This window comes from Meles meles, chromosome 18, assembly GCF_922984935.1.
Source record: "Meles meles chromosome 18, mMelMel3.1 paternal haplotype, whole genome shotgun sequence".
NCBI classification, from domain to species: domain Eukaryota; kingdom Metazoa; phylum Chordata; class Mammalia; order Carnivora; family Mustelidae; genus Meles; species Meles meles.
Genome location: NC_060083.1, coordinates 5,963,480 through 6,540,195, shown reverse-complemented (window position 1 = coordinate 6,540,195; position 576,716 = coordinate 5,963,480). Strand labels below are relative to the sequence as shown.

General features: G+C 46.2%; 3 protein-coding genes and 1 non-coding gene across 12 annotated transcripts in view; 3 read left to right on the top strand and 1 right to left on the bottom strand.

Annotated features, from left to right (window-relative positions):
• SHISA6 (shisa family member 6) overlaps nucleotides 1-174,023 on the top strand; it is a 280,372-nt gene extending 106,349 nt beyond the window's left edge. Inside the window, exons 3-6 of the mRNA XM_045985890.1 lie at nucleotides 28,493-28,588; nucleotides 168,274-168,330; nucleotides 172,040-172,192; nucleotides 173,473-174,023. Coding sequence (XP_045841846.1) covers nucleotides 28,493-28,588; nucleotides 168,274-168,330; nucleotides 172,040-172,192; nucleotides 173,473-174,023 — 857 coding nt within the window. The remainder of the gene's footprint in view (nucleotides 1-28,492; nucleotides 28,589-168,273; nucleotides 168,331-172,039; nucleotides 172,193-173,472) is intronic.
• Nucleotides 174,024-199,844: 25,821 nt separating this feature from the next.
• Nucleotides 199,845-526,557, top strand: DNAH9 (dynein axonemal heavy chain 9). The gene is given in 70 exon segments (XM_045984493.1): nucleotides 199,845-200,264; nucleotides 208,407-208,603; nucleotides 210,670-210,828; nucleotides 211,922-212,052; nucleotides 216,327-216,538; nucleotides 218,020-218,253; nucleotides 224,575-224,742; nucleotides 226,336-226,452; nucleotides 232,852-233,002; nucleotides 235,836-235,950; nucleotides 239,964-240,032; nucleotides 241,619-241,745; nucleotides 246,222-246,477; nucleotides 247,907-248,148; nucleotides 253,379-253,514; nucleotides 256,949-257,145; nucleotides 257,263-257,687; nucleotides 277,659-277,881; nucleotides 278,505-278,671; nucleotides 285,554-286,424; nucleotides 295,512-295,642; nucleotides 296,010-296,136; nucleotides 299,782-299,934; nucleotides 301,112-301,237; nucleotides 303,772-304,011; nucleotides 304,287-304,447; nucleotides 318,943-319,099; nucleotides 325,165-325,269; nucleotides 334,837-334,994; nucleotides 337,708-337,846; nucleotides 339,433-339,720; nucleotides 349,469-349,679; nucleotides 354,032-354,159; nucleotides 355,584-355,692; nucleotides 356,827-356,974; nucleotides 360,392-360,566; nucleotides 364,867-365,040; nucleotides 365,526-365,733; nucleotides 377,996-378,161; nucleotides 379,834-379,936; nucleotides 380,464-380,703; nucleotides 390,296-390,457; nucleotides 394,172-394,368; nucleotides 403,968-404,130; nucleotides 405,862-405,985; nucleotides 415,621-415,763; nucleotides 416,135-416,296; nucleotides 416,503-416,736; nucleotides 425,432-425,692; nucleotides 430,935-430,964; nucleotides 430,966-431,361; nucleotides 437,259-437,378; nucleotides 439,921-440,109; nucleotides 442,502-442,737; nucleotides 447,012-447,134; nucleotides 448,070-448,274; nucleotides 449,208-449,372; nucleotides 453,667-453,807; nucleotides 456,878-457,048; nucleotides 459,151-459,273; nucleotides 466,197-466,390; nucleotides 469,280-469,428; nucleotides 480,633-480,760; nucleotides 483,146-483,373; nucleotides 487,840-488,031; nucleotides 489,048-489,239; nucleotides 491,086-491,256; nucleotides 496,763-496,945; nucleotides 519,017-519,406; nucleotides 525,729-526,557. Coding segments are annotated over 70 exon segments (13,464 nt in total). The 3' UTR covers nucleotides 525,957-526,557.
• Nucleotides 460,865-460,983, top strand: LOC123930302. The gene has a single exon (XR_006816035.1). It is a non-coding gene; the product is annotated as a 5S ribosomal RNA (ribosomal RNA).
• On the bottom strand, nucleotides 497,266-557,955 carry ZNF18 (zinc finger protein 18). 9 transcript variants are annotated; one of them, XM_045984496.1, is made up of 11 exons: nucleotides 557,857-557,955; nucleotides 557,420-557,736; nucleotides 543,818-544,320; nucleotides 542,440-542,629; nucleotides 541,906-541,997; nucleotides 535,755-535,839; nucleotides 534,546-534,653; nucleotides 527,583-529,331; nucleotides 505,536-505,645; nucleotides 498,060-498,318; nucleotides 497,266-497,399 (listed from the first exon to the last, which is right to left on the bottom strand). In XM_045984496.1, exons 3-8 carry the CDS (start codon nucleotides 544,202-544,204, stop codon nucleotides 528,553-528,555), a joined length of 1,641 nt encoding a protein of 546 aa, XP_045840452.1. In that variant the 5' UTR covers nucleotides 544,205-544,320; nucleotides 557,420-557,736; nucleotides 557,857-557,955; the 3' UTR covers nucleotides 497,266-497,399; nucleotides 498,060-498,318; nucleotides 505,536-505,645; nucleotides 527,583-528,552. The 9 variants fall into 9 exon arrangements, with proteins under 9 accessions (XP_045840452.1, XP_045840458.1, XP_045840456.1 ...); XM_045984502.1 differs by lacking the exons at nucleotides 557,420-557,736; nucleotides 557,857-557,955 and adding exons at nucleotides 556,753-556,802; nucleotides 557,264-557,388; XM_045984500.1 differs by lacking the exon at nucleotides 557,857-557,955 and having other exon boundaries at nucleotides 557,420-557,773.
• Nucleotides 557,956-576,716: the final 18,761 nt, after the last annotated feature.

Here is a 576,716-nt window from a genome sequence, read left to right as displayed (position 1 = left end):
ATATAAATAATATAATATAAATATGTATCATATATGATATATATCCTATACATACATATATATGTATGTGTGTAGAAATCATGTCATCTGGAAAGCGAGATAGTTTCATTTCTTCCATTCCAATCTGGGTGCCTTTTACTTCTTTTTCTTATCTAATTGTCATGGTTAGAACCTGTAGCACATAGAAGTTGTGAGAGAGATTGTTCTCTTCCAAACCTAGCAGGGAAGCATTCAGTTCTTTATCATTGCACTAAAATGTAATGATGTGAGTTTTTTTGTAGATATTCTTTATCAAATGAGAATATTTCCTCTTATCTATAGTTTTGTAGGGAGTTTCTCTCATGAAAGAGTGTTGGGTTTTGTCAAATGCCTTCCTCTGCATCTGAGATTATTATGTTTTGTTTTTTTGTATTTGGTCCTTTTCTAGTGCTATGATGTAGTCCATTAATTGATTTTCAGATGTTAAACCAACCTTGCATTTCTGGGATAAATTCCACTTGGCTGTTATGTACAATCCTTTTTACATGTTGCCAGATTTGGTTTGCTGGTATTTTATTAAGGATTTTTTTCATCTGTATTCATAAATACTCAAGAAATTTTGCCTCTCCAAAGCTGTTTTAAGATCTAAAGAACCGTTTTAAATGAGCTCTCAGAGATTGCAAAGTGATTGCCTGAAGAATTAGTTTTATGTTGAAAATTTGGGTCTGTTTCAGAGTGTTCAAAATACTAAACTAGTAAAATACATCTGAGATAAAAATCATCTGGGACAAACTGGTAAATCAGTATTTCTAGAGATAGCTGAAGGAGACTGAAAAGAATTTCTTCAAATAATATACCATTCTGTGCTTCTCTTTTGTAGTCTAGAATATTCATTTGTTATGATGAACTGATTGTTACTTGCGCTCATATGAGTTTGTCATTTGATGCAGTGAACAGAAATGTTTGAGTCTCAGTGATACACTCGATATACTTATCATCATATATTTGTGAAAGACAGGATATATATCATTTGCTATAATGAGTTGATATATTCATTTGGTTCTCAACAGTGTATTCATGGCATAATCAATATACTAATGATATTCTCATGAATACTTAATGTGATATATATCGTTTGTTACAACGAGTTATTCTTGGAGGACAAACGGCCTCTTTCTGTTTCATAAATTCATAGGTCCCTGTATTGCATGTTTGGGGAGATGAATCTTAAATCACTTAAATCATTCATATTCCACATGTATTATTTGAATAATGCTCACAATAACTTTGTGAGATGGACATTATTACTTCCATTTCATTGACAAAGGAACAGTAGCTCAGGCATCTTAAGGGACCTCCCCAAAGGTCAACATGAGAGTACATTGCAAGCTGAAACTCAAGTCCAATCTGATAAAGGTGAAAGAAGGGAGCGGGTGGTGAAGAAAATCAAAGCAACCTTGGTGGGCAAGGAGAAATCCAGAACCTATGGAGGTTGGACTCAAGGAAGAGACATCTGGTCTCAGGGGTAAAAGTGGATACCCTCTCTTCGAGAACACAGATCAAGTGGCCACAGGTGACACTCACTGCTGCATCTGGCCCAGTGCTCTCATGCCCATCAACCCTGCACCCCCACTCTAGCACCCCTACTCCAAAACCCCCACTACCCCTCATCCCGGCAGCAGAGGACACTCAGTACTGCGTTTGTCCCAGTGCTCCCAGGGTTTCATCCCCTACCACCCATTATACTCCTCTGCCATGAACTGACCTAACCTAGAAAGATCCATGGGGACCCATGAGACCAAAACACAGAGCTCACTTCTGAGAATAAACGGGATTTTTTTTTAAATATTTTTTATTTATTTGACAGAGAGAAATCACAACTAGGCAGAGAGGCAGGCAGAGAGAGAGGAGGAAGCAGTCTCCCTGCAGAGCAGAGAGCCCGATGTGGGGCTCGATCCCAGGACTCTGGGATCATGACCTGAGCTGAAGGCAGAGGCTTTAACCCACTGAGCCACCCAGGCGCCCTTAAACGGGATTTTTTTTTCAGACTAGTTGGTGATCCATAATAGGATGAAAATTCTGTCTTGTTTGCTGAATGTATTGTCTCTGTAAAGCACAATAGCACCGTGAGAAATACGTCCTCCTTTCCTCCACGTGTTGGGAGTACATATAGTGAAACAGTATTTCGTTGGGCCCCATCACTTTGACATTTGTGACGGTCTGGACAGGAGGTAGGCTGAAGCTTAGCTTTGCTCTATTTATGGGACCAAAATGGAACTTGTAAGTTACTTGTTTATATAAACGAGCACAGGGGTTTGATATCTCCTTAAGAGCTAATAAACAGTTCTCAAGAACTTAATATAACCACGTACCTACCAGGTCATGGATATGATAACTATAAATAATTTTTCGCCTATTATTAAAGCAGGCCTCAAAGACCGTCTTGACAATTCTTGGTTAGTTAATGACACTTGTCACTCTCTGTGCTAAAAATGATTGAATACTTATTTAATGACAACATTTAACTAAGTAAGCATATAATTAAAAAAATTCTCTTAAAATACTCTGTGATCCAGATGGGCCTCAGATGGTCTGAATGGGGAAGGGGAGGTTTATTCCTTTGATTCTGTTGGTACTCAGCAATGTCTATCGAGGTTTTGTTTTTTTTTTGCTTTGCTTTTTTTGTTTGTTTGTTTGTTTGCTTGTTTTCCTCCCCTTTTATCCTTTTACAGAAACATTTCTTTCAGTGGGGGGTCTATTGGCAGTCTACCCAATCTCTGTATTCTGACACGCAAGATCCTAAGTACTAGAAGAGAATATCTATTTCATATTTGCATCAAGATTGCTCATTTCTGGGCCTCATAATTACCTTGTGAGGAACTTATTCTTCACACCGATGGAAAGAGTTAAGCAAACATAGGAACAAACATCAGAACTGAAATCCTGAGCCTTGACCATCCTTTGGCTCCTCCCACTCATGTGGCTTGCCTCTCCCAAGGAGCAGGTGAGCGTAGGTGCACTTCTCCCAAAGTAGCAGCGACAGACTTGGAGACATCCTAAAGAAAGGGGTGCTGCACCAGCGGTACCAGACAAGGTGAAGGCCATGTGTGGTCTGGGGTGCTTTGGTTTAATTTTATGCTGCTGGGGAAATGCTATCAGCTAGATGCGTTTGTTGATGCCTTGCAAGGAAGGAGAAAATCTTGGCTGGCCGTCATAATTTTGGCTAGAAGTACCACCTCATTAGTTCACCACCTCACGTCTCTCCTTCCAGGGTCATCCACAGAACCATGCCTCACCTTGTCACCCACCACATTATTTTGTGCATATTGTGGCTCTCGTTGGGTCAGAAGACAACCACTTATCAGCTTGAGGCTTAGACCCGTAGCCTGTCAGGGTGATGCCTCTCAGAGCCCTTGACTTCAGAGTAAAAACCTTGGTTCAGAGTCAGATCCTTTCCTTCTTGGTTTTGGAGTCAGTACACCAGTATAAATCATTCAGCATTGTTTTCTCTGCTTGGTTGGTACACAGTCCTGCGAAGAAACCTTTTGTCCCCCACCTACATGGTAACAGTAGAAGTTATTTCTGGTGTGGATTTTATGGGTCAACATTCTGGAAACTGTAAATGCCAGAGGCTGTGTGTCTCCCTGGGCTTGAGTACTGGAGCTGAGCAGCCTGAGGGGATGTTTAGGTCTAGGGGCAACTGCTTTATTTCCAAAGATCCAATGCTTTCCAGATGCTTCCATGAGGCCTCGGCAGTGTCCTGCCTGCCAGTCATCTTCAACTCTCTGCTAAATTTGATTACTGATGGGAAGGAAGAAATGGGATGAGGTAAAAAGAGAGTGAGAGAGAGTGGTTATTCACATGAAAGGTTTCAAGTCAAAAGATTTGAAGTAGGCAAATATGAAGTGTGTAGAATTGAAACCAAGGAGAACACAACATGATGTATGAACCCAGGGTTCTAGTCCCCTGCACTGTGCCTTCTTTTCAAAGATAATAAACAGAGTTCTGCAAGACTCGGGAGGAGTCAGCAGAAGAATGCCCAAACTTATTTTGCTCTTCTAACTAAATGTTTCTTTGGCGTTTCCTTTGATCCCCAACATGGGAATGAGTGACTTAGTGAAAACCATGGAAAGCCATGTCCTTCCTTTATGGTTGATTCGTTGGCAGCTCAAAAGCTCTGTGTGACTCTGGTTCCCCCAAATCAAGAAGGAAGAACAGGGAAGTCACAGGTGGCACGGAGGTGGGGGCCACCACGATGAGGCAGAAACACCAAGTTGGTGCCCTCCAGTTCATCAAGGTCAAGGTCAGGGTTCGGCATGATTGGAATCAGAGAGCCAGGAAAGGTATGGATTAAGTCAATAGGAACCATTCACTTCTCCAAATGCTGTTTATCAAAAGAGGAAACCTTTAATGTCACTAACAGGTAATGGTAGACATGGGATTTGTTGTCTGTAAAAATGGTTGGAACTAGTCATGGTGGGGCGGCGGGGGTGGGGGGGGAGCCCATAACACAGTCACTAATGTAATATTTCCATTTCTGACATCACTCCACTTTTGACCACAAGTGACGACCTAAGTCCCACATGAAATGGGTTTTCTTTAGTCCTTAATCTATTTATTCTTCTGTATTTGGAGCCAATAACCGTCTTTGTACAGTGAGTTTTGTCCTCTCGATTTCCCGATGTGATCGAGAGGACAAAACTCACTGTTTTGTCTCCATTTTACGCCTACCCTTCTAACAGCTCTCTCTCCTTGCAGTTCTTCTTCTCTGTCCCATCATTTAAAAGGACGTTTCCACAAAAGTTCTTTTCTTGAACATTTGCCGGCTCTTCCTTCTCTCCCTTCTTAATCTTATTCTGTTCTCCTGGGACTTACTCTCACCTCCAGGCACATTCTTCTCAAATCCATTGCCGGCTCCTGGTCTGTCCCTATATTTCCAACTTCCCGCTGAATGTCTCCCTACAAAGGTTCCACCAAAAACTTGAAGTCATTTTTCACTTCTGAGTTTGAAACCACAAATTATTTTTAAACTTGGGTCTCTTTCTGTCTTATTCTCCTCCTGTACAGCCCCCAGTGGTGATGGCACCATTCCAGGTTCAAAGAACTATGGATCATTGTTGATTCCTTGTCCTATATAGATCTTCAAGGTGCCTTTGTTCTGAAGCCACGTGACACTGACTTGCACTTCTTCCTAAAATGCTTTCATCATTCAGCAAGTATCCCATGAGCTCCTAATATTATTAGGTCCTGTGTCAAGGGATGGGGAGACAAAGAAGAAATATGGTTGCTGGGCTTCGTGGAGCTCAAGGTCTAATAGAAATAGAGATGTACAGACAAAACAACTAATCAAACTTGATCACTGCTCTGTGGGAGACCTGATTTTAAAATGATAGAAGAGATAGAATTATAATCTGGTGGAAAGATCAGGGTAGTTTTCTCAGGCGAGGTGATGCTTGAGTTGAAATTTGAAGAAGGAGTAGGATTTTATTCATTAGGTACTTTGACAAGCTAGTGTCCTAGGAAAAAGGAACAGCATGTAACATTATATAGAGGGATCCAAGATCATTGTTTTCAGAAAACTACACGTGACCTTGGTCTTTGGATATTCAAAGATAAGCATGACAGGTTGAAGGCAGGGTGTTTTGTGTTCTGCTAAGGAGTGGGGCGTTGAGTCTTTACTTGGTAGCAAACCATTAAGGGATTTTAAGCAAGGGAATGACATGACCAGATTCATAGGCCGTTAAGTCCTTGCGTGATGATTGAATAGGAGAGGGTAGGCTCAAAACAGAAAAAAAAAAAAAAACGGGCATAGTATTTTAATGATCTAGTAAGAGGTGACGGACAGAGGACATAGGGAGGATGGGATAGATTTGAGATATAAGAAAGAAGAATGAGGAGGGGGGCACGTGGCTGGTTTGATCGGCAGAGCGTGCACGCGACTCTTGATCTCAGGGGTTGTAAGTTCAAGCCCCATGTTCAGTGCGGAGATTACTTTAAAAATAAAATCTTTAAAAAAAAAAAAAGAGGAAGGAAGACTCAGTAAGTCTTAATGACTTGATTTAGTATCTGGTAAGGACCTTGGGTGGGTTTCTCCAGAATAGGACAGAATACTGGCTTTGTAGACTTAAGACATTGTTGGGTCATTCTGACCGACAAGCAAGGCTTAGTGTGTGGACTTAGGTGATCTGTACTCCAAGCCCAGTGCAATCTACCTCCAGCTGAAGGAGAAAAAAAAAAAAAAAAAAAAACATGCAGTGAGTCTTCCCCCAGCCACGGGGACCCACGCATCTTCATGGTGTACTCAAGAGGGTACCACGATGAACACAAGGGAAAAACAGATGCTTTGAGGAATGGAGGAAAGATCATTTATCTGTTCATAATTTAGATTTTAATGTCACTTTGAAATGCAGGATGTCATTCCTGCCTTCTGGGACTAAATGCTGGAAGGAGACATCTGTTTATAGAGTTGTCCTGGGCCTGTTATATAAATTTATGTTTAAGTGATAATTTCAGGTGGACTCTGAGGAAGACAGGGAAAGGGCTGCAGACTCCCATGAATTTTCCTTTCATGAGAGAACTCCCTACCCCAGGGTTCCTCAACATTATTGACATTTTGGATTGGCTGATTTTTTTGTTGTTGTTATCAGGAGGCTGCTGTTGTGGATTATCAAAATATTCGTCAACCTCTCTGACCTCTCCCCAGGGCATCCCCCCATTCCCAAGTTGTAATGACCAAAAATGTCCCCAGACATCGACAGATGTCACCTGAGGGGGCAAGTCTCCCAGGAGAGAACCATGGAAATATATGAAAGTCTCTCAGATTTTAAAGGGCATAGGAATTGCCTGGGGGCCTTGCCCATAGGGCTGAGGTGAAGATTCTGCCTTTCTAGCAAACTCCCAAGGGATGCTCATGTTCCTGCCCCAAGGGTCTTCACACCTGCCCACCTCTGCTGCTTCTCCACCTCCTGCCACCATCCAGGTAGAGTCTGAGCGGCTGCAGACACCATACCCGGGCCACCTTCTGGTCTCAGCCAAGACCCTCCTGTCCTCCATGGTATACTACATGGAGGGGCAGAGGCTAGGTGCAGTTAGACTGAAGGGTCCATCTCACCCATTGTGCTCAGGCCTCTGCTGTCACAGCGGAAGCACGGGCAAGGGGAGACGGCCGAGGCCCACAAGGCAGCTGTGCCTCGGTCCACAAGGCACAGTTCAAAGGGCACACAAGCTAATGGGACCAGATGGTCTGTGCCTTGTTTGTGGGCGCGTGCCTCCCACAGGCTCATGCGGTGATTTCCTCGTTTGTTCCTGCCCTCCGGAAACAGAACAGCCATTTCTAAATGAACGGGGGCTGAAGGCCCCCTTTCTTGCCGGCCTGCAAGCCATTGAGCCTTCAGATATGAATCTGTTGAATCATGGAGCTTTCTTTAAAAGGTCCGACGGCCGGCTTGATCTGGAAGCCAAGCAGGGTTGAGACTGGGAGTAAAATGAAAGGAGAAACAACCCCCCACTTGCACCCCCTGTAAAGAGACCCTGGTCAGGGCGTTACCTCCCATCAAATGCAGGGAATTAACTGTTAACACATGAGGGCGAAGCCCTTGGCAAACCTCCCTAGAGAGGCTGATCAGCAGCACTTTAGTCTGGAATTCCCACTGCAAAGCTTAGTGGGGGAGGGGAGAGCCCAGGGGCTGTTGGCTGGCCCTTCTGTTTTCAAGCCCCGAAGGAAAGAGATGGAATTCAGCTTCTTTCCCTGCGAAATGGGTCTTACCAAATTGAAATCCTTCAAAGCTTTAAGACCAAGACCCACAGTATTCCCAACTGTTATGTTTCTCTTGGCTGATGTCTATTCTTTTATTCCAAAACAGACCCATCGTTTCCAACACGGAAGATAAGGCTGGTCATGGGCCCCCACCTCACCCCACCCCCGCTCCCTTTGGGGCTTCCTAAGTCATCGGAGCCCCCCCCACCACTATGGTTTCCACCCCACGGCTTTGCCTCAGGTCTCAGTGGCCACCCTCGACACAGCCTCAAAGGGACATGTCTGTCTGAGGCTCGTGAAGATAGCTTCAAACCTTGCACGTTGGTCCTGCATAGCCTTTGGATTCCTGCTGAAACGCATGACCTGGACCGACACCTGGATTACTTCGGGGAATAGACTTGAAACATTCCATAGCTGAGTGACCTTGGGTGGTGGGCATAACCTCTCTGAATCTGGTTTCTCCCTGGTCGGTGTTGTTGAGGGCAATTAGGGAAGGGGTGGGGGTCAGAGGGCCGAGTTCCTGTTTGCTGAGCGCCTTTTTGCCAGGCCTGAGATTTCAGTCTGGGGGATGCGGGGAGCTCAGTGGGCCTCGGGTACTTCTCCTCCCCGACTCTTACTCTTCCCACCCCTGTTCTTTTCCTGACTTTTTTTCAGGCAGATTTCCTCCCCATCAAAGCGCATTAGCACCTCTGAGCCAGAGGCCAGGCACTGGGTTCATTCCTGTTGACCAAAGCAATTTCACAGAACTCCAGCCCTTCTTGGCTGGAGTGGCGGAGAGGGGCCGGGGCAGGGGTTGGTTCACATGCTACCTCCCTTTCCGGGAGTGGGGGGTAGGGGGAGCTGTGACTGCAGTTGGGGCTCAGGAAGGAGGAAGCTCAGCCCAGCGGGGTCCACACACCATAGGACCGGCTTCAGGAGCAGACCCACAGGGATTTCCCCCTCTCGCCTCCCACCGTGAACTTGGCCCTCTGGGCGCTCAGAGATGCCTGCATTCAGTCCCAGCAGGACCCATCACACAGGCTGGAAGCAGGCTGCCCAAACCCCAGCTCCCTCGGGCCATGGGAAGGCAGCTGCTTCCAGCCAGCCTCCTCCGGGCTCGCTTCCTTGGTCCGTCGCACTCGCGCAAAGCTGGCTCCCGGAGCTGCGGTTGATCAGAGGCCAACATCCCCCACAATGATTCTCTTCCCCATCACTGCAAAGTAGCTTCCTCTCCCCACTTCAGCTGGAACATCTTATTTAAAGTTCACACCCGAAGAGACGAGGGTGTTGATGGCTAATTCCCCCTAAATGAGAACCAGGAGGCCTCTTCCCTTGGCTGACAGCTGTGGGGTCCGTGTCCATCTGTCTGATCCCCTCTGGCCCCAACACTGCCTCTGGGGGGAGGGAGGACTGCTATGGGCAAGCTGCCAACAACGGGCGAGCTCCTGTTCCTTCCAGGAGCACAGCGCACCAGCTGCTGACTCCTGGACCCCAACCCCTGCGGTGTCCCCTTGACTTGGCCCAGGAGGGTGAGTGGGGGATGATGGATAGTTTTTCTTTCCTCCAAATGCCTTGCAGGGGAAGCAGTCTGCATGGTAGGTAGGGAAAGAGAGGCCTCCTTGGCTTTCCCAGACTTCAGGAGTGAGGGCTGCTGGAGAAAGAGGCTGGGCTGGTGCACGGCTGTGTGCCGTCAGAAGGGCTATAGCAAGAGACCGAGGCTGATGGGTGCCGCCCTGCAGCAGTGAAGGGAGGCTGTGTGTGCATTCTGCATTAAGCCTTCTGGTTGCTCAATTTCACCATTAACTCCTGCCATCCAAACGCACCCCGTTTCAAATACAGAGTATTCCAGATTACCAAAGAAATCGCTGCCCATTAAGGAAAGCTTGGAAAACACAGAAGGGCATAGAAAATGATTCATCATCCTAACAGGTTCCTCGGGAGCACCTGAGGCATCTCTCCTCTCCCCCTGTGTGAACCGCCTGCCCCCCTTTAAAAAAAAAAAAAGATGTCTTAAGTTATCTATTAATTATAAATCTTTTGCTCGCTTACTGTCATTTCGTGAGCATTTTTCACGGCCCTGAAATATTTTTCAAAAGGCAGCGAGGATGACTCCATGGCATCCAGCCTTGAAAGTAACATAATTTATTCAGCCATTTCCCTGTTGATCACATTTAGCTTGATTCTAGTTTTACACTATTATAAATAATACTGTGATGATAATCATTGCACATAATTCTCTGCTGTGTGTGTAATTATTTCCCTTGGATGGATTGCTATTAAGTGGAATTACTAAGTCACAAGGTGTGCGTATCTGAAGACTCTTATTATATATCATTATATTGCCCGAAAGAGATACCGTTCCATTTTATTTCCTCTTCCGAATTGCCCATTTATGTCCACAGTTTTGGGGGGCTTTTTTCCCCCTAAGGAGGTTCGTCTCTTCTTTGTCAGAGCCTTTTTTTTAAATATCTGCTGAAAATATTAACTGGGTTTTTGTTTTTTTTTTTTTTTTTTAGATTTTCTGTTCATCCATTTGAGAGAGAGGGAGGCAGGGCAGAGAGGGAGAGCACCAGCAGAGCAGAAGAGCAGAGGGAGGGGGAGAAGCAGATGCCCCACTGAGCAGGGAGCCCAATGTGGGACTTGATCCCAGGACCCTAGGCTCATGACCTGAGCCAAAGGCAGATGCTTAACTGAATGAACCACCCAGGTGCCCCTATTAACTGTTTAAAAAAAAAAGTTTAATTATGGTAAAATAAACACAGCCTAAGATTTACCATCTTAGCCATTTTGGAGTGTAGGCTTCAGTAGAGTGAGGTATACTGGTATTGTTGTGCACCTGTCGCTGACATCCTGCTCCAGAACTTGGGTATGTTACAGACCGAAACACTGTATCCATTAAGCAGCAAACATGCATCTTCTGGTTCTCGGCACCCACCAGCCTGCTTTCTGTCTCCATGAACCTGGTTGATCTAGATAGCTCAAATGAGTGAAATCATACAGTATTTGCCCCCCTAGTGCCTGGCTTATTTCACTTAGCATAAATGTGCTCATGGTTTATCCATGCTGTATCACGTTTCTGAATTTCTAGCCTTGTTAAAGCTGAATGATATCCCATTGTGCGACTATGTTACATTTTGCTTCTCTATTCAACCCTCAGTGGGTACCTGGGTGGTGTCTAGTTTTCCGCTATTCTGAATGAAACTGCTATGAACACGGGTGTACGTTCCTGGTAATTTTTGACATACAGAACTCTCAAAATCTTATAAAATCTGACCCGTTATTCCTTCCTTTTGTTCCTGGTTTTTCCTTTTTTTGCTCTCATGTTTAGACGGGTCTTGCTTGGCCAGGATTAGGAAGATAGTCACAGATCTCTTCTTCTACTGTCTTATTTCTTCATGTTAAATTCTAGACTATCCCTAGAATGTGTTTGGACAAATGGTGTATGTTCTACTAAGAACATGTTTGTTAATGAGAGACACAGATCAAAATACCTCAAATTAACAAGAGTGTATTCAACTGAACAGGGGCAGCTCGTGGCTGAAAACTGGCAGAGACCTTCTCTCTTTCGGGGGCTTTTCTCTCTGCAACAGCCTTCCTCCCTCTGGAGGAATTTCTGCTCTTAAATGGTTTGGGAATGCCCAGATTTACGGATGGCATGTGGCTTTGGGATGTCTTGGACAGGACTCCTGCTCCAACTCTGTATGACTTTACACGTCTAAATACTCTGGAGCATTTCCAACTCTTAGTTTAAATATTCTTGAGAGCAAACCCTGCTTTTTATTTCTGGCGCAGTCAGCCCTGGCCAGGAAATGGGAGAGGGTGATGTGATAGAAGAAAAATAAGGCTTCCCAGGTGCATCTTTTATCAGGAAATTCATGTACGGTTTCTCATGGGGTGTATGGGCTGGGCAGACATTGTAATTTGTCTGTATGAAGAAAAGCTGTAGACATCAGTCTTATTTTTCCCAAATACATAATCAGTGCTCTTTCTTTCATCAACTGATTTGGATGCCCTCTTTCTCATAACCTCGATTCTTAACATTTACAAAAATCTTCCTCTTGGGTTTTCCATTCTGTTCCATTTAACTATTCTTCATACTGTACTGTTTTAATGATTGTAGCTTTGTCTGTTATGTGATATGTGGTACAAGTTCTCTTTCATTTCAAAATGTCTTGCCTCTTCTCTTGCATTCATGTTTCCTGGGTAGACTTCAGACTCAGCGCATCAGCTTCTTACTTTTTCTACCATTTTTTTCAGTGTGTCAGCTTTTTAGTTCCAATATGCACTGTTCACATTTGAATTGTTTGAAAACCACACGAGCATTAGTGTGAAGATAATTTCCACTTTCAAAACACCTCATGAAAGCACTATTTCTACTTATTTTTATTTTTTAATTTTTTAAAGATTTTTTTAAAAGACTTTATTTTATTTTTTAAATTTATTTATTTGACAGAGAGAGACACAGCACAAGCAGGGGAGAGCTGGAGAGGGAGAAGCGGGCTTTGTGCTGAGCAGGTAGCCCTATGCAGGACCCTGCTGGTCATGACCTGAGCCAAAGCCAGATACCTAACTGACTGAGCCACCCAGGCGCCCCTTATTTCTTTATTTTATAAAGAAAGAGTGAGCAGGGAGAGGAGCAGAGGGAGAGGGACAGAGCAGACTCCTCACTGAGCACAGAGCCCGACGTGGGGCTCAATCCCAGGACCCCGAGATCATGACCTGGGCCGAAATCAAGAGTCGGATGCTTAACTGACTAAGGCAGCCACCCAGGTGCCCCTTTACTTTTAAATAAAAATGAATTTAATGTAATGTAGAGGCTTTTTCTTTTCTTTGTTTTGTTTTAAGCTATCATGGCATCTAAAAACCAGACCCACCCCAGCAGAGATAGGAATTTCGAAGTTAATCTCCTCCAGCAACCTGTTGAGTGAGTGACTCAATGAATATGTGTTCAAGTCCATGAACACGGATTGGCTTTTGATACCAAGGGAGTGGAAAGCTGGAATGATTGCATGGATAACTTAGCAGGAGGCATCCAGGTGGAAGCCAAAGTAGTGGGAGAGGTTTTGCTCTTCCTCTGGCCGGGGTCCTGACCTTCAGAGGTCTCATGATGACTCAGCACTCCCAGGTACACATAAAGCAGGAAGTCCCATGACTCAGACCTTGAGAGTATTAGAAGGTGAACACAGACACATTGGTTTTGTTCGCTAATTAATTTGTTCATTGATGAATTCAACAAAGAATTCACGAGCACCCGCCCCGTGCCAGGTGCCAGGTGGAGAGGGCTCCACTTTATGGGGGAGAACAGACCACAAGCCACAATGTGATCGATCGCCTGGGGAGCTTGCCAGAGGGTTGCTCAAGCCCGGACTTTTGAACACGATGTTATTTCGGCTTCTCGCTACTGAGCTTAAATCCTTGACATCCCCCGCCCCATGTCCACATTCCTTGGGTCCAGTTCTCTTGAACACGATCTCTGCTCCCCTTCCTGTGGATGCTTCCATTCATCCGCTTTCTTGCAACATAATGTATCTTTATTTCTCATGGAAGCTGGGTGCTGCTGGACGACCGCAGCTTTGGGGTAAAATAATGTTTCCTTCAAGTCCTACCTATTTTTGTGACTAGCTGTGCAGTTTGGGACAAATTATTTAAAATGAGGTGGATTTTATTTTTCTTACGTGCCATATGGGGTAATGAAAACACCCTTTGTGAGGTTGTTTCAAAGGTTCCATTAAATGGGATTTTATGTTAAAGCTTGCCGTCAAGTGCCACATCAGAGGTGGTGACTGTCTTTATTAATAGCTGGCCTTCCCTTTGGGTCAAAGGGCTTTGAAACCTAGAGATTTATCATATTCTTCCGGGTTTGGCCTGACTTCGCGAAAATCATTCTTTCTACTTAACTTGCCCCTTTCGAAAGGATTGTGGGCCTTCAGCTTCTTGTCAACTGTTGCACTGAGTTTATTAGCATAATAAGTGTCTTCGGGCCAGCCCCTGAGATGGATCTGCTCCACCACCTTCCTGGCAAGTCCGGTGCTGCTTTCTCTCCCTCATTGCTCACGAGGCAACCAAAGCAACCTCAGATGCTACAACTTCATTAGCGGCAAATCTTAAGTGTCTCTCTTGATGTCTCTCCCGTCCACAGTCTTTACACTGAATCCCTTCTCCATCTCTCCTGTGTCGCTCCAGGGTGGGTTGGGAGGGTGCATTCCCTCTGTTTGAAAGCCTGCTGGGCTGTTCATTATCCCGGGGTCAACTCTCCCAGAGTTACATCCTAAATCTCTGTAAGCAGTCTCGCTTGCAGAACGGCGAGGATGGGCAGTGGCGTGGAAAGGAAAGAACATTAACTAGATTCAGAGTTTGGAGTTGGGGGTCATCAGACCCTATACAAGTGAGTTTTATCACCTATACAAGTGAGTTTTAAAGCTCACTTTCTCTTCTCAGATCTGTTGGCTCCTTCTTTGAATGAGGGGTCTCTGAGGATCTTTGGGTTGTAAACTTAATTAAATAGAGGCAGTTGGGGGATGGGAATACTAAGAATCGTTGCCTCCTCTTGGTGTTGGTATAATTAGGGTATAAAGGAGAATCCATTTAGTGCAAGAGTTAAGCAAATGGCTTTTGAAAATGGAAGTCTGATGGAAATCCAAAATACGGCATGTGTACCAATCTTCAGTGTAGAAGTCAATGATTTTTTTAAAAGATGTATTTATTTGAAAGACAGCAAAAGCGAGAGAGATCAGAGAGACAGAGGGAGAAGCAGACCCACTGCTGAGAAGGGAGCCTGTTGGGGGACTCAGTCCCACGACCCAGAGATCATGACTTGAGCCAAAGGCAGACGCTTTACCAACTGAGCCCCCCAGGTGCTCCAAGTCAGTGATTTCTTACATGATTATCTACCGTCTCTCTACCCGCCCATCTCTCCCAGCCCCCTTGTCCACATAAAAACAGAACATTTCCAGGGGCACTTGGGTGGCTCAGTGGGTTAAGCCTCTGCTTTCGGCTCAGGTCATGATCTCAGGGTCCTGGGATCGAGTCCCACATCGGGCTCTCTGCTCAGTGGGGAGCCTGCTTCCTCCTTTCTCTCTGCCTGCCTCTCTGCCTGCTTGTGATCTCTGTCAAATAAATACATTAAAACAAACAAACAAACAAACAAAAAAAAAAAAACAGAACATTTCCATCATCCCATAAAATTCCCAGTGCCCCTTCCCAGTCTGTAGTTAACCTCCAGAGGTAACCACCGTTCTGGTGGCTGTCATCATCAGATGACTTTGTCCGCTCTTTGGGAGTCTTCGTCAAGAAGATTTCATCTTGGTCTTCATATACGTGCCGTCGTCCTGCATGAACGTCTTACGACCGCCTTTTCATTTCTCATCCTGTCTGGGAGAGTCATCTGTGTCATTACATGTACCAGTGGCTCTCGCCTCGTGTCGTGTTCCTTTCATGAATATTCCACGGTATATTATGTAAGCTCCATTTGTCGGGCATTCTGAACACTTGATTTTTTTTTTTTCAATCACTCTTTTAAGTAAAGCTGCGGTAGGCATTCTTGGACATCTGTGACGGTGGACATAGATTCTCCTGTTGGGTAAATGCCTACATATAGAACTGTTGGGGTACAGGGCAGGAAGACTTTACCTTCAGAAGAAGCTACACAAAAGCTCTTCAAGGTGCTTTATCATTTTCCATCCCCACTGATGGTAGGTGTGAGTTTTAGTTTCCCCACATTTGGGGAACGCCCCAGCAACGTTTGGTATGGCCAATCTTTTGAACTTCAGCCACTCTGGTGGGCATGTAGTAGTATCTTACTGTGGTCAGAAGCACCCTTTTTTTTTTTTTAAGAACATTGAAAATTTGTATTTGGAGCCCTAGGTCATCCCCCAATGAGATAGGCAAATGGGAGCAAGATCCCTCAGTGCTCTGAGATTCCATTTCTTCCCCTACAAAATGGTGGGGAATGGGCCATGATTGGCGTGGGAGGCATGGGGTCAAGGGAGAGTGTTGTGTGTAGCGTTTGGACAGTCTGGAGGAGTCGAAGTGTGAGTGAGCCTGTTGAGGGAGAGAAAGTGGTGGTTGAAAAAGAGAGGGATGATTTCAGGAGCTAAGTCCTGGAGAAAATGGAGGGACACGGATGTTCACAACATTATTTCATTCGCTACTAACAAGGAAGACAGAGAGGATAGGTGTGATCTCCTGTCAACGAGAGAGATCCTCTCTTACTGTTCCAGTTTCTCCTTGGAGTATGAGGCAAGGGCAAGTTGGAGCGTATGGAGAGCAGGTATGGGAGGTTCCAGGAGCCAGGAGGAACCTATGAAGGATGTCCTGGAAGCAGAAGGGTGAACGTTGCAGAGAAGGAGAGCAGAAATTGTCCTGACATTGAGGTGCCCACATCTGAGGATTGGGGTCATTCATTCTACAAAATACTGGTAATGATAATAGCAAACAGAGCACTTAACATATTCTAGGTCCTGTTCTGAACTCTTTGTGTGTAATAATTCGATTATCACAAAACTCTCTTTTAGTACTGTGATTTAGTCTCATTTTACAGATGGGGAAAAGAGGGTTCAGAGAGGTCAAATCATTTGCCTGAAGTCCCCCAGGGACAAAATGGCAGCTGGTCGGCTCTCTTCACTGGTGGTTTTGCTGGGTGAGCATGGTGTTCGAGGTTGGAGGCTGGGGCTGTTTTAAGGATGGACCATGGTCCCTGAACGGGCTAGGGAGGGAAGAAGGCCCAGGATGGTGATGGATGGCCTATCTCTCGGAGTCTGGCAGGAAACAGATGGCCCTCTTAAAAGGGGTAATTTGAGAACAGTTTAGCGAAAACATCATTAAAAGGAAGGAGGTGGGTTTAAGGAACCTGTGAGGAGGGGAGGAACTTCTGCACTGGTCCACGCAGGGACCCGAGTATCCTCTTACCCTCCTCCCACTCTCCTCACCCGTGGCTGCCTCTGCCTGTGCGACCCTACCTGGAGGTCCCTGAATGCAATTTGTAGAGGTCAGAGGGAGGGAGGCCCTGTCACTTCCAGCCTTGGGAACCCACCCAGGAGTGGGGGGCCTATGGGAAAGGTCCTTAGTCAGGCGCTCCTTGAAGAGGTCCCACTCTGCCTCAATGCCCTCCCTCACGCTGAGTGGAAAAGACCAAGTATCTGAGGGCAGGGTAGGGGCCCTGGACCTGCCTCTGACAGGGGTCCTCCAGCACCTCTTACCCCTCCCCCACCAAAATCCAGCAAGAGAGGAGACTGGAGACTGATCCAAATATATCAAGCTCCCAGTGAGTCTCCCCTCTCTCCCCATCGTGCCCGTAACAATCATGGTTCCCCTGGGTCTTTCCCTGGGACCCAGAGCGGGCAGTCTTGCTTTGCCCACAGAAGGAAACATCTGAGCAGAGTCGCCTGTGACATTATTTCCATAAACTCGGAGGCTTTGCTAATCCCCTGTGCCTAGCGTTCACTATTTTGGTTCTCATCTCCTACTTTGCATTATTCAACGTGGCAACAGATCCCTAACCCAGGTCGGTGTGAAAAAGCCCCGGGTTTGAATATGAACCTTCTGTCATTGATAACTTCTCAGGGATATGTCATAGTCCACAAATTAAACTGCCTTCCCATAAGGAGTGAAAGCCTGGTAAAAGATGACAGCCCTTAAAATTCTTTCCTCTCTGCCCCCCCACGTTTTTCTTTTGTTCTGTTTTGTTTTTTAATTCAGCTGTCTTAGTCAGAAGGGTCTCTCTCCGGTGTTTTGGGAGAGAGTAGGACCCTTGGAGCAGCTTCCAGAAGCATGGCTTTCCTAGAAGCGTGATAAAAGGAAAGGAACCCCCAGTCTGTATAGTGACAGGGAATTTAGGTTCTGCCCTAACTCACAGGCTACTCTGTGATTCTGTATATTCAACCTTTCGGGAGCTGTTTATTCATCTGCAAAATGGAGATCGTATTCTCCTTAAATATTTCCCTCTAGATAATAAAAGGAGTTCATTGCCAATGTCTCCGCATAAAGGCATCCGGTAAAATTACGTAAGACGGTAGACGTTTTCAGCATTATTTGTTCATCCATCCCCCCCAGTTTGGACGTACTCGCAGAAGACTCGGTGTTTTTTGTTTGTTCTTTCAGATGAGGAAAGGACAAGAAGCAGAGAGGAAAAGAGGTCTCAGGCACCCCCCGCCTTGGGCTACCCCACTGTATGTCTGCGAGGCAATAACAAGGGGGATATTTCCTTAACAGACCCCTGCCCTAATGTCCTCAGACTTGGGAGCCAAGGAAAGTCTTCCCTCGCTGTGGAGAGCACCTCCAGCCTCCCTTCCACTCAGATTTTCCTCAGGACTCTTGGCCAGGGTCCTGCTCTCAGGAATGAACCAGAACCGAAACGGGGATCGCAGTCCGTGATGGGGATTTGGTTAGACTCTGGGCATCTTTCCAAGGGGATTACAGCCAGCGCATCTGAGGAGAAAATAAATGGCGCGCTGGGGTCCCCTGAAATAGAAACCAACCTCTGCACCATTTCCCGGGGCATGGGGGAGGCTGTGGGCTGCTTGGTGAATTCAGCAAGGCTCTGATGTGGGAAGACGCAGAGTGAGGTCACAGCCAGCAGCCAGTGACCTTGGGCTGTCTGTTTTCCCTCCCCGGCTCCAGTTTCCTCGTCTGCAAATTTCGCGGCTAGAGAAGGTGCCCTTGAGAAGTCCTTCAGTTGGAACATTCCTGATTATGTCTCAATGGCTGGGGACGAGGGAAAGGAGGAGGGTTTAGCCCTCTCCAAATCTCTGAAGATTAATGTCACCATCAAGTAATCCTCTCTCTCGTCCTCTTGGTAAATAATTAGGATGCACCAGAGGTGTGGTTTTCAGACTTTTATTTCTGAGCCTTGTAATGCTTTCTGAAACAAGAAATCTTATCCCAAAGCTTGTGTGAGATAAAGGAGACCACAACAGATCTCCTCTCTTGCAGGGGATAAAGTTGACCTAGAGTTTGCCCTTGGCCACAGCGGGAGACCTTTACAGAGGACATCTTCATATTTTTGTTTGTTTGTTGTGGTTTCAAACACAAAGTACCAGTTTTCTTCAATCCACATCAACATAACTGATGGTTCAGGGATATTAACTTGAAAGGGATTGGTTTAGGAATGACTTTCTGGAGGACTGGTCCCCTAGTGGGATGGTTATCGAGATGTCCTCTAGGTTGTGCTCCCCATCCCACCCTGCCTGTGATCCTGATCTCCCAGACGGGAGCCCTTCTACTTTCCTCAAGCGAAACGATAGGGTAAAGAGCGCCATGTTGAAAGTCAAGAGTTGAGGGTTCAGTATCCAAAACCATCAACCTGTGTGACCTTGAAAATGCATCTGCTCACCCACTCTGGGTCTGTATTTCCTTCTTCATCACGGGAGAGTGTTGGTTCAGTGTGGGACTGCTGACCCTGAGCCCTCACAGCCGGGGACCCGTGGCCTTCACCAGGTGGGCTCCACACCTGGCAACCATACCCAGGTCTCCCAGCTGCCAAGTATGCAGAGGGGAGATGCCAGAGAGCAGATGTGCGACATTACCACGACAGCCCTGCTAACTCCCCAGACTCTGGAGGAGACAGTCCCCGTGCGCTTGTGTGAGGACTGGAATTGACATGTTAAAATAAAGCATTCCCAGTAGCTGCTCTCTCGAGAGTTTTTGACTAGTAAACATAGTCAGTGCAGTCTGCAGTGAGACCAGGCCTGCCCCCGTTTACCTCTGTGGACTGAGCCCAGAGTGGCCTCGTTCACTTAGCAAAATGTCACTACATGGAGGAACCCAGGCCGTCCTGGCTCCTGGCCCCCTCTGCTTTGTGTAGACACGGGTGTGAACTCTTGGGAACTGGAAGGAGCTTTGGGGTGTCTCTGGGAAAGAGCCCTCAGGCGAGATAGCAAAGTCCAAGCTCTATCCAGCTCCTTCTGGCCCGAGGTCAGCTCAGGGCAGATGTGCTGGAAGAAGACCCCACAGAGTTCCCCGCATGGGAAAGAGGAAAGACTGTGTCTTTTTTTTTTTTAAGATTTTGTTTATTTATTTGACAGAGAGAGATCACAAGTAGGCAGAGAGGCAGGGGCAGAGAGAGAGGAGGAAGCAGGCTCCCCGCTGAGCAGAAAGCGCGACTCGGGGCTCGATCTCAGGACCCCGAGATCATGACCTGAGCCGAAGGCAGAGGCTTAACCCACTGAGCCACCCAGGCGCCCCAAAAGACTGTAGTCTTGATGTGAATAGCAGCTCCCATTTTTTGAGGCTTCCTGGAGTAGAGTATTAGGCGAAACGATCGGTACCCGGGATCTCATCTAATCCTCACCACCCTCGCTCCAGGTGGGTATTAGAATCCGTGTTTGATAAATGCTTTGTCATTTACACAAGGAGAAGTGGCCCCTCTCATTTCCTGGCCTTTGTACTGCTTTCGATAAAATGACATTTATTAGAGTTCCCCCCCCCCATAAAGAAGTACAAAGGCAAAAACGAAGAATGGCCCATGATCCCACTCCCTAATCCCGGATGAACTCTGTAAATAGTACAAAAATAAAAAATAACACATAGACATGTATAGAAAGTTCAGGCAGTAGAGAAAGTAATCAAACTCCAAGGCCAACACTTCCCTTCCAATTCTCCCTGGACCTTTCCCCAAAGGAAAGGACCTTTTAGTAGTTTGTGGGCATAATAACTTGCAGAAAAAAAAATATATCATTTGTAGCAACCATCCTACTCCCAGTGGGTCTCTACATGTCCTCTCTGTATTGTTTTCATTCTTGTTTGTATCAAAAGATCCTACTGTGAAACGGTGCCCTGCATCTTGCTGCTGCTGCTGCTGCGTCTTTTAATTTGGTCTTGGAGATCGTCCTACGTCTGCACATACATCCCTCGTCTTTGTGATGCTTACATGATGGTCCACGAATTCATGGATCCTGGTTTTCTTAGCTTCCCGTTGCCAGAAACTGCTGCAGTCAAGGCCACAGGGTCTGGCCTGGCTCTTATATTATGGGAGGACTCGAAGGCATATATGTGGGGCAGATTTCTAGCAGGGAGAATGCCAGGTCAAAGGCTTGTCCTTCAAATAGGCACCACCAATTTCTACTCTTTCTACCAGCCACAACGAAAAAGCCCATCCTCTTGGCACTGGGTGTCATGGAAGGCTTTAAGTTTTTGCCAAATTGATTAGGTTTTATTTTTCAAAAGATTTATTTATTTATAGAAAGAGAGAGTGTGGGGAGCGGGAGGAGCTATGGGAGAGGGAGAGAGAGCGAATCTCAAGCAGACTCCCCAATAAGCGTGAGAGCCCAATTCGGGGTTCGATCTCACATCCCTGAGATCATGACCTGAGCCAAAACCACAAGTCCAAGATGCTTACCTGACTAAGCCACCCACGCACCCCAAAATCGATTCTTTTTTTTTTTTTTTTGGAAAGCTCCTTTAAATTTTGACCTGCATTTCCTTAATTGTGACTAATCGTATTTTTCACGTATCTCCTGGCCTTCCAAAAAAGCCCTGTCTTTTTTTTTTTCTCTCCAGGGGATGTAATGACCTATTCTCACGTTCCCTATGCACTTTTTCTAGGGCTTTATTATTATTGATAATAGTGAGTGTCGTGGAGGGGAACTAAGGGAAATGTCCTTTCTCACGTGTATTGAAAATATTTCCCAGGGTTTACCATGCGTTTGTATTTCTGTCTCTGCCACGTTTTTCCACCGAAAGTTCAGCAGGCAAGTGTCTGCAGAGCAGCCCTAGCACTATTTTGGCTTTTCAGAGACCAGCTCCCTGTCTGTTCGGAGTGCATGCTGTGAATTTCAAGCAGGCTCTAAAGAGGGAGAGCTGCTCTCTGACCACGGAAGCTACTTTTGGTTTTATTTCATCGCCGTAACATACTTTCATCACCCCGTTGGCCTACCAGGTTTTCCAGGGCAAGTCCGGTACCTACCACCTAACTGTCTTTCTGCCAAGAAAGCCAATTGGCTAAATGTTACAAATGTGTAACCTGATTTACCCATCTTTACTTGATGAATTTTGGGATTTGGTTACTGCTTGAAGATTGTAAATAAGTCCGTCTGTGATTTTTGAAGTTCTGTGGTTTTATTTCTTGTTTGATGGATTTTGTCGTGGGGCCCCTTGCCCCTCCCTCAAGAAGAACTCAAGGGTATTTTAGTCTCTCTGAGTTCTTAAAACTGGAGACTCTTTGCTTCCTTTGTTCTTGAGGGGCAATTTGGTGGTGAATAAAATATTTGGATTACAGTTTCTTAACTAAAAACTAGCTATCCATCCATTTATCCATCTATCCGTCTCTCTGTCCATCCATCCATCCACCTATCCATCCATCCATCCATCCATCCATCCATCCATCCATCCACCTATCCATCTATCTATTGCTCCATCGCTCCACCTGTCCATATCCATATATCTTTTTATCCACCCATCCCCCAATTCATCCATCTCTCCATCTACCCATCTCTCCATGCATGCATGCATCCATCCATCTATCCCTCCATCCCTCCATCCCTCCATCCATCCATCTCTCCATCCATCATCTATCTTCCCATCCCTCCATCCATCCATCTCTCCATCCATCATCTATCTTCCCATCCATCCATCCATCCATCTATCCATCCATCATCTATGCATTCATCTATCATCTAATAAAGTAATTATTTAACTGTGAATGATGTCCCCAGCTACTCAGTGTAGGAAATAAAACACAAAAGCACCTCATCTACTCTTCCTCCTCAGTTACATTTCACTCCCTACCTCTAGAAGTATCTGTTTGAAGTATCTATCATTTCCCTGAATCTTTGTACTTGTATTAACACTACTTTTGCATGTATCCTGAAATAATATACAGGGTTGTATTGCCTGTTTTATAACTGTCTAGATGATGGCATCCTGTTTTTCCTCACTTTGCTTAGTATACTCAGCATTATAATGGACGGTCCTCCATGTTGCTACTTAGAGCCCTGGTTCGTTCCATTTGGACTGTAGTATAGGATTACATCGTACGAGTATAACATTGTTGATCGCTTGTTCTTTTGGTAGGAAGATGGAGCCCTCTCCATTTGTCTTTATTACAAACAATACTCACTATGAACATGCTCGTGTGTATCTCCTTACGCCCATGTGTGACAATTTATCTACCAAAGGGGACTTGCTCTTTCTACCATGTATCTGTCTTCGAATTTCCAAAGTGGTTGTACAAATTTACACTCCCAGCAGAAGTGTGCAAGGATTCTCATTCATGCTTGCCCATGTCCGTGGTGTCAGGCATTTTCACTCTTTCCAGTCTGCTGGGTATGAAATGATATCTCATTATGGCTTTAATTTGAATTTCCCTGATTACTTGCAAGATGGAACATGACTTTATGTGAATCGGCCCTTCGGGTCTTCTCTGCTACGATTTGCTTGTTCGTCTCTTTGGCCCATGCATACTGCCGTGTTCTTTTACCTTCTCATTAATTGGAAGTTCTTTATGGGTCTTGGATGTGAATTTAAATACATGTTTTTGAGACTTTGACTTGCAGTTTCGTGACGGCTTTTGGTGCCTTATAGTTAAAATATGTTTGCCGGCTTCCTCTCTCGTCTGTGCCTTGCTCCTCGTTTTAAAATCCCTTCCTACTTTGAGGTCATGAACGGATGGCTTGCTTTTCTTTTCTGGAAGATTTAAGGCTTGGCTTTTCACACTTAGGTCTTTAGTCACCTTTGAACTGATATCCATGTGTATTTTTTTTAAATTTCTGTATGTGTATTTTCCTTTTGTTCTACTTCTATTAAATGAAAAGTCTGATATTTTTCTCTGCCTGTGGAACTCTTTCTCTCTTCTTTCTTTGCATTATTTTCAATGAGTTTTGAAGGAATGGAATCAAAACATCTCTACTCAAAAATATTAGCAAACTTTGCATTATTCTCAAAGCCTTAAATTCTTCAAAAGGTTGCTTTGCTTCCCCTCCCTCACTTTTTTAAGTGTTTTATGATGATGGCATTTTCTTTTATTTTTAAATTTAATTAACTGATGAATTTATTTCCTGTATATTTTTAGAAGGCATTTCACCAGAATATATCTAGATTTTGGTCCCTTCTAAGACATACTGTGATGCTTGATCTTGCCTTTTGTCTTTGGATCTGAAGACTGAAGTCTTCCCATCTGCTCAGGGAAAAAAAAAAAATCTATTAACTTTTAATCATTGCTTCTGAATTATCCCTTCTGTGCCTCTTCTGGGAATACTGTTGGAAATTGATGGAAATGCCTAGAATCGTCCTCCCTGTCCCTTCTCTCCTATCGTTGCTGTCTTTTGGTCTTCCTCCCCCACCCAGCGCCCACCGCATCTCTCTTGTTGGGATTTACTGCACTGATTTCCTTCAGGACACACTCTGTTGGCCATGTCTGCAACCCAGGCCAACCGTCCTGGTCAGTTTCTTTCCCTCTCTTGGCTCTTGATCTAATTTCACAGTTGCAAACCACCCTGTTCAGGCAGTACCTCCTTTTCCTCCTCCTGTTTCTTGCGGCAAATCTCTTTTCCAGAGAAACTTGTCCTGTAGCCACTCAGACTTGCTGCCTTACCAGAGCCACCAGCTTTCTGCTGACTCCAGGAACTCAGTCTCAGACCTTTCTTTAGCTTTCAGTGCCTCCTGCCCCGGGGAAGGGGTCGGGGGGAGAGGGAAGCATTGAACTTGAACCTCAGTGCTGTCCCCTTGACTTTGGACTTCTGGATGCTGGTGACAGTGAGAGAGCACTGACAAAATGAAAGGTCCAGAATGCACCCAGATGCTGCTTTGCACAGTTGGGGTTCAGCAATTGGTGGCAGGTGCCCCTTTGCAGCCTGAACCCCACCTCATTCCTGGACGTGGCTGTGCATGGGCCTGTACTGTGACCTGGGCAGGCAGAAGGGCATAGATTTAGGGTGGTGGCTGCCAGATGGAGAAGAGCTGGTTCTTTGTCTTATGTCTAAAGGGTTCTGTGATACCCCTTGTTATCACACATCTGTACAACTGTGGACTGCACGCAACACCATGCAGAGAAGAGACATTGACTCCCTCTGTTTGCCCCATCCACCTACTCAGGGCTTTGCTTTGACCAATCGTTCTTCTCATCATGCTGCCCTTGCTCATGCGAGACCTTGCCTCTGGGGGGGGATGGAGAATGTGCATCCTCCTGGACCTTGACCTCCTAGTATTGGCCCTGGATCCAGCTCAAGAGGGACCTGTCAGTCGTTCTGACACAGCGGTTCTTAAAGGGTGGTCCCTGGACCTGTGGCCCTCAGCCGTGTCACCTGGAAACTTGTCAGACATGGAACTTACCTCTGATCGAGGACATCAGGAACCACGAGGCCGGGGCCCAGCCATCCAGTGAGCGCTCAAGAGCGAGGACCTCTGCTCCCACAGGAGCTGATGCTGTCACCCTGCCTTCTCCCACTCAACGTCTCGGGCGGCTTTCCCAACAAATGTCCTCAAAGATGCCTTTGAAAAATGTTACGTGCTTCCTAGAGAGGCGGTTGCTCATTAACAGGTCGCTAGACTTGGTGTTCATGCTTCCTTTTCATGTCATGGAACTCCATATTTTCCAAGCCGATCTGGGCATAGAATTCTTTATTCCCGCCACCTGCTCTTCATCATCTTGACCCCTCGGCATATCTCACCTTTACTCAACTCAGAGCCTTGGTGTTGAAGCTTGACCCACCAGAGCTCCAGCTTCTATGAACTTACTCACCACCAGGCAGACCATTCCCAAGGTGACATTTCTACTGGGTTCAAGTGCCAGAGAAGAGTCACAACTGCCTTCTTGTGGCCATTCAGACCATGGGGTGAGGTATGAAGATGGCAGGGCTTGGGGATTTACTGCTGACTAGCTCGGTGAACTTGGGGAACATGACCTTTTCACAAGGCTCTTGTGGGAAGTTCATGGAACCAGTGATGGAAGGGAGACACGGTTTGAAGTGAGAGGAACTGGAAACTACCATTGGCTCAGTCATCTTCCCCTGGCTTCCATTTTTCCATCCATAAATGGCGGCATTGTAATATAATAGACAACAAGCCTATACAGTTGCGATTAAAATTTTAAGATAATAGTACATGTGAAAAATTTCTGTTAAACTGCATTATGTTACAAAATGTCCGCTACTATGATGTCCAAAAAAAAAAAAAAAAAAAAACTAGACAACCCTTAAGCTGTACATTCAGAGTCTATGTCTCTCCACCTGGTGCATAGTAGGTGATCAGAAAACTGGTGTTGCTCGTGAAACAAAGCAGAGCCCGAGGCACCAGGGCAATGCTCAGTCCCGAGGGACCTTGTTCCAGCTGACAGATAAGAATGATTTGTAAGTAGCACAGGCACTGTTTATTCTCCATCTTCTTCAGTATTGATTTGTTTATCAAAAATTTTATTTATAAAAGAGCACAAAAATAAACCAGCCCCAGTTCCGCAGGAAGTCTTGCGGGTTCTGAATTAATGAGGTCCGAATTTATGACAGTTCTGAACTGTGAATTCCTTCTCCTGCCCGGCCACAGTTGGGGGTGGGGTGGGGAGAAAGTGACCACGTTACAGGGCAGGGGTCCCTCTCTCCCTGCGGTGCACCCCTCCACACACCCCTTCCCCCAACCCCTTCATCCCTGATAAAGATGCTTTTCTCCAGGTGCTAGAGGCCGTTTCTGGAGCTCTGACATGGCTCGGGATCCGGGCAGACGCTGCTTAGGTCCAATAATTCTGTCCTGTCAAATTCTGTGTTGTGACCGCAGTATTTTATAGCCGAGAGCTGCTCGTGGAAGGCTATGAGCCCTGAGGAATGAGTATCTCTTCCAGAGTGGAGGGCACAACAGAAATGGTGGCAGAATTCTCTTGAGTTCCTCATGTGCTAGGACAAGAGTTTGGTCCCTGCACCAGCAGCAGCATCACCAGGTGACTTGATAGAAATGTGGAGTCTTGAACCCTGGTCCCAGCTCTAGGAGGGGACCCATCAGTCTGTTTTAACATGCCCTTCTGGTTTTTCTGATGCACACTCAAGTTTGAGGACTCTTGATGTGGGAGAAGGAGGAAGGAACTGGGAGGGAAGGAAGGGAGGACTCTGGAGCCCGGGTGGTCCAAGCGCCCCCGAGGGTCCAACAGATGTTCCTTGAACCCACCTGAATAAACTGAACCTAGGTTTTCTCTCCATTTACCCTAAGGCAGTGGTTTTCTTTCCTGGTTGGCACATTAGAATCAGCTAGAGGGCTCCTTAGAATATCATCCCCTAAGCTCAGACCTCAGTCAATGGAATCAGTATCCCCGGAGTTTTGTCTGGTCATGTGCATTTTTAAAAGCTTCTAGATGGTTCCAGCATGCACCTGTGTTTGAGATCTACCAATGTAGAGGATGCCTTGTTAAGAAAAGATGTAATCTGGGTTGTCTTTATATATACTATACATTTTTTCCTTAACTGTTTATTTTACTTATTAATATTATAAAAAAGACATACTTAACTAAAGGGGAAAAAAACTTGTAAAATACAGAAGCACTGAAAGGAGAGAAGAAGTAAGACATGAGTTCTAGTTATCTGAAAGCCGTCAGCAGTGTTTTCACTTGTAGTTGGATGGTGTTTTCTTTTAATCTTCTTTATTTATTTCTAATGCTCTGGTTTGACTTTATAGCATTGTGATCGTACATAATATAGCATTTTTTGTCCACCTTTTTTTTTAAAGAGGGAGAGGGGGTGGAGGGGCAGGGGGGTGAGAGAGAGAATCTCAGGCAGTCTCCACGTCCAGCACAGAGCCTGAAGCGGGGCTCAGTCTCACGACCTTGAGATCGTGACCTGAGCTGAAACCAAGTGTCGGACACTCAGTCGACTCTGCCACAAGGGCAACCCGTTTTCTGTCCACTTTTTAACTTCACCTTCTTTCTGCATAATTTCACACGTTTACTTCTAAGTAGTTTTCAGTGCGCTCTTGTAGCAACACAACAAAAATACGCTTTTCTCCGTTTTCCTGTGTCTGTGCCTCAGGATGGCATTTACGTACTCCTTTTTCTTTACCACAGCTGTATTTCAAGAGCTTTATGAAGTCCCATTTTGAACGTCAGAAGCAGAATATTACTCTCCTTCTCTTGAATTTCTTCTCCCAAGGTCTCACCCATCCTCACCTTCCCCCAGACCAGCCCCACCGGTAGACATCTACATTAGGCTGACAAAGAATAACATCTTATTGTGGAAAGTCAACAGGGGAAAACAGTGAATATTTTGCCAGTGTTTTACAGCCGCCATTCTGCCAGCCCCCGTCGGCTGACTGGATCTCTCCTAAGACACCAGGCTTTAGTTCCCTGGGATATGGTGGGACTCCTAAACAGGCACACAGAGGGGGCATCTTCGGCCAGACGGAGCCTGGCCTCCCTGCTCTGGAAAGAAAGAAAACAAATGAGTAAGGCAACATGGAAGAAGCTGGGACAACAGACAGGATGGGCGGGGGGCGGGCAAATACACTGATATTCTGTTGTGCTTGGTCAGAAATGCCAAAATCAAGCCCCGTGTACCCCTTTTCCTTCTGCTTTCTATGTATCCTTTCCAGAACTTTTGTCTTTGTTGTGCAAATATATATATACATACATATATATATAAATATGTATATCTACTTGATATATATACTTTTTATATATACAGTGTATATATTTGTAACATATATTATATGTGTTTATAAAATAGTATATTTTTTTTCTTGACGGCTCTACCTCCTGCCTCAGCTGCTGATTTGCCACTGATGGCCTCACTCTGGCGGGATGAGTGGGAGCTCCAGCTCCTGCCTTATTTTTGCTGCTACGAGTCTTCCAGATAACTCTGCCCCATCTTCTTGCAGGACATTATGGGAAGGATGCTTACCGAAGTGGAGGACCCGATCTCCATAACTTCATCTCCTCTGGATTTGTCACGTTAGGAAGAGGACACACGAAGGGTACAGTGGAAACCATTTTTTACTAAAACACACAGGTTGCCTAGGGAGCCCTGCTCTGAAACGCAAAGACAATGCAGAGCCCAGAGGCTGGTCCAAGGCAGGGAAAAGTGAGGGGTGGTGCCACGGCAGCCAGTCCTGGTGATGTACGTGGCTTCTGAGAGGTCGCAGGTGGGATGTTAGAGGGTCTGTAGATGTGACAGAGACATCCCTCTTGCCCCCCAGCCCCGGCAAGGAGTGGGACCCAGAGGCCAGGGCCTCTGCGGGGGGGACCACAGGCAACGTGGTGGGAAACTCTGCCAGCGGACGGGGCACCATTTGCAAAGTGTGTGTTCTCCTCTCGGCTTTTACCCCTTTCCCATTTGAAAGCCACATTTTATAAACTGATGTCAACGCTCTATTCTCTGGGTTTCGGAGCCAGCGCGCATGTTGGAGAGTTTCAGTGTCCTAAGTGTGTCTGTATAAACTCTCTACAGTGTGGACCCAAAGGTAGAGGTTACACAGACCTTGAAGCCTCAAGATGGCTTTTCTGCAGAGCTGCTTTGTGCCCTAGCTGAAGCTTGCCCAGCATCTGTGCGGGATGGGGAGGGGGGTGTGGAATCCTCGATTCTGTGTTTTGTTTAAACAGAGTCTTCCTAGTGTTGTGAGCATTCTGTCCTATCAAGAGGAACCGGATCCCCGACTCCTCTGTTTACCCTTCCTAACACCTGTGTATTGTTATAGACCAACTGTGAATTCTGTTGTAGGGATGCTCTAATCCCTGTCTGCCTCTGAATTACGTGTCTGTTTTCAGTGTGAGCGACCAAGGAACTTTGCGATTTTTTCTTACATTCCATGCCAACTACTTTTTAAATTCCCTATGTGATGTTTGTTCATCCTATAGAGAAAAATATATATATATATATACATATAATATCTGTATCTGTGTATGTATTTTCTGTTGTGTCTCTTTGTGTCTAAATAAAGTTTATTGAGGATACAGGTGGCATTTGTGGCTATGCGAAGTTGCAGAATCAAATTGGGACCAGAAGGGGAGTTGGGTGACACGGTGAACCAGCGAAAGACACAATCTTAGTCATCCCCATATCGGCTCGAAACTTAGGACGGCCTGCCCCCACGTCACGTGCTCTGCGATGATTACCTAGTGCTACGCAACAAATTACACAGACCTAAAATGTCGCATTTTAAAACAATACCAAACAAATGTATGATCTTGCATAGTATCAGCAGGTTGGGAATTCGGGAGCAGCTGAGCTGAATGCTTCTGGGTTGGGGTTCTCTCATGAGGTTCCAGTCAACATTGCAGCAAGGGCTGTGTCATCTGAAGGTTTGACTGTGGCAGAGGACCGGCTTCTAAGATCGTTGGCACCCAGCTTGCGGGCTGTTGGCAGGAAGCCTGCGTTCCCCTCCCCCGCCCCCACAATGTTCTCTCCATGGGCGACTTGCGTGTATCCTCACAGCATGGTGGTTGGGCTTCCCCAGAGTGGGCGATCCAAGGAAAAGAAAGAGAGAAACCCGAGTGTCTTTTATGACCAAGCCTGTTGGCGACACACTGTCATTTGCTCTCCGTATCTTACTGGTGACACAAGTCAGCTTTATTCCAGATGAGAGGGAATTAATGCAAGGGCAGAAATATCTGGTGCCAGGGATCCCTGGGGGCCATCTTGGAGATTGGCTACCCCCTTCCTCCAGCCCATGGGGCAGAGCAACAGATCTGAATTTTTCCAGCAAAACATGACAGCTCTTACCAAGCCTTCTCAACCCCAGTAATTTCCCACCCTTGCTCCTACCCCATGCAGGTGGTCCAACATGAAACACCAAAGAGTTCAATCTAAAGAACTCCCTATGTAGATTATAACAGTGACAGCTTTGGGTTCATACAGTCATTCAAAAAATACTTCACAAGGCCTGCCTGGCACTCAGCAATATTCAGAAGTAAACAAATTGGAATCTTTTTCTGTGAAACTCCTATTCCACTTGGGGGAAGCAGACAAAATGAATTCTCGACGATGGGAGCAAGAGAGAAACCTCCGGCAGGTGCAAGGACGGGAATGCTCGGCTGGGAGCCCCCCTGGTCAGGAAAGGCAGATTGGATGAGGTGGTAATTGGGCAGAGACCCGCACCCCAGGCAGAGGCAACAGGAGGGCAGCCCCGAGGTGGAAGCTTTCTTGTGGTGCCAAGAAGTAGGAAGGGGGCTAGTGTGAATAAAGCAGGGTAGAAAAGGATGAGAAGAGGAGGACATGGGACCAGAACCAGAGGGGAGCCAGATCGTGGATTTATCAGGAGGTGGACACTAGTCTGCTTCCAAAAAAACTAGATAGACCCCATCAGAGCAACACGAAGATGATTCTCTATCCCTACCTGTCCTTTGGGTCACTGTTGTCCGGGCGGCTCTACCCCACCGTGGGTGTGGGGCTTTGCTGCGGCTGCTGCTGAGTTCCTTTATATTAGCTTGTCTGTGCCTCCTGCAGCCGTCCTGAGTGTGCCTGGCCCGACCCCCGGCCCCCTCCACCAGGCACCACCCTCACCAGGTCCTCTTTATCCTTCCTTTCCTCTCAAGGCCTCTGAAACCTCCTCTCTCCTCCAGGAATGTACCTGGTGTGGCTTTTCCTCTTGAGATAATAACTCAAGTTCCATGAGCCAGGAGACTGGGGCTGGGGGAGGAGATTTGGAAACGGGCTTCTCCTTCTGATATCAGAATTCTTTCTCCCTGCACAGCCTGGATCTCTGGGAAAGGGCTCAGCTCCTCCTTCCCTTCCTTCAGTGCAACCCAAGTTCAGCTCTGAGTGGTACCTAGAAGCAAGAGTGCCCCATGGAAATATGCCATGGGCAGGGCACCCCTCAGGGGCGTCGAACATGGGGCCATTGTTCATTCTGTGTGTTTTGTGCCTTTCCTTTTCCTTCTCTATTTCTTTCTTTCTGCTTCACCTCCCCTGCCTGTCGGGTACCTCTTCCTTTATTCCCATTTTTTCTCTTCTTCCTACATTGGCATTAGGCCTTCTGGTGACTACCGCTTGGCCCCACCGTGATGCTCAGAACTGATGGGGGACCGGCTCCTGCTTTAGAAGGTCATACCATTGCCCTGCTAGCCTGCATCCCTGATTTTCATATTCCTAGAAGACTCTGACGATCTGAAAAATCACACTAACCGTCCCTGTTCTAGATGGTGGTGGTAACTTCTTCGGATACTGGGATGTAGCCAGCCCTGGCTGCCCTTTCAAAGGCCCCAGAGGCATCATGGGGAGATGTGCATCCCGGCTTTGGTGTTGACTTGTGCGAATGCAGAGCTGGGGGTGAGGATGCTTTAGAATGAGATCCACGGTGCACAAGTAATTAAACCTTCCAAGACAAACCCTAATAAACAAGGGGGTGTTTTTGGCTCTTGGGATTGCAAAGGTGAGACATTGAAAGAACTGGAATTCTGAACTTGGCGGGGGGGTCTTCGTAACCACCAAAGCCCCCAGTTCCATCTTTGTCCTGTTAGGGGACCCCATGTTTTAGCCTAGGAGGCCATGTAGCCATGAGTCTGCAATCAAGGGTAAATGGAAGTCAAGTCTGAGGAAGATGTTGACCAGACTGGCCATGAGTTTAGACCAAGGTCCCCCTACACCATTTTCTCTATTCATTAGACAGGATTACCCACCCAGGCCCCCCACGTAGGGCCCCAGAGTAGCCTTGAGGGAACCAGAGAATCCCCCAGGCTGCCACAATGGAAACCCAGTGATAAAGTCTCCTATTTGCTGAGAATTTATAAGTACCAGCATTTTGACACGTGCCATCTTATTTTCACCCTTACAATGACTCCGTGGGAGAGTCCTTGTCAGCCCCATTTTGCTACAAAAGATCTTTAAAATATGGGAATGGGAGAGGAAGACTGGACTGCAGGTACAGAAACCCTTTAGAGGGTTAACGTGATGCAGAGTAGGAACAAGGGCAGGACCCAGAAGGGAGTGTGATGTAAAGAGAGTTGTGTTTTGTTCCATTTTAAGACGGGAGAAGTCCCAGTGTATTTGCTGGCTGGTAGGAACGGTCCAGCAGAGAAGGGGAAGTTGATGACATGGGGTAGGGTGGGCGAGGGGTGGGGCGTTCAGAAGTGGTGTCCTCGGTAGGCGAGAGCTGATGGGATCCACCACAGAGATGGTGGGTCTCCACCAGGAGCAAAACCCACCCAAGAAGTCCCCCACTGATGGAAGGCAGAGTACAGGGCCCCAGGTACATGCAGGTCATATGCCATCGGTGCTTAGTGATTTGGAGAAGTGAGGTCATCAGCTGTGATTGAGGGAGAGAGTGGTCTTCCAACCCTGTTTGTCCCCAACATTCCAGTTTCAGCACAGGAAAGCCTGCGTCCTGAGCAGCCCCTCAGTCCGAGGCAAACAGGGACACCTGGTCACCCTAATGAGGACATAGGAGCGGGCCCAGCCCTGGTGGCTTCAGAGAATCTTCCACACCCATCTGGGGCCCCGAGACTCACACCCAGGACGCTGCTGCCTGGGGCTGGCCTCTGCACAGCCACGGGTGCTCCTAGGCCTCAGGACTTCCCTGAGATCAGCTGGGAGATAGAGACGAGGCCAGAACAGAGGAAGCTGCCGCCCTGGAGGACCAGTCCAGACCCTGCACACAGATCTCGAGTGGCTAGATTGCCTCATTCTGTCTGAATGACGCTACCCAGGGACCAGGCTGGCCCTGGCCATTCCCACTGCCCAGCCAGACTCTCCATGGGGTCTGAGGGAGAAGCTAAGGCAGGAGAGTCTGGGCTCCCTGCAGATGAATGAGGGGCATCTGAGGAGGTTGCTGAGATCAGAACTGAATGTAACCATCCTGATGCTAGTTCAGGATGCTCAGCAATGAGGGGCAGGGACAGCACCCCACCAGCTCAAGTTCCCAGATCTAAGGACGAGGAGCAGCGATCCAGAGGGACAGGGCTGGGCTGCTGGCACCTGTCCCTTGAGCAGGGGACAAAGCTAGGGATGGGTCCTAACATGCAGAAAGCCTACAGGTGTTGGCCAGTGCTGAGTCCAGGTACATGTTCTACAAGGAATCAGGGTAGGGGAAAGTGAGGACCAGAGCCTTGGGGTCAGTGTGGTGGCTGAAATAGAGTGTAAGAGGCAGCAGACCTTTGGGTCATGATGGGGTCCACAGGATAACATGGGAGTGGGTCTGAATAAAGGGGAGGAGCCGGTGAACATGGAGGTGAGGGTCTTCCTTCCACTTCCTCAGGCCCCACACAACCATAAACAGCCCACCCTGGGGGCTGCCATGGCTGTGGCACCCTGTGGAACCCTGTGGTACCCAGGGTTTGAGATGAGGTCTTCAACTCTAGAAAAGAAAGAAGGGGGCAGGCCACAACCCCCACACCTGGGTCTGAGCAGTAGCCTTCAGACCATCCTATAGAATGTGGTGAGGGGACCCACAAACCATCATGGCAAAAGAAATCCAGCTTCGTTATTTTCCCACTCTGGGAGCCAGGGGAGTGAGTGGGCTTTCCCTAAGCCAAGGTGTTCCAAGGCTGGACTCCAGATAAAGCACAGAGCTCAGAAGGCATCTGGTCTCCATGACAACGGAGAGCTGGGAAGTACAGCAAGAGACAGGGAAAGCTGGGTCTGGCTTGCCTGAGATTGGCCTCTGAGAGGCCCGGGCCACCTGGGAACATTCTTTCCCATACTTCTTTGTAGGCCAATGTGGGTGGGAAGAAGTGGGAGAGGAGCAGGGAGGAGTTCTTGGGTTCGGGGCTGAGGGCACCATAGATCTGAGCTTTCTGCAGACCATTCTGCTCTGTGTCGCGGGGCCGCTGCCTTTGTTTACTCTCTGCCTGTTCCTGTTCACTCCTAATTCAGGGCCAATACTGAGAACCGGGCTTTGACTCCGTGCGCTCAGCCTTATTCGGCGGCATTTGTTAGAATGGCATCAACCTCGCCCAGTGGTTGACTGGCTCAAGCTGACTGCATCAAAGTAAAGACAGGTCTGCATGACCAGTGAATTCCATGCCCACCTGGTGAATCCCTGGCTCAGAATTACTGCCATTCAAACAAGAAGAGACCAAGGCAGAACAAAACCCAGTACCATACCTCAGGGGGTTCCCAATTGGATACTTCCATGTGTGAGGTCAGCCATTTTGGTTAAAAGCAGCTCTTCCACAGAGCCCCCTTTCCTACATGGGTCCTGCTGACAGGAACTCAGGAAGGGGAAGAAAGGGCACTATGTCCTTCCTCAGTCTTACTGAGGACCATCTTCAGCTGGGTTCATTTGGGTAGCAGTTGAACCTTGCAGATGGACCTTGGGGAGCATGGTGCCCACCAGCGCCAACTTCTTGAGGCGTCCAATGGCCCACTTCTAAGGTAGAACCACCCTCCTTGGCATTGGGAGACTCACTCGGAGGCATTAAAGATGTCCATCTACAAACTGACCATCCTCTTAAGTTCTCCTTGTTCTAAGGGCAGTGGTTGGGTTGAAAGCAGACACTGATGGGTGTTGGGGTATCTAAGCCATCATTGAGCTCACGTTACCTCGGGAAATCATGGTATTGAGAAAAAAATCCCCATTAATGCTTGCCTGTGGGCCTTCTACCACTGGCCCACGTGGGCTGCTGGGATAGTTTGGTGGGACAGGCCACTGGGCTGGTGTAAAGAGGGGAGAGATGACACAAAGCCAGGGGTTCAGGATGCACTGGGAAATTTCCATGGGAAATTCCAACTCACTTGTTGGGTCCTTGGGTGTTCTGCTCGGAAGAGGAGGATGGATGTCCCGTAGTCTCCAGCAGCAAGGCAAGAGAGAGGTCTTGTTGGTACATTGAAACCAGGAAAACATCACTCCTTAGCTAATGCCAGCCTGACTCCTTTTCCACTCAGGCAGGAAGGGAGGTGTCCAAAAGGAAACTTGGAGCACCCCGAATCTCCTTGAAGTCCCAACTGGGAGAGGATAGAGGATCAAGTTCTTGGGTTTTTCCAGAGGCTGGCATGCTCAGCCAGAGGTCTAGCAGCTCTGGGCCACGTTCTGCTTGCTTTCTACTTGCTTGCTGGTGCCAGATTGGAGTTTCCTCTTGCCATGACCCATGACCCACGTTGGCCCCAGGGGCAAGTTTGTGGCCGGTGCATCGTCTTCCTGGCACTGGTCTTGGCAATGACTGGTCATCTAACTTGGGAATCTCCCCTTCTCAGGAGCCAGCCCTTGGTGTTGGCTTTCCCTCATTCTCTGCTGCTCAATGCCAAGAGTCTCAGGAAATCTGAGAGCAAAGCTACGGGGCTGTCAGGCCCGGGAAGGTGCTGGGAGTGCCATCATCCCTACACCAGTGGGCATCTGTGGCCAGGATTTCTTAGTGGCCCCAAAGTGGGACAGAAAACTGATGATCTCAGTTCTCAGGGGCACTACTGCTCTCTGAAACATAACCATAGAATTCTGTGACTCAGCTTCTGTGCAGGTGATGGATATGGCAGGATAATGACACGTCAACCCTTCCTGCCTGGTGTTACGGGCCCAGCCTAAGCCATACTAAGCCAGACTAAGGCTATGGGCATTGGCATCTGCTAGGAGCTAGTTAGAAACACAGACTCTTGAACCTACTACACCCGCATGTCAGCAAGACCTCCAGGTGATTCCCACTCACATAAAAGCCTGAGCAGCACCACCCTCAAGGGACTTCAAGTTCAAGCGCCATCCTCTTGAGGGTCTTCAAGGTCACTTCCATTTCTGAGACCCTTCTTGCCGTGAAGCCTCTGCATAGGGGAAGCCGGGGTGTCCTGCAGCTAGGGAGGGAGAGACTTCATCCCTAAGGGGAATTCCTGAGCTCTGGACGGTGATGCAAAGAGACGTCCTAAGATTGGAGCAACCCGTCCCACATATCAGAATCATGGGGCTTTGTCTATCTCCATGAAACTTAATTATGCATTGAGCAAAGATGAGTAAAATAGTGCCTGGCTTCCGGAAGTACCGTCCCTTCAAACACAAGGGAAGTGCTGTAAAACATATACCAAGGAGAGTGTGGGAGAGAGGGGGATGCGGGGACTTAAAGGAGGAAAACCTTTTCTCTAAGTGGAGGAGTCCTAAACGGGCTTCTACAGGAGATGGGAGTTGGAGTGGTCCTTGCCGGGCAGGAAGGATGTGACAAGCCAAGAGTGGGGCAGGGTCGGCATTGCAGGTAGGGAACAAGGGCGCAGAGATAGAAACACCAGTGTGACAGGGCATAGGACCCCTTTTGCGGGCTATGAGTGATGGGGGCCCTGGGATGCCAGTGGGGGGGGGCAGCTGGAAATGACCCTGGAAAGGTGGGTTGGAGGCAGTGTCCTAAATCCTGCCAGGACCGAGGGGAGCAAAACATGGGCTGAGGTCAGAATTCCAGCCAGGTATCACCGCCCGTCTTCTCCTGCTGCGTTCTACTCTTCTGCCTTTAAGAATAAAACTTAAGCAAGGGACACCTGGGAAGCTCAGTCAGTTAAGCATCCGACTCTTGATTTTGGCTCAGGTCATGATCTTAGGGTTGTGGGATCAAGCCCCGCATCAGGGTCTGTGCTCAGCACGGAGCCTGCTTGAGATTCTCTTCCTCTGCCCCTCCCCTCATTCATATGCTCTCTCTCTCAAATAAATAAATAAAATCTTGCTTAATAAAATAAGCAAAACCAGAATGCACCAAGCAGGCCCCTGTGTGGGGCAGACTCCCTGGGCAGAAATGGGCATGGCAAACTTAGAGTCAACTCCCTGCCTCTATTTCCCCCACAGTCAGCGTCTGCTCTTCATGTCCATCATGGCGCAACGAATTGCAGAGCTGAGACAATCAGGTGAGCTCATGGAGCCAGTGCCCCCATGGAGACGCGATTACCCCACCCATGGGTTTTCTGACTTATCGTCTGGAAAGTCTCCCTGTGTTGGGCCTGTTTCCTTGAGGAAGCCGGGGCCTGGAAGGTTTGTAAGGCCCCTTGTTCTCCGATACCCTGGGGTCATCTCAGGAGGAGACACCACCTGATGTGAACTATGGCCTAAAGTCAGGCAGCCAGCCTCCTCCCACAGGAGACCTTTGACTTGGAACATTCCTGAGTATTTCCAGAGTGGCCCAGGCCCCTGCCCACGCTCCGTGGTACCTGAAGGAAGATGTGCCTCAGGCTAGAAGGAGATTTCCCACCCCCCCCCCAAAGTTCACATTAGATGGTTCGTGGTTCACACCTGAAGGTCTTTCCAGCAGCAATGCGTACATGTGCAGTTGGGTTCATGGGGCCAAGAGCTTTTAAAGGATTCATTCCTTGAATAGGATGGATGTCAGACACTTGCTCTCATCATCCGCTTTCCAGTGAATCTTTTCACTTTTGCACTGGGAGAGTCATTTGGGGGGAGCGTAATGATTCTGGTTTTTCTGCTGAGAGCACTTGAACCCAGATGCCCAAGCCTGGTGTCCATTCAACAGGAATGTGGACACTAGTTGTGCCCTGATTGAATTGGGGCAGATTCGACAGAAACTTAACGTTTGTGCAGATGAAGGCGAGGGACCCCTAGTCAGTGGCCCCCCTGGCTCCTCGTGGGCTCAAGTAGAACCCTGCAAGCTGTCCTTGGGACCTCTCCTGCCTCACCACTCCCATCCACGTGCAGTCCCATTCCATTCCACTCTGGCATCCTGACCTGGCTCACTCTGGTCTCCTGACCTTGCTTGCTGCTTGAGCCCTTCTTTTTTCTTTTTAAGATTTTACTTATTTTGAGAGAGTGAGAGAGTGCTCAAGCTGGGGGAGGGGCAGAGGGAGAGGAAGAATCGGAAGCAGACTCTGCAGGCAGCGAGGAGCCCCATGTGGGGCTCGATCCCACACACGGTGAGATCATGACCTGAGCCGAAATCGGAAGTTGGGTGCTTCACCAACTGAGCCTCCCAGGGGTCCCCGTGTGCTCCCTTCTTATCCCAGCATCCCAGTCCATGACTCCCTCCCTCCCCATTTAGACGGCTCTCAAAGGCCTCCCCGATGGCGTTCCATTCTTGCCCCCCGCATCTCCTCCTCTGCTGAGCAGCCAGACTGATCTTATTCTAACCTAATTTAACCTGATTTAATCCTAAATATACCTAACCTCACCTGAAGCTTAGACCTCTTGTCGCGCTTTGCTTTATAAAGGCTCAAAGGCTCTCTCCTGAAACCAGAGTCTTAAATATTCACCCTAATGCATCAGAACGGCACTTGTGCGTCATAAAAATATTGAGTTCAGGGCCGCCTGGGTGGCTCAGTCTGTTGAGCGTCTGACTCTTGGTTTTCGGCTCGGGTCGGGATCTCAGGGTCGTGGGATGGAGCCCAGCATTGGGCTCCGCGATGGGTGTGGAGCCTGCTTGAGATTCTTTTTCCCTCTTCCTCTGCCCACTCCTACTTGCTCCTTCTCTTAATAAATCAATAAATAAATACTGAGTTCAAAACTATGAAATGGCAATGTGCGTATCCTCTTCCTTCCTTCCTCTGTCCCTCTGCTGACAGCGTGACTCAGGAGCCAAGCAAACACGTAGGCATATGAGGGCAAGAATGTTTCATTTCTGGGTACTGCCGTTCATGCCCTCTCATCAGTATTGGGCTCCTGCCTGTTCTTCCCACACTAGGGCCTTTGCACAGACTGTCCTTTCTGTCTGGGACGTTCTTCCCCTATGGTCCTTATCACACCAATCTACTCATGGTTCAGGTCTTCGCTTGACTCTCCCTTCTACAAGTTAGTCTTCTTGGCCTTCGCATGGAACTAGACCTTCCATTATATTTTCCAAGTTCACCCTTTATGTTTCCTTTCCCATACTCTTGTTAACTTTTTTTTTCTTAGAATGCTTTATTTATTTCTTATTTTTTTATAAACATATAATGTATTTTTATCCCCAGGGGTACAGGTCTGGAATCACCAGGTTTACACACTTCACAGCACTCACCATAGCACATACCCTCCCCAATGTCCATAACCCCCTTTCCCCTCTCCCAACCCCACCTCCCCCCAGCAACCCCCAGTTTGTTTTGTGAGATTAAGAGTCACTCATGGTTTGTCTCCCTTCAGTTAACTTTTAATTTGCATGATTCCTTGCCCGATACCTGTCTTTGCCATGAACCACGTGAGGAGGCACCTTGTCTGGAGATGTCTACTGTGTGTTCCCCATGTCTCACACATGTAGTTAATGTTCAGTGGATATTGTGAAAGAATGAATAAGTGGATGGATGGACAGACAGACGGATGGATGGATGGATGGATGAATTGAAATTATACTAAACTGAAGTCAAGAGACCTGAGTTGTTAAGGGTGAATGTGCTCCTGTGAAAATTCCTTCACTTCTCTGGCTCTGCATCTCTCCACTTGTAAACGTTTCTACAGTATACCTTCTAGTCCTGGTGTTCCAGGACCCATGTGTGTGTGTGTGGGCTGAAACACAAGGTGGGCAGTTTCTTGTGACCCGAGTCCTCTCCAGAACTGTTCTCTAACCCCTGTACCTCTGTGAACATTGGTATCTCTTCATTTTTTTGTATCACGGTACTCTTTACAACTGCAATCATATACATTTTGTTTTTATTGTTTTAAAAGGATCTTATTTATTTGAGAGAGAGTGAGAGTGAGAGAGAGCACAGAGGGAAAGGGAAGGGGAGACACAGACTCCCCAGAGAGCCCAACGTGGGGCTCGATCCCAGGACCCTGAGATTGTGACCTGAGCCGAAGGCAGACACTTAACAGAGTAAGCCACCCAGGTGCCCCTATATAGGTTTTTAAAAGTATTTGGGAGTAAATTGAAGATATGATGTCCCTTACTCTTCATACTTAAGTATGTAATTCCTAAAATCAAAAACATTCTCTGACATATCCATGGTGTGATTATCAAAACGAAGGCTAACGTTGATGGAAGACCATTACCTAGTCTATACCTTATATTTTGAAGCACCACTAACGTCCTTTACAACAAAAGAAAAACATTTTTCCTGGTCCAGCATCAGATGTTACTAGGTTTATTTCTAAGTCATTGAACCCCTTGGTCTCTGTGACTGGGGTTTCTCTACCTTCACAATCTCTGCCTGGCTACATTCGTGTACATTGATTTTGTGTGTTAATTATGTATTCTGCTGCCTTAGTGATTTATTGCATTGTTTATTTTTGTTGTTAGCATTCCAGATACATGATCCTATCATATGCAGACAGAGGTAATATTGCTTCTCCTTTACCCTTATGCCTCTGATTCATCTTGTCTGACCGTATTGGCTTAATATCACTGGTACAGTGTTGAGTACTAGGGGGAATCCTTGCTTTGTTTCAATGTTAGAGAAAATGCTGTAGAGCTTTCCCATTAAGATACTGTCTCTGGGACCAAGATAGTTAAGGAGAAGATAGATGGTTGCACGGATAGATACTTGATTCAGATTAAAAGTACCCCTCAATTCCTGGGGTGTCTGGGTGGCTCAGTTGGTTGACAGTCTGACTCTGAGTTTCAGCTCAGGTCGTGACCTCAGGGTCCTGGGATTGAGCCCCGAGTCAGCCTCTGCACTCAGCACAGAGTCTGCTTGAGGATTCTCTCCCTCTGCACCCCAATCATATGCTCTCTAAAATAAATAAATAAATATTTTTAAAGAAGTATCCCTCAGGGCACCTGGGTCACTCAGTCAATTAAGTGTCTGCCTTTGGCTCAGGTCATGATCTCAGGGTCTTGGGGTCGAGCCCCACATCAGGCTCCCTGATCAATGGGGAGTCTGCTTCCCCCTCTGTCCCTCCCCGCCACCAGCTAATGCTTGCTCTCTCTCTCTCTCCTTCTGAAATAAAATCTTTTAAAAAATTAAAGTGTCCCTTGATATCCTTTCCTTGTTTTGTTTTGTTTTATTTTTAATCAAGAATGGGTATCGAATTTTGCCCAAGGCTTTTTCATCATTTATGGAAATATAATCTAAAGTTACTTCCCTAGATCTATTAATATGGTATATAATATTAATGAATTTCCCCAAATTGACTCAATCTTGCATTCCTACAATAAATTCCACTTTGGTCATGTATTATTTTCTTAATATGGTATTGGTTCTGTTTGTTAATGTTTCATTTTGTATTTTTATATCATTGGTCATGAATGATACTGGATTGAACTTTTCTTTCCTGTACAGTCTTTATGTGTCTTTTCAGTATCAGTGTTACTAAAGTAAATATCACTGGATTTATTCAAGGAATTGGGAATTTTCTTTCCCTTTCAGTGCTGTGGAACTATGTGTACAGCATTAGGACTAGGTGGTCTTTGAAGATTTGAAATAATTATTCTATAAAACCATCAGGGCCTAGTGCTTTTGAAGGTAGCTTATTAGTAAATTTTCCTACACGGTATGTATTTTTTCCTATTTAATTTATTTTGAAAATTTTGGTATTTGAGTTGGTTATTATGTGGGGTTCTTTTAGTTTTCAAGTTTTGGTTGTTGTTAGTAGTTACCCTTGTACCTACTGTTCAATGCTCCTTAGTCCCGTGTGTTTAAATGTAAACCTTTTCATTTGGTTTATTAGTTTTATTAGTTTTTTAATGATATCCTTTAACTTATGCGTTTTGCCTACACAACAGTCAGTATGTTTATTCTACTTTCTTCCAATTTCTACTTTCCACCATACAGCGTTTGTACCTTAGTTATGTACCCTTCTTAGCCAGCTGGGATTTAACCTTTTAGACTGACAGTGGTCAGTCTCTCTTTCTCCCTCCTTCCTCATGACCATTATTTTTCCTCTGATGTTTGTCCAGTCATCTCTTGGTTGGATGAAGTTTATCTTTCAGTAGACTTCCTAATCAGGGCTCATGAAAACAGAATTCCCTAAGTTCTTATCCTTGAAACTTGATGCTTGAAGAGAAGTTTGACTAGTTGCAGAATTCCAGGTTCCTGCTTTCTTTCCTTGAGTTTTTGAAGACACTCTTCTGTTGTTGCCTTTGTAAGCTATTGCAGACTATTTTTTGAGGACTCTAATGATGGTTTGATTCTTCTGACTTTGTAAGTTATTTGATCTTTTTGCTTGAGAGACTTGAGCATTTTTTTTTCTTTATCTTTGAAGCCTGTTAGTTTTACCTTGGCACTGGAAATGATCGTTCTGAGAACATTTCCCGAGTACCTTTTGGCTCTTAAAGTATGTACCATCAGATTTTCTTTTAATTTAAAGAAAGTCCTGCTGAATTATGTTTTTATATATTAGTTTTCTTGCCCAGTTTTGTCTTTCTTAAGGGGACCTAATTATAGGTGTTTCCTTCCCTTCTTTCTAATTCCTATTGCTTCCATTAGTTCATTTCTTAGTCATGGCTGCATTTTTGCCTTTCCTCAGTGCCTTTGCTGAGGTTTATTTACACTCTGTTCCATCTTATGCATCTTGTACTTTAGTCAATTTGGTTTTTTTCTTCCATCCCTTTCCAGATTTCAGTATATTCTCTTTCTTTTTTTCTGTTTATTTTCAATGTTTGAATTGCACTGTCAATGTATTTTTTTAATAACTACAAATGGGAACTTAAGCTGCTTAATTCTTTTCAGAATGTTGTGCTCAGTGTCTTCTTCATGGTCACTTTTATGTGGAGCTGGGAGAAAATTATCGTCAGTAGGTGTGTTTGTATTCTTTGTTCAGGTTTTTCAAGATTTGTATGTATTTATTCATATTCTTCTCTCCATTTTTTTTTTTGGTATGGGGCAGTGTAGAGGATTCCTATTTCAATGGTAGCCTTTTCTAGTAATGTAGAAAGTACAATTTCTCTAATTGGCTTTACTATTATTGAGAATTTAATTCTCCTTTGTCTTACTGGATCCCATTCCCCATCCCTGGGGTCCTAGCAAATCTCCAAAGAGCCTCTCTCCCTTCCTTTTGACTTTCTTCTTGTCCAGAATCAATGCTACAGAGGACTGCCATGTTGATTTGCATGTAGTTAGTAATCTGACCTATCAGGACGCTTTTCAGTGGTTTTCATACCTAGAGTGAACTTTTATTCCAACAGGAGTCTTAGATCTACATCTAGAATTACAAAATCGCTGCAATCTCCCCTCTTCTCTCTTCCACTTTTTATTCCAGACTGTTTTTGTTCACCATAGGGCTTATAGCAGGAGTGCAAAGGCAACTTTCTGAGATTTGTTATTTTTTTTTAATTAGAAGTCATTTAAAATCTGGGCCTCTTCTGTTTTCTGGGTAGGCTGAGCATGCAACTAGAAAGAAAGGGGCTGGAATTAAAGCCAGGACTGTGTGATTGTAAAACTTTTACTTGTGTTATACAACAGAGAGATAGACCAGGGTCCTGGAATGTACAGGTGCATGGAGAAAGCTACACATGTGAGCAGTGTCTTTCTTGATCAGCCACAGTCCACAGCCTCTGTAATGTGGTAATCATTCCCTCCTTTTGCTGCTGACTGTGGGAAACCCTACATGCTGATTATTAATTCTACCAACTGCATACAGGACTAAATATTATGTCATTGACAACTCTGGAATTATGTCATCACCCCCTTCCTCATTTTACTAGAGTGGCAGATGCAGGAGAAGAGAAATCAGAACTTTTTTTGTTTGTTTGTTTAAGATTTCTTTGAGAGAGAGAGTGTGTGCATGCAACGTGAATGAAGGGGAAGGGCAGAGAGAGAGAGGAAGAGAGAGAATCTCAAGCAGACTCTGCACTGTACACAGACCCACACATGGGGCTCGATCTCAGGACCCTGAGATCATGACCTGAGTTGAAACCAAGAGTTGAATGCCCAAACGAATGAGCCACCCAGGCAACCTAGAATCAGAACAACTTCCACGGCAACATTGGGCCACATGGATGGTGAGAGATTTTAGCCGATGATGATGCAACTCTCAGGCAAAGAACTAGCTTAAACGCTGCTGGCAGAGTTCCCCAGTACAAAATAATTCTAAGGTCTAAGGACTTCTCTTAGATTCCATTCCTCCTTTTTTGCCTTTTCTCCAGAATTTGATACTACAGACTTCCCACTCACTTGAATATCATCTCTCATGACACTAGACTACAGCATCTTTTGAATGTGCCTTCTTTGCTTCCTCTTCTGTGTATAGTTCCCTTCCCTTACCCCATGAACCTGAACACTTTCCAAGCTCTGGGCTAACCCTTTATTCTTCTCTTTCTTAAAAATTTCCCTTAAAGGATGTACTTACTTGCATGACTCTTGGCATTTTTACTAGTTAAATATCCCAAGACCCATCTCTCTTGCCTCTCTTGGCTTTTGGAGGCACTTTACTGATGAAAGCCTTTTTGTAGACAGGTGGCCCTAGAAGTGGGGAAGGGAGAGACCTGTCTGCATTTTCTGCCATCTCTTCAAAGTCAGCACGTCCTAAGGAGAACTGTGTCTTTCCTCCAAAACCAACTATTTTTGATGAAATTTCATGGATGTCACTTTCTTTAAGTTGCCCAAACTGGCAGCCTGAGCGTTACTTTTCCTTGATTTTTTTTTTTGACAATTCATTCATTTATTTTAGAGATACAGAGAGGGAGCGCATGTGAGACAGAGAGAGAGAGAGAGAGCACACACACAAGTTGGGGGAGGGGCAGCAGGAGAGAATCTTCAAGCAGACTCCCCACTGAGCGTGGAGTCTGATGTGGGGTTTGATCTCACAACCCATGAGACCATGACCTAATTGTCTTCCTCAGTTCAAACCTTGTATGAGTAGGCTGCCTGGTATATTTAATCTTTCCCCAAATGTACAGTATTTATTTTGTCTCCACAAAACCTTAATGTTTATTTTCCCACCTTTTCAGTCATTTTAATGCCTACTCATCCTTGATGACTTTTCACCAAGCTTGATTTCCTCCATGCACTTTGACTCCCAAGAGATTTCCCCGTGTCCAAGTTCAGACAGGTCTTCTTAATCTTCCTAGAGATCTGTAACCTGAAAAGTCATGTTTCTCCCCATATGGACTGATGCGGTAGAATATGGCCAGAGAATCCACAACAAGCACTACCATTCAGAAAGGGGATGAAAGGGAGGCACTTGGAAGGCACTGGTCCTTAACAATTTTGAAACTTTCTGAGCAGACATTGTGAACACAGGGCCCCTTATTTGGGCCGGGGCTGTGCAAGTCACATGGGTGTGCCAAGCACCAGGATGGAAGGAGAACCACATCCCTGAGTAGATAGTATGGAGTATGTCATTTCCTGGTGGAACTCTCAGGCGCCGAGGTAGGCCTCAGTAAGGGAACTCGTGGTGTCAATGGGAAGGTGCAGGTTCTTCCCTTGGGTCAGGGTCACACAAGCATTTAGAGTCCTGGTAGCTGCAACATGTGGAGGGAATCATGGCCTCACAGCCTCCTACCATTGACCTCGGAGCCCTGAACTGTCTCCCTCATGGAGAGGAAGGGCTGCAAGAGAACTCATGCCATGTGGCTTGGGGTCCCTGAGAGGGAGCATCCCGAGAGCCCACGCTTCTGGGTGGGCATACTAATGCAATTAAGGCTTCATAAAGCACTCTACCTAAAATTCACTCTCCCTGGAATCACTCAGGTAGAGAACACTCACTCCCAAGAATCAGGTTTCCTTGGAGAAAGTTCAGGAGCAGTCAGGGAACAGAATAGGGTCCATGCAGGTGTCTGTACCCTTTATCTCTTCCTGTGGGCACAGGTACTTCTCAGGAGCCCCTGGGAAGCATAACGTGCCAAGAATCTGATTGGATCACTTTTCAAACAACTGGCAGGTCTGGAGGCTTGTTTTAGAAGTTCCGTAAGGGAGACCGCCAAGACTGCTGTCCCAGGTACTGACGAGACAGATTCTCAGGAGAGAGGTCGGAGACTCCCAGGGACCTCCTGTCCACGCCAGGCAGATCTGGAGATACCCAGGCAGAGCGGGCTTGCCTGAGCGGAGACTGCAGTTGGGGTGGGTGTGGGCGTGGAGTGTCTGGGACAGGGGCTGGGGCCCAGCCAGCCTCTTCTCCGCTGGGACTAATTGGTTTCTCTTTTGTTTGATGGAACTTGACAGCACTGGTTGTGGCTTTTCGTGGCTGACTGCCCACGGTAGTACCTGATTACAGAGGAGATTTGTTAAAGCAACAATGAACACGTTTTCTAAATATGTTCCCAGTCCGTTCCCTCGCTGGGTAATTGGACCCTGAGAGAAAGCAGGGCGGGGTTGGTGTTCCCAGAGGCCTCCTGTCAGCCGGTCCCAGGCAGGTCCCACCGGGGTCACTCAGGAGCACAGTTCCCCAGGAACCCCAAGGCAGGGATGGTAGGGAAAGTGCCCAAGACCCCAAAGCCAGACCCCAGGCCCACGAGCCTCTCACCCGTGCTTTCTTCGTGACGACTGAGGTGCCCCTCAAGAGCTAGGTAGGAAATTATACACTTCAGCCGAAGAAGCAAGGTGTTCTGTCAAAAGAAAAATAAAAATATCAAGCGGCTTCTGGGGAGATCAAAGCCAGACTCAGTCGAAAGCTCCTGGCATAGGTGATTCTGAGACTCTTTTCTTTGTTCTTTTGGAGAAAAGGGTAGTTGCACTTGGAACAGCATACTTACTCATCTGCCCGGTTGTTCTGTATTCGTTCCATGCTAGACAGGAGAAGGGTCTATTGCCTGAGCCTGCCTGGTCAAGGAGAGGCACCAGGGGATCTGGAGCAGGGTCCCAATCTGGCCCCCCGAAACCCAGAAGGAGGATAGAGACCATCCAGAGACTTCATGCCTCTGTATCCCCAACACCCGGCTGGGTCAGACACCACAGTCCTTCCAGCTGCTTCTCAGCAGAGGAAGAGGAAAGAAGATGCCTGTGGTTAGCTCGCCGGGCTATTTCCTTATGTCTGGCTAGCCATCTCCATCTGCCCTCTCCCTGCTTAGAAAGGCCTGGAAATCTCTACCAATTACAAGCTGCAGGCCAGAAGCAGAAGGAGGTCAGCGTGAGGCATGAGGACAGGGACTTCTCAACTGGAGAGATGTTCTCATAACCACGGAAGGGTGCTCAAGGACACACGATAACACCCTGTTGCACGGGGCGTGTGCGCGTGCACACACACACATGCACAGACACACACAAGGAGATTTAAACTCTTTGCCCCTTATCTATCCTTTCTGGAGACTCACATGGAAATTGTGTGTCACTTCACGGCACCAGAGTGACCTCACCTTCGGGCTCATGTTTAATCTCCATCTGTTCCTAAGGCCATGAGAAGGGGCTGTGCGGGCCTCCCACAAAATCCCTGGGTCACATAATGCTCCCTTTCTCAGTGTGGAACCCCGCTTCTTGGACAAGGGGGGAGCATCTTCCTCCCTCCCCAACTTCCCACACAGAGCAGAGAAATACTGCCCAGATCTCTCCATCATGGCCCCTCTGTCCAACTTGGCCTGCATGTTAGGACAGTGGTTTTAACTCCGGCTGCTTGTCAGGCTCATCAAAACTTAAAAAAAAAAAAATGTATGCATAGCTCCGATGGGCACGTATCAGACTCTCAAGGGCATTGAATCACCCCCCCCACACCCGGAGGATGTGGTTAAGATGCGGATTATGATCCCATACACCTGCCTACGGGTGGGCCCGTGACTCAGCATTTCTGACAAGTCCCCGGGGTTGCTACTGGCCCAGGGACAAACTGGAAGGGACCAAATTAGGGAATTAGGGTTCTCAACACGGAGTATAACCTCTGGGAGCTTTTAAATATCCTCTCGCCCAGGCTGATCCCTGACCGGCCAATTCATGTTTCTGGGGCTGATGCCCATACATCAGTATTTTGTACATCTTTCCATTACATAGCCCTGGTTGAGAACCCCTGGTCCAGGAGCCGTTTCCTGTGGGGCGGGGTTGGGGAGGGGTGTCTGTGTTCAGCTGCTTAGCTCCCATCCCAGCCACGGACCGGCTACCTATTCTCCAAAATCCATTTTCCAACCAGCTGGGCACTGCATATTTTTTTTCCAGACAGCTAGACAATACATATTATCATCACAGAAGAGCTCATCGAAACATCTCCCTCTCTACAGATAACCAACAGCAATATTAGCCAAGACCGTAGATCGGGTACATTGTCTTTACACAGAAAATTAATTCTCAATTGTCAGCAAATGCTCTCTTGGCTTTGCTCCCTCTCCTGGAGAAGTCGCCCTTGTACAGTTACACAACCCCATAGTCATGTGGTGTGTAGACACACCACACGCCAGGGATGACCCTCTTAAGTGATCCCTCCATTTTTGACTTGGCACCATTTTCGACCTCTTGGTCCTTCCTTAAGAACCCTGAGGATTGAGGATCTTGCTTCCCTATATCTTCTGCCTTCTTCGGTATCATCTGTGTTTCTGAACTTCTGTTCCCAGCGTTGTTCATGAGGCCCTTGCCCACCTTGTTGGCCTGGCGGGCTCCTACCTGTCTTTCAGCTCTTGCTTTTCTGAAGAACCGCATCTCCCCAGACCAAGAGAGGCACTGCCATTCTAAGCACCTGTGTGCTCTCCCAGTGGTCCCTGGTGCTGTCTGTTACAACCCTTGGTATATGATGCTGTATTTGCTGAGTTTCTAATCTGCTTCTCCCACTAGACGTGAGCTTCTCAAGAGTGGGAGTGGCATACCCACCTCTCAGTCCACGCCGTCTTGCTCAATGCACAGAACGGAGAGGCTCAAACAGCATTTGTCAAATATACCAATAGTTCCTCTCCTCTTTCATGCTTTTTTCTTCTTCTTCTTCTGGCCTTCCTACTGCATTGTATAAAAATGTACAGAAACCGATCTGCTTGAGCATGATTCTGACTGGCAGAGTTGCTCAAATCAGTCCATACCCAACGAGAGTATAATTGGAATACCCAGTTCTTCCAAAACCCTGCCAATCATTCTGCTGTGCAAATAGGCACAGGTGATTGGTTCTAATCAAAGTCATTAGGGTGGTTCTGGAATGATCCTGCTGCCATATGTAGATAATTATGGCAGAAGTCTAAATTTTGGATGCTAGCCAATCCAAATAGCATTAGCAGGAAGAATTTGCATAGAACAAAAGGAGAAGGATGGCACAGTGTTTGGACATAAATAATAATGACTGGTATTTATATAGCATTTTCTATGAGGCAGGCATCCTCTACGTGGTTTCCGTACATTAGCTCCTTTACTCAACAGAAAAGCCCTACGAGAGAAGTACTCAGTGGCATCGGTGGGCAAACTAAGGCCTCAGGAGAGTAGGTAACCTGGCCAAGATTCTACATCTAGTAGCAAATGGTAGGTCTGTTGGGACCCAGTAGATTAGTTTCACGTCAGTGCACTTCCCTGATACACTGCACTAGAGAGCGGGCTCCTTCTAGAACAGAACATCAGTCACATGTCTCAGTGCGACTGTTAGCATTCCCCATAGTTCATGTGTTAGTAAGAGACCTAACTTGATCCCTGGAAGCAGAACAGACCATCTTATTAGAGTAGCAAGCCTCAAATCTTAGGTGTACCAGTTGGCTTTCTTTCTACTCTCTCTCTCTCTCTCTCACACACACACACACACAAACATACAGGCATACTCATCTTGTCTGGAAGGAGAGACTCGGGAACCTTCAATGGACAGCTTATCTATAAAGGCAAATTAAATTTTTTTCAGAGTAAGAATAGTGCTACTGTTTTCCTAGAATTTTATTTCCTTCGGATATTAGATTGGCACACCAGAAAAAAGGCAGTTTGGCTGGTGGTTCCTAATCTTAAAGACTTCTGTTAATGATACCTCTGTCTGTCCTTACTTGATGGTTCTTCTGGAGTCAACCAGGCAACTAAGTCCCCCTCGTGTGCTCTCTGGGCTGGGGTCAACCAGGAAGCTCAGTCCCCTTTCCCCGTGAAGAAAAATTAGAGTGAGGGGTCCGTGTCCCATAGTCCCTGTGAAATGAATTGACCCTCATTCTTGGAGTTTTTCACCTTTTGTGAGAACCATTTTGTTGGTGACATCACATTTAAAAAAGGAGTCAGTATTTTTGCATGACCATTTCTTCCAAGATGTGGTCTCCCTGATTATAAGCAAATATGACGTGATATGCTCAGACCAGGTAGATGCACCGCCTCTCTCCATCTCTGAGGTCAGTGGGAGAATCTGGGAGCTGATATATTTTTTTAATATTTTATTTATTCATTTGACAGAGAGAGACCACAAGTAGGCAGAGCAACAGACAGAGAGAGAGAGGGAAGCAGGCTCTCTGCTAAGCAGAGAGCCTGACGTGGGGCTCGATCCCAGGACCCTGGGATCATGACCTGAGCCGAAGGCAGAGGCTTTAACCCACTGAGCCACCCAGGCGCCCCTGGGAGCTGATATTTTTAACAGAGTTCCCCGCAACAGACTGTTCCATGAAAGAAATGCACCCAGCAAGGTAAGGACTTTACAATAGCTTCCATCTTCTCTGTCCCTTTTATGCCACATGGGAAACCATTAGAATTAATTATTTAAAAAAGAAAAGTAGTGTCTGTATCTTTAAAGCAGTGGCTCTCAAAGTGTGGCCCCCCCAGACAAGCAGCATCTGCATTACCTGGAAACTTGGAGAATGTCCATTTTCCAAGAACATCCATTCTTGGGTTCTAGTCTAGACTAGTCTAGACTTCCTGACTCTAGGGTGGGGATTCACAATGTGTGTTCTAATAAGCCCTCCAGGGAGAACCATTGTCATAAAGAACTAAGATATATTATTAGATCATGCGTCTTAAGATATGATCTCACCCAAGTAGATAGACGCAAAGGGTACATTATTTAAGTATCATGCCCTCAAAGGATATCCCAGCCAGTATGTTAGCTAGGAATGGTGCTCTGTCCCAGGCATAAAGTCAAATTGTAAGGAGCTTCACATAAGCCACTGGGAAATTGAAGCCATTCATTTATTAGACCCCAGAAAAACACTTCCTCAGTGTACAAATCATTATTTGCCCATTGATCAAGGCAAGGTGGGATGGGTTGGAGGTGATGATTAATTCAGATGATTCTTACTTAGAGGAGCTCAGCTGTCTTCCTTGCTAGGATATTAAAATGGAAGATTCTGAAAGTTAATTCAACCAGGGACTTTAATCACCCAAGGTGATAGGATGCACTGAGAGACTGTAAAGATTGGGGGCCTATGTCAAATTCGAATGTTATTGCTTTTAACTGGGGCTATCGCAAGACTCACAGAGCAAATGGAACAGGCACAGTGTGATCTTTAAAATTAGTTACAAAGATCAAAACATTTAAAAAAAAAGCTGGAGTGATTTTCCTGAGCATAAAAATGTATCCTTTCAGAAAGAATTAATTTGATAAAATTACTCATTAGGCCCGTGTCTCGCTGTGTCATTATAGCTGTAGTGTCTAAAATAACTTCAGCTTTTGGGAAAAGCCGGTACAACATCTAAGTTACTTAATTAGGTCAGACAGTAACTAACTTGTCTTTCCACTACTGGTCTTTGGAGGATATTAGTTATGATCATCCTCTGTTGGTTTGAGAAAGTTAGTGTTTCCTGGGGGTATCATTCCAACCATGTATGGGTAACGTCATAAAGGATCAGAGTTTCTCAGTCCCCCTGCCCTGCCCCACCGCCAGATGACATCACCACAGTTGACCTGGATAGACCAATGGTCATGACCTAATACACATATCTTTGGTCATTTTCCTTTCTCTGAGTTCAGGGCCACGAAGATGAAAGGTTTATATAACGTTGGAAGGAAAGTGGTAAGGAGTCATAGGCTCACAGAATTCTTTGTGTTGGTAGAAGAGTTCAGCTCTCCTCATCCCCTTCTGTTGGTGTAGCCACAAGCTGTGGGTTAAGACCCAGGAGACTTTTAATCTTTCAGAAGTTCAAGCACTCTCCTTGATTTTTAGACCTTCCTTTAAACCAGCCTTGACTCCCTGAAGTTGCAGTCCATAGAGGCAGGCTCTAGGAAGGACGGCTAACGTAAGTCGGTTCTGACCTTGCCTTTGCAGCACGAATCCCCCTGACCAGTACTGTCACCGAGGAGGCTGGATGGGTTTACCCACTTCCCTGAAGCAATATCAATTCTTGAACACCGCTTTGTGCCCATAGGTTCTCCACCTTGGTCTTTTTCAGACTCGTAACAACTCTACAAGTTAAGTACACATGAGGAAAAGGTAGTTCAGAGACACCAAGCACTTTGCCCAACGTCACGCAGTTCCTAAGGGGCAGAGCTAGCTTCTGAGCTCAGGTCCAGTTATCCCTGGGTTTAGCGTAAGGTCTAATTCTGAAGTCCAGCATCTTCCCTGGCCCTCTTTAGGAAAGTGGGTCACCCCAATACACTGCCCTTCAATAACCCACTGATCATGGGGAAGATTTCGTAGGTAGATGTGAATCAGTCTTCTCTTGGTGCATCTGTTAGGTCTGGGATGCCCCAGGCATGCACTATGCCAGTCTGGTTGGTTCTAGGGATAGTTTAGGAGGTAGTGATTATCAAAGTACATCCCTTAGACCTACGGCATCAATGCTCCCTATGAACAGGTTGGAAAAGCACCTTATCAGACCCCACCTGAGACTTACTGATCAGAAACTCGGAGGGTAGGGCCCATGGGATCTGGGTTTTGGCTAGTCATCCAGATGGCTCTCCTGGATAAGCAAGGTTGGAGAACCACTGGTCTAACCTCTCCATTCTGGGGAGAGCAATGCCTGTTTCCTCTTCCACCCTGTGATTAGGATTTTCCTCTGGGTACCTGAGGTTTTATTCACCACACATATGCCCCTAGGAGCCCAATGGGTATGTTCAAGTGTTTCCAGGTTTTTTTCAGGGACTTAAAAAAAAATAGGAAGAAGCAGAAAAATTCTGCCTCTCCCTTCCATGTTCTCTAACAAATACCCACCCCTTTATGATTCCTCTTTCTAAAAGGAACATGGTTTTCTTGTTTCCTGGAATCCTCCCCAATATCTTAAAGAAGATAAGGAAAAGGTTGTCTCTGACTATGTGAGGCTGTTGCTTATTAACAGCAAGTTCTAGTGGAAGGATGAGCTGTGGAGACCTATGGAACTGTGGTTAAATATCATTTCTACTGGCTTTGAGACTTTGGGAAAGAATCCATTCAAATCTCTGAACTTTTTCTTTTCCCCCCATTTTTGATGCAAAGAAAATAATACCACATAGGGCTGTTGTGGGAATCATATGATATGGAAGGTGCCTAGCACAGTGCCTGACATCTTATAAATAACAATCATTATTATTATCGAGAGCGAAATGGTCTTATTTTCTCGGGCATAGACATAAGGAAGCCTCTGAGTTAATGTGGTGTGTGTTCCTCGGGGATCAAATTTATTTCTTGGTAAACAATAGAAATATGGTATATTAAAATCAGGATTCCGTTGAAGCTCTCCCACATGTTTTTGAATTTTGAATGGAAAGCAGGTCTTGAAGAAAATCTAGACTGCAGAAAACTGGTTTTATCGCTTTGTATCCTATCCTTTGTGGCAGCCCCACCCCTGAGTATTGAGTCCCTCCCGCTTGCCCTTAGTCATACCTCACAGGAGCAATGCGGAAAGCACTAGAAAGGAGGACTCTAACCAGTGGGTGAAAGCTGTAAGTAGGCAGATTATGGTAGAGCTCTACCACAGGGAGAGAGGCTCTATGGTAATGGGGAGCCTGCCGGAGATGTCCTAAGTAGGGTTTGTGGGAGGTCGGTAGGAGTTGGTTACTCCCACAGCCTTCCTAACTATGAGAGCCTTCCAGGTAGGATTCTTACCCACTCAGCTAACCCCCAGCACCTTCCAGGTAGGATTCTTACCCACTTGGCTTCTCCCCAGCAGCTCAGCAGATAACACTGGTGCCTATTTAAATGAGTGAAAGAACGAGTAAGTGAATGAATGGATGAGCGGCTGCCCTTTGATTCTCCACCCCCAGGCCACTGTACCCTTCTATACCCGCCATCACTGAGCGCCCTAACTCCACTCAGATTTTCAGTAGCACCCTCACCTTCTGGTTGGGATTATGCAAGTAACAGAGCTGCAAGTAACAGAAAACCTGTCTTGAACTACGAACAAAATAAGGAGTCTTGTTCTTTTCCCTCATGGTTGCTTAATGGCTGCGGAGTTCCGGCGATCATATCATCCTGGCATTCGAGGGCAGAAGGGCAAGGACAGGGGGAGAGTCCTGCCAACAGATACCTGCTTCTGCCTCCCTGTCACTTCTCCACGGCTCTTGACACACCATCCCAAACTGGGACATCAGCAACCACCATTTATTTGACTCACGTCTATGTGGGGAGGCAGTTGGGGCAGGCTTGGCTGGGCACAGGTTTCTCTGTGGGGTTTCCTTATGGGTCAGCAGGGTGGGTCAGCCTCTGAAGAGGGCACTGGGCCACATGCCTGTCGGGCTTCCCTGAGCTTGTCCTGCCCGGCCAACTAGCAGCATTTCCAGGAGAAGGCAGAAGCCGCTTCAGGACCCATCCATCACTTTGCCTCCTCTGTGGGACAAAGCAAGTGACAAGGCCAGTTCAGCCGCAAGAGCTAGAATAACAGAGGCCGCCTCCTCATGGGAATGACTGCGAAGTCACAAAGCACAGAGATGTGCTTCCACGGAGGGCCAGAGAAGGGAGCCCATTCATCAAGGGCAGACTCATTAGCCAGAACTGAAACTGGCAAAGCACCTTCCTTCCTGCCTCTGTCCTCCCCCTCCCCCTTCTCTTCCTTCCCTCTAAGCTTTACCAGACCCTGTCATAATGACAAGCCAGGGGAAAAGGGGGCTGGGAAAGAGCACTGGGATAAAGCACTTCGTAGTACCCATTGTAACATTGAAACCCCTCCCTGACTTTGCTAATAAAGTTCTTTTTGGACCCATATCCCTATTAGACTGTCAGAAACATCAGCCCCAGTGAATTCCTGTGGATATACCCCTAGAAGCATTCATTTCGGCCCAGGCAGCCCTCAAAACGGTTCCTGTTGAGGTGTTAAGGGAGGGGGAGAGACACAGACAATAGGCCTCCTTTCTTCCAGCTGCCCCTCTGAGCCATTGAAATGTCAGTCAGCCCTAATTCTTGCAAAGTATCTGTGAGTACAGAAGGGCCACCTTCCCCGCTGTGGTCCTAGCTCTCCCTAGGAACATACTCTGTGATAAGGTATGAAAGGAGACCTTCAAAAATATATAATAATACGTCTCCCTAAGGATTTTTACTTGAAAGCCAAATGATTTGTAAATGGCATGTAGGTAAATAATCAGTCTGGATGCAGAAACTTGCAGGCTACGTTAGTGTTTCAGGGACTGTAGGGGTGTGTGTGTGTGTGTGTGTGTGTGTGTGTGTATACTCTGAAGATAAGGCTATTGTTCACAAAGGAAAAAAAACTAATAACCTCATGATCTAAAGCTTATAAAATCATAGTGAGCATTTCTTATGTATTTATTATGTACCCGGTCAAGTGCTAAGCTTTGGCAGAATCTTTTTTTTTAAAGATTTTATTTATTTACTTGACACAGAGAGAGAGAGAGCACAAGCAGGGGGAGCAGCAGGCAGAGGAAGAGGGAGAAGCAGGCTCCCTGCCAATCAGGGAACCTGATACAGGGCTCGATCCCAGGATCCTGGGATCATGACCTGAACCGAAGGCAGACGCTTCACCGACTGAGCTACCCAGGCGCCCCGCAATGATAGTCGGATTTAATTTTCAAACTTTCTAACAAAGTAGGAAATATCCCTGTGTTTACATAGGAGGTGTCCAAGGTACAGATCTGGAAGATACATTTTCCAAGATCACCCTGGAAGAATCAGGATTCAATTTCATCTCTGTCTGACCGCGAGCCCTTATTTCTAACCAGGAGAACGCACCGTGTTCTATTTATTTATAATCCATGGTGCAAAAGTAATTAGAGTAGCCTAGAAAAGAATTCATGCTTCCTAAGTATCCACTGACAGTCTTGACTGATGGAGCCCTGTGCCTGTTTGAGAGCCAAGACACTCAAAATTCAAACAAATGCCTAAGTTACTCAGGGCTCCGATGACCACGGTGCTGTTCAGCAGACGAGAATATGTTACTTAAGATGGATGATTATCGATAATTGTAAAAGGTGTAAACAAGATCTTTATTAATGAAGCAGTTCATTAGCTATGTCAATTTTGCATATCAATCTACAGTTATAGGTCAGGAGCTTGTGGTGGGTTTTGTTATTGTTTACTGCTTGGTTTTTGTCTCTGTGCCACGAGGTTTTGGCGTCTTCCAACAGATTAGTGTTTCCTAAACCGTGTTCCACAGAATATTACCTTTATGATGTGTTTGTAGGAGTCCCATGAACAACAACAAAATAAAAGGTCCCACAGCCATATAAATTTATAAAAGTTAGGACTTATTAAGATTTAAAGTTTATTGCTTTACTGCATGACTTATCAGAGCCATTTGGTACAGTCTGCATCATGGCCCTCGGAGATGGCAGTAGAGTTGGCTTGGTTGGCCATACCTATTGGATGATGGGAAATACTGTTTGATTGCAGGTCAGTCTGATCTTGTTGGTTGGAGTTCATAAATGATAGCAGACCTATAGAGATCTCCAATCCCACTCATGCATACCATGTCTCATGTGTTTTTAAATTATTTTCTTCCCAAAAAAAAAAAAAATTATTTTCTTCCCAACCTTCTAAAAAGTCTTTTCAGTTTGAATGAAAATTACTTTGCTTTTAGAGATTCAGGACTTCCAGGGGCAGCTGGCTGGCTCAGTTGGAAAAGCATGTGATTCTTTCTCTTGGGAGTGTCAGTTTGAGCCCAACAGGGGTTATAGAGATTGCTTAAATAAACAGAGATTTAGGACATCCCATGTTTGTTTACCTAAAGAAATGTAATTTATGTGTTAGCTTTTATTTTTTTTTATTTTATTTTATTCATTTGACAGAGAGAAATCACAACTAGGCAGAGAGGCAGGCAGAGAGAGAAGAGGAAGCAGGCTCCCTGCGGAGCAGAGAGCCCGATGTGGGGCTTGATCCCAGGACCCTAGGATCATGACCTGAGCCGAAAGCAGAGGCTTTAACCCACTGAGCCACCCAGGTGCCCCATGTGTTAGCTTTTAAAGACCAAAGCAAATTTATTTGGCTCTTTGTGTATACTGATTACGTACAAAAGTGTGATGTCTCCTTGCTGAGACATCACTTCACGTTTCTGGTGCCAAATTTGAGAAAGAAAACTGAACTGGGGGGGAGGAAACTACCGTTTCTGGAGGGATTGTCTTGTTTAAGTCCTTCTTATGTCTGGCATAACCTTTTCAGAAGCCCTGGAGGTGGGTCTTTGTGTTTTCACTTTTCAACTACAAAATTTGCTTCTCAGAGATACCAAACTATTTAAGCTTACACAGATAGTAAACATAAGACTCGGGATGTGAACCCAAATCTATCTGACCCTAAAATGTGTAACCCACTTCTTAAGCAAAAAAAAAAAAAAAAAAAAAAAAAAAAACAACAACAACAACAAAACAAAAACAAAAAAAGAAAAACACCACCAACCCAGGAGAATGAAAATAAAATGATAAGAAAACTACCACTTAGAAACAGGTTTGATTGACAAAGGATAGTAATAATAGCAATAATTGCTATCATTCCCCCCCCCCGCGTGGGACTGAAGAGGCTAAAAGAGAAAATAACCAGTATCTATTCAACCAGAAAGAGTAAGAAACTCATCTAGTCTGTTGGCTAGGTTTGAAAATTAAGGACTGGTCCTTAAAGCTTGACTAGGATTATTTTCAGAAAGATCATACTATTAACTAAGAAAATAGGTAATAAGGAGCACCTGGGTGGCTCAGTTGGTGAAGCATCTGGCTTTGGCTCGGGTGATGATCCCAGGGTCCTGGGATGGAGCCCCAATTCGGGGTCCCTGCTCAGTGGGGAGCCTGCTTCCCACCACCCCCACCCCTGCCTGCCTCTCTGCTTACTTGCGATCTCTGACAAATAAATAAATAAAATCTTAAAAAAAAAGAAAGAGGTGGTAAAATTCCTACCTGAATTGGCAGGAAGAGAGGTTTTATTCAAAAAATATGAAGTAGATGGAGGCAGTTGGCTACAATATTGAGTAATTCGTGTCTGGAACTTCGGATTGCAGGATTATGTAAGACGACGGTCCTGATCACAACATGACCTTTGGTACCATCTGATGACCAAGTCATTCAGTGAAATGGTACTGCAGGTTCGCCTTAGGACATGGACATAACAGTGAGACACCCTTGGCCTTTCGTAGATGGGGGCCACTTCTGAGATGTTACCTTTGCTCATATCAGCACTTAGCTAAGATACTTCATATCACCTTTTGTCAAAGTCACTGCTGGCATTTTGGCCACGGTAAGAATAGAACTTTTAGAAGTCAAGCTAGAGTGTGGGTCTTTTTGGAAGCAACACAACAGATCAGTAGCTGGGATGGATGTTCCCATCTGAATAAACCCAGCATCTATCATTCGATCAGGGATGAGATCTAGGACTTAGTTTGGTCATTTTTAAGGGAAGGGTGACAAGGGGAAGGACTTGAGAAACAATCATTAACGTGCCCTCCCTATCTGGTGAGCCAGGGGTACAGGTTGAATATAAGCCACATATGGCCTCCAACTTGAAAACAAGCAAATGCCTTCCAAATATAGGAAATAAGACTGAATATGTCACCATATCTCAAAAAAAAGTGAAATATATTTTGGTTCTTTATGCTCTGTGACTACCCTCTCTACACTTGGCTGGGATCTGCTTTCTCAATGTCATCTCATGGTGGATATTTTATTAGTAACGTTCTTGGGGCACCTGGGTGGCTCAGTTGAGCATCAGGCTCTTGGTTTCAGCTCAGGTCATCATTTCAGGGCCATGAGATCAAGCCCCCACTTGGGTTCCATGCTCAGTTTTTCTCCCTCTGCTTGAGATTTTCTCCCTCTGCCCCTCCCCGTGTGCTCTCTGCCTCTCACTCTCTCCCAAATAATAAATCAATAAATCTTTATGAGTATCATCCTTCTTGGTTCTATCTTATTGTATAAGAGACTTCTCTGTTACACATTTCTCCCCACATCCCCTTCTCAGCCATCCCCATCCTGCCCCGCAGCACACACACACACACACACACACACACACACACACACACACACACACCCTCTTTGCCTTGATTCCTGGCTTCATCACTGAACAGCTATGTGATGTCTCTTAACATCTTGGAGGCTATTTCTTCATATACCAAAGAGAAGTAATAACTTCTCTGCCCACGTCGTGTTGCGAACTGAAATGTGCTATCTAAATATAAGTTTGTTGTTGTGACTATTACTGCCCTGTGCCCACCTTTCCCAGCAGAGCATAAGCATGCCCCTGGTTGAAGCCGTCAGTCATTGTGTGTGCTGAAAAGTCTGATGGAGAAAGAAGCACCTCTCCCTCCCACCCCACCCACCCACTGTTACCGTCACATTCTGGAGTCTATGATGGATTTGTTCTTTTCCCTTTTAACTACTTGAGTGTTTCTGGTCAGTGGAGAGCATTTCATTTCTATTGCATTTTCATCTGCTCCATGATTGCTGCTAATTGGGGACCTGCCTATCTTTCCATTTCTCTGCTCACCTGGCTTTTCTTCTGTCTTCCTGGGAGATGGGAGGCTGCCGGGAACATCAAGGGATGTGAGTAAGCTGCAAGGTTTAACAAGGAGCGAGGGCAGGAAAGGCAGGAACTAAGCAAGATGGACTGTAGGACAATTTGGACGGTGTTGGGATAATTTCAGAACAGCTTCTCCGGTACTATCATAAATTCACTTAATAGGGGCGCCTGGGTGGCTCAGTGGTTTAAGCCGCTGCCTCCGGCTCAGGTCATGATCTCAGGATCCTGGGATCGAGTCCCACGTCCGGCTCTCTGCTCTGAAGGGAGCCTGCTTCCCTCTCACTCTCTCTGCCTGCCTCTCTGCCTACTTGTGATCTCTCTCTGTCAAATAAATAAATAAAATCTTTAAAAAAAAATTCACTTAATAGATGTGATCGGATCGGTATTAGAGTCAGAGGACCTCGAGTGAACCATTAGGGATTTGGGGCAAAGTGCAGACACCTCCATGCAGCTGTTGAAAACACCAGGTCCACATTTCTTCAATTCTTCAAACACTACCAAGAGATTTCTTACTCCTATGCCAAAACCACCCACAAAACCAAGTACCGAAATAGTAACCTATAAATGCTTTGGAAGGAGGGGACATAGAGGGATGGACATGACCTGGGGCTGGAATTCAGGTGTGCCTTTATCTGACATTTCTGCCGCCTTCACCCTGGGTGACCTTAAACAGCAATAACAATCATCCAGCCAGCTTCAGAGTGGAACACACCTTCATGGTCATCATCTCGTGGTTCCGCTGGTAACCTAAAACAAGCACATGGAATACAGCTGGGCCCAAGTCCTGCCCCATCAGGATAGCTCTGAGCAAACCATCGACGCTTGCAATCTCCATTGGTTCCCATACATGTAAAGGGGTTAGTGAGGCATGCGCATACGGTTATTCTGAGGGTGAACTGTGACCACGTGGCTAGAAGTGCTTTGCAAAATCCAAAGGATTATGTAGCAGTTTGTGGGATTTTAGAAGGAATGGAGGAGGTTTTGGACCTTCTACTTGTAGGGTTTGGGCTGAAGACAATGGGAATGAAGTCTGTAAGTTAAACAGAGAAGGAGGGTATTTGGAGAGATAGTGCATAGTTCACGGGCTAAAGAACAAAGCTGAAGATCTGAGCTCAAAAACTATCCAGGAATCATTGACAAGTAGAGAAGGAGGGGGGCCAGAGCTACAGCTGTAACACCCCATTGGAAGAGAATGATTGGGCATGTTTCTTGTCACAGCTGAACCCATCGCCACCTTCGCTGGCCCCAGGAGGAGTTGATGCTGCCACCCCCCAAATTAATCCTACATGGTCACTTGCCTTATTGCATCATAGTAGGAGGAAGCAAGATTCTGTCTCTTACTTCTTTTGGGAACTCTCCCCACTTGGGAGTGGTGTTCAGAAGTCCATTTCGGCCATGTTCTTTTGAAGAACCCACTCAGCGCCTACAGATGATTGCTGGCTGGGCTAAATCCCATGTCTCTGCCTTCCTCATCTCCTAGACCTTTTCACCATTTTATGTTCCCTCATATTAATGCCTTCAGTCTTTTTGATGAATATTGAATCTCTCCCCTATACTGGGCATCGCGAGGGATTCCTCCAGCTCTCCAATTTTAAGATTTTATGCTTAAGTGTTTCCATGTAGCATTTTCCTGGGGATAAAGCCCTATGTTAAGAACACTGTTTCCACAATGAAATTTTAGAATCCTCCAATTTAAAATGAAGATGACTATCAGAAGTATCTTGCAGATTCAGCAGAGAGGCATGGCTGGAAAAGATAATTTTCTCAACAAAAAGAAGGAGGAAATAACAGCACCAGGGGGATTTCTCAGGTCCCATCCATGTCTACTGTTAAACTTTATTATATAAACCAAGAAGGAGGGTTTGTACAAGTCAAGGACATATAGCCCATAGCATCAATCTGGAAGTTGGACTTGCCTGGATCTTCTACTGCAAGTTATTTCCACACACCCTCTCCACTTCGCATGTGTCCAGGACCAAGATACAATATGGTCATGGGGTAGAAAGAACGGAAGCTTGGAGAGACTGTTCAAGGCTGATGTCCATACAAAAACAATGGAAGGAACACACCTTTTTTCTCACAGAGGCTCTCTGTCTTTTCCCAATTGTTGCTGATTGGATACAGTGGGGCCACAGATTCCATAAGACGGCAAATAAGTACCTCAGTCTGACTTCCCTAGACAAGAGAGCTTAGGGCATATTCTTAGGTGTTAACTGTATATGGAGGAGTCCAGTTCCAGTGACAGGGGGCAGAAGGGATAAATGGGAGTGTGGAAAAAAGCAGGAGCGACTCTGGAAAAGCAGGAAAGCAAATGTAAGGTTATATCACAGCTTTGTGAACAAGCACAGTAGATTGCTTGGTCTCTCCAGATGTCTTTAGAGAGGCTGCCTGATACCACTGCATGTTTTAATAATCCATGTGAAGGAAGAAGGGAGAAGAATTATGTAGCTCTGGTCTCTCCTTGGTCCAAGTTGTCCCATGCAGTATCAACTCTCCTGCATTTGGGAGTTGGCCTCCTAGGCCTTTCAGTAGACACCTAGGAAACCAGCTTTCTGGCACCCAGGGAAGCAATATCCATGGCACAAGTCACAATACTCAGGCTGAGCCTGTGGTGGAAGCAAGCGATTGGCACTCCCTATCTCTTCACCTGCAGCCTCATTGGAAGCCTGCTGGACAGGATATTGCATGTGTCAAAGACCCCCCAGCGTCTCATGCCTCAGTGGCAACAGGAAAACCCAGGAATTAGAGGCAAGAGGTATGCACATCAAGGCATAAGACATGCCTCTAAGTGATACGAGGAATCCAGAGCAATCAGTAGAGACACCACAATCTGCTAAGCCAGTGGCATGCCGCAAATGAGGGCACAGAGATGGATGTTCCTTTTGCACCTACAAGAATGCATTTGGGCCAGGAGATCTTCATGGAGGTTCACAAATACCATCAATGGCCAAGGGTATCCAGAGAGGTCAATAACACCGGGTTATATATGCTAAAATAACCTTACACCATGCCTTCTAAAAATTTCTGGATGAAATACAAATAAATTACAATGCATGGCTGGATTCAAAAGAAAGGGAAATCCCTGCTTCCAGGAAAAAAAGAGGAAATTAAAACCATGTTGGTAAATGTGTGGGCTGGTTTTGCATCCTACTCTTGGAAGGTGGAAGAGTGCTTTTCTTATGCCAGTAACCTATGGGATTTAATATCCTTTCCTCCTACACAGAAAAAGGACACAAAACCTTAGACCTGAGCAAAATGGGAAACATAGAATCAGGGACCTCAAAGGACTGCATCCATACTACACCTAATATATACACCTAATACACACACACACACACACACACACACACACACACACACACACACGATGGATCCATATGATGATGGATATACATATCATCATATATACCATCATCACAGGGCAGTGACAAGGAAGCTTTTCTCTTACTGTCTGCATCTGGTTGGGCAAAAGAGTTTCTTCTGAAAAATCAGAACCAGGACTGAATTCCTTAGAGGTCTGAAGTCTGATTTTATATTGCTTGGCAGCTATAGGGAACCACCAAGGTGAAAGGACACCATAAAACAGAAAAACTGGGGCGCCTGGCTGGCTCAGCCAGTTAAGTGTCCAGCTCTTGATTTTGGCTCAGGTCATGATCTCAGGGTCATGAGATTGAGCCCTGTGTCAGGCTCCATGCTCAGCATGGAATCTGCTTGAAGTTCTCTCTCTGCCTCCCTCTGCCTCATTCCCCTGCACTCTCTCCAAAGTAAATAATTTTTTCTAAAAATAAAAATTAAATAAAACAGAAAAATTGATCCTGAGACAATGATACAACTAGAGTGCTCAGTATAAGCATAAACAGAAATATAAGGGAAAGGCAAACCATGAGATTTCTGAAGGAAAAAGGAAAAAGTTCACCATACAGCCAAAGTATCTGATAATTAGACTTCCAGAACCTAAATAGGGCAATCTGAAAAAGTATATAAAAAGTGTCCTTAAAATTATTGCAAATATAAAGAGGATTTATCCTACTAACAAGAGATTAAATCTTATTGAAAAAGGAACAAGTAGCTTTGAAAAAGAACCGACTACAAAACTTCTAGATGTAGAAAAAGTCACAACTGAAATGAAAACCAAGTGGCGAGGTTAAATAATAGATCAAACACCACCAAAGAGAGAATTAGTAGATGGGAAATCATTTCAAGAAAGTATACAGAATGCTGAGCAGAGAGAAAAGTATACAAAGGGAGAATTCGGCTGAATAGTTTAAAATCTGCAAATCCCACATATACCTGATATTTTCTATGTTCCAGAAGGAAAAGATACATAGAAAATAGGGGAGAAACAATATTTGAACAGATAATGATAAAATGTTTTCCAACATTGATGAATGACTTGAATCCATGGATTTGAAAAACACAGTGACTTTCAAGCAAGTGAAATAACCCCAAATCTCAGGTCACACTTTAAAACAGATAGAAATTAACAACAGGTCCCTTACACAGAACAAACTTGAACTGGACGAAGACTTCTCAATATTTATAATTATGCCAGGCAACACTGTGATGACACCATCACAATCTGTTTGAGAGTCTATAACCAGCTAAACTGTCATTCAGGAGGTAAGACAAAATAAATACATTTTTGCACAAATAAAAACTAAGGAATCTACCTCCACCAACATTAATAAATCTTAAAACATAATACTAAATGAGAAAAGCAAGCTCCAAAAGGATATGTAGAACATTATCGACATAAAATTATGAAGTCCCACCCTGGAGTATCTACTATTCTTTTGTATTTATTCTTGTATTTAGAATACAAAGCAATGTAGAGGAATAACAACCATATTTGAGATAGTAGTTATGGAAAAGTGGGATAGAAGGAAAACAGAAGGGATGGAAAAGGGTGTAGGTCTTCAGCTACAACATCAGTATCTTACCTCTTTCTCAGTAAGAGAAAAATCTGGAGTTAAAAAGGCAAAGTAATAACATTTTAAAAACCTAGGTGGTGACACATCGTGTCTGCCATTTTATTTCTGTACTTTCTGTGTGCCTGAACTACTTCAAAACAAAACTTTTTTTTTTTAAAGATTTTATTTATTTATTTGACAGAGATCACAAGTAGGCAGAGAGACAGGCAGAGAGAGAGGCAGAGAGAGAGAAGGGAGGAAGCAGGCTCCCTGCTGAGCAGAGAGCCCGATGCGGGGCTCGATCCCAGGACCCTGGGATCATGACCTGAGCTGAAGGCAGAGGCTTTAACCCACTGAGCCACCCAGGCACCCCAAAACAAAACTTTTTAAGGAAAAGAATCTATACCAAAAGAAAAGAATCCACATCCACTAGGACAGAGAAGGAAGGAAAGGAGAAACAGGGAGGAGGAAGAAAGAGGTGGCTCACTTTGGTCGGCTCTTGACAGTGACTGGAAACATACTCACCCTTGTAGACAGTGGGAGTCCACTCCAGTCTAAGTGGGAAGAAGTGATGGTGCACCTTTGGAATTCTCTCTCTTCCTCTTCCTCTCCTGCCCCTCCCTGCCACTCATGAGCTCACGTGCTTGTGCTCTCTCTCTCTAAAAAAGATAGTAAATAAGTGGGAAGAGGTGAAAAAGAGAACCGGATGTTAAATCTGTGTCCTTCCCTTGTTTCTGCTACCAAGCCACTATGTGAACACATGCACACACATCCCTGCTCTGACTCTGTTTCCTCATCTTTTAATCAATGGTGTTGGAGCTGTCAATCAACAAGATCCTTTCCATTTACAGCATTCTTTTGTTCTACTTCCTTTGACTTTGACTTCCTTTGACTAAAATGGCCACATTTTAGGGCATAAAAATGGCTTTCGCTAATGCAGCTGTATTAGTGAGGATTCCTTTGTCTTCAAGTGACAGAGAATTCAGTCCAAACTGGCTTAGGGACAGTGAAAAATTGTTGGTTTGTGTAAGATGAAAAACTCATGGCTAGGTCTAGCTTGAGGACAGCTATACTGGGAGCTCAAAAATACTATCATATGCCTCAGGTTTGTGTTTTATTTTTTTCTTTTAATCTTCATTGGCTTTCGTTATATTGGCTTCCTTCTCAGGCATCACGTGGTAGACCAGATGGTGGTTGTAGCCAGATGGCGACAGCAGCTCCAGCCTCTAAATCCTCTACATTTTCTGTTCTGCAAGAGAAGCAAAATCTCCTTCCCCGAAGCCCCAGTGAAACACTCATTGTGTCTCATTAGCTCTGATAGAGTTCTGAGCCCAACATGGAGCCAGTTATCATAGACACGATAGGGATCTACGTGCTGAACTACTTGAGGTGAACAAGCTCCCACTGTGGAATGGGCACAGCTTTGCCTCAGCCACACAGATGGGGAGTGGGTGAGGATATAATTCCCCAGACAGAAACTAGGATGCAGTTACCACAAGAAGAAGACTGGCTATCAGATGGCCAAACCGCATGTCCACCACAACCCACAAAATGACAGAAGTGATTTCCCAGTAAGAAGGGTCTTGAGAATGTTAAGTCTCATTGTATCCAGAATGACAAAGAGCCAGAGAAAAATTGTCAAAGTGTGGGCCATTCAAAGCCCAAAAGGGCTGTGTGAGCACAAACACATATTGCCTTTCAGACTCCTGTACTCATGATGTAGGCAGAGAGGCTTCTTCCTCTCAAAAGATGGAGTCACATGAGTTCTAAGTAGAATGAAAGAATGGTATCATGGGAAACAATGGGCAGGAGACATCCTCTGGATGGTAAAAAAGGAAAGTTTAAGAGGAGGTTATGTGGATTTGTGGGAGATAGAGCATGACATCTTAACCAAGAGAGGATTGGGGAGCTGTGCGCAGCTCTGGAGAATGACACTGTGTAAGACAGGGTAACAACTCTGCCCATGGTGCCTCTCTCAGAAAAAGAACATGCGGATCACCTGAGTGGCTCCATCAGTTAAGCATCTGCCTTTGACTCAGGTCTTGATCCCGGGGTCCTGGGCTTGAGTCCCGTGTTGGGCTCCCTGCTCAGTAGGGAGCCTGCTTCTGCTACTCCCACTGTCCCTACCCCCTGCTCATGCTCTCTCTGTTTCTTGCTCTCTCAAAAAAAATAATTAAAAAAGAAGAAGAAGATGGGATTCTGTAAATCATTTATCTTCATAGCACTGCAAGAAAAATGTTGTATTTATTCTTGAACCCCTCTCCAAACTTAATAGACCTCAAGCAGATCCATCTTAATAACTCGGAATAAAAATAGGTATGTTTACACCAAATGGGTGCACAGGAAACATTTGCCAGCTGTGATTCCCACAGAGTCCAATAACTCTGGAAATGGGGTAAAGTAACACATGGGGAGGTGGGGAGGACTGGGCAAGCATTTCCCTATCCTTCCATCTTTATCTGTTGACCTAGATATCCCAGATCCTACCTTCATCTTTTTACCAGCTCCAGCTTCCTCTCCTGTGTTCCTTGGGTCCAGAAAACAACCACAAAAACTGCACTGCAGTCCCTCCCATGTCAACCCTGTGGCAACTACAAAGATTTGACCAGAAGCAGCTTGGCATTCTGTGTCATAAATCAGGAATGCGCTCAAGAACCCTATGCAAAAAAGCCTTCCCTAAGTCTTCTTCTGGTTGCCTTTTGGTCAAAATACCCGGACGAACCCCTCACTCATTCACTTTCTTCTGTCCATTCCCAGAACACCCTCAAGGCTTCATGGTCATGTTCCATCCCAACCCAGGCCTCACTGTTCAGAGTGAAGCACCTTCAAGTTGGTTGGCTAATTAGCAAAATCATCCATCATTCAAATATTCCTCCAAAATTTTCTGAACAACCTGCCTTTCATGAGTTGCATTCCTGCCCTCACTGATGGGAATTCTTCCATGAAAGGACTCCCTTCACAGCGGAGGCGGTCCAAGGGCCAACAGGAGGGGAGGAGAACAGAGAACCCCAGCCTACTCCATAAGTGAAGTGAGATAAGACCCCCATATGCCATGTCCTGCCATCTGTTCACAACTCTCTGTCTTGGGTGGTGGGAGAGGGAGCAGCCCATTCAGTTGAGCTGAACTGGGGCCATTCTTGGCCTGGCTGTTCCTCAGTTTACTGCCTTAGATTGAGTGTAATGGCAGAGACTGGAGAGAGTATCAGATAGCTGCTCACCAGATACAAACACTCCACCTGTCAAGTGAGGCATGAAGTCGGTAGTTAATGGTAGCTAACCATCTCCCAGCAGCTATGCTATGCTCTGTATGTGTAATACTTCATTTTACCTTCAGAAACCCCTGACTGCTATTTTATCCTCCTTTTACTGTAGGAAAACGCAAGCATAGGGAGGTGGAATAATGTTCCCAAAGGCACAGAGTTAATAAGTGGTGGGACTGAGCTTGAGACCAGGTAATGGGATTTTAACCACTCCAGCAGCACACTGTCTCCTGATGAAAGAACTGTAATAGGGGTGGGAAACGCAGATGTGTTAAGCCCTTTGAAACAACCGAGGCAGAGTTAATCAGCCCTAAGAAAGTCTGGGGTCAAAGAAGGCACAGGTGTATTGTCAAAGAGCCCACTCTGAGAGTGGCCAGGCAAGATTTAATGAGAGAACTGTCCCTGCTTAAAAGAGGGGAGGCCGAGTATGGGGACTGGGGAGTGGCAGTGAGATTGTCTCTATAAAGAAGGTATATACTCTAGCCATTCATGGTGGCTCCACCCAGCAGAATACTGGGATTTGTATCTGCTGTCCATGGCTGTGTAACAAATGATCCCTGGACTCGCTGGCTTAAAACAACACACATCAATTACCCCACAGTTGCTGGGGTTCAGAATGCATGTATGGCTGTCCCTGTGTGCCTCTAGGTAATAGTTTCCCCCAATGAAATCCCAGGGTTGGCCAAAGCCACAGTCAACTTGAGGCTTGATGGATGTACAACCCAATTCTAAGTTCACTCAGCATTTATTGGCAGGATTTGGTTCCTTGGGGACTGTTGTCCTGATGCCACCCTCCGGTTCTTGCCACATGGGCCCCTTCCAACAGCAAGACAACTTGCTTCATCAGAGAAGTCAAGAGAGAGGGTGACAAAAGTGACACCCATCACTGTTGCAAGTCCCTGGGTTGGCCCACATTCAAGGGGAGGTTGTTCCCACAGGGGGATTGATATTGGGGCAGAGAATCATGGGAGCCATGTCAAAGGGCTGCACCCCTTGGGGGTACAAGCCTAGCTGTCCAGTTGAATTTTGCCCATCAAAGCAAATACCCAGGGCACCTGGGTGGCTCAGTGGGTTAAAGCCTCTGCCTTCAGCTCAGGTCATGACCTCAGGATCCTGGTATTGAGCCCCACATTGGGCTCCCTGCTCAGTGGGGAGCCTGCTTCCCCCCTTGCTCTCTCTGCCTACTTGTGATCTCTCTGTCAGATAAATAAATAAAATCTTTTTAAGAAATGCAAATACCCCTCATAGGAACTGGGCGGGGGGGGGGGGGGGAATCAATAAATTAAGTTGTTATCTACATTTGCCCTTTAGGGTAGAAGTGATTATTCAGTCACGTCCTTCAAGATAAGTTACCTGTGTTTAGGGATTTGAATAGGAAAAAGAGGGAAGGGGGCTAATAATTATTGGTGCCCTACTGAATGAATCAGAGGCTCACAGACTTCCAGAATTTGCTTAAGGTCATGCAGCACGGAAGGGATGAGTTTACAACTGTAGTCGGTTCTTCCTGTCTCTAAAAGTTCATTTTCCCATTCCTCATGGTTGCTAGTGCTGTTTGTCAAGTGCCTCCATTCTGTCTACTCTGTGCCCAGTAGATGACCGTACTTTCTACTCTTCTTGTGATTGAGCAGGGCTGGGAAACGAATTCTGGTCTGTATGTTGTGAGTAGACATGTCTTACTTCCAGACCTAAGTGTTTGATTGCAAGACCCTTGTGGTCTCTGTGTCACCAGCAAAGTTTGAGTTCCTGAGGGACTGAGGTGCAGACTTGCTCATGCTAACCCTTCATGAACCCACAATGGCCACCAACCCACAATGGCCACCAATCCACAATGGCCAATAGCATGAAAAAGAAAGAAACTCGTGTTGTCAGGAGTCCCTGAGCTTTGGAGGGGGGTATTCAAACTCTCCTGACTGATGTGTCTCTGAAGGGAAGATGAAGGAGCAGAGAGGAAGGAAGGTGTGGAGGCTGCCCCTACAGGAGCTCTGGTTCTGGCTTATAGCTGGCTGGTGTGAGGGCATGGCAGACACTGATCTTCATCTTGGTTACCTGCGCCCCATGGTTACCTTCTATTTCTGAACATAACTGGCTGGGGTCAGGACCAGAGGGACCGACGGCATGACTCACGGGCAAGATGAGAACCCCGCCGCCACTTCATTTGCTCTGAACACTCCTTGCTTTGGAAGAGCCAAGAGCACGAACTGAGCCAGAGCCCTGTTATCCCTTCCTGAGCCCCATCTAACACACACAGCTCAGCAAGGGGCTTTTGAAAGAGGCTTAAATGGAACAGCGTCCTTGTCACCGAGGAGCCTTGGTGGCAGGAGCAGGCATTTGCTAAGCTGGTGTCCCCTCAGCCAGACTGGGGACCAGTACCCATAAGGTTTGGTGTCAAGGTTGGGGACAGCTTGGGGAGAGTCCCAGGCATAGATGAGAATGCATTACAAGCATCAGGAACCCGTGCATTCTTCCACTGGGAGGTGGGATTTGTTTAGGCTGCTTGGGTCTCTAACTCAGCAGTTCATTTGTCTACAGGTGCCTCTCCTCTGCCCCCCCCCCCCCCCATACCACTGGTGAGGAGTTGCAGCCCTGGCTTGCCGCTGCTCACACATACCAATCCTGGATGGACGCAGGTCCCTTGGTAGGCTGCCTTGTCCACACAGGTGATAGGGGAGACACGCCCCCTTTGTGGCTCTGTCCCGTTAGCACACACCTCCCTGACCCCCTTTATATAGGGGTTGTGTCGCTGCATCAGACTTTGCTCAAAGGTCAGAGGATATCAAGTGAGTCAGAGAAGTAGTACGTTGATGATACACTGAATCTCGTTTTCTCTTGGTCTGAGGGAAAAGCAACCTTCCCAAGCGAGAGACATTATGGACAGCATGGGTTTCTAATTCTGCCTCTTGGTTTTCAAGTCAAAGATCATTTTCAGGGTGATTTCTTCTTCAAGCTTCCACCCTGTGAATTTGTGTCCATCCAGGAAACCCCACTGTTGGGGTTGATTTCACCCAAACACTATCTATTTCCTCTTCCTCTCCATGCAACATCTGGTTTCCTTAAGCCTAAATTATTTGGTCTACAAACACACCAGGACTCGGGGCTGGAACTCTAACACCTTCCAAAGGGGATTTGGGTACTTTAAGTAAAACAAATAAACAACCAGAGTAACTCACCCTTGGCTTCCCCTGTGTCATCAATTTCCATCTATGATCCATTTGAAGAATTGCTTCTGTGGCCAAATACGGTGGAAACATCACTGATGGGTCACACCACTCTTGATCCTCATTTGGTAGATGGAACAAAACTGGTTTGACATACCTTGCCACCCAGGGTGCCCTTCAGGAATTCTGGGATCCTAAAAGCAGATCTGCTTGTAAGAAAGAACAAACTGACACAGGTCTAAGTTTCTCTATGTGGATGGACATTGAAAGGTCAGAGAAGAGAGGATAAATAAGTGTTCTGTGGGGATGAGGAGATGGTTCATTGAGAAGACACTAAAAGAATGGAAAGCCATCCTAGGTTTCTGTGACTTCACACCTGTACAGAGAGCAGGCTCTCCTGTCAGCTATGAGCAATGCCCCTGGGACTGGAGGCAGGGTGGACACCAGCTCAGAGTCAGTGCAAAGGGAACCCTTAGGAGGACACCCCAAGCATCCAGTTATGTAAGTTCTGGTTTACTGTCCTAAGGTTCATGCTCAGCCTACCTCTCTGAGAGTCCTGTATGAAAGGCTGAAGTTGAATGAATCACAGGGTTGGTGGACCCTAGGGCCACCACATCTGAAATAGATATTATCTGTGGACATCTATAGAGAACATTGTGTCTGTTACAGTGGTTTAGCTTCAAGCAAGGGAAAGATTGACCTGCCTAACCTAAGTTGAGAAGGAATTTATTGGAAGGACATCAGATAGGTCATTAAAAACAGAAGGGAGAAACCCACCCAAATGTCCATCAACTGGTGGATTAAATATACAATATCCATACAATGGAAAAGTATTCAGCCATGAAAGGACTGAAGGGCTGACAATAGTGACAAAGCTTAAAAACACAACACAAAGTGAAAGAAGACCATATATTGTGTGATTCCATCCATAAGAAATGTCCAGAAGAGGCCAACCTGTAGAGACAGAAAGTAGGGTAGTGCATGCATATGGCTGGAGGGCTGGGGAGAAAAGGGAAGTGATTGTTAATGGGTACAGAGTTTCCTTTTGCAATGATGAAAATGTTCTAAAATTGTGGTGATGGTTGCAGAATTCTGTGAATATACTAAAAATCAGGGAGTTGTATATTGCAAATGGCTGAATTGCCTAGTATGTGAATTATATCTCAATAAGGCTGTAATATATTTTTTAAAAGATGATATTCAGAAAACTTTAAAAAAGTAGAAAAGAGGAGGATGGAGATCCTGGCTGAGAAGTTCTCAAGACCCAAGACCCTTGGGCAGGTGCCTCCCATGGACTGAATGACCTTCAGCCACTCTTTGTCCTTATGTTTGCCGACTCCATTCAAGATACAAAGGCCCGGGAGATCATCTTACTCCCTTGCTAAACAAGACTACATCCAATGGATGACACTGAATGGCTGGAAAGGAAATCAGGAGGCTGTAACCACAGAGGAAAAAGTAGATGTGAGGCCAGAAGCAGGTATACACTCCCCTCAAGTGTGTCCAGAAACCAGTTTTATATATCATGAGAGAAACCTTGTTTTGGAAGTCTTTTGTCCAGTTACCTGGGTCCAGACTTAGCACAGCACACATCTTCTTCCTCCTTCGTTTCCTCACAAGTATTGGCAGCCATGTCTAATCCTAACACAGGCTGAACTTGGCCTGAGCCCCAGAGCCATCTGACCACCCTTCTGCCATTCCTTGCCAGGTTAACAAGCATGGCAGTCCCATATTGTTTTACCATAAGGCAGGAGTGTCGTAAGGCTCAGACAAATTCATTTTCACTTTCTTCAGTTGTGCCTTGTGTCACATCTAGAGTTTTCCACAATGTAATTTTTCTGTAATGTTTAACTGGTACCTAGCTCCCACTATCTTCCACATTTCAGTTTCTTTCCAGTCTAACACATCACTCTTGTCTCTCCTTATCTAGTATATTCCAATAATCTTTAACCTGAAATGAGAAGAAAGGTTTGAGACAGAGGAGAGGGAAGGGAGAACTTATCACCACATTTCTAAATCTCTTTCACAGATTTTAAAGATTGAAACAGTTAAAGGTTGTTGAAAGAGGAATTGCTATGGACTGAATATTCATGTCTCCCCCAAATTCATATGTTGAAGCCTTGACCTCCAATGTGATGGTACTTTTTGGTAAGTCCTTGGGGAGATGTTTAAGGTTAGATGAGGTCATGAGGGTTGGACCTTGGTCTTTTAGGGTTAGTTCTCTCATCAGACACAAGAGAGCTCATTCTCTCTCTTTCCTGTGTGTACAGAGAAGAGATCACATGAGCACACAGCAAGATGGCGGCTGCCTACCAGCCAAGCAAAGAGACCTTAGGATATGAACCTACCTTGCCAGAACCTTGATCATAAGCTTCCCATTGTGAGAAATAAATCCTTGTTATTCAAGCCACAGACTAATACAGGCACTGAATGACACCTATGTTGTTGACTGTGAATGAATGGATCCTGAGGCAGCTGAACAATACTGATTAGTATGACGTTCTTGGCTTAGTTGTTCTCATAAAGGATTCCATTTTAGACTTTGGAAGAGTCTGATGGAGATGTAAGATTTTATTTTCAACTTGGTGATACCATCATTGAAAATCTGGCCTTTCCAACCATAAGGTCAGAGTCACAGATGGCTATTCACAGAACAGCTGCCACCCAACTAAAGCTAACGGTCATGGGGGAAAACCCATTAGCCTCCGGTGTGTAACACATACGTGGCTACATAGTGGCTACCTTAATTTATTCCCCTGAAAGCAGAGCCTGGGAGAGGATCTTGGCTTCAAAGAGGTTATTCCAAAGAAGCCATAGTGAGGGGCAGAGAGATGAGAGAAGGAAAGAGAAACCTAATATAGGGTTGTGGCATCAGAGTTGCTGCTGCAGGTGGAAGGGGCTTGATTAAGGTGCAGTCTCTGGAAAGTATCCAGAATTGTCAACCTAAAGGACTGGGATGCTGGGATACCCATCCTCTGGCTCCTGTTTCTTGTTGGCCAAAGATCGCCCCAGAACCATATAATTCCTATCCTTGCAGGCTGGCATTAGGTGAAAAACTAAGGATTCCCAAGGGTTTGGAGAAGGCTTCAAGGCAGAAAGGGTACAGAGATGAAGTGCAGTGCCATCTTGACGTGGGATATGGGTCAACATGTGTCTACACTTGCAGGAAAACGTCCTCCATAACTGTGCTTGCAACGAGAGGTAGAATATCATGAGTGCCTTCTCCCCTGGACAGCATCAACTTAGCATTCTTTTGTAGTAATGCATTTATTTGCTCTACATCTCAAGTTCAAGTTGAGGTTGGTTTGTTCCCTAATCCATGAGCACACTTGTGCTCTTTGGTAGCCAAATAGGTGGATTCCCCAAATGAGTCATTTTCTCCTGGCCCAAGGTGCATTCCACTCCATGTGCTGGCCTGTTGTTTTTAATGCTGGTGTGCCATGTATCTCTCTTACTCATTTTATGACTCTGCAAGTGAGTCCTTAAACCCCCAGGTCCTTGGGAGCAGGTATAATAGTGGATGTGGTTTGCAGAACAACCAACATGGCCTTGATGGTGTTGGCCTTGGCTCTGGGATATTGGGACTGATACTGCTGAAGGTGGGGCTGGTGGTGATAAGACTGGAAATAGCAGTGAATGACACTTGTCATTTGTTATGTCTTATGTGATGTCTCCTGTTATGATGACATTTGAACCTTGACAGGTTGGGCCAGGGTGGAGGAGGATCCTGGCCGCACTTACTTGCCATATTTCTATAAGGTTTTCTCACTCTGCACTACTCCCTAAGGCACCCTTGCATTACCAGTCTCCATGCTTGGTACATGGTCTTTGTTTAATTATTAGCTAATTCATTAATTAGTTGTGTTATTAATGAGATGTGTTTCAACCAAAAGTTTATTTTCACCAGCTGTTTTGTTCCTCACCATTCTCTATACATCAAGATATGTTTAAAACCCTAGGGTGTGGTGGGGCTCCCAGGGGGCTCAGTTGGTTGAGTGCCTGACTCTTGATTTTGGCTCAGGTCATGATCTCTGGGTGGTGAGCTTGAGCCCCATGTCAGGCTCCATGCTCATCCGGGAGTCTGCTTGAGATTCACTCTCTCCCTCTCTCTCTCTGCCCCTCCCCCTGCTCACACATGCTCTATTTCTCTAAAATAAATAGATCTTTTTTAAAATTAAAAAAAAAAAAACCATAGGGCGTGCCATTAGTAACTAGTCTTCTCAGGCTGCCATTACAAAAGAGTACACTCTGGTGATTTAACCAGAAATTAATTTTCTTACAATTCTGGAGTCTGAAAAGCCAAGAGAAAGGTGCCAGCAGGATAGGATGGGTGTCTGGTTAGAGTTTTCTTCCTGGCTGGTGCTCCACAGTCTTCTTACTCTGTGCCCACATGGCCGGTCCTCTGTGGGTGTGCCCAGAGACAGAAAGCGCTCTAGGCTCTCTTCCTCTTCCTATAAGGACCCTGACCAATGGGGTGTGTTCCCTGCCCTATGACCTCATTTAACCTTTATTAGCTGCTTAAAAGTAAGACCCTTTCTCCAGATAAGTCACACTGCATGTGAGGGCTTCCATAGATGAATTTTGCAATGATGTAGTTCAGTCTTTAATCATAAGTGTATGTAAAAAACTCGTTCTATTTTAAAGATGCTATTAATCTTGTTGGGAAACAATGGGCTAGATTTGACTCACCTTCAGGGACCAAGCTGGAATTGTCAAGTTAAAGGACGGAGATGCAGTGTTCTCCAGAACTAACCCTGAAATGAGGATTCATGTGCAGGTGACTTATTAAGGAACTCTGGGGGGAGTCTGGTGAAGGAATAAGGGAAGCAGGAAAGCAAATATGCAAATTTGAGCCGAGTCCCAAGGACTGGTCATTACACCTAGGATATAACTGGTCCAGGGGCTGAGCTTTGCTGCTCCTGGACCTGTCAGTTGTTGGCTAAGGGCTTGGCTGGGAGACATAAATTCGCAGACATTTTCAGTTCTCTGCGCCCAAGAAAATCCTTCCAAGAAGAGAGATGAATGTGTCCATTAGAGGCAGAAGCACATTTCACCTAGGGGACAGGTGCACAAAAGGAGTGGACGGAGGGGACCCAAGGGGTCCAGGCTGACTGCTGGCAGTGCCCAGCACAGAGCTCGGAGAAGAACAAAGAACGTCTCAGGGTGGACGGACTGTCAATGGAGGAACCAGAGTTCTGGGCAGCACTTGGCTATGCCCATCAGCTGTGCCTCAGACTGAAGGCACAAGCTCGTTTGCTTGCCTTTCTCCTTCCCAGAGAGAACATAGGCCACACTAGGATTTAGCAGTGGGGAGCCACAGACTTTGTAAGTATAAACTTCCAAAAGTAGAAACCTTTTAGACCCCTGAAAATCAAAGAAAATTGTGTGTACTGGAGTCCTGCATATCCCAATTATCCAATTCTGGATAATTCTGTCGATCTTGGACCTACAACTTGCTAACTCTGTGGCCTCAGGCAAGAGATGCTGTCCCTCCAGTGAAGTCACCGGGTCCAGCTAAACCCGAATGTCATCTGTATGTTGGTGGCAGGACCTACATAAAGCTGCTAAGAATTTATCCTGCACCTAGGAACACTCAACAAACCTTCATTCCTTCTTCTACCCACACCTTTCCTCCCTTCAGAGCAATCACTTGCCCAGTTCTGGAAACATCTGAAGGCAGAATTGGGCAGATGTTTGGGTCTCCAGTTTTTAGCACTCTGGGAGAGAGAGGGTTTTATGGTCTGATGACAGCTTTCCTTCCACATTTTCAGGTTCTTTACTAAGAACAGAGATTCACCCAAACATCCTTGTACTTTGCTGGAAGGATGGGAAAGACAGTGAGGTCGGGGATGGTGGGCGGGCATGCAGCCCAAGTGAACAGGAGGCAGCTGGAGGCCCCTTGGGGTGCTGCAGGGTGAATTTACTTATTCATCCATCCATTCATTCATTCATTCATTCATTCTGTATTTATCAAGTACCTATTTAGTGCTGAGCAGAAAACAAGAAAGACCAAGACTGGGGACCTGCCCTGCAGATGGTTCTCTCATTGAGGAGCCATGGAAAAGGCGGAGGAGGTACAGAGCTACAAGACAACTGGTGGGAGCTGGAAGTTACAATTTGCTACATCGTCATCTGCTCTAAACTCTGGCCAACAGCTATTGCTGTCCAGTGACTTCCATGGGGTTCTCTGGGAGGAGAAGAGAGACAGGGGAAGAATACAATTTGGAGCAAGGGAACCCACCAACCCTTGATCTCTGCAGTGGGAGGGAGGGGGCTGGATAGGATGCTCGGGTCTGGAGAGACAGGGCCACTCAGCAGGGAGGGAGAGAAAGGGGAAGACTCAGTGAAGTCCAGAGGTCAACAGCAGAAAATAGGAAGAGGAAGAGAGCCCACCACCATCTTCCCACCAAGCTTCCACCTCTTCTGATGAATAAAGGCATTCCTCCCTCCCTAAGACCTTCCCCAGGTCCTCCACTGGCAGGAGCCCAGACCCAAGGCTCTCAGGGCACCTCCCCCAGGCTGCCTTCCCTGAAATAGCCCATGTCATCCCTGAGAAGCAGGGCTCCAAAGAGATCACAGTGATGGGAGGTGTGAGGGTCTCTCCTGTGGAAGAGGGATGGGAAAGCCTAAAAAATGGGTCTACCTGGAACCATTGGAGACAGGAACGTATTTTGGACTCTAGCCTACGGAAGGTGCAAGATCATCTAAGCTGAGCTCAGGTGAAATGGGCCAGCTCCACCAGGGATCAAGTGCTCACCCATGGATGGGCCAGAGCATGAGCTTAGGGAGAAACGAGTAGGGGTGTTAAGAGTCACTTCTGATATGGGCCTCCAGGAACAAGACAAAACTAACGTTACTCTCCAAAATCCTCCAGAGTGAGTGTGTCTACGGTGGAGCGGTGAGAGGTGAGCAAGGTCACCATGGATTTGAATTTCAAAACCCAAAATAGACTCACACCTACTGTGCGTCTCTGTGTTCGACGTTTTCACCTACATTAAGCAGACGAATATCCAGCATCCTATTTCTTTTGGGTGGACCGTGAGCCGTGTCTGGTCCCCTGATGAATGCCACCGGCCCGGGCCGGGGAGCCAACTGACTAGAAACTTCCAAGGGAGCTTTCTGGGAGCCTCGAGCAGGCCTGAGGATGGCTCAGCTCTGCTGAACCAGAGAACGCTGGAGGCCTTCTGCTCCTAACAAGGATGGTGCCCAGAGCACCAGCGCCCTCGGAGGCGGACCAGGGGCAAAGCCGGGAAGCAGAAACTTCAGCACTGCCTCGCTCCCTGAGTATGGGGGAGGGGGGAGGCTTCCTTCCCCTTCCATCCCCTTTCTGGGCACAGAGTGCCTTCTTCAACACCATCATCACTCTCACAATCTCCGTACCAGACTTTGGGGCCGCTCACCAACATTTTGGCATTGGAAGCTCTGAACACTGATGTCTTCGTCTGACTGTCCCTATTTTATAGCTAAAGAAACAGAGCATCAGACTCCAGGTCCCATGACTGGTGCATGACGGTGGGTCAGCCAGCAAGCAATCATCCTGCCTGGGGGCAGCTGGGACCTGATCCGTGTGGGTCTGTCCTCCAGCACAGCCTCTCATGTTTCTGGCCTTTTTCTCGCCCATGTGTCCCCTTCTTCCCCCCGGAAACGCAGCCACCCCTTTCTGGGACTACCGAAAAGCCCTAATCCTGAGAGACTAGCAGAGGGAACACTGCCCTGAAGAGCAGAGTCTCTGGGTCCTGCGTCCCCGTACCAGCTCAGCCTTCACTAGCTGTGTGACCTCAGCAAAAGGCATTAACCTCTCTGAACCTTGTTTTCCTCCCCCTGCAAATGGGGCCGCTTACAGTACCACTCTCAGAAGGCTGTCTCGAGGATTAAATACAATGAGACATAAAATGCTTAGCCAAGTGCCTGACATGTACCTGGGTCTCTGGTGCTGCCCATTCTCCTAGATTCCAGCAATAGGAGCTTGCCTTTGGATGGGACCCTCCAACAAGCAGAGCTCCCACCCCCACCCCGGGGGTGTGGGGAGGGAGCCCCGGGGACAGCAGTGCGCAGGGTGCTGGGCTCAGATGAACCGAGCGTGCGGTCTAATGATGCGTCACCTGTCCCCTGCAGCCTTCCTTTTAGTGCAGCCGCTGCCCATTAGCCGCCCACTGGCACTCGGGCAAGGAAGGGGAGGTGGAGACAGGGCTAAATTCTGTCCGTCCTGGCACTTCTTGGCAGGATTGGCAGGAAAGGATAGCAGAGAACTAGCTCAAAGTTGGGTTGAAGTTGAAGGACCTGCGAGGAGGCTGAGCTCTGCGCGCTCCCTCCCCGCCGTCACGGGTATTTGAGTGGGGGCTGAATTTGACAGCTTTGAAACATGTGCTTGGCCCGGCCCAAGAAGCCGTGTCTTCAGGAGTCTTGGAGGACACCCCAGGATTCGGAGAGTTTCCTTTCTCTTGTAGCCGCCTGAGCCCTCAGACAAGGGGTGCGCACCTGGGCATAAAGCCTGGAGCCAGGAGTTTGCACACCTGCCTTGTGGCTCTCACTTCACCCTTTAATACATCTGCCTTGACTTCCCCATCCCCAAAATGGGCAGCAGCATGATGCCCCTCACCAGGAGAGGGGGACAGCATATTCCTAGACACTGGTCACTCAGCGTCACTCTGCAAATACTTACTGAGCCTTGAGCTGTGTACGTACCAGCCACTGCTAAACAATGGAATTATTAGAACAAATAGTTCTGCCCCTCCCCCACTGGTCAGGATCCTTAATATGAGTTAGCTATTCACTGAGTGGTTACTCTGTAGGTCAGGACTCCCATCCTACCTTTATAAGGTGGATGCTATTATTATGTCTCTAACACATAGAGAACAAAGGACAAAACCTGTGTGTAACTTGCATGCACTTCTGCTAAGGACAGGCCCGTGGAATCCCAAGAAAATGGGGCACATCACTTTGTCCTCAAGACACTCACAGACTGTGACGATGCTCAGCCATAAGGACTTCAATGTAATACTATTTGTGCTGGAACAGAAGCAACACTAGGGTAAAACTGTTCTGAGAACAGAGAGAATGTCTAGCAAGGTTGGTGGGGGCGGGGAGGGTCAGGAAAGCTCACGGGGTCAGACCCTTGGCCTGGAATGGGCGCAGGGGGGAGGCCCCTGTGCCCTCTGTAAAGGATCTGGGACATCTTACCATCAATGCCAAGTGAAAAATAAAGCCAGGAAAATAGAAGAGGAGTCGAAAAGTCAAGGTCAAGAAAGGAAAGAGAAAATTGAGTTTTGTATCTCTCTTTTTCTGTTCCTTATTTCATGCAAATGGCCAACAGGTGATAGAGGGCACATGGAATGCTTTGGCAAGAGGTTATGGAAGGAGGAAATCCTAGTGAGAGATGGGTGCTGTCCTTGCAGATACTCTGGACCAAAATGAAACAAAAATAATAACAATGACCCCTCCTCCCCCACCCCCCCCCAAAAAAATCAGAGCTCCAAATCTAAAGTCACCAAAAGGGAAGCTTCTAGCTTTGGGTGTAGATCCAGGCAGAGCTTCTCCTCAAACAAGCAGCCTCAGGAGGCTTCCACCAAGGGGAAAAGCAACAGACATTTATCTAACAATGGTTTATACTTCTCGGGAAAAATAACAGGAAGTCAGAAAACAGTTAGCATAATGATCAGTAAATGAGAAGCAGATGTGACGCTGAGCTTCCTGGCAACCATGGCGAAAAGGAAAAGAGGATCACTTCTCTAGATACATCTGGTTATTAGAAAGATAGAGTCTTCCCTGTTCCACAGCAGAGACCACGATTTTCTCGCTGTCCATTTCTAAAGTAAGTCCATTGCAGGGTTCAGCTAAGTTATTAGAAGGCAGGGAGGGATAGTTTTATAGAAAATGCAGGTGGAGAGAGGTGGTTTTAAAACAACTTTTTAAAAAATGGCCTCTGATAAAGCTGAAGACATAATGCTTTAAAAGAAAAAAAAAAACTCAATGGAAGTATTTAAGAGAGGATCGGCTGAGTACTTAACAGTCCTGAAGAAAGAGCTGTGACTGCATTGCTATCCACACTCACACCTACACCTTGCAAAATGACGGATTAATTTGATAGTAATGTGTTTTCACGATGCAAGTATACCAACATTCGTCCAATATATTACGCCCTAATTAGTGATGGTGTTGCCTGCGTATGGTTTTGCCCTCGGCCATGGGACATGTATTCTTGGTAAAATTCAGTTACACTCAGCAATCAGTGATTGAGCCCCTACTGTGTGCTAGGCATGAGGCTAAGTGCCGGTGGCTCAGAGCCAAGAGAAACGCTGTCCTTGACCTCAAAGAGCTCAAGGGCTTGGCGAGCCGGTAATGATAGATCCATAAGGAGGGCTGTAAGCAGTGGAAATCAGCAAGATCTCCCATCCACAACTAGACAGGAGATGGGACCAAGCTTCTTAGAGAAGATGACCTGTGGGCTGAGACTCGAAAGATGGGCAGACTTTGGTCAAACTGAGGAATAGTGAGGAAAGGAGGGTGTTGCATGCAGAGGGAAGAGCATGGACCAAAGTGGAGTGCTTGGATGGAACCGTACTTCAGCTGAGTTTGGTGGTGGTCACATGACTGGGTGTGATAAAAATGCATAGAAAAATGCACATATGCACACCCTTCTCTACAGTGGGACCATTTTCAAAGACAAAGACTTGCAACCTCGGGAAGTCTGGAGACCCAACAACTCCCCTCCCCCCATCTTTGCTGTTCACGGCTGCCCCAATTTGAACATGTTCGTGTTAATTACTGTGGCTCTGACCTTTAGAATATAACATTCTTAATCCAGTTCCCCGACACTGTTCCCCAGAAAGGCTGCTATCAGCAAAACACTCTTAGACAAATATTGAATGAAAAGGAATGGCAGTAGACAAGTAAAGATAAAATCCAAGGTGGGCAGAAGTATGGGAGGAGATGGTGTTCCCTGTTGGGTCCAGCCCAGGAGACAGGCCACTATTCTCCTTCTGTCTGGATATCTGACCAACAACCTGATCCAGTTTGTCCTGACCCAGCTTCCATGGTGTGGAGCTCAGGAAATGTTTCCTCTTGTGTTTGGCTTTGTGATCTTGTGCAAATCCCATAAGTTCTGAGCTGCAGGTTCCTTATCTGAAAACAAGATGAATGTGTACCTCTTCATCTCCCATGGCTGTGGCAGAAGACAGTGAGATCTGGCTTCTGGAATCTTCTTCCTTCTTCCCGTCTGACCATCTGCAGAAGCAGGTGCACATCTTGACAATGTGATCTTGTTCCTGTGTAGGTGTCAGAAGTCTTGTCTGAGACCATCTTCTCTCAGACCACGCGCCATCTTGCTTCTTCCAAAGGAAGCAGAGCCATGGCTCTTGCCTCGATGACAATGAACCATTTTCAGAAATGTAAATAAAGCCACAGGCACATAAAACACATAATACACACTTAAGCACAGACACAAAAAAATGGTGTCAAGGTGACATTCAGAACCAGAGTAACCTACAGCATTTACAGCTTTTTGAGGAGGAAGGCTAAGAAAGAAGGAGAAGGGCCTCTCAGTTAAGTGCAAAATCCTCCATAACTTAGGGTTGGTCTCGTTCACCCTACGTGGGGGCAATTGTCTGGTTCCCAAAATACTCTGGGAAAAGTGGTGTGATCTGTGGGAATAATGAGTAGTTAGATATTTTAACTTAACTGCTGCTGACCTCTGAGAAGAAACCCCCGCCCCCACAGCTTCCACGAACAGACTGAACCCAACCTGGGAATGAAGCCACCTTCCTTGAGTTAACACAAATCTCTTAATGCCAAACTCATTAACAGCCCGCCCCACTGCCGCCTCTGCATGGTTGGTTTTGTGGGGTTTTTTCTCTTCCCCTCCAACTAAACCTTTCCAGAGAGAGGCAGGCATTTCATATTTCTCTATACAGAATGCCTGGGCTGGGTGGACAGATTCCTCCTGGGTCCTCTACAATGGATTCCCCAGAGCTGCTTTGGCATTATCTCCTCCATGAATTTTCCTTCTTCCCATTTTCTCGCACTCCAAACCCACAGCTTTTCATGACTGGCATGTTCTGTAGTTGATGGAAGTACCCGGTGGTTTCTGAGGGGGCGTGTGGGAAAGTTGAAGAGCTGATAAACCCAGCAGAAAGCTTACCGAACCTCAGGCCAGCAGTGGGCACTGAGCTTGGGCAGCTCTGAGATTATGACGAATGTCGCTTTCTAAGGACACTTTATACACTCTGATGGGACTGTCTACTGTGTGTCCGCTGGGAACTGGTGTGCTAGGGGGTACAGTGAAGATCTAATAACCACCTTATTCATGAGCTCCGTGGGAACAGAAGGGGGGAAAAAAGAGTAGCAAAGGGGAGAACTCATATTTATGGCATCACTCCAAACAATGGGACTTTCCCTACGTTACTCTATTTAGGTCATGGAAGTACTCTTTGGTTGTCCTATTAAGAAGCTAAGGAAAGGGAGGCTCCCAACTCTGAGCCAAGGTGCATATGTCTCTATCAAAACACATCATGCCTTAGCTTTTGTCTGACCATCTTGATCTCTGTGACTGGAGTGTGTCTTTGGTGTCCCACCAGGCTTACTGTTTTGGGAGACACCATGCAACTATAAAAACAAGATTCCTTCTACCAAGGAATTGACAGTCAGTCTCTTTGGGAAAAGAAAGGATATCTTGGAAGGGAAGGGAAAGGCTAATATTTACTGCCTGCTTCTTGAATGTCGGGCGCTGTTCTCATATTATTTTGTTCAGATTACGCAACGATCCTTTCTGGTAGGCATTAGCATCCCTATTTGTTTTTTTCTTTTTTTCACGGGAAAACAGAGGTGTGGTGGGTTAAGTCACTTCCCGAATGTTGTATAGCCAACGAGTAGTTGAAATGGGGCTTCTTGTTAGCTCAACTGTGATGCAAAGGTGGCAGAATTAATTTCATCATGTGCTAAAATCCCAGGCCATGTTCTGTGAAGATCAGTAAGACAAGAAGACGGTGGCTGAGACTTCTTGGAGGGGTGGGGTTTGAGACCGCCTTAGAGATTAGGTGTGGAGTAGACCAGAGGGAGAAACAGACTGGACATCTCGTGCATCAGAAAGGCATGAGGGGGGTTGCCTGACTGGCTCAGCCAGTAGAGCACATGACTCTTGATCTTGGGGCCGTGAGTTCGAGCCCCACGTCGGGTGGAGAGATTACATAAAAATAAAATCTTTTTAAAAAAAGAAAGAAAGAAGGAAAGGCATGAGTCAAGCCTACATGTGTTACACACTTGTCTCCTTATGTACTTCTAAAAGGACTCACAGAACAGTTTTATTACAGGGTAAAGATACAGCTGAGCAATAGCAGGAGGATATGCATTCAAGGTGGCTTGGGGGTCTCAGGTGCAGGCTGACACAAAGGACCCCAAGGCCCCCAGGTCTTGAAGCACCACCAGCACACATGCAAAATATCTAGGTGCCAGAAAGCCCCACCTCTGTTCATAGTGGGGGCCTCTCTATAATGACCTGGCCATAAAGGCACACTGTACTACGGGACCAGCCTTAACCATTGAAACCACTCATCTACCCCAGCCTCCACTGAAACCAGTTACCAATTATAAATTCAATTATTATTCCTAAACCATGCTGACAGACGAATGCCTCCTGACCCACGGTAGCTCATGGGCCCATTGGATAGAGAATATCTCTTACTTTTAGTGAACACATCCCATGGTGTTGGCTGAGGGTCAGTAGCTCTGGAGATAAGCATGCATTTGACTCAGGGCAGTGAGATTAACCCACGCAGAACAAGGTGGGAATGCCCATGGGCAGCAGAGGGGCCATTCAGGAAATGGGCCAAGTGTGGCACTGAGGCTGGGCAGCATGAGGGTAGTCCGGAATGCACTGACTATTGCCAGCAAGACCAGAAGTCCCTGAGGAACAATGAGCTGGGTGAAGGCTCCTGGCCTCCAAGGGCTCCTGGCTTCCAAGGGCTCCTGGCTTCCAAGGGGAGGCAAGAGTGGACCCAAGCATGTGTTCATGGACTATGATAGCAACAATCCAGTCATACGGTCTTGAGTTAAGGTGGTAAGAAGTGGAATATCGAGAAAAAATGACAAGTGGAGAAGTTTCCCTTACGGGATAGAAGGGTGCCATCAAAAAATTTAGGTGTGGGTGAGGAAAAGAGTGACAGTGGCAGGTGGTCAAAAGTGGAGTGTTTGGAAACAGTTGGGTGGAGATAAGGGTTATTTTAGCTTGATAGAATGCAAGTTGAGTCTGGAAAATATATGGGGTGCTGAGGTGAATGATCTGCAGGAAATTGAGGGGGAAGTTAGGAAGAAAAATAGAGGCTTAGAAGACTCATGACAGCGAGCAAAGTGAAGATGGTGGATCTGGTAGGAGGAGGGGGTGGGAAGACCATAGAAGGGCAGACAGAATGCGAAGAAAGAGCGTTTTAGTCACCTTGGGCTGCTGTAACAAAGTACTACATGTTGTGCTTGAAGAACAGATTTATTGTGTCATGGTTCCAGAGTCTCCAGACCCGGTTCCTTCTGAGGCTCTGAGGGAGAATCTGACCTATGCCTATCTCTTAGTTTCTGGTGACGGCCAGCAGTCCCAACTTTCCTTGGCTTGGGAACATGCCACTTCCCTTTCTGCCTCCATCCTTCTGTAGCCCTCTACCTGGCTGTGGTGTCATGAGTGCCCCATCTTCAGGTGTGTTCAAGCTTTAGGAAGGATTCCCATCAGTGAGAAAGTCTGTGGAAGAAATTTCTAGATTCTGTGGTAAGTTGGAAGGGCCCTTTAGCTCCAGTCCATGATCTGCGATCAGCATCTTGCATGCCCAGCTGGCCCAACTATGCCTGACATGCACTGTGGGACCCTGCCATGCTTGCATCTGAGCAAGAAGCAGGATCACACTACATGCGGGACAAATCCCACCTTGAGGGTTGGTCCCCTCAAGCAGAGCCAGGTGTGGTTGGTTGAGGTCAGGCCAGCTTGCAAGAGAGAGGTCAGTTAATGAGGTCCCCTGACCAGGAACTCAGTCCTGGGGAAATGGAATGGTACGTACATTCCATCACTGCATCTTTCTAGGAAAACTCTGCCCCCGCATGTGAACATTACCTCCATGAAGTCCAGTCCCGTTTCCTCTCTAACTGGCAATGGTGGCTTGTACACAGAGTCCAAGTGGTGCTCAAGGCCAGCCTCCTTATCATCAGATAAGAAGGAAGACGAGGGACCCAGTGGATCAACACCCTTGTGTTACACACCACAGACACAGATGCGGTCAAACACCTATAGCAAATCAGATCCCTCCTCCAAGAAGTCCTCCTCTAGGACCTGAGAGTCCAACACTGAATCTCACAGCATCATATTACCTCTTCCAAGCCCCTCCAAGGATCCACTTTCCCCCTGGTCCCTATTCAGGCAATAATTCAGAAAATGTCAACAGTTAACTCTTTGTGGACTAGCCACATTTCAAGGACTCATTTCAAGGACACATTTCAAGAAATGGGCTATTGGCTTCTTGTGGCTTGAAATGTGTCCTTGAAATGAGTCCTTGAAATGTGGCTAGTCCAACTTTGGTTGTTCCCATGGTTGTTCCCATGGGATTTTAAAGAGTGAGTACCAAAAACAGAAAATATTACATTAATAATTTTATATTGATTCCAAGTTGAAATGATCATATTTTGGATATATGGGGGTTTCTAGTTTTCCAGCAAATGTTTATTGAGCAGCTACTATGTCTCAGAGTGTAGCAGACTCTCCTCACTCACAGAATTTTATAGAAGGTCTTTTCTATACTCCACAAGTATACTATTCCTCCCTGGCTTGGGGCTCTGGATATTCTCCCTTTTTATGATCATTCCCCCCCCCCAAAAGCTGCCCATAATTGCACCCCCTAAAGGAAATCACCATTCAGAATTTTAGTATCTTCCTTTCACCTTTTTATTGCAGAAACATTTCAAAAGCAGATATATATGCTTTTTCTCTTTGTGAAAATGGGAAGCAGGTGGAATTTGTGCCTAGAGGATTGCTTCCAGCAGTAGCTTCCCATTTGGTAGGCCACACACAGTGGAGGCCTGTGGTTCTAACCAGAAAGTTGGAATGAAACCAGACTATGGGGATAGCATCTTTCCCCCTCCTCTCCCTCCTCCCTTCCTCCTCCAACTCCTTCTCCCCTTCCTCGTCTCTCTCCTCATCTCTCTCCTCCTCCCCTCCCTTCCCCCTCTCCTTCCCCTCCCCTCCCCTCCTCCTCCCTCTCCTCTTCCTCCTTCCCCTCTCTTTCTTCTCCACTTCCTCCTCACCCTCAGTCTGGCCCCAGGTCTCTGGGAAACACTCTGAATTTTCTCGGGACCAGAGCACAGGCTGGCATCTGCATTCATTTCCTCCCCAGCCCTTCCCTTCCTCTTGTGATGACTCACTAATCTACGCTAATCATTTGGGCAAGGGCTCAGAGACAAATGGACACATGTCATGGGGGGCAGGGAAGGATCAGCTGTGGATGCTCAGAGGTCATTCACCAGACTGACTCCCAGGAAGTGGCAGCCACAGAGCAGACACTCAATGAGGGGAGCTGGGACTCCAAGCAGAGGCACCAGCTTCAGGGAGGCAGGACTCTTGGCCGTCCCCACCCCTCACCCCCCTCCTCCCCTCCCACAGGCTCTCAGAGGGACACTGCTCCCTTGCTGCCCACCTACCAAGCCAGAAGGTTCAGTCTTGAGCTATAGCTTTCCCACTGCCACTACCACCCTCCCCACCTCCAAAAGCAGTACAACCACGCACAGAATTTTTCCCTTCTGCCCCCTTATTTTTTTCCTTTTCCTATTCCAAAACATGTGTCAAGTTTATTTTTAAATGTACATGCATTAAAATTGGCTTTTGGTGGAAGTGTCACTGGAAAAGTACTCCACGGTGAAGAGGGAGGGACGAGGCAGGCACAGCACAGCCAGGACGACTCTCAAAGGCATTTGGCAGGGAGAGAGAAGCGGAGCTCCAAAGATCCCGGCTTAACGATTCCAGTCATAGAACATTCTGGAAAAAGTCAGACTGCAGGGACAGAGAGCAGATCGGTGGCTGCCAGGGCTTGAGAATTTGGAGGGTGCCTCGGTGTGTTTAGGCTGATTTGTCCGCTGAAGCACATTTAGGCTACGAGCTCTTGTTTGGACAGAAGTTTTCATTGATTTCTCTTGCATAAATACCTAGGAGTAAGATTTCTCTGGTCATCTGATATACTTCTGTTTAATTTTGTAAGTCAAAGCAGTGACGTATATTGGCTGGTATAAACTAATAAGCCAACCTGTTTTCCCCGGGGGCGGCCATCCATTCAATGTTTAAAGCCAAAACCTAGAAATCACTCTTCATCCCTCTCTTCCATAACTCCCCATACTCGCTTTCTCTGTAGTCTTCCACTCCAAACTGTAGCTTCTGAGGGTTCCTGTCTGCCCATCTTGGCTGCCACCACTTTGACAGAAGTCATTGTTACGTCTTGCAAAGCTTCCCACTCCTCTCCCACATCCTTGCTGCCATCTCCCCCTGCCCCCTCTTCCCTACAGAGCAACCAAAGCAACCCATTAAGACATCGATCTGATCAGGTGACTCCCTAGCTGAAGACCCCCATCAATAGCCCATGGCACTTGGCTTCAGAGACGCTGGTCGTCTCATTCCCACCTACATCTCTGCCATCTTCCCAGTCCCCCACACACTCCCTCTGATGCAGTCAGCTGGCCTTCTCAGAGCTCCAGACGAGCTGAGTGCTGGTGGACACGCTGCCCGCTGTGTGCAAAGCTCTTCTCTGGAGCCCTGTGTGTATCCTGAGCTCACTAGCACCCTTGCTGAAATGACAATACCTTCTCAGAGACCCTTTGTGGCCATCATAGCACTTATCCAGCAAACGGGTTATTGTTATGTTAATTATAAAACTATTTCTATTTTTAAAAATTGATTCCATAATTAATTATTTTTATTATATTAACTCTTTCTACCGAAAAAACAGTTCACCCACTTCTGATGTGTGTCTTTCCGACTAATCCAGGCGCCCCTTTAAAGCGGGGATCTCATCTGGGCTCTCGCTAGCACCTGGGACAGTTCCTGGCACCTAGTAGGCGTTTTAAGACCGTTCAGGGAGCAGATGCAGGAATAAATGCACGGATGACAGCCTGTCCTGGTGACTTCATTAAAAAGTGAAGACGGGGGAGCTCATGGACGTTCCATATGGGATGACAGTGTTCATAGGATTAGAACCAAATGAGCCCACGCATATAAAAAGCCCCTGAGCGGTGCCCCGCACACCGTGAACGTGCAGAAAGTATCCGCTGAAAAAGTGGTAATGAGATGAGCCAGCTTTTGTGAGAAAGGAGTCCCCACCTTCCTAAGGAGACTGAATGTCTTCATTCCTCAGGCAAACATGCACGGAGTCTGCACGTAGGAAAGTGCGTGCTCCAGCATAAGCATCATGCCGAACGGCGTTCCTCCCGGGGAAGAGCACAGACTTCACTGCTTGCTCCGAGAACAGTCCAGAAGTTCTCACCCCCACCCTCCATGGAAACCATAAGAGAGGGCTCCCGTTCTGTTTTTAAGGGGGTACCCCCAAAGCAGGGCATGGGGTTCTGTGTGTGTCTCTGACACGGACCGCTTGAGGACCCTTCTTGTCATCAGAAAGCTCTACGGAGTTTCTCTGACCACAACACACTAAACATTCCTCAAAGATATTCTGCAGGTTCCCTGTGTCTTGGCGCTCACCCCGTTGTCTCCTCCTGAGCGAGGAGGACTGCCGTGTGACGGAGAGATCCAAACACAGATGAGCAGGTTGTCTCAGAAGTGCCTTCCCCACTCTCCGCCCCTGCCCTCCACTCACCTTCTTCCGGATGCCAACAGACTCCCCCAGTCTCTTCCCTACGTGCTAGCCATTTCTAACTGGCTCCGTCTGAAAGCCTTCGTCAACATAAACCCATCACTTCACCTTTCCGGTGGTATTCTATTTTCAATTACTCTTAATTTTTTTAAAAAGATTTTATTTATTTATTTGAGAGAGAGAGAGAGCGTGTGACCAGCGTGTATGAAGTGAGGGAGGGGCAGAGGGAGATGGAGAAAGCAGGCTCCCCGCTGAGCAGGGCTCCATCCCAGGTACCCTGAGATCATGAACAGAGCTGAAGGCAGATGGTTAACTGACTGAACCGCCCCCCTGCCCCGGCGCCCCGCCAGCGTAGTCTTTTCTACACCAGTCAGGAAGGTGCCATTGTGCATGCAGGAGGCATTTACTCAATGCACATTTTTGAAAAAGCAGATGAGTGGGAGACAGAACCCCTGGAAGAAGGAAAGAGAGTATGTACGTGGCATCATGGGCACGTCAGACGAAGGTGTCATCACTCAGGGCCACCCACAGAGGCATCTGTCAGTGGACAGCTGCTCACTGGGGCTGGGACCACCCAGAGGAGCCCCCCTGTTTCTGATTCACCCAAGGGCACCGGCCGTGGCCCCGTGAACACCCTCCTCACAGACAGCCGTGAGCAGAACTCAGTCTCAGCCTGGATTCCGCCACGAACTCAAACAAGACCATCGCCCTTCTCTGGCTCCACATCCACGAAATGATGAGTGGACGAGAGAGCTGGTCTCATCCATTTTATTTCATAGCACAGAGCCGTGTGTCCTCTGACAAAATTGTTTTGGGAAGCCGGTCCTCGGAGCGAATCACCTGGAGGACTTGCTGTGGGAAGTGGGCTAAGGGCTGGAACTTTCGGGCCCCCCTGCCACGGTCACATCCCTCACTGGCCGTTCATGACGGCGGGGGCCGGGGGTGTCTTTAACGTCGTCTCTGGTGCTCTATCTCTGTGATTTTATAACCATCTGCCAAGCAGGAGAGCAGACCGTAGAGAGTCGCAGACAAATGGAAATAAGACCCGAATCCCACTGTGTGTCCTGGCCGTTGAGCTGTCGAATCTTTCTAGCGGACCCTCAGCTCCTGCCAGCTGTCAGTCACCCACGTCCCTGCCTCGAAGCTTCTAGCGCTTGGCCTCCACCTACGATCCCGTCCAGGGCTCCTCTGTGGCATATGTCCCCTCCGTGTTGGGCGATTCTTAGAAGAAATCAGTCCCCCGTCAGTCCCAGCTCCCTCAGGGGCCTCTCTGCAGATCTCTGCCTAATTGAATATTCATGGTGACCAACTGAATATTTATTAAGCCAAAAAAGCTCCATAAGGCCCTGCCTTCTACCCCCCCAACCCCCTACTCCCGTCTGTATGCAGTCTTTGTAATGCATGCAGCCTTCCCAGGCTGTGGCAGCTGTCCCTTCCCCACCCCCCCACCCCCGACACTGTCCCTGTCACTCATCTCTTGGCCACACGCTTCCCCACTCCCACCCCCCTGCCCGGTGCTACTAATCCCACTGGGCACTCCTGCCTTGGCCCCGCCCCCCCACCCCGGGGGTCTTCCAGAGGAGCCTTTTCTGAGTTATACCCCGACCGGTGCAGACCAGAACAACATGCTCAGCACACAGCAAAGCATTCACTGAGCAAGTAGCGTGTGTGAAGAAGTGTCATAAATTCTTTGCAAGTCTTGAATCAAACCAGTGAGCATCTCCTGGGTCATACCAGAACTTTCTCGGACCTTCAGCTGTCTGGTCTGTAAGATGGAGAACATGCCTTCCCCGTGGCGTTGGTCCATAGGTGCAATGGCGAGAGGGAGTTGGTTTTGCTAAGCGCATCGGGGGGCCTGGGGTGGATACCCCCCACCCCAACCCTCCCCTCATCACAAGTTCTTTGCTCTCCCTCCTCTGCCTGGGAATAAAGACATAAGAACGGCCCGGGAGTGAGCTCTGAACCCCACAGAAACAGACGCCGGAGGAGGAGTTGTTATTTCTGTAGCCTCCCCGTTGAGTGAAGCCGGCCGTGTGCTAACGAGGATGGATGAGGCCGTGTGCTGGAAAGATCTGTGCTCCTGGAGCACGCCGCACCAGGGACGCAGACGGTCACGGCGGCCAGGATGAGGAGCCCCTCTGTCAACCCTCTCTCTGGGCCAGGTCCCCTTGCTCAGTGCTGAAACCATCTTTGTGTTTTTTCCTCTCTCTCTCTTTTTTTGTAAGATTTATTTCTTAGAAAGAGAGAGGGAGGGGCACCTGGGTGGCTCAGCTATTAGGCATATGCCTTCGACTCGGGTCATGATCCCAGGGTCCTGGGATAGAGCCCCAAATGGGACTCCCTGCTCAGCGGGAAGCCTGCTTCTCCCTCTGTCACTTCCCCTGCTTGTGTTCCCTCTCTCGCTGTGTCTCTCTCTGTCAGATAAATAAATAAAATATTTTAAGGGAGGGAGGGAGGGAGGAAGAAAAGAAGGAAGGAAGAGAAAGAAAGAAAGAATGAGGGAGAGAGAAAATCCTTAAGCAGATTCCTAGCAAAGCGTGGAGCTTGACGTGCGTCTCTATCCTACGACCCTGAGATCATGACCTGAGCTGAAATCAGAAGTCCACCACCCAGCCGGCACTCCTACCATCGTGTGCTTCTACCAACTGGTCACCCACTAGGGAACCCACCCAGCTCCCTCGGGAAACCAGATGGCACAACGTTGCTCCTTGATTTATCTAGGCTCGCTCTGTGCAGACCCACCACCTACCCTCTGGGTAGCCTTCAATGGGCTCCCCAACTTCCTCTGAGCCCCGACATTCCACTTGACAGATGGGCATCATCCTGCCTGCCTCGATGGGTTGTTGTGGGAATTCAGCAGGAGTCACACACGAAAGACACTGTGAATACAGGACAAATCCCAAGGCCTCATCCGTCACGAAGCCTTCCCCTGCCCTCCTACACAGAATAAATCTTGTAGTCCTCTGGACTGCCTCCTGAATATTAGCAGTGTGTCCCTCTTAACTGCCTTTCTCCCAACCTGCCCAGGATCATCAGGGGTTATTGGCATGTACAGACTCGCCTTCTAGACATCATCTCCAAGAGGGTGGGCTGGCGGGTGGGATATGGATCTTACTCACCTTCACATTCACCCCCGTGGGCAGCACAGTGCTTGGGGCATGGTTGATGTTAGGTAAATGCTTAGTGAATGACAGCGTGAAGTTCTTCTCCTTCCTGGACTCAACCTGTGTGTCCTTTTCTGTGCAACTCAGGAGGCAGGGGTCAGAGAAGGGGACTTGTCGTAGGGTCCACACACCCCAGTCTGTGGGATGGGCCCCGGTTGCATGAGCTGGGGATGTGAGTGGACAGAGTGGGAACAGCAGAGTCTGGATATGAGACCCAGAGCCCAGCTCCTTCCTTCCGTTGTCTGCCCGCCTTCAGCCACAGAACGCGTTGAAGGAACTGGATGGAGTCTTCAGAGCCATTGTTTCTTGTCTCTGAAATTGCTTCCTTGTCTTCTGGGCCAGTCCCCAGGACGGCTGCAGAGAGCCCCAGCTGTTTAATATCCAGTCTGCTGATGGGAGCGATTGCTCATCAGACCTCAGAACCCGGACGAGTTCAAGAGGGACCGCAGCCCGCCCCGGCCATGCGGGTCTCAGACAAATGGCTGCCGGGTGCACTGGCCAACATTAAGCAACAAACATGATTAAAGGCCAGAAAATAGGACCCGGGAGGAGAGGATGAGCCATCTGTTTGATATATTGTGGAGAGGAACAAATAACAATGTGAAAGTCTGTGGACATTTTCTGCAAGAAGGATGGTGATGCCCGGCTCAGTCAGGTCTGAACAGGAAGCCAAGAGCTCCAACGGCTGCATGACGGATTTTGTCCAGATGTATTAAGGAAGAACTTTTCCACTGCCTGGCAGTCAGGGCCCTTAAACTCCGGGACCATCTCCCAAAAGCAGCTCCTGTAATCTGATTTTCTTGGTCAAAATGATGGACCCAAGTCTAGCGGAGAAAGCCAACAACTCTTGTATCTGGGACTGAGACAGAGGGATGAGCTTTTGCATGTCTCCCTTGGGAGTAGATCTGGGACTCCAAGGTATGTGAGGAAGCGGGTCCAGAGAGATGCTCCTCTCCCCCGGACATCTAGTCCTGCACAAGGCCAAGCCCCCATCCTTGACATGGGTCCTGCCATGGCCCATGGAGAGCTGACGAGCCCCTGACTGTCTCTAAATCAGCCAATGATTGACGAAAAGCCATAATGAATGGATTTTCACTGGGGTAACAAGAGTGCTTGCAAGGTAGAGGGAATTCTGTATGCAGCCTAGAGTTTTATCAGTAAATTCATGAATGCCTAATGGTTTCTGTCTTCATCAGCCACTGTTAGTATATCCAAAAAGTGTCTGTTGAATCTGTTAACGATAGAAATATTTATGAGACAGGAAAAATCATCTTGTGATATATAGTTCAGTAGAAAACACTCTTGTTTTAGAATTTACTTAGAATTTGTCTTGTAGGAAATTATGGAAATGTCTGTGGTGAAGGAAGAAGTCTTTATACTCACAGGGGTCTATGCCATGCAAGGACATGGGGAAGCACCAGGGTCCATCAGGAGGCAGTGTGAGTTGGGGGCAGGGAGGCATGGTTGAGATTCTTTATCATAGTTTCAGCAGGAAAGGTAAGGCAGGGTATGCAGATTTAGGATTGGCTGGTTTGAATAATCCCAGTGGGCTCTGACTCTCAGTTGCCTGGTTTCTGGTCCTTGAACAATGAAGGCAGGTAGATTGTGGTCTGGAGTCAGGAGACCCCCAGAGAAGACGGGAGGAGAGGGGCACTGGATTGGTTCGCTTGCGTATGAAAGGCTTGCAAGTCGTTGGCTCTCTCTAGGAATTAGCTACCCCTGAGAGGGGCAGTAGCTCCTTCCTGGTCAGCAGAGCCACAGATGCCCAAGCATCAAGAATACAAAAGATAAGAAAGCTGAGTTAACACAACTCTACAACCAAAAGGGAAAATAAGGACACGGTTTACAGTTGGGTGGATGTTGGTGGACACTTGGAAATTAATGAGCCTTAGGAAAATGCAAAAATATTCCAGGCAAAATGATATTAAAGAGATAAAAAAGACCAGCAAGTTTAGAGAAAAGGGGCAAGGGGACAGAGAACAGAGACCCAAGCTTGGGCATTCCTCCCTTCCACTCCTTTCTTGTTCTGCCCTGGGGTGGGGGGGATGGGCAGGGCAGAGTCCTTGTGAATCTCTGCTCTGCGAAACATACCCTGGAGGGTGAATGGATTATCCAGTTAGGAGGCATTCTAGGGTATGGGGCTTCTTCCCCCCATGGCCCAAGAAGTCTGTCTGTGTTCCAAGATCGCAAAGTCCAGTTTTAACCCAGCTGCCTACCAAGTGTGTGTGGCCACTGGGAATGGATCAGGCAAGCACTGAGCCACCCCCTTACCCCCAGCTCTACCATCCCTGAACCCAGGATGGAGTGGCTGCCAATGGGTGATGTTAGCAGTATCTATGACCACCACCAGTATCAAGGCCAATGGTCAGACAGCTCTCCACTGGGAGCTTCCATTGACTTCCCACCTTCCAGAGATAACAAATAGGCCTCATAGTGGTTTGTCAACTACAACGCCTGACTCATTCATTGGACAAGTATTTGTTGAACACCTGCCGGGAGTAGGGGTTGTTCTAGATGCTGAGGATACAGCAGTGCACATGGGATACCTGGGTCACGCCCTTGTTCAGTACTGATACAGGCTAAGTCAACAAAATGATTCGTGAATTACACATTGGGTAAATGTTGCGACAGAATGAACAGGGATGTGTGCAGGAGAATACGGTGGACCTCTTTGGAGAGATCAGGGTTGGCTTTTCCAAGAGGAAAAGAGTTGGGAGCCTGAGGGAGGCCCAGGAGGGGCCATCTACACAGGTAGAAAGAGAAGGACAATGGCTCCAAGGAGGGGAGAACATAATTCATTCTAGGAACAAAACTCCAAGGAAGAGCCATCAAGGAATTTGGATTTTATCCCAAGGGGCGGCAGGAGAGTTTGAATCGGGGACATGAGGTGAATTAAAGGGATTTTTTTCGAAAGATCACTTTGGCAGCTCTATGGGGACTGCATTTCAGGGTGGCGAGACGGGGAGCAGAACAATCCATCAACTGGGAGGCAGCTGGATGGAGAGATTGAGATTGAGTAGGTGCCTTGGGCAGCAGGTGGAATCACAGGGTACTTCGGAGTGCCAGGACCAGCAGTGGAGTAGGGCCACGGAGGAGGGGAGCAGAGGAAACATCACTGTGAACCTTTAGGCTTCCAGGTTCAGACCTGACTGGTCATGCCGTTTTTGAGATGGGGAAAGAAGACGCCAGTTGTTCCTGATATCATCATCAGATTCATCATTATGATCACTATGAAAAATGCTTGTCTCCAAGGGGCGCCTGGGTGGTCCGGTCGGTTGGGTGTCTGCCTTCGCCTCTGGTCATGATCCCAGGGTCTTGGAATTGAGTCCTGCCTGCCTCAGGCTCTCCGCTCAGCAGGGGGTATGCTTCTCCCTCCCCCTCTGCTCTACCCCCCTGCTCGCTCTCTCTCCTCTTCTCAAATAAATAAATTTTTTTTTTTAAATGCTTGTCCCCAACCATAAGTGACTCTTAATCTCACAAAACAAACTGGGGGTTACTGGGGGAAGAGGGGGGTGGGAGACGGGGAGGGGGGTTATGGACATTGGGGAGGGTATGTGCTATGGAGAGTGCTGTGAAGTGTGTAAACCTGGCGATTCACAGACCTGTACCCCTGGGGATAAAAATACATTATATGGTTATAAAAAAATAAGAAATAAATAAAAAATTAAAAAATGCTTGTCCCCAGTTCAGGTCTCAGGAAGGGTGTTATTAACATCAACAACTCAATTTGGCCTCAGTGTATCACATTCTTTCTGCCTGGACATCAGCATCCTCACTCTTAACTCAAGAATAGGGTTTCTCGGGCACCTGGGTGGCTCAGTGGGTTAAAGCCTCTGCCTTTGGCTCAGGTCATGATCTCGGGGTCCTGGGATCGAGCCCCGCATCGAGATCTCTGCTCAGCAGGGAACCTGCTTCCTCCTCTCTTTCTCTGCCTGCCTCTCTGCCTACTTGTGCTCTCTCTCTCTGTCAAATAAATAAATAAAATCTTAAAAAGAAAAAGAATAGGGTTTCTCAACCTTGGCACTATGGACATTTTGGGGAGGGATAACTCTTGGTCGGGGGAAGGGCGGCTGTCCTGTGCATTGTAGGAGAGTTAGCAGCATGCCTGGCCTTCACCCACTAGAGGCCAGTAGCATCCTCTCCCCAACTTATGACCATCATAAATGTCTCCAGACACGACAGATGTCCCCTCAGGGACAAAGTGGGTCCTGCTTCAGGGCTGCTGCTCCAGAAGCCTAGTTGCTGAGAAGAGGAGGTAAAAGCTCATCTAGGAAGGACAGGCTACCTGCTAGGAGCTTGGGGAGTTCTCAGACCGGCCTGACCCCCAAACTGTGGTGTGTCCCACCACTCCAGAGCTAATGGTGATCTGGAGCTGGAAAAAAGCCTCACCCAGTAGCCTAAACACACACCAAAATAAATACAAAGCACCTATACCAGGTGCTGCCCCAGGGTTTTCTAATTTAATCCTCATGATCACTTGTCCTACCTACAGGAAAACAGAGGCTTACACAGGTTGAGTTGCATGCCTATGACAGTGAGGTCGCTAAGTGGTGGAGGCAGGGTTTGAACTCACGTCTTTGGTGCCAGATCCCATACACTTACCTCGGTACCACAGTTGCATTTCCTGGAGACTGAGGCACAACCCACAGCATCTGTGCCTGAGGGTGTCCTGGCTTCAGAGAGAGGGAGGCAGGAGCCATGACCCTCGGGCCGCCAGTGACTCCCAGTCTTCCCCTTGGATCCTCAAGCCCAGGCCTATGGAGGACTCATCTCTGAGAGTCCTAAGTCACCCATTGGAGAGAGCCTCTGGGCGCTGCCCATCACCACCTCCCCAGCTCCAGCAGAATCCCCCTGCCCCAGCGCCTCGCCAGTGCTCTTGGCTTGGGTCTCCCAAAAAAAGCATAGCCACACTATTATTGCAAGACATCAATCTCCCAGCTGAACAAGGAAGGCTTTCTTCAGACTCCTCAGTAAGATCAAAGTAGAATCTCCCACCCAGATACACAAGCTCCCACCTCCCTGGGCCTCCCAGGCCCCAGTCTCAGAGGTTCTGTGTGGAGTCTCCTGGGTTCCACCCCCCAAGAGATGTGGTGGGATGAGTGGTCTTCCTCTACTCCATAACAGTGATCCTCAACCCATCCAGCCTAAGAGCTGCATCACAGTGTCAGGGGGCTAGTCTTGAGTTCCTTGAGAATTGTCTGATACTCTTTAGTATTCTTCCTTGTTCCCAACAGACTGCCCTGCATACGTTCCATAAATGTTTGCTAAATTGGTGGATGGCTGGAAAGATTGGAAGGATGGATGAATGTATGGGCAGGTGGATGGATGAATAGATGGATGGATGGATGAACAGATACAGAGATGAATGGATGGATGATTGGGTGGATGGATGGATGCATGGATGCATGGATGGTTGGATTGATGGATGCATGGATGGATCGATGGAAAGAAGGGAGGAAGGAAGCTAGGAAAAAAAGGAGGGAAGAAAGATTAAGAGATCTTCAACTTTAGGTCATGTACTCCACTAAAATTCACTTTCCCATTTAGAAAATCTCATGATAATTCATGCAACCAAGTTTTTGACTTGTGAGGAAACACCAGTAGGGCAGTATATAGGGTACTTTTTTTTAAGAAATGTATTTAGTAGTCAGAATAGTATACACTCGAGGTAGGGTGAAGAATAAAAGTACGTTCAGATGTTGTTCTTAGAGAGTGGGCCATCACTACAAATCATCACACCACATACCCATGATTTGAAATCTGTCCTACGAAAAACCTAAATGCAATCATTCCCTTTTCCCTTGGGATCATTCAGGAGCAGTGTCACGACCAGGGCAGCCCACAGTCACCTTGGCAAACAGCAAGCATATAGAAAACACTCAAGAAATAATAGCTGTTTTTCTTCACTCCACTAAATGACTCCTTTAAATAGCACCAACTCTTCATGAACCTTTTAAAAGGGTTTTATTTGGGGGGGAAAAAAAACCAGCAGAACATAAAGAAAACAAAGTTGCCTCAAATCCCACTACTTAGGATGATTACAAAAAGGAGTAAGAATGGCATTCTCTTCTCCAAGCCCACCGTCCATGACTTGGGTGTCATTCACAGAATCTTTCCCAGCCTTTTGCTGTTGCTTCGTGCGTAACTACATGTATACACACACACACATATCTTTTTTTTTTTTTTTAAGTTGGCTCCACACCCAGCGTGGAGCCCAGTGCAGGGCTTGAACTCACGACCCTGAGATCAAGACCTAAGCTGAGACCAACAGTTGAATGCTAAACCGACTGAGCCCCCAGGAACCCCTACACACCTATGTTTTGGTACAAAAGCAAGACCATGCTTTTTCACTGGTCTGGAACTTACTTCACGTGATCTCTGTCATGGGGAATGTTCTAGGTCAGCTCACTCAGATCTGTCGTGTTCTTGTTTTAATAGTTTTATACTTCACGATACAAATTTGACCACTCTCCTTTTGATGGACATTTAGATTGTAGCCTCGTGCATTTCGGGCCTGATACAACGGGGAAAGTCTTCTGCTTGTCCATTCTGTAAATATGTGTCAGACACCTATAGGGCATTTGGGGAAAAGTGATTGAATTTAAGATCATGCTGTGCATTTTGTTTAAATTTATAACCCACTAGAAACCATGTGATCTATAGATTTTATGGGGTTTTCCTCCTATTTGGAGAAACTGTCGTCATTAATATCATGATTAACCCAACCCCCACCCCGACCTGGACCCTAGCCCATCACTGGAGAGAATGTGTTTCCCACAGATCTGGGGGCAGGGAGACGGGAGAATCTATTTCCCGTCCTGCCAGAGTGGTCTTCCAGTCTTGTCACTCAGGAGAGGTGTGGCAGCTCCCCCTGGTTACAGCGTGTTCCCTGGAGAAGGGAGCCAGAAGCTTGGGGAAGGCCCCATTCTGTCCTCAGGCAAAGCCAACAAACCCACAAAGACCCACCTTGCTTGTTGCCCAGGTTGTCTGTTAGAAGGAATCAAAAAGTCACTGCTTGATGTTTTCTGCGTTTCTCACATACTTTCGGTTGTCCCTGTCATTCCCCCAAAAGACTAATCCCTTCACACCTTCTCTCATAGCCTTGACCCTTGGCCTTCAACTGTTCTAGCTTGGTCTCCCTACAGGATCTGGCCCAGTGGCCACTCCCCATCCTCCCAATACCGCTTCCTTCCCTGCTTCAGCTTCTGTCCCTCTCGCGCTGGAGCCCGACTCCTACAGGCATTCAGGGCTTACTTAGCACAGAAAGCCAGCACCGTGGTGTCTGTCTTTTTTTTTTTTTTTTAAAGATTTTTTTATTTATTTCTTTGACAGAGAGAGAGATCACAAGCAGGCAGAGAGGCAGGCAGAGAGAGAGGAGGAAGCAGGCTCCCTGCTGAGCAGCGAGCCCGATGCGGGGCTCGATCCCAGGACCCTGAGATCATGAACTGAGCCGAAGGCAGCGGCTTAATCCACTAAGCCACCCAGGCGCCCCTGTGGTGTCTGTCTTTTAAATTATTTTAATATTCATTATGTCTCGCCTTCAGCCTTGTATTGCTGCTGTTTGCATTCATATATACTTATAGAGAGCGTATGTCCTATATTAGATTATCGGGTCCTGGAGGACAGGGATGAGGCCCCATAAAGCATTTTTTACTATCTGCTGTCTCCTGCACATAATAAGCACCTAATGCATATTTTAAAACATTGTAGTAAGTTAAGGACCTGATTTACAAGCCACATTGCTCACTTTTCCAGGAATGTCTTCTGTTTTCCCCAGATCAGATCTAGTTGGCAGGCTTTCTGCATTGTGTAGAGGAACTAAGGGCCAGGAGTCTTCTCAGCCTCCAGGATGGGCAGTGCTGGTTCAGGGTTAGGGGGATAGTGGGCCTGGTCCTCGGCTAAAGGGAAGGAAGGGGCATTTTGGGGGGGAGCCAGGAAGTTGACATATGGGAGGAAGCAGAAACCCATCCCTAGGACCTGGCCAGCAATTCCTTCAGCTTCCCCGTTGAGATGTCCTAGCTTCCTGCCCCCAGGGTAGAACTGGAAACTTCTCTATAATGCTGGAGTCACACCCACCCTGGCTTCTCCTCCTTCAGCCCCACTGCCCAGGCGCCCTCTGAGCCAGCATGCTCTCTCCTGTCTGCCCGAGTCCTGGGCCACGGCTCTGATGCTGAGCTTCATGCTGGGTCCCAGAGCCATGACCTTCCGAAGGCGTCCAATGACTCTGTGCTTCCCACAATCACTCGTTGGCCAGGATCCCATGCAGACGTGGCCTCCACACCTTCCCCTCTGAGAAGAGAGAGCTTCCAAATGGTCCTGCTGTTTTGTCGCTCTCGACTCAATTCTGCTAGTGGCAGAAACATTCCCTCCGCCACCACCCCAAACCCAGGGCTTAAAAACTCACCCCCAGAATGGAGATCTGGGGAACATGAGTGCCATTGAGTCAAGGATGCCGATGTAGACCCCAAAAGTCTGAATCCCCGGGCCAGATAGGTCCCAGTCTGAGGCGGTGGACAGGGGAGAAATCAGAGGGTGACAAAAAGGCCATGAAGAGTCAGGGAGCTTGATGAAGTAGAGAAGAGCCTCCTTGCAGGATGCCCTCTGGGTTAGGCAGCTCTGCCTGTAAAGATCATTTAGGAGAGGTGGGCAGCCTACACAGACAGCCCCAGACCCACCTGCCCCAAAGCGACCCATTCAGACACAAGCACACCCAACGTGAGGTCCCCAAGGGTCTGTTGCCAGTGGGGAGAGGAAACTGGATGGCTCTGTGGTCACAGAGAAACACATAGGCACTCCAGATCTGCTCACTTGCCTGAGCGTTTCAGCAGGAGGACATTGCCTTCAGGTGGGAGGTCAGGCAGCCCAGTGCTAGGGCTCAGTTCTTGGCGAGGGCCTATCTCAGGCAAAGGATGCACACTTGGAAATGAGCAGCCCGTGGTTCCCATGCAACCTCTGCTTTGTCCTTGAGCTTTGTGCTTGGGCAAGTCATTTTCCTGGACATCAGCACCTGGTCCATCAAACGGCAGGACCACATGTAGGTCCCACCTGAGGATCTACCATTTCAGGAGCTGCCTTTCTGCTGGACATCCGGGTCATCAGACCTGCCAATCAGGCAATACCGGCTGGGGGGGTTGGCTGATAGAGGGGACAGGATCTGTGTGCTGGAGGAGAGTTCTCATGCCCCTCAGTCCTAGCTTTTTCAGGGGTCCTCAGGTAGAACTCTCCATATTCATCAGAACCCTGCCATTGCCTGCCCCACTGCCTGCCTTCTTGGAAGGGTTTGCTTTTCCTGGCTCTCTATGGGAAAGTGTGATAGGAGTTCCTATGGCTGCTGTAATGAATGACCACAAACTTAGTGGCTTCAAACAACACAAATCATTTAATCTTACGGTTCTGGGGGTTCCAAGTCCGTGACAGGTCTCCCTGGGCTAAAATCAAGGATCTGGCAAGGCAGCAGTCCCCTTGGAGGTTCTAGGGGAAAATCCATTCCCTTGGCTTTTCCGGCTTCCAGAAGCTGACTGCACGACCTGGTTTGGGATCTCACACCTGTAAGCTGTTTCCTTCTCTAACTCTGACCTTCCTGCTTCTCGGGAACAGGGACCCTGTGATTTCATCGGTCCACCCCAGCTGCCCAGAATAATCTCCCCATGCCAAGTTCCTTGCCATGCAGGGTAGTACCATATTCACAGGTGCCCAAGGCGGGGGGTGGGGCTGTGCGCATCCTTAGAAGGTCCCTGTGCAGCTTGCCAGGAATGTGTTTGTCCCTGCATCTGTTCCTGCATCCCATCTTCCCGTATCCCCCCAACCTCCCCGCCATCCTTTCCCCTTCCCCCTCAAACCCCTGCTGCTGCAGTGAAGCTTTTGTAAGCACTTTTCCTGAAAATTTAGGGTTAGGAGGGTAAAATAAAAGTAGAGAGCAGCACATGGTTTCCTCCTTTTTTTTTTTAAAGAGTTTATTTATTTATTTGAGGGAGAAAGCATGTGCAGGAGTAGGGAGAGGGGAAGAGGGAGAAGCAGACTCCCCGCTGAGCAGGGAGCCTGACGCAGGACCAGATCCTGGGAATCCAGGATCGTGACCTGAGCCGAAGGCAGATACTTAGCCAACAGAGCCACCCAGGGGTCCCAGGAAATAGTTTCTAAGTGGATGTCAGACATCATTGATCCTAGGACCTTCCTGCCCACCGATAGCTCTCCACAGGAGTGCATCTCCCCTGGGCCACTGCCTAAGGCTAAATCAAGGCTTGTCCCTCCTCCTTCCTGCTTACCCTTGACTCCTTTATACCATTCACGCATTTGCCCCATCTCTCCCTCCTAGGCCTAGGTCTTCTTTTTTTTTTTTTCTTTTTTTCCATGTCCCAAAGGTCACTAAGTTTCTGATAAATGAAGGACCATGTTTCTGGGTCTTCCTTCTAGCCAGTGTTGGCAATCTGATGGGGCAGGGGACCACTGCCTAGATGTATTTGCAAGCCGTTCCGTTAGCTCCTGTGGGTATAAATGGATTCCCCTCCTAATTCATTCATTCATCCAGTTTTCTTGAGCATGTAATACGTCCAAGTGCTGCTCTTGGCCTCAGGTTGTAATGAGCAAGATAGGGATGGTCTCTGCCCTCAGAGGGTCACACACACACACACACACACACACACAGGTGTCTGTCTGACTTCAAATACAAACCGCCCCTCCCCCAGTCTGTGGATTTTAAAGATAGCTTCTAATTTTCACTGCGACAACGGTCCTCAAAGGCTTCTCAGTTCCCCCTGTTATCCATTAGACGGCAAGAGGATGGAAGGTGACTTTGTCCCCGCAACAGTGAAAAGCAGCTGCTGGAGAAGGTGGGGCAGGACAGGGCCCGTCCTGCCTGTGGCTGTGGGATCCAGCCTGTTTCTGAGTGGGGAGAGAGGAGGGAGCCTGTGCCCTGTGTCCTAACTGGTCCTCACTTCTTGGGGGAGTGGGGATATGTGAGGGATTAGGCGGCCTCTTGTTATAGCTCCTGTTGTTAGAAGAGGAAAACGGCTTCTGTGTTGGAGAGCTTAGTTGGGCAGAATAGATACAGTGTAAGTGCCTAAAAGCAGGGCTTGCCTTGGATAAGCTCCATTCAGATAATGGAGAGCAGAGTATTCCCTTTTCCCACTAGACCTTCCCGTGGGTGCAGCAAACCTCCCCGTTCCTGTTAGATGCAGCTTCTAAAACCTTTAAAGCTTCCAAAAGCTCCTTGATATTAGTGGTTGGTTTATTCTTTTCCCAGAAAGCTTATGGAAGCATAAAATTGTAAAGCTGGAAGAGACCTTGGAGAACAGATGCATTATTTAATTTATGTTTTTAATTCTCCCAGTTCAGCAGCTTGGGGCAGAGGAGTTTACAACTCCCTTCCCCTCCGCTCCCTGGTCTGCTCCCATTCACAGCCCTCTTGCTGCCTTTTCTGCGTGCTCCCCAGGCCAGCTCTCTCCTCGAAAGCTGTTCTTGGTGTTCTTGCTTTCCTGAACCGTGTTTACAGGGGGCACCAGGGGGTCTCTCTCCTGCCCGTGGTTGGAATGCAGGGCGGCCTCTGTCTGTTCGGTTCCCTTAGCTGGCTTACAGAGGGACAAGCTCTACACTGACAGGGCCCACATAAGGCAGGGATCAAACCGACAGGGGTGCAAGGTGCGTGCAAACACATACAAGAAAGTGGGTTACCATGCCTGGTTCTGGTAGGATGGTGAGAGCTGAGGAGGGCTACAGGCTTGTGCTCATCACAGGAGAGGGGGAGCCCTATTGCCCCAGGGTCCTTCCCAGATCCTTGCCTGGATAATGCCTGGATTTGTCAGGCCAGTCCAAGCCTGAGCCTCAAAAGGCAAGCCTCGACGCCCATGAGTCCTCTTACAAGGAGAAGGGGCAGTGTGATGCCAGGAGCTGCAACCACAGACTGCCCCTCCCCCCCTTTCTCGAGGCTCCTGTCTGGAATGCTGGTCAGTGTCATGGCAGGGGCAGGGGGCATGGCTGTGCCTGGGTCCACTGAGGTCCAAACTTCCATGGCTCCACAGCCCTGGGATCCCATCCTGAGCCTGCTTGGGTTTTAGGGCTAATGCATTTGACACTGGGAGCCAACATTCTGGAGTCAGGGGCCAGGACTGGGGGTGGAGGTCTGCCACTGCCCCCCCAACCACCACCACCACCGCCACCACCACCGAGCCCTGACTCGTGCTCATCATGGCCAAACTCATCATGGCCTTCCTTTCCAAACCTCCCTGAGCAGGAAAGGCTGCTCCTGAGACCCCGGGAGCACTGTCTACTGATGTCGATGTTATGGCTTCTGCCGTACCCTCTGAAGATCCCTCTCTGGGCCCCGGTGCCCTCCCGAGGACAGAGGAAAGCTTCTGGCACAGGCCAAATGAGCCCCCTGTGGTAGGCAGAATAATGGTCCCGGGGATGTCCACGTCCTACTCCTTGAAACCTGTGCATGCCAAAAACAGAGACAGTTTCTTAGGGCCAGCGGACAGACTCTCCCCTAGAACCTCCGGAAGGAACACAGCCCCGTAATTCCTTGATTTTAGTCCAGAGAGACCTATTTCAGACTTCTGACCTCCAGAACTATAAGGTAATAAGTTGATGTTGTTGGAAGCACCTGAGCTGTTGCTCATTTGTTACAGCAGCTGTAGGAAACTAATACGCTCACCACCCCCTCCCCAAGAAGGAGGAAACCAGATCAGGCATTGAGGGGTCCCCCCACCCTTGGGTAAGATCCACCTGCTCAAACGGGCCTCCCTGGAGGTGTCCTCAGAATCTCCAGAGCTCTACCCTCCTCCTCTGTCCTCAAGGGCCAGGCAGAGCTTGGGCTCCAGATGGAGACCTTCTTTCTGGCTCTGGCCGCCCTCCCCCTGGGGCTGTCATGCCGCTGACTGTGGGCGACGCCCCTGTGCACCCAGCGGGGCCACCTCAGAGCACCTCTCCATTCTATGCTAAAAGTCCTGTCTTCCAAGTGGCCAAAGATGAGCTCCCAGTGTGAGTCGGAGGCAGGGGCACCCCTTGGGAGGGTTCCTTGCAGACCTCAGTACCCAGAGGATGAGCAGAAAACCACAGGATCTTCACCGTCCTCACACTTAGGAAGCATGTCGCCCATAAGGGGACTCAGAGGCCACCTCCCACCCCCTAGGCTTGGCTTCTCTTCCACAAGGATTATGACCCACGCTCCTTGGAACTAGTCATGGTCCAGCCTTCCAGAGTTGTGGGCATCCCCGCCTCAGTCCCCAGCAACAGCAGGAGAAACGAGATGAAAATGAGTAACAAGGCAGATGTGGAGGGAGACAGTGATGCCATTCATTAAGCACTGACGTCTCAACTTGGCATTTGAGGAATGGGGCATGGGGCATGACAGACCATGGGTGTCCGTCTGTCTTGCCCTGACAAAATCTGCTGTGCTACCTCATGCTCCTATCTCCCAGCAGGAAGCAAGTGGCACTGGGCTCCGGAAAAAAGGGAGAGTGTAGTTAGGGGAACTAAGAAGAGACAGCACAGTCAGGGGCACCTGGGGGACTCTGTCGGTTGGGCATCTTCCTTCGGCTGGGGTCATGATCTCAGGGTCCTGGGATCAAGTCCTGCATGAGGTCCCCTGCTCAGCGGGGAGCCTGCTTCTCCCTCTGTCTCTGCTCCTCCCCACACTTGTTCTCTCTCTCTTTCTGTGTCTCAAATAAAGAAAATCTTTAAAAGGGTAGCAGTCCTGGGGGGGCTGGCTATGGCGGGGAGTCGTTGCAACCCCTGACCTAGGCAGGGGGAAGGTGGGTTCCAGAATGAAGTGGAAGTCTAGGAGCTGGGGCCCCTCACAGTGACCCATCTGGGCATGAGCTGGGAGGACAGATGCCCCCAACTGACCACCCTGTTCCCCACCCTGTCTCCTGCTGGTAATGCCTGCTGACTAAGCCCCACAGAAAGCAGAGGAAGAGGGTGCACAGAGCAGAGCTGGTGAGAGTGGACACAGAGAGCTAGCCAAAGACACTTGCGTTCTGGTCCACTTTCTGCTCTCTCATATGATGGCCTTCCTGGCACCTTGCAGGGCTCCACTCTGGGTTATCTCCTCGAGAGGGGATGCCTTCCCTGACCTCTGGGTCTAAAGGAACAGCACCCGCCCCTCTGGAAGTTTCTGCATCATCTACCACAGTCCACAGTCATCCTGTCAGTTGGCCATCATGTGTCCCTAGACGGGGGACTGGTGACTGTGTTTGACCCACTGAGATGGAAGTCTGGCCAGGGGACTTTTTCTTTTCTCTCTCTGAGTCATACCCATAGCAACTCGCGCTAAGCCTGCTAGGTAGTCTCAAACACTGGCTGGGTGGATGGGCAGACCAACATTTATCGTATGAATGAGTGGGAACTGGAAACAATAAATAGGAGTTGTCCCAGGAGATACACAACCATGGTAGGCACGTCAGGAGAAGCTGGAGAAGCTGAACGTGGCCAGGTTCACCCCAGACTCACAGGGTCATGGTCTACCAGGCGCTCCTCTGAGTCTGGGAAGCATTGTTCTCTGGGCTATGTTTCCTCTCAGTGTCCTCCCCACATGGGTTCCAAGAAGGAGCTAGATGCCTGCACTATTACCTACAAGACAGGAAAGGGGGAAGCTTTGCTGGGAAGAACACGCCACAGCAATCGGGGTCCCGTCCTGGAGGTGCCCACAGTGTGTGCAAACTTACACCAGCTGAGGAGCTAAATGGGGGTACAGCACCTCGGGTAGAACAGGAAGGGTCTCCAAGGAGAGCCCAACGTCACTGCATATGGGGCTCTTCTGAATGAAGTGACCATCTCACTTAAATATGTCAGTGAGGGGACAGTGGTGAAGTCTGTTGAAAATATGGAGTACCTAGAAAGAGAAACGTAGTATTCAAAAATCAGAGATAAGAAATTATTTTTAAAATATTCAAAAACACATCAATATGGCCTTTATTTTCACAGGCATAGAAGAGGCCATACGTTTCATAGAATATGAGATGAAACAGGAGGTAATAAGAGGACAGGCTGGAACATTTTTTAAGGCTTTGATAGGTTAAGAAAAGGAGACAAGGAGCAAATATGGCTGTTGGAAGTGTCAAGGAGCAAATGGATTCCATGAGAAACAGCCAAGCGCATGTGAAGGGCAAGGCAGAGATGCCGTCCAGATGCTGAAGCAAAAAGGAGCCACGGATGGAAGTGGCTGGGAACAGGTGTTTGGAGCCTGAGTTCAGAGAGTAAAAATCCACCTGTATGTAAAGGGAATTCTTGAAGGAGAGAAAAGGGGATTTGTTTTCTTTCTTTCTTTCTTTCTTCCTTTCTTCTTTTTAACAAAGGAAATGAATCACTTAAAAGGATAAAATAGAACAAAGTAAAAAACAAAAGTTTTCTATAGAAAGACAGGAAAGAGTGGATGGGATGGGGACCCCCTGGCAAAATTAACTGGAAGTAACAAACACATAGACAAATCCTGATGATTTTTTTTTTCCTCTTAGTTTCAAGAATAAAGAAAGAATTCGACAAGTGCCCAGGCAGGGCAAAAATAAAAACAAAAAACAAAACAAGGAAAAAAGCTATCTACAAAGAACAAGTTAAATTTGTCACGGGGACCTCCATGACGCAGATGATGTGAATTCCAGAAGAGAGTTGCTAAAAAGCCAGACAAAGACAGAGACAGAGAAAGAGACAGAGAAAGACAGAGACAGAGAGAAGAGAGAAGGAAAAGACAGAGAGACAGGGTAAGAGACAAAGACAGGGAGAGAGACACGATAAAGACAGAGAGAGACAGACAAAGGAAAAGGTGGTGATCCAAGAACACAGCCGCGACGAAGGCGTTGTTTACTTGTCAAGATAATAGAAAGGCTCCCTCAGATATGTAAGATTCCAAACGTCTACCTGACAACCAAAAAAATGAGTCAAATAGTTCCCAAGAGAAGACACAACGGTAGAGAACCCTTGAGACTCATCACACACACACACATCTAAAACGTGGTTGCCACTGCCATCACAAAAGAATGCAAATGAAATTTTTTTTTTTTGACAGAGAGAGAGATCACAAGTAGGCAGAGAGAGAGGAAGGGAAGCAGGCTCCCCGCTAAGCAGAGAGCCCAATGTGGGGCTTGACCCCAGGACCCTGAGACCACAACCCGAGCTGGAGGCAGAGGCTTAACCCACTGAGCCACCCAGGTGCCCCTACAAATGCGATTCTTGAAAGAAAAAAAAAAGGACACTGTAAGGATAGTCATTGGTCAATATTCATCAGGGGACCAGATATTTGAAAGCCTAACAAGTAAATCTGGGAGGGAGGGGAGGAAATGTCAATATTGGGTAACATTTTCCTCCCATATGTATATAAGTCGCTAGGTATAGATTTTTGGTTTTTTTTTTAAAGATTTTATTTATTTATTTGACAGATTACAAATAGGCAAAGAGGCAGGCAGAGAAAGAGAGGAGGAAGCAGGCTCCCTGCTGAGCAGTGAGCCTGATGCAGGGCTCAATCCCAGGACCTGGGATCATGACCTGAGCCAAAGGCAGAGGCCCTAACCCACTGAGCCACCCAGGCGCCCTTTTTTTGAAAAAATTTTTTAAAGTATAGTTTTATTATGGATTTTGATAATATAAAAAACACAAGCTTGACAATATTTGTAAAGTTGAAAGTGATGACTGTAGGGCAAAAATTAATATTCTGGGGGGAAAACCAAAACATGGTCCCATAAAACTAATGATAGGAAATAAACAATCAAGGAAGCATAAAAACAAACAAAAACAACAAAACCCACAAACAATAAAAATACAAACACGCAGAAATAAGAACCAACAAATCCAACCTGAGATAAAGATAAATGGAGTTAACTCCTTTGTTAAAATACAGGCTTTCAAGAAATAATGGTTTGAAAAATAAAGCTTTGCTTTGCGTCACCTACAAGAAATACACCTACCACATAATTACGAGTAAGAAAATTTTCAAGAGCTAGACAGAAAAATACCAGGTGACACAAATAACGACAAAAATAAAATTCTTTTAAAAAGGCAGTAGGGTGTAGAATTCTAAATCACTTCTAGTGTTTTTTATTGCCGAAGTAAATAATACACATGGAGGGCTCACGGATCTTTTTCTTTGGGCATGTAAAAACATCTCATCAGGGGTGCCAGGGTAGTTCGGTCTGTTAAGCGTCTGACTCTTGGTTTCGGCTCAGGTCATGATCTCAGAGTTGTGAGATCGAGCCCCGCCTTGGGCTCCGCACTCCGCTGGAAGTCTACATGATACTCTCTCTCTCCCTCTCCCACTGTCCCTTCCTGACTCCTGCATGCAGGCACTTACGCACTCTCTCCCCAAAATAAATGAACAACAACAACAAAAATAAATAATAACATCATATCAAGATATATAAAGCCAAAGGAGTTAGAATTGGAGGGAAATGTGGGCAGAGATAAGAAGGGGGGACAGGGACGCCTGGGTGGCTCAGTGGGTTAAGCGTCTGCCTTCGGCTCAGGTCATGATCTCAAGGTCCTGGGATCAAGCCCCGCATTGGGCTCTCTGCTCTGCAGGACCTGCTTCCCCATCTCTCTCTGCCTGCCTCTCTGCCTACTTGTGACCTCTCTCTCTCTGTCAAATAAATAAATAAAGTCTTAGGGAAAAAAAAAGAAGGGGGGACATTTCTCAAATAAGGCCATAGTGATCTGCATAAATATTTAATAGTTCAATATTGACATCACTAACCTACACAGAACTCAAAATATTTTCCTTTCTTATGACCATGGGATATTTACAAAATTGGACCTTATCTTGGCCCCTGAAGAAAATGTCAGTGAGTTGACTGAACAAAAATGAATGAGAACAAGGGAATTATTTCTTTGTCTCGGGATGTAGAAAGATATGACTAGGGAAATCTTTAGAAATTAGCAGGGCATAACTGATAAAGATAACAACAACAAAAAAAGAAATTCATAAATTAAAAAGTGGAATCAATTAGCAGAATTGACTCTAGAATTGTGGCTTAGCCAAAATACACACAAAATATATGACATGAATGTCCATGTTAATGAGAACTGGCTAGACAGAAATATACAAGTCTACAAAAGTCGGGCACCTGGGCGGCTCAGTGGGTTGGGCGTCTGCCTTCATATTGGGTCATGATCCCAGGGTCCCAGGATCAAGTCCTGCATCAGGCTCCTGGCTTGTCGGGGAGCCTGCTTCTTCCTCTCTCTCTGCCCCTCCTGCTTGGTTTCTCTCAAATAAATAAATAAAATCTTTAAAAAAAAATCCCAAAGGCACCTGGATGGCTCAGTTGGTTAAGCAACTGCCTTTGGCTCAGGTCATGATCCTGGGGTCCTGGGATCTAGCCCCACCTCAGGCTCCCTGCCCAGCAGGGAGTCTGCTTCTCCCTCTGAGCCTCCCCCCTTTCATGCGCGCGCTCTCTCTCTCTCTCTCTCATTCTCTCTCTCTTTCAAATAAATAAAATCTTTAAAAAATATATTTTTAAAAAATCACAAATACACAAAAGAAGGGTGTGAAATAGAGTAAGAACCCACAGATACAGAAAATAAAATGTCTTATTTCCACAGAGAGAGTAGCTTTCTAGGCAGCCAAACGTTGCCGAAATTGACTTTCTGAGAATATTTAAAAGCCCGAATTGGTGAAAAAACGTGGAAAAAATCGAAAAATTTGTCAGTGAATGCCCCCCCCAACAAAGAAACTGAGCAGAGAGAAATCTGCAGGCAACATCAGAGCCTTACGCTACACACCACCCAGCACCAAAGTGAATGCATTATTCTGCTGCTTTTCCAGCTTCAAAAAAAGAGTTTGCTATTTTACCATCATATCATCAGCCTCTTTTCCATCAGGTAGCTTAAAATTAGCATCACTTTGGTCTCCCTCTATCGAACAAAAAGGACAGACCCTTTCTCCCCACCCCATGTCCTTCTGTAAGTACAAGTACATAATTATCTCCCCTTCCCCACCTTTTTTTAAAGATTTTTTATTAAAATTTATTTGAGAGAGAGAGAGTGAGAGGGAGAAGCAGACTCCCCTGCGCAGACACCGACACAGGACTCGATCCCAGGACCCTGAGACCATGACCTGAGCCAAAGGCGGAGGCTTAACCCATGGAGCCACCCAGGTGCCCCTCCTCGTCCCTCTACTTTCAAACCCGAGATAGTGCTTTTATTATCAAGATAGGTCGGGCAGGAAGTGAAAGGAGGAGACTCATTTTCACAGAGAGGCAGAGGTAGGAGTAGGGAGGGGGCCCAGCCACTCCACAGGGCAGGGCGCACCTGCTGGGGAACATGGAGGGGAGGGGAAGGGTTCTCTCTTTCAAGAAGCCGAGAGCCACGTGATGGGCCCTGACACTGGGGAATGCTCTGCGTGCTCACAGGTACTGGGCACTCAGGAGCCAGGCCCTTGGAGGGCAAGACCTCTCTCTCGCTAGTGACCCACCAGTGCTGTTTGCCAGGACCACGACACAGGGTCCCAGGAAATACTCAGACTCTACAGAAACACTGGGGGCTCCAAGTTGGGGTCCAAGCATGCAGCGTTGTGCACTGGGCAAGGCTTCCTCTGCCAGATGAGAAGCAAGGGGAGTTTTCAGGCCGTTATTATAGTAATCGTAATCACCACCTACGAGAACAAGGGGAATTAGGTTGGCCCCAGTCCTAGGGGAAGGCCCGGGAGACAGGAAGAGGGAGATGGGCGGGAGAGCGAGACTTCTCCAGGGAGAAGAGATGCTTTGCTAGCACTTTTTCTGAAACGCTCCTTCTAAATGACTCTGGATTTGTGTTTTTCATTCAGACTGGATGTGCTAAGGCATTTTCATTTTGTTCCAGCTCCTTCCCACCCTACCTTCCCAGCAAATTCCGTCCCGGCGCTGTTGATTTCTGTCTTGCGACCATTATGGAAATCTGGCTTCATTTCTCCTCCTAATTTATGATCTTGTTAACATGCCCGCATGCCAGATGGTCCTGTTCTTCAGGTTGCGAGTTAATGAGATAAACAAAAACTGCTGTAAGAAGCAAACAGGGGGAGGGTGGTTTTTTTTTCCCCCTTCAATGGGCCTCTCTCCGTTCCTCCAAATGTGCTTTGGAGGCCTCTGCTGTAGCTCCCTGTGATTCTAAGCGGGTGACCAGTGCTCGATGGCACTCAAGTGGTCATGGAGAGGTGAGCCCGTCCTTCACTGTGGTGCTCCATGCTCTGGGATTCTGTCCCAGGAAGAAATAGGGCCTTGGGTTCCCCCACCTCCCGAGTCTGCCCTAGTGCTTGATTGAGCCTACCTGTCCTTGCTTCTGCTTTCTTTGCTCACCCCCGGCACAGCACTTAACACATTGTACTGTGTTTGTTGATTCTTCCATCTGCCTACTCCACTGTAAGCTCCCAGGGACCAGAGACCACGCCTTTTCCCCTGAACCCAGAATAACGCCTAGCCCAAGTCCAGACACCTAGTTGGCCGATATCCAACAAATTAAGTATGAAACATCTCCATTTCCACTGTAAATAAGCAAGGTATGGCTATAGTGGAGAATGATGAAGTGAACAGGTAAATGCATACTAGGAAGTTGGCACAACCAGCTGAATTAGTTAGATGGGCTGTCAGACACCCCAGCCTGGGCGGGGGCTGGGCTACGTGATCTTTAAGGACCCTTTCCGTGCCAGGAGAGACAGCACCCAAGGTAAGACCATAATCAGACACACCAAGGTAGAATTTTCCATCATTCTTCATCCAGCCTTCAATCTGGCATCTGGGTCCTGGGGGGAATCTGGAGGAGCCATCTCTTGCTGCTTGTCTTTATCGGCTGTCCTCATACCATTCTGGGAAGATAGCTATCCCACCCCAGATACGACAGGGATGCAGGAGAGAGAGAGAGAAGGAGGCTGCTTCGCTAAGTTAGCACTAGTAAACTGAGGCCCTCAGCGCAATTGGTGTATAGCTCAGGGGTCAGCAAACTCGGCCTGTCTGCCGCATCGGGTAGCCTCTGCTTTTATAAATAAAGTTTTATTAGAACACAGCCCCACCGTTTGTTAACATTCTGTCTATGGTTGCTTTCGGATCACAATGGCGAAGTTGGATCTTCGCTACAGAGAACACACAGCCTACACAGCCTTAAATATTTACTCCCTAGCCTTCTGCAGAAAAGGTTTACTGAGCCCGAATCTAGGGAAAACACAGGAAGGCCCGTGTGCACACACAGTTGGGTTTGCGGTGGGCCATCCTCTTGTGTTCCATCAGGAGGCATTAAGAGCTATGGCAGTAGATGAATGAATGAGTGATGAATGGAGCTTCTGGCCATAACAGGTTCTTTCTTCCTCTCTCGGGCATCCAGAGGATATGACCATCCCTGGCATGACGAAAGCCTGTCAATTAGGGTGGGAAGATAGATGTCCACTGTTGTTTTTCACTGGCTTATCACGATCAACCATAATCGATTGCATATGGTGGGATTTGGTTGGGAAGACAGGGGGGCAAGGGGAGAGCCGGTCACTGCCTTGTCTGAATCCCACCCACACAGCCAGGTCCCCGGGAAATATGATCACAGCCTAGACAGCAGGAATGAAAAGCAGCCCCTGCACCAATTCATTCCTGAGATCTGCTCGAGCCAGAAGAATGGGCTGATAGAATTCCAAATAATAGGATTAGCCTCAGGCAGGGTGCACTAATGCCCCCGACTCTCTGAGATTGGAAACATTTAATTTAGCACTCTGCTAATGCCAGGACCCTTTTTGTAAATACCCTGTCTGGCCTGCCAGTCTCTTTTGAACTCCGGCTTGCAATGAAATTAGCCTGCGTCGCCCCCTCCCGAGAACCTGGAATCTGGTCTTAAGGATGTGACCCTTCTTGATAGCAAGACACTGGGGACACCTTACCTTCAGGCCAACTGCCTTAAGGTCCATGAAATGCCTCCTGGGGAACAGAAGAAGCCCAGCCAAATGTTTGCCCAAGTTGCTTTAGATTCAAAACTTGTTCAGATCTCATTGAGACTACACGGCAAAGGTCTGTCATCAAATCGGTTTTTGTTGTGATCGGCGGGATTGACACCGAAGACCCTTGTCTATTGCAGCATTGGAAGAACAGGACTGTCCCCAATGGAGAAAAACTTTCCTGACTTTTGTTTCGCCCAAGGCCAGCCCTGTGAATCCTCAGCTGTCGGACAGATAACCAGGAGACACACACACACACACACACAGAGTTGTTGAACAGGGTGCAGTGACTGGTTTTGAAGACGTCTTAGTTCTATTTGCAGTCAAGAGTTATCAGTAATAGAGAGGTCTGAATCATTGCATTTACTAGTGGGGAGGGTCCTTCAACACCATCTTGTTCAACGTCTTCAGAGATGAGTAAAGCTCAGAGAGCTGAAATGGGCACCTGGAGCCAAAATTAAAATTCTTGATTCCTAAGCCAGTCTTTTTGTCAATTTACAACACTCCTTCATTACGTTACTGAGGGCACTTGCATCTTCAGAAGCCCAACTCAAACTGAGCAAAAAAAAAAAAAAAAAAAAAAAAAAGGTGAAGTGTATGAATGTATGGCCTCGTTTTACTGAAAATGCTTAGGGTACTGGACTTCAGGCATGGCTGGATCTAGGCGTATGGATGGTGTCCCCATACTCTATTCCTGTCCATCTCTCCATTCTAGTTTATTCTGTGCAGGCTTTTTTCTCCAGTGGGTTCCTTTATATCCTTCCAGGCTAGCACTTCTTGCAGAGAGAGAGAGAGAGAGAGAGCACCTTTTCCAGCAATGTATTCAGATGTCTCAGGGCTGATGCTCATTGTCACTAATCAGCCTTGCTTGATTATGTGCCCATCCCTGAGTCTCTTGCTGCAGTTGTGGGGCTGTGATATTCACGGCCACTCTTGAAGCCACATGGACAGAAAATGAGAAATGGATCATTCCTGAAGAAAAATCAGGGACTCATGATTTCCCTTCCAGAGGAACGGATGGGAGGTGCTGGCTGGGAAGCAGAGTAAGCAAGGATTCATGCTGCTCCCTGCCAAATCTGCGTCTGAAGCTAGTTTATATTCCTAATTTGGGTCCATCCATCCTCCTGGTCTGGATCCTTCCTGTTCAGGGGTTTTTTGTTTGTTTGTTTTTTAGTTCCTTTTTTTTTTTTTAAGATTATTTATTTCTTTGACAGAGACAGAGACAGAGGGAACACAGCAGGGGGAATGGGAGAGGGAGAAGAAGGCTTCCCTCTGAGCAGGGAGCCCGATGCAGGGCTCAATCCCAGGACCCTGGACTCATGACCTGAGCCGAAGGCAGATGCTTAATGACTGAGCCACCCAGGCGCCCTGCCCTCAGGGTTTTTTTTCCATGCTCACCCCTGGCTAGCTGAGCTGTCTGTAAGTTCTTTCCGGGTCTCCCATTCACCCCAGGGTAGCTGAACTTCCCCATCAGCCATGAGCTCTAGGTCCCTTCACTGATTCCCTAAATTGTGACCTCCATTTGGGGAGAAGTCTGCCCTCGACCGCTTGTTAGCCTCTTGGCTACCCAGACTTTTAGCGAATTTTTTTCTATTCACATCTGTTGTCATGTTTGTTTGTTCTTTCTTTCTTTCTTTCTTTCTTTCTTTCTTTCTTTCTTTCTTTTTCTTTCTTTCTTTCTCCCACCCTGACTGCTGAATCTCTTCCTCCATTTAAACGATTTTTCACAAATCTCCCAATTTAACGCACTGAGTTTCTGGAGTACCCCTATCCATCATCGCTTAAAATGAACTCTCTCTCCAATAAGAGGTTTAGTCCCATCTGCATATAATAATAACATAGTGTGGTCGTTAAATACGTTTTCCGTAATGTGATGTGGTCCTTTATAGTGTGTAACTCATTTCTTCTTCACGATCATCCCGGAAAGGAGGCAATGGCTCCATTTGTCAAGTGAAAAAGAAACACACACACACACACACACACACACACACACACACGTTAGAAAGCTTCAGCGTGCGGGAGGGTAGGCGCTGGGCACCGAGGTCAGGGGGCTTCTGTCTCATTCACACAGATCCCTAAACAAGCAAAGCTTTGAGCGTGGTTCTCCAGTTGGGAACATTTGACTGCCCAGGGGGCATTTGGCAATGCCTGGAGACTTTTCTGATTGACGCAATTCGAGGGAAGGATGCCGGTTGACTGGCCTCTGTCCAGGAAAAACCAGAGATGCCGGTAAACATTCTACAGCACACAGCACAGCGCCCCCCACCCAGCCCCCTCCCCCACCCCAGGCAACAAGGAGGGATCAGGTCTCCAAATGTTGACGGTGCTGATATCCAGAGAGAAGTGTTTCCCTCCACAGCCCCTAGGTTTCCCTTTCTGTCCTCAGCCAGGTGCACGCTACATCAGTCACTGTGTTATTTCGTCGTCATCAGACGGGGCAGGAAATACACAGCTGGCATGGTAGGAACCAGGGTCGGAGGACACCTCCTCCTGCCGTCTGCTTTGGTTTCCCCATGCCCCATCTTTGGGCTGTGCTCAGGGTTGTGGAGCAGAGACACGGGGTGTACCCCTCGCTGTAGCTAGCACCGCGGGGTCCCCGGAGGGAGTGGAGGCAGAGGGTAGGTAGGGGGTAACAGTGACCGCTGTCCTCTTACACCACTCTGACACACACCACTGACATCTATTTAACTTTTCCATCCACACCGAATATGTTCAGAAAGATTGGACTACTGACAGGAGAGACTTCGGGGGACCCCCCCCATCTATACAGTACGGTCAGCTCCTGCTCACTGTGACCCCTTGGCTGGCCGCCAAACACGATTCCTGGAAGCAGAGAAAGTCCCTGTGACTTGCTTGACACCCCTCCCCCTCCCAGCACACACGTTTTCCACCTGCCCAAATTCCTGTGGTTTCAAATGAAGCCACAGCCCCTTGGCTTCCAGGGAGCAGACTCAGAAAGGAGGAAGAGCTGACGAGGAGGCAGGGAAGCAGGAGAGTGGGGAGGATGTCTGGACTTGGCCAGGCAGGGGAAGAGCATCGTAGGTCATGGAGGAGGGAGGACGGGGGCCTCCCCGCTCCCCCTGCCGGCTTCAGGGAGTGCGATTTTAATGGGAGTCTAATTAAGTCAGAAGCTGTTCCCATTATTCACACTCTGCTCCTGTGGCTTCTGAGCCCACACACTCTGCTACAGTCTGGAGAGGCCCCACCGGGGTGACTCTGGATTTGTCTTGGCTGCAGAAAGGAGCGGGGGATGTGCATCCTGGCTCCTGGCCGGTGGCAGGCAGACCTGGGCTCAGGGGGCCTTCCTTCCTGACCTGCCCCGTCTTGTTCCTCCCCCCGACTGTGCAGGGTTGGTAGCGGGCTGGCGGTGCAAGGGGGTGTCTGTTGATGAATTCGTGTGGGACTGAGAAGCAGCAGGAGTATTTCAGGTCTGATGACCTCATGCATCCAGCTGAGGCCCAGTAAAAAGAAATGGACTTGCCTGTGGCTTTGGGGCAGGTGCGGCAAACCGTGCCCGGGGCTTCCGGGAGAGGCAGGAGAAGGGTAGATCTAGGACTCCAACTCAGGCCTCGGGCCAGATCCCGGCCTGTGAGCACAGAAGGAGGAAGGGAGAGCCTCCAGGACCCTGGTTCCTTTGGGGTCCCTTAGCTCAGTGCTACTGTCTCACTGTTAGCAGAAAGTCTCCCCAGCCTCAAGATTCTCCAGTAAAGAACTAAGCAGGGCCTAGGGCAGTGGGGACCCTGGGCAGGGGGGCAGGCCCAGCCCCATAACTTACTGCGTGGCCTGGAGGAAGAGGTCTGTTGCCTGCAGAATGAACCAGAAGCACTTGCACAGAATAATGGCCATGCGTGGGGATTTTGCCAGCAGCTCAGTGTGGAATGAGAGAGAAAGAGAGAGAGAGCACGAAGTTTGAGTAAATGGAACCCAAGCAGGGTCACTTCTGACTGGGGTGTGAAGGAGTGATGGGAGGAAGGGCTGGGAGGTCTCCCCGAGCCCGTGGGCTGGGACTTAAATGCCAACTCAAAGATTAGGGCCCTGTTTTGTGGGGTTCAAGAGAAACTAAAGAAGGTTTAGAGAAGTGAGGTGTGATGTGATTGGAGTCTTGGATGGGAGCGCGGTGTTTGGGGGGGGGTCCCACCTGAATCTTCATGTTCTTAGGGCTTTCCAAGAATGCCCCATCAGAGACGGGGGAGAAGGAGCGGGAGCTAAAAGGCCACGGGATGTTGAGAGTACATGCTCCAAAATGCTGAACTTCTTCTTCGGTTGTGGTCCAAGTGTACCAAGAGCTGCCACAGCATTGGGTGAAGCACCATGACCCTGACTCATAAAAACCATGATAGCGCTGACAGGCCAGTCCCTGCAGCCCTCTCTGAGACCCTAGAAGGTGGTCTGGCTTAGGAATCAGAAAGGCTTTGAGTTCAAGCCTCTCGCAGGTGTATTTCAAAGCCTCAGCTGTCATCCTTAAAACGAGGTACTTATAGGGAATGAATGCAGGTGAGCATCTAGCCCGGAGCGTGGTGTGTGGCGAAGGCTCAGTAAATGCTCCTGTCTTCTCTCCACCACTGTCCTCTTACAACACTCTGACACACACCACTGACATCTATTTAACTTTTCCATCCACACCGAATATGTTCAGAAAGATTGGACTACTGACAGGAGAGACTTCGGGGGACGCCCCCCCATCTATACAGTACGGTCAGCTCCTGCTCACTGTGACTCCTTGGCTAGCCAGCCAAACATGATTCCTGGAAGCAGAGAAAGTCCCTGTGACTTGCTTGACACCCCTTCCTCTCCCAGCACACACGTTTTCCACCTGCCCAAATTCCTGTGGTTTCAAATGAAGCCACAGCCCCTTGGCTTCCAACCCATCAACGGGACAGGGGTCAGGCTCAGGGGTATCATATGGAGAGGTACCAAAGCTGGAGGGGCAGGTTAGGGCTGGAGATGCCCAGGCTCGCTGACCTCCAGGCCCCTGGGCTCGTCCCCCTTTCCGAGACAAGCTCACGAGTACAGGAGTCCCTCCAGAACCCTGGCCTTGGGGCGCTCCTGTCAGACTGAAAAGCAAATAATGCTTCACCACACACCGAATAAGTAATTTTAACCTATTTCCTGGACTGAGTTCTGTTCCTTGTATTTTTTTTTCCTACTTGTTTTTTTTTTCCTCGTTGGAGTCTAATTTCTCATTTGAGTCAAAAATTATTTCATCAGAGAGGTGGTGATTAAATCTGATAATTAGGAAAAATACCAATTAAGTCGGGCTGCACAAGCATGAGGCAGTCCTCATTCACAGAGTGGTTGGAGACCGGGGCTCAGCCAGGGGCTGTCTCAGCCCCGCGGGGTCACAGCCCACGTGCTGAACAGGACTGGGGGCTCTATCTCCCTCGGAGACAAACGGCGGGGAGGCAGGAGCCAAGGGTTTCTCTCCCTTCGCCCACCCCTTTAGCTCCCGCATTCCACCCTCTTCCTTTTTGTTAGAACCCACTGCTCGGACCCCCAATCCTACTTCTTGCCTTTCTCCGTATGTTGCTCAGTACACTTGCCCGGATCCTGCCCAGAGCCTCCATCAGAGTGGAGCACTGTCCAGACCTAACCCCAAATCACCAGTCACTTGAACCAGCTCTAGGTAGAAATGCACCACCCCTGCCCACACACAGGACTTGCCCAGAGCCGGGAGCTTCAGAAGGTGATGGGGAAAACGGAGTTTTCTCCAAGTGTGGTCTATGGAACTCTTGCATTGGGCTTCCCCAGGGGCTACAGCTGAGGATAATGGGGAGTTTAGCCAGAATACAGTGAACATATCAGAGAATTGAAAAAAGGGCTAGAAGGTCAGGTTGGAGCCACTAGGGCGGGGGGAGTTCCTGGATGCCAGGCTGAGGGGCTTATACTTATTTTGGTAGGAAAGACGGACTCAGAGGAGGGTAAGATTCTGACACCCAGTTCCAATGTGTGGGCTTTTTCTGCATGCCAGCTGGGTATCCGGCAGTTCAAGTCCATTCTGACACCGTTTCCCTAGAGGGAGCATCAGATCAGAACAGGTGAAGGGCTCAGTCCCACAAGACTTCACCCCACACACTGCGGAAGCCAGTCGCAAACCCAGGTTACCACCTGTGCGGCTGACCAGCTGACTATCGACTGGAAGTTCCACCTACCCCTTCCTTGCATTCAGAGCATTTACCAGAGAAGCTCAGAACTTGGAGAAGCACTTTATGTCCTAGATGACCAGCTTATTATGAGAGGATGTAACTCAGGAACAGCCAGATGGAAGAGAGGCACAGGGCCAAGTATGGGGGAAGAGGGCAGAGCTTCCATGCCTTCCCTGAGTGCCCCACTCTCCTGGCACTGCTAAGTGCTCACCAACCCAGAAGTCTCTGAACCTTTTCCTTTTGGGGTTTTATGGAGGCTTCATTACACATGGACACCATTGATTGAATCATTGGCCAAAATTGTGACTGAACTCAATCTCTAGCCCCTCTGCCCCTTCCAGGAGATCAGGAGATGGGACTGAAAGTTCTGACCCTCTAGTCCCATGGTCAGTTCTCCAGGCAACCAACCCCTATCCTTAGGTGAGGTCTCAAAGTCACTCTATTAACATAATGACAAATGCCTTGACCATTGTCAGGATTTAGGAAATTCCAAAGGTTTTAGGAGCTCTGTGCTGGGAACAGGAATGGAAACCAAATATATATTTTTTGTCACCGTATCACAAAAGGACATAGATGAAGCTGAGCATAACCAGCAACAGTGTCAGGCAGAGTCCTCAGGCTAAGCCAGTGGCTTTCAAACATGGTTGTGCATTAGAATCACCTGGGAAGCTTTTAGAACTCTCAGTTCCTGAGTTGAAGTCCAGATCAATTACATCAACAAGTCTGGAGTTGGGAGCCAGTCGTTAATATTGTTCAAAGCATCCAATAGACAGCCAAATTGATGCCCATGGGGCTGACGGTGACCTACCTTCTGATTGGGTGAACAACCATCCCAAGTTTGCCCAGGAATGAGGGGTTCCCTGGACCATGGGGAATTCAGGACTAAAACCAGGAAAATATGGGCAACGTAGAATGAACTGATTGCCCTGCCTCCAGTAGACTTTACGGGGTTCTGTCTGGGAAAAATCCAACCTCAAGGCGAGAGTCTCTCGTCCATTGTCAAGTCTATCAAGCGTATTAATCAAACAGCGTGAGTCTTGGAATCAGAGAAAGCCAGGTTCCATCACTCAGTAGCTATGTAACCTTGGGCAGGCTGACCTCTCTACCACACGCTTCAGTACCTTTTATCTCTCCTTCCTTTAATCTTCCTTGGGGGTCATAGATTGAGCTGCATTCTGTAGGCAGTGTTCTCCAGCACATGGCGCCATATGGAGCCAAGTTCCACAGGGGCCAAGAGAACTGGGGACGCTCTGACAGATAGCCAGAAAAGGGTGGGGGTTGGAGGAGAGAGATAAGATAAGCTTGCCCATGCCGGGGTGTCCGCACAAAGCATGCATGTACGCCTTCTTCCACCGATTGGCAGAATTCAGCACAGAGGGGCCTTGTGTCCAGGATCATTCCTCGAGGCTCCTTTCAAGGCAGCTATTTACCTCTTCATCCCCTAGATATGCCCCTACCCTGGCCATGTTGTCTGAAGACTGCAGACTGCCAGGACTCAGCCATTGTCCACTGCTCCGGACACAGACAGAGCCACCGCACCATCCCTCCAAGAATTAAGTGAGCATGTTGGCTCATATGTTTTTGGTTTGCCTCCTCTCCATCCTATTTCATTTTAAACCATCAGGGGGTTGATTTATCTATAAAATGTGTAACAGTTGTGTTCTTCTGGCTGCAGGCCAGACTTTTAAATCACACAGTTAAAGCTGAGGGAAAGAAGTCTCAATTATTAAGGGAGGCTGCTTCTGGAGGATTCCCAGAAACCTTTCCCAGGGCCCTCTTTCTTGTGTGGCCCTGCCCCAATTAAGCCAGAAGAAGGCCTGGAAGTGGCAAATGAAAGTCCACCCACTCATCTGTCCATCCATCTGTCCATCCATTCGTCCATCCATCCATCCATCCATCCATTCATCCTTCCATTCATCCACCCACTCATCTCACATTTTTTCCATCCATCCTTTCATCCTCCCAACCATCCATCCATCCATCCATCCTCCATCTTCCCATTTATTCATCGACCCATACTGTCATCCATTCATCTATCCTCTCATTCACCCATCTGTATCCATCCATCCTGCCAGCCATCCTTCCATCCATCCATCAATTCATCTTCCCATTCATTCATCCATCCTTTCATCCTCACATCCATCCATCCATCCATCCTCCATATTCCCATCCATCCATCCATCCATCCATCCCATAATTATTTGTTGATGGCCTACTTTGGACCAGAAGTGATCTGGTGCCTTCTGTTCTGATACTTACACTCTACTTGCAACAAAACTTGAGATTCTGCAGGCATACTCTCTTGGGAACTGACAGCAATGTTGTCTAACCTGGTGAGATCTCCATATCCACAGGAGGATGCCCTTCTCTTACCACTGTTTTTATCCCAACCAGTCTTCTGCTACCTGAAACTCCTTTAAGACCCTTCATCACAGACGAGACTTAAAAGCAAGCTCTCCAAGTTACTGTCTTGGTTTGGATTCGCTGCGGAGTAAAATTAACAGAAATTGCCCTAGCCCAAGTAGCCGTAAACTCAAATGACTGTAGGCCAGGGATAGAATGAGATGAAGTGGGACAAGTGGAAAACAACATAAACTGGTGAGGATCGTGGCAAACTGGAAACCATAGTCCCATTTATTATTTTTCTTAAGATTTTATTTTTTATTTGACAGACAGAGATCACAAGCAGGCAGAGAGGCAAGCAGAGAGAGGGGGGGAAGCAGGATCCTCACTGAGCAGAGAGCCTGATGCGGGCCTCAACCCCAGGACCCTAAGAGCAAGACCTGAGCCGAAGGCAAAGGCTTTACCCACTGAGCCACCCAGGTGCCCAATTTCCTAATTTTTAAAACAATGAAGACCAAAGAAATACTTGTAAGGGCAGATGCAATTTGCATGCCACCTCCCATAAATATGGACACTAACCACAGATTCTAGCAGGGAGGAGTCCCAGAACCCCTATCCTAGGCCACACCCCTTTAGATTCTCTCCTCAGGACCAGCTCTGATAGGGGATGCCCTGAGGAGTTGACCTGGAGAGAGGAAAAGAGAGGGGAGCATCATGGGCAGTGGAAATAGATGAAGGAAAAGGAGACTGCCCTCATGGGAGACCATCCTGCCTTATGTTCTGGCATTGCTTCTAGACATTCTTAATTCTCGTGTCTCAGCTGTCATTTTCAAGTGCCCTGATCTTCATGAAGCCTGGGAAGTGGTCTGATTTATGGGCTATAATAATCACTCTGGCTTTTGTGAGGAGAAAGGGAGGCTGTGGACACATCCAAGTGAACAGGACAATTGATGAATAGGCTACTGCAACAGTCCAAGCAAGAGCCAAACACTGTGGCTAAGGTGTATCAGCCGAGGATGCTGGACCAAATGTGGACAAAGAAGGCTTTCTAGACACTTTTGTCTGCTGGCCTTGAATATGGCAGTAAGTTAATCAAATCACCAAGGAAATGCCACTTCAGGAACCAATCATATGTTATCAAACATTTATCCAAAATCTTTCCCTTCACCCTGAAGCTGGGCACACTAGCCATGTTCCCCACAACCTTGAGCTCTCCAGCTCATCAAACTTCTCGCTCCTCATAATATCTTCCCTACAGTTACCTTATTTTCTATTTTCTTCTTTCCATGGGACTTTCCTCCTCCACCTTCTTCCCACATCTGTTCCTCACTACCAGGCTCAGACAGCTCCTCCCCTCCAGGCCCACACAGCACTACCTTTGAGTGTTATCTTAAAGCCCATTTCTCCACTGGGCACACCTGCTCCTGGCCTGGATTTCGAGAAGAAAGTACTGGACATTATTTATTTATATATTAATTCTCAGCCCCCAGGAAATGCTTAATAAACATAGCATTTGCAGAGGAAGCAAAGAAGGGAATGGGGATGATGGGTAGGAGACCCTTACTGATTCTAGCCTAGCAGCCCACCTGTCTCCTCTTCCCATTCCTCTCCTACAGAAATGGAATCCACAGACGGGACATGGGAGATGCTGGAGCTCTCATGCTAAATAGAAAGTTGTCTTTTGTGATTAAGCCTGAGCCCAAAGGGTGCTTCTTACCGTAGAGACTTCCCTGAGCTGGCCCCCCACAGTCCTGTCCCTCAGACATCTCAACACACCCATGCCCCATCCTTTCTCACCCTCAACTAGAATAAATTAGGGAAGAAGCAAGCTAATCAGGGAAATAAGAAGAAAAAAAGAAGAAGGGGAGGGGAGGAGGGAATAAGAGGAAACTAGACTGTGGGGCCATACAGACCAGGATTGGAATTCCAGCTGAACCCCGTAATGACATGTGTGACCTTGTAGGAGCTGCTTTTCCTATCTGTGCCTGTAACCTCACATTTATAAAAGATTTTATAAGGGCACCTGGGTGGCTCAGTCGGTTGAGCGTCCGACTCTTGGTTTCGGCTTAGGTCATGATCTCAGGGTCATGGGAACGAGCCCTGAGTTGGGCTCCTTGCTCAGCATAGGGTCTGCTTGAGATTCTCTCTCCCTCTGCCCCTCCTGTTCACTCTCTCTCTCTCCAAAAAAATAAGTTTTTAAAAAAAAACTCTATCTTTATAAAAAGATGGTCAACAAGGCGATGGATCTGAAGTGCTTAGCACAGAGCCTGGTGTAGTCACTCAATACATGTTCATGATTTTCACGTGAATGTCGTGATTGTCATGGGGGGGGAGGAGAAAGGGAGGGGTGGCTGGCGTCAGCACGCGGGCTGGCTTCCTCAAGATGCATAATTAACATGCAGCCAATGGAAGCTTCTCTTCTGGGAAGGGCAAGGTTGCAAAGCCCCGGAGTCCAGCCTGGGGCAAGACTTCACAGACCCTAGAATTCATGGCATTGCTAAAGTGGGAGAGACAGTGCAGGACGTTGAAAGGAGGTGGTGCTGTTCCATTCTTGTGTGGGGCTGGCGATGACAGCAAGAGGCCACCCAGGCAGGGGGCTATGGAGCACCAATGTCCCCATTTTGGGACCATGTTCCCATCCCCCCTCCACACACACACATGCACACCTCAGCTTCTGCCCTCCACCAGATCATACATGGCTCTGCCTCCCAGGCAGTGACAGGCTCTGCTTGGCAAAACAGCTCTTAACTAGTTAACACTTTAAAATGGGCTAATTTAGGCTAAAGTGTTAATGTCTACGAAGCTGACATATATACTGATTCAGTGCTTTAATAAGGAGGGATGCCTTAAATTAGTCCGTATTAAAAGGTGGCTCTGAGGGGTGCCTGGGTGGCTTAGTGTGTTAAGCCTCTGCCTTCAGCTCAAGTCATGATCTCAAGGTCCTGAGATCAAGCCCCACATCGGGCTCTCTGCTCAGCAGGGAGCCTGCTTCCTCCTCTCTCTCTCTCTGCCTGCCTCTCTGCCTATTTGTGATCTCTGTCTGCAAAATAAATAAATAAATAAAATCTTTAAAAAAAAAAAAAAAAGGTGGCTATGAACATTTGCAACACGTCTGTGGGGTCTGAGACCAAGGCAGAGAGGTGGGCAGGTTAGCCCCGGGCGGTACTGGCAGAGGGAAGCTGACAGCATGCCTTAGGCATGGCCTCCCTACCTGTGGCTCCCCCTCCTCATTCCCTGCGGAGATTGTCTTCTCATGTGCAGATGCCCCTCTGGACTTACCAAAGGTATCAGAAGAAGCACTTTGCAAGATCAGCCTTGTCAAGCCCCAGAATAGGTAGGGATGGAGGCAAGATGATAAGGTTGGACAACTCCTGGGGACACCTGTCCTACCGTAGTCTCTGTGAATGGTGCTGCCTGTCTATGTCAAATGCTGGGAACTGCCCATGTGCTCTTACACAGCAGTCCTTGAGGGACACTGTTCAAGTACCTGACTTTATAGGTGAGGGAACTGAGTCACAGAGGTGAAGTGACCTGCCCAAGGTTCCATGGCAATGTCATATGGACATCCCCCAGCCCTGGACACGTTCTATACCACACTTTCCCTGGTTTGTTCAAAAGGCCAACTCCTCCCTCATGCACAACAAAGATGCACCCCTAGGTAACATCTGGCCCCAAAACATCCATATGTATTTACGTCCAAATACCCACTGGGTATAGTCAATATGGTAGGGACAAAACATGTGTGGCAATTTAAATTTAAACCAAGTCACATGAGATAAAGTGAACATGTCATTGCCTGAGCTGTGCCTGCCACATTCTGAGTATGTGCTAGAACTCTCAGAAAGTTCTAATGGGTGGACACTACGGGACTCGAGATTAGACTCAACACAGTAACACAAGTGACCAAGATCCTGTAGCTTGTCAGTGGTGAGCCAGGACTTGGCTTGAGTCTGTTCGACTTCTGAGACCAGGTATTTAATTACTATTCTCTACTGCTCCGGTGAATGGCTAGAAAGGGTATAGGGACTGAAGGATTGCTCTAGGGCCAAGCAAACAGATGCTATTTTCAAGATGGCGAAGACCATGAAAGGGCTCAGAACAGATGACAGGAATTAAGGGGGCTTGAAGAGAAGACCAAGGGGTGATTTGATCCGTCTCTGGGAACAGGAGACAGCCAGCTGGCGAGGGCCAGGGCAGAGAGAGAAAGGGCATGGGGCAGAGGGAACGCCGGTGGGCCAAGATGGTGCTTCCTGGGCACTGAGGAATGGAGAAGATGCACAGTGGGGAGAAAACGGCCTCCTGGAGATATTCTGAGAAAAAGAGCCTCATGTCACACACCCTCCATAGTCCCAGAGGTACCCTGCAGACAGGTGACAAGAGCAGAAGGGATCCTGTTCCCACTGCTCATGGTGGAAAGGGCGGGAAAGACAGATGTGGTGGAGGGATCCCACATCCCCAGGTCACTGCTTTGCTGGGAGCTGGACAATTCCTTGCAGCAAATCGCTTTTGGCTTTCCCTACTTCCCACTTTGGTGTTTCTGAAGTCCCTCTCCTTGAGCGTCAGGAAGCAAGGGAGAGGGGCCGAAGTGCTTGGAGCTCGACCCCTCCAGAACTCAGTCCCACGGCTCTGGCATGGAAGGTTGCAGGAGATTGAGGCCGCAAACATCTCCTCTTTGCCAAGTGCCTGGTTGAGCAGTTGGGGTTCACTAAGGAACTCTAGAGGCATCTCTCTCTTCTAGTTGGCTCCCAATCCTGAGAAGTCTGCCCTGAACAGAAGGTAGCCTTCTAGGGATGGGGTTGGGCACAGAGCCGGGTCTTATGGTGTTCAATTGCGTGTTTTCAGGGTCTGGCCTTTGGGGGTGACGTTGGGGTGTAGGGGTAGCTGGGAGTCAGGGAAGCTTGATTACCTTTGTTCGACCATGTTAAAACTCACCTGAATTTACCTCTATAACAGCCACAAGGGGTCTAGATGTCAACTAGACAGCACCCCATATTACAGATGAAGAAACTGAGACCCAGAGAGGTTAAGTGACTTGTCCGAGAGCGCTCAGCTAGTTGATGGCTACAACCCAAGGCTGACCACACGGAGACTGTCACGACAGTTCTCACCACGCAGGGGGGACATCATTTCCCTATATTCGGCACTGGGAACGTGGTCAACAAGACGGCACTTAAACAAAGCAAAAACAGGCTCCCGTTGGTTTATTTTCAATGCCTGGATTTTTCCGGCAGGGCTGAAGAGTGGAGGTGGGGCTGGGCCTGAGGGTCTGGACAGAGAAGGGCCTTTGATCTTGATGTCACTGAGATTCTTGACGAATGTGGCCCCATTGTTCCCTCCCCCCATCCCCTGCCCTCTCCCCCACCCCCAGGTTGTTCCCCTTCTCAGCCTGACAGTCAGGTCTCCTGGCCTCATTAACTTTGTGGTTCCTGCCTGCTTCTTTCCTCCCTTCAGAGCCTGGCCTCTGAGACCATTCTAAAACACTCTTGGAGGTTCCTTTTGCCCTTGGAGATGTCCTAAGGCTGTGTGTATTGTCATTGTCAAAAATGTAACACAAGTGGTTGGATTTTAATTGATAGATGTTTATCAACCAACTCTTGTTGGGTTCTGTGTAGGGCTGTGCACCCAATGTAGCCAGCTTCCTGGGGCCTTTGCCTGTGTTCTGTGTGTATCCATGTGCTCTGTCCGTCTCTCTATACCCGTTCTGTATGTACAAGTATGTTCATGTGTATGCTCCTGATATCTGTCTCTGTGTGTATTTTACCTTGTACCAATGTTCACGATGTAATAAAAGCAGAAGTAAACAAACACAACGCCTTCTGGCGATTTTTAAACCTCGGGTGGGGGGGAACACTTGCTTATCTGGGATGGTTGAGTGAGTTATTATGACCCAAAGGTGGTGGGTTGCAGAAAACTTCCCAATGACCTTGGAAGGTCCGTGAGCCTCTTGGAACCTCTGCCAAAGGTCGGCAGGTAAGAAGGGGCTCATGAAGAGGAGTCTGTCTTTCCCTCCTACCTCCTCCCTTCCCTGATCATAGAAGCCTGGGGAACTCTATTCATTGAAGAGAGACTTGTCTCAGGGTTTTGATGTGGTCCTGCTATTGAGGAGTGAAGCCGGCCTCCCTGGCCTTGGTCCCCCAGTTGGTTGAGGCAGCCCTTATGGGCGTCCCTTTGTCTATACTGCCACTGCTGCCCAGTCATGTCCCCCATGGGTGGTGCTCAAAGGTGGGTACTACATGCAAGATGGCGGCTACATGCATGAGAGGCTAGGCACTCTTATGGCTTCCTTTTTATGCATCTGGCAAATACCTATTGAATTACCTGGTATGTACTAGGCACTCTTTTTAGGTAGTTGTGTGCAAACACATGAACAAGATAAATATGGTCCCTTCCCACAAAGGGCTTATCTTCTGGTGGGAGGGACAGCCAATGACTGAGCCCATAAGTAACAAAAATGCAAGTTGTGTCAAAGGTCCTAAGACAGGAGACACACGGGTGACGCATCACACACTCTAGATAGCGGGGTCAGAGAAACCCTCCCGAGGAAGGAAAATGTGTGCTTGGAGCTAGATGTCAGGGAAGAATCAGCCTTGAGGATGCTGGGCAGAGGAACACCATGGACACATGCTTCTTAGGTGGGGATAAGCTGGCCCTGCTCGAGGAGCAAAAATGGCGTGTGTTTGGCTGGAGGCATGTGTGTGAAAGAGAAAAGAAGGAGCAGGGCTCAGAGAGGAAGATGAGACCCCAGGAGATCGGATGTTGTAAGGCATGCTAACGGTGTGAGTGTTATTCTGTGCCCAAGCAGGACCCATAAGAGGATGGGGATCTTCTAGAAATGGGCCCTTTATGCCGACAGCCTACACTTCGTTTGAGAAATCAGATGGGAGGTGCAATGGGAGGAGAAGAATGGAGGATGACTCTGTGCTTTTGGCTGAACCAACTGGATGAGAAATGGAAGCCCTTGAGCCGATCCATCCTCTTTTCTTCCCAATCCACAGCCTTCCCAACACACGGCCCTTCTCCACTCCCTCCTTCCCATTAGTCCCTACCATGGTCTCCCTGCCCCTGTCCCTCTACCCCAAAGCACGTGCTGTGAGCCTATGGCCCTTCCCTCCAAGGCCCCTGAAGTCGGCTTGCCTCCTTGCCGGGGCCCTTCCCTTCAGGCTCCTGAAGTCGGCTTGCCTCCTTGCCTCTCCAAGGGAAGCTCCTTTACAGGTGATCCGATTACACTGAGTCTCAATGAAGCACTCATTTGTCTGAGCAGCACATTAAAAGAGTCTAAATCAATCATTCTCATTTATAGGAATAATGAGCACTAGGGACTAGATTTTTTACCTGAATGGGATAATAGCACCGTCTTCAATTCCTCCCAGGGAGGTCTGACTGCATAAAGCATTGACGGATTCTCCAAGGCAGGGTGGGTAGGGGCAGTGGGCGGGGGGGAGCAGAATTTCAACTGTGCGTCTCCACGAGCTCTGTCTCTCAGGTAACCCAGGTCAAAGAGGCATGTGAAAGCCCAAAGCCTGGGCATGGACAGAAGGTGCTCAGCCACTGTTAGGAGAATTGGGAAAATTCCGCAGCCTTTACCCCCCAAGCCCATTAGCAACACTGTGCAGAAAAGGCAATCTGATTCACTCAAAAGGCACACACCCATAGTCGAATAGGGCATCGCACAGGGCCATACCCGCACAGGGCTTCACCATCTCTAAAGCATTTTGGCCTCTGCCACCTGGTTGGAGGCTCCCCACAGCTACGTGAGGCAGATGGGACAGAGAGCTTTGGATATGCCAAAGGCTGCCTCACTTTTGGGGGGGCTGAGTGGGACAAGCATTGTTCTATGGTCTGCGGGGAGCTGCTTCCTGGCTCTGCTGAGATGTCCTCTCTCTCCCCTTGGGTGCCCACCACCTGGTCTGAAAACTCTGCCACTTTAGGTCATCCAAGGCTGCCCTGTGAGAGACCAGAGCAAGTGCATTCCCAACTGCCCACATCAGTGAGAAGCACCAGGCTAGAATTTCCCCAGAGGGAACGGGGGGAGTTGAGAAGGGTGCATCCCCCTCGGGGGTAAAGGAGAGAAAGTCAGTGTGGCAGGGACTGAAGGAAGAATGAGGAGGGCTGCTGTGTGTGCACTGCTCCAGTGGGGGCGGGGGGGATGACAGGTTGGCCACTTACGTCTTGGGGGACAGAAGCTCTGAAAGCAGGGGTCCGTGAAGAAAGTGGCAGACTTGGGGTAGGACAAGGGAGAGGAGAGAAGGGAAATCTGTGGAGAGCAAAAGGCCCATAAGGGCGAAGCTGGGAAGGGAAGCCACACTTCCTGTCTGTGGCTTGCACAGAGCAGAGCCCTCGAGGGACACAGGTGACCTGGGGAGCCCTGACCCTCAGCCACATCATGCACTGCCCCCTTCTCCCAAGCTCTCTCTCCTCTTATTCTTTCTTGATACCAGAGATGAGACATCACCTTCTCCAGGAAGCCTTCCCTGATGCCTACGTCCCCTCCAGGGTCCCAGTAGCATAACCTGTCCATCCACTAAGCTGAATGCCTGAGTGGTCAGCGTGTCCTGGGTCAGGGGAGAAGAAGCATCAGCTTCTCTTCTAGCTTTAGTTAAAGGCCTTCCTAGGTAGGACAAGAATTTTCCCAAGCAGAATCAGCCACCCGATCTACCTTGTTGAGCGATGGGGTTGGTCCCCGGGGCTGTGAGTGTGTACGTGGTATTTAAGCCACAAACCCTGGGAACCATTGGCAAGGTGAGTACCATCCTCGCTCAGCCTGCTTGGTTCCTGTGCAGATTCCGAATGTGTCCCATGGAAGCTTCTGCTTTCCTATGCAGAACAGAGTAGAAACAGCACAGACTTTCCAGAGACATGGGTTTCAATCCAAGTGCCATGGTTTACCAGCTCTCTTGGATTGGGGCGGATAACTTCCATCTGTCTCGCAATTGGGTGCAGATAACAGGATCTAACCAGTATGCTAGAATTCACGAAGCGCAGGGCCTGGCCCCTGAAAACATCTCCCCAAACAGCAGGCACTAGCAGTCTTGTTATTTATTGCTGGGAGTGCCTGCGGTTGGTAGTTAAGGATCGGGTTCTAGAACATTCTGCCTGAGTTTCTGCCCCAGTTCTGCCATCTTCTAAACAAGTCCTCTCACACAGCTTAATTTCCTGCCTCATGCCTTAGTGTTCTCATCTGTTAAATGGAGGGAGGATGAGCACCACCCCCCCCACCACCACCTTCTTCTAGGGCCATGACTGTGAAACGAGACGGTGTGCAGAGTGCTTGGAAACGAGCCTGGTGCTTAGCAAGGGGCTCGGAAAATGTTCATTTAGTGCTGTCATGCTTGTTATTATTGAGCCCAGTGCTACCTAAACTTTCAAAGCTATGTAAAATTAGGTTATAAAACAGCAAAACAATCTTTTAGCTGAAATCAAGAGCCAGACGCTTAACCAAATGAGCCACCCAGACCCCCCTGTATAGTTTTTTCCCTTAACTTTTTTTTTTTATCTAAAAACGGGGAAATGAGATCTCTTTGGTGTTTGATCAGACATTTCTTTGGTCCCTGAGGCTGGATATTTTTTTCATATGTTCGTTGACCAATTATATTTTGTTTCTTCAACAAATATTTATCAGTCGTCTTCAGTGTGCCAAGGGCGTTTCTGGTATTTCTGCTATGAGGTCCCTGTTCATGGAAAAACATCTAACTTTTAAGCAAGTGGTTGGTTCTTAAATTCATTCTCAACCTAGACTGCATGCCTGGGTAAGAGGTCCCGTAAGCCGACTTAGGTGAATTTTCTCCCATCCTCCGTGGAGACCATATGGCTCCTCCCTTAGCATTTTCTCCTCCTGCTCCCTCATTTCTTACATATAGAAATTTGGAGGTCCCTGTGAGGATGCCCCTCGCTGACCACATGGGCTCTCCAAGCTGGCGGTGAATTCACTCCCTTCTGGAATCGAGCATCTGTCTTCCTCATCCAGAAGCTCCACCCTGTTAATACCCCAGAGCTGGTCCCCAGCAGGCTAAACTCACAGTGACTAAACTCACAAGAGACCTGAGCATATAAACCCAAGAGCCAACTTCTTTATGTGCCTAACTGTTAGGCAAACCCGACGACTGCTGAGCTCTCCAGCACAATTTCTACCTTGGGTGAACTCGAGAATTAGCCAGAGCTCTCAGAAGGAGCTGAAAAGGGGCGTAGGCAGCAGGATTCGAAAGTTGGCTGGCTTCCGGCTCCGATGCACCTGTTTCCACTCTTCCCTCTGGACAGCGTCCGGGTGGGCACAGCCGCTTTGGGCTCTGTGTTGGTGGCTGATGTGACCCTGACTTCTCGATGATCAGCTCTGTCCCACCCCAACGGTGACATAGTGTGTGTCCTACCACCCATCATGTTAGAGTGATCTGACCCATGCTTCATGTCTGGATTAAAAGTTTCGTATCTTGTTTTCTTGCTCCCGTGTTCAGTACATGCATATTGACAATTCTCTACGTTTCAGGCTTCAGACATCAAGACATGGGCTTCTGGTGGTGTCTGAGATCACGCAGTAGTGAGGCATGCAGGTCCTAGTCTTAATGTTTGCAAGGGAAAGCGAGTAACCAGTTCTAATGATGCCCTCCTTTTCGGAATTGTTTTTTTTTTTTTTTAAGAAAGCTTTGAAATGATGGCACGGGTACCTAGTGCAGATCACTCTGCCACCTTGGTCTGCCTCTGCCTTCAGCCCCAGGTGCTCGCTTCAGCTCAGAGGATGCAGTGCCGTGTGATCTCAGACTCCCTTACAAGAACAGCATGGCAGAAGCCCACAGGCATGAGGGAGTTAAGCCCCTGGGGTTCACTGTCAGCCAGCATGAGAGGAGGGCCAGCCAGCACATGGGTGCCCTGGCAGTCCATCCCTCTGTAGGTGAAGCTAGGAGGCACCCCAAATTGTCTCAGGAGATCCCTGCATCTAGCACAAGTCCTTAAATACAAGGCTGGTTTCCCTTCCTTGCCTCGATCCCAGGGGCTGTCCCCCAAATGAACAGCATGCACCCACATCCTTGGATCTGCTTGTGCTTTTGAATGGGTGTTGTAGAGGCCAAGGAGGGCTGGTCCTTTGGGTAGCACTAGAGCTCTGTGGACTTCTTTTAGAGACCACAGCAGGGGATAGTGTCTCTGCAGGGACAGCAAAGTCCCAGCAGAAAGACCCATAATTCCCCAAAATCCTTTTTACTGGTACATCAAGGGGGACGTTGCCAGGAAAGGTTCCTGACGTTGCCAGGAAAGGCGCTCCAAAGAACCACTAAGATTTTGTGTATTTCTTGGATGCTAGAATAGAAGAATTTTCCGCCTTAGGTTGGATTTTCAAGATGCTGAGTGTGAGCTGAGATTCTTGGGCATGAATTTTATTGAGAAGCCTTTCTCAAGAGAAGGGAGATGAAGAAAGGAGGCTGGGATGGGGGAAGAAAGCCAGGCAAGGATGTGAGGTGTCCAACCAAGGGAATCACCCCAGGACCTGGGGGGTAGATGCATCAGCTCAGCAAATGGGTCCCAGTTGATGGGACACTGGAAACATCCATTGCATTGCCCATGATCTAGGAGGAAGACCCTTTTTCCTTCAAATTCTTCATGATGCAGAGACTTCTGCTCTGCCTGGATGCTTTGACACTCCCCTTGTCCAGAGCTCTTGGTTTAATCTTTAATCTCTCCATTTGAGAGAACTCAGGGGACTGCGCAGAATTCTCTCCAAACACAGATCTTTTTAAAATGTTACGCCTTCACCTCAGTCATTAGCATGAAAAGGCACAGAAGTCTCTACCATTCCCTCCAGTATTGCCGCCTTATAATTCCAAATCTTTTTATAAACTGAGCATTTTCTCAAGCATCACATTGCCTCAGAAGTGAGGACCCAAATTTCACCGTAAGGATCTCTGATGGAAAACTCTGGAAGCTTGCACCCCGCTAGCCCAGGGGCGGGCAGCAGATGCCAAAACTCCTTAAAAAGGACCTCAAGGTCTGATTCCTTCAGTTTAAGACTCTAGGCTCCAATTCTAATTCTGCTACTCGCCAGCCAAATGACCCTTGACAACACAGTCAACCCCCTGTGGGCTCGTTCACAGGGACAGAATAAGGATTAGGTCCCCAATGAACATAACAGTGGCTTATCACAACTGGGCATTCAGTAATGTGCCGGCCAACTGGCCTGGGGTGAGGGGGACAACTTGGAGAGGGAGCCCAGATTTACACTGGCTGATTTCCATGGTGCAAATAGTCCCACTCTGACTGATTTCCAGCTACCTGCTGGTGTAACAACCAGCTTGCAAAATTCCCGAATGTTTGAAAATCTGCTCAAGGGAGCTGGTGGGAAGCCAGCATCCCACAGCTAAGCCCATCAAAAGGGTGGCTCCTGGTACCTGCCCACGCCTGTGGGATCGGTGGTTTAGGAAAGGTGCCACTAGGATTATTCCCAGCCAAGGGATAATCCCTGTGGAGATGTCTAAAAGGGTCTTGGTCTGATAGTCATTCTACACCTTCATACACGTTGATAAAGATCTTCAGAGCTTGACTCCTGCTACATCCAGGATCAACGCCATTTCAACACCTTCTGGTGAAGGTACTATACTCAAAAGTAGTGTTGATGGGACACCTGGGTGACTTAGTCTGTTGAGCTCGGTTGTGGTCTTGGGGTCCTGGGATTAGGCCCTTCATCCGGCTCAATACCCCTAGTGTTATAAACCAGACCCAGCTGTCTTCCCCTTTAATCCGCTTTCCACCCCTTCATCCTTGCCATAGACTGCAGCTCCTGGTCACCTGCCCCCAAAATGATCCACTAACACTAGTGATCTTAGGGGCTGGAAATGCCATATTCCACGCAAAGTAGGGTGTCAAAGTGTCAAAGTCCAACGTTCCCCTGACCCACACCAGCTCCCTTGGCCCCTTTCTGCACACTTCTCCTCAAGTATGCTGAGAATTTCAGCTCTGCATGCAGGCGGGCATCCTGACTCCCCCCACCGGTCACCCATCTCACCTCCAGCAGCACCCAGGTCCTCCCTCCATTGATTGGCCTGCCCATGTGCCTCATGGGGTCTCCTCCTCACCAGAGGGTTTATCAAAGTATTTCCTCCAACCCTGCGAGGGTTTCCCCCCTTTCACAGACACACAACTGTGTTCTTGTGGATTCTGTTCTCTCTGTTTCATGCTCCGGGAAGGGCAGGGCTGGAGGCACACAGTTCAGAGGGTGCACGGAGAGTTGGTATGATGGTCAAGTGTATGGTCTCTAAGCCTAGAGGTCTCCTGCTCTGATTTCCCCCTCCCCCGCCCCACCGCATTGTCACACATTAACCCTGTGAAGGGTGGCTGCCTGATTTTATCTTCGTGCCTCATTTACCCCTTGGTGAAATGGAGCTGTTGATATTGTGAAGACCGAAGGAATTAGTAGACAGAAGATGCTTACTTAGCTCAGCATTTGGGACCTGATGGCATTAGCTCTCACTCTGATTGATAGCAGCCCACGATGAGAAATAGATGGGCTCTTAAGTGAGTACTTTTCAAAGGGGAAAAAGGCTGAAGACAGAGGTTTGCTTGACTGCAAAATGTTGAGTCAGGAAACACGTGCGTGCGCATGCACACACACACTCACGCCCTAATCTGTACGGGCTCATTTCCCTTGAAATTTATGATCAGAAATTCAAACTGGGGTCCAACCGCCCCAGTGATCCTATTATTTTTCTCTAAGGAGAGTGCTTTGTCAGTCTGAGACAGTCATTCTCCACCCGGGGGCGGGGGGAGGGGGGAACATTAGAATCATCTAGGGAGTTCAAACGGTAACTAACTACAAGGTTAGTTGCACTAACCCTAACTGAACTGGAGTTTCAAACAATGTTACTTTTTGTTGTTGTTTTTTTTAAAAGATTTTGTTTATTTATTTGACAGACAGAGATCACAAGTAGGCAGAGAAGCAGGCAGAGAGAGAGAGGAGGAAGTAGGCCCCCTGCCGAGCAGAGAGCCCCATGTGGGGCTAGATCCCAGGACCCTGGGATCATGACCCGAACTGAAGGCAGAGGCTTTAATCCACTGAGCCACCCAGGCACCCCAACGATGTCACTTTTAAACTAAAGTGTAGATGCCCAAGACCCATCCGAGACCAAGGAAGTCGCAACCACCATGAGGGGGGAGGGAGCAGGGCTGGGAATATTTTGCAAGTTCTGCAGGCGAGGCTCACGGGCAGCCAGGATACAGAAATGTTCCTTTAAGGAGATCAGTTGCTACCTTCTCTCTCCTCTAAGTTTCGCACACCCTTCCGTCTTTCAACTCTCAGCTGATAAACCTGCTGGATGTTTCAGGGAGAAAATTAAAGCCATTTGAAGGAGACTTCCTTATCTTTCTACTGTCAAAACTGCTAAAGTGACTGCAACCAGAGCCAAGACTTCTCTGCCTTCTCTTCAACAGAGGAAGGTCCAGCCATGTCCAACAGCCCAAGCCTGGCTTCCCCGACCATGGGTCATCACGGAGCCTGGCCACTGTTCCTCGATCTTTCTGCTCAGCATCATCTCTTCTTCTCCCCCCCCAGAATCACTGCCAATGGCATGCAGACATGCTCTGGGTTCTCTTAGCTCTGGGAACAGCCACCACCACAAAACTAACCCTCTCTTGACTGCACACCCGCCTCCAGCTCCCACCCCTGTGACTCCACTCAGCAGGTGTCTATGCTCCATGCATGCCCAGTGCGATTCCTGACGGCCCAGGGTGGGTGCAACCCAAGCGTCTGTTGAGGGCAGACCACAAAGTGTGGTCTAGACATATCGTGTACAGGAAGGCTTGGTTGAGCCTTGAGGACATGAAGCTGAGGGAAATCAGCCAGTCCCGAGAGGACCAATACCACGTGACCCCACTCTAAAATTCACAGAGACAGAAAGTTGAAAGGTGGTTGTCTGGGGCCAGGGGCAGAGGAATGGGGAGTTATTCACGTGTAGAATTCCAGCTGGGGAACACGAAAAGAACAAGGGGGATGGATGGTGGTGAATGGACTTCACGCCGCTGAGCTGTGCACTTGGCCGTGGTTGAGATGGCATGTTGTATGTCATGGGTGTTCGCCACAGTTAAAAATAATATTGGTAATAGTTGTAGACACCTGCTGTCCCCACTCTAACCTCCCATGTGTTCCTCCGCTCACAGCCACGCTGGCTCTGCTTCCCTGACTCCACCAAACCTGCTCTGGCCAAGGTCACCTTGACATGTGAGATTACAGACGCAGCTCTCAGGGAGTGAGCTGATTGATTCAGGGAGGGGTAGCTTGCTCCCTCAGATGCCCTGCTTTCTGCGGTTTCCATGATACCACGCTCTCCTGTTTTCTCCTCCTGACCGCCCTCCTCACGGTCAGGCCCTGGGGCTCAGGGTGAAGGTTGGGGGTTCCTCAGTTCTTCCCCTGGAACTTCTCTCTCCTCCTTGTGCATACACTCCTTTCTCCAGGGGACATCGTCTAGGCCTTTCCTCTCAACTCCAGACCGGCCAACCCTACCACCTGCTTGACATCACCCTTGAGGCGTTCTGCGGGCACCTGGCCCTTAATGTGTTCAAAATGGAATTCTTGACGAGGCACCCTCCATCCTTCCCCATCTCAGCAAGGGTTGAGCTGTTCAGATCCGAGTGGCGTGCCTAATTTCTGTCACTTCCTCATCTTCGGGATCTCAGGCATCAGCAAATCCACAACTTCCCTTTGAACTCGCATCTTGGATCAGTCCACATCTGTCCATGCTTACTGCCTCCTTGGTAGCAGTCAACATCTTTCCTCAGCCAAGAGACTGTAGTCGTCTTCTTACTGCCCCTACAGCCTTGATTCTTCTCCAACCTCATCTCAAGTCTCCATACTTCTTGCCCTTAGCCTCTGTGCTCTAGCAACACGAGTCATTTCAGCTTCTCAGCTGTGCTTGTGTTCAGCTTGGCTTAACTCTTTCCTACCCCAGACCTTTGCACACGTGCGCGCGTGCGCGCACACACATACACACACACAAGTCCTTCTGCTTTCCTCCTCCTCGCCCCATGTCCATTTCCATAGCTGGCCCTTCTCATCCATAAGACCTCTGCATAAATATTACTTCTCCAGAGAAGCACACCTTCTTTGATCATCCTAAATAACAAACACCACCTTCTGTTGTCATCCATTCCTTATATATTATTATCTTCTTAGACTTTGTCACCATTAGTCATTGTTTATGTCTATTAACTCCTTCTTGTCTGTCGCTGTCAATAAATCCCAACCCCCATGAGTACAGTGTCAACTTGATTCACCACCATATTCTAGAGACCGTCTGGTAGTGCCCACCTGGGACACGCATGGTATACTCAATGAATCCTTGGATGACAGACTGAGGTACTGTGTTCCCGTGGGACATGATACCTTGTCTGTAATGCTTGGGTTTCGATTAAGACTTTTCTGGTCACCTTCTGCAAGTTTGCAATCCTGATTTTCCCCCAATTTTATTTACTAACAAAAACTGAATTCTTCATTAATAATCATCTGCGGATCTCATGCAGGATTGGATTATGTTACTCTTCAAAGCCAAGTATTTAAGAATCATAATGAAAAACATATTTTGTGCTTAAAGCAAGATTTTTATAAAAACGAGTGCTGATTTGGTATCTTTGTTTCACACATCCCTAGCATCACCTTATCCCATTCTAGGTTTAGGCAAAAATCCTCTTGGGATTTGAGGCTCAGATCAGCCTGACTTCAAAAATATTCGCAGCTGATATTTGAGTTACTGGCTACAAATTCTTAGCGAGTCTTTCCTGCCTTCAAAAAAGGAGTTATGAAGAAAGTGGCCAGACTGTAGATCTTCTCTCCTTGTTTGTCTTTTGTCTCACTGAAGAAACAGAAGAGGAGGAACAAAGAGGGAGAGGGAGATAGATATAACTTTTAGGTCGAGTATTTAAAAAGCAAAAAAAACACCCGGATCAGAACCGGCATCTGTCTCGTTAGTATATGGCATATTTCACATCACTCAGCCTGTGTTTTTGTTCTTCCATTCCAGGGAACTATTCACAACAAGAACTTCTGTATGCTGAGCTGCAGGTCATAATGCTTTACATATAGGCTTCCAGAAGCTTCTTTGCCTTATCACGTTCTCAGACATGTCTTGAGATCACAGATTGCCTCAAATTCCCTGTTTTCAGAGCCACTTTCCAAAACAAGTTGTACCCTTTGCTTCAACAGGATTTCTTTCACTCCCTTCCTTTCTTTCTCTTTTTTTTTCTTTCTTCCTTTCTTTATTCTTTTTTAAAAGACCATTCTTCCCAGCATTTAAACACAGCCTCTTAACAGCTGCTTACATGGGTTTCATCACAGAGCGCTCTCTGAGCTTCTGAAAAAGTCAGATGGTGAGTTTTCTGGGCACCACCAACGGGGCATGTCAGTAAGCAAGCACAGACGGCGTGCATAGACACGTTCAAGAGCTGAGTAGGGAAGTTTGCAAGACGAAAAAGAAAAAAAAAAAAAGAAGGAGGAGGAGGAGGAATGAGAAGGGAGGAAAGCATCCTATTCGCTCCCCTTGGATTTGCTGCCGTGGCACCCAAGACATGGCTTCACTGGGTTCATTTCTGGCAATTTATTCCTCCCGGCGTCTGTGGGAGGATGAGCGTCTGCAAAGTGAGTCTGGCAAAACAGAGCAAGTCTAGCGGCATAAAAATGAGGAAGGATCACAGCGGAAGTGGGCAGAGGTCTCTTGTGTGAGCCCAGGGAGACAGCAGAGCGGGGGTAAGGGGAGGTCAGCACCTGCTCAGAGCTAGGGCAATAAGTCCAAGTTTCGGCTGGGGGTCTGGCCACCAGCTAAGGGTCAGGCTCTCACGAACATTGCTAATCATGGCTGTGTGCTGTCCTGTGCGCACCTGCTTTGAAAGCGGAATGCTTGGATGTTTAAAACGGCCTTAAGTGCATCTGTTTTGTTCTCCAATGAGTTATTTACTGGGTGATGGTGTGGGGGTGGGAGTGCAAGTAAACAGCTACAATCTTGAACCCTTTGAAAAGAATATGCAGACCTTTTAGCTTCAGTCATGTGATGGAGTCACACCTGGGCCACCTGGTTCAGAGGACCCCAAAACTCCCGAGAAAGAGAGGAGACCCCTATTCCTTCCATTATCAAATGCCCACAGTTAAATGACCCGACAGTAACTTGTGGCAAAGTGGGGCAGAAAAATAAAAATTCTAGAAAGATAAAGGGTTTTTTTTTTCCTTCTATAGACTAATACGGTCCAAAATTAGTAAAAAAAGAGTGTCCTGGGAAAGGCAGGGGGATCTTATGGACGAGAGATGAGTGACAGGTTTTAACAAACAGGGTAATTCTCCAGATAGTGGAGTTATCAGTGGGTCTTTAAATTTTATTTTACTTTTTTGCAACGCCCTGCAACATTACTTCTGTGATTTTTTATTTTTTTTAATCTCCCCTTTTGAAAGAAAAGAGGCTAGAGATGGTTTAGCTCTCTTGCTTTTAAATCGCCATCTTGCAAAGTTCCAAAACTCTGAAATGAGGGGTGGAAGTTTCCTTCACGTCTCACACATGGAAGACGAGCAGGCTTGTGTTGTCCCTGTTTTCATTCGATTTTTTTGTGGTTCACATATTGCTCACCTTGTCTCAGAAGGAACTGAAGGAGTTTTGTAAAAGGAGAGGAGGGCTTGAAAGTCGGAGAAAGTAAGGCAAAAGTAGAGGACAGAGCTGAGGCAGGAATGAAGCTAAAACATAGTTCCGTCGTGACCTCGCCTGTGTGTTTGATCTGGACATTTTTTTAAAAAAGATTTTATTTATTTATTTGACACAGAGAGAGAAATCACAAGCAGGCAGAGAGGCAGGCAGAGGGAGAGGGGGAAGCCTGCTGAGCCTGCTGAGCCCTGATCTGGCTATTTTAACAGCCAGCCAGAGAAAGGGAATCTTCTGGGGTAGACAGTTCATAATGTCTGGAAAAAGGAATTATGTCTGGGGCTCTGGGGGGCTCAGTTGGTGAAGAGTCTGCCTTTGGCTCAGGTCATGATCCCAGGGTCCTGAGATGGAGCTCCATGGGGAGCCTGCTTCTCCCTTTCCTCCCCACTTGTGCTCTCTGTTGCTATCTCTGTCTTAAATAAATAAATAAAATCTTTTTTTATAGAATTTTTTTAAAGATTTTATTTATTTATTTGACAGAGAAAGATCACAAGTAGGCAGAGAGGCAGGCAGAGAGAGTAAGAGGGAAGCAGACTCCCTGCCGAGCAGAGAGCCCGATGCGGGACTCGATCCCAGGACTCTGAGATCATGACCCGAGCCGAAGGCAGCGGCTTAAACCACTGAGCCACCCAGGTGCCCAATAAATAAAATCTTTAAAAAATAAGTAGAAATTATGTCCTTCTATGTCAGGATCTTTCCTGACAAAGAACCACTTTCTCCCAGTGGTTTCCTCCAAGGGGATAATGTGATGTCATGAGCAAGGTTATGCTAAATGGCAGGTTTCACGGGACCGACTGACATAACCACCTTCTGTAGACCGAGGCCATCAGAGCCGGCATCAGTAAAGCCCGTGATGGCAGCATTACCCTGCGCCTAGAGCTCCCTGCCCTCTGCTGATTTGGTTGGTCCAGAGATGGTTTCCAATACAGGGATGAGTCAATGGCTTATATATTTTTCCTACAATTTTCTCTGCATATGATTTCTTTCAAGCAAACTGTTGATGAATATTGCATGGTAGTGATGGACGACTTCTGGCCGTGCAGGTAGTCTGCGTCATATACTACACAACGTGTCAGAAAGCAGTCTGCAACACTTGTTTCTTGCCTGGTTCATTTTGGCCATTTTAACTGGAGTGACATGGTATCTAAGTGTGGTTTTGATTTGAAGTTCTCTAACAGGCTGTGGAGAAAGGGGAACCCCCTTACACTGTTGGTGGGAATGCAAGTTGGTGCAGCCATTTTGGAAAACAATGTGGCAGTTCCTTAAGAAATTAAAAATAGAGCTTCCCTATGACCCTGCAATTGCACGACTTGGTATTTACCCCAAAGATACAGATGTAGTGAAAAGAAGGGCCATCTGTACCCCAATGTTTATTGCAGCAATGGCCACAATCGCCAAACTGTGGAAAGAACAAAGGTGCCCTTCAACAGACAAATAGAAAAATGGATAAAGAAGGTATGGTCCATATGTACAATGGAATATTACCAGCCATCAGAAAGGATGAATACCCAACTTTTGTATCAACATGGATAGGACTGGAGGAGATTATGCTGAGTGAAATAAGTCAAGCAGAGAGAGTTTGCTTTCTGGTGGGAAAGGGTCATCCTGACCCCCCAACTTGCTGTCTTGGGTCCTCTCCTCCCCTTCGCTTATTTGTGGAGCATAAGGAATAACACGGAGGACATTAGGAGTAGGAAAGGAAAAGTGAATTGGGGGAAATCGGAGAGGGAGATGAACCATGAGAGACTGTGGACTCTGAGAAACAAGCTGAGGATTTTGGAGGGGACAGGGGTGGGAGGTTGGGTGAGCCTGGTGGTGGGTACTAAGGAGGGCACGTATTACATGGAGTACTGGGCGTGATGCATTAAAAATGAATCTTGGAACACTGAAAAAATAAAATTAAATTTAAAAAAAAAATGAAAGAAAGCAGTCTGCATCTGCTTGTGAAAAAGAGGGGGCCTGGCAAGAATGCTAGCCTCCTTTGCACAGCAGACCAGAGTCAAAGATGTGCCCACAGCCTGTCCCCAGGGACACCATTGTTTTCCACCTGCTCCACGCATATACACTTATATCCCATGTAGCAAGGGGTAAAACAAAACAAAAACTAAAACCCTTTTAGCCTGCAAAGTTTTTGGAACACGTTCAGCCACATCCCCACCCCAGGCAAAGTAAAACTCTCAACACAGACTTTCTGGTTTGAACCCTGCCATATGATGGTGCTTTTCAGGGATAGACCATTGGGAGAATGATTAAGATCACTCGGATAAGGGGTGCCTGGGGACAGTCGGTTGAGCCTCTGACTCTTGATTTCAGCTCAGGTCATCATCTCAGGGTCATGAGATAGAGCCCCAAGTGGGGTTCTGAGCTCAGCAGGGAGTCTTCTTGAGTCTCTTTCTCTTTCTCTACTCCTCCCCACCCCTGCTCTTTCAAATAAATAAATAAAATCCTCCAAAAAAAAAAAAGATAACTTGTATGCAATTTTAGGTAAACTGGGTAAGCATTAGGAACAACCTACTAAAATAATAACTAATAGTAATACCTACCAATAATAATAACAGGGGTTGGCAAACATTTTTTGTAAAGGGCCAAAGAGTTAATTAATATTTGGGTGTTGCAGGCAATATGGCGTCTGTCACAACTACTCAAGTTTACCATTCCAGCATGAAAGAGTCTTAGATAATATGCAAATGAGTAACTTAACTGTATTCCAATAAAACTTTATTTCTGTAAGAGATGGAGGGTGAGATTTGGTCCATAGACGACCGTTTGCCAACCCTAGATTCATGTCGTTCTTTCCAGAAAAGTACTAGAAAGGACCAATTTTCTCATCAGGCAATTCCTAACTTAGTAATCAAATAAAATAAATAATGCAAAAAATTCATTCAGTATAAGGAGACTGATCACCCTTCTCATCCCTCTGTGGGTGAAAATGTGTGTTACAAATCACCCAACTGTGGATCCAGTAAGGGAGAAGACAAAATTTAAATCAACTTAGTCAGCTGGAGATTTTTGCAACTCTTAGAGTAATACTGCAGTATCATTTTCATATTTCCATCCAAGTCAAGAATATGCGTGAAACGCCAAAGCTTCACCCTTAACTGAGTCTTGCCTGTAAGCCCATCAAATCCCTATGAGTCTATTAGTTCCCTTTTATGGCTTTTCTCACGGAACAGAAAGACCTATTCCAGAGGTCTGGATGGAGCGGCCAAGAGTAGCTTCCGTGGCCTGGGGAAACCCACCTCTATGGTTGATCAAGTGAGAAGCTGACTTATACTTTGGGTAAAATGCCCAGGAAAGGAATAGTTCTGTAACATGGGGCGGTAAAGAGGTGCCCTTTTGGAAGGTAGGATTTGCTTTCTACCTGGTGCAGGCAGGTGGGATCTCACCTCTGAAGGTTAAGTGGCTAGTGGGGAGCAGACCCCATCCTGCAGAAGGGCTCTCACACAGACCTGGAAGCAAACACCTTGTCTGAATGAACCAATTCTAGCTTGTTTGTAAAACTCAGCCGTACAATGAGAACTCCTCACCAGACTCGAACTAAAAAGGAGCCAGAGGTGAAACATCAGGGCAGTTAACCTGCGTCTAGAAAGACAGGTGGGTGCCTGCTGTCATTCAAGATATAAGCATCCCTGGGTTACTTATCCCTAGAATTGGACCACCTTCTCTGATCCAGGCGCCCAATCAGCAAGTCTCTAGGTCTCTTTGTTAACTATGTGTTTGCTGGTTTATCCGGTTTTTTCTTTTCTTTTGTTTTGTTTTGTTAAAATAAAGAACTTTAAAATAAAACTGAAAAAGGATAAACTCCTGGGGAGCTACTTCCACATTTTTTTGATAAGTTATAACATTCCCTGAGTTGTTTTCAGCTACTTGATACTATTTACCAAACCAGGCACTTCCAGCCACTGTAACAAGACAAAAAAAAAAAAAAAAAAGAAATTATTGTAAATAGATGTTATTATATAAAATGTACAAGACCTCTATAAGGAAGACAACAAATATTTACTAAGGCACATAATAAAGGATTTAAATAAAGGGGGAGGAGGAATATAGACCAAGTCCCTGAATGGGAAGATTTTCAATTATTCCCCCAAATTATTCTATAAATAAAATAAGGGAATTCTAAGCCAAAACCTAAATTTGCTCATTTCACAAACTAGTAGGAAAAGACCCCTGGAAACATTCATGCATGAGACTTAATGTGTACAGACATACAGAGACGTGTGAAACTACAGATGGACGTTAGCACTGCTAGATCTTTAGCTATTTAAAGGTGAAAGAAAAATGTAAAGATTCAGACAGCATGAGCCGTACCAGACAGACAGAATGAGCAGCATGGATTCATGTGTGTGTGATGAATTGAGGTTGACAGGGAAAGCACCGAGATGCATACATTTGTTGGGGTGGGGTGTGGGGGAGCACTCCCTCCATAGCAAAGAACATGCTGTAGCTAGGTGAACAGGGCCGAGACCTGGTGTTTTCAGAAGCACCCCGCTGGGGTCCAAGTCCCAAGGAAATGCCCTGGGACCACAGGTCCCAATGCCAGCAGCCCACGGGAGGCCAGCTTCACCCTAACCCAGTTTAACCACCCTTTTCCCTTCCTATTCAAATGTTGCTTAATATTTTATAGGATAGATTCCCAGTCAGAACCTTGATTTCCCCTAGTTGCTCCTCTACTATCAAAGTAACCATGGATTCATTTCTGGCTATGAGTTCACCCTGCAGACCTCTCACAGGGCAACCCTCCCTTACTATCATTTATCTAAACAGTCTGTGCACTGAGCCAAACAAGGCAGCTTCCTCCATGGGTAATTATTCAGGATAGGATTAAGACGGATTTGCATAAAAGTGGGGAAAGCCTGCGCTGGGCTCAATAGTGAACCACTTTAAAATAAATTAAATTCTTATCTCATGACATAACACAATACATTCCATGTATATTTAAGATTAAAATGCCAGAATCAAAACCCTAAAAGAACAGGAGACACAATATTTGTGCCCTCTGGAAACGGGGATGCTCTTCCTGAGTGTACCCCAACACTAGCCCAGTGTCTCGGCTCAACAATGGCTTTCTGAGTCTCGGCACAACAATGGCTTTCTGAATGGTAAGTTAATAAGTTGCCAGAGAGACAAAACATAGAGAAAAATACAGATAAGTTTAACTACATTAGGATTTAAGATAGGTGTGAATCGAAAAAATTAAATGAAAGAACAAAAGATTTAGGGGCACCTGGGTGGCTCAGTGGGTTAAGCCTCTGACTTTGGCTCAGGTCATGATCTCGGGGTCCTGGGATCCAGTCCACTGCTCCCCCACCCCACCCCGCCTCTCTGCCTACTTGTGATCTCTCTGTCAAATAAATAAATAAAATCTTATGGGACGCCTGGATGGCTCAGTTGGTTAAGCAGCTGCCTTCGGCTCAGGTCATGATCCCAGCGTCCTGGGATCAAGTCCCACATCGGGCTCCTTGCTCTGCAGGGAGCCTGCTTCTCCCTCTGCCACTCTGTCTGCCTGTGCTCACTCACTCTCTCTCTCTCTGACAAATAAATAAGTAACATTTAAAAATAAATAAATAAATACATACATACATACATACAATCTTAAAAAGAAGGAAGGAAAGAAAGAAAGAAAGAAAGAAAGAAAGAAAGAAAGAAAGAAAAAATGATTTTTTAAAAATTGCCAGGGGGAGGGTGCAGGTAGGCCTGGCTGGCTCAGTCCAGTAAAGCATGTGACTCTTGATCTCGGGGTTGTGAGTTCAAGTCCCCACGTTGGGTGTGGAGATGACTTAAAAAAAAAAAAAAAGAGGGGAAATGTTGTGATGTGTGGTAGATTCAGGATTGATACCCTTTATAGGTGGAATTCTTAAAATTTCAATAAAAGGATAAAAATAAGTTAATCACCCCAATGGGGAAGAAATGAGCCAAGGAAAGTATCAAACATATTTCTACTGTCAGACATAGGGGACATTTAAAAAAAAAGATTAATCTCTTGAGTCATCAACGAAATATAACCTTTCAACTCAGCAAAAACCACCTTCTCCCAAAAGAAAAAGTCCAGTGCTACTCAGCAGGAGGGAATACAGACACTACACTCTTCATTCAGAACTGAAAGAAGTATCAATCAGCACAGTTTCTGAGAAGAAATTAAACCACAATTTTAAACGTTACATTCCTTCTCACCTAGGAATTCTGAGTCTAGAAATTTTCCCAAGGGAAAGCAATCAAGGACTCCCAGGGAGTTCTGCCTGCAGAGATACAAAGCATCATTCATAAACCATTGAGGCAGAATTCACTTAACTAGCTGACCACAGGGAAGTGGTTAATGAAACAAAGTTACCAACAATGATACAACGCTTCCATATGGCTGAATGCTCAACTACCAATCATCACAGAAGCCTTCGTGACTGACTTTGACAGTCATGGTATATATCCCATCATTGCAAAAATCATGACCGTATATGCAGCATTACCCCATTTTTCTGGGGGAAAAATACACATCTTTCTTCTGTTCATTTTTTATTTTCTAGCCTTTCCACAATTGCATGCATTAATTATATCGTTTTTAAAATATCAGAGGCAGGGGCACCTGCGTGGCTCAGTGGGTTAGAGCCTCTGCCTTCAGCCTAGGTCATGATCCCAGGGTCCTGGGATTGAGCCCCGCATTGGGCTCTCTGATCAGCGGGGAGCCTGCTTCCTCCTCCCTCTCTCTCTCTCTCTCTCTCTCTCTCTCTCTGCCTGCCTCTCTGCCTACTTGTGATCTCTGTCAAATAAATAAAATCTTTTAAAAAAATAAAATAAAATGTCAGAGGCAGTAACAACCAGAGCTGTTTCCAGAGGGGAGATGGAGATCCTTCCAGAGACATCAGGAGCCTATATGTGAGAACGCGAGTGTGGCAGTACCTTGAGCCCCCCCCCCAACTTTATCACACTTGATGGGATTTCTCAGCACGCCATAGTATAAGTTCCAGCTCCATCCCTGGCATGTCTGTTGTCAAGGCTAGTCATTTCTTTAAGATGTTCTTTGCTGAAGGCTTCCCATACCCATGAGGAAAAGCAACAGCGTGTGAATTTCCTACAAATGAAGCCAGGATACATTTCATAGCAAGGGAGCAGAACTCTGATGACGGCAGACCTTTCTCAACCTAATAAGGGAAACAGCTTCGCAATGGAATTGCGTGGCAAATGGTGAATTTATTAATTGTCCTTTCTTTCCTCGCTGGGGATATTGGCTGGTGGCTGTTATTTTCCTGCACTATTCATATGGTCAGGATTCCCTGACCCGTGAAGCCTTTTCAGTTGTCTTAGTAACTGATGTGAGTAGCAAGTGCCAGGGACAAGATCAGCCATGAAGCATCAAGGAACAAGGCAGCAGCTCAGATCTGGTTAGTGAGGGTAATAGTAGTGGTGGTTCAGCCAAAGGTGTGGATTCCCCAGCCTGTGTCTTGGCCAATAGCCAAGCTATTGCCCTGTGCCTCGGTGTTCTCATCTCTAAAATGGGGATAATATGAGTACTTACCTCTTAAGGCTAGAGGCTTCCCAGTTCTCAGCACACAGTGTTTTCCAGGGTCTCCCCTGAGTATGGAGTACCTGCAAATGGGTGTGTTGGTACAGGAGAAGGTGCCTTTCTGGAAGAAGCAAAGGAAAGGATGCAGCATCTGTCTCCCTCTGCCCTTCCTTGCATGTCGTTTAGAGCCCCAGACACCATCTCAGGGATCTGAGAGGCTGCATCAGTGTGGTCAGCACTGGGGGTTGTGGTATTTCATCCCAAGAAAATTCTGTCTTGTCTGTTTGAGGCAAGTGTGGAACCAACCACCAGCAGGAAGGAGCCCCCCATCGAAGACAGGGGATCAAGTATCAATGACCGCCTGTCCTTACATCTTCTCCCTGGCCCTTTGCTTATGAAGCATGAGCACCATAAATTATGGCCACCTCAATCTGGAAAGAATCGGGAGCATTGATTCAGCTTCCCTGACTTCGCTCCTGCATTTCCACAGTCCTCTCCTGGCTTAGTCCCTCTGTTGTAACCAAGTGCCATCAACTGAGCCACTTACAAACAACAGGGATTTGCTTCTCATGGTTCTGGAGGCTGGGAGTTCAAGACCAGAGATGGCGTGGTCGGGTCCTGGGGCAAGTCCCCTCCTGGGGGCGCAGATGGCCAACTTCTTGTACCTGACCTGGAAGAAAGGGGACTAGGGGTCCTCTCTGGGGTCTCTTTCAGTAAGTCACTAATGCCATCCATGAGGCCTCCACCCTCATGACCTAATCACCCTCCAAAGTTCCCTCCTCTTCATACCACCCTGCTGGGGTGTAGGTGTCCAACAAGTGGATTTTGAGGGAATGCAAACATTTAGTACTGCCCACTGGCCTCTTCTGCCCCCGTAGAGATCCAGACGTGTATAATTCTGATCTCAGGCTGATTTCATGGGTGGTCGGAGTTCTTTGGTAGGTAATCAGCTCACTTTAGGGTACAGGTTGAAACGGTGCCTCCTCCTACTTCCCTGCCATCTTGTTTCCTGTTCCAAACATTTAGTACTGAACATGTCCAAACCGGTTTTCCTTCCTCCTTCCAGTTTTTCCCACTGATCCGTCCTTAGGAAGCAAGGCTTTTATCCTAGCACCATCCCGTCTGGGAATCAACAGCCTTTCAGGATACAGTGGGAGTCTTCCATCTGCCATTCAAAACGGCCATGACCTAATCCCCCTCCACCCACCTGTTTCACTGCTGTCCCGAGCACTCACCCTCCACCTGATTCAAACCATCTGTTCTGCCAGCTCCTCCCCGACTCCTCGGCCTTGGCCTTCCCTTAGGGGTGAGGAGTGTCTTTGTCTGACTTCCCATCCTACCAGTCCAAAATCATATCTCTTTGATGGCTTTCTTCGAGATGTACCTCCTTCATGAAGTCTTCCCTAATTGTACTCGATGAAAATCTTCGATGGTCTATGTACCCTCTGCAATTGTGTCATCTATGTATATGAACGTCTATTGAACACCTACTGTGCTCAACTAAGATGGCATCAGAGCTGCCTCCATATCTCCATGGTGCCCAGCATTGTGGACTCATTTATTCTCTCATAAATGGTTATTGAGTGTGAAAGCACTAGGTTAGTCCACTTGAGAAATATCGAGATGAATGGTCTATCACTCGCTATCACGCAGACCCAGTGTGTTAGGAGAGACAAGGCGTGCACTTTATGTCATGGATAACCCAATGTAGAAAGCAGCAAATGCCCCCAAGAAACTACAGAGCATAGGAGAGTTCCCAGTGTGGACAGACAGTTGGCAGCTAAGGGGGTGGCGAAGGCTGCAAAGGGAGGGGTCATCTTCTAGCTGTTCCTTCAGGATGGATAAGACCCAAGCAAGTAGCCAACAGGGAGGTGGAATCAGAGCTCAGGGAAGGAAACGCATGTAGATGGAACTCAGTGGAAAGGCCAGCAAGAGGCTGTGTGCTAGGACTGTTCTAAGAAGGCCCTGGACAGGAAAGCAGGCCTGAGAGAGCAGAGGACCCCCAGCATGTTCACTGTCTTCTAGAGGGCCATGACCCACTGCCTGGAATTCAGTGTCTTGCATGAAGGTCCCCAGAAAGAGAGCACTCTCTGCCCGAATGCCGGGTATCCTGTGTCCCCCCAGCAGTGTGGCTGGCTTCTGCTGATCTGCGTGCACTGATCAGATGGTGGCTTTTTGGTGAACACCAGAAGGGCTGCCATAGGAAGCCAGAAGATCACCATCAATGGGGAAAGGCAAGGGCGAGGAAGGTCTGCATTGCTCTGGGCTGAGTCAGGAAGAGCCTTCCTAGAGGCACATGGGGTGGGAGGAAGATCAGGTCCTGTAGATCAGAAATTGCATAAGATTTCTCTTCCAAGTATCAGCCATTGGCTACCAGTGTGTAAATCCAAAGAACCGACAACTCCGTAGAAATTCAGTCTCGCTCTGCTGCCAGGAAGAATCCATATTTGCCCATTCTAGCAAAATGCACTGCGTTTGGAGCCTCTACAGCTGAATTTGAATCCAGATTCAGCCATTTACGCTCTGTGCGATCTTGGGCAACTGGGTGTTATCTGTATATGTGAAGGACCTCATAGAATTTTTGTGAGGTTTCAGTCCCATGATACTTGTAAATCACTTAGCATATTAAGTGTCTGATGCAAGAAATTGTAGTTGATAGGAAAAACATTATTGTCTTTACCCTAACACAGAAAAACTCCATTTGAGGGGCCCCTGGGTGGCTCAGTCAATTAAGCGCCTGCCTTTGGCTCAGATCATGACCCCAGAGTCCTGGGATTGAGCCCCACATCAGGCTCCCTGCTCAGTGGGGAGTCTGCTTCTCTCTCTCCCTCTGCCATTCCCCCCACTTGTGTTCTCTCTCAGTCAAATGAATAAGTAAAAATCTAAAAAAAAAAAAGAAAAAGAAAAACTCCATTTGCACTAGGATTATAATGCATGTGGTTCCTAGGGCCAGGCACCAGGGTTAGAGTGTCCTCCAATTGGTATTATAATTGTAAAGAACAAATGTGAAGGTTAAAAATGGACCCAGCTCTCTCTCTCTCTCTCTCACACACACACACACACACACATGCACACACACACAAATTCACTTCTTAAAGAAAAATACGATACAATGTCAGATACACTCATAGCTCATAGTCGTTACAGGATGGATAGAAGATCCTCTGATAACCTACTTTTCATTTGGGATATTCTGGGGTTTCCCAAAAGACTGTACAACCTCTAAATATCAATCATCCTTCCATTCTAGTTATTTCAACCGGAGTCATCTCTGGCGACATTGAGCTACTTTGTGTCACCCAGTAGATGTGTTGGGTGCCAAGATCCAGCGCTGTTGGAGGGCAATCGTAGGATGGGCTGACTGTGGGTGGGGGTGAGGGGAATCTGGAATTTGCTGGAGGGAAATTTTCTGAGGGAACATCAGAGGTCTGAAACCCTTTAAGGAGCCTGCCCAATGTGCCAGTTTGGCCCAGAGTCTAAGGCCAAAGCGATCCCAGTGTCTCCAGAGCCACCTCATCACACACCTGGCACTCATGCCCCATCCCACCCCCAGGTATTTCCAGGGCATTCCAAGGTTGACTTTCCATGGGTATGATTTCAATAACCTTCAGGGATTTGCTTGAGTCCTTATTTTCAGGAGCACGATCAGTCTCCTGGAACAGAGGGACAGAAAATACTCCTTTTACGGTGATTACCATAACCGCTGGCAGACCGAACACAGCTCTGGTACCTGGGGACTTTTGGGAGCCCCATCTTCTTCAAGAAGCGGATCACAGCAGATGGCAGGCAGCTCTCCCAGGGAAACCTAGAGGTTGTCTTTTTAAGTGAATCTGGCAGAAGACACGTTGTTTTCCTGTGTGGGCACGACAATGCAGGCAGACTGGGAAATTAAAATCCTTGCCAGAAGTGGGGAGGCCTGCTGGGGAGGGGCTCATACAAAGTCAGACTCCCAGGGGTAGAACCCCGGGAGACCCTGAGCCAAAGCCTCTGAAACAAGAGAAGATCGAGACCTAGAGAAAGAGGAGGGGTAACACACTCGAGCATGGGAACTGATGACCTCACAATTGCCATTGTACCAATGTCACTTTAAACCAACCAGACATCTTGGGAGGAGCCCCGCCTTCTGACACCATGAAAACAGGCCTGCCTCCCTACAGTGACCTCTTCATACCACCAAGATTTCAAAGATGGGTGTTGTATGAGAAGGGCAATGGATCTTCAAGAAGAAGTGAAAGCCTGAGCTGGGAAAGGAGGGGTGCCTGACTCCTCCACACACACTTAGACACCTCTAAAATATTACAACCCACAAACCTGGCCACCAGCCCAGAAAATCTGCCACTCTGAGCATGAAGAAGAGGGTATGGAGAACAAGAACATAGAAAGTAGGACAGGCAATCAAGGATCATCACCATGGCGTCTTGCCCATTTTCTTCTGCCTCAAGACTAGATTCATTTACTCAACCATTCATCATTCAAAAAAAAAAAAAAAAAAACAACTGGCAGAAGTGCCTCCAAGGAACCCAGCCCAGGGAGTATTTTGTTAAGGTAAACATGAAAGAAATGTGATTGATCTCCACCTCCAGAAACATTCAACGTATTAATAGTTGGGGAGAAGCGCCTCCCACGCAGAAGTGTTTAATCGTCTTTCGAAAAAGCAAATGAAACAGAGAAAAGGAAAAAGGCAAAATTACATGTGATTAGGCACTGAAAGCAAATGGCGGCAGTAATAAATTTATCAGTGGTCAGAAGGTCAAGGATATCACTGTGCATGGATGTGTGTGAGGATGGCTTAATGAAGGTGACACGAGTTTTATCTTCAAGGATTGAAAGGATTTGGGGGGGAGGTAATGAGAAGAGCAGTCCATGTGGGAAAAGGCTCCTGAGCAGAGCACTGGGGCGGTGAGGGGTGTCGGGGATCGCAGAGAAGCTTCTGGTGTACTGAGTGAGAGGTCCTAGACCATGCACAGCTTAGGAAACACAGTGACATGGGACACCATTCTTCAGAGTGTGGTCCAAATTCCAGCTGTAGGAGTAACATCTTGGATTTTTTTTTAAAGAGTTTATTTATTTGACAATGGAGATCACAAGCAGGCAGAGAGGCAGGCGGGGGAGAGGGGTGTAGGCTTCCTCCTGAGCAGAGAGCCTGATGTGGGGTTCAATCCCAGGACTCTGGGATCATGACCTGAGCTGAAGGCAGAGGCTTTAACCCACTGAGCCACCCAGGCCCCCTCCTTGGATGCTTTTGAAATGCTAATTCCTGGAGTGGGTATTGTATCACCTAAATCATAATTCATGGGATGGGGGAAGGGCCCAGAGGTTCTTAATGAGCTCCTCGGGTGATTCTTCAGGACAGTCCTTCCAAAAGCATGCTCCGGAAGGCATCAAAGTGTTAACCTGTTGTCTGCAGTATTCGCAAGTTAATGGCAAGGGTGAAATTAGCATTTAAGAAAGACTCACCCAGGGGCACCTGGGTGGCTCAGTGGGTTAAGCCGCTGCCTTCGGCTCAGGTCATGATCTCGGCATCCTAGGATCGAGTCCCGCGTCGGGCTCTCTGCTCAGCAGGGAGCCTGCTTCCCTCTCTCTCTCTCTCTCTCTGCCTGCCTCTCTATCTACTTGTGATCTCTCTCTGTCAAATAAATAAATAAAATCTTTAAAAAAAAAAAAAGAAAAAAAGAAAGACTCACCCAAAGGAGCAGACGCTGGAGACTGGGAGGAAATCAGGAGGTTATCATAGCAACTCCAGAGTGTGATGATGGGGCCCAAGACCGGAGAATCTGGAACCAATATGCATATTATCTCTTCGTTTTGTCTCAAGATTCCCACTGATCGAGTCATCGTTTATGTTTTGGGGTATTATCTGTACCCTACAACCTTCCTGTGACTCACTGCGACAGAAATGGCTTTTGCTACATCTGCCGCTGAGTTGTCCCCAGGGATGTCCAACACCTCGTCGTCACTCTTCCCTTTCTCTGGCTCCCCTTCCAAACACACAGAGGAGCAAACCCAGAGGCACATGAGCGCATGCGCGCACACACTCCCCCAGCAGTTTACCAGCTTCGCCGAGAAGACCGGCCAATTCCCTTAACTGTCAAACCAGACCCCAGTGTGAGGACACTCGCTGTTCAGCTCTAGCACCTTCACAGCTGCAGAGGGGAGGGGGGACGATCCGATTCTAAGAGACCTGTTAACTGTCTGGGATCTACAGGCTCTCGATGGGCGGAAGGCCCCGCCCTACTTTTATGCTTCCTTCCAGCAGCCTTGGTACCCCAATGAATCTAGATTATTTTGTCACTTTATAGTCTTGTCAGCGCATCGATCGACGAGTCCTGAGCGCTAATTAATTGTTATGTTATCCAACTCAATCCATCAGGAGGCTGATGGCTCTGGCTGGGCACTGTGCCAAGGCCCAGAACTTCCTGAAGGGAGAGGGGGAGGGGGAGACAGGTGATGGACGGAGTGGAGATGCAATTGGTTGAGAAGTCCAGGGAGAGACAAGGATGCCAAATCTAGCAGACCACATGCACTGTGCCCTGGGGATGAGCTCCAGGAAAGATCTTGGGACCCTTAGCCTTCTTAGTCTTCCTACATCACAAATACTGCCTTGTTCCCTTCTGCATCAACACCCAGTGCCCACACACCCCAAAACTCCACCCATTGCCTAGAACACCCATCTGCCCAAACCCCCAAAGACCATCTTCAGAATGAACCACCATAGCATTTGTCAGAGTGAGTTAATAAGTCCATGCTGGACAGTTTTTCCATTTGACCCTCCATATCAACTCTCCAGCCTCCTCAGCCTCTTGAGGAGCGAACTTTTCTGGATTGCTTCATGTGGCTATCTTCCATTGTGGGTGTTAGTTGGCTTTGATAAATGAGAAAGGAATGGAGGAGAGTGGCAATGGAGTACTTGTTTCCTATGCTACCTCCTGGTCCATTCATGAAGCCCTCAGCTCTATTGCCCTATAGCTCTCAACCAAAGCTCAGGGAGTCCTGTCCACACAGCTCCCTCCTGCTTTGCATTCCAGAAGCCACTTCCTTCTTTCACTACTCAGACCCAGTTTGAATGAAGCCCTCCACTCTTACTTGTCCCGAGGCACTATACTATTCCTTATGGGTCTCCTACATTCCACTCACATCTTTACAAATAGCCCCTTATAAAAGTCCCCCTAAAATACCCAACTGGCTGTGTATCTATTTCCTGTTGGCACCCCACACTGTTAGGTGAAAAAAAAAATTATCTATGTTAAGTAACTAATAAGGTGGATGATTTCTCAGTAGATTTCTCATCTCCCTTTAACACGCCTGGTGAATATCCAAGAAGAAAGATGTGGTATGTAGAATCCAAAGGTTCTTTGATCCAGAGCCACTCTCCACCTCTCTCCCTGCCCCCAGAATGCAGAGTATGTATTTCAGGGAAGCCAGATATACAGTGACAGCCAAGTACAGCTAGCAAAGATGGGGAGAGCTTCCAGAAAATGCACAGCTCCTGGGAACCTATGCTAGAGAACTCAAGGGACTTTCCTGCAAGCTTTCAGATAGTGATGTGTTGTGAGAAAATACAACTTAAGACATAGTCCTTTCTCTGCCACCAACTTCGTAATGTTGGGCAGGTTATCTCACTTCTCTGGGCCTCTTTTTCTCGCCTGTTAAAGGAAGCACCCAAGCTTGACCAGTAGATTTTATACTTATAAGCACTGCAACTGTTTCTTCAAATGAAATCTTAGGTAGAAGACCAATATGGGAGACAGATGGAAACCAAGCTGCTCTGGGTGAGGCAAGGGTTGAGGGCAGAGGAGTGGAGATGGATGGGCAGGGCTAAAACACCTCCCACTAGATGCTATTCTTTTTTTGTTTTTTTAAGATTTTATATATGTGAAAGAGTATGAGAGAGAGCATGAGCTGGGGGAGAGGCAGAGGGAGAGGGTGAAGCAGACTCCCCACTGAGTGGGGAGCCTGATGTGGGGCTTGATCCCGGGATCCTGAGATCACAACCTGAGCCAAAGGCAGATGCTTCACCTACTGAGCCACCCAGGTGCCCCTACATTCTATTCTTAAACAGGAGCCCTTGAGTTACCTCCAAGGAATCAACAAGATTTCCTGAAGCCAGTTTCAGAAACACAGTTCTAGAAGTACTTTTGAGTGCCTGCTCTGATGTGAGCACAAGATGGTCTTCACATGAGATCATCATTGCCCCCTCCCCACCCAGAGGAGGTGGAGAGCTATTGAACTTGCACTTAAGGCAAGTCTGGCAAAACAAAAAACAAAAAAGACCCATGTGGAATCTTCCTCTTTATTTCTGAAAATATCTCCATTTACAGCAACTAGTAATTGCCTTTACCTCAGGATAAAGGAACTTTGGAAACCATTAGTTGCTCCTAGAAAATGTCTTCTGTACCAAATGACTTCTCCCAGCCAATATTCTCCCTATTAAAGTGTGTGAATGTGTATGAATCTAGACACAGGTCTCATTATCCCTGGATATACAATGTTTGGCCCAAAATATATTGAGGATTTTACTGATACCAAAAGGCTTGAAAGCACCATTAAGCTCCCCAGAGACTAAGGACCCAGTCCAACTTTCCTTTCTTCCTGATCTCTGCCCAGCATCTCTTCAACTGAGTACCGAGGTCTCCAGGCTACTTGGGAGATCCCACCAGCCTGGTTGAGCAACAGGGAGCTGGGGAGGGTGTGCCAAGCACCTGGTTGAAGCTGGCTGTGGCCCAGTGAGATGATTAGCAAATCCTATTCCCATGAAGTAGCTACAAAGCTGGACAGGATTGATAAAAACAGCCACTTCAGTCCCCTGGACAATTAACCAAAATGCTTAGGGCATCTGAGAAGCATTTATGCTTGAAAAAACTGCTGACCTTAAAGTAGGAATGGAGTTTGTGACAGTCTTGGGATTTCTCACAGCACCGCCCCCCCCCCCCCCAGATTAGTCAGCACAGAGGTTCTGCCAGGATGGGGCCAGCTGTGAATACTGGCAGATGTGCAGGTCAGAAGAGACTCACTGGATTCCGGATGTTGGGTGACACCCTTGACCTCTCGCCGCATATGAAAGAGAACCAATGCAGTTAACAGCTGACTTCTCATCTAAAGCATTGGAGGCCAGAGGTAGATGGGAAGCCCCATTCCAAGTGCTGAAAACATCTACCAGCCAAGAGTTCTGTCACAGCAAAATCAACCTTCAAAAGTGAAGGTGCAATGAAGACATTCTCAGGTAAACAAAGACTAACAAAATTCTTTGTGAGCATACCTGGCTGACAGGAAATCCTAAAGAAACTTCACAGGCTGAAAACAAGTGGACACCAGACAGTCATTCACATTCACCAGAAGAAATTAAAAACACCGGAAATGATCAATGCATGATTAATCTGAGAAACTCTCTATATATTTTTCTCATTTCCTCTCTTAACTTTTTGAAAAGACAAAAATTTTGTATATCAGTAATTCTAATACTGATCAGTGGGTATGATATCTGTATACGTATATAAGGAGGAATGTCAGAAAGTCTCTTCCTACCTGAAGTTTGGCAGTCCTTCAAGTACAAGTGCTTCTTGGATTGTTGTATGCTTTTTAGTCAATTTCCAGAGTATTGGATAGATAGACGATAGACAGATAGATAGATACAATGACAGAATAAGGGAGGGAGTTTCACTGGACCAATATTGGAGCAAAATTTCCATGTGCTACTCGGAGTAAGTAAATTACTCCTGAAAATTGTAATAAGTGAAGGTGCATATTGTAATCCCTAGAGCAATCACTAAGAAAATAACTTTTAAGATCGAGTAAAATTGTCAAAGGAATTTAAATGACATAATATAAATGAGAGGCATACCATGCTCATGGATTAATAGACTCGACAGAGTAAGTATATCAATTTTCCCAAAATAATATACAGATTTAACAAAATTCCTATCAATGTCCACACAAGAGTCTTTGTAGGTATAGCCAATGTTTTTCTAAAATTTATAGGGAAAGATATAGGAACTGGAATCCATAAAATAATTCTCAAAAGGAAAAATAAGCTGTGAGGGATAAAACTACTCAATTTCTTTTTTTTTTAAAGATTTTATTTAATTATTTGAGTGAGAAAGAGTGACCATGAGCAGGGGGGAAGGGCAGAGGGAGAAGCAAACTCCCCACTGAGTCAGGAGCCTGATGTAGGACTGAAGACCAGGACCCTGGGATCATGACCTGAGGCAAAGGTAGACACTTAAATGACTGAGCCAGCCAGGCATCCCAGACCACTCAGTTATAAGAAGTATATAACTACATCAATCAAGACTTTGTATTCATAGGGAATATAGCCAACGGTATTGTGATAGTATTGTATGATGACAGATGGGAATTATACTTGTGGTGAGCACACCATAACATATAGAGTAGTCAAATCACTGTGTTGTACACCTGAAATTAATGTACCATTGTGTGTCAACTGTACTTCAATAAAAACAAAAGACTGTTCCTGAAAAACAAAAACAAAAAGATTGTGGAGTATTGACAGAGAAAGGACATGTAGGTCAATGGAACAGAATAGAAAAGCCAGAAATAGATTCAAACCAATATATCCAACTTTTTTTAAACAAATATCCAAAAAGCAACTAAATGGAGGAAAGAGAGCCTTTTCAAGAAATGATGCTAAAGTAATTGGCCATCAGGAAGGAAGGAAGGGAGGGAGGGAGAAAAAGGGAGGGAGGAAAGGAAGGAAGGGAGGGAGGGAGGGAGGAAGAAAGGGGGAGGAAGCCTCAACTTAAACCTAAGTCTCATATTTTGTATAAAAATTAACTCAAAATGGGGTGCCTGAGTGGCTCCTTGGTTAAGCATCAGACTTCTGATTCCAGCTCAGGTCATGATCTCAGGGTCATGACATCAAGCCCTACATCGGGCACTGCTCTAGCCATGGAGAATGCTTAGGATTCTCTCACTGCCTCTCCTTCTGCTCCTCCCCGCCAGTTCCCTCTTTCTTAAACAACAACAACAACAACAAATCACACCTCAAAACGTATCATGGACTTAAATATAAAACATAAAACTTCTAGGAGAAAAAAAAAAACAGGAGAAAATTAAACATCTTCAGGACCTAGGGCTTCAAAAAATGTTTTGGATTTGACACTGGAAGCATAGTCTATAAAATAAAAAACTGATAAACTGGACTTCATCAAAATTAAAACTTTTGTTCCATAAGAGACTCTGTTAAAAGGATGACAAGACAAGCTACAGCCTGGGAGGAAATATTTACAAACCATATATCCTACAAGTAACTATTATCCAGGATATAAAAAGAACTCTCAACATTTAATAGGAAAAAATGCAAACAATCTGATTAGAAATGGGCAAAAGTAATCAAGAGACATTTCACTGAAGAAGATACACAGATGAAAAATAAGCAAATGGAAAGATGTTTAACATCATTAGCCATTAGGGAAATGCAAATTATAGCCACAATGAGCTATCACTACACAGCTTTCATAGCTAACTAAAAATGGCTAAAATAAAAAATAGTGACAACAACAAATGCTCACAAAGATGTGGAGAAACTAGATCACTCCTTCGTTGCTCATGGAAGTGTAAAATGGTGCAGCCACTCTGGAAGACAGTTTGGCAAATTCCTTAGAAGATTAAACATGTAGCCACCACACAATCCAGCAGTTGTATTCCTGGGTATTGATCCTAGAAAATTAAGACATGTTGACACAATAACCTGAACATGAATGTTTACAGTAGCTACTCATAATATAACAAAACTGAGAACCATCCAGATGTCCTTCAAAAGGTGAATACTTAAGCTCTGTTATACCCAGATCATAGAATATTCACTGCTCAGCAATAAAAAGTAATGAGTGATTGCTACATGCAACAATCTGGTGGGTCTCCAGTGATTTATGCTTGATGAAAGAATCCAATCCCAAAAGTTGCATGCTGTATGTGATTCCCTTTATATAAGCTTCTTGAAATCATATAAGTATAGAAATGATGGACAGGTCAATGGTGGCCAGGGGTTAATGAAGGGGTGGGTACAGGAAAGAGGTGGGTGTGGCTGTACAAGGGCCACAAGAAGAATCCTCCTAGTGATGGTAATGTTCTGCTCCTTGACTGCATCAATGTCAATATTCTGGTTTTGAGATAGTCTATGGTTTTGTAAAATGTTACCATGGGGGAGTTTGGCTAAAGGGTATACAAGATGTCTGTATTTTTTCTTTTAACTGCATGTGAATCTATAATTATCTCAAATTAATAATCTTTGTGGTAGAAAATGATACAGTGAAGGCAACATTTATTTTGCTTCTAAATCTGTGATTGGGGCAGGGCTCAGTGGGCATAGCTTATCTCTGGTCTCCTTGGGCAGCTGGGAGACTGGGGGCTGGAATCATGTGAATTCTTCCTCACTCATGTACATGTCTGCCAGTTGATGTTGGTTATGGACATATCTTAGTTGGAGTTTCCAGCCCTTACCTGTAGACTTTGCATGTGGCATGGACGTCCTTACAGTTATGGTGGTTAGGATCCAAGGTTGAGTGTGCCTCGAGAGAGACAGGTGAAAACCATATGACCTTTTGCAACCTCATTGTGGAAGTCCTACAGTATTACTTCCGTTGCCCTGTGTTCACTAAGGCAATCAAAAAGGCCCTTCGGTTTCAAGGAGATAGAGAAGATGCTCCCTCTAATGCAGGAGTGGGAATGTTCTAGGAGAGCATGGGGGACTAGAACTATACCTATAGTTGTTTTGATAAAAATGTAATGTGCCATAGTTTCTAAAGGCTGACCTCTCTTCCAAATCTACAAGATTGCCCATAGTTACAAAGTTTACACACCATGGGACCAACCATGCAGAGAGAACAAACCTCTCTTATAATTCCTCGTTTCTGGAAAAGGAGCTCTAATTGGCCCAGGCTGAGTGTGGTAGTCACACCTGGTCAAATCAACCATGACCTAGAGTTTGGCCTGTATTAAGGGGAGCTGAGTCATCTTGCAGGAGGTGGGGGGGCCACAATAGGAGGGAGGACAGTTTGGGGTGCCTGGATGGCTCAGTCCATTAAACATTTGACTCTTGGTTTCAGCTCAGGTCATGATCTCAGGGTCCTGGGATTGAACCCCGAATCTGGCTCCATACTCAGTGGGGAGTTTACTTGGGAATTCTCTCTCTACCTCTACCTCTTCTTCTGACCCTCTCCACCACTCTCTCTCATTCCTCTCTCTCTCTAAAATAAATACATAGATCTTTAAAAAAAAAAAGGGAGGGAGGGAGGACAGTTTCCTGAGCAGGAGAACTTTCTTCTAGCTATCAAGGCAACCCAGAAAGTACCAAAGCACAGAAGGTAGATTTTCTTTAAAAACTGTATGCTCTGTCAAGAGACAAACATAAAACAACATGACACAGAAAGGTTAGATGTAAAAAGATAGGCAAGGTTTATCAGGCAAATGCAAACAAAAGGAAAGCTGGCTTGGCAATATAAACATCAGATCAAGAGGACTTAAAGATGAGAAAAGGCATTAAGTAGGACAGAAAGGGTTATTTAATGTTGATAAAGAGGGCAGCTACAAAGAAGACATAAGCACCATGAGCCTTTTTGTGCTGAATGATGTGGCTAGGGAATACACAAAAGCAATTCCATGATAAATACCAAGAGAAAATGACAGGAACACAAAGTGGTGGGAGATCCTAATACACATCCCTTTGTCTTTGACAGAATAAGTAAGCAACGAATGACATAGGATAGGGAAGAACTGAATGATGTATTTCATGTGTCTGATTGAACAGATATATGCCCATTTTGTACCCTCCATAAAGAAAATATACTTCTTCTCTAAGTACTCATGAAATATTTATAAATATCGATTGTATAGTAGCCCACAAAGGAAATCTCAATAAATTTCCAAAGCAGAAAGTGTACAGGCCCTGTTCTCTGACGACAATATGATGAGACAGAAAATTAAGAGTCAAAGCTCAAACCAACACATCCAAACTCTTTGAAATGTAACAACACTCTACTGAAGAACACTTGGGTCAGAGGAAAAATCCAAGCCTGTGATTACAGATCATTTAGGACATTGCAACAATAAGAACATTGACAAGATAAAATCAGAGAAAGAACATAGACAAAAACAGAGCTAAAGACCACATATTATTAACAGAAAAGAGGAAAAGTAATGGACCAAAGATTTGAGCCCAGAAATGAGAAAATGAAAACAAACCAAACCAAAGAAAATTAGGTGGGCAGAAATGAACAAGTCCAAAAGCGTAAAATAAGATTCAAAGACAAAGAATTGATATGTGTAAGGGGGTAGCTCTTGAAAAAAGAAAAATGATATGAATAAATTGCTGATCCAGAAAACATTAACACAGAAAATTAAGAATAAGAAAAGACTTAGAATTTAATATAGAGAGGGTTTGGGTTTTTTGTTTGTTTGAGGAATATTTTAGCTTTAAGCTGAAAAAAGTTTCAAAGGTCTAGTGGCTATATTTAGGAAAAATAGGAACTATGAGTTGAATTTAGAGTGGGAAAACTGGTGGTGCCTGGGTGGCTCAGTGGGTTAAAGCCTCTGCCTTCAGCTCAGGTCATGATCCCAGTGTCCTGGGATTGAGCCCTGCCACGGGCTCTCTGCTCAGCGGGGAGCCTGCTTCCTCCTCTCTCTCTGCCTGCCTCTCTGCCTGCTTGTGATCTCTGTCTGTCAAATGGATAAATAAAACCTTAAAAAAAGAAACTACTAAAAAAAACTACTAGAGTTGGAAAACTGAAAGGATTAATATGTAAAGAAAATGTTGCTGAGTGTGAGAAGCACTGTGGGTAATGGTTAAGGATGTGGGCTTTCATGCCGGATTGCCTGGTTTGCACTCCAGCTTCACCTGTTAAGCCAATTATCTGACCTCCCCGAACCTCAGTTTCCCTAGCTCCAAATTGGTGATGATAACAACATCCATCTCCCAAACGTTTTGTTGTGCAGTCAATGAAATACTAGGTCAGCCACCTACTACGGTACTAACAAAAACTGTCCACAAGACCCCAGATATTATTTATTATTGCATTCCTCCAAAGTTCCAAAGAACAGTTATCTCTTGTGCTACATTCATAGTTTCAGGGCACACAGAAAATCTGAATACTATTCACCTGCCTCAAAGAAACCATTATCTTGATGCACAAACTTGATATCATAGTACACACACACACACAAAAAAAACCCCCAAACTTTCTCTATGAATATGTATGAATTGAATAAATACAGGAAAGGGGCACCTGGGTGGCCCAGTCAGTTAAGCATCGAACTCTTGGTTTTGGCTCAGGGGGTGATCTCAGGGTCATGAGATCGAGCCCTGTGTCAGGGTCCGTGCTCAGCAAGGGGAGAGTCTGCTTGAGATTCTCTCTCTCTCTCTCTCTGTCCCTACCCCCACTCACTCACTCACTCTCTAAAATAAATAAATAAGTCTTTTTTAAAAGGTTATAAGTAAAATACATGCAAACAGAATCCAGTGTTGTAATGAAAGAACACAACACTGAAATCAAATAAGGGAATCCCAGGAAGGGATGAATGGCTCAGAATGAGGGAATCTGTCCATCCACTTTGTTGTTTGGCTGAGCAGTTGGTTGGTGTTGTATCGACCTATAAAGACTGGTTTTCATTAGTTGCCTAAGGAAATTAGACATGGCCAGGGGGTCAGGGTTCAAGGTTGTTTCATGTCACATTCTTGAACTTTTAAACAATCTAAATATATAATAATAAGGCAATGCTTGACTCTATTAAATAAACACATTACACTTAAATTATAGATTATATAGAGAGTATTCTATAGAAAAGACTATTGTGAACCCATATAAAATATTCCAAAGAATATTTCAAAATGCAAAAGTATATTCAAGATATGTTGTCCATTAAGTATAAAGGAAACAGATTAAAAGTAGTAGACTTGCTATGCTTACATCTCTGGAACCTGTATGTATTTACCAGTGTGTGTATATGTGCATATGTCTTTGAACACTTAGGTTCCCTTTCTTTGTTACTATAAAAATGCTACAATGAATAACCTCACACGTTTGTTATTTTGCACAAATGTGAGGATCAGATCATCATATTTTTCTGCACTTTTCTCCATTTTAAGGACGGAAAGCTGTTCTCACTTGTGCAAAATGACAAATGCAGAAGGTAATTCATTGTAATAGTATGTGTGTGTGGGGGGGGGTCGTCTGAATGTAAACATACACATAGTAATTTCCAGGAGGAGAGAAAGAAAAGGAAATGGAACAAAGTGTCATGATGGTTATTTTAAGACAGTCTTAATTTTCTCCTTTATGCTTTAAATTTCTTTCCTTAATTAAATGTTAGCAAAACATTCGAAGTGCAATTCAAGCAAAAGGAAAAGCCTTGCACTTGTAAACAAGATATCTAAATGCAAGACTTTATCCTGCTTGCAAATGCATCTGTAAAGAAAAATGATAAGGACTACCTCAAAGAAGATATTTAGAGAGGTTTTTTTGCAGTTTGGAAATGGGTAGGCCAATAACATATATTCAGATTAAAATTGGTATGAATATTCGTTTTCAAAAATGTGTGTGAATGTGTTTAGCACAAGGCACAGAGCACAACTGGTGACCAAGAATTATTAACTGAATTGAATTGATGATCCTTTCCTTAGTGGCACCTAGACTCTAAGACCCAAGATAAAGTGTGTTTCTGTCTAACTGCCACTCACCATCATTCCTTTGGCCTCTCCCATTTTTAGCAGCTGCCTCTGATGTCATCATATTGCCTAAAAACAAATAAACCAAAAAATAACAACAACAGAGAGTGAAGAAATGGCTTTTTCCCCTGCTTCTGGAGGACAAGCAAAAAGGAAAAAAAATTGATCCTTTATCTCCCTTCCTGGTTTCTCTCCTCTTGCTTAAATCCAGGCTTAGTGTAGAATTGATTCAACCTTTGAGTCTGGTCTGAACCAAATGAATGATGTCATGTCCCATTGGTAGGAGAAATTTTGTCTAGTTCAGGATGATTTGTCTTAGAAATGGCCAGGGACTAGAACTAAGAGAAATTTGGACAAAAAGATATATTGTGGGCCTGGATTTAGGAGGTGGGTATAGGAACAGGATTTGGGGACTCACCGGATACAGAGGATGAAGGGAAGGAAATGGACCATGACTGGGGTTTGCAAGCCCATGGGACATCAGTGCCAGGAACAGACAGAAGCTTGACCATTGGACAATAAAGCAATGAGAATGCTCAGCTCACTTTGGGACACAGTGGTTTGGAATAAGGGCAGGGATTTCAAGGGCATGTCTATAAGCTGTTTAGAATCAAACCCTATAGACCAGTCGGACCTCAAACGAGAGGTGTATTTGAGAACTCTCAGTATGAGCTAGAAGGCAGAGCCTTCATGAAGCATCAGTATGTCAGGAATACAAGTGGCCACGGGGTCTGGTGAAGGAGCTGAACGCAGAGCAGCCAGAGACAATGACGCCAGGGGTAGAAAAGATGGTTCGGTAGCAAGACGAAAGAAAACAGAAGCAGATCATCTAGCCCCAAGAGGATGGCAGTGCTGTAAACCATGGTTCAGAAAAACTAAAGCAAAGACTTCATGTCTCCTTCCCCCCTTGTTTTAGCTGAAATTAGAGGCAAAAATACCATGTTGAATTAAATAATAACATAGGGATGAATTCTTCTTTCGTGGCAAAACCACAGCTGTATTGTTTCAGAAGCCCTTAGAATGCCTTGAACTCTGCGCTTGGATGACTGGGACCCTATTAATTTTGTGACTTGTTCAGTCCATATGGACTTTGCATTTGTAGTGAAAAGAAATGCCTTTGAAATGTTGGGCTGTGTTCATGGAGAGGCAGGACAGAACCTAGGACCCAAGACTCCTGATCCCAAGAGAGGGACAATTCACGTTGGCTTCCCCCATTTCAGGATGCACCCAGACACCTGTCTGGTCAGGAGAAATCAAAGCCCCATAAAGGTGTAAGCACCCCCCCCTTTTTAATGTTATGTTAGTCACCATACAGTCCATCGTTGGGTTTTGATATAGTGTTCCATGATTCATTGTTTGCGTATAACACCCAGTGCTCCATGCAGTCTGTGCCCTCCTTGATACCCATCAAGAGGCTAACCCATCCTCTTCCTGGTTAACCATACCCTAAAACACCCCTTCCCCCCAAAAGGATCTACTCCCCTGCCCAGTTCCCCACGCCATGTGTGTATACTTGCCAAATGGCCCTTCAGTCTCCATCCTTCTCCCCACCTACCTCCACCTCAACAAACCTCTGTTTTTGGTCAGCCAGTTCCATAGATGTTGGTGGGTCTCCATGGTGACAGAGGAAGCCTTGTACAGAAGGAGAGAGACACAAACAGCAGAGGAAATTTCTTTGTGCCTAACACACCACCTCCTGCCCTTCAAATTCCCAGGGCACTAAAGGGCTCAGGCTTCCTGAAGGGTATCCTTGGACTCAGAGAAGCACATTTGATGTCAAGAGAGGCACTGTTGTGTGGGAGAGATAATGGAATGCCTGAACTCTTCTTTAAACATCTCTTTTCTATGATTTCCAGGTGATCATCAGTATAACCATCCGATTTTAAGCAGTGCGGCCCAGACACCTACACATGGTGAGAGATGGATCCAAGTGTTCTGCATTCCACCCCCATTCTGAGTGGTTCCATCCTGACTCCTGATCCCCATCAGGCATCAGAAATATGGTTGTGATTCATTGATGCTCAGAAGGTGTAAGGAGCCCAAAACGGCTCAGTCCTACACTTACAAAATTGACCCCTCGTGTCCTGTCTCTGAAACCGGAGTAATCTTCCATCATGAAAGAGAGGAGCTGAGACCCTTTCTTAACCCATTCTCATGTAGATCTCATGATCTAGATCACTTCTTGTGGTCATCTGTTCCATATGTCCACAGCAAGGAGTGAGCACTCTTCTTGGCCCGAGGCTGCTTGTGTTACCATTTACTAACGGCATGGGACCTGGCATAAACCCTATCAAACCACCCCAAACCCAGTAAGATTTGCTAATGCTCAAAACCAGACTGGTTCACCTGAGCATTAGCCCCTGGGAAGGGGAGGAAGATGAAGGTTCTAGAGGACAGAAAGTGTGAACATAGCACCAGAGGTTTACAAAGCCACGTTTCCTTCTTATCACTTCCTCCTGCCAGGTTGCAACGTAACCTCTGGAACGGCCAAGAAAAACTATTTTGGGCACCTGATCGAAACCTGGTAGCACACAAGACAGCCATGTACATTATGAACTCTCAGTTATTCCTCTGTCTTTGCTCTGGAGGAGTGACAACATCATTAAATTTTAGTGAGAGAGAAACTCAAAGATAAAATCTGCAGCTCGCTTGGCAGAGACACTCACCCCCATCCTGTGAGATTATGCTCTGCGTCAGCACTGAGGTGTTGAGCATTATAATTAGGAGGCTAGAACTGGACTATTTTGATGTCCCCCTCTAGGGCTAGGCTCCTGTGGAAACAGGCAATGAGAGCAAGAGTTTAATAAGCCGTTTCAGTTGCAGGGTCTAGGAAAAAACCAGAACTGGAAGACACTGGAGAGATCAATTATGGAGCAGCAGGTCCCAGGGGTGATGAGGACAGTGGGAAAAGGCAGACGGGTTCAGATAGGAAACATGGTGGAGAAAGAATCGCAAGAACTTAGTTACTCACTGAATATGGCTGACAAGAGTCAACTGTGAGTCAAATGGCAAGCCATGCTCAATGAGAAGAGTGTGGGATCTTAGTAACGCAATCTGGAGAGCAGGAAAGCAGCCAGGGTGTAGGGGAGATGAAGCTGCTGACGGTGAATTTGGATCTGGACATCTGAAGCCGGAGAGGACCATAGGATAGTTAAGAAAAATGATTCAGCAGGCATCTAGAAGTGTGGACATGCAGTCTGGAGACAGGTTACAGCTGAAGATGTCACTGCTTTGGAAGTGGGAACAGATGCGCTGAGAGTGGGGGCAGTCTGTGTGGAGAAGGCTGAAAGAGAAGAGCAGAAGGCAGAAGCAGAGAGCCTGGGGGATGCCCATGGTGATGATGTAGCTGCAGGAAGAAGAGCCAGAAAAGGCAAACGAGGAGTGCTCCGTTCATTCCTGAACATTCTGGAAGGATAAGTAGGAGCAGGTTTCCTCCAGAATGAGCCAACCCAAGCACAGCCTCCTGAGGACAGAAAGAAGAACCGTTCTTCCCTGCTCCTCTCTCCATCTTTTCTTTTTCCACCTGGTACAAGGGGGTGAGGGCAGATAGATCTAGTCTTTGACCCTGAGCAGCTCACAGCCCGGTGAGAGCAGGGTTTTCTCTGCATGTCTTCCTTGGCTACATTTCCCCCCAGGAGCTGGCAGAGTGACTATCAAAGGGGTAGACAACCTGTGTCAACCTGATTAACCAAAGAGCATTAATTGGATCCCGATTTGGGGCCAAACACTATGAAGGCATCAAACTGGAAAGCAAGATTTCTGCTGTCAAGGACATTGCCATCTTTGGTCATCAACAAGACCAGCTCAAGTCAATTGATCAAAGATCACATTGACGCTAAACTGGGTGGGATCACCTGGAAGATCTATAGGGGCTTGAAGAGCAGATATCGCCGTAGGCTGAAAAATGTGACATCGCCATAGTGAAGAGTCTTGAGCAAAGAGAGAATGTGGGCAAAGGACGAGTAAGGAAAGACATTGCAATAGGAGAGAGAGCATGAGCAAGAGGGCAGGGATAATCATGGTGGAGACAGAAGACAAAGAAGAGCTGCCCTTGGCTTAGCAGCATGAGTTGGAGAACAGTGGGGTTGGGGGAAGAGCATCCAGAAATGTTGCTTTTGGAAGTCAGTGAGCTGAGCTATACCCTCCGTGGGAGTATTATGCCAAGTTATTCTCCAGCATCACCATAAGTGAAGAAAGGAGAGCTAGGGGACCAGTGCCTGTTACCCAGCTCCAGAGAGCAGTGCTCCCAACATCCTGCCCACTCCACTTCCTGGCATCTGTCCCAATCCATGCCAGGGAGGCTCTTACCGTACAATATGTTCTGATCTCTTAGGAGTGTAGAGTGTCCCTCACTCCCACACATATGTACCGAGCTGGCATGAACACCAGCTCATTGGCTGGGCTCCCCTGGCTCCATCCCCAGTGTCTGGGGAGACCAGTGAAGGCAGGGAGGAGAGAGAAGCTGAGAGTTCCCTGGAGTGAGGCTACCCTTGGACCAAGCCTAGCAGGTGATTCTCTTTGTCCCCCACAGTTCACAGAATTCCTGATTTCCATAGTTGGGCACTCCCTTTGCCAAGAGGCAAGCAGAGGCCACAGACTGGCCCTTACTGGGGATCCCAAACCATAGGGGATGGAAGGACAATGGGAGACCCACCTGCCTACTTCATGTTGGGGAATGGTACCACTGTTGACCTCCTACCGAGGCATGCTTCCTTCCTTCCTTCACAAGAGCTCGCTTACCTATACTGGTATCTCCTCTCTGCTCCCAACCACAGAGCCCAGTTCAGCCCATTCACCTCATTAGTCGTCTGTCTCATCACCTGCTTATCTTCTTTTCCATTCCTCCCCTCATTCCTTCCCCCTTGCCTGTCCCCCACCCGCGGTCTAGCATTGAACACACTCCCTTCTCTTTCTTCGGGGTTTGGGATCTCAAGGGAAGGAGGGACAAAAGGGGAATGATATGCTAAGCATTTTGCCAACATTCTTTCCTCCAGCAGCTCAGAGAGAGCCAAGGGGGCCTTAGGGGAAGGTACTGGAGGAGGAGGAAGTAGCTTTGTAGATCACAGTGGCCCATTGGGGGCCACTCCTGGCAGGGCTTGGAGAGACCCAAGGCAGAAGGGGTGATGAGAGGGATGGAATGGGGGATGGAATGACATCATGGGACTGTGTAGAATGGAGTCTCAGGGGAGCTGGGGTCCTGGACCCAGTTCTATGGGTATGGGGACAAGACCAGTCACTCTACCTTTTTCAAAATCAGGTTTATCTGAGCCTGAGAGCTATGAGGGAAAGGACAGAATTTTCACACCAAAGTAGACAATTTTATGACCCCTCCTCAGCTCTGTCAGACCTACATTTTCATCAGACACACATGGAGAGAAGGAGTTTGCCACTCAAGGAAGGGCAAGCCACCAGCCTGGCCAGCAACGGCTATAACATCACCTGCCCCCAGGCTTGCAGACAACTGGAACTGGGCACAAGGGAAACTGAGTCACCAGCACCACCCATGTCCTAGCACAGGGGACCAGGAAAGCAGGATGAGGACTGAGAGCTAGAACCTGGACCCTCCCCTCCTGCCTGCCCTCTGTCCTCCCTAATGCCATGCACCCCTCCCTTCTTTTGCAGAGAAGCCACGGATGAACAACATCCTGACATCGGCTACCGAGCCCTATGACCTCTCCTTCTCCCGCTCCTTCCAGAATTTGGCCCACCTGCCCCCATCCTATGAGTCTGCCGTGAAGACCCACCCCAGCAAGTACTCATCCTTGAAGAGACTAAGTAAGTGGGGTTTTCCTGGGCTTGGGGTCTGCCTCTGCAGCTTCTGTGACATCCACCTGTGTTTCTCTCTCTTGCCCTACCCCGGAGGGGACAGGTGTGGAGTTCCAAGAATAAAGAGTGAGGCCATGTGAGTCTAGAGAACTTCTGTACATGGGTGGGTTTAAGGCCCATCAAGACCCTTTACAATGTCAAGAAGGTACACAGCAGGAGAGCCCTTCTTCCCTAGCTTTCTGACCCTTGGACCTTCTACCTCCACGTCCCCATGGGGTTATTTTCATGACCACCCGACTCAGGGGCCGAGCTACGGGAGTGACCTGATGGGTCTACCTCCACTGGCCACCTCCAAGGTGGGACAGTGAATTTCTCTGGCTAGAAGCAGGGGGTCCCTGATGATCCGAGGAAGCTGATGAATGGTGGGGAAGAGAGAAGCAGAGTCCACCCATCCGTGACCCTCTGGGCAAACCGTGGAGCAGTCAGCATTCCCACATTCTGCAGAGATTTGGAAAACAGCAGGAAGCTTCCTTCCTGGAATTTGGGGCAAAGCAGGCTTGTGTGTGTGTCCTGCGTAAGTTCTTGGATATAGCAGTCCTGGTGAACGTGGGAGGGCCTCCTAGAGGGAAAGGAGGGCAGAGCACTGCATGAGGTCCACACAGAGGATGGTTCTGGCCTGCACACATTGTGGACACAGGCGAAGCAGGTGGAGGCTTGATGCTGCGCAGCCTGGGGCTGGAGGCCCGAGTGTCAGCTTCCTAGGCGCTGGCTGTTGTTATTCCAGAGAAGGTGTTACTATGTTCCTAAGTTACCAGCCAAGCTTGTTCACGAGTGCCTCCCGGCTGGAGCATCTTACTTCCCTAGAGCAACCCAGCTCCTTGCAGAGAGGCTCTGAACCTCATCTGAAAGCCACCAACTGCTTCTTGAGCGTTTCAGCCAGTACTGGAGCAGGATCCTAGGGGCATGGTTGTGCCAGCAGCTCTGCCCTGAGTTCCCTGGGAACCCTCATGCGCCCTGGATACTCCAGGTGGTCCTGGACCACCGCCATCAGCATTGCCTGGGAGCCGGTGAGAGTGACTCCCAGGTTCACAAGCACCCCAGCCCCCACCCCCAGTCCCCCATCCCCCCAGGGACTGAGTCTGCAGATTCCCTGGGGAAGCTCTCCTCCACCTGTCTGGGCTTGGAGCTTCTGGTTCAGTCCAGGCTACGCTGTCACAGGGTCACCCCAGCTGACTTCTCTCCCTCTCTCCCTCTCCTCCTCCTCCAACCCCCACCCTCCCCACTCCCAGCTGACAAGGAGGCGGATGAATATTACATGAGGCGGCGGCACCTGCCAGACCTCGCTGCCCGTGGCACCCTCCCCCTCAACGTCATCCAGATGTCTCAACAGAAGCCCTTACCTCGAGAGCGACCCCGCCGGCCCATCCGGGCCATGTCTCAGGACAGGGTTCTGTCCCCGGAGCGGGGCCTGCCGGACGACTTCGGCTTGCCCTACGACCGCATCCTGTCCGACGAGCAGCTGCTGTCCACCGAGCGCCTGCACTCCCAGGACCCGCTGCTGTCCCCGGAGCGGACGGCCTTCCCCGAGCAGTCCCTGTCGCGGGCCATCTCGCACACGGACGTCTTTGTGTCCACGCCCGTGCTGGAGCGGTACCGCGTGACCAAGATGCACTCCCATCCCAGTGCCTCCAGTAACTCCTATGCCACGCTGGGCAAGAGCCAGACGGCCGCCAAGCGCCAGGCCTTCGCCTCTCGCAGACACAACACGGTGGAACAGCTGCACTACATCCCGGGTCACCACACCTGCTACACAGCCAGCAAGACGGAAGTGACCGTGTGACAGGCGGGGCGGGGCGGGGTGGGGTTGGCGGGAGCAGGAGGGGCCTGCCGCCTGGCCACTGTCTCCGGAGGCTCCCCTCCCCTCTCCCTCGGCCCCTCTCTAGGAGGTGGGGGTGGGCCGCCTCTGCCCAGAAAGCCATACTCCGGGGGACGCAGCCCGGTGGCCTGGCACAGCACACTCAGACCTGGGATCTAGAGCGATCTCTCCCACTCTTCCAGAAGCATCGAGGGGAGTGAGAAGAGGGGCTAGGCCTCAGCACCCCTCACCCTCCGCCCCACCCCCATCACCACTAACTCCCTTTTGGCCCCATGCCCCTCTCACCCTCCACGGCGGGGGCTCAGCGGTGGGTTCTGTCAGCCAAGAGACCCTGGCCTGACCTTGGTCGGAAGCCGCCTGGGGTTGGGACTGGCCAGCAGGTGCAGTCAATGGGCTGACCCAATAGGCTACTTGGTCTCGTTCATTTACCTAAAACCGTGTCACAGAAATCTTCTAGTGCCTACAAACTGCCTGCTCGCTCTCTCAGAGCCAGGGAGCTGCTGTGTCCATAAGCACAATAACGTTCTCTTCTGCCTGCTGGAACGCTCTGGTCCCCACCGAGTGGCCCTTCTGTCATTGACCCCCTCGGGGTACCCCCTGCCCTGTGCCCCTCCCCCAATGCCTGGGATCAGGAGGGGTTTCCTTTCTTCAGCTGCCTCCCCAGTGTTGGGAACCCCCAACCCCAGTTCTAGCTGGCTTCCCCCAATGCAGGTCCCCTCGGACCCCCTCCTCTAGCCCTAGCTCTTTGACCCCTGAGCTCTCTGGGGCTTGGCTTCAGCCCTCTCCACTGAGGAGACTCACAGTGGGGTGCAGGGACTTTGGGGGTACCCTTCCTAGCAACCTATCTCCACACTTCCTCCAGGCCTCTAGGTCTGAACTTTGACCCGACACTCAGGCCTGCCTTCCCCTTCTTTGCTCTGCTCCCCAGAGGCCTCTGCCCATGGCCAGAGAGCGGAGGGTGGGGAGGGCCACTGTGATGCCCTGGGCCTCAGGGGCTCGCCATTCCCATCACCCCAGGCTCTGCCTGTCTCCCACTGCGCAGGTCAGGCAGGCGGAGGCAGAGGCTTCTAGAGAGGGTGGCTCAGCCCCCAGCCAAGGAAGACCCCAGGCGGTGGTCCTGCGCCTTGGCCACCCCTCTCTCCCCACCACTGCCCACCTGCTTGGCCCCTCTTCCCTTCAGTGTTTGCTCTCTCTGCCTCCTCTGCTGCAGTTCCGTTACCCAGACCAGTGGTTCCTCTGAATCAAAGCAACAGAGGCCCATTAGTAAATGCAGATAAGGGTACTCCAGGCTATGGGTCTGGGGGTTAACTGGGCAGCTCCCCACCCCTCCCCTGAAGGGGGGCACTCGGGCACCAATCAGGTCCAAGCCTTCAGCTCTGTTGGGGGGCCATCCCTGCCAGGCCTACTCAGCCCCTTCTTGGCCTCCAACCTGGGCATTGGGCAGTGGGCAGGGTGTAACAACCCCCTTGGAGAACGAATAGTGAACTAAGCAGTATCCACCTCCCCAAAACCAGAGCCTGGGGGGAGAGAAGGGGCTCCCCCATTCTCAGGGCCAGGGCACTTCCTTGGGCTGGGGCTAGGGGAATCAGCCCCGGACTGTACGGTAAAGGTAAGATACGAAAAAATGTGACTGTTGCCACACTCCGACTCCAAAAGCAATGACCTTAAACTGGGATTTTAGGTTCCCCCACGTCTGCATACAACATGTATGGTCCTTTAACAAGGGGGCCAGGCAGGGGGAATGCCCCAGTGTTCAGCCCTGGGAATTTTTAATCTCACCAAGTCTACAATCCATAGAAAACTCAATCGACTGAGTCCTCTTACTTATTTCAAGAATTCCAAAGCTCTTGTCTCCCCCTCAAGGCTCATCACGAGGGGATTGAGGCTGGGGGTGATGAACACAGCTCTCAGCTTCCGTGTTGGGATGTCATCACTGGGACTGTGAGGCTGTGAGGACAGGGATCACTCTCTGCTTTCCTCCCTGACAAACACATAAACCTTCTCAAGGGCTGGTCCCCAGGGTTTATGAGAGTTTGTTCCAGAAGGTAAGGCCAGAAGGGTTGGGGTGGAGGAAACCAATCTAAATGGAGAGTTGGCCACTCCCAAAAACAAAGGTGTGTCTCTCATAGCTGGTATCCCCCCAAACCCACTGCCCTCTAATCCAGCCTCCCCTCAAAGGCTGCCTGCTAGTATGGAGGGGAAAGGGTGAAAATCCACTCCCCAGATGTCTGCACACACATACACCCTGAATCAGAAACCTGATCTCATCCTGGGTTGGAAGCATCTTCTTGGTACCAAGTTCTCCAGGCGTCAGGATGATGCTTCTCTCCTGCCCTGTCTGTCTATCTATCTGTCTGTCTGTCTCAGGGGTTGTCTGATAGGTTGATTCCAAAGCATTTCTCATCTCAGCCTTATTGTTGTCCGGTTTAAAACCTCTGGTGTCAGTCAGATCAGAAAATTCTACCTAACACTTAAATGCTTACTTAGGTTAAACGATTCTTCTGCTTCATACTTAGGTCAGGAAGGAAGGAAGGAATGGAGGGATGGAGGGAGGGAGGAAGGAAAAAATTGAAGTCCACAGATTTGTTCTAATTCAATCCTTCATTCTAAAATCCACAAAGTTATGTTTCAACTGGGATACAGAAAAATCTCATTTATTCTGTCGTCCCACCCACATTGGGAGAACAAGCAAAGCCACATGACCAGATGAGTTCATATAGCAGAGAAGAGAAGGTTCTGGGCAGGAACCCAGACATCATGACTCCCAGCCGCATCAGGCTGGTGGCCGCCAGTACACATAGGAAGACCATCCCATCCCCAGAATGAAAGCCCTCCTTTCCCGGCAAGGGCAGCCCAAAGCCCCGAACTTCCCTCTGCTTGTTTTGTTCTTTGTGTGCGTCTCCATTGCTCTGGTGGGAATGAACAGGGCCTCTACACTGGCCCCCTCCCACCCTGGAGGATTTCATAGGTCTCCTCGATCTCTGATGTCAGTGGAGCTTTCTGGTCCCTCACACCCGTTCACCCTCCATGTCTTGCTTTTTCCAGTTAACTCTTGGCTCCATAAGTTCATAAGTCACAAAGCCTTTCCCAAGAATTCCTGTATCCTCCTAACTGGGGTTCCAACCTTGGGGCTCCCTAGCATCTTGGGCGATGGGTCTGCCTTCTAGAAAGTTCCAGACATTCCCTTTACTCCTCCCTTCTACCCAGAAACTTATTTTAACATCAGTCTTCCATGCCACCCTGGTCTTTCCTTCCTCTCATCTTCTTGACTCTGCCCTCTCCCCTCACGTACCTTCCTCCATCCCTAATCTGTTTTCCTCCATCCTGCTATCCTCCATAGTTCTAAATCTTAGAGCCCTCAGTGGAGACAAGCAAAGAAGATGTTCTTCAAGACTTCTGCTTGCCTCCTTGATCTATCCGTGACCTCTTCTGTTCCTACAAGACGATGCCCCAGGCCATGCAGCCTACAGCTCTACCCCTTTTATCTTTGAGAAGTTATGGAGAGAACTGGCCTGTCAAAGACATCATGGTTTGGAGTTCAGCTTTGGTTCCCGCAGCTGGCAAGTTCTTTGAAGCTCCTGCCCAGCCTGCCATGAGCCCAAAGGCTCCTGCTCTGGCCAAAGATTCATATCCTTGATGGCTCTCGGCCACTCTGCCATCTTGCTTACACCTGTCCTGCTTGTGTGTGTCACAGATTCCCCCCTTGTCTCAGAGGAGAGAGCCTCATGACTCTCCAAGCCTAGCGAAATATTCCCATCACCCTGCCGCCAAATGATCCATTTTTCTTCAGAGATATTTTGCCTGCCACCAGCCTTCCATCCTCAAGATTCCATCCACAGGCAACCGTGGACTTGACCCAAGGGCATCTGAAGGGGCTGCTGATGACCCGGACCCTAGGCAGCACCTGCTCTGAGAAGGGTTTGACCTGTTACCTCCCATAGACATTCCTCCACCATCCTCCCCAAACCTGGGAAATTTTGTTCTGGAGTATTTTCAAGGAAGCTTGTTGTGTTCTAATGAAGTATTTTTCAGGGTTCAAATGTTATTTTTTATAAATGCAGCATTTTAATGACAGATTCAATATGAAAGCTATGTCTTCCTGGGCTGTACGTTTAATTTCAGAAGGCAGCATACTACAGGAGGAAAAAGCACAGGGCTGAGGCTCTTGGAGACATGGCTTTGGCCCTGGCTTTGTCTCCATCTTGCCGCGTGACCAAGGATGAGTCACGATCTCTCTCAGTGCCTCAGTTTCCCATCTGTAAAACGAGGGGCTTTGACTAGATGAGCTCTGAAGCTTCATCCAGCTCTTACATTCTAGGGCCTCCATTCTTCATTGGCACCCCCCTTCTCTTCACATTCCTCCCCACCTCAGCCAAGCTGCATGCAACCCATTATACCTGCCCCATGGTGACAGCCTCGGATGCCCTAGGCAGCCGCCAGACTCCTCACTGGAGCCTGAGTTGGGCTCAAGGTCTTGGCCACGCAGGTGGAAGGGCCCACCCATGCAATAGGTTACCAACAGTGTTCATGAAAGCCCTCTCCAGCAGACACATCCCAGGCATCCTGGGTGTTCGTGTCGTTGGGGAATTCTGAATTGGAAGTGTTCGTTTTGATTTGGGCTCAAAGCTGGAGGGAGGCGGTTCCCATTTCAGAGAAAGGACAGGCTGGAGGAGAAAGGTCCAGAGGATGGTCCCCAGGGGCGTAAGTTTGTTTCTGAGGACAGCCTGGAAATGCACGCCAAGCCACAGAGGAGAATGCACAGTGAAAGCTTTGTGTTGAAATGGATGTTACTGTATCTCCCTCCAGAATCTGAGTCCTGAAGAGCGAGTCTGGACACCAGGCTCCATTCCAACTGGAGGAGAGGGAAAGGCATCACCCCCTGGGCTGCTAGGAGGTGGGCACTCACCCCAGGCTAGTACCTTTCTAGTCCCTCCTCCTGACACTACCGTCCTCCTGGTGAAAGCTTGAGAAGTAAGAACTGAGAGTACCAGTCCGCGCCATCAGACCCACCTTGTAAATCGGTTGAACCCATCAACTTCCCATCGGGAAGAGAACCGACGTTGTAGGTTTCCTTAAAACCCTCCCTCCTGAGGGAGAGGAAGACCCCTGCTCCACCTTGCCACCCACTCCCGCTGCACCCCTGCAATACCACTCCATGGGAGGACTCATTCATTAGCTTCGTCGTGGCAAATATTCCTCTAGTTCTGTAACTCAGCTAGACATTTTGTAGTAAAGAATTCTTGAAATTCTCAAATACAAAGCAATTCTTACTGTAATATTTTTAGTTTGGGGACACAATTTCCTAAGGGGGGGATTAATGAACATTTATACACATTAGCCCAATTTACGGATTCCGTGTTTATTATATGGTAGTACCGATGAAAAGAACCTTTCTATCTGTACCTTTGCACAGTTTCTCCGTTCCTCGTAATGAAGCTTCATGATGAGCAGCAGGACTCTTGGACCTGCTGTTTCTGTACAGATCTCATCGTTCCACTTACTTGTCAAAGCACATTCTACATGTACTGTAAACAGGTATCACTTTAGTAAGATTTAGTCTTAAGGATTTTTCCACTTTTGTCAGTAACAGATATTTATGGAGTTAAAAAAAAATAAAGCTGTTTCAACATAACCTGTGTCTCTTACAGTGGCCCCATGCTTACTTTTGTGAACATCGAGCCGAAAGGAAGAAATGTAGGCCATCGGAGATGGGAGTAGAAACAGGGGGTGGCCAGCTATGAAGGAGTTGTATTAGGGTGATGTGCACAACTATATAAATGTACTAAAAATCATCAAACTCTAATTACAATGAATCGGTTGTATGATATTTGAATTAAGCCTTAATATTTTATTTTTTATTTTATTTCTATTAATTTTATTTTTTATTTTTTATAATTTTATAATTAAAAATAATTAAAATTAAATTTTAAAATTAAATCAATAAATTAAAATTTAAAATTTTTAAATTTTATAATTTTTGAAAACATTAATTTTATTAATACTTTTATTTCATTTTTTAAAGATTTTTTATTTATAACTTGAGAGAGAGAGAGCACAAGTGGGGGAGAAGCAGAGGGAGAGGGAGAAGCAGTCTCCCCACTGAGCAGGGAGCCCAACGCGGGACTCGATCCCAGGACCCTGAGATCATGACCTGAGCTGAAGGCAGACGCTTCACCGACTGAGCCACCCAGGCGCCCCCTACAGTTCATTTTTGTCATTAGCACAGGTGCTTAGAATACCAGTCGTTAAATATCCATGCCTTTTAGCCAGACAATCAAGCTGCACCGTGAAAATTGATTTAGATTTCGAGTCTTACTCAAGACCCTCTTTCTCTAGACTCGTTTGTTTTATTATTTTCTCCTGGCACAGGTTCACTGTGGCGCCAAGGTCATCTGTTGTTCTGTGTTTCTGAATGTCCACCATAACCTAGATACTGGTGGGCTCAGGTTCAGCAAACAAAGGGTTGCCAAACAGGGCGTGGTCTTCAGCCAATTTCAGAACCTCCCTGGTTCGTAGCCTCTTACCAACTGCCTGACTCCTTTGTAATTAAAATCTTTCTTATTGGATGTGTGGAGCTTCTATTGACAAATCCTGCTGCTATCTCCTGCGGTGGCACTCCTCACCTAAAACAAAGTCGTCAAACCCGTTTGCTATTCTAACACTTGCCACACATATTCTGAGATATTTTTTACTCACTATAACAATCATTACTGTGGTGTATCTCTCCTAAGGCACTGTGTCTCTATCACGACCATAGCAAACACACACACACGTAGAGGAAACCTTCGCTAATCTATATTCATTATCAAAAGGAAACCCAAGAGAAAACAAAATTCTGAATTGAAGAATTTTTAAAGGGAAGTGTAATTTAATCACCAGGCTTGCACATACCTAAAATGACCAAATCCGACAAGCAATATGTTCCTGAATAGAAAAATCTTAGGAGGGTGTTTTTTTATTGAACAGGTACGAGTAAGGTGTAATTAAAATAAAAATGATCCAGAGGTATAGACCAGAGTTCTCAATATGCTTTAAATGCTATTTCTGAAATACTTTAAAAGCATCTTCTCTTAAATAGGTTAAGTATCCCTCATTAAATGTCATTAACTCTGATAATTTCTTCAGTGGTTTCTCTTTGATTCTTGAAGGTAAACCTCAACTTAGCCCATCCCGGTCATCACTAATTTCAAATTGGTGAGATCTGAATACATAAGGCCAACAACAAGCCAAAGACAGAGAAGACACCTGTTGGGATCCCTGGAACATAAGAGTCTCAGCTTTTCACCTCCCATGTCACTTTGGATACTGGTCCTTCGTGCTCTGAGTGAGCATGAGAAGGAAGGAGTAAGAAAGGTTTTCCTCCAAGATTCCAAGAGGAAAATTAAGGACACGTACTGGGCTGCCGCATGTTAGGAGCGGACAAATCAGAAAGGGCAGAGGTCGGGGATGAGTGATTTGAAAGTTCCAGAAGGAGGATGGGTGACTTGCTGTGACTCAGAGATGGTAGAAAAGCCACGATCTACAACATTCCCTCCCACCATGGCAGGAGAGAAAGAGAACTGGGGAGGGTCTGGCAGGGACAATTAAATGTTAGCCCAGACAGGACACCTATGCCTTCTGCTCAGATCTTCTGGGTCAGATCTGGTGACACAGTCCCATGGTGCTGCTAGGGAGCCAGGAAGTGTGATCTGACGACGTTTCAGGGAGATGGGGAGCAGGAAGCATCTAGTGAGTGGCATTGATGACCCACCCCCCAGATGCCACGTGCTGAGAACTAAAGATGGAGAGGTTACACAGGCACATGCTATCACAGTAGGAAAACCATCAAAAACCTCTCATTTTTAAAACTGTTCTGTGGCTGATTTATTTTCTAGGAAGTCAAGGTATGTCCATTTCCATTTCAAATTGGTTAGGAGATATATATCAGTCAGGAGTTATTTGGTTATGAGAAATAAAAACCCACTCAAATCAGCCAAGCCAAAAAAAAAATGCTATCATTATTAATTAGTATTATTATTATAGGAAAGCATCTTATAGGATCTAAGCATCGAAGGCCTGAATGTACAACCAGACCTCCCCAAAGCTAAGAAGTTGAAGGTTATCCAAAAACACACCAATACCCCTTCCCTAGCTGGCATGGACTCTCATTTCCTTCTTTTTGCAAACAGACTCTCTATTCCTTCTGCATGTAGTTCCTTTCACTCACGGTTACATCTGACTGAAAGGACATCCTTGCCATTAATCTGTCTAATCTCCCGGGCCCAACCCCCATGGCTAGCAGACACAACCCTTTTGTGCCCCAGTTCCAAAATTCCTGGGAGAAAACCTGACAGTCTCTGTAATGACTTCCCTTGTGTATCAGTCATCCATGGCTATATAACAAAACACCCCAAATTTAATAGCATCAAAAATAGCAATCATAAATTGTTGAAATCTCTCATGGTGTTGAGGGTCAACAGGCTCAGCCAGACAATCCTGGCTCACAGTCCCTTATGTGATCACAGTCTGATGGTGGCTGGGTTGGAGCCCATCTTCAAGGCTCCAAGGCTCCCTTATTCACATATCCAGCTATTAATGCTGGTTCTTGGTTGGGACCCAAGAGGGACTAGCCACTGGACATTTACACGTGCCCTCGCCATGCGGTCTGGGCTTCCTCATCACACGGTGGCTGGGTTCTGGGGGCAAATATCTCGAAGTAGGAGAAAGAAAGGGAGTGCAGAGAAAGAGAGATATTGAGAGTTAACCTGGTGAATGGTGTACGTGATACAGTCTCAGAAGTCGCATGGTGCATTCTCCAGGTCAGAGAGTCATGAAGTTCTGGCCAGGTTCAAGGGGAGGGGAAGAAGGCTCCATGGTCTAAAGGGAACATGCAAGTTTAGAACATAAGAAAAACATGTTGATGGAAGATACTGCTAATGGTCATCCTTAGGAAATGCAATCTGTCACACTTTGGGCCAAATATCTATCCCCGGTCCCATAGTCATGGTCAAGGACACTTGGACCACGTAATCTAAAATCCACCTGGGGAGTTGTAGGTAGTTTTCTAAAGATGAGCCCAGACATCGAGCAGCTTCTTTACGGAGGGACATCTCTGCAGTGTGGAGAAAGCATCCTACAAACAAAGCATCTACCTTGTAGCTCCAGCCTTCGGGGTCCAGAGGAGACATCGGACAGTGGATTCTATGAAACTGCGAGAAGTTATTTCCCTCAAACAGGGCAATGATTTTAAACTGTGGAGGGTTTCCTGCTTTTCCTTTGACCCCTGCTACCCTCCCCGCCAGACCTTACATCTGTCGTAACTCACCATCCACTCTTCCCCTAGGGAAAAGGTAGAGAGACCAGAGAAAGATAGCTTTGTTCAACTTTGACTTTCAAAATGGACTTTTGTCAGGCTCACAGTAGAAAAAAAAAAAAAAAATCTTGTGTTATTGCAAGAGCAACACTGTGGAAAGAAAGTGTTTTCATGGCTATTGCAAGCTGACCTCTGAGAATCAATGATCCCAGCTTGATTAGGAACCAAAGGTAGACTGTACATGGGATGTGGGGAAGGAATTCTTCCCTATTATGCAGGATGGAGAGAAATACCTTCTTGCATGGGGGCAGAAATTCAGGGAGAACCAGAGAATCGAGGAAGACATAGATACCTCTGAGAAAAGCTTCACCACCACGGGGTAGCCGAGCACAGACTAGGGAAGGAGGGAGGCAGATAACAGAATCCTCCAGATAAATTGGAGGTTTGGGGAACAGGCAGGCTTCTGCCCAGCTTCCTGCCTGGAACCCCAAGAGGAACATTTCTGATGAATGTTCTATCCCAACATATGTCTGGTCTGGTAGCATAGAAATGGTAGTAAGATAGGTCTACATAGAGTGAGCCCTTCTCCCACCTTGAACCCCATGGCCCCAGCCCCTGTGATCCCCAGAAGACCATGTGTGCCCTGGGTAGGAATTCGGAAGATATCTCTGAAGATTAGATGATCGCGGGGCTCGCAACAGCAGATAGCTGCCATTACAGAGAAAGGAAGACAAGCAAAATCTGCGTATTAAAGTTATGGCTATAAATTTTGAGATCCAACCTCTTTCAAGATGCGTCTCAAGCCTTTAGTCTTAGGACCTCTTTACACTTTTAAAAATTATTGAGAATCCCAAAGAGATTTGCTTGGGTGGGACATATCTAGGTACATTTTTTAAATGTAAATGGAGACCATTTAAAAATTTATCTCTTTGTTAAAGATTTTATTTATTTATTTGAGAAAGAGGGAGAGCATGAGCAGGGGGAGAGGGAGAAGCAGGCTCCCCACTGAGCAGGGAGCCCGATGCGGGACTCGATCCTAGAACCCCGGGATCATGACCAGAGCCGAAGGCAGATGCTTCACCGACTGAGCCACCCAGACACCCCTAGAAACTTATCTAGTAAATCATGTAATAACCAGCCAGCCCATATTGTGTCCAGAAATAACATATTTTTTATCAGAAATAACTGTATTTTCAAAAAAAAGTAGCAAGAAGTGTGGAATTATTTTACCCCCCCCCTTTTTTTTGCAAACTTCTTTAACATCCAGCTTATTAGAAGGTCACTAGACCTTGATGCCTGCTTTGGCAGTTAGTCTGTTGCAATATCACGCCTTGTACACCTCTCCTGACCAGAGGCAGCCTCGGAAACGGGAGAGGAAAGAGAAGCACCAACAGAGGAAACAGGGACAGAGCCCCCTTTTCAGGTTCCACTGGCCAGCCCAAAGTCAGCCTGATCCAAGCCTAAAGCCAGGCTTTAATTTCACATTTATTTTGAATTGTTTTTATAGCAGAGCAGGCATATTACTAAAAAAAAAAAATTTTTTTAAGTAATCTCAACACCCAACGTAGGGCTTGAACTTCCAACCCTGAGGTCAAGAATTGCACACTCTGGGTGCCTGGGTGGCTCAGTGGGTTAAAGCCTCTGCCTTCGGCTCAGGTCGTGATCCCAGAGTCCTGGGATCGAGCCCCACATCGGGCTTTCTGCTCTGCAGGGAGCCTGCTTCCTCCTCTCTCTCTGCCTGCCTCTCTGCTTAGCTGTGATTTCTCTCTGTCAAATAAATAAAATAAAAATAAAAAAAAAAAGAATTGCACACTCTACCGACTGAGCCAGCCAGGTGCCCCTAAAGTGGGCGTATAATTAAGCTAAGAAGTTACCAAGTGACTTCTCATTTTCTGAGAATAATCTGAAAAGCAGGGGGTGAGAGGAAGGAACAAAGTTCGCTAATTCAATGGCAGGATTTGCTCGCCTTACATAATGGTTATAAAGATAAACACATCATTATTACGCAGCCAGAAAGAAGGATGCCATCCTGCCTTTTGCCACAACATGCACGGACCTAGAGGGTATCGCGCTAAGTGACATTAGTCACACTGAGAAATACAAATAGCCGTCGGGTTTCACTCATAGGTGGAACTTAGACAAACAAATGAATAAGCAAACAAAAAGCAGAAACAGACCTAGGAACGCAGAGAACAAACTGACGGTGGCTAGAGGGGAGGGGGTGAGGGGATGGGCAAAGTGAGTGAAGGGAAGTGGGAGGTCCGGGCTTCTACTTATGGAACAAAGAAGTCACGGGAACGAAAGGTACAGCATAAGGAATATAGTCACAGGTACCGTAATAGCGTTGTGTGGTGACAGGCGGAAGCTACGTTTGTGGTGAGTACTACATAGGAAACAGAGTTGTCCCATCACTGTGTCACACACCTGACACTCCGGCAGCACTGTGTGTCAACCACCGTCACATAATTTAAAAAAAAAAAAAAAAAAAGATAAGCACAGTGTGCGAGGGACCTTTGCAAAACACCCCAGATGAAGGAAATGGGAACATTCACTCTAGAGACTCAAAAAAGGATCCTAAAATTATAGGAAACGGGAAATTATGTGACATCCTGGCTGGACTACAAGAAGACGAGGCTTTTATGTACCAGGAGCAGAAAAGTGCAAGGAAAGACAAGATGGAAACGGGAAAAGAATAGTCTGAAAAGCCAAGAGTGGGAGGAAGGAATAAAGTTTGCTAATGAGATGGTCCCATTTCCTTGCTTTACGTAATGGTTATAAAGATAAGCACATCATTATTACACAGCCATAAGGAAGGATGAGATCCTGCCTTTTGCAACAACACGGATGGACCTAGAGGGTTTTACCCCAAGTGAAATTAGCAGACTAAAAACGGCAAATAACCATACCCCTCTCCCCCAACACCTCTTGGTAACAGACTCCAACCACACGCCATCCGGTGGTGTAGACGCAGGACTCGGATCAGATGAATGAAAGTCCTTGTCTTTCATTTCCAAACTGAAATTTAAAAAGAGAAAACTCCTTTCTTCTCCGGAAATGGACCTTAATGACATGCATCTGGGGCTCCCTTGTCCCATGTACCATGGGGAGAAAATGTAGGCAATAGAAAGAATAGTGATGATATATTTTTTTAAGATTTTATTTATTCATTTGACAGACAGAGATCACAAGTAGGCAGAGAGAGAGAGGGAGGAAGCGGCTCCCTGCTGAGGAGAGAGCCCGATGCAGGGCTCAATCCCAGGACCCTGGGATCATGACCTGAGCGGAAGGCAGAGGCTTTAACCCACTGAGCCACCCAGGCGCCCCATAGTGATGATATTGCATGGTAATTCAAAGCTCGCCATGCACTAGCTGCTGTGTGAGTTTCTGAGCTGCCTGAGTTAACTCATTTATCTTCACTCTTCCTGGCAGGGATGGCTGTATGCCCCATTGTTACCCTAAGAGCAAGGAGAAGCCATTGAGGCTCCCTCCCCCACCCCAGGGAAGTAGTGTTGGGCCAAAATCCAGGTTCTAAATAACTTCTATTTTTTATGATTTTATTTACTTATTGATCAGAGAGAGAGAGAGAAGGAGAGAGAGAGCACAAGCAGGGGGAGCAGCAGACAGAAGGAGAAGCAGGCTTCCCATTGAGCAGGGAGCCCCATGCAGGACTCCATACCAGGACCCTGGGATCATGACCTGAGCCAAAGGAAGACACTTAACCTACTGAGTCACCCAGGAGTCCCCAAAATCCAGGTTCTGCTTCAGAGTAATCTGTAGAGCTCTACTATAAAGAATGCTTTGGAGAAATTCATGCTGAAGGCAAGGAGACCAGCGAGCCACAGTGGGGGTCTTGGGCCCAAAGAGCCACCAAATCAGAACTTTTGTCCCATCCTTAAAATTTCAGTGGCGTAGAACAATGAACATAGTGGTCAATTCAGGATTCCGAGCAACTTTCTGGTGATTAAAAACAGCCCATTGAACAATCCACATCATTATGTGTTAATAAAAATATGTAGACTAATGAACTATCCAGCAGTGGACAATATTTGCCTTTCTGTTTGTCTTCCACATGTGAATGTACATATGTACACACACACTCATATACACACATTTGCGTGTGTGTGTGTGTACAGCAAAATGAGTGGAAGAAAGTCACCCCAAATCATTAACGACAGTGACGGTGAGTCGAGGCAATTTTTCAATTTCCTTTTACTTTTATGCATTTTCCTGATTTTCTTTAATGAGCGTGCATTCCTTTTTTAATGGAAAAATGGAATTTATTTTTCTAATTTTTAAAAGAAGTAGGGCTGAAGGGCTCATTAAAAAAAATTTTTTTTTTTAATTTGAGGTACCTGGATGGCTCCGTCACTTAAGGGCCTGACTCTTTGTTTCAGCTTAGGTCATGATCTCATGAGATTGAGCCCCATGTCGGGCTCAGAGCTCAGTGCAGAATCTGCTTGGGATTCTGCCTTCCTCTCCCTCTGCCCCTCCCACTCATGCTCTCTATCAAATAAATAAATAAATCTTTTAAAAAATATTCTTAATTAATGTATTTAAAGTAGCCTTCATGCCCAACATGGGGCTTGAACTCATGACCTTGAGGTCAAGAGTCACACGCTCCCCAGACTGAGCCAGCAAATGCTGTAGCTATTCTCCAGCAAAGCCCCATCCATGAAGGAGCCCCAATCATCATACAGCGCTTGGCTTGAATTGGGTAGGCTCAGGCTGGAATGGAAGGGGTGCAGGTGGCTCCTTCCAGGGCACTCTGCCATCAGCCTGCTCTGACCTTTGCCCTTCATTCTTTCTTTTCCAAGACAGTGCTTTGACCACTCTCTAATATGCAGAGAATGTATTCATTGGTTTCATTTGCAAGGAGAGAATTGGTCGAAGCAGGGGTTGGATGAGCTGAGTGAATGCTAGCTGTTCCCCTTGGAGACGCCTCATGCCCTCTCTGGTCTGCCCAGCCCCCGTCACTCCCTGCCATACCCCTTATGAGACAACCACTCTTGTCTATGAGTAGACACAATTTCTAGGCTATCTTGCCTCTTAGCCTAACATTATGTGTGTTCATTGCATTAGGAGGTAGTGAGGGACTTAGGACTAAGTCAAACTGAAGAGCATAAGCCCCATCTAAAGGGGGTTACACCTCTCACCTGTGGCCAATCATGATGGGGTGTCAGTTTCAGCCCAGAATGGCCCAACTTTTATATTTTTAAAGGATAAATATACACGGCTATTAGAATGATGGCTATTGATTCGTTTAAAAAGGAAACACCGTCTGGGCCAATGATTTCAGGCTACCTACAATATGTCTGGGAGCCATGGTCTGGTTGGTCGGCCAAAAACACCACCAAGTTGAAGGGTCAGAGCTATGATTCCTTACTCTCCTCTATCTGGGGCAGCTCTTAACCACTGGGACTGCACAGCAGGGCTGGAACCTGTAATTCTGAAAAACAAGCTTGGTACCAATGAGTGACTAACAACCTTGAACCAGAGGGAGTAACCAGAGCATTTGGAGAACCCACAAGATCATGGGCAAGAATTCCCACATGTAAACATCTCCCTTGGGTATTGGAAACTGGGGAGATAATCTCACATCCTGGTAAGTCACAGGATATAGGTTTTTATGAGAAAAGGTGCTGGCTATGTAAGGGGTTATTGAACAGTATAAGCAGAGTGTAATCTATGTACACCTCTGACAGTCTACCTCTGTGAGCTAGCCTTGAGATGTCATTGTGCTGATTTCCACAATGCCCTTCTTATGGGTCAGTAAAGCTCCCGAAGATTCTGAGCTGGACTTCCTTTGTGCTCACTGTGCAGCTTGGAGACCCCTGGGAAGCTGTGTCATCAAGAGAAAGTCAGTGTAGCAGTAAATCGAAATGATGTCAAACTGCAGGGGAAAGAAGGATGAAACATCAAACCCCAAACATCTCAATCTCCCCCTTAAACTGTCACTTTTCGCCACGGGATCTCAGGCAGGAATAAATGCCAGGAGAGCAGAGTAGAGAGGCACTTAAGATTGTCTGGGACTGCTCAGAGTTTTAGTGAACTCGGCTGGAGCTCATGGAAGACTCTTTTTTCTCTAGTTAACAGCTGGGGGAAGAATAAAAGAGAGGCAGAGACTCTTCCAAAGCCTAGGATTTAACTGCAGAGATGGATGTCTTAGACCCAAACAGTTCTAGTTCAAGGCCAGCTCGAGGTCAGCTTACACTGACTACAAGGGAGAAAGAAGATCCCAAAAGACAAGAAGGCCAAATGGAGAAAAAGATGGCCTCTGTTTTAGGGGGGAAAAAAAAAGGTCCATCCCTAGTCCATCCCTATCTTGCCCATGCAACTCTGTGAGCAAACATGCCTCCAAAGTGTGTGTGTTGGGCAGTGATTGTAGAGGGAGGATGGGGGAGCATGGGATAGACAGCCACGGTGAAATCCTTGCCCTCTTGACTTCAGTGGGTGTGCAAAGAAAGGGTGTCCCTGGGGTTCACTTTGGACTGGACAAAATACTACCTTGGGAGTTTGATCAATCAAAGTCAGAGGTCTTCCTCCTCAGATCCAGGGTGGGCAAGGAGGAAGAGAGGTAGTCTCTGCAGTTGCTGTGAGCCTCCACTCCCTTGAAAACCAGACTTTCTCCTGTATTCCCTGTTATCTTAAGGTCTCAACTCAAGCCTGTGGTCAACTGGTAGGCACTGATACTCTTTCCAAGGGAGGACAGCAACAAAAGACAAGGGAAGCCCCCAAGTTCTCTCTGCTCCTTCCTGGGCTGCCTTGCTTGATCTCTTCTGACCCCCTCCCACCCGCCTCCAGCAGCCCAGTGAAGTGAGAAGCTCACCCTTCAAGGCCATGTCATTGTCTCTTTGATCCTGCTCTCAGAATCGGATGACACAGGCCAAGCTAAGACAGGGAAAGTTAGGTACGCCTTGAGGCTGTAGCAGGTGTCCCATCATTGTCTTCTATTTCCCCACAGAAATTAAGTTTAGCTCCGGGCCTCCATAAGGTCATCAGCTGGCCTTCAGGATCTGTATCAGAAAATTCACTTGGGGGATCTCTGCTCACAAAGGACAATAGGGCGCATAGGAGAGTGGTAAGGGCTTTGGCTCTGGGAACTGGGCCACTGCTATCTGAGACCTTCTATTTAAACTCTCCAGGCGCGCCTGGGTAGCTCAGTCGGTTAAGCGTCTACCTTTGGCTCAGGTCATGATCCCAGGGTCATGGGTCAAGTCCCACACTGGGCTCCCTTGCTCAGTGTGGAGCCTGCTTCTCCCTCTGCCTCTGCCTCTCCCTGCTTGTGCTCGCGCTCTCTGTCAAATAAATAAATAAAATCATTTAAAAACAAAAAAACAAAAAACAATAAACCTCTCCAGGCTGCAGACAATTCATCGGCAAAATGGGATTTCAGTTGTGCTTAAGTCATAGGGTTTTGTGAAGACAAGATAAGTTAATACATGTAAAACACAGAAAGCAGTGCTGAGCACGGAGAAAGCTCTCAGGAAATGTTAGAAGAGGTTGTGACTTATTTTAATATGCTGGGTGTGTGTGTGTGTGTGTGTGTGTGTGTATAGGAGGAGGAGGGATTAACTATATAAATTTCCTCCTGTCTCAGACAGTGACTAACTCTTGTCACAGCAAGCTCTGAATACCTTGGAATCATCTGGAAGTCCTCCGAAACATGCTGGGTGAGACACACTCCCAGAGCTTCCCTTGGAGCAGAGCTGGGTCAGGGAGGAAGAATTTGCAGTTCTAACATGCTTGCAGGTGCTGCTGATGGCCTGGGGTCCCATTCTGAGAGCCTCTGGCCCAGTCCAAAGCAAACCAGGCCTCATGGTCCCACCCCAGGGCTCTATAGGGCTGGGGTCACCATCTTCCTTTTAGTCTTCCTTTTACGTCAACCGTCACCTCGTATCTAATGGGCCCCCCAAGGACAAAGAGGCAATGGTGTCCTCTTCTCTGAGAGTGTGTCTATCACCCCTCCAGACTGGTGGGAATAAGAATGTCTGAGAGAACCAACAGAGAAAGAGAAGTAGAAGCAAAGGAATGGATGGGGAGAGAAGTCAAAGAGAAGGGGAGGGGTAGGTTGGGAAAGAAGCAGACAGAGAGATCTAGAAACACAGAGGATTAAAGGTGGTGGTGGGGAGCAGGGGTCAACTATTCCTGGAGAAGGAAGGGTTTCCTGGAACACAGTGGTCCTCGGCCCCAGTAATACCTTGGAATCACCTGGAGATATTTCAACATGTCTGAAGGCTGGGACCCTGGCCCCAGATACGGCTTCAGGGGCTCCGGGGTGGGCCTGGGCGTTGGGGCTTTTAAGTATCCCCCTGGACTTTTACATGTGGCTGCAGATGAGAAGCCTTGGAATGGAGGACGGGACACCCCAGGGACACTCATCTCCAATCCCCCGGAAGGTCCTCTTGGTGGACTGTGCCCGTCGTCTCCTGGGAGTAACCTGGCCCATCTGGGTCTGCTTCTCTGAATAGGAAGAATTCTATTCTTCCAAGGGAGCTGGAGCTCCAAGGAGAGGGAGAGAGTGAGAAGGACCCAAAACCTCCTGCTTTCCTGGAGGCAAGCAAGAAGAATCTGGAACGTTCTCTCTGACTCTGAGAGACAATGACCATTAGGCAAGGCGTCCAGGATCTTTTCTCTTCTTCTCATCCCTAGGGACCCTGAAGAACAGTGTCCATTCATCGTGATCCTTTCTCCCCCTCCTCCCCATCCCACATGTCCCACCTGACCAGTTCAGAGGGGAGCACAATTTTTATAAGACCCGCATTACTTCACTCACTCATGCAGTGAGGAATGAGTATGCATTTCACAAATCTACGATCCCATTCCCACGGGAAGGGACAGCTCCCTCAGCCCTCCCAGATGTATGATTTCCTCTAAAATCGAGAGTATCATATCAAAGAACTAAAGTTCTTTGCCAAGACCCAAGAATTCCCACAATGGCAATAGAGATAGCTGAAAAGGTATGTGTTCCGCAGCTTTCTTTGCTCCACCCACCTCTATCCTGGGTGGAAACTGTACACTCTTTAGGTGATTATAATTAACTAGTATATAGAATTCATTAAAAAGAAACCAGCTTCATTAACTCTTTGTAGTGCATTTTTGTGGGACAAGTACGGGTGAGAAGCAAGCAAGGATCGCTATTGTTTAGCTCATTTAATTAAGTAAGTATTTCTCTCATCCTTCTAGGAATTAAACACAGAAGAGTGAATAAACACAGGGACAGGCACCCATATTAATCTCTGGTGTATTGCCTTGATTCAAAATCAGGAGTTAAGTGTGCGATGTGGAGTCGTTATGGGAGAAACCAAGTGGTTGAAGGTTCAACGCTCACATCTTCTAGAGACACTGTTTCAAGAAGTATCCTTTTTTATGTCTTTTCTCTCAACTGTCTCCCTGAGGGATTCCTTGCCAAGGGATTCCTTGCCAAGAAACATCTTCATCTCTCCTATTAAATTTTCCTTACTTGCCACTGGTATCAGTTGGGACTCTTGCTTAAGAGGAACAGAAATCCCAACTCTGACTGGCTTACTGGAGAAGAGGCATCTTTGTTTACGAGAGTGAGCAGTCTGACGTGTAGGCTGCAGCTCAAACAATGTCATCTTTTTCCTCCCCACCTCTCAGCTCCACTTCCGTTGTCTTGACTCCATTTTCAGATAGCCCTTCCCCTCATGGTGTCAAGGTGCCCACACCAGTGCTGCCCAAATGCCCTCTAGGTTTAAGTCCAAGAGAAAACAGAAAGCGCTCATTGACCCCAACAGTCCCACCAAAGCCTTGGTTCCAGCTCTGCTGGTCTGATGGGATCACATGCCCGTGGTCGTACTGATGACTGTGGTGAGGGGACAGACAGGTCTGGTTAGCTCAGTCATGCACTTCAGTTTTAGAGCTGGGAGCTCAGCCCTACCGGGGGACCTGGACTGGGGAGTAGGGTAAAAGGTGGTTCACGGGTGGAAATATTTTCCCAAAGAAAAAGTGGCAAATGGTTTCTAGAAGACGGGTGAATAGTTTCTAGAAGAAGGGTAAACACACACACACACACAAAATCGATGTCCATCAAACCACCTTTCTGCCAACTTTTGAACAGCAGGCAAAGTGCAGTGTGGAAATTAACTAGACTCAGAATGTAGACAGCCTCTAGCATTGCCTTTTTGGATTGTCACTAAATGGCTTGTTCTCTCTGAGGACAAGATATCCCATCCATCACTTCATCCCCAAGGCATGCAGAATAAATGATGGCCAAACGCATTCCTGCTCTCAGAAGTGTGAGATGACTATTTCTACAGCCCCCAGGAACAGGTTAGGTCAGGGAGAGAAAGATGCAGTCAGTACTATTAATAACGATTAATGAGAAAGCACATTACGTTGTTTACAATTATATCTAGCTAGGGACACTTAATGTAACCTCTCCCAACTTCTCACTAGAATAACTGAGAAAACAGAAAAAAAGAATTCTTCTTCTCACTTTCACAGCAGTGGCTGGAGATCTGCCTGATTTCACAATCTGCAAAAATGGACCTTTGACTCTAAAGCTTATGGAAACCACCAAATCCATTCTAAATTGACTTCATGAGACTAAGACAACTTTATGACTTCTCCACATTGAGTTCTCGCCAACCAAAAGACTCGATAGTATCTAATCTAAGCTAGAGGTTGGCCAACTTGTTCCTGTAAAGACGTAAATGTTTTAGGATTTTGTGGGCCATCCTGTCTCTGTAGACTTGCAATGATTCAACTGCACCCTTGTGGTGTGGGGGGGGGGAGCCATAGACTTTTCACGATTCATAATATAATTCATAAATGAATACATACACGAACGAATAGGTATGGATGTGTTTCCATCCAATTGAAGCTGCAAAAACAGATTCTGGGTTGGATTTGGCCCACGGGCTATAGTTTACTGTGATGGTAACCATGTGAAGTGACCGATAATATTTTACCCTTTCATAGCATCCTGCCTAATCTTACCCCACACTCTCCATTCGCAACATCTTTCTACCGTCAGAAACAGCAACTCTCTTTAAAAAAACAGCCCTGGATGGGACTGGATTCTGGGAGGCGTGTACTAAAAGGCAGGAAATAGTCTTGAAATGGGAGAAAGTTATCTTCTCCATGGTCATGAAACTATGACGATTTCTCTGATCATCCCACTACAATCTTCCAGACCTTCTCCACTTTATTTCCCCACTCTTCCCATGGTCATGAAAGGTCTGATTTCTGTATGAAACTCCTTCTTTCTGTAACACTTGGTGGCTCTCACCAAGCCCACACTGATCCATCCTTATACCCAATCAGAGGTAGAAAATAGTCCTGTTGGTTTGAAGTAATCTAATCACTTGATGTAGGTATAAGGTCTTTAGGATTCTTCCCTTTTACTCTCTTCTCTGGAGGGCTGGAAGTTCCTGGGGAGTTTATATATCTTCTGGCCACCAGAGGAGGGTCTGCATCTGTCCTATGTCCTCACTGAGATAGAAGCCATCTGGTATAGTCAGTCCTCGTAACCAGGCGCTGTCATCCACCAAGCATCTAGGTGATACAAGTACCTAGACTGTGTCCTTCTCAGCCCAGCCCCAAGCTGACCCTCCAAGCATTTCTGCTCTCCTCTGCCTAGGCATCCTACAAAGATCTTGGGAACAGTCCACCTCTGTCCCTGAATTGGGAAAGCAAGGCAACACTGAAAGACTGCTTTCTGCTTACTCTCCTCAGACTCTGCTCTTACACATTGCTACTCTCATGCCAGGGGCTTCCCTGGGAAGCCAGGCTCAAGTGTCCCCTTCTGCGTACCTCAGGATTTTTGTAGTCACTGTCACATCGTGTCTCCTTCTTTGGACTCTCCTGAAAGGGTCAATAATTCTACAGCCTATCCAAGTTGTCCTCTACCTTGCTTCCCCAGCCCTCTTCCCACCTTCTCCCTCTTCTTTAGGAAATGTGCTTATGAATCCCCAAATTAGGATATACATTGGAGCCTCTCAGTCTCCAGACCCAGGACCCTGGGTCCTCAAAGCTGAACTCCTGCAATTAAAACAAACAAGCAAGGAGCACCTGGGTGGCTCAGTGGGTTAAACCTCTGCCTTCTGCTCAGGTCATGATCTCAGGGTCTTGGGATCGAGTCCCACATCGGGCTCTCTGCTCAGCGGGGAGCCTGCATCCCCCTCTCTCTCTCTGCCTGTCTCTCTGCCTACTTGTGATCTCTTTCTCTCTGTGTCAAATAAATTTTAAAAAATTCTTAAAAAGAAAACAACCACACACACAAACGAGCGATACAACAGAAATCTTCTCTCTCTCTTAAGTGCTTAGCTCTTACAGTAAAAGAAAAGAAATGGCACAGCTTTCGTGACTATTGTCCCTGCTATGTGTTTGAAAACTATTCAGAAATTCAATAGACTGTTCAAAGCTATATCACACTCCCCGGAGGCATTAAATGTCACTAACTCACTGAGTGGAGAGCCACAGGATAACATCAAAATGTATAGGCATAAAAGAAAAAACTCAATCAGTATTGCAAAATATATCCCTTACTTGTAATTTTGAGTTCACCCTATCAGTTTACATAACCAGAGAACTAGACCAGAAAGTGCAAGCAGAAAATAGGTAATAATCAAAGATTCCATGGAACGATCTTTCCCGCTGTGAAGAAACCCATCATTAGGAGCTCTCATAATTTAGGCAAAAACCAATTCAATGGGACTTTAGCTATATCCTAAAACATTTTTTTTAATCACAAAAATAAAAAGGGGAGAAAAAAAATAACACCTTCAACAATCACGTTGTTTCAAAATGTTACCTACAAAGTAACAAACATCAGCCTGGCTTCAGACTTCTCTTCAACACTAAGTGTCAGAAAGAGATTTCCAGGGTGTCCTGGGTAGCTCAGTTGGTTAAGCATCTGCTTTTGGCTCAGGCCATGATCCAAGGATCTTGGGATCGAGTCCCGCATCAGGCTCCCCGCTCATTGGGATGCCTGCTTCTCCCTCTCCCTCTCTCACTGCTTGTGTTCCCTCTCTCGCTGTGTCTCTCTCTGTCAAATAAATAAAATATTTTTTTTTAAAAAGCATTTCCAGAGAGATTTGAGGAAAAACAGGTATTGTCCTAAAATGATAGACCTCCTTAATCCTGGTCTGGAGACATAGATTTGGCAGCTATTAGCATAAAGGGAGGAATTGTTATTTGGGATGAAGAAGTTCATACAAGGAGAGACTTTAAGATTTTCTTTATTTATTTTTGCAAGACAGAAAACATGAGCCGGGGGAGGGTGGTGCAGAAGGAGAAGCAGACTCCCCGCTGAGCAAGGAGTCTGATGAGAGACTCAATCCCAGAACCCTGAGATCATGACCTGAACCGAAGGCAGACTCTTAACTGACTGAGTTACCCAGGCGCCCCAGGGAGAGATTTTAAAGTGAAAAGACCCCAGAAGGTCTGAGATAGATGCCTAAGCAACATCAATATTGAAGGGACAGGTAAAAACAGAGTAGTCACAGTGAATCACAGTGCGTGGCCACGAGGTGGTTACCCATCTCTGAAATCAGAGTCTAATACAGTCCCACACAGTGAATCTGCTGTAATAATAAATAATAATAATGAGATCATTATTAAAAAGTGTTGAATAGGAATTGTGCAAAGTAAAAAATCTGATATAAGAAAACTTATGCTCATAGAAGCAAGTTTAAGTTTCTAATTTTAAAAGATGGAAATTGAGGCACTGAGGTGGTGTAGCTGGTTAAGCCTCCAAGTCTTGGTTTCAGCTCAGATCCTGATCTTGGGGTCATGAGATCGAGTCCCAGGTCAGGCTCCATGCTCAGCGCAGAGTCTGCTTAACACCCTCTCTCCTCTGCCCATTCCCCCACCCCTTAAATAAATAAATAAATCTTTTTTAAAAAGAGGAAATCATTTCCTCTGAATAATTACACAAATTCAGTATCTTCCTTAACCGTTTTGGTAGTAGCCTGCCTCTCAGATGGCACCAGTGATTCTTGTCCCCTTTTATTCACATCCTGGTATGTTTCCCTTTCACACTGAATAGTGTGAATGAATGTGTATATTGGGAATATTGCAGAAATGAGTGTAGGGCTTCCAAGGTTAGGCTATGAGAGATTGTGGCTTCTGTCTTGCTCTCACTCTCTCTCTCTTAGATCATTTGGTCTAGGGGAATCCTGCCATAATGTTATGGAGACATCAAGTCACCAATGGAGACCTCCATGTGCTCAGAAGACATGGGAGCAAGCCATGTTGAAGTTGGCTCCTCCAAACCTCATCAAGATTTTGGGTGATGCAGCCCCTCATGACATCCTGTCTGAAACCTTATGAGAGATCCCGAGCCAGAACCACCCCTATAAACTGTACCCAAATTCCTCAGCCGCCATAAACTCTGTTACCTAATGAATGTTCTTAAGCTGCTAATTTGTCATGTCATCTGTTACCCAGCAATAGACAGCTAACACATTTGTTATTTTATTTCTCTTACTATAATTACACAATATAAACTTGATGGCAGCTGCTTTCAATAAATTCCATTTAACCACACCCCCCACCGCCTTCTAAAGTGATGGCAAAGGTGGGTTTTTAGAGGAAGAAAGCAAAAGCTGGGTTTTCCACTGTTCAGGAGCCTTCTGTCTCGGACAGTCATCTTCAAGTCATCTCCATGGGTTCCTGGCTTTCTATTTTTATGTATATTGGGCCAAAAGGACAGTAAGTATGAAGGGCAAAATAGGTCATGGTTGGGGTGGTAGAAACTTTATGTGGAGGGTTTACAGGAAGTTAATGGCCCCAAAGTTTCTCTGTCTATAAAACCTGATCAGGATTCACACATTTGGAGACCTTCAGCATTTAGACAATATCATGGCTTCCTCTCTGCAAAATAAAAACTCTGCAGAGTTTTATGATATGTGTAAGAACCCCCAACACTTCTATCTGCCCCGATGCTCTTTTTTTTTTTTTTTTTTGCAACGTCAATCATCAAATTCTTCTTAAAATCATTCGAGTGTGGGGCGCCTGTGTGGCTCAGTCAGATGAGTGTCCAACTCCTGGTTTTGGCTCAGGTCATGATCTCAGGGTCGTGAGATCCAGCTCAGCTCAGGGTGAGGCTCCGTGCTCAGTGGGGTGTCTGCTCAAGATTCTCTCCCTCTCGTCCTCTGCCCCTCTCCCCACTCATGCATGCTTTCTCTCTCTAAATAAATAAATTAAATCTTTAAAATAAAATCATTTTCATGCCTCTGCTTTGTCCCTCTATTCACAGTTGGTCTGCCTACTATTTAACCTAGCAGTGATAAAACACTCTTTACAAACACAAAGATTCCTTTTCTACTGGGAACGTTTTCCATCATAGGACCTCCCATGCCCCGGTTATCATGAAATCAATCATTTTACTTTTTAGCTACCAACTTTTCATGAGGGGGCTTGTTAGCCGAGTTGCCTTTGGTAAGTGCTTATTCTGTTAATGTTCCTTTGAAGCCTGTTACATACTTTTTCTTTTTTTTACCAGAAATTTCTGCAGTTTCTGGTTGGTGACTAAAATTGGGGTGGTAGGGAGAGGGCAAGCTCATTTCAGAGCCGCTTCGTGCCACCAGGCTGTCCCTGTCCTTGTCCCATTCTCCCCTCACATGCAATGCAAAGGGCCAAGCTATTTATATCCCCCTAATGAAGAGGAATTCAGCAGGTGACAAATGATAATTTCTAAGGTAAGGAAAGGTGCTTCACCTTATCCATTTTTGAAGACAAGATCTAGGTATATCACAGACTCTGTATATTTAAAAGCACTTGTATGCACATAAAAAGAATCGACCAGGGTCAGACTGATGGAAATCAAAGTAATCTCAGAGTTTGAGTCCCGATCTGTCAGACTGAGCACACACTTAAGGCACGAACAAAACAAGACACCAAAAAAAAATTTTTTTTTTAAATAATGGATACTGAAATTCTAAAACTGAGCTAAAATTAAATTCTAGCTTAATATTAAATAGTAAATTAAATAAAAATTCAGTACTTCAGCTGCACCAGCATATTTCAAGATGCTCAGTAGGCATAAAAACACCATTCTAAAGTATTTAAGTTATCACGGAAAAGAAATTTAAAAACTTCACGGAAATCGCTTACGTCTGTTTTATGACTGACATAGTTTTCGAGTTTGAATTACACATTTGCGGAGTAGGTTGGAGAATCATCATATTTTCAGTGTCTGGAGACCTCTCAAAGAATTTAATCTGATCTTAGCCAACCTTTTACACACTTGCCCTCCCCTCCACGCACCGCGTCAATAAACCATCGCCCTGCACGGTCACCCGTGAGCACCTGCAAGCGCCCAGACCAGGCACTAGATAGGAGCGGCGCCCGGTTTCCTAGCAACAGCGACGCGACCCCGCCCCTTGCCCAGGGCGTCTCTCTCTTACCTTGCGGAGCTGGGAGGGGCGGGGCCTGGAGTCTCGTGTCCAATAGGAGAGGAGCGGAGGCGGGAGTTCGGGCCGCGTCCGCGTCGCCAGGGAAACGGCTGCGGCGGGCGGCAGCGCGCGATGCCGGGTGCTGAGGAGCCCGCCGCGCCGGCTGCTGAGAGCGCGGACCCGGAGCCCGGCGCCGCCGACCCGCGCCTGGGACTCCTGGGGGCCTACGTGGCCCTGAGCCTGCGGCCGGCCGCCGGCGCCTGGGAGCGCTGCGCGGGCACGGCCGAGGCGGAGCGGCTGCTGCATGCCTTCCTGGGCCGCGATGCTGAGGGGGGCCCGAGGCCGCTGCTGGTGGTGCGGCCCGGGCCCGGAGGCCTGGCGGTGCGACCCGGCCTGGACGCGGGGCCCCAGGCGGGCCCGCCTCGCGCCAAGGGGCTTTTCTTCCTGCGCACCGGGCCCGAGCCGCCGGGGCCCCGCAGCCTCCGCGGCGCCGTGCTGTGCGGGGACGTGCCCGCCGCCCCTCTGGAGCACCTGGCTGCGCTGTTCTCCGAGGTGAGGGTGGGCGGGTGGCCCCGAAGCCCTGCGCCCGCGGCTGCTGGGAGGGGGAGGGGAGGCCGGGGCGGAGGGGGCGGGGCCGGGGGCGGGGCCGGGGGCGGGGCCAGAGGGGATGGGAAAGACGCCCACCTGAGCTGTGGAAGCGAGCGGGGACAAGCTGAGGAGGGTCCGGCTCACAGGGAGAAGCTCGAAGGGCTCTGCCTTGCGTCGAAGCCAAAGTCAGGGGGAGGCTGGAGTCTGAAGAGCGCCCGGTGGGTCCTGACGTTCTTTAAGGCGGTGTATCTCCCAATCCCTCCGTAAACTGGCGCTGGGGGAGACAGGTAGCGGTGACCTGGGGGCATCTCGAAGGGGCCAGCGAGGCTATCCACAGTGCTTACCTATGGAGGGGAGTTGAAGGGAGAGGCGGTTTGGTTGTGGTTTCGTCTCGTTCATAAGTCTCACAACGGTGGACCAGTGCCAGCCCCGCGCGGAGATACGAAGTTGGGGCGTCCGCTGGCAATGTCCAACAGGTGTTCGGAGGGGTCTGCGCCGACCTCAGGGAGGAAGATCCCCGGAGATGTGGGTTCTAGGGAACTTCGTGACCGCGCAGCCCAAGCTGAGAGCGTGCAGGAGGTCTCAGAGAGGGGCCCCAGGCGAGGTTCTCGGGACAGCTCGACCTTTCTGGAATGGGAGTAAACGTCCCCTGAGTTGAGGGTGAGTGTTTCGGGAAGCGTGATGCACTGGGCCCTGCGGCTCAGAAAACAAGTATTAATGGAGTATTGGTTATATGATGTTTTGTGTGAGCGAGGCTATGGGGATACCAAAGAAATGGAAGACAAGACCCCACCCATGCAATTAATCCTATATTTAAAATATTTAAAACTCCTGCGACGGGGGAGGAGGCAGAACTCTACTTCAAGTTGGCCACAGTGGAGAACCAGGTCCTGGAGGTTCCCCGCTGGACCCCGTTAGTCCTTTGGTTGCTTTATCAGAAAGCTCTGGGGAGGGGGAATTCCAGGGAAGAGTCGCCCTGGGTGGGGGGAGGGGAGCCCAGAGAAGCTAGGGTTCTCCATAGACAGGGATGTATTTCAATCTTTTAACTACCCCAATTTACCGCCCTGCATTGTGTGAGCCCTGTCACCACAGAGATCCAGGCTCGTCTCAAATCCCCTCATGAATGATGATGATAGAAGGAAGTGCCATTGTGTTCAGAGGAGAGAGACAGGAGTGTAGAAGAAGGATTAGGGGACATAGACATCAAGGTAACTTCCAATGTCCTGGGAGACTGAACAAAGTTTCGGTCGTAAAAATACACTTAGTATGTGTGGGGGATGGCGGCCCATCACAGTTGTGTCACCACCCAAGGACATGTACCCAGCAAGCAAAAGTAATTTAAAAACAGTTTAGACCCTCAAGTGTTCCAGAATGTTCACTGGTGCGATAAAAGAGACTGGAAACGAACTGAATGTTTATCCGTAGGGGACTCACTGAGTGAATTAAGGTCCATCTATAATTAAAAGAATGATTGCCATGGAATGGTCCTTAAGATAGTTTGTATTCATTGTGGCCAAAAAAACCCCACAGGAGAAAAAATTCACTGTCCCAACCATTTCCAAGCGTCCGGTTGCCAACCACACACACTGTTGTGCAGGGAGTCCCCAGAAACTCCCACCATCCTGCATGACTTGGTCTTTACCCACTGAACAATTCCCTGATTCCACCCTTCCTTGGGCCGCCCCGGGCGTCCAGCCATTCTGCTTCCTGTTCCTGTGAACTTGACCGCTCTGGGGACCTCATGTAAATGGAATCATGCAGTAGGTGTCCTTTTGTCTCTGGCTTACTTCCTTTTACTTGATGTCCTCAAGGTTCATCCGGGATTGTACCATGAGACAGAATTATTTTCCTCCTTAAGGCTGAGTATGATTCCATTGTATGTGTATACACACAGTCTGCCTATCCATTCTTGCAAGGGTGGTTGTATAGGCTGCGCTTACCTCTTGGCTTTTGTGAATAATGCTGCAATTTTTTTAAGACTTTTTTTGGGGGTCGCCTGAGTGGCTTAGTTGGTTAAGACTTTTTTTTTTAAAGATTTTATTTATTTGACAGAGAGAGAGAGATCACAAGTACGCAGAGAGGCAGGCAGAGAGAGAAGGGGAAGCAGGCTCCCCGCTGAGCAGAGAGCCCGATGTGGGGCTAGATCCCAGAACCCTTAGATCATGACCTGAGCTGAAGGCAGAGGCTTAACCCACTGAGCCACCCAGGCACCCCAATAATGCTGCAATTTAATATAAGTTATTTTTTCCTTAATGTGCAGAATTATTGTATAGCCTGCCACCATTTCTGCTAAAAAGAGAAGAGAAGGTGGGAGGGAATAAGACAGGGAGGGAGGGAGGGAGGAAGGAAGGAAGGAAGGAAGGAAGGAGCGAGCGAGCACTCATTAACAGAGCAATCCACAGGTCTGAGAAACAGAACACTTATTCTTTTTAAGATTTATTTATTTATTTTAGAGACAGAGAATCTCAAGCTGTCTTCCCACTGAGCAGGGAACCGGAAGCAGGGCTCGATCCCAGGATCCTGGAATCATGACTTGAGCCAAAACCGAGACTTGAGATGCTTAACCGACTGATCCCCCTGGGTGCCCCCAAAATTATTTTTAGAATACCTTAAAGGGCTTAGCATTTTTCAAAGCCTCTAACAGCATCTCCTGTCTACTTCTTTTACACACGCTAAAGCTGATTGTGCTGCTTCAGTCCCCTGCTCCCCTCCGCTCCCCTCTGCCCCCCTTTCCCCTCCCAGTGCTCCTGGAGAGTGCTCCCGCTCTCCTATCTCTGTGGATCAGCTTGGCTCCCCACATTCTCCCACACCCTACTCAGCAGCACTCAAGCCAGAGGAGCCCACACGACTGAGAAAAGTCCTCCTGCGCTGGGGGGGAGTGTGATGTCAGTAAGGGGAAAAAGCTATAAATTTTATCATTTTGTTACACTAGTGCAGGGTTTTAAAAAAAATGCAATCAAGAAATGTTTCTCGGAACTGACAAAACTTAGTAATTAGTTCCCTGCTGCTTGTCTTCCTCCTCCCAGCCACATCGTTCCCTGCTGCCAGGTTATTTTCTTAGAGCTGTGAGACTTGGATGCCGTTTCAGAGTTTTGGGTTTTTTGGAAAGGGAGCGTGGGGATGTGGAATCTGATAGGCCTGGGTTCAAATCTTGGTTCTATGAAATGCATCCGTGTCATGTGACCTCTGGGGTCAGGGTCTAACTCTCTTGCAGGATTGTCATGAAATTTACAAAGGATGTATTAGGGCACGAGCAATAGTGTCCTAGCTTGTAGGCATGACCTAAGGGACAAGCGTTATTGTCACTTATCCTACTTAGAAGTGTCCTCATTTCTCTGAGCCATCCTCATTTTGCTCTAGCCCATCCCTGCTCTCCCTGGAGGAAAGCTGTATTCCCCCACAGCCCTTCCATCTCTGAGCCTGGAGCTGGAACAGGTGTCCTCGCTGCTCGATTCATATTGAAAAATCTCACTTTGGGTCTTATGTCACCAGACAATGCCACCCTCTCCCCCACCATTGCTGTGTCATGGCCCAATGGCGCTGCCCCTGGCTCACTGTGACTCTTTCCAACATCGCTCCTGCCTTAACACATGGCTACTTCATTAGACACATGAATGATCCTTCCAATAAGCTGGCCTCTGGGATCCTTGAGCATTCCTTCTCCAGTGATCTTGTCCCCCTCCCATCCCTTCCCCAGCCGTTCCTGTGGCCATTCCCAGACCTTGCACTACCAAACCACCCCCTCGTGATACAATTTCACACACTGCTTTCTCTGACCACAGCTCGTGTCTTTGAGCCCACTTCCCCTAGCGTCCCACTACCCGGAGCCTCTGGTCCATCCATCCCGCTGCCTTCCCACTGTCTGACTCCACACCATAATTCCGATGAGATCCAACGCAACGCTCTGTCTGTTCCATGCCTGCACCCATGAAGCCTGTGGGGCTGAGAAAAACCAGCCAGCACCGCTTTAAATTCATGACCCTCAAAATGTGATAGGCCTTTTATGCTTCCCAGCTGACACCTCGAGCTTCCTATTTTCTTGCTTTTCTAGACCACTATTAGACACTTTCTTTATTCCCCCCTCAAATGTCCAAAATGCCTATCAACCTCACTCAATGATGCTTTTGCTTCTTCCTTGGGTTTTAAAATGGAAATAATAGAATAAAACATCCACAGATGCCTACATCCATCCCATCCGCCCATATCCACGCTCATTCTGCTCCCCTATTCCTCCCATGGCGACAGGCGGACCGTCTGCCATCATCTGGGGACAACCCCAAGCCTCAGAACTGCCACTTCGTCTCTGAATCCCACCTGTTCTCATCTCCTTAAAGAGATCACACCAACATCCTTTCCTCCCTCCTACATTCTTTTTTTTTTCCTTCCCCACTAGCTATTTGCCATCAAACAAAATACTAGTTCCTCCCGCCACCTATCATCCCACTTGTGTCGTCCCCTCTATAGCGAAACATCTAGAAGATGGGTCTATTCTTGCCATGCCCCTTTCTTTTCCTGTTTCATCTGACTGTCACCCCCACATGGCATGGAAGAGAAAGTCAAGGACTTGTCAATGTCACCAGTGACCTCCACTTGGTTAAATGGCATGACCCTTTATCAGCCCTCTTCCTGCTTGACTTGTGTGCAGCATTTGGCACAGCTTGTGATGACCCACTCCTCCAGGAAGCCCCTTTCTTCACTTGGTTTCCAGGACACCAGTCTTCTGGGTTTCCACCAGTCAGTCACAATGGCCCCTTCTTTCCATTAATGGTACTCCCTCTTCCTCCCAGCTTCCTAACATTGGAGAGCCCTGGGGGGGTCACTCCTTGGACACCTTGTCTTCTCTAAAGAACCTCAGTTCCTTGGGAACACTGGTTCACCTGCAGAGTTTCACAGATCACCTGTATCAGACTCATTTGTTATCTCTAGCCTTTGCTTCTCTGAGTTCCCAACTACCTACTCAATGCCCCCATTTAGAAGTCTAATAGATGTATCAGATTCTAATGTGTCCAAAAACACATTCCAGGTCTTCCCTCAAGAATGGACTCTACCCTGGTCTCCCCCACATCAATTAATGGCAGTTCTGTTCTTCCTTCCTGCTCCCCAAGTCCCAAACTTTGAACTCATCCCAATGCCTTTTTTTGGTCTCACAACCCTACAACGAATCCATTAAGAAATCATATGGCTGAGCCTTCAAAATGTATATGGAACCAAACCCTCTCTTACTATCTCTTCCATTCTCCCAGGTGCCAAGCCATTGTCTTCTGTATTATAGCAATTACTTGCTAACCCATCCCCCCTTTTCACTTTTGCCCCCTACAGTCTATTCTTACCAAAGCAGCTAGAGTGAGTCTACTAAAAAAAAAAAAAAAAAAAAAAAAAGATGGCAGACAATTTTACTCCCTTTGCTCAAAACCCTTAAATGATTTCCATTCCTCTGAGATTAAAAATCAAAATCCCATAGGCGGGGCTGCATGGGATCCATCCCCTTTTACTGACCTCTAATCTTCTCATTCGCCCAATTCCAGCTTCATGGACCTCCACAGTGCTCCTTATCACAGTAGACATGCTGCCACCTCAGGGCCTTTGCACAGGCTGTTCCTTCTCTGCAGTATACTTCCCCCAAGGATCTGCACAGAACTCTCCCTGTCCTCCCACCTTTGTTTAAATGTTCCTTGTCAATGAGGCCCGTGCTAATCCCTCCATTTATCATTATAATCTCTCCTGCCCACACTCCTCTGCTCGTCTGCTTCATTAATTAATTTTTTGCAGGGTGTTTTGTTTATTGACTGTCTCTCCCTGGAAATACAAACTTCATGAGATCAAGAATCCTTGTCTGATTTCCTCACTGACACCTTCCCAGCACCTACAGCAGGACTAGCATGTAGTAGATGCTCAATAAATATTCATTGAGCAAATGAATAAATAGCTTTCCATTTCATAGAAAGTTCATGTTCATTATTTTTCTATCACCCAAAGCCCTCAAAAATCCAACCCCAAGCCCACTTACCACTTTTCCTTCCTACACACCAGATCCTACAGAGCACGCTGGGTATAAAAAACCAGATAAGGGGCACCTATGGGGTACAGTTGGTTGGGCATCTGACTATGGGTTTCGGATCAGGTCATGATCTCAGGGTCACGAGATCGAGCCCAGGGTCTGTTTGAGATTCTCTTTCCTTCTCCCTTTGCCCCTCCTGCTTGTGTCCTCTCTCTCAAATAAATAAATATTTTAAAAGACCAGATAAGATATAGCCCCTGCCTTTGAGATCCTAGGAATATTCCTTCCCTCTCCTGTTAGGCCTCTTGCCCTGGGTCCAAGAGTGTCCTTTCTTGCCATGAATGAGCAGAGCTCAATTTGTAACATTTTCTGTGTTGGCACTCTCTGTCCACATGTCCTTGTAATTTCTCAGTTCAGAGACTGTTTCCAGATGCACTGGGCAAAGGTCAGCCTCCTGGAGTTCTCCTGCTGGGTTCAGGTGCTCTGTTTCATAGCCACGTGGACTTTTTGGTCATATATAGAACCCAACAAACCAAATGAGTCTTTATTTCCATTACTTACTCAATTACCACATTTCCTGATCATCTTTTTTTTTTCCTGTATTTCTTTCATTCCACTATTCCTTTCCCTTAGCTGTGAGATTTGACAGGCAGAGGTTCCTAGTAAGTTGTATTAATTACAACTTTTTAAGTTTCAAGTGATCAAAACCTCCATTGAAAGTAGCTCAGAGGCACCTGGGTGGCTCAGTCAGTTACGCATCGGCCTTCGGCTCAGGTTGTGATCCCAGGGTCCTGGGATTGAGCTCTGTATTGCATGGGGCTCCCTGCTTGGCAGGGAGCCTGCTTCTCCCTAGGCCCCTCCCCCTGCTCATGTTTGCTCTCTCTCTTTGCCAAATAAATACATAAAATCTTTACACAAGGGGTGCCTGGGTGGCTCAGTGGGTTAAGCCTCTGCCTTCAGCTCAGGTCATGATCTCAGGGTCCTGAGATCGAGCCCCACATCAGGCTCTCTGCTCAACAGAGAGCCTGCTTCCCTCTTTCTCTCTGCCTGCCTCTCTGCCTACTTGTGATCTCTGTCAAATAAATAAAATAAAATCTTTTAAAAAAAATCTTTACACAAAAATAATGTAGTTCAGAAAATCCAAGAGCAGCCTGATTCAGGAGCTCAAATGAGGTCACGGGATTTGGTCTTTCTCCATCTGGGAACTGTCTCCTCCTGTATTGACCCTATTCTGAGGCTCCACAGGGTAACAGGATGGCCACAGCTGTTCCAGACTAATAGAAAAGAGAACGTTCCCTTCATCAAAAAGTTCCGATGAGAGACTTTGGCCCCCCCCTCACAGGCTCAGATTTGTTCATGTCCCACCGCTGGATCTAGAAATGAGTACCAACCAACAAAAATATAAAGAGGAACTATACCAGGTGGCCAAAACCCCAACCGGTGTTCACCCTATAGGTAGATTCAAGATCCTCACCTTGGTTTACTTCTTTAAGGTGCTCATCATACCTCCTGCAGACAGACGGACATCCTTACCTTCATTTGTCCTCTGCCTTGCTTCCAGCCCCCATGGTGGTTTCAATCACCTCTTACTCACCCCATTAATGAGGGAGAGGCCCCTGCCCAAGAGTTCTGGACTGATGAGACTGACAGCGGATTATTCGTTACCCATAGTCACCCCTCAGAGGAGGCTGCCGTGTTGCAAGGTTGCCCTTGGGAACACAGTGAAAAACCGGAAGCCATGGGAGGCAAGCTGGGAGGCATCCCAAGGCTAGGATGCTCACTGGCTCCTGTGGGAGGATGGGATCGACTTGTTGGAAGAAGCCCGGGACTCAGAAATAGCAGCCACGTCTGTCCGCTTAATGAGGAGGCATGTTTGGCTAAGGGACCTCATCTCCAGGAGCTGGGCGGCCAGGGAAATTGGCAGGTAGGCTATCCGTGACCCTCCCGTCTTACCAGATGTCCAGGCAGCCCAGAACCTTGGTTCTTAGTAGGCAGCCCTATAGCACAAGGACTGCAAAGAGGTTTCTGGACCTTTCTCAGATAGTCCTTCTTTAAAGTCTCTGAAGAATAAGGCCCACCTTTGCTGCCCCCCTGCACCTCTGTTCCAGGTGGTTATCCCCATCCTAGCCAACGAGAAGAATCACCTTGACTGGCCCCATGTGGTCCGTCTGGATGTCCAGCGGCATGCCCACAGCCTCCAATGCGACCTCCTGGTTCTCCTGGAGCATGTGAAGGGGAAAACCTTGCTGCCTCTCCCAGCGGGCACAGAAAAACTCGAGTTGGCGGCTTCTCAGAGTGAGACCATGTAAGTAACACCAGCCCGGCCATCTGGGGCTCTGTGACACGGGAGCCGCTGGTTTATCAGAATGTGTCCTTGACAACTTTGCTGTTCCCAACTCTGTGCATCTCCGCGTGCCGCGCACAAGCCCCTTTGCCACGGTCCCTGGACTGTGTGTGTTCTGCTGATCACCACCCTTGCCCTAGTCCCTGCCCCTAAAGTGTCTGACGCCTAACAGAATTATTTCAGGGCTGAGAACAGTCACACTGATTTCAGGATCCTCCGTATGGGGACAGTGGCTCATCATTGGCAAGGACCCAGGGCCGGGGATGGGGGGAGACAGTGCCCCTCTTCCCAGCATTTACTCGGCACATAGTGTCACAACGGGGGGCTCTTAATGCAGCTCACACCCCGCTCCCCCAGCCGCTTGAGGCTTCTGTCCAGTCTTGGGGATTTTTTCTCTTTTTTTCAAACAGAAACAAATCTGCTTCATGGAGACTTGAAGCCAGCTCTGAGATAGCTTTGTTTCTGACCCATGGGGATCCCCCCCCTTTTCTGTGTATCTAAATGATACATATTTTTTTATCTTCTATCCAGCACTTCTGTCTGGGGCAACAGGCCTCCTTGCTGCATGCATGTGGTCTACCATACTTCCAGGAGTTTGCAAATTCACTACCGTCTCCACTAGATATTCAGGGCCCGTGATTTGATCTGGAGAAAAAGTAACGCACGGGTAATGCCAATGTACTTTGTAATGAGTTTTTGCCATTGGAAGTAATTGGCGACATATATAATTTGAAGCAATTTCCCAGTTAACTAGAAAACCTAATGTGGTTTAATAAAAATATTCAATTTTCGAAATAAATAAATTCAAATTACCCTTTTCCTGTCCTTTTTGTATTTTAACATAATAACATTCAGTGCGTGGGTATATACTCATCGCAGGGTTGGTCTCGCTTTGTTCAAATTTGATAATTTCCCAGAAGGCTGGATTGTATTTCAGGGCGGTACGTATCTTCTCCTTTCAATACCTTCCATAATCACTTGGGCCGTATCACTGCTCGGCAAATATGAATTTAATTAAATTAAGCGAAGGTGGGTGTCAGGCAGGAGAACGCGGCTGGTGGATTCTCTCTCTGTGTCACTTGTGTCCCGGGTTCATGGCATGAGCTGCCATCCATGGAGGCTTTGTGGCAAGACCACCAAAATGGGTTCCGGATCCTTCATCCCCTCCAACAGACCTCGAGTTTTCTTCACTTACTTATTTTGGGAAAGCTGTATGATGGGGAATGCTGGTTCTTCAGCATTCTGGAAAAGCCAGGACATCGCGAAATTGCCCGTGGTGTCCAGATGGCCAGTGCTCTGCCTTGTGGAGGATGGAGCTCCCTCCTCTTGCTGCAGATCTAAGACCAAGTGAGGGAACTGGCGGAGAGAGAGATGTGGTTCGGTGCCGAGCCAGATTTTCTCCCAGGACAGGCTGATCTACTAAAGATCGCACCACTTGGTCAAGAAGGGAGCTCCCTGACATGGGTGGTACTCCAGCAAGGACTGGATGGCCATCCGGGTATCTTCTGTCCAGTGTGTTCTGCACTGACGGAAAGGCCCAGCGGGATTAGTCTTCAGGATACTGGTGAACCCCCGACCTTGAAATAATCGTGTACACGTGCTCACGTCAGCATTTTGCGGAGAGAGGAGCTGTATTTTTCTTTTTCTTTTTTTTTTTTAATATTTTTTATTTATTTGACAGAGAGAAATCACAACTAGGCAGAGAGGCAGGCAGAGAGGCAGGCAGAGAGAGAGGAGGAAGCAGGCTCCCCGCGGTGCAGAGAGCCCGATGTGGGGCTCGATCCCAGGACCCTGAGATCATGACCTGAGCCGAAGGCAGAGGCTTTAACCCACTGAGCCACCCAGGCGCCCCAGGAGCTGTATTTTTCTTATGGACCCCATATCAGAATCTGTCATCCAACAAAAGCTCAGAATGCCTGGCCAAGGTAGAATTTCCCCCTATTTTTTATAAGACTTGGAATTCTGCTGGCGGGGGGACACGCCGAGTTATTTCCGGTATACCAAGAGACTCATTGTGTCTTTCACAGCTTGGATTGTACCGATAAGTCCATCATCTATGCCCTTGAGTCGGCCGTGATCCAATGGAGCCGCCAGGTCCAGCTGGTGCTCAAGAGAAAGTCTTTCCAGCCTCTCCTGCAAGGGGAGAGGCCCACCCCCAAGGCGGAGTTGGAGTTCTGGAAGAACAGGTAGGCCCATGCTCCAATCCTGGAGCGTAGATGTCTTCCAGAGGACAGTGGCCTGGTGGGGCGGGGTGGGTGGGTGGTCAGGAGCAGCCCCAGAGTCTGGTCCCACACCCAGCTGTTTCTCATTATCCCTGGGCTGGGCAGGCAGCTCAGGGTTTCCTACCCACTGGAAGATACACCCTTTCCTCGAGTTTCAATATTCGAGTCAATATTCAAAAATTCGAGTCCCCCCTCCTTTCTGGAGCTCCATTCTGCCTTCTGCCATTTCTTCAAAGGCTCTTTCAACCAAATGTAAAATTAATGAAGTCTCTTATTTTTCTTCTGCTCGTCTACTCCCTCCTCCTCAGTCAGTCAAAGCTCCATGCACACACATTTTTGTAAGGATCTGGAGAAGAGAGAGGGGTTTGGACAGTTGGCTGCCTGCAGAACGGCCTCTCCTGGGTCCCAGCCAATCATCAGGAGGGCTGCAGAGCCCATTTTCCACAGTGTCCCAGCCCCACGGGATTCCAGAAAGACCCAACTGTTGCTTCTGCTCCTTCCCACCTTTCCTTGCTTCTTTTTATTACTGTGCTGCTTAGTCCTTCACTCAGAAGGACACAGAAAGCTGTTTGAGGCCCACGGTCCTATCCTGGCATTGAATGGAGAGCATGTCTGTGTCACATGAGTGGGCATGACTGTGGGGCTCCAGCCCCATTTCTGCCGCCATGCTGAGATGCCCTGTCCTCCTGTCCCATCTCTGACCATTCCTCGGACCTGCTGAGGAGCCCTTCTCCGGCAGCTGTGCTCTGACAACACCTCTGTGGCCCGCCCCAAACCTGACTGCCAGAGCTAATGACCTCCAGCTGCCAGGCTTCTGAGCCACCAGATGGTCACAGCAGTGCTCCCTGCTGCTAACTCCTGGAGCTGCCCCGCTGAACCCAGGTCCGCAACTCTGGCTTTTGCCCTCATTGTTCCAGGAACAGATGCCCTGCTCCGCGGGGCTGGAGCCAGCCTCTGTGGGAGCAGCTGGAGACAGGGCTCCTCTCTGTCTCCCCCAGGGTGGGTCATCACGGCGTGGCCCCGGTTCCCTGGACTCACCCTTCTCCCCATGTTGCAGGTCTGAGGATCTGGAATACATTTATGATCAACTGAGAGCCGTAAAGGGAAGGGGCATGGCGAGGCTCCTGGACAAGCTTCAGAGCAGCTACTTCCCAGCTTTCCAAGCCATGTTCAGAGATGTCCGAGCAGGTGAGGACCCGCCAGAATTTTCCCACATAACATCAGAGGCCAGTTTCCTATTTCGCGCCGAATTATCTTCCTCTCTCTGATTTCCACAGCTTTCCATTCTTAAAGCCCTCCAACCTGGGGCGCCTGGGTGGCTCAGTGGGTTAAAGCCTCTGCCTTCAGCTCAGGTCATGATCCCAGGGTCCTGGGATCGAGCCCCGCATCGGGCTCTCTGCTCAGCAGGGGGCCTGCTTCCTCCTCTCTCTCTCTGCCTGCCTCTCTGCCTACTTGAAATCTCTGTCAAATAAATAAATAAAAATAAATAAATAAATAAAAAAACCCTCCAACCTGACCCACTCGAGCTTGGCAGCGGGCACATGAAATCTGGAAGCAAGAAAGCAGGACCTTTGGGCTCAGTTTGCATTGCGAATGCTTTGTGACCTTGGCGAATTCACCTAACCTCTCTGGGCTTTAGCGTGTAACCACGGTTGTGGCACAGAGTCTTCCGGAGGGGGCTTCCCTGGACCACTGTGAGATGATATAGTGGAAGTCGTCTTGTGCATGTTGGAGTCTCACCTCTGGGATGCAGCTCCCTCTGCCCCTTGCTCCTTGAGAAGGGTCTCTGGTGTGTCTAGCTCCCTTCGCTTTTCTGTTCCTGCTCTCGGATGGGCCTGTGATTTACTCGCCGCCGGAGCAGCAGACAAGATCGGCCCTTGTCAAAATTGCAAAGCCAGCAAAGTCTATAATTAGAAGGAGGTAAAGATTTTTAGGGCTCCCTCTCCCCTCGTCTGGGCACTTTGCTTCTTTCCTTTCTCCTATCAATCTTCCTCCAGCTCCTCAGGCTTGGAGGTCGGAATGGGCTTTTGAAGATGTTCGCAATGTCATGAGATTTAAGCTTAATCCAAGCAGTGGTTTTTCCAACATTTTTTTCCTCTCTCATTTCTCTTTCTATGGAAGTCCAAAATATAAACCTAATCAAGGCACATTTGGTCCTTTACAGAGGGGCATGTCCTGCGTCCAGACCCATAGTTGGCCTGCCCCACCATCTCCTCCTCATGGCATAGGGTTTGGAAACCCCTCAGCTAAAGGAATAAAGGTGCCAGTGGTGGGGTTCTTAACATACGCTGAATAACAGAGGAGAAGCTGGCATAAGAGGCTAGACTTCGAGGTCCTTCTGGGCCCTAAAATCTTACTTACTACAGACATTGCTGTGCCAGCACATAAAGCTGGCTCGGAATGAGATCCCTCTTGGGGCCCCCATTTATTGCTTCACTGAGAGATTTTGTGTCCCAGGGGAAAATCGGTGGTTGTTCCCAATTTATACTTTAGTTCAAATGGGAGGGGTGTCCCCCAAAAGCAGGTGGGCATCACTCCTGGTGTGAGATGATCATGGGAGATGCCCCAAAAGGATTTTGATGATAGCAGTTAGGCAAAGGCATGGTCAGAAATTCTGATGGGATCTTCTGAGAATAAAAAGATTTTAGAGGGACACCTGGCTGGCTCAGTTGGTGATGCGTGCGACTCTTGATCTCAGGGTTGTGGGTGTAGAGATGACTTTAAAATAACAACTCAAAATTCATCTTAAAAAGATTTTTTTTAGGGGCGCCTGGGTGGCTCAGTGGGTTAAAGCCTCTGCCTTTCGCTCAGGTCATGATCCCAGGGTCCTGGGATCGAGCCCCGCAGCAGGCTCTCTGCTTGGCAGGGAGCCTGCTTCCTCCTCTCTCTCTCTCTGCCTGCCTCTCTGCCTGCTTGTGATCTCTCTCTGTCAAATAAATAAATATAATCTTTAAAAAAAAAAAAGATAAAATCTTTAAAAAAAAAAGATTTTTTTTAAAGATTTATATATTTATTTATTTGACAGACAGAGATCAGAAGTAGGCAGAGAAGCAGGCAGAGAGAGAGGAGGAAGCAGGTTCCCTGCTGAGCAGAGAGCCCGATGTGGAACTCGATCCCAGGACCCTGGGATCATGACCTGAGCTGAAGGTAGAGGCTTTAACCCACTGAGCCACCCAGGTGCGCCTCGTCTTAAAAAGATTTTAGAGGGGCGCCTGGGTGGCTCAGTGGGTTAAACCTCTGCCTTCAGCTCAGGTCATGATCCCAGGGTCCTGGGATCGAGCCCCGCATCCGGCTCTCTGCTCAGGCGGAGCCTGCTTCCCTCTCTCTCTGCCTACCTCTCTGTCTACTTGTGATCTCTCTCTGTCAAATACACAAATAAAATCTTTAAAAAAAGATTTTTGAGCTTTTGAACTTCTTATTTCTAATTTCAGAACATCTGTCTTCCTTGAACCTAGAAGGACCCACTGTGTGTGTTATTCATATTCGTCATGATCAGGGCAGTCCTTTGGCTCAGTGAGGGACGGAAGGTAGGGAGAGGAAAATATTCCTGGATCAGTGGGCACGGGCGAGAAAATGGCAAGAAGGGAAGAGGAGGTTAAAGGAGTGGAGGCAGTAGAGTGGGGACAAGATTGCCAGAAGTGGAACGGGGAATGAAGACCCTTGGGCCACGGGAAGCAACAGGTCCCTGCAGGAGAGGTCTCATCTCAGGCCACCAGGGGCAAAGGCTTTTGTCCCTGAAGAGCCTGTTGTCAACAACTGACCAGCCAAGCACTGGGCATCCCTGTGCAACTGGCTGTTTGTATTTACAGTTTCCAAGAGGCGTGAGCTTAATGTTGGGCATTTCTTTCTTCACCTGCCTTGTAGCCAAGTTGTGATGGCACTCTGGACTGAAGGAGCCAACCCTCAAATACCGTGCCCTTAAAAATCCAGGGAATGCCTACTTATAGGATTAAAGGATTGAGGGTTTGCTTTTTTTTAAAGGTCTCCTAAAGAGAAGGCTTCTCTGGCACTGGGTCCTCGGCCTCCTCTCTCATGGCGCGTGTGAAAGCTAGAGCGTGTGCCTGTTAGCACGGCCGATGGAGGCATGTACCCCCACTCCCACACAGTGGTCTTAATGTTCTCAGCACTCCCCGCTCAGTTCACGATACTGAACTTTTGAAAACTTGATTCACGTACGACTTCCCACTTGGGATATAAAGTATAAATGTACGCATTGCCAACTCGTGGTGGAGTGAGCCCCATGGCCATCACGCCAGGGTTCAACCCTGCAACTTGGGGTGATCTTACTTTGGCTTAGCTAGACAGGGCTGGCCAATTCTTGGAGAGAAAACCCTAGGAAAGGTATGTAGGTTTTGATTTCTTCCCTTGTTTCTTTGTTTTTAAGATCGATTGATTTATTAGGGAGAGAGATCATGGGTGGGAGGGGCAGAGGGAGAGGGAGAATGTCAAGCAGACTCCACACTGAGCATGAAGCCTGGCATGGGGCTCGACCTCACGGCCCTGAGATGATGACTTGAGCCAAAATGGATGCTTAACTGACTGAGTCACCCAGGCACCCCTGATTTCTTCCCTGGTAAAGTGGGAGTAAAAAAGCTACCACACAGTGTTTGCAATGAGATGGTTTATGTCTAGTGAGTAGAACAATGCCTACCATACTGAAATGAAATAGTGTCTAGTTTGAGCTTCCTTTAGGATGAAGACAGAGCTTTATCACCACAATATAGCCTGAGACCATCTGGTCTCATGCGATACTGTCTGATTTTTCTGTCCGGGAAAGAGCCAGGCTTTATAAATGGCCCCCCTTCCAGATCAGTTTCATTCAATGGGCTTTTGTATTTTCTCTCAGTCCATCTGCAGAATTAGTCTGCGACATACTGGGTTTCCTCCTTTCCCCTCTCAGTCCCCACAAGGCCACTAATGAAAGGCACCTCCCTTTCCTTGGCTGTGTTCAAAGGAAATGGTGGGAGACTCCTCTGGCTTTGAAAACCTTGCCGTAGTCAGTCTGTACTCTCTCTCTATTCCCTGTGACTGCTTCTTGGTACCAGCTCACTGAGACAGCTTATTGGCAAATATTCGTCTTAACATTACCTTTTATGGAGCACCTGCTCTGGTCCAGGGGCTGTGCTGATGGGGTACGGGTTCTGTTTGTGCCATGTTCAGACCTTCGCATTTGAAGGCAGATCCTTCTGACTCTAAAACTTGTCCCTTGTCATCTACTTTGGATGGCCTCGGACCTAGCAGCAGCAGAATACCTTCTAACACCGGTCACTGGAATGGGGCTAGCAGAGCCAGGCAGAAGCCCAGATACAGGACTTTTGTCAGAGAGTCTCGCCGGACCATTATTTCAGCTGCCCAGAAATTCTAGCCACTGTTCTGCAGATCCTTCGGTCCTGGGCACCTGGGCTCTCCTGGGTGGGTACGAGCACCAAGCAGGGAAGGTGACCATCTTCAATCCCTTCCAGCTCTGGCAGAGGCACGGGACATCCGAGTGCACCTGACGCCACTCTCCCACCACCTGGAGCTCCTGGAGAGCCTGGAGTTTCCAGAGGTGAAGCCACGGCTGCAGCCTCTGCTCCACGTGGTCTGTCTGATCTGGGTCACCTGCGAGTCCTACCGCTCCCCGGGGCGGCTCACGGTGCTACTGCAGGAGATCTGCAACCTCCTTATCCAGCAGGTCAGCTCCGGGGAGGGGGGGGGGCACTGAGTCCCAGGGAAGCGTAAAGGGGGCACTTTGTTCAGGGCAGGGAAATAATTATGGTCCAAAGGATTATTTTACGGTCACCGCCGATAAGTCACAGAGGTGTCCTCGGTAGTGCTGGTATACATGGGCGGACCAGTCTTCCTGCCCCCACTGCCCACGACTTGGGGTCAGGCAAAGGGTGGGCACGGTGAGTTTCACCCTCAGTGCTCTGTGCCCACAGTCAGCGGCAAAACCCAGCAGTTAAGAATCCTGCCTCCAGAGCCAGGCGTCCTTGTGACAAATTTTGCCTCACCACCTGTTTGCTGTGTGTGCCTGGGCAAGTAACTTACCTGCTCTGTGCGTCTCATGTTCCCCACTGTGCAGTGGCCAAAAGAAGAGGACCTGTCTGCATCTAGTGTACCCATGCCCTCCATGGGCTATGAACTCAGCTACAAAGACCTCACGCTCCACACTCCTCCTCCTTCTTAGGGACTCCGCTGCAACACCAACTAGTACAGCACAAACCTCAGGCTGTTCTGCCTATAAACAGAACTTGGGACCATAAGGAGGCTGGAGTGATCTGCCTCCCAAATTGGCTTCTTTTACCTCTAAGGAGCTGTGACCATGAGAACACAGTGAACACATGTAAAGAGTGATTGGTAACAACGAACATCTGCGGAGCCCATTGCAGCCTGCCAGGTGCTATGACATTCAAGACCTTGGCCATTCTCAGATGAATCCCATGAGATGGGCAGGGAGAGCCTTATTAATTTATTATCAACATTTAAAGACGTGATCTCAGGCTCTAGGAGGTTAACTAAGTCACCAAAGATCACCCAATCCAGGACTGGAAGCTGGTTGTTTGACTGCTAGACCAGCATCCTTCCATTGCTGCCTATTCATCATCCAGGACTCTTGTGACTGGAAGGATACGAAAACCCAACCCAAACCAGCATCAACAAAAAGATAATTTATCGGTTCATGTACCTCAAAAGCCTGCGGCCAGGCTGGCTTCAGTCCCAGCCAACAGGAAGGCTCAGATGATGTCACCAGGACGTGGTCATTTCTGCCCCACCCGGTGGTAGTGAAGTCGGCTGTCCTGATTCAGCTTTCTAGCTTTCCAGGTTCAAGGCTCTTGGAAACAAGTTCTCAAAGAATTCTTGCTTTTGAATTACTTGACTATATTAGTCACAAGAGAACACCCAGGGAAGAACAGCTGGCCCAACCAAAGTTCATGGTGGTTCCTCTGCTTGGGCACCTGCCCATCCCCGAGCCAGTCCTGGACAGTCTGACTCGAGCCCAGGTCCCAGTCCACCTGCTGAACTGAGGACAGGGCCAGAGGGTCTCCTAGAGGATGCTTCTGGAAAGTACCGCTGTGCCAATTATTCCACTCAGACTTGGGGAGAGTGGGCAAAAATTGTAGGGTGCTCCACGCCCGTGTATTCTCAGCACCCCCTGATCTGTTTGCATTCCAGGCCTCTAATTACCTCCGCCCCGAGGGCCTCCTGAGAAGTGAGGCCGAGGAAAGTCAGAGGAAGCTGCACGTGGCCGTGGACACATTGAGCTGCTTCAAGCAGGGCTTTCAGGACAGAAGGGAGCATCTCCGCACTTACTTCAAAGAGAACCAGGAGGTCCGGGAGTGGGATTTCCAGTCTTCTTTGGTCTTCGAGCAATTGGATGGCTTCCTGGGGCGGCTGCTCATGGTGCAGGTGGGTGTTCTCTTTCACTGTCAGGCTCCCGGCTGGACGCGGCAGGAAGCAAGAGCAGGAGGAGGCGGGCAGACGAGTGGAGGAGATCCAAGGAAGGACAGACACAGAATCAGGGAATGTCAGTTTGGGAGTGGGGGGAAGGTATTAAGTGTCACGATAAACGCGAAATGGGTGTGTTAACCGGAAACAGGAAAGAGGGCCCCCTAATTCAGAGGGGCTCTGAGAAAGTGGGGAGCTCTAGAAGAAACACATGTTGAAACTGGAGAAGGATTTCTCCAGGGAAAGATGGGGGAGGGCCTAGAGATGGAGAGAGTGTCTAAGGGAGAAAGCCAGAAGCTAGATCGCACCTGAAGCACACCTCAAATCCTTCCCTGGATGGTGGAGAGTACAAATAATGGACATCTGGCTTTATCCTAAGTGCCTCCTGCTCCTCTGTCTCCCTCTTGCGATCAACCCCTTCCCGTCTGTTTGGATGGACACTTGCCCTCCAACCTGCTCAGCCTGGCGACCTGGGTGGGATACCAGTCAGCCCCTCCCCTCCCCCCCCCCCCCCCAGCTTTCCGGCCCTGCAGCAGCCCTAGCTCCCCCTCCAAAGGAAGGAGAGCAAGGCCCGCCTCTAGCCCTGGGCACACATGCTAATGATGTTACTTTGCATATAGACGATATGCTAACATTAGGGCATCTCCTGTGCAGGGTGTCTTCAGTAAACACGAGCTCCCTGGAGTCATTACCCTCATAGGAGTTCTCCAGGCTGCTCTTTCTGTCTGAATCAAGGGCACGGAGGCATAAAAAGCAGTTGCCCAGTTTAATTAGAGGATGGCTTCAATGTCGTCCCACTGTGTCTTCCTGCTTCGTCCTCCCGCCCCCACCCCTTGAGTCTGCTGTCTTTCGCTCCCGCTTGCCTCTCCGCTCTGAGGTCACACGCCACCCCTCCTTTCCTCTTCCTTCCCTTCCCACCTGTCCCCCTTCCCTTTCACTTTTGTCTCCCTTCCTCCCTCCCTTTCTCCCTCCCTTCTTCCTTCCCTTCTGTTAGTTCTTCCTGTTTTGTGTTCCGTATCTTTCTATTCACCCTGCCTTTCTGTGATCTTCCTTCTCGGTGGCTGCCTCCTCCCCCTGTGTTAGCATTTCCTCCCCTCTTCCAAGTTTCCTCTCCCTAACGTTCACTCTGACTCATCCCCTTGCCTTCTTGACTCCCCTATCGCTTCCCTGCTCGGCTCAGCACAGAGGACACAGAGCTGTTGATCTTCTGGGAGCATGTTTCATGTGGCCCTGTAGTTAACATTCTGTGCATCTCTGTGATCAATGCCTGTTTGAAATGGGATTAATCTGCTTCTCTCCAGCGAGAATTAGCATGAACCTCTCCTTCTTCATCCTGCCCTTCTAATATGTGGCCACCGAGACGTGGGTGGCAAGAATTAACAAATACAAGAAACCACGCTAACAAGATGACATCCGTACCTTTATCCTTCTGCATGCTTATGGCCCCGGTTATGTTGTAAAAAGCCTGGTTTTTCATCTCCCTCGCTCCCTTGGATTTCTTCCCCTCTGATTTGTATTGCTTTTCTCCCTGCTCTTTGGCACAAGAAAGTTTTATTGTGCAGATGGCCTCTTCCCTCTGGGCACCTGCTGAAACAAAAGTTGGGGGCTGGGCGAGGAGGGGATTGGGGGGGCTGTAAATTGCTGTGCAGAGTGGGCAGGTCTGAGCTAGCAGAGGGATTGTGTTCTCAGGTTACCAATGTCCTCCCCCTTCTCCCCCTCCTCCTCCTCCCAACAGGGATACAGCTGATCTCTGATAGAGCCAACCCTGGGGGAGGGAAAGGAAGCAGAGAAAATCAAGAACCAACCTGTTTTAGGAGCCTACCTCCTGCTCTGGCAGCCAGCCGACACCCAGCCCGGGCTGGGTACCAGTGCCCTTACTAAGTATGACTCGTAAGGTCACGTGCCCGTGGTCACAGAGGGCAGGGAGGTTTGGCTGGCATCTATTACCTTTCCAGCAAAGTTGTGAATCTCCCAGGGAGCTCCGAAGGGCCTGGTCCCTCTTGCCCTGCTTCCCTCCCTGCGTTGAGAGGGTTTCGAACTGATTTTGTGCCTTTCATTTGCCCTCCTACTCTCAATTCTGCCTCTTTGTACCCAATTTCTACTGCCTGATCCCTAACTCTCTTTTTAAAATAAATCATTTGGGTCAAATGATAAACCACTCCCCCTTCCATGAAAGGGCCTTATTTCTTTGACTTTATGACTTCCTAAGGAAATACCAAAAATATATAAAATCTTCGCAATTGCAACAGTCAAAATTCAAAGGGGAAAAGAGGGGCTCAGCTGACTCTTGATTTCCCTCCGTCACCCTGCCTTCCTGTTTGGGGCTCTAGTGCACACACACCCCACACGTGGCTCGGCTCATTTTTTGTGCCGTCGCTGCAGGGAGGTGGCAGACCCTCCCTCGCCTCCCCCCTCCTCCCCTCTCCCCTTCTGTTTCTGCCTGCAGCCTCTTCCCTACCCACAATGTCCAAAGCAGCTTGGAGAAAACCCTCCTTTCTTTCATGATCAAATTGCTGTAAAGCTGTGATTCACTTGGAGACAAAATGATTTCCTGCTGAGGCTTTATGCGAGGTGATTAGCAGGGGGAGAGGTAATCAGCTGACCTAATGTGCACCATGTTCATTCCTCGGCTCCTTCCACCATCTGCAGCCTCTCTGCTGCCTCCTTCTCCCGGAGCCTAATTGGGGCGGCTTCCCTTTCAGCCGGCCCGAGCATGCAGCCACGTAGGAGACCATTAGCTACATAAGGTCGGCCTCTGTCGAAAGGTAAAGAAAACAGTCTTTCACCCAACGACCTTTCAAGATTTTCATCCGTGAATGCCTGCTTTGTGCTCTCCCTTAATGAATTCTGGAGACATTTCTTTTAAGACGGGTGGCGTGACCTCTCCGAGACCAGGCTTGTGTTTGTGGGGTTTGGTCATCATTCCCGCTTTCAAGTCCAAGCCTCATGGGCCACCGCACAAGGGGAGCCCTGCCCCGCATCGCCACTGTTAAAGGTTGCTTAGTCATTGCAGAGGACCCAAGCAGCCAGTCGGCCGCCTGGAACCCCACGCTCTTTGGGGGATCCGGCCGGGAGCTGTCTATCAGCCCTTGGACCTCTCTTACCCACCACCCCGATCTAGTGACATCAGCGTGATGGTAATGCATGACAGTGGCCACCGCGGATGGAAGTCACACCAAGGCACTCGCGGTGTCACGCAGAAACCCCACTGGTGCGTCAGGGGGTAGCGAACCACGTGGTGTGTGCGCGGGCAGGTGAGGTTCATTTAGGGAGGTTGGGTGTCTTGCTTGAAGCTGCGTAGCTGGGAAATGGCAGACCAGGGTTGGGGGAGACCCAGGGCCTTTGAGCCCTTGGTCCTAGGATATTTTTAAGCATCAGTTAAGCCTCCTATTGGCTTGAATTACCTTTTATCTGTTTTGCGAGGATGTCAAAATAAACAACGGAAAGAACTGGCTTCCAGATATGTTAAGAATCAAAGTCATAGTCACCATCCCACAATGTCTGTTTCCACAGTTGGGAGACAACTTTCCGCCTGATTCAGGAACCTTCTCTACGACGTCTCTGATGTCAGACTTCTTCTAAAAGCCATGAGGTGATGGAGAGCTCACTACCTCTCTTACCACTCCGTTCTATATACAGTCCGGCATTTCTAGGCGAGACGGTTCTGTTTTATTAAGTGGAAACACATGAAATTGCCATTTTGGGTAGGTCAGCAGGGTCAAGAGCAGGATGTGTTACAAGTGCAACCTGCCAGTTGAGGCCAAATCCACTGTTTTGTCCTCTTCCCTCAGGTGCCTTATTTCAGTCCTCTGAGGAGGACCACGCTGGGGTCTGCCTTGCACTTGACCGAGGCCCTTCAGACACTTACTCAGTCTCACCATGCTACTTCATGTGCTTCTCTTGTCTACTTTTTTTTATTTGCTCCAATTGCTCTGGAGTCCCTGGTTTTCAGGTTCTCTGCCGACCTGTCCCCGTCTCCCGGAGCTGTTGTAGCTAAGTGCGAGTTTACAGATCATACAGTTTTTTATTCAACAAATGTTTCTTCAGTGTCTAGGACTCCCAGGGGCTGAAGAGACTGTGATATTTCTGGGACCCAAGACCATGGTTCAAGTAGGCTTGAGACTAAGATAGTGCAAAAAAATACCATCTAGTTTTCTGATGTCATCAAACCTTCGGGATGCATCTGCCTTTTAACGTGGTTAGAGAGTATTTTCCTAAAAATTGAAATTGGAATTCCGCGGAATTAGAAAAGATAAGTACCCAGGTGATATTCCATAGCACAAACACCTTTCTCCTATCACACTGATTACAACTAAGCACTTTTTGAATGATTTGATTTACTACTTAAGTCAATTTCATTTAAATCAAATTTATTTCTGTTTTCCTCCCTGTACGTAAAGTTGAACCGTGTTTTTATTTTTATTTTTTATTTTTGTTAAAGAGTTTATTTACTTATTTGACAGAGAGAGACACAGCGAGAGAGGGAACACAAGCAGGGGGAGTGGGAGAGGGAGAAGTAGGTTTCCTGCTGAGCAGGGAGGGTGAAGTGGGCTCAATCCCAGGACCCTGGAATCGTGAACTGAGCCAAAGGCAGAAGCTTAACAACTGAGCCACCCAGGCATCCCTGAGCCACGTTTTTACATAAAGTCTGCCCCATTTCTCACCATCAGAGGCAAGAACGAGCCCCTGGTCCAGGCGTAGGCCTTCCTTCTCCATGGCTGGTTCTCTCTGCTTCTCTCCTCCCCAACTCAAGCCGCTTGCTGACGAACACGCCTGAGCATAGCCGGGGTCAAGAGTTGTTCGATGGGCTGCTCCAGGCTTCAGGGTGCCCTCCTGGTAACGCAGGGCAAACCAGCCCCATCTTAGCACTTCCCGCTGCCCCTGTCTCTGTTGCTGGTCTTGGTGTACCAGCGAGAGAAAGGAGTCTGGGCAGGCTTTCACTGGGCTGACTGGTCAACCCGCAGCAGTGGCCATTGGCAGCAGGGAGTTCCCGGAGTGGAATCAGGACCTGCTGGGTTTTCTCCCCGTGACACTATGTTCCCTGTACTTGCCCTTCAATCTCCTTCAGGGTAGAAGACCTCAAGACCACCCAAAGGCCATCATTGTCTTCCTCTCTCCTGTCAAAGACTCGTGCGCCTACACTGGAAGTTGTAAAGGGGAGAGTCTTGGTTTGTAGGTCGTGTGATTTCAGACCAGATTTCATGAGAGATAAATGCAGTCTGTCATGTTAGCGTGTTCTGGAGGCTCCTGTCAGACAGAAGCAGCTTCTGGGGGCTTGGGAAGGGTTCTGAGCTGCCCACCTGTCCCTTAATTCTGAGCATGGCTGGGACATGGCCATATCAACGATCACAGTGATAGTAATACATACCGTGTATTAAGTGCGTACCAGGCACTGGCCTAAATCCTAAACCAGCACCGACTTATTTCATTCCCACTATTGTTACCCTGTTACAGATGAAGAAACCCGACACAGAGATGTCATGTGATTGCCCCCCCCCCCCCCGCCCCCGCCACCCAGCTGGCCACACGGGGTGCCGTGGCTGCAGACACTTGCAAGAATGCCCTGCACTTGACTTTTCTTGGCAGGAGTGGGTGCTGGGAGTGGTGGTATCTCCCTCTTGGCTTGTCCTCGGGACTGTTTGGAGGATCTGCTTTCCGTCAGTATCCCCTAAGATTGCTGTCCTTCTAGAACTAGACAACATGCTCCCATTGAAATGGATTTTTTTTTAAATCAGAAGGAAAGCTACCAATCATGCAAATAATGTTGTTAAGTTTTATTATTTATTCGAGAACACGGAAAGAGTCTGAAGCATAAATTTGATTTTTTTTGTTCTTTTTTTTTTATTTGTGTGAATTTTATTTATATGTACTTTCTCTTTGCCTGGTTGGTGAGTTTCACCAAGAGTTGTTTGTACCAACCCAATCTAAAATAAGGTCCCAATACTAATTACCTTCATATTTTCCTAAGCAACCACCACCCCGGTGATTTCTAGCCCTTCCCAGCACTACTGTGAGTATTATCTGCTGCTGCTACTCTTATTAGTATTTATTTTATTTTTAACCATTTTATTTATTTATTTGAGAGAGAAGCACAGTGCAAGCAGGGGGAGGGGTGAAGGGAGAGGGAGAAGCAGACTCCCCGATGAGCAGGGAGCCCGATGTGGGGCTGGATGCCAGGACCCCAAGATCATGACCTGAGCCAAAGGCAGACGCTTAACCACCTGAGCCACCCAGGCGCCCCTGTTGTTCCCATTTTAACTATTTTGTGCATTGTCCCTGCAGGATCTCCTGAAGACAACCCTGGATTTCCACCAACTGGGAAAGCTTGAATTTAGTGGCATAAGAGGGAATGCCCTGAGTCGCCAGGTCCAGCAAATGTACGACGGATTTCAAGAGATGTACAGGGTCTTCTCAGAGTCCTCCTATGACTGTTTGGACCCCCAGAGCATGGTGAGGCTTGGAAAGGCTAACTTGCAAGCTTTCTTCTCTTTCTCAGATGCCTCCAGGCGGGAAGGTCTGAGTGTTTACACTCATGTTCCCTGTGTAATTCCTTTAGCCCTGGTTCCGGAGGGAGTCCTCTAGAGGAAGAGAGGGCCAGCGTTGCAGTAGGCAGGATCAAGGACACAGGAGCCCACCTGTCACCTGTAGCCTGGGGACATCTGAGACTTGTGGGTCCAAGCCTGCAGCAGGGAAAAAAGCAGCAGAAGGGTCAGTACAGAAACAGGGAATGGAATCCTGGGAAGGGAGTGGTGAGTGACAGGAGAAGGAAATATAAGAGTATAGGAGGGGAAGAGGAGAAAGAAATTTAGCAGAAATCTGCTTCCGACAGTGAGGGATTAGTTGGCCAAACCCAGAAAATATCTCTTTCTAAAAATTCCACAAATCTGAAGTATGGGGGAAAAAAAAAGTGGGGACAGGCAACAAAATAGGATATATACGTGTGTTTCCTACCAAATGATAGAATACACGCACCACATCCTACATGCACAGGGAAACACACTACAGTGTTAGTGGTGGGGTTTGGGATGGAGAAAACTGCTATGCTTTTCTATTTCTCTTTGTCTTTTTGTAAGAATATGCATCAGGGTTGTGAAGCCATAATCACAGGTAATGATTGCGCAGATCAGAGCTTTGAGTTAACCAAGTTGCTTGGGAAATTGGTACCTTCTAAGAAGAGAACACGCTTGGGGCTGCCCAATAAAATACAATAATTGAGACGTGCTTACCCTCAAAATATACGTATATATTCACTGTTGATCTGAAATTTAAATTGAACTGGGTGTCTTGTAACTTTATTTGCTAAATTTGGCAAAGGGAGGAACAATGGCTAGTTGCCGTCCCTAACCAATTAAAGTGTACTTAGAAGAAATCGTTGGTATTCGTTTAATTAACTTGCTTTTCGTCTAATGGCCAGATTAGTTTGTTTACACTAAAAAAAAAAGGGGGGGGATTTTGAGTTGGGGGTGGAAGGAGCGTAGGTGGTAATGATAGGCTAACCTCATTGCTGGGGCTGTGCTACCGGGATGGACTTTGGGGCGGCATGAGCTGGCCTTGGGGCTTCAGGAGGTAGGGGAGGAGCCCTGAGAGACAGTGACACAGTGCCAACCTCCCATCCGACTCACTTTACCCTTTTGCCTAGGGTCTAGGAAAACAAAACTGCAGTAACAGGGTAATTGTCTACATGGGCAAAAAGTAGGCAATGCCAAGGTGAAGTTTAGAAAGTTACAACAAGGGCGCCTGGGTGGCTCAGTGGGTTAAAGCCTCTGCCTTCTGCTCAGGTCATGATCCTAGGGCCCTGGGATCAAGCCCCACATCGGGCTCTCTGCTCAGCGGGGAGCCGGCTTCCCTCTCTCTCTCTGCCTGCCTCTCTGCCTGCTTGTGATCTCTGCCTGTCAAATAAATAAATAAAATCTTAAAAAAAAAAAAAAAGTTACAACAAATCCTTGGAATAGCCAACTCGGGACAGAGGTTGTAGTAAAGAGCATAGTGGGAGTGGACTTGAGGAGATCATGTTTGTCTTCTGTCCATGTGACATCTCTTCAGGAATTTGAAAACGACATGTGTGAATTTAACCAGAGAGTAGAAGATCTTGACCGAAGACTTGGAACTATCTTCAGTCAAGCCTTTGATGATGCCCCTGGTTTGGAGCACGCCTTTAAGGTTTGTGCAGTAGGACGGTGGTGGTGGGGTAGGTAGGAGGGCGCTGTTGTGCTCCAGTCTCTGTTTCCCCCCCCACCCTAGCAGAGGAGGGAAAGGATCCTCTTCCCACTGTTTTGTTCCTTGCAGAGAACAGCTGTTCCTGTCAATCCACTAGTACTGTGGGTGAACTAGTTAGGGCAAAGGACTGGACAGAATTGGGCTTCTCAGGTTGATTATGAATGCTTTTCTAGAAACACAGCAACATAAAAATCCATTTCAAAAGAGTTATTCTGAAGGGGCCTGGTTGGCTTAGTCAGAAGGGTTTGCAGCTCTTTTTTCCTTTTTTCCCCACTTTAATATTATTTAATTTCAAGTTAGTTAACATAGTGTATTATTTGTTTTAGGGGTAGGTTTTAGGGGTAGAATTTAGTGATTCATCAGTTACATATGACACCAAGCACTCATTACGTCAAGTACCCTCCTTCATGCCCGTCACCCAGTTACCCCATCCTCTCACCCTCCTCCCCTCCAGCAGCCTTCAGTTTGTTTCCTGTAGTTAAGAGTCTTCTACGGTTTGTCTCTCTGTTTTCATCTTACTTTAGTCTTCCTTCTCTTCACCTATGTTCATTTGTTTTGTTTCTTAAATTCTGCATATGAGTGAAATCCTATTGTATTTGTCTTTCTCTGACTGACTTATTTTGCTAAGCATGATACCCTCTAGTTCTGTCCACGTCATTGCAAGTGGTAAGATTTCGTCTTTTGACGGCTGAGTAATATTCCAGTGTGTGTGTGTGTGTGTGTGTGTGTGTGTGTGTGTGTGTGTGTGTGTTTGCACACATATCTTCTTATCCCTTCACTTATCCATGGACATCAGGGCTCTCTCCATAGTTTGGCTATTGTGGACATTGCTGCTATAAACATTCGGGTGCACGTGCCCCTTCAGGTCACTACATTTGTATCTTTGGGGTAAATACCCAATTGCTGGGTTGTAGGGTAGCTCTATTTTCAACTTTTTGAGGAAACTCCATACTGTTTTCCAGAGTGGCTGCACCAGCTTGCCTTCCCACCAGCTGTGTAAGAGGATTCCCCTTTCTCCACATCATCGCCAACATCTGTGGTTACCTGACTTGTTAATTTTAGCCATTCTGACTGGCGTGAAGTGGGATCTCATTATGGTTTTGATTTCTATTTCCCTAATGCCGAGTGATGTTGAGCACTTTTTCATGTGTCTGTTGGCCATTTGGATGTGTTCTTTGGAGAAATGTCTGTTCATGTCTTCTGCCCATTTCTTGACTGGATTTTTTTGCTTTTTGGGTGTTGTGTTTGATGAGTTCTTTACAGATTTTGGATACTAGCCCTTCATCTGATAGGACATTTGCAAATATCTTCTCCTGTTCTATAGGTTGCTTTTCAGTTTTGTTGATTGTTGCCTTTGCTGTGCAGAAGCTTTTTATCTTGATGTTTTTATCTTGATGTAAGAAGTTGTTGCGGCTGAGGTCAAGGAGGTTGCTAGGTTCTCCTCTAGGATTTTAATGAATTCCTGTCTCACATTTAGGTCTTTCATCCATTTTGCGTTTATTTTCATGTATGGTGTAAGACAGTAGTCCAATTTCTTTCCTCTGCATGTGGCTACCCAATTTTCCCAACACCATTTGTTGAAGAGAGAATTTTTTCAATCGGATATTCTTTCTTGCTTTGCTGAAGATTAGTTGACCATACAATCGAAGGTCCATTTCTGGATTCTCTACTGTCCCTTGGATCTGTCTGTTTGTGTGCCAATACGATACTGTCTTAGTGACTACAGCTTTGTAATAGAGCTTGAAGCCTGGAATTGTGATGCCACCAGCTTTGGTTTTCTTTTTCAACATTCCTTTGGCTCTTCAGGGTCTTTTCTGGTTTCATGGAAATTTTAGAATTGTTTGTTTCAGCTCTGTGAGAAATGCTGGTGTTATTTTTATAGGGATTGCTTTGAGTGTGTAGATTGGTTCGGGTAGTACGGACATTTTAACAATGTTTTTTCTTCCAATTCATGAGCATGGAATGTTTTTCCATCTCTTTGTGTCTTCCTCAATTTCTTTTGTAAGTGTTCTGTAGTTTTCAGAGTACAGATCTTTTACTTCTTTGGTTAGGTTTATTCCTAGCTGTCTTATGCTTTTGGGTGCAATAGTAAAGGGGATCGATTCCTTGATTTCTCTGATGCTTCGTTGTTGGTATATAGAAGTGCAGCAGATTTCTGTGCATTGATTTTATATCCTTCAACTTTGCTGAATTCCTCTATCAGTTCTAGCCATTTTTTTGGTGGAGTCTTTCAGGTTTTCTACTTAGAGTATCATATTGTGTCCAAAGAATGAAAATTCGACTAGTTCTTTGCCTATCAGGATTTTATTTTTTATTTTATATTTTTTTATTTCTTTTTGTTGTCTGGCTGATTGCTGGGGCTAGGACCTCTAGTACTATGTTGAACAGCAGTGGTGATATTGGACATCTCTGTCATGTTCCTGATCTTAGGGGAAAAGCTCTCAGTTTTTTCCCATTGAGAAGGATATTCACTGTGGGTCTTTTTAATATGGCCTTTATGTTGTTGAGGTATGTTCCCTCCATCCCTACTTTGTTGAGGGATTTTGATCAAGAAAGGAGGCTCTATTTTGTGAAATGCTTTTTCTGCATCTATTGAGAGGATCATATGGCTCTTGTCCTTCCTTTTATTAATGTTGTGTATCATGTTGATTGACTTCTGGATGTTGAACCACCCTTGCAGCCCAGGAGTAAATCTCACTTGGTCATAGTGAATAATCCTTTTAGTGTACTGATGAATCTGGTTAACTAATATCTTGTTGAGAATTTTGGCATCCCTGTTCATCAGAGATATTGTTCTATAATTCTCCTTTTCAGTGAAGTATTTGTCTGGTTTTAGAGTCAAGGTAATGCTAACCTCATAGAATGAGCTTGGAAGTTTTCCTTCCATTTAATTTTTTGGAATAGTTTCAGAAGAATAAGTATTAAATCTTCTTTAAATGTTTGGTAGAATTCCCCTAGAAAGCCATCTGGCCCAGGACTCCTGTTTTTTGGGAGATTTTCAATGACTGATTCAATTTCTTTGCTGGTTATGGGTCTGTTTGAATTTTTCTATTTCTTCCTGTTTCAGTTTTGGTAGTTTATATGTTTCTAGGAATTTATCCATTTCTTCCAGATTGCCTAATTTGTTGGCATAAATTGCTCATAATATTCTCTTCTAATTGTTTATATTTTTGCAGGTTGGTGTGATCTCTCCTCTTTCATTCAGGATTTTATTTATTTGGATCCTTTCTCTTTTCTTTTTCATAAGTCTGGCTAGGGGTTTTTCAATTTTTTTTTTTTTTAAGATTTTATTTATTTATTTGACAGAGAGAAATCACAAGATAGGCAGGCAGAGAGAGAGGAAGGGAAGCAGACTCTCTGCCAAGCAGAGAGCCCGATGTGGGACTCGATCCCAGGACTCTGAGATCATGACCTGAGCTGAAGGCAGTGACTTAACCCACTGAGCCACCCAGGGGCCCCGGGTTTTTCAATTTTGTTAATTCTTTCAAAGAACCTGTTCCTAGTTCTGTTGATCTGCTCTACTGTTCTTTTGGTTTCTATATCATTGATTTCTGCTCTAATCTTCATTATTTCCCTTCTCCTGCTGGGCTTAAACTTTATTTGCTGTTCTTTTTCCAGCTCCTTTAGGTGTAAGATTAGGTTGTATATTTGAGACTTTCTTGCTTCTTGGGGAAGGCCTGTATTGCAGAACACTTCCTTCTTTTTTTTTTTTTTTTAAAGATTTTATTTATTTATTTGACAGAGAGAAATTACAAGTAGACAGAGAGGCAGGCAGAGAGAGAGAGAGGGAAGCAGGCTCACTGCTGAGCAGAGAGCCCGATGCGGGACTCGATCCCAGGACCCTGAGATCATGACCTGAGCTGAAGGCAGCGGCTTAACCCACTGAGCCACCCAGGTGCCCCAGAACACTTCCTTCTTAGGACAACCTTTGCTGGATCTCAGATATTTTGGACTGTCATGTTTTCATTTTCATTTGCTCCCATGTATTTTTTTAAATTCTTCTTTAATTTCCTGGTTGACCCATTCATTCTTTAGTAGGATGGTCCTTCCAAATTTTTTCTTGGGTTGACTTCAAGTTTCACAGCGTTGTGGTCTGAAAATATGCATAGTATGATCTCAATCTTTTTGTATCATTGAGTCTTGATTTGTGACCTCTTCTGGAGAATGTTCCATGTACAGTCAAAAAGAATGTGTGGTCTGCTGCTTTAGGATGAAAGGCTCTGAATTTATCTGTGAAGTCTATATGGTCTAATGTGTCATTCAAAGCCCTTGTTTCCATGTTGATCTTCTGTATAGATGATCTGTCCATTGCTGTGAGGAGAGTGTTAAATGCCCTACTGTTATTGTATTATCATCTATGAGTTTCTTTAAGTTTGTTACTCATTGGCTTTATATTTGGCTGCTCCCAAGCTAGGGACAGAGATATTTACAATTATTAGATATTCTTATTGGATGGACCCCTTTATTATGACATCATGTCCTTCTTCATCTCTTATTACAGTCTTTGGTTTAAAATCTAGTTTGTCTGATATAAGTGGGGTTACTCCGGCTTTCTTTTGAGGTCCATCAGCATGATAAATGATTCTCCACCCCCTTACTTTCAATCTAGAGGAGTCTTTAAGTCTAAAAGAAGCCTCTTATAAGCAACATATCGATGGATCTTAATTTTTTATCCATTCTGATACCCTGTGTCTTTTGATTAGAGAATTTAGGCCACTTACACTCAGAGTAATTATTGAAAGATAAGAATTTAGTGCCATTTTATTACCTATAAATTTGCTATTCCTCTAGATTGTCTCTGTTCCTTTCTAGTCTTTGCTACTTTTGGTTTCTCTTTCCCACAAAAGAGCATATAACTCTTGATCTTGGAGTCATGGGTTTGAGCCCCATGTCGGGTGTAGAAATTACTTAAATAAATTTTTTTAAGGGTTTATTCTGGAGCGCTCTCTTTGGGCCTTATCAGTAGGGTGGCCATTAAAAGTGGAGAAGTCTACTGTGGTTGCCACCCTGAATCCATGACTCTGTTGCACCATGCTATTTAACCAGTGCTGCCTGGTTGATTCAAGCTGGACCAAACCCTGCAAGTAACTGGTTATAGGAGTCAGCTACTAGTGACTAGAATGAGAAGACTGTACCCTTGCCCTCCATTGCAGGACAGAAGCAAGATGGATGAATAGGGAGGTGGCTTTGGATGAGTACACAAATGGCAGCATACTGAGAATTCAGACTGAGACATATTGGGTGAAATGACACTTTTGTAGTGCATGATCGACCTTCTGTAAACTACAAAGGAACTCACTCTGTAAAGGCTTAAGGATTAGAACCTGGACTGGTCAGTGGCAGTTACCAGGAGACAGATTTTGTCTCAGTGGAGGAGAGAGATTTCTGAAAGCTATTAAAAGGTGGAATGGACTACCTTGAGAAGTGAATAAGTTTCTAGTCACTGGAAATGTCCTCAGGTAGCTTTAATGACTGGTAGGACAATCGTAGAAGAGGCTCAAACCTCAGAAGTTTGAGTCTGCACTATCCTAGGATACCAGGTAACCCAGCATGCCAGCTTCATTAGCAACTGAGTACAGATACACACAACCTTTTATAAATAGTGTGGCTCCCTAACTTGTACGGGAACACTAGTAGGATTCCTTTCCAAGCATTTGAACTCATTCCAGAAATTACTTCCAGAATTGATTCTCTCTGAAACTTTTTTCTTGCTCCCACCCTCAGATTTTAGCCTTCCACATTCTCCCCAATACCCAGCCTGCTTAGCTTCTTCATCTCATCTCCATCTTCACCCTCCACCTCTATTTTACTTCTTCTTCTTCTTCTTTTTTTTTTTTTTTTAATGGAGAACTTCACCTTTCTGACATCTTTAGTTTTCTCTTTGTTTGGTCCGTTACTCAGAGTCTCTCGACACATCCAAGTTCAGCATCTAATTTAGCAGACAGGACTCCTTCTCCATTAGAAGCAAAGGAGAGGGGGGCCATGGTGGCTCAGTCAGTTAAGCGTCTGACTTCAGTTCAGGTCATGATCTCAGGGTCCTGGGGTCAAGTCCCACTTTGGGCTCCCTGCTTCTCCCTCTCTCTCTGCCCCTCCAAACCTTGGACACACTCTCTCTCTCTCTCTCTGTCAAATTAATAAAATATTTTTTTTTAAAAAAAGCAAAGAGAGGGGGCCACACTGTCACTCTCAACCCATTCATAATTATAGATACAATCACAATAACAATTTTAATCCTCTTCTTTTGGCAGCTATATGAAGGAAAAGCCAAGACACAGGATGTATGTAGCCTTAGGAAGGTTGACTCCGTGACTACTTCTTTTTCTCTCTCTGCCTCTTCTGCAGCTGCTGGACATTGCAGGGAAACTCCTAGAAAGACCGCTGATAGCACAGGATGCTTCTGAAAAATACTTGCTGCTCATCCAAATGTTCATCAAAGACCTGGATATGGTGAGGGCCATCTACAGTCAGCGCGTCCAGGAGGAGGCAGAACATGGTAGGTCTTTTGGCTGCAGATTTGGATGGGGACACTTGTGTTAGCAGGAAGGGTGCTTCTCACTCTGCTTCTATCTGTGAAATGGCCATGAGGGAATCCCTGCTATTCTCCAAGAAAACAAAGCACAACCATCTTGCTTGAAATTTCAGACCATCTCAGGTCATTGTAGTATTCATGGAACTGCGCATTTCCTTGTGTCCGGGGCTGAGACTGGCAGCCGACCCAGGGCAGTGAGGTCTTGCCTGCCTCTGGTGGGGAGCTTAGCATGATGGCATGATGTAGGAGTTGACCCTCGGTTAGTGTTGCCAATGCTGCTTCATCTCCAACATACTTCAGTTCCACAGTAGATTTTTATATGCCCGAGGAAGGTTTCCGATCCCTTCCAAGGCCATAGCAGCCATGCTTCTGGAGGAAGGAACAGCAGGAGCCCGACAGAGGACGACACCATGCCGACGTGTGATTTCTCCATTTTTATGGCAGTTCTTAGAGGCCCTGTCTTATGTGATTGAAAGTCAAACACAGTCCAATTCAGCTCTACAAACATTTATCGAGCCCTTGCTAAGTGCAGGGCACATTTGTGGGCACTTATAGGAGAGGCAGACCAAAATGAGGGATAAAGGAATTAATCCTGGAAGGTGGTTCTTCAGGGAACACATCGGGTATGAGCAATATTTACAAGAACACAGAGCAGAACAGAAGTAATGTTCAACTTGTCCCATGAAGAACTGTAATGACATAAGATGGCTTGTGGCTGGGAGATCCAAGGGAGTGCGTGTGGCCTAGGTGGCCTTGAGCTGAGCCCTGCGAGGCTGGGGAGTGGATGGCCAGGGAGAAGTGGCGAAGGCCTCTGAAGCAGAGGACGAAGGAGAGGATGTGGAAGGTGACCAGTCAGAGCTGCCCATGGCCGAACAAGGTGTGTGGAGGAAGATTAGGTGAGCCATGGAATCTGGGTCCAGATTTAGGAATCTGGAACTCATTATTCAGGCACCAGGAAAATGTCCAAGGTTTTTAAGCAAGAGAGGAGCAGGATCACTCTGTGGATAAGCAGATTTTCTAGCAAGGTCATTAAGAAACGTTTCCAGGTAGGAGATCATTCCCAGCAAATCTGTGGGGCCATGGTCATACCTTCTTCTGGTCAGATGCAGAATCTGAAAGTTCACATGCCTTCCGAGGCCTTGTTAGTTTTCTACTGCTGCCCAGTGAATTATTGTGATGTCTGTGGCTTAAAGAAAACAATATCCATCTTTTGGCCCATAGTTCTGTAGGTCAGAGCCCAGCTTGATGCACCTTATTCTCCACCCAGAGGGCCCAGGGCTGAAATCAAAGAGTCAGGCCGCCAAGTTCTCATCAGGAGGCTTTGGGGGGAAAAAATCCATTTTCCAGTTCCTTTTGTTGGGAGAATCCAGTTCCTTGTGACTGTCGATCCGAGGTCTGCCACTCCTCATTGGCTGCCAGGTGGGGGGGGGGGTCACTTAGTGACTGAAAGCCAGTCAGTTCCCTTCCTTCCCGTGTGGCCAGGCTGTATGGAGACCTCCATCCTCAAGCCACTAGTGGCACACTGAGTCCTTCTCATGCTTCCAATCCCTGACTTCTCCTGCCAGCAACCAGAGAAAATGCTCTGCTTTTAGAGGACTCACCTGATTAAGTCAGGCCCACCTGCAATCATTTCTCTTTTGCTCTCTAACATATCATCACAGGAGGGCTTTCTCATTATAGCCAGTTTCCCACCAGAGTAACAAGAAGAGGATTATGCAAGGGTGAGGGTCATTGGTGTCATTGTAGAATTTTACCTGCCGTGGAGGTCAGGCAGAGTGACTATAATAGATCTGGGTTGGGTCTACATCAAGGAGCAATGGGGTCTGTGGCAAAATAAAGAAACAGACCACTAGTCAGCTCAGGTTGCTAGTTAGAAGCAGTGGCTGGTTCTCACCAAATGTTCTAACTGAGATTAAAAAAAAAAAATCTAATCTTGTTCAATCGTGACAACTAATAATGAGCAAAGAAGCCCACAGCACAGACTAAAGTCAGACTATCCAGACTGCGCTAACTCTGGTCAAGCAGCTCACAATCCACGTGGCCTGTCTCCTAACCTCAGTGAATTCTCAGAGAAACCGTAGAAATGTAGCAGGGAAGATATCATTCCCATTTTATAGGTGAAAAAAAACGGAGGCCCCAAGAGATCACATTCCCTGTTGAAGGCCGGAGTTTTCAGCCCTGAATGGACAATTGAATTCCTCTCCAGAGTTTTGAAAATACATACTACCCGGCCCCACCCAGACCAATTAAATCAGAAAGGTGAAGGCCTGTCCCAGGCTCAGTAGTTCTTTTTTTTTTTTTAAAGATTTTATTTATTTATTCGACAGAGAGAGAGATCACAAGTAGGCAGAGAGGCAGGCAGACAGAGAGGAGGAAGCAGGCTCCCCGCGGAGCAGAGAGCCCGACGCGGGGCTCGATCTCAGGACCCCGAGATCACGACCCGAGCCGAAGGCAGCGGCCCAATCCACCGAGCCACCCAGGCGCCCCCAGGCTCAGTAGTTCTAAAGAGCCTCCCAGGTGGGGCTGATATGCCGAAGCCAGGTAGAAAATCACTGGTGTGGAGCCAGAAAGCCAGCGAGCGAGCGGCAGGGCTGGGCACCCCCATGCTCTGACTGCATTTAATGTTCTCCCCAAGGTCACCCCTCCCTACCGCTGAGCCTACACACCCACCTCCTGGGAGGCCCCTCCTGGCTTCAGTGTGACATTAGCATGTGAAGGCAGGGTACCTGGGGGCAGGTGCTCCCCGGCAGGGCTGGGGCCACGGTCTCACTCATTCCTTCTGTGCCGTGTCCCCAAGGGTTCTCCTCGGTGCACAAAAATATGCCCGCTGTGGCCGGGGGTCTCCGCTGGGCGCGGGAGCTGAGACAGCGGATCCAGGAGCCCTATGCCATCTTCAGACGCATCACCCATCCGTAAGTAACTGGTTCCTGGAAGGCGGGTTCAGTTTCGGGTTCAGCTCCTGCTCTGGAATTTTGAGTGTTGTAGGGAACGCAACTTACTCAGCTCAGGCATGAAAATCGCCTTCATTTCTTTGCATCCTCAAGCAACAGACCAGCATCTCAGTCCCTCTGGGCTGTTACACAGAATACCACAGGCCGGGTGGTCCTCAAACAGGAGAAAGGCTTCACAGGGCTCTGGAGGCTGGGAAGGTCCAAGGTCATGGTCTTCTCACTGTCCTCCTCTCCCTCCTGAGGGCTCCCCCCTTCGTGGCCTCACCACCCCCAGAAGGCCCCGTCTCCAAATGCCATCCCATTGGGGGTTAGGATTGCAACATGAATTTTGGGGTGAGGGGTGCAAACATTTGGGAGTGAGATTGATACATTTGGACTGACCTGGGGCCCCCTGGGGGCAGCCGAGGCTTAAAGGATGACGGGCTGCCTCTTCCTGCTCGAAGAGATCAGTCTGTAGAGGTAAACGAGTCAGGGTTTTTCCAGCTCTGTGGGATTCTACGGACACATCTCTGCCACGGCATCTCCCCACCACTAAGGTGGCTGGAAAAGAACAAAGCCCAGAGTTTCCTAAAGCGTGGTGTAAGGACTTTGCTGGTTAGCGTATCCAGGGCTCTGGTCCAATGCAGATTCCCAGACCTTGCCTCCCACGCTGGAATCCGAATCTGGTAGCAGGGTGGGGCTGGTGAATCCGTGTCCTGAGCAGGCTCCCCGCTGCGACCAGGTTTGGTGGGACCTGTTGGCCTGCCACTCAGCCGAACCTGGAAGCCGAGCTAGATACAGAGGCCCCTCGGCTGCTAGAAGCGAGAGACAGAACTCTTTGTGGGATCGTGTTCAGGATGCTTCCAGGAAGGGCAGTCTCTCTCTGACCCCTCTTTACAGAGAACCGCGCCAAGGGCACTAGAAGGGCAAACACAACCGAAATAGAGGGTTTGTCAGGGAGACTGGCCTCCCAGGGGTTCTGGCGCTAAGTAGGGCTTTAGAGATGGTCTGGCGCAGGGGGTGAGGCTGAAGGCTTTCAGAGACCCCGAAGATGACGCCAGGCAGCCAGGATGGGCTCCAGCGGGGGTCACCGCTGCCCCATCCAGGGCTGCCCAGCGGAAAAGCAAGACTCAGTATGAGCCAAATGCTGACACCAGGGCAAGCTGAAAATCTGGATGGGGATGTAAAGCGGCCAACTTCAGAATGAGCCACTGCCCCCTTTCCCCCAACTCCCCACAGATCAGATAAACAGGCCTGCCGGTCAGGTGGGCCCAGCAGGCAACCCATTTGCAACAAGTGCTGCAGCCTGTGCTAGCTGAGCTCTTTGTTTTGCAAAGGAAGAAACGGAGGGGGGACAGAACCAAGGCCACAGGCCTCCGCCCCAGAGAAAGTCCAGAAAGGACTGGAACAGTGTGGGGCTCAAGAGCCCCAGCCCAGAGGAACTCCCAGGGAGTCCCCAGCCAGGGGAAGCTTGGCCCCCCCCCCGCTCTGCTGAGCCCTCATGTTCTTAGACTGGCCTGTGGATGTGGGCCGGCCCAAGGGAGGGCATGACCTTGGGCAAGGGGCTCTGTTGGGCTGCAGCTGTGTCCCAGGAGGCAGGTGACTAGGCTTTATCAGCAGCAAACATCCATAGCCACGGGGGATGGGAGAGTGGTTTACACTGCCTGGGCCTGAAGGGGGGATCCTGAGTGGCACCCCAGCGAGTCCCCCACAGTTCCCCTGAAAAGTCCCATTTGTTTAAAAATAAATTCACATCTGTACTGTTCTCTATCATATACACCTGACCCTTGAACAACACGGGTCTGAACTACGTGGGTTCACTTACACCTAGATTTCTTTTCCTTTCCTTTCCTTTTTTTTCCCCCTCAAAGTTTCATTGTTTCCATTTGGTCCAGGGCTTGGGCAAGGGCTCCAGGGTGGTTACGAGCTGCCTAGCGGCTGCAGGGAAACACAAACTCAGGCAAGGGGGATGCCAGAGGGACCCCTCAGGGGCCACCAGGCTCTGGAGGCTCCTCGTCGTGCTTGAGAGTGAGCCTTTCGAAGGGGAAGAGCCTCCTGTCCAGCCCAGCCCGGGGGCGGCCAGCCTGCGGAGATGCGACAGGTGAACACCCACGTCTTCAGGAGTTTCACCTGCTCATCTAGGAAGCGGTCCTCCGGGAATCACAGAGGTAGGGCCTGCGCAGGCAGAACTCAGGGCCAGCTGACCCGGAAGGACCTGGTTCAGCGTCTCGTCCCCTCTCGGCAGCTTCCACAGTGTCCTGGGTCTCACCCCTCCCATCATGGGACGACTTCCCCCTCTTGGGGGAGAGGCCCATCTGCTGCGCTGGTGTTGCAACTTCAAGAGACAAAGGACACCCTTGCCCTTTCATGGCCAGAAGAAGAGGCCCAGCCCTCCAGGACCACATCACTGAAGTAGAAGCCTGGAGGGAGGGGGTAGACGTAGGCGGTCTGCAGGTGCAGGCTGACAGTGGCCTCCCCCTCCTCCGTGCAATAAATCTGATGAACTTGGGAGCTCGTGGTTGGTCAACAGGAAGGAGCTGAGCTCAGAACACGGTGTTGGCTGGTCCCGGAGGTGGGGGATGGCTGAGAAGATGGTTTCAATCTTGCAGCTGGGAAAGAGGTCAGAGGGGGCTGGGAGGCTGGAAGGAAGGGTGACACCTGGTCTGTCCCCTGCACACACTGCCAGGGCAGGAGATGGATCAGGGGACCGCTGGCCCAGACGGAGTTTTTACGGTGCTGCAAATGTATTTTTTCTTCCTTATGATGTTCTTAATGTTTTCCTCTGCCTAGTTTCCTTTATTGTAAGCATACAGCACATACGGCATATCATGTGGGAAATATGCCTTCATTGGATGTTTATGTTCCCGGGAAGGCTTCCGGCCAACCGTAGCGCTTAGTAGTTTGGTTTTTAGGAAGTCACAAGTTCTGTGCCAGATCTTTGACTGCATGGGGGTCAGCATCCCTGTTGTTCAAGGGTCAGCTGTATATACAAATGGGTTCCTAAAATGTTTTCCAGTCCTCGCCAGGAGGGGAAGTAGAACTTAGGGGGAATTTGCCCTTGCCCGGTGACTTACCAAACTTCCAGGCACTGCTGTGGGAAACTGTTGTCCCCTCCGGCCTCCTCCTCCACAAACCAAAGTGAGATGGGGTGAGGAAGCTTGCAGAAATCTCACAGTGAGGGGAGGAGGGCTGGGGGGAGCCGGCCCACCTAGTCCGAAGCCCTTTCCATGTCTCTGACAGACGTATCTACTCATTCACCAGGGAAGGGAACTAAGCAACTGGGAGGGGGAAAAAAAAAAGCCCTTCAGGAAATCCAGAGCTTTCTGTGCAGGCGTGAGGGCTTACACAGAAAGCTCGGGAGATCTGGTGAAGAAACTTTGTGTTGGTTTAAAGCCCAAATGGGTTTTTATAAACGTTTTTGCAAGAAGCTGCCTCATTTTGCTGGCAGAACCCACAGGGTTCCTGGGAAGGTTCTGAAACGTGCAGGTGCTTCACCCGTTCCCCAGAAGCTGGTCTCTATTTCCTGTTGCAAAGTAGCATCAAAACCAGCTAACAATGTACACACACACACACACACAACATCGTTTAATGTTATCTAGTTTGTTACAGTGTTGCAATGCATAATATTATAGACAGTTTTTCTTAAATACAGAAAACTGCGTAGAGCATTTTCCTGTCGTGTCTCAGTTTCCCTTTTATTCAGATTTTGGATGGACTTCACTTACCCACGTGTGACTGGCTGGGCTGGGGCTGGCTGGTGGCTGCGTTGGGCCCTCCGTGTCACCTGGGGGGCCGCCCGCATCTCAGGAAGTGCAGGTGCCCTCTAGTGGCCGGTGGGCGCTGCTGGCGCGGAGGGAGGCAGGCTCCCTGAGGGGTGTTTGGAGACTGGCCCACGAAGCCATTCAGTCTGTTCTTTGTAGGCCGCAGTTTGTTACTTGGATCATTATTTTGACTTCTGAAGCGATGCCATTTCTTCTTCTCTTTTGTGGGGGCAGTTGCATGGACGCTGCCGAAGGAAAGCAGATGACCCAGAAATACGAAGATATGCTCTCACTGCTGGAAAAGTAAGAGGCTTCTGGGATCACATTGTTCTGCAAATGGCATAGCCCCCGCCACACCTTTGTGGTTCCGGGTTTGTGCAGATTACCCCCCACCCCACCCCCGTGGCTGCCAAATGCCAGTCTGTGTCTCAGGATGGAACCGGATGGCGGTGAGTACAGCCCTGCTGGGCCACCAACACAGGGCCTCTGGGGAATGCAGCTCCGTGGCCCTAATGGACACTCTCCAGGGTAGTGTTGCTGGGAGCGTGAACTTGGCAGAGCTAGAGGCAGTAGGGCGCTCCTCGCTGCACCTTGAGATCAGCGTCGCAGAAAATCACAGCAGCTGCTTGCTGAGCGGAAAGCAACAGTTTGTGCTGCAGAAAGAGAAGATGAGTTTTAGAAATACTTCCTGGGCCCTTTCAGAGAAAACACAAGAATGACCATGTACCCGGACTCCTAGTTGTTCCTGCTCTAAAGTGACAGTGAGTCTTCTGTGGGCACGGTTCCGGCCACCCACACTGCCACGCGGTTAGCAAATCCCAAATCCAGGATGTTGGCTCATCCCCTGACTAGGGGAGCCTTTCAGTGCCTCCCCACCCCACCCCACTGTCTCTAAGCACCCCCTGTGGCCTTCCCCTCCCTCTCCAGCCTTGTCCCTGCCCCTTCTGGCCTGAGGGGTTCCCAGATCCCAGGCCACCCCTTCTCACCTCTGCCGGGAGCATTCCTTCCTTTCCCTTTCACTGTCCTACCTCTACTCCTCTGAGTCAGTCAAGCCTCAACGCAGCCCCTCTTCCACGAAGCCTTCCCCGTATTCTCCGCATCATGCACTCAGCCAGCCATTGGATACCTCCTGTCCTGTCCATCTCTCCAGGACTGTGCTTCCGTATTTCCTGCTTAGCCGTGTTCCGCAGCATTAGCAGCACTGACCGTGCGGTGTGTCTTCATCATGTTGACCCTCCAGCCCGGCACGGGGGAGGGGCTCCGTCAGCATGTAACGACCCAGCCCCCAGCACCTTGAGCAGCTCGAAGATCAGTGTGAGAGCGAATCTTAGCCGGTGACTTCTTCCAGCACTCAATGGGACAAATCACAACTCCCATGACGCCCTGCGAAGACTGCAGGGTGCCTTTCTTTCTGCTCTCCTCTAATTTAAGCTGCGCCACCTTTTGAAACAAGGGGATGCCTGCAGGAGCTACCAGGCTGAGCCACTGACTCTGACTTAAGAACGGATTGAGGGAGGGACACCTGGGTGGCTCAGTGTAGCACCTGCCTTCAGCTCCAGTCAAGATCTCAGGGTCCTGGGATTGAGTCCCCCATCCAGCTCCCAACTCAGCGGGGAATCTGCTTCTCCCTCTGCCCCTCCCCGCCAACTTGTGCTCGCATGCGTGCATGTACTGACCACCCCCCCCCATAAAGAAAAATCTTTAAAAAATAAAAAAAAGAACAGATTCCGGTATTTTACCAATAGTATCTTCAGTTCATGGTACACATGTGCACACATTCACACGTAGGTATCTGGGCTGTATATACGTTAAGATATCTGTCTTCACTAGGACTTCGCCAGGTGCTGGGAGGGTGTATAAGAGGTGACTGTTCTCTCTGGTTCTGGCAGGTATGAGATGAGACTTTACCAGGACTGGTGTCAGACGGTGTCAGAGAAGTCACAGTACAATCTTTCTCGGCCACTACTGAAACGTGACCCGGAGACGAAGCAGATCGCCGTCAACTTTAACCCACAGGTAAGTCAGGCAGCAGGAGTTGCCTTTCGGGTTCCTGAAATCAGGTTCCGGCTGATTTCTAAAGCAAAAAGGCTTTTGATAAGAATATGCAGTGTTATGCCCCAATAATGGGTCCGTGATTAAAGGAGCGATACTGATATAAAGCGAGGGTCAAGCAAAGCTTTATTTCGGGCCAAGCATCAAGAATCTAACTGAACGTTCGGGGCCGCACCTCTTACAAGAGAGGGTGACCCAGCTCTCCTTTACCGACTGGCTTTTAAGGGCAAAGGCCATGTGGAGGGGCCTGGCCACGCACAGGTGACCAATGAAATTGTAACACACACAGGCAACTCCACAGTGATGCTAGGTGACCAATTGAGTTACAATTTACCCTAGTAGATATTTGAAGCAGCCTATTATACCTTGATTAGGACTGGCGCCAAAAAGGCTCCCAGAGGGCGGGTGTCCCTACTCCTTGGTAACCAGGGAGACAGTATGCAACCCCCCACTAATCAGATGTCTCCACCTGGCCTGACCCACCGTTGTATCTGGGCTTTGTTACCTGGAGCTGGTTTCCAGGAATTGTCTCCAAGTAAATTCCCTAGGGGAAGGAGAGTAGGGACAGTTTCTAAATAGGTCCTTACAGGCAGAAGCTGTTGAGAATTTCCACCCTGGATCTCTTACTGGGGATGAATCCTGCGGTGCTGTGTTTTCTCAGGTTGTCCCATGTCCGCCTTTTTTTCCTATGGTTGGCCAGTAGATTTGTGTTGATTTTGCACAACAGAAGATATCACAAAATAACTTTTTAAACTTTCCTGTGTGCTGTTAACAGTTTTACAATGAACTTGCCTTTCCACACAGTTAGAATGGCAGTTACACTCAAGATGAACTCACCCAGAAGTTTAAATATCCTAGTCTATGTAGACACTATCTAGAATTCCAGAGGTATATTTAAACAGGTAATAGATATTGCTCCCCATCTTTGGACAGATGGGGTAACAGCATTACCACATAGTACCAAACAGAAGGGAAGGCATCTATCCTGAATGCACACTTCACATGAAGGCCGTTGACTAGATACCGGAAGGCCAACCCAGTGTAAGACCCCATTCCCATCCTTAAGGAACCCAGCTAGTTGGAAGCTAGAACCTCAACATGCAAAGATGTATCTTTATTAAATCATATATGATACACCACAATGGAGTAGCTTTGGAAAGAAGACTCTAGATGACCCGTTAATCAACTAAGGCAATTTTGACCCCCTGGGAGATGCTTTGGGTTGTCAAACACGGAGCAGATGCCAATGGTATGGGGTGAGTAAATTCTAAGAATGCTGCTCAACTCCCTAACTGCCCAGGACAGCATCCCACAACCAAGAGTGTTTGTCTGAAAACATTAGTAGTGCTGAGGTTGAGAGATCCTGCTCCAGGTATCAGAAGGGCAAAGACCTTCATGTGGCATCTTTCATGAAAGCCGAAAGCTAGCCCATATCAGGAAGTATATCAGAAAAAAATTTTTTCAAAAGTATAGGCTGCATTGAGCTAAAAGCAATTGCCTACTTCTGTCTCAGTGGCATGTTCTCCAGGAATGCACAGAGAGAGCCGGAAACAGAGTTGATAGGATATGAGTGTCTTTTGAGAAAATTACAGTTTAAGTAGAATATCAATTCCGACTGGAATAAAAGTCAGCAAAGGGAGTTGGAGGGTCCGTTTCTTCACTTTGGTACGATACAAGCCTGACATTTAAATCATTGAACTCCTGGGTATAATTTTATCAGCAGGCACTCTGAGCGATGTTGAATGTTAAATGCCCAAAGTGAGGAGTTTCTGGATTACCAACTAGGCCACAGTCTAGATCTAGATGTCGTAACTGTAGGAATGCAGCCCTCTGGAAGAGACGATATTGAGAATGGGCCACGCCTCCTCCGCAGACTCCAGAGCAAGGGCTCTCTCTGCCCCAATGCACAGCATGTAGTAGGTGCTTTATAGGTGTTCATAGGTGAGAGGAGGAAAGGGTAGGGGAGGAAAAGAGGGAGGAAAAGGGGAGAGGGAATTAATTCCTGACTTTTAAAGTGAGTAAGGGGGAGACAACAAATGCTCAAGTCAAAGAAGAGCCATGAACATCCCTTAGCTCCAGCTTCGAGCAATGGGAAAATGGCTATGTTAGTAAGAGTGAATAGAGGGACATGACCAGATTTGCTCCTTTGGGGGCCAGGATAGCAATAATATGGGGGAAAATGTATTTTTTTTAATATTTTATTTATTTATTTGACAGAGATCACAAGTAGGCAGAGAGGCAGGCAGAGAGAGGAGGAAGCAGGCTCCCTGCTAAGCAGAAAGCCCAATGCGGGGCTCAATCCCAGGACTCTGGGATCATGACCTGAGCCGAAGGCAGAGGCTTTAACCCACTGAGCCACCCAGGCGCCTTGAAAAATGTATTTTTGTAAATTATTTCTCTAAACCATTTTAAATTCCCTATTGGCATTTAAATTATTTTCTAGTTTTATCAATCTGTATTTCATTGATCGTAGGATGCACTTTTTTTTTTTAACATCTTGGCATCTCTGAAAATGGCACATGTTTATGGTTTAACACACCACATTTTTTTCCTCCTTTAGTTGGACATGAAATAATAGTGAATCTTACAGCTGAAGGCATCTTATGATGAAATAAAATACAGTATAAATAATGCTACAGGAAGGTCCTTGGTTATTATTATATCCATCCTCAATGGTTTCTTTGGAATGAATGCCTAGAAATGGGATGAAGGATGTTAACATTATGAGAATTCACATGTGTATTATGAATTTGCTCTTCAGGAAGATGGAACGCTTGTCATTTTCCTGCCAGAAAGATATCATCCTATTCTTCAAATCGCTTCCAGCATGTTCAACTAAATATCTACATATCTATATATAACATCTCAGGATTGTTTTAATTTGTATTTCTTTGACCACCAGTACAGTAGAACTTTCTCATGTGTTCTTTGGCCAGTTACAGTTCTTCTTAATCACTTGTTCGTGTCTCTCTCCCACTTTGGAGTGGAAGTGCCCTCTTTTCCTCTGAATTTGTTTGAGTATTTGGGCAATATTTACATATTAAGAAATTTTTGCATTTTTTTTTTAACCAGGTAAAGTGTGTCTTTCATTATGTGAATGATACTTTATGCTTTTAAATTTTATCTTTTATTTTCTGGTTTTTTGTTTGTTTGTTTGGAAGGGCCTTCTCTGCCTCAATATCATATAAGCAGCCTCCAGATACAGACACAGACATTTTGTTTTCGGTTTTTACATTGGAATTTTTAATATCTATCTTGAGCTTATTTCAAAATAAGCCAGGAGGCTGAGGGCATTTCCCTGCCGAATGATTAGCATTTGCCTTAACCCTGAGTAGGATTGGCTGGGCAGTAGTGAACATTGGCCTTGAACCATTGCAGAGCAAGTAGGAGTCCAGGTGTCTCCATGTAGAGGTGGGGGAGGGAAGCAGAAGGGGGATGGGGAGAATCTGTGGCCTGGTATCTGTTTTGTCCCCGCTACCTATACACATCAGTCCTCTTAGGTTCAGAGGTAAACGGGATAAATAAACAAAAGTTGTGGGGCACCAGGGTGGCTCAGTTGGTTGAGTGTCTGCCTCTTGATTTTAGCTTAGGTCATGATCTCAGGGTTGTGGGATGGAGCCCCATTTTGGGGTCTATGCTCATTGCAGAGTCTGCTTATCCTTCACCCTCTGCTCCTCCCTGGCACACTCTCTCTTTCTCTCATAAATAAATAAATAAAATCCTAAAAAAAAAAAATTGCAAAGGGTGAAGACCAGGATGCCGAAAAGCCCAGACAAAGGCCTCTTTTTTCCCTGGACTGCATCTTCTTGGCCTCTCACTTGGGCGGTTCCACTTAACCTAGTACCCACAGAAGTTCAGAGAGGCCTGGGTGACTTCCATTTCCTAGTATGTTAAAACCCAGAGACAAGCCAACACAGGCTTCCAGAAACGAAGGGCTATTTCAAATGATTATATCTAACAATTAAAGTTGTGCAAGGCGCGTCTCTTCCCAATTCTGTCAGTGTCTGTGATTGTGTGTGTGTGTGACCCAGAGAGAATACCTGAAGTCTGAGTTCGAGGCTTCTCAGGCATGTGACTGGCCTAGACCTGGTGATTCCCCTCCCTTGTGCCTTCGCCCCTCCATAGGAATTAACTGGCTCGGTCAGCTGCCTGCCCAGAAGCATCAGGGTAGACCTCTCCTGTCACTCATGCCATCTTCCTTGAGTTTTTCTTTTGTTGTTGCTCTTTGGAACTTACAGACTTAGTAAGACTCTCTGCCTCTGAGCCCTCTTCCTTCTGCCTAAAACTCAATTTTCTTTCTCTAGATTTAAGGAACACATAGAAGCAAAAGAGGAGTCCCGGGAAGTCTCTGGGGCCCTGGGGTTTCCAGTCCTTGACTGATAATTGCTGCTTTTCCCTGCCATGGGGCTACAGCCACTTATCGCTGATTCTCCTCTCCAGCTGATTTCGGTGCTGAAGGAAATGAGTTATCTTGAACCCAGGCAGATGGCTCAGGTTCCCGAGACAGCGGCCACCATGTTCTCCTCCAAGGAATTCTATCGGCAGCTTGTGGCTAAGTTGGAGCTGATGGCCAGTTGGTACAACAAAGTGGTTACGACTCTTTTGGAGGTGGAATATCCATTAGTGGAGGAAGAGCTGAGGGACATTGATCTTCGTCTGAGAGCTGCAGAGGGGACTCTGAACTGGAAAACAGAAGGTAACAGGGCACTGCCTGCAACTTGGTGGGGAGGTTGGGGGTGGCATTAAGATCCTGATTGAACCTTGAATGATCCCCCCAGGAATCTGGTTTTGTGTTCGAAACACAAACCTGCCCTCTCAGACAGCAATCCGTAGCAGAAAAGGCAAGAAGGGCTTGCATTCCTTGTCTTCTCTTTGGTTATGATCAGTAGATTTAGAAAATCCTGTGACTGTGCTCTGGGGGAGACTCTGCGTTCTCCAGCATATATTGGGGATGTTAGATTTTACTACATTATTCCAATTACTTAATTTTCTTCACTAGACTGTAGACATCTTTTTTTTTTTTTAAGATTTATTCATTTGTGCGCGAGTGGGAGGAGGGGTGGAGGGAGATAGAAAGGGCGAGGAACAGAATCTCCAACAGACCCCCTGCTGAGCATGGAGCCCAATGTGGAGCTTGTCCCATGACCCCTGGGGTCGTGATCTGACAAAGATCAAGAATCAGAGGCTTAACTGACCAGGCCACCCAGGTCCCCCTGGACTGTAGTCCTCTCAAATGGGGGTACTATGCTTTTAATTCTCAGGTATTCTCCAATTCAGTACTAACCTCACGGATGGTTTAACATTTGCAGGGTACTACGTGCGGGACCAGGCAGGGAATATGGGATATGAGGTATGTGGGACATGGTTCCTACCCTCAAAGGGCTCATATTTAGTTGGGACCACAGACATATGTACAACTCTAAATCATGCAAGACAGGCTATGATAAAAAGCCATCACAGAATTAAAAATACAGCATGGTGAGCCACAGGGGAGGGAGATTAATTCTCGTTAGAGTCCTCAAAAGAGGTCGAGTTTCAAAGGAAAGTTACGGTCAACTCCGAAGTCTTGGAATGCCATGTTAAGCGAGTTTGAACTTTATTTTATATGCAAGAGGGAACAATGTTTTCAACATTTAATGAAGCAAAAGTGCTCAGAAAGATAAAGTCCATTAATCCAAATGAAATCATCCTGGTGCACTGGTATGCCCCAGCCGCTGTGCCAGCTTTTGTGGCCTTGGTCGGTAAGCGTTACCTCTTCGTCTCTTTCCCTGCATAACCAGGGTTATGGTCAGCTTTGGCTGTTCAACACAACGAAGAAGAAGAGGGCTCTGGTGACAACAAAGTAACCTGTGCAGAAAAGTATTTTAAAACCTAAAACTATTAAGGGGTCCTGAGTGGGTTAGTTGGTTAAGCACCTGCCATCAGCTCAGGTCATGATTGCAAGGTCCTGGGATTAAAACCCGCATCAGGCTCCCTGCTCTGAAGGGTCTCCTTCTGCCCCCACTCAATCTCTCTCTCAAATGCATAAAATCTTAAAAAAAAAACCCTACAAATATTAAATCCCTTCCTTTTATGGCAACTAGTCCTTAGCGATTTCAATTAATTATGTTTCTTTGGGGGAGCAGGCATTTGGGATTATGTCATTCAAATCACCAATGGCATTCACGATCTCGAACAAAGACTTCAGAAAGCTAAAGACAATGTGGAAGAGATTCAAAACATCATGAAAACATGGGTGTCTCCGATATTTAAGAGAAAAGACGGAAAAAAGGAATGCCTTCTTTCCATGGACGATCAGCATGATCGGATGGAAAAATACTACCATCTCATCAAAGAATCTGGACTTAAGATTCACGCCCTCGTGCAGGTAATAACCGGCCTCTCAGATACACATACCACTAGCCGAGGGAGGGCCTGGGGAAGTGTGTTTGAGTGTAAGAAATGATTTCGGCAACAGAAGCTGTGCCTTCTGCATGCAGGGACGGAAGTGTATAGTGACAGCAAGAGAACTAAAGCTCACGGCTAGGAAGAGAGGCAAGACACATGCTGGTATCAGCATGTCAAAATTAATACTTTCTTAATGGTTGTTAGGACACTGGCATGACTTAAGTCCCATGCTAGACCCCAAGGAGATAGAAGGATGTGCCCGGTGCAGAACCCTAAATTAGCATCCGTACTAAACAGCCCTGACTTGCCACACAACCCAGTGTGAGCCCCCAGCAGCGTCCCTGTCACCCAGCTCTATCAACCTGGGGAGGTGGAAGATGACCTTGGTAAAGAGAAGAAGCCGTGCAGGCACCTGTACTTGAAACAGCAAGGCTGTGCCCCGCCTGTGGCCAGGGCAGCCTTGGGTCTGCTGTCAAAGACCAGACCATGGATGGGAGCTCTAAGTGGCTACCAGCTTCAGCCCTACCCCAGCCGCCCATACCAGCCATTTCTGGCAGATTGATCTCAAGCCCAAAGTCAGTACTGAGCCACGGCTGCCATTTGGGATGATCTGTGGTCTGAAGCATGTGACATGTTGTACTTTGGACTTGGTTGATTTTCTTTTTCTGTCTTCCAGTTCATTAATTTCTGCTGTTTGTTCTTTAGCCTTTCTTTTCTTAATTTGGGGTTATGCCCATCTTCCCCCACCCCCAAACTCCAAGGGCAGAAACTTAGGGTACAGATTTTAAGTCTTTCTTCTTTTTGAATACAAGCATTTGACATAATTTTCCTTGTTAGCTGTGCTGTAGTTGCATTCCCCAAATTTCACAGGCCTCATTTCCGCTGTCATTCAGTCTTAAATTTTTTTGGCTTGTGACTCATACTTTAACTCAGTGGTCGTTGAGAAGCACATGGTTTCATTTCGCCATGTCCGGGGCTTCTCTGGATAGCCTGATGAAATTGATGTTGAGTTCAGTCCCAGTGTGGTTGTGAAAGCACTCTCAAAGATCTGAATTATTGGGAATTCACTGAGAGTTCCTCCATGACCTAGAAGTCTGTCTATCTATGGCATGTTCCTTGCACACCTGACAATACGTTATTCTTCCATTTGGGGGCATAATGTCCTAGAAATATCAAGTAGTTCAAAGTGGCTGATAGTATTGTGCAGATCTTCTGTATGGTTTCTGAGGTTTTTGTCCATTCTTTCTACCAAATACTGAAGGTAGAGTGTTAAAAGCTCGGCCTGTGACTGTGAATGATGATTTTTCAATCTTTAGTGTGGTCAGAGTTCTCATCAAGTATTTGATGTTGTTGACTTTTTCTCTTTTTAAAACGATTTATTTATTTTACAGGGGGAGGGGTACAGGGAGGGGAGGGAGGGTCTTAAGCAGACTCTGCACAGAGCATGGAGCCCGATGTGGGGCTCAATCTCAAGGCTCTGAAATCATGACCTGAGCTGAAACCAAGTCAGATGCTTCACCGAGGGAGTCACCCCAGTGTCCCTTGACGCTCTTCTACTACAAACACATTTATAATTATTATAACTTCCTGATGAATTGACCACTTTAAACTTATGAAATTCTCTTTTTATTTCTCAGAATACTCCCTTGCCCTGAGGCTTCTTATCTAGTCTTGCCTTCCAGATTCGCCCTTCCTTCTTCATCCTGCCCATCGTCCTGCCCTTCTATGTTCGACCTGTTTGTTTCCTCATATTTGTTTTTTTTTAAAGATTTTATTTATTTATTTGAAAGACAGAAATTACAAGTAGGCGGAGAGGCAGGCAGAGAGAGAGAGGAGGAAGCAGGCTCCCTGCTTAGCAGAGAGCCCAATGCGGGGCTCGATCCCAGGACCCTGAGATCATGACCTGAGCCGAAGGCAGAGGCTTTAACCCACTGAGCCACCCAGGTGCCCCGTTTCCTCATATTTGAAATTCTTCTCTTACAGACTGTATAGTAGAGACTCACTTTGTTAACAACTTTGCCGATTAACTGGAATGTTTAGACGATGACACTGAACGTAATTATCAGTATGATTGGATTTAGCTCACCATCTTGCCGTTTCCTATTTGCTTCATGTCTGTTTTGTTTTTCTGTTCTTGCTTTCCTACCTTCTTGTTATTAACCATTTTTTAAAAAATAGTCTGATTTCTCAATGGGGATTGCATCCTGTGCATGACATTTGCTGTGGTGGTTCTGGGTTTCATGAGGTCTCAAATGAATCACCATCAACTTCAGAGTTTTCCTGTGAAATGTTTTCAGTGTGGTTCACTTTGACTCTGACTCTTGATTTCGGCTCAGGTCATGATCCCAGGGTCCTGGGATCAAGTCCCACATCAGGCTCCTTGCTCAGCAGGAAGCCTGCTTCTCCCTCTCTCTCTCTGCTTGTGCTCTCTCTCTCTGACAAATAAATAAAATCTTAAAAAAAAATACATTTTTAAAAAAATATATAAGAACTCAAGAAAACAATATTTATAGTATTTTATATTCACCCATATACTCACCATTTCCAGATTTGTTTTTTTCTTTCCTGGAAAACAGACCTTCTACCTGTGGTCATTTTCTTCAGCCTGAAGGATGAAGATCTCCCTTTAGTTTTTCTTGCAGATCCGATCTACCAATGACACGTTCTCTCAGTTTTTGTTTCTCTGACATGTCCTTATTTCACTTTTGTTTTTGAAGGATAGTTTCATTGGCTATAGAATTCTGCATCCACAGTCTTATTTGTCTTAACAAAAGTTATTTCCTTGTCTCCTCCCCTCCCCAATGTTTCTGAGGAGAAGCCAGCCGTAATTTGTGTCTTTGTCCCTCTCTATATAATGTATTGTTTCTCTCAGGCTGCTTTTAATAGCTTCTTTTCTTAATCTTTGTATTTTTTTCCTCCTGTCTCACTGCGATGTGCCCAGATAGGTCTGCTTTCTGGTCACCCAGCTCGGAGTCTGTGAGCCTCTTGGACCTGTTTTTCATCAAATTTGAGGAGTTTTTAAATCAAATTACGACACTCTTATCTGCTAATCCCAACATCTATTTTATTTTCTGAGTCACCTTTTTTTTTTTAAGTGTTGCAGAAGTTTATTTTTCTCTCACATAAAATCACTCTGAGGAAGCAGCATTGCAGAATTGGTATGACAATTATTTGCTGAGTCTGTTTTTTGTGATGATTTCCCTCTCGGTTAAATGTCACCCTTCCCTGCTCCTTGACCTGTCTAGTAATTTTTGTGGTTGTGGTTGTTGTTGTTCTGTTCCAGCCATGTTGGAGGCCACTTTAGAACAGAGTTGTTACTTCCCTTAAGGAGTTTGCGTGTTTCCTCTGACAGACAGTTAACCTACCGGTGGGTTGGCTTCATCCTGCTGAGGCTCGATGTTAAGCTTTGTGAGGATGGGGTCTAAGGAGACCATACTCTAGGGCAGCCCTAACCCCCAAAGCGTGGTGTTTCTGGGGTCTCGGCAACACTCTGGCCCATCTGTCAGGTCTTCTGCTACTTCGGATAGAACACGAATGTTGCCCATTCGTGACTATGACCACAGGATCTCCGTGCAGCTTATAACTGTGCTCCGCCCAGCCTTACAGAGTCTGGCCCCCAGGATGTGCAGCTTCATGTTCAAAGATTCAAGGAGACTCCATGATCTCTGTAGCCCCCAAACCTCCATTGCCTTTTTTTTTTTCCTGCCTGGCAGGAAGGATGTCTGTCATTGTGGTCCTCTTCCCTGAGCCACGGTTTAGCAGGTGCCTCTAGGTAGAAAGTCAGGGGGTTGCAAAGCTCAACTTGAGGATTTCCATTCTCTGAAGGATCCCATCCCTGTTCTCTAGTTGTCCCCAAAGAACTGTTTCTTGGGCGGGTCTGATCTCATTCCTCTGTCTTGGCTAGAATCAGAAACTCAAGGCATTTCTTTTCCTAGTTCAATGAAATTCCAACATTTTTGCTCCTTAGACCATAGTAGAGCTCAGATAAAATGTGGAAATGTAGAGATAGCCATTCTGATGGTGTGACGTTAGGGAGGAGATTGAACAACTATACCAAAGCAGTCATAAAACACAAATGTTTTAAAAAATAAAGAAGCAGACAGACACACTTAATAACATCTGAGAGCAACGCGGTGTTGTCACTGTCTTATGATTTGCATGGCGATGGGCTTTAAATCATTAAGAAAATGGTCTATCTACTTCGGAAGGAAAGAGGTAGGTAATGTATTTTAGACATTTTAGAGTTTTGTCATGTAAAGACAGGATCATGAGGGGGTTTTTTTGTTTTGTTTTTTTTTTTAGTCCAGGGGGGTTTATACATGGAAATGTTTGTAAAAGGGTGTGCGTCACCTAAAAAAATGTACTTCTTTCTGCAAAGTAGTTAGCATTTTGTTTGAAGATCTGGGATAAATGGAAAGTTGATGTCAGAAGGCTTGGTAATGAAAATGGTGATGAGTAAGTGGGATGTCTGTGCCACCCCATCAGGTCGGGGGGGAGCACACATATGTTCCTTTATGTGAACGCATTTTCTTTTTTCCCTCTCTTTTGAGAGGGAGGGGAGGGGCGGAGGGAGAGAAAGAATCTTAAGCGGGTTCCATGCCTAGCACAGAGCCTGACATGGGGCTCGATCTCACCACGCTGAGATTGTGACCGGAGCTGAAATCAAGAGTCAGAAGTTTAACCAACTGAGTCATCCAGGTGCCCCTATATGTATGCATTTTCTAAGTCACTCAGCATGGTGGTCTTTAGTAGTAAGTGCCCTGAACAAAACACTCCAGTTCATTTCTAAGGACTAGCCAGGAAATGGTTTACTTGCTTGAACCCCAAATCTTTTACATGCCTTGAATCCTAGAACCCTCTACCCCTAGCACCCCTTCCTCTCTCTGCCCTATCTTCTGCCCTGATATAGTTTCTTCCACAGCACACCCGTCAACACTTATCAATCACACCCCGTGTCCCATTTTTCCTGGGAAAGTTGCCTGACCCCATCCTTCTTTCTCGGGGACAGGATGAGACCCCCATAGTCCCTTCACGTATTAAATTCATGTTCCTTTCACTCAGTGGTTATACCCATTAGACAGAATGGACTCGATATATGTGTAATAGCAAACTCCCTCCCCCCAGTGTTGTTTTTTCCCTATTAATGATAACTAGACCAGCCCTTCCGTATTATTAAACATGGTTTAAATCCATTCTTCTCTATTTCATAGGAAAACCTAGGTCTATTTGCAGCAGACCCAACCTCTGATATATGGAAAACTTACCTCAGCTACATTGATGAGATGTTGCTGGATGGATTTTTTCTTGCCATCGAGTGTTCCCTCAAGTACCTCCTGGAAAACACTGGTATTTACTTGCTTAGGGATGTGTGTTATTACTGGAAAGATAACAGTAGCACCTGTTGATGAAAAGTGAAGTGTGATTGAGTGCTTTGTGCCTTTTCGCAAAATGTTGTAGATGTGTTGTGATGGTACCTAGTAAAATAGCCAGGGTGCTGAGTGTCTACATTGTTCCCAGAAAAAAAGATTTGTCTCTCTTTAAAACTCAGGTGGTAAGTCAGGCTCTAAGATAGTGAAGCCCATAGCAAAAGCAAAAACCCCAGTGCCAACTGAATCTAAATAAAGCTTCGTAAAGAGAATGAAGTTGGAGCAGCAGGCAACATAGTTAGTAATGGCAGCTTCCTTTGGACCTGGCTCATGGCAGTGGGAGGGGGACGCTCTGTGCCTTCAAGCTTAATGGACTCTATCTCTCTAGGCTTTTGAGAACACAGGGAGGTTGTTGTCGCCAGGTTAAGTGGAAGAAACAGAAGCTTTTCTGTGTGAAAAGAAGCAAGCTGGGGATGAGGTAGTTTTCGCAAGGAAAAGGAATGTTGAGATTGTGGGCTTTTTCTGAAGCTGTTAAAAAAATAGCTTTGAATTTGTGATGGAAAAACTGAGTTAAGGTACACAGGGCCAACCCTGGCTTGTAAGTGGTGGGATAGAAATAGAGGAAGAGTTGAAACTTCGCGTTCTAGTAGATTCTGAGGAGCTTGGTATAAGGGTCCCATTGGCAAATTTGTCAGAATGGAAAGGCTGAGGTGAATAATTTGAAGCCAGAGGATGAAGGTGTTTAAGAGAGTTTAAGATGTCAGGTCCAACCCAGGGAAAGAAAGAAAATCCAGTGGTAAGATGGGTAGGTCAAGATCCGTGTCCAGATATCCAGCCCAAATAAGAGGGCATGAGGATACTGGGCTGAGGATACAGAGGGAAGCAAGGCCGGCTCTGGGTGTAGCGAAGACAGGCAAACTTCCAGTGGTCTTAGTAGGTGGAGTGGCTGAGGTCAGAGACATGCTCTTTGTTTGCAAGGTGCTCCACAAAAGGAGATGGGGCAGCAAGAAACAGGCTCCAGGAGAGTCAGTATGGTGGCGGGGATCACCTTCTAGAGCCTGGGGGCAAGTAGCCAGTGGGGCACGGAGCAGAGCCACTGAGACTGGAGAACTGGCTCCTAGGGACCAACAGGGGTCACCTTAGTGGACCAACCAAACCTCGTCTAGCATTGGAGGTTCACAGGGCCTCAGACATCCTCTAGAAGATTCTAGAAGTTGCCCCAGCACACTTGGCGCAAGCACTGCATGGGAAGTGTTTCCTAAACATAGTGACTCCGTGCTTGACCAATGCCTATCCAGCTCTCCTGATCTGGGCTGTCTGGTGGGGAGCAAGAGGATGGAGAGGGCATGGTGTGGTCCTTCAAGATTGCTAAAGTGACTTTTTCTCCATGGAACTGGTGGAAAGGAGAAAGGTACTTTCTTCATGATATAGAATGGCCAGGAGCTGGACTTGGCAGGTGCCGGAGTCAAGCTCTAGATGAAATTTTGAAGGCACTGGTTCTCTAAGCGGGGAGGAGAAGGAACTTAGGAAGGGTAGCCTCTGAGAAGAAGAAAAGCACTGTGACCCTTTGCATAGCCCAGCTGGACCGCTCTATCCTCCCAGCCCCGCTTCAGCATTTCCACCTTCTTGTGCTTGGTGAGCCCAACACCACTTCCACAGCTTGGGCCGGATTCCCTGTTGCCTCTTAAAATGCAAACCTTGCCTAGGTTCGATGCCACCCACTCTATCCAGAAGTGCTCTCCCCCCTATTAACCCCTAAAGTGACTGACTTGTACCAAGGTGGTGGAACCACCAAGATAATCTGACTTGTACGGTCATGATGATGTCATTGCATCCAACCTTAGGATTAAGTTCTCACAGCAGCACACGGGACAGAAATCTCTGGAGTCAAAATGGCCTCATGAGTCTTTTCCATCCTATAAATTGTATATAAGCTGATCTGTTAAAATTATCAGTATCTCATGCATATAGTAATGCAGAATATATCATGAGTACATATGCAAATCATTTAAAAAACTCTTCCAGGATAGTAGTATAATTTCTGTGCATTCCCTCCAGTCATATATGCTTTTGATGAGACACACCTGAATCTGGGAATGCAAATTGATCAGCCCCACAATTTTGAAGGCAAGGCCCTGGTCTTACAGAGCTTTGAGGCTCCCACTGTGGCTTCAGCTGGGGTGAATGATGAAGCTGTGGTAGCCAGAGCCCCATCAATAATGTGGGTTCCAGGACAAAGAGGTCTAGCCCCTAGGTTCTAGACTAAGGGGAGTGCTTCCGGTTAGTGGGCTGGTTCCCGCTGTGCTGTGTTTCCACCATGTTGGAGAACCTTGCCTTCATTTCTGTGGTTGAGCTGGGTCACCGCCACAACCTGGCTCTCGTCTGTGAATGGGGAACACAGTGTGGAGATGGCTCCCCTGCTGTCTCCAGGGCCATAGCCCAGAAGTGGCAGCCGTTGCTCTTCCCCATGTGCCACCAGTGAGCTAACCGTCTTGTCAACGTGACTGCAGGCAGAGCGGGGAAGGGCGGCCACACGTGCCCACTCTTCCCTCTGCTTCTGGGGGGAAAGGGGAAGTGGAATCCCAGGGGTTTCCACCGTCCACAGCAACCAGCACATCACGGTCTCCCAAATATTTCCAGTCAAGGAGACCTATGAATGTAAGCGGTTATAAATAAAAGTTTAAGCACCTCATCTTGTCCTTGCAACATTTCGCTCCCTGTTATATTTTGATTTAAATTTAGCAAGGCAAGTTAGTCTAGCAAGTAATCAGGGACCTATTAATTATTTTTACTGTTTTTAAATTTTTTACCATTCTCGGACCACAGAATTGAAAGAGGTCTGTTTCGGTGGGAAAAGATCAGAACAGGCAGGGTGGTAACCTGTTTTTTCCTGCCAAAGCCTACTACCGACAGGCGTGCCACAGCGCACCTAGTGGCTATCCATGGAATTGCATGGGGTGTGCCTAGAGGGAAATCAGGGCTTTGGAGAAATTAGCTTTGCACAATCAACCTGTTCTCAACTAGAGGCCATTCCGCACCCCCTCACCTCCTCCCCGTCGTTCCCCCGACCTAGGCATTTGGGAATGTGGAAGGGGACTGGCTTGGGTTGTCCAGTCCCTGGGATGTGCCCTCCAAGGACAGGAGGGTAAATGTCCTACAATGCCCAGCACAGCCCAGCGTAAAAATTGGCCTATTCAAAATGTCATTGGTTCCCCTGTTGGTAAACACTGCAAGACTGTTACCCTCACCTTTTCTTGGGGGGAGGAGTTAGCAAATTTTACATTTCCATTTTCCTCTACCCAAACAGCTTAGAGCAAGGAAAGAAATATTCAGAGCACCTTAAAAACGGATACTGTCTTGCACCCATTTTAACCACTCTCAGTTTTGTGTGAACGTGCTTTCCTTGTTTTTCAGAAAATAAGGCAGGCCTTACCCCGATATTTGAAGCCCAGCTGAACTTAGCCATACCGGAATTAGTTTTCTCTCCATCCCTGGAGTATGGGGTGAAGGGCGGTTTCTATGACGCTGTTGAGGGTCTGGTCACCAGCATTTTTGGAATATCGTCCCTCGTACCCCGGCTTTCCCCCCAGAACGGCTCTCCCCACTACCAGGTACTAACCAGCAAGCCCCCCCACCCCCCCACCCCCCCACCGGAGGCCAGCCTAATCTGCAGACTTCTGGCAAAGGGTAGGCCTAACCCCCTGCTGTTGCCCCGCCCCCTTCCCCAGGCAGACATGGAGGGCATGGCCCATTTGGTGAGCATGAGGAGCACGCTCCTGGACAGGGTGCAGAGCGTGCTGGCCCTCTGCTGTGGCTTTCGGAACGCCTTCAACCAATACTCCTACCTGTACGTGGAGGACCGGGGGGAGACTCTGAGCCAGTTTCTGCTGTACGGGCGTGTCCTCACCCCCGAGGAGATGGAAGCCCACGCAGAAGATGGCATTCCGGAGAACCCTCCCCTTCTGCATCAGTTTAGGGCCCAGATCGACTCCTATGAAAACCTCTATGAAGAGGTGTGCAGGCTGGAGCCCACCAGGGTGTTTGACGGCTGGATGAAAATTGACCTCCGACCCCTGAAAGCGACCCTGCTCAATGTCATCAAGAGGTGGAGCCTCACGTTCAAACAGCATCTCGTTGACTATGTCACCAACAGGTACTACCAATGTTCTGGTTTCTTCCAGCCTCCCAGGCTGTGGGGGATGCCCTTGTTTTCATTTCTCCCCGATGGGTTCATTGGTTCAATCAAAAATGAAAACAGCTGGTTGAGGTTCCAGGCCCTTGGTCACCGGTGATGACTTCGGTTCCGCCCTTCCCTCGGTTCGTCTCCTTTTCTGTTATTTTCCATTTGGTGCCCCGCATGTGAAAAGCACCCAGGAAGTGGTAAATAATGTTCTAGGCGATAATAGAGCTCCGAGCTCCCTTTGCCACCCTGACTGAGAAATCTCTTTAGGCCTGGAAAACAGAGGGGGTCTCATGGGCCTCCTAGATTTTATTTCTACCCCTTGCTTCTTGTCTCAGATTATCCAGCTGTGCCAAGGGCAAGTCACTGAATCCCCACACCCCCCGATGCCTGTCTGTGCCATCCTAGCCATGGGATCTGCCATGGTCTGTTCCCCTGTGCACTTCAACTGTCCATCGCCTGCGTATCTGCCACCATCAGAAGCTCAGCTACCACCCCAGCCAGAAGCCTGCAGCAGTGGGGGTGAGGGGGGAAGGCATGGCCCCTCTGCGCAGCCCTCAGGCTTTGGGTGTCAGCTGTGGCCCCCAGAGAGACAAACTGACCCCTTCCTTGAGTTTGGGGTGGTCTGCTTAATGCTACTGCTGCCCTGCTCACTGATCTAGCCCTGGGAGCAGAAAGAAAATGGTCCCCCCCATCAAGGATGGGTCTATTTGCAATGAATTCTAAGAGAATTTGCAAGGGTGATGGTCCTCCTGCTCTAGGAAACTGCGGGAGAGCATTGTGAGATGGTTTAAGTGGATTTCCCCAGTGTTCTTTTCTATTTTATTTTATTTTATTTATTTATTTCACAGAGAGAGAGATTACAGGTAGGCAGAGAGGAAGGCAGAGAGAGAGGGGGAGGCAGGCTCCCTGCTGAGCAGAGAGCCCAATGTGGGGCATGATCTCAGCATGACCTGAGCCGAAGGCAGAGGCTTTAACTCAGTGAGCCACCCAGGTGCCCCTCACCAGTGTTCTTTAAGAAGAGCCCAGTTTCATGTGTCTGTTAGCCATTTGTATGTCTTCTTTGGAGAAGTGTCTGTTCACGTCTTCTGCCCATTTTCTGACTTGATTATCTGTTTTTGGGGTGTTGAGTTTGAGAACTTCTTTATAGATCTTGGATATCAGTCATCAGGGAAATTCAAATCAAAACAACATTGAGATACCACATTTATACCAGATAGAATGGCAAAAATCAACAAGGCAAGGAACGACACATTTTGGAGAAGTTGTGGAGAAAGAGGAACCCTCTTACACTGTTGGTGGGAATGTAAATTGGTGCAGCCACTCTGGAAAACAGTGTGGAGTTTCCTCAAAATATAAAAAATAGAGCCACCTTAAGACCTGGCAATAGGAATTTACCCCAAAGATACAGATGTAGTGAAAAACGCCAAATGCACCCCAATGTTCATAGCAGCAATGTCCACAATTGCCAAACTAGAAGGAGCCGCAATACCCTTCAACAGATGAATGGATAAAGATGGGATCCATATACACAATGGAATATTACTCAGCCATCAGAAAGGATGAATAACTAACTTTTGTATCCACGGGGATGGGACCCGAGGAGATTATACTGAGTGAAATAAATCAAGCAAAGTCAATTATCATGGTTTCACTTATTTGTGGACCATAAAGAATAGCATGGAGGACATTAGGAGAAGGGAAAGTGAAGGGGGAGAAATTGGAGGGGAGATGAACCATGAGAGACTATGGACTCTGGGAAACAAAAGGAGGATTTTAGAAGGGAGGGAAGTAGGGGATGGGTAAGCCTGGTCACGGGTATTAAGGAGGGCACGGATTGCATGGAGCACTGGGTGCTCTACACAAACAATGAATCATGGAACACTGTATCAAAAACTAATGATGTACTGTATGGTGACTAACATAACACAATAATTTAAAGAATAAATAAAAAGAATAAAGAAGAAGAGCCCAGTTTCCCACATTCACAAGAACTTCGGCTCACTGAGGAACTGAGAGACAAGAAAGGGAAGCACTGGGACGAGGTAGGGTAGAAACAGAGATTCTCTGAGTGTAGCTGCTTCGTGGTCCCTCTTCAAGGGTGGGTCTGGCCTTCCAAGTACATGGAGGCATGTTTCAAATCGTAGGTCTTATTATTATTTATGTGTGGCCGGGCCAGCCAAGAGACTCAATGGAAAATGACTGCCATTGGAAAGGTAGTTGGTTGTACTCAGATTCTAAGACGACAAGACACACTATGTCCTATGGGGCCACACAGGCTGGCTCTAGGGTCGATCAGGCAGAGGCAACAATGGGAAAACGGGCAGGAGCCTTTATTGTGGTTTCCATGGGGAAAAAATCATCTAGACAGTGTCAGCGGGATGAGAATGGGCCCTTTTGAATGATTTCAGCAGGCTCTGGGATCAGAGGGACTGTCTCAAGTTTTTTGGTTCCTGGCCCTGGAGTGATTAGGTAGATAGTGGTCTGGAGTGTGAGAGCCAGATGGAGGAGCTGGTTGGAGACGGGGACGGATTCCAGTTTGATTGGTTTGCATAAGAAAGGCATGCTCAAAGGCAAGTCACTTAGTTCCTCTAGGAACTGGTCGGCCAGATCTGGGAGAGGAGGCAGCCTCTCTGGGGTTAAAACCTCAGAGTACACGGCTGATGCAGGATACAGTGATGGCAGCGGCCAGGTGCCTCGACCAGGTTCGGCTTCGAAGGATCTGCTGGTAGGGGTGGCAGGATAGAGACACAGAGTTCTTGTCCTCTGTGACTTCCAGTGCTGTCAATGTAAGGTCGGTATTTGTCATTCCTCTGATCATGAAGAAAGTGGGTCATCTTTGTATGTTTCTGGTTAGTTTCATGTTTCCCCTTCTTTGTCCTACAGAGCTCTCGCCCACTTTTTCACGGACTTTATTTTTTCATGTGTGACAACTAGAATCTTTTCTTTTTGATATTTGACATATACTGGGTGTAATCCTATGCTAGTTGTATATATTGCAAATCCAGCCTCCCTTTGAGTGGCCTGACATCCCACCGCCTTTACGGAATGTTTGCCTCATCACGTAGCCAAATGAGTTCATCTTTTCCCTAACATTGCATCCTTTTGTCTTGTTACATAAATCCCTTTTCACCCTGAGATCATAGTGATGCTCTCCTATGCCCTCTCCTAAACGGTTTGTGGTTTTATCTTTCTCATTCCGTAGCTTGTCTGCCGTTTCCTTGTATGACAAAGTCCTAATTGCTCTAGTTTTGTCCTAAATCTCAGTACCTAGCAGGGCAAGTCCCCACCTTGTTCATTGTCATTAAGACTGTCTCCAGGATTCTTGGCTCTGGCTATTCTACATAAATTGATAAAAATCCATTTGTAGGAGAAGAAATGTGTTGGGATTTTGATTATATTTGCAGCGAGTATAGTTCAATTTGAGGACAATGGTCATCCTTCTTCACAGTGTTCCTGCCCAAGAACACGTCATCTTTCCATTTCTGTATGCCTTTAATGTCTTTCAATGACATTTTGTAATCATTACCTTTAAAATAAGTCTCATGTCTTTAAGATTCATTCCTAGGTATTTTAATTTCGGGCTCCTGGTACAAACGATATTTTAAAAATCGTATTTTCTGTGGAAATGGAATTGATTTCTGTCTATTGATTTTATATCAACCATCTATGCTAAATTAACTTATTAATTGCGGTAAGTTAGCAGTGCACTCTTTTGGATTTGCTGTTAACATAGCCATCATGTACTAATTTATAATAGTTTTATTTCTTCCTTCTCAGTGTTTTTATTTTTAATGCATTTTATCACTATTTTTTTCTTGTCACACTGGCTAGGACTTGAGGTTTATTGTTGAATAAAGTGATAATGACAGGTACCCTTATCTTGTCCGATGTTAAAGGCGAATATTACAACATTTCACCCTTGAACGTAATATTTGCTATGAGGTTTTTGGGTTTTTTTTTTAGGATTTTATATATTTATTTGAGAGAGTGAGAGAAAGCAAGCAGAGGAAGGAACAGAAGGAGAGAGACAAGCAGAGTCCACCCTGAGCATGGAGCCCAGTGTGGGGCTCGACCCCACAACACTGAGATCATGACCTGAACCGAAATCAGAAGTTAGATGCTTAACCGACTGAGTCACCCAGGTGCCCCTTGCTCTGAGTTTTTGTGGATTCTATTTATGGAATTAAAGAAGTTACTTTCTTTCTTTTTTTTAAAGTTTATTATTATTATTATTTTTCTTTTTTAGTAAGTTTGAACTCATGACCCCCAAGATCCAGAGTCGCATGCTCTCCCAACCGAGCCAACCAGGGGCCCCTAAAGAAATTCCCTTCTATTCCTAATTTGTTAAGGGGATTTAACATAAACAGAGATAACATTTTATGAAGTGTTTTTTCTAACTCCATTAAGAGAATTCTGTTTTTTTTCCATCGAAATGTTAAAGTGGTGAATATACTGGTTTCTAGTATTAAGCCACCTGGGGTTTACTGAGAAAAGCCCAAAATCCCAACACAAAGTATTATCTTTTCCAATACATCCACTGATTGATTTTGTTTGCAAATATATTGGTTATTGTTGACATGTCTCTGTTTGAGAGTGAGATTGGCCTTCACTTTTCCTTTCTCGTACTTTCTCTCATCTTGCTCTGTGGTTTTGCTAGTTTCATAAAATGAGTTAGGAAGTAATCCTTCCTGTTTGTTCTCTGGAAGAGTTAGTGTAAGATTGGAATTCTCTGATCCTTGAAGATTTGATTTAAATCTCCTATTGAACATCTGGGCTCGGTATTTTCTTTCTGATGAGATGTTTACCTATAATTTCTCTAACGGTTATAGGGATATTAAGGTTTCTATTCCTTATTAAGTCACCGTTCTATAGGAATATAGCCACTTCATGTAAATCTTTAAATTATTGTCATAACATTCATAATATTCTCTTAATCTGTTTACTCTCTCCAGAATCTATGATTATGTCCCTCTTCTCATTTCTATTCATTTCTACTTGTGCTTTCTGACTACTTTGATTAATCTTGCCAGACATTTGCAAAGAGCCATCTTATAAACTCATTGATCCTCTTTATTATAATTTAATTTCTATTTCAATTTTTTTCCTCTTGTATAAATTAAAGTGAATACTTTGCTTCTTCACTTTGAGCCATTTTTGTTATTGTAACAGTAACATTTATGAATTCCTTTCTTAGTACAATTTACCCACATCTTACAGCCTTAGTATGTTATATTTCCATTATAATTTAGTTCTAAGTATTTTTAATATCCATGGTGATTTGTTCATATATGTTTAATATTTCCAGGGGCACCTGGGTGGCTCAGTGGGTTAAGCATCTGCCTTCAGCTCAGGTCATGATCCCAGGGTTCTGGGATCGAGCCTCACATCATGCTGTCTGCACAGCGGGGAGCCTGCTTCTCCCTCTCCCACTTCCCCTGCTTGTGTTCCCTCTCTCGCTCTCTCTCTCTGTGTGTCAAATAAATAAATAAATAAATAAAATCCTTAAAAACAAAAGTATTTCCAAACATAGGGTTCTTCGAGTGATTTTATTTTTAAGATTTTAGCTCTAATTCCAGTGTAGTTAACAAACAGTGCTATATTAATTCCACATGTACGATCGAGGGATTCGACAATTCTGTATATCAGTGTTCATCACAACAAGTGTGCTCTCTAATCCTCCTCTCCTCTAGTTAAGAGTCAGTTTCTTGTTTTGCCTTTTTGCTTTCCTTAGTTCGTTTGTTTTGTTTCTTAAATTCCGCATATGAGTGAAATTTGTCTTTCTCTGATTGACCTGTTTTGCTTAGCATTATGTTACCTAGTTCCATATCCACTTTGTTGCAAATGGTGAGGTTTCATTCTTTTTTATGACTAATATCTCATTCTGTATATAGACCACATCTTCTTTATCCATTTCTGTCGATGGACACTTGGCTGCTTCCATAGTTTGGCTACTATATATAATGTTGCCATAAATGTACGGCTGTATATAGCCTTTCAAATTAGTATTTTGTATTTTGGGGGTAAATACCCAGTAGTGCAATTACTGGATCACAAGGTGGTTCTATTTTTGAGTGTTTGAGGAACCTCCATACTGTTTTCTACAGTTTGTGTTCCTACCAACAACATGATGGTTCCCCTTTCTCCACATCCTCACCAACACCTGTTGTTTCCTGTATTGTTGATTTTAGCCATCCCAACAAGTGAGGTGATGTCTCATTGTAGTTTTGATTGTAGTTTTGATATTTCCCTGACACCGAGTGATGCCTAGCACCTTTTCATATGTCTGTTGTCCATCTGTGTGTCTTCTCTGCAGAAATGTCTATTCATGTCTTCTGCCCATTGTTTTAAATTTTTTATTTATTTTTTAAATTTCTTTTCAGTGTTCCAGAATTCATTGTTTATGCAGCACACGCAGTGCTCCATGTAATACATGCCTTCCATAATACCCACCACCATGCTCACCCAACCTTCCACCCCTCCCCTCCAAAATGCACAGATTATTTCTCAGAGTCCACAGTCTCTCATGGTTCACCTCCCCTCCAATTTCCCCCAACTCCATTCTCCTCTCCATCTCCCCATGTCCTCCATGTCACTCCTTATGCTCCACAAATAAGCAAAACCATATGATAATTGACTCTCTCTGCTTGACTTATTTCACTCAGCATAATCTCTTCCAGTCCCGTCCATGTTGCTACAAAAGTTGGGTATTCATCCTTTCTGATGGAGGCATAATACTCCATAGTATATATGGACCACATCTTCTTTATCCGTTCATCCATTGAAGGGCATCTTGGTTCTTTCCACAGTTTGGTGACTGTGGCCATTGCTGCTATGAACATTGGGGTACAGATGGCCCTTCTTTCCACGACATCTGTATCTTTGGGAGTAAATACCCAGTAGTTCTTCTGCCCATTTTTTAATGGGATTATTTGTTTTGGGGTATTGAGTTGTGCAAGTTCTCTGTATATTTTAGATATGAACCCTTTATCGGATATGACCTTTGCAAATATCTTTTTCCATTCAGTAGGTTGTCTTTTAGTTTTGTTGATTGTTTCCTTCTCTGTGCAGAAGCTTTTTATTTTTATGTAGTCTAATAGTTGATGTTTGCTTTTGTTTTCTGTGCCTCAGGAGACATATCTAGAAAGATGTTGCTATGGCCAATGTCAGAGAAAATACTGCTTGTGCTCTCTTCTAGGATTTTTATGGTTTCAGGTCTCACATTTGGGTCTTTAATCTATTTTGAGTTTATTTTTGTATGTTGTGTGGTCCAGTTTCATTCTTTTGCATAGAGCTGCCAGTTTTCCCAGTACCATTTGTTGAAGAGAATTTTCCCCATTGCATATTCTTGCCTCTTTTGTCAAAGATTCATTGACCATATAATCTTGGGTTTGTTTTGAGGCTTTCTATCCTGTTCCATTGATCTATTTGTCTGTTTTTGTGCCAGTGCTGTACTGTTTTGATTACTACAGCTTTGTATTATATTTCGAATCCTGGGATTGTGACACTTCCAGTTTTCTTTTTCTTTCTCAAGATTGTTTTGGCTATATTTAGGTGCTTTTGTGGTTCCATACAAATTTGACAATTATTTGTTCCAGTTCTGTGAAAAAATGCAGTTGGTATTTTGATAGGGGTTGCATTAAGTCTGTAGATTGCTTTGGATAGTATGGGCATTTTAACAATGTTTGTTCTTCCAGTTCACGACCGTGTAGTATCTTTCCATTTGTCTGTGTCATCTTCAATTTATTTCATTAGTGTTTTATAGTTTACAGATTATAGGTTGTTCACCCCCTTGGTTAAGTTTATTCCTAGGTATTTTATTATTTTTTATGAAATTGTAATAATTTCTCTTTCTGTTGCTTCATTATTATCATTTAGAAATGCAGTGGATTTCTAAATGATATGCAGGATTTTGTATCCTGCAACCTTATGGATTCATTTATCAGTTCTAGCATTTTTTTGGTGGTGAGTTTTTGGTTTTCTGTAATTAGTATCATGTCAGGTGCAAATAGTGAAGGTTTTTACTTCTTCCTTACCAATTTGGATGCCTTTAATTTATTTTTCTCATCTCATTGCTGGGGTAGGACTTCCAGTACTGTGCTGCATAAAAGTGGTGACAGTGGACATCCTTGTCTTGTTCCCGACCTTTGGGAAAAGCTCTCAGTGTTTCCCCATTGGGTATGAGGTTTGCTGTGGGTTTTTCATATATGGCCTTTATTGTGGTTAAGGATATTCCCTCTTAACCTACTTTACTGAGTGTTTTTATCATGAATGGATGTTGTACTTTGTCAAATGCTTTTTCTTCATCCATTAAAATGATCATATAGTTCTTATCCTTCATCTTTTTAAAAATATTTATTTGAGGGGCGCCTGGGTGGCTCAGTGGGTTAAGCCTCTGCCTTCAGCTCAGGTCATGATCTCAGGGTCCTGGGATCGAGCCCCGCATCGGTCTCCCTGCTCAGCGGGGAGCCTGATTCCCCACGTCTCAAAAAAAAAAAAAAAAATTTATTTGAGAAAGAGAGAGAAGAGAGAGTGCAAGGGCAGGAGAGAGAGGGAGAATCTCAGGCAGACTCTCCAATGAATGCAGAGCCTGATGCAGTGCTCTGTCTCACCATCCTGAGATCACCACATGAGCGGAAACCAAGAGTCAGATGCTTAACCCAGGAGCCCCTTACCCTTTCTCTTACTAATGCGGTGTATCACACTGATTGACTTGCAATTATTGAACCACTGTTGAATCCAGGAATAAATCCCACTTGATAGTGGTGAATGATTTTTTTAATGTATGGTTAAATTTTGTTTAAAAGCAGTTTGTTGAGAATTTTTGTATCTATGTGCATCAGAAATATCAGCCTTTACTTTTTTTGTGTGGTGTCTTTATCTGGTTTTGACATCAGGGTAATGCAGGTGTCTCAGAGTGAAATTTTAAGTTTTCCTTCTTCTAGTTTTTAGAATAGTTTGAGAAGAAAGATTATTCATGCTTCTTTAAATGTTCGGTAGAATTCACTTGTGAAGTTATCTGATCCTGGACTTGTGTTTGCTGGGAGTTTTTTGATTCTTCATTCAATTCCATTGCTGCTTATTGGTCCAAATTTTCTATTCCTGTTTCAGTTTTGGTAGATTTTATGTTTCTAGGAATTTATCCATTTCTTCTAGACTGTGCAGTCTGTTGGCTGTAGTTTTTCATAACATTCTCTTATAATTGTTCATATTTCTGTGGTGCTGGTTTTATTTCTCTTCTTTCATTCCTCATTTGAGTTCTCTCTCTCTCTCTCTCTGATGAATGACTAAAGGTTTGTCAAATTTTGTTTATATTTTCAAAAATGAAGTCCTGGTTTTATTGATCTGTTCTGTTGTGTTTTTTTTTAAATTTCCACTTTTTCTTTAATCTTTACTATTTCTTCCTTCTACTGGCTTTGGGTTTTGTTTGTTCTTTTTCTAGCTCCTTTAGGTGTAAGGTTGTTTGAGTTTTTCCTTGCTTCTTAAGGTAGGCCTGTATTGTTATAAACTTCTCTCTTGGAACAGCTTTTGCTGTATCCCAAAGATCATGGACCGTTATTTTCATTTTCATTTATCTCTATGAAGTTTTGGATTTCCTCTTTGATTTTTTTTTTCTTTACCTACTCACTTTTTAGTAGCAGATTTTTTTTCCAGATTTTTTTCTTGTGCTTGATTTCTAATTTCATAGGGTTGTGGTCAGAAAAGATGCACTTTGATCTTGATTTTGTTTGACTTGTTTTGTTCCCTAATATGTGATCCACTCTGAGGAATGTTCCATGTGCCCTTGAAAAGAATGTATCTTTCATTTTAGGATTAATTGTTCTAACTACGTCTGTTAAATCCACCTGATCCAGTGTGTCATTTGATGCCATGGTTTCCTTGTTGATGTTCTGTTTGGATGATCTGTCTGTTGATATAAGTGGAGTGTTAAAGGTCCCTACTGTTATTGTATTACTATCAATTATTTCCTTTATATATGTTGTTAACTGCTTTAAGTATTTGGGTGATCCCATGTTGGCTGCTTAAGTATGAATAATTTTATATTATCTTGTGGATTGTCCCCTGAATGGTTATTTCCTTTCCTTCTTTGTCTTTGGTTACAGTTTTTGTTTTTAAAGTCCGTTTTGTCCAATATAAATCAATTTCACATCCATTTGCATGAAAAGTGCTTCTCCATCTCTTCACTTTCCCTTTTTATTTTCTTTTTTAAAATTAGAATATAATGTATTACTTGTTTCAGGGATACAGGTCTGTGATTCATCAGCCTTATATAATACCCAGTGCTCATTACAACACATACCCTCCCCAATGCCCATCACCCAGTTACCCCATCCCCCCACCCTCCTGCCCTCCAGCAACCCTCAGTTTGTTTCCTGAGATTAAGAGTCTCTTATGGTTCATCTCCCTCTCTAGTTTTGTCCTGTTTCATTTTTTTCCTCTCTTCCCCTATGATCCTCTGCCCTGATTCTTAAATTCTACATATCAGTGAGATCATATGATAATTGTCTTTCTTTGATTGACTTATTTCGCTTAGCATAATATCCTCTAGTTCCATCCATGTCATTGAAGATAGCAAGATTTCATATTTTTGATGGCTGTGTAATATTCCATCATAGATATCTCCCATCTTCTTTATCCATTGATCTGTCAGTGGACATCTGGGCTCTTTCCATAGTTTGGCTATCATGGATGTTACTGCTATAAACCTTGGGGTGCAGGTGTGACCCTTTGGATCACTACATTTGTATCTTTAGGGTAAATACTAGTAGTGCAATTGCTGGGTTTAGGGTAGCTCTATTCTCAAATTTTTGAGAACCCTCCATTGTGTTTTCTAGAGTGGCTGTACCAGCTTGCATTCCCACCAATAGTGTAGGAGGGTTCCCCTTTCTCCACATCCTCACCAACATCCGTCATTTCCTTAGTTGTTAATTTTAGCCATTCTGACTGTTGTGAGGTGGTAAGTCATTGTGTTTTGATTTGTTTTTCCCTGATGCTGAGTAATGTTGAGCACTTTTTCATGTGCCTGTTGGCCATTTGGATGTCTTCTTTGCAGAAATATCTGTTCATATCTTTTGTCCATTTCTTGATTGGATTCTTTGTTCTTTGGGTGTTGAGTTTTATAAGTTCTTTATAGATTTTGGATATTAGCCCTTTATCTGATGTCATTTACAAATATCTTCTCCCATTCTGTCAGTTGTCTTTTAGTTTTTGGACTGTTTCCTTTGTTGTGCAAAAGCTTTTGATCTTGATGAAGTCCTAGTAGTTCATTTTTGCCTCTGTTTCCCTTGCCTTTGGAGATGTGTCTAGAAAGAAGTTGCTGCAGCCAAGGTCAAAGAGATTACTTATCCCTTCACTTTCAATGTGCACGTGTCTTTAGGTCTGAAATGAGTCCACTGGAGGCAGGATACAGATGGGTCTTGTCTTTTTATCCTTTCTGTCACTTGTGCCTTTTGATTGGGGCATTTAGTCCTTTGATATGAAAGTAATTATTGATAGTATGTACATATTGCCATTTTGTTACTTGTTTTATGAGGTTTTTTTGGTAGTCTTTTTTCTTTTCTTTTCCTCTTCTCATGATAAGTGTGCTTTCCTTAATGATATACTTGGATTCCTTTCTCTTCATTTTTTGTATATCTATTCCTGATTTTTGATTTGTGGTTATCATTAGGTTTGTATGTAACATCATTTGCATATGGCAGTCTATATTAAGGTGATGGTCACTTAATTTTGAACCCAGTCTTTAATCCTCTCCCCTCCACATTTTAGGTATATGGTGTCATACTTCACCTCCCTTTATCTTGTGAGTTCCTAGACTGATTTTTACAGATACACTTACTTTTACTGTGTTTGTGCTTCCTACGTTCCTTAGTCTTTCTTATGGTCTTTTCTTTCCACTCAGAGTCCCCTTTACCATTTCTTGCAGGGCCAGTTTAGTGGTCTTGAATTCCTTTAAATATTTGGGTTTTTGTTTTTTTTTTTTTTGAGAATCTCTTTCTTTCACCTTCTATTCTAACATCAGCCTTGCTGAATAGAGTATTCTTGCCTGCACATTTTTCCTTTCAGTGCTTTAAGGGCATCATTCTACTCTCTTCTGGCCTGCAAAGTTTCTACGGAAAAATCCACTCTTAGCCTTATGAGGTTTCCCTTGTATGTAACTGCTTTCTTTTCTCTTGCTGCCTTTAAAATTCTCTCTTTATCACTACCTTTTGCTATGTGTCTTGATGTGAACTTCCTTGGGTTGATTTTGTTGGCAGATCTCTGTGCCTCCTGGATCTGGATTGCTATTTCCTTCCCCAGATTGGAGTATGCTGGCCACTCTAGGGGCTGCTTGCACACTGCCAGGCCTGTGGCATTACCTTGTATGGGCCGTGCCCAAGAGCATATTAGACAGGGCAGTAGTCAAAGCACAGCATGGTGGGGGCAGTGCATTGGGGCAGCCCTGCTAGCAAGTTTTACACCCTGCCATTCCTCTGTGGAATACTGAGGCAGGCTGTCCGGAGGGAGGGATTGTGGGAGGTACAGCATGGGGGTGGGGCAGCCATGCTAGCATGTTAAGTAGTGAGTCCGCAGGTCCCCATGTGTTTATTCTGGGGGACAGAAGAGGGAAATGGCACCTACCAGTTCCTTTATTCCTGGATAAGTTCCCCCAGAAATTTCTGTGATTAGTATATAACTCTCCTTCCTATATGCCCCAGGAACCTTTCAAAGAGCTGCTTCTCTGCTCTATCTCCATGGGCTTTTTGTTGTGCTGTCTCTTTAAGGGCAGGGATTCAGTTTCCTCTTGGCTGCCCAGCTCTCCCAGAGCCAAGCCTAGAGATTTTTTAAAATTCCAGGCTTTGAGTCCCACTGGTTATAAGAACTTAACAACATTCAACCCCTCTGGTTTTCAAAGGCAAATGTTATGGGGATTCACTTTCCCATGTGGACTCTCTGAGTCCTTCTCTGTGTCCCTGGATGCCTCCCTCCCAAAGCTGCTTGGGCAAGTTCATTTAGTTCTGACCTTGTCTCCACCCTTCCTGCCCTCTTTGATGTCACCTCTTCTCTACATTTAATTGTGGGGTTTATTCTGCCTGTCTTCAGGTGGTTTCTGATGCGAGTGTTATCTAGTTCTATCCATGGGATGAGGTGAGCCTAGGGTTCTCCTACTCTCCCATCTTCCTGGGACATCCTTCCAGTTATATTTTGTTACGGATTTTTAACAACTGCATTGTGGTCAGAGAAGGTAATATAGATAATAAGCTTCTGAAATTTATTGAAATTTGCTTTAACTCTACAGTATGGTCAATTTTTATAAATGTTCTGTGCACATTTGAAGAGAATGTGTAATTCTGTAACTGCTGGGGAGGGGAGAATGCTCTGTGTAGGACTATTTGATCAAACTTGTTAATTGTTTTATTCAAATCCACTATATCCTCACTGCCTTTTTTTTTTTTTTTTTTGGTCTGCTTAGTTGATTAATTATTGAAATAGCTGTATTAAAAATCTTCCACTCTGGGGCACCTTGGTGGCTCAGTCAGTTAAGTGTCTGACTCTTGGTCTCAGCTCAGGTCTTAATCTCAGGATCATGAGTTCAAGTCCTATGTTGGGCTCCATGCTAGGTGTACAGTCTACTTAAAATAAAAAACTTAAAAAAAAAAAAAAAGAAAACCTTGCACTTTGATGGTAGGTTGTCAACTTCACCTTATAATTCTGTCCCTTTTTGCTTTATGTATTTTAAGATTATGTTCTACAAGCGTACAGAGTTTGACTTTTTATATCTTCCTGGCAAATTAGAACTTTCAGCCACACATAAAAATCTTTATTACTAGCTATATTTCTTATATTAAAGTCTGTTTTCTCTTATATTAATGTAACAAAACCAATTTCCTTTGTATGATATTAGCTTGGTGTCTCTCATTTTATCCTTTGGCTTTTAATCTTTCTGTGCCTTTATATTAGGGGAGTTTTTTTTAATAATCGGTGTAGAACTCAATGTTTTATTCACCTTAATATGTATCTTTTAACTGGAGGATTTTGTTCATTAATATCTATTCTACCATTTTATTATATGCTTTCGATTCTTTTTTTTCTTCCTTTTCTTGCCTCCCTTGGGTTGAATTTGTTTTTGTGTTCTTTTTTAAAGATTTTATTTATTTATTTGACAGAGACACAGTGAGAGAGGAACAGAAGCAGAGGGAATAGGAGAGGGAGAAGCAGGCGTCCTGCTGAGCAGGGAGCCTGATGTGGGGCTTGATCCCAGGACTTTGGGATCATGACCTGAGCCAAGGGCAGACACTTAACGACTGAGCCACCCAGGTGCCTAATTTGTTTTTATTTAGTTCCATTTTCTTCCCTTCTGCTAATTTGGATGTTACATCATCCATGTATACTGTTCTAATGGTTACCATAGCTATTTTAATAAGCATCCTTAAAAGGAATAAATTTGTCAGTTTTGTTACTTTCCTCACAATCGATATAAAGAGTTTAGAATAGTTCGATCTCAACTGTTTATACATCAAATGATATTCTCATTCATGGTGATTTCAGTTGTTCTCAATTGTTTATTTAAATACTACAAATTCCACTTTATTTTATATACTCAATATTTATTGAAATTTATTTAAAGCCAATTAAATTTATCAAATTTTTGTCCTTTGCCTCTTTCTACATTACAGACTAGTTCCCTAAGTTATGCCCATCAGAAGTATCATTAGTTTAAGAGTCTAATGGTGAAACTCTTTGTTTCTTTCTCAAAAAGTCGTGTATTTTTCCCTCATACTTGAGAAAAAAATGATTTTATAGAAAGGAGAATTCTAGGATAACAGCTGTTTTCTGTGAGTTTATTGAACGCATTATTCCTCTGTCTCTTGGCTGCCATTTTTGCTTCTGAGCAGTCAGCCATCACTCTGGGGTTAGGGGGGATTTTTGTTTTTTGGTTTGGTTTGGTCAAAATCTGTCTTTGCTCTGAAGCTAATCAGCAATTTTAACCTTTATATTTCTTTTTGGTAAAAGTATCCATATGAAGTACCTTAAGGTTTTCTTTTTTTTTTTTTAAGATTTAAAAAAAAATATTTAATTGACAGAGAGATCTCAAGTAGGCAGAGAGGCAGGCAGAGAGAGAGGAGGAAGCAGGCCCCCTGCCGAGCAGAGAGCCCAATGTGGGGCTCAGTCCCAGGACCCCAGGATCATGACCTGAGCTGAAGGCAGAGGCTTTAACCCACTGAGCCACCCAGGCAACCCAAGGTTTTCTTCCTTTCTTTCTTTCTTTCTTTCTTTCTTTCTTTCTTTCTTTCTTTCTTTCTTTAAGATTTTATTTCTTGGGACGCCTGGGTGGCTCAGTTGGTTAAGCGGCTGCCTTCGGCTCAGGTCATGATCCTAGCGTCCTGGGATCGAGTCCCACATCGGGCTCCTTGCTCGGCATGGAGCCTGCTTCACCCTCTGCCTCTGCCTGCCACTCTGTCTGCCTGTGCTCTCTCTCTCTCTGACTAATAAATAAATAAAATCTTTAAAAGATTTTATTTCTTTGAGGGAGAGAGAGCACACGAACAGAGCAGAAGGGCAGAGGGAGAGGGAGAAGCATACTCCCAGCTGAGCAGGGAGCCTGACACGGAGCTGGATCCCAGGATCTCGGGATCTTTGGCTCATGACCTGAGCCAAAGGCAGAGAGTTCAGCAACTGAACCACCCAGGCGCCCCCTTAAGGGTTTCTTTATATTAATTCCACCTGGAATTTGTTGGGTTTTCTTGAACTCATGTTGTCTTTCAGCAGTTCAAGAAAATTCTCAGCCAGGATCTCAGAGATTGCTTCTTGCCCATTCTGTCAGTTTCTTCTGAGCTCTTAGGAAATTTACATGAGATGTTTTTTCACCATCGTCCACATATTTTAACAGAGTTTACAGCTGTCTGTCTGCACTGCAGTTTAGATAACTTTTCCACTTTTATCACACAGCTGTCTGATTTGCTTAGCTTTGTTTAAATCTCCTGTTTAATCCATTCATTGGGCTTTAAACTTTAATGAATACATTCTAGTTTTAGACCTTCTATTTGGTTATTTTATTTATTTTTTTAAGACTCTATTTATTTGAGGGGTGCCTGGGTGACTCAATGGGTTAAAGCCTCTGCCTTTGGCTCAGGTCATGATCCCAGTGTCATAGGATCGAGCCCCACATCAGGCTCTCTGCTGGGCAGGGAGTCTGCTTCCCTTCCCCTCTCTCTGCCTGCCTCTCTTCCTACCTGTGATCACTGTCTGTCAAATAAATAAATAAAATCTAAAAGAAAGGAAGAAAGAAAGAAACTGTCTTTAAAAAAAAAAGACTATTTGAGAGAGTGAGAGAGCATAGGTGAGGGGGCACAGCAGAGAGGGAGAAGGAGAAGCAGGCTCCCTGCCAAGCTGGAAGCCCGAAGCAGGACTCAATTCCAGGACCTGAGATCATGACCCAACTGAAGGCAGATGCTTAACCAACTGAGCCACCCAGGTGCCCTATTTGGTTATTTTATAATTTTGTGTGTTCTTTTTTGTATTCTCTTGTTCTTTCTTCAAATATTGAGGCTTCTTCTTTATTTACTCGTTTTTTAAGTCTTAGAATGTGTTCGTTAGAGGATGATCTTACAACAACTTGTGATTTGTCAATTTAAAAATGTTTTGTTTCCACATGCCATAGATTAAAGGTAACATAAAGAACTACCAAAAAGTATTAGCTTCCTTCTCCTGGAATTGCCCATCAGTGTAGCACAGTGTGATCATTTTTGAATTGCTGAAACATATTTATTAAAGGCTTTTGCTATGCCTTTCTTCACAAAGTAATGCCATCACAGCCCATAATTTTCAGTAAGTTTTGTCACTTCTCATCTCAGAATTCACCTTCTCAGAAAGCAAAGATCTGTGCAGGATCACAGATTCTGAGTGTATTTGGAGAGCCTCTGAAATTGCCTCTCTTCCTGACTCAGGCAATGCTGATTTTATATTTCAACTTAAAGTTGGGTCAGGGGCAGTGGCTGAGACCTACTGAGACTGTAAGAGTTTACTTAACCTTCTGAAGGGTGATTCCTAAAAAGAGCATTTCTGTCTTGACTAATACATTGTGCTCAGAAGGTTGAAGTTATTTCTCTCCGTCAGTCTAGAATTACTATCTGAGAAACTATAGGGAAGGCACTTTTTCCTGCCACCTGGGTCACAAACAATTGACAAGGCACTTAAACAGGAACTCTTATTTAAAAAAAATATGAAATATTGCTATTTCAGATTCTGAATTCTGACATTTGAAATCTTTGCGGGTTTCATTTCACTGCTTCTGCTGGCTCCTACTCATGGTGATTTTTTTCCTTGTGTATCTTGTGACTTTTGAGGGTAAGCATCACGTTCCTTGGAATTGGTGAACATCTGGGAATTCTTTGAGGACTGGAGTGTAGTCTGCATTCCTCCATTTGTGTCTGCTTGTCATCGAGGGATTCTTCCATCCCTAGGCCGCCTGCATTTCAATGTGTAGTGGTCTGCTTCCCAGGCTAAGGCAGGAAGTTTCCATACTTGCCCTTTCCGTGCTGTGGATTTACTTCTTGTTTGCCCTTAGGGTGTTGTAACTTCACATGCAGCTTCCTACCAGCCCCTTCACCTTGTGTGAGCCCCAGGCTGAGTCAGCAGTTCCCCACGTCCCACGAGCAATCAAAATAGCAGCTTACTGTGTCCGGGGTTCAGTAGAAACCATCACAGAGGGACCACTTTGACCCCTGCTTAGTGCTTGGCTCAGCCTCCTAAAGTCCCTTAATTTTGTGCCACTTTAGTGACACACTGTTAAATGACATTGAATATATGTTTAAGCATTTTCATGGGCTCAGTGGAAGGGTTATTTATGCATATTATTGTGTGTGTCTTACAGGTAGACACACACATCTCCAGCTTCTTCTCTGTATTACTCTGTAATTAGCCTTTTCCTAGACCACTCCACCAAAACCACTCTCGTTGAGATCGCCAGCATTAGTCAAGTGGCTGAATCCTGTAATCATCATATTCATCTTCCTCATACCCCTCAGCAGGATTTGGTGTAGCCGATTATTCCGTCTTTCCCCAACAGCTTCTCCCTGTGGCTTTCAGGGTACCTCACCTTTTGTGGTTTTTCATCTGTCTCACTGGACCCGTCTTTTTGGTCTCTGGTCTCTTTGGCTGGGCTCATCTCTTCTAGATATTAGCATTCCTGAAACCTCAATTCTGAACTTAATATCTATGTTCCTAGTCCAGGTGATCTCTAACCCAATGCCAAGAATGATCTGTGTGGCAGTAACTACCCAATTTATGTTTTTAGCCTCATCTCTCTGGAACTGGAGACTTCCATTCAGCTGACCGACAGATACCTCCCGTAGATGTCTAGTGTCTGTGAGGCATCTCACATGTAATATATTTTAAACTTATCTCTTTTCCACCTTCTCCCTCCAAAAAAACCAGTTTTCCTCAGTTCTTCCCATGTCTTTACATGGCATTGTCATTGACCCCATTGCCAGGAGTTAATGATTTCTCTCATCCCCTCACGTCTCTCCCCAGTCCATCAGTGGGTCTTATAGTGTCTACCTGTGAAATAATCTTGAATCTGACCCCTCCTCATGCCCACCTTCCAGGCCAAAGTCATCGTCATCATCATCTTCTGTCACCTGGGCAACCATTTGAGTCTCTAAATGGCCCTCCTGGTTTCCATTCTTGTCTCCCTACCTCCAACGCTGCCACCATCATCATCACCTCCTCCAGCTAGAGATCTTTTGAAAATATGTCACATCATGCCATTCTCCTGTTGAGGATGCTCATGCTTAGAATAAAATCTGGGTTCCTTACCCTGGCAAACAAGACCCTGTGGTGTCTACCCCCTGTTGATTCTCTCACCTCCCCCCTTCTCCGTGCTTCCCCCATTCCTCTTATGCTTCTGCCTGCTGACCTTTTCCCTTTCCTCAAATGCATCAGACTGAATCCAGGCTCAGTGCCTTTACTCGTGCTGTTCCCTGTACCTCAGAAGCTCTTCTCCCGTTTCTTTCTGTGCCTCACTCCTTCCCATAATTTCCATTCCTGCTCAAATATCACCTCAATAGAAAGACCTTCACTGACCACTCCACAGAAAATAGAGCTATCCTTAGTCTCCATCCCCTTACAGCTTTCAACACCATGTGAAACTATACAACTTATTTCACTGATTTGTTTCCTATGTATTTTTCCCATTAGAATGTATACTTCATGATTACAGAACCTTTGTTTCCCTCATTTATCATTCTCTCCTCAGAACCTGGCAGCATGGTTGGGCTCAAATATAGGATATATCTCATTTTATGTAATAGATGCTCAATAAATATTTTTGAAATAGAAACTGAATGTTGCTTCACTCCCACAGTAACTGGTGAGGCAAATGATTTCCCAATCACAGAGGTGAGGAGACTGAGAGGCAGAGATATTAAGTGAGCTGGCCTTGGTTACACCTCTAGTAAGTGTCCAAATTAAACCCAAGTGTGGTATGACTTTAGAGACCATAATATTTTTTTATTTTCAATTTTCTGAAATTTTTTTCTGAAGTTCACTTTGAAATAACATCACATACCAAAAGAAGTTGCAAAAACAGTACAGAGTTCCCTTGTACCCTCACAGATCTTTCTCAAATGACACCACCTTGTTTAACCATAATGCGGTTATCAAAGCCAGAAAGCTAACACTGGTGGAGAGCTAGTAACTAATGAACAGATCTTATTCACATTTCACCGGTTTGTCCCACTAACGTGTCCTGTCTCCTGAGTCTCCTCCAGCATGGAGGTCTCTGCCTTTCACCACCGTGACCCTTCCATAGAGGACCATATTCTCAGCATCAGGGTCTAATCTACACAAAGTGCTAGACTTGTGGGAAGCTTTCCCCAGTGACAGCTGTTATTTTGGGGGGAAATAAATCTTCCTTTTGAGGAGCAGAAGGGAAATGCTTCTTCCCATTCTCTTTGTTTTGCTTAGCTTGGCTGACCTTGAAGTGTTTATCAAGAATAGTGAGAGCGGCATGCTCAAGAAAGTTGAAAAAGGGGATTTCAAAGGACTGGTTGAGATTATGGGACACCTTATGGCGGTGAAAGAACGACAGGGCAGCACTGATGAGATGTTCGAGCCCTTAAAGCAGACTATTGAATTGCTGAAGACCTATGAACAGGAATTGCCGGAAATGGTGTTTAAGCAGCTGGAGGTCAGTACAAAGGGTGTTCTCCGAATAAAAGAAAGAGAGGGAAAGTTTCTGACCTTCAGAGTGGGGTGAGGTGGGTTGAGGTAAATGAGAAATGGGGCTTGGTGAGGACCCAAGGCTCATGTTTTGGAACTATCTGTGTGACGAGTGTGTGCTCTCTATCACACTCTGGAAACTCCTCAAATATGAGGCAGCACAATGCTGGAAAGAGATGAGAGAATTGATGTGAATGAAGTGTTTTGTTTTTTTGGGGGGGGGTACTTGGTGGGGATGAGCCAAGTTTTGATTCAGAGACAAAAAAGCAAGTCTGAGAAACGTTAAGATGGACTAAGGAGATGTGAAGCATGAAAAAAAATAGTCAAGCACTCTGAGAAAATACAGAAAATGGCACAGGTTGCCCGGGTAGCAGTGGAGGGCAAGAAAGGTATGGAGGAGTCAGAAGGAGGGGTAGCCAGGCAGGCAGGCGACCAGGGAGAGATGGGTCAGGGGAAGGGAGCCCATGACACCATGACATCACGGCATGGCTTTGTGGGTGACCTGAAGACATCCGGGTGCCATCCAGTGTCAGGTCTGCAGGCGAGGGGGAGCACAACGTGGGTCTGACCGCATGGAAGTCATCTTCACAGGAGCTGCCTGAGAAGTGGAACAACATGAAAAAGATGGCCGTCACCGTGAGGCAGCAAGTGGCACCACTACAGGCGAACGAAGTGGCCCTCCTCCGCCAGAGGTGCTCAGCCTTTGACCTTGAACAGCAGGAGTTTTGGGAGCAGTTCCGCAGGGAAGCCCCCTTCAGGTACGCACCCGCTCCTTCCTTTTTCAACATGGCAATCTTTGGGTAGCTGACGGTCTTTCAGTTGAGTTCTTGAATTCTCTTAGCAGATGAAGACTAGTTAAGTCTTCCCTCCCACTCGGGTCTTGGTTAGAACGTGGCGCTGTTGTGGGCAGAGTCCCGTCATGGCCTGGACGAGACCACCAAAGGTTGCACAAAACCGTGCCTTTAAAACAAAAGTCTAGAAACTCTGTGTCTTCAGGTTTGTCGAAGGACTGCATGTGATCCAAACATGAGGTTTTTGACAAAGCCGTTCGTATTCTAAATTCTCACAGACTCGTGTACTTTTGGTTTAAAAAAGTGGCTGGTAGAATTGGAAAATAGTTCTGGAAGGCACTTTGGAAGCCTAAGGAAAGGATATGAGGTGATGGAGTTCTTTCTGTCTCCGCTTAGTACTGCTCAGACCCATCCCCACTTGTGAGAAGTGGTCTTTACTTAAGACAACAATAGGACCAGGCAGCATCATTCAGATGGGTCCACACTGCACAGACACAGACAAGTTTAGCTCACATCCTCCCTCGGTGGAGAAGTAAGTGTCCCAGGGGTCTGTGCTTGGTCCACTGCTCAACGCAGGGGCTCCAACCGGAACAAACTGGTTCTCAGTGTCGTGTGTCTGCTGACATAGGTTGTTGATAGAGTGAAAGAACTAATTTTTACAAGTGCATACCATAGTATCGGGCACGAGAATGACCAACCATCCCAGTTTTCCCTTGGTGGCTCTGGTTTTAGTGCTGAAAATCACACTTCCAGGGAAGTCCCTCTGTTTCAGGCAAATTGGACCCGTTGGTCCAATCTGCCACTATGGCAGATAGGAAGGACCTACATGTTTTTGTTATTCACTCACCAAACACTTATTAAGCAGCTCCTGTCTCCCAGTTACTTGGGGCTAGAGAGAACAATAGTAGTGCATTAAGAGGCAGGCAGGACAGAGGGTCAACTCTGCATAAGACGAACGTGTATCTGTCACGAGACTAAGGCAGTGTACCGCCATGTTGGCCGCACGTCACAATCACCTGGGGAGCCTCTAAAATTGCCCATGTCCAGTCTGTCTCGCAGACCAACTGAATCAGATTCTCTGGGGCCAAGACCTGGCATCAGTAGTTCGTAAAGCCCCTCGGGTGATCCCAGTGTGCGGCCGAGTTTAAAGCTTGCTGCTGTAGGGGGAGGTCACTGGTTCCCTTTCAAACCATCATTCCAGGGAATGTAATCCCAAATGAGATCTGGATCCCTCTAGAATAATTGCTTTCGGAACTGTGCACTTGTTCCAAGGAAATATCTATTGCTCTAACTATTGGCAAAACTCCTTCTGGGACCATTCTTTCAATGTTTGAGACCCATTCTCTGGACTCTCCTTTGGAAGCACAACTGAATTTTTGAAATTCAACACCGATCATGCAGAGGCAAAGCTGGTGAGGGAGGTGGGTTATCAAGCTGAGTAGCACCACTCAGTGGTAACAAGCCTCCAAGGGCAACAGCCATGAAAGCGATGATGTGAATATCTTTGCATCAACTGTCCCTTAAAATTTTTTTTCAGAAAAGGAACTCCACAGATATTTGGGGAAATAGATTCCCAGAGGGTCTGCTTGAAAGTAAACAACGCCCATTTGCTGGTGTGATTTTGTGTGTCTGTTGGAAACGTGTATCCCTCCTTCATAGTTATATCCTGTATCTGTATTGATCAGCTGGTGGTGTTTTCTTGAATGTGATAGCTGCGTTGTTCTTTTCTTTCTTAGCACTTGTGTCTGCTGGCTGGGAGGATACTGCTTCTCTTAGCTGGGTTTTCCAAGCTCACATCTGTTAATTTGACATGCAGATGAATTTTTGCAAGAGAATACTTTGAAAAGAACTGCTCACAGCAGCGTGGAAAGGCAAACATTATTTCAATTGTGATGTGTTTCTCTTCTTGTCAAGAAAACATCAGGGCTAGAGCAGAATTGTGGATTTAGTGCTGAAGGGAGTCTTAGTGTGAATCAACTCCTGCCTCGTTTTGTTCCTTAGTTTGGTGTTATGTGAATGTGTGTGCTTGACATTTTAAGGCACTGTATGTGGCCAAGGATTTTAAATCTGGTTTCTTCCCTTTTAGATCATTTGTGAATATCTAAAATGCAGCCCCTAGTGCATTCCTCTGTGAGTGCCAGTTTCTGTCCCTGATTAGACTGCCAGTCTAGTTCACGCTGATCTTGGCTTTGAGGAGGAAGAAGAAAGTGAGTGTCTCATTAGGGTCTTGCAGCCTGTCAGATGCTGGGTGATGTCTGGTCAGTTGGGTTGAGGTTCTTCGTGTTCAAGTATGACTTCCTTCTGTAGTTCATAAGTCTGAGCTGTATCAGCATATTCCTAGCTGAGCTCCCTCACTTTGAAGTAATTGGCTAAATTATCACCCTGTTTCAGAGACTTTCCACACCTTTTGAAGTTGGAGGTGAATTTCCCCCTTTGAGTGAAAGGAACATTCCACACTCCTAGTGGCCTTCTCTGGCTCAGTGTTTCTGACCTTGAGTGCAGTCTTCTTGACCTTAAGGAATGATGCCATGACATCCAGTCATCATACCCACATCGAGACCAAGGTTACCCAGCAATTTCTTAGTCAAACCACTTGATCTTAATGAGGTCCAACTCAATGGAGACCATTAATGCTTTCAACTGGCTGGCTACCAGATTCTGTGAATGGTTGAGAGAGCTTTCTTGAAGACACCCTCCCTTTGGGTACTATCCTGCATGACAGCTAGAGAAAGCAAAGCTCTCCAGATAGCCCAATACAGCGGACAGGAGGAAAGAAGGGCCTCTGTCTTGCTTGCATAGCATTTGTTGTCTCTTCAATAGTGGAGTAAAGAGGGCAGAATTAGTCACCAAATCTTGCATGGACATATCAGTGTCCTAAGACATGTCATTAGTTCAGCTTGACCCTGTTCTTCCAGTTAGTCTGACTCACCTGATTGAGGCTTTCATAGAACAGAAGAGGTTGTGTTCTTAGCAATGGAGTTGGCAAAATATGAAGGAAGTGTTGGGATTTTAAGGTAATACATATTGCCTGACCTCAGGGACAACTTCAGACACAAGTACTCAGACATGTTTATTGGGTGACCAACTGGAACCTCCCCTGAGGTGGCCGTCCACACCCCCTGTAGAAGATGGTCCTTGAGCCAATGTGAAAATGCAGATTAGCCATTTGGAAAAAGATGAGTGGGAGGGAAGGGTATTCCGGGCAAAGGCACAGAAGGGTGAGAATGTAAGAACAATAAGAAAATTGCAGGACATGGAAGTGAGAATGAAGAGCTCCAAACAACCACGTTTTGACCATGATTAACCGCTGAGGAGTCTAAGCATGAGGACAACACAGTATAAACACCACTATCCCGTGGCTGCAGGGAACGGGATGGAGTGAGACTGACCCAAGGTCAAGTGCTCCATGGGACAGTGATGGCAACAGCCTGGGTGAGAAGCAATAGCCCTAGACTGAAGCCATGGCCATGACAATGGAGACAGAGCAGATCTGAGAGAGATTTAGGAGGGGAATCAGCAGGATTGATCGAGTACAGGAGATGAGCAGGTAGACCAGCACCGTTCTCTGTCTTCCATCCTGGACCAGTAAGGGGAAGGCAGCACTCCTCTGCTTACCAACATGGGGCCACTGAATGGAAAGAACTGGAAGATCACATGTTCAGGTCGGGGGAGGGGAGTTTCAGGATGCATGTGTCATCATGGAATGCCCAGGTATGGTTCTGAGGTCAACGTGTCTCACCTGCTGGCTTCCCAAGAATTAATCCAGTTCAGGTATTCCTCCCTCTGCCTCTCTCCATACCTCTGTCTAGGTCAGGCCTAAGTCAATGGTTTTTCTGCAGTCATATACATGAACACCAAATATCCATTTCTCTCCATTCTATTCATCCCAACTTTCCAGACATTTCTCTTTTAGATTAAAATACTTTTGCGTTATTATTTCAATTTTAAAGACTTACTACACCCCTTTCCCTCTGATTGCTTTCTTGTTCTTATACTGTATTGTTCCCCTAGGGTCTAGAGAACTACTTTCAGTTTATTAGGCACATTAATCAGCTCTGTGAATATCCTCACAATGTGCACCAGAGTTTTGACATGGGAAGAGGGTTACCTGCCCTTACATCTAGGGATTCTTTTTCTTATTTAGGTCAAATTAACTTTTATGTGTGCGCAGCAAATGACTGTCCATAAATTTAAACTGTAAACAAAAATTACACCAAGAGGTAGATGAAGTTTGAAATAGATTTGACAAAGGATCCCTTCTTCCAGATATTCGAGGAGCCGATAGTGATTTAAGGGTGTTGGCATGTGCTAAGGAAAGAATGGTGAGAAAGACCACTTATTTTCTCCTGTGTAAACCCCCAAACACTCTAGGAGCTCACAGCTTACCTAACAAGTTATTCTAAATTATGCCTCATTAATAAGATAAACAATGTGGACTTTTAGAGTTTGTCTGGCAGATCTTCTGCAGCAAGAGGCAAAATTCGTTTTGCAAGTCACTTCGGTCAGGATAAAAAATAGAACCTATGCACCCTGACAGTTAGTCTTTGGAAATGAAGACCAAGCAGAAGGGTCACTCATGCATGGTGAGCTTTCCTGCTGGACCACTTGCCACGAAGATGAGTGGAAGGCTTAGGGTTAGGTTTCCTTTTGGTCGCTTTCCTTCTGGTTCTTTTTCCACTGCTCTCCCAGGGGAGAAGGTGCCTTTCTTAAATAGACGAGGACCCTCTTCAGCTCTGAGGACTTCAACCTCCTGTTCTGTTCTGGAACTCTCTGGAGCTGGAGAATAGCAAAGACATGCCATGATGTTCAGTCTCATTCTTTTAAGATGTAAATGCACAACTGTAGCACATGAGCCAAGAACTATTTAGGTGGAACAAGCAGAATCAAACCTAACAAGAATCAAAGTTAATCTGACACTAACTTAATGGTATACGTAACTGTTATTGTGTTGCATGGTAATTAGGCTTAAGTGGCGAGCAGTTCAGGTAAATGACTTTAATTAGGATTACTTTCCATCCGTCAAGTCAAATATTTCCAAAGACAACTGAGACAAGAGGCAATTCAAGAATAGAACTTTGTATGTCCTCCTCCCTTCCACACCTCACTACCCAACCAACATACATGTACATACGTTACACACATACACACACATGTGTGCACGTTAGACTGGAGGACATGACCAACTCTCCAGCCACTCATTTCCTCTCAACTTTCCACTTGATGATGAACCCCATGGTGCCCTAATCTGATTTTATTTTATTTTTTAAGATTTATTAAGAGAGAGAGAGCATGAGAAGGAGGGGCAGAGGGAAAGGGAGAGACAATCTCAAGGAGTCTCCATGCTGAGTGTGGAGCCCAAGGCGGGGCTTGATCTCATGACTCCAAGATTGTGACTTGAGCAGAAACCAAGAGTTAGACGCTTAACTGACTATGCCAGCCAGGCCCCCTGCCCTGTTCCGATTTTAGAGGAACATGTATTCACCCTGAAGTCAGGGTGCCCCATATCTAGCCCTCCAAGCACAGAAGAAACCTAAGACCATTGACAGGGAGAAAGGAGATTAAGGGAGGAAAATGAGAGGCTCCTTGAACACCTTGATTCTGCATTCTTCTGATCCAAGAAATGTTACCTGCCCACGTGGGTTCCTTTATGTGTAGGGTTCTTGATCTGGTTTTTAATTTTTAAGTAATCTCTATCCCCAACTTGGGCTTCAAGCTCATGACCCCCTGAGATCAAGAGTAGTCCTCTCCACCAACTAAGCCAGCCAGGCAGCCCTGCATGTTGGGTTCTTGTGTTGGGGCAGAGGCTATGCCAGGAATGCTGGTCTGGAGGGGTAGCACTGTAAAGTGGGTGAAGGTCAGGGACTGTGGGGCCATGCCCTGAGCCCTGGAGAGAAGAGGGTGAGAAAATGTGAGGTACAGCTGTAAAAACTAGATACAGTGTCCATAGCAGTTGGGTCCAGAAGCGCAGACCACCTAGGATGCAGGAGAGTGCAGGCCAGAGTGGGAAAGGGAGATCAAGCACAACTCGGAGGAGGGATTTAAGAAGCTGAGGAGCCTGACTCAAGGGACATAGTGAAGGAATGGGACAGTGACTGTACAGGGCCTTGGTGAGGGCCGTGTGCTAGGTCTTCAAGGTCCTCTACCTGTGGTTCCCAAACTTGGAAGGTGCTGTTGCCTGAAGGGGGTGCACCAGTGTGAGCTTCATCAGGGTCAAGGACACCAACCTGGCCCATTGGAACCGGCCGGAGAGCTTGAAAGCAAACTGCCTTTGCCTGGGTCTCACCCCCAAAGAGTCTGATGTAACTGGACTCAGGAGCAGCCTGGACATGGAGAGCATTCAGAGATTCCAGAAGGTTCCAACATGACACCCAGATTGGGGACCTGTGCTCCAGAGGGAGTAATGCCAGATTGGGTCTAGGGTTGGGCTCTAAGGGCCAGCTCTCTTGCTTCTAGACCCCCTGGGACTCGCAGCTCTGGACCAGAGCTGTGGCTGCATAGATAGCATCGACAGTAACATGACGGTGCCCTCTTGTGTCAGACGCTCCAGAAGCCAGCAAGTGGAAGCTGAGTCTAAAGGGTGCTTGTACAAGGGGTTAGGAGAGGAGTGATCTTACCTCCTCAGAGGTGAAGAAAAGAGCCAAGCGTGATGGTCTCCTTGAATGACCTTTTCTGCTGCTGGTCGTGCTTACCCTACCCTGAACAGCTTTTCTTCCCAGGCTTTGGTGACAATTGCTGCTCTTTGCTGAAATACTAAGCACTTAAAGATTTGAGCTGGTGTTACTTGGGTGATTCCAGGACACGAGCCCTCTGGGCACTATACTGACAAAGGGAACACGTTGTGTCTCGTAGGTTTGATAGCATTGACCCTCACCACGTTCTGGATGCCAGGCACGCGGAGATCCAGCGGATGGAATGTACCATGGCCTCCATCTCCGAGGCAGCTGACTTGTTTGAGGTCAACGTTCCCGACTATAGGCAGCTGAAGCAGTGCAGGAAGGAGGTGTGCCGGCTGAAGGAGCTCTGGGACACCATTGGGATGGTGACCTCCAGCATCCACGCCTGGGAGACCACCCGGTGGAAGGAGGTCAATGTGGAGGCTCTGGAGTGGGAGTGTAAACGGTTTGCCCGGCACATCCGGAACCTCGACAAGGAGGTCAGGACCTGGGACGCGTTCACGGGCCTGGAGAGCACCGTGCTGAACACCCTGAGCTCCCTGAGGGCAGTGGCCGAGCTGCAGAACCCGGCTCTCCGGGAGAGGCACTGGAGGCAGCTGACACAGGCCACGGGTGCGACCTTCACCATGGATGAGGGTGCCACCCTGGCCCATCTCCTGCAGCTCCAGCTGCACCACTTGGAGGACGAGGTCCGGAGCATCGTAGACAAAGCTGTGAAAGAGATGGCCATGGAGAAGACCTTGAAGGAGCTGCAGACCACCTGGGCTGGCAGGGAATTCCGGTACGAGCCCCACCCACGGACTAACATCCCCCAGCTGCTGTTGGACGAGGACCTCATCGAGGTGCTGGAGGACAACCAAGTCCAGCTGCAGAACCTGATGATGTCCAAGTACATTGCCTTCTTCCTGGAGGATGTGTCTGGCTGGCAGAAGAAGCTGTCCACGGCCGATGCTGTCATCTCTGCCTGGTTCCACGTGCAGCGCACGTGGTCTCACCTGGAAAGCATATTCATGGGCTCCGAGGACATCCGGGCTCAGCTGCCCCAGGTACCTGCCGGGGAGTTCCCGCTCTCTCTCTTTCCTTACCCGAGTCAGGGGAAGAGTCCCCAGTTCCCACATCTTCTAGACCTTTCCTTCTCTGCCAGCCTTGGCTTCACTCTAAGGTACCCCCCACAAACGTGACCAAAAGTCAGGCAGAGGGAAAGAGAAGGTGAAATGTACACCCAGTTTGTCCCTGGAAGGGTGGGAAAAAGGAAGAAGAACCTGGTGTTTCAGGTTTTTGTTTTTTTTTTTTTTAACATACATGCAAGAAAGGAAGCGGGAACTGTTTGCTACCGCAGTGTGGGATAACCTTCTGTGTTGCCCCAGATTATTATAAAGCAGCTACCCAGTGGAAGGGAGCCTTGTTCCCAGGCAAACGCAAGTTCCTTCTCAGCAGGGAGCTGAACATGTCTGGCCTGTGCCACCTGCTAAACACCAGCCTTCCGCTCCATCCTGAGCATGAATTTCACGAAAATCTGCATTCTCCTCATTACGACCTTTCCTGTGGTTGATCGCCCCTTCTAATCTGTCCTAATTTATGTGCCCTTAGCTTACCCACCTCTCGATGGACTCTAATTCATTAAATTTTTTAATTTTTTTTTAACTTTCTATTTTGCAGACATTCTCCTGTCTGCCTTCGGTACAGAAAGTTCTCTGCTTCCAAATCAGCTTGTTTCCAAGACATTGCGTATCTTTCAGGCCCCACTTAAAAAGTTAAAGCGCATTCTGTCCAAACATTGTATTTTCCAGCTCATCCCGCAAAGGTGTCTTTCATGCCCTAATGCAGATTCCACAAGTACAGGTTGTACATCTGGAATGAAAAACAGCCGGAAACAGTTCCAAGAGAGATGTTGTCATGAGGCCAAATTGAATAAACCAGATTTTATTTCTCTCCAGTGCAAGGGATTGAAGAAGAGTGGGTTTAATGAGGAGGTGAGAGCAGAAGTGGAGACTTTTACAGAGAGTCTAAAGGAGGCTTTGGAGAACTTTCAACCACATGTCAGAGAGAATGAGTATCATTGGCTTCTCCACAGTGGCACGTATAGGTCCATGTGCGGAATACGGGAATGCATTTATTTTCTCTCTATTAACAGTACAATCACAGAGACAGTTTAAAACCATAATAGAATTGGTCGTAATCTGACACCCTAACTAGTATTTTCATTCATCATGAATGTCTCCCAATTTGGCTTCAGGTATAGACAGATTTTTTACGTAATTGCTCACTATGTAATGACTATTTCCTTTCCAGCTCTTTCCGTCAGAGCATTTATGTTCCATATTTCTGATATATCGATAATTTTCCATGGGAACAGAACACCTCATGGAGCAGTCATAATTTCCCCTACTGTCCTATTTTTTAATCTTTTTGGGAGAGAGGCTAGCTTTCCCACTTGTAGCTGTGGGGTGTTGGACAAATTACTTCACCTCTCTGTGCTCTGGTTTCCTCCTATGAACTGGGACAAATATCAGTCCCCACTTCAGGGATATAATTAAGCTATGCTCACAGCACATGCTGATACGAGTGTTGTCACATAATCATAATGCCACAGGTACTGGGCTGAACCCTGCATATGTCATTTTCCTGGGCTTTCCGACGACACTGCAGAGCAGTTGTGTGTTTGATGGAAACGATGATAATTAATTAGACATCACATCTTTCTTTGGTTACATCAACTTTTGCACAGACCCAGGAGGAACACCAGACCCACTGTCCATCCTATGCAGCAAGTTATGTGTTTTATGCCAACGGTTCTCAAAGAGTGGTCCCAGGACCCCGACCTTCATAGGGGAGCCCCAAGGTCAAGACTCTCTTAGTAATAACACTAAGATGTTATTTGTCTTTTTCACTCTCATTTTTCCGTGCGCACACAGGGGAGTTTTCCAGAGGTTTCCAGACACGTGACATCACAACGGATTGAGTGCCAAGCAGGAAAGAAAATCTGGTCTTATCCTAAATCAGACATTAAATCTTGGGGGAAAAAAGTGAAACAAGGCTACCTTCTCTCTAAGTTATTTTGTTGTGGAAAATACAATTATTTTTGATAAAAGCATGTTATGTTACCATCGTGGGCTTAATATTGTTACTTTTTTTTTTTCCCTTTTTATTTATTTATTTATTTTTTTTCAGCGTAACAGTATTCATTCTTTTTGCACAACACCCAGTGCTCCATGCAAAACGTGCCCTCCCCATCACCCACCACCTGTTCCCCCAACCTCCCACCCCTGACCCTTCAAAACCCTCAGGTTGTTTTTCAGAGTCCATAGTCTCTTATGGTTCGCCTCCCCTCCCCAATGTCCATAGCCCGCTCCCCCTCTCCCAATCCCACCTCCCCCCAGCAACCCCCAGTTTGTTTTGTGAGATTAAGAGTCATTTATGGTTTGTCTCCCTCCCAATCCCATCTTGTTTCATTTATTCTTCTCCTATCCCCCTAACCCCCCATGTTGCTTCTCCATGTCCTCATATCAGGGAGATCATATGATAGTTGTCTTTCTCCGATTGACTTATTTCACTAAGCATGATACGCTCTAGTTCCATCCACGTCGTCGCAAATGGCAAGATTTCATTTCTTTTGATGGCTGCATAGTATTCCATTGTGTATATATACCACATCTTCTTGATCCATTCATCTGTTGATGGACATCTAGGTTCTTTCCATAGTCTGGCTATTGTAGACATTGCTGCTATAAACATTCAGGTACACGTGCCCCTTCGGATCACTATGTTTGTATCTTTAGGGTAAATACCCAGTAGTGCAATTGCTGGGTCATAGGGTAGTTCTATTTTCAACATTTTGAGGAACCTCCATGCTGTTTTCCAGAGTGGTTGGACCAGCTTGCATTCCCACCAACAGTGGAGGAGGGTTCCCCTTTCTCCACATCCTCGCCAGCATCTGTCATTTCCTGACTTGTTAATTTTAGCCATTCTGACTGGTGTGAGGTGATATCTCATTGTGGTTTTGATTTGTATTTCCCTGATGCCGAGTGACGTGGAGCACTTTTTCATGTGTCTGTTGGCCATCTAGATGTCTTCTTTGCAGAAATGTCTGTTCATGTCCTCTGCCCATTTCTTGATTGGATTGTTTGTTCTTTGGGTGTTGAGTTTGCTAAGTTCCTTATAGATTTTGGATACTAGCCCTTTATCTGATATGTCGTTTGCAAATATCTTCTCCCATTCTGTCAGCTGTCTTTTGGTTTTGTTAACTGTTTCCTTTGCTGTGCAAAAGCTTTTGATCTTGATGAAATCCCAATAGTTCATTTTTGCCCTTGCTTCCCTTGCCTTTGCCGTTGTTCCTAGGAAGATGTTGCTGCGGCTGAGGTCGAAGAGGTTGCTGCCTGCGTTCTCCTCAAGGATTTTGATGGATTCCTTTCTCACATTGAGGTCCTTCATCCATTTGGAGTCTATTTTCGTGTGTGGTGTAAGGAAGTGGTCCAATTTCATTTTTCTGCATGTGGCTGTCCAATTTTCCCAGCACCATTTATTGAAGAGGCTGTCTTTTTTCCATTGGACATTCTTTCCTGCTTTGTCGAAGATTAGTTGACCATAGAGTTGAGGGTCGATTTCTGGGCTCTCTATTCTGTTCCACTGGTCTATGTGTCTGTTTTTGTGCCAGTACCATGCTGTCTTGATGATGACAGCTTTGTAATAGAGCTTGAAGTCCGGAATTGTGATGCCACCAACTTTGGCTTTGTTCTTCAATATTCCTTTGGCTATTCGAGGTCTTTTCTGGTTCCATATAAATTTTAGGATTATTTGTTCCATTTCTTTGAAAAAAATGGATGGTATTTTGATAGGGATTGCATTAAATGTGTAGATTGCTTTAGGTAGCATAGACATTTTCACAATATTTATTCTTCCAATCCAGGAGCATGGAACATTTTTCCATTTTTTTGTGTCTTCCTCAATTTCTTTCATGAGTACTTTATAATTTTCTGTGTATAGATTCTTAGTCTCTTTGGTTAGGTTTATTCCTAGGTATCTTATAGTTTTGGGTACAATTGTGAATGGGATTGACTCCTTAATTTCTCTTTCTTCAGTCTTGTTGTTGGTGTACAGAAATGCAACTGATTTCTGTGCATTGATTTTATATCCTGACACTTTACTGAATTCCTGTACAAGTTCTAGCAGTTTTGGAGTGGAGTCTTTTGGGTTTTCCACATATAGTATCATATCATCTGCGAAGAGTGATAGTTTGACTTCTTCTTTACCAATTTGGATGCCTTTAATTTCTTTTTGTTGTCTGATTGCTGAGGCTAGGACTTCTAATACTATGTTGAATAGCAGTGGTGATAATGGACATCCCTGCCGTGTTCCTGACCTTAATGGAAAAGCTTTCAGTTTTTCTCCATTGAGAATGATATTTGCGGTGGGTTTTTCATAGATGGCTTTGATAATATTGAGGTATGTGCCCTCTATCCCTACACTTTGAAGAGTTTTGATCAGGAAGGGATGCTGTACTTTGTCAAATGCTTTTTCAGCATCTATTGAGAGTATCATATGGTTCTTGTTCTTTCTTTTATTAATGTGTTCTATCACATTGATTGATTTGCGGATGTTGAACCAACCCTGCAGCCCTGGAATAAATCCCACTTGATCGTGGTGAATAATCCTTTTAATGTACTGTTGAATCCTATTGGCTAGTATTTTGGCGAGAATTTTTGCGTCTGTGTTCATCAAGGATATTGGTCTGTAGTTCTCTTTTTTGGTGGGATCCTTGTCTGGTTTTGGGATCAAGGTGATGCTGGCCTCATAGAATGAGTTTGGAAGTTTTCCTTCCATTTCTATTTTTTGGAACAGTTTCAGGAGAATAGGAATGAGTTCTTCTTTAAATGTTTGGTAGAATTCCCCTGGGAAGCCGTCTGGCCCTGGGCTTTTGTTTGTTTGGAGATTTTTGATGACTGTTTCAATCTCCTTACTGGTTATGGGCCTGTTCAGGTTTTCTATTTCTTCCTGGTTCAGTTGTGGTAGTTTATATGTCTCTAGGAATGCATCCATTTCTTCCAGATTGGCCAATTTGTTGGCGTAGAGTTGCTCATAGTATGTTCTTATAATTGTCTGTATTTCTTTGGTGTTAGTTGTGATCTCTCCTCTTTCATTCATGATTTTATTGATTTGGGTCCTTTCTCTTTTCTTTTTGATGAGTCTGGCCAGGGGTTTATCAATCCTATTGATTCTTTCAAAGAACCAGCTCCTAGTTTCATTGATTTTTTCTATTGTTTTTTTGGTTTCTATTTCATTGATTTCTGCTCTGATCTTTATGATTTCTCTTCTCCTGCTGGGTTTAGGGTTTCTTTCTTGTTCTTTCTCCAGCTCCTTTACGCGTAGGGTTAGGTTGTGTACTTGAGACCTTTCTTGTTTCTTGAGAAAGGCTTGTACCGCTATATATTTTCCTCTCAGGACTGTCTTTGCTGTGTCCCACAGATTTTGAACTGTTGTGTTTTCATTATCATTTGTTTCCATGAATTTTTTCAATTCTTCTTTAATTTCCTGGTTGACCCATTCATTCTTTAGAAGGATGCTGTTTAGTCTCCATGTATTTGGGTTCTTTCCAGCTTTCGTCTTGTGATTGAGTTCTAGCTTCAGAGCATTGTGGTCTGAAAATATGCAGGGAATAATCCTAATCTTTTGATACCGGTTGAGACCTGATTTGTGACCCAGGATGTGATCTATTCTGGAGAAGGTTCCATGTGCACTAGAGAAGAATGTGTATTCTGTTGCTTTGGGATGAAATGTTCTGAATATATCTGTGATGTCCATCTGGTCCAGTGTGTCATTTAAGGCCTTTATTTCCTTGTTGATCTTTTGCTTGGATGATCTGTCCATTTCAGTGAGGGGAGTGTTAAAGTCCCCTACTATTATTGTATTATTATTGATGTGTTTCTTTGATTTTGTTATTAATTGGTTGATATAGTTGGCTGCTCCCACGTTAGGGGCATAGATATTTAAAATTGTTAGATCTTCTTGTTGGACAGACCCTTTGAGTAGGATATAGTGTCCTTCCTCATCTCTTATTATAGTCTTTGGCTTAAAATCTAATTGATCTGATATAAGGATTGCCACCCCAGCTTTCTTCTGATGCCCATTAGCATGGTAAATTGTTTTCCACCCCCTCACTTTAAATCTGGAGGTGTCTTCGCGTCTAAAATGAGTTTCTTGTAGGCAACATACTGATGGGTTTTGTTTTTTTATCCATTCTGATACCCTGTGTCTTTTGATTGGGGCATTTAGCCCATTAACATTCAGGGTAACTATTGAGAGATATGAATTTAGTGCCATTATTAGCCTGTAAGGTGACTGTTACTGTATATTGTCTCTGTACCTTTCTGATCTACTACTTTTAGGCTCTCTCTTTGCTTAGAGGACCCCTTTCAATATTTCCTGGAGAGCTGGTTTGGTGTTTGCAAATTCTTTCAGTTTTTGTTTGTCCTGGAAGCTTTTGATCTCTCCTTCTATTTTCAATGATAGCCTAGCTGGATAGAGTATTCTTGGCTGCATGTTTTTCTCGTTGAGTGCTCTGAATATATCATGCCAGCTCTTTCTGGCCTGCCAGGTCTCTGTGGATAAGTCTGCCGCCAATCTAATATTTTTACCATTGTATGTTACTGATTTCTTTTCTCGGGCTGCTTTCAGGATTTTCTCTTTGTCACTAAGACTTGTCAATTTTACTATTAGGTGACGGGGTGTGGACCTATTCTTGTTGACTTTGAGGGGGGTTCTCTGCATCTCCTGGATTTTAATGCTTGTTCCCTTTGCCATATTAGGGAAATTCTCTCCAATGATTCTCTCCAATAGACCCTCTGCTCCCCTCTCTGTTTCTTCTTCTTCTGGAATCCCAATTATTCTAATGTTGTTTCGTCTTATGGTGTCACTTATCTCTCGAATTCTCCCCTCATGGTCCAGTAGCTGTTTGTCCCTCTTTTGCTCGGCTTCCTTATTCTCTGTCATTTGGTCTTCTATATCACTAATTCTTTCTTCTGCCTCATTGATCCTAGCAGTGAGAGCCTCCATTTTTGATTGCACCTCATTAATAGCTTTTTTGATTTCAACTTGGTTAGACTTTAGTTCTTTAATTTCTCCAGAAAGGGCTTTAATATCTCCAGAGAGGGTTTCTCTAATATCTTCCATGCCTTTTTCGAGCCCGGCTAGAATGTTCAGAATCGTCATTCTGAACTCTTGATCTGACATAGTACCCATGTCTGTGTTGATTAGGTCCCTAGCCTTCGGTACTGTCTCTTGTTCTTTTGTTTGTGGTGATTTTTTCCGCCTTGTCATTTTGTCCAGATAAGAGGATATGAAGGAGCAAATAAACTACTAATAGGGTGGCAAAGACCCCGGAAAAATGCGCTGTAACCAAATCAGAAGAGACCCCAAATTGTGGGGGGGGGAAGGGGATAAAAAACAGGTTCTGAAAAAAAAGAAAAAGAAAAAAAAAAAAAGAAAAAAATTTAAAAAATAAAACAAATAAAAAAATATAAAAAAGAAAGAAAAAATATATATATTTAGATGAACTAGTCAAAAAACGTTAAAAAAGAAAAGGGTAAAAGTTTTTAAAAAAAATTTAGCAGAAGAAGAAAAAAGAAAAAAGAAAAAAAAATTGAAAAAAGAAAAAAAAATAAAAAATTGAAAAAAGAAAAAAAAATTGAAGTAGCTGCAAGACTAAAGAATCATGGGGAGAAAGCCATGAGTTCCGTGCTTTGCTTTCTCCTCCTCTGGAATTGCTCTGCTGTCTTAGGAATTGAATCTGCTTTCTCCTTGATAGATAAACTTCGTCCTGGCTGGATATTTTGTTGATCTTCTGGGGGAGGGGCCTGTTGTAGTGACTCTCAAGTGTCTTTGCCCGAGGCGGGATTGCACCGCCCTTACCGGCTGCCGGACTAAGTAATCGGCTCGGGTTCGCTTTTGGGAGCTTCTGTTCCCTGAACGCTTTCCGTAGAGTTCCGGAGGACGGGAATGAAAATGGCGGCCTCCCAGTCTCCGGCCCAGAGGAGCCGAGAGCCTGGGGCCCCACTCCTCAGTGCGCCCCCAGAGGACAGCACCCAATCACTCCCGTATCCCCAGCCTCTAGCCGCACTCCGAGCTCACCCAGCCCGCGACCAGTTCAAGGTAACCCCGAGCTGAGAGTTCAGTCCTCGGCTCTGTCTTTGCAGCCGGTTTCTCCGTTCTAATACCTGCGAGCTCTCCGACACTCTGACACCCCCGATCCTTCTGTGACCCTGCGGGGCCTGGGGCCACGCTGGCCCCGCGTGGGCTTCACCCCGGTTTAGCCCCTGGAGCAATGTCCCTCAGTGGAACAGACTTTTAAAAGTCCTGATTTTGTGCTCCGTTCCTCCGCCGCTTGCCGGGAGCCGGCCCCTCCCCCCGCGGTCTATCTTCCCGTCGTTTTAGATTCACTTCTCCGCCAGTCCTACCTTTCAGAAAGTGGTTGATTTTCTGTTTCTAGAGTTGCTGTTCTTCTTCTCTTCGCTCTCCCGTTGGATTTGTAGGTGTTTGCAATGTTTAGATAAGCTATCGAGCTGATCTCCTGCTACCTGATGTAGTCTCAGGCTGCTACTTCTCCGCCATCTTGACTCCTCCCAATATTGTTACTTTTTAAATGAATTAGCAGGGGCACTGGGGCGGCTCAGCCAGCTAAGTGTCTAATTCTTGATTTCAACTCTGATCACGATCTCAGGGTCCTGGGATTGAGTCCCATGTCAGGCTCTGTGCTCAGCTGGAGTCTGCTGGAGATTCTCTCTCTCCCTCTGCTCCTCCCCCTACACACTCTCTCCAAAAATAAATAGTATTTTTTTAAATAAATGAATAAACAAATATTTTTCAAAGTTCTCAAATTGAGCTTCCCACTAAGGAGACACGTTGGTGGATAGATTACCCACGTACACAAAACCTCTTTGCACTCCTCTGTGCTTTATCAAAAACAGAAAGGGGGTTTATGACGTTCAGGATAGTTCCTGAAGTTCTTTCAAGGTCGAGATATTTCCTTCTTTGAGTTTTAGGACATCCCCAGCACCGGTTTCAGCTTCTGACTTGCTTCACGAGGAGATCTCCAAGTCCGAGAAAGTGAAAGTTCATTTTCCCCTACGTGTTTATTTCAGGATTCCAAGAGGTTTGAAGGCATTGACAATGACTTTAAAGAGCTAGCCTATGCTGCCCAGAAGACACCCAATGTGGTGGAAGCCACAAACCAACCAGGTCTCTATGAAAAACTGGAAGACCTTCAGAGCAGGTGATGGTCTGCTTGCTGCTGCCCCTTTTTGTCCTGGGGAGGGCGATGTTTCCTTTTCCTGATTCTGTCTTCGAAATGCTTCCTTGAACTGTCCAACTGAGTGTGTGTGTGCGCGTGCGTGTGCATGCACGCTTTGATTTTCCATTACGTAAAGTAATTTCCATTATGTAAAGTAATGGGAGGTATTATTAGAGGCATTTATTCGGGTAGAAGTGCATCAGTGTGTATATTTGCAAATACCCATAAGTGTTTCTTGCCCTAAATCTGCATATGTTCCATACGCTGCATATGTCTGCATTTTGGTCGAGACTGTGCACCTGTGGGTCTAAGCCAGCTTCATCGGGAAATTCTGTGTCTGTGCCCTCAGGTTATACCTATGTGAGAAGGCCCTGGCTGAGTACCTGGACACCAAAAGGCTCGCCTTCCCTAGGTTTTACTTTCTGTCCTCTTCTGACCTGTTAGACACCCTTTCCAATGGCACAGCGCCACAACAGGTAAGCTGGGGGGAGCGCTAGTGGAAACATCCAGAAGGACGGAGGGGGCTCCGGGTGGGAGGGTTTCAGGTTCCCCGTCACGCCTCCTCTCTCTAGTGGTGTGTATATTTCAGACCTGTGCTCCCACTGGCATTTCTGATGCCCCCGGCCTGTTAGTGGCCACTGCCCCCTAAAAGGGAAACTCAGAGACTGGGGAAGGTTGAGGGGGGACGCTAAGCCTTTACAGAGAACACCTTTGCTCTGATTCTGAAGAGACATCCAGGACATCACTGTCCAAAGTTATAGCTCAGACTTCCACGGGGGAGAAGACTAAAGGTTGTATTCACTCAACATTTTATGATTTTTGTGGAAAGAGTGTATATGAGGAGCTCAGAATTTGGGGTTCCAGCCTCTGGCTCAGGCCACTCATTGGCCAGGTAGCCTTGGTTGGGTGTCCCTTCTCTTTGACCAACTTCCCTCATCTATAAAATAGCCACTATGCTACAAGGTTGGCTTTTTTTTATTTTTTCCCCCTCATATTAGAGTAACTAATTGGAGCACTATTGGTATTTGGAGTTGAGAGTCACTTGCGGGGCGGGGGTCTGGTTCCTTAGAATCAGCCAGAAGGCATGGGAAAATGCAGATTTCTGAGCCCTCTCCCCAGAGTTCCAGATGGTTCTGTCTGTCTGGGTGGGGCTGGAGAATTTGCATTTCTAAGGGTTTCCCTTGGGATGCTGCAGGTCTGGGGACCACATTTGACGAGAGAGTGACCTTCCTAGACCAAAAGTCTGAGTCTGCCAGGCAACGGATAGGAGGGAGGGATGATGTCTCCACTTCATGCTCCTGTAGCTCTCCTCACTTCTCACCCTTACAAGACTTCAAGATTCCTTTCTAGTTCTCTGCTTTTCTTTTGAAGCTAGCCAGTCAGAATATCCCCTTCAGAAGTGACTCGGATGAGTTCTTTTCCCCCTTCAGTGTAATTTCATTATTCATTTGAAGTAGAGTCAAGTTCATTTCTTTCTCTTTGCCTTGAGTTTTGGGGGTTGGTTCCCACCCTCGTTGGCTGGATTGTTCGAATATGTAGCATTCTAAAGTCAAACTGTGCAAAAAGGTATGTGGGCAGCACTCCTCCTCCTCGTCCTCCCCTCCACTACCTGTAGGTCGCCGATCCCCCTCATCTCTGAGTGCAGACATGAGCGGAGGTACGTTTACATTTGCACACGTACCTTTTCTTATTTCCCCTCCTTTCTCACACAAAAGGTACCGTGCTGTATCTACTTGAATGCCATTTTTTTTTTCCTGTACTGATGGGTCCTGGAAATCATGCCCTATCCATTTAAAGATATCTTCCTCATTTTTTTTTAATACAGCTGCATCACACCCTGTGGGCTATACCATGGTTTAGCCAGAGGTTGTTTATATTATTTTATAATTCCAAATAATATGGCATTGAATAACGTTGGGGTTTTGTACTGTTGGAGGTCTGCCTTCTAGGTACATTCCTAGAGGTGGGATTTCTGGGTCAAAGGTAAGTGCTGTGGGGTTGGGTTAGATGTTGCCCCATTTTCCCTCCATAGAAGTCCTAGCTTTTTGCATTGCCACCAGCAATGGACAAGAGCTTCTCTGGTGGAGCCAAAAGATGGCACCCATGCATTCGTTTTCTCTCTTTGTGATTAGCTCTCCCAATTCCTGAACTGATGTTTTGGGTTTGCTGGTAAGAAGCAAGTACTAAAAAGAGATTATCCCTAGAGGTAAAGCCTCCCCCCACCTTTTTTTCTTTTCCTATAGATGGAATTCATTCCAGAGCAGTCCAGGTATGGTGGAGGTGAAATATTTATCCCACTAACATTCTGGTTTGTAACTATATGTTCATTAGTTCCATGCGTAGGAAAAGTCCAAGATCATTGCCAGACCCTTTATACATGATGCCCTCATTCTTAAATATTTTTTATTTATTTATCACTTTGTTTGAGTAAATCCTTAAGTTGCTCCCCCATTCTGACAGATGAAGCATGAGAGGCTAACTCCTTAATTCTTTCCATAACTGTGACCCTCTCCTGTTTTTATGGGTGAGTGATCGAATGGTTGAGTTTGGAATTCACGAGTCATGGCAATTCCTCCTTACATCCCCTCAGATGCAACGCTGAGACATCATCTGAGACATCGTCTGAGACATCACCTGAGACATCATCTGAGGTCTACCTGCTTCCACCCCCCACCAAATCTTTCTAGCTTGGATTCTAATTTCTTTCTGTTTGGATCTCTTTAGAGATCAAAATTTAAGTTAAATTTTAATTCTAGAAGATTTGTATACATTTATATACTTTGTTCATTTTTCCAACACATGATGAGGTGTTTTTTTTTTTCCCCCAATCTGAAAACCAGGGATTTTGTTACCTTGAAAACACTTTCTTTTTGTATGTCTTAAAATACTGTTTCTATTCCATCTATCTGGTTAGTTTCCCCTTCATGGTTCCATAAGTTGAGATTCTGTCTTCTGTGTGCTATATACATTACATTCATGCATTCATTTATGTTTGCATATATTCACACAGATTTTCAACTCTTACCCCTCCTCCTTAGAATTCTTCCATGGATCCTCAAGCTCATCTGCCATACTGAATTTGTTTGTCTTGATTTGGCCCTTTATTATTTGTTGTTTCCTTATGTTATTTTCCTACCACTACCAATTCATCTTCACTTCGTATTTTGTAGGGTTCCTGATTCTTTCATTTATTTGATAACAAGATGGCATTTTTCATAATTACTCCTGTTTCCTTTATTAAAGCTTCTCCCTCCCTCTCCCCCTCCTCTTTCTCCCCTTCTTTCTCCTTCCTCTCCCTCTCCTTTCTTTCTCTCTCTCTCTCTCTCTCTCGGATAAAGAAGGATCCATCCCATCAAGATATTCATCCTGTCACTGTGGGTTCGTTCTCCTCAAGTACCTCACAGTTTACTTCAACACATGTAGAATTTCTCCTCTCATAGGCTGGTGTAGATTTGGGGTTACAACTCAGGGTACCATGAGTTCGAAGTCCCTATATCTCAAAAAGCCTTACCAAAGAGCAGCTTTCTACTAATTTTTCCTCCCCAACCTGCCATCTCCCTCACCTCAGGATTATGGTGTGGCTCTCCAGCAACCCTCCTAAAACATTCCTCTGGGACACTACCATAAAGGGCCTCTGTACCATGAGACAACACACAAGGGAGAAGTCCTGGCATGGCCAGGCTTTCTGACTGAGTTGAGAATGCTTGCTTTGCTGCACCAAAATGTTTCCAAAAGCTGGTGACTTCTCCATAGGCCACTGTCACCTCCACCCTCCTGCAGGCTCTCCTCTGCCTATCTCCTGAGAAAGAGGGTTTACGAATTAACCATCATTTTTTTCCCTCCAGTCTGTTCCTATTTAGATGCAAACAGACATGAATCCAACTTTTGTGGCTTCCTTGGGTGGTGGCTAGTCCATGATTCCCACCAACTTTCTATTCCTTTGACCACTCTACCCAACTCAGTCAGTTCTGACCTCATACCACCATCATTCCCACAAGCTTCCCTCTAAATGTTTGGTATCCAACCCTCTAATGGCTGTCAGACAGTAGACCTCTGAACAGTACTAATGAGCGTCTTCCTGGAAACATCGTCCAGTCCTTCGGCGTGGTTTCCCTTCATAGGTCCAGCGCCATCTTTCCAAACTCTTTGACAACATGGCGAAGATGCAGTTCCAGTTGGACGCTGGTGAGCAACCAACCAAGATAAGTCTCGGCATGTACAGCAAGGAAGGAGAGTATGTGGCCTTCAGTGAGCCCTGTGACTGCAGCGGTCAGGTAGAGTAGAAGTCCTGTTCCCTCCCGCCTCATCCCCTTTCCCTCTCAAGTGTCTGCATTCAAATACAGGCAGCCTCAACCTTCAGCATGGCCACCTTGACCTTGGGCCAGAACTGCTGTCTGTGTCCTGGGACTGCCAGCTCCTCTTGACTTGAACTGACATTGGAGAAGCTCCTAGTTCCTACTCTCCTCTCTCCAGGAAGGACACATGTCAATATCCATCTGTCTTTCTTAACCAAAGACCTGTATGGAGAGGAATAAAATGCACATAAACAACTACCCTGTCAATGAGAAAAGGACTTTTAAAATGATTAGCAGCACTGGGAGGCTTTAACATGACAACCCTCGGGGCACCCCACAGGGGAATCTGGCATGCTGACATCTTCCCCTGGAGAAAGTGCTCTTTGAAATCGGCCATTTCCCCAAGATGTCATTTCTCTGCACAAATACAGCTCAGAGTCTCTTCCTTCCACAACCCCAGCCTTGGGAAAGCCAGATCCCATCCCACTCCAGGAACTACCACCTCTAAGTCTCCCTTGTGCAATTCAAGAAGCACAAACCATGGGATGGTTCCCTCCTTAACCCTCTTTCCTGTCCTCTCCCATCACGGCTAAGGTATAAACCCTTCTTTGTTTCTTATGCTAAGTGATCCAACACAGCATTGTCCCTGGGGCTTCTAATTGAGTCTAGCATCATACCTGGAGAAAAGATCTTTTACAGAGGTCTCCCTTCATCCACATGTTTCTTGGAAAGAAATTCTAATTCCAGGAAATGATCATTCTTAGTTTTATAAGAAGGAACTCTGGGGTTTGATTCTGGATGTGTCCTTTGGTAGACCAGAAAGCATTTAGTTGGAAAATATAATTCTGGCTGACATCTCCATCCTCAGTGTGGAAGAGCTCGTGAGAACCCAGGACTTACTGACCTTGCTCAACCCAGATTAAAACTTCCTTAAATGAAGCCTCCTTTAACCTGCTGCTGTAACCTGTGTGTTCCAAATGGGCTTGTTGTTAATTAACTGAGCCTCATTCTCACCCATCAGTGTCCTGGGTCCAGAAACAAAATGGCTCCCTATGCCTTATGGTAGCCATCACGGTTGTACATTTTCTTCCCTCCCTCCAGGTGAATGATCATACCTTCTTCAGAACCCAGCATCTCACTCAGAGTTCTTTTTCAGGTAGAAATATGGTTGAACCGTGTGCTTGCCCATATGAGGGCCACAGTGAGGCACAGCATTACAGAAGGTGTAGTTGCCTACGAAGAAAAGCCAAGGGAACAGTGGCTCTTTGACTATCCAGCTCAGGTATTCTAACCAGGACCTTTGTGGGCCCCTGTCCTTGGCTGGGTCCTCTCTCTTGGGGGTCTCCTTCAAGGGACACCCGATCTTAAACTCACTATGTGCTTCAGTCAGGAGAGGCTGATCTGTGAAGGGGGTCAGCCAGAGGGAACAGGGGAATTGTCAGCCATGACCCACTCCAACCATTACCTTGGAGAATCAAGGGTTGGCCATCTTTACCCTCATGGCTAACATAGGGAGAAAATGTAAACCATTCAACTCATTGAGCCAGCCTGCTTGGGATGTCCCAGGATCTTCACTGAGCACAGGTGACCCCCAACAGGGAACAAGACATCCTAAGATATCATAACCCTGCCCTGGCAAAGTTAACAGACTGACGTGGAAGTCAGTCACTTACCAATGAGAGCTGGTACTCTGGGAGCACAGAGCTAGCTAGTAGGGTTCGGGAACCACCTCTCCCCTTCCCCCGCTGAGGATATGACATAGAAGCTGAGATTTGAAGTAGGAGCAAAGAAGTTAAAGATGAAGGAAAGAGCCACCAAGCATGGGGAGTGCCATGAGCGAAGGCTCAGAAGCAAGGAAGAGCATCTCGTGGTTAAGGAACCGAATGTGGTTGCAGCAAGAGGAAGGGGAGGAGGGAGTGAGAGGCAGCAGATGGGGCCTGCAGAGGAAACTCAAAGCTAGTTCTGTGCATCACATGAGGGATTCTCTCTTGCTTCTGAGATGTATCTGAACCCTTTCCAGGCTTTTCAGGAGGAAGATGAGAGAAAGGTATGAATTAATCAGAATTGTCTAGATGACTCTGACTGCACGGTACCTCTTGCCTTCCCCATTAGGGAAGGACGGAAGCTGGCACTGGTACATTTGGGAGTTGCAGATTTTTCCTGGTAATAGGAGCCATAGGAGCAGGGAGGGCCTCCCCCCATTTTGGAAAATATGTAGACGGAGATGAACACCCCCTTGAGCGTCATGCAAAAATGGGGTCGGCAAGGAGGGGCCAGTAAAGCAGAATGAGAAACGGTGCCTTTTTAGATAGAGGGAAAAGCAGGGAATGGTCATAATGGAAACCCAAAAAACTGTCGGCTGCAGGTGAGAGGTCAGTCATGCCATGCACTTGGCAGAGATCAAGCAAAATAAAGAGGCTGAGGGGCATCCATGAACTTGGTGCGGCCATTTCAAGGAAGTGCCAGGTGGTGTCATGGCGCCAGGGGGAGGAGACGGGAGAGGAAGGTGGCAAAATGTTGGCATCGAGTGTAGACTTGGCAGCGAGTGTAGACAAACAGAAGAAACGAGAAAGGAAGTCAGTACTGCTGACGGGAAGAAATATTCTTTTAACCGTGCCGCTGTTGTGTCACATTCAGAACATCCCAATAAGATCACAGCGCAGGCAGAACCGTGTGTCTAAACCCAAAGGCAAAATCAGATATGAGAGAGAAGGGTACATTTATATGACGGGTTTCTCTTTTTCACCAAGGGAAGCATTCCTGTCAGGATTCCTGTTTACCTGAATCAGAATTTTGGGCCAAGAAAATGTGTTGCCTCCTGCTATTCTGACAGATATCTGAAGCAGTGTCTCCCAGATCGAATGATACAACAGATGATCGATGTATCTAAATTCTCCACCATGAATAATCAAAATTCTGCCTTTTCCATCTCAAGTTTCTCAGCAAACAGAAGAAACGTTCATTCAAATCCCTTTTCCCATTTATTTATTTCGAACCTCTGAAAGACACAAGTCTTTCTGACATTGAACCTCTGAAAGACCACAATGAATTTTGCTGTAGATCACCTTGATCTTCAAAAGTTGGCTTTTTAAGGTGATAGGTTTTAATTAAAAAATACATGTAGCAAAAGTGTTACAGACAAGCAAAAATATGTCGCAAGTGATCATTGCTGGCTTGCTAAGCTAGAATACTCAGACCACAAGAAGTTCAAGAAGAGCAGAACAAAGTCTGAGTGCTCTTGAGATGGTCAGTCAGCATATTGTTAACCTCCTGAGAACAGGAAAGATGTTTCACCTGGGCTGTAGAAATGGAAAGATCGGTGTAGCAATTTCTTAAAAGCCACTGATATTGACCAGAATGACTCTTTGGTTGTTTTCAACCAAACAATACATTTTTTTTTTTCAAGAGTCGACTGCACTTTCCCACTTAGAACCACTTCTCACCTCCAAGGAGATGGAGACAAGTGGCTTGCTTAGTCAAGGTTAATTCAGTCGGTTCTGACCTCATACCACCATCATTCCCACAAGCTTCCCTCTAAATGTTTGGTATCCAACCCTCTAATGGCTGTCAGACAGTAGACCTCTGAACAGTACTAATGAGCATCTTCTGGACACATCGTCCAATCCTTTGGCGTGGTTTCCCTTCATAGGTCCAGCACCATCTTTGACAATATGGCAAAGATGCAGTGAAAGAGGGAGGGAAGGGGCTTACGTCACCAATGCAGTTTCATTCTGGCTTTCACTGGGGGTACATGAGTGGGCTGGTTTGGGAGACAGTCCTGGCGATGGCTTTACTAAGTGACTCCTCATGCCACAGGTGGCCCTGACCTGCACTCAGATCTGGTGGACCACAGAGGTGGGCATTGCATTTGCCAGGCTGGAGGAAGGCTATGAGAACGCCATGAAGGACTATTATAAGAAGCAAGTGGCCCAGCTCAAAACCCTCATCACCATGCTCATTGGCCAGCTCTCCAAAGGGGACCGGCAGAAGATAATGACCATATGCACCATTGATGTGCATGCCCGGGATGTGGTGGCCAAGATGATTGCTCAGAAGGTGAATACCAGACCAACAAGAGGGTCCCCCTTGGTGGGCAGCTACATCATGGACAGTGGCATAAGGGAGAAGCTCACATACAGCTCAAACATGGGGGGTGCAGATTCTGTGGCAGCCAAAGAGCTGGGAAAGGGTCATGGTGGCTGCCCCCAGGGTCAGAGCAGCTCATGGTCTCTGTGCCGTGGTGGGTTCCTCCCATGTCTCCTGTGGCCTGCAGGCCCCGTGCTGCCTGCTAGACAGTGACTCACCCCCAGTATTCTGCACCCTCTCTTCAGGTGGACAGTGCTCAGGCCTTCCTCTGGCTGTCCCAGCTGCGGCATCGTTGGGACGATGAGGCCAAACACTGCTTTGCCAACATCTGTGATGCACAGTTTCTCTATTCCTACGAGTACCTGGGAAATACGCCTCGCCTGGTGATCACGCCTCTGACGGATAGGTGAGCACGGGCATCAGCTCCCCAACAGGGAGCCCGACTGTGGTCTGCCTCAGGCCAGCTATGGTCAAGGCCACCATCACTTGCTACTTGTCTGCAGAGGTGGAGGGGGTTGGGCCCCACCACACAACACACGTAAAAATCAAACTGCAAAGGTGTAGGGCAGGGGCCTTCTCAGAACAAACTCCTGAGCAAATCAGGGAGCTGTGATTAGTCTTGAGGAATTACTAGGGAGCCACACACACCTGGGTCCTCACACTAGCTCTAACACATACCAGCTACTTGACCCTGAAAAGCTTGACCAAATTCTTGTTCTTGGTTTTCTTCTCTGTGGAACGGAGTTAGGAACTCACACCTCACATGAGGTTTGTAAGGACAAAAGACAATAACACTGTAAGGAGTTCAGAATATCGTAAGTGCTCAGTAGATGATCTTATTACTGCTCTTTTTTTAAAGATTTTATTTATTCGAATGAGAGAGAGCACAAGTAGGGGAAGGGCCAGAGGGAGAGAGAGAAGCACACTCCCCGCTGAGCAGGGAGCCTGACGTGGGACTCGATCCCAGGACCCTGAGATCATGTCCTGAGCTGAAGGCAGTCACTTAACTGACTGAGCCACCCAGGTGCCCCATTCCTATTTTCTTACCAATTGTCTGGCACATTTCTTGAGTACCTCTCACGCTGGGAATCCAATCAGAACTAGGGAGTCCCTGCCATGAAGGAGCTTATAATTTTTGGAGAACTGTAGCCTCTGACATTCATATTAATTCATGAATGAATTCATTCATTTATATGAATATGAATATGAATTCATTCATATTCTTTTTTTTATTTTATTTTATTTTTTTTAATTCATTCATATTCAATGAATGAATTCACACCAGTCCCTGAAGTAGTCACAGGGCATACAAAGGTGACTAGAACATTTCCTGTCCTTAAACTCCTATTCCAGTGAGGGAAATAAGAGCTACACAGACAAAAATATACATAGCCCAAGGGGAAAGCATGCAGCACCAGGTAAGATAGGGCTCACAGCCATTTGCCACCAATTTCCAAGCAAGTGACTTAGCCATAAGCCCTCCAAGTACTGGAGATCCTGCCCACCACAAGAAGAAGAGGACTGGGAACGCGCCAGGGAATGGGTGGCATCCAATATGGACCTGGGAGGAAGTGTAGGATTCCAACAGCTTCGCAGCAGGTTAGAATGACTTCCATGGGGTCCATGAAATTGTACAGAAATCTGTGTGCGCGTCGTCACTGTTTCTGGTGAGTCTACGGCATCCATTACTTGTGAAAGTGGTCTAGGATCCCCAGAAGCTGAAGAATGACCAATAAGCATTCTGGAAAATGGAATTTTGTGTGCAAAGGCATGGAAATGGGAAAATCCAAGACCTGTTCCTGGAAGAGGGGGTAGACTCTTGACTTGGGGGGATATGGTTGGTCATAAGCCTGGTAAGATGGGTAAGAATCCTGACTATAAGGTGTGAATCATACCTTCTTTACCCAGTAAGTAGTGATAAATTATGGGATATTCTTCATAAGAGGAGCAAAACAATGAAAACTCTACTTTTAGGAAGATTTATCTGATGGCACAGCCCGGGCAAAGGAGAGCGAGGACAGGCTACTGTAACTCTGTTGAGATTTCTGTAAAGTCTACTAAGAGTGCATACCCTTTTCCCTTCTATTTCCATTGAGCACTAAATCCCTTCTTCTCCAGACTGAGTTGCGTACCTGAATGGCTGGCTTGCTCTAAGTAAGTGACTTGCGGTTGACGAAGACATTGTCATTGTCTGTGAAGGTTAGAATGGCCACACAGAATCAGTGCCATCTTTTATTTAATTTTCTCTTGCCACCTGCCTTCTGGTCAGATCCTCAGTTGTGTTTCCAAGATACGCTGAGTGGAATCGTGATCATGGTACTCATGGGTCGAAATGGGATGTGGGAGTATCCCAACATCATCCATAAAACCAGACCTCATGGTTCATCTCTCCTCTCTGCCCCCATGCTGTACATTTCTTTAATTCATCTTCCTGCCCAGTTTGGAAGGACCTTCCACCCAGAGTCCCCCTCAGACCTTTCCACATCTACTCTTAGATGCCACGTTTTGGGGGGCGGGGAGCCCGCAGAGCCACATCATTGTCTCTGGTCACTCCCCACACACTTAGACTAAAATCGGAATTCCCTGTGGGACCTAGCAGTTCCTATCCACCGCCCCGACACCTCAGTCCCTGTACCCCAGCCCCACTGGCCTCCTTTCTGTTCCTTGATCCCCTTAAATTAGAACCTTCTATACATGGGGAGGGGTCCCTCTTCCAGGAATACCTTTCCCATGCTCACTGTTCCATAGTCACCTTCTCATCCTTTCATTCTGTCCTCAGACCTGAGGAGACCTTCCACGACCTCTCTTACTAAAATCCCGCCTCACTCTGCCTCCTCACACCCACACAGCAATAACCAAGATGGTTCCCAGTGTTTACCTTCTTCCTAACATCTCCACATTCTGCAAAGACCTTGCTTGCTTGTTTGTTGGCTATATTTCCCTTTGGAATGGAAGCTCTTTCCCATCAAGGAGCTTTGTCTGTCTTGTTCGTTGCTGTGTCACCAGCATCTAGCAGACCTTGAAATTAGTATGTCGAATGAATGATTGGTGGTTGAGAATTGAAGACCTAGACTGTGGGAATAGACAGGATCAAAAAAGAGGTTGACTCAGGAGACGGGCGGAGAACTCGTGCCTGGGGTCCCAAAGAAGGAGGAACAGCTACTCTGTCTTCTGCTCTGAGCTGGGGACCAGCAACTCCTCCAGGCCCCAGCTTAGAACAAAAGGCAGAGAACATCTGCTCTGAGAGAGACGCGAATTTCTCTGCAGCTGGGACAGTGTTGGCAACGACAGGTCTTGGAGGGGTTGGCCATCTTAGGGTTGTACTTGGCATTCACTTGGAATCAGTCCCTTCAAGGCGCTCATTTGGTGTGGCTCAAAGGAAAGGTTTTCCCGCCTCAAACTTCATTCAGAGTGGACCCTCTCATGTGTCTTTGTCTTAATAGTGACTCTCAGTAAGACACCAGCCCTAAGCAGGAAGGAAATCTGGTCCAGGATCCTCTTTGGCAGTGACTTTTTCTGCCAGCCTTGGAGGAGAAGCTAATAGTTGGGGAATTACATCACTTGCAACAGAATGATGAAGCCATTATATATTTGAGCCACTCAACTAATGTCTATCTCTTGCCCTAGACTATATGTTACATGGTGACATTGACCTTGATCTACTCACTGCTCTGCCGTGTGGGAGCCAACACCACGTGGGGCACCTGGTAGGCATTCAAGAAATTCACTCCAGGAGCAAATTCAGTGAAACGATTTCTGAGATTTGAGTATGTGTCCTAGCTTCCTTATACCTGTCAGAACGTATCTCCTTCCTTTCCACAGACATATCAGACATTATCATTCCAAGTGATAAAAAGTGCAAGACTTTCCCTTTCCCTGACTGAGCCTTCACACCCGCCCAAGGGTTGGAGAAGATAATTGCCTCGTTTGGGTTTAGAAGCCTCTAGTACTCTAATGCTGAACGCGTTGGAGAGAGGGAGAGGGTAAAGCTTTGACAAGGAATTATCTCTAAAACAGAAATTTATCCCCCCTTCTATGGAACAATGCAAATAAGAACTAGAAAGGAACATTTCCTGCAAATAATGGTGAATACTATATAGACCTTGACCTCGTTTTGCACCTTACTTGCTTTCCTGCCAAATTGGTACGTCGTGAATATTTATATGTAAAATTGTATTTTCCCATTGACTTCCATTATTAGCTCAAGAAATGTTTTGCCCAGAAAAAAAAAAAAGAAAAGAAAAAGAAAATGGCCTTAGCACAGAAAAATCACATTTTAAAGAGCGTTCACCCTTCGCTGGTGTGTAGCCTAAGTACATTTAATTCTCTCCTGCCGTAGGAATTAATCAAATGGACAATTGATCCATACAACCTTTGCACATTCATTAAAAGCATCGCCGCATTACAGTACATCCGACTCATTATGCCTATTTCTTTGGAATTTCCCACTGCCCGGATGGGACCTGAATATGTAAGTGAGTGCAGTGGCTTCACCACCGTCGTGGGGCTCAGGCCCAGCACTAAGCTGAAGAACTAAATGGAAATGCTTTTTCAGGCTGAACAAAAGCAATTCACATAAGTTGTTTCTCCACCTTTGGTTGACCTCCCCCCCCCCCGCCTCATAACTCCCCTCCCGTCACCTTCACACCCAGCCACCCCTTTCTGCCCTGCTCTGTGCTAAGTACTGTTTTAATCAAGTGCTTATCGAGTTAGAGTCCCTTCTAATTTCTCAGAAACTACAGCAAGCAGGTGCGATGTAATTGACCCAAGAGTCTTTGAGGGTGATTGGCTGGGGAAGGGCACAGCTAGCAAAAGTCCTGCACTCTCCAAGTTTTTCTCTGCAGTTTTTATCAGAAAACTTAGTGCTCTGTAAACCAAGACATAAAGTCACGCAGAGATGACCACTGTTAATATCTAGTCTGTTAACTTCTGCCTGGAGATTTTGACAAATCAATTGCCATCATATGCTTTATGTAAAAAATGGTAGATTGCTTTTTTTTTTTTTAATTTATTTGTCAGAGAGAGAGAGAGAGCACAAGCAGGCAAAGTGGCAGGCAGAGGCAGAGAGAGGAGCAGGGAGCCTGATGCGGGGCGTGATCCCAGAACCCTGAGATCATGACCTGAGCCAAAGGCAGCAGCTTAACCGACTGAGCCACCCAGGTGTCCCTGCTTTTTTTTTTTTTTAAACATAACCTTGTATCGTGTGCATATTCTTGAAACATTCTTCTGAATGACTCCAAGAGCTGATTTAACTTCTCTTCACAAGCATCCCATCATTTCTGTAACACACCCATAGTATGAGATGTTTGAGTCACACCTAAGCCTTTACTATTAAAAATGAATCTACCATGAACCTGCTTATACTTTTTTTTTAATGATATTTCTCATTATTTCTCCAGGAGAGATTCCAGGAGGCAGGATGATTAGATGACACATACTTTAAAATTATTCTTGAAACAAGTATCGTTCCCACTCTCACTGGCCGTTTATGAGAATGTTCACCTCTTAACATCCTTACCAGCATTCAGTATTATTGTTTAAAGTATTGTTAATTTTTTATGTCAGTATAGTATCTCACTTGGATTCGGGTGTCGTTAATTACTCACAGACTTGAGCATTTTTATGTGTTTATGGCTATGAGATTTTCCTCTCTTGTGAATTATGTATAACTATCATTGCCCTTTTTATTACTTTTATGTTTAGAAAGCCCCCCCATTTCAAGATCAACTTAATATTCACTATATATCTTAAAGATTTTATTTATTTATTTGTCAGAGAGAGAGCACGCACAAGCAGGCAGAGTGGCAGACAGAGGCAGAGAGAAAAGCAGGCTCCCCACTGAGCAAGGAGCCTGACACGGGGCTTGATCCTAGGATCCTGACCTGAGCCGAAGACAGAGGCCTTAACCCACTGAGCCACCCAGGCAACCCAATATTCACTATATTTTATTGTGGTTTATTTTATTTTTCCACTTTTCAGTGTCTTTGGTAAACTTTTTGACCATTGAGTTAGATGAGTGTTCTTACCAAAACATTTTTGGTTATAAGTGATAGAAGCCAAATCTGAGATAACATAAATAAAGGGAGGACCTGTTTGAGTCTAGCTTGCTCCGTGGTAGCAGCTCCGGGCCCAGACAGGGAACTCTCATCAACGGGACACTCTCCTGTCATGGCTCTGTTTCCTTCAGAGCATTGTCCTCTTTCTTGCATGGGTTTTCTTTGGATGGTAGCAAGGGTGGTCTCCCCGCCCATGACTTTGGGACTCCTGGTCCAGAAAGAAGAGGGATCCCTTCCCTGTCCTTCTCAGCACCATAGGTCCAACTCCTTCAGGGCACCCTGATGTGTCCCATTTAGATCCCGTGTCAATCTCTGCATCCATTACTGGAGCCAGTGAGCTCAATCATTTTGCCCAGTCTGAGCCTTGTGCCCACACCTGGGAAGGTGGGAGATACTTTGATTGAAGGCTGTGTAGACGAGGGCTCTTACCGTAAGTGTGTGATCTTGAGCAAAGAACACCCACAGAAACGATGGCAGGGAATACTTTATTTCTTTGGTTTCTAAGTAACTGACAGGCACATTTTTTAGTGAGTAATATGCCTTTTCCCTCACCCATTTATGATGTTTGCTGAACAACTTCCAAAATTCTGAGTTACCAAACTGTCTCAAAATGTCTATTCTGTCTCATCTTCATGCCCAGCATTATGCCATATTATTTAAAGACTGTGGCTTTGTCCTGAGTTCTATTTATATAGTTAAGGTCCCACATCATCTTTTATTTTTTATTTTATTTTATTTTTTTTATTTGATAGAGAGATCACAAGCAGGCAGAGAGGCAGGCAGAGAGAGAGGGGGAAGCAGGCTCCCCGCTGAGCAGAGAGCCCGATGCGAGTCTTGATCCCAGGACCCTGAGATCATGACCTGATCCAAAGGCAGAGGCTTTAACCCACTAAGCCACCCAGGTGCCCCCACATTATCTTTTATATATGTGCTATATATATATAAAATTTTCTTTGCTCTTCTATTTCTTTTCAAATGAACTTGAATCGTTTTTTTTCTTAAAGATTTTATTTATTTGACAGAGAGAGACATGCCGAGAGAGGGAACACAAGCAGGGAGAGTGGGAGAGGGAGAAGCAGGCTTCCTGCCAAGCAGGGAGCCTGACGGGGTGCTCAGTCCCAGGACCCTGGGCTCATGACCTGAGCCAAAAGCAGATGCTTAACTACTGAGCCACTCAGGCACCCCTGAACTTGACTCATTTTTTCGAGTTACAGAATATAAATGGTTAGGGTCTGGTCAGCAAGCCTTAATATCTTCCAGTTAATTTGGAAGGAAGAACCATTTTTGCAACATGTGATATTTTTATGTTGCTCCCTCTCTTGAACTATGTTTGAATATCTTGCAGTTACATCAGAAAAGTGTCTAAGTATTGTTATATGGGTTTTGAGTATTTCATATTATCACTAGGTATTTTTTAAAATGCTGTTGCTATATAAGGTGGTTTTTTTCCACAATATATGTTTTTAAACAACTTGATCGAGGTTTCTTTCATGCATCAGAAAGTTTTACCCTCTCCAAGTACACCCCTGAATGGTTTTTAGCAACTTTACCAAGTGGTGTAACCATCACCATAAATCAATTTTACAACGTTTTTATCCCCCTCGATAAGATTCCTAATGCCCGCTTATGTGCCCATTCCTGTCCCCAACCCCAGAAAACTCACTTTCTGTCTCTCTAAACTTGTCTTACTCCAGACATTTCTTAGAAATGGAGCCATACAATGTGTGGCCCCTCGTTTCCAGCTTCTTTCAATTAATGCACAGTCCCGGGGCTTCGTCCGTGATAAAGCATGTGTCTGTAATCTTTTGCTTTTTATTTCTGAATAACATCCCATTTTATAGACAGGACACATTTTGTCTATCCAAGTACCCGTTGATGGACACTGAAGTTATTTCTGGTTTGGGGCTATTAAAAATCATGCTGCCGTGAACAAGTCTTTGTGTCAACGTAAGTTTTCATTTCTCTTGGGCACACACCCAGGAGGGGAATTGCTGGGTGGTACCACTGTTTCATGCTTAACTTTTTGGGAAGCCGCCAAGCTATTTTCCAAAGTGGCTGAATCATTTCACGCCCCCACTAGTAGCGGAGTATAAGTGCCCTGGTTTCTCCACAGCCTGGACAACTTTGTTGTTATCTGTCTTGTTTATTACAACCATTGAGTGGGTGGGAAGTAGTATCTCGTCAGAGTTTTAATTCACATTTCCCTAATAAAGATGTTGAGCACCTTTTTATGAGCTCATTAGCCATTTGGAGATCTTCTTTGGCATAATCCCATTCAAATCTTTCCCCTACTGTTTGATTGATCTCTTTGTCCTCTCCTTGAGTTGTAAGAATTCTTTGAATCTTCTTGTTATATTGCACACATGTTCATAGTATCCTGTCCCAGTCTCCTGCTTACCTCTTCTCTTTCTCGATGATGGTGTCTTTTGAAGTGCAGAAGTTGTTAATTTTGATGAAGTCCAGTCTGTCCGTCTTTTATGCACCATGCTTTAGGTGTTGTGGCTAAGAAATCTCTGCTTAATTTCACCATATCTTTCTTTATCTCTCTTTTCACTCGCATATAGGAGAACACTGATTTTTATAAATTCTTCTTTTATTCTGCCCATCTACTGCCCTCTGTTAAAAATTTGAAGAATTTTGTTTCGGATTCTCTTGAGTTTTCTAAGTGACTTCTAGAAGGTCCACTCATACTCGAGACATACAGCATAAAGCATAGTTGTACCAACTCAGGTTTCATACTAGGTATGTTGTTATTTTTTTAAGATTTATTTATTTCCTTTGAGGGGTGGGGCAGAGGGAGAGAGAATTCTCAAGCGGACTTCCCATTGAGTGCAGAACCCCAGGCAGGGCTCAGTCTCGTGACCCAGGAGGTCATGACTTGAGCTGCATCAAGAGTTGGATGCTTACCCAACTGAGCCATCCCGGTGCCCCAGTGTGCTGTCATCTTCGCTGAAGAGATCACCTATCAGCCAATGCTCTCAGTTCTTTCTGTCATGTTTTGAGAGCGACATTTACCAGCTAGTGTGGGCAAAGAGAAAGATGAGCGCTGGGTGAGGAAGGATCTCAGAACCAAATGACATAAGAAACAGATCGTAGGGGCGCCTGGGTGGCTCAGTGGATTAAGCCGCTGCCTTCAGCTCAGGTCATGATCTCGGGGTCCTGGGATCGAGCCCCGCGTCGGCTCTCTGCTCCGCAGGGAGCCTGCTTCCTCCTCTCTCTCTGCCTGCCTCTCTGCCTACTTGTGATCTCTCTCTCTGTCAAAATAAATAAAATAAAATCTTAAAAAAAAAAAAAAGAAACAGATCGTAGAATTGGGGGCATCTAGGTTGAGGACAGCATTCAAAATTTAAATATTCAAGTGTTATCAGAGGGACAGATTTGTTTTAGGCTGATGCTGAGGACAGTCTTCTTCTGTTGATGGTGTTTCTCGTTTTGAGCCTGGGACCTCTTAAAAGCCATGGATCTTTTTTCTGTGGACTGCCCTCTAACCACTTCTCCCCTCTCCCCTGTTCTATATATGCATAAGCCCTCAAAGATTAATTTACATTTATCCTTCCTAAAGTTCACATTGTTGGGTCAACCCCATCATTTTCAAATGTTGAGATTATTTAGAATATCAAACTATCTTGTATATAATCAGTTATGTCTTCATTCAAGTTGTCAATAGCAATAACAAACAGCAGGGACCTGAGTCCTGCTGATTTCACCAGAGGCCCCCCCTCCAGGGAGGGATTGTTGGAATCCACGTTCATTCCACAGTTATGATTACTGAACGGAGTGGTAGGGAGAATTCCAAGAACGTGATCTCCAGGGTCCTTTCCTCTTGTTTGAGCTCCTCTCCTTTGAGTACAGGTGAAAACCGTAAATATCATGGTATCATTCCCATGAAAACATTTTGTTTTATGGCAAGAGGGAAATTATTCAAGGTAACCATATGAGACCTTGAAAGCAGAGCTTTCTACTGGCTGAGGACAGAAGGGGAGATTGGAGAGATTTGAAACCTAAGAAAACTTTGACATGCCCTTGTTGATTTTAAAGGCAGTGGGAGCCATATACAAAGGTGGGAGCATGGCCTTCAGGAGCCAAGCCATCCAATGCCCAATAGCAACCAACAAGGACCTCAGTCCTACAAATGGTAGGAACTTAATTCTGCCAAGAACTTAAGGGAGTTAGGAGGCAGATGCTTCCCCAGAGTGTTCAGATAAGAGTCCAGCCAACTGATAACCTTGATTTTGGTCTTATGAGACCCTCCATAGAGAAGCCTTGGACGTCTGACCTCAAAGAGGGAGGCAATAAAGGAGTGTTATTTTAAGCCACTTAGTTTATGGTGATTTCTTACACAGCAGTAGAAAATGAATACAAACCAGCTATGATTTCACCAGCTCTAAGATTAGTCAGACCACATTTCTGGGATAGCAACAGACTATTTATAGCTGAAATCAAGATGCCTTGGCTTTGATGTTTTCTCTAAGCTGCCAATTGAATAACTGTATCAAAAAAGAAAAGCTACATTGTATGTATTTGTTACCTTAAAAAATAATACCTTAAACTTGGATTGGCCTTCTCTTTTCAAGGCCCCTTCCTATCTCTTGTCTCATCTTACCCTCACAAAAGCCTGCTGGGGGAGATAAGAATAAGACCTATAGAAGTCATTTGCCCAAAGAGAACAAGATTGACTTCACTTGATATCAGGAAAGCCTTTCAAACAATTACACAGGCCCACTGTGGAAGGGGCTGCCTTCTGGAATCCTGCCCCTCTGGGGGGAAGAGGCTCTGTGGTCCTCTTGGAAGGACTTGATGGGAGAGAGCTTGGCTTGGTAAAGAGGCCAGACCCCTGAGGTGTGTCCCAGCAGGAAAGGGTCTGCATGTCCAGGAACAACCAGACAAAATTAATCTGCAGGCGTGTTGGGCCCAGTCGGCCCAGTGAGAGCGCCTCCTACAGGAGTCCCTGCCATTCCCACAGTCACTATTGGTTCAAAGCAGCTTGGTGCAAAGTCAAACCCACATGATGGATTCCAGAGACATCTTTTGAAAGGCACCAAGGGTTGTGATCCTGGTGGAATTGCTCACTTTGTAGTAGAGGCGACTCTGACCTCCATCTGACTCCAGAGTCCTTGCCTTAGACCACGGTAGCGTGACCCACCATCCTCCATGGGAAGACAGACACAGACTGAAGCAGATGGCTTGACAGTTAGAGACGGACAAGCCAACAAGACCCCAGATGGAGTGTGAGAGTAGGGGCTGGTGTCCCTAAGGCTTGGGACAGCCTGCTGGCCAGGGACCCAAGATAATGGCAATCCTCATGCAGAAGAGGGATATTGTTCCTTTGTGTTTTTCTTATGGCCCAAGCTCAAGGCCCACAGCCTGTGCCCGAGTTATTTAGGGCACCTTAGCCCGATTCCCTTTCCTGAACCTTAGGCTTCCCATCTATAAAATAAAAGTGTTGGATTAGCTGATCTCAGAAATCCCTTCTAGTTCTAGAGTTCTGCTATATGGGAACAAAGATGTTCTTTGTGTTTTGTGTTTTGCACTCCCCCCCTCCCACCCCTAAGTGCTTCTTCTGGAAATAATCAGAAGCTCATAGAAGCTCAAAATGAGATGGACACCCAGTTCCAAGGATTTCTTTCCAGATTCTGGGAAAATTCTATTTCTGTGAAAACTTGGACTTCTAGATACCCAGATTCCTTGAGAGCCTTGCCCTGCAGAGAGAAGAGGTCTGGGATTGCTCTCCAGCCAGCAGAGGAGGACAGAGAGAGGGTGGGGGAGAGTGGGGAGGGGAGCGGATGGGAGGCTGGGATTCTGCCAGTCTTCTTGCCTTTTCTCCTGCTACAGGGCTGTAGCAGGCCCTGGATAGTTCTGGCAGAAGCGTGAGGCTGGGAAGCATGCAAGGCACTGGGGCCAGTCTGGAGGCAGAACCCAGCCCACGAGGGCAGCTGTGGTTAACACTGCATGCAGGCCTCCATGATGATCTAGTTACCTGGGGAAACTGCTTTCCTGGGTTTCACATACACTTGATCTTAGCCAAAAGGCCGAGAAGCGATCCTGGGTTTCACATACAAAGGCTGAAATACATATGGGAGTTTTTGCGCTCAGTTGAAGAAGAATTCAGGGACTCTTTTTAAGTCTTTTCAAACCCAGTTTGCTTCTAGTGGAGACACAATTCCCATCTGGCATAAAGGGCATTAGCCTGTGGTTTCAGGTGAACTCTAGACATCAGATTCAGAAGCAGAATTCATTTTGGAAGTTCCCTTGGTCAGCACCTCCTGGTCCAGCCTGCAGGTGGAGATCCTGTGTATTCATTTGCTAGGTTTTGAAAAGTTAGGCCAATGGCACATTTTTAGTAGCTTTCTCGAGGTATAATGTACGAACTCTACAGTTCTTCCATCACAAGTGTGCAATTCAGGGAGGCCTGGCTGGCTCTGCCAGGGAAGCATGTGACTCTTAATCTTGGGATTATAAATTCGTGCCCCACGTTGGGTGTAGAGATTACCTAAAATCCTAAAACAAATGTATGATTCAATGACTTTTAGTAATTTGTAGAGCTGTACAACCATTACCACCATCCAGTTTCAAACTTGGCCATCACCATTTTCCTGGTCAATCCCAAGTCCTCTTCCCAAGCAGCCACTGATCTGCTGTCTGTCTCTGTGTTTTCCAGACATTGCATCATTGAAATGATGCACTACAAGATATTTTGTACCTTTGGCTTAGCATAATGCTTCTAAAGCTTCCCCCTCTTATAATATATATCCATATATACTTCATTCCTTTACATTGTTAAATAGTATTCTACTGGACAGATACATCACATAATTGTTTACCCATTCACCATTGACGGACATTTGGGATGTTTCCAGTTCTTGGCATTAAGAATATTGCTGCTAGGAACATTTCTGTGTAAGTCTTTATCTGAACATAAATGCTCATTTCCCTTCAGTAAAGTCCTAGAAGGGGAATTAGTGAATCATACAGTAAGCTTTAAATTTTGTTTTTGTTTTTGTTTGGTTTGGTTTTTGTTTCTTTTAAAGATTCGTTTATTAAAGAGAGGGCACAAGAGCAGATGGGGAGAATCCCAAGCAGACTTCCTGTTGACTGTGGAACCTGACTCGGGGCTCAGCCCCCTGACCATAGATCATGACCTGAGCAGAAACCAAGAGTCAGATGCCCAACTGACTGAGCCATCCAGTTGCCCCAGTAAGCTTTACTTTTTAAGAAACTGTCAAACAGTCTTCCGAAGTAGCTGTACCATTTTCCATCCCCACACACGTGTATGAGTTTCCTAGTTTTTTCACATCCTTGCCAACACTCTTGACCATAGTCATCCTCGTGGGTACATCGTGGTATCTCACTGTGGATTTGACTCACATTTCCCTAATGACTAGTGGTTTTGAGCATCTTTTATGTGCTTATTACCCAAAGGCACATTTCCAACTAAGTGGAAAGGCAAGTCCTTTTTAAAAGTATCAGAAACAAGGGGGGCCTGGGTGGCCCAGTCAGTTTAGCATCTGACTCTTGCTTTTGGCTCAGGTCCTAATCTCAGGGTTGTGGGACTGAGTCCTGAGTCAGGCTCCACGCTCAGCGAGGAATCTGCTTGAGTTTCTCTCTGCCCCGCCCCTTTCCCCCTCTAAAATAAGTAAATAAACCTAAAAAATAAGAAGTACCAGAAAGAAGCTTAAAGTTGATTTTATTTTGTTATTAGAAAAGATAATCACAGGAGGGTTAAACAGATACAATGACTGACCTTGTCATTCATGAACTTGTTTCATCAATAATTACTGAGGGCCTAATGTGCCCCGAGCTCTACTAGTCTCTGGAGATGAAACAATGAATGAGACATGGCCCCACCTTCATGTCCTCATGAAGATCTAGATGAACAGTGTGTGTGGCTTATATTGTTGGGAGCTGGAGTGGAATACAGTGGAGGAGGAGCTCATCCAAGGGGCATCTGCTCACTTCCCCACCCCTGAGAGGTCCAGGAATACTCCTAAGTGGGGGAAACCATGTCAAACATGAGACCCAAGGGGACAGTAGCCACCAGCTGGGCTATTGACAGCTGTGTTGAAGAAGAACATGACTCATGGACAGGAAGGGCTGGGGCTAGATGGGGGAAAGAAAGAGGAACAAGTGCAGTCCTAGTGTGTCTGGCTCTACACATTTACTTGAACTGCTGTAACAAAAACCACAGTCTGGGTAGCTTATAAAGAGCAGAGATGGATTTCTCACAGTTTTGGAAGCTGGCGAGTCCAAGATCAAGGTACCAGCATGGTCATGTTCTTGTACAGGCCCCTTTTCTGGCTCATAGCTGCCGTCTTCTCCCCATGTGCTTGCATGGTGGAGGGGACAGAGGGTCCCTCGGGAACCTCTTTTATAAGGGCACTAATCCCATTCATGAGGCTCCACCTTCATGAGCTAATCACATCCCAAAGGCCACACCTCCCCACATCATAGTCTTTGGGGGTTAGGATTTCCGTGAAGGAACTGGGGGCTGGGGCATGCAGACATTCAGAATGTAGCATGGACACGTGAGAGCAGCTCTCCATGAAGACACCTTGGGGCACTGGGGCTGGAGGGATGGAGAGATGGTCAATGAGCAGGTACAAGGTCAGAAGGCCTGTCACTGAGACTGCGATGCCCTTGAAGGATCTGGTGACCCTTCAGAGAGTTCTCCCCACAGCGCTGAGGGGAACAGGTGGGAGTGGGGGGCTCTGGCTTTCCTTTACAAAGGCTTTCGGGTCTCCCAGGACCTAGAACCTGAGGTCTATCTCCCCAGACCCAGCAGGGCCAGAGCTATTGGTCAGGCCACCTAAGGCCCTGGCAGTGACCTCCGCCTTCCTGTGTTCCCCAGATGCTACATCACCCTCACCCAGTCTCTGCACCTGACCATGAGTGGAGCCCCAGCAGGACCCGCAGGCACGGGCAAGACAGAGACCACCAAGGATCTGGGCCGAGCACTGGGTATCATGGTGTATGTGTTCAACTGCTCAGAGCAGATGGACTACAAGGTACGCCTCAACTCAGGGCGGGGCAGTGGGGGAGCGGGACTAGGAACTGGGTGGCAGCCCAAATTGAGGTCCAGGTTTATTCATGCCACCCTGGCCCAGCTCAGAGGTCCAGGCACAGAGGTCTCTGCTGGCTTCATCCCAGGAGACCTGAGGATCTCTGATCCCTGGAGATTGGTTACCTCCCTGTAAGCCAATGAGCTTCATTTTGAGGTCTCTTGCCACCTGTACAATGAAGAGGCTGAGCATCTATCCAAAGGCCTACACTCACTGTTTGACCTAGAACCACAGAAGGGCTCACAAGTGACTCCCATGAAGTCCTCACATGGAAGTCAAATTTGTGCTTCTCTGGAAAAGTGGACATTTCCCCAGTATTTCTACAAGAGAAAAAGACTTTTACAAGGGCAGGTGTGACTTCTGAAGGAGACTAGATTAACTTCCACTCCAACAAGTGATACCCATGAAGGTCAAGGGCAAGACCAATGTTCTTCATTCAGGCACTCATTGTTTTACTTTTTAAAATGTATTCCAGGTTCTGTGTCCTAGAGAAAAGCAAGAGGAACAAGAGGTCCATAGGTCACTTCTTAGCTAGCAAAATTCTGCTAGAGGTCATATAGATTCTTTTCTTTTCTTTTCTTTTTTAAGTGTAATAAGATTGTCTCACTTTCTCCTTATTTTCATTTTGTTTTATTGCATTATTTTGGTAAATTATCTTAAGGCCCTTTTGAAACGGTATGGCATGTAAATAAATTTAGAGTGGGAGGAAAAATAAAGCCTTAGCATTAGTAGATTAAATATTTATATGTGTAAATCATCATAGATGGGATACAAAATAAATTTAAGAATACTTTTAGAGACTGTGAGCTAACATACAGAAGTCTAAATGAGGTTCATCAGCTGTAAGTTTAAGAATTTCTCTTGTATGGAAAATTTTGCTGTGCAAAGAGTTGCGAGACCTAAGCCACCATGTTTGCTCACAGTAAGCAAACAAAGTGAGGATTCAGATGCCAAACAGCCGTCCTGCCCATATTCTACACAATTTACATTTTATCATGGTTGCTTTTATTGATGAACACATTAAAGTGCTATTTCTCTAAAAAAAAAAAAAAAAAAAAAGGGAGGGGGAGCACCTAGGTGGATTAGTTAAGCATCTGACTCTTGATTTCAGTTCAGCTTGCGATCTCAGGGTTGTGGGATCAAGCCATGAGTCAGGCTCCATGGTGGGTGTGGAGCCTGCTTAAGATTCTCTCTCTCCCTCCCCCTCTACCCCACCATGTGAGCATGTGCACACACGTGTATGCTCTCTCTCAAAAAAATTTTTTTTTAAAGTATTATTTCTCTTTAAGTCAGGCTAAAAGAAGGAAGTGGTTTTTTCCCCCTATGAACTCAACCTTTAAGAATTAAGTTTCTAGATTCTTTTATAGTTGAGCAAAGGCAGCCTTGCTGAATAAGTGTATTCTCCCGGAGGGAAATTCCAGAGGACATGCTCATTTAGATGTAGAAGACCTGGTATATCGACTGAAGGAGATCAGCAGGGTTTCTTCAAATTGATGCTTGGCAAGCAAACAGAAATAAATGAGTTGGCCCCATGGTGAGGGGGTCACCAAGGCTATCTTCTCCAATTCTTTCAAAACTTACAGCTGAATCCTCATACCCCACCAATGCCTCTGAGGGTACAGGATGAGAAGAGGGGTCTATAGTTTGTCTGGACTGTGCAAAGCTTTGGTTGAGTCTACTGAAGACACAGATCAGAGCAAGAACTATGGGGATAACTGTAGGGAAACACGCCAAAATAATGGCGGTCTCTTCCTAGGCATCAAATATCCTATGTAACCAACATCCTCACTGAGCCGTTTGCAAACCTCCTCTTCCCTTTGTTGCCCAGCTGATTAGAGTTATTTTCATCACAAAATGCTCTCTAGTAAGCAAGTTAATTTACAGAGTATCACCATTGCTCAGCATGTGTGTGCATCATGAAAGGATGGATGAATGGGTGGGAGGTTGGATGGTTAGATACATGATACAGAGGAGTACACGTAGGTAGATGGATAAATGAGGGAGAAATGAGAGAGATGACAGGATGATAGATAGATGATGGATAGATACAGAGACAGACAAAGTATAACCTGGTCTATCTGGATAGACAATAGAGATATATGAAGTAATTAGGGGAGATACCAAATAGCATGTAGAATGTGTGTTCTACAGACTCTAATCCCTGGAATACTTCAGAGATGGGAAGAGCACAAAGTACGCTCGTCATGAACATCCTGGAGGATGTGAGACCCAAGTCTGTGTAAGGTTTGGGTGAGTGCCAAACAGGGTGTGTGCCATTTTAACGCCATCTAACCCATTAGAACATCAGCTTCAAAGACATAACCAAGTTCCCTGTGCATCATGATCCTTCCCCTGCTCCTTGCTCTGCCTTCCCCCCTAAATTTTCCTCACAGAGCTTAGCCGGGATGAGGAGAGAATGGAGTGAGGGTCAGGAAGAGCCATTTCACACTTCACCAGTCATCATTCTGATGGGTCATTCATGACACTCACAACATATCCCCAGAGAACAAGTTAGCAATAAATATGGAGCAGTAGGCAAGTGCATGAGAGCAGACTGGAGGATAGATTATAGGAGATAGGGGTTCTATAAGGAGGGAGGAACAAAAAGCCATGAAGAGAACATGCCCCAGAAGTGGTGGCCATTAGCAAGACCCTGTGGGCTTCAGGACTCAGGTGAGAGCATGACAAAAATGGGTGGCATCTGAGGAAGACTCCTTGGGTAGCCGGATGAATGGGAGCAGGAAGGGACTGAAAGGGGGAAATTTTCCTGAGAACATTGCAGTTACTCAAACCAGGGATGGTGAGTCACCAGACCCTGGGATAGTATAAATGGAAAAGAAAAAATGAGAGACTTTAACGAACAGAATGATACCTGGTAGACGTGGGGAAGGGTAGGTGGTAAGACGGGGGAGGGTAAAGAGGAGAGATGGACTGTGGTCAGGGACCCTCACATTGCCTTCTGCCTTTGTAGGTATCAGGTAATGGGGTGGACACAGAACAGTGTGAAGACTTGGGGAAAAGGCAAAGTCATGGCTCCCCTCTGTTGCGTCTGGTTGGAAAACCCAAAAACCTAGCCGCTTCCTCTGGAAACCATTGCAATTTTAGTGCTAAAATGTTCTTTATGTCATGACAGCAGTATTGTCCCCCTTGACCTTAATTCAGAGATGCTTTTGCTGAAGCAGCAAATGGTTTTGAACCTGAAGGTACCTGGGATTTTTTTTTTTTTTGGACCTTTCTGTGGCATCAACACTATAAAACACATGTCCCTTCCTGAGAAACCTACTCTCTTGGTCTCTGAAACATTATATTCCACAATAACTCTCTGATCCTGCCATCTGGGTCTCCTTCTCTGATCCTCTTTTATAATTTCACATTTTATTTGGGTCCTGATGACTGCAGAATCTACCTTCCAGCCTTGCCCAAGAACTAGTTTTCCCAATTAGAAGGAAGGGCATTTGAATGCCCTCATGTTTGGTTAAAACCTTTTTCTCAGACATTTCCTGCTGACCCCTGTCTTCCTCCCAGCCAGCTTCCCCAGGCCATGTATGCTAAGGTTCCCATTTTTCCAGTGGCCCAGTGTGGAAATATTAGACACCCTGATTTTTCACGTCCTTCCTTCCATAGTTGCAATCACTCACCAATGTTGATTCATCCTTTGGCAGGTCTTTCAAAGCTCCCAGATCATTAGCCTTATTCCAGAAACAGTGTCTTGTGCTAGGTGACCACAGTCAGGCTCATAGTACCTTCCTGTTGTTGGGGTAGCATCAAAAAATTTGCTGATGTGGGGTCCCAGGCTGTACTCAGGCCCACGGGGAAAAGTGTGGGGGTGACCAGTATCCACCTATGGAAACTTTACCCTTTTTTGATTTTCTGTATCCGATTTATACTTGATGGAATCTTTAACAAGTTTTCAGAAACACTGTTCATCTGCAAAGACATGGGATTTTGATTCCCAAACTGCCACATAAGTAATGGTGGCACTTGATATGTTGCCAAAGACAGTAGTGGACATAATATCTATTACTATATATGCATATCAAGTGTTATATATACCCACACACATACTCATGAATACAATAAGAATAACATCCACCTATAAGATGCAATGTCTGGGATTTACATCCCCTCCTCCATAGAGGGACCATCAATGGCTACTCAGTCTGAAATAACCGTATCATTGTAGGACTCTCATGAGACTTGTCATTATCTGGCCTTCTCTTCTTTTTGTGTCATTGTCTGTTTTCCCCCCCTAGAATGTACACCCCATAAGGATTGTGGCTTTGTCTCCCTGATCACAGCTTTTTCCTCATGATCTAGGACAGTCCCTGACTCATAGTACGTGCTCAGGAAGTGTCCATTGCATGAATAGAGGAATCCGTTAATTCAGGGAGCTTAATGAAAAGTGGGGCTTATCCTTCCATCATTTTCACAGGCTAGCTTAGATCGATTCTCCTCAAATGTTGCTTTAATCTTGCTTTCCTCTGCTCCAAACCTCCACGGACCTCCACAGTCCCTTCTGATAATTCAAGGATTTCGTAACCATGACCTCCTTTTATGATTCAACTTTCTAGCCCAAACAACAGCTTTATTTTTCTCTAGACATACTGTGATTTTGCTCATACTTTGCCCATAATATTTACTGCTCCTGGAAAGCCCTTACCCACTCTTCCCTATCCTCTTCCATTCTGCCTGCCCAGATACTTATAAGCCAGCATTCCCAGTGCATGTTCTGAAGACAACATACAGTTCTGTGAGATACCAGCACCCCAGATCTTCTGACTTCCCTTCCTGCATTCTGTCCACTACGCGAATGTTCACCAGCATGCATCCTGAGAAAGCCAGGAGTCCCATGAGGAAAACAGAAAATCCTAGCTTTAAAACACTGACCAAATTTCATGGTTCAGGACTTTCCAGTCCTTCCCTTAAAATCCTAATATATGTTGTAAATTAGCAAAGGAGGGTTCTAGAATGTGGTGTTCCCTAAACTGAGTTGACCCAAATGCTTTCTCTTCAAGCAGCATCTCTGGGATTTGGCATCCCATGAAATCAACTTCAGGAAATGTCCTAATACTGTCTGAAATTCAACTCTTTGGCAACACTGATCACTAACAAGCGCTTTAATTCACTCTCCTCTCTGAGCGCCATTAACAGCTGTTTCATTTACTATGCCCATGGGAACCACTGGGCCTGTGGCAATTTACCTGTTTTGTCTGTACGCCCTCTGTCCATAGCCTAGCTAGAAGCACTTAGAGGGACTGAGCATTTCTGCGTCTAGAGCACAAGCTGCGCACGGCGCTGATGGTCAGCAAACCCTCATCACAGAAGCAAATGAGGCTTTTCCACTTGCCCAGTGCTTTAGCAACATCACCTTGCCAATTGCCTTGAAAGTGTCCCCCCACAACCTCCCCCTTTATATGACTCCATGGTTTACCGCTTCACACCAATGCCCAGATGGTTTTTATTTTTAGGGCAGATATGCCATCTTCCCTTTGAAATTCTTTTCTTGCTCTCATTTGAAAATATTTACCTGTCGTTCACTTTCTACAGATCTTATCACTTGCCCTGTCTATCTCCAGCTTCCTAGCTCTCTGGGAGGCCTGGGAGTGAGCCCGGATCTAAAGATACAGACATAAACTTCTTTTTATCAGTGCATGCCAAAGGCTGAGTAAAAGGCTTTTTTTTTTTGTCTGTATGGTGCAAAAAATAATAATAACAATATTTTATTCATTTCCTGGGATTTTGAAAGCTACAGAATCAACAGTAATGGAAGCCTGATGACATTTTAAAAGGATTTTAGTCGAGGTGTCTTTAAAATATTCTGGTTGATCCCATGACTTACGTGGGCACCCGTGGCCATCAAGAACGTAAGTGCCCTTGAAATGATAATAGGAGTTTTTCAAACCGGTGGTCTTGAGAGGACTGAAAGTATCTCTCACAAACAGGATGGGGACTGACTTAGATGCACGACAATGAACCCAGCGCTGATTTAATCTTTGTACGTTTTGTTGCAGTCTTGCGGCAATATCTACAAAGGCCTGGCTCAGACTGGTGCCTGGGGCTGTTTTGATGAGTTTAACCGAATCTCGGTGGAGGTCCTGTCAGTGGTGGCCGTGCAGGTATGGGGGCCAGAAGTCAGCGGGAGCCCCGTGGTCTTCTTGCCACACACTGTGGAAGCCTACGTCCTCTTGCTGTCAAGCTCTGCTCATCCACTTCTGTGTCCCCTTCCCCACTTGGATCCGTGCCCCCTCACCCTCTAAAATTGGCCCCGGAGCAAGGATATGGGCATCCTGTGAGTCCCTACCAAGGTGGATCCATTTACTGGCCATGGGACTCCATTTCCTCCTCTGTGACAGGTTCCACCTGCTTCCTGGGGGGCAAGGAGAGGATCAGACTGGATAGGAGGGCCCAGCTCTTGGAAAGGCCATGGACTCTGGAAGCATCTTCCTTGTTGTAGTTGAGTCTGGAAAGCTGCTCTACCTCCCTCAGTCCAGTTCCCCTCATTGGGTTTAAAGCGAGGCTCCCGGGGTGCCCGTTGCTGAAGGAAAGAAGTCATGTTTGGGCCACATCTGTGTGGCCACTTGTCTTTCAGCTCATCCAGAAATCGTCCTCCTCCATGAAACACCTGTAGCACAGTGAGTGCTATGCTCAGAACTAGGGGCAGGGGCCCCCGGTTGAATAGGACTTGATCCCTAACTTCACAAGTCAACTTTCGTTCTTGAGAAGGGCATGAGAGCTCTTCAGTGCTCTAAGAGTGATTTGATTCCGGACTCATGGGATGGGGCAAGACTGCTAAATAATACTCCGTCTTGAAACTAGGCCTTAAAAGAGGTGGAGATGGTGTGAATTAGGGTGAGGGTCTTTACAGACAGAGGAAGCAAGCAGAAAGAGGGAGGGGAAGGGAAAAGAGAGACAGCCTGTGCTGAAACTCTTTTCTGTGCCAACTACTTCTTACGTATCATCACTTATGTCATAGATAGATGCTGCGGGGAGAATCTGAAGACCATCTGAAAAGTAATTTGTCCAAGGACACATTGTCAGCAAGTGGCAAGATTAGGACTTGGACCCAGCGCCCCCGCCCACACTGTCGGGGTACAGGTCTAGACACAGGTATCCGGTGTACGAGGAGTAAAATGCTACAGAAGAACGTGAGGCTAGAGGGGCGGGTTCAAGGCGAACAGAAGGGGGCTCCGATGCCGTGGTGTGTGCTGTGCCTTCTTCAGGGGGCAGCAGGGCGCCTCTAGAAGCTTCTGTAGGGAAAATTGCTCCCTGCTCGGCAATGGTTTTAAGGAGGGGCTGAGCAGCAGGAAAGTCAGTGGCCACAGTGAAGTCAGTGGCTTTTTGTGGTGGCCCCAGCTGGAGCTGCATCCTCAGAGGGAGACCCCCGGCCTCCCCCAAGGCCTCCCCCAAGGCCTCCCCGTTGCCCCAGCAAAGCATAGCCTTTGGCAGCACCTGTTCTCTCCTCCTTCTAGGAAACGTGGTGACTCGGGGAAGCTTGTGGTCTCAGGCCCCCCCAGGCTACCGGCTCCACAAAGCAGTATAAGGGTCTACGCAGTGAAGAAAGCCTGTGGTGATGGCGCTTGGGAAACTGGCATGACGGGCCTCCCAGTTTGTGCCTGGGCTCCATACAGCCCAACCACGTAATTTTCCTACTGTCTTTTGCCTTGATTTCCAGAGCAATATGTATAGAGGACAGAACAAGAAGAACAGAGCTAGGAAGGACTCTTTGGTCCCCCTAAGCCTCAGTTTGATTCCTACAGTGCCAGTGAGTGGAATGGGCAGGCCAGGGGTGTGGACAAGGCAAAAGCTTAGCTTGACGGACACACTTCAGGGGGCAAGGGCATCGCAGACCACCCTGTGTCTGCAGCAGATTGTGGTCCAGTGGGGAAGTTGGCAGAAGCAGCACCCTCCCGCTCCCACTGGCCTATGCTCCCTGACAGGACACCCCTCCCCACCCCAGGGTGCTGTTCCATGCCACAGGCTGTCACCGTCCATGTGGACTGGAACAGCAATGAAGCTCACACCATCCACTGACTCCATGGCTCACCTTCATCTCCAGGTGGATCTGGGAGCCATAAGAAGTTGGGGGGGCTCTGCGGGGGTCCCTGCAGTTCACACCTCCATCCGCGCAAGGTAGTCAGGCTTTCCATCTCTTGCATTGGCCAGCCCATTGGTGCTGCCATTCAGGGAGTCTTGCCCTGTCTCTTAAGGAGACTTTCACAAGTTGCAAAACCATGGAGCTCTTCTCTCGTTCCCGGTGACAATGTATGGTTTTCCCTTTCTTTTGGATTGTTGGACTCGGTAGGAGTTGGGGGCAGCAGGAAGTCAAAGAACCAGCTGGAACACTCTTTTGGACTGAGAACCCTCAACTAGCTTGGGCCACGGTTGCTGGCTGGGTGCGTTTCACATCGGTGGCTTGAAATCAGGTGTGACAGGAGTCCTCTCACAATGGAAACTGGCAAATCCTACAAATCGAGCATTTCGTTCTCCTCGTGAGCTGGGTCTTCAGCATTTACCAGCACACCTCTGCCTTGTCAGAATATGTCAGTGCTGCCAGATTTTTTAAATTCTAAAGAGAAGCTGAAATTCCAGATTTTTATGAAAAAAAAAAAAACTACAGGTTTCTGAAAGTTGACAACTCATTCAATTAAAAAAAAAGAAAGAAAGAAAAACACTCCTGAGCTGGCCAAAAACACGGCGCTGGCTGCATTCACCTCTGTGTGGCCACTTTAGAACTTAGAAGGACCAGGATTAAGGCCCCTTTCAGCTCTGTGTGAATTTGGGGATAGAGGATGTGGAGTAACATGAATAAAATAGAGCTTTCTCTGAGTACTAATTCTGGGCCTAAGATGGTTCTGAGAGTCAGGAGAGAAGCTTAAGTTCTTTGCGGCCATGAGTGTCGGGATTGATAACCATAATTATACCATGTACCTGGGGTTTTTCTCCTTCCTCCACTGCAGACACCTGGCAGCTCATGGATCACCCATCTTTTTTACTCCCTTGCCCACCATCCTCTGTTAGTTCTACCTACTGTAATGTCTACCTCTCTCATCTCTGCTGGTAGGAGTTTCTGCATCCTCCCTTCTGGCTGCTGGCCTTACTACAGAGGGCCTTTCTCTTCCTCACCAGTCAGGCTGTGTTGAGATGACTGCCTTCCCTGAAATCCAGGGCCACTTAGCCTCAACAGTTCCCCCCATGGTGTCCCAGTGCAACAGGGTTGCCAAAGGGCCATCTCGGTGTCCCTCAAAGCAGCCCTGGGGAAGAGCCAACAGGAAGCAGTGAGAGCCAGACCAGGGTCAGTGTAGAGCTCATCTTGGGTTCCAGAGATTGTGGGAGCAACCCCACATGCAATTGGGATCTTAAACACCTTGTAGGGTGGGATAAACCAGGCAAGGAGGTTGGCAAGTGCTTATGTGTGCAGTTCATGTCTGAAACCACACAACAATGTTCAGCTCTGGTTCTGCCACCTACCAGCTGGGTGACTTTAGGCAAGTCTATTTCTCAAGTCTAATATCTGTAAAAAAGGTTAATAATAGTACCCACTAGATGCAGTTGTAATAATTATTAAAAGAGTTAATGTGTGTAAAGCACTTAAAGCTCTACAGATAGTAGGCATGTGACAAGTATTAATCTCTGTGATACTACCAATGGCGGTAATGGTGTTGATGATGGTGATGATCATGATGATGGTGTTGATGATGGTGATGACGATGATGATGGTGGTGATGATGGTGATGGGGGTGGTGATGGTGGTGGTCATGATAATGATGACGGTGGGGATGGTGATGCATGATCATGGTGGTAATGATGGTGATAACTATGAGGATGATGGCGGTGGTGGTGGTGATATTGGTGATGATGGTCGTGGTGATGATGATCACGGTGATGATGGTAGTGTGAAAATAGTGGTGATAAGATGATAGTGATGGTGTTGGCCATGATGATGATGGTGACCTTAATGATGGTGGTCATGATGATGGTGATGGCGTGGAAATAGCAGTAATGATGGTGGTGGTGGTTGTGGTGGTTACAGAGGTACTGATGACGGTGATGACTATGATGATGATGGAAGTGGTGATTACTATCATTATTATGTGAGCACTGCAGGTCACAGGTTAAAGGGCAATAAAAGGGCATGAGACATGGGGCAGGGAAGGAGGGTCCACACAGGTCTCACCAGCCTCCTTAACACTCTTCACTCCTTCTCAGCTGGCCCAGCTTCAGACTGTCTTCCCAAACATAGTGCCCTAAGTGATGAGGCAATTCTCACCAGCCACTTTCCCTAACATAATAGATAAACACTGTGAATTCACCTTATTTTGAAACTGCCCAACAGAATGTCCTAGTGGACTCTCTGAAGTTCCTTTTTGCTTCTGGAATTAAGTAAGTTCAACCCAGAATTTCCAGATGCTTTCATATTCCAGTCTCAACACACACCTGTAGGAGAGACATTCTCAAGAAAGTGGTCTGACAACAGCTGGGGCAGAATCTGAGCCCATCCCGTTTAAAATCCTACACCCGTCCAAGGAGATAATTGCACTTAATTATTTCTGCAGCAATCCAGGCTGGCATGTTGGTTCAGAAGCCACACCAGCTGTGATCGCTCTCCCCCATTCCCCCCACCCCTCTTCTCTGTCTCCTCTTCTGGCTCCCTGCCTGTCTGTGCTCCTCTTCCCCGTAACTTCTCCAAAAGTGCGTGTGTTCCAGTGTTCTTGGAGGTGGGTATTTTCATGTCTCTGTCAGATTGGTCAAGCAGAACTGCATCTGTGATTGGGACAAAGTGTGGCATTTGTGAGAGCAATTACTCTGCTATTTTAAAAATGTATAAAATACTACTTACCCTTTTTTTCCCCCAGAATTTTTCCAGTACCATCTCAATCAGCTTGCTAGGCCTTGGGTCCGGAGATGTGTATCTGCAGGACGCACTCCACCGCCCCCCTCCCTCCAGCCCCCTGTCCCTCTCCATGCTCCCTGATCAGACATTTTTGCCATGTCCCTTCCTTCCCCATGGTACAGGTATGCTAGGGCCAAGGAAGGAAGCAGCAAGAAGCGACAGATCAGTTAGCAAGGCCTTCAGAGCTCACCATAGCAGTGTTCCAAGGACTCAGGGCACCGAACACATGCTAGGAGCTCAGAACCCTTCCCACGTACCACCCTTTATAGAGGAGCTGAAGGTCTAAGGTGAAAACACGGAATTGCTTTTTTTTTTTTTTAAGTACAAAGCGTGAATGGGTTGCACTTCCTGCAAACTCCAATCTGCTTTTGCAGAGAGAAGGATGAAGTGAGCAAGGCAGGGTTTTAGTAACACATGGCATCTGGGGGCAAGGTCTGGACCCTGAAGTGGGCCACTTCCCTAGAATGGAAAGGGCAAGGTAGAGGGGCTTGGAGGAAAAAGCTGGGAGGATTCAGGCAACTCCGAGCTAGTCGATGACCTCCTTGAAACCTGTCACCTGCAGAAATGATGGTGTGACCATTAGCCTTCATGAGTGTGTCTGATAAAAGTCTCTAGCCTAGGTGGGAGGATGTCAGTGTAGAAGCCTCCATGATCCCCACCAGCTTTTAGCCTTGGAAGGGAAAGACCTCATTCTTAAGAGATCCCATCAGCACCCCCAGAGTCAGACATGCACACGAGGCTTGTGCAGGATCCTGGACCAATCATTTGCAATTGGGGCTGGCCTGTGATACAGAGAGGTCAGAACTCTGACCTCTCAGCCCAAGCCTGATGGGTCTTGATAGGCTAACTTTCCCTTCCAGCCTCCATAGCCTTTAATCATCCCTCTCTCGTGGAGCTCGCTTTCTGCCTTCTGCTTTACATGTGTCGGACCTCAAGACCCACCAGCTCGAGCCGGGCTGGCCCAGGTTAGCAGGCTGTAGAGACATGTCCTGTCCATGGCAGGTGGGGCAGAGGGAGTGGAAGGCGCAGGTGCGCCAAGAGGGAGGGACCAGCCTGCAGGTCTGACGGGGACACTGTGGGCAGTGGGGAGGAGTGGAAATCCAAGAATTAACTAGACCACGGTAGTTCTTGAATTGAGCATATATCCAAACCATCTGGAGGGTTTACCCATCAAATGGACCCCATCCCAGAATTTCTGACCGGGTCAGCTGGGGATGGAGCTAAGAATTTGCGCAGGAATTTGGTAGGCTCCAGGATGCCAAATGGTGGAGAAGCTCCTTGTACCTTCTTGCCTTCAATTTCCTCATTGGTAAAATGATTTTGTGGATCACAGTTTCCCCAACTTTGGTGTGTTCAATGTCTTGAGCCTGATAATTCCAGAAATTCCGCCCCCTCCAACTTGACAACAAAAATGTCTCCAACCATGGCCAGATGTCCCTTGGGGAGGGCAGGTGCAAAATCACCCCAGTTGAGAACACTGGTTTCTACATAGCCGTGTGTGTGTGTGTGTTCTTTAGTGAGTGAATGTGCCTTTTCTTACCTCGTTGAAACACAGGTCTCTAAATTATGATTATTTTCAGAGCAAAACAAAATTCCCCTGAAAGGTACATGTCTGATGCAGAGCTGTGCGTGGCTGGCACACTATCAGCACACTTTTACCTTCTGGTAAAAGGCAGTTTAGGGAAGGGTCTAATGAGAGCGCAAGCCCTGGGACCAGATTGCCTGGTTGGTAACTCGAGTTGCCCCGCATACCAACTATTAGACAACTGGCAAGTTTCTTTTTCTTTTTTTCTTGCAACTTTTTATTTTTAACCAACTTTAGACTTATAGAAGAATCACAGAAACAGCTTCGCTTCCTCACGTGCCCCTCCCCTTGCCTCCCTAAACTCAGCGTCTTGCATAACTGGGACACAGCTTTTTAAATGCCTCCGGCTTGGTTTCCCTACCTTTAACATACTTTTTTTTTTTATTTCTTTTCAGCATAACAGAATTCATTGTTTTTGCACCACACCCAGTGCTCCATGCAATACGTGCCCTCCTTAATACCCACCACCTGGCTCCCCCAACCTCCCACGCCCCACCCCTTCAAAACCCTCAGACTGTTTTTCAGAGTCCATAGTCTCTCATGGTTCATCTCCCCTTCCAATTTCCCTCAACTCCCTTCTCCTCTCCATCTCCTCCATGTTCTTTGTTATGCTCCACAAATAAGTGAAACCATATGATACTTGACTCTCTCTGCTTGACTTATTTCGCTCAGCATAATCTCTTCCAGTCCCATCCATGTTGCTACAAAAGTTGGGTATTCATCCTTTCTGATGGAGGCATAATACACCATAGTGTATATGGACCACATCTTCCTTATCCATTCATCCATTGAAGGGCGTCTTGATTCTTTCCACAGTTTGGCAACCGTGGCCATTGCTGCTATAAACATTGGGGTAATGTTTCACTACATCTGTATCTTTGGGGTAAATACCCAGTAGTGCAATTTCAGGGTCATAGGGAAGCTCTATTTTTAATTTCTTGAGGAATCTCCTCCACACTGTTCTCCAAAGTGGCGGCACCAACTTGCATTCCCACAAAGAGTGTAAGAGGGTTCCCCTTTCTCCACATCCTCTCCAACACAGGTTGTTTCCTGTCTTGCTAATTTTGGCCATTCTAACTGGCGTAAGATGGTATCTCAACGTGGTTTTAATTTGAATCTCCTGATGGCTAGTGATGATGAACATTTTTTCATGTGTCTGATAGCCATTTGTATGTCTTCATTGGAGAAGTGTCTGTTCATGTCTTCTGCCCATTTTTTTATATGATTGTCTGTTTTGTGTGTGTTGAGTTTGAGAAGTTCTTTATAGATCCTGGATATCAACCTTTCCCTACCTTAAAATGAGAATCTGTCCATCTCGCCCAGCTATTGAGAGGATCCAACAGGACAACTCACGTCAAACACTCAGATGCTCCAGCTTTGAATCAGCTCCATACTCTCACTCACGAGCGCCCCCTATAGAGTTTCACATGAAAGGACAGATGCCGCCGTGCCATGGTGCGTGGTAGATTCTCCCTGAAAGTGAGGTTCTGGGGCTCAGTGTTGCAGGAGGGAAGGCAGAGTCACTGTGAGCAGCTGAAAGGGTCCTGGGCTCTAGCCTTCGCCCAAGGGTATCAGGGCAATCAGTAAATGGCAACTAAACTCTCTTCCACACCCCATAAGATGGTGAGTGTTCGGTGTATGTACTAGCTGGGAGGCCTGGGGCCGCAGGAGAGAGTCCATTCTTAACCTTCCACATAAGCTGCGGGGAGGCGGGCTGTGCAGCTGTGCAGGGCTATGCAGCCCTGTGCAGGGCTGTGCCATGAGCCCCACGTGTGCAGGGCACTGGAGACCACCTGTCCCACAACGTCATTCCCATTCTGTGTGCAGAAGAGAGGTTTCAGTCTCAAACTAATTGCCGTGAGCTCAAATGCATTTGGCCTCGAGAGCTTCACTTTGGGGAAAGGAGCAGAATCTTAACTGTAGACCCGTTCCACCTTCTGGTGAGTTCCGCCCAGCCAGGCACTGGAGAGAGGCTTGCTCTGTGGTAGGTAGCTGCTTCCTGTCTTTATCTTCCACTTCCTGCTGTCCATCCTTCTGTCCATCTCTCCCTTCCATAAGTGTTCCAGCTCTGGCTCTGTCCTTCTCTGTTTCTGTCTGTCCCCTCTCTCCCAGACACGCACCTACAGCCCAGTCTTCCCAAAACGCTTGGCTCTTCTAAACACCCTGACCATGACCGACATGACTAGAGCTCACTCAAAACCTTGCACTGCCCGCCCTCTCCCCGCTCCACCCGCTGTCAGTTTTTGCTTTCAGGAACCCCGAGAAGCTGGAGATACTCGGAGACATTCCGGAGCCAGGCCGAACAAGTGTGTCCCTCTTGTCTTCCCTCCTTCTGTCATGGATCATTTTTGCACACACTTTTCCAAAGTGCCTTGTGTGAAAAACGGTGGTTCTGTTTCTGTCTCTGCTCCCACTAAGAGTGATCTAGAATGTAGAGCTGACCAGGTCAAGCTTCAGCTTATGTCCCCACATTGAAGAACAAGTCTGATCTCTTCAGAAAGGCCCTTCTAGCCCTCGGGGATGTGGGTCCAGCCTCGCTTTGCCATCTCCGGGGCACCCTATCCCTGAAGAGGTGGCCTGTGATCACGATGTCTGTTCTAGAGACGTAGTCAGATGAGGTAAGCCAGGCCGAGGACCACATTAACAATTCCCACGGCCTTTCTGAAGCGTTTTCTGTATGCTAAGCTCTTTGCAGGCTAGATTTCATTTAATCCTCAGCACAAGCCCTGGGGGTAGGTCCTGGTGTGCCCTTCATCATGCAGGCCCAAGAGCCCAGGCTCCAGAGTTCCCTTGCCCGGATTCAAGTCCAGAACATGACCACTTAGTAGTGGTGCAAGGTCAGGCAAACTACCCCACTGCCTAGTGCTTCTGGTTCATCATCGAGAAATGGGTTCTAAAGGTCTTGGTGGAGAGCAAATGAATTATTATGCAAAAAGCCCTTAGAACAGTGCCCGGGGAGTGGGGTTAGACACCTGCTCACTGTTCACTCCCAACCCCTTAGCTGCTGTGCTGCCAGTACAGATGTGGGCAACCAGATTTCTTCTGGACAGGCAGGAGACGGTCCAGGGTGCCACCACTGTGCCTGTCCTTCAGGGGAAGGGGCCCCAGAGCAGGTGTCTGTGCTGGGTGTCACCACGCTTCCCAGCCTTAGCTAGCACCCCACCCTCGGAACATGGTGCAGACCTTTTCCGTCGACTCGCTCACCAGGTCAAAAGCATTCAAGATGCAATCCGAGACAAGAAGCAGCGGTTCAACTTCCTTGGGGAGGAAATCAGCCTGGATCCTTCTGTGGGAATCTTCATCACCATGAACCCAGGTTACGCCGGCCGCACGGAGCTCCCGGAGAACCTCAAGGCTCTCTTCAGGTGAGCATCTGCCGTGTCCCGTGCAAGGGCCCAGCAGAGAAGCTGCTTCTGTTTTCTTCACGGCAAATGGTTGCCATGCATATTAGAAGAAATCTGGAGCGCATAGCAAAGTAGTTTATAAAACCACCTTTACTGCTATCACTGGTAAAAGCATTTCTTTCTGAATTCTCTTCTGTTCTCCTTTATATGGGTATTTTGAAGTCCTACATTTGTAGTCGGCACACAGTTTCATATTGGGTTTTTTTTTTCCCCCATTTCATACTCTATCATAATCCTAACAGAAATCATCTCTTCTGTTAGACGGTCTTAAGAAATCTCATTTCATGGCTACATTTTATTCTGCCAAGTACATGGCCCACAGTGTAATTAAATACCCCCCCCCCGTATTTAAATATTAAGACAGTTTGTAACATTTAAAAGAAATGTATACATATGCTGTAATGTGCATCTTTGTACCTAAGTCCTTTTCTCCGTATGTGTGATTATTTTCTTTGGCTAGCTTCCCAGCAGCAGAATCACTGAGTCAACAGGGAGGTCCGTTTTTAAGGCGCTTGATACACATCAACAGATTACTTTCTGTACAAGAGTACTGCCGAACCGCACTCCTGGTAGTGAGGTACAAGAACACCTCTTCTGTTTCCCCTTGGCCACTGGTGGAAATTGCCATGCTTTAAAATCTGTGCCGTAATAAGAAAATGCAAATGCATTAGAAGGGGTTGTAGTCTCCGTTCTTTGTCTCAGGGCAGAGAAGTCAGCCTAGCCGCAGAAGATGCCTCGTGGCTTCTGATTCTCTGCCTGCTGGACTGTGACCTAAGCCAGAGAGTCCCTGGGAGTCATGACACAGAGGTCGGCTTCATCTGGGAACCCAGAACCCCTGCACTCTTGGGGACGTGGGGCCCAGGAAACCGCTGGACCACCCCCCTGCACACTCCGTCCCTCCAGCGGTGGCAGATCCCTGTGTCACAGGAGCAGTTTGGGCATCCCCCCATCCAGGCCCGTGGCCACTGCTACCAAGCTGGTTGGAATATCATCAGGCTGCCCCACGTGGTGGCTGTTCATTTGCACAAAGTATTTAAGTGAGCTTTGTGTTCACAGGCAATAGCAGAGGTAGCTTATCACCCTCATCAGAGCCACTCTTTACATCTTCCCACCAAATTTAAAAGGAACATTTACACCAGAAAATCGGGAGGGGGTGGAGATAAATATGCATAAAAACAATAAATATGAACATCTACTTTTATACTTCATTTTCACAAAAGCTCTACCTGTGAGCTGGGTACTTCCAGTATCCCCCTCGTACAGGGAGAAAACAGGGCCAGCACATTGCCCAGGTCGGAACCATTCCTGGGATTAGCTAGAAGCCCCAGCAGCAAGCCACAGAACATGGGTACAGACCCAGATAGCCTGACTCCAGAACCCTTGCCCTCCCCATCTGAAAACTATCATCCAGAGATTGTTGCAGCCCTTTGGCAACCTCCCTTCCAATATCCGGTGAGCTGAGTATTTATTTTTTAAACTTAGAATAAGTCCCTATCTAAGGTAGGACCCTGCCTTTGTTAACTAATATTTTTCCCATCCTACTAAATAGTTTTCCTCCTCTAGCATTATTTTCCATGGCCTTCTGTTGTGTGGATACATACTTTTTATTTTAAGATTTTTTTTAAGTTTATTTATTTGACAAAAAGATCAGAAAGAGGCAGAGAGGCAGGCAGAGAGAGAGGAGGAAGCAGGCTCCCTGCTGAGCAGAGAGCCCGATGCGGGCCTTGATCCCAGGACCCTGAGATCATGACCTGTGCCAAAGGCAGAGTCTTAACCCGCTGAGCCACCCAGGTGCTCCAGTGGACTCATACTTTACCTTTTTTCAAGCTGCAAAATAATTTTGAGATTCTACGTGTTTGGTTCCCCCTTTGAATTTGAATACAATGAAAAACGATTTAAAGGGAAAATGTTCTTGAATGATATGTTTTCAAAAATTTTAAATCTGTCTAGGGAAAATGCAGCTAAATGTAAACAACCTTAGGCTCCTGTTACATACTTAATAAATTAACTTTAAAAATAAGTAATTTAAAAATCAAATGTTTCCAGAGCTAGCGGGGTGGGGGAGGCACATTAAATCCTTATAGAAAAAAATTCCCCTCTGTATTCCCATATATGCCATTTTTTAAAAAACTTTATTTATTTATTTTAGAGAGAGAGAGAGAACATGAGAGCCAGGGGAGGGGAAAGGAGGAAAAGAGCATCCCAAGCACACTCTGCACTGAGCACAGAGCTCAGTGTAGGGTTCAGTCTCATGACGCTGAGATCATGATCTGAGCCAAAATCAAGTCAGTCACTTAACCAGCTGAGCCACCCAGGCGCCCCTCATATATGTATTCTTTGGCCAGATGGAGTTAGTGGGTATTTATTTTAGACCTTAGCATTAGATGTTCACATTTATATGTACATAAGCACAGAATAAGCCCCAGGAGGAGACATGCAGTTTGAAAATGAGAAGTAGATTCTTATCCATCTCCTTGGACAAGAGAGTCCGTATCTTTTATCCTTAGCCAACGCATCCCTAAATGGGGAATCTCCAATCAAACCCTTGCTAAGGGCTAAATGTTTATATCACAGATCCCTCTGTCCATGACCTCGGCCAATGTCGCTTGTCTTCCAAGCCTCCCTTCACCTGTGGGTGGGAAACCATCTTGGTCCTCTCTCTCCCCATTCACAGGCCTTGTGCAATGGTGGTTCCCGACTTTGAGCTGATCTGTGAGATCATGCTGGTGGCAGAAGGATTCATTGAAGCACGATCATTAGCCAGAAAGTTCATCACCCTTTACCAGCTGTGCAAAGAGCTGCTCTCGAAACAGGTACTCTCTCCAGTTTGGCTGGACCACCAGTCCAGTGGGATCGCCCGGCTCTGAATGGGGTCTGGGCCAATGTAGGGGAGCCTTCTCACAGAGAGTCAGTTTTCTCTAAGAATAGTAAAAGCTCTCACCACTTCTACAGCAAAGACTCATGTTCATTTTCTTAGCCTAGCATTAAAACAAAAACAAAAACTTATTTGGTCCTCAAACTTTTTTTCCCCCATAGTCTAGTGTCCTTGGGCTGTTTCCATTGAGTTTCTCCTCCCTTCAGGCTCTCTTACTAGAACCATCTTTGCAGCCATGGGCACACTCAGCCCTGTGAAATCTGATTCAGATGGATTTCTTTAAAAACCTTTTCTATTTTGGGGCTCCTGGGTGGCTCAGTGGGTTAAGCCTCTGCCTTCGGCTCAGGTCATGATCTCGGGGTCTTGGGATCAAGCCCCACATTGGGCTCTCTGCTCGGCAGGGAGCCTGCTTCTCTCTCTCTCTCTCTCTCTCTGCCTGCCTCTCTGCCTACTTGTCTGTCAAATAAATAAATAAAATCTTTTAAACAAAAACAAAACAAAAACCTCTTCTGTTTCTCCATGCTTTCCGGGACTCCTTGCTCACTGTGTTATCTGCTGGTTCCCCACCACCACGGACTTGCAGCCAGCAGCCGACATCCACCAATCCAGCCCAAACCTCCCTTTTGAGCTCTAAACCTGTACATGTAGCAGTCTACACCACAGCTCCCCAAGCCGGGCCTCTAAAGCCTGTCTTCCTGCCCGTCTCCACCCCAGGCTACTTCTGCATTCTGTGCTTCCGAACACAAACCCGCACTTACTCACTGGCTAATTCTGGAACTGGGAGTCATCCTCGGCATTTTCTTTTCCATCCAACCGTGGATGAATGGTTCTGCATTCCACCCTGGAGATCTCTCTTAAATCCATCTCATTTTCTTCCTACCACTTTATATCCAAGCAACCCTGCCTTTTGATTTAAACTCTTGCCTTTCTAATAGTTGCTACTGGTAATTTTTCTGCATTGCTTTTCTCAGAGCATTTGAAGGCCTCCCCAGTGTAGAGCACATGAGCTCAGCCTCAGCCATCTCTAAGAGCTAACATGGCTTCCTCTTGACCATCTCTACGAGCTAACATGGCTTCCTCCTGACCATCTCTACGAGCTAACATGACTTCCTCCTGACCATCTCTACGAGCTAACATGACTTCCTCCTGACCATCTCTACGAGCTAACATGACTTCCTCCTGACCATCTCTAAGAGCTAACATGGCTTCCTCCTGGATGCCCTTCCACTTTCTGAACATGAAAGGAGTAGCCAGATAGGTCGGGAGGTTCTGTTTGCTTTCCCTGGCCCCCAAACCCCTGTATACCCTGGGTCTGCTTTGTGGTCAGTCATAGAGGGAAGAGTAGCTAATGCCAAACCAGAAGCTGGAATCTGTGGCCACCACAATCTTCCATGTCATTGGTCGTTTCCTAAGCCTCTGCCCTGGCCTCCAAAGGGACCTGCCTATAATTTCATAGATGCTAGCACAGGCATAGGGCATCCTGCCTCCCAGCATGCCCCCCTGTCCTGTGCCATCTTCCCTCAGGATCACTATGACTGGGGTCTGCGAGCCATCAAGTCTGTGCTAGTGGTGGCTGGATCCCTGAAGCGAGGGGACCCTGACCGCCCTGAGGACCAAGTCCTGATGCGCTCCTTGCGAGATTTCAACATCCCCAAGATCGTGACCGACGACATACCCGTGTTCATGGGCCTCATCGGGGACCTCTTTCCTGCCCTGGATGTGCCCCGGAGGAGAGATCTCAACTTCGAAGCACTGGTTCGGAAGGCAGTGGTGGATCTGAAGCTCCAGGCTGAGGACAACTTTGTGGTCAAGGTATGCGGAGGCTTTCCCTTCCTAGAATTTTGTCTCTCACTGCTTTTCTTGGATGATGGGACATCCTTAATCTGAGGGTTGCCTCAGATGTACAAATATGTGTCTACCTAGGCATAGTTCATTTCAAGAGCTCTTTCCTGGGGCACCCACACTGGGGGAAAGGTGGTGGGGAATGCAAAGGCAAGATGGCGCCCCTTCCACCAGAAAGCTCTCGATCTAGCAGAGGACTGAGTCCCAGCCCGTTCCACTCTCACACATGTTCTCTTCCTGTGAATTACTTCAGACAGGATTAGAGAGGACAGATAGTGGCAGGCTATGGGAGCCATGTTGGTTCTTTGGCATGTTTCTGAGCTTGTAAGCATTCTGAAGTGATCAAGGGCAAGCTTTCTCACAATTAGAAAGACCTGAGGGTGGTAGGCAGACTAATGCCACCCCCCATCCCCTCACCCGAGACGTCTGCATCCCGGTCCCCAGAATCTGTGCTATGTGACGTGGCGATGGAAGATGAGGGTTGCTGATAGAATTATATCTGCTAATCAGCTGGCCTTGGGAGGGAGGGATGGTCCTGGGTAACCTGGATGGCCCTGGATAATCACAGTGATCTTTTAAGTGAAAGAGGGAGGGAGGAGAGTGAGTGTCCCCCCACCATCACTGACACTGAAGGTGGAGAAAGGGGCCACGTGCCAGCAATGCAGGTAGCCTCTACACTCAGGAAAAGGTAAGAAAACAGATTTTCTCATAGAGCCTCCAGAAGGGACTGGCCCTGTCAACACTTTGAGTCGTGCCCCATGAGATCCATTTCAGACTTTCAAGCACTGAAACCATAAGAGTTGTGTTGTTTCCAGCCTCCACACTGGCAGTCATTTGTTAGAGGAACAACAGAAAATGATGATTTTTAGCAGCAATTACAGACTTTCAGGAAAAACCCTGAAACTTCAGGGAATGTATGACAGGTTCCATGGCCTTTGGAACCATGATGGTTTCTCCTGTGTTCTGGGGAGGCTCAGGGCAGGTGAAGACATTTCTCCTTGCATTAAAACAGTGGATGACTGAAGAAGGCTCTGTCTAGAATGGATCTTTAACCATGATTAAAATGGTCTTGATTAGAAGTGAGTATACCCATGACCTACCTCTTCGAAAAGGAAGCACAGGTTGGGGTGCTCAGCTGGCTCAGTCAGGAGAGTGTGTGATTCTTGATCTCAGGGTTGTAAGTTCGAGCCCCACATTGGACATTGCAATGACCTTTAAAACATAAAAAATAAAACAGGGCACCTGCCTGGCTGAGCATGTGACTCTTGATCTTGAGGTTGTGAGTTTGAGCCTCATGTTGTGTGTAGAGATGACTAAGAAAAGTAAATAAACTGGGATGTCTGGGTGGCTCAGTCTGCCTTCGGCTTAGGTCATGATCCCAAGGTCCTGGGATCAAATCCTGCATGGGGCTCCTTGCTCAGTGGGGTGCCTGCTTCTTCTTCTGTCTGCCTCTCTCTGGCAAATAAGCAACTAAAATCTTCTTTTTAAAATTAAAAAAAAATAAACTTAGGAAGGAAGGGAAGGAGGGAGGGGAGAAGAAAGTAAAGGAAGGTAGGCTGGTTGTTTTGTTGGTTGAAAGAACAAGCTACAAGGTGTTGGCCAACATGGGGCAAGAACCAAATGCCGTAGTGATTTAACGGCACTAGCTAGATTTTTATTGGGGTTACGATGCATTGTTACATCTTTTGGGCTTTGGATAGAAAGTTCCATATTTTCTGAGTGGTCTGCCCTCATCCCATTTTTCTGGAAGTCGGTTAGCTTCACAGATGCTAACGTTCCAGAACACACAGATGTTGCCACGGTAGAAGTATGTGCGCACAATTAACTGTACTTTGGAGCAGAATGTGATGAGTCCCACAGAAGAGGATCCTGGGGTACAGGAACATGGATAGATTTTTTATTTCCTATGCAGTAATACCTTTGGGAACCCCATGACCACCACCATAGAGTTCACAAGTACCTTTATGTGACATATCCCACCAGACCCCCGAAACCCCTGAGGTCAATGGGGCAGATGACAGACTTCACAGACGAGGACACTGGGCTGGCGTTACTTCTCCAGGATACCCTGGGGTGGGTTCTGTGAGAGAGAATGTGCTCCGTCCTTGAGGACCTGGGGGGAGGGGGGAGAAGGGCAGGGGGCACATTCCTTCTACGCCATACCAGATAGCATTTTGAGTGTGGAATACAATACTGTGGGAGAGATTAAGCCCCGGGTCTAGGTAAATAGAATTGTAAATTGCTGTTGGCCTCCATCTATCCATCTCTGAGCTTCCACGTCACCTAAGAAAGCAAAACATGACCTGGTCCATCCCAGTTGTGGTAGGTTTTGCCTGTCCACTCTCCCCACGCCCAACCTCCCTCCTCCCAAGTGCAGTGGATAGACATCGTCAAGGTATAAACAGGCTTGAGGGCCTTCCTGGAGGAGGTGAAGGGTGGGCAGAGGGCTGGATGGAGAAACACAGAGATTGTCAACTCAGCGACAGGAAACAGAAGGGCACGGGGGCAGAGAGTGAGCAGTTGGACTGGAAGGTAATATGGGACCATGACCCAAGGGGCATTGAATGCTGGACAAAGGGCTTTCCTCTTAAAGGCTCTGATCCTAAGAGGAGCCCCTTCCCTGTAGGGGTGTTAGGTTCAATGAGGATCCTGATAGACGGGGCATGAGAGTTCATGTCCTGTGACCAGAACAGTCCACGTTCTCCCCAGATGCTCTGGGAGTCTCCTGAAGCAACATGACCTGACCTCCCCATTTTCAGCACTTTTTCCTATTCAGAATCTTACTTTTCCTGTTTTTTGGTCAGTTGGCCCACATTCTGTGTCCATCTTTTTCTTTCCTCCTTTTTCATGATTGCTTTCTGCTCCTCAGATAAGACAGATGCTCTCTGTGAAAGGCTCTTGGTACAACCGGCGTTTTCTACCCACTTCTCATTCGTGCCATCTGCCTGTCCTCCCGAAAGTCCATTCATCGAAAACACCTAGTGAGGTTCTGCTTTGAAACAGCCTACTGAGCTCCCTAACTGTGGTCATATGAATTCATTTTTTGAGAAAAAAGGAATTAGAAGTATGGAAACTGGAAGGGGATTGTTCAATCAGTTTCTGGAAAGTGGATGAAAGCAGGTTGATGGAACCCATGGGGCAAGAGGGCCACAAGCCAGAATCCACTCAGAAGGGCTTCAGGAGAGGAGGGCCCTGGAGTCAGCCCATCTGCCCAGCCAAATCCTGAGGAGGCCCTGGGCTTGGAGTCGCTAGCAAAGGAGGACAGGAGCGAGAAAGAGAACTGCAAACTGCCAAGCGGAGAACATGAAGTCAATTTACCCTATAATTTTTCCACCTGACTCCCTACTCTCTTCCCCCAGCTCCCCCTTCTAGTCCCAGATTCCCAAGAAGGCAAACCACATACAGCTGGGCACTTAACCCACAGCCAGAAAGAAGAGTCTACAGTAACCTAATAAACTCTGGGAGGAAGCTCTGACTGTTCTTGGAGTACTGGTACCTCTGTGTATGGTCAGCCTATTCTCTCTGGGGCCCCTCATCCTGGAGGCCAGGCACCTGCTGACTCCTCCACAAGTGAAAGAACAAAGGCCGAGCTCTAACCACTAGCACCAGCTCTCGTTCTGGGAGGGCATCCCTGAGCATATCCAGCCATCCCTGCCTTCTAGAAAACGCAGTGCCACTCTTCATTTACACTTGAGGCTCCACAGATCCTGGAGAAAGCCAGGAGCCTGAGAGACAAAGGTGGACCGACAGACACTCCCCACCACCTCCCCACCCCCACCCCGCGTGTGTCCGTTTGCGCACACGCACACACACACACACACACACACACACACACACATACACACGCAGTAGCTGACGCCAGTGTGAATAATGTAGAGAGTGTTTCGAAAGTTCTAACTAGTATCCTTTAAGAAAATTTTTAAAATGATGCCCAGGAAAAGGGGATGAGATGCTATTAAAAGGTATCCAAATTGGCAAGGAAGAAGTCAAACTCTCTCTCTTCGCAGATGACATGATTCTTTATATGGAAAACCCCAAAGACTCCACCCCCAAACTACTAGAACTCATACAGCAATTCAGTAACGTGGCAGGATACAAAGTCAATGTACAGAAATCAGTGGCTTTCTTATACACTAACAATGAAAATACAGAAAGGGAAATTAGAGAATCGATTCCATTTACTATAGCACCAAGAACCATAAGATACCTGGGAATAAACCTAACCAAAGAGGTAAAGGACTTGTACTCGAGGAACCACAGAACACTCATGAAAGAAATTGAAGAAGACACAAAAAGATGGAAGACTGTTCCATGCTCTTGGATTGGAAGAATAAACATTGTTAAAATGTCTATACTGCCTAGAGCAATCTATACTTTTAATGCCATTCCGATAAAAATTCCACTGATATTTTTCAAAGAGCTGGAGCAAATAATCCTAAAATTTGTACGGAATCAGAAGAGACCCCAAATTGCTTAAGGAAATGTTGAAAAACAAAAACAAAACTGGCGGCATCACGTTACCTGATTTCAAGCTTTACTACAAAGCTGTGATCACCAAGACAGCGTGGTACTGGCATAAAAACAGACACATAGACCAGTGGAACAGAGTGGAGAGCCCAGATATGGACCCTCAACTCTATGGTGAAATAATCTTCGACAAAACAGGAAAAAATATTCAATGGAAAAAAGACAGTCTCTTCAATAAATGGTGCTGGGAAAACTGGACAGCGATATGTAGAAGAATGAAACTCGACCATTCTCTTACACCGTACACAAAGATAAACTCGAAATGGATAAAAGACCTCAACGTGAGACAGGAATCTATCAGAATCCTAGAGGAGAACATAGGCAGTAACCTCTTTGATATCAGCCACAGCAACTTCTTTCAAGATATGTCTCCAAACAGCAAGGAAACAAAAGCTATTAAAAAAAAGGAAGAAGAAGAAGAACTATCAGAGATTTGTAAAGAGCTCTTTGAAATGTATAATCGTATCATTGATAACATAAAATTCAGTGAGATCATCGGAAGGTAAAGTCAAGGAATCCCCCAGGACAGAATTATGTATATGTGGATACAGTTTAAAAAAATGTATATTTTATATATATTTGTTTTTATTCAATGTTTATGTTTTATAAGGATAGGGATACTTATGTCTATAAGTAAATATAAAATGTTTATATAAAAATTTATATGATACACAGAGAAACAAAGTGCAAGAGTCAAGATAACATGGAGAAGACTGATCTCTGTGCAACATGTTGCCAATGGGAATTTTAGAACTTTCTAGAACAGGAGAAACATGAGATTAGAGGGACTCAGTCATTACTGAACCGAGTGGATTCAAATAGACTGTCACAAAGATGCGTCATGATGGAATTTCAGAAGTCAGGGGTCAAGTGCAAACAGTAAGTTTCCTGGTTGGGTGAGGGACTGAGGAGGTAGGTCCAGGGGACCCAAAGTGGGAATGAGGTTCAGGGCAACACGATAGCTTCTCATCAGCAATACTGGGTCCTAGAAGACCAGGAGACCACTCCTTCAGAGTTCTGAGGAAATGGTTTCAAAACCAATTCTGTGCCTACCAAGTTGTCATTCAAGATATTATCAGAGTCCTAAATCTTACTTCTTGTGTACCCACTCTTTTAGTGTATTTATTTAGTTAGTTATTTTGCTGTTTTGTTTTGTTTTTTTAATTCCAGTTGACACACAATGTAATATTCATTTCAGGCGTACAATGTAGTGGTTCAACACGTCTATACGTCACCTAGTGCTCATCACAAGCACGCTTCTTAACCCCCATCACCACGTCACCCATCCCCCCACCAACCTCCCCTCTGGTGACCATCAGTTTGCTCTCTAGAGTTAAGGGTCTGTTTCTTGATTTATTTCTTGGTTTTTTTTTTCACCTTTGCTCATTTGTTTTGCTTGTTAAATTCCACATACGAGTAAAATTCTGTGGTGTTTTTCTCTGACTGACTTCACTTAGCATTATACTCTCTAGCTCCATCCATGTCATTGCAAATGGCAAGATTTCTTTCTTTCTTATGGCTGAGTCATATTCCATTGTATCTGTACCACTTCTCTCTCTATTCATCTATCAGTGGACACTTGGGCTGCCTCCATAATTTGGCTACTGTAAATAATGCTGCAGTAAACATCAGGGTTATGCATCCTTTTGAGTAAGTTACTTGAGGATATACTATGGAAAAATGAGAGTGAAAAATGAAAATACCATGGGTTTCAAAAAAAAATCAAGAATCAGGGAAAAAAAAAAGTCCTAGCATTTTAGCTGTCAGAGGACCTAGAAAACAGTGAATCCAAATTAGGGCAGGAAGTCTCTGGTGTCCAATACAAGACCTCAAAAATGGATACATTAAAAAAAATGGATTCATTCAAAACAAGAACAGGTCAACAAGATGAAAGATCTTACATCTTCTTATTAAACTTCTCAGTTATGGGGCCTGAGGCATATGTCTTTTAACAAAGTAAAAGGAAAGCAATTAAAAACAAGAGAAAGAAGTCATGGTCCAAATATTTTTTGTAAGTAAACATAACCTGATATTGATCACCATATGGAGTATAAGGAAAGAGTATCCATTTGACCTTGGGTTGATGCTGAGAACATCTTCTGTCAAGTCATGACCCTAGGCCCAGAGAAAACACAATGTAGACCAGGCAACAACTTTCTCCAGTAGTGAAAACTCTCTACAGCCAGTGGAATGTAAGCCACGATTGGTCTTCAACCCTCGATCACAGCAAGTCAAGGCCATCGCACTATGATGAGCACTAGGTGACATATGGAAGTGTTGAACCACTATATTGTACGCCTGAAATGAATATTACATTGTGTGTCAAGTGAAATTTAAATTGAATTAAAATTAAATTAAATTTAAATAACTACAAGGCCAGAACAGAATATAAATATTATCAAACATAGCAACGTAAAGGTATGACGTGTCTGGCAGAAGATAGGGGAAAGAAAGATAAAGGGAAGGATGGGGATACTTTATATTTACCTCACAAAAGATACTATCGAAAGTGGATGGATTCCTAATTGGCTGAGCATGGAAATAGCTCATTCACCAGTTGATAAATGGATAAACAACTTTTGAAATCTACACAGTGAACTTTCACTCAGCGACAGGGAGGAACGATGTACGGATACATGCCTCGCCACAGATGAGCCTTGATGCATTATGAGTGAGACCATTCACAAAATGCCCCATACTTTCATAAATCTATTTATATGAAATGTCCAGAAGAGTCTGATTTAACAGAGGCATTGCACGGGGCTGAGGTAGGAGTCAGGGATGGGGAGTGACTCCCCATGGGATGTTTTTTTCCTTCTGGAGTCAAAGAAAATGTTTTAATAGTGGTAATAATGGGACAGTTCTGTGACTAGGCTCAAAACCATTGCTTCGGACACTTTCAAAAAGTGAATTTTATGGTACTTGCATTCTATCTCAATAATGCTATTGAAATGAATGAAAAGAAGTTGATGAAACTAGAAAGTGATTTTAAGGCTTTCGGGATCAGGGAAGCAGTTAGTAGTTGTTCATGGGGAATAAAATCTAGGAATATAATACAATCTCTGTTCAATAACCAGAACACTGCCTCCACTTCCCTCCCTGCCCCCCCTCCATTTTTAAATGCAATGCCCTCAGGCCAGTTTCATGCTAAAACCCCTCTAATGCTTCTGTTGTCCTTAGAATAAAATTCCAAGTACCAGTTCCTGCATAGCTGACCCCTGCTTACTTCTTTTATCTCATCTTATACTCACCACCCCCCATACCCCTACCTTTCTTTGCTGTTCTTTGAGCCCTCCAAGCTTGCAGCAGAACCTGGGGACTTTTCTTTCAAGATTTTATTTATTCATTTGAGAAAGAGAGAGAGAAAAAGCATGAGCGGAGGGGAGAGGCAGAGAGAGAGAGAGAAGCAGACTCCCCACTGAACAGGGAGCCCGATGTGGGGCTCGATCCCAGGACCCTGAGATCACAACCTGAGCCAAAGGCAGATGCTTAACTGACTGAGCCACCCAGGCGCCCCAGAACCTGATGATCCTATACTCACTGTCACTCCACCTGGAATGTCTCCCACAGATCTTCACATGGCTGACTTTTTTCATTCATATATTAGCTTACACATCAGCTCCCCACAGACCCTTCCTGATACTTCCCTCATCCTTATCTCAAAAGACCCTTCATTAAGTTCCTGAAGGGCAAAAACAAGAGCCAGGATTGTGAATCTGCTTTGCGTGCTCTTGGGCTCTGAACCAGAGGAACCGCAATTGCTTAGGACAGAGAAGAGGAAAATAGAGATGCTGTGGAAATCACAACTCAGCTTCTCAGTCAGTGATCCTGCCACAGTGGAAATGAGTCCTCTCATTTCCCAAACAGAAATGCATTTGCTACCTTCATATGGAGCCTCGGAGTGATGCTCTCCTCCTGATCCCCGGGTTGTACAGTTCTAGAAATTTCATCTGAACACCTGTATCACTTAATTTTTTTAAACGGAGAAGTTCCTTTTTATCATGTTTTGAAATGTAGACTAAATAGGATGTATGGGGGGGATCTTGATATTGTACCACACTGTGCAGATTCTAGTACCTTACCCCATGCATTCACATTCCTCAGCCATTGAGGGTCTTATAGTGCAAAATGTGCTTGATCTACATTAATGTTCAATGTCTTAGCCCACGGTGCATAAGACCCTTCACAAGAGGAGCCACTCAGCTTTTCCAGCCATCCTTCATGTTTTCAGCAAATATCTGTTCAATGCTTAGTATGTGCCCGATTCTCTGCTGGACACTGGAAATGAAAAGATAAGAAGCCCAGTCCTGCCTGCCCTCACGGAGCTGATAATCTAATAGGGGGAAGAGTAGCCATGGCAATGTTGAGTACTGAGATGTAGGTATGGGACACCTGCTGCCAGCTAAAGCACGTGTAGGTCCAACCGGAAAAAGGCGGGAGAAAGGATAACGTCTGAACAGAAAGCTCCATATCTTAAAAGATGTAGACCCAGGAAAGAACATTATTAAGGAACCCCAGTTGTCTACCTGGAATGTGCATGCTGGGGGAGGGTAAAGAAGAAGCTGGTTTGGGCCAGTCTGCAAATGGGCCTCTTAAGCCATCTGAAGGTTTGGGATATCGTCACCAGAGCTGTGGAGGTCTACTGTAGGGACAGAGTGATGGCAATGACGTGATCAGATTTTCATTCCAGTAAATGTGCTCCTACAAGCATGGAAAGGTAAAGCAGGAGGCAAGCCAGGACAAGAGTGATAAGACCTTCAATGCTACCATGTCCCCAAAGAGCTCCTTGACTCCAGACTTACCAAACTATCTGGTCAACCACTTCAGGCTCTGTCACACCACAAGTCTCCATACTGTTATACCTCTGCTTGAAAATGCCCCTGTTCATCTTGGCAAACTCAGCCCTGAAGCCCCAGTTCAGATGCCTCCTCTTCTTCAAAGACTTTGTTATTCCCTTTATCTGTACAAAATCAATTGTCTCTTCCTACCTGTTCCCGTAGCACTTTATAAATAACTCAATTATAGCAATTATTATGCTTCCCCTTTAGATCATGGAGAGGGGAGAGTCCTCTCTGAATCTCCCTCACCTGGAACACTCTCCAGCACTTTATTGATGATTGATAATGGTTAATTATTGGGATGTCAGTGAGTGACAGGTTTGTCCCTCTGGCTGAACTGTGTGTCTCCCCAGGTTGTCCAGCTGGAGGAGCTCCTGGCCGTGCGACACTCTGTATTCGTGGTTGGGAGCGCAGGCACTGGCAAGTCTCAGGTGCTCAAGTCCTTGCACAAGACCTATCAGATCATGAAACGCCGCCCTGTCTGGGCTGACCTCAACCCCAAAGCAGTCACAAATGATGAGCTCTTCGGCATCATCAATCCAGCCACCAGAGAGTGGAAGGATGGTAAGAGCGGGACACCCATGGGACAAAATTCCTGCTATCCTGAGCCCCAGAGGCAGGCTTGAATCTACACCCAAGGGTGAACTTCAGAGGGAAGAACTCTGGCCTGATCAGTTTGGAGTGGGAGAAGGAAGTGAAAAGAATCAAAGAGAGGCAGACCCCAGTTTTGGCTTGGAGGGGAACCTAAGCCCGTGGGAGATTCTCTCTCCTTGGAGACCCTTCCAGCTGCTCCTTGAGAAAGGGCAGTGAAAGAGGAGAAAGCAGGGCAGGAGTTCTCAACTGTGGTTCTGTGATTGTGTAGCTGAAACCAGAGTCCCTACACTGCCTGGCAGTGGATTTAAGACACGGGTTGGGGTTGGGAGTTCACAGCTCATTTCCCAAAGAGGTAACATGGCAGGCTCTGAGCTTCCCACAGTGGGCACCTGTTCCTGTCAGCCCCCAGGAATGATGGAGAGACATCACTACAAATAACGGGGCTTCAGGGCCTAGCTGAAGACATCATTCATCCCCGTTCATCACAAATGGGTTCTAGAACCATGGTCCCTTCTACAGGGATTCAGAGGGTCCCAGACTCCTGTTCATTTAGTGCTAAGCTCAGTGTCACCTTCCAAGATTTAGAAATCACTGGTAGTGCTGGGAAAGGGGCGCTGTCATCAGGAGAGAACTGAAAAGAGAGCTCTGAGCTGATAGGACCTCTTTATAAAACCCACGTGGCTTCTAGAATGAGGGCCTCTCAGCTCCCTCCTCCCATCTCGGTGTCTGACTGCATCAAGATCCAACTGCCTGGGATCTAATTTAGGGCCTTGAGTCAGAGGCCTAGAGCAAGGGCACTTACTGGGCAGCCTCTCTAATTTTTATTTCACTCACCATTAACGAGGCTTAGTATCTTTTCCTCCTCCTTGGCTTTTGTAATTGGCTCTTTTCTGATTTTATTTCCCTGTATTCTTTTCTTGTCCATTTGTAACAGTTCTTTATATGTGAGAGATAGTAATGCTTTGTCTGTTCTGTGCATCACTAATGGTTTTTTCTGTCTACCGTTTGTCTACAGGCACATTGTGGCATATTTACCATGCACTTTTTAAAAAACTTTTTAAAAGATTTTATTCGTTTATTTTAGAGAGAGAGCAGCAGGGAGGGACAGAGGGAGAGAGAGAGAGAGAATCCCGAGCAGATTCCACACTGACCGCGGAGCCCAATGCCGGGCTCAATCTCACAAGTCTGAGATCACAGGTTGAGCTGAAAGCCAGAGTCAGTTCCTTAACTGACTGAGCCACCCTGGCTCCCCAACCACACACTTTTTAAAAGAGGAAATTATGTCTGTCCATTCTCTTAGCATCTGGCATTCCTCTTCAGTTGATCACTCTTTCCCTTTTTCAGCTATGAATTGGGTCCTGAAGATTCCGTTTACATGAACATTTCTTTTATCCACCTGGGATTTATTTGGGGGCTCAGTATGAGGCAGGGAATCCACTTGTATTTGCTTCCAGATGGATAATTGAATGTGTCAAAACCATTTATTAAGCCATCCATCCTTTCCCTCTGCCTGCAAGCACAAGCCTGTCATATACACCGAGATCCGATTCTGGGTTTTCTGTTCTGTCCCGTTCATTATTTAATCCTATACGAGTGTCATTCTACTCCATCCACAGTCACTTTATAACATTTTAATGTCTGATGGCATAAGTTCCTCCTCAATATTCTTTCGTAATTTTCTTGGCTAGTCTCGGACACTTCTTACTCCATATGAAATTTAAGCTCATATAATTCAAACTTGAAGCTGTGTTGTAATGTTAATTGAAGTTTTATTAAATATGTGGTATTCATCAAATATGGAGACATTGACAAAGATTTATAATCATAAATCTGTATTCGCAAAGAAAGAGAACCTACTCAGTAGATGGAGGACCACTTTTTAAAAATTTTTTGGGAAACTGGGAAAAAAAGGAATGTGGTTGATATTACTACTACACTTTTTCCAAAATTGGCCGATCCAATAGACAGAAAAATAAGCATAGTCATAGAGAAATTGAGAAATACATCATCAAACTCATAGAACACATCATTTTAAAGCTTTGTGTCTTAGAAGTGGGAAACATTCCTTTCTTGGTATACTCCTAGAACATTTATACATTTGAAGTTTAGTTGGGCACAGAAGAAACTAAAGAATTCAAAAATATCAATTTACATGCCACATTGTCTGATAATAGTGCAGTAGATGTAGAGATGGACACTAAGAAAATGACCAAAAATAATTGTACTGATTGCAAATCAAGAGAAGCTTGCAGGGCAGCTGGGTGGCTCAGTAAGTTAGGGCTCTGATTCTTGATCTTCGCTCAGGTCTCTATCTCGGGGTCTTGAGTTTGAGCCCTACATCGGGCTCCAGGCTGGGTATGGAGCCTACTTAAAAAATTAATTAATTATTTTTAAAAAGAGATGTTCTCTTAACCACCCGGGTGAAAGAAAAAAAAAATACATTGCATTTCTTCTTCGAAACAGTAAAAAGAACAAACAAAAACCAAGGGGGCATGCCAAAGGCCAATAAAGAAGAACTCTAAGCTCTTCTTATATTGGAAAATGGGCTAGAAATGAAGGCAGTCAGTATCTGTCCTAAGAAATTATTCAGAGTAGTAAACTGAATCTGAAAAAAATCGGGGAAAAAGAAAATAAGGATACAGTGTGAAATTAATGGGAAGGAACAAAAAAAAAAATCAGGAAGGATAAATAAAACGCAAATATGGGTTCTTTGTAAAGAGGAGTAAATCCATTCTGAGTAAGACTGAGGGGGAAAGAAGAGTAAAAGCATACCCAATTAAGAATTAAAAGCTGTAATAGCAGACAAATATTAAGATGGAAGAGATCACTTAATTATCTGATACATGTTTGGAAAACTAGGAGAAATAAAAGTGATCCCTTAGCAAAATATAATATTAACAAAATTTACTTAATAAGAAGCAGAAAACAAACTAGTGAAAAAGCAGGTTAAAACAGTAGCCAAAAAGAGTTTCCAAAATGGTAAAAAAAAAAAGGGTACCTCTCAATTCATGTTCTGCAACCAGAATAATCTTGGTACCAGCACTGATGTAGAACCAAAAAAAGAGCCCAATTTTACTTAATCATATAGATTCAGAAATCCTGAATAACAGTAGATCCCATCTCTATGTTAATAAAAATAAGAAAACACTTTGACTTGTAGAATCTACTCCAAGAATGCAAGGACGGATTGATTTTTTTTTTTTAAGTTTTCATGTAAAGCTTTGACAAGTTAAAGGAGGAAATCATGAGCTCAACAGTAGGTGCTAAGAGCTCAGGAGCTGTTCCTAACTTAAAAATTCTAGGTAAAATAGGAATAGATAGAAATCCCTTAAATATAGTAAGTTTAAATCTTTATAAATAAAGCTTTGTCTAAAGCCCAAAGCAGGGGGGAGCATTCTTAATGATGAAAAACTAAAGCCATTTCTATTAAAATCAAGAATATGTCCAGGGGAGCTGTTACCAACATTATTATTCAGTGTTCTTGGCATGGGATTCTAGAAAATGCAGTAAGACAAGAAAACAGAATATATGATTTAAGTTAGAGGAAAGGAAAAAAATTACTATTTTGCTACTTATACAACTTTATGCCTAGAATATTCAGGAGATATTTTGAAAAAAATCAGTAAAATTAATATGAAAATTTATTAATGTAACTAAGCATAAAATAAATACACAGAATTTGATATCTTTTCTCTCTATAGCCAGCTGAAAAGGGGAAATACAGGGGGAAAAAACCCGATTCACAATAGCAACAAGACTACGAAATGCTGAGGAATACTTTTAGCTGGAGATACATTGAAAACCCTGTAAAAGTTTATTAAGGAACATAAAGTAATATTCGAGTAAATGAAAAGACATACCATAGCATCAACTGGGAAATCTTACTATCACAAAAATCAATTCTCTCCAAATTAAGATCTAAATCTCATATGGTGCCAATTAGAATCACACTGGGAATGTCTCTCAAAGCCTGGGCTGCGTCATGAGGGATAAAATCTCACCTGGAAGGGTTTTCTGTAAATCCATCCCGTCCTAGTTTCCTGTTGAAGCGATTCTCCAGGTCCTTTGTCACCTAAGCCAGTACCATCAGATTTCGTTGCATTCTGCCGATGTTCTTCCTAAAACGGTCCGAGGGAGATGCAGAGACAGCAGCCCCTTGGCACTCCCAATGAGATTGCAATAGATTAAGATACAAATCCAGTCCTGACCTGCCTTTTCCATTTACAACCTTCTCCTGGGTGTCATAGCTAAGAGGGAAAGGCTGTCTGATGAGAAAGGGCATCGACGAGATTGGTTGGTGAGGGATTCATGGTTGCTTTTAGGACTGTTCTCTTCCATTATGCGGGAGTTGGCCAACATCACCCACGATGGGCCCAAGTGGATCTTACTGGATGGCGACATAGACCCAATGTGGATCGAGTCTCTGAACACTGTCATGGATGATAACAAGGTATGGGGGGGGTAACCCCCACACCATCCCTCATCACCTAGGAAACCAGCTTCCCAGGTGCATTTGGAAATCTCATCGCACCCAAGGACTGGCGCCAAGTAAGGAGTTGCTTGAAGACAAGTGTCTTTATCTCCTTCCCCAGCTTTATTGAGATATAATTAACATATAAAGCTGTGTAGGTTTAAGGTGTGTGATGTGCTGATTTGAAATATGTGTCTCTTGTAAAATGACCACAGTAAGGCTAGCTAACACCTTTGTCATAGAATCGCACATGCACAATCCCTGCATTTTTAGCGTTGTCGTAACTGTTTTCGGAATTGTCTGCCCAGAGATGGATTTCATATGCAGAGCTGGAGAGAATCTTAAGTCCTCTGTTCAAATCTCTCTCCTTAAATTTTTCCTTCTTTATAAATAAGGACGCTGAGGGTCAGAAACAATCTGAGCCCGTCAGCCATCCTCAGTGGTGACGAACCGTTATCCTGGGAGAGTATATTTTATTTGTCGGAAACAGTGGACGTCGACACCAATAAAGTGGCTGCTGAGCTGGTAGCCGCTCCTGAATTTACTCCGAAAACACATCCGGATCAGAAGTGTTATGATGGTTTCGGCATTGACAGAATCGTTAAACTAAATGTGTGCCTCCCAGACGGGCCCACTTTACTTATTTCTTATGGAAGTGCAGTGGACACGCAATGTTACATGCATTGTTGGTGCGCACCATAGTGATTGGACAGCCCTTTGTGTAAGGGCGTGCTCACCACAAGGGGGGCTCCCATCTGCCACCATAGGATGCTGTCACAAAACCACTAACCATATTCCCTACACTGTGCCTTTCATCCCCATGACTTGCTCATTCCGGAACTACAAGCCCAGTACTGCCCACTCCCCTTCACCCATTTCTGCCCACACTCCCACCTCCTTCCCTAGAGTGACAACTTTATCTTTTTTAAGATTTTATTTATTTGAGAAAGAGAGAGAGCATATGGGGGGAGGTCCAGAGGGAGAAGGACCAGCAGACTCCCAGCTGAGCCTGGAGCCCAATGTGGGGCCCGATCCCACAACTGAGAGATCATGACCTGAGCCAAAATCAAGAGTCAGACACCCAACCGACTGAGCCACCCAGGTGTCCCCAGAGGAACTACTTAAGAAAGAACCGTAAACCCTTCTTAGAAGCAATCTTGTCATTCCAATGCCGTCCAGCTCGTTCGAATCATTGGCCGTCATTTACTCTGTTTAGAGAACTTGTTCTTTGATTCACTGCACACAGGGATGGAGGTAGAGGGCAGAGGAAAGAGGTAGAGGATTCTTGCAGAAAATTCAGCAAATACTCATAACCATAATGAAGAAAATAGTCCTCCTTAATCCCTGCCAGGAGGAATCAGTCCTCCCTCCTTCCTACCTGGGGTGTCCCCCCCTGCATCCAGGTGCTGACCCTGGCCAGCAATGAGAGGATCCCCCTGAATCCCACCATGAGGCTGCTCTTTGAGATCAGCCACCTGCGGACAGCCACACCGGCGACGGTCTCCAGAGCAGGTATGACCCAAGCAGGGAGAGAACCCACCAGGCTGCTCACTTGGAAACAGGTGCTTTCGACCTCACGTAGGGTGCGACCTCTCTGAAGGAGGCTCCAGACAGGAGCCAGACATCTGTCCCATGGACCTCTGGCTGGCTTCTAGCCCCGATCTGTGTCCATGAGGGTGAACAGGTGCTCTAAGGCCAAGGTCATGGGCCGTTTTTAATACAGAGATGGGAAGGGACAGGCCCCTGAGCTGGGCCACTGTCCTCTGCCCAGAAGGGCCTCAGTTGAGCCTGCTTTTTGGCCAGTTCCCGCCTCCCAGGTCAGTGGAGTTGAGCAGGGACTGCACTTCTCAGTGCGTCGTTGTGAGAGGTGACAACCTTGTACCTTGACTTACCTCTGACTCACCTGCGAAATTGATCGGCACGGCCTGGAGCGCCAGGACAGAGGGTCTGATATCCACCATCACGTCAGATTCCCTCTTGAGGACCCCGCTGACAGTGGGCATATGGGTCTGGAAAAGTCTGTATTCATTCCTTAGGGCTGCCTAACGGGTCACCAGAGACTTGATGGCTTTCCAGACAATGGACATGTACTCCCTCACAGCTCTGGAAATCAGGCATCCCCTGTCAGCCCTCCAGGGGAGAAGCCTGCCTTGCGTCTTCCAGCCTAGGCTGCTGGCCCCAGGACTCCAGCCTCCACCTCCTTAGTCACGTGGATACCTACTCCGGGTGTGCCTTGCCACTTCTGTCTCTTACGGGGACACCTGTAAAAGTTCCAGCCAGATAATACATAGAGATCTCATTGTGAGACCCTGAATCACATCCGCAAGGGAGGGGCTTTTTACCGGGTAAGGTCATGTTCACAGGCTCCCGGGATTAGGACAGACACATCCTTCTAGAGCCCACCATGACCAGGATGGGTCATCACAGCCTTCTTTCCTCCCGAGCCTAGACTTGGCCGTTTGACTGGTCCCCACCCAGAGCAAACCCAGAGCAGACCCGCTTACCCTCTCAAACCGAGGCCGGCTCTCTGTTTCTTCAGAGTCCAGGCTTCCATACATTTTCTACCCAGACAGAGTAACTCCTGGGGATAAGGAGCCCACTACCCTCTGTTGAGGCTTCACTGATCAGAACTCCCCTTGTCCCCAGGAATCCTGTACATCAACCCGGCAGACCTGGGATGGAGCCCTCCGGTGAGCAGCTGGATTGAGAAGAGGGAAATGCAGACGGAGAGAGCCAACCTCACCATTCTGTTTGACAAGTACCTACCGGCCTGCCTGGACACACTCAGAACAAGGTAGGCCTTGAAGCCCAGCACAGGAGCCCATCAGCTCACACCTGATAGCCCGCTGATGTCCTGTTCTGTCCCTGAAGACAGATGTCCCCAGAGCCTTCCTCTCTGGGCTGGCAGGGGGCAGAGGTGGCACATGTTACCAGGAGCCTCTTGTCTGCTCAGGCAAGAGTATGGAGGAAGTCTGCAGAGCCTGTGGGTTGTACTATGAGGTGACCGTCCTGAGATCCTTCACACTGCAGGGCATACAGCTGGCCTCCTTAGAAATGATACACATGTCTGCTGAGCAGACCCGGGGTGATGATGACACATGTCAGGGAGAAACAGGGCCTGCTTCCTGTCACCGGCTGAGTATGACCACTGCCCAGATAACGCAGGACCCGATCAAGCGTGTCAATCCTCCATTCTGGCCCCTGGGACTCTGCAGATTCACTTTTCCTCTTACGGGTTTGCAAAAGTAAAAGCAATAATTGCTAACCACTTAGCCCGTAAATAAAAGAATGAGTGCTCTTAAAAAGGAGACTTACTACAGCAGGAATTTTGCAGGTGCCTGCGGAGGGAGGCTCGGGGTCTGGAACCTGGTTTTGTTCTATCCTTTCTTGCCAGTCGACGTGCGCTTCCCGGAGTCAGGCAGCCAGCCTCCTAGTTCAGCCAAGTCCAACCATCAGCGGTCAGGGCTGGGGAGGCGGCGTGGCTCAGGGATCCGAAATTCCCAAACCTTCACCGAGGTAGGGTCAGGATGATGTTTCTGGGAAACGAAGGCCACTGCTCAGAACGATTCCTGAGTGGGACGGAGCAGAGCTCGCAAGCACGGAGGTGGGGGGGAAAGGGATCTGCAGGTGGCAGGAGGCCCGGGCACTGTCCCAACCAAGAAGTATTTTCCCGATCTGCCCCATTTTCCGAAACCTTGAAAAGTCTCCAGCCCCTGTGGCCTGTGAGCTTTTTATGGCCTTGGGATCTAATGAGATAAAGCAGCCCGGGTGGCAGGTGAGGCTGAAAAACAGGCACGAGTGGTCAATGGTGCAGGCGGGCCAGGGAGGTAATACTCCACGGGAAGGGCAGGTTAGGGGAAAGTAGCGAGTGTACCCCTGTCCTACATCATTTGCTGAAACACTGATCTGGTAGAGCCTGTGGCTGAAAGTCGGGTTTTTTCTGACTCTGGGCTTTTAGGACAAGAGATGCCAAACTCTTCTCTGTTGTGTGTGTGCGCGCGCGTGAAGAAGAGCGTGCACTGGCCTCCACACCAAGCTTCGGAGATGCTGGCAGTGTGCAGTCTGTCTAGAGGCAGTCCCCTGCCCCTATGTCTGAACTCTGTGGCCACCAAGGACAAAACACGTCCGTGGTGTACGGAGCCCGTGTGGGGTGCGTTGAGGGCTCACGCGATTCCTAAGAGGGCAAAGCATCCGTGGGCAGGGACTGAGGTTCTGTGCTGTGCCCTGGGTACCACGGCTGTCAGGAACCAGGCACAGGCTTCCAGCTCGGATTTCCCTCGTAAGGCCAGCTTTTGGGGGGCCCTGGTACCACAGAGCTGTGGGAGGTCCACACGTAATCATTTTTATATTGAACAAGCTGGCCTCATAAGGGGGGGATTATAAACCAACTTGATTTTGTTTCCTACTGCTCCTTCAAAACCCCTTTTTATGTGGCTGGTCCTCCTCCCTCCCCTACATGAAATCTAGGTCCCCATTTGTGACTTTCCTGGTCATTCTGCCAGTCATTCAGAAACACGGCTTCACTTCTAGGGACACACATGTGAAAACCTGGAAAAGCAAACTCCATTTACAGGGAAAGCTTCTGTCCCTGCCCCCCGCTCAGGCCTGCTCTCACCTGCAGTGAGAAAGGAGGGCTTGACATCTTTTCTCCTCATTCCTCTACCCCCGCCCCCCACCGACCCCCAACCATCTGTAGCTTCTGCCCCCTTAGGGTCAAACAGGGACAGAGAAAAGAGAAGGGCAGGAAAGGCCTTAATGGCTGGAACCAGCATTGTCTGAGTTACCCTAAGTGTGGCAGATGTCAAATCTGACTCTCTCTTGAAGATTCTGAATTCCTTGGCCCCTCTGCCATCACTGGAGACTTCCGTGGTGCCTTTCTTGGAAGTAAGAAATGCCTCTCCACCAGCCAGTCATGCAGGCTCCTCCTGCAAAGCCCTCCGGCAACCCTTGGCTTTTGGACCACCCCTGGATCCCAGGAAATGCTCACGCCCCTTTGCTTTAGTGAACTGGGGTACAAGCTGCCCCAGGAAGCCAGCTCCCCACACTCCATTGCGAGATAAGCAGGAGTCCTTGGGCTTCCCAAGCACCTGTCCCTTCCCGCCTCAGAGCAGCTGTGCAATCCCTTCCCTAGCGCTGTGCCAGGCCAGCACCTGCCTTCCCTGTGAGCTCTCCTTCAAGCCCCAAATGATAATTTCTCTCCCCTGCAGCATCTCCCACTTTGACCCTCTCTATCCCCTGAGAAGACCAGGGCCCCACAGTTGTCTGGAACCTGTTGGCAATGGTCCATGTAGTCGGCCTCTGTTGCCTTGGTGCCTCATGCAGAACCAGGCCTGAGACAGTGAGACATGAACCTTCTATCACAAATCACAGTGGGAAAAATGAAGGCAAGCCTGTCAGTCCTTAATTTTCTCATCCCTCTTGCAAGTGGTGCCTAGACCACGGGACAGCCTCATGGTAGTGTTGCCGTAAGGACCGCCGCCTGGTGAGAGCTGAGCACGACGGGATGCTGCAGAGGGGTGCCCATGTGCACGTGTGTGCTCGCAGGGGGGTGAACATGCCTGTGCCTGTGCACACGCGCACGCTCACACTCATACTCCCTCGTGCACAGAGGCATCTCTTGGTACCTGTCCTTCAGTCAGGACCTCCAAACCCAGTGTGGAAAGTTCACAGGCCAGGGCGAAGAGAGCTGTGTTTCCAGAAGACAAACCCCATCAAGCAAATCATGAGTGTGTAAAGTGAACATCTGTTGTTCCCCCTCTGCCCCCACTCCCGCAAGACTCTGGGTCCCGAGAACAGCTTTTCTGTGTGGCTGAACTGAGGGAAGGACCTGAAGGAGAGGAAGGACCAGCCTCAGCCTCAGCCCTGCACCCTCCTGACCCTTGAGGAAACGGTGAGGGAGTGACGATGAGATTTTACCCGACCGTGTCACAGTGGTCTACACCCCCGCCGATGACAGAGAGGAGCAGTCGGTGTGCAGAGAAGGGAAGGGCTGATGGGGAAGGTCCCAGAGGAAGGGCCACGAGAAAGAACCTTCTCAGAACACTCTGAGCCGCTCTTACTGAGGAGCCTATGAGAGTGAAGGCTTATGTCATCCCCACGTAATCCCAAAGAACTGACGGGTCACAGGTCGCCCCAAAACCAAGTAGGTTCCAACAGGCCTCCGGCATGGAAAAGGCAGTGTCACCCGGCGTTTCGGGGTCCCTCTTTGCAGATTCAAGAAGATAATTCCGGTCCCAGAGCAGAGCACGGTCCAGATGCTGTGTCACCTTCTGGAATGTCTCCTGACTGAGGAGGACGTCCCCGCCGACAGCCCCAAGGAAACGTACGAGCTGTATTTTGTGTTTGCGGCCATCTGGGCTTTTGGCGGAGCGATGGTCCAGGACCAGGTAAGAGGACGTGCCGTGGTTAACCCCCACGTGCAAACCCACAGTGGCAAAAACCAGTCTTCCAGCAAAGATCTGGAGAAAGAGGACCGCTAGATGTCAGAATGAACATGAAGGCATCAGACTATTTGGTTATCCGGCGTTGATCTGCTAAAGACATCAGCCCCCAGAGAAGGGCCTCTTGGAGTGAGACAGATGAGCTCGGGCTATGTTTTGAGCTCCTGCTTTTGGAGTTAGTGATGTATCCCGATTTCTTGGGGAGTTGCAATGTTTCTGGAACAGAGGTGTATGTCCACTGCTTTGCAAGTAATGTGTGTTTGATGGATGGAGTGATGCTGTGTTACAGAAGCCTTAAAGGGCGGAATCCCCTTAGCATTCTAGAATAAGTGCGGTATGAATGTCTCCGTGCCAGACCAGAGTTAATCACCACGTCTCCAATCCCCCAAAACCCCAAGCTGTCCACAGGAGCGTGGACCAAAGGTTAAATGACATCTAGGGTTAGGAAAACAAATCACTATTTCTATCGTGGTATTGGCTGCTGTGGCCTCAGATATGGGGGTAGGGATGTTGGCTTTGGAATATCTTGGCATCCTATTCCTAACCCTTCTAATATCCCCATACTTTTTCTTTTCTTTTCTTTTAAAAATTTTATGAATTTATCAGAGTGATCACGAGCTGGGGTAGGGGAGGGAAGGAGAAGGAGAAGCAGGGAGTCCGAAGCGGGGCTTGATCCAGGACCCCAGGATCATGACCTGAACTGAAGGCAGATGCTTAACTGACAGAGCCAACCAGCACCACCACCCCCCACAGACATTTTCTTGGCTTAGTTTTCTCCAAATGACAAGTTCTTTATCTGGAAACATAAGATTCAAGGTTAGGTAAGGCAGCCTTGGACAGCTGCCTCCCGCTGTCAGGCAGTGTCCCATGGGGGCTGAGGGCACGGACTCCGGATTTGAATTCTAGCTTTGCCACTCAGGACCTGGGAGATGTTGGGCAAATCCCTTCCCCTCCCCCTACCTTACTTCCTGCCTGTGTTCGAAGGCGATGAGGGTGCCCAGTTTCTATGGCAGTTGTAAGGTTACAGGAAGGGATAGTGTTTGCGATCGTCCAACACAGATACATGCAAAGTTCTTAAAATCATGCTGGAGCACATACATGCTTATTAATAGTCGTCTCGTACCAGAAACACTCAGTTTCAGAGCAAGTCTCAGTGCCCCCCTCGTTGCAAGGGATCAAAACAAGCTGTAGTGGGTGGACAGTTCGGATTTACTCTTTTTGGTCTGGGTTGATCGGAGGCTCTTCTGAGGAGAGAGGTAGAAAGTTTCAGCCTCCCAAGGCTAAGCCGTGTTCTAGAATCCAAGATGGCGGTGAGCCGGGAGCGCAAATTTCGAATGACTAAGAATTTCTTGTCCATTTGCACAGGCCCTGGGTGTTAGCATCTGTCTTCCCTCCCTTCCCTCCCTGAGATGCTCTTTGGTGCTCCACATTCAGAACGCAGCTCTCGCAGGCTCCCAGGATGTGTGCCTCTCTCCATTGCCGGAGACGGATGTTGGGCAGGGGTGGGGGTGGGGGTGCACATACCCAAACTGGGAGTGAGGCATCTGAGAATTTCACTTTGCCTCTCGTGCTCTTTGGAGATTCCCCATGGACTGCTGCTTTGACAGCTTTCCGTTTCCCCTTTGAGGCAAGGAATCCAGCAGGATGGATGAGACCTTGCCCAAGTACTGAGATCCAAAAGGCACAGGTTACTGCTTTCCAGCAAATGCAGGCCTGACCTTTCAACAGCTCGTGTGTCAGATAGCAACGCTGCTGGGCTTCTCCCCCGTGTTGGTGCTTAGCAGGCAGTGGGGGCTCAGGGTGAAGACCCTTGGTCAATTTCTCTATGGCAGTACACATTTAAATCCACTCAACTCTTTTTAAAAGCCTGGGAGAAAGCATGCCTCCAGGCATCCCAGGCCCTGGAGCACTTGGAGCCACAGGCAGCCATGCTCGCACATGGGGAGAGGACGAGGGAGAAAGCTTTTAGCAGCAGGGGAGGCCCAAGACCCTGACACCAGCCACATTCAAGCCAAACACCAGAAATAGTGCCCTAAGTAGAAAAACAGGAAGCTGGCCAAAATATTCACACCAGGAACAGCGGTGGTGCTGATGTTTGTAAAGCTGTCATTAAAGCCAAGGAGAAAGTCGATTTGCAGCCCATACCCGAGTTGGAGCTCCAAAAGCAAGACGAGGTTCTCAATAAACACTTTGCAAGGGTCACAGGAAATGGTGATGTCTCAGAGAGCGCCAGCTCTCTGGGACCAAACACCTGAGTCCAACTCATGGTGCCTCCATATGCTTCTAGAAGCCATCCTTTTCAGTTTCTGTCTTTTCATGTATCAGATAGGAACAGTTGGTATTAGCCAGGAGAGCTCGGAGCCTGGGGAGCATCAGGTGAGCTGATGTTACAGCCCAGACTCTTGTGCAGTATACAGATGGACCTCAGTGTCCTCAAGTTCAAGGGGCAGGGAGGGGCCACAGGACTGTCCAGATCCAAAGACAGTGGGGTGTCCGAAGGGGCCTCTTCGTGAAGGTCACTGCTGAAGAGACATCCAAGGAACTGAACCGAGACAGCACTCCTGGCCGACTCAGCAGAGGTGACCCTGGCTTTAGTGTCCCATTACGGTGGAGGTGAGGTCATGTGCCGATACTGGAGAGGAGACAGTGCTGGTAGGACCCATCAGCAGTGGGGTGGGGGCTGGTTCCGTGACCCAGAAGCTCAAGGTCAAATTGGAGGCGGGGAAAGAAGATCCACCCAACCTCCTTTGTTCTAGAGGTGGCCTGGGATTTTCCACAGAAATCTAGAACAAGGTTTTTTAATAAGAAGTTAAAAGTCTTGAAGGGTTTTATCCAGGAGCTAAAAATGGGTTTTTTTCCAGGTCTTCTGATTGTAGAGCCCAATATGGAGAAGATAGAGCACTCCCTTCATTTGAAGTCGGGTCAGAAGAAGAACAGCAAGCAAACTGTCCTTCTATTAGACCTTGTTTCTGTTCTAATTCGAAAGCAAAAAAATTTTTAAAAACACACACACTTAATAAAACTAAAAAATAAATAAGAAAGCAAAAGTATTCAATCGTACTTACCCAGTAAGAGACAGAACAAGGAGTTCCATTTCCTGCAAATCCAGAATCACTGCCACGCACCCAGCTTCCCCATTTGTCCAGCCTTCAAATTCCATCTTTGTCCTGCCCTCCAGAAACATTCCCTAAAATGCCCAATCCAGGGGCACCCCAGTGGCTTCATCTGTGAAGTGTCTGCCTTTGGTTCAGTTCACGATCCCAGAGTCCTGGGATGGAGCCCTGTGTCTGGCTCCCTGCTTGGTGGGGAGCCGGCTTCTCCCTGTCCCTTTGCCCTTCCCTCCACTCGTGTTCTCTCTCTCTCCCAAATAAATAAAATCTTAAAAAAATAATAAAATGCCCAATCTGGGTCTTTTTTAAGGTTTTCTTTTTTGGGATGTTTCCTAGGTCTGCCTGTTCAAAAAATAGGCTTCCTGCCAGTAGTGTGCAGATATGCTCTGGGGGTGTGTATATGTGTGTGTGCACGCACGTACGTACATGTTGTGTGTTTCAGCTTGGACACAATGAGATTATTTGAGTCTACTGGATGTCCAGCCCTATCCTGAGGGGCTGTTGATCTCATGCATATGCATGTAAATTATATGTCCCTACCTGCTCCTTCTGTCAGAAAAAGCAGCACAACTTTTTCTCTGCTACTCCTACATCTTAGACATTTTAGCTCTTAGAGGAAGCTAGAAGTCCTCTTTTCTAGGATGCTCCCTCTACAGATGAGGGAACTGAGGCCTTTCTTACCCTGCCACCCTGTGCCCCCCGATGACAACAGCCACCATCTTACTCATCCTGTCCCTGACCACCACCCTGAAATGGCTGAGTCTCGGCTCTCTGGGAGGCTGTGGGTCCATCTATCTCTTTTCAGGAGCTCTCGGCCACATTTTGCCCATCTTGGGGTCACGGGTGCCCCCCCCAGTATTCTTACACCCCTCTCCCTGCACCCCGCAAGGATGCTCAGAGGCAGTGTCGGCCGCGTGGTCAAGCAGGGCACACGCACCTGCTCAGGGCTGGCCCCCTGCGCCGCTGTGGCTCATCAGGGCTGATCCTCGGGGAAGTAGCATCTTCCTGGAGAAGCTGCTCCTTCAAGCAAAGCATCTCACCTTCCCACTCTGACCTCCTGCCTGAGACCAGGGCAGCGTGTCCAAGCTTCGGAAACCCTGGAGAGCCTTGCCCCCTGACCCGCTCTGTGTTGGCAGCTCGTGGACTACCGAGCGGAGTTCAGCAAGTGGTGGCTGACGGAGTTCAAGACGGTCAAGTTCCCCTCCCAGGGAACCATCTTTGACTACTACATAGACCCAGCAACAAAGAAATTCGAGCCTTGGTCCAAGCTCATCCCCCAGTTTGAATTTGACCCCGAGATGCCCCTGCAGGTAAGTGTGGCCGAGGATGTATGGTTGCCCCAAGGACCTTTGGTGGCTCTGGTGGCAGCCTCTTTATCAGCAGCCAAGCATTTTCACCTTGCAGGAACTTGTCATCCCCCGCTACACAGTTTTTGAGAGGAAATCCTAGTGCAAGGAACCCACAGATCCACCCCCCCACACACACAAAGACTAGGTAACTTGATTACCAGACTCCACTGGCATCCTGAGGAACAGAGTGGGGAGACGGCAGGGCAGAAGGTTCCCAGACCCTATAGGGAGGCTGCAGGGAGGCAGACAGAGCCGGCAGAGGTGGGAGGGCGCGCTCCACCAGGAGAAGAGCTTATGGGATGCTCTTACTGCGCATATGAAGGAGGAAGACCCTCCTGCCGTAGCAGCCAGCACCGCCGTGCCTCTTCTGACCGGCTCCAGAAAGTTCTTGCCAGGCCCTGTCACTCCCACGAGCCCCTGGCACACTCACTGTGTTCTCACTGCAGGCTTGTTTGGTGCACACGAGCGAGACCATCCGAGTGTGCTACTTCCTGGAGCGGCTCGTGCGGCGGCGGCGGCCCGTCATGCTGGTGGGGACCGCGGGCACGGGCAAGTCAGTGCTGGTGGGGACCAAGCTGGCCAGCCTGGATGCCGAGGAGTACTTGGTGAAGAGCGTGCCGTTCAACTACTACACCACGTCAGCGATGCTGCAAGGTGAGGGCCCGGAACGCGTGGAGGTTGAGGGGCGGGGGAGGGGGTGTCTGAGTGGCCACGTGCCCGGACATGGAAATGGAGCAAAGCATCAGCACCTGTTCGGCCTGACGTCCCCTGTGCCCACCCTCCCTCCCGCCTCTCCTGTCCTTTCTCCACCCCAGCACCTCTGTTCCACTCCTCCTGCACTCTCAACACTGACTTTCTCATCTCGCCTCCTGCCTTCCTCCCTGGCCTCTCAGATCCCTCCCAGGCCAGGAGTTCAACACAGAGCAGTTCTCAGTACCTGGATGCTAAGGAGAGCTGACATCCAGCGAAGGATTGCCACAGGCTTGTAGAAGAGGCTCTAGGGATCATTTCCTTCACCTTTCCTGTCTTAGAGATAGGGAAACTGAGGCTCGGGGAATGTACACAATTGCCCAAGGTCACCATCAAGCAGCAAGGCAGGCGGGGTGCATCCAGCCTTCTGAGCATGCGGGGTGTGCTTTTCATGGGGAATTGAGTGCTGGGCTCTTGAGTGGACACAGGTCCTCTAGGTGTGGCTTCAGGGTCACAGGCTCCCCCCAGAAAAGGAGTTTTCCCCTTGCTAGAGTCTCTTTCTCCTTGACTCTCACTATCTGTAGGGACTCCCTGAATATAGAAACAATATATAAAAATGCTCATCACTTGAACCCTAGGAGCAACTCCCTTTTCAAGAGGTGCCTGCGCCAAGTTCCTGGTGATGGGAGAGCACCGGTAGGGCTGGGGTTGGGGTGAGCCCGGCTCATATTCTTCTCCCTGCAACTTCGCCATGCTTCCTGCAGGAGACCACAGTGCATGGCCAAACCCACAATTCAAAACCAGAGACCAGGAATTCCCGGCACCGGGTTGTTTGCAGACTGGGAAATCAGAAGCCATAGCTTAGCACATGGAAAGTGAGCCTGGCACATTGCCTGTCCGACATCCAGGCCGCAGGCCAGCAGAGTTGCAAAACAGATTTCACTGCAACCTCCTCTTGCTCAGCCTGGACCCGTCTCATTTACCCCATCCTTCTGCACTGCCCCCCACCCCAGCAAGAACCCCAGAGTCACCCAGCTTGGTATTGGCAGTGTTCTGCCTCTCTAGCTCCCACAGAGAGAACAGCTCACTTCCCTCCCTCCTTCTCCCTATCCTGCCAGCTCTTCTGGGGCCGGGGTCCCAGCCAGCTCTGGGTGCTGCTGGGTACCCCACTGTCTGCTCCCTGCCTCCCAGTGCAGTCAGGCACCCAGAGCCCCTCAGTGACATAGAGACTCTCCATTTCTTTGTCAAGTGAGCCTCTGGGCTGCATCCCCGGCCAGACTCCTAAATGTTCCATACGGTCCGTCCCAATTCAACAAGCGCCTGTCGTTCACACATGAACGTTAAGGAAGATAACGTGAAACGGCAGAGACTCACATCAGGACCTCTCAGTTGGTCAGTGACGTGAGCATCTTCTGTTTGAATAGCCAAAGAATATGCCATTTTTTTAAAATATTTTCTTATTTATTTGAGAGAGAGAGAGAGCATGTGAGCTCAAGCAGGTGGAGGGGCAGAGGGAGAGGGAGAAGCAGGCTCCCCACCAAGCAGAGTGCCCACCACAGGACTCGATCCCAGGACCCCAGGATCGTGACCGGAGACAAAGGCAGATGAAGAGTATGTGGATTTTTTTGTGCTCTTCATAAGGTAAACATCTGTAGGCATGAGGCATTTTTAAGTTTAATCTGCATGATTAATGTGTTTTGTCTACCATTTTCTGAAATCTGTGTGAGCAACAAAATTATCTCAATTTCTGTAGCGTAAATACTCCGACCATGGCCCATTTCCAGTTTCCAGTGTGATGCCTGTGAACGGGGCAGGCAGGAAGAGAGGCACAGCAGCTCCCCCTGTGTGGTGTTTCCACTTCCCAGACACTGTAGACAAAAATAATTTCAAGGGCACGGATGATGGTAGGACAAGGTAAAATAAATGAGATGCAATGAGCTTTGGGTATCTTTACCTTTCTTTTGAAGATAAGTTAAGTGGTTGTAAGTTTACTGAACTTGTTGTTGAAATAATGAGTATATTTAATACCCCAGCTGGCAAGACTCCCTCATTGTGCCAGGAAGCTCTCAGAAGGCAGCTCCAGTAAACCACTCGCTGTGTCCTTATTCCAGAAGGCTCAGCCACCATCATGGCGTGCCATGTCAGCAGTCATGTGACTAGCACCCAGTGGTGGTCATAAGCAGACTTCACCATGCCTGGCTGGCTCACACCTGAACACTGTTCTTGTTCACAGGAAGACAGGACTATGCACTCATTTGTAAGCCTAGAGTCCAGTGACTGATCAGATGATCAGACCTCCCCATTCACTCTGATTCTCACGCTGTTTATAGCTAGGCTAATAACAACAACGGACATTTAGCAAACACTCACCAAGTATGTGTCAGACACCAACCTGAGATTGGAATTTTGTACATTTTTAAATGATCTAATCCCGTCCAGCCCCATGAAGTAAGTCCTTGTATCATCCCCATGTTCTTGGGAAGAACATCAAGGCACAGAGAAGTTAAGTAAGCTACCCTACCTAGGCCACATAGTAAGTGACGGAGCCTGGGCTTGAACCCAGACAGTCCGACTTCCAAGGCTGTGCTCTTAACTCTGAGGTTAATCCTGCCTCCCTGGCAAGAAAATACTTTGAAAACAGCAATAAATATTTGCTCTTAGTGCTTTTACCTTTGGTGGGACCATTTGAGTATTCTGGAGGAGTTGTTTTCTGGAATCCTATTATAAGGATTCTTCATGTAGAAAAATACTTTAAATGGAGAATGAAAACTTATACTTGAGGAAAGGGAGATGACCTTCCTGCAGTGTCCGGACCTCTCTCTCTCTCATTCTGGGGCCCTAACCTGGAGGATTGTCCCCTCCTTGCCTGTTGAACACAGATCCAAAAGCATCAGATTGCTGTCAGTAGATCCAGGAGAACACTGGCTCCTTGCTCCTCGCTGGACGCAAATTTCTGCATCCTGTGACTTCCCCAGTGGTCTCTTGATCCCATCCATCCTCCACACTAGGGATGGATGAGGCAGGGGTCTCTAATCTCACCCATCCTGAAGGAAGTAGGAACTGGGGAGTCACCCAGAGCCCCAGAGGAGCCAACGAAAATGCCAGAGCAGAGCTCATACCCTTGACTCTGAGAAAATGCTGAAATCCCTTATTGGAATCCCCTGCCTCTTTCTTTGGTCACAATCCAAACAACTTTGTTTCTTTGGCTTCTCTGCCTAAAACATTTTAGAAGCAACAGAATGGCAGGTGTAAGGATGCCCACAACACTTAGAAAAGGGGGAGCCAGAAAGCTGATATCCAAGAGGAAATGGAAACTTTCACAATGGAGCTACAAGAACGCCAAGGGTAGCTGCTCTGCCCTGGACAAGAGGCAGATTCCCCCACCCACATCCTGACCCCAGCCCTCCTTTTGCCTCTTTTTACAGCCGAGTGTTTGCATTGCTGGTTATGCTTAAGACTCTGTGTAATTACAAAAGGATCGAATGTGTTGTGAAGCAGTCTGCCTCAAAGGGCAGGTAGTACACCCAGACAGATGTGCAAAATGTGCATTTATATTGGGTCCGTAGTGGCAAATGCTGAAGTCGCCTAATTATCCACATGACAGAGTGCCAAGCATTATTACAGAGAATGAGGGCATTCTGTATGAACAGAGTTGGAACTATGTCCACAGCTTTGTTGCACAAGAAAAGCAAGATACAGAAGAGAGTATACGGTATGCTCCAAAATGTGTCATGTTTAAAGAGAGATAGAACGATAAAGAACAAGGGGTGCCTGGGTGGCTCAGTCACTTAAGCATCCGGCTCTTGATCTCGGCTCAGGTCTTGAGCTCATGGGTGTGAGTTCGATCCCCACCTTGGGCTCTGCACTAAGCCTGGAGCCTACTTTAATAAAAAGGTGGGGGGGCGGGGAGAAGCTGAGGGTTGGTGGAGGGAGTTGGGTATGGAATGGTCTAGAAGAGTGGTGGGTATTAAGGAGGGCACTTGTGATGAGCCTAGGAGGTTGTATGTAAGTGATGAATCCTTGGGTTCTACTCCTGAAACCATCATTGCACTGTGTTGACTAGTTAGAACTTAAATAAAAATTTGAAGAAAAAACAAAAAGGAGATAAAATATTTATATATTTTTATACTTACATATACTTAGACTATCTCCAGGAGGACATACAATAACCTGATAATAGGTGCCCCTGGCAGAGGGAACTGGATGCTGAGAAGGACCTGGGAGAATTCCTTAAACTTTTTTTAAAAATTAAAAACTATTTAAAGCATGCAGAAATGTCCAAAAATAATAATAATATAACAGATGCCCCACCCAGATTTCACAGACGTTACAATCCTGTCATTTTTGCAGTGAATCTTAGCATTGAAAAGACACCCCCATCCTCCCTCCTGGCTCCTCTTTGAGGACTGAAGTCAATGTGTATCATTTCAAACTTACACCTTTTTTAAGTTTTTAAATTCCAGTTAACACATGGTATAATATTAACTTCGGGTATACAACAGAGTGATTCAGTACTTCCATAACTACCCCCTGCCCCTGTGCTCATCACAGGTGCCCTCTTTAATCCCCATCACCAAGTTCACACACACACCCCCACCGCCCCTCTGGGGACCCTCTGTTTGTTTTCTATACTTAAGAGTCTGTTTCCTGGTTTGCTTCTCTCTCCCCAGTCCCTTGCCCTTTTCTTATTTATTTCTGAAATTCCAGATACAAATGAAATTATATGGTCTTTGTCTTTCTCTGATTGACTTATTTCACTTAGCATTACGCTCTCTGGCTCCATCCACATCATGGCAAATGGCAAGATTTCATTCTTTTTTATGGCCGGGTGATATTCTATTTTATACACACCACATCTTCTTTTCTATTCATCAGTTGATGAACACTTGGGCTGTTTCCATAATTTGGTTATTGTAGATAATGCTGCTAAAAACATCGGGGTGCATGTATCCCTTTGAATCAGTATTTTTGTATCCTTTGGGTAAATAACTAGCAGTGCAATTGCTGAATCTTGGATAGTTCTTTTTTTGAGGAACTACCATGCCCTTTTCCATGGTGGCTGCACCAGTTTGCATTCCCACCAACAGAGCATGAGGGTTCCTCTTTCTCTGCTTCCTCATCAACACCTGTTGTTTCTTGTGTTGTTGATTTTAGCCATTCTGAGAGATGTGAAGTGATATCTCATTGTGGTTTTGATTTGGGTTTCCCTGATGATCAGTGACGCTGAGCAAAATGGATGAAAGACCCAAATAGGAGACCTGAAACCATGAGAATCCTAGAGGCGAACACAGATAGTAACCTCTTTGTCATCAGCCGAAGCAACTTCTTTCTAGATATGTCTCCTAAGTCAAGGAAAGTAAACGCAAAAATAAACTACTGGGGCTACATCAAAATAAAAAGCTTCTGCACAGAGAAGGAAATAATTAACAAAACTAAAAGGCAACCTATGGGATGAGAGAAGCTATTTGCAAATGATGTATCTGATAAAGTGTTAGTATCCAGAATATATAAAGAACTTAGACAACTCAACACCCCCAAAAAACAAATAATCCAATTAAAAAGTAGGCAGAAGACATGACTAGACTTTTTCCAAAGACATCCAGATGGCTAACAGACACGTGAAAGGATACAAATTTACACTTTTAGTACATATATGTACCCATAAAAATACACAATGTTGTGTTACAGTTACACTTTAAAATATATCATACTGGGGCGCCTGGGTGGCTCAGTGGTTTAAGCCACTGCCTTCGGCTCAGGTCATGATCTCAGGGTCCTGGGATCGAGTCCCGCATCGGGCTCTCTGCTTGACAGGGAGCCTGCTTCTCTCTCTCTCTCTCTGCCTGCCTCTCTGCCTACTTGTGATCTCTCTATGTCAAATAAATAAAAAATCTTAAAAAAAATAATAAAATAAAATATATCATACTGTAACTTCCTTTAGCAACTTTTTAAATCATTATCTGTTTAGATACATGTAGATCTATTTCACTGGTTTTTCACTGCTGTGCAGGATTCCATTGTGTGACTTAGCCTGTTTATCCATTTTCCCACTAAAGGCAGCAGATTTTTTTCGACATTTTCCCTTTAAAAAAAAAATCATTGAGTTATAATTGACCTACCACACATGGCACATATTAAAGTATATGGTTTGATAAGTTTTGAAATATTTACACACCTGTCATGCTATCACAACAGTTGAAATAATGAGCATATCCATCACTTCTGAAAGTGCCTCTCCCCCTTACCCTTCCACCCTGCCCATGCCTACACAAGCCTGACCTATTTCTGTCACAATAGGTTAGTTTGCATTTTCTAGAATCGTCTATAATGGAATTACAATATGCACTCTTTCTTGTCTGTTTTTTTTTCACTCAGCATGATCTCGAGATTTGCCATCGAGCATTTATCAACAATCCCTTCTTTTTGTTCTTGAATAGCAAGATAAAATATGTAAAACACTCAGAATGGGTCCTAACCTGCAATAAGGGCTTAGTAAATGGAAGCTATTATTATAATAATATCAAATCCTTCTTGATTTTAAGGATCTATAAATACTATGCAATAATTTCAAAACCCTACTGCCAAAACAAAAGGAACCCAAGCAAAAGAGGTGGTTAGAGGGTTTAACTTCAACTATACTAAAGGACATAAAGGACATGTTTTATGTAATGTTTATACTGTGCCAAACTTTGGGTCTTACCCCCTTGGTTCATTTAACCCTCCCTATCCAATGAGACAATGTCAGTAATGCCTTTGCCTGCATGCAGCAGAAAATCTGAGAATAATGACATAAACAGATTTTTTTTCATGCAACAAGAAGTCTTGAGGTAGGCAGTTGCAAATGCTAAATCAATGACTCAATGATATCAGTGCTATAATTTATATTCTCTCAGTTGCTCCCTCAGGGTGGCAGAATGGCTGCAGCTCCAGCCATCACATCTGCATTCCAAATGGAAAAAGGAAAAAGATGAAGGGGAGAGTTAGTGCCCATGTCAGGAAATAACAGCTCTCCAGAATCCCCAGTGATCTGGAACATCGCCACCCTAGCTGGAAAGCGACTAAAGAGAAGGAGCTTGGAAATGGGGTCCATGACAGACCCAGTAGTCTCTGTTTCGGCAAGATGAGAAAAATGAGGCTTGCAGGTGTGAAGTGACTTCCCTGAAAGTCACACAATGAGTTAATAGCCAAGCTGTCTTATTTCATGGCGCTTATAGCCTCATTCTGCTTGGATAAGACTGTACGTCATGCTTCTCGCTTTCTATAATAGAATGCCAGCTCCGCTTCTGTTCATCTGATATCTAGAGCACGTGGATAGATATCCCTTTGATAGTAAATAAAATAGGCCCTTCAGGTAGTCATCGAAACATCGGATTTCTATTGACTTCTCTCCAATAGCTGCCCAAAGCACCGATTTAGAACACTGACACCTCATGCTGAGGGAGGCAGGGACCCACGCGCCTCCCCATTCCCCCAGCTCCTGCAACCCCCACAAACCCAATGCATTGCTTTCGTTCCCTTTCCCGCATTACAATTTAATGATCTACCCTTGGGATCTGTTCAGGGTTCGTATGATCAAAGATCATTTTAAATTACTTTTATATCTCCTGCGAAACCCCAGTTGCAGGTTATGCCCATTCTGTAACCTGATATTCCTTTTGTAAGGATCCCTAATATGTGCCCTTTAGAATTTAGTGCCTGGAAAATTTTTGTTCATACAAAATGAGAGGCGGATTTGTTCCAGTAAGCCAGGATGACGTGGTTGCTCTCATTAAACACAGATTTAGTTCTGAGATTTCAGGTAGGCAGTTCATAAAGGACAGTGTGCAATACATTTTGATTTGGTTGTGATAACAGATGGGTCCAAAGACATTTCTTCTCTGGTATTATTTTAGAATCCCTGTTTAGTCTCTTAATTGGTCTGTTTATGTCTGTTTAAATACTTGAAGCCTCTGCTCATTCTTTTAGAAAATATAAGTAATTTTAAAACTAAAGAAATTTGCACTGACCCATAGACAGTATGGTCTAGGAAGAGAAAAAGGAGAAGCAAAGAAATGTACCAAGTCATTGATGGGCTTATATTCGCAGCACAAAGAGAGGAGGCTTAAAGATGATGCTGTTCACAATTTGGAATTCTCTAACTAGCCACCTGTGATTTAAATTATTAGTTGAACAAATATTTGAGTGCTTAATTGCCCTAATTGGTTAGGAATTCAGGCATCAGAACCTTTGTGTAATAGAGCTCTCCATAACCTTTTCATGAAAAGTTTGAGGTTGAACAGGACCAGAAAAGACCAGACTCTCGACCTCAAAGAGCCCCATCACACTTCCGTCATTACGACTGACAGCTTTTATCCACCTGTCTTGCTGTCTTTCAAAAAGGAGATAACACAAGATGAAATCACAAAAGATATGTCACCTCGTGGGCAGGACACGCTGCTCAGGACAAGCGAAGGCAGTTTCAGAGTATTAAAAAAAAAAAAGGAATACAATGTATGTTTCAGACAACAGAGAAACCATCGCGTAAATTTTGGTACCTCCAAATTATGGAACACAGTGCAGCAATTAAAATCATGTTTTAGGAGGATATGGTTTTACATAATGACGTTTACAGTACGTGGGTTGAATATATGTATATTTTATAAATAGAATGTGCAGTATAATTCTGATTTTGTAAAGGAGAAATGGAACAGCGTGAATAGACAGGGATAAAATGCATTACAATATTGAAACTAATGGCTCCTGAGAGGTGATCGAATCCCAGATAATTTTCACTTTCATCATTATGATTTTCTGTGTTTTTTAATCTTTATATCCTGAATATGTATTCTTTTAGCGAGCGTGCAGAGCACATTACATTTGGAGAGAATAAATGCAAAGTCCTTCCAGTAATAATGGAAATGTCTTAACTCATGAAAAAACTAGATGATGCGGGAAGAAAAGAATTCCAAGGAAAGGAAAATCGGTGTGAAGTCGGACAGGATTTAATGCTAAGGATCTCTGTCAAAAACGTGGTCAGGCAGTGAGTTCACCAAACTGGGGCATTGTCAGGGGCAGAAGCCACGTCATGAGAGCGCTCGAGTGGTTCATGGTACAATGACACCAGGTGACCCAGTTTAGAGTCCTGGACAGGAATGGCCAGGGCAGCCCTAGATGGGGACTGAGGTGTGAAGGCTTCTAAGGGTTCTCTCCCTAAGAGATGTATGAGAGAGGCACTAGAATCAGTTATCTACGGACCTAGATCCTAATTCCAGCAAGACTTGTAACCTGCCTTAGCCTCTGTTTTCTTAGTTACAGAATGGCGGTAATGTGTCTTTCGTTGCCATTCATGGGGTTTATCATAAAATTCATTCATTCACTTCTTTGTAAGTGTCTTTCAGACACCCTACTGTGTGCTAGATAATGTTCTAGGTGCTGGGGTCAGGACAGAAAAACAGAAAAATGCCTGTCCTCATGGAGTTTATAGTGTGGAGAGGGTAAGATAATACATAAGACAAATAAGTAGGATATACAGCATTTTAATGAAATTTTAAGAAGAAATGAAGCAGGCACAGGGAATTGGGGGTGAGAAGTTAACTTTGGCCTTAGTGCAGGGCAGGGCTCACTGAGAAATGGCATTTGAGCAGACAAATGCCCGATGAAAATGAGGGAGCAAACTAGGCTGGCCTTTGGGAGAAAGGATGGCAGGCAGGAGCATCAGTTAGAGCAAAGGCCCTGTGGCAGCGAGTGTAACAGAGCAGGATGACTGGAGCAGAGAGTGTGGATGGGGGAGAATCAGAGAGAAAAACAGAGATACAAGGTTTACGGACGTACCCAGACTGGCTTTTGCCCCAGGCGAGATAGGATGCCCCAGGTGAGTTGTAAGCAGGAGACTGGCAGGATCTGATTCACATCTTGGCAAGGGGACTCCTGTCTACTCTTTTGGGAATGCTACATAGTGATGGGATCCAGAGCAAAAGCAGGGAGGCCACTTGGGTGGATCTAGCAGGTGAGAGCCGATGGCCAAAGGGTGGTCACAGTGGAGACAGTGAAATGAGAACAGATGGGAACCCACTTTGAAATGGAAATTGCTCCTTGAATGCACGATGGTGTTGAAATATTGCAGAAGGAGCTATGTGACTAAAAGCAGAGGGCAGCTGGCACAGGACATAGCCACTGGCTGAATGTGAGGCCGGTCCACGTGGAGAAGCTGGGTAAGGTGGAGCTGATGGGGGTGCCTGGGTAGCTCAGGCAGTTAAGCATCCAGCTCTTGATCTCAACTCAGGTCATGATTTCAGGGTCATGAGATCAAGCCCTGCATCAGGCTCTGCACTCAGTAGGGAGTCTGCTTGAGGTTCTGTCTCTCCCTCCCCGACTGTCCCCCAGCTCATGCTTGCTCGCTCGTGCTCTCTAAAGCAACCAGTCAGTCAATCTTAAAAAAAAAAAAAAGAAAAGAAAAAGTATGGAATGGAGCACATGAACTCCCGGCCCAGGTATGGGCTTGATTGTCAGGACTCGTTTACAACAAGGCAGAACCCAGAAGATTGGGGGGAGGGCGACAATCCTTTATACCTCTCACGTGTTGAGTGCCTTCACCACCAACCTGTTTGCTAACGCTGAGATCCACCTCTGTCCCCCAGTTCTGCCTGGAGACAATCACTTGACCCCCATGCCATCCGACATGTGACTCGAAGGAGATCTTGGTCACACGGGGCTCAAAAATGTGTGTGCCTTTCCCGAGGGAGTACTCCCTCCCTGGAGGACTCAACATCCTGCTTTTGGGGTGACCCAGTGTGTTCCAAGCGCACTTGCTGACTTGCTTCCCTCCTCAACAATCCTTTAGAAGCAAAAGAGCTTAATCAACCCAAATTATAGGGGTCTGTCTCATTCCAGGGGTTGATTGGAATATCACTGCTCTGGGGGAAGGAGAAACAAGTCTTCTTAAGAGGAGATTTTCCCTACTAGAAGGACCGTTCTCAAAAACATGTCCTTGGCAGCCCATTAATTATATTTCATTTTGACAGATCTCATATTTAGTTGTTATATCTTTAGGGGGAAAAAGGTGTTGGGTGATTAATTGGTCGATAGGGTATGTTAATTGAATGCTAATTAAATTTAAATCTAATTCATATTTGAAACACTTAATTTAACTCAGGGCCAGAAAATTAGAATATTCAAGCTTCTTGAAGGAACTTGTCTTCCTATCTGTCACCTCCAAATGTCTATTGACACTTCCTCCTTGTTTACAAACTTGTTTTTCAAGAGAAGGAATCAGATGGTTCTTAGAGCTTACAGCTGTAAAAAGTATCAGTTCTCGCAATACATATTTAATTGCTTCATTGGGGGAAAAAAAAGTACATAGATCTCCACTGCATTACTTAAGGTCACCCTTAACAAGTCCCATCAGGCTGGGCAGGGCATTGCGTGAAGGGGCGATTCCAGAAGAGTCTATGTCAGTCTCCAGAAAGGTGCTGAGATGCTGTGCGTGGAGCCTGATATTACCTAAAGGCAGCAGAGGAGCCCTTCAGGATGCTGGAAGCTTCTGGGAAATTCCCCGAGGCTGTGTTCACCTCAGGAGGAGAACTCTGAGACCTCTGCTGACAAGCTACCCACTAGCTCCTGTCTTATGCCCCTGGGGGAAGCAGGGGCCCCCACCCACCCCGATGTGGGAGCCAAAGAGCCTCTGTGCTCCTGCACTGTGTGACCCAGAGGAGGCAGGTCTACCCAGGATCCAGGTATCTGTAGATTTCCTTGGGAGTCGAGCCCCAGGCCTCCCAACTGTGAAGGTTTCTTCTGTTTCTACTCCATAAGCCAAGAAAACTGGGGACCACAAGTATGACAGACAGAGCGTGGGCTCTGAAATTTAACTGCTCCAGATCTGTACCCCAGCTTCACTTTAGAGAAGTGCCTTTGTTCTTCTGTGCCTCAGTGTCCCCATCTGTAAATGGGATAGTCATACTAATCTTGCACGGATGTTGCGTGGCTTCAGTGAGATTGTGCCTGTTTGCGAGGACCTGACACAGGGCACGTTGTAAGGTGTTGAACGCCTGGTCGATGCAGTCGCAGTCACTACCAGCTGAGTCCCGGTGTCACCACTGGTCCCATAGAATATCCCAGATCCGATAGTAAGTGCTGCTGTTTGCAGGAAGGTGCACACTGCACCATTGCCTGTCCTTCACCCCTGTTCTTTCTCTGTGCTGCCGTCTGAGGTTTCAGCCTCCCTCCCTCACTAACTGGCTCATCTTCTCAGCTGTCCTGGAAAAGCCTCTAGAAAAGAAGGCTGGCAGAAATTACGGCCCCCCAGGCCACAAGAAGCTTATCTATTTCATCGATGACATGAACATGCCAGAGGTGGACGCCTATGGAACCGTGCAGCCCCACACCATCATCCGGCAGCATCTAGACTACGGCCACTGGTAAGAGCAAGCATGTAAAGGGCCTGGGGCCCGTGGGGTGGTGGGGGGAGGGGGAAGCCTAAGTCAGGGCTGAAGGCTGTTCTGCTGGAGCCACAAACCACAGGTGAGTGTTGGTGCCCAGTGAGAAACCCCATAGCAAACCACATTCCTCATGGGATTCTGTTTCCTGGGGAGTTCCCAATGGGCATTCATGCCTACATGGGAAGTTTGGTCCAGGAGGATGCTGCATTCTCATCTAAAGGTAAAAAAAGAAAAAGACCTACTTTTTTCTTCAATGTTCACCTCGAAAGTTGCCTTCTCCAAACCCCCAAAGCAGAATTCACCACTCCCGTCCCCCACGGCAGCCCCACAGCCCTGAGCAGGTACTAGAGTGAGAACAGACCCCATGCTGTGGACCACACAGAGGTCAGCAGACCTTCGTGGCCTGTGTCTCCTTTGGAGAGACTCACAGGGTCTCACACTGTCTCTTCAAACAGCATAATTTTTCATGGCGAAAGGTCTGAACTTGTCGAAAAAAAAAAAAAAAAAAGAAGTCCATGGTTGGACTCCCCACTCTGGCCCACCTTTCTACCCTGCATTGAATTAGCTGCTGAGAAAATGGTCAGTGCAAAGACGAAACAAACTCAGAGAGAATGATGGTTGTGATGATGCCCCGAGTTGCCTCTCAGTCATGCCTCGCATCTTTGCGGGATGCCTGCCATGTATCACCACCCGCAGTGTGCCCACCAGCATCTGGACTGTACTGGGACTCTTCAGCCCTACACATACACTTCAGACTTAGATGGGCAGTAGGCACTCCCTGGAAACCCTGCCCTGTTGCCTTGGCATGTTTGCATTTCCACTCTCAGCAATGGCTATTTCGTGTCTTGGGACTATCTGTGAGCTTCCCACCCCACCTCTACTGGTGACCACGGGCGCCATCTTTGTTTCTTTCTTCCAGATCTGTACAACTTACTTACTTCCCCCTGCTTCGCTCTCTCCCCAGTCCTGGCACACCTTCCCTGAAACTGAACCATCACCAGCTCTCGCTTCTATTCTCTTCTGCCTCCTACATTAACCACCCCTCATCTCCTAAAGGGTTCCTTCTCCTCAATATGGAGACTCACCTAGATTTCCTCTATTGTGTTCAGAAACATCATTTTCTAATTATTGGCCTTTTCTCTCTCCCTAAAAGCCAAATGTCTCTGCTTTGTTTCCACTTCCCCACCTTACCCATCACTGCTCACCCCACTACCTGGTTTCTGTTTCTTCTGTTTTACTGAATGGTCCTTTTTGCTCAACCCTTAACTCTGTCTTTCTGTAAGATCCAACAGACCCATTGGGTTGGGTTGCTGTCTTCTTCTCTCTACAGCCCAGGACATCCTTGACTGCTTTCTCCTTTTGGAAATACTGATTTCCTTTGCCTTCTGGGGGGCCACACACCCTGGATTTCCACCCTAACCCTTAGTCCATTTTTATGGCTTCCTTCTCCTACACTACTCCCATAGATGTTGGATCCCTCCGGATTTGGGCCTAGGCTTTTGTCCTTCTTCAATCTCTACCAATGGATCCAGAATTTTTTTTTTAACCACCCAAACTCATGAATGATAGGACACATCCCACCTCACCTTGACAGGGCATTTACCTGCCTGGGCCCTAACCCAACTCTCACTGTGGTTTCTGTCCATTCCAGGTATGATCGGAACAAGCTGTCCCTGAAGGAGGTCAGAAATGTGCAGTACATTTCCTGTATGAACCCCACTGCAGGTAGCTTCACCATCAACCCACGCCTGCAGGTATGGGGGGATCGAGGGTACCCAAATCCTGAATAAAGTCTACCTTACCAGAGCAGATATCACTCAGTGACAAGTAATCATTGGCCCTTCTCCTGCCCAGCCTCTGAAAGTGGCAAATCATACAGGATGCTGATTTGCATTTCTAGGGGAACAAAGGTACTTCCAGAGCCATGAAGCTTTTCGAGCTGGAAGGGGTCATGGAGTCCATCTGATTTGGCTCATCTTCCGAGAGATGAAATGACTCTCATGTGGACCTTCAGCCTCAAATACTTGTTGGGACTCAGAGATGCTCTGAGTTCAAGTTCTGTTCTCTTCCTACCTGCTGACATCTTTGACTAAAGGCCCAAAGACCATTACCCCTCTAGTCATTTAGATTCAACCTAATTGTAGGTTCCGCGTGAGACATGTGACCAGATTATAGAATTCAAAGCCCTTCTAAGAATTCCTCATTATTTTACCCAAATCCCCAAAAGGCAATTTTGACTCTAACTCATGACTCTAACTGACATGCCTTTTCCCCTGGGCAGCGTCATTTCAGCGTGTTTGTGCTCTCCTTCCCGGGAGCGGATGCCCTGGCCTCAATCTATGGCACCATCTTGACTCAGCACTTGACGCTCGGACGTTTCCCAGCATCCCTGCAGAAATCCAGCCACCAGCTCATCAATCTGGCCCTGACCTTCCACCGGAAAATCGCCACCACGTTCCTACCCACAGCAATCAAATTCCACTACATTTTCAACCTCAGAGACTTTGCCAACATCTTCCAGGTGAGTCCATCTGCCCAGAGACACAGTGATGATCTGGTCCATTCCACTCTCAGTAAAACAAGAGTTAACTCCAAACTCTTGGGCCAACACACGGGTCTATGGAATCATAAGCATAATAAATGGGTGAACAGGGTGTCGTGGGATCCTCGAGGAAGGACGTCAACCAGATAGAGTTCTGTTTGCCAATGACGCCATTCCCCAGGACGCATTTCTGAGTTGATTCCTTTGGGTTGCAGAAGGCTCGGCATCTTGAAGAAAATGCTATAGAATGATTCTACTGTGCCTCAGAAGGAAAGCAGAGAAAACTATTTTGCAGGCCCTGGTGCTATACCCATTATTCTTGGGCACAAAAAGAACGTCCTCTGAGTCATGCAAGAGAGATCTGCTTCCTGAAAAAAGGCCATGTTGGAATATTCATAAGACACCATCTGCCAGCCCCTGGGAGACCTCGGTTTAAAAACTCCAGGTTCCTTTCCAGGCCACAGCCATTTGAGTCTCTTTGAGCTGCTCCTCTGAGTAGTGATGGCCTGCCTCTGCCTGTTGCTTTCCGCTGCTTGACCCTGACCGCCCAAATGCCTAGAGGGCAGTGCGGCGAGCCCCAGCCCCCTCTTCCTCTTGGTCAGGCACACCATCCTCACGGGGTAGGGGAGTCCACAACTTTCCCATCCTGGACAGGAATCTGCAGAAACTACATCTCAGAGAGGCTCCTCCCCCAGAGAGCCCTGAGCAAGGATAAAGGGAAGGATGCCTCTTACCCCAAGCAGAGGCCACACCTGGAGGGGAATGTCTGTCTGTCTGTCTGTCTGATCAGGAAGTGGGGCAAGCCCTACCACAGCAAACATGGCTATGTGGAATTCATTACCCAGGGCCCTACCTGAGCAGGTGGGATTCCGGGGAACCTCAGACTAGCAAAGGCCCCAACTGTGAGAACACAGGGCCTGCGTGGTCCAGCCAGGCCTTTTGGTTGGAAAGAGAAGAAATTCCCTAAACATTAGTTCAGAGATAACGACTGTGTTCCAGAAGGGCTGAACCTATCAGTGCAGACACCGAGACCCACATGAGGGCAGGGCTTTGAGAACCCACCTAAGGTGGCTCAGGACAGCCCTCCTGGGTCCTGGACCCCTCGTAGACATTAGCTCTGCTAAACACGAGGAGAAACAGAGACCCTCCGGGGCTTCTATAGATTTTCCTGAGAGCGCACCGCCGGCCGGTGAAGGAACTAGAACACAAATCTGGGTCTTTGGGTTCCTGGCCAGTCCCTCCGTCCTCCACACCATTCTGCCCGTCTCATCTGTGCTTCTGACGAAGAGAACGAGCATAAGGTAGTTGAGGCAGCAAGAAAGACTGCGCTCAAAGCCTTGTAGCATGAGGCCAAGACAATCACCAAGTTTGTGCGTGCCCACTCTCGTCTCTCATCTTTTGAGTATTAACAGAGAAAGACCTCTTTTTTTTTAAGATTTTATCTATTTATTTGACAGAGAGAGACACAGCGAGAGAGGGAACACAAGCAGGGAGAGTGGGAGAGGGAGAAGCAGGCTTCTTGCCAAACAGGGAGCTCGATGCAGGGCTCAATCCCAGGACCCTAGGATCATGACCCGAGCCAAAGGCAGATGCTTAACTGACTGAGCACCCCAGGCACCCCAGAGAAAGACCTCTATTATCACACACCCCCTCTCCGAAACCTCACTGCTGCTTGGCGTGGTGGGGGAGTCACTCTCTGCATTTCTGAAATGCTGAAAAGGGAGTTAACATTGTAAGAGCAAATTCACATCACTCATAGGGCAGAGCTGAAGGGAGGAGAGCCTCAGGTCTCTTTTATCAGAACCATCCCACTCCTGTCCGGACAGACGCCTTGTCACCCTCACACCCTGAATTGTATACTCACAACAAGCCTTTGGGATGCACATTGTTATCCCAATTTCAGAGAGGCTCAGGGAAGCTACCAGCTAGGTGAGAGCATGAATGGTCACGAAGGTAGAAACTACACACCGTGTCGGTGGAACGAATAGGAAAGCATCCAGCCCCGTGGGAACAGAGGGAAAGGTAGAGGGGGCCGCTGAGAGATGAGATCGGAAAGATCACTGGAGGCCAGAGTGGACCGCATGTAAAGAGTCTGTAACAAGAGCTAACATTTACCGAGCACGGTCCGAGGCCTTACACATCTAATGGTTTCATCCTCAAAACAATCGGGTAAGGTGAAATACCGAATCTTTCCAATTGGGAAATGACAATGCTGTGCCACAAAGAAATCGAGTACCTCAATCGTGTTTGCACAGGCAACAGCACTGAGACCCGAAGCTAGAATGTTCAGCTCTACCATGCAGGTAAGGGGGCAAAAGTGAGGGGGAAGGTCTCTTGTTCCACACGCTCCCCCACCCCCCAGCCCATGTCTTCGCCTGACTCAGGCTGCCTGAGTGGTGATCCCCTAGGCTTTCAGCAGCCTGCCAGCTGTCAGCCACCTGCCACAAGGGTGGGTAGGAAAATGCATCCCTCCCGGGGAGTGCCTGCCTCCCTGCAGCCGCACAGCCCCCCGCCCTCCTCCTCCAGAGGTCAGTTTCAGGCTCAGAGCTTGACCACAGCCTCGTCTGCCTACCTCCCCACCTCCTTGTCTGAAGGTCTGAGGATGGAAGCATTGGCACGGGGTGGGGGTGGGGGGATCTGTTAAATGCCTGCGAGAAGACAGGCATTGCCTAGAGAGCACGCTGCTTTCCTCCACTCGGCTTGACCCAGGGCTCAGTAACTCAGACCTTCTCTGCACTTGCCTCACTGTCCTGATCAGGGCACAATCAGGAGCTCTGAGTAGGGGAAATCATTAACCGCTCCCATCCCAGTGTGACTAAGGTGATGCAGAGTCTGTGCTTGGTGGGATCCCATCGACTCAGCCCTTAACTCCTGGGCATCCTGAGCAGTTGGCTTTCCCGGGGTTATAAGCTCCAAGTGATAGCACACATCACTGTGAAAGACAGTCCAGGAAGTTGGGGTTCCTGGTCGGTGCTTCTCCCTGCCCTCTGCATCTCATCCCTGGCTGATACCTAGGAGAGCCAAGAAGGAGGGAGGCTGAGACACAGGTGTGGGTAGGGCCAAAAGGACCTAATGGAATTTCTTTCTTTGCAAAAATAAACTTATCAGAGTATAACATACATGTAGGAAAGCACACAAGTCATAAGCTCACAGCTCGGTTAATTATCACAGTCATCACACTTACAGAACTATGAGAAAGAGATCAAGATCTTTGGATCAAAAAACAGAACATTCCCACATCCCTAAATCTCTTCCTTTTTTCTCCCTTTGATTTGGTTTTTTCCCCCCAAAAGGTAAATGTTGTGTGGACTTCTAGTCGAACTGATCCCTAAGTTCTTTTGGCCCATTTTGGGATGTTATCAAAATAGAATATTATTTTTGTAACTTTGTAACTCATTTTGTAACTTCGTTCAGTGTTATGCTTACATATACAAGCATGTTACTGGTAAAAAATACTAGTGATGATTTCTTTCTTTCCAATCCTTTAATCTTATCATTTCTTTTTCTTGTCTTATTGTGCTAGTTACAACTGCCAGTAAATTGTTGAAGAGAAGTTGTGAGAATGGCTTCTTGTTGCATACCTACTTTTAGGGGAGAAAAGCTTGTAATAGTTGACCATTAAGTGTGACGCTTACTATGGGTTTTGGGAGATGCCCTTTGCCAGATTAAGAAAATTCCTTCCTGATTATAATCTCCTAAAAGTTTTAGCCATGAATATGTGTTGAAACTTAACAAACAACTTTTCTGTAGCTCTTAAAATAATTACGTTGATTTTTTTTTCTCATTGTTTCTGGAAATGTGATAAATTACATTGATTACTTTTGAATCTTAGATCACTCCTGCATTTCTATAATCAACCCAATTCAATGGCTACATGTTGAGCCTTTTATATTTTGCTGGGTTCCATTTGCTATTTTTTAATATGCTTTTTGCACTTTCATTAACAACATTGTCCTGTAATTCTCCTTTCCTCATATAATGCGTTGGGAAGTGGTCCCTTTCTCTACTCTCTGGAAGCTTTTGGAAAACCCTGTAGTGAACCTTCCTGAAATGTCAGAAGAATTTACTGCTGAAACCCTCTGGAGTATTTTTTTTTAAGATTTTATGTATTTATTCGACAGACAGAGATCACAAGTAGGCAGAGAAGCAGGCAGAGAGAGAGGAGGAAGCAAGCTCCCCGCTGAGCAGAGAGCCCGATGTGGGGCTCGATCCCAGGACCCTGGGATCATGACCTGAGCCGAAGGCAGAGGCTTTAACCCACTGAGCCACCCAGGCGCCCTTCTGGAGTATTTTTGTGGAAGAACCTAAGTTATGAGTTCTATTTCTTTGTACACATTAGACAATTTAGATTTTCTATTTCTTCTGTGTCAGTTGTAGGATATCAATGTTCTCAATCTCTAATTTATTGCCATACAATCATTTATAATATCCTGTGATTATCTTATAGATACCTGTTGTATATGACATTATCTTCTCTTTCTTGTACCTGATAATGATTATTTGTGACTTTTCCCATTTTCTCTCTTTTTTTCTCTTTTACCAGTCTTACTAAGGAGTTATCAATTGTGCTAATCTTTTCAAAGAAACTGATAAGTATACACATATGATATCCTTTTTTTGCTTTATTTGCTGTCTCTATTTACTGTCTGCTTTTATATTACTAATAATTGCTCTTTTCTTTATAATCTTTTTCATACCTTTAGGTTTGGATTCTCCTTTTTTCTAACTTCTTGACATAGCTACTTGTGTCATCAATCATCAGCCCCTCAGCTCTTATAAAACATTCATTTTAAGGCTATGAATTTATCACAAATTATGCCATATACTGTACCATGCAAACTTTTATATGTTATATTTTTATTGTCATGCACTTCATAATATTTCTTTTTTTTAAAGATTTTATTTATTTATTTGACAGACAGAGATCACAAGTAGGCAGAGAGGCAGGCAGAGAGAGAGGAGGAAGCAGGCTCCCTGCTGAGCAGAGAGCCCATGCGGGGCTCGATCCCAGGACCCTGAGACCATGACCTGAGCCAAAGGCAGAGGCTTAACCCACTGAGCCACCCAGGCGCCCCCATAATATTTCTTAATTTCCCCTATGATTTCTCCTTTAACCCATGGGATTTGGGAAGTATATTGCTTTATTTTTTTTAAATTGAGAGATTTTCTAGTTATCCTTCTCTTATTGATGCTTAGCTTAATTCCACTGTTGTCAGAAAATATACTCAATTATTTTATTCCTTTGAAATTTGTTGAGATCTGCTTTATGTCACAAGATCTGACCAGTGTGGCTTTAAATAGTGCATTCTTCAGGAGCTGAGTGTAGTTGAGTCAATATGTCAATTAGGTCAAATTTGTGAATCATGTCATTGAAATATTTCATATCCCTCACTGACTTTTTTGACAACTTGCTCTGTAAGTTTCTAAAAAAGTTATGCAAAAACCTCCCTCTGCGATTGTGGGCATGTCCATTTCTCTTTTTGTTTATGTCATATTTGCTTTATGTATTTGGAAGCCATGTTATTATGTGCACACACATTTAGAATTAGTATATCTTCCTAGTGGACTGACCTTTTTCTTATTATTAAATACACTGCTTTGTTTTTTTTTAAATGACTCTAGCTTTAAAGTCAGTTTTGTAGAATAAGGTGGCTATTCCACATTATTTTAGTCTGTATCTTCATGCCATATTCTTTCCAATTCCTTCATACTGTATTGTTTTTTAATTTCTTATTTCAGCCTCTTTTTTTCTTATGTTTAAGGTATATATCCTATAGGCAACATCTAGTTGGATTTTTTAAATCTAGTCTAATAATCATAGTCTTTAAATTAAAATATTTAGTTCATTCATGTTTGATGTTATTTTATGTACTATATATTAGGATTAAATCTACTTTATAGTATTTGTTTTCAGTATGTTCAACCTATTCTATGTTTCCTTTCCCCTCATTTTTTGATATTCTATCAAACTAATTACTTTTTATTCTTTTATTTTCTCCCTCTTTTAGCAGACGTCTTTTTACTGGTCATCTAATGGTTACCAAATGCATCATTTTGTCCCTTTTTCTTTTATAAATTAGTACTTTATCAATTTCCATATAATGCAAGGGTCCTAGAACAATTTACATTCCTCCAATTTTATTCTATTGTTATTTTTAAAATTCAGTGTATATTGAAAACCCATACTACACTAATATCGTCTTAGTCAACATTTTTTTAATATTCATTTATTTATCTGAGAAAGAAAGTGAGAAGGAGAGAGAGTGAGCAGGTGGGAGGAGCAGAGGGAGAGGGAAAAGCAGGCTCCACTTGAGCAGTGAATCCAACACAGGGCTCAATCCTGGACCCTGGGATCATGACCTGGGCCAAAGGCAGACACGTAACCAAGTGAACCACCCAGATGCCCCAAGTCAACATTTAATTAGATTTACTCACATATTACTCTTCCCATTGCTCTTGTTCCTGTTGCATTTCTGATTCTTCTATTTGGAATCATTTTCATTCTGCCTGAAGAACTACTTTAGTATTTAGTGTATGCTCCATCTGCTACAAAATTATCTCTCGGTTTGTTATTTAACCGAAAATACATTTATTTCTTATTTTTTTAAAGAATTTGTGAAGGGAGTTTAGAATTCTAGGTTGGCAGCTATTTCTGTTGGTATTTTGAGGGTGTCCTTCTACTGTCCTGTGGCTTCCATGTTTCTGTTAAGAAATAATTATATCTCGGGGCGCCTGGGTGGCTCAGTGGATTAAGCCGCTGCCTTCGGCTCAGGTCATGATCTCAGGGTCCTGGGATCAAGCCCCGCATCGGGCTCTCTGCTCCGCAGGGAGCCTGCTTCCTCCTCTCTCTCTGCCTGCCTCTCTGCCTACTTGTGATTTCTCTCTCTGTCAAATAAATAAATTTAAAAAAAAAAAAGAAAAAAAAAGAAATAATTATCTCTCAAGTCTTAACGTTCCTTTGACAATACTTGTTTGGTGGTTTTTTGTTTGGTTGGTTGGTTGGTCGGTTGCCAACTTTTAAGATTTTCTGTTTGTCTTTGATTTTCAAAACTTTCACTGATATACCCCGATGTCTAAGTGCTATTTTTTTGTATTTATCTTGCTTAGGGTTTATAGCACTTTTGAATCTGGGTTGGTGTCTTTTCTTTTCAGTTATATTTTTTCTCCAGTTTTAGAGAAGTTCTGGCCAGTATCTTTTCAGATGTTGCTCTTGCTTCTCTCTCTTTTCTTCTAGTATTCTAATACACATATATGACATATGTGTCTCATATGTCCCTGACACTCTTTCTTTTTTCTGTTTGTAATTCAATCTGAATATTTTGTGCTACTCTCTCTTCCTGTGAACTAATTCTATTTTCAACTCTGTCCATTCTGCTCTTAACCCCACTGATAAGCTCTTAATTTCATTAACTATAATTTGGGGTAATTTTTAATTTGAGAATTTCCATTTGATTCATTTTTAAAGACTCCAATTCTTTGACAAAGTTCTTTACCTGATATCCTCTAATGTCTTGGTCATATTAATCATAGTTTTGTTAAAGTTTATGTCTGATAATTCCCAGTACCTAGACCTTCTATGGGTTATTCTTTTCTTGATTTGGCCATATCACCTGGTATTCCCAGTAATTTTTGTTTGATTGCCAGACATTAAGTGTTTTAAAATGTGCAGATAATTTGAGGGTTTAGATGATGCTAGTTTCCTTCAGTGATTACTTCTGCATCTGTTTCTGCCAAGCTGCTGCCACGGACTGATAAGATTGAAATTAGGCTCCAGTTTCTGTGAGGACTAAGTGATTTGTGATTCACTCATATTCCTAGTGTATAACCATTTGAGGGGTTCCCTTGGGGTTTTTCACCATGACCCCCTTCTAGGTAATCCCTGAACTTCAATTTTCCTCCTTCCTACCCCTTGAGATAAGTTTGCTCAGCATCTTAACCTGCCATTTGTCTCTCTGTCTTTTCAGTTTCTGAACCTATAAGCCATTAGTTGTGAATTGGCAAATGTCCAAAGGAAAAAGAAATAGTGCCAGGTTTAGGGTTCATCTTTCTTCCTTTTCTTCTCTCTAGTAATTCATCTTTTTGAGTCCTCACTGCCCTGGTTACTCCCTAATGCCTCTAAAAGATGAAACTTTAAAGATAATTTTCCCATCTTTTGTAGTTGACTTCAGTGGATTGGTTTATAATCAGGTATTCTGCCCCTACTGAAAGCAGAAATCTTGATGGAGGTTCTTGCTATGTTATAGTAATTGAAGGATTCAGTATTAGTCTATTCCTTCTTTCAACGAGCACTCGTTGAGAATCTAGTATATGTCAGGCACCATGCTAGATGCCAATAATACAATAATAAAAATAAACAATACCCAAAATAAAGTCTGTCAGTTTCCCTGCCTTTGAGACACTCATCGTGAACTGAAAGAAGCAAACCTGTCCAAAGAAAAATGATTTTAGGAACAAATAGATGTATATATAAAGGGTGATGTAGAACGCATCAGAGGGAATGCTATTGGGCAGGAAGAGAAGTGTCATGGAAGACTTCAAGAAAGAGATAACACTTGGAGTGGATCTTGAAATGTGAGCATAGCAAGAAAAGCAGAAAGCATAAAGACACAGAAATTATCAGTATCAGAAAATAATTTTAATTTGGTGAAACTGAAATCTAGATTTTTATGGGAAATGGTAAGAGTGATCATGAGGAGCTAGACTGGTAGTCCTATTATGACCAGAACTTTATGCCATGCTCATGAATCAGAGCATTATTTTGTTGGTGATGAGGAATAATTAAATAGCCCCTTCCCTCTATGATAAAAAAAGAAAGCACTGGGGGAAAACACAGGTCTAATGAGATTGAAGTTATAGGACCTGTTGTGGTCGTTGAGAGACTCTAATCTTGGTAGTCTCCATTTTTCAATGAAAAAGAAGACTAAGACATTGACAAATAGTAACAGAAAGAGGTGAGGTAACAGAGAAATTCTAAAAGAATAGTAAATGTTTGGAATAATCCCTACGGTGTATAGAAGGAGAACATATTATAGATAAGTGGATTGCTGACCTGCAAAGGTTAGTTATAATCATCCCAGCCCTCTGTCATCATCCTGATTTTACATAAGCCATTGCCCTCCAGACTGTTTTTCGAGTTGGCACTTAGGGAATTGAAATACAGCAGAGAAGCTACCTCTCTCCTCAGTATGGTTACTTAGAATGTAATGGTCAGCGTTTTAGGCTCTAAGGTCAGGCAGACCTAGTTTCAAAACCTTCTGGTTTTGTACAAAAACCACATACCATATATATATATATATGTATATGTCATATATATATGACACATATATATATATATATATACATATATATATGTATGTCATAGGCATACTTCCTGTCTTTCTGAATCCTGATGTCCACATTGTACAAAATAGATATAGTAAAAATTATTTTGTAGAATCATCGTGGTGGTTGAATGATTATTATCTGGCAAAACTTCCAGTCCAGTACCTGTCACGTAACTGGTTCAATAAATTATAGCTATTGCAGTTTTAAATTATTATCCACATGATATTTTTCTCTATTCTCTTTAAAGGGCATTCTCTTCTCCTCGGTAGAATGTGTAAAATCCACACAGGACCTCATAAAGCTCTATCTGCATGAATCAAATCGGGTTTATCGGGATAAGATGGTAGAAGAAAAGGACTTTGATCTTTTTGATAAAATCCAGACTGAAGTGGTCAAGAAAATTTTTGATGTGAGTATTGCCCTGCAAAAAAATTTTACATTTGAAAAATAATAATTATGCAGATAATCAACCAAATGATAAAATCCAGCTCATAAATTGGGGGCAAAATCAGAGATTAGATAGAGAAAGAAATCTGTCATTATCTGATCTAATGCTTGCATCTTATACTGATTCCTCTCAATAGCATTTCCTTGATTGGTCATCCCAGTGGATGCTCCAACGTCCTTGAAAATGGCCAGTCTCATCTTTGCCAAGGGAGCCATTTTGGAGCCACTGATGACCAGAAATTTGGAACAATTTTGAAATTTGGAACCTTTATGACAACTTTATGACACACATTTTTCTAATAATGATCCAAAATTTATTTCCCTGTCCACTAATTTTAGGTCTACGTGAAAAACTTTCAAATATTTTAAGATCATTTGTCTAGTCCTTCCTGGGTCTTCCCTCCCCCAGACCAAATAGCCTGTGTTCTTTTAAGCCACTTCTGACATGGCTTCTGACATGGAGAAATTTGCTATCATCTTGATTAATTTTCCATGAGGTCCCCCTCCGAAATCATGGTGTCTGACTTTCATCCACACAACCCAACTGGGGTCTGACCTAGAGCAAAGTCATAATTCCCTCTGATACACTGTAATTTTGTTACTGTTTCCCAAAATTGCTCTCCTAACTAGTTGTACTACAATATACTCTTTGGAAAGAAGATATCCATGATAAATTGAGAAATACTTCATATTCTATCCCTCTCTTAGAAATTCACAATGCTTTCAGTACATTAAAGCCCTAAAATTCTTGAATAATCCTGATTCATTTATCATTTCCCAAATGTATGAGACCCTGAAACTCTTTTCCCTTCATAAATCCTATTAATAATTTGCAGAATGGGGCGCCTGGGTGGCTCAGTGGATTAAGCCGCTGCCTTCGGCTCAGGTCATGATCTCAGGGTTCTGGGATCGAGTCCCGCATCGGGCTCTCTGCTCTGCGGGGAGCCTGCTTCCTCCTCTCTCTCTGCCTGCCTCTCTGCCTACTTGTGATCTCTCTCTCTGTCAAATAAATAAATAAAATCTTTAAAAAAAAAAATAATTTGCAGAATGAATACTCCATAGACTTTGTCTTGGGAAGCACACATTAACATAGCCCAAGATCATATTACACTTCTAGTGTCAAAATTATTCCACAACTCTCCCTGAGCCTTCTAAATGTTGACTACATCTCCATATTTTCCACACATACTGCTTGTCCTCTCTTGAACTTAGAAATAATCAAAACTTGTATTTAAATGTACCATGTTGTCCCAAAGCTCACCTGGTTAAGTCTAGCACCAGATTTTTTCCTGATACCATCCTGGGTCTACCTCTGAAGATACAGTCCATCCCAACCTACATGATAGGACATCATTTTTTCTTAAAGATTTATTTATTTATTTCAGGGGGAGAGAGAGTGTATGCACACAAGCAGGAGGGGTGGAGGGAGAGGGAGAGAGAGAATCCCAAGCAGACTCTGTACTGACCACAGAGCCCTATGTGGGTCTCGATCTCATGACCTTGAGATCATGACCTGAACCTAAACCAAGAGCCAGATGCCCAACCAGCTGTTCCACCCAGCCGCCCCTTAGACAGCACTGTGAAGTAACTTCTCTCTGTTGGCTCCTTACTAGTACAAACACCCTGAAATTCCCCCACTTATAATTTTCTTATGCCCCAATATTCAGTACTCTCACATCCTAGATGCCCCTCTGAGCATCGTAGGATTTGCCAAATCGTGAATTCATTGTTAGCCCTGCAAACGAGCCTTGACTATCTTCTTCCATTGGTCTGAGCTGGCCCTTTCGAGTATCAACACTCAGCCTTTGAAACAGAGGTTCCTATGTGGGTCTGTATCCTAAGAACGCATTCTTTTGATCATAGACCAGATATAATTAATACTGCCATCAGCCTTCCCCACCAACATTTGAAATACCAGCTGGAGGAACCTTTGGCTGCATCAAATCTTGACAGTGGTATTAAAGAAAAGTTGCCAAGTTTCCACCAAGGAAGTGATACAGTCCTGTTTCTACCAATAAAATCTTAAGGTTCTTTGAGAAGTGGCCCTTGTGGGACATGGATGTCACTATTAAGAAGTCTTTGAATCACCAGGCTGGTTGATTTTCTCTCTCCCTCCTGAATAGCCTGGCTCTGATCATAACATCAGAAACCCATCGTTTTGTTCATCAAAGAGTCTTTGTAGACCAGCCTTTGCAGAACCGTACTTCGGTCATTCCTCTGCGACATCATTCATGTAGATTGACTTCCGGCAGAACCAATTCCCGGTATATTAGCCCGTTTTCAAACTGGGTAAAAGGGTTCCCATGTCACTTCCCCACGTGCCTTCTGCAGCAAGCAAGAATGGCTCTCTTGCCTTGCATTAAATCCTACCCAGGTGTCTGGACATCTACGATTCCTACGTAGCAAAGCCACAATAGTTGGAAGGCTTTCCATAGCCCTGACATCACCTTCAAAGTATAATAACTCTTTCATATTTAACTCTTCCCAGTTCCTTCTTATAAACCAGGCAGGAGTCCTGGCTTCCCTGAAGATGAGACTCTCATCCTCACTCCCCACCCCACCCCCATTAGATTTGACAAATTTTATCCCTTGAGCTTACAAAGCTAACCCTACAGCAGTGACTCATTCCCCGGGGTAATATCCCTGCCAGTGAAGAACATGCAGCTTCCCTCTTTCCCAGGTGCCTCTTCCAGTCAGAACTTTGGAAGAAAAGAGTGGCAGGTGGGGAGAGTTGCTTGTACTCATATAAATTCCTACTTAGGTACTAGAAAGCGTGTTCTTTCTTGGACTTACTTCCCCTACCACATTTCTTCCTTTTGAAGGCTCTAGTATTTGAGTTTTGATAAGTAAGTAGTTCCTCTCTAAATTAAGAAAATGATTAGCTGCCTCTCTGATACTTACAGGGCACCTTGGTAGTAAAGAGACACAGACCTGCTGTCTTTTAAATTAATTGAGTCATACTAGGTTTTTATTAAATATGGTAAGTTCTGCCCTGTGGGCAAGAATTAACATGCCGTCAGCTCATATCTTTATGAAAATTTCCTGCATTGGGGGCATTACTGTGAACATTTCCAGATTATCAGGATCCTTGTAAAGAAACCGGTCACCTAAGGATGGCTCATGGTGCATTTTTGTAGAAACCGAGTTCTCTGGGCTGACCCTGTGAAGTTGGGGCTGGCAGCCTCCAGTGTGCTGTCTCATTGGAAAGAGGAAAGGAGGTTTTATGATGCTGCCGTGGACTGGGAAGCAAGACCTGTTGGAACAGATGTGGGGGAGATAAGCACAGGGGGGCATGGACCCCTTCACCCAGCAGTGGTGAAAGAGCCCAACAGGGATGAAAGATTGCTTAGGGAATTCTAGCCACGTGTCCCCACCCACTCCTCTGCCCAGACATGGGCTCTTACTGGGCCTATGGGAAGGATACCTCCCAACTTCCACATCCTGTCCTCAGCCCACAGGGAGTAATAAACACCACCCATGCCTTCACGGAGCTGGTAAATGAATGTTACACGTCTCTTTTATAAGAGCTGCTCAGGAGAAAGGAAGTAGGGGAAGCAGCACAGATACTTAATTTGTAGGAAGTGTCCAGAGAGAAAAAGCAAATGAGGGGTCTTCCCTCTATGGAACCAGAATTGAGTCAGTAAAGGGGGTCCTTACGCCTGTGTTCCACCACCAGGATATCGATGAGACTGTGGAACAGACCCGAGGCCTGAACATGTATTGCCATTTCGCCAGTGGTATTGGCGAGCCCAAGTACATGCCTGTACAATCATGGGAACTTCTGACCCAGACTCTGGCAGAAGCCCTGGAGAACCACAATGAAGTCAACACAGTGATGGACCTGGTTCTCTTTGAGGACGCCATGCGCCATGTGTAAGTGTGCTTCTGTTCCTGCCTTTCCTCGGTCGTCCCTTCTTCCCAACATCAGACGTCCCATTTGGGCATTTGAGGACACCTTGATCAAACCAGGAAAGCAGCCATGCTTCTGCCATGGGGGTCAAGATGGCGGCCAGTAGAGCAGCCACGGCAGCATCTGCCATCGGCCCTAGGGGATGGCAGAGTACTGAGCTCACACAGCACTGGGTCTGTTTCCTTGTCTGTCATTTGCAATCCCTAGGCATGTCCACAGTGCCACCAAGGGGAATTTTAAGATGATAAAAGAGACACCAGAACAGTTCAGGACCCATGTCCCCACACCATGCAAGTCTGAGGACCAACTTTAAAATAATGAGATGGAAGATTTTTGTTTAAATGCTCACACATTTCAAAAATACCCTTGTGAATGTTGTGGCTTTAGTGGAATCACTGAGAGTAGTCACCAAGACTCTCCTCTCCCACCAAATGCTGTCCCTCTACGTCTTTTTACATTCCCCCAACTGCATCACATCCCACCTTCCAAAATCTTGCCAACCTGTCCCCCGGTACCCGTGGACCTCAGCAGCAAAACCCACTCATCTTCAACTTCTCTGAATGTCCCCTCATTGATGATTCTGAGTGAAACCCCGCTCACCCCTGGGTTGAGCAGAGCTCTTTTTTCTCCCCATTCCATGTACCCCAGACTCTAGAGAAAAATGTGGAATGCAATCACCACATTTAGCTCTCTCTAGAGAGAGCTAAGGGCCCTCCTCTCCCATCTCATTCCAGTGGCCCATTGAAACCGTTTCTCCCCAGTTCTTCAAAACCCCAGTTGTTCAAAAGCACAAACACCCAGACTTTCATACTTACTCCCTCACCTTGTTACTGCCGTCTGCTGACATCCAGTCCCTCCCCAACATTTACCAAAGACCCAGGTGCTTGGGTCAACTTCCTTCCTCGACCTTATCATTCTTTATGGCTGGCTGGCCTCAGCATATCCCCTGGTCTTTTTGCTCCTTGGCCTCCTTAGCTCCAATGGTCTTCTCTTCCATCCGCCCTCAGCCACTCACTCACATGTTCCCACCCTAGAACTTCTGTCATCAATGATGAGCCATCTCCACAGTCTCCATTTCCAACAGCCCACCCTCCGAACTGGGCCTCCTACCCTTCCACTCACCTGCTCTGTTTTTGTTCCAGGGAATTCTTTCTTGACCCAGTCATAGTGATATATAATTGGCATCTAACATTACATTAGTTTAAGGTGTACAACATCGTGGTCTGATCTACATGTGTAACAAAACGATTACCACAATAAGATTAACAGTCATTCACAGTTTGGTTTCCTTGTGATGAGAACTTTTAAGATCTGTTCTCTCGGCAACTTGCAAATACACAGTATGGCATTATTAACTCTACTCATCATGTTACACTTCACCTCCCCAGAACTCATTTATCTTAGACCTGGTATTTCGTTAATCTTGTGACCACCTTCCCCTAATTTCTCACCCCCATCTCCCCCACCTCTGGCAACCACAGATCGGATCTCTTCTGTTCCGATGTGTTTGTTTGTTGTGAGGCTTTGTGGTTTTTTTTTTCTTTTTTCTTTCAGATTGCACCTCTAAGTTAGGTCATACAGTATTTGTCTATCTCTGTTTCACTTCTCTCACTGTGGGGTCTTTCCATGTTGTCCCAAATAAAAATATCCCAGTTATTCATCAACTTCATCAAGACTTCATGTCATAGAGCCAACCACTTTCTCAGACTCCTTTCCCCATCTGGCTACCATGTCTTTACCGTCCTCAACCACCGTGAGCCCCATCATCCTGGTGCTAACCCCCCTCACTTTCCTGCCATTGTGTCCATGTGACAAAATCCCATTCTAGTTAAACCCCACTGTCTTATTCCCCACCTGCCTCCAAGCATCTGATGATTGTTGCAGAAAAATCCACCACCCTTTGGGCTTGGTGTGTTTCAGATTTTCAGCCATACTTTTCACATGGGCCCTTGACCTTGCTGGAAACCCACTTCCACTACCTCCACTAGCCTGGGCAGTTTGCTCTCTTGGTCTACCTGTGGTGATTGCATCCCACATTTTTCTCCTCTTCTCAAGATTCTGGCATCCCTCCCCTCTCTCTGTTCCCAGTTAATGAGCACATCTCTTCCTTCATTGAAGTCATGAAAGCAACCAGAAGAGAATTCTGTCATTTCCCCCACCATCAAATCTAACTGCCCACCTGCATCCCACCCATAAATTTTGCCTTCTCTACTATTTTAGTAAATGAACTATCCCTGTTCCTACCCAAGGCCTATCCCTCCATGCACATCCTGGATCCCTTCTCTTAGCACCTTCTAAGTGACTTGATATCTTCATGAAATTAAATTATTCCTTTTCTCTACTGCCTCCCTCCTGCCCCTCCTCCTCCCTTGTCCCCTCTTGTGCCATCATCATTAATTCAGTAATTGCTGGGTCATATGCATCTACTTATAAACATGTCACATTATCATTATCAACAATAATAAGCTATTCCTTCACTCTTATACCTCCTTCCATTTCCTACGCCATTTTTTCTTTTCTCTTTTTTTTTTTCTCCTGTTCACAACAAAACTCATCAAAATGGTTATCTATACTTTCTCACTTCTCATTCTCTTCTGGGTCCTTTTCTTAGCAATGGAACAAAGAAACTCTTATCCAGTCACCACAGAGCCCCCTCTTGCCAAGGTCAGCTGTCGCTGATGGGACCTCACCTTACATAGCTTGACTTCCCTGCTGCATTTGTCATGATTAATCTGTTTGTTTACATCCATCCGTCTGCCCATCACCCACCCATCCATCCACCCACCCATCCACCTACCCATCCACCCATCCATCATCCGTTCCATCCACACATCGATCCACCCACCCATCCACCCATCCATCCATCCATCCATCCACCCACCCATCCATCCATCCATCCACCCACCCATCTACCCATCCATCCACCCACCCACTGACCCATCCACCCACTGATCCATCCATCCATCCATCCACCTATCCATCCACCTATCTATCTATCCATCCATACATCCATCCCTCCCTCCCTCCACCCACCCATCCATCTATCCATCCACCCACCCATCCATCCATCCATCCACCCAACACATATCTTTGGATTAGGCATACTATGAGTGCAAGGATCATTTTTGTACGCACCAGCAGATCTCTAATACCTAGGACAGTGTCTGGAACATAGCAGGTACTCAACAAAAATTCTTAGCATCTCATTTAGGGTAAAGGATGGAGAGGAAAAACAGAGGAGGAGGAGGATACAGAGTACTGGTGGAGGGTGGGGAGGGTGTTGACTGCAAATTTAAATAGGGAGGTCAGGAAGACCTCTCTGAAAAGGCAGCACTTGATGTGATATGTAGCAGCTACCCTGAACATGGAACTCACCGCGGGCCTGGTGCGTAGAGCATTGCTTACATCACTTCGTGATGCCCTGAAGGAAGTAAGGTCTGATCTTATCCATGTATATATTACACACAAGGAGGCTACATCCAGAGCTGTGGGAAAAGCCACCTAGCACCGCACACCCCAGAAACAGAGAGGCCAAGGCTTACACTGGCGCACTGTCTCCAGTGGATTTGCTCTCCATCATCACACGCTGGTGCTTCCTCATCTGTGTTTCTGTCTCTCCTGATCCAGTGTGATCTCCTTGTGCGTAGACTCAGTCTTGCTCACAGCTGAATCCCCAAAACCTTGGACGCTGTCTTGTGCATAGTCGGTGGCCAGGACCAGCGTTTTGGGACATCCGTTCATGAACCTCAGGAAAGTTCAACGAGCATTTTCTCCTCCTCTTGAACACCTATCAGAGCCTGTGTCACAGTCTTGGAATTGAAACAAATCTCTGTCCTTTCAGGGTAAATTTAATTTGGGAGAAGAGCAAGTGATTTGGTCAATGTGGTGCCGAACATGGGTGATCAAACTGACTCATAATGTTCTTAGGAAGAAATAAGGCTGGGGAAACTAGCTTTTCTCCTGACCCTCCTTAACAGGCTGTGAAGATGGTTTCCAGAGAGAAGCCCGAGCTGCATTAGCAATGGCAAAATAACTGGAGTAATGAACTACCTCGAGGGAGGCAGCTCTCAAGATTAAAGTTTATTTTGGAGCATAATTTCATGTCCATTTGTTTAAAAATATCAATGTTCCATCACATGGTCTTGGCCCTTGCTCCCATCCCTGGGGTCTCCTCGGCCCTCTGCTGCCTCTACTGGCCACAGAGAGCAGAAGCAACCCTTGTGCCAGAAAATGGACCTCCAGCCAACAGTGAGAGACACAGATAACCCAAGAGTGACAGAAGACTCATGGCCTCACGTCACTGCACACAGTGCCCGAGGCAGAGGGGTTCGGGCTTTCTCCAGGAAGGTCCTGATTTCTGAGACCCAAGGTGGGAGCAGGGCGAGGCAGAGCAGGACAGAAGCTCCGGCACTCCCCAGGAACCCACAGGTCTGGTGGAGGGGCCAGAGCAAGGGTGTCTGGTCATGGATGCAATGAGGCTTATTCTCATTTTGATGTGATCATCTGGTTTTTTGTTCTCACGACTTGAGCTCTTACCAGTCTCTCGGTCTGATTCCCCATTGCCTTTCCCAAGCTCTGCTGCTAATTCCTCCTGCTGCTTTTTTGCTGATCCCAACCACAGAGCACCGTGCCATGAGTTACGGGTGCAGGTTCTAGAGCCAGAGCCAGAGCCACGTCCAAATCCTGGTTTTGCCACTCATTGCCACTGAATTTCCCTGAGCCTCAGTTTTCTCCTCTGGGAAGTGAGGGTAGTGAGAATGTCCATGTCATTGGGTTATTGCTGCAGGCAGCCAGTGCTTCGTGCTTAACAAGCAGTCCGTAGATGCGAGGCTTTTTCTTTGTTGTGCCCTTAATAGCACCATGGTGCTCTCCCGCTGACTTTCTTCACCATCTCAGCAGATTCTGGGTCTGCATTTCCTTAAAGCCTCACACCACGTCTTTTCCACTGCTGCTGCTTTTGGCATAATCTTTCTCTCTTTCTGGGTTTATTGGCTCCCACAGAGGTTGTTCTGCCTCTTTTCCTTTCTCTTAACATCACTTAATGAAAAAGATGGACTTCTCTTGTGCCCCTTCCTTTGTGTATCGTATCTATTCTCTAGGGCGTGTGTGCGTGCATGTATGCGTGTGTCTGCGTACATATGTGAGTGTGTGCATATATGTGTGTGCCTGTGTGCTGCCTGTGCACATGCACGTGTGTGCGTGCATGTATGAGTGTGTCTGCATACATATGTGAATGTGTGCATGTATGTGTGTGCCTGTGTGCTGCCTGTGCGCATGCACGTGTGTGTGCATGCATATGTGAGTGTGTGCATGTGTGCTGCCTGTGTGCATGCATGCGAGTGTGTACGTGTTTGCACACATATGTATGTGTGTGCATGTGTGCTGCCTGTGCGCATGCATGTGTGTACATGTGTGCATGCACATATGGGTGGGTGTGTGCGTGGGTGTGCGTGGGTGCTGCCTGTGCACATGCATGTGAGTGTGTACGTGTGTGCATGCACATGTGGGTGGGTGTGTGCGTGGGTGTGCGTGGGTGCTGCCTGTGCACATGCATGTGAGTGTGTACGTGTGTGCATGCACATGTGGGTGTGTGTGTGCGTGGGTGTGCGTGGGTGCTGCCTTGCGCATGCATGTGAGTGTGTACGTGTGTGCATGCACGTGTGAGTGTGTGCATGTGTGCTGCCTTGCGCATGCGTGTGAGTGTACGTGTGTGCATGCACATGTGGGTGTGTGTATGCGTGGGTGTGCGTGGGTGCTGCCTTGCGCATGCGAGTGTGTACGTGTGTGCATGCACATGTGGGTGTGGGTGTGCGTGGGTGCTGCCTTGCGCATGCATGTGAGTGTGTACGTGTGTGCATGCACGTGTGAGTGTGTGCATGTGTGCTGCCTTGCGCATGCGTGTGAGTGTACGTGTGTGCATGCACATGTGGGTGTGGGTGTGCGTGGGTGCTGCCTGTGCACATGCATGTGAGTGTGTACGTGTGTGCATGCACATGTGGGTGTGTGTGTGCGTGGGTGTGCGTGGGTGCTGCCTTGCGCATGCGAGTGTGTACGTGTGTGCATGCACATGTGCGTGTGTGTGTGTGCTGCCTGTGCGCATGCATGTGAGTGTGTACGTGTGTGGATGCACATGCGGGTGCGTGGGTGGTGCCTGTGCACATGCATGTGAGTGTGCACATGTGTGCGTGCACGTGTGTGGGGTGCATGCATGCGTGTACATGTGTGCGTGCGTGTGTGCGTGCATGTGTGTGTGCACATGCGTGTGTGTGCGTGTGTAGCCTTAGTAAGTCTGCTCCCTCCAGCTGTGCTGTGGAACATCTTCAGCTTTTGCTTTTAATCTCACAGAAATTCAGTAACGGGCTTAACTTAGACTGCGCTGGTTTTCTCGCCCAGGAGCCCTTCAGAATATTGATCTTCCTTTTTTTTAAACGTTGTAATTTGAATGCAGAGTCCTTTGCCCTCGTCAGAGGTTGTTAATGGATCCCCAGCTGGAGTCTAATGCTGACAGTTGCAGACTGAACCATTCTTCTCTGGAAACTTCGGGACTAATGATGCATTTCCCATTTAGATGGTGAACAGCAGGGACCATGCTAAGCTGAATTCAGGCCTTCCAGAATAGTGGGGGTAGGGGCGGCCCCGAGAGCCCAGGTGGACTTCTCCAAAGAGAGGGCCTGGATAGCTTAGCGGCTCAGTTTCTCTTATCCCCGGAGTCAGGCGCCCTCTAATGCAGACACAAAGCAGATGAGATCTTGCCCCTCACATGACGTGCGATTGCGTGCGTGCCCCTGTCGTGATGCTGACTGTAAGGCCTGTGTGGTGTTTCAGTTTGACCAAAATTCATCGAACACCTTCAAATGTGCGAGGACTGTAGAGAAAGAAAACTGAGTATGCACACTCTTTCGATGCCTCAAAACCAGGATTTAATAAGGGGCCCAGAGAATTATAAATCTATCTGACAGGAGAAAGAAAGAAAGAGTAGAAATACCACCAATGGTGATAAAGGGGAAAAGCAAAATCGTAAAAGAACTAAGTGTAGGTCAATAAATAAGTCTTAAATACTAGGGGGAATTAGTTTTCACACAAAAAGTTAGTGACTTACAATTTCTGGGTTTTAAATCCAGAAAGCTAAAATTTTTTGCATATCCAAAAGCACATTAAAACGAAAAGGTAAAAAGTGACAAATGGGCTGAATGTTTCAGAACATACCTAAAGGGGCCTTACAGATCTGGAACTCTTCAGTTAAGAAGTGGGCAGTTGGGGCACCTGGCTGGCTCAGTCAGAGAATCATGCGATTCTTTGTCTCAGGGTTGTGAGTTCAAGCCCCACATGGAATATAGAGATTACTTTAATAAATAAAACTTTAAAAAAGAAGAAGAAGAAGAGTACCATGGACCTAAAAAAGGAAATTCACAAAACAAAACAAAAAATGTAGTAATAAGAAAAATGTTTAATTCCCTAGATATCAAAGGAGTAAAAATTTAGGTCATAGTGTCAACCATTCAATCAGCAAAGTTTTAAAGACATATACATAAGACCCAGTATCAACAAGAGTGGGGGTCAGACTCTTCCCACCTGCTTGGTAGGTGGGCCTTGTTGGCTTACCTGCCTTCCTTCTGGGATTTCCCTCTCAGTAGCAAACACACCAGGCAAACACGGCGGGGTGAGGAGGCAATGAGGACCCTCAAACATCTAGTTTATTGATGCTGATTATGACCCAGTCATCAGCATATGCCAGAAATGTGCAGTAGCAAGAAAACTCAAGCCACAGAAGGTCCACAGGAGCCCAGTAACCTCATCCATGCTCCCATTTTGTTGATGGGTCAAGTCCCACTCATCAAAGCTCTCCCACCCCTCCATTTCCAGCCCTGCCTCCAAATTGGGCTTAGCTGCACTTAAATGGTTTCACTCCCGATGACCCTTACATAATGTGAATATGGTATCTGTCATTGTGATACCATTAATGCAAGATAGGGACACAGGACTATAGCCTACACTGTTCAATTTCAGATGTACACTCTGTTTGGTCAGATTCCCCGAGTTCTTGTTCTCCATGCTCGGTCAAGTCCAAGGTCACCGGCAGCTGTCCTCTCATCCTCCTCTTATCCATTTCCCAAGTTTTATAACATGACACATGCTAATGAAACTCACATAATCTAACATATTCTCACCCTTCAAAAATAACATTCACCTTTTGATCAGTTCCACCCAAGAAGACGACAAACTGGTGCCACAATTCTGGGAAGCAGCTTTTCGGGATGTATCAAAAGCCATAAAAATTGTCTTACTGTTTGACTTGATCATTTGTCTTTTAGGGATTTATCCTGCGGACATGATGAAAGATAGAAATGAAAAATACTTTCGTAACAGTATTTATGACTGGAAAATGTTGGAAACAACGTAACTATCCCATAGCAGACTAGGAATTTATTCTGTGGTTCACCATTAAAAGCATGGCTTAGTGATTACTCAGGGTGTAGAAAATTATTCACACACCATGGCTAAATGGGAACATAGCTTCAAAACACTCTTTAGTATACAACATGAACCCGATTTTGAAAATAAGATAGAAACACATTGGGTTTCAGATGCAGTAAGTGTATGTACCCACAAGTATATACTTACGAACACACAGATTCTAGAAAAACGTCCAGAAGGGCATGTAGTTAATGTCAGTGGTGTCTATTGCTATTTAGTGTAGACTTGTAATTTTCTGTATTTTAGGCATTTTGTACAATGAATAGCTATTGGTTTTAAGGTGAGGAAAGAAAGGGAATAGGAGTTTTTAAAATAAAGGACGTAGGTAACTTATGTAACGTTTATACATAGTGCTAAGGGGAAGGAAGAACGTGGAGGAGGGTCACGGATAGGGGGATGGAAAAGCAGCACTTGAAGGGTTAGTGAGTCAGGAGGAAGAGGGTCCTCTGCAGGGTGTAGTCTAAGCTCAGGGCCTGGGAACCTTTCATCACTGCTGGAAGGGAATATGGGTACTGAGAGAGGTGAGTGGAGCTTAAAGGGGAAGAATCCAGAAGCCAAGCAAGAGGGCGCCTTGCAGGCTGACACCAAGAATCCACATTCATTACAAAGGCATCAATGTTCAGGGCTCCCTGTTGTTCTCCTGACTTTAATTTCACTTCTTCTCTCTCTAGTGGAACAGACAGTTCTGGTCCTGCTTGTCCTTTCGCCTCCCCTGGATTTTTTTCCCTTCTCTTCTCTTTTTCCTGCCCCTTCCCCTTGCCTAGAAGCACAAGAAGGTGAGGCCAGTGCTGTGGGAGGCATGGCAGACATGGGCTCAGCTGGGTAGGGAGGGGAGGAAGGGTGAGTTCAGGTCCCCTCCAGTCCCTTCCAGCTGCCATGAGCTCTTCCACCACTGCCACTGGTTCACCAGAGGCTTTGGCTTAAAGCAGAAAGCAGGAGTGACTTCCATCCATTTGAGCAAGAAAGCGAGGCCCAGTTTGGGGACAATGTAACTTACATTTCTAGCACTGCTCCCTCGGACCGTGGGACGGGCCCCGCACAGAGGAGAGTCTGGTCCAGGCCACGTGCCTCTGCTCTTTCCCGGCAGCTGCCACATCAACCGAATCCTGGAGTCCCCCCGGGGAAACGCACTGCTGGTGGGCGTGGGTGGGAGTGGCAAGCAGAGTCTGACGAGGCTCGCGGCATTCATCAGCTCCATGGAGGTATTCCAGATCACGCTGCGGAGAGGATACCAGATCCCGGACTTCAAGGTGAGATCCAGCCCCCCACCCCCAACGCCCACAGCTCCCTGTCATCCCTCCTTAGCTGTGCACTCACCTTGCTCAGAAGCTCCCTGTCAGCGACGGGCCATTCCCTTCCTCACTTCTGGGCCGGTGACCCTCACTAGACTCACTGGACTCAGGTCTGCCTTTGTAAAACCTCAGCTGCTTCAGCTCCCTCAGGGTAACCTTGGCTCTTGCCGGATCGGGGGCACCTCTGTGTCAAAGTGAGCACACAGCCTCTAGCAGCTCTGGTGGACTTGGAAGGAGTTCTGACAGTCTGCCCAAGTCCTGTAAGAAATTCGCATTTTGAAAGACTGTTCCAGTGCTTACCAGGTACTGGGAACTTCAGGGATGTTTCATGGTCCCAGACATTAAGCCCTTAGCAGCCGTGCTGTGTGATCTAGAACATGGGGGAAAGCATTTATACAACCGGAAGAGGTCACTTTGCCCTTCCCTGTTGTGCCTGGTTACAACAGACGCAGGGTCGGGAGTCTTGATGTCATTTCTCCCCGGATGCTACCCTTGCTGTCTCTGGGAGAATCCCAGTCAGCCTAGCGCCAGACCTATTCACCTGCCTTCATAACCTCTCAGCCTGTGGTGCTCATCACTGGTCCGAAACCACAGCTCAGCTTCTCCATAGCTAGCTGGATCTAAGGTCAGACCCCAGGTCCACGTTAGACCAGTCTCCAGTGGTTCCAAAAAAGAGGAAACAAGTCAGTGCATAGAAGTAGGCATTTACAGAATGACCTAAGACAGCGGTTCTCAGCCTCAGCTATAGGCTGGAATCCCCCTGAAACACCGCTGACGCCTGCATCCCACCCTCCAGAAAGTTTGGCTTAACTAGACTGCGGAGTGGCCAGTTCTGATGAGAGTCGAGAAATGTTGTCTTAACTAATTCTGTAAGGACCTAAGGTTGAGAACGGTAGATACTAAACGAAGTTCACTAACTTTAAAGGGGAATGATATATGGGGCCTGAAAGAAGCTTTGGCATAAGGAAATGCATGAGGCTCTTAGAAAATGAGCTTTGAGTGGTGCAAGCAAGAAGATCAAGATCAGGGACAGTTGAGCTCTGTGAGCGGGATACAGAGCTTGAACCAAGATTGACTACGCTGGGAAAATACAGGGCTTGGCATCCTAGCCCAAGACTTTATCCACCTGCAGTTCTGAATGGATGTAATTTCCTACCAGATGATTGTGTGCGTGTGTGTGTGCAAGTGTGTTCCCTAGTATACTTTATTCCAACCCAGGGCTTTTGCTGGAATAAGTCATGAGAACACAAAACACTACTAGCATAAGATACATTCATGACCGGGGTCGGTGGCCCCAAGTACATGACTCTTCTGTCAAGACCGAGAGCAATTGTTTGCCTTCGGGTCACGTCATTCACTTGTATGATGATATAAGTAACACAGATGAGTGGGGACTCTCTCTGCCCCTTTGGAAAGCTGTAGTGTTACCCCTCAGCACAAAAGAGGAGCTCCGGAAGCGAATACAGGAGCCACAGTGATTGCATGAAATAAAGATCGTCACTGTTCAGGTTTACTCGTCCACCTCTACTGGGATTGAGGCCTGGGAATGAGGCCTATTTCCCACTGCTGTTTCACTTTCTTTCCCATTAAAGTAGATAAGGAAATGGTCCCATTCCTAAAGAGCTGATTGGGGACCTCCTTCAATAAGGCCGCCTACCCAGAGATCTCTAATGTTGATTGTTTCCACAGACGGACCTGGCTGGCTTGTGCCTGAAAGCCGGGGTGAAGAATCTCAGCGTGGTGTTTCTCATGACCGACGCCCAAGTGGCTGATGAGAAGTTCCTTGTGCTCATCAATGACCTCTTGGCATCTGGTAAGAAACTCTGCTCGTGAGTGTAAATTCCCACTGGAATCAGTCATCCCAAGGTGCTCCCAGGTCCAGAGAGCGAGGTCATAGAAATGAGGGAGAAAACTGAGAGAGTAGAGGACTGGTTCAGTAAGATCCTTCTAGGGTTAGCACCATGCCTCATTCTGGCTCCTTTCATTGGGAAACAGACAGTAATCTTGGGGTTCTCTGGCTGGAAATTGATCTGGGTTTTGGAAGAAGAGCATGTCTAGGGCCCGGTGATCTGCCAAGCCCAGAGAGAAGGGGCTCTTCCCTCCCCATATCCAAGACAGAGAAACCAGATTGTTCGCAGTATTTCAGGTAGATTAGACATTGGCAAAGAGAGACGTGAAGAAGTTGCACACACGAAACTTACACAGCAGGGCAAGATTAGGCTGCTAATTTAATGAAGGGTTCAGAACCTGGTGCAAGCAAAGTAGAAGCAACAAGAGATGCAGAATCTCTCTCACGTGGTTTTCCTTGGCTTCCAAAATACTTGACCGAGGATGTCAACCGTCCCGTGACACTGTCCGTGCAAGACAGGGCTTCGTCGGAAAGTTCAGTTGTGATACTTTACTATTCTTATTTATTTAGGAATTCAGGAATTATGTCAGCCATTCTGGGTAAAAAAAATTCTACATGCACGCACACATACACGCACACGTATGTACACACATAATCCAAGATATATGTGCATGGATATGCCCAAGAATACAAGACAGTAGAATACTCAAATTACGCATTTACAGCAATGGGAAGCATATATTTTTGCATCTGTATTAATTAAACATAGAATATGCTTTCCTGGCTCTTAAACCAAATTCAGCATCTGCAAAACTACCTCTTCGTCTGGGTTAAGAAAGCAGTCAGTGCCCAGATGTTCCAGAACAAAATTCCTGCCTCCAGCTTTTTGGCATTTTAGAAAGCCCTGGTATCCGCCACCCACCCCCATTCTAAATACCATCTTAACATCCCATCACCTTCTTCAATAGCATTTTACCTATGACGTTGTTTCACCTTTTAGTATTTTACTGAATAAGACAGTGGGGCCAGTGGCGCTCCAGCCCTGCACCCTAGTCTAATTTCTTAAAACTCAGAAAAGGTAAAAATGTGCTTCCAAAAACTTCCAACTTTGGAAACGCCAGGACTGTTGCCAAACTCACTCTATATTTCAGTTGGCACCGACCCAGCCAGGTCACCTTCTCCTAAAATAATGTCCGAGACACAGAAGCTGTTAGACCTTCACCAATGGAAATTTTCGTGCTCAATTAAGTATTTTTTAATTTTTCATTTAGAAGACAACTTTTTAAAGAGTAAATGAATTTCTGAAGCCCTGCCCAGCGAGAACATAATACGGTGAGCTTGCTCCAAGGTCGTGAAGTTTCAAGTTCACATTTCTCTTTTGAGGCTTCTATGTAAAAATCCGTTTTTGCATACACCTGTTAAAATGGAGATGCAGTTACAAGTGATACTTCTCTGATAATCCTCCCTTTGTTCTTAACCACTTTGACAGGGAGAACTAGAGCATATCTTAGTTCCAATTTTCCCTGAAGGTAAATAATTTGCTAGAAATTGATTGACTGCCAGTCCAGAGAAGGCTTCAGGAATTCCTCAGGACCCCCCCACCTCTCCATTTTTCAATTTTGTGGGTTTGTGCAATCACTCCACTCTTGGACAACACAGGGCAGACTGTGACACTGTGTCAGTCTACCTTTCCATGAACACATCCCCCTCTAGTTATCTACAAGTCCTGTTAGTTTAGAGATCAAGATAGAGTGAATGCATGCCACTGATTCAACTCTCCCCCCAAAGCATTCTCTTCGATATTCTACTAATCTCATAGGCTCTCCGGCTTCTTCCCACAGTTCGTTAGCTCATTATTTGATCCCTTGATTTCCTGATGCCATTTCCAAAATCAAACCTCATCCCCTCTACCCAAGAGTTAATCAGTTGCCACCAACTTTACCCCTAACCATTTCTGATTCCAAATCACAGGTCTCATAGCTACCACTGGTCTTTTCATCTGTTGTTTCAATGAATGTAGACATTTCTCTCTTTCTTTAAGGTCTATTTATTTGAGAGAGAGAGTGCATGCACAAGTAGGGGTAGGAGCGGAGGGACAGAGAGAGAAATCCTCGAGCAGACTCCCCACTGATCCAGAGACACCCAGGCTCCCCAGCAAATGTAGACACTTCTTAACTCATCCTCCACCTCCTAGGCAATAGCTTCTCAATCCATTCTCCTCATTGCTCCCAAAGGGTCTTTCTAAAATATGGTTTCTCCATTGGTTTCTAACTGAATGCAGGAGAAGATCCAAGAAAACACCCTACCTGGCCTACTCTGTGATCTAGTAATTCCCAGCTTCCTGAGATAATGCACTCTAGTGGACTTCCTTGACATCCTTACTCACACCTTCTTAAGGTTCTTGAGACCTAGTAACACACACCAGCATCCTAAGAGCACAAAGTCTCCAAATGGCTTCATACTCTCAGCATCTTGGCACTAAAGGGTATCACATAAACCAGGTCGGCATACTTTTTTTTTTCTATCAAGGGTTGGAAATTGAATATTATCCATTTTGCAGACCAGAGAGTCTCTGTTATAGCTACTCAACTCTGCTGTCATACTGGGAGAACAACCATAGACAATATATAAATGAATGATTGCAGTGATGACCAATAAAACTTTATTTGTGGACAATAAAATTTGAATGTCCTGTCATTTTCACGAGTCATTAAGTATTATTATTTTAATTCTTTTCAACCATTAAAAATTGTAAGAACCAGTCTTAGCCTGCAGGCCATGCGCACGGAGGCAGCAGGCCAGATCAGCCTGTGGGTCGGGGTTGGGCTCCTCCATCTCCAGCATGTTATACATAAAACACCAAAAGAACCAGGACGCCTGTGTGGCTCAGTAGGTTCAATGTCTGCCTTTGGCTCAGGTCATGATCCCAGGTTTCTGGGATGGAGTCCTGCATCGGGTTCCCAGCTCGGCTGGAAGCCAGCTTTCCCACTCCCACTCCCCATGCTTGTGTTCATTGTTCCTGCTCCCACTGTCTGTCTGTCTCTCTCTCTCTCTCAAATAAATAAATGAAATCTTAAAAAGAGAGAGAGAGAAAGAAAAAAAAAAAAAAGAAAGGAACACAGAGCCGCATAGGCAGTCAGCTCCTGAAGCCCGAGGAGTATGGGTGCCATCAATTCCATCTGAACATTGCTTTTTGTAAAACTTCCCTGAACTCCTTAATTCCCAACACAGGCTAAATACCATTTCATTTTCTTAGAGGAGTTTCCTCTGACCTCTGTTTTTATCAAACAGCAGAACAGGGTTCTTTCATTACTAAGACCTTGGTTTTGACAAGTTATAGCTCAGAGTGTTTTATATGCCTGGTCCAAAATGCCTTAATGAACGCGAGTTAAATCAAGTTTGGGAATTAAGGGAAGAAAGCAAATGATCACTTTCATGATCATCCATTTTTTCATTCTGGCTTTTGAAACAAGAGAAGTCTAATTAGTATAAAATCCTCACTGAACTCCTGGCTGAGTTAGTGTGGTCAGATCACGAAGGCCAGAAATGTGCTGGAAACTGGCATGACTTTGCTGCAGATAAAGTAGTTCGAGGAAGGGCAGCAGCGTCACTGATGGATAAAATCAGAATTCCGGTCACTCTGATTAGTTGATCATTTGCCAAACTGCTCCCCCTTGGGGACCTCATCCGATGCCACAAGGGGGCAACATGGGTAGGGTGGCCCCGGTAGCATCTTCAGCCTCCAGCATTTCTATGATGCTCACATTTCTGCGTTAGTTAGGAAGGAAGGAAGAAGCACGTAGGTGTTGGAGAACTTGAAGGGGGAGCTCGTATGAGATTTCAGATCCAGATGGCCTCAGGACTCACCTCAAGCCTCGTTCTGGGATTGGGGGAGAGCTCCTGAGGCCCATAGAATATCCCGGAGTGAGCCCTGCTCACCTTTATGTCATATCCAGTGTTTCCAGGATTTTATCTCTACTTGCACTTTCTTTATCCTTTACCCGCTCAATGTCCTCTCCTTGCTGAGAAGACCCTGTTGTTTAGCGTAATCCTAAACTCTCCCTTTCCCCAAAGCCCATCTTCATGTCTTTATAAGTTTCTTCTCTTCCTCCAAGATGACCGTCCCTCCTCCCCAAGACCAACTCCTCCATCTGAGCCAGGAGCCCACCCCCTTGCCCCTGAGTTAGAACTCTGCTCTGTTTTCTTTTTCCCATTTCTGACTCTCCTTCGTAGTTCTCATGCTCTCATCACCCACACTTACTTTCTTCCCTTAACGCTTTTCTGTATTTCTTCACAAATTCTTCTGGATGTGCAGAAAGCAATAATATGCGGTTACACGCAATGCGGTTACACACAATGTTGCAAAGTAGAAGCTTCTAGTGCGCATGTGCAGACTGTCTTTCCAGCTAGGTGCCCAAGACGCATGTGCAGACTGTCTTTCCGGCTCAGTGCCCAAGACGCAGGTGCAGACTGTCTTTCCAGCTAGGTGCCCAAGGTGAAGATTGCAGTTCTGTCTGGTACATGCATTTCAGCTTTACAAAAAGTGCCAGGCTTCTCTCCAGACTAATCAAATATGTTTCCTCTCTGACCAGTAGGGCCTGGATACCAGTTTCCTCCTAACCTCACCCACACCCGGTTTCCCTGACATACTGGTTTTTGCCATTGGGCGTGAAGTGAGATCTCGTTGTTTTCTTTCCCATTTTACGTGAGACCTTGAGCATCTTTCCAAGAGTTCACTGGCTAGGCCTCTTCTGTGAGTTGCCTCTTTTTGTAGTTTGCCCTTTTGCTCCAGGATTTTTGGTATTTTTCTTATGGATTTGTAAGAGTTCTTTTTATATTCTGAATACTAATGGTTTATTCATTATATGGGTTGTAGGTACCCTTTGAAGTCTACATCTGACTTGTGTCGTGCTGATTTAGTTTAAATGCTGTAAAACATAACAGTTCTTTTTTTTTAATCTTTTTTTTTCCATTTTATTTATTTCTTCAGTGTAACAGTATTCATTGTTTTTGCACAACACCCAGTGCTCCATGTAACATAACAGTTCTTAATGCCCTGTGCTGTTTCAGAGCATTCTGTTCAATTCAACATGACAATAATTATTTCCTGCATTTTGTTTTTAAATGATTACTGTTTGGGGGCACCTCGGTGGCTCAGTCAGTTGGGGGTCTGACTCTTGGTTTCCATTCCAGTCATGAGCTCATGGGTTGTGGGATCAAGCCCCACGTCAGGCTCTGTGCTCAGTAGGGAGTCTGTTTGGGATTCTCTCGCTCTGCCCCTACCCACCAACTCTCCCTCTCTCTCTAATAGATGGATAAATCCTTAAAAAATAAGGATTTTTTTTGACTGTTTGACTTTTCATATTTATGTCCTTAATCCACCTAAAATTTATTCTTTTTAAGATTTATTTATTTCTTTATTTGAGATGGGGAGGTGGCTGGGGGAGGGGCAGAGGTTGAGGAGCTCAAGCAGACTCCCTGCTGAGCAGAGAGCCCAACATGGAGTTCAGTCTCATGGCCCCGAAATCACGACCTTAACCACAATCAAGAGTCTGATGCTAAACCCACTGAGCCACCCAGGTGCCCTTTAAAATTTATTTTTCTATAGAGTTCTAATTTTAATTTTTAATCTTAATACTGAGTTATCCTAACATCACTTATTGATTAATCTACCTCAAGACTCCAACTGATTTTTAATATCAATTTTTTATTTATTTATAATTGGGTCTGTTTCTAAGGTGTTACCCTTGGTGTTCTATTTGTTTGGCCCACACCAATCTCACATTGTTTTAATTAACAATGTTTTATAAGGAGACTTAATTTCTTCTGTAGGGCAACTCCTTCCCTCTGATTCTTCTTCAGAAATGTCGGGGCTATTGTTTACCCTTTGTTCTTCTGTGTACATTTGAGAGTATGCTTGTCAGGATCAAGAAAGAAATGCGTTGGATTTTGTTGTTAGAATTGCACCATTATGACGGGGGTAATACTGAGTCATCCTCCTGTGAGCATAGTTCTCTTCCCATTTATTTACAGTTCTGTTTATACCTTTCAAGTAGTATGTTATAGTTCTTACACCACGATCTTGCATATCTTTTCATATATTACTACCCACCTTATAGTTTTTGTTGGTATCCAAAATAACTTTTAAAAAATAACATTTGGTGGGTGAAGGGCATTTGGCTGGCTCACTCAGAGTCTACAACTCTCAATCTCAGGGTTGTGAGTTTGAGCCCCATGCTGGGTATAGACCTTACTTAAAAATAATAAAATCTTCAAAAAAAGATTTTAAAAAGTAAAGTAATTTTCTTGGCTTGAGTACAGATACCCTTTTATTTCCAATTTGATTTGTGTCCCTCAAGCTTGTTCTTGAACGTGCTTGTGAGTCCTTGTGGTTTATGTATATATTCTCTTAGATTTTCTATGTAGAAAATTAGATTTTGAACAATAATTTTATGATTGCCTTAGCTATTCTTATACATTTTCCTTTTCTTAATTTATTGCATAGTCTAGGACCCCCTGTATAACATTGAATAGGAAACGTGATGGCAGTTATGCTTGCCTTGGTCCTGATTTGAAAGAGAACATTCTAGTACTTCACCATTTCATATAATGTTTGCTTTGGGTCTGTGACAGACATCTATTATACATCTATTACTAGTTTTCTAACAGTATTTGGAAATTTTGTGTATCTCTATAATGGTAATATATTACTTCTTTAATCTATTAATGTAGCGAATTATTTTCATAGATTTTTCTAAGACTGAACCATCATTGCTTTTTCTGGGACAAATGCCATTTGGTCATCATATATTTATTTTTATATATTTAATTGGGATTTTTTTTTTAAGATTGTATTTATTTATTTGACAGAGACACAGCAAGAAAGGGAACACAAGCAGGGGGAGTGGGAGACGGGGAAGCAGGCTTCCGGCTTAGCAGGGAACTTGATGTGGGGCTCGATGCAAGGCTCAGTCCCAGGAATCTGGGATCCCAACCCGAGCCAAAGGCAGCCGCTTAACCAACTGAGCCACCCAGATGCCTCTAATTAGGATTTTTTAAAAGATTTATCCATCATTCACTGCCTTACTAATACAGGATTTTATATAACTTTCAGAACTTTGCCAATCTTGAAAAAATTATAGTTAGGCATACTTTTTAAAGTACACTTCTATTACTACAAGTGAGGTTGAATGTGCATATGTTTGCCAATCTCATTCGTACAAACAAAAAAGTAAACATAGCGTTGATGCACATTTCTGTTACTACAAGTGAGGTAAAGCATTTGTTCATATATTTAGGAGATATTTGTATTTCCTATACCATGAGCTCTTTTTGTATGTGTCACCATATCTTACAATGGCAATATTTACTTTTTCCTTTTTTTTTAATTTTTAAAAAAATTTTTAAAGATTTTATTTATCCACTTGACAGAGAGATAGAGAGCAGAAGTAAGCAGAGCAGCAGCCAGAGGGAGAGGGAGAAGCAGACTTTCCGCTGAACAGGGAGCCCAATGTGGGGCTTGACCCTAGGACCTTGGGATCATGACCCAAGCCAAAGACAGCTGCTTAACCTATTGAGCCACCCAGGCGCCCCTAACTTTTTCCTTTAATGGGGGAGAGTTTCTTTACATATTAAGGAGATTAGCTATTTAACGATAATTGGAGAAAATATGTATTTCCTTTTTTTCACCTTTTAAAAATTTTTAGATGAGAACATTTAAGTTCTATCTCTTAGCAAATTTCAGTTATACAGTACAGTGTTATCAGCTATAATCACCATGTTATATATTAGATCCTAAGACCTTATTCATCTTATAACCAAAAGTTTGTGTGCTTTTATCATATGCTCTGTTTCCTTCAACCCCCAAGTCCCAGCAACTGCTTTCTACTCTGTTTCTATGAATTTGACTGTTATTTGTTTTTCAGCTTCCTTTGTTTTTGGGGGTTTTTTTTTGTTTTTAAGATCCCGCGTGTAAGTGATACCATGCAGTATTTTTCTTTCTCTGTGGCTTATTTCTCTTAGCATAATGCCCTCCAGGTTCACTATGTTACTGCAAATGACAGGATTTCCTTTTTTTTTTTTTTTTAAGAACTCATTTTTTTTTAAAGATTTATTTATTTGACAGAGAGAAATCACAAGAGAAAGAGGAAGGGAAGCAGGCTCTCCGCTGAGCAGAGAGCCCGATGTGGGACTCAATCCCAGGACCCCGAGATCATGACCTGAGCTGAAGGCAGCGGCTTAACCCACTGAGCCACCCAGGCGCCCCAGGATTTCCTTTTTTAAAGCCTGGATAATATTCCTGTCTGTATTTCACATTTGTTTGATCCATTCATCTGTTGATGGACGCTGAGGCTGTTTTCATGTCATAGCTATTGTGAATAATGCTGTAATGAGCAAAGGGTATGAGTACTTCCAAGATCTGTTTTTTTCTTTCAAATATATACCCAGAAGTGGTATTGCTGGATCACATGTACTTGTCTTATCTTTAGTTTCTTTGGGAGCCTCCATACTGTTTTCCATAGTGGCTGTACCAGTTTACATTTCCACCAACACTGCACAGGGGTTCCTTTTCTCCACATCCTCATCAACACTTACTATCTCTTGTCTTTTTGATAATAGCCATTCTAACAGGTGTGAGGTGATATCTCACTGTGATCTTCATTTGCATTTCCCTGATAATTAATTACATTAAGCACCATTCCATGTATGTGTTGGCCATTTTTATGCCATCTTTTGGAAACATATTTTAATTGGTCCTTTGGATGTTTCCACCATGCCATTTTTTCTATTTTTATATAAATTTTTTATTTTTACATAAAATGTGTCAGTTTATACTTTCTTTTAAAACATACCAATTTTAAGTTAAACTTAGGAAGACCTTCCCCATTCAGAGGTTATAAAAATATTGCCCTCATGTCTTCTGCCATTTTTATGGGTTTATTTTTTATACTTAAGTATTGATCCATTTGGAATTTATCCTGTTGTGCAATGGAATATAAGGATCCAACCATAGTATTTTTTTCCATATCCCAGTTTTCCTAATACCATGTATTGAATGTTCATTTTTCCCCATTGATTTTTAAGATGTCATACTTATCATATACTAGATTCCCCAAAACCATTCACTCTCTCTCCCTTCCTTCTTTAGGAGGAAGGGATAGCTCATTCTTCATCAATATATGGATTTATGTGTATTTTTGTCATGGCCCCTTTCACTTGTATTTTTATTATAGGTATTTTAAATCTCTTTTATTTCTCCTATTAAATATTAAGCTCCTCAGAAGCAAAATTTTTCCTAACAATAATTAGTAAATAAATGTTTTAGGCAAAAGAAGTAGGAGTTGAGAGCTCTTGTGCTATGGGCTGCTAGCCCAGGACAAAGGGATGCCATGTACCCTGTTCCATTCTTTAAAGTATCATTCCTCCACCTGCACTGAGTTTGGAGTAGATGCGGTTTCTGTCCAATTCCACGAGCAAGAGTGGTGGGACACAGCCAAAAAATCATAGGCCCTGTGTCCCAAGTTTGGATAGCCTCTCATGTCCTATTGTATCATGCAAAGAGATGCCAAAGTCACTCATCTGTGTTCCATTTCTCCCAGGAGAGATCCCAGACCTCTACTCTGATGATGAAGTTGAAAACATCATAAATAACGTGAGGAACGAAGTCAAGAGCCAAGGTCTAGTTGATAGCAGAGAAAACTGTTGGAAGTTCTTTATAAATCGGGTCCGACGACAACTGAAGGTATAGAAAGATTTACTGCCCAGGATAGGCAGACCAGAGATGGTTCATGAGATCCTCTGCTGATATTTTGGACAAGCTGCCCTCATAGATTATACTGGGAGTGGGCAGGGAGGGTGGAGTGCCCTTCTTTGCCTGAGCAATTTTGCAAGGCTGCCCTTATCTACTTCAAGGGCAATAGCTTCTCCCTTGGCTCATGCAATCCTAGCATTCTTAATTTCTTGGCTAGAAGCCTGGCTAGTATTGACAGATTTTCTTCTTCCTCTGTTGGATTTTTTCCCCAACTTTCTGGAAAATAACCCAAACCCCTATCTGTCTCACTATGAGTATCTTCCTGATGCCCTCGTGGTTCTCCCCGCCCTCGGATTTCTCAGGTAACTCTCTGTTTATCCCCTGTGGGGAACACGTTGAGAGTCCGCAGCAGGAAGTTCCCAGCCATTGTGAACTGCACGGCCATCGACTGGTTTCACGAGTGGCCTCGGCAGGCACTGCAGTCCGTCAGCCTTCGCTTCTTGCAGAACACAGAAGGCATCGAGGTGAGAGGGCAGAGGAGATACTCCCCAAGGTCCCGCCCACCTGGGGTACAAGGAATTCCATGTCCAGAGTTTCAGTGTTCAAGTTTGGGATTCAGTAGACTTGGCGGAACAGAACTTCCCGTGGGATGAGGCCATGAGTGGGGCAGGCCATCACCTCCAGTCTTCACGTCCAGACAGTCTTTTTATTTTCCACTTTTCAATTTCAGCCCACAGTCAAGCAGTCAATTAGCAAGTTCATGGCTTTTGTCCACATGAGTGTCAACCAGATGTCTCAGTCTTATCTGAGCAATGAGCAGCGCTACAACTACACCACTCCCAAGTCATTCCTGGAGTTCATCAGACTCTACCAGAGCTTGCTGCGCAGAAATGGAAAAGAGCTCAAGTCCAAAATAGCGCGTCTCGAGAATGGGCTGCTGAAGCTTCACAGCACCTCTGCCCAGGTGGGTGACGGTCTTCCTTCGCCCCTGCCTTCGGGACACCAAGAGGGAGTGGGAGCACCCGTTTCCAGGGAACTAGAGGGATCATGGTCCAGGCCTGAGAATCATGTATGGTTTTTCAGAGACCTCGGTGTCACCAGACACTGTTCCAGGAGTTAAGGCTGAGCTCCCCTGCAGAAGGGCCCACTGTGAGCTTCAGGTCTGGTCCGCTCCCACGTACATATGATGGAATCCTCCAGAGCATCTCTTTAAACTTGCTTGTTACCACTCTCCTCCTCTTCTGCTACCTTCCTTTCCCCTCTCGCCGGCTTCCCTTCTGTCTTCAGAACCAAAAGAGATGAGTCGTTGGGAGAGACAGTTGCAGGACTATACCGGTTTTCCTTTTATTTCTTTGTATTATCTGTCAAAGCACCATCAGAACCTGACTTCTTAAATCCTGTCTCATTTCTTGCATTTCTTCATATATTCCTCAGTGGCTGGCCATCAAAAGGAGGTCCCTGTTGTTCTGTCCTTGTAATATATTTCTACTTACTCTTCCAAAGGGAACAAGTTTGTTTCAATTTCCTCTTCCTCCCTTGAGAATTGGAGGACAATTCTAGCACATTCTCTGCCCCTGCTCATGCCCATCAGACACTGCCAGTCCCTTGATGGCCCCCTTCTGTGCTCTGTTTGCTGGCTGCAGAGCCAGCCTCTCACGAACGTGGTGTGGTTTTCCTGCATTTGCACCATTAAACTCAATTGTGATCAACTTAATTCTTGGGCATCCCATGTTCCTACAGAGATCTAAGCCTTTTGCTCATTGTCATCGTTTCAGAGTTTTGTCTTCAGCATAACTGTTGAATTTGCTTCTTCTGACTTGTCCTCTCTCCCCGCTTTAGTTTCTTGAATCATAGTTGCAATATGTTGAGAGGATTTCAGTTCATTTAGTGGGAGCTGTAAGCCCTTGCAATCTATTCACATAGAATTTCTTCTGCTCGGGCCATTTTTCTTCTGTTATCTGGTTTTGTTCATCTGCTCCAGCCTCTCCTCCAGGAGCAATGATTTGCCGGATGGTTTCTCTGTGCCCTGTATCTATTATGACCTCACTCATTGATCTCATCCTTTTGGCTTTTCTCGCGTCTGTGTTCTAGGAGAGCTTTTCAAGTTTACCTTCAACAATTCTAATTTAACAGTGGGTAATATTGCTTCTGCTTATGTTTCCAGGGAAGACTTTAATTATGCTATTACATTATTAATATCCTAACAGCCCTTCCTCATCTCATCCTTTTCCCCTTCCAACACATCCTGTTGCTTTCTTATTTCAGCCTGTTTTCCTGCGCTTTGTCACAGACACCATCCTACCGCTGATGGCAGACAGCTTTCTCGATGTATTGTCTAGACCTGGTAGTGCACCATCTTCAGACCTGTGTTCTTCTTAGTCTCCTGGATGCTTTTCCCTTCCTTGTTCTGTATTTCTGCGAAGACCCTTTTCTTCTTTTTCTTTATTTACTCTCAGGCATAGTGAGATCTGTTCGGACTCGGTGTTTCTCCACTTGTGACGTGTAACATTTGTCCATGACACTCCTCTGTGTCCATTTTGTCATGACCACATCCCTTCCCCTGCCCAGTTCTGGGCAGATCGAGGGACACAGATCCCAGTCAAGGCCCTAGCCATTTACCTGGCACGTACCTTTGTTGTAGAAAGGTGGCATCTTCTCTCCCAACACTTTTCAGTACTCTCAATCTCTGAACTTCTAGAAAACAGCATGAGATAGAATCCCAGATTGCAGTCCTTCCGGTTATTTTTAACACCTGTCGCTTCTTCCTCTTTCTGTCCCCCACCGCCAACCTGTGGTGCCCTCAGAACACTGTCCTCCCAGCAGCCTCTGTTGTCCCTCCCCTCGCCTGTTCTCTGGGAATTACTGATCATCCCAGTAGAAGACCGGTTGTGCCATCGGTGAACCCAGCTCTGCCAGCCTGTGGCTAGCAGAGAAGCTGCCCCAGTCCCAGCATCAATCTCTTCTCCTTCAAAGTTCTCTGCTTCAATGAGTTGTGCTTTTACCTACCCAATTATCTAAAAACCGGGGACTTACCTTAGATTCTTCCCCTTGCCTCAGTTAAGAATTAACAAATCTTCTACTTTTCTATATGTCTCTCAAATGTACCCCTCTTGCTGTATCCCTCTTTTCAATGTCTTGATTTAGACACTTCTTACCTCGATGATTTCAACACATCAAACTTCACAATGTCTCCCCCATCCCAAACCTGCGTCACCAACAATTTCTCACACCACCCATCAGCTTGCGGTTGTCCGTGACTCTTCTCATTTCTGTCACACGCCCTGTGCCCAGACATCAGAAAATCGCTGTTGTCTCTAACTTCAGATATGCCCAAAATCCCAGCCCATGCACATCCTGTGCTTCCACGCCCCGATCTGGGCCACTGGCATCCTTAACCTGGGCAACCAGAGCACCTTTCTAGCTCATCTGTGTGCTCCTTTTGCCCATCTTTGGTCCATCATCAACAGAGTCGCCAGAATGATGCATTCAAACCATAAATCGGAGCATGTCACCTTTCTGCCCCAAACCCTGAGATGGCTTCCATTTCCCTAGTTAAAATGACTCCCCACGCTTCTCTGCCATGGCACCCTGCAGACTCTCAGACCTCACCTCCCACTGCCCTGTGTCCACAACGTTCCTCTCTCTCTGGCTGTGCCCCTGTGTGCTCTCTCCTCAGACAGCACTAGGCCTTCGCACTGGCTGTTTCCTCTCCCCGGGTGTTCTTCCCTCTCTCACCCCATGGCTCACTACCTCCTCTTTGCTCAAACGTCACCTTCTCCCTGAGTCCTACTCTGATGACCCCATTTTCAGTTGCAACCCCACACCACCCCCGCGTCCCTTATTCTGCTCTACTTTATCTTTTTCCCAAAGCACTTACCCCACCAACATGTAATTTACTTATTTGGTATCTTTCTTTTGTGGGGTCTGTCCCCATCTGTTGGACACAACCTCCGTAAGGACCGGGATCTTTATCTGTTTGGTTCGTTGATGCATCTGATGTGTCTAAAACAGTGCTTAGACAAAGTGGGCCCTCATTAAATGTTTGTTGAGTGAATGAATGAATGAATGAATGAATAGATGGGTCCCCCCACTGTATTCTAGACACAGTATCCAATAGAAATATCCTACCGGTCATAGATGCAAATTAAATTTTCTAGTAGCTGTACCAAAAGAAATTAAAGGAATAAAAGGAATTTTATTCTGACCGTGTATTTTAATTTTACATAATTACATCATATATTTTAAGAATAGGTTTTATTGAACCCAACACATCCCAAATCTTATCATTTTAACAGGTAATCAATGTATAAAAACATTATCAATGAAGTATATTTTTTTTCTACATGTCTTCAAAAACTAGTGTGTGTGGTTATACTTACAAAACATTGCCAATGGGACGAGCCACATTTTAGGTGCCCATTCATTACATGGGGCTGGCGGCTACCAAACCAGAGGGATGTTGGAGAGATCTTTGCTCAGTCCACAAGCTTAAATCTTCTCTTCTGTGGACATTAGTGTTTTAGACACGACATTGCAAATTCTCTGGACTTTTCTAGAACTTTCAAACTGTATCTTTGCCTGTATGCCATCCTTTCTTCCTCCCATCTACCCCATTGCACCCCCGCATCCGGCACTTCCTACTGGTTGTGACTGTCCCAGAACTCCACAGCCTGTCCATGTCTCTGGGTTTTACATCTCCCCTGCCCTTGTCAGCTTGTCGCTGTCAACACCTGTGTGGTTTGCTACCCTCTGTTCCCAGAAGCCCTTTTTAAGCTCTGAGAAGTTGTGCCTTCCCATCTCTGAGGTTCCATCCCCGAATTATGTTTCTTCTCTTGTGTATGTCATGTCATACCACCAGCAGTCATTTAAGCGCAAAAACTAGGATTCATTGGCTCACAGTAGGTGTTCTATAAATGTGTAGATAAAGGGCCATATGGGTAGATAAGATGGCCAGGGAGCCAACCAAACAAACACTTTCTAAAGTCACCTACAAGCTCAGAGTGGGGCTGGAGGAAGGGTTCCATAATACTGTGTACATGTATATATTTCATACTCATGGATGGTATGGATTCTTCTTGTAAAAATGGTGTCTTGGCTTCCTAACGCTGTTGTAAACCCTTCATCTGAAATTGTTCCTTGGGTAGAAAAAGCCTTAAGTATATCATCATAATCTTGGTATAGGGGTAATGATTTGGATTATGTGGTATCACTATCCTACTGCCCACGTAGGACAGTTGTGGGGATTCATAACCTCGTGGCTAAATGAATCTCACAGCTCTGGCTCAGATGGACTCCAGATTTCTTTAGCAACAATAGCAGTGTTAGGAGTAGTAATTAGACTGGTGAGAATGACAATAATTAATAATTATATGATTATCCAAGTTGATAAATTTTAGACGTAATTTCATGCTTAGACTCAAGGGGTCATAAACATAACTTTATTTTTCTATAACTGAATTTAACTTAGCTAGAGAGCTGCCTTTTTCATTTAAGAGTAGAAAGTTCTTTTTTTTATAAAGATTATTTATTTGAGAGAGAGAGTGCATAAGCCGTGGGGAGGGCCATGGGGAGGGGAAGCAGACTCCCCACCAAGCATGGAGCCCAACACAGAGCTCAATCTCATGACCCTGAGATCATGACCTGAGCTGAAACCAAGAGCTGGACATTCAACCAACTGAGCCACCCAGGTGCCCCAGGAGTAGAAAGCTCCTAATCTTGCATTTCAGGTTGCCTTGGTCACTTCAAGTTAAAAACTCAGTCTCTGGAGGGCAGTCAGTTCGAAGTCTAAGTCTACCTAGGGGCTGTTTCCCTGTGAAGGGTCTTCTGCTCCTTTCCATCTGGGTGGTGGTGGTCATGGCTTCAGGAGGCAGCGGTGGTCTTCGTGCTCTCACTGGCTCTGCTGATGGTGGCCTGTTCTGCTGGGTCTTCAGGCGGCCTTGTCTGTCTTTGCTGCTGTCTCAGATGAGAGCTTCACAGCTGGCGTCCCTTCTGTTCCATTCCTTCTCTTGGCACAGAACTCCCAACTCTGATTTGGGATCTCGCTCTGTCTTCTGCTGGCATCTCCAGAACCCACTGTCATCCCCACTCCGTATTTGGCTCATAGGGAAGAGGGGCTGTTGGGTTGAAGAAGTGTTCATAAAAGGCTTACAGGTTGTTGCCAATTCCCTACATATAAGATTTACTCCCCAATTCTATCTATCTGGAGACTCTTAAATTCAGTTTATCCTTGAGTTTCAAATAATCTCAGGCCACCGAATTTACTTAAAGTTGATGGTTCAATAATTTACCATGATGTATTCATCAGGACTCTTTCGGTTGCAAATGAAAAATTTTAAAAATGAATTCAAGTTCACTTAGCATTTTAAAAAAAGAAGAAGAAAGAAAGAAAAGGAAAAGTCTGGAGAGAGAGAGAAAAATTTTTTTGAGATGACATGATATATTTGGCAACTAACCAAAATCCAGCTGAAGTTGACTTAGACCAAAGAACAACAACAACAAATAAAACCAAGAAAATTCAGGGACAGAGCTGAATCTGGACAGGACTGGAGCTAGATCCTCCCTAAACATCCCTGTTCAAGCAAATGACCCCCCTGGGCTCTGGCAACCTCAGATTCACATTCTGTCTGCTTTGCAGCCCCACTGTAAGAAGGAGTTTGCCTTTCCCAGAATTTTCTGCCAAGCTCCTGGATAAATGGTCAGTGTCTCTGACTGGCCTCATCATTCTGCCCACACATGAACCATTCTCTGGGACTTGGATATTCTCCTTGGCCAAGCGAGGTTTAAAGGACCACTAGAATTGGCTCCACCCAGACTACGAGGACGTGGGAAGGGAGTGTTCCCCAAAGGAAATTCAAACTCTGTTTCCAAAACGGGGCTGAGAAGTTGTTATTAAGCAGACAACCATGGGTCTACTAGAGATGGGAACCCTCTCCATCTGAGAGGAGCACCTACGTGAAGCGTGAATTCATATGAGAACATGGTGGGTGACCGGAGGGACTCAGAGGAAGAAGGAAAATAGCCCTGGGCTTCCAGCCCTTGGCTCAGTGGGGGTTGCTGTGGATTATGGCAGGTTCTCACTCCTCCTTCTGTGACTCTGAGGAGAAAGGCCTGGGAAGCTTAGCCTTTCTCTTTAGTATCATGTTCCTGATCCTTGAAGAAGGGACGGTCTCTCACCACCAACCTCTTGTTATCCCACTCAGTTGACAACCCCCCCCCCCACCGTCTCCCGAATGAACATTCATGGGGCTGGCAAGACTGGGGAGAGGCTCTCTTTGCTGGTTGTGACATTCTCCTTCTTGATCCTCCTATCTGGGGGTGGGGGAGGGTGTCTAAAGAGAAGAGAGCCTAAGAGGGGCTTGAATGCTTTGAATAAGGGAAAAGAGAAGAGGAAATTTTAACTTGACCTTTTTCAACATACCGTTCTAAGACAGAAGAGCCATAAAATGAGCCTGACTCACGCCCTCCCTTGGCAAGGTGGGGAACACCTCGTTCTGACAGGGGGACCCTCCTGTCACAGCTTAAGAGCTGTAAAGCTCCCTTCACAGTGCTGGTGATTATTTACCTTGGACCCTAGGTCATGAAGCCTATGTGCCATCAGCAAAACAAACAGGCAAAAAACAAAACAAAACAACAACAAAGAAACCCCACAAAAACAAACCAAAGGGAAAGAAAAACCTCCAATTTTCTCAAGTCTCCCAAGATTTAAAAAGGAACAAAAAGTTACTGGTGTGTGTTCTGACTGCGGTGATTATGTGGTTCAATCATTTTGGTTTACAATCGCATCTTTGTCCTTGTAGAAATAACTCCCTGCAGCTGAACGACGGGAGATAGAAACAGATTAACCTTCCGGCACGGGCGTATAAGACTCGTTCTGGGGAGCAGGCCTTCATTTGAGGTTAACAAAAAGTCTCCAGTTCCCACGAATACACAAAATTAAAGAGCATTCTCTCTCCCCAGCACCCCACCCCTCCGCTTTCCTTTTCTTTTCTTTTGATCTGTCATGAAAAGGGAATTACTGGGCAGCATCTAGGCCTCTGTTTCCTTTCTCCCCTTCTGCATTTTGCATCATAAAGCTTTCCAGTCTGCTTGGCGTGTCTCGGGAGCTCTGAAGTCATCTTCGGTTGCTGCATGGAAATGGGCTGCAGGAAAATGGGACACGGGAGGTCATCCTACAATGTAAAGTTTATGGGCCATATTGCAAAGACAAGTGGCTTTTTTTACTTCCCAGAAAGAAACAGATCTGAGGAGGCTTCTCTTTGCATGTCCAAGGGCCATTAGGCCAGGCCAGTGACTCTCAGACGTGGAGGTGGGCCTCTGTATCACCACAAGGGCCTACAAAAACACAAATCACCTGGCTCAGTCCAGAATTCCTGATTCAGTAGGTCTGGAGTGTGCCCAAGAGTTTAAGTTTCTAGCAAGTTCCCAGGGGCTGCTGCTGCTGAGAAGCACTCTGACAGCACTCTGAGAAGCAGCACCCTCCACTTGACTGAATGAAACAGAGAAAACCATTCCTCCTCCAGCAGATCATAGAAATAGACCATTCCCACGTGCTAATGTTCCCAGCACTTCATTATTTCCTCCAAAATGCATGTGAATCCAGAGGCTGGATGGAGAGCCCTGCTGGGTTCTGGTCTGGCCCCTGGAATTCTCTCTGCCGGTCATCTCTCTCGTAAGGATTGTGGGAATAGACTAAGAGTAACCAAGTAAGAAGAAGCTAATGCTCTCTCTTCAGAGCTCGCTGTAGCTCACTCTAGCTGGGAGTCAGCCCCCAGCACCTGGGTTTTGGCAGAGACTCAAAGGCAGGTGGAGGGGTGGGAGAGCTTCATGGTGGAAAGAAAGGCGAGGTATGGGGTGTGTCCCAATGGAGGCTAGGGGCCTGCGGAAGCTGGTGGCAGGTGCCCCAGAATTGGGTGCCCAAGTAATCAGTTAGGGGAGCGTGTCTGACCTTCTCTGGTCAGTCCTAAGTTGGCAGGTGGAACAAAAGTTAAGGAAGGGGTCTGCTCTTAATCTTAATTGTTACAGAGCCTATCTATTGTTTGCCTTCCTGGATTGTTACAGAGATGGGAGTCTGACTTCCTACCTGTCTGACTGAATGAGAGACAGCAGACTGGCTTCTTGAGCTAGTGATGGTACATAATGGGTCAGTCTCCTGGGCACCAGGAGGGTCACGGTTGTGGGTCAGAGTTCTGGTTTACACACGGTCTGGCTGCTGTCTGTTCACACATTCAGTGGCTGGCTCAGTTCTTGGCATACCTCACACTGGCCAATGTCCATTAAATAATGACTGACTTTTATGACATGCCCACTCGTGTGGAAAGTATTACATGAGGCACGCGGAGTTTTATAAGAGGCGGGCCCCGATGTCCGTGAGGAGCAGCCTACGTCATGTGGGCATCAAGGAGAAAGAAAGGTCAGGACATGCGTCGCTTAGAATCTTCTATGACATTTACTGTAGAGGGAGGAGGAAGAGGGAGTCCAGGGTCAAGTGCCTCTCCCGGTCAAGGCACTTGGCTCGAGAGAAGAGCTCAGCTTTGCACCTTCCTTGCATCAACAGTTGGCATTTTTCCCCGCGAGGTCAGATCCCCAGGGTCCCCCCCCCCCCCCGTCACCCCGTCCAAAGCCCCATTGCTCCCGCTAAGCCCGGGGCCTCTCCGCTGCAGGTGGATGGCCTGAAAGCCAGGCTGGCCGCGCAGGAGGGGGAGCTGAGGCAGAAGAATGAAGACGCCGACAAGCTGATTCAGGTGGTCGGCGTAGAGACAGACAAGGTGAGCAGAGAGAAGGCCATGGCCGACGAGGAGGAGCGGAGAGTGGCCCTCATCATGCTCGAGGTGCAGCAGAAGCGGAAGGACTGTGAGGAGGATCTGGCCAAGGCGGAGCCGGCGCTCACAGCAGCCCAGGCGGCTCTCAACACCCTCAATAAGGTAAGAGGATCCAGTGTCTGTCCCACCTGCTTACCCTTCCGGGGGGGGGGGGGCTCCCGTGACCCGGACAGCACAGCACCCTGGTGTCCCAGAGAGATCCAAGGGCAAAGGGAGAGGGTTTTGGGCTTGAAATCCAGCTGCCAAAACCAAGAGTCAGACACTTAACTGACTGAGCCACCCAGGCGCCCCACGAGTAATTTTTAATCATGAAAATACCATTATATGTTATTTGTATAATAAAAAAAATAAGTTCACCATAAAAAATACACAGGGAACAAACAGAAAGTTCTAAGTAACTTTGTAGGGGGGAAAGGACCATGAAATTGCAAACAAAACCATTCCCACTAAGGCAGGAAAAACCACACCGGATTTATTCCAGTTTAGCTATAAAAGTGAGATAAAACTGCCAAGGTAGAGACTCGAAGTGTGCAGAGACTTACTACCCGGCTCTGATTCACAGGGGTTCCTCATGCGTTAACTACAGATTGATTGTGAAGTTTGAAAATGATGGGAAAGCAGGGAAGTGGGCATGAAATAGCAGAGTTCCGGGAACGCGGAGGGTTTTAAGGACATTCTAGGGGTCTTTGGGTCCACAGGACTGCCCTCACCACACGCAGTACAGGCTGCTCCTTTCCACTTCACCAGGCGTTTGGGCTCAAGGTCATAGCTCAGGGTCCTGGGATTGAGCCCTGCATCGTGCTCCACACTCAACTCGGAGTCCCTGTCGTTTGACTTTTAAATATTAGCAAGTAATACAAAAAGCACATTTTATGGTCAAATACATTGGAAAATCCTAGAGTTTCCAAGTTGGATGGACTTCTCTCCGACAGGACTTCTTAAAGGACTGTGTTATGTGATGAGCCTGGTACTGAGAGCGATAGAGACAGCATGAGAAAATAAAACCTCGGGTGACTCTAACTTAAGGACAGGGGTGTAAGACACCTGTGTAAAGCACTAGTAAATCAGATTCACCATGGGACACCTGGGTGGCTCAGTAGGTTAAGCTGCTGCCTTCGGCTCAGGTCATGATCCCAGGGTCCTGGGATCGAGTCCCACATGGGCTCGTTACTCAGCAGGGAGCCTGCTTCTCTGTCCACCTCTGCCTGCCTCTCTGCCTGCTTGTGTGCTCACTCGCTCGCTCTCTCTCTCTCTCTCTCTCCTTCTCTCTGACAAATAAATAAATGAAATATTAAAAAAAAAAATCAGATTCACCATGCCACCCACTGAAGAGTTTTCCCTACGTGAGATTATTCAAGTAACCATCCTCAACCCTAGATCAAAAATGAAAAGCTTCATCATCATTTGGGGAGATGTCAAAAGGGGACCTAACACAATTCAGCATCCATCGCTTACTAAAACTCTCAATAAAGTAGGAATACAAGGATATTTGCATTTTTAGCTAACAGATGGCAATCAATCCCAATCCAAGGACAAAATATCCTATCCAATGATAGAACATTAAATGTGTTCCCATTAGGATAAAAAAAGCATAATAATGGTCTCTGTCACCATTATTAAAAATAAAAAAATTATCCTAGAATTTCTAGCCATAATAAATGAAAAATAATCATCATGTAAACGTTATAATACCTGATATAGAAAAAATAATAATAAAAAGGAAGAGTTAAGGACCCATCACAAAGTAATTTACAAAAATTTATAGCTTTCTTAATATCAGCAGTAGCCCGTTGGAAAATATGACATTTTAAATTAGTGACCAAAGCACAAGATACAAATAAGTGAATATAAATTCACTGAAACAATGTAAAGAAAACTGCACACCCTTGTTAACGAACATAAAATTTGAATAGACGACTGTATATATACAAGTCTTTGGGAAGATTCAATATTACAAGGATGTCTGCTAATCCTCAAATTATTTTTGAAGTTAAATGTCAATCTAATTTACCTCGAGTTTGATTTTTGGTTTATTTGTGTCTCATGCCTTTAAAAGTTCATATCATTTAAGCAGCTGTTAAAGATTTAGTGACTTAAATGTCCAACTGTATGGAGTTGGTAAAATAAATTGTGGCTTATCTAAAGGAGAAAAAACCACGTATTTCAGTTAAAATCATGTTTTACAAAAATAATGACACTGACAATTTCAGATACAATTTTTCGTGAAAATCAGGCTCAAAAAGTAGCTAAACAGTGATTGATAGGTGTGTGTTTGTGTTTGTGTATGTGTATGTGTGTATAAAGGAAACAGCCAGATCCTCGTTCCTGCGTCTCATGGTCATCTACGTGTCCGCTCACTCGTTCTTCTGTGTCTGTGAGTCTCTGTGTCATGTGTGCGTGTACATGTGGGACATGTATATGTGGCGTGTGCGTATATGTGGTGCACACGTGTGTGTGACATGCCAGTGTCCATACACCTGTGTACATACATGATGTGTGTTACTACGATGCAAGACACATGATGTGTGCACAAATGATGTATGGATAGTGACGTGAATGTGTGCGCACCTATAATTTGTGTACATGTGACACGTGTGTATATGGCGTGTGTGATGTGTGTGTATGATGTGTGTGACATCTACGTGTGTATGCATGTGATGTGTGTATATATGACGCATGTATATGTGTTGTGTGTTACGACACAGTTCACAAAACAAGAAACCCAAATTGCTTAAAAACATGAAAAAATATGTTTAGTATCACTAGTAAATATGTATATGCCCATACATGAATTAAACTGATGTTATCCCCTTTCAGTCTGTCAAACCAAGCATGCCTGCTGTTGGCTAGTTCACAATCCTGCCTGCCTTCTGGAAACTGTGTCTTCCATCCTGTGCTCCTCTTATGAGAACCGTAACTGCCTGCCTTGCAGTGATTGGCTACAGGAGCCCCACCTAACTAAACAAGATCATTTCCCAGGACATTTTTTTAAAGACTCATTGACTGACTGATTTAGAGCATGCAAGGGGCAGGCAGGGAAGAGGGAGAGAGAGCATCTCAAGCAGCGGCCTCCCTGCTGAGCAAGGAGCCTGATGCAGGGCTCCATCCCAGGACCCTGAGATCACGATCTGGGCAGCAACCAAGGGTCGGCCCTTTAACCGACTGAGCCACCCAGACACTGCTCCCAGGACATTTTTATTTCCACTTGCACGGGAGGACAAGTCTCCTCTTCTGATTGCAAAGCCCTGGCCTTGACCTTGAACAGCTGACTCCCTTTCATTCCAGGTGAAATGGAGTCATGGACTCCATGGACACCCATGTTGATGGACACCCATGTTGATGAGCACGTGCTGTATGCTGAGTTCTGTTCTAGGCCCTGGGGCAACTGTGGTTAACAAGACTGAGGAGGCTATGGAAATTCAATAAAGAAAAGGTGGTGACCAATTCTGATAGCCCCAAGTTGTCTGCAGATCATCAAGGAGCTGCTAGGAAATGATGGGAAGGGGAAGCTGATGGGGAAGTCCTTCTCAGTGGGCCACGTCTGAATTCTGAATTGAGATCCTGATGGACGAGAAGGGATGAGCCAGGCAAATAGCTTAGCAAAAAGCGTTCCGGGCAGGGGTCCTGAAGTGGGGATGAGCTTGGCAATCGATGCACTAGAAGGAGGAGACCATGGCCAGAGCTTAGTGACAGAGACAATGACACACGGTGAGGGCAGAGGGGTAGGTCGTAGGCCTTGCAACACAAGAAGATGCTGTGCAAAACAGAAGTACGCACAGGGAGCAGCAGACACAGAAGATCCAGAGAGCCTGCAGGAGCTCAAACCACAGGTGGGGCACGTGGGTGGCTCAGTGGGTTAAAGCCTCTGCCTTCGGCTCAGATCATGGTCCCCGGGGTCCTGGATCGAGCCCCACATCAGGCTCTCCACTCAGCAGGGAGTCTGCTTCTTCCTCTCTCTCTCTCTGCCTGTCTCTCTGCCTACTTGTGATCTCTGTCTGTCAAATGAATAAATAAAATCTTTTAAAAAGCAACAACACAGGTCCTGTTCGCCCTTCCAGGCAGCTCCCAGCTGACCGCCCTCAGACACTGGAAAGAGAAAGTCCTCTCTGTCCGTGAGCTGGGTCCTCTGTCACTGTTACCAACAGGCTGCGGGTAATTTATCGAGAGATACGAATATAAAAAAAGACTGGAAGGAACTACATGGAAACATTAACAGCGGCATATCTGGGTCGTAGGATTCCCTTTCAACTCTGTCCGTTTTTATGGTTGCTTATTTCAGGACGTTGAGCGTGCTGAACTCACCACGGGTTTAAAATCGTGGGGTTTTGTTCCTGATTCTATGTTCTGACTCTGCCCCCCGGGGAGGTCACCCCTCACATGTATGCCGTCTTTCCATCCCCACCTCTGATGAGTTTTTGTGACCAAATGTGAAAATGGTTTCAGAAGCAGAGATCGTCTTCCCACGTGCTTTCATTAGGAGCAGGAAGTAATCCCCTCCCCTTGCCGTTTGTAGATTTCCAGGCCCTCTTGGGCTGGAAATGAATTTGGCACAACTTCCAAATCAAGACCCCCCCCCCCTTCCAAAATCATACCCAAAACAAGTGCTTCTCGGGTCATAGGCTTCTCACACGTGGTCGTGACATGCATTTAAGACACAGTTTCTCTCACAGATGAAGGCACACCCCTGCTCCCAATTTACAGACGGACACACAGAGGCCCGGAGAGTTGAAATAACTTGCCAAGGCCGTTCGGCCGTATCTTTCTGGTGCAAGTGATGCTTGGAGCAGAGGACGACCCCACCTTGAAGCAGGGGCAGTGATTGTGCTCAGCTTTCGGGCTGAATTATTTCCTGGTGGAAAATGTCACTTTGCCATCCGTACAGTCGAGAGTAGTTAGAATAAGCTCATGGAACAAAGCTCTTTAATTAAAGAAAAATAAAATTTGTTGGGTTACAGGCCTAGTCTCTCCAATCGAAGATGGGAAATTAATTTATAATAACCTTATCTTTTATTCATAGCGAGCTGCCTATTTCAGAGAATGCTGGCATCCTTCTATTTTACTGTTGAATGTGAAATAATTGTGTGTTTCTAATGGGCTGTGAGTGGCGTTCCAGAGCTGAACAAACGAGCTGAGCCTCGGCTAGCCCTTGGCAGGCGACTCTGAAGCCTCTGGGGGGTAGCTTTGGTTTCCTTCGGATGAGTCATGACATTTAAAACTCGGAGGGCTCCGCGGGCTTCAAAGCAGCCCTTTCCCGAACGATCGTCCTGGAGCCCAAGTCCATTAGCGGCAGAGGACAAAGGAAGTCCGACTGTTTGTCCCTAAGCACCTCCTCCTCTCTCCGCAGACCAACCTGACCGAGCTGAAGTCGTTCGGCGGCCCCGCCTCCGGCTGTCAGCAACGTCACTGCGGCGGTGATGACCCTCACGGCTCGCGGGGGCCGCGTGCCCAAGGACCGGAGCTGGAAGGCCGTCAAGGTCACCATGGCCAAAGTGGACAGTTTCCTGGACTCCCTCATCAACTTCGACAAGGAGAACATCCCCGAGAGCTGCCTCAAGGCCATCAGGCCGTACCTACAGGACCCCGAGTTCAACCCCGAGTTCGTGGCCACCAAGTCATCCGCGGCCGCGGGGCTCTGCTCCTGGGTCATCAACATCGTGCGCTTCTACGAGGTCTTCTGCGACGTGGAGCCCAAGCGCCAGGCGCTGAGCAGAGCCACCGCGGACCTCGCTGCTGCCCAGGAGAAGCTAGCAGCAATAAAAGCCAAAATCGCGGTAAGTGAAGCCGGGGCCCCTCCTCCCCCATTCCACCAGGGCAGCCTCTGGGGGAAACCACATGCACGCCCCTATACTCCCAGCGCCGGAGAGTCCCGATTTTGCAAAAGAGGCAGGAAAACCAAAGTGGGATGCCGAAAATCCTGGCTTTTCAACTGAGGCCCCTTTTGCTTTTTCTCAAATACTCTACAGTCCATGGGAGACTGATCCCATGGTCTCCGCTGTTCTATGGAGGCTTTTGGAAGCAAGCAGGACATTGTGGTTGGGGGCAGTCCCTTGACCGTAAGTGTAAAACAGTGAGGGTCATTAGTTTTGACTACCTCTGGGTGATGTCTTGAGTAGATCCGCCTCTCTCCAGACTGGGGGCTGGGGTGATCGTGGATTTACACCTGTTTGAGAGACAGTTCCCCCCTGAACCTCATCTTTGCCCTTAAAAATGGACACAATCAAAGGTAGAAATCGGAATCCCTTAGGACGGGAGAGCCGCTGAAATTCCATTCCAGGCTGTCCCCTTTACAGACGTGTGACCTTTAGAAAGATCTTTAAAATGCCCACACTTCAGTTTCCTGAAGTAAAATGGACACAGTAACCTCTCGCTTATTGAGATCACAGTGATGACCCAGGGAGAGTGTCCTCAGAGACCCCTCCCGTAGTCCACATGGGGCTAAGGCCACTGCCACGGTCACGACGACCATGGCTACCCTGTCTCTGCTCTCCCTCCTCCTCCTCCCTACATGTGCTCCCGCACCCGTGCTCCAGCTCCGGTGATGGGTCACTCCTGGGATCAAGTTCAACCCAAAACACTTCCTGGATCTTTCCTTTCTATGCACACATTCCAGGCAAATAAGATCCTTGCAGCAAGTCTGTCGTGATGGTAAAAGGGACTTACAGATGGTGAGAAGCAAATTGCAGACGTGCCATCCGCCTCCCATGACACGGGCGTATTGATTGCTAGATTAAATTCCGTGGCCGAAAGCGCTAGTTCAAAGAACCTTGCCACCGACTCTTTCTCAAGAAAAGAAACTTGGTGTGTATTAAGGAGGGCACGTACTGCCTGCAGCGCTGGGCGTGGCGCATAAGCAATGAATCTTGGAACACTGAAAAAAAATAAAATTTAAAACAAGAAAAAAAGGAAAAGAAACCTGGGCAAAGCAGCTAATTGCTCAGTATGTTGGCTTTATAAATCCAAGACGTTCAGGGGCCCGTCTCCTTAAAACGGATGATAATCACCTTCACAATGGCCTTCTTCAAAGAACACCCAGACCAGAACACTGCAACACCCCCATGGCTGATTCTGAAGGGAATGAGCCTCCTGAGAATTTCCATATTCTACAGTTTTTCCCAGAAAAATGTTATAACTGCATTTTCAAAGTTGGTTTTCTTTTTTTTCGCTCAAGTTATTTTAACTAAAGGAACATTTGGTGCAAAGGGAATGTTTTCAAAATGTTTATACCTTTTCACTAGCCAACATTCCCATGATGGGCCCAGTCAACCTGTGAAAGCAACAAGCACATCTTTCAAATACTTGGCTACCTTAGGAAGGCACTTCTTTTCTGCCAAAAAAAAATTTTTAAATGTATTCTGTCTTTTAACAACCTCCTCTCCCTCCTTTGCTTATCCACATGCCTTTCAGCATCCCAAGACTTCGGACACTCCCCCACTAATGACAGATGCTAATGACAGACACTAATGACACTCCCACCCCTAACATGAGGCCCACCCCAGGAAAGGAAATTCTTCCCTCTAGGACACGGAGGCCATTGCCAGCTCCTCTGATCCCCCAGCCTTATTTGCAGGATTTTATGATACTTGCAAGTAAAGAACATTATATCCAAGCTAAAGTTTATTTTTTTAAAAAAGCATATTCCCAAACAGATTATCAAATACCTAAAAACAGGAATGCTGGCGTTATATCTGCGTAGTATATTTTGGATGGGTTTTACGTATAGGTATTTTCCTTTTTTTCTGTAACAATAGCATATATTAATATAGTAATTCATTAAAAGAATGGTAATAAAAACAAGGCATTTTCACGGAGCATATACTGACACATAAGTAAAATATCAGAGAAAGGCATTTAGTGAGAAACCACTGTCTCCAGCCTTATAAGTGCTCGTGTCAAAAAGGACTGGTCAAGCCACTCAGAGCCTTCATGCTAGTACCTTCTGTGTGTTTCCTTTGACCCACGCTCAGTCTTTGCAAACGATTTTGTTAACCACCCGTATTTAAATCAACAGGAGATTTTCATAAAAATCTGATGTCTGGCTGGCCTTAAAGTCATCAGAACAGCATGAACCGACCCTAGAGTTGAGTAGCCCCTTGAGTAACCCCATCCAACCCCTTTTGTCACAGGTTCCCACTAATGCCTGTGTTTTTCAATGTCAGGCTCCTCTGACCATCTCCCATGGTCTTCCTGGCCCCGTCTCTAGACTGTGCGGACATCTCTGTTTCTTCAGCTGCGCATCTTCTCAATACCATCATGACAACCACTTTTCATTGACATTAAAAGTAATTCTTGCCCTGGGGCAGAGAAGCAACCTCCTTGGAACCTTTGGTTTTCAAGGCAAAATTATTGCCCTTTTCTTCAGTTCTTCCCCTGACCTCCCACCTCCCACTTTCGTTGCCATTACCGATTGTTTCTTTTGCTTTTGAGTCACCGAGATGCAAAATATCTCTGCTCTGTTCTGCAACCAAGATTAAGTGTCCCAGGCTCTGTTCACTGACTGACTGGGAAAGGTGAAACATCAGTAAATTCCCTTTGCATTCTCTGAACCTTCCTGTATTTTTCTTAGCAGATCTAACTGGTCCATTAGTATTCCATTTCCTTTATTTGTGAAAATTATTTTTTATTAGTAATAATCCACAAAATGCTATTTGGGCTAATAAACAAATTCTGAAAACATGAAGGATATACAATAAACACATAAAAATCACTATTTCTATACGTAAGCATTGAGTGATCCAAAAAGGAGATTAAGAAAATCATTCTTTTTATTCAAGGATCGTTGACACACAATGTTGCATGAATTTCAGATGCACAACATAGCGATGTGACAAGTTTCTACATTTTCTGTACTCGCCATAAAGGTAGCTACCACCTGTCATCACATAGCACTATTACAAGATCGTTGATTGTAGATTCCCTATGCTGTGCCTTTCATCCCCATGATTTATTCATCCCATAACGGGAAGACTGGACCTCCTACCCCCCTCACCCATATTGCCCACCCCCACTTCCTCCTCGCCTCTGGCCACCATCAGTTTCTTCTCTGTGTTTATAGGTCTGACTCGGTTCTTGTTTAAAACAATTCTATTTTTAATTCACTTCCTTCTTTTATACAATCCTTCCCCTTCCCCCTGGAGTTTCTACTTGCTTTTGTGGTTTTTTTCTCTGTCATTAGTTCCTTTTGCATAACCTCATTACCCTTAAACTCTCCATGCAATCCAGTGTCCTAGCACTTCCATTTTTGCCCCCATGACCTTTCACGGTTGTCCCAGACTCAGAGTTCCAATCAGTGTTGGAGAGGAAACACGTTTGCTGCTTTCTTGGGTTGGTTCCATTGACTTCCGGAGCCCTTGACTTCTCCTTCCTTGATTTCTTCTCTTGTTTGCTGGAGCTCACTATTAAGTCACTTTCTCAGAAATGTTAAGTAAGAGGTCAATTTTCTGATTGGTTCAAATCTGGAATACCTTTCTTTGGTTTTTAAACTGACCTGGCAATTTTGCTAAGTACTGAATTCTGATGCTAGTGTCCTTTTCTTTTTTTTTTTTTTTTTTCTCTTTTTCTTGAGAGAGCACAAGTGGAGGGAGGGGCAAGGGGAGATAGAGAAAGGGAATCCCCAGCAGGCTCCATGCCCAGCGCAGAGGCCAACATGGGGCTCGATCTCTTGACTGTGAAATCATGACCTGAGCCAATATCAAGAGTCAGATGCTTAACCAACCAAGCCACCCAGGCACCCCTTTTTCTGTATTCTTAATGTCTGAAGCTTTGCACTGATATACTTAGCTGCCATTTTTTTAGATTCACTGTACTCAGCATGTGGAGACTTCTTTTCCTCAACTCTGGAAAATTATTTTGTATTATTTCTTTGGTAATCTCCCTTCTGCTTACTTTTTGACCTTATTTTCTAGAATACACGTTTGTTGGATGTTGAACATTCTGATGAGTCTTTTGTTCCCTCAGAGTCACTTTATGTTTTCTTACACTTTCTAACTTTCCTGAAATTCATCTTTTAACCCTTCCCTTGAATCTATTATTTTTTTTACATTAACAAGTATAATAATGTCTGCAACAGTTTTTGTTTTGGGGGTTTTTTGTTTTGTTTTCTTTGTTTTTTACCCTCTGCTCCTTTTGCTAACACTCTCTTCTTGTTTTATGGATGAAACATCTCGTCTTCCTGAGAAACTACTCATGAAGGATTTTATTGTGCTCCTTGTGACTAATGTTGTATCTTTTCTCAGGTGTTTTTCCCCACCTCTTGTTTACCTTAATTTAGTCTTTATCAAATGGCTTCTTGTCCTTTCATGTTTATAAGAGTAGTGCTCAAAAGCTGATATGGGTCTGCAAGCAAGGGCCGAGTTGACTGACCAGCAGAATTTGTTTTCAGGATCAGTTGAGTTAAGTTCGTTGCATCCTTGATGCTACAGTGTGGTGTCTTCTCCTTGCCACTACTGAATCTCCTGCTGGTGACAGAGACCCCTGGTGACATTGGGCACTGGGCATGTGAGTGGAGATATGGGCAGAAGATCAGCCAGCTCCCAATGAGCCCTCTTACTTTCAGCACCCCCTTCCATCACACCTAACATTTCCGAACCCCTGGTGCATGTCTCCTTCGGTGAATGGAGGCCCGCTCTGTGTTGTAGTTTCCTGTGCCCTCCTCTGGTACTTTCCACTCTTCTCTAAGTCCAGTCTGCCGTAAATTGATTGCAGTCCCTCACTCTCCAGTGACATTCAACATTTGCTCAGTGTTCCAGGTTTATTATGTTTTCAATAGCTTCATAATTATTTTAGAGAAGTCTTGGGAAGAAGAGAAGGTAAATGAGTGTGGCTAGTCTGCCATTGTCAATCGGATGACTCACCACCTGCTTTTCAAACTGCTTGGCTGTATAAACTTGGCCCTTGATTTGTTTCTCCTGGGACATGGTAATGGCCAGCAAAGCAGTCTGAATGCCAGTTACTGCATAGACATGAGACATATTTGGAGGTATCTACCATGTGTCCCTATGTCTTTGTGTATGCAAATATGTATTCTGGGGGCAACACAATTCTACTTCAATTCTAAACTCTTGATAAATTTAGAAAACATTGAAACCATGACTTCTTACAAAATTCTCCTCTACTTCAGGATGACTGGATAGAATAGATGAGGTTAGCAAAAGTTACCTGTACTCCTAGGACCTGAAAACAAGGAGAGGACTTAGACTGCACACAGCCCAGTCTCAAACCACAGACCTCTGGCAGCAAATATAGTGTATGCCCCTCCCAGGACTCCCAGCATCCTTCTGACCATTTTCAGGCCAACCCAAGCTTAGGTGCACTTCTGCTTTTAATAGCAGCTCTGGTGTTTTAATAACACCTGCAACTCCTTCCCCGCCTCATACAAGGAGAGACAGAGTTTATGCACCCACCTCGTGCGCATCACCCCACTTTGCCCCGCACCAATAAGCTCAGCCTTTTTGTTTAGGGTAGGACCGATCTGGGCTTCCCCGTGGGGTCCACCTGAGATTATCCTAAACTGCCTGCCTTTCTTTCTCTGCCCTGCCTTCTCCAGTCCCTTACAGCTCCCCCACCCCAGGATGCCTTCCCTAAACACCACCTACATATGACTGTATCTCAGCCTCACTGGAGGTGATTTGGGCTGGAATTACTGATAGACCTTGTGTTCCTTCCTAAACAGCACCTTAATGAAAACCTGGCCAAACTCACAGCCAAGTTCGAGAAAGCAACGGCAGACAAACTCAAATGTCAGCAAGAAGCTGAAGTGACCGCAGGCACCATCTCCCTTGCAAATCGCCTGGTGAGTGTGAACCTCAGCAGCCTGAGCCATAATTACATTAGCTGAGCTTGTCAAGTGCCACCGAGGTACAAAATAGATGAGCACAGCTTAGCACCGCTTTGACTTGGGGGAAAATATTAAAATGTGCTGAGATCTGGGCGCGGGGAGAGGGAGGAACAGATATTACAACGTGCTGGGATGCAGGGACTGAGTCCTGAGAAGTGTGCGTATGCACATGCCGGTCTGGTCAAGAGACTTTTCCTACAGAGACGTTTGGGAGAATGGGATCCCTTGATCTATGAGACAGTGGGATGAGACGTGACACATTTATATGTGTATACACGCATCGACCAGAGAAAGCCTTTGGAGACAAAGCCAGCCACTCAATAGGCAAGCTTAGCAGCTCTTTGCTGTGTAACGTTTGATGATAAAGGCATGACCAGGATGAGGAACTGAGACAGAAGTAGACAAGAATGACCTCTCTTGACCCTGAGCATCTGTGAGTGTGACCTTGCCCAGATGTGTGTACATACACTCACATGTGTGTGCACAAACGTACGCATACACAGCAGGCTCTGGCCTCCCTACGAGAGTAAAGCTGAGGGTCCCCACAGGGTGTTTGTCTTATGAATGTCTGCAACTACCCTGAATCTTAGTGATGTAACACAACAACCATTTCATTGTCTCTTGTAAGTTTGTGGGTCAGGACTTTGGGCAGGTTTCCCTGGGTGGGTTCTCAGCTCAGAGTGGTGCCTACTGGGGCCACTCAGCATTCCTTGTCTAGTGGCTGGCTGGTTTGTCACACATACTTTGGCAGGAACCACTGGAAAGGCAGCTCTCTCTCCGGTAGGGCACCTAGATATCTCACACGGGGTCTTGGGGCTCCAAGAGCAAGCGCTCTAACAGACAGGAAGTAGAGGATCCCAGTCTCTTAAGGTCTGGACCAAACGCCAACACAGTGTCCCTCCTGCTGTGTTCTATCAGTTAAAGTGGTCACAGGTTCAGGGAGGGGGAGCGTAGGCAGGAACTCTTTTTTAATTTTATATATTTATTTTAGAGAGAGAGAAGAGAGACTATGGGAGGAGAGGTGGAGGCAGAGGGAGAGAATCCCAGGCAGACTCCTCACTGAGCACGGAACCCAATGTGGGGCATGATCCCATGACCCCAAGATCATGACCTGAGCCAAAACCAAGAGTGGGATGCTTAACTTCCTGAGACACCCAGATGCCCCAGGTGCCAATTCTTGAGGAATGGAGTGTCAAAGAATTCATACCCTTTTTGTAACCCCCCCGTGGCTTATATCTCCTGTCCTGTATTAGCTAAGACCCTACAAGGCAAGGTCCGCTGGGTATGATCTCTCTTCCACAGAGAGCCTTTCCAGCTCCCTTGTACCCAGTGAAGGGAGATGGAGTCAATACCTTTTGACTCTGATTCCGGCCACTGTGTGTTTCTACAACGAAGCCAGATTTTCTCATTTAGGAAGAAACGAGTGACAGCAGTGGTGGAAATGGGCCATGCTTTGGTGAGGAAAGACGCTGGCACAGAAGTGTGTCTGTGCGGCTGTTTGTTGGACCTGCTCTTGCTGCATCTCCTTGACATGGTCATTTGAACTGAACAGTTTGGTCTAGAGACAGCTCCTCTGAAGATGGGCAGGAAGCATCCCGGACCTCCTCGCTGGCCTGGCTTCCATTCCATTTTCTGTCTGGTTTCCAGAACTTAGCATAGCCTTCTTTGCCTGGCTGAAGCAGTTTCTGAATTGTCCTCTTGGAAGGCAGGCATGGTGTCCAGGCTCTGAAGCCAACCCACCTCCAGGGTGCGGTGAGATAATCCAAAACGGGCCTGGGAGTGGCTGGGTTGGCCAATCCTTAAGGTCTCTTCCAGCCATGACTCGGGAGGTCTGCCGTCTTTCGAGGAAGGATGAAGGCCAGTCAGTGTTGACAGAGACTCAGCACTAACATGTCCATAGAAAGGAGGCCTCTCCTCCCCTGGAGAGGGGTGACACGGAGAGGTATGCCACGCCAAAGTGGAGCAGGCAGAGTCAGGACACATTCCGGCATCTTGGTTCTTTGTGCACACCCATGGTCCAGTCCCTCTAACTCTGTCTTCATCACCATGTCTCTGGGCCCACCCACTGTGAATTATTTATAGTGCCTGGCAGTGATTTTATTTTCTGGAGAAGGGGGGCACACCATTTTCTAATAGGTTCCGCAGCCCAGGCACTGAGCTAAGTGACAAACGTACTGGTCACATTTAATTTTCTCACCAGCCTTTGGGGGTGGGTGTATTTGTCTCCAAGCCTATGAAGGGCAGAGCCTGGAAGCCTGTGCTCCAAGACCGTAATCCATCCACAGCCCATACGATGCATAGCACAAAACAGGTGTGTTTACTGAGTGTGCGTTGTGGCCGGGACAAGTCCCCTTTGAGCAAAAGGGCCACTTAAGTAATGTTCCGAGTCTTCTGGTATCAGACATGCCATGTGCATGCTCTGTGACTGAGTCCACGGTGCTGTGTAGAGTCTGCAGGATGGTGAGCCTTCTCTCCCCTCTGGTCTCTGAAACCCCAGGTGGGAGGACTTACCTCTGAGAATGTGAGGTGGGCAGAAGCTATACAGAACTTCCGACACCAGGAAAGCAAGTTATGTGGAGACATCTTGCTCACCACAGCTTTCGTGTCCTACCTCGGCTTCTTTACAAAGAGGTACCGGCAGAGCCTCATGGACGGGACCTGGAGACCCTACCTGAGCCAGCTGGAAGTACGTACATCTGAATTTCTCCTGACCACACCGGCCTGGGGCTACCAGTGAGCTCACATGATGCTAACTGTACTGCTCTTCTCATTCCTTCTTGCCTGCTTCCTCCCACCACTCCCACCTGAGCATCCCCCCTGCATTGGGATGCAGGCTCCCATGTCCTTCCATCTGCTCTCGCACATTCCCATCCACTGCCCTCTGGGCCAGCCGAGGACAGCGTCTCTCCTCTCCATTGGGCTCTCCAGGGACACTCTGATCCACTGCCCACCAGGCTGCCTCGAAAATAGAAAACTCGAGAGGCACAAGAAGCACCCTGTGTGTTCCCTCCAGTCTCCCTGGTCTTGAGCCAAACTTCAGAGCCAGGGAGGGGCCGAGATTCTGCATTGTCCCTGGTCATGGGCACCCAGACATCTGCAAGCAGACAGCTCCTCCTCCTTCTGCCTTGTGTCCTCAGTTTCTCCCCCTAGAATAAGTTGGTGGGTTTTGCTCTCAACACCTCCATCTCTACAGAGACGATGAAGATAGGGGACATGCTGGCCCTACAGCCAGAATAATTCCTAACTTTGTCCACTTTCCCCTCACTCATCGTCCTTGATCTACTGAGGGTTCCTCACGTCCTCCTTCTCCATGAGACAGGAGGACGGAAGTTGCCCACAAAGAGGTCGCCGTCCAGTGCAGGAGATTAGGTGCATGAAAAGCAGCTGCAGGAAGAATCAGCCCCAAAGTTCACCATGTGCAGGGAGTGCTGTATTCCAGAATGTGTCTGTAAGCAGTCCTCAGGACGTAAAACCCATGCTGTCTGGTGACAGTTGGTTCCACGGATCAGCTCCCCAAATCTTACTCACCCGATGATTTGTTAAACAGCGATATAAAAAGTATTATGGAAATAACACCTGCATGCGTGCTCTTACAGCACTAGGAAAGAAACAAACATAAAGCCACCGCCTGTCTCTCAAACACTAGAGGAAAGAAAGTTATCAAAAGGACAATCATTAACTGAGTGCATGAAGGTGAAGAGCTCAATGGCAGCTCCAATGGGATTTTTCTGGCTTTGTTTGGGGTTTTTACGCATTTGGGGGGCTGTGACCCAAAATGGCACTCTGATGAGACTCATGGATTTCCTCTCACGGGAATGTCTGTGGTGCATAAAATGGACTCAAGATACGTTCCTGATCCCAGGGTAAGAACCTCCAGAGGTAGATCTTGCTTTCAAGGTTTGTTTGATGGTAGCGTGCTGGCTGTCCATCACCCTCGTGAGTGAGACTAAAGGAAAGGGGATGGATAGATTGGACGGCTTTCCCAAGGTAACAGGGAAGACAAACCACAGAGGAGAGAGGGACAGAGAGGTTAAAGGGTCATGTGTGTGTGAACCTCAAAAACATTCTTCTAAGCGAAAGCAGCCAGCCACAAAAGGCCACCCGTTGTAGAACTCCATTTATGTGAATGATCCATAAGAGATATAGAAAGTAGAGTAGTAGAGGCTGGGACCTGGGGTAGAGGGGAAGGAGAAGTGACTGCCAAAGGGTATGGGGTTCCTCTGGGGGTGAAGACACCATTTTGGAACCAGATAGAGCTGGCCATCACACACAACATCATGATGGACCCAATGCCAGAGAATCAGGCCCTCTAAAATGGTTCACTTAAGTGACATGAATTTTACCCCAATTAAAAAAAAAAGTGTAGGCATGAAGTGTGTCCCCAGTAGAAAATATTAGCTGTAGAAGAATTAAATGAATTGAGAGAGGTCAACAGAAAATGAAAAGAAGGAGTCTGGGACACACATGGAGGCCACAGAGGGAACCAGGCCCTGGGAGGCATCCTCAGGCCCGGAGGTGTGCTGGCGGGCTTCCCAGGATGCACCAGCCAGCACGTCTGCAGGGAGAGGTTATGCGGGCAACCCCAGAAGTGGGGGGTGGTCTGAGCTGGGAGAAAGGGAAGGATTTCTGGTTCTTTGCAAGCTGGGCCTCTGTTAGCACGTGGTAAGTGCCGTGTGTGACAGGAAGGGTGACATGGCACAGGCAGGGTAGGCCTTGAGTATGAAAACTCAGGGGAAAAGAGACCCTATTAGCATGAGCAAGGGCAGAGAGGAGCCTGTGGATAACGCACATATAACCCATGCTAGAAATTCAGTTTTGGTGAGTACTCCCAAGAACAAAGGCTCACGGAGGCCGGATCTCCGCTGCTGTTCCTCCATCAAGAGAAAAAAAAAACAAAAAAAAGCTCTCAGGACTTGAAGAAAATGCTTCCAGAACTAATCACGCAGCCAGAAAAGCACTCTTTGGGGGGATTTTGATCATGCTTTTGAAGGAGTATTGGCAACTTCGGGAGTTCCCCCCGGCCCCAGCTGAGGAAGCCTGCTTCTGCTCTGATCGTGTGTCCCCTTCCGCCTCCTCAGGTCCCCATCCCCATCAACCCCACCCTGGATCCCCTGAGGGTGCTGACGGATGACGCCGACGTGGCAGCCTGGCAGAACCAGGGCCTCCCCGCGGACCGCATGTCCACGGAGAATGCCGCCATCCTCCTCAGCTGTGAGCGCTGGCCGCTCGCAGTCGACCCACAGCTACAAGGCGTGAAGTGGATCAAGAACAGATATGGCGAGAACCTCCGGGTCACCCAGATCGGCCAGAAGGGGTAGGTGGCTGAGCACATTGCTTCTCCATGTCGTGTGTGCAGAGGGGACAAGAAAAGTGTCCTGAGTGGATCTTAAGCCCCAGTGGGTTGTTTCTGCCTTCCTGCTCCTTCCACGAGGTTTCTCTTGTTTTTCTTCCCATTTTAGGAAACCTATCAATGAAAGATGCGTGGGTTCCAAGTCTCTGCTTTTCTTTGCCATGAGAAATTGTGTGAGTGCCTGTGTGTGTATGTGTGTGTGAAAGAGAGAGAAAGAGAGCCTCCTGACCCACCAGGAGTCCTGTCTCCACCATCTGGCATCACCCTCCCATCTCTCCTTGGACACGTCCACCCCGAACATCACATTCCACGGGCAAGCAAAATTCTGTTTCACAAAGTCTCCCTTCATGTTTAGCCAAAAGCACCTGTCTTAGCCCATCCTAGAGCCCACTTCTCTGCCCATTGTTCTCACCTCCAGCCCAGAGCCCCAAAGAACAACATTGTCTCTCCTCGGGAATGATGGGACATTGCAGTTGGATACATAGCGACCAAGTCAGTTCTGAACCTTCCAGAGCTCTGGCACCTGCCATGTGGCCTCATACGTACCCAGTGGGGGAGTTACTACCCAAAGGGCCATGAACAACGCTGAGCATGTCTATCCAGCACCTGCCCCAGGCCTCAGCACCTCCAACCTCATGGCTTCAGTACCTGTGTTAGAACCTAGCTTTACATTTTCGATTCTCAGTTCCTGTTCTGTGCCGTCAGGACACACGAGCGGGATAGGATAGGGCAGTGGCGGAGAGGGCCAGGGACAGAGATCATTTGTGAGGTGGTTGGTATGTGCCAGTCCTCACATTAGGAACCTTATCTCAAATGCTTTCCTTAATCCACATAGCTGATAAGGTTAGCATTACTGGTACCATTTCACATCTGGGGAAACCGAGGTTCCCAGAAGCAAATTAATGTCTACAGGAGTACACCATTTTAATTTTTTTTAAGATTTTATTTATTTATTTTGAGAGAGCATGAGCGGGGGGATGATCAGAGGGAAAGGGACAAGCTGACTCCTCACCGAGCAGGGAGCCTGAAGTGGGGCTCAATCCCATGACCCTGAGATCATGACCTGAGTGGAAACCTGAGCCTCAGATGCTTAACCGATTGAGCTCCCAGGCGCCCCAAGAGTATACCATTTTAAAAGCAATGTTCACGCTACATCAAAAACTAATTATGCACTATACAGTAGCTAACTGAACATAATAAAAAAATTAAAATAAGAGCGATGTTCATAGCAGCATTATCCACAATATTTACAATGTGGAAGCAACTCAAGGATCCATCGAGAGAAGAATGAATGAACAAGATGCGTTGTACCCATACAATGAAATATTATTCAGCCTGAAACAGGAGTGAAATTCTCACACCCACTGTAACATGGAAGCTTGAGGACATTCTGCTGAGTCAAATAAGCCAGTCACGAAAGGATAAGTGCTGTATGGTTCTACTTGCATGAGGTTCCTAGAGTTGTCAAATCCACAGAGACAAAAAGTAGAATGGTGTTCCCAGGGGGTGGAGAGGAGGGGTATGGGGAGTTATTAGTTAAGGGGTACAGAGTCTCAGTTTTGCAAGATGGAAGACTTCTGGAGATGGGTGGTGGTGACAACAATGGGAATATGCTTGATGTCCCTGAACTGTACAGTTGGAAGCCGCTAAGATGGCAGGCTGTGGGTGATGTACATTTCACCGCAATTATAAATTAATTTATTGAATGTTCTTAACAGCCGATGGAGGCAGTGTTTGAAGCAGGTAGTCCTCAGTTAGAAACCCAAGGTTTATCTACTCTAACATACAGCCGCCAAGGTGAGTCTTGCTGCTCTGGTCATACGTCCCAAATGTGGCTGCCCAGAGGTCCAGATCAGCCGGCATTGTTTAACTCAAATGCGCAATGTTACAAAAATCATTAAACAGAGCAAATATTGGCTACCAACATGGATCCTTTCTTCTAGAGAGGGTACGATTTAAAATGAATCCCAGGGCACATCAGGGTATATTTATATCTGTGTCATGGGCCAGATAATCTCATCTTGGCCTTTTCCCCACACTTGGATCAAAGCTTTCTCTTCCAGGGGCACCTGGGTGGTCCAGTTGGTTGAGCCCCTGACTCTTGGTTTAGGCTCAGGTCATGATCTCAGGGTCGTGAGATCGAGCCCCACATCAGGCTCGGTGCTGAGCATGGAACCTGTTTCTCTCCTTCTCCCTCTGCCCAACCCACCCCCCCCAACTCATGCTCGCTCGCTCTCTCTCTCTTTCTCTCTCTCTCTGTCTCTGTCTCTCAAGGAATTAGAAAGATTCCTTTCTAATTAGCTAACAACCGTACCTTAGACACAGGTGCATTTTCCTCTTTGCTCGTTCTAGATCCCTAGTACCAAAGACAGTGCTGACACACAGCAAGCCCACAGTAACTATGTATCCATTAATTCTGTGTTTCTGTGCATCCACTTTTCTGTTGGATAGTTTTCTGGATTTGTTGTATATTATCTGAATATAAATATTCTAATACACACAGTATATGTTAAGACTCCTAAGTATAGTCTCCATTCATCATATGAATGGAAATTTGTTCCAGGTGTCATTTGCCTTCTGATTTTATTTGTGGGGTTTGATCTATGACAGTTTGGGGGGGGGCTTTTTTGTTTGGGGGATTTTTAAGCCAGGAATGTCATCCATTTCTTCTGTACATCATGCTTAGAGAAGTCTTTCTCCAGAAATTATATAAATATTCACCTATATTTTTTAGGTTTTTCTGTAAGTTATTTTTTTTACATTGAAATCCAATCACCTGAAATATATTTTAGGCTCCTATAGAAGATACAGACCTAATTTTCATTTTCAAGTAGTTAGCCCTTGTTCCAGTACCATCTATTAAATTCTCCATCCTTTCCTCAAATAATTAGAGATGACAGTTTACATTAAAGCATTTTATTAAGCAGTCTTTAATCTTTTCCATTTATATAATACTATACTGGTCTCTGATTACCTAGGTTTATATTTGGCAACATTTATTGTAGTAAAGCTCATTACAAAAGTAAGTAATGTATCGGGGCACCTGAGTGGATCAGTGGGTTAAGCCTCTGCCTTCGGCTCAGGTCATAGTCTCAGGCTCCTGGAATGGAGCCCCACGTTGGGCTCTCTGCTCAGCAGGGAGCCCGCTTCCCCCCCTCTCTCTCTGCCTGCCTCTCTGCCTACTTGTGATCTCTCTCTGTCAAATAAATAAAATCTTTTAAAAAAAAAAAGTAATGTATTGGGGAAAAGTTACATTGTTAAAAGGGGGGAGGGGTTGTTACAAAATAAAAGAAATTTAAAACTCCTGTGATTCATGCTTCAGAGAACTCTGCTAACTTTCTGGTAGCTGAAATCCTTTCAGATTCTTCCTATGTATCTTATACATAGGATACCATATACCTATGGTTCAAGGTTTATAAAATATTTTAGTATTAGGTACCATGAGTCCTTCCTCTTCTTTTTCAGGAACTTTTAATTCTTTTTTACCATCCTTATTCTTTTACTAACTTTAAGATTTATAGTCAGTCTCTGTAGTTTCGTTGTTGTATGTTATTTGAACTGGAGTTTTATCAAACTTACCAGTCTATTTAGAGAAGAATCAATGTTTTAACATGTTTATTAAACTCTGTGTAACTTTGAGAAATTTTAAATAATCTGGGTTTGACAATTAGTTGTTAAAGAAATTAAGGTATATCAGTCGAGCCTCACACCTGGTCATAGAAAATTGTTACAGAAGAATATTTAATGACCCGGGAAAATGTTTCTGATACATTTTACCTCCAAGAACCAAATTATAAAACAAATATGGAAAAAAAAATAAAAAAATAAAAAAAATAAAAAAAAAAATAAATAAAACAAATATGGGTCTTAGTGAACAAATATGCTGTATGAATCCACTAATAAATAAATACAAATGCAAACATAAATTATAAATAAAGAATAATAAAAGGAATCAACTTGAAAATATATCAAAACACACTTTCAACACCAAAATGTGAATGACCAATGAGAAGGTCACATTCATTTTCATATCCTTTTTTATATTCTGTCATGTTTCCTTATTTCTGAAACTGCACAAGATCACAGAAATATACGTTTAAATAGAGGAAACGGGGCCACCAGAGTCAGCCCGGGGAGCTGCGCCCCATACATCTGCCACGGAGGCCGTGGTTGTCATGTTACATTTCCTGCACATCTGTACCTTAGCACCGGCTCATGCTGCCGGGCTCTCTCCCCAGCTACCTCCAAACCCTAGAGCGTGCCCTGGAGGCCGGAGATGTGGTGCTGATCGAAAACCTAGAAGAGTCCATTGATCCTGTTCTGGGACCCCTGCTTGGGAGAGAGGTCATCAAGAAAGGACGGTAAGACTCTGCTCTGTCGCGGATCCTTCCTGGGGAGCTGGCTCCCAGAACCGTGAGCAGGTCCGCTCTTCCCAAGCATCCCCTCCTGAACTCCTGTCCCATGCTCCTCGCAGCACGCACCCCTCTCTCACTTCTGTGAGGGAAACACTTAGCTGTCCTTGACTTGTAGAGAAAGTTTCTTGGAGTAACTGTGCACCCCTCAGTCATGTCCTTGACTTCCTCCTACATGGGAACAGCGCATGGTTTCAGAGGAATTTTAGAAAGGAAGTGCTCAAAACACAGACTGACTTGTAAGCGTGAGGATTTTATCCAAGCTAGACTCCCAGGTTCTGAGAACTCGGCGCTCTGGCCCTTTGACAAGCCCCTATTGCTTTGGGGCTGGCAAGGGATCAGGGCTTAGCAAGTGTCTGGCAGAAGGAAGAGGATGAGAGAGGAAGAAGGACAGCAGGCACATGAGAGAGACAGAGAATTATCACGGAAGGTTTCTTCACTTCACCCACTGCCCAGGCCATAAATAGTTTTCGATCCGCCATGAAAAAAGGGCGCCCTGTCTTTCAAGCCTGTAAAGCACCTTTGTGAGAACTGTTGGTGTCCTTTTCTGCAAACACTGTAGTGCCATCTGCTGGGAAAGTCTCATAACGTACCAGCCTACTTGGACCACAGTGTGAACGACCCTCCCAAGAGTCAGGCACGCCAAATCAAACATGGCGGCCACATGAGAAAGTCTCTCACCCCCCACACCACCCCCTCCACACCCCCGTGCCCCACATTAGGGCAAACAAGGATCTCAGGGCTCAATCTAGACATGCTTGGGAGGAATCCGAATGTGGCCATATTATTTGCTACCATTGCGCAAAGAAACATCTAGAATTCTGTCCTTGACCGGATCACCCAGGGAAGGCACCCCGCCTCCAGCATGACCTTTCGTGTTCCAGATTCATTAAAATCGGAGACAAAGAGTGTGAATACAATCCCAAGTTCCGGCTCATCCTTCACACCAAGCTAGCCAATCCTCACTACCAGCCTGAACTACAGGCTCAGGCCACACTCATCAACTTCACGGTGACCAGGGACGGCTTGGAGGACCAGCTGCTGGCCGCTGTGGTCAGCATGGAGAGGCCAGACCTGGAGCAGCTGAAGGTACTCAGGCTACCCACCAAGGAAGGGAGGACGAAAATGCTCGGCCCCCACATCCTGCTCGCCATTCCGGGTGAGGTGTGGGGGCTGCTTTTCCTGGAGCTGAACAGCATGGTTCTTTGCTAGACTCTGGGTGGGTGACAAGGGGGTGCCCAGCACCATTTAGCTGCCTGAATGTCAAGTTGGGAAAGAGAATAGAGCAAGGCAAGGACCAGAGAGGCCGAAGACATCAGGGAGAGCAGAAGACACTCTTGTCACCAACAGCAGAGCCTGGCCAAGGGCTAGGAATGTGCTTGGGCCCACACATGAGTCCAGAAGTAATCACCATGGGAGGAGAGGGTCTTAGTGAATGAACTCCGGCTGCTACAACAAAATACCATGGACAGGGGGACTATGTTCCCACCCTCGTGGACCTTACAGTCTAGTGTAGGAACACAGAAAATAAGTGTAAATAAACAAAAATAATGTCATTTGAGGTAGTGACAAGACTTTTCAAAAAAATAATGCATTGTTCTATTGAAGAGTCAGCGAGCTAATTTAAACCAGAAAAGTGGGATGACTGGCTCAGTCAGTTAAGCGGCTGCCTTTGGCTCAGTTGTGACCCCAGGGTCCTGGGATCAAGTCCCGCGTCGGGCTCCCTGCTCAGCGGGGAGTCTGTTTCTCTGTCTCCCTCTGCCTTTCCCCTGCTTGTGCTTTCTCTCTTTGTCAAATAAATAAAATCTTTTTAAAAAGAAGAAAAAGTAGCCGCTAATTTAGCCCAAAGTCACATGACTAATAAATGGTGCATTTGGGATCCTGTTCATCTGTTTATCTGGCCTCATGCTATCTGGCTTCCCGCTTCACCCATCTGAAGGAAGGAACTTGACCCCATAGCATTTACTCATTTAGGATCCTTTGGGTCTCCACACCTGACGCCCCCTTGTTCCGTGTCTGCAGTCAGATCTCACAAAGCAGCAGAATGGGTTCAAAATCACCCTGAAGACGTTAGAAGATGACCTGCTGTCTCGCCTCTCCTCGGCATCTGGGAACTTCCTGGGGGACACAGCCTTAGTGGAGAACCTGGAGACCACCAAGCAGACAGCTGCCGAAGTTGAGAAGAAGGTAAAACTGCCGTGTCAGCCAAGGTTGGGAGGCAAGAACCTCTTCCCAGCCCCTGAGTCCTGAGTTTTTGGGGAAAATAAAGAAAAGAAAAAGAAGTCAGAATTCCCAGATAGCTTTTCTAGGTTCCCAGATTCCTTCTAGAAAGTCCAGGGAGGCGGGATTCCTGTGTCGACCAGTTCACACCCCATGTTAGGGAGTCCCCATCTTCTGGGAGATGGCATTTGGCAGCTCAGCCTCAGGGACGTCTAATGAACATTAAGTCTGTGCCTGGCCTTGTCCTCCGTGCAGGGGACAGTAGCTCAGACTTCATCCTCAGCAGCTTGTGCGATGGCCCTGAAGCTAAAAAGTCACACTGCTGCAAGCGTTGGCTGGTATGGGCATGATCACACCCTGAGAAAACCCACCCGCCCACAAAGATCTCCCAAGTCCAGTGTCCATTAGGGAACTCGGGTGAATTCTCAGGAAGCTCAGCTCTCCAAAATGGTTGACAACGCTGTATGGAGCTTCCTTCTTTTATGTCACAAGGTTTGGAAGGCTTTTATTCCCCCATGGGGGACTGGAAGACAGGACGTGGGGGTGTCCAAGGCCCTCACCCTTTGTGGGCAGGCTGCTGATGCTTACACAGGCTCGGGAACATTCCCAGCCTGCTCCTGGATCAGAGGAGCAATGACGGCCCTGCTCAGAACTGTAACAGTACACCTTTGAGGGAATACACTCCTTGTCAGAGTTTTGGGACTTCTCCAAATATCAAGGCCTCTGTTCTAGGTAGGGATGGGGTAGGAAAAATGAAAAGTAACAATGGGGGCAGGTAGTCTGGCTCATGCCCACTCTGGCATAATAGAAAAATGAGGTTGGAGTGAGAGACTGAGAACAGGGAGGTCCAGCCTCACATCGTCTCCGTGGCCACTGTGTGACTACCGGGTTTTACTGCAGGTTCTCTGTATCTCCAGATATGAGGGTGCAGGGTTTGTACAATAAGTATGTAGAAGTTCCACTGTCTAGGGCAGGAGGGACAGAACCCAACTCACGTATGGTTATATGTGGATAAAAGTTTTAGGGGCACCTGGGGGTTCAGTCGGTTAAGCATCTGCCTTTGGCTCAGGTCATGATCCCAGGGACCCGGGATCAAGCCCCACTTCGGGCTCCCTGCTCAGCAGGAAGTCTGCTTCTCCCTCTCCCTCTGCCCCTCCCCCTGTTTATGCTCATGCTCTCTCTCTCTCTCTCTCTCTTTCTCTCTCTCTCAAATAAATAGAATCTTAAAAAAAAATAGAGGGAGAGCTAGTCCCAATGTGATAGGGTCTGGGACAAACATGAGTCTAGAAATGAGATCTACAGTCCATGGATCCATGCAGGCAACTGAACTAGGGAGACAGAGACTTAAAGGAATCAGGGGAGAGGCAGAAATGAAGGCGATTCCTTCTATTGGTCTCTGTATAACCAGGGGGAGCATGAGTCATGTTCACCTGCTGAGAGTAAAGGAGTGGTGGTGAGGTAGGTAGCTTGGGGAGTGGAGTGAAGGTTTGCAGTTGCTGGAATAGGAATGAAAGGTGACTCAGGAAACACTGTTCATGGACAGCATTAAGAACCCAGGTGAACTGAAAACATATGGATCTATGTATGGATCTCAAGAACGCCATTCTGAGTAATTGTATGATTTTTGTTCAATCCAACCCCTTCTGAGAATCTATGTCTTCAGCTACTGAATTTAACCAATTTACATTTATTAACATTGTTGATAGAGTAAATTTCTTTCTACCATCTTAATTTATGTTTTCTAGCAACCATGCTTAGTTTTCTCTCCTTTCTTGCTTTTTCTTTATTCTCCTCTTTATCCTTTGCTGATTTTAAAGTGATTTACTTTGTTTTATTTTACTGATGAATCTTGTTTCACTTATATATGAAAATTGTATTTCATTTTATGTGTGACTTAACAATATATATTTTGACTTACCAAAGTCTAATGATGTATCTGGCCTCTAACCAAAACAATATAAGGACTTCAGAATGCTTTAATCATCCTTTCCCATCTTCTGTTACTGTTTTATATTTTAGTTCCATGTAATATTCCCAAGGTGGCCATTTTTATGGCCTTTGTTATTTAGATTAACCAAGAAATTCTCAGACCCCATTTCTTCCTTTTGGATTCAATCTTCTTCTAATTGAAGTAAATAATTATTTCGTCAAGGGCCTGTGGATAGTAAATTCTCTTTGATGTTGACTGTTTCTTTGATGAGCTCTGTCTCAATTTTGGAAAATTTTCAGCTATCATAGCTCCAACTGTTGCTTCTTTCTATTCTCTACTTACCTCTCTTAGGTGTATTTTGAATCTTCTCATTCTGTCTGCCAATTCTCACAACCTCTTACATATTTTTCATCTTTTTTCTCTCTGAGCTGCTTTTGTTCCAATTTCCTCTGATTTGTCTTCTAGTTTGCATATTCTCTTTCTGATGCTAGTCCATTCTTTAACCTGTGCACTGGTTTTTCATTTAAATAACTGAATTCTTATTTTTAGAAGTCCTAGTGAGTTGTGTGGCTTTTTTTCAGGCAGTCTGTCTTCGTGTTTCTAATGTCTGGATTTTATGCTTTCTTTCATCTCTACTTCTCTTAAGCAGAAATAGTTAATGGTGAGCTATAGACTATTCAGTGATCTTCAGCTCTTGGAATGCTAATCCTTCTGGGATGTGGGGGAGAGAGCAGAGTGAGGGTTTCTAGTTGTCCCCTTGGGCAACACTTCTTTCTGAAGTTTGTAATTGTTTACTGCAAGCTCATCTTCAAAAGGGGTCATTGTTGTTGTTGTTGTATTTTTTCCTTTGAGACTCTCATGAATTATCATTGGTTTCATTTTTCTGTAGCATAAGGCGGGTCATACGAGGACAGTATTTAGCGGTATGTTCTTTCAGAATCCCTGTCTCATGCTAAGGTCTCTTTTCTCATTTTTCCCTGTGATAAGAAATTTTCTGAAAATAAACTATTCCATTGAAAGAGATCCTTTGACAACATGGGTGGATCTAGAGATTTTAATGCTAAGTGAAGGAGTCAGATGAAGACCAATACCATATGGTCTTTCTCACACGTGGAGTTTAAGAAACAAATGAACAGGGGTGCCTGGGTGGCTCAGTTGGTTAAGCCTCTGCCTTCGGCTCAGGTCATGATCTCAGGGTCCTGGGATCGAGTCCCGCATCGGGCTCTCTGCTTGGCAGGGAGCCTGCTTCCTCCTCTCTCTGTCTGCCTCTCTGCCTGCTTGTGATCTCTGTCTGTCAAATAAATAAATAAATTCTTTAAAAAAAAAAAAAGAAAGAAAGAAATGAACAAAGAAAAAAGAGACCAAAATATAGACCCTTAGCTCTAGAGAACACACTGATGGTCACCAGAGGGGAGGCAGGTGGAAGGATGGGTGAAATGGTTGATGGGTATTAGGAGTAATGATAATGGGTGACGTATAGAGTTGTGGAATCACTATATTGTAACCTGAAACCAATATGCCACTGAACATTACTACACTGGAATTACATTTTTGTTAAAAAGAAAGAAAAAAAGGAAGGAAGGAAGGAGAAGGGAAAGAGAAGGAAAGGGAAAGGAGGAAGGAAGGAAGGAAAGAATCCTCTTTGTGAATTTACATATTAACTCTTTCATAAAAATTAAAACAAAATTCCATTATACTGTTTTCACTGGATTTTCACTGCCTGGAATTCTGGTTTATTTCCAAGTAATATATACGTAAGTATACATACGTACATACACACATAAGTTTCTCTCTTTCTTTTCAAGTTATGTATGTTTTTTTCCACGAAATCTTTCTCATTTGAAATGGAGTTCAGAGCTTGCATGGCCCACACTTCCCAGCGGGAAGAGCTTGTACTCACATTCGTGAAAGATGGAGTATGTTGCCTTCTTTCTCACTCAAGCACTATTTTAAAAAAATACCACAGCATGGAGCACTTAGGTGGCTCAGCCAGTTAAGTGCAAGACTCTTGATTTTGGCTCAGGTCATGATCCTGGGGTCGTGAGATCAAGCCCCACGTCAGGCTCTGCCCTGGGTGTGGAGCGGGCTTAGGATTCTCTCTCCCTCTGCCCCTCCCCCCACACGTATGCGCAAACACAAGTGCGTGCTCTCTCTCTAACTAAATAAGTAAAATAAAATAAATAACATGGCATCTTCCTAACCTTCTAGCTGCCATCCCCCCACCCCCAGACCCTTCCCGCCTCCCCGCACGTGGACCCGTGTATATTGACACAGAGAAGCCAGGCTGACGGGTTGGTTGGAACAACTCACCACTGTTTCCCTCCCCAACAGGTCCAAGAGGCCAAGGTGACGGAAGTGGAAATCAATGAGGCCCGAGAGCACTACCGGCCAGCAGCTGCCCGAGCCTCTCTGCTCTACTTTGTCATGAACGACCTCAGCAAGGTCCACCCGATGTACCAGTTTTCTCTCAAGGTGACCTACACCTGCATTGTTTTGCATAATCATCGTAATACAGCCCCCACAACTCTCCATGAGGTCTTGTCCGTGGTCAGAAGTGACCCCTGCCCCCCAAGAGCTTAAAATAGGATACAGGGACAATCAAAGGTACATGCCATCCGTACCCACTAAAGACCAAAGCAGGCAATGATAGCAGTCCAGCCTTAAATGACTTGTCTTATTACTCTAATATCCTCAAAGCTACTGCTTTATGCTGAAATATTTCTAAACCAGAGACATCAGCAAATTGTAATTTACAATTACAATTAATTGAACTTCACTCACTCGTGAAAAAATAAAGCCCTATAAATTTTAAGCAAGTCACTGAACATATATTTTCCTCTGGGAGGGTATTCAGGAAAAGACCACAGTTGGAGAGACATTGTGGGTAGGAGAATTTCTGAACAACCTCCTTGTTTGACGTAACAGAGGATAGACACCTACACTCAGAGCACACAGCTCATTCTGGGAGGGTAAACTCTGACCAAGTTTGGGGCCAGGGTGTGGGGATGGAAGTGAGCAGGTGGGAAATCAGGACATCTCCCATACCTAGGGCTCACTAAATTACAGGTGGCATTTAACCATTTCTGGGGCCCCTTCCCTCAGCTGCAGATTACATGAAATGTGTTTATAATGTTTTATGGTTTGGGGACACCTGGGTGGCTCAGTCAGTTAAGTGTCCAAACTTTTGATTTCTGCTCAGGTCATGATCTCAGGGTCGTGGGATCAAGCCCTGCATGGGGCTCCACTCTGGGCGTGGAGCCTACTTGAGATTCTCTCTCTCTCCCTCTGCCCCTCCCATCCCCTCTAAAAAATTACTAATAAATATATAATATTTTATGTTTTTATAAGAAATCTAGTACTTGGCCTTGTATTCAGGTCAAAGCAGCAGATGAAAGAATTATGAAGTATTTCAAGACAGTATGAAAGTTAGATAATAAGCCTCGTAACTACAAGATCACTTCTTAGTTCTAAGAGCCATTGAAAAGATATCAAATGAAATCCATGAAAATTTGTGTTCTGAAACATGATGTAAGTTGTCTTGAAACAATAATATCCTGATAGAGGCTTGCTTCATCATTGGAAGCGCTACTGGCGGAGGAGGGCATTGTGGGACCCCGTGCTGCTGTTAAGAATTGCTGACCAGCTTGATCAGTGAAAGCAGATTTAAATACTTAATCATAACGAAATGAAGTGTCTTCAGGGGCACTGAAGCAACAGTACACCCTGAAGCCTTGTGTGATTGGAAGGAAAACCAGCCACAGGAGTCTCCTTGGTCTTGGCTTTGGTCTGAGGTTGAACTTTATAGTTTCTGTTCCAGGCAGAGAAAGGAGAGGCATTCTCAGAGCACAGAAACCAGAGACAGGCCAGTGTGGCACATCCCAGCCCTCTAACTTGTTTTGAGCAGGAATGTGTTCCAGTGTGTCTATTTGCTTTTACGCAAGCAAAAACTCTTCAAGAGCCGGTCGTGAACCAGCTTGGAAGTTCATAACATGGTTAAGATGGAACCTGCATGACTGTGATTTTTCTTCAAAACTCAGCCAAAGGATAAGACAGGGTTAATGAGATTTCACTTGCCAAATGCTCAGGGTGTCCTGAGGTGTCCATCAGTCCAGGACTGATGGAAGACCTGGATCCCTCTGTCATGTGCCTTACATGGAGGGGTCCAACTGTTGGAATGGCGTTTCTCAAAGGAAAGTCCAATCCCCAGCCTGCCAGGTGTGGAGAAACATCCCAGGGGATGGGGTTGAGGGTGGTCAGAAGATATTGTTGCAATCTTCAACATGAATGAAGAAGGAATCCTACAAGGGTTTCAGTAACAAGAAAGACCATGGAACTAGGAAATAAAGGAATTCATATTTTCCCCCATTTTGCGAATGAGGAAATACCGAGACACAGATTTTATATCAGTTCCCATTGAGGTTCACAAACCTGGTCTTAGAAAGACCTAAGACTTTTTTTTTTTAATTCTCTTTTTGAAGCCACAAAAGGGGAATAGAGAAAAGACTAGAAATCTGTATAGCCACGAGTTGAAAAGGCCCAATGATCTCTTGATTTCAATTTTTTTTAATGATGCATTGTATAAATATCCCATTCAAAATGGGCACCTGGGTGGCTCAGTGGATTAAGCCGCTGCCTTCGGCTCAGGTCATGATCTCAGGGTCATGGGATCGAGCCCCGCATCGGGCTCTCTGCTCCGCAGGGAGCCTGCTTCCTCCTCTCTCTCTGCCTGCCTCTCTGCCTGCCTCTCTGCCTACTTGTGATCTCTCTCTCTGTCAGGTAAATAAATAAAATCTTTTAAAAAAAATGTAGCATTCCTAACATTTTTATAAGTGCCGTATGCTTTAAAGAAATGAAAAATTGACTCATGTAAATTTGTATTTCATATGAAAGCCTTCATGTTCAGAAGATGGAGACAAAGCCGGCTGTGCACCCTGCTCCCTGATCGCAGGAAGTGTCTATCAGGAAATAAGGGATGCGTATGAGGACTCTCCAAACAAACACACAGTTCATAGGAAGAAAAACAATACATGAGGTTCTGATCATTCCCAAATGGAAAAATAATTAATTTGAAAATATTCTGAGGGCCTATGACATTTACAAGGGTCTCTTTACAATAATAAATTTGTCCAACACATTTTTTGGTTCTACCATCAAGAATTGTGGAGTTTACTGGCTAGGATCATTAAGCCCAACTTGTTATTGTTGGCTGTGTATACTCTTTTTGGAGGGTTTATCCAACAAAAGTTATTGGATCTAATTTAATGATTTGGGCTACTGGATAATTACTTTTCACTGGTCAAAACTATAGGCTCTCGTCTGTATGCCCCATAGCTTTGCCCTCTTCGTAGCCATGTAATTCATACGAGCAAACTAAGAAAAGAGCTAATAGCATGTTGTCTTGTGGCCTCGGTCCCTTCTTGGCAGGCTATGCTGGGAAATCATTTCTGTGGCAGGCGAATTACAGTATTCTTCCCAGGTAAGTCTACTAGCTATGTACAAAGAGAGCTGTGTAAATTACCAGTGCCTACCGTCCTGTCCCCAGGCATTCAGCATCGTCTTCAGGAAGGCTGTGGAGAAGGCTGCTCCGGTTCAGAGCCTCAAGGAGCGCGTGACCAATCTGATAGACAGCATCACCTTCTCAGTGTACCAGTACACCACCCGCGGGCTTTTCGAGTGTGATAAGCTGACCTTCCTTACCCAGCTTACCTTTCAGGTAAATGTGGATTGAAGAAGTTTCTGGAAAAGAGGTCATTTTCCAGAGCCCAACCAGCAGGAGTAAAGAAAGTTTCTTCTATTCACACCACTTCCCATAGAATGTGATGACTATTTGGCTCTAAGCAGAAGCGTTGGACAAGAAGGTCCAATATGGCGCATGTGTGTTGCCTCACCATTGTCCACTCCTGGTGGCCATGTCTGATCAACTGTTGTACTTCTTGTTTCCCTTGGGTGACCTCAGCATAGCCCTCCATGACCCATCAACCCAAAACTGTCACAAACAATGAAACTCAATGGCCATACCAATAACTAGATCCTTTTTGAGATGCTGTAAGAAATTTACAGCATCCCTCATTATTTATTTACCTCGAGAGACATGAGTTCAATGTGCCACACTTCCAATGTTAACTGCAAATGTCTTTTCATAGCCATGGTAGCCTTGGCCTTGAAAAGGTCCTTGGAAACTCCGATTCTCAAGTGTTTTGGCGCCTCACGGTCGCCCAGTGCCAATTTAAAAAACCTTGTCTTTAACTTATTCTCAACATCAAAAAGGCACAAAAACTTATTTTCTTACATTTATCCCTGTAATCATTTAGGATTGGGAATTTTTTCCATAAGTTAAGTGGGAGCACACATTAGATCGTCTTGAAGGCCTCTTTCTATTCTAAACACCAGATAGTCTATGATCTCTTCTGGGCTGACAACGTTTGCATGTTCCAAAGCCTGAATGCGTGGGGGAGTATTAGCATGGCTTGTCCCACTTACCCTCTTTATTCCCTCTCCTGCCCAGACGAGTATGGCCATCATACAGAGAACTCAGGGCACCTCATTGACTCAGTCAGCAGAGCAAGCAAATCTTGAGCTTGGGTTGTTTGAGCCCCACACTAGGCACAGGGATTACTTATAAATTTTTTAATTTGGATCACCTAGATAGCTTAGTCGGTCAAGCATCCAATTCTTGATCTCAACTCAGGTCTTGATCTCAGGGTCATGAGTTCGAGCCCCACATTGGTCTCCATGCCAAGCATGGAGCCTACTTAAAAAAACGCTGAAAAGGTGATGGGGAGGGCACGTTTTGCATGGAGCACTGGGTGTTGTGCAAAAAGAATGAATACTGTTACGCTGAAAAAATTAATAAAAAGGGAAAAAAAATTAGAAAAAAAAAAAAAAAAAACGCTGAAAAAAATAAAAAAAAAAAAAAGAATTTAAACCCCAGCATGAACTGTCTTCCCTCCTGCCACTCATTACCCCCAAGCCCGAAGGAGCTCTCAGCCCTAGCTTTCTCTCTTCTCTCCTCATAAATATTCTAACCTCATTTTACCAGACCTTTTTCCCTCCTAAGAGACTTTTCCTCAAATTTGCCAAATTATTATTTCTTAGTGAGCATTCCCATCTGTAACCTCACAGCACAGAACACCATTTAAAGGGTGGGGGGAGGACAATTCCCCAAGTACCTCTCAGTGTGAATAGTTAGCTCTGGCCAAGCAGAGCGCTCCACTCTCCCCTGCACACACCTCACTAACTCCCCCTCCAAACCCCCGCCCATTCCTTGGCCCCTCTCTGGAGCACCTTCCCTTCCTGCCCAGACAGCCCCACCCTTTCACTTCTCCAATACCCAGTTCAAAACCACGTATAGAAGGTTTAATCAAATTAATCTCCCCACCCTTGCTTGCTGGCCACCCCCCTATTCTGGAAGCCCTTTTGCATTATTGGCTCACGTAGGCATTTCTGTTTTGCATATATCTGTATGTGACTTTGACATTCTCCTTGAGTCCCGTCATTTGTATGTGTTGTTGTCTCAATGTGATTGCGGGAACATACTCCATGGCATTTGGGACTGATGTACAAAATGCTTGCCAACCACGGTAGCTAGTCACTTACTGTGTGCATTTAAGTCACCCTGACATTTGGGACGGATAACACACACCCAGAAGGGATTTGCACAGACACCCACTTTCTTCCCCACCCCCCTCTTTTGACAACCAAAACTGGTGGCAATCTCTAGGGTTCGAAGCAGCAGTAATTACCGAGTCAAACCCTGAGATCTCCAGAACCCTGTGGCCCCCAACCCCCTAAAGAAACCATTCTTCCACATTGCAGATTCTCCTCATGAACCAAGAAGTCGATGCGGCGGAAGTGGATTTCCTGCTTCGATCTCCAGGACAGACGGGTGTCACCAGTCCCGTGAGCTTCCTCTCCCATCAGGCCTGGGGTGGTATCAAGGTCAGTAGAAAAGGCCCCCCAGAAAGAAGTCAGGTTCTCATCTCTCAGAGTTTTTCCCCTGACAAGTGTCCCCATGATGTCAGCAGGGCTCCCTTTGGGGTACTAGCACAGAGCCGTGTTAAACATAGGCAGGGGTCTTTACCTGGCACCCCATAGCAGAGCTTGCCCTTCCCAGTCCTGCTGGAGAAGCCAGGAGCATGCAAGGCACGGACTCTGCCTCCGGGATGTGGGGAAATGCTAAGATCCCGCAAGCTTCCCAGCCTCAGCAAAACTTCATTTCACCTCTCAGTGCTGAGGGCCAGAAAGTGAGCTCCTCGTGAGGCCTGAGGACTGGCACAGGGGTGCTGCAGCAGGGCTTCCAGGAACCAGACAGATGTCAGGTTCGGGCATGTCCATGAGAGTCTCAACTCCGTCTCCAAGCAGGACACGCATTCCAGCCTGGGATTCTCAGTGATTAATAACAGCTCACACTGAGCACCTTAGAAAGGCATTCCGTTCTCACACCCGGGAGGTAGGCGGTATCTGTTCCCATTTAACCCAAAGCCCATTGTCTTGCTATGTTGTACGGCTTAGTTTGTTGTTGTTGTTCAGATTTTATTTATTTATTTGCGAGAGAGAGAGTGTGCACGCATGCGTATGTACATCACATAAGCGGGTGGGGGGAGGCAGAGGGAGAGGGAGAAGCAGGACGTGGTGCTCTATCGGAGGACCCTGGGATCATGATCCAAGCCAAAGGCAGCCAGCCGACCAACCAACTGAGCCACCCGGTACCCCTGATTTCACTAGATTTTGTGCACGTCTGTGTCTGTGTGTTTAGTTTCTCATACGTGAAGGTCCATGTTCCCACCACCGTAATCAAGATACAGATAATTCCATCCCTGTAGGGATCCCTCATCGTGCCCTTGATAACCAAGACAACCTGCTCCCTTGCCTAATGCCTAACGCCTGACCACCGCTATTTGCAGTTCTCCCTTCGTATAATTTGATCCTCCCAAGGATGTTATGTAAATGGAATCCTACAGTATGTAAACTTTGTGGACTGGCTGGTTCACAGAGCATAATTCCCTTAAGAGCCATCCAAGTTGATTTACTTTATAACGGAATCCCAGAACTTAATATTTATATGCACACTCTCTTCAAAGGGACCATCTTAGGAAATTCAAGGCTAATTCCATTCAGGCCACCATTGCCCAAAATATTTTTCTACCTTCTTTTTCAGAGTCTGCTGCTGTTCTTTTCATCATCTGTATCTAAATCAGGGCTGTATCTAAATCAGGATTCATTAAACTTTCTGCACAGGGTCACATAGTAAATATTTATGCTTTGAGGGCCAGACTCTGTCACAACTACTCAGCTCTGCCAAAGTCACACACAATACAGAAGCAAATGGAAATGGCTGAGTTCCAATAAAACTTTATTTACAAACACAGGTGGTGGGCCAGATTGGGTCTGCAAGCCGTAGTTGTGGTCAAAATAATAAAGGTGTGATTTGACTTTCATTTATTAACTGCATTTATCATTCTGGGTCCCATCTGGCAAATAAGCATAATCTCTTCCAGTCCCTTCCATGTTGATGTAAAAATTGGGTATTCTCTACGGCCATACCACCCTGAACGCGCCCGATCTCGTCTGATCTCGGAAGCTAAGCAGGGTCGGGCCTGGTTAGTACTTGGATGGGAGACCACCTGGGAATACCGGGTGCTGGAAAAAAAAAAAAGTTGGGTATTCATCCTTTCTGATGGAGGCATAATACTCCATAGTATATATGGACCATATCTTCTTTATCCATCCATCCACTGAAGGGTATCTTGGTTCTTTCCACAGTTTGGTGATTGTGGTCATTGCTGCTATGAACATTGGGGTACATATGGCTCTTCTTTTCATTACATCTATATATTTGGGATAAACACCCAGTAGTGCAATTGTGGGGTCATAGTGTAGCTCTCTTTTTAATATTTTGAGGAATCTCCATACTGTTTTCCAAAGTGGCTGCACCAACTTGCATTCCCACCAACAGTGTAAGAGGGTTCCCCTTTCTCTACATCTTCTCCAACACACGTTGTTTCCTGTCTTGTTAATTTTGGCCTTTCTAACTGGTATAAGGTGGTATCTCAATGTGGTTTTGATTTGAATTTCCCTGGTGTGTATTTTTTATACTAATAGCTCATTTCAGTTCAGATGTTAAATTTTCATCAGAAATATTTAAGGGGCTGGCTGAGTCAGTAGAGCACATGACTCTTAATCTCAGGATTGAGTCTGAGCCCCACATAGGGTATAGAGATTACTCAAAAATGAAATCTCTTTTTTTAAGACTTTATTTATTTGACAGAGAACACAAGTAGGCAGAGAGGCAGGCAGAGAGAGAGAGAAGAAGGGAAGCAGGCTTCCTGCTGAGCAGAGAGCCCAATGTGGGTATCCACCCCAGGACTCTGGAATCATGACCTGAGTCGAAAGCAGAGTTTAACCCACTGAGCCATCCAGGTGCCCCTAAAAATGAAATCTTAAGAAAAAAAAAAAAACTTGATATGTTTTTAGATTTCATAAAATTTAGATTTAAAATCATTGATTCATATACCTCAGTTGTTCCAAGCATACTTAAAAGTTTTCCAACTACTAAAGCAAGTTCTAGATTCTAAACCTAAATTTTAAAATAATTACAATGAAATACAATTAAAAATGCAATACCTCGGTCACATGAGCCACATTTCACCTGCTCATTGACTACCTCGCTGGACAGTGTGGGGCCTAGAGTTGAGAATAGCGCCTCCTCGTCTGATGCCCTTATGGAAAATAAATTCTGGAAATCAGTTCTGCAGGAGTCCCTTTGCAGAAGTAGTGCAGTGACAGACTGGTCAACACAGGCTCTGGAGGCAGACATCCCCAGGGTCAAGTTCAAGTTTGAGTGTGTGTGGCCTCTGGCTTGTTATCTTATTCCTCTGAACTTTCCTTTCCTCGTCGGCAAGATGGCCGTCATCGTACCCACCTCACAGGGTTCATCTGAAGAGACAAGAAATGGTCAGTAAATGTGAACTGATGCAGTAGGTTGCTTCCCTGAGCTGCCATAACTAAGCACCACGAGCTGGGTGCTCTCACAGTTCTGGAGTCTGGGAGTCTGAAATTTAAGTTTCAGCAGAGTCGTGCTCCCTCCAGAGCCTCCCTCCATTGCCCCTTCCAGTTTCTGCTGGCTCCAGTGTTCCTTGGTTTGTGACAGACTCAGCCCATTCCCCCAAGGTCTTCATGCGGCCATCTTCTCTCTGCGTCTCTTTGCATCTTCCCTCCTTATAAGAATGACTTATAATGACTTAGGACCCACGCTAGTGACATCATCCTACCTTGACTGCACCTGCAAAGACCCTGTCTCCAAATAGAAGGTCACATCCACAAGTCTGGGAAGTCAGTCCTTCAATGCATCTTTTTGGGGGAACACAATTCACACCACAAGAGTTAAGATGAGATGATTCATTACCAGCTGTGGGCTGTACGTACACTGTGGTTGACGTGGGTCGTGCCTGACGGCATTTGTCCACTGATGGAAAGACGTTGAGGAATTGTGAGTTTGGGTCAAGTCCAGTTGCCTTCCTCTCTATTATCCCACCAAGCCCTCTGCAGCAGAAGTCATAGAGAATAAATGATTCAAAGCCTCTCCCTACTGTTTTCATTTTACGTTCCTCCACTCCGAAGCTGCTGTGCCTCCTGGTTCCATCTCTCTTTTCACAAGACGGATTGTTTGCTTCCCTTTGCTTTGCTTTTTTGTTTGGTTTTGTGGGCTAGGCGCCTCTGGCTTTTCAAAGGCTTTTACAAATGCGTGCAGCTTTCTCCCTCTTTCTGTGAGTCGTGTTATGGAGTCCAGACCCGCCAACAGAAACAGAGCGCAGCGTGTCATGTTCATGAACGAAACCTTTGATAAATGTTCCTTTTAAGTGTTCGGTTGGATCTCAGCCTAAAAAAACAAAATTGATTGAATGGGACATGATAAAAAAAAAAAGATCTTTTAATTCTATCTGATGAGGAAGGTCGATTGCTCTGTTGCGTAAGGATTTTTTTTTTTTTTTAATTTTAAGTCTCGCCAAATGCTGAACTTGAAGGTAATGGACAAGTTCTTTTTCTTCATTATAAAAATCTCATCTGGGATGCACGCCTCTGTCAGCCTGTGAAAGGACCTCTTACCAACCCCTCCAGATGCCAGCTGAGCACAGTTGTATTTTGCTACATAGTCCAATGTAATTAGGTTAATTAGTCATTTTCATTTAGCTTATTAGAAGGCTAGAAATCCCTTTTCTTCATTTGGAAGATTAAATGGGGCCGTTGTATTCAACCCAGGGCTTCAAAAAAGTGCGTCCCAGACCCAGTCCGGCAGCTGGGGACACTGATCAGAGTGTCATTTGCCCCGTTGAGTGGTGGCACCGAAGGGGGTAATGGGCGTGCAGGAGGGTTAATGGTGGTGCAAGCTGGGAGGAAGATGGGAGCCAGTTCCTCAGCCCAGAGAGAAGTAATTACAGCAGAGGCAGCTTTTCTCAGCCTGTCAAGAGCCCTCCCGCTGGCCACGCAGATGTCAAACTTTATTAACTGAGCATTTTCTAAGTGCTGAGCAGCCTGCGAGGCCCAAGGCATACAAAGCCGCCTAAGAAAGTTCTTGCCCGCAGGGAACTCACCGTCTTGTGAGAGGTGATGGGCAAGTAAACTAGCAAGTGTGATCCAATAATTGTAGGAACCCCGAGAAAGCACCAGGGAGGGTTTTATAGTCTTCAGAGCACTCGTATCTGCATTAGAATATGAGCTACGCAGACAAGGATGACTTGGCCTCATTTTCCAAATAAGAACATCAAAGCCCACAAAGGTGTAAAAACAGTCTCTGAGTCACAAGAGGCTCCTAAGGGGGGCGGGGTGGGGAGGACACTGAGACCAGAGCCTTCACCTCCTGGATCTCCTTTCTCCATCCTGCACTGCTCCCCACCCCTCCTCTCAGTATGGGTGATGCATGTCCCCTAAGTGGCCAGGGTGAAGTCAGGGGGCCATGAACCCCATGGGAAAGAGCACATAAAAACAGGACGTGCGTTCATCTGCTTGGGAAATAAGCCAAGGCAAGCCCAGGTCAAGGGTCTCTCTCTTTCTCCACTTTACCTGCCCCTGGTCACAGGTAAGACTTTTCTCCTGCTTTCTGACACATCCCACAAGCTCCCCTCCCAGACATTGACTCTTGCTGACCCCACCCTACAAGATGTCCCTCCCTTGTCTTTACCTCTGTCTCTGCCCAGCAGAATTCTGTATACCTACTAAGGCCTCCCTCATCTCTTTCTCCTTAACTTAGGACCGCAAGCTCCTTGAAGACATGTGTCCTTTTTTTTTTTTTTGAGATTTTAAATTTATTTATTTATTTTTTCAGCGTAACAGTAGACATGTGTCCTTTTTTGTTTTCCTTTGTATTCCCAAGTACCTGGCATGTAGTAGACATTCAGTAAATGTTGCAGTGAATGAATGAATGCATGCATTCAAGTAACAAGAATGTATTGGGATCCTTAAAATTCATGGCATTGCGGTAGGTGCTTTGGACATAGTCTAGCTTTAAATGTCATTGAAGAGACTAAACTTACAAGCAGAGTTGAGCAGTCATGGAAAGATTTCAGGTAGATGTCCAAGTGACTAATGTTTATGTGGGCACTCTGGAAAAATGGAATGGGAAGAACCCCTACCCAAAAATTGGTTCTGATGTCAAGACTAATGATGCCACACACATACTAAGAGTGTACTAAAGAGTTTATTATTCACATAGTGAGTCTTTCTGGGAGAGTAGGGGAGGTCCCAAGCAGTCTGAAAACGGCTTGAGAGCCAGGGAAGGAGACCACTTGGAGTTTTTTGGTAGTTTAGGATTGGGGCCAGAGTCAGTATTCCGGTACATGGGCGGGAGTTTGCATGCTACAACCTCCCTCCAGCACCAGAGGAGAAAGTACCAATGCTCACTAATCAGCTTGTCCGAGTGTGGAGCAGAAAAGGAAGAGGGAGGGATAAGACTTTAAAGCTGTCAGCAATCAAATATCTAAAAACTGAGTCAGACCCTTTATTGAAGAGATCAACTCTACAAATGATTCCAAGTAGCCCACACAAGGAGGATGGGGAGGCTCTATGTTCTAGGTTGCAGAGGATGAACCTGAGAGAGGTTGCTGATTATGAACAGGACTTTAACAACTTGCAGGAAGGACCCTAACACATACTAATCAGGACCAGCACAAGAACAGGAAGGAGTGGAATTTGGGGGAGGAAAGAAGGAGGACCTGTCTTTCCCATGGTGAAAGCAGAAGAAACAGGGAGTTGAGTTGGCAACGAGTCTGGCACAGTTCCAAGGTTGGCCACAGATACTCTTGGACGCAGGAGTAAGGAAGCAGGACACCCGGTTCACTGGCAGGATCGGAAGGAAGCACTCAATGAAGACATTTGATGTACCAAGTTATGCATTTGAGCTTCATTCTTATGGAAACAGACAACTCAGGAAATGTTGCGTTGGTATTAACACGACGTCAGTGATGCTAGGGACGTCTTGAGAGAGAACTTGACAGGAGTTACCAGTAGAGTGAGTACTGAAAGGAAGGAGTCAGAGACTTAAAAGTTCTGGGCTCCATGACCAGAAATTCATGGCATCCCTTCTTGTACCTCCTTCCAGGCAATACCCAGCAGGCAAGGGCTGCTCAATCTTTATTTACTAAACTTTGCACATTATTGGTCCTGTTTGCCGAAGGTGACTTTATCAAAACCCTCTGCTTTTACCTAGGGGAAAAATCCAAGACTCCAGACAAGAGAATGAATGAGACAGAATTATATCTATACTATTGTCTTGTTCCTTGACCCTACCGCCCCCCCCCAAGCACCATGAAAATTAAAGCTTTCTGGAGAAATTGCATTTCAGAGCAAGATTCCCTTCAATTTCTCAGGCACTTTCATCAATGGAAGGATTCTATAATCTGGATCGGGACATTGAGGGATCTGCCAAAAGCTGGAAAAAGTTTGTGGAATCGGAATGTCCTGAGAAGGAGAAGCTTCCACAGGAGTGGAAGAACAAGACAGCCCTACAGCGTCTCTGCGTGATGAGAGCCATGCGGCCCGACCGGATGACCTACGCCATGCGGTACGGGACATGGGAGAGTGGGGAGCTCCAGGGAAAGCATGGGGCAGTCTCAGTATGGCCCGATGAGCAAAGATGAGCACAAAGGTCAACCCCATAAGGCCTATTGCTATGTGTTTGCCATGTATTTTCTTAATACTTACATGGATGATTTGGAAAGAGGTGCTCATCAATATCAGCCTTATGAAGGATGCTGGGCACACCCGATGTGGTGGGAGATGATGGTACCCAGAGGTTCATCCACAGCAGGAAGAACATCTCTCCCTGATCCTTCCCCTCCCCCTCCTTTTTCTTCTTCTTCCTCTCCTTCTCCTCCTCCTTTTCCTTTTTCTTCTTCCCCTCCCCCCTCCTCCTCCTCCTTCTTTGTCACCACCCTCTTCCTTTTATCCTCTCCCTCTCCCTCTTCTCCTTCCTCTACCCTTCTCCTTCTTCTTCTTCTTCTTCTTCTTCTTCTTCTTCTTCTTCTTCTTCTTCTTCTTCTTCTTCTTCTTCTTCTTCTTCTTCTTCTTCTTCTCCTTCTTCTTCTTCTCTTCCTCTCCCTCTTCCCCCTCTTCCTCCTCCCAATTTTTCTTCCTCTTCCTCCTCCTCTGCCTCCTCCTCTTTCTTCTTCTTCTACTTTCTTCTTCCTTTTGCCTTCTTCCTTCTTTCTTCTTCTCCTTCTTCTTCTTCTCCCGATAATAGCTGTCGTACTGGGTGTGAAGTAGTATCTCATTGTGGTTTGATTTGTATTTTCCTAATGACTAATGACAATGAACATCTTTTCACATGAAAAAAAAAGAGGAAGAGCATCTCTCTGACCACAAATAAGGGAGAGAGAAGGAGCAGAGGCTGTAGCTGAGGTGGTAGAAGGATGACAGGAAACTGAGGAGGATCTTGTGTGATGGCGTCTCTTTTCTCTGAGAAGTTGGGAGCGAGGTCATCAGGGGAGTCTGTGTGCCAGAGGCGGTGGCAGTGTTGGAATTTAAGGAGGATGCAGAGTTTGAAATGGAGTCTGTGACAAGTGGAGAGAAGGCCAACCAGGGGAACCCAAACAGTCCAAGCAGCACTGAGGGCTCCTCTAGTTAAAATCCTGTGTGTGTAATGGCACCAGTCTTTACCGTTGAGTGGTTCTCCACAGCAACATCCAACAGCCCAGGTTGTAGATGCAGTTCAGTAGGTCTGGAGCATAGCTCAGTTCGAGGTAAGGGTTAGGCAAGGGGCAGGGGTAGGGGGATGAGGATATTGACTAGATAATGATTGGACATCAAGGTGCGTACAGTCTATGGGGACTGAGAGCAGATTAGCAGCTGCCTGGGGCTGGATGGTGGGAATAGGAGTTCTTCAAGTAGGCAGGAGTAATCTTATTTGGCATGACGAAATGTGTTGTAAAACTGGATTATGGTGAAGGCTGTATAATTCAGTAAATTTATCAAAAATTAATGAATGGCATGCTTAAAATAGATCGGTTTTATAGTATGTGAATTGTACCTCAAGAAGTTTTTGGTTGGTTTGTTTGTTTAAGGTTATAGGCCATGGAATCTACACTGGATAGGAAAGAAGTGAAGAGAGTAAGGGGATGATTTTATTTTATTTGATTGATTGATTTTAATTTTTTTAAGAGAAAAAGCATATGCAGGAAAGGGGGGAAGGGACAGAGGGAATGAGAGAGAGAATCTTAAGCAGGCTCCACACTCAACATGAAGCCTTATGCTGAGGTCATGACCTGTGCCAAAATCAAGATTCAGATGCTTAACCGACTAAGCCACCCAGATGCCCCAAGTAAGGGAAAGATTTTTTTTTTTTTTAAAGAAAACAGGGAGGACAAAAAAAAAATAAAAATCTTTTAAAAAAATGCTGAAAATCCTACATCGGTCTTGGCACCAGACCAGGCAAATCAGAGGTGGAGTAAGGGTCCGTTGCTGAATTGCTGGTAAAAGGCTTTAGTCAGAGGGTGGGCTGTTCTCAGTTAAGGTTTCAGATGTAGAAAAAGCCCTCAAGTGATGACAAGGATGAGGTGTGACCATGAAATCAGGTGGCTGAATGGGGGAAGAAATGAAGATTAAGAATCAGGACGATTATCCACATGGATGTCGACGTCGCTCGGGCTGGTGAAGACACAGTCCATGAGTCAAGGTTTCAGGGAAGGACTAGAGTGACTAGAGGAACAGTAAGTGACATCAATGTGTAGGGGTCGTGGGAATGCGGCCAGAGGAATGGGGTGTCCACGGACCCCCCAAGTATGGGAAGTCATGGTTTAGAAACAGCAGTCATCAGTGAGGAAGACTGGGATCCCACCTCTCAGTCCTGAGGTAGGTCAGAGGCAGGAGAATGAGCCCAATGGATGAGACCACAGAGAGAATAGTGTCCTTGGGGAAACGTTAAGGCCAAGAGTTGGGCCCGATGACCAGTAAGTGGTTACAACCGCAAGGCTGGTTTGTCATAACATGGGACAGTCTGGAAAGGAACACTGGCAAGTGGAATAAGATGAAACAGATGGTGATAGAAGCAGGAGAGCATAGGAAGGTGGAGAGCCTTAAATCTTGAGCGGGGAAGGAGGACCACAGGATGTAGAAGGCGGAGGATGCAGCTGGGCCTGCAACCTTCTAGAAAGCATTGATCCTGGCCATCTTCCAGAAGATGGTGGTGAAGGGACAGGACACCCAGGCTTCCCAGAGGAGTCGGGCGTGGTGTGGACGGATGGGGATTCAGAACAAGCCCTGATCTAGGACAGCAGGCAGGCAGGAACAGCATAGCTTCTAAGTGTCAACTTAACTAGGGAACTGGAAGTTGGCCGCAGCTCTGTAACTACCAAGCCCATGACCTTGAGTACATCCTGCCAGGTCTGTAGGCCTCCCTGTCTCCAGCATCACAGGTCTGTGACAGATACACATGCATGTGCTTCTTTTCCGGCAGAGATTTTATTGAGGAGAAGTTGGGAAGCCAGTACGTGGCAGGAAGAGCACCAGACTTCTCGACCTCGTTTGAGGAATCAGGGCCAGCCACACCAGTGTTTTTCATCTTGTCTCCAGGGGTGGACCCTCTGAAAGACGTGGAGAATCAAGGTGAGAAATCGTCCTCTTGGAGCTGAGGCTGCCCCAGCCCCATGAACTTTCACTCCTTACATCCGTTGGTCTCTCTTTTCCTGGCTCAAATCTCAGTACGCAGTACCCAGGATTTGCTAACAGAGAGAAGTCAGGGTCATGACTGAGCCAACACTAGGGGATCTTCCCTGGAGGGGGGACCATCCAGGGCAGTGCATGGAAGAGTCCCTGCTAGCAATTTTACCCGGAGACCTTGTCCTACCACCCACCCACCCACCCGCTCCCCCTTGCTTTGGCTGGAGTGGTCTTTCTTCAAGGCTCCTACCGCCCTGAGAATAAGGTCCAAACTCCTTAACGTGTCTCACAGGGAACTTCATCCTCCCGTCCCTCCCTCTTTCTCCATCCTCCTTTCCATTAGTAGTTGCCTATTGCTGCTGTAATGAATTACTGCAAATCTAGAGGCTTAAAATAACACGAACGTATTCTTGTACAGTCCTAGAGATCCGAAATCATAAATGGGTCTTACTGCCTCCCTCTTTTCCTTAGAAAGACTCCTGTGATTATACTGGGCCCACTTAGATAATCCAGGATAAGCTCCCCATCTTGAGGCCCTATATTTACTCACACTACAGAGTCCCCTTTGCCCTGTAAAGTCCTATGTTCATAGGTCCTGAGGATTAGGACATGGACATCTTTGAGGATCTACCATTCTGCCTACATTCCCATAATCCCCCTTTTTGCATTCTACATGGCACCCATTCTCCCATGCCTGCTGTGTCCCCTCCTGAATCCCCCTACCAGACCAGCTTCTATTCATCCTTCAGATCCTGATTTCAAGTCACCACCTCCAGGAAGCCCTACTGAATTCCAAGATTCTAGGTTCCCCTCCCATGTTCTCGTGGAGCACCCTTCTTTATGTCCATCACCTTATAATTGTCTAATGACCACTGTGTCTTCCTAAGAGAGTGAGAGCTCCTTGGGAACAGGTGTCCTTATCACCAGGATATCCCTAGTTCCTAAAACTGTGATGGGTACTCAAGAAATAGATACATTAAATGAAGGAATGAGCAAGTGAATGACAAAACTATAACCCTGGCAAAACGACAACATTTCATGAAGTTAAATAAAGACCTGACAGGTCAGAGCCCAGGCCATACAGCTCCAAGAGCAGTTTCTTCATTATGCAATGCAAGCACTCCACAGCATATGCCTGGTGCTGGGGGGTCATTGAGATGAAGCTGACTCGATCCTAAAAAATGGATAAGACTAGCATGCTGGGGGCACCTGGGTGGCTCAGTGGGTTAAGCCTCTGCCTTCAGCTCAGGTCATGATCTCAGGGTCCTGGGATCGAGTCCCATGTCAAGCTCTCTGCTCAGCAGGGAGCCTGCTTCCCCCTCTCTCTCTGCCTGCCTCTCTGCCTACTTGTGATCTCTGTCTAATAAATAAATAAAATCTTTAAATAATAATAATAATAAAGTATGGATAATAAAGAATTCAAAATGAAAAGCAAGTTCTCAGCTCCAGCCAGCCCTCCCCATACCACCCCTTTTCCAGACACTTGTGTGTTTTGGGGGTTTTTTTGGGTTTCTTGTGGGGTTTTGTTTTTGTTTTTGTTTTTGCCAATTTCTGAATTTAGTCCTCCTCGTGGTTCCTGCTCTATTTCCTACTAATCTTGCATCCCTAGTTGTTTTTTTTTTTTAAGATTTATTTATTTATTTTAGAGAGAGAGCATGAGGGGGTGGGAGGGGGGAGAGGGAGAGAATCTCAGGCAGACTCCATGCCTAGCACAGAGCCAGTACGGGGCTCGATCTCATGACCCTCAGATCAGGACCTGAGCTGAAGCCCAAAGGAACTTTCTTAACTGGCTGAGCCACCCAAGGCACCCCTTTTATCACTAGTTTTAAATTGATCAGTTCTAGATATCTATTTATATTCCCTGATATAAAAAATAAGAGTTTCACTCCAACTATTGCCCACTAAGACTGGCCACTTCTACCACATTTTTAACAGCTTTACTGAGACATAATTCATATGTAGTATGATTCACCCATTTCACGTATACGATTCAGTTTGCTAATATTTTCACAAGGCTATGTGACCATCACCACTATCTAATTTTAGCAAATTTGTGTCTCTCCCTGCACCAGAAAAATCCTACATCTCTTAGTGAGTACTCCCTATCTCATCCCATGTCTTCCCTAGCCCACCACCGATTTACTTTCTGTCTCTAAGGATTTGCCTGTTCTGGACATTTTCTGTAAGTGAAATCATATGTTATGAGGTCTCTCATTGATGGCTTGTTTTACCTAGCATAATATTTTCAAGGTTCATCCAAGTTACAGCTATAGCTTATACCATTCCTTTTTCATGGCTGGATAATAGTCCCTGTAGATCAATCAAGCAAGTATTCATTTAACAATCATTAAGTCTTCTAACCCAACACTATAGAATGTCTTCCCATTTATTAAGATCTTCTGTAATTTCTATTATTACTATTGTATAGTTTGGGGTGTATAAAGTGTTGCATTTCTTTTTTTTTAATTGAAGTATGATTAACAGAAAGTGTTACGTTAGTTTCAGGTGTAAAATACAATGATTCCACATTTCTCTACAATACTCAGTGCTCGTCTCAGTAAGTGTACTCTTAACCCTCTTGGATTTCTTGAGTTCAGTTCATTCCCGAGTAATTTATTCTTTTTGATTCTGTTGTAAGGTGGGATTATTCCTTAATTTCATTCTTGGAATGGTCACTGCTAGTGACTTTTGTACATTTTTGAATATTGGTCTCCTATCCCGCAACCTTGCTGAACATGTTTATTAGTTCCAATAATTTTTCTGAATTCCTTAGGTTTTTTGCAGATACAAGTTTAGGTGATCTATAAAAAGATAGTTTTACTTCTTCCTTTCCAAACTGGATGGCCTTTTATTTCTTCTTCTCACCTACTTGACCTGGCTAAAATTTATAACACAATATTAGGTAGAAATGGCAAGCTTGGACATCCTGGGCCTATTCTAGATCTTTGAGGAAAATCATTCAGTTTTCACTATTAAATATGATGTTAGCTGCAGGTTTTTTATAGATACCCTTCATCAGATTGAGCAAGTTTTTCTAGTTTGATGAGTTTTTTTCCTTTATCATGAAAAGGTGTTGGATTCTGTCAAATGCTTTTTCCATATCCTTTGAGATGATATCATTTTTGTCCTTTATTCTATTGATATATTACATTAATTGATTTTGGGAAGTTAAAGTAACCTCGCATTCCTCAGATCTCACTGATCCTGCTGTATAATCATTTTATATATTGCTAGACTCAATTTGCTAATGTTTCTTTGAGGATTTTTACATATATATTCATAAAAGATAATGACCTAGTGTTTTCTTTCCTTGTGATGTCTTTGTTTGCGGTATGAGGGAAAAATTAGTAACCTATACATGAGAATGATTTGGGAAGTGTTCCTTCCTCTTCTATTTTTTGGAAGATTTTGTGAAAGATTGATATTAATTCTTCATGGATGATAGAATTCATGGTGAATTCAGGATCCCTGGTCAACGGGGAGTCTGCTTCCTCCTCTATCCTACCACCTGCTCTGCTCTCTCTCTCTCTCTCTCTCAAATAAATAAATAAACAAATCTTTTTTTTTTAATGTTTACTTATGGGGTGCCTGGGTGGATCCGTGCTTCTTAGCATCTGTCTTCAGCTCAGGTCATGATCCCAGAGTCCTGGGGTCAAGCCCCACATTGGGCTTCCTGCCTAGTGGGGACCCCGCTTCTCCCTCTCCCTCTTGTGCTCCCCCTGCTTGTGCTCTCTCTCTCTCTCTGACCCTCTCACTCTCTCATAAATAAATAAAATCTTTTTTTAAAAAATTCTATTTCCTCTGTTGGCTGTGTTAACTTTTAAACAATGTTAGTGAAACTTAATATTTTATTTTGTGAACTCTAGATCATTTCTTTTGACTTCCCTCTCCGTAAGCTGAGACTTCAGTTTTCCAACTTAATTCACTGTGCTTTTTCCACAGACAAGGACGAATATATATTCATTCTATTCTGTTACCATCATTAATGTTATTCATGCCTAGTGCCTAGTCTATGAGTTAACTGTAATATCTGAAAACCAATAGCATTTATGTCATAATTAATTTACACATATTAGTCACCAAAGAGGCAAGCAAATACGCTGGGATTACATTTCCTTCTTTGTGGATCCAATGTCCTCATCTCTAGGGGACTGTCAGAGAAGAATGTTCTCAGCACTGAGTTTCAAAGTCATATCAAATTTCAGTTTGCTTCACGTAAATGATGATTTTCTTGGATAGCTTTATGTTCTTCCTGGAGTTTCTGAGTGTCTTTTCCTTGTTCTTGGGAGAAGAAACAAATGCCCCCTCTGCCGTTATCATGGCTTCATACCCCTATTAATCATGTATGTTGTCTAGAATCCACGTTATCCTCCTTGAGAATGTTCCACCCAGAGCCCACTTACGTTCTGTTCTAAAATAGATAACTTGCACGTTAGCCACCGGGGGACTTACTCTCTCTCTGTTCTAGTCAAATACTATCACTTGGGGATCCTGTATCTTTTTTTTTAATATATTTTTTTAATTAATTTATTTATTTTTATTTGCTTATTTACAGCATAACAGTGTTCATTGTTTTGGCATCACACCCAGTGCTCCATGCAGTACGTGCCCTCCCTATTACCCACCACCTGGTTCCTCAACCTCCCACCCCACCCCACCCCCTCCCGCCGCCTGTATCTTTTACCTTCAATTTTGACCTTAGTTTTGCTAGCATGCGCTGTCAGAAGAGAGTCATGGGAAGTAAAAGTTCTGTATCCTTAGGTGGCTAAAAGGCTTTAATTTTGCCCATATACTCTTTCCGTAGTTTTGCTAGGTGCACATGATCCAGAATGCATCCGCATTTCTCCATCATCTTCAAGAAGTCAGTCGTGTCCCCCTGAGGTCAATGCCAGGAGGGCGCTCTTCTTCCCGTCGTGGTGGTTACCTGTTTCTGTGCTGGAAACTTGAGGATCGTCTCCCTAGCTTGTGTTCTGGAGCACTATGAGCTGTGTTTGGTGGGTGTGGGTCTTCTCCATTCCTCTGCTCCGCACTCAGCATGCCATTTTAAGCAGAAAAGTCAGACCTTTCTTGATGTCTGGAAATTTCACTGTTATTCTCGGTAAATATCACTACCATTCACCAAGTCGCTCATCCCCAAAACCTTGGAATCGGTCGCCTTAGAGACTCCCTCCACCACCCACCACACGGAGTCCTACTGATTCTTCCTCCTAAATCCATTCCAGGCTGGTCTCCTCGTCTCTGGCGCCATGGTTGCCTTCCTGGTGTGAGTCACGGTGACCTCACTTGGACTGACACAGGGGCCTCCGAAGTCATCCCCAGTCTTCTCCCGCTGCCTGCAATCTTTGGCCACTCAGCAGCCAAAGACATCTTGCTAAACCTCAGATCTGACTGGATCACTCTCCTCCTTAAAACATTCCCATTGAGGGGCGCTTGGGTGGCTTGGTGGGTTAAAGCCTCTGCCTTTGGCTCTGGTCATGATCCCAGCGTCCTGGGATCAAGGCCCGCATCGGGCTCTCTGCTTGGCGGGGAGCCTGATTCTTCCTCTCTCTCTGCCTGCTTCTCTGCCTACTTGTAATCTCTGTCTGTCAAATAAATAAATAAAATCTTTTTAAAAAAAACCACTCCCATTGTTCTTAGGGAAAGTCTGGTACCACTGGCATGATCGATGTAGCCCTGCGCAGCCTGGCCTTTCTGCCAAGCCTTGGCTCTTTCCTTCCCCCAACCTCACTCTACTTCTACCACACAGTCCTTTTAGATCCTCAGCCACACTATGAGCCTTCCTGACCCAGGCATTTTTGCAAGAGATTTCTTTTATCCGAAATATTTCTCCCCAGCCATTCAAGACTGCGGTACCCACTCACCCTGCAGGTACCAGCCCCTTCCGACCTCCCTGCAAGACCAGTGATTCCCTGTTATGCATGTATTTGCTTCAGAGCATTCAATACACTTCTAATTAAATATTGCTTTTAAGGGAACTTGGGTAGCTCAACCTGTTAAGCGCCTGCCTTCGGCTCAGGTCATGATCCCAGAGTCCTGGGATCGAGCCCTTCATGGATCTCCCTGCTCAGCAGGGAGCCTGCTTCTCCCTCTCCCTCTGCTGCTTGCTCTCTCTCTCTCTTTCTCTCTCTCTCAAATAAATAAGTAAAATCTTTAGAAAATAAATAAATATATACTTCTTTTATCATTTTAACTGAGGTTTGCCTACCTGCTTGTCATTAAGATCCTCAGGTCAAGGACCATGTCCTTTTGCTCATCAGTACCTCACAGTGTAACTAGCAGAGAAGAAGCAGTCAGCAATTATTTGTGAATGAATGAGTGTCCTAAGAACTGTTGTTGTCACTGAGTTGTTCCCAATTTTCACCTTTTTATGGAGTTCTGTATTCTGTCTTCTGGAAGTTTAGTCCTTTTACAGTGGCAAAGTCTAGCTGCCTCATTTTGATCCAGTGTTTTCCTTTTTGGAAGCTCGCGTATGCCCTGTTTGTGAGCAATTTCCTTCTGTCCTTTGCCAATTGACCTCCATCTCTTCCATCAGGCACTTCGAGGCTTTCTGTCATTGCGGGGATGCCAACCTCTCCCTGATCCATATTGGTTATTTGTCTCTGAATACATTATCTCAGCCCTGCCCTTGGCCTAATCTCAAGTCGCGTTTCCTTACTGGCGGCAATATTGCTGCTCATCAGCCACAGATTACTTAAGCACCTGTGCCTCCTTCTCTCTCTCTCCCTTCCCCCATGCCTTCCTGATGGCTTCATTTATTTTCTAATTCACCCACTTAGAACACAGACTCTGGTGGCAGCCATGCTTTCTGCATCTGGAGTCAAATCAGACTGCCTGATGGGCTCCTCTTCTCCAGTTTGGAGCCCACACGACTGACTCACACGTCCCTCCCTCTCTCTCCCTAGCCCCAGCGTATTAAGTAAGCTTACTGTCTCTGTGTTTGGGGAGAGTGTGCGTATCAGACAGTTCACTGTTTCACTCCGCGTAGACGCTTACAAAGCTTGGCATCCTTTCCCATTTTTGAGTTTGTGATTTATGTTCTGAACTCCTTCGTTTCTCCGTCCCTTTGTTTCAACATGGCAGGTTTTAATATTGAGGAGGGTTTTAAAACCTGAGAGTCAGGGCATCTGGATGGCTTAGTTGGTTAAGCATCTGACTCTTGATATCAGCTCAGGTCTTGATCTTGGGGTCGTGAGTTCGAGTCCCACAGCGGGCTCCATGCTGGGCGTGGAGCCTACAAATGAATGAATGAATGAATGAATCCACCTACCTACCTGAGAGTCAAGTGAAAGCTTTGTTGCCTCATCCTCATGCCACCATCACCCCCTATCCCCAACCCAAATGCACTGAACCCACAAAGTCCCGTGTAAGATTTTAGGAGTTCTCGAGTCCCTACATCTCATCCACTGACCCTTGATCAGGAATCTATGCTTTTCTGGCAGCTTTGTGCCTCTTTGTCTCCTCCAAGATTTTCTTTCCTCAACAACTTTGGAGGAGGAGGAGGGAGGGGCAGGGAGGAGGACAAAATTCCATCCACTTTCCATGGCTTCTGTTCTAACACAAAACCTAGCACCATCCACCCCCACTGCTTTCCTTCTTGCCTTCTCAGATTAATCCCTTGAAGTGCTTTAATGTAACCCTCCTTGCCTTTCTCTTCATCACCTCCTTCCTGAATGAGCCACACTTCCTTATTTCCATACATTCTCGCCTTTGCTTCTTTTAAAAGCAATCACCCATTTTTCCCAATCACCCATAATACCTGCCTCCTAGAGCTACGGTAGGATAGAAATGAAATCTCGGACATGAAAAGACTTTGAAATGTTCAGAGTACAGTAGCGTTGTACGGCATTCTAACGAAGATGATAATTCCTCTATTCTTTGAGGCAGCTCAGCTGGCTCCTTCCTCTGTGTCCTTGAAGCATGGCTTCATCCTTGGCCCTCCCAACCCACAACTCCCCTTTCGACCCTAACTCACAGGCATCTTCTCTGTCTTTCACTTGACTCTCTCATCATCTTACTCGGTTTCTCTCCTCCTTTGCTCAGTCATCTGGCTTTAACAAATAATTCTGTTATTTCCACCCTGTAATCAGGAAGAAGCCGTATCTACCACCTTTGCCTTCCACTGTTTCCTTGTTTGCTCTCTCCAAGGTGCTGATCAGAACTCTGAGCTCACTTCAATTTTTTTGCAAACCTGCTACCCAGTGTGTTCAAAGAAAGTAATCAATTTAGTGTTTCTGTAGCCAGATTATCCACACTTTGCATGCAGCCTCTTTCCCATTATTCCTGGCTCTCTTCTCTTTTCTTTAATAGTCCATCGGAACTCAGTGAGGTGGGAGCAAGTGCAAACAGCTTCAGGATTGGGGGAATATTGGTTTTTGTGTTAAGAGAGACTCATTCGTTCATGTTCCAGGGAATGGGAAAGTGAATAGGGAGATAAAGGTTGATGATACAAGGAGAGATGGGATTCGGGGAACAGAAGAGGGAAAGGAAGAGGGAGGACACTCTTCCGTTGAGCAGGGATACAGATAAAATGGCAGAAAATTGAAGGAGTTCCTGCCACATGGCATATGTTTCCCCAGGGGAAAAGAGAGTGAAGCAAGCTGCTGGGAGTCAACAGGGTGGGGCCTTCCAGGAATTTTTAAGGAAAAAGGGAAATGGTGAAACAGCCAATTTCTGGGCCCACGGAAGGATTGTCAAACAGCACTGAGGATGAGAGTCATGAACTTGGGGTGGCTCCAACTCACCAAATGTTTCCCTTCCTGTCTTGTTAATTCATCCAGGATTGGATGGGTTTAGCAAAAGGGTGGCGCAGAAGAAGGGGCACCAGAGTTGAAGGTTTTGTAAGATCTTCATCCTAAAGGATTATTGAATCCATATTAAAATAAGAGGGAAGTCAAGGGGAAGGTTAGAAAACAAGGAAGAGCCACTGGACTGGGCATTTCACTGAAGCAGAGTGACAGGTGAGGAGGGACGGAGGGAACCGACTGGAGAGGAGAAAGCAACAGTAGTAGACACGAGTGAAGAATTTGTCTGACACGTTCTTGACGATCATAAAGTCCTGGGCACAGCCGTGGGGGGTGAGTATTGGAAGAGGAGGGAGTTCGGTTCTTTGAAGATGTCGACGCATGAGTCTGGAGATTGGCTGAGTCCTCCATTGTGACCTCGAGTTTTTCCAGGATAATGCTGAAACGGGACATAGGGAAGATTTTGAACTGAGCCCCCAGTGGAAATGAATCTCACTGGGAAGTTGGTGGAAGGCAGAGAACATAGACGTTAGCAGATGATATAGCCAAATGACACATGCTTAAAAAGAAAGGGGGTTTTTATACAAGGATGGGAAGAAATAACCTGCAAGTGAAGAGGAAGCTAGAAAAACATTCCCCTTCCTCCCAGCCCTGTGGATACACAGAGCTCGGGAGAGGGCCAAGGAAGGTGCCTTGTCCTCAGAGACAGACAAAGAAGCACACTGGGGAGGTGTGGAAGGGGTTTATGATGGACACCATCTGGGTAACACTGCCACGTGGAGAGTGGGAAGGAAGATCAGAAAAGGAAAGAAGAGTGGGGAGGCATGGAAGCCATGGTACAGAACAGCATGAAGATGAAAAGCCACGAGAACGTGGCTGGCAAGAGGGGCTTGCTGGTGACAGTGCAGGGAGCCCCGAGAGCCTCAGAGATGCCAATGGAAGGACCTGCAAGGTGGCCCCAGCACATCATGAGGCTGGCACATTCAGTCCTTGCAAATCCTATCAATGCTTCCCTTTCTCAGCTTCTCCACATCCGCCTCATCATCACACCTCAAGCCTAGACTAACACACGCAGAGCCCCCGTGTGCATGCCAGCCTCTGCCCCAAAGTGTCCCTGCAGTCCGTGGTTTGCAAACTGATCTTCAGCGAGACCCTCTTCTCCTACATCTCCCTGACAAACAAAAGAAATTGGTTCTTTGTGAGTAGGAACCTCACGGAGGCTGTTTAATAATCCCGGCACCTTTATCCTGGTACTTTCTCTGGAAGAAGTTGTTTGTGTTGCCGGTTCCAAAGCTGACATCAGATCTATTGCCAGCGAGGATTTATGGTTTAATAAGGGTGTTTCTCAGGCTCCTCTCCGTTGAATCTCTAATAACTCTTCCTCACTGCAGAAAGTCATCATCCTTCGTCTTACACAGAGTTGGGAAGGAGACTCTATACCTTTTCTTGGCATTTAAAAGAAATATCCAGTATTGACAGTTTTGTTTAAATTTTCTTGCACAAAATATCGAATTGCATCTTTCAGTTCCCCTGAAACGAAATGTTTAAGGACATATTTTTTAATCTTCTTTCTTTCTGTTTCTTTTCTTTTCTCTTGTGTACTTTATCTTCCTAGAAGAAAATTGCTCCGTAATTCCTGCGTGGCCGTAGATACACTTTTATGATCCTCTGTCTAAAGAATATTATGTAATTTCTCTAAACTTTATTGTACGGGGCTAACAGCTGACATCCCAGGAGAAATGGTCCTCGCTGCTGAGGCTGGCTGTGTTGTGTGAAGTTTCTCCTGGGCTGGCAGAACACGCAGTGAGATGGCTGTGCTGTGTGTCCCTGTAACGCTGCCCTTCCCAGGACGCAGAGCATCTCCACCTGCCCAGCCAAGCCCTTTCTTGTCTTGCCTTTTGCTTCTTTGTGCCCTCCCCCATGCAAAATGTGGAGACAAGACATTCCTCCATGTTGAGGAAGAGCAGAGGAGGTTAATACAGAGTAAAGACCAAGAAGCCGGAACCACCTGAGACTTACCCCAACCAGGCATCCCTCCCCCTGGAGATCCAGGGAAAACCCATAGCCTGGCAGCCATTTCAGGCTCTAGGGCCGCAGACCAATGCCTGGTGTTCAAGTGAAGTCACACTAAAGGGCGTCATCACTTCAGTCCACCCTTGGGGATTCAGTGAGGAGGGAGGGGAGGGTTGATGTTGGACAAGTGCTTCCTGCTGCTTGGGAACAGAGAGTGGGAAGAGGTATCCCTCACCCCCCAGCATGCTCCTGAGAGGAAGGGGGGAAGGGTATGAGCGTTCAGGCATGCCTGGGTTCGAGCAGTGGTACAGCCACGGGCCTTTCCTCATGACCACTGGACAACAACAAAGATGGCGGGCACGAGCGAAAATAAGGACAACTCCACACCCCTTTCAGGTAGAAAGCTCGGCTACACCTTCAACAACAGGAACTTCCACAATGTGTCTTTGGGGCAAGGACAGGAGGTGGTGGCTGAGGCGGCGCTGGACCTGGCTGCCAAAAAAGGTCACTGGGTCATCTTACAGGTATGACCTCTGTCCCCTGTTCGGGGTCATTCTTGGCCCCACAGCTGGAGCTCACAGGGCAATCTCTGGGCTCCTCTGTCCTCTCCGCCCCTCTCCCCTGCCTTTCCTTCCACACCCCTGCCCATCTCACTGCCTGATCCTCTCTCCGTCCCTCCTCTGGGGTCCTCCTCACTGCTCCTCACGACTCCTTGTCTCCTGCCTCTCAAAGGCCCCCGCCCCCCTCTTCCCATTTGGGGCCTCCTCAAGGAGTAGGTATCCTGCTGAAGACCATGGGAACGGGGTCTGGTTCACCAGCTAGCCTCTTCCCAGACGTATCCCAGAACTTTCCACTGCTCTGCCCTTCTGCTGTGTCCTGCGTTCTGTGTTCTCGGTTACATGCGTGACCACGACAGCACGCGAATAACTGGAGCTCTGCCTCTGCACCCAGAGCTCATGCCGGCGGCACCCCCTGGGACGTCTCCTGCTGCTCATTCACCGAACTCACAAGACATAAGGGCCACCCCTGTCCTGTCGCCACCCGTCCCCTCATCCCTGGCTTATGCACCTTGCAGGGGAGCTGGGGCTGGGCCAGAGCTCTACTGGGGTGCCCTGGCTGAGCTGGAGGACTTACCTGATGACCGTGTCCTTCACTACATTCCCTTAAGGAGACACCTACTCCTTAATCCCCTTTGCGCCCTGTGCAAACAGAGGCAACACCCCCCCAAAGGGTGACAGACTCAAGGAAGAGATCAGTGCAAGGGAAAATAAACAAGAAAGATCACTCCCATCCCATCCTTGCTCTGAGTCCCTAGAACTTCTGTGTCCTGACCCCTTACTGCGTCACCACCCAGCCACAGGGACGGCAAACAGAGAGCCTTTCCTCCCCTGGCTCAGAGCAACCCCAGGATGCTCACATCTGCTGATGCCCTTTCCTGAGAGCTCTCCCAGCTTAAATTCGGGAATTGGAATTCCTGCAGGAGGAGCAGAGGGCCTGGCTAAGGCAGCCCTGGCTTTCCCAGGCAGTCCCCTGGAACCTCGGCTCCAACACAGTGATCACAACTGAATTCCTTAACAAATGCTCATTTCGGCAGCCGCCCCTCACGCTTATGTAGTGGTTACGGCACACAAAGCCCTTTCAAATCCATTAACTTTGGTCCTTTGCAGCAAGTCTGTGAAATATGTAGGGCCAATATTCTTATTCTTTCTCCTTTTATAGAAAAGAAAGCAGTGCCCAGAGACGAGCTGCCGGGGCCAAGTGCCGTGCTCCTGGCCCATCCGTATATTTAAGGCTCTGTGGGCAGACTTCCTCCAGTATTTCTGGAGTTTTCTCTCTCCATCATAATGGAACCTACCACAAAGGAGCCATCCTGGCTGCATCCTGGATTCTGCAAAGTAGTGCTGAGAAACAAGTGTGGGTTCCGACAGACAGACAGGAATCACATGGGGCGGGGCAGGTGGCGGTGGGGAGAGAAGGGCACAGACGAAGGAGTAGGGCTTGGCGTAGGAAGCCTCCCCAGCGCTGAGCAGCAATGTCTCCCTATGTTTTAGGAAGATAAGTTTGGCGACAATTAGCAGAATGGCTGGGAGAGAGGGAGAGAGGACGCAAGAAAGCTAGCTAGAAGTTTAAATCAGTGCTTTTCACATTTTAACACGCATGCAAATCGCGGCAGGATCTGATTGAAATGCACTGATTCAGGAAATCAGGGTAGGGCTGGAGAGTCTGCATTTCTAGTGGGCTCCCAGGGAAGGCAGCACTCCAGGTCCATGGGCCCCGCTTCCGAGTTATCAAGGGTTCAAATCCTCCAAGTGTCAGAGGCGGGGGTCCGGCTTTAGAGTGTCTGGACCCTGTGTTCCAGTCTCCCAATGTAGCCCAGCACCTTCAGCTCTGCCCGGAACTTAGTAGAAATGCAAATACTCAGGCCTGCCCTAGACCCAAGGATCTCTCTCTCTTTTTTTTTTAAGATTTATTTATTTGAGAGAAATCACAAGTAGGCAGGAGGCAGGCAGAGAGAGAGGAAGGGAAGCAGGCTCCCTGCTAAGCAAAGAGCTCGGTGTGGGGCTTGATCCCAGGACCCTGAGACCATGACCCGAGCTGAAGGCAGAGGCCTCAACCCGCTGAGCCACCCAGGCACCCCAAGGATCTTGTTTTTGAGAAGCCCTGCAGGGAATCCCCGTGCAGCGTCAGGTTTGAGCCCTGAGTGCTGGAGAGACTTGGGAGATCAAGAGAATAGGGTTCAGTTGCCAGAGACGGCCAGGTCCCATCACTGGGAACCCAAGACACCTGCTGCGATGAGCTTTATCTGAAGGCCAGCCCCCTGCCCCGCACTGCGGCCTTCCTGAAACCGTCTGCCACTAACAAAGCCAAGCAGACGCCTGCATGGGGCGGGTGGTCTTCCTTCCCACTAGAACATCCACCTGGTGGCCAAGTGGCTCGGCACCCTGGAGGAGAAGCTGGCAGAGCACGCGGAGAACAGCCACCCGGACCTCAGGGTCTTCATCAGCGCGGAGCCCGCGCCCTCCCCGGAGGGCCACGTCATCCCCCAGGGCATCCTGGAGAACGCCATCAAGATCACCAACGAGCCTCCCACAGGCATGCACGCCAACCTGCACAAGGCCCTGGACAATTTCTCTCAGGTACGGTCCGGAGCGGGGGGCGGGTCGGACAAGCCACGCCCCTCACCGTGGCCGACTGACCTGCGGCCCAGAGCATCCAGCTGCCAGGGGTGCGGGAAGGGGGGGACGGGCTGTGGAGCTGTGTCCCCTGTGTGACGGACCTCCCAGCGCCCGCGGAGTACAGCCCCGCTGTCAGTTCCCCAGTACACTGCGGGGTGGGGGGGGGAGCCAAGCTTGGGGGTCTGTCTTTGGCAGGAGGTGAGGGCGAACTCTGCTGCAGGTCTCGCTGCTAAGGAGATACCCCTCGAAGGAGAGGGCGTGTTGCCGGACATCTAAGGGACATGCTACGCCGGCCACACGCTTACTGGCTGAGCACGCAGGGGACAGTCGCGCGTGTTCCCACGAGAACACCTTCCATCGTCAGGCATCCCTAGCATCCACGTTCACATAACCCGGGTGTCTGATGGGGGATCTGGCCTTGGGACGTCGCCACGTGGTAGGCTCTCACAGCGTGGTCCCCGGAGCAGCAGCAGCTGCTGGGAACTTGGTAGAAATGCAAATTCTCGGGCCCTCCAGCCCCCCCAGACCTCCTGCATCAGAAACTCTGGGGTGAGGGCCCAGGAACCTGCGTTTTAGCAAGCCTCCAGGGGATTCCAGGCCGAAGCTGAGACGATCAGGACAGAAGATTCAGACATAGGCCACCGCATACTAGAACCTTCTTTTAGCGGGAGTCTGAGACTTGTGATGCAGAGCGTGGATTTAAAGGCAAAGGGGGCCTGCGGGCTACTGACTTGTAGGTGAGGGTGACTTGTGAGGTCCGCGGCTCAGGCTTTCTTCACCTTCTCGGGAAGGCGGCCTCTGTTGCTGCCTCTTCCTGGGGGAGCTCCCGCTGGGAAGGGGAATCCACAAAGATGTGAAAGCCAGGAGATCAGGGGCTACGAGGCCACTTTGAAGTCCATCCATCACCCTGGGATTTGGTGGATTCCAAGGGGAGGGTTCTAGGATCTGTCCTCTCAGACGTTCTAACAGCCCCCGCGGACCTCTGGCTCCACAGAACCCACACTCAGACTCACCCCCAGTCCTAGAGCGGTCGCCTCCGGAACCTGAAGGAGGACTTTTGTCACTAACCCAATGTAAACCACCAGGACTAGTGGCCCGCTGGGGTCTGGTCAAACTTAAACTTGACGGCTACATGGTAGTCAGGATCTGAGGAGATTTCCTTGAGTGTGTGAGACCCCCCCCCCCCCACCCATAGCTTGGAGATCGAGCAGCCCTGCTTGGAGGGGAAAGCTTCCAAGGAGAAGCAAAATGTGGCCAGCCTCCTTTCTCACTCCCTTTCCCGTCCCAACTCCAAAACCCGCTCACAATCCGGAACAGGGAGTGCGGAAACATTACCAAGAGATTCGAGATCTCCTTGCTTGACCGTTTATTAAGAAACCCCTGCTTGTCACAACAGAGTAGAAAGTAGGATGCTGTCTCGTTCATGGGCCTTTCTTCCCTTTCCTTTAAGTGCTTTTTCCCCCCTAAATAAGCCTTCACTAAATTCCTAAATACTCCATACCAGTGGTCAGAACTTCTAAATTTTCCACATTTCATATTCCATGTAGGGGAAATGTAACATTCTTTTTTTTTTTAATGAGGTTTACTTTTTAAATTTATTAATTTATTTTTGAGGTTTACTTTTTTTTTAAGATTTTATTTGTTTATTTGACAGACAGAGATCCCAAGTAGGCAGAAAGGCAGGCGGGGGGTGGGGGGCAGGTTCCCTGCTGAGCAGAGAGCCCGATGTGGGGCTCGATCCCAGGAACCTGAGATCATGACCTGAGCCAAAGGCAGAGGCTTTAACCCACTGAGCCACCCAGGTGCCCCGAAATGTAACATTCTTAAGTCTGAAACCTACAGCCTTCTGTCCAGGAGGCAGTGGCTGGTTCCAAGCAAAACCATTTTTTCTAGAATAAATGAAACAAGATGGGATCAGGAGGGAGACAAAACATAAGAGACTCTTAATCTCACGAAACAAACTGAGGGTTGCTGGGGGGAGGGGGGTTGGTATAGGGGGAGGGGGGCTATGGACATTGGGGAGGGCATGTGCTATTGTGAGTGCTGTGAAGTGTGTAAACCTGGTGATTCACAGACCTGTACCCCTGGGCCTAATAATACATTATATGTTGATTTAAAAAAAAAAAAAGTTGAGCTAAAGATGAAAAAAAAGAAAATTTCTGCCCCAAAAAGTCACTGGTTGCCCAACAGTGTGAACACACATCACACCACTGAAATGGACACTTAGAAATGGTTGACACGATAAATTGTATGTTGTGTACTCTACTGGGAATTTTTATTTATTTATTTATTTATTTGATTCATAGTTGAAAAGTAAAAGGCACTGGGAGGCTCTCTTGAAGGACACACAGACCCCTCTCCAACCTTTCACCTCGAGGGTCTTGGACAGATCCAAGGAGAAGGGCAGGAAGGTGTCTCAGGTGCTGGGCCTCCTAGTAATTAATATTACAATATTATGCCTCAGTGGGATTATCACCATCTATGGAGGCCTCTGGCTTCACCTCTCAGCCTCTCCCCGGACCCTTGTTCTTGTTTCTGTCCCTGCAAGCCCCACGTCCCATCCGGGTTACCACGGAAATAAATCCCAAAGGATGCAGGCTTTTCCTGGTTTTTCAGGCCTCCCACCGTTGGGCTTTGGCCCATTTATAGCCGTCTTCCGTAACTCATTCTGAGAGAGACAGATGTAGGAGTACAGTCATTGCTCACAGGTGTTTTAATTGTTCCATTCTGCTTCTGTTAAGTGCCCCGAAACCGAGGCCTGGTTACTACCCCTATATTCACTCTGTTCCTTCAGAGCCCTATTTTAGTCGTTTAAGGGACAAATGGCAGAATTGAGCTCTTTGATCCCTGCTGACCCTGCTGTTGGGGATGATCATTCTATTCTGATTTTGTTTGAGTGTGCCACCATCAACCAGGACTCCGGTCTTTGTGCTTAGAGTCCTTTTTTAGCAGAGCCCAGCGCCTGCACGACTCAGTCGGCGAAGCGTCTGCCTTCAGCTCAGGTCACCCTCCCAGGGTCCTGGGATCAAGTCCCACATCCGGCTCCCAGCTCAGCGGGAGCCTGCTTCTCCCTCTGCCTCTGTCCATCCCACCCCCCCCCCACTCATGCTCACTTGCTCTCTCTCTCCTTTCTCTCTCTCTCAAATAAATACTTTATTTTTTTATTTTGAAGATTTTATGTATTTCCTCATTTAAAAAAAAAGTAACAAAGGAGGCATCGAACATCCAGAAGGCAGTTAAGGTCTTGCTCGCATGGGCAGTGACTTGTCCTTCTGCGCCACCTCTGACCTTTCCTAGCCACAGCTTTGTGCCCGATATGGTGCCCAGCAAAGGCACAGGGGGACCCCCACATATCCTGGGAGAAATGGGGACTGTCCTGGGCTCATCATGGAAAAGTCAGATCCAGTAGAAGCTGAACGGGTCCTGTCTCCTCTGTTTCTGCCCAGGAGAGTGAAGTCTACGGACCAGTCCTGGGACGAAACGGCAGGACTCAACCCAGTCCAACTGGCGCGAGCTTTGAAAGCGTCCCTTGTAGGCTCTGCCTGCAGCATCTTGCTCCTTCCTGATGACAAAGGGTCTCACTCAGGGGAAATTCTTGTTCATTCCAGGCAATGTAAGGATTCTGGTCCTTCCACGCCTTCAAAATGCACTTTCCCACCTGCCACACCGGCACCACCGACCCCCTTAAAATCTGCGAAGCACAATCTCACTGCCTTCCTCTGCATTGTCTCTCGCTTTCTATTTCTTCCCTCTGTCCCTTCTTTAATCCCCTCCTCATGAGCCTCACCCCCCCCCACCATCTTACGCACGGCAGGCAGGACCCCTCTGTGCTCCTGTTCCTGCAGCCGCGTGGCTGGTCCCACCAGCTTAAGTTCAGGGGAGCAGGTGGTATGGCGAAGGGCATGGGACTCCTCTTTGTCTTGCGGCTCCGATTCCCATCCTCCCCCGTGGTCGCACAGGCCATGACCTGCTCTGGTTCCACCTTGGGCAAGAAGAGCAGACAGAAAGGGGAGAAATCCGAGATGATACTATAGGAGTCCCTACCCGCACCCCCGCACAAAGTGTCACTCCCATGTCCCACGCAACCCGCACGACCCACGACCCCGTTTGCCGTCAGCTATGCTTGGGGACTTAACTGGAACGCCCAGGGATGCAGACGTCAGTTGCAAACCAAACCCTGTAAGAACCTGAATCTAAAACCTTAACTCAGATTCTAAACTAGAGCCCAGCCCCTCCCTGAGGTCCCTTCAGACCCTAAGCCCGCGCCCACCCACAGTGCAATCTGTAGTCGGACTGTACGTCCAGACCCAACCAGGACCTACGGGGAGCTTTTCCAGTGCAACTTCCAACCGCCATAACCCACGCGCTGGTCCACGCTGCGCAGCAGCAGATCTGTGCTAACGTCGGAGGCCACACCTGCCTTGCAGGACACGCTGGAGATGTGCTCCCGGGAGACGGAGTTTAAGAGCATCCTCTTTGCTCTCTGTTACTTTCACGGGGTGGTGGCGGAGAGACGGAAGTTCGGGCCGCAGGGATGGAATCGTTCCTACCCCTTCAACACCGGGGACCTCACCATCTCTGTGAACGTGCTCTACAACTTCCTGGAGGCCAACGCAAAGGTATAGAGTCTCTGGCCAGCGCCGCGAGGGGTAGGGGCGAGGCCACCCCTCAGAAGGGTGACGCAGTTGGCACAGGGAGAAAGGGCACGTGGTGCAAATGGTCTACACACTCTCCGAGTACAGGAAGGAAAGGCTAGCCCAGGGCCAGTGTGAGGCCGAGAAGGGCACCACGGTGAGGTTAGGGCCCAGAAAGCTCAGGAAACCAAACCAGTGACTCATACCTGGTGCGAGTGAGTCCCTTGAGTCTGTGTCCCAGGACCCACTAGACCATGCCCACCTGATACCTGTTCCTGGTTGAATTAGCCAAGAACACAGAACTTCTCCCTTCTCTGTTGTGTTCATTTCACAGAAAACTTTGACTAACAGCCCATGCCCTTCCACGTAAGGGAATGTCGAGACCATCCAGGCTTTTGTTGTTCACAGACCAAACATAGCGTCAGCAAGGCCCCCCTCCGCTTGCAGGCGGGAAACATGCATCAGGCCCAGATGCCCTAAGCCATTGCTCTGCCTCCAACTCCGGCGTCTTGGGAAGCTCACCCCCAAACACCCCCTCTTCATGCTCTGCACTGACACAAGGCTTTCCGCCTGTGGTTCCCCACCCGACGTCACTATCTTAACTTTGTCTGCTCCATTTCAATCACTTTGAACTTGGAAGGAGACCGTAAATGAATATGCTGAGAAGTGGTATGGAATTAGGAACGTTCCCCGGTCTTTACTTTGTCCCGTGTGCTGTTTGCCATGGGAGGGACTTGCAGGTGGAGCCTGACTTCCTGGCCACCACTAATGACCATGAAAGAGAGAAGGCATATACGCAAGGGGGTTGGCACCTTGCCTCTCCTCACTCTCGGATGTAAGTTTCCAAGCATTTACTGAGCTCCCCGGGGTGCTGTGGGTGTGCAGGTGCAGACATCATTGCTCCTAGTCTTGAAAATCATCCCGTCTTGTGGCTTACGCTCTGCCCACACGTAAGGGCAGCCCCGATGTCTGTGCGAAGCTCTTTCTTCCCCGTCTCCCAGGTCCCCTATGATGATCTGCGCTACCTCTTTGGAGAGATCATGTATGGAGGCCACATCACAGATGACTGGGACAGGAGACTCTGCAGGACGTATTTGGAGGAATTCATCAGGCCAGAAATGCTAGAAGGAGAGCTGTCTCTGGCACCGGGTTTCCCGCTCCCCAGCAACCTGGATCTCGTTGGCTACCATCAGGTAAGGCTCTGCTCACGCGGGACCTGGGGCTTCCTTCAAGTCTGTCCTGCAGGACCAGGGACGTTCACACAGGGCCGGGAAGAACGGCCTGTAGAACAGAGCTTATTTGGAGTGCGGTTCTCAGCCCCAAGTTTGCCCTGTTTGATCTGAGAGCCGTAGGATTCCCAGCCTCCAATTAGCAATACAATAGCTCTTTCTATTGTTGATGTTCGGTTCAATAACCCTATTCGTTGCTCTTTTCTACAAATAACATCTGGGGCATTCGTTTGATTATTTTCATCCAAGGTATTGACAGAGCCATTAGGAGCAAAACTCTGGGTTAAGGACTTGGTCAATTCCGAGTAAGTTGATGTTAGCGAGTCTAAGTATCTTCAGAGGGACCCGACCACGTGGGCAGGTCACTCACCCCTCCTGCTCTTTGTTGGCTGCTGTAAACACAGGCCCCTGCGCACGCACATTCCCAGGGAGCTCTTCTGGACTGTTACTTTGAGTCCTCGTTTGGCTAAGACCACAGCTGTTTTTAAAGTGACCATCTTTGCCTATTTAGCCTGCCATGAAAGATATGTTAAAGGATAATGAAAAAAAAAAAAAAAGCCTAAAATAACTCTGAATACCGGCCTTAAGGGAAATACCAGTCACAGAAACAGTAACTACAAACTTTAAGAAAAAGTTTTGAATTCATAGAATTTAAACAGAAGGGGGCCTGGCTGGCTCGGTCAGAGGAGCGGCAACTCTTGCTCTCGGGGTCATGAGTTTGAGCCCCACATTGGGTAAAGGGATTACTTCAATAAATATTTCTCTTAAAAAACGATAAAATTGAAAAAGATAAACTGCCAAAGTCATTCAAACCAGAAAGACTTGAACCTGTGAAAGGAAATTTCAAACACGACGACTATTTAAAGAAAAGAAGGAATTTTTAAAAACTGCTTGACCGAAAGGCAGAGAAAGTTGTGCAAGGGCGCCCCCTAGTGTCCGACAAGAGGCTCGAGCTGGGGATGGGTGACGGTGGAGTTTGCAGGTTCCAAATGACTTAGAGGGATTTTCACTTTCCTTACATCTCTCTTTAGTCCACCAGCTTATAGGTGGTTACAGGGCACCGACCAAGAGTTCAGGGGTGTGCTGGGGGCTGGAAGAAATGCAAAAGTAAACACACGAATTTGCCTTTAAGGAATGAGCCATCTTTTACTTAGACGAGAGGACACAGCAGGAAATCAAAATCGAATCAGGAGCTCACCCTGAGGGGCACTTTCTCACAGTAGCGGAGAGAACTGGAGGGGTACCCAGAAAACATTCGGAGAAGACAGTGAGGGACAGAGTTTTTTAGGGACAGCGACGGAGGCCCACTGTCACTGAGTACAGGGATGCGTTGTTCAGATGGCACGATTAAAAACTGTTTTAATTCAAGTAATTCTTGCCAGAGGCAGGAATTCCCTGGTTAACAGCAAAACTCGCCTTGTCCCACCGCTGATCGTGGTCCCATGTTTGCATTTGGGTTCATCATCTCTGATCAGATCAATGGGGAAGAGAGAGGAATTTAAGGGAGAGAGGGCGGGGGCCGCAAGAGGGCTTGAATGAGACCCGAGGTAGGGGTATTTCTCGAGGACTCGGAAGGTGTGCGGAGGGAGGGACAGGTACAGACCTGGGAGCAGGCTGAGCGCGGGAGACTGGAGACAGATCGGGGCCTCTGAGCTTCCTGAAGACGAGAATGCCCACGTGGCCTTGGAAGGTCCGGACCCCGGCCCGGCATGCAGGGACAGATGGTGTCTCGGCGAGGCTGGCAGCAGCCGGTGAGGGGAGACGGGAGCCACGGCTGGGCTCGTGTGTCACTTTCAGCCCTGACTTGCAGTACATCGACGACCAGCTGCCTGCCGAGTCGCCCTACCTCTACGGCCTGCACCCCAATGCTGAGATCGGCTTCCTGACCCAGACCTCGGAGAAGCTCTTCCGCACGGTGCTGGAGCTGCAGCCCCGGGACGGCCACGCCGGAGCCAGAGCAGGCGCCACGAGGGAAGAAAAGGTAGGTGGGCGGGGAGGAGGATGGCCAGAGCTGCTTCCGGGAGCCCGAGGACGGCCCTGAGATGCTCCTCCTGCCGGCCGCCTTGGCAGCGGAGACCACACCTCACACGCCTTCCGCTCCCGCGTGGCCATATGGCCTTGACCCACCGCGCTGGTCATCCGGCTTAGTCACCGGAGGCACCTGCCCCAGGGCTTGATTTGCTTCTCTCGTTCACCCGAAGACAGTCTCTAGTCCATTTCTCTGCCAAAAGGAAGAAAGGCAGGAACAGCAGAGGCGTGGGGAGCTGGGAAGGGACCTCGGGACTTCCTAGCAAGCTGAGCAGTGCGGGGTCAGGGCTGCGCTCACGAGAGCCGCCCGCACCCCAGGCCACCCGCACCCCAGCTACAAGAGGCTCACTGGGCGGAGTCACTCGAAAACAAAAATGCCTTCTCTTTGCGGGAACACACAGGTGAGGAAGGGCTGCGGGCACAGGACTTGCAGAAACGTCAGGAAGGCAGAAGGGCAGACTGGGGTCAGGTCTGGGGTGAGGTCGCACCCCTGGAAGCGATCTGAGGGTTCTCCTGGGGTGCGTGCTGTGAGGGCAGAACAGGAAGGAGCCGCAGCGAAACGTCTCCCTGAACGATGTCCCCCACTCCCCCCATTCCGCTCCCCTGCTGCCCGGATTCCTTTAACTGGGTTTGCGAGGAAAGACTGAAGGCCGGGAAGCTGGGTGGTTACCGACTTCTAGGCTCCGGGGATTGACTTTCGGAAAACAACCCACCTCCTAGTGAAGTAGCCGGACTTTTGTTCAGAGGTGTGGAGTGGTGCCATGGGGTGGTCCTCACATCTTAAGGGCGAGCCCCGGAGCCTGAAGTTGTGCCTCTGGAGTTGGGTTAGGCACGTGGACCTGGTGAGCGTCCTTCGAGAAGGCTGCTCTGAGTCACACCGCTCAGCTGACCCCACTATGTTATGGCGTCAGACAGAATCTGAGAACAAAAGGAAGAGAAGAAAGGTTATGCTGCCCAGAACCCAAGGAATGAAAACTGTTCCAGACCTAACGTTGAAAAAAGCCAGGGCTACCCAAGGAAGAGACTGAGGGTTCTCCAGGCAGGGTTCCAAGAAGCTGCTGGTTCCCAGAAGGTCCTCATCCCCCGTGTCCAGCTCCAGGAATGACATGTGTGTGTGTGTGTGTGTGTGTGTGTGTGTGTGTGTGTGGTGGAGGCGAATGGACTGCATGCACCACACCAGGGAGGGGGCTGTGTGTGTGCTGCTCGAGCGGCCGGGCCGTGAGCGCTGGGCTCACACGTCCTCCTTCACACCGACACAACAGCTCAGCGGAGCGGCGAAGAGCAGAGAACGTGAAGGTGACCCAGAGGCGGCACAGGGCATGGATCTCCTCCCTGCCCGCCTCCATCTGAATGAGAACCTGGGGCAGGTGTCCCGCTGGGCCACCAGGCACCAGGGACGGGCAGTGGCGGGGAGACACGGCCTCCTCCACCGTCTTCGGCCCCCGCTTGGATGTTCTTGTGGGGACTCCATGGGCTCCTCTGATGACCTGAGCTGGAACTGCTGTCCCCAAGTGCCTCTACTCATCAGGGGGTGCCTGGCCACATTAGTTGGCCCGACTGCCATCACCGAGTCCCACGGACCGGGAGGCTTGGACAATAAGGGTATTTTCCCACCGCTCTGGAGGCTGGAAGCCCAAGGTCAAGGTGTCAGCAAGGTTGCTTTTCTTCTGAGGCTTCTCTTTTGGCCTGTGGATGGAGGTCTTCTCCTGTGGCCTCGTGAGGTTTTCCCCCTGAGCTCATGGCCCCTGTTGTGTGTCTCTGTGCATCTGTCCTCTTTCTATGCCAGTCACATTGAGTAAGGGCCACTCATGGCCTCATTTTAATTGAATTGCCTCTTTAAGGGCCCTGTCTCCAAACACAGTCACATTCTAAGATACTGGGTCGGGGGAGGGGGGGTCCTAAAACATGTGTTTTAGGGGGACACGATCCAGCCCATCGCACTGGCTGCAGTGGCCTCCCTCAAACCTACACCCTTCCTGTATAGGGGATGCGGGGTCTGTGTCCCCCATGGGCTCTTGACTACTGGATTTCACTAGTATTGGACAAGCGGCTCGTCCTCTGGAGGAAAGCGAAACAGGTGCTCTGACTCCTTATAACACAGCACCTTGCAGGTGGCCACACTGAGATTTTTTTTTTTAAGATTTTATTTATTTATTTGACAGAGAGAGAGATCACAAGTAGGCAGAGAGGCAGGCAGAGAGAGAGGAGGAAGCAGGCTCCCTGCGGAGCAGAGAGCCGGATGCGGGGCTCGATCCCAGGACCCTGAGATCATGACCTGAGCCGAAGGCAGCGGCTTAATCCACCGAGCCACCCAGGCGCCCCCACACTGAGATATTTTTAAATGAAAACGTAATGAGTACTGAAAGAAAACCTGAGTAAATGAGTTTGTGATCATACAAAGAAGAAGACTTTTTAAAAACAAAACCTTTTTAAAAACAACTCTGAATCGATAAAGATTGACAAATCTGGTGATTGGAAGAATTTAAAAGATGTGCAAAGCTAAAAACACTGAATGAAGTCAGAGACAAGCTAAGAGACACTCTGCCACGCTCACTGGGAACGGGGCGATCTTGCTAATATACGACGAGTTCTTAGGTGAGGAGGAAGAGAGGACGGAAGAGGGAGACAGAGGGATACAAGGTCACAGTAATACAAAGGACCAATGAATAGCAATTCTCAGAGTCGCTCCCGACTCCATGAAGGCACGTGAAATACCATTTTTCACTTAATGGTACAGAGTTTTAAAGGCGATAGTATCCCGTGGTGAGGACGTCAGAAAACGGGCGTTCTCCCTCCGTTGGTGGAGGTTTCACTTCCAGAACAACAGCTACTAACATTTCAAATGTACGTATTTTTTTACCCATGATTCTGTTTTTAGAAAGTCAGCCAGCAGAATCGTGCCAAAGTACACAGATTTCATGGTGTATATATATTCATTACAGATTGATTATAGGACGAATGAACGGACCAAACAGCCATCAGAAGGGAAGTGAACAATAAATCGTGGTAACCAGTGAACTAACAGATAAATTATATACTATCCTATGTGTACATTTAGCACCTTCTGTACATCACAGTATGCACAGAAAATACATACTGGTTTTTTTTTTTTGAGATTATTTATTTATTTATTTGACAGACAGAGATCACAAGCAAGCAGAGAGGCAGGCAGAGAGAGAGGCGGAAGCAGGCTCCCTGCTGAGCAGAGAGCCCGATGTAGGGCTCGATCCCTGGACCCCGGGATCACGACCTGAGCCGAAGGCAGAGGCTTAACCGACTGAGCCACCCAGGTGTCCCTACATACTGTTTTTTAACAGGCAAATCTGTGTGTATCTGTAATCTGTCCAGGATTTATTACAAGGTGAAAAGCAAGTGTAGCATGACTCCTCTAGTGATAGACGGACAGAGGGAGAGGGCAGAAGAAGGGGGAAGGCTGGAGTGGGCACAGGGAGAGGACGAGAGGACAGGTAAGTATCATCGATACGAGATGGACAGAGTTCTGTGTACTGAAGGACGTCTGCAGGAATCAGAAACACAGAGCAGTTAACATTCTCTCTCCCGCCTCTGAGGGAAGAGACAAGATTGTGACAGGATTTTGTTCCTAATATTCTAAGTATCTATAATGCTTAGCTTTTTATGGTAACCGTTTATTTCTCAAAAAGAGAAATAAAAAGGCAGAGGAGTTTGCTTATGGAAAAAAATTAGGCCATATCCCCTGCAGCCCACTCCTCCCATCTGAAGGCCCTTGGGCTCCCCCCGGTCTGTGCACCCGCTCCCTTCCCTAGCAGTCCTCCCTGACCTCAGGCTTAGTCTCCAAATCCTGCTCGCCCCACTCAGGACAGAAGAGAACTCTGTTTCTCCACGTTCCGTGTATTTTGGGGCCGCGCCTGCAGACGATCTTTTCATCTCTTTGTGTGGTGTCCGAGCGGCAGCTCACGGATATAGGGCTATTTCTTCAAATTCCGCTCCAGCGACAGAAACATGATATAATTTTGGCATTTGTCTTCTCCGCCAGCAGCAGCTCTCAGGTACTGTTAAAGTTCTGTCCTGGTTTTTGCTGTGGTGGCACCAGAGAGCCCTTCCTGACAGGGAGAGGAGGCTTTACTTTCCTTTTCCAGACATCAGCTCTTCTCTGAGAGACGGTATTGTGTGTTAACAATACAAGGCAAAGTGAGTATTAATAATCCCTCTGTAGCTCTGCACAGCTTTCAGATGCTGCCACAGCCACGGGCTCCCTCGATTTGATCTCTGCATCAGCCCTGGGAGTTGGGGGAGAGGCGCGGGGGAAGAAAGCTGCCCTTGGAAATCTTTATAGATTTAAAAAAAAAAAAAGGAGGCCCAGCTGACTTGCTCACACTCACGTGGGTGATACCTAACGGAACTGTACTAACTCAGCCAAGGGTCTTTGGCTACAAGCAACAGAGATGAATTTAGCTGAAACAGGCAAGAAATGAGCCCACTGTGTCAAAGGAACCAACTCAAGAAAGGACAGAAACCCAACAGCTCCAGGGCCCCAGGGAGAAAGAAGAGCGTCCTTTCAGGGCCCTCAGGTCAGTGGCTCTGGCCACTCCCTGTCCCTGAATCTCAGGCTCAAGATTCACATTCTCCTGCTCCTGGGCATAAGGATCTGGCTGGCCTCGGTCTGCGGGAGGCTCGGGCCCGTGAGGCACCCCAGGACCACGGGGAGGAGGGGGTCTCACAAGCCATTACAGGAGATGAACAACGCCCACCCCATCAGGTGCCCAGGAGCCCGGCTCTCGTGACCCAGGCAGGGCTGGCGCCCTCCCTCCCCCCTCCCTGCTGGCCACGTGTTCTAGCACGTCTGCACTCGTTCCATTTCCCTCTCTCTGCTGCAGACCTCCTGGGCTTACTCATTTACTGCAGAATGGCAGACTCAGCCTCTAAGTGCCTGCCCCGGGATCACCCAGGATCTCCGTGCTTCGGTTCCAGCTTTCCGGGAGAGATACCCTGGTGGTTCCAGTTCCCCTGGTCTAATTAGCTGACAGTCTGTGCTGAAAGGAACCGTGGGGCTGGGAGGAGGCCTCCGTGACAGCTGGGGCTGCTTCGCCCAGGACCGGCGGACAGAAAGTGCAGCGAGGCCTCAGGGAAAAAACAGAGAATGGGGAGCGTGAGCACACAACCATTCATCCCTCCACTCGTCGCTCCAGCTTCATGGGGCGACCACCCTAGGCGACCCCGAGTCTTTCCAGTTCGATCCCCACCACGAACTGGGCCAGCCCCGGGTTTCCCCAACTCCCGACTCTCGGAAAGGCACCTCTGTTCTCTTGGCTGCTCAGCCCACGGTCGGTCCCCAGGGCCTGAGCCGGCTGACCTGAGCAGGCAGGCAGGAGTACAGTCCCGGGATGGCCGACCGGCATCTTGACCAGCGGGTCACAGGGGACTGGAGTCCTGGGGGGTTAGAAGCCCTTCATAACCCCGTGTTTCCCATCGCGGGGCAGGTCAAGGCCCTCCTGGAAGAAATCCTGGAGCGAATGACGGACGAGTTTAACATGCCAGAGCTGCTGGCCAAAGTGGAGGAGCGCACCCCCTACATCGTGGTCGCCTTCCAGGAGTGCGAGCGGATGAACGTCCTCACCCGCGAGATCCGGCGCTCGCTGACGGAGCTGGACCTCGGCCTGAAGGTAAGGGGAGGGGGGTCCTGCTGGGAAATGTCACGGCCAAAGGACACAGCCAGACGCCCAGGGGAGAGGAAGAGGGGGTGCCGGGACCCGCGAGCTGGAGAGCTGTCCTGGAGCAATCCGAATGCCTGGGACGGCATCCCTCCCAGAAACCAGGGTCTGGCTGGGCTGCAGGGGCTCCAAGACCAAAGTTCGACGACGAGCGAAGCCTTAGTGAAGTCGGAACGTGCTACACCGGCCAGTCAGCACACGCGAGCTGCCCGAGGAGCAAGCAAGAGGGAGGTTTTGACAGGCTGGTGTCTTCTGCTGACATAGCAGCTTTCGTCGGGGGCAAAGGAGCACTGGATAGAAGGAGAGGTTGTAGAACTAGGCGGCCCCGGGGTCACCCTGGCCCCTGCACTTCCTCACTGTGTGGCCTTAAAGTGGCTTGGATCTCGCTGGGCCTCCGCCTCTCCACCTGTAACACAGGGACGATGGTCGTACTTCATAAGGCTTTGGGAAGGAGGAAAGAAATTCATTTACATCGAGAGTTTAGAACAGTCCCTGGCGTGTAGTAAGTACCCCCGAAGTGTAGCTGATAATTATCGAGCCACCAGGGGCAAGAACAGTCTTTTACAACATCGAGGTTGTAGGAAAGACCTAAGACCCTGCAAAGACACTGCGTGAGTCTGTTTCTGTCCCCAGCGCCTCGCACAAGTTTCCTCGATGTGCCAGGAGGGAACCATGTCAGGGGCCTGGCTGTGGTGACCCTGCCCCTCCGTGACAGGGGGTCCTGCTGCCTCTCAGGAGCTGAGGAAGGGGCTGCCGTCAGCGTACACGGGTGCGTTCGTGAACAGAACCAGCCCCAGACAGAGGGGAGGTGAGAACCCAGTTTTGTAGCTCGGAGGTACACGGCCACAGATCCCCGCGCACGTGAGGAACACTGGGTGTTCTGTCACAGGTTGTCCCCTAGAAACTCGGAAACAAGCCTGCGGACTCTGAATTACTGGGCCTTTTTTTTTCTTTTAATCTGGTAATTTGCTCCTCCTCCCCAGTATAGGTGGAGGGAAGTGAGGAGAAAGGACAGGCAGAAAGGGATGTTGAAGACAGCATTTGGTGATGTTTCCAAATTACGTACCAGCTTGTAATCAAACGAAATGCCACATGCCATAGGACGATCTCAAAGGTGGAGGAGGACTGGGCGGGTCACGTGACGCAGCCCCATTCCTGCGGCACGCAGGTGTCTACTGGTAGTGACTCGGGAGGTCTGCGGCAATCCCAGCTTACGGGGTCCGTGCAACTGGGCGCAGTCTGTTTACCCACCCGCCTTCCAGTTCCCTCATTTTTTCTTCCAAGAGCTGCGGCCGTGGTCGGATGTCAGGAATCACAGACTATGCCTGGGCAGAGAGGAAGGGGATGAACGAAGAGGTTTCTCTTTGCTCTCAGTCTAGTTCAGGCAAAGCTGACCAATGAGCTCCCTGGGCAGGTCTAAGCACTCCCCGCAGGAGGGTGCCGGGAGACCGAGAGGGGGGCCTTCCTCCAGAAGGGCGGCCTGGGAAGAATGAGCAGGCGGGCAGGTCCTAACAGAAGGCACACACAGATGCGGGAAGAGAAAGGAAGAAAGAAGTCTGTGGCATCAAGGGAGGGGCCAGCAGAGAAGGGGGTCACAGTGGGTGGGGCCAAGGAGAAGAATCTTCCAGAGGAGCCGACAGAGGAGCCCTAACCCTGCTCTACGAGTCCCCTGCTCTGGGCAGAGCAGAGGGTCCACGCAGTGTGTAAATGTGGTGACAGGCCATCGGGACACCTCGGACTTTTTCTCCTGGTCCCTCTGGGAGCTAGAGATGAGATATTTTTAAATGCCGTGACCTAAACCCAGTCTTGCCGCCTGGTCGCCGGACCCCCCGGGGCATTTCTCACAGCACATGTCCCAGCTCCCCGCTGCGGCCGGGGCCCGGAAACCTGTGCTTTGCAGCAGCGGCGAGGTGGTTCTGGTGACGGGTCATTTGTGGAGCACAGTGTTAAGATAAGCACGTGGGGGAGAAAGATGGGGAAAGGGCCGTGCCAGGGGAAGGGCAGCAGAGTTCAGGGAAGGGAGTGTTCTTGAGTCTAGGGGTGCACGGGAGGGCCCCACAGCGCGGTGTCTGACGTGGCAGCAGTGAGCGTTCCTGGCTTCCCAGCCGGCCACTGTGGGACACGCGGCTGGCTCTGCTGACTGTGGCTCACTTGGCAGGGGGCAGAGAGGACATTCAGACTGAGACTCTCCTGAACAGTCACTTTTTTTGTATAAACATATAATGTACTATTAGCCGCAGGGGTACAGGTCTGTGAATCTCCAGGTTTACACACTTCACAGCACTCACCATAGCACATACCCTCCCCAGTGTCCATAACCCAGCCACCCTCTCCCTACCCTCCTCCCCCGGGCAACCGTCAGTTTGTTCTGTGAGATTAAGAGTTAACAGTCAGTTTCAAGTTCTGGGAGTGGGTCAGCTGGCACACAGGAGGACAGAGGGCCACTCACGCTGCCCAGCACATCAGATGGGGCACCAAAATTAGGAGATTAATTAAATTAATTAAATCATGAAGTCAGTACTCCTAGCATTTATGATAAACTTGTATTTGTAACCATTCATAATTGGCTGGATGGGAAACCATAAGGCTACCAGCCAAAAAGTATCAGCTGAACTGGGAGGCACAGTATGCTAAGCCCCAGGACTGTAGAGGCTTTGAGCCACAAAAGTGGTGTAGGAAGATAGGGTAGGCACTGAAAAGAGGTCAGTTTGCCACAACCATGTTCCCACAGAGAGGAACTGCCTTGGGAACTCACCACAGTAAGACATCTGGCTCTGAGCCTTACACAGTGAAAACAGGTTCTGCAAGTAGTCCAAGCTGACTGGTCAAAGGTACTGACTCCCAATAACCAAATGCACAAAAGCCTGATGTACAAAACTCCTAAAGGCCAATTTCTTTCTTTATATCAACTAGGTATAACTTCCAAAGGCCATATTCTGTTCCCTGCCTAAGTAGAAAAATTCTACAAGTCCTTTGCCTAAGTAGAAAAATTCTACAAGAAGCTAAATTCCTAGACCTTCACCAGTCTACAGGAGCAGTCAAATGATAGGTCAGCACTTAAAATGTGACTAGTCCAAATCGAGGTGTTCTGTAAGCATAAATGAAACGCCATACTTAGGAAAGAGACTGGGAAGACGGTGGAGTAGGAGGACCCCAAGCCCCCCTCCCTCACAGGTACAGCTATAGGTAACACATCAGCGTAACTAACCCAGAAAATGACCCCAAAACTGGCAGAACAGACTCCGCAGCTAAAGGTAAAGAGGCACAGCAAAGAGGGTGGGAAGGGTGGAGACACAGTGGGGAGCTGTGGCCGTCCACGGGAGGGAAGCAGCCACGCACACAGGGAAGGGAGAGAAACAGACCATCACCCCAAGGAGTCCTCACACCTGGCTTTGAAAACCAGAGAGGCCAAATTATATGAGTTCCTATAACCAGTATGACTTAAACCCTGGAATTTTACAAATCACCAGGCTCAGCTCTGCAAGAGCCAGAGGCCAAGAGGAAACGGAGTCCCCGCCTTAAGGAGAGGGCACAGCAAATGAACGGCCTGTGCAGATAGATATACCATAGAAGCAGCAGATTGAAAAATGCCTAGGGCACAGGGGAGAGAGAGTTAATTACCGACCTCAGAGCAAGTCTGGGGGGGCAGACTAGGGAAACTCCTGCAAGAACAAAGGAGCTGCCAGGTGCCATTTCCCTTCCCCTGCCCTCCAGCGAAACCACACTGCTGCCTATGGGACCAGCGTGGGGACATTCACTACCTGACATGCTTACGCTACACCCCACTGCCTCCAGCCTGATGGCGTGGGTTCCCTCCTCCAGAAGACCAGTGCAAACCTTTCTAAGACCATGTCTCCCACAACCCACACACATTGCAGATCACCCCCCCCCCAATACTCTCCAGTGCCTCAAAGTGGTGCCTCAAGCTAGCACAGTTATATACAAGGGAAACCCCATCAGGTTGTGAGCAGATCTTCCAGCAGGAACTCTGCAGGCCAGAAGGCAGTGGCACGATATACTCAAGTGCTGAAAGGAAAAAATCTGCAGCCAAGAACACTCATCGGCAAGGCTGTCACTCAGAATAAAAGGAGACAGTTTTCCAGACAAAAAGGAATTTATCACCACTAAACCAGCCTTGCAAAAAACGTTCAAGGGGACTCTCTGGGTAGAAAGGAAGGACCATCAGCAGGAATAAGAAAAGGAGGAAGCAAATAGGCAGTAAAATTAACTATTCCTATAAAAATCATTCAAGGGATTCACAAGATAAAAGGATGTAAAGCATGACACCACATACCTAAATATGGAGGAAGAAGGAGTAAAAATTTAGTGCTTCCAGATTTCATACTTAAGCAACCATTAATTTCCAATAGACTGCTATATGCAGAAGATGTAAACTTCGAGTCAAAACCCGTAACAGATATGCAAAAAGTAGAGAGGAATCCAAACAGATAACTAAAGCAAGCCAACTTACAGTGAGAGAGCAAAGGAAGAAAGGAAGGGAGAAGAAATACAAATACAACCGTAAAACATTAACAAAACGGCAGTAAGTACATACATACCTATGAATAATTCTTCAGTTGTAAATGGACCAAATCCTCCCAACAAAAGACACAGCTACAGAATGAACAAGAAAATTAGACCCATCTGCTTGCTGCCTACAAGAGACTCATTTCAGACCTAAAGACGCATGCAGATTGAAAATGAAGGGGTGAAGAAGCATTTATCCAGGAAATGGATGTGAAAAGAAGGTGAGGTAGCAATACTTACGTCAGACAAATCAGACGCTGAAACAGACTAACAAGGGACAAAGAAGGACCCTTAATAATCATAAAGGGGATGATCCAACAGGAAGATACAACAACTGTAAATATTTTTTAAAGATTTTATTTACTAGCGAGGGAGTGAGCGAGCACACAGCAGGGTAAGAGGGAGAGGGAGAAGTGGGCTCCCCACTGAGCAGGGAGCCTGATGCAGGTTCGATCCCAGGACCCTGAGATCATGACCTGAGCTGAAGGCCAATGCTTAACTGAGCCACCCAGGCACCCCAACAGTTGTAAATATGCACTCAACATGGGGGGACCCAAATACTTAAAACAGTTAATAATAAAGTAATCAGTAGTAATCAAATAATAGTAGGGGCCTTTAACTCCCCACTTCCATCAACAGAGAGATCATCCAAACAAAGTCAACAAGGAAACAGTGGCTTTGAATGACACATTGGAGCAGATGAATTTACAAATATTCAGAATATTCCATCCTAAAACAACAGAATACACATTCTTTTCAAGTGCACATGGAACGTTCTCCAGGATAGATTGCGTATTAGGCCACAAAACAAATCTCAACAGGGGCGCCTGGGTGGCTCAGTGGATTAAGCCGCTGCCTTCGGCTCAGGTCATGATCTCAGGGTCCTGGGATCGAGCCCCGCATCGGGCTCTCTGCTCCGCAGGGAGCCTGCTTCCTCCTCTCTCTCTGCCTGCCTCTCTGCCTACTTGTGATCTCTGCCTGTCAAATAAATAAATAAAATCTTTAAAAAAAAAAAACAAATCTCAACAAATTCGAAAAGATCCAAGTCATACCATGCATCTTTTCTGACCACAACACTACAAAACTAGGAAGCAACCACAAGAAAAAATCTGGGAAGAACACATGGAGGTTAAATAAGAAGCTACTAAACAATGAATTGCTCAACCAAGAAATCAAAGAGGAAGTAAAAAAAATACACGGAGACAGGGGTGCTTGGGTGGCTCAGTTGGTTAAGCATCTGCCTTCAGCTCAGGTCATGATCCCACGGTCCTGGGGGCAAGACTCGCATCGGGCTCCCAGCTCAGCGGGGAGTCTGATTCTCCCTCTACCCCTCCCCACTGTTTGTGTATTCGCACACATTCTCCAATAAATAAGTAAAATCTTTTTAAAAAATTACATGGAGACAAATGAAAATGAAAGCACAAACAATCCAAAAGCTTTGAAATGCAGAAGAAACAATTCAAAATGGGAAGTTTATAGCCATACAGGCCTACCTCAAGAAGCAAGAAGTACCTCACACAACCTAACGTTACACCTAACGGGGCTTGAAAAAGAGGAATAAACAGTGGAAAGAAGGAAATAATAAAGATCTGAGGAGAAATAAATGAAATAAAAACTAAAACAAAAAGTGAAAAACAAAAATAGAACAGCTCAATGAAACCAGGAGATTTTTTTTAAAAGATCAACAAAATTGATAAACCTTTAGCAGACTCATTTTTAAAAAGTGGGGAGGGGTGGGCCCGGGTGGCTCAGTTGGTTGAGCACCCAACTCTTTTTTTTTTTTTTTTTAAGATTTTTTTATTTGTCAGAGAGACAGAAAGGGAACAGGAGCAGTGGGGAGAGGCAGAGGGAGAAGCAGGCTCTTGGCTGAGCAAGGAGCCTGACCTGGGACTCAATCCCAGGACCCCGGGATCATGACCCAAGTCGCAGGCAGACACCTAACCCACTGAGCCAGCCAGGTGTCCCGGGCATCCAACTCTTAGTTTCAGCTCAGGTCATGATCTCAGGGTCATGGGATCTAGCCCCATATCAGGCTCCATGCTGAGATTCTCTCTCCTCCTCCTCCTCCCCAGCCCGCTCATGCACGCTGGCTCTCGGGGGTGGGGCGGGGGGTGGGAGCGGTGGCGATGGACAGACACAAACAAAACCAGAAATGAAAGACAAGAAACAAAAACCAACACTTCAGTAATACAAAAGATTGTTAGAGATGATGAAAGATTATATGCCAACAAATTGGACAACCGAGAAGTAATGGATAAATTCCTAGAAGCATATAGCCCCCCAAAACTGAATCAGGAAAAATAGAAAATTTGAACACACCAACTACCAGCAATGAAATTAAACCACTAATCTAAAACTCCCCAAAACACAAAAGACCAGATGGCTTCCTAGGCGAATTAATTCTACCAAACCTTAAAGAAGAGTTAATACCTGGGGAGCCTGGGTGGCTCAGTGGGTTAATCCTCTGCCTTCAGCTCAGGTCATGATCTCAGGGTCCTGGGATCGAGCCCCGCATCGGGCTCTCTGCTCAGTGGGGAGCCTGTTTCTCCCTCTCTCTCTGCCTGCCTCTCTACCTACTTGTACCCTCTCTCTCTGTCAAATAAATAATTTAAAAAAAAAAAAAAGAAGAGTTAATACCTATTCATCTCAAACTCTTCCCAAAAAATAAAAGAGGGAAGACAACCTCCAAATTCACTCCTTTTGTCTGGCGTTACCCTGACACCAAAACCAGATTAAAGACACACATAAAAACAGAACTACAGCCCAGTATCTCTGATGAACAGAGATGCAAAAATTCTCAACAAAATACTAGAAAACTGAATCCACCTATGCATTAAAGCGATCATTCACCACGATCAAGTGTGATTTATTTCTGAGACGGAGTGGTTCGATATTCACAAATCAATACGACACATCACGTAAATAAGAGGATAAAAACCACACGATCGCTTCAATTGATGCAGAAAAAGCACTTGATAAAGTACATCCATTCATGATTAAAAAAGAAGAAAAAAAACCTCCACAAAGTAGGGTTACAGGAACCTATGTCAACAAAATAAAGGCCATATAGGAAAAGGCCGAGAGAGAGGGACAAGCAGGTTCCCCGCTGCTCAATCCCAGGACCCCATGATCATGATCTGAGCTGAAGTCTGACACTCAGCTAACTGAGCCCCCCCAGGTGCTCCAAGAATCATGTTTGATTATTCAGATGTTTTAGGACGTCAGACTTTTTGTTTCCTAAGCTGCCTGTGGCTAAATCACCAGATCGGTTTCTGAGTACATGAAGGACGCACGGACTTGAACTCCAGCTCGCTGACTTGGAGAACTAGTCCAGCTCTGTACTCTGAGCCACTGGGCGCTGACTTGATAGTGCAGGTCTGATAGGGCCTTGCTTTGACCCTTTGACAACTTACAGTACCCCCTCAGCAGGCAGCCACCCTGGCCCACGTGCCTTCGGGTCCTCCGGCACTCCATCAGAAGACCCAGCCGGGTGGGCTGAGGTCACCGTCAAGGGCACTGTCCATATCGTTCCCACTTCCCTCCTTCTCTCCTCCCCTGCTCCAGAAAAGTGAAAGCTGGTTGCAAAGACCATGTTCATAAGGAAGAAAAGGATAGGAACTGACCCTCAGGACAGGGTGCACCCTGTGGCCACTCGCAGAGGACGATGTGGGTGTTGCTGACCCCCTTGTGAGCCCAGGGCACCAGCTGCTTCAGACCCATCAGGGAAAGTGCCCTTTCCGAATGGACACTCCTGGCCCTCTGGAGGTTTGAGTCCTACGTTTGGACTGTAGCCCAGGCATCTGAGCTTTATTATTAAAAAAAAATAATAACAGCTCGGCTCACTGACTCCAAAGAATGAAGACCTATAGGAAAAATAAGGTTTTTACTCGATTATGAAAGCATGTCTTTATAGGGATGAATAAAGTGGTTAAGGTCACAGCCTGCTAGCCTTCGTATCTACAATAAGGGACCCTTCTCCGCACACCACCCCCCGCCTGCCTTCTCCCAGATTCACCTGCCGTGCTGACATGCGGCAAGCAAGTCACAGGACCCTGAAATGGAGCATGTTCCTAAGACAGGGATTCAGTGTTTTCTTGGTCAGTTTTCTTTTAGTTGACTCTTGACCTGCAAGCAAGCAAGTACAGATATTAATCAGCGGCACAGAGGATAAGGTAGGAGGAATTTGACAAAATCGGGCTCGTACAAATGCGAACACGTTTCTATATGTTGGTGTAGCTGGAGTCTTTAAGAAGGACCCACTTACCCAGAGCTTGGCCGCAGAAATTTCCTGACTGCCCACCCCAGCCAATCTGGCAACACCCCAGGAAACTGATGTTTGCTGAACAGCTTGTGGGAAATGCTGTCCTAGAGTCTATACTTTTCTCTTCTCCTAAGACACAACTTAGACTTGGTGAATTTGTGTGGGGTCATTTCTTCTCAGCCCCTATAATGAAAGTGAGTCATTCCTCCTTCAGCTTAAGGTCATGGGAATACTGACCTCAGAAACCAACTGCAAGATGAATGGTTTCCTCTCTTCCTGAATTGTTCTTCACTCTCAAACTGGCAAAACCTCAGAGACAGTACATTCTCCAAGTCTCTGGCACTTCCACATTCAATGAGCAAATGCAAACTCATGGTCAGAATGAATTAACACCATATTGTAAGCAGATGTGAGAAATTTTTAAGAAAGCCAAGTTACACATTTTATGTTTCTCTATCAAAATGACTTCAGATTTCCAAATGGTGTTAAAAATTAAGTATGGCACATTTTTTTAAGATTTAATTATTTTAGAGCAGTTTTTAGGTTCACAGCAAAATCAAGAGGGACATAGAGAGATTTCCCACATACTCCCTATCTCCATACACAGCCTGCCCCACTATCCACGTCTCCCAACAGAGTGGTCCCATTTGTTTCAAAACAGGAGCCTACACTAAATTACCACCATCACCCACAGCCCATAGTTTACACTGGGGCTCACTCTTGATGGTGTACAATCCAGCAATTTGGACAAGCATGCACTGATACGACTGTGAGGCTTGAAAGGGAAGAAGGAAGGCAATCCCTTCACTGCACAAGCTTACTATGGGGAGGCAGTGTCTGGGCTACAGTTCAAGAGAGAGCCCCACAGTTCTACCGAACTGAGCACACACAGACCAGAGCTCACGAAGGCAAGGTAGTGGGGTTTGTAGGGCAGAGTGCCTACGACAGGGAGCTGCCCAGACAAAAAGGCTCCGGCATCTGCAGAGGGAACCCCTGAGACTCTGGCTGGCTACGGCTCTGCACATGAGTGAGGGGAAAAAACTAGCCAAGGCTGGGAAGGAACCATGAGACAGGAGCAGAGAGAACAATCCTCAGAGCTCACACAGAGCTGGGAATAGTTTGTGTTCCCACTAGCTGGAGTACAGAGAAATTAAAAACAAAACAAAAAGAAAACGAAACAGCAACAACACAGGAAGTTTCAGGGAGGATTCTCAGAAGGGTATCAACTTAGTAAAAGGACTAAACTGGACCAAGACTAAGACGGAAAGCTGGTCTGTACTGAAAGCTCCCCCTGCAGCAAAGCTGAAATGCAAGCCACCAACAGATCCGCTGAGTTCAAGTAAATTAACTGCAGGCAAAAAAATAAATAAATAAATAAAAATTTTAAAAAATAGTAAATATTTCTGGCACTTAGTGTAAAGGAATATAATGAAATCCAGCACTCAGGAATATAAAATGTATAGTGTCTGACACACACAAAACAAACTACAGGCGTGTAAAGAAGCGGGAATATATGACCTATATCCAGAAGAAAAGTGGGTCAGCAAAGTACCAGAAATGGCAGGGATGATGGAATTCACATGCAAGGAGGTTAGGACAAGATCCTGAGTTTGCTGTGTATGTTGAAGACTGAAGAAAATAGGAACATGATGAAGTACAAATGGAACATATACATAGAACATACAGAGGTGGAAAATATAGTAGCGGAATGAGAAATGAGACCTTCAGAAGACTTACAGCTGATGGAAACACAGTAAAAGACACTATCCAAAGTGAGGGGAAAAGAAAAAATACTGGAAAAAAGTGAACAGCACATCAGGGACCTGTGGGATAATATCTAGTGGTCTAACACATGTCATCGGAGTCCCAGGAGGATGGAGGTGATGGGAAGGGTCAGAAAAAAATACTTGAAGAAATAAGGGCCATGGCTTTGCAAATCTGTCAGCAACGATAAGCCCACAGGCACAAGAAGCTCAACACGCCCCATGTGGAGTCAACCTAATGAAAACTATGTGAAGGTACCTCATGATGAAGTTGGTGAAACCCGAGGCCAAAGCAGGCGGGATGAGCGGCAGGGCAGGAGGTGGGGTGGAGTGTATGCAAAGGAGCAGAGAGAAAGGGCAGCAGACTTCTGGTAGGGAGCTATGCAAGCTGGAGACAGTGGAGAGAGAATGTACTAAAGGAAAAGCACCAAAAAGAAAACAACAGGGGTGCTAGGGTGGCTCAATCAGGTGGGTGTCTGACTCTTGATATCAGCTCAGGTCATGGGCTCAGGGTCATGGGATCAAGCACTGTGTTGGACTTCTTGCTCAGTGAGGGGTCTGACAGAAATTCTCTCTCCCTCTCCCCACCCTGCTCTTATTCTCTCACTCACTCTCAAATAAATAAAACTAATAAATAAATAAGCCCAGACCTCTTTGACAACCAAAAGAACAACTTTCAAAAAAGAAAACTAAATACAGGCATACCTCATTTTGTAGCATTTCACTCTACTGAGATTCACAGATTTTTTTTTTTTTTAACCGAATAGGATTATAGCAACTCTGCAATCCAGCAAGTCTATAGGTCTCATTTTTTCCAACAGCATTTTCTCACTTTGTTTCTCCGTGTCACATTTTGGCAATGCTCACAATATTTCAAACTTTTTCATTATTCTATTTGTTACAGTTACCTGTGATCAGTGATCTTTAATATCATTATTGTAATTGCTTTGGAGCATACAAACCATGCCCATTTACTTTTTTTCTTTAATATTTTTTATTTATTTGAGAGAGGAAGTGAGCAAGAAAGAGCACACAAGCCAGGTGGAGAGACAAAGGGAGACTGCCCACTGACCAGGGAGCCAAACATGGGCTCAAACCCAGGACCCTGGGATCATGACCTGAGTCAAGGCAGACCCTTAACTGACTGAGCCACCCAGGTACCCCAACTAGACCCATTTAAAACAGCAAACTTGGTAAATATTTATGTGTTCTCACTGCTCCATTGACCAGCCTCCCTCTGTCTCTCACCCTCTCCACTGGCCTCCCTCTTCCCTGAGACACAATATTGAAATTAGGCCAACTTTAACCCTACAATGGCTCCTAAGTATTCAAGTGAAAGGAAGAGTCCTATGTCTCTCCCTTGAAATCAAAAGCTGGAAATGACTAAGCTTAATGAAGAAGGCATGTTGAAAACCAAGATAGGTCAAAAGCTAGGCCCCCTGCACCAAATGGTTACCTACGCTCTGAATGCAGAGGAAAAGTTCTTAAAGGAAAGTACACTGCTTCTCCAGTGAACACACAAATGATAAGAAAGAGAAACAGCCTTCTTGCTGACACGGAGAAAGTTTTAGTGGTCTAGATAGAAGGTCAAACAAGCCCAAGCATTTCTTTAAGCAAAAGCCTAATCCAGAGCAAGGCCCTAATGCTCTTCAATTCTATGAAGACTGTGAAAGGTGAGGAAGCTGCAGAAGAAAAGTCTAAAGCTAGCAGAGGCTGGTTCAGGAGGTTTAAGGAGAGGAGCCATCTCCACAACGTAGAAGTGCGAAGTCAAGCACCAAGTGCTGGTGTAGAAGCTGCAGTAAGTTCTCCAGAAGATGGAGCGAACATGACTAATGAAGGTGGCTACACTCAGCAACAGATCTTCAGTGTGGATGAAACAGCCCTCTAGTGGAAGAAGACGCCATCTAGAACTTTCATAGCTGGAGAGGAGAAGTCAATACCTGGTTTCAAAGCTTCAAAGGACAGGCTGGCTCTCTTGTTAGGGGCTCATGCAGCTGGTGACTTTAAGTTAAAGCCAATGCTCATTTACTATTCTGAGAATCCCAGGGTCCTTCAGAATGATACTAGATCTACTTTGCCCGTGCTCTCTCCATGCAGAAAGAAAGCCTGGATGACAGCCCATCTGTTTACAACATGGTTTACAGACTATTTTAAACCTGCTGCTCAGAAAAATGCCTTTCAAAATATTACTGCTTGTAGTCCATGCACGTGGTCACCCAAGAGCTCTGATGGAGATGGCGATGTACAGTGAAATTTATGTTGTTTTCACCCCTGCTAACACATCCATTCTGCAGCCGATGGATCAAAGAGTCATTTCAACTTTCAAGTCTTACTATTTAAGAAATACATTTCGTAAGGCTCTCGCTGCCATGGAGAGTAATTCCTCTGATGGATGTGGACAAAGTCAATAGATAACGTTTGGGAAGGATTCACCATTTCTAGATGCCATTAAGAACATTTGTGATTCATGGGAAGAGGTCAACATATCAACGTGAGCAGGAGGACTCTGGAAGAACTGATTATTGAGTCCACCCCTCCTGGATGACTATGAGGGTCAAGACTTCGGTGGAGGCAGTCACTGCAGATGTGGTGGCAACAGCAAGAGAACGGGAAGCAGAAGTGGAGCCTGGACATGTGACCAAAGTGCTACAATCTCCTGATAAAACCTCAATGGAGGAGTTGCTGCTGCTTACTGATGAGCAAACAATGTGGTGTCCTGAGATGGAGACTACTCCTGGCGAAGATGCTGTGAAGACTGCTGAAATGGTAACAAAGGACTGAGAATATTCCATGAACTTAGCTGGTAAAGCAGCAGCAGGGTTTGAGAGGACAGACTCCGATTTTGAAAGAAGCTCTACTGTGGGTCAAATGCTATCAAACAGCATCACATGCTACAGAGAAATCGTTCATGAAAGGAGGAGTCAATCAATGTAGCAGATTTCACTGTTGTCTTATTTTAAGAAATTGCCACTGTCACCCCAGTCTTCAGCACCCACCACCCTGAGCAGTTGTCAGCCATCAACACTGAGGCAAGACCCTCCACCGGCAAAAAGATGAGGACTTGCTGAAAGCTCAGATGATGGTTGACAGTTTTTAGCAACAAATTATTTTTTAGCAATAAATTATTTTTAAATTAAGGTATGTACATTGTTCTTTTAGACATAATGCTACTGCACACTAAACAGATTACAGTACAGTGTAAACATGACTTTCACATGCACTGGGAAACCAGAACATTCATTTGGCTCACTGAATTGCAATATGCAGTTTCTTGCAGTGGTCTAGAACTGAACCCACAATATCTCTGAGGTATGCCTGTAAGCATGTTCTCAGACAACTGCGGGAATTCATATCTAGCAGGCCTACCATGTAAGAATGTTCAAAGAAATTCTTCAGACGGAAGGAAAATGATACCGTAAAGAAAGCTGGATCTACACAAAGAAATTAACAATTCCATAGATGTTAAATATGTGTGCTGTATTAAAGACATTTTTTATCACTTAAAATCATAAAAAAAAATTGATTTTTAAAACAAAAACAGTAATTACTTTGGGCTTTATAATATGTAGAACCAAAATGTATATCAACAATAGCATAAGCTGTACATGATGTGGCATATTATTTGAAGGTTGATTGTGATAACTTGAAGACATACACTGTAAATCCTAGAGGAGGGGTTAGCAAACTACTGGCCTGCAGGCCCAATCCAGCCCACAGCTTGTTTCTGTAAGGAAGCATTGACTAGAATATGGTCACAACCATGAATTCACACATTGTGTATGGCTGCTTTTGTGTTGCAACTGATGAGATGAGCAGCTGCAACAGATACTGTGTGGCTTACAAAGCCCACAGTATTTACTATGTAACACTTTACAGAAAACTTGCCAACCCCTGCCCTAGGGCAACCACTAAAATAAGTAAAACGTGGTAGATTTAAACTCTGTCCTATTGATAATTGCATTAAATATAAATGGTCCAAGCATCCAAAGTACTGATTAGAACTGTCAGAACAGATAACAAGATGTAACAACATGCTGTTGTGTCAGGGATCCTGTCCGCAGATCACTCCCACAGTTGAAGACTGGATCTCAGCATACAGTTACACATATGACTGAGACTGTTATAATGGGCCAGTAAGAATACACACAGCTGATCATGGAGGAAGAAGTCATAGACGGAGTCAGGAGAAATCCATATGCAGACTTCCTTATGCTATCTCCCTCCTGTGAGGTATCACACAGACTATGATCCTATATCCAGAGAAAATATTTTAGGAATAAAGGAGAAATCAAGACATTTTCAGATGAAGGAAAATCATAAAGGAATTTGTGACCAAAAAACCAACCCTAACAGATGGGGGTGGGGGGGAGGGGGGTCTGAGATTGTGATATAAGTAGACCCTGAACTCAACTCCTCCACAGTCACACCGCATCTATACCTATATATAGAACAATTCCTCCTGAAGAGGAAGTGAGGGTTGACTGAACAGTTTCTGCACAACAGAGGATAGAGAGTCTACATATAGGGGGGAAGGCTAGTACTGACGGATGGAGAGCAGATTCGTCTGCCAGAAGGGAGATGAGAGAGAAGGGGCCAGAAATTTATTTGAAGAAATAATAGCTGAAAACTCCCCTAACCGGGACAAGAAAACAGACATCCAGGTCCAGAACCACAAAAAGTCCCCAATAAGATGAACTCAAGAATGGTCTACATCAAGACCTATAACCATGTCAAAGATTAAAAATGAAGATAGCATCCTAAAAGTATCAAGAGAGAAGCAACTAGTTATATACTGAAAAACTGGAAAGCTTTTCCTCTAAGATCAGGAACAAGACAGAAGGATCACTCTCACTACTATTATTCCACATAATTCTGTAAGGCCTAAACACAGCAATGTGACAAGAAGAAGAAATAAAAGGCATCCAGATTGGTAAGGAAGAAGTTAAACTGTCACTATTTGCAGATAACATGATACCATACACAGGAAACCCTAAATACTCCACCAAAAAACTATTAAAAGTAAAAAATGAATTCTGTAAAGTTGCAGGATACAAAATACCCAGAAATTCATACTGTTTCTATACACTAATAATGAAGGAACAGAAAGATAAATTAAGGAAACTATTCTAATTGCTTCATGGCCTTTTGGCTAGGATTAAGTTCTATTTACAATTGCACCAAAAAGAAAAGAAATACCTAGGAATAAACTTAGCCTAGGAGGTGAAAGACCTGTACTCTTAAAAAGCACTGGGCACTGATGAAAGAAACTGAAGATGACACAAACAAATGGAAAGATATTCCATGCTCATGGACTAGGAGAAACATATTGTTGAAAATGTCCACACAACCCAAAGCAATCTACAGATTCAATGCAATGCCTATCAAATTACCAATAGCATTCGTCACAGAACTAGAACAAATTGTCCTAAAATTTATACGGAATCACAAAAGACCCCAAATAATCAAAGTAATCCTGAGAAGAAAACTGGAGGTACTACCACCCCAGATTTCAAGGTATACTACAAAACTGTAGTAATGAAAATAGTATGTTACTAGAACAAAAAATAATAATAATAATACATAGATCAATGGAACAAAAGAGAGAGCCCAAAATAAACCCTGAATTATATGGTCAATTAATATATGACTAAGGAGGCAAGAATATACAATGGGGGGAAGATTGTCCCTTCAATAAATAGTACTGAGAAAACTGCATATTTACCAAAAAAATGAAAATGGACCATTTTCTAATAACATACAAAAATTAACTCAAAAAGGATCAAAGACCTAAATGTGAGACGTGAAACTATAAAAATCCTAGAAGAGAGGCAGTAATTTCTTTGACATCAGCCACAGAAATAATTTTCTAGATTAAAAAAAAAAGAAATACCTACATGCAAATCTAACAAAACATGTACAGGACTTGTGTGCTGAAATCTACAGAACAGTGATAAGAGAAAATAAAGAATACAGAAATAAATGGAGGGACATACCATATTCATGGATTAGAAGATTACATCATATGATGTCAATTTTACTCAAATTGGTATATAGTTTTGATCCAATTCCTATCAAAATCCCAGCAAGAACCTTTTATAGATACAGGGAAGATCATTCTAAAATTTATGTGGAAAAGCAAAGGAACTAAAATAGTGAAGACAATTTTGAAAAAGAATAAAGTAAGAGGAAGCGGCTCCCCTAATTTCAGAAATTATATAGTTATTGTAATCAAGACCCTGTGGTATTGGTAGAGGGACAGACACACAAAACAGAATAAAGAAAGTGGAAATATCCCAAATGATTTTTTTTTAAAGATTTATTTATTTATTTGACAGCGAGAGAGAGAGAGATCACAAGTAGGCACAGACGCAGGCAGAGAGAGAGAGAGAGAGGAGGAAGCAGGCTCTCTGCTCTGCAGAGAGCCCGATATGGGACTTGATCCCAGGACCCTGAGATCATGGCCTGAGCCGAAGGCAGCGGCTTAACCCACTGAGCCACCCAGGTGCCCCCCAAATGATTTTTGACAAAGATGCAAAACCAAGTCAGTGGGGGAAAGACAGCATTTCAAAAAAGCAGTGCTGGGGGCACCTGGGTGGCTCAGTGGGTTGAGGCCTCTGCCTTTGGCTCAGGTCATGATCTCAGGGTTGGGCGCTCTGTTCAGTGGGGAGCCTGCTTCCCCCTCTCTCTCTGCCTGCCACTCAGCCTACTTGTGATCTCTCTCTGTCAAATAAATAAATAAAATCTTAAAAAAAAAAAGTGATACAGCTCAACACCAAAAAAGAAGTAATCCAACATCTCTCATCATTAGAGAAATGCAATTAAAACCACAAGGAGAAATCACCTCACACCTGTCAGAATGGCTAAAATCAACACAAACGACAGGTGTTGGTGAGGATGTGGAGAAAAAGGAACCCTCTTGCCCTGTTTGGTGGGAATGTAAACGGCTGCAGCCGCTGTGGAAAACAGTATGGGGATTCCTCAAAATGTTAAAAATAGAACAACTATATGATCCAGTAATTCCACTACTGGGTATTTACCCAAAGACTATAAAAACACTAATTTGAAAAGACATATGCACCCCGATGTTTACTACAGCATTATTTACAATAGCCAAGACATGGAAGGAGCCCAAGTGTCCATGCACAGATGAGTGGATAAAGAACATGTGGTACACACACACATACACACACTGAAATATTACTCGGCCGTAAAAAAAGAATGAAATCGTGCCATGTGCAACAACGTGAAGAGATCTAGAGAGTACAATGCTAGGCAAAACAAGTCAGAGAAAGACAAATATCACAGGATTTCACTCCTATGGGGAAGTTAAGAAATAAAACAGATGAGCAAAGAAAAAAAAAAAGAGACAAACCAAAAAACAGACTCTTAACTAGAGAGAACACACTGATGGTCACCAGAGGGGAGGTGAGTGGAGGGATGGGTGAAACAGATGAAGGGGATTAAGAGTACAATTCTCATGATGAGCACAAGTAATATACAGAATTCTTGAATCACTGTATTGCACAGCTGCCACTAATATAACACTGCATGTTAACTATACTGGAATTAAAAAAATTTTTTTTAAATAAGAATGACACCACAGGATGCCTGGGTGGCTCAGTGGGTTAAGCATCTACCTTCAGCTCAGGTCATGATCCCAGGGTCCTGGAATCAAGTCCTGTGTCAGGCTCTCTGCTCGGCAGGGAGCTGCTTCTCCCTCTGCCTGCTGCTCCCCTGCTTGCTGTCTCTCTCCATCAAACAAATAAAAATCTTAATAAAAGGAACAGCAACTATATAAATTCTGGCAAGGATGTGAATAAATAGAGAACTCACACATTGCTGGTGAGAATGTAAAATGGCCACTCTGGGAAACCACTGGGCAGTGCTTTAAAAATTAAACATGTAACTACCACACAACCTAGCAATTACACTTCTGGGTATTTACCCCAGAGAAATGGAAACTTAATTTCTTCACAGGAAAATCTACACATAAATGTTCAAAGCAGCTTTATTTGTAATAACGAAACCTGGAAAGAATCCAGATGTCCTTCAGTGGGTAAAATGGGGAAACAAGGGGCACCTGGGTGGCTCAGTGGATTAAGCCGCTGCCTTCGGCTCGGGTCATGATCTCAGGGTTCTGGGATCGAGCCCCACATCGGGCTCTCTTCTCCGCAGGGAGCCTGCTTCCTCCTCTCCCTCTGCCTGCCTCTCTGCCTACTTGTGCTCTCTCTCTGTGTCAAATAAATAAATAAAATCTTTAAAAAAAAAAAAAAAAAAAAAAAATGGGGAAACAAACCATGGTCCATCTATCCTATATTAGTTTCCTCTTGCTGCTGTAATAAGTTACCCCAGACTTAGTGTCTTTCAAGAATTTTTCTTACAGTTTTGGAGGTCAGAAGTCTGAAATGGGTCTCACTTAGCTAAAATCAAGATTTGGGCAGAGCTGTATTTATTCTGCAGGCTGGAGGGAAGAATCTGCTCACTTGCCTTTCCCAGCTTCTCCCATCCTTGACCGGTGGCTCCTTTCTCCATCTTTAAAGCCAGCAGCACAGTGTCTTCCAATCTATCTCTGATTCTGACTCTTCTGCCTGCCTTGAACCCTGATAATCCAGGATAAGCTCCCACCCCCATTTTAAACTCCTATCTTAATCCCATCTGCAAAATCCCTCCTGCCACCTGAGGTCACATCTTCACGGGTTATAGGTATTGGGACATGAACATATTTGGAAGGGTCTTTACTCTGCCTACCACACATATCGTGGAATACTACTTAGCAATGAAAAGGAATCAACTATTTGGTACAGTGAAAATCCTGGGTGAATGTCCAGATAATTATGCTGAGTGAAAAGTCAAGCCCAAAAGGTAAAATTTTTGATAAATTATTCCATTTATATAATACTGCTGAAAAGACATGTTTATAGAAGTGGAGAACTGATCAGTCATTACTAGGGGTTATGGAAAGGGTGAGGCCGGGAGGAAAGTTAGTGTGCCTAGAAGGGAGCCAACGTGAGGGACACTATGGTGACAGAAATGTTTGTATTTTCACTGTATCCATGTCAGCATTCTGTTTGTGATACTGTATTACAGTTTTGCAAAATGTTAGCACTGTGGACACCTGGGCAAAGGGTACACAAGACCTGTCTGTATTATTTCTTACAACGGCAAGTGTGTCTACAATTATCTCAAATAGCTTAATTTTTTTCTAAAGATTTATACATTTTTCTTAGAAAGCATGGTGGGGGTGGGCAGAGGCAGGGAGAGAATCCCAAGCAGACTTGCCACGGAGTACAGAGCCTGACATGGGGCTTGATCCCAGGACCCTGAGATCACAACCTGAGCCGAAACCAAGAGTCGGACACTTAACCAACTGAGCCATCCTGGTGCCCCTCAAATAGTTTAATTTAAATAGAAAGCAATGGAAATGCTTCCCAATAAATTTTATGAGGCCAGAACTGACCTGATACCAAAACCAAAGATACTACGAGAAAAGAAAATGAGGGACAAATATTCCTCATAAATCCAAATACAAAAATCCTTAGCAAGATGTTGGTAAATGAAATCATATGAGAAAAGGATAAATACATCATGGTCACATGGGGTTCATCCCAGAACTGCAAGGTTTACTGATTCAAAAATCAGTCAGTGGAGTTCACAGTATGAAGGCACTGCATAAGAAAACCATGTGATCATTTTCATAGATGAAAAAAAAAAGGATTTTATAAAATGTAACATCAACTCTTGATTTTAAATATCAGAAAAATAAGCAAAGGGCCTTTACTCAAATAAATAAAGGACATCTAAGAAAAACCACAATTGATGGTGAAAGACAATTTTTTCCCTTTGAGTTTGGAAATAAGCAAGGATGTCCGCCCTTATGACTCATTCATCACTGTAAAGAAGGTCCCAGATAGTGTAATAGGGTAAGAAAAAGTTATATGGACAGGGTCTCATAAAAGAGAGGGTTTGAACTCATTCATTTTTTTCCCTTTGCACTAAATTTAAGTTTGATGTTTAATGTTATTAAATCAACTATTTTTAGGGGAACGGTATTAGTAGCTAAGTTTTATAAACTCGACATAATAATGAATTAGTGGGGTTGCTGTGTGGCACGGCTCATTGTTAAACGTCTGTAACTCAGGCTGTACTCTTTTGGTCTGGCTGACCTGGCACTGCTCTGATGGGGATGTCTCTCTTTTCTTTAAAATATTAAGGTATTTAGATCTGAAAATAGCCCGGCCACTCGATTCCATGGTATAGGAAATATCTACACACTAGCTACCCTTTGTGAGGTTCATGACAAAGTTAGTCACCTACTTCCTATAAATCGGGGATCAGAGGTTAGTTTCTAGCTGTCACCTGGGACCTGAAATAAGTTCCTCTTTAAGGAAGGTGTGTTTAACTTTTTTTTTTTTTTTAAACAGTTCCAAGAGTTAGGAAAGAGTTGGGCCTAGAACTGCATGGTCCAGTGTCCCATCCCACAGGCAGGGTAACTCCAGGCCCCAGAGACCTGACATTTCAGGAGTCTGCACTTGGGGCAAGCCAAGCGGCCTCAGTGCACACCGGCTGCTCTTAACTGAACACCAGCTGGGTGGCTCATCAGCAATGGAAATGTACTTCTCACGGTCCCAGAGGCAGTTCCAGATCTGGCGTCTGGGGAGGGCCCACCTCCTGGTTCACAGTCGGTCACCTTCCTACCCCGTCCTCACAAGACAGAAGGGGCGAGGGGGCCCCTGGAGGGCTCTTTCATAACAAGAGCGCCAATCCCATGCATGAGGGCCCCACCTCACGACCCCATCACCTCCTAATGCCATGATCACACTGGGGGGTTAGGATTTCAACACAGAAATCTGGGTGGGCAGGGAGGGACACATTCACTCCCTAACACGAGCCACGTCGTGTCCTCAAACCCCTGCGCAGAAACCGCTGTGCTAGAGATGGGTATGTTTCAAAAAATTGCTGAAGATCCTTGTCATAACCAAAGTTACGAAATCGAATGTAACAATGGTTTTCAATGGAATCTTTCTTTATGAATTTCACGTAGTAGTTGGAAGAGGGTTCCTTCCAAGTGGGCTGTGTATCTAATACGTTGCTTCCGGAGGAAACTCTTGACTTGGGTCAACACAGACCTTCTAGGCTTGGGCCTCTGGTGCTTCGGAGCTGCACACAGAAGCCTGCAGGGCTGCTGCAAAGGCTGGAGGAAACCCGAGCTTTAGGGCAGGTGGAAGGAACAGGGAAGCCATAGGGGGTCTGGGGTCCACAGTGGACGTTAACTACTGCCGGTAGATGGGTGTAGACTGATGGCATGGAGCAGGGAGAGTTTAATAGTCTGCAAATCAAGTATTAGACAGGGACAGTCCCTGTGTCACCATCTCCTGTCTGGCTGGCTGCGCCATAAGCCAGCGGTCCCTAAGGCGAGTTGTTTCCAGGGACCTGCTGCCCCTCACTCTCTGCCCTCTTGCTCTTTGTCTACAGGGGGAGCTGACCATGACCGGGGATATGGAAACCTTACAGAATGCCCTGTACCTGGACACAGTGCCGGAGCCCTGGGCCAGGCGAGCCTACCCTTCCACGGCAGGCCTGGGAGCCTGGTTCTCAGACCTCCTTAACCGAATCAAAGAGCTGGAGGCCTGGCTCGGAGACCTGGCAATGCCCTCCACGGTGTGGCTAACTGGCTTCTTCAACCCCCAGTCCTTCCTGACTGCCATCATGCAGTCCACGGCCCGCAAGAACGAGTGGCCGCTGGACCAGATGGCCCTGCAGTGTGACGTGACAAAGAAGAACAGGGAGGACTTCAGGAGCCCCCCTCGGGAAGGGGCCTACATCCATGGCCTCTTCATGGAAGGCGCTCGCTGGGACACACAGGTAAATCTTGGGGGGAGCCTCGGGGCATCCCCTGTGGGCTGATGAACTTACATACTGCCTCCACAGAGTGTGACCCTGAAAAGGGATGTCCCGGGATCTTCTGGCCTAGCTACCTTGCCCTTGAGGCTAGCCAGCCCCTCTCACGGAGCCAGGGGTGGTGCAAAGAGCACAGACTCCGCAGACTGCATAGAGTACAGTGATGAAAAGCAAGGGCCCTGGACCCGAGCGGCTGGGTCTGAACCCCGTCACCACCATCTACTGCCGTTGTGACCCTGGGACGCGGTTCCAGCTCTCCAAAGCTGTTTCCTCAGGTGTTAAGTGGAAAAATAGAGTTGCTGCCAAGATGAAAATGGTTACAATGAAGGACATTTGGAAGAGGGCCTGGCCCATAGAGAGTGCTCCCAAAGTGTTGGAGTCGGCTGTCCCTGCTAGTGGCTGAGCCCCGTCCTCACCCCCCAACTATGGCCACTCTCCTCATTCACGAGCTCTAGGAGGGCAGGCGTCCCTTCTGCCTTTTACACTGCCCCCATTTGCAAAGGAAGCCCAGCAGATACTCAAGGTTGTATAAGCACTCGCAGGACATTCTGAAAGGCCTCCTCACTGAATCCTAATAAAAAGGAATCACCGTAAGATTGGCTCGGATAAATGACATGAGCAAGGATGGAGGACACTTTACATCTGTTATACCCATGACCAGGAAAGAGTGCTGAGTCAGACACCCTGCTTGGTAAGTGACACTTAACTGTTCCCAGCAGTCAGTACCAAGTTAATGGGGAAAACTGTTAGGACCTACAGTAATGCAGACGGCCATATAAACAGACATACACAGCTACACTGGGTCAAGCAGTGTCTGCCAAAATTCGACCAGAATCTCGGAATGCACCCCTATCCAGAAACCGGGTCTTTGCAGAGATAAGTGGTTTTGATGAGGAGAGCAGAGCAGGCCCTAAATCCAAGGACTGGAATCCTTAGAAGAAGGCCATGCTGGAGGCACAGAAGCCGATGTGCCGTGAGGACAGAGACTGCTGGCCAGGGACTGCCAGCAGCCACCAGAAGCTAGGAGAGAGGCAGGGGACAGTTTCTGCCTCAGGGTCTCCAGAAAGAACAGATCCTACCTACACCTTGATTTAAGACTCTGGCCTTCAGCACTGTCAAAGACATTTCTGTTTTAAGCCATCAAATTTATAGTAACTTCTTATGGCAGCCCTATGAAACCGATCGAGGGCCTGTTAACAGAGAGGACAACAAAGTGGGAAAGTGCTTATACAACCTTGAGAAGGAAGTTGACTTCCCCCCTCCACCTGAACATTGGTCCAAGATCCCGTCCATGGGACTCACACATGGATTGTAGGTATAGTGTGGCCTAGGGTGGCCAGAACTAGAATACCAAAAAACACCAAACTGAACAATTAGGAAAGATGCTCAGAAGAGCACTGGCACTGTGGGAGAGGGGAAAGGACACAGATTCCAATGATCTACCTCCAAGATCCTATTACCTTGTTTCTTCATAATAGTAACTTCCCAAAAAGCAATACCCACCCACCAAGAACTCTGGTTCTCAAGTTTCTGCCCCCAGAAAGATGTCAGCAAAATTAAGAGTAAGAATGTCCAAAAATCCTCTCCTCCATAAAATCATAACACTGGACCAAAATTGTCAGAACCAACTTTTTCACAGAACTCTAGAAATCAACCAAAGGGGGAGCCTGGGTGTCTCAGTGGGTTAAACGTCTGCCTTCGGCTCAGGTCATGATCCCAGGGTCCTGGGATGGTTTCCCTCATCAGGCTCTCTGCTCAGCGGGGAGTCTGCTTCTCCCTCTCCCTCTGCCTGCCACTCCTCCTGCTTGTGCTCTCTCTCTCTCTCTCTGACAATAAAGAAATAAAATCTTGGGCACCTGGGTGGCTCAGTGGGTTAAAGCCTCTGCCTTTGACCTTCAGGTCATGATCTCAGGGTCCTGGGATCAAGCCTGCTTCCCCCTCTCTCTGCCTGCCTCTCTGCCTATTTGTGATCTCCATCAAATAAATAAATAAAATCTTTTAAAAAAAGGAAAGAAAATCTTTAAAAAAGAAAATAAAAATCAACAAAAGGCTTTTAGCAATCCAAAGAGTGTTCTTTTTTTTTTTTTTTTAAAGAGCAGAAGCAGGGAAGAGGGTTAGAGGGAGAGGGAGAAGCAGACTCTCCGCTGAGCAGGGAGCCCAACAAAGGGCTCAATCCCAGGGCCCTGGGATGATGACCCAAGCCGAAGGCAGACACTTAATTGACTAAGCCACCCAGGCTCCCCCAAAGAGTGTTTATGGAAGAAAAATGTCCAACTCTCTGTAAGAGGAGCAAGCTTTGCAGCCCTTTAACTTGCTCTGTTCCATCCCTTCTCCAACTCCGTGGAGGCTTTGGAAATCAACATGCCCAGTCACAGTGAAAACTGCAGCCTCCCAGCCACAGGAGGAGGCAAATGGAGTTGGAGTACTTACAAAGCCCCATTCCCAGAAAACAGGCATTATTTTCCCCATGTACTGGATTCCTGGAAGACCCCATTTACAAGTCTGCCTCTACCTGACCTGAGCTGGAGCTCACCCAGGACAACAGCCTTTCCCGCCATGGGCATGTACTGAAAACAGGCAACCTCGCAGCTTGCCTGAGGTGGTAGATAACAGTGCAAATAACAGGCTAACCAAAAGGCTTAAAAGGAGAAACTGGAGAATGAGATGACCTCCAAGATGTCCCTGGAAACCCAGAAGGCCATGTCATGTGCAGTGCTGTGCACATGCTCAAGAAAGACTGGAGAAGGCGGGAAGCTCACCTCTGGCTGACCTTGAGGCTCTGTGAAAGCAGGAAGTGAAGGCTAAGGCAGAGTTTTAAACTGCCCTGCCGGGCAATGAAGGCATGCCCAACACATACACAGAGCCCCTGCGCAAAAACCGTGAGACTTGCCAAAATCTCTGGCCCATTACTTGCTAACCACTAAGCCGACTGAGCAGGCCACTTGAGTACTCATATGTGACACGGGCTTTACAGAATTATTTCAGAAAAGTCACTAAACAATTAACAACAACAAATCCTACGGAGGGAGAGCGGATCGCCAGAGCTGCCACATTATAGTTTTTAAAATGTTCAAGTTTTCAAAGAAAAGTTATAAGACATGCAAAGAAACAAAAAGGGGAAAAAGCGGTCACCAGAAATGGTCCCCAAGGGAGTTAAGTGGGATATACTGGGCAAAGCCTTTTAACCAGTCATTTTAAATATGTGTAGAGAACCAAAGGAAAGTATGTGAACAGTGTCTCGCTGAAGAGAGAATACTAATAAGGATAGAGATTACATTTTTAAAAACCAAGTAGTAATTCTGGAGTTGAAAAGTATAATACCTTAAATGAAAAATCAATAGAGGAATGCAACAGTTGGAAGATTTGAGTAGGCAAGAACCACCAAACTTGGAAATACATCAATTAAGATTATCCAATCTGAGGAGTAGAAAGATAAAAAGAATGAAGACAAATGAACAGTTTAGAAAACTAAGAGATACCATCAAACATACAAACATCCACATAGTGAGAGTCCCAAAAGGAGAGGAGAGAGAGAAAGAGCCAGAAAGAACATTTGAAGAAATAATGACCACTTTCCAGATTTGATAAAAACATCAATCCACACATCCAAGAATCTCAACAAAGTCCAAATAGGATAAACCTAGAAATCCATACCTTGAGGTTCCGGGGTGGCTCAGTCAGTTAAGCTTCCAATTCTTGGTATCAGCTCTAGTCTTGATCTCAGGGTCATATGTTCAAGCCCCACATTGGGCTCTACTCTGGGCATGGAGCCTCCTTAGAAAGAAGGAAAGGTAAGGGAGGAGAGGAAAGGGAAAAGGAAAGGAAAAAGATAAAAGGAAAGGGAACATGAAAGGAAAAAGAAAAAAGGAAAGGGAACATGAAAGGAAAAGAAAAAGGAATAAGGAAAGGGAAAAGGAAAGAAAATCCATACCTTGACATGTTATAAGATAAAGAGAGAATCTTGAAAGCAGCCAGAGAAAAGCAATTCATCACATACAAGGGGTCCTCAATGGAATAAATAGCTGATTTCTCATAAGAAACCAGGAAGGCCAAAAGCCAGGAGAATGAGAAGTCAAACTGGTCAAAGAAAAAGACTGTCAGCCAACAATTCTATATCCAGCAAAACTATCTTTCAAAAATGAAGGCAAAATTAAGGCATTCCCAGGTTAAAAAAGAGAGAAAGAGGGGCACCTGGCTGGCTCAATCTGTTAAGCATCTCACTCTTGATCTCAGCTCAAGGTCATGAGTTCACAGAGAGACAAAGAGAGAGAGAATTAACCACTTCCAGGCCAGGCTTATAAGAAATACTTAAGGGAGTCCTTCAGGATGAAATGAGTTACAAGACAGTAACTCAAGTCCACATGAAGAAACAGAATATCAGTAAAGGTAATTATATATGTAAATATAAAGGAAAGTATAAATCAATTTTTTAGTAACTTTTATTTCTTTCTTAACCAACTTAAAAGACAATTGTAAGAAGCAATAACTATAAATCTGTGCTAATAAGCATAAAAAATTAATTTTGTATAACGAAAACAACACAAGGTCTTAAGCACAGGACGGGTAAGAAGTGGAACTTATAAAAGAATAAAGGTTTTGTATACTCCTGAAATTAAGTTGGTATTAGCCTGAAGTAGATTTTTTTATACATTGATGTTAATTGTAATCCATAGGGAAACCACTAAGAAAGTAATTTTGTTAAAACAATGAATGAAATAATAAGGGAATCAAAATGGTACAGTAAAATATATCTACTGAATAGAAAAGAAGGCAGAAAAGGAGAAACTGAGGAACAAAAAAGACAGAAGACATAGAAAGCAACTAGTTAAGTGGCAGAGGTAAACCTCACCTTATCAGTGATTACATTAAATGTAAATATATGTGCTGCTGAAGCGAGCACCATTAAATGTAAATAGATTAAACACTACAGTTGAAAAGAATGGCAGAATGTATTTTTCTGGTGCCACTATACTCTGTCTACAAGCAATACACTTTAGATTCAAAGACACAATAAACTGAAAATAAAGAGATAGAAACAAATATGTCATCCAAATAGAGAATTCAACCACAGTAACTGGAGACATCAATACCCCATTACTAATGGTGAGTGCTAATGGTTAGAGTTTCTTTCGGGAGTGATGAAAATGTTCTGGAATTACAATGCAAAGACTGTACATTAAAAAACACTGAATTCAATACATTCTAAAAGGGCTGGTGTTTATGATACATGGGGGAAAAAGAAAGGTTCTACCCCTGCTCCCACTCCCTGCCATAAAGTTGTTCAGGTTAAATGGGCCCCCACCATTTACCTTAGTTCTGTTACTCTTCATGCCTTATACCAATTTCTCACAGAACCAAAAAGGCACATTCTCCCCTTTAAATAAACTTTATGGGAAATGAGCCAAGCTCTATCCATAGTAGAAGGGGCTGAATCACCAGGACAAAAGCAAGGAATCTGTGAACCGCTTTGGATCAACATAAAACACTAGTGTCATGGGAAATAAATAGGTTGCAAAGAAAAGAGTCCTGTGGTCAAATAAGTTTGGGGAAACCCAGGTTAAATAAAGTTCATCTCTTTTCTTTACTGCTAGGATTTCTTGTCTTCAGTGTGCTAGCGTGCACTATAAAGCTTCAAGACCAGGGTATGATAAACACCATTTCCCAAGTTTATTTGATGAAGGAACGCTTTTGTTCTCAAAACATTTCTCAGGACTAGTAATAAATAAATTAATTCATTAATTTAAAAAAATAATAAACTGTCCCAGATCAGTCTAATGGGATCTCTCAGAAAACCAGAGTCCCCAACTGGAAAGCTACAGACTAGTCAGGTCCGCCCTGTCACATGAGTAAAGATAGAACATAGCTCTGCTCAAAGTCAAAATGCTCTTGAGGGCAGATGAGGTCCCATAAGAGACTGAACAGGACGTAACCAAACTCTTAAAATATAAAGCATTTGCTGGCAGGAACTGTGTCTTCCTCGTCTTTAAATCCCTAGCACCTAGCATGACGACATCTGGCAAACAGTCGCATTTGATGTGATTATGAAATGAAAAGATGAAAAAATACAGAGGCTCGAGTTCCAAAGGGATTAATTTGTATATGACACATAACAACTTCTAGAACTCTCCCTCAAAAAGTGATTTAGGCTGGAAAACAGCAGAAGTAGGTTTTCCGCATCTCAGATGCATTCCAACGTGGGTTGCTGAGCGAACCTGAAAGGCAGAAGGCTGGCTCGCCAGCCTCTGGGTCTGATCTAAGCTGGCTCTTTTCCTGTTCTTGTCCTCAGGCTGGGATCATTACAGAGGCAAAGCTGAAGGATCTGACACCCCCCATGCCTGTGATGTTCATCAAGGCCATTCCCGCAGATAAGCAGGACCGCCGTAGCGTCTATCCTTGTCCTGTGTACAAGACTTGCCAGCGGGGACCCACCTACGTGTGGACTTTCAACCTGAAGACTAAGGAGAACCCATCTAAGTGGGTTCTGGCTGGAGTCGCTTTGCTTCTCCAGACTTAGCTGCCTGCAGAACCACTACGAAAATAAGGCTGGGCTGCAGGCTGCCCAGGACAAATGGGGGAGGGGAAATGGAGACACAAATAAAGAATCACACATACTCACAATTCTGTAGAATTCTTGTAGGGAACCCAGAGAGAAGTGCCTAAAGTAAGGCAGAGCTGGAATACGGACCAGCGACTAGGGGAGAAGCATTTCATAACATTGCACCTTTCCTAATAAAGTGATTGATTCTTCAAGTGTGTCTGGTCCCAGCTGTGAGAGCGACCGAGTTATACATGACCCTGAAGAGACTGAAAGGAACGAACCACAAACACTTGAGCCCTGATGTCGGTACCTGACACGTACTCAGTGCTCTAGCTCCCAGCTACTCTGGGGACTAGACAGATCAGCTCACCCCCGAGTCTGCATTTTGACAAGCTCCCTGGGTGATGCGTACACACTTTATGGTTTAAGAGTACTTTGGATCAGGGATCGCCCAGCTTTTTCTGTCAAGGGCCAGACAGTAAAGAGTTTAGGCTTTGCAGGGCCTGTGTCTCTGTTGCAGTGACTCAAAGTGGCCACAGCACATACATAAGTGGGTGTGGCTGGGCTCCAATAAAACTTTATTTGCAAAAACAGACGGTCGGCCATATTTTGCTGATCACTGCTCTGGAGGATGAGGGAAACACCTATGCTATCTATCCTTCATTAATCCACACATGCCTTCAATTGGTTAAACACCAACGGTTTGCTGAGAACACAACTGTGAATGAGGTAGGTTGTTTCCTTGTATCTCTATCATCCTGCAGATCATTTAAGAGGGACCCACGGAGAAACCCGTCACCTCAAGCTTTTTAACCTAACAGTTTTCTAGATTTTTCTCTATATAACAAATTTTCACTGGAAGCCCAAAGAGTTCCACAGTTCTAAAGAGTTCTTATAGGGATCCAGAAGAGTATCCAGAAGAGTCCAAGAGGGCACAGTATTCCTTCTAGAATCCTTACTCCTGCCTATCCTTAATGAATTATGACTTAGAACAGTGGCCCTAAAACTTAAGCAGACACCAGAGTCCCCTTGAAGAGTCAGTTAAAACAAAGACTGCTGGGTGCCACCCTTCAGAATTTATGATTCAGTCAGTCTAACAAACTTCCAATGCTGCTGGTCCAGGGAACACATCTGCAGAACTGATCTGAAACATAAAATCCTGGGGTGCCTGGGTGGCTCAATCGATTAAGTGTCTGCTTTCAGCTCCGGTTATGATCCCAGGGTCCTGGGATCAAGCCCTGCATCCAGCTCCCTGTTCAGTGGGAAGCCTGCTTCTCCCCCTCCCTCTGCCATTACGCCCTGCTTGCGCGCTCTCTGTCAAATAAATAGTAAATAAATAAAATTCCAGCACCCTATAAATCTCTGCTGTACTAAATACAAAATCAAATGCTAATTCCTCATGAGCCTCAGCCTTCCCAGTCCTCCGCAACAGTAAAACGAGAGCAGGGGAGAGGAGGACCAAGACGGAAGGAAGGCACAGCAAGACACTGTGGGGCATGTGATTCTGAAGAAAGGACCTAGCGCACAGGTTAGGCAAACATGTCTCCCCTCCAGACAGTACTGAAAGTAGATGAACACTACTGACTTCTTCCTGATACCTACTGACAACATGAGATCATGAAGATCATTTAGGGGCGTCTGGGTGGCTCAGCTTGTTAACCGTCCCACTCGATCTCAGGGTCCTGAGTTCAAGTCCCGCACTGTGCTCCACATTGGGCATGGAGCCTGCTTTAAAAAAAAAAAAAAAATCACTTTAAAGCACACAACACTTTGGAAAACTGACAGCCAGAGAAAGAGGGGCAGGTTGAGGCAGGTGAGCAAGTGGGAGGTGAGCTCAGAAGGACACCAGAGATGACACACTTACCTGAGAGAAAGAACGCCCGGCACTAAGCGAGCTCTCACCCCTGGACCCCAGGTTAGCGGTTTCCTATCCCTCTTCAGCTGACTGATGAACTAAGTAAGTTTGTACCGGATGATGAGGAGCTCAACCACCACTTCTGTGAGAAAATGCACTTTGAGTTACAGTTAAAACACAGTCAACACTAGAGACACAGATAAGACCAGGAGTGGCCTTAAGAAGTTTATTTAAAACGAGGGACACCTGAAGTTAGTTTTGTACCTGTATGACAACACACGGGAGCTCACCGGCCCTCTCTGCTGCCCCTTCTGTAACAGGAGGCCTGCTCCAGGACCCCCAACCCAAGGAGCCGGCCTGAGGTCCTTCCCACGAGCAGTAACTGCAGCTAATCCGGTTCAACTCTCCCCATGCAGCACCTGTAAAATGGGATTTCCAAGGACTACTTTCGTCCCCAGGGGATCCAAAAAGAGATGAGCTGAAAGAGGAAGACTGTTCTTTCTCCTGACGCAGAAGCAAGAAAATAAACCAACGCAAAATCCAACCCAGAGGCCACCAAGTCCTCCCAGCCCACAGATGCGTTCAGGTAACTCTCCTCTCTCATCCCCGAAGAAAACAAAGAGAGAACAGGGCTGGTCTTTAAGAGCTGCAATTTCTCCTGATGGAATGAAGTATTTTTAAATGGACCAGAGCCAGAACTGGGCTGAGGGCGCCTGACTACTGAAAGGGCTTCTTTCCTAAATGGGACCTTTGATGTTTATCAAGGCTTGAGCTCCAGCTGAAACTCTTCCCGCAGCGGGAACACTTGTAAGGTTTCTCTCCTGTGTGAACTCTCTGATGTCGATTAAAGTTGGATCTCTGAATAAAACTCTTCTCACAGATGGGACATTTATAGGGTTTCTCTCCCGTGTGGATCTTCTCGTGGTGACGCAACCCCGAGAAGTCGCTAAAGCCTTTGCCACAGTAATCGCATTTACAAGGCTTCTCTCCCGTGTGGATCCTCTCGTGCTTCACAAAGTCTGAACTCCGCAGAAAGGCTTTCTTGCAGGTGGGGCACTGAAAGTATGTCTCTCCGGTGTGAGTCCTTTGGTGAAAAACCAGCTGAGAATTCCTATAAAAGGTTTTCCCGCACTCCCTGCAGGTGGGGAGTTTCTGGGCCATAGGGGCTCTTGGCTGCCCTCTCGGGGAGGCCTCCCTCCTCTCCTCCAGCCACGGCAGGGACAGTTCTTCTGGATGGGGATTAGCCAGATGCGGTTTCCCAGCATTCCTTCCGTGGGGCGAGAGCTGGCCGCCTGGCCCCTCCCCCTGCAGGTGTTCAAGAGCCTCAGGGACACTGTCCCCTTCTCCAAAGCATCTCGGTTCATCCTCACTGAAGAGGCCACCCAAGGAAGCCTGCGAAGGTGCCTCTCCTGACGCTTGACAGGAGACATCGGAGGCTTCCTGGCCTCTACAATTTTCCAAATTCACGTTCTCTTTGTCATTCTCCTGCCTGTCTCCTGGAAGAAGAAAGAAGATCTGAAATCGTTCCATCAGTGGGATGCCCTGTTTTCTAACCAGTGTGTCGGGAAAGGGGTCGCCGTGAAACATTAATTCTTCTTGTCAAGAGGGCATCAGTGAGTGAGGAAGGACGGTATCATCCAGCCCGAGTGCCTTGCACTCACTGCCGGGGTCCAGGTAAGAGGTCCGGGACTAGAGCCGAGGAGAATGTCTAACAGCTCCTGGAGGGGGCACGCCGGGGGCCCCCTAAATGAGCGGCGTGCATTTCTTAAGATTTTATTTTTAAGTCATCTCCACACCCAGCATGGGGCTCGATCCTACAACTGTGAGATCAAGAGTCGCACGCTCCACGGCCGGAGCCAGCCAGGCGCCCAGAGCGGCCTGCATGTCTTAAGGCCCGGGGAAACCAAGTGTATTACAGAAGGGTGTTCCTCTGAAAAAGGATTCATTTTTATCTGGCTCTACAGAAAACATGAGTCTGATCACTAAAAAAAATTCGGAGAGAAAAGCAGAAGAAAACCAGACTAACCTCAATCATACCACCCAGAGGGAGCAACCACGATTATACATTTCCTCCCGGTGTCTGTTTGACCCATGCATATCTACAGTGTATATACATGGTGATGTATGTACGTGTGTGCTATTTTTCTTGTTTTACATAACTGACATCATATCGTATACACCATTCCATACCTGGCTTTGTGGCACTGAAATTGTAAACAGTGCTATTTACCAACTTCGCGTGGATTCTCCCATTCACAAGTCACCCAAAACTTCATGAAATGCATTAATGTGTCACTTTACTGTGTGGCTTTAACGTACAGTGAGGGTACAGCACAGACATGGGTCCCTCAGCCTGTGCCTGAATGCAGCATTCACCTGTGTTTCACTAACTCGGATGAACAGTTAAAATTTTGTGTTTCTCGGGGCACCGGGGTGGCTCAGTAGATTAAGTGTCTCAGGGTTTTGGGTTCGAGCCCCGCATGGGGCTCTGCGCTCAGCGGAGAGTCTGCTTCTCTCTTTCACTCTCCCTGCGTGCTCTCTCTCTCTCTCAAATAAATGAAAATCTTTAAAAAAAAAAAAAATAGCTTGTTTTCCTCCTAAATTAAGTTTTGGGTTATTACCACTAATGATACATAGCGTAAAGGCCTTTATTTTGGTGGAACAATTTGTTTTCAAATTCTTTTTGAATAAATTACTTTCCTCCTGCAGATCTAAGGAAGCTACGTACCTTTTCTTTCCTGTATTAGTGTCTTCAAATTATCTGCGAGAGACCCAGGAATCTGCCAACAGCTTAGATCTGACTTGTTAATTCACAGTCTTAGAACACCTTCCTCTCAAATGACAAAGGTACTTTTTCTCTTGTCTTTAAAGAAGCCTCTATAAATACCACTTTAAGATTTTATTTATTTATTTGACAGACAGAGATCACAAGTAGACAGAGAGGCAGGCAGAGAGAGAGGAAGGGAAGCAGGCTCCCTGGCAAGCAGAGAGCCTGATGCAGGGCTCGATCCCAGGACCCTGGGATCATGACCTGAGCCGAAGGCAGAGGCTTTAACCCACTGAGCCACCCAGGCGCCCCTATAAATACCACTTTAAAGCAGAACGACGGTCCATGGTGCAGACGTCACCAAAAACACCTAAGACCAAGCACATGACTTCCTGGAGGTACCCTCCGACTGTGGAAATCGAAGCCGTCTGTTGTGGTTTCTGCTGCGATCTTTCTTCGTCCCTCTTCGCCCACAATTCTGACCACTTCAGGTTCCTTGAAGTGTAACTACCATGTCCACAGACACGAACGCTCCTCCTGAGGCTCCTGACACTGGCTGGCGAATCCATCTCCAGAAGGACTACGACCCCCGCTGCTAGGAGCAGCTGCGCTAAGTAAAGGAGAGCATTCAGTACTTAAATACTGACGATTTCTAAGATATTGGCCACTGAGAGCGGTGAAAAGAAATAAGGTTTTCGTTGTTATAAATTTTAATTCCTTAGTTAATAAAGGATGAATTTTTTCATATTTATGAGCTATTTTTCCTAAGACTGCTGCCCATTTTTATTGAGAAAGTCATCTTTTTCTTATTAACCTGCATGAACTCTCTCTATATTAAGAAAAATAATCATTAATCCATCATGGTAATGAACAATGTTTTTCACCAATTTAGTTACCTTAGTTTTGTTTGGGGTTATTTATGTGTACGGGTAAGTTGTGGCATGGTTTTATTTTTCAATATACTCAATTCTACCACTTTTCCTTAACTGTGTCCTTCCGTGGCTTTTATACTGATAAAATCTTCGCCGCTCCAGATGTGAGACAAACAGTCACCCACATCCTTCCTTATTATTATTTTTACATTTTATATCTTTTTCCTCAAATTTAAACCAGTTCATGAAGAACCCCTCCCTCCATGGACCCGTGCTCCCTCTTCCTCCGACACACGCTAAATCCCCATACAGACCAGTGTCTCTTCCTAGGTTCCCTTTTCTGTTCCATCAGTCTGGGAAGCTATTTTTTTTTTAAGACTTTATTTATTTATTTGTCAGAGAGAGAAAGCACACAAGCAGGCAGAGAGGCAGGCAGAGGCAGAGAGAGAGGCAGGCTCCCTGCAGAGCAAGGAGCCTAATGTGGGACCCAATCCCAGGACCCTGGGATCATGACCTCAGCCGAAGGCAACAGCTTAACCCACTGAGCCACCCAGGTGTTCCTAGGGAAGCTATTTTTTTATATATCCCCTCATTTTAATGACTTCACCTTTCTAAAACGACATTCTTTTTTTTTTTTTTTTTTTTTTTAAGTGGGCTCCACACCCAACGTGGAGCTCAAACTCATGATCCCAAAGCAGGGTCACAAGCTCCACGGCTGAGCTGGCCAGGTGAAACTGACAGACTCTTAATATTTAGAGACTTAATGCTGATGAAACATTTTTCTTCCAAGACTCTTCCGTATTCTTACGGAAGGATATTCCGTAACTACTGGAGATTCATTTTCCCAAGTAATTTTGTTTGGGGGACCGGGGGTAAATCCCTCAGGATTTTGACAGGAGGCGAGCACAGGGCTTCCTGAGGTTTACTCCCCTGCTGGCCTGCTCTAACTAGGAACTATTCCCCCATATGGTCAAACAAAGAGCACACATGTTCTCTCCCGAGACTTCTGCCCCCTTGGTGTGAGTCCAGATCTGGCAGAATGGCTAACTGTTTTGTCTTTCAGACGGGACCAGCCCTCTCTGGTCCTGTCATTTGTTCCCATACTAATCCGGGCCCACCCCTGCACCCCTGGCTCCGGCACCAACTTTCCGCAGGGCTCCTGAAGCACTCCTTCCAGGCCAGCCTGCACATGCCTACCTCCCTAGCCTCTCTTCCCACGTAGCCTCTCTTTCAGGAACCAACAACGGCATTTCTTTGCCCTTTTACGTAATGCAGGCTAGTTTTATAGACGCTCCGCAGTCTCTTTTAAGGTAAGATCTAATGGGACCATGTCAGCAGGTGGGTTGAAGGAGGACGGGAAAAAAAAAGAATAAGTGAGGAAATGCAAGCTATAAATCACAAATATATCATTATGTATATCACTATATATCACAAATAAAATCCCCCTGCCAGGAGAATTTGGGAAATCTCTGTCCCTTCCATTCAACTTCACTGTGGATCTGAAACTGCTCCAGAAAATAAAATATATGAAAACAAAAATCCGGGGCACCTGGGTGGCTCAGTCAGTTAAGCCTCTGCCTTCGGCTCAGGTCATGATCCGGGGTCCTAGATTCGAGCCCCGTACTGGGCTCCCTGCTCAGCAGGGGAGCCTGCTTTTCCCTCTGCCTCTGTCTCCCTGTCTCTCATGAATAAATTTTTTAAAATCTTTAAAAAGAAAAAATAAGACAAAAATCCTACTGCAACAACCTCTAAAGCAGTGTTTCCAAACTCTTCTTGTCTCCTACCCACAGTAAGAAATATGAGATAAGAGAAAAAATAAGAAATACTGAGATACAAAACGCACACCCATATTTGGAACAAAAATTTCCTGAAATGCTACCTTCCCTAACATTTGGTATTTTCTGTCTGCATTCTGGTATTTTCTACTCAGTCTTATCATTGCAATTTTTAAATGCTAGTTGCAACCTAGAAGATGATTTTATACTACACTGATTGGTCATTAAACGCAGTCTGAAAAATACCGCTCCAGAGGAATCCTTGAAATGGTCTTATGATAAACAGATCAGTCAGAATTAAAATCGTATGTTCCATTTGATGCTTGCTGTCTCTGTAGTACGTTAGCAAAGGAAAATAATTAATTCAATCCCACTGAGAAGAAAGAATGACTTGTCATATTACTGGCATCCCTGCTCCTTTTCTTCCTGCACAGTTCTGGGATCTCTCGTCTATGGAAAAGGTTGTTGGGGGAGGGGGGCGTGGGTACACATGACAGGCGGGTGTCAGTGACTGCAGTGTTTGAAACTGAGTGCAGCAAACAAAGGGTGATTGCTACATTCCAACAGAACACGGTCGTGTATCTCTTCCTCTCTGGTCTTAAAATACACAATTTATAAAAAGTGCTTGTCGTGGGGTGCCTGGGTAGCTCAGTGGGTTAAAGCCTCTGCCTTCGGCTCAGGTCATGATCTCAGGGTCCTGGGATCAAGCCCCACATCGGGCTCTCTGCTCAGCGGGGAGCCTCCTTCCTCCAATCTCTCTCTGCCTGCCTCTCTGCCTACTTGTGATCTCTGTCTGTGAAATAAAAAAAATCTTAAAAAAAAAAAAGTGCTTGTCGTTGCTGCTGTTTAATGAAAGTTAGGTGCTTGAAGATTAGTTAAACATGTTTTTCCGTTTGTTTTATCTTAACTAATATTCATTTCGCTAGAACCAGAAGAAAGAGAGAAGAGAAACAAAGGAATCAGGAAGGGACTGCTGTTACGTCACCTTTTTGTAGTGGAATTTGACTCCTATCTGTACCGGTCTCCATCTGTCCTAATCTTACTCTCCCTGAGAAAGCAAGCCGTCAGGGCACCCAAGATGGAAGGCAGCAGGTCCAACGTGTGGTCTCTGTTCCGTGCTGACATACACACGCATCAAAAGCCCCATACCAGAAATGAGGAGACCCAACCTCAGCGCTCACGCCGGGCTGACCGGATCACGGCTAGTTACAGACAAGCTCGTAGACATTAGGTCCTAGTACCGCCCCCACCACTTCCGATTTAATGACAGGAGGTCAGAAATGGAAGATCACTTACCAACGCAGGTGGGTCTTGGGATCTTCTCGCCGACATGGAGGTGCAGCCCTGCCGGCTCTTCCCCATACTCTGCTGAATTAGTCAGATCAGACTTGGAACTGGAAATGCCTGGCACACAGAGAGGTAGCGGGAAGCCTAGATGAATGCGGAGAACTGGAGACCAAGCTGTGTCCTTCAAAGGTACAACCTGACTGTGAAAGGGAAACACGAAGGATCTGGAGATCCCTCAAAAAACTATGTCAAGGGGCACCTGGTGGCTCAGTTGGTGAAGCATCTACCTTTGGCTCAGATCATGGTCTCGGGGTCCCAGGATCAAGCCCCACATCGGGCTCCCTGCTCAATAGGAGTCTGCTTCTCCCCAGCCCCCTGCTCATGCTCTCTCCCCTCTCTCCCTCTCAAGTAAATAAATAAAATCTTTAAAAAAAGGAAGAAAGAAAGATAGATCTTAGAAGGCTATTGGGAGCTTCTAAGACACCAGTAACTCACAACACGACCAAGATATATGGTGAAGGTCACAAAAAAGCAGAGTGTGGACAGGTGGCCAGCAGGCCTTCCATACCACCTGGCAGGTGCCAGGCTCGTGACTGGGCCCCGCCAATGGTTGGTGGGACAGTGCGGTGTAGCGGCACAGAGCATGGACTCCAGCAGCCACGCTGAACTCTGTCATACGTCAGCACTCTCGAGCTAACAGTGAGCGTGCGGCTTGATCCGACACTCAGCCATGGTCATCTCCAACATGGGGAGACCATCACCTACCTCACAGATTTCGGGAGTTACTACATGGAATGCAGCCGTGACAGTTCCAAGCACACAGAATCCTTTCAGTACAAGGAAAGTCTCACTAAACTTCAGTCTCCAGGGGCGCCTGGGTGGTTCAGTTGGTTAAGCAACTGCGTTTGGCTCAGGTCATGAGCCTGGAACCCCTGGAACCCCGGGATCAAGTCCCAAGTCGGGCTCTCTGCTCGGTGGGGAGTTTGCTTCTCCCTCTGACCACTCGCTCTCCTGTCATGCTCTCTCTCATTCTCTCTCTCTCTCTCAAATAAATAAATAAAATTCATTTAAAAAGAAAAGATAAAATGCTATCTCCAGTTCCCAGCTGCACCCCTCATGCCCTCCCCTCCCCAGAGAACATGAAGTGAAGCGGTTGTCTCTAAGGGGACACGGGAAATGTTTCACGCCTCCTCCCATCAGACTAGCACATGCCCTCACCTCCGGACACCATCTTTCCGTAGGTCTCCAGCATGAGATCCCAGTACTGCTCCTTCTGCGAGGAATCCAGGTGCCTCCACTGCTCCTAGAAAGCACAGTGCTGTGACTTCACTGCAGGTCTGTGAACCAGCCTTCCCCACCTCGAGGAAAACAGGACCGTGCCCTAGCGGCCCATCCAAAGAGCTAAGGATGGTGGGAGGTGGCTCATCGAAGAGGCCAAGGGCAAAAAACCTAGAGTCTCCACGTCACTATTTCTTGCCCTGGTTAGAAAACAGGTTTTAAGGTTCTGGATTTTTTTTTTCCAGTTGCACATATTTAAGACTAAAGGGCATAGAGAGAAGGCACAGGCCTTTTCTGCACTGTCCTTTAGTTTTTTCTTTTAACTCAGTGCTTATAATAGAGGTCTTTGAATGGTAGGAGCCTGAGAGTCCCAACATTTCATTAAAATCTGAACATTCAAGAGGGAAAAGAAATTAAAAGGGAACGTGTCGGAAATGCAAGTGCAAATCAGCAAAAAGGTGGCAAGAGCCCATGAGGACGTCAACTGCGTTGTCTCCGGGACACAGATCAGTGGCTTCCAGGCAGAGATGGACGCTGCCTCTGTGCACGCTTGGAAACCCCCAAACGGTTCTGAGTTTAAGGTCTAACATTAGGCCCGTTTTCCTCCCACTTAGTGGAAAATCGATGGGTTCTCTGGAACAAGATGCGCCCCAATTATCCCCAAAGCATGCCCTTCTTTGCCTAGGAAACTGGAGAGCAGGGGCTCAAAACTGGGAACTCTGCCTAACTAGGGTCTCCTGTGAATTCAAATTCCAATCTTGCCCCCGAGGAGCTGACTGTTAAGAGACTCGGTCTGTACAGAGGTGGGATTCATGAACAGCACAGCCCTCGGAGTCAGACACAGGGGTTTCCTGTATGAGCCTAAGTCACATAACCTTTGAGTCTCTGTCCTCACTTGATTAGAGCATGAAACGCAAAAGCTAACAAGGCGTGACTTGTTTTCACAGCGTGTTGTAGTCTTCACTGACACCATTCAGCTGTTTGTCGAATGCTTACGCGTCTGTGTGTGTACACGCACGCACACACAAGTCTCTAAGACCTGCCCTCCTAGCGCATGAGCTACATGAGCTCCTGTGCCTTCTCCATCCCCACGACAACGCCCAGGGCAGAGAGGGCACTCCATGCATGCCGTCCGGGAGAAAGAAAGCCCTCGGCAAATAACTCCTCAGGAAGCGATACATTATTACCGTTATTATCTTACACGTGATCTATGGGATACTTGGTCTCCCAGACTCTCCACCAAGGGTTTGAGAATTAAGGGGTCCTGTACGCTTTCAGGAACCTCAAAGCCGGTAGCCATCCATTATTATCACGAACTGCTAGCTACGGGGGGCAAAAATGAGGAGGACGAATAAGAAAATGAGATCCTCCTATGAACAGGTATACTCAGGGAAGCCCTTCTCGGTCTTAAATCAAGTCTGCCCCACAGCACAAGAAAGGGAAGCGAAGGGCGCCTGGGTGGCTCAGTGGTTTAAGCCGCTGCCTTCGGCTCAGGTCATGATCTCAGGTCCTGGGATCGAGTCCCGCATCGGGCTCTCTGCTCGGCAGGGAGCCTGCTTCCCTCTCATTCTCTCTGCCTGCCTCTCTGCCTACTTGTGATCTCTCTCTGTCATAAATAAATAAAATATTTAAAAAAAAAAAAAAAGAAAGGGAAGCGAAGACCTGAAAAAGAACAAAGATACCAAAAGTCTGCAATGAGCATATACTAAATGAAAATTTTAAAAAGCAAAAGACGGGTTGGATTATTATTTTTTTCTTTTTTTAAGATAAAAATGTGAAAAGTGGGGGCTCCTGGGTGGCTCAGTTGGTTAAGTGTCCAACTCTTGATTTCAGCTCAGGTCACGATCTCGGGGTCTAAGATTGGGCCCGTGTAGGGCTCTGCTAAGATTCTTTCCCCCTGTTCCTCCCCCTGCTCATACTCTAGCTTTCTCTAAAATAAATAAAATCTTTTTTTTTTTAAAGTGAAAAGTGACTAATATATTTTATTATATACTTAAGGATTAACTATAACCACATTTTTCTAAAGATTTTATTTATTTGTCAGAGAGAGAGACAGCACAAGTAGGGGGTGCAGCAGGCAGAGGGAGAAGTAGGTTCCCCGCTGAGCAGAGAGCCGGATGCGGGACTCGATCCCAGGACTCCGAGATCATGACCTGAGCCGAAAGCAGCCACTTAACGGACTGAGCCATCCAGGTGTCCCTATAACCACTTTTTAATTTGAATTTTAATAATAATAATATAAAGGAATTCATAGAGTTGTGAGCTTATTTTCTTAATCTGTGAGTGAAGCTACCTTAACAGCCTGCTGAAAAGAGCCAGCTTGAGCAAATAACCAGTTTGCTGAATATGGGACCCTTCGACCTTCTCTATCAGAAGACACAGACCCTTGCTCTGGTGGCCGCAGACAGAGTAACGGGCTCACCAAGCACAGGCATGACTGCTCAGCTGCCTGGCCTGCTGGACACATGGTCGGTTCTATGGGCACCAGAATGGGAGCCCCCAACGAGAGTACAAGTCAACCGAGAGTGCAGCCCCCAAAATCCCCAAGAGCCACAATCAGCTCATTCAAAATTCAGAAAAGATGCTTCAGGAGGGCTCTAAACAGCGCATCTCCACATGCAGCCACACACTCACTCAAGGAACTGCCAGGAAGCTGGGGATGCGTGAAGCAAGACACACCTGCACCCATCTTGCCTCTTCCTCATTTTTATAAAAAGAGAAAATAAAAAATCTCAATTCCTACTCCAGAAGTACAGAACGGTGGACTCTGATAAAAAAGTAATCTTTCGGGGCGCCTGGGTGGCTCAGTGGGTTAAAGCCTCTGCCTTCGGCTCAGGTCATGATCCCAGAGTGCTGGGATCGAGCCCCACATGGGGCTCTCTGCTCCACAGGGAGCCTGCTTCCTTCTCTCTCTCTGCCTGCCTCTCTGACTAGTTGTGATTTCTGTCAAATAAATAAAATATTTAAAAAAAAAGTAATCTTTCTGTGTGGAGACAGCACCACCTTGTGGGCCCAAGAGACACTGCACAACAGACTTGCACAGAATTCCACGCACAGGGCTCCTTTCCTGAAGCTGGAAAACACAGGACTGAACCTGTGTGAGGCTCTAACTCAGTCACGGTGCCTAACAACGAAGGACCACGGTGCAGGCAGGCTACCTCATTATTCTGGCATTATTCACGAAGCTCCCAATCTGTAAAAGACAGCAGAGGGAGTGATTACGTCTATTTTAATATCTCCCTCCCTTCACAGAACATCCATTAAATATCAAGATCCTTCTGATACAAATGGCTTTTGTTAGGAGTTTTGTCAGAAGTCAGAGGTTGGAGCAGGGATGCTGGAATTAGACAGGAGAGAGTTTTGTTTGGGCTGAGTGGCTATCAGTTATCTGCTCAATGTAGGGAAATACACACACACACACACACACACAATGTTGCTGAACATTTTTAGTCTTTTGATTTGAGCTATTCAAACCAAGTCAAGTCATGGTTCGTGTTGTTACCTTATATATAGTTAATGCTTAACTCTACCTGTTCAAGTATGTTAAGAAATCGTTACAGACCTTTCATACAGATACTCTGTATTTACTACAGAGGCAACAATAATCCTCCATGTCTGCTTGAAATGTCTCACAGAATACCCAAATCGTTATCACTATGAAACCTCCTACGTAACAATTTGGTTTCTAGGTCTCTGGAAAGTAGGAAGACAAGTATCCCTGAGTCACTAAAAAGGCCTGGGCCTCTCCCGGCCCCTGCCAGCCCTCTCCCCAGGGTAAACTGTGTGAAGCAGATCTTCTGGTTTCTGTATCTCCGAGCCTGGGAAGGCTGAGGCTCACACCTGGCCTGAGCATCACACCAAGCATCACCTACTGGCTTCCCTACCTTGACCTTCGCTCCAAGTACCCCAGAGGCAAGTCCAAGAAGGGTTCCCCCATGGTCTGAAACAATGCTTTGATCAAGGTGTACAGGTTCCAGAAAAACCTTATTTTTAATCAAACGCAACTGTTCTGAGTTGTTAATTTAACTACGTATTCAAAATAAACCTGTCCCAAACTTGCTCACAGCCAAGATGGAGAAACAGAGGCCGGATTTACCTTCCCGCCAGCAACAACTGAAGAGAGAACACAGTGTGTGACACAATGGTTCACAGACATCACGTGCCAGGCAGAGCAGAGCAGAGATCCCTGAAAGTGAGGAAACAAATGAGGGGAAGGAGCCCTGCATTGGCTAAACTTGCTGCCTGAAGAGAACACCCCAGGAAGCAGAGGTGGGGGGGGGGGCCAGGTGGAGGCAGACAGCCTCCTCCCCCTTGAGCTGGCAGAAGCTCAGGATTTGGGGTGGTGAGGGCAGTTATAGTTACCAAGACAAAAGACCAGAGTGGGGAGCTGAAAAGAGAGAAAGCTCCAGAGATATACACAGAGTCCCCCACAAGTTTGGGAAAGATCCCCCAAAAGAAGCAGAGGAAACAGAGCTTGGATGGTGCTGGAAATAGTTAATTTCCACCAGCCAGAGTGGAAACCTTGTACATCAGGCAGCACTGGGAAGAATACATGGAAGGGTATTGCCTCGGTAGTGGGAAAAGTGAGCCCAGACTAAAGACTTCTCTGGTGCCATAACACAAATTACGTCCAAGTAACTCAACCACATACCAGAGCAAAACTCAACAACATTTAGAGTTGTCAGAACACCCAGCACCCAGCAAGGTAAAATTCACGATGTCCGACATCCAGTCAAAGGTTGCTGGGCACACAAAGGAGCAGGAGAACACCTCAAAATGAGATCAATCGATCCATGAGAAGTGACTCAGAAATGACACGGTGATAGAACAGTAGACAAGGACATTAACACAGATGGCAGAGTCACACCCTACACGTTCAGGACGGTACAGGAAACACCCGACATGCTAAGTACAGACAAGAAAAATACACTGAAGTCCCAATTCAAACTTCTAGAGATGAAAACTACACGGGATGGAATTAAAAGTGGATTAGACTTTGTGGAAGAGAGGATTGGTGAACCTGAAGACACATAAACTGAAACTATCCAAAATGAAACGGACTTTTTTTTTAAAGAGAGAAGAGCATCAGTAAGCTCTGGGACAACCTCAAGAGATCTAACATACGTCACGTTGTCCTTCTATACAGTCCATACGGTGTTATTCTCAAAGTCTACAAAGAAGTGGAGAAGGAAGGGAGACAGAAAACAGTCAAAGAAATACTGGCCAAAATTCTTCCAAATTTGTTGTAAACTATAAATCCACAGATCCAAGATTTCCAAAAAATCCCAACTGTAAGAAACATGAAGAAAATGACTCCCAGGTCATTTTCTATTGAGTCAATATTCATTTCTATGATGACACAGTTGGTCATCATAGTCCAACTGTTAAAAACCACTGAGAAAATATAAAAAGAAGAAAACTATATTACACACAAAAAAAACAAAGGGAAGAGTCCAGATGGCATGATTCCATTTTATATATAATTCTAGAAAATGCCAACTAATGTATGGTGACAGAAAGCAGCTCAGTGGTGGCCCCGGGATCTCAGGATTGGGGGATTGTGGGGAACAGGAGGGATGGATTGCAAAAGGGCAAAAGGAAACCTTTGTGCATAACAAGTCTGTTTATCATCCTGACTGTGGTCATGGTTTCACATGCGTGTGTACATGTCAAAAACTTACCAACTGTACACTTGAAATAAATGCAGTTTGCTGTTTGTCAATTATGCCTCTGTGAAGTTGGGGGAGGCCACCTCTCCACATTAGACAGAAGCATTCAAAATCTCAGACTGACTCCTAGGGGCAAGGCCTAGACCAGGATATGAAGCAGAGCCTTTCCTCAGCATAACTCAAGGAATAGGAAAAGGGAGAAACAAGAGGGCCACTTCTTCTAGGACCCAGATTCCACTATCAAGATAATTGCTAAACATTCTGCCTCGAGGGAAATGCTGAGACTCGGGTTTCATTCCATGTGTACCGTTCTTGTTGTCCTCTTTCCTCTGCTTCTGAGAACACGTCCCCTTTCCATCCTCCTGACTGCTGACACCCTCAAGCCCGGCTCTGGGGTGAGAGAGGCAGGGAAGCCAGCTCACCGGAGGTGCTGCTTGGAGAAAGGAGGCTCCGAAGTCCTGGTCTCTGACGAGTCTTTCCTCTGGTAGGGCGGGACATGGGGCAGCAGCCATTGCTGAAGGGAGGAACAGAAAGTTTGAAGATCAGACGTCATTGCAATCTGCTCCCCGGAGCGGACGGACGAAAATCGTCACAAATGAGAACCAATGCATGTTCCACCATCCATGTTGTCAAGACCCGGGTTTACCTCCCTAACAAACTCCAACTCCCCACAACCTTGCAAGCAGCCTCGCCGGTATTTTCCCCCTCCTTCCTTCCCCTTTCCCCAGAACCAATGTTCAAATGGTCTGGCCTAGTCATAAAGGAGATTCACAGACTGAATCTCCAAATCACAGCGATTCAGTAGATCTACCCTGTTCCAGCTTTCCAGAGATACCGTCATCTGAGCAGCGTATCATTTTCAACTCACTCTGAGGCCCACTAACCACAATCCCCAAGTAACCACAATTCCCCAGAAAGCATCACACACCACCACGAGTAACTGAACTGCTCCTCACCTAATTCTTGTTCCATGTCAGACTCCTCTTTCACCGTCTGGCTCGGAGGCTCCAGAGGCCTGCAGGGTGAGTCCTGAAGTCCCAGCTCCTGAGGCCCCATTTCAAGACAGCGCTCCACTTCCCCCACTTGGCAGTTTGCAGATTCCATCTTCTCTGACAAGATTTCCTGTCCTAGAACCTGGATGCTGATCTAGAGACCACATGTTACTAATTACAGGAAGATCTAGACTGAGGGGTTCTCAGAAAGAAACAAAGCTAAGGCTCTAAAACAGATAATAAGGCAGTCCTTAGGGACATGGAGTAGGGGAAGAGAAAACTCAACTTCTCTGTCTAGACCAGTAGGAACCTGTGAGGAAAACATCCTGAGAGGGGCCAAGAGCTGAGGCCTGAATCGGGCCTGGGAGACCCTGAACGTGCCAGTAGTGATATGTTTCTACTGGATCGTCTCCATCAATTAAAACTCAGGTATCCTTTGAACAACTTCTCGAACACTTTTGTATAAAGATGGAATGGGACAAGAGACTTTATTCTATTTGTAAGGACGAGAAAGTGTTAAGTCAGAGTCTTAGAATAGGGGAGATATGGGGGGATATTGATGTGGTATATTAAGAAATACGTATTTCGTCTTTGTCCCAGGTTCCTGGCACAGAGTTCCTAAAACCCTTGGAACTGCAGAAATCACAGGCATGATAGGAGCAACCTTTGTTATTCATCATGAGCACCTTTCCACCATTCCTAAGTTTATGCTAAGAAGGTGACACTCGGTGGGCCCCCAGACAGCCTCAGGATTGGAGGCTGGTCACCACAGGAACCAACCAGGTGACCAGAGGACTGAACCCACAGCCCCAACCGTCTGCCCCTGAGAAAGAGAGACAGGCTGGAGATGTTCAATCACCAATGGCCAATGACTATCATGCCTAAGTAACGAAAGTTCCCCCAAATCCCGTGAACGATGGGGTCCGGGGAGCTCCTGAGCTGGCCACACAGAAGGGCTGGGAGGATGGCCCAGAGACACCAGGGAAACCTCCTCCTCAGAGTCATGCTGGGAAATTAACAAACCCGAGGAGGCGGTGGTAGGAACCTTCACACCTACAGGCCATCGGTCTAAATACAACTGGCCTGGCTGACTCGCACTTGGTGTCTGAAGTGGGAGCAGCCTGGTGAGACTGACCCTTATCCCGCTGGGTCTGCCCACCCCAGAGTATCAGCGTCAGACCTAACTGAGCCGTAAGACACCTCGCTGGCATCGGCGAACTGGAGAACCGGTTGTTACTGCGGAAAACCACCGCCACAGCTGGGGGTCAGAAACAAGACAACACACCCGGTGGGGCCCCAGAGGAGCCCCCTGCATCCCCGGCAGCTCCCACCCTCTGCTTACCCACTGCCACAGTCTCTGCGGGTCTCCCTTCAAGCTCTCCACAAGGGTCACCGCCTCCTCCCCGCTGCCGGGGCACTGTTTCCGCACCCAGGTCTGGATCTCCCCGGGCAGGATAGTCAGGAACTGCTCCAACATGAGGATCTCTAGGATCTGCTCCTTCGTGTGAACCTCTGGCCGCAGCCACTGGAAACAGAGCTTCCGCAGCTGTCTCAGCGTCTCGTGGGGCCCAGACATCACCTGGTAACGGAACTGCCTGAAGAGCTGGCGAGCGGTCTCGGGGTTCGAGAGCTCCCCTCGAGGGCCAGCAGCTGGTCCAGAGAACAGGGCATCCTCGGCCTCCGCCAGGGGCAGCGGTGGGACCAGGGCCTGCCCCAGCTCCACAGGCATCCTCTGGCTTGGCAAGTCCTCCGAGGGGAAGTGTCTTCCGGGCAGAGCTGTCGCCGGGAGGACGGGTCTTCACTGAGCCTCTCAAAGGGTCACTAGAGAGGGAGCGAGAGCCAGGGCTGGGTAGAGGAGAGGGACATGTGATCAGTGAGAAAGAAGGCACGTCCCCCAACGAGCAAACCGCTAATACTCTCTAACCTGGCATCACCAGCCTGAGCATTTGACAATGTTCCCTCCCAGTCTTCAAACGTGCAAACCAGGTAGGAAAACGAAATGCACCATGTGAAGCCTTTTCACTAGAGGTTTCCAAGCCAGCAGCTCTTCTGCACCCTTCTTTATCTGCATCGGTGCGTCTGCAGTTAAAGTTAAACGAAGACGTCAAAGCCCTAGAAATAAGGGCAGATGTTGAAATAATCTGATGCTTCCGTAATAAATGGGAAGCTGAAGAGAACAAACTGATTTTTCCCCCAAAAGATGCAATGAAATTTCTAGGTGACCTCTTTGGAGTGCCACATGGAAAACCGGACTACTTGGGGAATTTAGGGAAACCTGTCAGAGCTGAAATTGTCAAACCTGGGCTTAAAGAAGACGTAGAACAAACAATGACTACCTCAAAAACATTCCTTTGGCCTTGAACTAATAAGTGAGCACTCCTTTAGGGTGACTGGTATAAAAATGTAGAAGACAGTAAGTAAGACAGTGAAGAGAGAAATATTCAATGACACAGTTAGTATTCGGGAATGTTTAAAAAATCTGGTACTATTTCGAGTTAACTTTCTTGCACAAGATCCTAATGTTGGCTCACTGGGTCAGTCCTGGAATGTTATTAGAGAGCTACGGGTCATCATTTCTCCATAACACTAACCACACAATAAAAACAAAACGAACACGCAAACACCGCCAATCACTTCATCTGTCAGGCTTAATCAGAGATCAGCAAACACTCCAGCTTTTTAAAAGTTGCTTTCTGGGGCCTGAGGGGATGGGGTAACTGGGTGACGTGATGTAAGGAGCACTGGGTGTTATATACAACTGAGGAATCACTGAACTCTACCTCTGAATCTAATAATACACTAGATGTTCATTAACTGAATTTAAATTTTAAAAAATAATGAAAAAATAAAAACCACTTTTTCCGGGGTACCTGGGTGGCTCTGTGGTTAAGCATCTGACTCCTGGTTTCAGCTCAGGTCATGATCTCAGGGTCACGAGATTGAGCCCCGCATCAGGCTCTGTGCTCAGCATGGAATCTGCTTGGGATTCTCTCTCTCCTTCTCCCTCTGTCCTCCACCCCTGACTCGCTCCCACACTCTCTCTCTAAAATAAATAAATACATGGTAAATAAATAAATAAAGCTGCTGCTCCCTCTCTACTTGAGGTTTAACAGAGAGCTGTTGCTACAGGGTTAGGAGCAAAAGAAATACAAAATGCCAGTCAGTGATGAGAGGTATCAGTTTTGACCACTGAGAACGGACGGACCTCACTAATACCCAAAGCATCTTGAGATACCAGAAAGGCGGCACGTTAGGAGTAAAGACCATATCCTAGAATAAGACCTACTCTAAACCTGCCCTAGTAGAGCCTAAAGCCAAGCCTCAAAATAGATCCGCAGCGGAAACCCAGTCTACTGGTCTAGTCGGATCAAGTCAGAAGGTCTCAGGATCCACTGTGGGCTTTTCAGAGATCTGTCCTAACAAGGTATGAAACCAAGCTAATTCGGGGTGCCTGGGTGGCTCAGTCAGTTGGGCACCTGCCTTCAGCTCAGGTCATGACCCTGGGGTCCTGGGATCGGGTCCCGCATCCAGCTCCCTGCTCAGTGGAAAGCCTGCTTCTCCCTCTCCCTCTGCTGCTCCCCCTGCTTATGCGCTCTTCCTCTCTCTGTGTCAAATAAATAAATAAAATCTTCCAAAAAAAAAAAAAAGCTAATTCAAGTCAAATGTGATCAGTGAGTAGCTCAACTGTCTGCTAGAACAAAACTCAATACTCTTCAGAGGAAGGTAACAGAACCCTTAGCATCTACAATGTGCCACCCACAATATCCAAGATGTAACCCAAAATTATAGGACATTTAAAAACATGAAAAGAGTACCTGGGTGGCTCAATTCATTAGGCAACTGCCTTCAGTTCAGGTCCTGATCCCAGGGTCCTGGGATCAAGACCCACATCCAGCTCTCCCTGCTCTGCACGGAGCCTGCTTCTCCCTCTCCCTCTGCCTGCCACTCCCCCAACTCATACGCACGCTCCCTGTCAAATAAATAAGTAAATATATTTTTTAATAAAAGGGAAAATATGAAAGAGAAGCCAACCCAAAGATGGTCCAAGGACTGCAAGAAAAAGAGAGAAGAGATAAAATAAATGAGAGAAGAGATAAGGACATTGTACAGAGAAATAGAAATTACAAAAAGAACCAAACACAAATTCTAGAAAAAGAACCATCAACGTGGATTTCCAGACCACTAAAAACATCTTTCAAAAATCAGAATTAGGGGCACCTGGGTGGCTCAGTGGGTTAAAGCCTCTGCCTTTGGCTCAGGTCATGATCTCAGGGTCCTGGGATCGAGCCCCGCATCGGGCTCTCTGCTCAGCAGGGAGCCTGCTTCCTCCTCTCTCTCTGCCTGCCTCTCTGCCTACTTGTGATCTCTTTCTGTCAAATAATAAAAATAAAATATTTTTTAAAAATCAGAATTAAAATAAAGACATCCGCTTTTAGAATGTGTCCAAAATTGGGGCATCTGGGGGGCTCAGTCAGTTAAGCATCACACTCTTGATCTCAGCTTAAGGTCTTGAGTTCCAGCCCTGTGTTGGACCCCATGCTGGGTGTAGCGTCTACTCCAAAAAAAAAAAAAAAAAAAAAAAAAAAAAGTGCTCAGGGGCTCCTGGGTGGCTCAATGGGTTAAACCTCTGCCTTTGACTCAGGTCGTGATCTCAGAGTCCTGGGATCAAGCCCCGCATCAGGTTCTCTGCTCAGCAGGGAGCCTGCTTCCTCCCTCATTCTTCCTGTCTCTCTGCCTACTTGTGATCTCTTTCTGTCAAATAAATAAATAAAATCTTTAAAAAAAAAAGTGTTCAAACTTAAGCAACCATCAACTAAACAGAGACTGCTATACACATTACATATGAAACCAGTAGTTACCACAAATCAAAAACCTATAATAGATACACAAAAAATAAAGAGTCAGGAATCCAAGCAAACACTAAAGAAAGCTATCAAACCAAAAGGGAAGAGAGCAAGAGAACTACAAAACAATAAGAAAATAACAAAATAGCAACGAATACATAACAATCAACAATGCCTTTAAATGGTCTAAATGTTCCAATCGAAAGACATAATGTAACTGAACGAAGAAAAATTTAATGGGCACCTGGGTGGCTTGGTCATAAGCATCTGCCTTTGGCTGGGGTCATGATCCCAGGGTCCTGGGATCCTCACTCCGCGGGAAGCCTGCTTCTCCTGCTCCCACTCCCCTGCTTGTGTTCCCTCTCTTGCTGTCTCTCTCTGTGTCAAATAAATAAATAAAATCTTAAAAAAAAAAAAACAACTCATCAATATGCTGCCTGTAAGAGATTCACTTCAAACCTAAAGACACATACAGACTGAAAGTGAAGGGATGAAAAAACATATACCATGCAAACAAAGTGAAGAGGGGAAAAAAAAAAAAAAAAAGCCAGGGTAGGGCACCTGGGTGTCTCAGTCAGTTAAGCATCTGCCTTCAGTTCGAGTCACAAACCCAGGGTCCTGGGATCGAATTCTGCTTCGGGCTCCCTGCCCAGCAGGGAGTCTGTTTCTCCCTCTCCCTCTGCCCCTCCCCCTGATCGTGTTTGCACACTCTCTCTCTCTAATAAATAAAATCTTAAAAAAAAAAAAAAAGGCCAGGATAGCAATAATTATATCAGATAAAATAGACTTTAAAACACTATAACAAAAAGACAAAGAAGGGCACTATATAATGATAAAGGGATCAATACACGAAGGTGATATAACAACTGTAAATATTCATGTGCCCAACACAGGAGATAAATACATAAAGCAAATATTAACAGATATAAAGGAAGAAACTGACAGCCATGCCACAATAATAGGGGACTTTAACAACCTATTTACATCAATGGAGAGATCATCCAGAAAAATCAACAAAGAAACTGGCTTTGAACAACATACTAGACCAGACAGAACTAAGAGATTAATATACAGAACATTCCATTCAGAAACAGCAGGATACATTCTTCTCAAGAGTACTTGGAACATTCTCCAGGACATATCACACGTTAGGCCACAAAACAAGTCTCAATAAATTTAAGAAGACGGTTACCATATCCTGCATCTTCTCCAACCACAACAGTATGAAACTAGAAATCAATTATAAGAAAAAAAATCCAGGGGTGCCTGGGTGGCTCAGTCATTAAACGTCTGCCTTCAGCTCAGGTCATGATCCCAGAGTTCTGGTATGGAGCCCGGCGTCAGGCTCCCTGCTCAGCAGGAAGCCTACTTCTCCCCCTCCTACTTCCCCTGCTTGTGTTCCCTCTCTCACTGTGTCTCTGTCAAATAAATAAAATTAAAACTTCAAAAAAAAAAAGAAAGAAAGAAAAGAAAAAATCCAAAGAGAACACAATCACATGGAGCCTAAACAACATGATATTAAACAACCAACAGGTCAACCAAGAATCAAAAAGAAAATAAAAATATACATGGAGACAAATGAAAATGAAAATACAATGAACCAAAATTTTCGGGATGCCGTAAAAGCAGTTCTTAAGGAAGTTAGAGCAACACAGTCCTACCTACAAGAAGTAAAATCTCAATCTAACCTCACACCTAAAGGAGCTAGAAAAACAGTAAACAAAATCCAAAACCAGTAGAAAAAAGGATATAATAAAGATTAGAGCAGAAACAAACCAACAAACAAATAATAGTACACATCAATGAAATCAGGAGTTGATCCTTTGAAAAAATCAACAAAATTCATAAGCCTTGGGGTGCCTCGGTGGCTCAGTCAGTTACACATCCAACTCTTGGTTTTGGTTCAGGTCATAAACTCATGGGTTCTGAGATCAAATCCGGCATTGAGCTCTATACTCAGTAGGGAGTTTACTGGAGATTATCTCCCTCTGTCCCTCCTCCTAGCACTTGCGCACGTTCTCTGTAAAATAAATAAATATTTTTTAAAAACTGATAAACCTCTAGCCAGATTCATAAACAAGAAAGAGAAAGAGAGAGGGCTCAAATAAGTAAAATCAGATACGAAAGGGAAAAAATAACAACTCAATTCACAGACACACAAGATTACTGAAGAATATTATGAAACAGTAAACAATATATTCCAAAAACTGGACAACCCAGAAAAAAAAATGGATAAATTCTACAAATACACAAACCTTCCAAAACTAATTCAGAACTAGGAAATTTGAATGAGCCAGTTACTAGTAATGAAATTGAATTAGTAATCAAAATACTCCCAACAAACAAAAGTCCAGGGCCCAATGGCTTCACATGCAAATTCTAGCAAACATTAAAAGTAGATAACTATTCTTCTCAAACTATTCCAAAACATGGAAACAAGGAAAACTTTCATTAATTCTACAAGGCCAGCACTATCCTAATACCAAAATCAAACAGAGACACTACAAAAAAAGAAAACTATAGGTCATTATCTCTCATGAACATAAACGTAAAAAACCTCAACAAAACATTTGCAAACCAAATTCAACAGTACATTAAAAAAATCATTCACTTCAATCAAGTGGTTCAATATTCATAAAACATTGTAACACATCACACTTAACAAGGGGGGAAAACCCCATATGATAGATGCAGATAGATGCAGATTGGATAGATCCAATAGATGCAGAAAAAGCATTTGACAAAATACATATATTCATGATAAAAACTCTCAATGAAGTGGACTTAGAGGGAACATACTTTAAAAAAAAAAAAAAAAACATATATCAAAAGCCTGCATCTAATATCATACTCTCAGTGGAGAAAAACTAAAAGCTTTTCCTCTAAGATCAGGAATGAGACAAGGATGTCCACTCACCCTGTTGATCAACATTGTACTGGAAATCTTAGCTGTACCAATCAGACAAGGAAAAGGAATAAAAAGCATTCAAGGGTGCCTGGGTGGCTCAGTGGGTTAAGCCTCTGCCTTCGGCTCAGGTCATGATCTCAGGGTCCTGGGATCTAGTCCTGCATCAGGCTCTCTGCTTGGCAGCGAACCTGCTTCCTCCTCTCTCTCTCTGTCTGCTTGTGATCTCTCTCTGTCAAATAAATAAATAAAATCTTAAAAAAAAAAAACACTATAAGACATTATTGAAAGAAACTGAAGACAACACAAGAAATGGAAAGATACAGCACACTCATGGACGGAAAGAATATGTTTAAAAAGCCCAGACTACACAAAGCAACCTACAGATTCAAAGCAATCCCTATCAATATACCAATAGTATTTTCCACAGAACTGAAATAATCCTAAAATTTGTGTGGAACCACAAAAGACAATAGCCAAAGCAGTCTTGAGAAAGAACAAAGCTAGAGGTATCTCTGCTCCAGGATATCAAGATAAACTACAAAGCTATGGCAATTAAGACAATATGGTACTGGCATAAAAACAGACACATGGATCAACAGAACAGGACAGAGAAGCCTAGAAATAAACCCACATCCATATGGTCAATTAATCTACAACAAAAGAGGCAAAAATAAACAATGAGGAAAAGCATCTTTTCAATTTATGGTGCTGAGAAAACTGGAGAGTTACATGCAAAAGAAGGAAACTGGACCACATCTTTTTTAAGATTGTATTTATTTACCTGAGAGAGAGAGAGCATGAGCAAGTGAGAGGGGCAGAGAGAGAGAGAGAAACAGACTCCCTGCTGATGCAGGGCTCCATCCCAAGACCCTGGGATCATGACCAGAGCCAAAGGCAGACGCTTAACCGACTAAGCCACCCAGGCACCCAAAACTGGACCACTTTCTCACAATATACACAAACTTTAATTGAAAATAGATTAAAGACCTAAATGTGAGACCTGAAACCATAAGGCTCCTAAATGAAAACACAGGCAGTAAGATCTTGGGTCACTGCCCTTAGCAACGTATTTATAGGTATGTCTTCTCAGGTAAGGGAAACAAAACCAAAAATAAGCCACTGGGACTACCCCAAAATAAAAAGCTTTTGCACAGCAAAGGAAACCATCCACAAAACAAAAAGGCAACTTAATGAATGGAAAAAGAAATGCACACATGATATAACCAATAAGGGATTACTATCTAAATTATACTATCTAAACTATACAAAGAACTCAACACCAAAAAACCAAACAATTCAATTTAAAAATGGTCAGAACTCTTACATTGTTGGTGGGAATGAAAGCTGGTGCAGCCACTTTGGAGAACAGTGTGGAGATTCCTCAAGAAATTAAAAATAGAGCTTCCCTATGACCCTGCAATTGCACTACTGGGCATTTAACCCAAAGATACAGATGTAGTGAAAAGAAGGGCCATCTGTACCCCAATGTTTATAGCAGCAATGGCCATGGTCGCCGAACTGTGGAAAGAACCAAGATGCCCTTCAACGGACGAATGGATAAGGAAGACGTGGTCCATATACACAATGGAGTATTATGCCTCCATCAGAAAGGATGAATACCCAACTTTTGTAGCAACATGGACGGGACGGGAAGAGATTATGCTGAGTGAAATAAGTCAAGCAGAGAGAGTCAATTATCATATGGTTTCACTTAATTGTGGAGCATAATAAATAACATGGAGGACATGGGGAGATGGAGAGGAGAAGGGAGTTGAGGGAAATTGGAAGGGGAGATGAACCATGAGAGACTATGGACTCTGAAAAACAACCTGAGGGTTTTGAAGGGGTTGGAGGTGGGAGGCTGGGGGAACCAGGTGGTGGGCAATAGGGAGGGCACGTATTGCATGGAGCACTGGGTGTGGTGCAAAAACAATGAATACTGTTACGCTGAAAAGAAAAAAAAATAGTCAGAAAACCTGAACAGAAAAATTTCCAAAGACCTACAGATGGCCAAGAGATACAGAAGACATGCTCAACATCATTAATCACCAGGAAAACGCAAATCAAAACCACAATGATACCTCACAATGGTTAATATCAAAAACACAAAAAATAACAAGTGTTGGCAAGGATGTAGAGAAAAGGGGACTCTCGTGCACTCCTGGTGGGAATGTAAAACGGTGCAACCATTGTGGAAAACAGAAAAAATTAACAAGTAGAAATACTGGGGCACCTGGATGGCTTAGTCAGTTAAGTCTGCCTTCGGCTCAGGTCACAATTCCAGGCTCCTGGGATCAAGCCCTGTGTCACGCTCCCTGCCCAGCAGGGAGTCTGCTTCTCCCTCTCCCTCTATCCCTTCCCCTGGCTTGTGATCTCTTGCGCTCTTTCTTGCTCACTTGCTCTCAAATGAATAAATAAAACTTTTTAAGAATTAAAATTTAAAATTTAAAAAAAACGTTTAAAAAGTAGTAGAAATACCATATGATCCAGTAACTTCAGTACTGGTATTTATACAAAGAAAACAAAAACACTAATCTGAAAAGATAAACGCACCCCTATGTTTACTGCAGCATTTACAACAGCTAAGACATGGAAGCAGACCAAGTGTCCATTGATAGATGAACAGATAAAGATACCGTGTACGTATATGATGAAATATTACTCAGGCATAGAAAAGAATGAAATCTTAACTATGGATGGGCCTAGAGGACACTATTCTAAGTGAAATAAGTCTGACACAGAGTTTAGAAAAATACCTTATGATTTCACTTATTTGTAGAATATTTTAAAAAATGAATAAACAACAAAAGCCAGACTCTTAAATATAAATGTTTGCCAAAGGGGAGGGGGGTGTGGTTTATGAGCAAAATAAATAAAGGGGATTAAGAGATACAAACTTTCAGTTATAACAAGTTATACAGTATATACAAACAAATCACAGATGAAAAACACACCATAGAGAATATAAATAATGTTACAACATTGTGTGGTGAAGACTGTTATTGTGATGAGCGCGGAGTAGAGAATATAAATAATGTTACGACATTGTGTGGTGAAGACTGTTATTGTGTATATTGTAATATACAGAATTGTCGCATCAGTATGTTGTAAACCTGGAACTAATAGAACGTTGTATGTTAACTGCATTTTAATTTTAAAAAAAGACTTTTTTCAGATAAATAAGCTAGGAGAATTTTTCACCAGTGATTTTTTTTTAAAGATTTTATTTATTCAAGAAAAAAAGATTTTATTTATTCATATGAAAGAGAGTGAGAGAGTGAGCAGGGGTGAGGGGGGTACATGGGGGAGAGGGAGAAGTAGGCCCCCCACTGAGCAGGGACCCCCCCCCAACTTGGGGCTCGATCCCAGGACCCCAAGATCATGACCTGAGCTGAAGGCCGACACTTCACTGAGTGAGCGACTCAGGCACCCCTCAACAGTGATTTGTACTATAAGAAATGTTAAAGGACATCTTTCCAGTTGAAGGAAACTCAAATCTACAGAAAGATAGGAAGATCTCCAAAAACAGTAAATATATGGTATCTAAATATAGAAATACTATGCTTTTACTTCTTCTAACTTCCTTAAAAGGCAACTGACTGGGGCGCCTGGGTGGCTCAGTGGGTTAAGCCTCTGCCTTCGGCTCAGGTCAAGATCTCAGGGTCCTGGGATCGGGTCCCACATCGGGCTCTCTGCTCAGCAGGGAGCCTGCTTCCCTCTCTCTCTCTGCCTACCTCTCTGTCTACTTGTGATCTCTCTCTGTCAAATAAATAAATAAAATCTTTAAAAAAAAAAAAGGCAACTGACTATTAAAATCAAAAATAACAACGGCGTGTACATAGAACATAAGTAGAAGTAAAAGATATGAAAACAGCACAAAGGAGTGAGTAAATGGAATTAATCAGGTTATTACATTTATGAATTGTTAAATGAGGAAGGAATAGGAAGTGGGAAGTGACACCTAAATGTCAGGTGACAAACTGGAAGTGTAAAGGTGTTAAATAAGAGGCAGGAATGAGAAATGTAAATTGTTTAGGATAAAGTGGTACAAATATTAAACTCTAATATGTTAAACTCTGATAAAGATACATACTGGTAGCTGTAAAAAATATTATACAAAGAATTACAGCTTAAAAAACCAATAAAGGAATCCTAAAAAAGCACTATCTTGGAATACAGTAAGATCAAGAGAATAAAAACCAGAAAGATCAACAGGAAAAAAAGACAATATGGTCCACTAACACCCAACCATATCAGTAATCACATTAAATGTAAATGGACTAAACATCTGAATTAGGAGATTGTCAGATTTAGAAAAGTAAGACCTAACCACAGAGTGCCTACAATAGAGATATTTAATACATAAAGACACAAAAGTTTAGAAATAAAATAATGGGGGAAAAGACATACTATGCAAACAGCAAGCATACAAAAGCTGGTATGGTTATATTAGTATCTGACCAAGAGACTTCAAGAAAAAGAGAAAAAGAGGAACATATCATTATGATAAATGAGTCCAATCATTTAGAACCCAAAACCCTAAATGTATATGCACCTAATATCAGACCTAAAGAGACAAATCCTCATAGCTGATAGAACGAGAAGAATCCCCCCCCCCAAAAAAATCAGTAAGTCTACAGAAAATCTGAGCATTATAAACCAATGCAAATCTAATGGACATTCAGACTCAACAACTGCAGAACACATTCATTTCGAATTCAAGTTCATATGAAACATTCGCCAAAACAGACCACAGGAAAGACTGGAATCTCAATTGCACCACAGTGCAATGAAATTAGAGACCAGTAACAAAAAGATACCTAGAAAATGCCAACATACGGAAATTATTAACTAATATAACCTATGGCCAAAGGAAAAAAATCACAATGGACATTAAAATGTTTTCTTTTCTTTTTTAAAGATTTTTATTTTATTTACTTGACAGAGAAAGTGAGAAGGCGAACAAACAAGGTGAGCAACGGGGATATGCAAAGGGAGGGGAAGAAGCAGGCCGCCCCCCTGCACCCCTCCTACCTACCACCAGCAAAAAGCCAGACTTGGAGCTCCATCCCCGGACCCCAGGATCCCCACCTGAGCAGAAGGCAGACACTTAACTGACTGAGCCACCCAGGCACCACGAAAATTAAAATCTTTTCATATTGAATGATAGTGAAAACACAGGATCAAAATGTATACATAACCACTAAAGCTCTAGAGAAAAAATGTAGTTTTGAATAAATATGTTAAAATACTAAATAAGGGGCAGCTGGGTGATTCAGTCAGTCAAGTGTCCCACTCTTAATCTCAGGGTTGTGAATTCAAGCCCTGCATTGCTGGGCATGTGGTCTACTTAAAATAAATAAATAAATGGGGTGCCTGGGTGGCAAACTTGATTGGGCAGCCTACTCTTGGTTTCCGCTCAGGTTAAGATCTTGGGGTCCTGGGATCAAGCCCTGCTTCTTCCAACCACTCAGTGTGGGGTCTTCTTGGGGCTTTCTTTCCCTTGCCGCTCCCACTCATGCTCTAAGATAAGTAAATAAAAATCTAACAAATAAACACGTAAATATTAAATAAATACTGAATAAATATACAAGCATCCTTCATTATCTAAAGCTATTTGGCTCCCGAGTTTCAAATAACAAGTAAAAAGATTTCAGATGGCAAGAGACTGATGGGTGGACTCATTCAAATTTATTTGCTTCCTGAATGAAGACAGCAGTTCAGATAACATTTAGGGAAAATTATAAATCTTACAACATATTTAAATCTGATTTTAGCAATTATATCCTTAAAAAATGCTAAGAAAAATGCCTCAATTATTCCAGATTAAATTATAAAGGGTATAGTTTCTATTCCAGTGACTTCATGAGTATCTGCTCCTGTTATGAAAAATGTTTCAAGCAATCCCACATGTATAGTTGTTATTCAAACTGTAACAAATCAGAGTGAACTTAAAATGTACCCTTAGTTAAGTACGCTTACAATACCTATGCATACAAGTAGCTCTTTGCTGTGTACCTAATACTGACAAACACTTTTTCCTGAAGCAAACTTCAGTCAAGTCAAGGGAGTCCTCTTTTTGACGAGGCCTGGCCTTTCAGGTCTGTCCTTGACCCTTTTAGTCCTGTTTTAGCAAGAACCTTGCTGAGTCCTGTTTAGAGGGAAAGTCCCTCATCTCCGATAGCTGGTCAAATTCTACATCAATCATGGTGTCCCATCACTCCCCGACACCTGAACACACCCCCTATCACCAGCCCTGCCTTCTGCAAAACTCCAGTCAAGTCCATGTCAGCCAGAGTTCCCTTTGCCCCGGATGCTTCCTCTTAGTCATTTTCCATCCATGGACCCCTCCCGCCCGCCCCCGCACCGGGCTTCTTGGCTGTTTAATTCTCCACTCCTTGTTGCAGGGTGCAGCCCGGTCGCTCTGTGCTCCTGCAAAACCGCATTGCAGTAGCCCCCCTGAATAAACGCTGCCTCACCGTCTTTAATGAGCATACGAGTAATTTTTTCCCCAACACTACGTATCAGCTCCTTATTAGGCCCTGTTCATGTCATTGCTAATCCTCACAACACCCCTGCAAGGCAAGTATCAGAGTTGACTGATTAGGAACCTCAGGAGGCTCGCAACCCACGAAGCTCCAGGCAAGGCCTGTGTTTGGGGAGGAGAGCTGTCAACGTTGAGGGATCTGGGGGTCGGGGGCGGGCTCGGGGGCTTTCACAAACGCCCTGAGGCTGGAGGACTACTGGAATGTGGCGTCCCGGAGGCCGAGGCAGCGCTCCCCACCCAGGTTATCCTCCACTCTCGCTGCCTAACGCCCAAAGCAACCCAGAGAGAGAGGCTCCGGGCATCGGCCCACGCGGGCCCCTCTCTTCCAGCCTCCGGAGGAAGGCAGAGGAAGCAGCCCGGTTTCGGTGCCGGTTCAGGGGCGTGGCTGAGGAGTCCGGAGTCCTCAGGCTCAGGCGCTCAGAGCCCGCTCGCGGCAGCGGCGTCTCCGCTACCCTACAGCCCCTCGGCCCCGCCACCCCTGCCCCGCACCCGCCGCGTCCCCGCATCCTCCGAGACCATCCGACGCGCGTCCGCCGGCGCAGCCACCGCTCCCGGGGGCCCCACCGAGCCCGACGCCGAGACAGGAGGAACCAGGACCGACCCCGGGTGGCCGCAGCCCGGCCCGCCCAGCCCGCGCGCGCTCACCTCGGCCCGCGACGCCGACTCCAGGCGCACTTCCGGGAGGCGGGCGACTGCGCGCGCCGCCGGCGCCGGCGCCGGCGCTGACGCAGAGGGGCGTGGCCTGTGCTGGGGCGCGGGCTCCGATTGGCCGCCCGCGTCGCCCCCGCCCCCCTGCGTCCTCTGGGCTCCGAGGCCGCTCCCGGTCGCCCTCTGCGGCGCTTGGGTCATTCATTCCAGACTGGTGCGTTTGCTCTTTCCCTGGTCTCCAAGCGCTGCGACGGTCCACCAAGTAATTCCCTTGTCTGTCGCAGACCCTGGGCCGACACCACAGCTTTGCGACTCTGCCAGGAGCCCAGACGCTCAGGCGGGGCCTCTGCTGTCTGCCCCTCCCCCCCTCCGTTCCCACCTTGCGCCCCCCCCCCCCGCCGTCGGCCTCCCTGCGGCGTTTGATTCACCCCGACCTCTCGGTCCTGCTGCTCCAGCTCCTGGGCGCTCTCTCTCCACTTCCCCGTGTTGGAATTCAGCCAGGTGCCGGCTAACCTGTCGCCTCCCATCCGTCCTTCTGTCTGCCTCCCTCCTTCTGCCTCCCCCAGACTCTCTGCTTCAACATATGTCATCCTCGGTCCCCTCCTCCTTCCCTTTCCCGCAGGCCAGAAGTCACGAAGCGCTGTGGTTCTGCCTCCTCTCTCTGACACCGCCCCCTCTCTCCTCCACGCTCCCCGTCTGTCTCTCTTCCCCGTCCCTGCCGCACTCCGCCACAGCAGTCGTTTCGTGATGCAAAGCAGCGTTGATAAAAGTATCGGGTCCAGGGGTGCGAGCCCGGACCCCTGTGTATCCTATGTGTATCGCGTGTGGGTTCAGTTTTGGGCAATTGTCAAACTGGGGGGCAATCAGGAGCAGTTGCAGGGTGGTGAGCCGCCCTGGCCCACGTTTAGAGGAACCGGAGACATTCTGAAGAAATAAGGCTTTGGAAGAGGGAGGAGGGAGTCGTGGTATCTTTACATATCTGAAAAACCAACCAGTGGAAAAGGGATTTAGCATCTTGGTCTAGGTCCCAGGGCCTGAGCAAGACTCAGCATGTGAAAACTACTTCAGCTTAACCCAAGTGGAAATTTCAAAGTCGATTTGTCTAGCAATGCTACTTTATGAGCTCCTGAAGCAACAGGGCGGCAATTTATTGGGAACATTTAACTTTTTTTTTTTAAGATTTTATTTATTTTACTTATTTATTTGACAGACAGATCACAAGTAGGCAGCGGCGCAGGCAGAGAGAGAGGAGGGAGCAGGCTGAGCAGAGAGCCGGATGTGGGACTCCATCACAGGACCCTGAGATACGGGCCTGAGCAGAAGGCAGAGGCTTAACCCACTGAGCCACCCAGGCTCCCCATATCAGGAACATTTTAAAGAGATACCTGCAGTGGCTGTTTCTTCTGACACAAAGGGCTTTGCTTCTAAGGAAGTCAAGAGACTTTGGAAAGGAAGATGATGAGTTTCTATCTTCAACATTTTAGCTTTTAGCTGATCGGTATCCAAGGAAGGTAACAAGAATTCAAAACCTTTAGTCGGGCCATAATAGTTCATGAATCTGATGGAAGCTATAAATCTTTTCCCAAGGAAAATCACACACACACATCTTCAACATTTTCCACACAAATTCAGGGAGTTCACAGAGCTCTGAAGCCCATCCTCAGAACCAGTGAAGCTCAGGGTAAGAACTCAAACCTTGACTGATGGCCCCTGACATGGAAGTGACACTTGGTAGCTTATTAATTTCTTTATTAACTGGCAACTTGAGGGGCTCCTAGGTGACTAATTCGGTTCAGCATCTGCCTTCAGCTCCGGTCATGATCTCAGGGTCCTGGGATCAAGTCCTGCATCAGGCTACCTGCTTCTCCCTCTCCCCCTGACCCTCCCCCCTGCTCAGGATCTCTCTATGTCTCTCTCCCATAAATAAAAAATCTCTAAAAATAAAAATAGGGGTACGTGGGTGGCTCAGTCTGTTGGCATCTGACTTTGGCTCAAGTCATGATCTCGGGGTCCTGGGATCAAGCCTATGCCGGGATCTCTGCTCAGTGGGGAGTCAGCTTCTTCTTCTCACTCTCCCTCTGTGCTCTCTGTCTCTCTCTCTCAAATAAAATATTTTAAAAAATACAAAAATAAAAAATAAAAATAAACTGGCAACTTGAGGTGAAGCATGAAATCTCCCTTCTGTCTGAACAGACTGAACAACTAAAAAATATATTTTAAAAGTTGAGAGATCTCTCTCTCAGTCTGGGAAATAATGGAACTCTATCATCTCTTCCAATTCATTTATTCACTCACTCATTCAGTAAATATTTATCAGATGCCTCCAGTGCCCAGCTCTGTTCCAACAGCTGGTGATACAACAATGAGCTGAACAAAGTTCCTGCCCTCAGAGGATTTATGTTTTGTGAAAGAGTTGGCCAATAAATAGGCACACAAACAATAATAAGTATGTTGGATAATGATAAGTGTTGTGGAGAAAATTAAACCAAGGTGAGAGGGGATAGGCAGTGCTAGAGATGGTATGTAGTTTAATAGGATGATCAGGGAAGAGCTAACGGATAAAACATCTCAGAACCCAGACCATACGTGAAGGATCAAGTCTTATGAATATCTAGAGGAGGCTCCCAGGCACAGAAAATAACAAATGCCCAAGTCCTGAGACAACAAGTGAAAATAAGAGGTATGAGAAGCGAGTCCTGAGACACATCAACATATTAGGGTCAAGAACATAAGGAGGACCCATCAAAGGAGAAAGAGATCAAGGGGCATCGAGGTAGGGGGGAAACAAAGACAGACGGATGTCCTGGAGCCCAAGTGTGCAAATTATTCAAAAAAGAGAGAGAGGGGCACCTGGGTGGCTCAGTGGGTTAAGCCGCTGCCCTCGGCTCAGGTCATGATCTCAGGATCCTGGGATCAAGTCCCACATCAGGCTTTCTGCTCAGTGGCGAGCCTGCTTCCCTCTCTCTCTCTCTCTCCCTGCCTCTCTATCTACTTGTGGTCTCTCTCTGTCAAATAAATAAATAAAATCTTTAAATAAAGAGAGAGAGAGAGAGAGAGAAGGAGGCAGTAATCAACTAGATCAAAAGCTAGTGGTCAAAGGTACGATGAGGATTGAGAATTGACCATCGGTTTCAGCAACAGGGGAAATCACTGGTGACCTTAGCAAGGGCAGCAGAGAGTGGAGAAAACCTGAATGGAGCCCTTCGATCGAGAAACAAATAGAAACAAATCATTCAAGAAGTTTTGCCATAAAGGGAAGTATCAAAAGGAGACAAATTAGGAGGTGTTGCAGCATGTTTATATGCTGAATGGAATGATCCAGCAGAGAGGACAAACTTGTAATGCATGAGAGTGAAGCGAAAAAAGTGAAAAGAAATTTTTTTAAGATTTTGTTTTTTAATTTATTTGACAGAGATCACAAGTAGGTGGGGGATGGGGGCGGGGGAAGTAGGCTCCCTGCTGAGCAGAGAGCTCCCTGCAGGGCTCGATTCCAGGACCCTGGGATTATGACCAGAGCTGAAGGCAGAGGCTTTAACCCACTGAGCCACCCAGGTGCCCCTGAAACAGTATCTTGAGCAGTGGAAAGGTTGCTCTTTTGATTTACCAAACTCCAGGGTACTCCAATTTAGGCCACGTGGGGCACCTGCAGAAAACATTCTTCACTGAAAAGAAGCTTAAAGTCAAAAATTATAAGCTGCACCAGAAACAATCCATCAAAAGGGATAGTTGCCAATTATTTTTTTAAATGAGAACTTGCACCCCCAAAAGTAGAGATAATAGAACAATCTGAGATTTTTTTAAAGATTTTTTATTATTTTGTAAAGATTTTGTTTATTTATTTGAGTGAGACAGAGCATGAGAGGGGGGAGCAGCAGAGGGAGAGGGAAAAACAGACTCCCTAATGAGCAGGGAGCTCGATCCTGGGACCCCGAGATCATAACCCAAGCCAAAGATGGATGTTCAACCAACTGAGCCACCTAGGCGGCCCATACTTTTTAAATTATTTTTCCCTAATCTCTGCACCCAACATGGGGCTCAAACTTACAACCCCAAGATCAAGAGTCACATGCTCCACCAAAGGAGCCAGCCACAGGTACCCCAGTTTGAAAGAGATCTTTAAGTAAGATTTTTAAGTAAGTATCCTTTGATGGTTCAAAGAGTAAAAGAAGTAGAAACCATAAAAACAATAAAAAACAAAATGAAAAGAAGAGCATCATGGAAAGAAAAGAGAGAAGGAAAGACACAACAAAATATTACAACTGCAGAACCAATTACGTCTTTCACAAACTAAAAAAAAAAAAACTCACTTTGAAATTATAAGTCCAATCCTCTTGATAGTAGACACAGCAAACATCCTTGCTTCTGAAACCACTGCAGAAATGTGAAGATGGCACGCCTGGGGGGCTCAGTGGGTTGAGGGCCTGCCTTCAGCTCAGGTCATGATCCCAGGGTCCTCGGATCGAACCCAGAGTCCAGCTTCCTGCTCATCAGAACCTGCTTCTCCCTCTCCCTCTGCCTGCCGCTCCCCCTGCTTGTGCTGGCGCTCTCTCGCTCTCTCTCTGACAAATAAATAAATAAATATAATCTTTAAAAACAAAAGCAAAAACCTAAAGATGGGTGGAAATTCAGATGGACCCACTAGTGCTTCAGCAAGACTCGGCTTTAAACTGAACATGTTTCTCTCTTCCTCATTCTTGAAGCCTCCCTCGCCTCCCCTTCGCTTGTTTTTCTGTATAGACTCCTTTGTTCCAGGAACTCAGTATCGATATTGACATCTCGCTGACCTCAATGTATATTTAGTAACGAGATTCTGATGGCAGGTGGCAGCGCTGGTCATGAGACCACCTTGAAGACGTGACGCAGGGCTAGCAGCGTGTTCCAGATTCCCATGGAAACTGCCCAGATCCTGCATTTTCCTATAAAACCCCACAGCCTTTTACCCCAGCAGGAATGTAGTTTTGAAGGCATTAGCCTGCTCTAGTCTCCTGTGCTTGGCAAAGTAATAAATTTTCTTCCTTCTTTACACTCAAACTCTGTCTTCTCATTACATATTTCGGTTTCAGAGCACAGAGGTCAGTTTTCAGCAACACTCCCACTGTAGAAATAAGGAAACTGAGATCTGGAGGGATCCGTGCCTAACTCAAGGCCACAAAGACATTTAGTTGCTGAACCTAAGTTTAAACTTTTTCCTGACTCCAAATTTCATGTTCTTGCCTTTCTCTGCTGCACGATGCCCCAGGATAGAGCTGGTCAGCAAGGACACACTGCTCAGATATGGTGTAAGCTTTGGGAGTATTATGGGTGATCTCTTAGGAGAAAAATTTACGATGAATTTAACAATGAAGTTCAATTACATGGGATTACAGTGGGTCAAATCAGTTATCTCATTAACAATTCACTGAAACCTAGTAACATAGATTTGAACAGAGATCTGAAAAGGGATGTTGACTTTAGCGGGTGGGGGCGTGGGGATCCAGATTGACTTGAGTTTAAGGAAGTGGAGAATACCAGTGAAGGCTGTGTGGAAATGCTGACCACATAGAGTGAGCAAGGAAGGGAGGTTGGAACAGAAACCAATCACAATACTCTTCCTGTGACATCAAGATGTGGTTTGCAACCTCCTGACTTCACTGGAGTAAACCGTGATTTTAATTCATGGCAAATGGAAGCCACATTGTCTTCTATGGGCTGTTCAGAGAGTACTTAACAAAATGCTGGGGTTTTTTTCTGGTGAGAAGAAGCCTAACATATCACTTGTTTTATGGGGAGTGTCTTGAAGGAGGTCTTTAAGATGTTCGAGAAGGTTCAGATGGGCCTGAGAGAGGATTTCTTACGTGCTTACAGGTGAGGCAAGGGACCACAGACCTGACTGGAGAGATCTGAGTCCTTCTTAAAAAAAAAAAAAGTCTATGGATAAATCCTGATGCTTCTCTAACCAAACCAAATTCCTGAGGATATAAAATATCTTTCGACAAGGGGTTCTCAGTCAGAGGCTTCAGGATTTCAATGACTAAACCCCTTTAGTGCAGGTCTTTGTAGATATAAGATTTCTTCTGGAGACTTCCTCAAATGTATCTATGATTTTTTAAGTATAAAAAGCTATTTATTGCATGCTTAGGCAGATGCCTTTAAAGATCTAAACCCTTGGAGCCTGAGAGATGAGAAAGAAACTCAGCTCCAAGCGTATTGAATAAAATGGACTGAACTGTCCCCTCATTTGTCATATGCTGAGCAGACTTGGGTCATAGTATGAGAGGTATCCTAAGAGAAGAGAAGGTCTGTGACATGGGGCACCAGCCAGGCGCCCTAGAAATGTACATTTATATCCACTGTCATTGATGATGAATGTCACCTTAACTATATATGTATGAATGTTTGTATATAATATATATTTATATACACAAAAATATGTCTATATGTGCTGTATGTAAGTATATTGCATGCATGTGTATATATGTATAATTACACTGGTAAATATAAGTATATTCTATGTAAATATGTATGTATATGTGGCAGTGTATATATACAGACTATTAAATATATACAAATTATAAATATATAAAGAGTATATAATATAGATTATATATAGAGAAAAGGATTATATACATACAGATTATATATAGAATATATCCAGAAAAAAATATATATCCAGAACATGAAGGTAATTTTTCAGCAATGTTTAAGGTCGTACAATATCCTATCAAGTACTAAGTCTGATGAGAAAGGTTTGGGGGCATCTGGGTGGTTCAGTCCGTTGAGCATTTACCTTTAGCTGAGGTCATGGTTGCAGGGTCGTGGGATCCAGTCCCACGTTGGGCTCCCTGTTCGGTGGGGAGCCTGGTTCTCCCTCTCCGCTGCTTGTGTTCTCTCTCTTGCTCTCTCTCAAATAAATAAATAAAATCTTTTTTTTTTTTAATACAAGCTATTGGGGTGCCTGGGTGGCTCAGTCGAGTAAGCATCTGTGAGCTTTGCTTAAGCTGTCGTGAGCATCCAACTCACAATTTCAGCTCAGGTCAGAAGATAAAGCCCCACAGCGGGCTCCATGGTCAGCTCAGAGTCTGCTGAGCTTGTCTCTCTCCCTCTCCCTCTGCCCTTCTCCCACTCATCTTTGCTCTAAATAAATAAATAAATAAAAAGAAGTGCAATGTATCTTCCAATTCATTTGCAAGAGGCGCTGACTTACAACAGGGACTATGGAAATTAGTTGCCCCATTTCATCGAAAACTTTTGTTTAATTAGCAGATGGTACTGAAAAATTAATATGTACTGCCAATGATGTACTTTTTCCATTTGGAGGTTTTGTGTGATTTTTCACTTATGGCGACCATTAAAACTAATGTCAAAAATAAACTTAGAACCAGATCTGAAAAATCTCTGCATAACACAGTGTAAACCAAGATTTGGTCAGAGAATGCAGCATATTTATTTCATTGTTCACTATATTTTTATGAGAACATTACTCAATGAGAAAAATATTTTTCAAATAGCTTTTTTTCTCACCTCAGCCTTCCTTGACTTTATTTTGCATATGTTTTATAATCTAGAATAAAAAGACAAAATAATACATGTATAAAATTTATGAATAATATACCTATAAATAGTTCCTTCCTAACCCCCCCTTTCTTTTTTTTTTTTTACTGGTAAGGAATGCTTGCTTAGAAAAGAGTAGAGCCCATGAGCCCACAAGACCACTGCTCTAAATCAGTCTTCTCAAACCCAGCTGCTCATCAGACTCACAGAGAAAACATGTTAAACCCAGATTTCTTGCCTTCATCCTTAATCCGATTTTCTGAGAGGTGGGACCTGGATATATGATTTTTCCCCCCTCAAGTAGGCTCCCTGCCCAGCATAGAGCCCAATATGGAACTTGAACTCACAACCCTGCGATCAAGATCTGAGCTGTGATTCAGAGTCGGCTGCTTAACCAACAGAGTCACTGAGGCACCTCTGGATATATGATTTTTAATTTTTTAGATTTTATTGATTTACTTGAGAGAGAGAGCGTGCAACTGATAGAGAGAGCAGGGAAAGAGGCAGAAGAAGAGGGAGAAGCAGACTCCCCACCGAGCAGAGAGCCCGATGCAGCACTCAAGCCGAGGACCCCGAGATCATGACCCCAGAGAAAGGCAGACACTTAACAAACTGAGCCACCAGGTGGCCCTGGGTATATGATTTTTAAACAAATATCCAAAGGGATACTTTTGATACTGATCTGAGGAAAAGCATTCCCGCATCCAGTATAGGTGATTGTCTATGAACTCAAACTTCAAGAGACAAACAGATTTAGTGAGTTTCCAGAACTTACTTGGGCAGGAATAGTAACACAGCACAGAGAGTAGCATGGTCGACCAGTAATCAGGATGCTAAAACAGACCAAGATTTAGTGCCGACTTCTATCCATGAAAACTCTCAGCACGGAAACCTCTTTAGGGTCCTAGCATAGCCATCTTTTTGTGTCTCAGTCCCCTTATGAAAGCTATAAAGCCACCTACTTAGGATTGTTAAGAGAATTAACTGAAATGATGTGTGAAAATGCCCATGATGGGGTCTGGCACGTCGTAAAATCTCGCTGTTACTGGTATCCTAGTATTTACATATCATCCATTTTAGAATGGATTCGTGAAAAGAATGGTAATAAAAAATTAATATATCTGAGCAGAAGCTCTTTTGCCACAGGGTTTCAAAAGAATGCCCAAATATCCAAGAAGAGAAGAAAAAAAAAACAGTATGACGTGATCAGAGATGCAGAAATTCTCAATTTATTTATTATTAATGAATTTAGTTGTGTAAAACATGACAGTCTGCATAGTGTAATAAATATCGTCTATTTCTTCAAGATCACAAGAAATCCCCAAAGAAAACTGTGGACATCGTCTCACAGAGGTACCCATCTATCTGCCGCTGATGCTGTTTTCTGTGACAGGCCCAATCTTGATTTGATTTTATTTCTGTTTGTTTAGGGTCTGCCTCAGCGTCTGAGCTTAATCTCTGTCCTTGCAGATGTCAAGATTTCAGCTACCCCCATTAAGAAGAGGTTAGGGGGGCACCTGGGTGGCCCAGTGGGTTAAGCCTCTGTCTTTGGCTCGGGTCATGATCTCAGGGTCCTGGGATCGAGCCCTGCATCGGGCTCTCTGCTCAGCAGGGAGCCTGCTTCTCCCTCTCTCTGCCTGTTGCTCTGCCTCCTTGTGATCTCTCTCTTCGTCAAATAAATAAATAATATCTTTTAAAAAAAGAAAAGAAAAGAAAAAGAAAAAAAAAGAAGAAGAGGGTTAGGTCTAAAATTCACTGAATGTTGGGCTCAAACATGGCCAAGTTCCATATGTTGACTCCCCTTTTTGAATTTCAGTTCATGCCAGAAAAAGAGCTTTTCTCCCCGCCTCTGGAAAAAGGCAGATTGGAAAGCATCTGACTTTGTAGGTGATTCTTCATCTCATTAACTGAACAGGTCTTCTTGAAAACCTGGGGAGTTCTATTTAGGTAACAACCTTAAAGGATTGAGCAAGATGAGTCATACCCCCTTAAACTTTCCATCACCCAGAATTCTCCTTCTCTGGTCCCCATAAGTGCCTCATCTTGATCCTTGGTAACTGACCTCTGTTTTCGGCACTTTGTATGGTCACTTTTGGCGCCCTTGTATCTCCTTTGCTTTAGGCTGCAGGACCTTTGCTAAGCTGATGAGCCTGCCAACATTGGACAACCAGACCTTGCCCTTGCTATGTCTGTGACATTTACCTCTTCTTGATGACCACGAATCCTGAAAATCCCATCAGCACGGAACAGCGGGAAGCCCCATCTGTCCCTACTGTCTGATGCTAGGGATGGCTGGACACGCGCCCATGTCGAGCTTCTGTCTGCACTGGGTTTTTCAGATTGAACTTTCCTCTCTCTCTTGGAAGTTTCCAGAGCATGTGGTGACTCCTGAAGTTCTAGATCAATAAGAGAAGCAAGCTTTTTCTTTCCTTGGGGAGATCATAAGACAGGGGACTCATCCGTCACTGCTAATTAGCAGAAAGGGTCTGAACATTGGAGAACACACAGAGAAAGAAGGATTGGGATTAACGAGACACCAGGGTTCATTTAAAAACAAAACTGTTTTTTCCAGAATGTAGCCTATTCATGAGGTAGTGTCAGGAGAACACAGAGAGAATGAAGTTAATCAGCAGTGGTAGCCCATCTTAGAAAGTCTTGAAGGGGGCCACCACAGGGTTTGGGTTGCCCATGGAGATGTGCAGAAGAAACAGCACACAGTCAGAGGCAAAAAGGAAAAAAAAAAGAAAGAAAGAAAAGAAAAAGCCCATCTTGGAAGGAGCTGGTTACCAAGAATTAGGCATGGAATGTATTTTTTTAAAGATTTAATTTATTTATTTGAAACAGAGAGAGAGAGAGAGAGAGCCCAAGCAGGAGGGAGGGCTCAGGGAGAGGGAGAAGCAACTTTCCCGCTGAGCAGGGAGCCTGAAGCGGGGCTCGAACCCAGGACCCTGATATCATGACCTGAGCTAAGGCGGAGGCTTCACAGACTGAGCTACCCAGGCACCCCTGGAAAGTATTCTTTAGAGCTTACAGAATTCTATCCAAGATCCTTTCCCTCTGATGTCAGTGTAGACCACCACCCCCCACAGCAGCTGCTGTAAATGGGCAGCCAGTATTTCGTGTCCAAGCACAATTTTAACAATTCTTTCTTTGAATGGGAATGCTTTTTATGGTACAGGTTTCCCACTCACCCTGTCTGACCACCCCTTTAAATTGGATCTCTTAAAAAAAAAAATCAGATCTCTTTATGTATTCACGGTACTTTACTACCCAGCCTCTGAAGGCATTTGTGTAGGATTGCTCAGGAATATTATCCAGAACACAGGAGGTGAAGGATTAATGATGCCCACCTTGGGTTTTAGAGCTCATTGGGGGATGTCTGAGAGCTTTGCTGACCAGAGGGTCTGGGGGAAAACAGGGGGAAAGGCAAGGCTGAGTACGTGTAGACTGGGCAGAGTCTGAGCCCTTGTCAGAGTCTTATTCCTAGTCAGTTACATTCACAGTGCCTCATCTGTCTGAGGCACTAGGCATCTAGGAAGGGTTCTTCTCCAATTTTCATATTTTGGTGTGTGTGTCTGGGGGGGAGACTCTCAAAGAAAGAAATACTAAGGAATTGGTTAAGGTCAATGGACTAGAATTTAGCCAAGGTAAACAGTAACTGTATTTCCAGAAAAAGAATTCAAATCTCATGGTTCCAAATCGGGAACATAGTATTTGAAATTGTGACTGCCCCGGGAAAATCATGACTTTAGGAGCACTAGAGTTATATAAATCCCAGCCAATGTGCACTGGGGGCAAAGGAGGGATGCAAGGGGTTAGAATCACAAGTCCACAGGGAGCCTGCATTTCCCTCTGCCTGCCACTACCCCTACGTGTGCTCTCTAGCTCTGTCAAATAAATAAAATAAAATGAAAAAGAATCGCAAGTCCCATCTGGGAGAGGGAAACAAGATTTGTACTTGATTATAAAATGGAATCTTGACTTCTTTCTCCAAGTCCATTGAACGATCTTAGATTTCCTCCATGAACCTGAGCACATACACTGTTGACCCTTGAACTGCATGGGTCTACTTATACCTGAATTTTTTTTTCAATAAATAAAGAACAATATTGTAAAGGTATTTTCTTTTCCTTGTGATTTTTTTTTCTTTTAAAGATTTATTTATTTATTTATTTGAGGTGGGGGGATGGGGAGGGGCAGAGGGAGAGGGCAAGAGAGAGTTCCAAGCAGACTCTGCGCTGAGCAAGGAGCCCGACACAGGACTCCACCCCATGACCATAAATCATAACCTGTGCCAAAACCAAGAGTCAGACGCTTAACCTACTATGCCACGCAGATGTGCCTTGTGATTTTCTTTTCTTTCTTTCTTTCCTTTTTTTTTTTAAGATTTTATTTATTTATGGAGGGGGGGATGAGTAGGGAAAGGAGCAGAGAGAGAAAGAAGTAGATGTCCCACTGAGCAGGGAGCCCAATTCGGGGCTCAATCCTAGGACCCTGAGATCATGACCTGAGCCAAAGGCAGATGCTTAACCAACTGAGCCACCCAGACACCCCGCTCCTTGGGTGTTAAGAACAGAGTATATAATACAAATACAAAATATGTGTTAATCAACTATGTTATTGGTAAGGCTTCTAGTCAACAGTGGGCTATTAGGAATTAAGATTTTAGGGAACCAAAAGTCGTACATGAATTTTGCACTGAGGGTGTGGGTCGGTCAGCATGTCCAACTCACATTATTCAAGGATATATTCAAAGAGATATGGATTGGTGTCGACAACCTTCTTTGTGAGCCTGTGTGTCCCTATATGGACCCCCCAGAACCATTCACACCACCCAAGTTTGAGAATTGAGAGCCAGTGAAGACTTCTCTAGGTGAAAAAAGTACTATCAATGAATTCTGGTATATTAATCTAGTAATCAGTATCTTCTGAATGAATTCTTACAGGATTTATCATCTATATATCTTATAATTCTTCAGTATTCAAGTAGAACTGGAACAGAGAATAATAACTCAGTACATTTCTGATTTAACAAAAAGAAAAATAGAAACATTTTCTATAAGTAAAATAGCATATATGTATAAGGAAAAAACATACCTTTTTATAAAACAGTTCAAAAATGATTTGTGTTTTTGAGTCATTATAAAATGTAACTGTTTAAAAGAATATAAATATGCAGTAATACATATTTTGCAGCTGTCTTATAAGAATGCTTGTTACAACAGCAAAAGGAAAAACAGCCACTCTTCCTGGTTTAGGTACACATTAATGTAGGTATTACCTTTGCATTATTCACAAATTATACGCTACCAAAGAGTATATAACAACAAGATTTTCTCCCAATCCAGTTTCTCTCCCTTGGGACAATCAATATTTTTAGTCTTATAAGTTTCAATTTATAAGACAGATAGAGGGTTAATTTCACTAATAAAAGAGTTCAAATATATTTTAAGCAAGTATGCATATATTAAATACATATTTTTTTCTCTTTTCGCAGAAATAACAATATACTAACATGGTGTTCTTCATCTAGCTTTTTCACTTAACATTATATATAGTTAATCATTCCATAACACTCCATAAAGAGCTTTCTTATTTTTACACCTGCTACGTATTCCCTCTATATTATTTACTTGTTCACCTATTAAAGGACATTTTGTGTGATTCTAATGTTTTGCTGTAAAAATGCTGTATTCAATAACCCTATATGAGGTTTTGTGAACATAAGAGTATCTGCTGGAATAAGCTTCTAGAAGTAATACTCTCTGTGATAAAGGGAAATGCAATTGTAATTTTGATAGAAATTGCTACATTGTCCTCTAATGAGTTGTGCAAATATGTGTTCCCACCAGCAATGTCTAGAATGCCAGTTTTCCACACTCTCATCAACATATTGTGTTATTAAATTTGCTTGTTAGATAATTGAAACGGTGATATCTCGGTGTGGTTTTAATTGGCACGTTGTTTACTTTAAGTGAGGTTAAACATCTTTGCATTTAAAAAGACATTTATATTCCTTTTTTTTGGAGATCTGTCTACTTGATATCCTTGACCTATTTTTCTGTTAGGTTGTTGGTCTTTTTCTTGTTGATTTAGAGGAACTCTTTATTAGTGAAATTAAGCCTCTATCTGTCTTATAAGTTGAAACATGACTTTCCCAGTTAGTTGTGTCTTTTGACTGTGTTTATTGTGGTTTTTGCCAAGAAGACCTAAAGATTTTTTCCTATTTTTTTTAAGATTTTATTTATTTACTTATTGGAGAAAGAGAGAGCACACAAGCAGGGGAAACAGAGGCAGAGGGAGAAGCAGGCTTCCTGCTGAGCCAGGAGACTGATGAAGGACTCATTCCAGGACTCTGGGATCACTACCTGAGCCAAAGGCAGAGGCTTAACTGACTGAGCCACCCATGCATCCCAAAGATTTTTTTTCTTAATTGACTTTTTGTCATGCTTAGGAAGATGGGTTCATCTTACACATTAGTGGTTTCTTTTTTTCCCTTTTACACTAATTTATTTTATTCATTTGGAAGTTATTCTGAATTAAATTTCGAGGTATGGATCGAAATGTACTTCTTTCCAGATTTCTACCTTTGACTGAGATCCTACTTTTAATTACACTATATTCTTATAAGTATTAGAGTTTATTTCCTGTCTTCCTAATTAGTTCCATCTGCCTGTCGATTCCTGTGCCAGTTCCATAAAGTTTCAATCATTGTAGATTTAAGATATTTTAATATCTTGCAGGGTTAAATCCCCTTCTTCTTCTTCTTTTTCAGACTTCTTTAGGGGACTAGTTTATTTTTCCATATGAACTTTATAATGAGCTTGTCCATTTTACTTCAGATGATGAATAGGAAATCTTTTTCTTTTTCTATGAAGCGTGACCAACCCGTAGAAAAACATTACTGTGGGTCAAATCAAAAGTAAAAAGTAATTTTATTTAAGTTTTATAATAATGACAAATGTTCATTTTCATCCTCCTGAATTAAAGAAGAGGGTCAATAAAATTTCCCTTACTAACTATAATAAATTAAGGAAATGTACTTCAAATCCACATTAAGGAAAGCTTAGCTCAGTACTTCTCTACCAGATCGTACGGTATGTGAATTATAGCTCAAAGCTGTTACGAAACACACAATCGAACAAAACAATGTTATTAAATTTAAACCAGATATTGTTACTTAATCTCAAAAACAAAAACCACAATGCCCTCCCCTAATTATTAAATCCTAAGATCTTGACTTAGCTAGAGGTGTCTGTGGGGTCTCCTATGAGTCCACAACATATGCTCTTGCTTGTGAGGACCCTGTATGGCTGTACCGAGGTGAGCCCTTTCTTTTATTATTACAACTTTTTAAAAGACTTTTCTTATTTGCAAGAGAGAGAGAGAAAGAGAGCATGAGCAACGGGAGGAGGAGAGGAAGAGGGAGAAGCAGTGCAGAGCCGAGCATGGGGCTTGATCCCATCACCCTGAGATCATGACCCAAGCCAAAATCAAGAGTCAGACACTTAACTGACTGAGCCACTCAGGTGCCCGATTCCTTTCTTTCAGATAATACGTTTCAGTAATTTCTGAATTTTATAGAAAACCTACCCCATTAGATAAATTAGTTAGACAAAGTTATATTTACTTGTTAGAAATACTATCATTTGGATTGTGATTTTCCTCGAGGGGGCAATGCAATTTAGCAATATGTTTAACTTCTGTGCACTTTTTTGTTTTATTGTTTTTCATTTTCCGCTTAGTATTTTATTTTATTTTTAAAAAGATTTTATTTATTTATTTGAGAGAGAGAGAATGAGAGAAAAAGAAAGCATGAGAGAGAAGAGGTCAGAGGGAGAAGCAGACTCCCCGCCAAGCAGGGAGCATGATGTGGGACTCCATCCCTGGACTCCAGGATCATGACCTGAGCCGAAGGCAGTCGCTTAATCAACTGAGCCACCTAGGCGTCCCTCCCCTAATATTTTATTACAAAAAATTTCATGCAATGGAAAAGATAATTGTTCATGTCAGTCTACCCATTGGATTTGATCATTAACATTGTATTACATTTACCATTAACACTGTATTACATTTACCATCAACATTGTATTACATTTGTTTTAGCACATATATACCCATTTATCCATCCCACTAGCTTTTCATCCAGCCATCTTGTTTATGACACATTTCAAAGTAAATTGCGGATATGAGTATGTCTTCTTGAAGACTTTAGCATTCATACCACGATATTCAAGTTTTTAATTTCAATGTACATTTACATACCTTGAAACGCACAAATCTAGATCATTTGCAGCATCTTGATAAGCATATACACTCATGTCATCCAATCCCTGTTAAGGTATAGAACATGATCATTACCTTGGAAAATTCCCTCCTGCCCCTTCCCACTCAATTATGCTTCATGCTCTCCTTCCCCAAAAGATGCCGGTTTTTGTTTTGTTTTGTTTTAGTTTCATTTGTGTGTGTGTGTGTGTGTTAATAGTGAAGATAGATGAACAGAATACAGAATAGGAGGACAAGCTCTGGGTATTGTGCTGGTATATGAGAATCATAGCTTTCTTTTTTTTTTTTTTAAGATTTTATTTATTTATTTGACAGAGAGAGAGATCACAAGTAGGAAGAGAGGCAGGCAGAGAGAGAGGAGGAAGCAGTCTCCCTGCAGAGCAGAGAGCCCGATGCGGGGCTCGATTCCAGGACCCTGAGATCATGACCTGAGCCGAAGGCAGCGGCTTAATCCACTGAGCCACCCAGGCGCCCCGAATCATAGCTTTCTAATAACATATTTGAATCTGGTCAGATGATGGCTAATACTATTGATATTACCTTTCACTTAGTGGTAGTGACTTACAGTGAGGTATTTCCATTTTTTTACTCTTACAAATAATGTTGTGATGAATATTTACCCATAAGTCATTATATGCATGCCTGATTATTAATAGGTGTAATTAGTTAACATCTTCTTTTAACTGAACTGACAAACTTTGATTCTTTTAATGACAGTTTAAAGCTTCTCACATGCTGTTTATTTCCAGTTAAATACAGTGTTCAGTCAATATCTTGAAACCCACACAGGTGGCAGCCCTTCGCCTGGAGAGGCGAAATCAGTTATTGGATGTCCTGGTCTTGAGTGCTTGGTGACTGGAGATGGACAGGAGATGGGTTTTGCTCAAAGTCAACTGCTGAGCCCTTACAGGGGATGTCTGGTGATTGTCCCTGCCAAATAGTGGTGTTTGACCCTTACTTTCTCAGAGGCTGAAATCAGGGTCCTAAAGGGAAATCTAGTTACACTTACTTTTACTGTACTTGAAATGTGAAGTGAAACACGTCTTTATAATCTAACCATTGAGACATAGATATCAAAAAAGAACCAGCAAGCTAGATTTTTAAACAAAGGTGCTCTCACCTGGAGACATGTACATTTCTTTTCTCTACACCCTCTTTTGGGACAAGGCACTCTGATATTGACAGACTTTGCTATTAGTGATGGTCTTAATCTGTTATTCCCATCCTCTTTAATGACAAAGAAATGTCATTACATAGCAGAGCCAAGAGTTTCAAGCATCTGTGGGGATTTTCTCAAGGAGCTCTTCTAAATGGCAATTTTAAAAAATATTCATTCATTCATTCATTCATTCATTCATTCATTTGTTTATAAGTAATCTCTTTACCCAATGCGGGGCCTGAACTCATGATCCCAAGATCCAGAGTCACATGCTCTTCTGACTGAGCCAGCCAAGTGCCCCGTAAATTTCTTTTTTCTTTTTTTTTCCTTTTTTAAAAATTCATTTATCTGACAGAGAGATGACAAGTAGGCAGAGAGGCAGAGAGAGAGAGAAGGGGAAGCAGGCTCCCTGCTGAGAAGAGAGCCCAATGTGGGGCTCGATCCCAGGACCCCGAGATCATGACCCAAGCCGAAGGCAGAGGCTTAACCCCCTGAGCCCAACCCGTGAATTTTTTGATTATTGTTACTTATTGCCTGATTGACTTTCCCTCTCCCCAAGGATTATGCCAGCTAGTAGTTTTATTACTTAAAAAGTAATTTTTACTTTTTAAAGTAAAAGTAATTTTTTACTTTTAAGCAATTCATTTTCTCAGCCACCTATGAGTTTTTATTTGTTTTTTTTTTATGGTTGCCATAACCAACTATCACAACCTGGATGGCTTAAAAAACAGAAATGTATTTGCTCAGAGCCTTGGAGGCTGGAAGTCCAAGATCATGGTGTTGGCAGGATTGGTGTCTTCTGAAACTTCTTTCCTTGGTTTGTAGATGGCCACCTCTTCCCTGTGTCTTCACAGTTTTCCTTCAGTGTGGGCCTGTCTCTTATTTCCTTTAAAAGGACACTGGACATATGGCATTAGGGCATACCCATATGACTTCACTTTACTCTAATCACCTCTTTAAAGGCTTTGTCTTCAAATATAGTTATTTATACAATTTTTTTTTTGGCGGTACACAATCCACCCCATACTGAATGATAAAACACAAATATATGAAAAATATGAGTGTAAGAAAAAGTAAAAAGCCTGTAACTTTGTCAGTTTGAACAAATCAATGTTGCTCCTTGTTTTTGCCCATATGCAGACCTAACTGATGGTTTGAACAACCCCAAATGTAACTTAAAAAAATTTTTTTTACAGATTATTTATTTATTTGAGAGAGAGAGAGAGAGAGAGAGAGAGCGAGCACAAGCAGGGTAAAAGGTAGAGGGAGAAGCAGACTCCCTGCTGAGCAGGGAGCCTGATGTGGAACTCAATCCCAAGACCGTGGGATGATGACCTGAGCCGAAGGCAGATGCTTAACCAACAGAGCCATCCAGGGACCCCTGAAATGTAAGTTTTTATGTATAATCTAAAATAATACTAGAAAACTGCATGGTTTTAAAGGAATTTCCTAGTAGTTGCCTAATTTCTAGTATTGCCTCCAGGATTTCTATCAAATCAACACATTTTGTTAAAGAAATACCTATAATTGGAAAAGGGGGCTTGTAGCACATTACATAATAAGATTATGAATAAATCAACTACCCACATCAAAGAATGGGGGTGGGATGCTTAAAGTACTTATAGGGACGGGGAGACCAATAGCCCTCCAAGCTATTTTTTGGCACCACCCCAATTTCCCAAGAGCTGGAAATGAGAAATGAGGCGACATACACATGCAACAGTGACATTTAGCAACAGGAACTGGTTGGGAACCCTACTGGCAGACACTGGAATAAAGTGTCTGAAAATTGCTCAGATAGAACGATTTCATATCTGGTCATGCTGCAACTGGAGCTTGATGATGACAAGATACTATATTTGGTTCATTTGTCAGCAAAACTGTAGGGCTGCGGGTGCCTTTTCTCAATCTGCCAAAGTGGCCAAGCCCATGAAAATACGAAACAATTGTGTGGGAAGGGCAGTGCCTTCTTTTCCTGCATCAATCTTTTCTAATTGTTCATAAATTGTGTTCATATTTGGAAACAAGAACTTCATCTGATTTTGGATACCAACCCCCTAGGCGCTAAGATACAAATCCCAAAGAGAAGAAAGCCATTTTCCAGTGTGCACCTTCAAAGGAGAGAATGGTAGGGAGTCAAAGATCCTCCTTTTCTTTGCCATTTGTTCTCTTTCCAATTGCACCATGCAGAAGATGTAGACAGAATATTTAGCCTGTACTCTGGATGGGGCAGCCTGGATGGGAACCTTTTCTTTCCAGGTATTATAAGATATAGGATTTCTCAGAACCAATAAGAGCAAGATGGGCTCCTGATTTTTT

Excerpts from the sequence above, each read along its gene's own strand:
- ZNF18 (XM_045984496.1), bottom strand. The coding sequence starts at position 544,204 with ATGCCTGTGGAGCTGGGGCAGGCCCTGGTCCCACCGCTGCCCCTGGCG. Across the intron at positions 541,998-542,439 it reads TGACATGGAACAAGAATTAG|CAATGGCTGCTGCCCCATGT; the intron begins GTGAGGAGCAGT and ends TCCTCCCTTCAG. Across the intron at positions 535,840-541,905 it reads TTCTCCAAGCAGCACCTCCG|GAGCAGTGGAGGCACCTGGA; the intron begins GTGAGCTGGCTT and ends TGTGCTTTCTAG.